Genomic DNA, 544176 nt, shown 5'->3' with positions numbered 1-544176 from the left:
TATCAGCTCTCTATGAGATGTCTGGAACGAGAAGGGACATTGAAAACTCTAGCACAAATGACATTTCTCAAGAGCTTTCCATCTACCGTTTTGTAGAGTCTGGAACCCAAATGTCATAGGTGCCCCATGGAAAAGGTTGTTACGAGCTGAAGGGAACCATCCCATGGCTATGTCTGGAGCTGTAGATCTTTGGAGAATGATGCCCTCATGCTAGGTGAGCTGGAAGGGAATCGAAGAGGTTCTCCATGGGAGGCTTTGGCTGTATTTTGACAGAAATTAACTGAAACTGGTATATAAATACATAAAGCAGTTTGACTTCAGTGAGTATTTTCATAAGAAAATTCCCAACTAGTGCTGACTACATGCTAGGTGACCAAAACACCCATTGGTTTTGTTTATGCTTGGAGTCTCTCCTAAGATATCATGCACTTAAAGCACCATTAATTATTGTCTAATTACTTTCAGCAATGCAGTATGGGCAGAAGAAAAGTGCTATGAGATGGTGAAGTTGTCAATTATAGCTGATAATTAAGGGGCCAGGGGCATGTTTTATTTAACAAGATAAATATCTCCCCAGATGTTGAGTATCTGAAAGTTCGTAACAACACAGGTATTTGGTACTTGATGTGCCAAAGTCACCTTCAGGAGGTACTCATTTCAAATGACCTTTTTTTTTTGTGCAATAAGGTTTGGATTGGCATATGAGCACATTGCCCGTTGAACGATCTGCTCCTCTTTCTCTGAGTGCCAGGCTAATTTACATTAGTATTCACTGGAAATGTTATTTTAATTGATTTATTTGGTTAATTTTCTGACTAAAATAGCTGTCACATAGTTCTAGGTGCTGGCATACCATACAGAGAACTCAGTCTTACTACAGGATGATAAAAATCTTAGCAGTGTTTTTAAAAATAATGACTTATTTTGGAGACAGGTAACAAAAGCTGACATATACGATGAAAGGGACACTGTTGGTTATCAAACATTTCTTTTTGGAATAAACTTTTCTTCAATAAAATGAAAAATAAAATGGCCAAAATGTGAAGCCCACCTATTTTCTAAGGAAAGAATGGTGTAGGCTAAATGCCATGAGAGAATCTGGAGTTACTTCTTTCTGTCTTAGTTTCTTTCACTAGTTAACTCTTGGTGGTGTTATTCCTTGGGAGAATAGCATTGGGTTTAGGCTAAGGCTCTTGGAAATTGCTCAAGCACTATTTACTAACTCAGCTGGACTAGATGATCATTGTAGGTACCTTCCAACTGAACTATTTAAATGATGTAAATGTAGCTTTGCATTTACATATTTATTATATTTATAGCTGTAATTTTTTTAGAGATATTTCCGTAGCACCTGGTGTGGAGAAGTCTAGATGGATTAAACTGCTTTTGTAATGGTACAGAATCCTACCATTCTCATGAAGAAGCAATGCATGCACCTTTATACTGGCAAAACGTTGTCGGCCTTCGGTGGTTAAGGTGTGTATACGTAAATTGGGACAGTTCTGGGGTGTGGAGAATACACAGGAAAACACTCAGGCTTTACCTCAATGATTTTGCTTTCAATGCAAAACTGACTGACATATAGAAGAAAAATCCACTAATGGTTATTAAAAGAAAATAGATCACCTCTGGCTCAGGAAATCCCAGTGATTTCTGCACCGGAGGCAGGGCAAGCGTTCTGGGGAAATAGTCCCCACTTGACCTGCTCTTTTTTCTTTGTGTTTGCCCCCAGATAGTGTTGGAGACAGGATGCTGGGCAAGATGGACTAGAGCAGTCTGGTGCAGAGCAGGCATTTGTACATGCTCATGGCTTTCAACTGGCCTCCATCAGCAAAGCAGGGGCAGGGAATTCTTCAGATGAGCTATGGCACCAGAGAACTCCTCTGGCTTCCTAAGGGAGCTCTTTTTGTTTTGTTTCAGTGGTTGTAATAATAATAAAAAAAATAAGTCTTATTCCTGTATAAGTAGAAAAAAACATCCCCATTTCCATGTAAGTCAGATGTCATCTGTCTTAGAGAGAATAATGGAACATAATAACAGAGGATAAGGAAGATTGAGATTGGTTTGGGGTTTTTTTAATCTTGATCTTGGTGTCTTTCCTTTTGCAGTTGGAGAGTGGATTATTCCAATAGCTCTTTTGCCTCCCCAAAAAACTACTTCTAAAGAAAATTAGTATTGCAGACTAAACCTGTGAGAGGCTCCCAATATTTAATATCCCAAGTATCCAATACCATGTACTCTAAAGATCCAATTTCCTAATATCATTTTGAGTCATCTCAAGCCTCACCAAAATCATACCTAATCGTTCTGTTTATTTCTGTCATTTAAAGTTTTTGCTCCTTCTGGCATAGCTTTTTATAATTCATTTTACTGTCTAGCATTCTCCCATCATATAGGCAATAGCAAATACCTTTCCCCTGCCACCCTGAACATATGTTACTGCAGCAAAACATTTCAGGTTGTTCCCAGAGGAAAATTGTCCTTCAGATGCCAATCAACAATGTTAATAACAACAAAGAAACAAATTCTACTTTGCTTAGCTCATCCTAAAAGCTGAAGTGCTGCTAAAGGTTCATCAGGAACATGACTGAAAGTTAAAGGTGTCCACCTAAAGAACATCAAAGAACTGTAACTTGAAATTGTAATTTGAGTCTCAAAATAGCAGGTGATGGCTGTTTCTTCCATGGCTTTGTGTTGCAACAATCACATAATGTGAAGTGCTAATAAATGTTGATGCTTTGTTTCCCTGCTCTTTTTTTTTCCAGCGGAGATGTAGCGCTTTGTGAGGTGGCAGAATGAAAGCTCTGAACGACTAAGTCCTCTCCCTGGGGAGCAGGTAGGCCCTCAAAGCACCACCAGTGTTGTGATGAGTGTTGCCATAACAAGCATTTGAACACTGAAAGAAGAAGAGATGCTGTGGGAATGCGAAGCTGGATCCTAATTTTCACCTGTGAGTAAAATTTCAATGGGACTGTCAATGGTAATGTGGACGTGCGTGTGCTGTTTAGCAGGTCTTAGTCCTTGAGCCTGTTACAGCAGACATGTCTAAGAAGTTATGACTAAAGTTATAATCAGCTTAGTGCTGGTGATTTTTTACCAGGGACTAGACAGGCATCAAAAACTTGTTTCATGTAGACCACCAACACGTGTCACATTAAATTAACTACTGGGTAATTTGAAATATGTACTTTTAAAGCTGAATAACAGCAGACGCAGCTAGCTGGCTCCTGAGCTGCTGCTGTTTGTATGTTGATGTTACGCTAGCGGCCAGATGTTCCAAGGTCTAGACCCTATTGTGTGAAATAAAATAAATGCTCCAAACCTTCTGTAGTGTTAGAAGATTCTACAGGATTTTTATCCTACTGATTGACCTCAATGATGTAAAAATCTGCCAGCCGTTGAAAACTCCACGGTCAACACACAGAGTGTGAAAAGAGACTGAAATACAACATTTTGGTTTTAGCAAAAGTGACGCTGGCCCTACGATTTAAAAGCAAGTTATTCTAGTATGATGTAGCATTCTCTTTGTCATTCACTTCTGAACACACTTTGAACGATAGCTGCATTTTTAGAGTAGAATAAATGTTTATATCGGACAAGTTTACATTGAAATTCATATTTACTAGTCTGACCTAAATTACTAAAAAAATCAACCACCTAACTTTGTCAAACAATGAATCTATGCCCTGCTCAACCACACACAGTGGTGTGCTATAATAGCTTTAAAACTGTAGGCTGGGTTAAGAAAATATGGGTCATATCCTCTAATGTAATACTCTCCTCATTTGTCCTGAATTTAAATCGCTAGTGTATTCAAAGCCACCTTGGATAATTAGGATAATCTCCTTAAATTACTTGTCTCTCACGATGCCTACAATAATACCACAACGGCATCCTGCTGTGTCACTTACTGTAATGCCCCGTGTCTTTACTCTTTCATCCCACTCTGCTTTCCTGTGTCTGTTTGTTTTATCGCCTGGGACTATAGAAACTGCAGAAGTGGTGGGGCAGGGATCCTTTTTTCACCATTTGGCACGTCCTCAGGTCAGTCTGTGATTTCAAAAACTATATTATAGATACAACAAACCTCAGACGACTTGAAACCTGGATAGACCTTGACTCCTAGACAGGGGAAAAAAAAAAAGAAAAGATGTTAAAACATTTGGTTGTTAAAAAACCATCTTGTTTAGTTTAGGTGCTTTCATTTCTTTACGGCAAGCACTTCCAGCACAGCCACAGCGGAGGTAATTGGAGCAGCCGAGTGAATGTAAATCTGAGGAGGATTAAGCCCACTGTCTATAAAGCTCATGTAGCTCTCGAGCAATCCAGCAGTGATCAATTCATTATCATTGCAAGAAGCCTGCCAAAGAAAACCTACAGGCTGTTGAAGGCAAGATGACTGTAAAATTAGAGATCAGACCAACTCTAATGTTCACTAATGGACGTGAACATTAGCCTTGCAGCTTTAGCCAACTGCGCTGAAAAAGACCCTGGTGACATTTTTGGATAAAGTACATCAGGGATTCAAGATTTTCTTTTTTCAACTTAACATATTGATTTATTTTTTTTATTGGGAGTTAAAGTGGATGAGGAAAGAAAGAAGTTGGAAAGGATACTGGAAGTGGAAAGGAATGAAGATTGCCCACTGGCTTGTCTTAAATATTCCTTTCCGAGGTTTTTGCAATATTCAGTAACGGAATCTCTGAGTGAACATTTTCTCCCCACAAAACTTTGTCTACTTTACAGTCCAGCACTAGCGCTGTCAAGCACTACATGCCAAATGAAACACTGGAGGTAAAACTGACACCATATAAACTAAAAAAAAAGCCAAGTTTATGTGTACACAGAGCGACTCGCGGCTAGTGAGCAGGTCTTGAACAATGAGTAGAAAACCCAAATAATTTCTGCTGTCTTGACTGCTTTATTGTTAAAAAGCTGTGATAACCTCTTAAAAGAAATTATGATTTTTACAGTCTTTAGGAAGGAACCAACCTCTGCACAACAGTTATAAGAACAAGTGACTTGAAAGATACCTTGATGTGTAAGCAGCGGTCCAATTTCCCTGTTAGATTCAGCATCACATCAAAAAAGTTACTCCTCTGCAATTATTTTTGTGGTGCAGAAATGATGCTGAAACAAAAACTTATTGCGCTCCTTTCTTCAGCTTTGCTGCGCTCATTATTCTGACTAAACTCCTTTTACGCTCCTAGCTGTCCACAGCTACCCCCAGGATTAGTTTTGCCCTTTTTAGTTCTTTTATACACCGCTTTATCATGTTAACTTGTAACAGGCTCCATTACAGAAAGTAGCATTGCCACAGCACTGGAAGTTACGTGCAAAAGCCTGGGCAGGACTTCTTCACTGGCAGCCACTGGGATTTTGGGTGGGTTACACATTTCAGGCATTTATTGTCTTTGTGTCAACTTCAGAAAGCACGTTAAGAGAAACCGTGGCTTGTTGATAAGCTGTCCTTTTACTGAATTTTCTAAAGCCTTTAAACAGAAATTTCTGTTACTCATGCCAGATGTCTGTGCGGTCACATACTAGCACAGAATATTTTGCATCTTCCCCATAGCGGTTCTGCGCAAGTGCTCTATGCAGCCAAGCGGGACCCACTGCTCCCTTCTCTGTAGCTTGCCCAGGGATGTTGCCCAAGGTGATTCCCCACGCTCGTAGCCCAGCGAGCGCTGGCCGTGCTGGTGTGCAAAGCCCAGGGTTACAGGGTGATATCCCAGTCGGCCTCACTGGCTTCGCAGTATGCTCGTCCCACAGATATGCCTGGAAATTAAGCTGGAAGTTTTGGGAATATGAGGCTCATGCAGGGACCCAGGAGACGCTGATTCCTATGGAGTAGCTAGCCTTAAGAGAGCTGCTTTAGTGCACTGGGGAGTTGAAGGCATCAGAGGTGTCTGAAGGAGGACAGCGAGTGAAGTGTACCCTAAGGGCTGGAGGGAAATAAATCAGAGAAAAGCTCAGCACTATTAAGGTCAGTGGCTAAACTGGCCCCAATGCAGTTTATTTCTAAAAGAAGTGCTAGGCATGAAAATTTTCTGTGATAGTTACACGGTCCACATCTTGGAGGGGATGCAACTGAGACATACTTCTTAATGCTGAATGAATACTGCCCCGATGCTGACTGAAGTGAAAGATATCTGAGGCACTCCCAGCTGTACGCTGTGTTTTCACACCAAGATGTTTCCTCCTCCTTCCCATTCTGTTTTCTCCATATTTGTTATTCTAGTTCTCTTTGACTCAAATATTATCGTAATTGTTCTAACAACAAAATCCTGAATAAAATAACAGGAAACTGAGAAAATAAGAAGAGTGCTCACCCCTTTCCTCAAGAAATTTTGCTAGAAGACGTAAACGATTCACATAATGGAGGCGAGATGGAGTCTTGCCTGATCCCATGTCTATCTTAAGCTGCTCAGCTTTACCTAGTTACTGCTGAACTGATGGATGCCCGTTACTTTAGGGGAAGAGGGGGGAAGGAAATCTTACATTTGTGTAGCAAAAAGCAGAAAAAGCCTGTGTTGAAAAGCAGTCAAAAGCTGGGAAAGAGCAGCGAAAGGGCAATGTACTATCCTTACGTAGCTGCATGAATGACAACTCAGCACTATGGTACCAAAGCTGCTTCCAGGACTCGAGCTTAAATAAGTCCCCTGTGCTCCCCCATTAGAGAGCTGCCCTTCTGCATGTTTTAGGGTGAAATCCTGTCCCTCTGAGCTCACCGCAATTCTTTATTGTTGATTTTGGTGGGAGCAGGGACTTAACCTAAGTATTTTATGATACCATCACATAACATAACATCTTATAATTCTTAGGGGGAAAAAAATCAGATATTCATTTGTGATGCCATGTGGCAAAGGATACGTCCATATGGCCGTGTTCACAGCAATCAAACAGATAATGCCACTGAATTCAGTAGGCACCATCGCAGCACAGCCCTGCGGAGGCTGAAAGAGAAAAAAAAATAAAAATCATTGATTCAAATGAGGCCAAGATTTCACCTCATGTTTTTAGTGTAGCAAATGTTATTGCAAGCCCACACAGAGCCAGCGTGAAGCGCAAATTACCACAGGAATTTGTCATATTCATTACCAACCTAGCATCATTAGTTTATATGAGTGTAGGCAATTAGAGGAGAGGTTTCAGTTTCTTTCTTTGAAAATGTGAATTTTATTAACAAAATGACAAGCTTTCTTTCAATGAAAGAAACTCGTATGCTGCAGGAAGAGTCATAAATTTGAGGAAAGAGCTGAGAGCCAATGTTTAACAAAGGCAGCATCACTCCACAGACCGGAAAACATACAATAACTCAATTCCTCGTGTACATGGGAATCAGTAGAAGAGACGTAACGATGGCTGAAGAGATTTTGTTTGCAAAGGCAGATTTAAAGCTACTGAAGACAGGGTGAAGACATTCAGGGGACATCAGCAGACCTTTGTTGTCAGGCTCTGTACTGAGATTTGGTTGTTTTCTGTTAATTGCTCTTCATTTCTTGGTTATTTAGTGACACCATCCCCCCCAATATTTGATAACCCCTGGATGTGAAGTGAAGCTGCGCTGCTTATTGTGGGCAGTATATCTCTCCCAGTGAACAAACGTAAGTGATGAGGATGCCTCCCCTTCCTCCCGCGGGCGTTAGTCCCACCCTGGCACACTGAGTCTGATTTTTTTTTTTGCGTATCAGAGGGAGAAGAGAGAAAAATACAAGAGCAGTTTTGTCCGTGGGTCTACAAACATTCTGTATGTTTGAAAAAGCTACACGTAGGCAAAAAAAGCCCGTCCGTTTTGCAGTCTGGTGGAAGTTTCTTGCAGCGGAGGGTATCTGTGTTCGCCGGGGTTTGGGCATGGCAGCGATGAGCAGGAGCCGTCAGGGCGGGTAACCCGATTCGAGAGCGACCTCTCGTGTTATGTCGCTTAACTTCTCTTTGTATTATTTGTTTTCTTTTACCCGGTTCCCAGTAAGGTGATGGAAATAATCATCCGATCGCTTTGGATGCTGGTTTTGCTCCCTGCAGCAAGCTCAGTTACACATCCCGCCCCCATGCTTCTTGCTTAGTCAGTGTGCTGCACTGCACTGACTCCCTTTTTTCCTGAAATCATCCCAACAGCGCTAGTGAGAGGATTTCCCCCCTCTTTTAAATTAATTTTCATGTATATTCACTTCTGTTCGGAGTCTTCACCTTTCAGTGAAATGACCAGATGTCGCAGAAAGCCTGGAGCAATGCTGGCATCAGGAGACTTCGCCCCCATCCTGAGTGACTGCAGACTGAGATGCCAATATGTTCTGGTTTGTAATGGATGATTGATTTGCGAGGCTGTTTTGCTCTGATTCTCCCTTGCTTAAAGAAGCATTGGGCCTTTTTTTTTTTTTATGCCAAGCAGTATTTCCCCTGTCTGCAGTCTTGTGTCCAATAAATCCAATCCTATTACTCTTCTAACTAGCTGCTCTTTTGTTTGTGATTTTATTTTTTTTTTCCTCCAGAGGAGTTCATATTATTTGCATCTTTAACAGCAATAAAATTACATTGGGAAAATAACCAGATCAGTTGCCTAAATACCTTTGAATGTACAAGGGTTGTCCATGGTGGAAGGAGGTGGAAGCCCGCTCCTCAGCAGCCGTCTGGACAGAGTGCCACACTTTCTGTCTTCTCCTTGGGCCTCCTATGCACCACCTCCTCCTCCTCCTCTCATCTCACGCATCGGATCCAAACATCTAATGTCCAGACTTCATAAGGCTTTGTAAGTTGTGTCTTTAGGCACCATGGACAATCCTCATCCCTCAGGATGCCAGGGTGTGAAGACGTGCGGCCACGCTCCACCTGTGCTAGCATTAAAAGTCCTCCGCGTCCAGCGAAAAGACCAGAAAACTGTTTCTCTGGGTGTACCCTCTCTCCTTATGGATGTTCACCTCTGAAATACCAGTATGGGCCAGGCCACCTCTGGGGAGGAGCCTGTGAATAGCCGGAAAGTCAGAGTTTGGACCTCAGTGGCAGCTGGCATAAGGCTGGAAGTGGGATTTGAAGTTACAACCTCCAGTTTATAGTCCCCTGTCTTTTCCCTGAGAATTGGAGTATAGCTTGGCTGAACAATAGTGAAGTCACTAATTTAATCCATTCTAGTTCCCCAGAGCTTTTTAATGCATGCTACAAATTAATTACACAACTTTTACAAATAACAGGGACTGAGCTTTTAATTCCTCATGCAGCAGGGAGTGTGCTAAAACATAACCTGCCGGCACACGCGTTACTCTGCCTTTCAGACTTTTTACTCTCGTCTGGCAAGTGAAAGGAGTCTCTGAGTAAATGGCAATCAGATTCGCAATGTTTTAAAGCAGTAATGGGCTCTCACAGAACAATATTCACCAATGATCTGCTTTTAGGTGCCAAGGATTGCTGTTTTATTTTTAAAACCGTTATTTTTCTTGCAGGACTGTGGCTGGAGTTCCTTTGGGTGGTAATAAATGAATGGAAGGCAGGCAGCCATCGCGTCCTTCACTCACTAAGGTGGGTGTGAGTTTCACCACTGCTTTCAACAGGCAGAGGGTCTGACTCCAATCTGTTTATTTATTTATCTATCCATTTATTTATTTATGTATGTATGTATGTATGTATGTATGTATGTCACTCTGGGATCATGTTCTTACTCAGTTCATGACATTAATCTGTTTTCTGAGAAGCAGCCTCTCTGTGTCAAGCGGACAAGAGGAAATAGCTGCAAGTTGTGCCAGGGGAGGTTTAGAGTGGATATTAGGAAAAACTTCTTCACTGAAAGGGTTGTCAGACACTGGAACGGGCTGCTCAGGGAGGTAGTGGAGTCACCATCCCTGGAGGTATTTAAAAGACATGTGGATGAGGTGCTTAGGGACATGGTTTAGTGGTGGACTTGGCAGGGTGAGGTTTATGGTTGGACTTGGTGATCTTAAAGGTCTTTTCCAACCTAAACGATTCTATGATGCTAAGCTCATATTTGGAAAGACAGTTTCATATATCTGGATGCACTGGCGAGCTCCTCGTGGGGGGTTCTTTGGATCCTCAGAAAAAAAGTCCTCGGGAGACTCCTTTTGTCTGGAAGACAAGCTTTCCGCCCCGAAGCGGGGGGGTCCTGCAGGCGCAGCGCTTACCTCTAGAGGTCACTGCGGGCCAGGGATTGCCGCCCGGCGGGTGCCCGCCTGCTGCCCCGGGCCGGGGCGCTGCGGGGGAGGCTGCGGGACCCCGGGGCGGGCCGCTCCCCCCGCGCTTCCTCTTTCCTCTTGCCGTTTCTCTCCCTCTTTGAGTTTTGAGGCTTACCACTAGGAACCAGCCGCTAGAGTCAGCTTTTTTCAAATGGAATGAACCTTCTCTTATCTTTATTTTTTTTTTCCTTTCCTCTTTTTCTTTTGGTTTCTTCCTTTGCACTCGGAAAAATGAAGGATAAGTATGGCCAGCTTGTTAGTTATTTTAAATTCAGGAGGGAATTCATCTTTAGCAGGTGAAGAAGATGACTTCAGGGTTCCTCAGTGCAAATTCTTTGTGGGAGTGAATTTTACTGTGCTGCACAATTTAGGCTGCATCTGATTTAGCTCTCTGGCATGATGTACGAGTATCTCCCATTTTCTAAGCATATGATTTGAGATTATTTTTTTTTTTTTTAGTTAGCTCTCTGGTTTCAGTGCAGATTGCTGGTAGTTCTGAGGCTCAGTATTATGCAGACTACTTCAAAAGCATCATGCTACTTTTGCAAGGATTTAGTACAAAGACTTCTTCACACCTTAATTTTACTTTGCCTTCCAGAACAACTCAAGCTTAGCCAGAGCTACGCTGTTGGTAACTTTCTAATGAACTCATGCAAGCATTTCAATTTGGTGAGGGGAGAGATACCAAAACGTCCCACTTGCAATAGATCTTTTTCAGGTTTTTCCAGGCCTGCTAAGAATTTTGACACACCTGTGAAATGTGAGCTTCTTTGTCTCAAATCTAGGGAAATAGATACCTTTCAAAATGTGGGGGGAAAAAAAGTCTAGAAAAAAAAATCTTTTCTGACTTTTCACAATATTGCGATCATATTCTGCCCACAGAAGTTCGCCTGAGTAAGTTCTACAGTAAAGCAAGTATATGTAGCCAGAATAAGTGAAACAACAGTTGGCCAAAACTTCCTCCATAGAAAACTGTAAATGTGGAAAAAGATCCATGGCTAGAAATAAGGGTATTGGTGGAGCTGGGTAGGCTCTGGTCCCTTCTATATGACATCTATTATAATTGAATAGAGCAGAATCCCACCTTTGCATCATATTGCAAAATATGCAAATTTCTATGAATAATGGATTTAATCCTATTAGAAAAGAGATTAAAAGTAGTTAAACATGTCAGCCTTGATTCTGCTCTATGACTTGTTAGCAGAGACAGAAGTATATGCTTATCCAGTTGATGAACTGTTGTGGCATCAGCAGCCACAGCCCTCTTGGGAACCTGCCATCTTTGCAAAACCTGGCTGTTATATTTTTCCTTATCTGAAATGACTTCTAAAATAGCATCAGCTATCTAATACTATACATTCTGGTGATAATCCTATGCTCATTTGTTTTGGACTGGTCTAGCGCTTGGAGGAGAAATCAGAAATCCAGAAAGGATGCGGTGCATTTTTTCTGCCTGGCTTCGCTACTGACTCTTGGTAATTCCTCTAGCAAGCCGTTTAAACTCTACATTTTGATTTCCTAATTTGCACAGGAGTCAGCATAGCTATACTGGTAAGCATTGTGTGGGAATGACCAATTATTAGCAGAAGCTGGGTAATCCTATTTGGGCAGTATAGAAAGTATAGAAATTGCAGGCATTCAGTTACCGAAATACCCACTATCTGACCAAATAGCTGTGATAAAATATCACAGTGGTGTAAAGAAGACATATTGTGAAGTATTACATAGTTACATGGAAAAACGGAAGAAATGCCACTGCCATAAGTCACTAAATAAAGATATAAATACAGAAAATGACCTTTTCTGAGTTCCCAAAAGGAGTTGTGTATATTGGGGGTGGACAGGGAAAATGCATAGCACTTAATGGGGTGGAAGAACTTAGTTGGGGGGGGGGGAGAAGAGGTGGTAATGTACGGCTCTGATTACTTTCTGTTTCTTGCAAAAAAAGGGAATGATGGGAAAAAAATATGAAAACTGGAAGTTGAAAAAGTGTATATTCACACATAGTATGTGGGAACCTACACGAGTAGTTTGCTAATACGTGAAGGTATCCCAAGAATCAGAATTCTTAGTAGAACTTTCTTTTAATCCTTATTTTTTGCATTTTCTTTTTTGATTTCAATTTTAAAAAATCTTTAGTTGTTGCTGCTTAAATGCTTGCGAATTGTGGCCCTGCAAAAGATCATTATAGTCATGCTGAAATATGAATTTCCTGGAAAGTATCAGAAAGACTACTCAGCCTCAACCATTCAGTCTTTCCTTCAGCATGGAAAGCTTTACTTTTTATTAGATGGGTTTTCACTGCGTGACAGACCCCTGCTCTTTCCCGTAGTGTTGATTTATCATCTGTCTGCTCTGCTTTGCAACTGCTTTTACTCACAACTGTCATGATGGAGGGTGAGACCACATCTCATTTTTTAAGATACAGTGGCAAAAGTCCTCCCGCGGCCCACCTGGCCTTTGGCTGAGAGGTGGTACCACTTGGGAGAAAGCAACGTCCTACTTTCTGGTTTTTTCCACCCTTGTTCGGTGAGAGAACAGCGTGGTTTATCATTTAGCCATGACGTATGATGGGGCGAGGAGATCCAGAGAGATTTCTCAGAGCTGCCAAATTTGATGCAGTTCTATGAAGGGTATTTCTTACAAGCGAGAAACCCTCCCATTTCTTGCTCCCTTCCCATCACCAAAAATGTATCTGTTCCTTTCTCTAGGTCAGCCTACTTCCTGTCAGGCTCGCAGTGCTCCAGAAGAAGTAGGACATAGAAGGGGAGAAAAAAACATCAAATAGGATGGTTTCATCAGTCCTCAACTATCTCATGACAGAAAGGCCAGCACGACTGGCTCCTCTGCCCCAAACTGTGCTTCCCTGTGTATCATTTGTGACCTCTGGGGTTTCTGCTGCAACTATGGGCATAAAAAGGATGCTCCTGCAGAATACCAGAGCAGTCCTCAGGAGCTGTAGGAGATGGACGGCTGCTCCGGGGCTTATGGTCCAGCAGGACGAGGAGCAGAGGATGCTCTCAGAGACCAAAACGGTGCCATGGGTGGTTTCAACAGCCGCTGCAGTGAGTAGCAGGGAGGAAGGCGGTGACCTGGCTGCCAGCGAGACCCTGCTTCTAATACAACACTGCGCATCAGCCGTGGGTCCGTTTAAAACGGGGCTTTTACTGCTGTGGGGCAGGGAGGAGAAATCACCAGGAAGGGTGGAGAGCAAACAGGGCAAAAAACAAGCGGGGGAAAGCAAGGCACGCGACCCAGCTTGGTTCCTCACAGAGGGCAAAGAGCAGTGGAGAGCCCAAAAGTGGGGAGAGGGAGCAGGGAGAAGGAAGAGCTGGGGCTCAGGGGGCTGGTCCTGCCTGTGCTGCTTATGGGCTGCGGCATCGCTTCCCTCTGATGTGGTACCTCCCCTGCCCGCCCGCCGTGAGGGCACCAAACTGCCCAGAACAGACGGGAGCTACCAACTACCGCCTTTAATGCTGGAGGCACAATCCAGGCAAAGATTGTTTTCTTCCCAGTACGTCTGCCGCGCTAGACTTAAATTCACCTTGTCAAAGAGCAGGCACCTGCCGTTTCTTGAGAAAAAACCGCGGTCTCTGCCATGGTCCCTGGGGACCGGCGGAGACAAACAGCACAGCAGCTTGCTGGGGCGCTGGCTGTTACGGGGATAAAGCGGAGCGGCGGAGGCCAATTGATGCCCGACAGAAACAATAGAAACCAACTGCTGTGGTGAGAAAGCAGCCATTTGCCGTGCCAGCTGCAGCCAGGGATGATGGAGAGAAGGGACGGGAGAGCACGCCTGGGCCGGGATGCTGCAGCATTACTGCCCAGCCTCCAGCCCCGCTGCGTCCTGGTGTGATGCCCCTGTTTTGCCACCTTTCAGGGGTTACTAGCTGGGAAGAGAAGCGAGGAGAGCAAAACAATTAATGATGTTGCTTGCCTGTGTGTGCGTGCGTACCCCTTGGAAGCTGTGCTGGTGTCAGTTTTGCTTACTCCGGATAAAACGTCCCGGGGAGGCTTCTGGAAGGTGGTGCCCAATGTGTGTTTTCCTGCACGTCCATTTTAGCTTCCCGTGCTGCCACTCAATGCACTTGCTTTCTGGAAATCTGATTTTTCTCTCTAAATTTTACACTGCTGTGGACTTTCTGTTCTTTGAGGGAGCTGGTGTGGGCCTGTCAGACCAAAAGTGAGGCAGTCACTTTCTAGGCTGTAGCTCTAGCAGTGGATTATGGCTTGGTGACTCTCTGAGAGGGTCCGTGCGAGCGGCTGGCAGGGCCACGGGCTGCCTGCCCTTGCCTCTGCAGCGGGCTTTGTGTTTGATGCTGAATCCTCACTCTCTGTCCCGCTAAGTGGAGCTCTCAGACCTACCAAAGAAATCCCATTTGTTTCATTTGGGACGTTAACACCACAGGTTGTGTAGGATTGCATCTCTGTTGGAGAATGACGTCAAGTCCAGGGGCATGTGTAGAGCAGAGTGCACTTTTTGGCCAGGGCTTGCCAAGCTGCCATGCAAATCCTGCTTTAGGCAGATGTCAGTGAAAACTACAGGTCCAGGCTTTTCCCCAAAGCTTTACATCATTAAGCTTCAAGCCTTGCTCGAGATTTGCTAACTAGATCTGTTCCTGATGCGGAGCAGCGACAGGAGCATGTGGGCACTGCTATTCCTCAGCTGTTTAGCCACAATAATTAGGTGTTGTAAGGGATGCAGGATCAATAGGGAGCTCCATGCATCGTCACACACCACCAAGCACTCCTGAGATACTGTTACAAACCTAGAGTGAGCACTAGAAGGCTGACAACCATGACAATAAGGGAAAATGAAAGATTTGGGGGTTTGGTCCTTTTAACAGGTATTATACACAAGATTCTCAGAGAACTATAAAAAGTGGGCAACGGTCCATTCTGTTCATAGCTGTGGCCAGTCTCCATTGTTTCAATGGAAGAAGGTGAAAAACTGTCCCAGAAACCATGCTATATGTCAAAAGATGGGGGTAATTGAGAAAATGGAGTTTCTTCTGGCCTGTCAGGTGACCATCAAAAGCTCTGAAGTATGGGGATAATTCCCTATAACTGTTGCGGATCAGTGGTAGGTGATGGTCTCCTTCCAAATACCTTTGGAGACCTCATCACATCAGACATCCAAGGATTCAGGTCAAAAGTTCAATTCTCTGTAATACCATCCCTTCCATAAACTTATGTGGCAAACAAAATGAGAGAAAAGGAGTGTAAGTGAGAGGACAGATTATATCAGATGTAGCTGGGGAAAAAAAAAATGGCAAAAACTTTCAGATACATTAGCATTTCTCCTGATGTCTTCTCCTGTGCTGTGATAGACAGTCTATGTAGTTGGGGGAAAAACCAAACCCATAAACATAAAAACCCACAATCCCTGCTCCTACAGTAGCTGTTCTGTAAGGCTCATTGCTAGATAAGAGCGTTGACTTTGTGGAGAGAAGTCCTGCAGCCCACCCTTCAGAAGCATACATGGGTCTGTAGAAGTGTGTGAGGAAACCACAGCAAGCATGTCATCCACCTGGCTTGGTGGTGGAAAAGCAAGCAGTACAGCTGATAGGCCAGAGAAAACAATTTCCCGGTTGTACCTTTGTTGCTTCGTATAGGGAGAAATGAGTAGACGTCAAAATGATCTTGCTGGTTATTTACATATTCATACACAGATTTCATACAAGAGTTTCCTATCAGGCATATTTATAGGAACTGAATTTGAAGTGAATATTAAGAGGAAAAATAAAACCTTTAAATGCAGTCATTTACTGTCATCCTACTTCTTAGAATCACTGTGATAGGGAGACATGAACCAAATAACTTGTATTCCAGTAATAACTAGTTGAATCTGCCCAAACTGACATATCAGATGGCTCTTCAAAATTGCTTATGAACCATGTTCAGTTGGAAACAAAAATGGTAACAAAATTCCTCCCGTGTTTGCAGTAACTGCAACAGAGGAAAATATCGTAAGTGGGTAGAAAATGGTTCAAAAAAAAATGTAGTCTTGACCAAAAAGAGGGGAAAAAACCTGCGTGTCATTTTTTCCTAATTCTTTAAGAAGAACTACCACAAAAAAAAAAAAAAAAGTTGCTTAGGGACAGATTGTAGACAGAAGACCTCAAAATTTGTTAAATAAATTAAGAACTGTGAAGTACTTGCTCAGCTTTATTCAATCCTCTACTGTATAAAAAGGAAGCAGAAGAATGTACTTGATTCTTCTACCAGTTTGCTTCTTCAACAGATTCATTCATACGGTGAAATCTTTCTTCACTGGGGGAATAAAGGGAGAGAGGAAGAGAAATCTCTGGTTGGTACATCAGGTTTTCCATCTGATTTGTTCCCAGTACATGGGAAAAACATAGCAGATTGCATGTTGTGTTTACTAAAGAACATACACATGCATCTAAATCACTTACAGCTTCCTTTTTTATGATGCAATTGTGAATTATGTTCTTTTTGCATTTGTAATTAGAGGGCAGAACAGATGCGAAAGCTTAGTTTAAAGTGATATGTCCATTAAAATAACCTAGAGTGCCGAGTAATTGTTCGCTATAACGGGGAAATATGCCCATTCTAATGGTATTTTTGTTCCAGTTCAATATATTGAAGGGAGACAAGTCCTCAGCAAATGTTGATCAGATTGAGAAAGTTCCCGAAACAGGGTGGTACTGGACTAGTTTTTGTTTGTTTTGGAGGAAAAAAAAGATGCTAACACCACCATACCTTATTCTGATACAAAGCATCAGACTGACAGTTTAAATTTGTGAGAAGTTCCCTGTTTTTTCACAAGAAACCCTTTGTTTTCCTCGGTGGACTTTTACTCACAATAGCGCTTAGGCTACAAAATATTTTAAACTATTAACTATTAGGCTTTTCATTTTGAACCAAGACTAAACAAGGACTCAGATTTTGATCAAAGACAGCTGCCCCGTAATCTGTAGTTATGCTTGATTGAGATAGGCTCTGACAGCCAACATAACAATAAACAGACCATTCTTTAACATATTAACCCTTGTGACCTAATTAGCCATCCAAAAAATGCAAATAAGATCCTCAGCAACCTTTTTAACCATTCGCTTCTCAATGACATTTGATGTTCCTTTTGCAATGTCAGTGCACTTGTGTTAAAATTTTAAAGATGTTTAGCCTTTCTGCAGAACAGATGCACACATTAAGCACTTGCACGGCTCTAATTGAAAACCTCTGTCTTTAGCCACCAGTGCTCACAGCAACATTTGCAAGCTCAAGGTTGAAGATCTTGGTTAAACAGAATGTTAACCATCCCGACTACATCGTTTACACATTTGCTGATGATCAGTAAATACAGTTGAAATTGTAAAGAGGGGATGGGGGGTGGCAGTGAGGGAGCAGAAGGGAAAGAAGAGAGGAAGGAGGAAAGGAAAAGCTGAAATCACGGTGCCCTATTTACTTTTGCAAAGAAGTCTGTATTTCTCTGAGTCATTTCAAAAAAGATTAAAACGGATAATTCGCACAACGCAACAGAAAACATAATAATGAGAATAAATCCCTGCCAGTGAATTGTTGTTTTTTAACTGGCATTATGTTATTTGTGCATGTTAACTGTAGTATATCATCAGCATCTGTCTTTTTCCCTTTTCCCCTTTGAAAGCAAAGCCATAAAATCCATTGAAAGTTAACCCTGCTCTGTTCTGGTCAAGAAGATTTAGATCAATATCTGTACGGGAAGGTTTGAATTCAGTTTACAGTAATCCCCATGTGGTTAATTATTGCCCCTAAGTTATTCTAAAGATGTGCTCATTTGCAAACGCTGTTGTGCCCCTTCCCGTTATGTTTTGTAGTGACCCACGGAGTGAAAGTACACATTGGTTTGTTGGTTGTTTGTCCTTTTCGGCTTTTTTCCCTTTTTTTCTTCCTCCACCTCCATGCGGTGCCTCCCGCTGGCACTTTGGGTGTACGCACAGTTCTTCCGTGAGCTGGGAAGGAAGCCCGCCATCTGAGTATGTTGTTATTTCTTTATCACATGAGCTTAAATGTATTGTGTGCCTGTTCCTTTGGGCTGGGTAATGGAGTAATATCACGATGAGGAGTCACGGGATAAGAACCTGATGTTCACTCAGCGTGTGGATTCTCAGAGACAAGTATTTCCTAAAATTTCGAATGTATAGAAAAGCATATATTAGTGCAAGCACAACGCATGACAAAACTTCCACTGCCATTCACTGCAGAGACCAGCAGATGAAGTCTTGTAAGAAGTACAGAATAAATCAAAACACGATGAGCAACATCTCATGCGTCCAGCCCTCAAAAAATCTCTAGAGACATTTGTCTTTTCATCCGCCTTTTGGTTTTTTGAAAAAGGAGGTCTCACTTGTTGACGTTTTTCCTGGCTAAAGATTTACTTTTTGCTTTCCTTGTTATAAACCGGAGGCTGAAATTGCTGACACAACTGCATGATTCGAAAGTACTGGGATTTCGAGAGAAATCCCAAATATCTCATCATTGGCAAGAAACTCACAGGAGCGTCTTCAGCTGAAGATGTTTGTGATTTTTATCATGAGACTCGTGACACAGTCGAGTGTGTATCTACCCAAGAGTGGCCGCTGTGATTGAGGTGTACCTGGGCTGGCTTTACTCATGCTATCTGGGGATGCTCAGCAGGAGCTGATCTGTCTCTTGTTGTCTGTAGGGTGGCTCTGCCTCCACACGGCTGCTGGTTTAAAACTAGCTTGGACTGTGGGCAGAACTCGCCGTCTTTGTTGTGACTGCAGCGTAGACACATATTGTGTTTCTTTGCCTAGAAGAACAGAAGACAAATGGGGATTTGCGGCAATCTGCATTAAGAGTTTTATTCACTCTAAGTGTTAATGATAACTGGAGAAAAATAACGTGCCAGAGCGTGGTGGCAGCTTACGCTGTCAGAGAACACATCTCGTCGCACCTCTGACCAACACAGCTGTGCTGTCAGAACGGGATGGGGTTGGCCTTCGCAGGGAAAGCTAATGAGAAAAGGAGGTAGCAACCATTGGCAAAAGGCACCAGAAATGCTGAGCTCTTGCCTGAGCGCGACTGCAGCACTGACAACCCATGTCCCCCTAGCAAAGTTCTGCCCCTCTTTTGGAGGTCTGTCACAAGAACCTCTCATCCTCTAGACTGTCTCAGCATTTCCAACCGTAATCCCAGGGCGTGCCCGCGCCTGACGTGTGCGCCTCGATTTGTGAAGTTTGTGAGTTTAATACAATATTTCCCGCAAAGGAAAAACCACAGTGAATCCTCTAGTGCACAGAACAAGAGTGGGCTACGATATTAATTTTAAGACTGCGGCAGGATTAGGTATAGTTCTGTCGCTTTGCTAGTGTTAGAAGAGCCAAAATCTTCCATGACTAATTCACTGATAAGTCTATTGGCATTTCTTTCCCCTTCTTTTTCATTTTTTTAAATAGGCTGAGTCGGATTTAAAGAAAAGAAAATGAATTGCTGCAGTAGTGTGCTGAGTCAACTCTCCTTATAAGTTTCTTCTGCAGTTGAAGGCTCAGACTTAGCAATGTTTTACTTCTCACGGTTTTATCACCACTGATGCTACTTCCATGTCAGAGCCACAATTAGCAATAGAGACAACAGTAGAAAAGGCAGCAGAGGAGGCACAAGGGTTGTGTGTGTCCTTGAGGGGAAATACCCTGAGGAAAATGGTCCCTCAGGATGCATTAAGCGCTTCTCTGAGGGTCGATGGAGCAAGAAAAATTGCAGTGCAGCTCTAAGTCCATAAAAGTTGGGTGCAACTGGAACGGCACTTTTGGAGTGAGAAAGGAGCAGGACAAGGCAGTGATGAGATGGAATGGGTCAACTTCTGCCTAAAGTTACCGTTGTAGGTCGATAGTTCATCCAGTCAGGGCAGTAAACCACTCTCCATTCATGATTTTAGATAGTGTAAGAAACAAATGGAAACATTCTCCCTGCTCTGGTGGTTTGTGAAAAATGCCAGGGCTCAATGTCATCTCTATCACATGGTGAAACTGCTTCTGCTGTCCATGCCCAGGAGGCACAGCTCTCCTTCAGGAGCCCGTCCAGAGCCCAAAGAGCCGCTGCAGCTCTGCAGATCGTGCGTGTCCTGCGGGGTGGGCCAGACCTTGCACACCTGGCAAGAGGCCATAGCTTACAGGAGAAAGAGGAGGTGCTAGCAGCCCCCTTGGGATGAGTTTGTGGGCCCTAACAACTCACCGTGGGTGCTGCTGCTGTCAGAAGGGGAAGAAAGAGCTTCTGGAGAGCTGGCTGGTGGGATTTGTCTTCCAGCAAGAGGAATGGCAGCAGCACAGGAGCTGCTCCTTGAGATGGGTGGGAAGGTACCTTTTTGCCTCTCTTCATGTTGGGGAAATCGAGCTGCGCTCTTCCCCTTTGCGGGTGGGAGCTGATGGGCAGCTGAGCCTCGGGGCCGCCAGACAGCAGGGAGGCTGCTGGTGCAGAGCAGCCCGCAATCCCTCTGCGGAAGATGACAGATTGGTTTCCCAGCGCTGAGCATCAGGCATCTCATTGACCTCTAATTCCACTGGCTATGCTTGTGGGGAGATACACATTGGATTTTTTTATATAACATACTTGTGAAGGGAATTTTAACCCTTATGGGAAAGTAGTGTTCTGCTGTAATAACTCTGAACAGTTTAGTCTTTATCTTTATCTTTAGTTTTTTCCTTTTTGTCCCTAGTTCTAGGTTTTTTTTAATCTTTATTTTACCTCTGCTTTGTCCCGGAATACATGTTTATCTTGATCTTCTGTTGCTCCTGGCTTGCCTAACATTGTCTGTATGGCTAAATCCTTGAAGCTCTTGCAGTGGAGTCATGGAGTGCCAACTAATCCCAAAATATGCTGATGAGGTCCAGAGGAGAAAGAAATATGAAGCAAGGACACAGGAACCAGAGCTGCCCAAAGGAAGGAGGCTCTCGGCTCCTAAGCAGTAGCGCTTTTGTCTTTTAAAATTTACTATCAATGATGAATCCATGGTTCACCCAAATTTTGCTCATTTAATAGCGCGTACAACCATAAATATGTTGTCCCAGAGAGATTACCTGAAAAACCGGTGCTTCTGGACTTTGGTGGTGTTTACCCAAATTATTGTCCGTGGCCTGCCAGCTCTACACTTTATGTCTGATGGAGCCACTAGTGAAAGACTCAGTTGTTCTCAGCAGCTTTGAGAGCAAGCTCAGGCCACCCCTTACCAGTGGGTTGTAAACCGGGAGGAAAGGTCTATGTTCACGGCGCACCTACAGTGACAATTACCAGCTGTCGCAAGGACATTTGGATGCGACTTTTAGGCTATGGAAAGGGAAGCAAGCTGGCTGCCTGCGTTACATGGAGCAAGAGTCAAACAGCTGGGTAATCCCAGGGGCACGAGGTCTCCTTCATCTTTACAGCTGCTTCTGATATCACTTTGATTGGAGCCAGGGGGGTAGATTTTGGATAGGGAAAAGTTTTTTCATTTCTCCTCTCCTCTTAACTAGAAGTACCACAATGCAAATGGCCACAGAACCGAGTAAGCGAGAAGGTAGTATGTGCCTGATTTTATTAGTAAAACCTTTCCCGACAGTTTCAGAAAACAGCTGTTGCCCTATAATGGCACAGGTATTTTATAAGTCCCCTTTTTTTTTAATGCTGCTATATAATTGTTGCTTCCCCTTAATTTTTCCATTTCATCGTCGCTGTTTGACAATTGTTGTTATGTTAGATATTTTCATTGACTTGACATTTCTCACAACAGCTAGAACAAAAGTGATTTGTTTAAACTGTAGGAGGTACCGTGAATTAACAGCTCAGTTCTATTACTGTGTTCTCGTTAAGTGGAAAGACAAGTCATCTTTTTTATGAGTAACAGTTTTACCTTGGAATATTTCAGAGTGAGCAAGGACAGCCCTGGACACCTACGGTGTCTCAATCGGAGGGTGACAGACACTGCAATAGCATACACCCTGTCTTCAGTATGCTGCTGTCAGTCACCGGTGACTGAAGCTATTCGTGGTCCATAATAATGCACAGCTGCTGTGCAGGAGAAATGCCGTCGCTAAACAAACACGGTGCGGTGCTAATCATTTAATTGGTTTTAGACATTCTTAAGGTTCTGATAAATTCCTTTTTAAAAAGAGACATTATTCTTCTTTCCAGTGTGTTAAAGTGATTTCATGGGTTGTTTGTGTAGCCCTCTTCCGTGCAAATCGTCCTTCTTGTGGACTTCTCTGGGACTATTTGCAGGAGCAAAGATACCAGCATGGTGGCTTTCTGTGTTATGATGTTTACCGTTAGCAATTTGGAAACACACCAGAAAATGATGGGTTTTAATTTCGCACAATCAGGTTCCCAGTAAACTTTAAAAAGATGAGAGCAGGGATATGTTGTGTATAATCACCCAGCTAAGCGAGAGGTAGTTTTTAATCAAAGTATTTACCAGTTCACTGGGCAAAGGTTAGGGATGTAAAACAGTAGGGGCAATTGCTTCAGGACAGAGCTTCAGGAAATAAAAGGGCTATACCCATTGACCAGTCTTTCCCTCCACCATCTTAAAGTAAGAAATATTGTAGAGTCCCCCAAGTACATCCTGCAACTGAAGGGCTTGGTCAGAGTCCCCAGCGAGGAGTTTGTATTTGATTTCAAAAGGAGCGGGATGGGGGGCTAGGTAATTAAGAAAGCAGTTATATCCCTGCTAGAAAAAAAAGCTCAGGACTAAAGATTGTCTTCTTTTGGGATGAACTCTTACCCTTTTGGAGTCCGTGGCAATTTTGCCACTGTCTTCTGTACAATTGGGATTTCACCACTAATATTGTTTAACCCATCTTCCATTTAAAAAAAAAAAAATGAAAAGAAAAAGCCTTCCCCTCCCCTTTTTCATATATTCATGCAATATGCCCACTTGCACGTCAAGTGTTTTCGGTAACTCTTATTTCTTGCCTTTGGGCTTGATTTCAAAATATTCAAATATATTTGGCTTTTGTAACTTTCACTAATTAAACCATCTAAAGCAGATGGAATTACAGAAATTACAGGGTTTAAAATATCATCCTAATTGGTTTACGATCTATGTGACACTACAGTGCCATTCAGACTGTGTAATGTATAAGGACCGCACAAAAGAGAGATCTTGCCAATTAATTTTCTTAAACTCTATTATCTGCAATTTTCCCTTCCGTATAATCCCTTTTCTGTTAAGCTTTTCCTGGTATCCTTGTTGCTGTAGGAAGGCAGAAGGCATCCCATGGTCATACTGGGACTTTTCCTGTTTGCTGAAAAAACAAGTAATTTATTTTTCATGTGCAACAGAATAGAATACGTGAATAATAGAATAAGAAAAAGTGAACTTAAGAGGAACCAGCAGCTAGATGCTGTGGAGTTATAGAAAAAGCCTAATGCATATTATAAATATAAAATAGTCATTGTGCACTCTGACCCATTTTCAAATGATGGGGGTTTGAGAAGGTATAGGGGAAGGTCCCGTTTTTTGAGAGCGTAATCATGTGAAGTTGTAACAATACCATGCTTTTCTCTCACAGAAGAAAGAAAAAAAAAAAGATCCTTCTGTTTCTTTAAAGTATCTCATTTTGCCATTTAGACATGATTTTTAAACTCAGTATTCCCTTTTGTTGCCATGGTAACGGGTTTTGGCCCTCATGGTGACAGAAAAGTATCTCAGTTCTTGTTCCTCTTTGAACGCATATGTTCCTGCGTATAGCTGTAGAGGCAGAGGGAAGGGAGGTGTGAGGAGATCGCACCTTTCAGAGCAAGGTAACTCCCCGTGCCAAACCACGGCTGCGACTGAGGAAATCGCCTGCAGCAGGGACAGATTTATCCCTCCCGATCCCTGCGTGGACTCATTCTGACTCCAGCTCTAATGAAGCCAGACAGGTTCGCTCCCCTCCCCGGCTCCACTCCCCCTGGCACCCCCTCTTTCCTAGGTGACATTTGAGGGACTTTTTATATGAGAGGCAAGTATCTGAATGAAATCTGGTTTTAGGGGATTCCCATGGAGCTGGCTGCGAGCATCTTCGAGCGTTGCAGGGGTCAGTTAAGAGAACCAATCATCTGGTTTTAAAGCTTTAATAAAAAAGCCCTGAATAGAACAGAAAAGCAAGAAGGAAGGAAGGAAAAAAGAAAAAGTGGACAAAAAGTAATGTTAAATAGCATGGAGCATGACTAATGGCACAAGCATGTTAAAATCATTGGGAAAATGTCCTTGGAAGACAAATGAATTTTCAGCAGAATAATTAACTTAATTAACAAATTTGCATGCATATTCATCAGGCTATTGAAGTCTTTCCAGCACAGCTTGATGAGCATTGGTGTAATAATTGTCTCATTTACATTCTGCAATCTACTACAATTTGGGGCACGCAAAAAAAGCCGACCTCTTCCCTTTGACTTTCTTTAGGACCCTGACCCTCTTAATAAACACATGCAAACAACATGTAGTGTCCATTGCTTAGCCCTGCATTCCGCCCTTTATCGGAAAACCTGCTCCCACTCTGCCACGCTTTCCTCCTTCTCGCTCCCCTCTTCCTTTGCTTTCTTTTTTTTCTTTTTTTTTCCTTTGGCCCAGGTTCTCTGTTTTGCCTCTGCTTGCTCTCCTGGGTAAATCTTGGCACCAGTTCTGACTTCAAATCTCCTGGGCCGCCAGACTGCATCATGTAAAAATTGCCATTTTCCTCTATCTCTGCAGGGCAATCTTTAAAGGCAGTAAGGTGTGACGCTCCAGACTGGCAGCTTGGCAAGAAAGAGCCCATGGATACCAGCACACAGGAATCTGGAGGGTTCACTCTGACAGGCAGTCAGTACTGGGAACAAAAGGAATTAAAAAAAAAAAAAGAAGCAAATATATTTTTACATATTGCAGGCATATGGCCACAAGACCAGCAGAAATATATTTAATTACTGATCTTGTGCGTTAAGCAGAAATAATGTACCAACAGCAGTACCTTATTTTTTTTCTCCTTAGATTAAAAAAAAGTAAATGAAGGAAGGCCTCTAGAACATAGTTGGTTAATAGTGTTGCATTTCAGCTCCATTTACACTTTTTACCCCAATTTTACAATCATTTGCAAATAGAATCTGATCGCTCAGTTTTAGAGTAGTGTGATTATTTTAGCATGATTTTCTTTTTAGAGGTGGATGGGCATTTTAAAATGCAACTAGGCCATTTACCAGCCTTTTTGTTGCCTTGTTTTAAATCAAACGCTTCAACCACGCAGTATAGAGTCCCTACCATTCTTACAACTAATATTAGGTGCAAATGCAAACCGTGTTATAACTGAGTTGACTTGTAAGTAGTGGTGTCTGAATGTTTTGTACCAAATGACAATGTAAGTCTCACTGTGGTACGGGTGTTTCAGGCTGCATAACGACACTGGACCAGCTCTTTTCCTCAGAACTTACAATCACGGTAAAAACACATTCTCTGACTGCTGGTTAAAAGGTTCACTGGTAAAAAAATGGGGGACCTAAAGCAGGATGGGTATGGAAGATGATGGTCCAGAGTGGCAATGCAAAACTCCTAAACCTGTCAGCCCCTGTGTGCCTTCCCGTCAGTCCCCAGATGCCCACGTGCCTAGAAGTGTGCTCGCACCCTGCACCACACCTCCGAGCAAGGCAAAACTGATTTCCAGCTTATTTAAGTACAACGAGGATCCAGAAACCTCTGTCTTCCATTATTTCTATCTCTTCAGTAGCTCCAGCCAGAAGGTATGTTATGGGTGTGCCTCATGGATATCAACAGGATTAGACCTTTCAGGAAATGCTGTTGTGGCCATTTCCTTCTAAAATGCTAATGCTGCTGCTGGGTTTTATACAGCAAACCAGAGTCCTCAACCTGGGGCAACCAATATAATTCCCTTCTCAATCTGATGGGATTCAAAGCCATCATTACCCAAGCAAGTGCTCTAACCAACTGGTTGTAGAGTGTTTTGGCAGGAGAAGAGGACATATCTGCACCTCTTCTCTTGGAGTTATTCCGGAGTTATCCTTAAATACCTAAAGTATATCTATATAAAAGCAGTAAAGTTATCAAGGTAACTCCTCTTTCAAGAATGTAAGCTGCACTGACTCGGTTGATGCAGGTGAATTCCTCCATCAAAGTATTACAAGAATGAGTTAGAAAACATTTAAAATTAAGATGTCTTAATTTGCTAGGATGTTTATGGTCCATTCAAGTCCATAAAGTAGATAACATTTTACGCCAGGGAGACACTGGCCAAAAGTTACAACTTGGTATTGGTTGGCTCATAGAAAAGAGATTAATCTCTTTTTTTACCTCTGAACAGTGCAGCATGTCCTTACCAAACTTTGAGTTCTTCCTTTACAAGTATTGGATGAATTTCCAAAGGCTTTCATACAAAGCCATCATTAGTTTGCCAGTTAAAATTAGTTTAAAATTCTGTCATTTACAAAATTTAGCACCTGTGTCAGTCTTTCCTTTGTCCCAAATGGTCCTAACAGCATAATAACAGTCATTTAAAACTTTTCATATAAAGCTAATTCAGATCTTGTGTTTAGGCTGTGTGTGAAGAAAGTAGGCTGTAATTAAGCAGAGTTATTAACATTTATTGTTTCTAATTGTGATGATTATTATAGGCTATAGATGTGCCTTGGTCAACAGTTTTTATAACTCTTAAATAGAGCCTATATAATATGACTAATTCTGCCAAGAACCATATTTCCGCTGATGTTAATTTGCTTGCGCCAGTTCTACTGCTTTCAGTGGCTTCAGGGAAACTGCACGTGTCAAGAGAGAGTTGTTTGGTCCATGTGTCACTACCCTTTACGATTACATTGCTACATGGAGATGGGCAATTTGAAGGCTCTCACAGCACTGCTGCTTTTGCATTCCTGCAAATTGAGGCAGTAGCACTAGAGAGAACTGAGGAAGGATCAGAGTGGGAAATCTTAAAGGGCAGAGACACTGAGATATATGTACTGCTCTGGATCATTAAGGCATTGAAACAACCCTATCTCAGTCCTGTGATCACGAAGGGAAAAAATTCAGGTTTTTTCCTTGAAGAAATAATCTAATCTGAATCACGACAAGAAGATACCAAAAGCATCATTTTGGGGCAAGGTGGAGTTTTTTCTTTTGAGTGTTCCAACTTGAATTCTTCTTTTGCTACAGTAATCACATCGATTTGTAGCATGTAGTTTAAGGATAAATGGAACACTTTTAAATATTTTATTTATTTGCAATTTTACCTTCTTACATTGATTTGAAGTTTCAATGACTAGACTGAAATAAAAACACTGGCCAAATGTTTATTTTGATACAAAATTTACCATTTTTATTTTAGGACTCTATAACACTTCTCAAAATATATATCTATTAAAAAAGTTAGGTTATTTGAAATTGAAATCTCAGTTAAAAGAACAATCAAAACATTTTGCATTGAAATTTTAAAGGAAGCATTTCAACTTCTCAGAAAAAAACCCCCTTTTGTCAGCTGCGACTGTTCACGGGCTTCAACGCAACTGTGAATAGGGTTCTGTGGGGTTTTTTAATGGATCCCAAGCTGTGGTTTTGAGGTATTTTCTAGTCAGAGAAACAAAATTCCCAGCTCCAAAGCTGAGGCTGGCAGACGTGCCCAATGCAAGAGCGGGAGCGAGCCCGGGGACTGGGCTGGAGCTCAGGATTTCTCCATTCCTTGTCCCAGCAGCACACTACAAACCCAAGACTCCTGCTTTCCTTCTCCTTTACTCGCACAAGAGAAAAAAGATCTGCTCTTTTTACACCCTATAGGGTAAAACCCACCAACATCGACCATGGCTGAGGCCACAAAGTGCAATCAACTATGGGCCCAAGTTACGCAGCATTAACGCCTGCCTTCTCTTAAGCAGGGCAGGCGTAAGAGGTAGGTGAGGATAAGGAGAAAGGCCAAGAAAAAGAGCTGCCGAGAGACCCCCAAACGGAGCAGAAACCTTGCATGTCTTTGATGCTCTGGTCCCTCTCCACACCCTGATGTCAACAGGAGCATTCGGGGCAACAAGGGAGAAAATAGTATTGGAGTACAGACTCCCATGGATCTGAAGGAAGAGTTTTGCCCCGATCTCTTTCAATGTTAATTCCTTTGCTGCCCTATGTCTACTGAAGGATTTTCCTTTTATTTTCTAGCTAATTAAAAATTTCACTTCATTGCTACTAATGGCTTCATCTTCCTATTCATTCAATGAAATTAACTTTTTAAGAGTTCTATTTGTCCAGTACATCATGTTTTGTAGAATAATGTTTAGGTTTTCTAAAGTATGTAGCCTAATTTTATTAGGAAGCAAGAGAGACTAGTAGAGATCATGTCTGCTAATTTGGTGTGAGAGAAGTAAAGGGGGTGACTTTGCATCCTCTACATGGTGTCAGTTGATGCTTTATTTTGTATGCATGTGGTTATCCGAATTTTCCTTTCTGTTAAAGAGGACTTACTTAACAACTAACGTGTAGTTTATAATAGTGAGGAAAGTTCGGGCACCGTAAATGTGTGACTGGCCATTTGGATTTAGCCCGAGGTGCTGTCAAATTGAGAATTGTTTTCATAAATGGATCAGATGTTATACTGATCACAACTGTATCACTTGTCCTTATATTTGTGGGATGTGGTAGAGTTACTGTAATGCACCTCGAAGATGAGCAGGGCTAGGTATTAAACATCACTATTGTTATGGGTATTTTTAATATTGCCCATTTTCCAATGAGGATATAGATTTGATAACGCTAGGCAGCCTTGCTATAGGTCTTGTTATTCATCTGACTTCTACTAAAATAATCCTGACAACAGCTTCTCTGGTGTGCAGCTGTGGATGGTTTGTGCCATGAATTGTGATTCCTTGTCTCTTTCCGAGCTGCTAGGACACACTGCTTACCACTAGCTATAGCGTAGCCTTTGAAAGCACGCTGTCATTCATAGTTTAACTTGCTGCTTTTCACTCTGTCTTTCAGTGTTTTTAGCTGGACACGTTCTGCCTACTTAATACCTGCCGGGATGGTGACAAGTATTTTGATTTTGAAAGAAGTTTCCTTTTTTTACCATCCCCTTGCTTGAGAGTCAATTTGGGTATTCAGTACCAAAATCACTCACTTGATCTAGTAAATGAGCCAAACATCCCTTGGTCTGCTTAAATATCATTTCTAGTGTCCTGCGTGATTATCAGGAAGTTTTAATACATAACAAATAGCCACTCTGATGTCATTAGAAAGCAATTTTTAAATGTGATGCCTGCAGCCTTCCTTCAGGTTCTGTAGCTCAGGGCCCACTTCTCAATTGCTTTAAATAGTATTTACCCCGGGACTTGGCTGGGAAGTGTGGGTGTGAGGTGGCACAATCTCGACTGTTGGCTGCTTCTTGCTGCAATTGCCTTCCTACTGCTGCGAAAAATTTGGAGGCACGACCAGCTCACCTAGCAGGAACATTTAAGGGTCAGCTTGAGGAGTTGGGCTTTTTACCGCGTGAAGGAGCAAGATTTGGAGTAGGGGTTGAGGGTATAGTCTGTGATGGGAGCGGGGGAAGGTTGGAGCTTGAGAAGAGGAGGAGGGAATCAGCCTTAGACTTTGTGGTAGCCTTTCACAGAGGGAACAGCCCTTGCTTTCTTTAAAGCAGTGACTGGATTTTTTGCATACCTGTTGCTTTCACCGACTAACCAAGAGGTATGGACCCTCATTCTCTGTCAAGAGTTTTTGATTAAATCTTAAGGTTTCAGATCAGATGCCACCAGCTCTTTCATATTAGCCATGTCTCTAGTAGTGACATGACTATTCCCCTGTCCCAAGGCTGTCTGGCACAGTGAAGCCTACATCCACTTTATTAGTACTTGAACCGTGCTGAGGAGTGGTTTGAGGGGGTGCTGGTTGGCCTGGGCCAAATCTGTGCTGTGGACTGTTCTGAGAATTACACATTTAGCTTTCAGCGGCAGGGGAGTTTCCTTTGCACTATTTAATTTAGTAGAAGAGGCTAAGTAGCACCTTAATTGTCTGTTTCATCCACTGAATAATGAAAATAAAAGGTGTTAGCCAGTCAATGAATAGTGGAAGCAGAGCTTTGGTGTTGCACACAGGCAGTCAAAGTCAGGATTCCTGTGCCCATGAGAAAAACATGTGGGAGGGTGGCAAATTAGATGGCCTACAGTCTCCACTGGTGTAAACCAACCGGCAATTTAACCTTTACCTATTGTCAGCAAGAGACCAGAATACCAAGCCCCTTCCAGAGCTGCATGTTTCTATTTAGTATGAAAATAAAAGCCTCTGGCAATAGTAGAGAGAGTCTTCAGGTTACAAGAAAGTGGGTACTTTAGAAGATGCCTGACTTACTCAAGAGCAAATAGAGCAGTAGACAGCTTCTCAAACTTCTTGGTAGGATTTTTTTTGACACCATACTTTGTGCATTCTTGTCATGCATTGCCAACATGCCATATGCTTACAACACATGGTAAAAGCATGGGTAAGAAAATGTGATTGTGACATGTAAAGACAACTCTGGATCCATAATACTTCTGAGCTAAAATACATTTGTGCATTTGTTATATAAGTTTAGAGGATTTTTTATCGAGCGCTTTGGATGTATATCACTGGAAAGGGTAGAGTAATTCCAACTTAGCAGACTCCATACAAAGAGAACAAGGACTGTATCAAATGGTTAGCAGCCAGGATTTCAAGGCTGTAGTCCATAGTTTGCCACTGATTCTCAGAAGTTAAGTCTAGTCAATTGAGTGTCCTGTGTCAGTTTACTACTCTGTAAAGGCAGATTTAACTAATTGTTCGTAGAGTGTTTAAAAATTACATGCACATAGCAAAGAACAGAAGTGCTGTATTTATGATTTAATTGTGTAATGGCCAGCTTAGGTCTCCTGGTTTTCTGTACGTAAAGAGTGGCAGCTCCTATCTCAAAGAGTTTATACCATGAAGAGATAAGATAGCAAATGAGTGGGAGAGAAAAGGAGCTAATGAGAGGTAAAAAAGGTTTGCCTAAGGTCAATCACACAACACTCAGTGGCAGATTTGGAATAAAATCCAGGCTTCCTGCATTCGTGACCAGTTTCAGACTCACTGGACCTTGCTGTCTTCAGCTATGACTGTTCTTCATCCCTCTGGAGAACTGGGGAGCCTAGCAGCTGTCCTTGGGTACTGGCATATGAGGCAGGCTCCTCTTCAGCAGTTGTTGTAGGAGTTTGCCTTTCCAAACACACCATTGATAGACCCAACTGCATTCAAGAAAAGTAGATGATAGAAGAAAATGCATGAGAAATTGCAGTTAGGGACCTTAACCTACTGACACAGTTAGGAAGATGGTTTCTGTAGGCTCCGTCCGTGATTGAGCAGAGAGAGAGGCTCTTTCATAGGGATATTCAGTGAAAGAACATAGCTAAGGTGCCTGAGTCAGACCAGTCTTACCTGTATACATATTTATAAGCGTGGACATTGAGGCCTGGAAATTACTTGATATAGTTGATTGAAGAACATTATATTACTTATACCCACTAAAGACATTAATATGAATGCAAGATTACCTGCCACCAAACAATATGCAGACTTCTCAGAGATGATGCATATGATATAGCTTTTATCACAGACATCCAGGCAGAAGACACTGCAAACACAGTGTTAGTCCGTTCCTTGTCTCTCCCTTTGCCTCTCTTCTCTCAGCAGGCCACTGGGCTCATCACAAACCCAGGGAAGAGAGAAAGGAAGGCTACACTTCATTTATCATCCCTTCAAACTTTAAAACCCAAGCGGTCCCTCAGATCAGACACGTTTGATTTAATTCATTCATCTAACAATAGAAAACAGAGCCAAGGCTAACATACATTTTTGTTCATTTACCATGCCCGCAGAGGGTTCGTAATGGAGTTTACTGATACCTTGTTGGCAATGATGGTGAAATACTCCAGACTTTTACCTCCAGAGATTTCAGCATTCATGCTGACAGGAGCGCAGATATAAAAAATCACAGAACTGATGTCTTCACTTCCTTATCTGCATTCCTGGGGCTTAATACATTTACTCACATGCAGTTTCAGGGCTTGCTTAAAGAGATTGTACTGAAAATATCAAATATATGAGTCTGCTCCTCACTGGCTGATGAAAGGAAGGTTTTGAAGAACTGGTGCTGCTCGTGGCCAAAACACTCAATGCCTTTGTCAGGAAAGGGTGAGTTCCATCCTCCTTCAAAACGTGGAATAATGGAAACCGCACTGCAGAAACTCATTTTGGGTATGTCAATCCCAGCTCCAGGTTCTCCCCCCAGGGAGCCTTCCAAAAACAGTGGAGGGTGCACCTTTGCCCCCTGAGGACATGAGTTTTCTCCCTGCAGAATCTCCATGTGCAGGTATTAGCAAAATGTAAGGCAAAAGAAACTCAACCAACAGACATATACAGGTGACAGGTAAAGCCCTAAATTGCCTTTTACTACACGTGGCCTTGCATTTTCTTCTGTGGTGACCCACTGCTTTAAGACAGTGTTGGCTGAAGTGATGTTTGAGAAGCTGCATGATTTATGAATATTTGTAGAGTTTTCCTGGAAAGGTTTCACCTAACTTCATATTTCAGTATTGACTTTAAACATTTCTGCGTGGCATGTGTATGTGTTGGTCAGTCCTTACTTAAACGTGTATCTGTCACTTTTGACCGAGCACAGCGTACGTACACAATGTGGTCTCGCATTCGGGAAACCACCAGCAACGCACAACACTGGAACTTATTTGAACAACAGAGGCACTGTGCTGCGCACTCTCCATGCCAGGTGACTTGGTGAGGAGCCAGGTCTTGACCCCTTGTATTCAAGGCAGTTGGTCGTTATCCTTTTATTTCTAAAGAAATCATTTACATCTCCAGAAAGGAGATTGCAGTAACAGCTCTGTGTTTAGAGCCCCTGGGAGCTCTTGTAAGACTAAACCTCATTTGTGCGGAGCTACCAACCTGGTGGTGGTGAAGAAGTTAAGGAGAGCCTGAGTACTCAATTAGCCCCAAAAGCTGTGCAACCTGATTGAATTATTGGCACACCTGATAGAGCAAGAGCTGGGAGGAGAGCTGATAAGAGGTTGAAAAGAAGGGGATAAGACTCCAGGGCCTGACCTGATCTGGTTTTGTTTTGTGGCCAGCACCCTTGCTCCAGTGGCGTGCCTGTCTCCTCTCCAGGCACCTGGAGCTTTGGAGTTATGGGGGTGTTTACCTAAAATTTCCAGAAGAGTGAGTCTCAGAAGGGTCGTCTAGCATGGAAGACTTAGACAGAACAAAGGCAAAGCTTTTTTTTTTTGTTGGTGGTGAGTATTTTGTGTGTTTTTTTGTTGTGGATTTTGTATTTTTATAAGCAATTGAAAATAGACTCTTACGATACTAGGTAACAGGCAAATTTAACAAAAAATTAGCTATTTGGGGCACTATTATGTTAGAATAAATTTGGCAGGTAGTTGCTGATTAAATTAGAGCTGCACTTACTCTGAATCTGAGATCTTAACAAAGAAATCTAGAGATCGTTTAGACCCTGAATAAAAAAGACCAGAATCAATTTCCAGGCTTCAGCACTGGTGCTAGGTCTGGTCCTCTGTACGCAGGTATTCTCCTAATGCTCTTCCTGGCCTCAAGCTGCAGGAGCAGGGTGTCACGAGCCTAACGGGAATGAACCCCCAAAGGTGACAGCAAGCCTCGAGGAGAGCGGTGGCAATGCGCACCCAGCTGTGATGCAGCTTTCTAGGATTAAATCTCCCAGATCACCATGGAAGTGCTTATAATGGGACTTTTGCTCTTTTCATTTTGCTGTCAAATTCAAATCTGGATCCCTCCTGTTGTTAAGGTTTTCGAACCTTGAATTTTAATTTTGATGGATTTATCACCAGCCACCCTTTGCACACGGTTGTTTCCATCTATTTCTGGACATGCTGGCTGTGCTGGGATATCAAACGGTAGGAGAAGGTATTAACTTAAATGAGCTACATGAAACAGATTTCTGTCCGTGTCCCCTCGGCATTTCTTGATAACAACACTGTCAACAGATCTAAACATTGTCAAGATGTGTGAAAAGAAGCTAAGTTTATGCCTGTGACTAAAACTTTTCAGAGAATGGGCTTCAGAAAGTTTTCATGTTTTTATTTTTTCAACAAGCAGGCAAAATTTCCTTAGAAAGTAGATAATTTTTATAAAAAAAAAAAAATAATTTTAGTCAGAACGCCAGTTTTTCTGTTGGAAGAGTTTTGTCGGGAAAATGTTGACAGGCTCTTCTTGGTGAGTAAGTGTTTTCAACCTTTCATTACATAAATTAGTGTGTCTACTAATGGAAAAGAGTCCAGCTTAGACTTTTAAGAATTCTGGTGGATGGCTGTGACCACGTTTGCACCAATACTCCGTATTTTTTGCAATGCTGATGACTCAGCCCTCATCAGGTACTCTGTGCAGTAAGTACTTAGGGTAGGTCAACAAGAAAGAACAACTTTGTTTATAAGGCTAAAAGATGATTTTACTCAAAGGACAAAGTTAATCTCTGCATGGGTTTGTAATGCTTTTGCACAAAGATGAAGTACCATCACAGAGTTTATCATCTTTGACACTAACACAAGTCTTTCACCCTAGCTCCCCCAGCATGAATTTTCCCCAGCAGTCTGTGCATGCAAGAAAAAACAAAAGGAAAATGCCACACACATTTGTCCCCTGGGGAAGAGGGAGAAAGAACAAATGTGTGACACGTTAGCCATGTTGCTTACTGTGCTACTGGAAGGTACTCCGATACTATAGTGATGAACACAACACAAGAGACTGAATAGAAGTACTTTTTGCTAAATTGTCAAATTTGTACTGGTCTTTTTCTGGGATCATGTCAAAATCAGGTATATGAATCCCTGCATGTAGTTGTCCAAGTAAAGCTCTTACGTAACTAAACAATAGAGGAAAATGTCTAAGTGCCTTCCACTGAAATTCTTAGCTTGTCCTTGTAGATAAAGTATTTCTACCAGCATAGAAAATGCAATTATTTATATATGTTTATATGTATTCTTTATTACACTAAGCACCTTTCACCTTATTGTATACGTTTGGCACTTAGATACATTTCTGTGTGTCTATGGCTCAAAGAAGTTTTGAGCTTTTCTGCTTGTTGATTCATTCCGAATTGTGGGCTTGATCCAGTATTTAAGCAATGAATGTCAAATTTCAGGGAACAAGTGGTTTCTTCTCACACAATTCCTTTCATATGCAGAAACTCCCATTCCTGTGAGCTAACTAGGGCTAATTTTCCTGCACCTCTTCTCCCGTGTCCTAGATTTGCTGCCTGCTCAAGTGCTTCTGAGCAGCCCTGGCAATGGGATGGGGGAAGATGAGGTGCTCTTGTCTGTAAGCAAGAGAAAGGAAGGTAATTAAAGCCTTTCTTTATCTGGTAGTGAGTGTAACCTATTTGATAAGAGTGGTTTTAATGGGCCAGATAACAAATACTAGGGTGTTGAATTCAGGTTGTGCTAAACTTCAGCCAAACTCCAAATGTGAGCCAGCCAATATATATATGTGTATATATGTGTATGTATATATGTGTGTGTGTGTATATATGTATGTGGCTGATGATTGCATTTTGACTCCAGAGAAGGCTCCTAGACATTTCTCCATCAAAGTTCTCAGTAGGTTGTTTTCAAGAGGAAGGGTGAGTTTGAGGTCCATTAAACACAGTAAAATTTCCTAATGCATCACAATTACAAAAATACCTGTGCTAGGCAGAGTAACTTTTTTGTTGAGTCACTGCATTAGACTCTTTAAGTTGATATGCTTATGTTCATTTATAAATCAGTTTAACAAATAAGCAGCATCCCAAACTGTAATTTACTTTCTTTAGATAATTTGATAATCGCAGCATTCCTTACAGTATTTATATGAGGAGATTGGCAATTCCTAAATGTTAAATTATACTGTTTCTGCCTATTTGCCAATTGCATAGAATTACTGAACTAAATCTTGCATCTATCAGAGTAACATAGCTTAAGCTACAGTAAATTCTGAAATACAGCTATCCTGTGCAATGCAGCTCTAAATAAACTGATGTCAAATACTGTCAGTGCTGTGAGGAGATACTACCTGTTATTAAGAGTGGATACAGCCATGTCACAACTGCAGTGCACTGGGGTAATTTGCTCTGCTACTCAGGGTTGCTAAAGACTTTCTAACTAAATTTTTCCAGCTGTGTTCATGTTCTTAGGAAAACTTTTTTTTTTGCTCTTGGTTTTGAAGAACCACCTTATCTCAGTTGTTTTATAAAATATGCTTTTGTTCTTAATTATTCCCTGTGACTGTCTTTTTATTTTTATATTATTTTTTTTAATTATTCAGGCTGGCTTTGGGTTTTTTTTTCTTGAATGTTTAATCAGTGAATGCATAAGAAAAGCCCAGAATTGCGGTTTTGCAGCAATTCCAAGTTAAGGATTTTTTGCCAGAGGAAGAATAAAAATATTTATTTATAATATAAATACTAATGATCAAAGACCTGGATGGGCTGTTTTGGTAGTCTCTTACAGCTTGCATTTATTGACATATACTTGTGATTAAAGCCATCTTCATTTCAAACAGAACATATATATCGTGTCTTGCTGGAATCCAGACTACACCCCTCCTCCCCTGAAAAACAGAGGTGATGTTCTTCTGTCTTGGGTTTTCCTTTCCACAGAATTTGCTCATGGCCCTTTCCACACCTTAGAAGCTCTGTGCTCCCTTAATAATAAAAGGAGGCAGAATGGGATTTTTTTTCTTTTTCAATTTGGCTTTTTTTCTCGCTCGAATGTGGTGTCCAGACATGCCAGCGACAAGCAGCGCAGCCTGGGCTGAAGCGAGCGAGGCAGAATGTCAGCATATGGATTCCTCAAGCACCAATCTGGTGCACAACCCTGTTATTAAGCCAGAGAACAGGGCAGGGCACTTGACCCATCAATGTTATTCTGTATGGAGGTTGCTCCTTGGAATTGATGGTTGTGATAGCCTTGAGTTTCCTGCAGTGTTTACAGGCTGATTTGGTAAGTTGCAGAAGTATTTCTTTACCATCAGATCCCAGTGAGATTCTTGGCATGTAGAGCTGCTTTTGGAGGTCCTATATTTGAACCTTGTTTTATTCTTTTTTTTTTTGCTTTTGAACATAACAAAACTTAGGTTGCAGTCTCATTTCTTGAATATGAGCATGCAGTTAAATTCTCAGGCAGGAGTTATTAGCATTTTGCCTTTGTAGCCATTTTCTAATCATTGTGCAGATGAAGTATTTCAGAATGAGAAAGTTACTGTAGTTTTTTAGCAAGTACCTCAGGCAATTTGCTGACATATATCAGTGCACTTGTCAAATGCTTTGACACAGATGTCTAGTTTTGGCAACCACAGAATTTGAATATCCTACCCTGTGCATATCTATTCATAGAGCCAATTCAGATCCGGTGTAGGTGGGTGCAACTTCATTGACTTCAACTGTGAGGCAGCCGCCTGCACTCAAGCTGAATTTAGGCTTAGAGAAGTGTGCCTGAGAACAGCCTGGAGAGCATTCAAAATGGTCCTCCAAGACCTGTTGCTGTCTCTGCCTGTGAGTGGGGACGTGTCGCAGGCGTTACCGAGCCACCGGGACCAGCCGCGGCAGCGATGGATGGGCTGGCCTTGCTCTTCCCCTCCTATGCAGGAGGGTGATTTAGAGACAGAGCCAGCCCTGGTTGATGGAGTGGTCTTGCTTCCCGCTCATGCTCCAGTGCCGATACTTACCCTCTGGCTGTCACTTTGCTTCTCCAGTTGGCCCAAGAGAAACCATGGAAGTTGGGACTCTGCGTTTCCCCCTGTAGAGGGTTTTTTTGGCCACTGTAAATATCCCAAACATCAAAAAGACTCTTTGTTCCACCTCCGGCCAGCTATTCTAACTTCCTGCAGCTACAAATCCCCAGGATTATTAATCATTACTATTATTCACTTAACTGAGCTTCTCACTAGTTTCCCAACAGGCATTGAGAGGGAGGGTTCTTTTTCCACCCTTGGAGAAGCAGCCACCCCAAACTGTCACAGTGATGGAGGTCCGGGCTGGTGGCACAGAGGCCCTTTGTCACCTCAATTGGTCCCAGTCACTTTGGGTACCTGCCAGAACATACAGCTTCCCCTCCGCCACCCCAAAACCCTTCCAGGGAGAGTTTCACATTGCAGAGAGGACAGCCAGGAAATTAATGCCGACAGGATCAGCCTTAACGTACCTGCTAATATCCCATGGGTCTGTGGTGGCTGGTGCTGCCTCTGCAGCTGTCACTTCCCCACTCAGTGATCCTGCACACCGTGAAATACATTAGCGTGGCTGGAGGGGAGAGGGAGGGCGCATGTCCCTCGTGTTGCTGGCCATCGCCTCTTCTGCTCCATCCCAATCCAGAGCTGTCGGGTTCCCTTCCTGGCTGTTGGGTCAGAGGGGCCCAGTGAATCCATTGCAATTTGGAACAAAACCCCAATATTAGCATGTTAATATTCCCAGACATTGGGATTTGCTAAAGGTTTGACTTGTTCTAGCAGTGCTATGAGAGAAGAATAAAAACATTTGTTGTAGATGTTTGTTTGCCTATAGATAGAAACACAATTGCTGCGGTATATTTGGGTTTGTCACCGCGTATCGTGTCCAGATTTGATTTTTCTCAAGATGGTCGTGAAGTGAAACCCAGTGGATTGACACAATGTCTTTGCCTGTAAATCATTGTGCTGAGCTGCCCTGCTGCTATCGGAAATAATCACAAAACACGGTGCTACGTGACACAGATCATCCTTTGGTTTGAAGAACACAGTGTTAATTTTATGCTCTCCTTTCACATAAACACCCTCACTTGCACCTTAACAAGCCCCCAAACATTGGTTACCAAACGACCATATTATATCAATCCCCCCCCCTGCTTTTTGTTCACTCGCTATAAAATTGAACAACTGGGACTGAGAGAATTTGGCCTCGGTCCAAAACATGGCTAGATGCATCTGCATTTGGCTCTGTGCCCAAAGATATAATATTCAAATGTGAGTTGTCCTTAATTTTTGTTTAAATCATCCTTTTTATGTTTTTTTTTTTCTGGGGAGGGTACAGTGCTTGCAAGATACTTTCCCCTCTTGTTGTCAGATTTTTATTTTTTTTAATGCAATTTCTCTCTCTTCTTTCCCCATGGAATTCAGAAGAGATGAAATCCAGTGAGACTGTTTAGAAATTAAATGGGCTCCCTTAGAAACTACTCTTTCAGAACCACTTAACATTTAATAAAGAACGGTACCATTTCTGTAGTTTCTTTTAAACATCCTACAAAGTATAGTGGGGAACCTTATTTCTCTGTATTTTTTTTATAGAAAGGGCTCTTATCACCTATGAAATTTTAGGGGTTTTCTACTCAAACAGCTTTAGCTGATACTGCTGCTGGTTAATAATTATAAATGTGCTATGGACAACAAGGACTTGGTACAGATTGTCATGATGGACCTTCTCTGACTGCAATGGGCTTTGGGTCAAAGTAGAGTAGATCTTTGCTTGCAATGGAGTTGCATGTAAATCCTTTGTGCATGAAGCTGCCTGTGATTGAAGCAGGGCAGGACTTTGAGAAGTGGCACAGTACAAAATCAGCTGCAAATTCAGTCTTGTCTTGCACTTGTCTGTTCATGCTGCTCTAAATTCAGTGACATAAAGGGGGGGAGCAGGTCAACGGATAGTATGACCTTCAGCTGAGGAAAGGTTTGCTGTCTTTTCCGTGCTCTAGTTGCTGTTATTAATACTGATAATGCTTAGCAGCAGTACCAATTAGATTGGTGTAAATAGAGATTATAATGTGGTTAGGGATAACACAATTGACGATACGTGTATTTAGTAAACAAGACTGTCAGTATGTATAAAACATCAGCAACATGTTAAAGCTTGATATTTCATAAGACAGCAGAGCATGGGGATTGCTTTGAGACAGCAAGCTGAAAAAACATTTCATTTATAAATGAAACGTGGTTTAGTGTTATAAACCCCAGCAGGCAATTCACTCATTGGGGCTAATCATTCAAAATCTGCTCGTCTTTGGTAACAAGCTGAAAGAAAGACAGAGCGGCATTTCCAAAGACGTTGGGGGTTTTCTTAGTCCTTAGGAACAATTTTATTTTAGCTTTATGGTTTTTTCCGGATTTAAAAAATGCTGTCTACTGTATCTGGAGAGTAGTCCTAAAAGGCTAGATTTATTAATATTTTCCAGATTTACGTGAACTGTTATGTAAATAATGACAAATATGGAGACTTAAAATATACACCACGTGGTGGAGGAATTAAGCGTCTGTCTCACCTACCTGATCCAACAACCTTGAGTAAGGTATTTAAAACCAGGTGTGGTGACCAATTGTAAATCAAGTGCTTGAGTGGCTGAAGCAAACAAAAGAAGTTTATGCTTATTGTCAAAGTATTTCCAAGACTGAATTGCTCACTGTCGCTTCTCAGGCTATTGTTACTGCCCTTTTACAATACTGTGATCTGAATGGGATAGTTGTATCTTGTCGGGGCTGGCAAGGTGGCTTACCAGCATGCTGAAGCAGAAGAGGTTTAGGTCTTGGTAGGTGGATGTGAAAACTGGAGATGGTGTCAGTAAATACTGAAGTCCCAGCAGTAACCAGGTGCAAAAAATCTCATCTTGTCATGTATGAGGGATCAGCTTTTACTGAAACTAACTCTGAAAAATCACCCGTCCCTGGTTTGGCTTTTTGCTTCCTCCTCTTTTCTCCCTATCTCCCTGCAATGGTACAAGACTTTTTTTTCCAGCTATAATTGTAAATATGATACAAATCTGGGAGACATATAGTGACTGTGGATATGCCATATTCAGCATTTGAAAAGGATGAGATGAGGCAAAGTCCCAAGAGAAACTATTTAAATACTTTTCTGTAAAACTCTGGTCTTGGTTGCCACATGGGTTGCAGTTGGCAGCGTTGGGAGGAGACAGAGCAAAACCAAGTAACACTATTAAAACATACTGGGCGTAACAGCATGTTCCCCGCTCCTCTTACTAGTTCCAAAAAATGTCACAGTACAAAATGGAGTTTTTCTTAAAGGTACTGGGAAGGGGACTCTTACCTTTCTTCAGTGGTATAATGAAGGTCACTTAGGAGTTAAAAAATGTAAATGATGTAACAGTTCTTTTGTACTGACCTCACAAAAAAAAATGTTGGTAGTTGTTGATGAGGCCAGAAACATAGCCTAATTTAAGAAAAATTGCTGAACCTGGTGGGGGAAAAGCAAATAGATGTACATCTGCATGGAACAAGAGAGTTCCTGTTAGAAGGGGAAAACTGGGTATTTCTCTTAATCTGATGTTCTCTCTTTCCCAAGACGTTCTTACTAGAAGTTCTCATAGCTAGATACTTGTTCATATTGAATCTATTCCTTATACATTTTATATCTGGCATGGTAACTTCCACAAATGAATTATCACAAGTGTGAGCCATTTCTTCATTTCGAGTAAAGATTTCTACCGGTAACTGCTACTATCCCTTAAACACTAGCAATGAGGTTGCTGGAAAACAGCATCAAAATAGTATTGCCTCTCTTAAAATAAAAAAAAAAAAAAAAAACAAAAAAACAACCCCCCAAAAAACAGTGGAGGCAGACCTAATTTGTATATACTGCTGTTAAGTTACAGAGCGGCACCAATGAAGCATGAATCATCACCTGCTGACATTTTGTTCAACTGATGGCTGCAGAGCACAATGTCTGCACGGTTAGACACTGATGTCAGGCTCAGTGGAGATGTAGAGATACGGAAAGAATAAAGATTAGAAAAACAGACTCTTGGTATGATATGACCACCTGGGTATTGTCATTTCTCCAAGGAGTGATGTTGTATGCATCTACACCAGGAGGCTGTAGCTACAGATAATGGGGATAGCGTACGAGGTAGCTCTCCAGCTGCATGAAGCTTCCATCCCCACCAACTGTGTGCTTCCTGCGGAAAAACACGTGGCAGCTCCTCAAAACGCCAGAGCAGTGAGGGCACGGTATGGGTTGTTTCTATCAAGAGACCCTGAGACGAAGCCAAAGCAGAGATGCCTGTGAGAGCTGAGCCCCAGGGCAGGGAGGTAGGTTGAGCACTTCTCCCAAAAGTCACGTGTGGATGTGGAGGTCCACGTGCCACTGCAACCGAATGTTTCCACTTGAGTCAGCGGGTTGCTTATAAGCAACTGCAGATGTGTGTTGTGTTCATATCGATCAATCGGTGTTATTTCTAAGTCTGACAAGGAGAAAGTTGTGGGGAACCATCCCTTTTGAGTCTCTGCCATGAAAGGGTTGGACCCAGTGGCTGTGTTACACAGAGGCTCGCATTTCCCTGTGCTGACCGGCTGCCTCCCAGATACAGCCTGTGAGGAGCTGCTTAGCTTCGAGTCATTTCTGAACAGCACAAGTATCGTGCAACTTCCCCTTATTCATTATCTACAAGTGCAGAGGCTGAAATGCTTATGATTGTGCTTTGGTGCAGATGCTTTTTTTGTCTGCTCAGGCTTATCATGTGTCTCTTGCCCAGCTGCTGTCTGGGTCTTCCCCACAGCACCTTCTCCCTCCCATCTCGCGTGCAGTTCCCTATGGCAATAGCTATGTTGGCTCTCCTTTCAGCTGCCTCCGCCGCAATAGTCAAGCTCTTGCGAAAGCAGCTCAAAATCCTTCCACCAGATATTTGAGTGACTGCATTATGGACATCGTGGATCACATATGCATGCCATTTCATGGATTGTGCTGTCTACTGCTAATTTTAGGTTACAGATTTTCTCAGGAACAGATGAGCTTTTCTCTGGCTCGTGCAGCTCTAACTTCACCTTTGGTGCCACGTGGTTACTGGAGAGGCAGACACAATCTTCTCAGCTGGCTACTTTGGCTGCCAATTTTTTCTGGAAATGCTTAAGTCTAGCTCGTGACAAATCTTTTGCATCCATTTTTCCATATCTTTGACTTTTGTTTTCTCGTTGAAGCCTCTCACCTGTCTAGGGAGAGGTTTTTTCCCTTCTCTGTAGAAAGGAAAGACTCCTTTACTGTAACACTTCCCTTGTCTTGGTGATTTGCTTTCTCCTAAAGCCATGGCAGCCATTTCTTTTTGTCCTTGCCCAGTGAAATCCTGAGAAGCTCCGTGGACTGCAGTGAATGCCACTTTCTGTCTGATATGCCTCAGCGGTTTTAAGGCAGCTGTCGAGTCTTTTGACCCTAGCAGAAGAGGTGATGTTTGACCCTTACAAGATAGCTGTTCAATATTGGATTCCTATTCCAAAATCCCAGTTAAAGACAAACATGGGAAGTTCATTATCTAACATACAAAATGTAACAGCCACAAAATTAGGTTAATGTAACAGAAATTACATGCTTTCTGAGTAGGAAAAAAAAATCTAAAGTGCAAAGCCACTTCTCAGTAACAGCTTTAAAAAGTAAATCCTACTTAGAAATTCTAAAATTGTTTCTACAAATGTGACATCTGTTTTAGGAGATCCCAAGGGCCTGCTTTAAAGGCTCTTTCTGTCCGGTTTCCTCCATTGGCCTGTAGCAGGTTACAGAGCTGCGTCTCACTTTGTCTCCCAGTCTCCAGCCCTTGCTCTGAGTCTGGCACTCTCCAAGCCCACAGGCAAATGCCTTCAGTCTCCTCCATCGGAAGCTCATGGGCAGCCAAAAAATCTCTGAAGAAGCCTTTGACACGAGTGGGTTTTTTGCTGTTCCCATCTCAAAACACAACTCGCTCCTGCCTACTACTAATGAGCAGGTTAGACTAATGTGATGGTAACGCTTCAGTGCAAGGGCCAGTCCCACAGGCATGGCAGGGGTCAAGGTGAAAAAGTGATAATTTAGTGCTTTTTCACCTCACTGATGCTTCGTTGTCATTGAGGAAAGCACACCAGAGAAGTGATGCAGAATTACTCATCCTTGCATCTGCTGCATAGTGTAAATGCAAGTTACTCTGTGGCTTGTTACTGGAATAGGGATGCATCCACTCTCTGAATGCAGATCATTATTTTAACCCCTGAGAGCTCTTGGGTCTTCCAAAATAGCTCAAAGAAAAGGCCTATGTAATTTCTAAAAGAAACAGGAATTCTTTTGATGTTTTGGATTTCTTGAATCAGTGAAATTAAAGGTATCTTTGCTATTATTTCTTCTGTGTTTTCTCCTTTTCCCACCTCCCCACAGAGTAAGGTTTTTGATGAATAAGCAACTGATGATCACACTATTTCTCTAGATCCCATTTGGTAGCCGGAATATTGAAAAGTTAAGAAACAAAAATGCTGTAAGGGTGTTTCCCCTCCTCGTTAAGTTTCCTCTGTATTTCAGCTTTCCACCACCAGTAATTCCAGAGGAGATTGGCATTCCAAAAAGGTGAATTTAATCCGGCATTCCTGCTATTCTTCCAAAGACCCAATTATCACAACATACACAGGGATAGATAGGGGTTACTCACCTGAAGTCCATCTTAATTTAATTTAACTCTACAGCATATATTTCCTCCCTTCCCCAACACCTGCCCTAGGGTGGTGAGTGAGACGTAACATATTAATCAATACACGTTTTCTGTGATGGTCTCAAAGAAGTATGGGAATAGAGTTGAGAGGCTGTGCTATAGTTGCTAAAATACATATGAAATGCATGACTGAGGTCCCCTGCAGTATGTTGTCAGCTTTTGGGAATCTGTAACTCTTTGTCAAAATGACCCTAGAGGAGGCGGGGAGGGGAAGCAGCTAAAATCAATGAATATTCAAATTCTTATTCCTGTTAAGCATGTAATTCTTCACAAATTTCAGTGAGTTTAGGAGCCAAGGCAGGAATGTCAGCCCTGGATGATGCAGATCTAACCGTATGGCTTCCTAAAGGAGCTTCTGACCAGCATGGAGACAGTTCCAGTCCCCACAGGAGAAGACTCTGACCCTGGTGGGAAGTGATTCTAAGGTCTCTCATCTGTATAAAATGACCACACAGCAGTTTGTCAAAATAGTGGTGTAAAATGCTATTTTAACATATGCAATAGTCAAATGCTTTATTGGCTTGGCTTCTGATGAGCTAGGACCCTAGCCTGGAGTGTACACCTGGACCCGGACTTGTCATAGGGATCTTATTTTACAGCTTTTGTTTGTTTTCTCACAGCCACGTAGAAACCCCTGGTCACACACAGTATTTATCTGTTTTGTTACCTTTCTTTGTGTTTGCCTGCGAGCAACAGGTCAAGCACAAGACAGTTAAATACCTCTATATGGGATCTAACCTCATTCATTTTAAAGTCGTCTTCAGCTCAGAAACTTGATCATAAAAATAGTGTGTGCATGTTTCTCGCATGCAGTTTTGTTCCTTGCTAGTTTCTGTATTGTGTACATTATATTAAAATACTTCTTGATAAGAAGTACTCTTGAAAGCTCAGCCTGCCATCCTAGAGTCCAAGCACCTTCTTCTCTAGCTGTTAACCATCACCAGTGTCGAAAATGCAACTGGCCATATTTTCCCCTGCCACAGCTTCTCATTCAAGGTTAGACTTAACACAAAGTTAGGGTTAACACACTGCCCATGTATTTTGAAATTAGTTGTCAATGCTGCTTCCTAAAAAGAAATAACTGAGCTCATTCTTTGCTGGTTTGTCTCTGCAGGGCTGGCAAGGAGCAGAAGCAACAATAGTGACAACAAAGATCTGATGCCTAAGCAGATATAATTTAAAGGCAGTGATAAAATGTTTTCTAAATGTTTTTTTTTATTCAGTAACAATTATTCTCTTTATTCCAAATACTTACGATATTGAAGGATTTATGCATAGTTTCTTTAACAACATGAAGGTTCTGTCTTTTGCCTTCCCCAAAATAAATAATATCATCACATATTTTTTCCTTTGTGAAATACGCAGTTTTCCCACAGGAAAAATAATAAAATTCCCTAATAACTTTGTTAAATTGTTTGCAGGTGTCAGTCATAAGTATAGACATGAATAAACCAAAATAATGGTTGTATAATATTAAAGAATCATAAAACAGAAATACAGCATGAATAAACTGAAACATCAAGGGGTCTTGAATGTAGTTCCAGTCTTTTGTTGCATATGGTAATCTCTGGACTGTGCATGCATCTCCCCTGTTCTAATGATACAGCAACCTGCTATCATTTCATTTTAATAGGGAGTAGATGTAGGTTTTTTTGGGAAAAAACATTCTGTTCCAAAAGAGTGTCAAGAACTGTGTTCTTGATATATTACAAAAGATATTTAATAGCGTGCTCTGTCATCTAACATAGAGAAGTATTTTGATTCCCTAATATAAATTGTAGTAAACTTTCTTTAGCATCCATGTATATCTGTACTCTCACCACAGAAGCTTGCTAGAATTCTTGACATTTAGCTTCACGCATAGTATTTGCTGTGCACCATGTTTATATTTTTTTCCTTGATGCTGAAATGGCTTTCTTAACAGCCAAAGAAAGTGTATTTGTTTCTATTGAAAGGTGGCTATCTCACTTTTCCATGTTGATCATAAACAAATGCAGTTGCAGGGGTTATTTTCCTTGACTTCACATAGGGTACTGCTGGTAAGAGCAACTGAATGAGTATGTTCCTGCTACAAAGAGGTAAAACAGAAAAAAAATCCTTTCTGTTGTACTTTGTTAGCTAATTTAATTTTTCATTTTCCACACTCAAGGTTTCAAGAACAGATATTCAAAATATGAAAAAGTTACATGCCTCAATAAAATGTAACAGGTACTGCATACTTTAAGCAAATCATTAAATATATTGTCCAGATTTCCAATGCAGTACACAGCTCTGTGTGTGCACTACGGGACACCCATCACCAAAATATTTTAGCGCTTGGACAAAAATCATCAGATTGTGAAGCTCTCCATAAGCACGGTGAGTGACCGGCAGTTACCCAGGCTCAGGCTTCTGCTGACAGAGGAGGATAGAAGCAGCTGACCATTGTGGCCCTGAAACTCTTCTAGCCTTACAGCAAACGAAGCCTTCTGCTGAGCAGCTCGAGAGGTTAGGAGAGGTTTTGGCCGTTTAGTAGAATTAGCCGTGGCAGGGGGATGCTGCAGAGGATGCCACCACCCTTCTTTCCCCCTGTAGGCATGCCCTCTGCTCCTTGAGGGTGAGGAAGGGGTGCACAATGCTTCAGCAGAACAGATCCTTACAGGAATACTTTGCTAGACCACAAACCCCGCACCATTGCCCTTTTATGCCACCCTTAGTACACCCTGACAACGCCGCGCCGCTAAAGAGCTAGAGGCTGCCGCGGTCCAGCGATGCTATGCTTGTAATCGTGAGAGCCAGGACGTGAGGCAATATCAACCTGGCCTCACCAGCGATGCTAGAAATACCTTGCGGGGGTTCTCCCAACATTGCTGTGTGCAGAGTATGTCCATGGATAAGGCATGGCTTTGTTTTGATGAAATGCGGAGCGCTAAGAAAGTGCCGTGTGTAGATAATATTTCCCATCTACCCCGTCAGCAGCCCATTTTGTCCTCATCCTGGAAACTGCTCTGCTAATAGATTGGCTCCTGATACGGTGTCTGCAGTCCTTGATCAATTATTTTTGCTCATTTTTTTTGGCTCAGAACAAGGACAGCCTTCTGTAAAGTAAGTGCTGGCTCAAGCATTCTCTGCTTTTTCCCTGGGTGTGTTTGCATGTGTGTGTGGTGGATATATAATGATGTGATATCTCTGCATCTAGAGCCTGGTGATTTTCTCTTGCAGTCTATGTCAAATCATCAGGCATAGCTGGGTGGTGCCATGAAATAAATCTCCCTCAAAAATCCATATACCGGTCGTGGACTGAACCGAGCTTAGCACCCATCAGCAAGCAACAGTCGGGTTACTCTGCTGCGGCGTTTACTTGTCTCTTCCCTCCGAGACAGAACCATGAACTGGGGTTTGGGGGCAGCACCCGCGTCGTGGGGTCATATTCATCCCAGCGGTCCATCCACAGGGCTGGAGAAAAGCCTTTACACCGGGGGTCACCGGGGCTGCTCTGGGGGCTGGGCTGCTCTTTGATGGCAGAACCTTCTTCAGAGTCCCATGACCGCTTTGCAAACCTAGCTGGTTGCCCAGGTGGGGTTTTATTTGCACGCCTGGCTTTTGTTTGTGACAGTATGCAAATACAAGTGTCCTGCACCTCCAGATAATGACAAGGAGTGGAGTTAATTTTTAAGGAGAAGCTGTATAAGCACGGCACAGTTAAAGTTCTTGATGTAAAGAAAGTCACCAATTCACAAAGGAATTTGATTACCTCTATCCATTACACACACACAGTGAGTGATCGTGCTACTAACCATCTGTCATCTATTTCATTTGCATCATCAACACCTGCCCTGTTTATCTGCTACATTCTTTTCTTCACTGAATTCTTACACTGCTTTAATAAAATACAGAAATGTTATTGTTAAAAACCAATTAATTTACAATCCTCCATAGAGATAGTATTACTTATAATTCAATTTAGCTTCTAATGACCTGCTTTCTTGCAAAATGACTTAATTCTAGTGTCAAAGATTAGTTATTAGACATTACCCTGCTGCACCAGTCATGTACTGCTGAGACAGGCAAAGCAGCTCTAGGTGTCCCTGGTCATTAATCAGAACTCGGAGACATTTTCCCTTTAACTCATTACAGAACCTGATTTCATCTGCCACTTTAACTCTTTGTTTTACAGAGTATTTTGAATCTACCTTCCTTGTGTTTTTGTATTTTGGGCCTTCAAGGGGGAGAAAAGAGCTGGAGGTCCCATGGCTTCAGAAAAAGCTGTCGTTGCCCATGCTTTTCTGCTGACCCTCCATCGAGGAGTTCATTTTGCATCTCAACCGTTATGTGAATGGGGCCTGAAAAGCAGTACTTGCTTTTCCCTACATCACTTTTAGGGAAATTAGCACAATTGGATTTTCCACACGATTACAGCGCTGGGTGTACTTTCCTTCTTATTACAAGAAATGGTATTATAAACGTACACCACGGAGGCCAACCTGCTTCCATGCGAGTGCCTTGGCAAGGCAGCTACTGCTGGCCACCTCCTTCCCGGGCTTCACAAAACGCATCGTGAAGCAAGTGGCCAAATCCAGCCAATTCTCACAGCATCGGCCGGGCTCGTGGGCATTCCAAAGAATGGCTGGTTTCGCAGTTCACACATCAATATTTCGTATACAAAATATTACGTGCAATCTAGGGCCAAATCCTGCTTTCTCGCTATATCCCAGGCAAGGGTGGGCTTTTCTTACTCGTTACTAGTATGGCTTCTTCCTCTTTCTCAAGTGGCGTAGCACTTTACTGGGAGTAACCCTATTTGTGGGGCATTTGCAGACTGTGATGTGACAGTAAGGATGGATTTGATCTTTGGAAAGCTGTCTAAAGCACTATTCTATGTCTTTGTTTTTTTGTTTCTGTGACGCGTAAGAGAAATACCTGCCATTAAATTAAATCGCAAATCTTTAGAGCATTTCGGCAACTGTGGGCATAAAAATTAATTATACAAATGGATGGATTATATATAGAAATTAAACCTTTTAAACAATTTATGACAACTTAAGCTTTTGAACAATTACACGCAGAGTATTTTTAAAATGCATAACGAAGTTAAAACTTCAGGCTCATCAAAACCCATTCATAGAGATGGCACAACTGGCAGGATTTAATGTGGAAAAGGTTATTTCTTCTATTCGCAGCCAAGTCTATATGCTGCAGTACTACTTCCAATAAAATCTTATTTTTAGCATGTTTAAGTGGCGCAGCTTAGAGTGGGTGAAATCTTCTATTTTCCCAAAATACAGTCACTTCTGTCTTTCAAAAACTGAGAAGCTACCTAGTGTTATAAAAGGCAAATAATGTCTCATCTGACTTCTTGACAACTGCGTGCCATGCTGGAAGAATAAGAGATGCTCATTATTTTCCTAAAGCACAGGAATTGGCTGTACAGTGTAGGCTGACGAAACTTCAACAGCTGTCTTCTAAGAAGCAGGGTTTTTTTCACAATAGACTATCAAGGGACATGTGAATAGTACACCAGACTAACTCTTAAACAACAGGCATTCTTACAAATGATCAAACTCAGCTATGAGCGCCTAAGAATAACCTTCTTTGGATGGCAGGGGTGGGACCTTGCTCTTCGTGTACTGCAAATGCTAAAGTCGTACATAACATTTTGCTGGGTGAATGCTCTGTTTATATAGCTTATAGTATTTGCAGACAAAATCCATCTGAAACACTAATATCTTAAATACCATGAGGATCAGCCCTTTGGACAATATGGTAAATCTCTTTCTATGAGCATCCTTAACAGCACTGCTTTCCAAATGATATAGACTTATTGCTTCAATCAGACTAATAAATAATTCACATTTCTAAATGGTTTCTACACAGGGTGATGGAGCGTTGTGGTAGGGTAGGACACATCCAGCTAGAGCCTAAAATGTCTTCAGACATAATCCTAAAATAATCCTGTTTTCAAATGGTAAAAGTTCGTGCCTCCTGCTCAGGCGGCACATCATCAGCATCCAGATCAGGAGTTATGCCAAACTAGCTGTAATCTAATATGGAAATGAGATGTTGGCCTTGATATTGTGTCATTCTTCTGAATGGGATCACCTGCACCCATATCTCCTAGGAGGAAATTTCAAACAGAGTTAGCTCCTTAAACCTTCTAATTAAAATGAGAAATCCCCAGGCTTCCATGACTCAGCCTCAGAAAAAGATTATTAGGAATTTAATAGGGAAAATATCGCATCTCAGACCATCTGTGACCCAGTGCTCTGTGAGAATTTAAAGAAAACTGGAGGGAGGAGGTGCACGCTCCAAAGCACACTCTAGGAGTACTTTGTTGGAGCTGCAATAAATCAACATAGTTAGAGTACAGCCTTTTTCAGATTTAATTACTGTTACATAATTATTAGCAAAGCAGTCTCCTCTGAAACTGTAAAACTCATTACATCAAAAATCCCCAAGCTCCTGATGGAATTTATGAACTAGTTACTTTCTTCCTAGCTCTGGGAAAATGCAATAGGATGCATTTGGTGTTGTCTCCAGCAATTTTTCAGTGTGCTGAGCTATTCTATTCTTCTTAGTTTTGGTGAACATTCCCTATTTGCCATTTTTTTATTATAAAACATGTTCGTTTTCATTTGCTTGCTTTTCTGCTCCTGGCACGGGATCTAGACATAAGCACTCAGGGACAGATACCTTTTCCCCCTTGCTGAAAGGGATTCGCATCTCATTTCCTCCATCACTCTAGTAGCTACTGATTGAGCTAAAGTACGGATTCCCTCATGGAGATGCCAAAGAACAAAATTTTCATTGCCTTTTCCCAGAGGCTTTGCTGTGAATACACAGCTTTAAAACCTGCCAATGATCTGAACAAATTGCCACCAGAGAAGGCCATTTGGAGTCTCAATCAAGCAAGCCTGAGGCCAGCCCTTCCCTGACCATTGCTGCCCAGTTTGAGACCGTTGACAGCTGCCTCCTGGCTCTCCTGTAGGATAGCAGAGAGATTGCATGATGCCCTCATGGACAGGCTGCCCCTTAGATCCATGGCATCGCCTCATGGATAGAATAAGAGACATCCCCTCAGAGAGCTGAGAGAACGAGTGAAGAATGGTAATGGCAACGGCTCCTTTAGGGTCCCGTTATTTCACAGCTGGTGGGGCTGGGCTCAGCAAGCAGCAAGGTCTCAGCCCAACCAGGTGAAAACAACTGCAGCAATCCTCCCTTTCCTACTTCTTCCCTCAGCCAGGAAATTGCATTTCTTAGCAGACCTTGTGCTAGTGGAGCCCAGCCGTCAGCCCTGGGAGGTGCCCCTAAAGCTAAGCCTGACTTTGGCTGCTTGTGAGCTCAGGAGTTGCAAGCCCAGGGAAAGCATCGTAGTATGTTCAGGGGTAACTCACAGACAATGAATCCTTTTGCGCTACAGCACAAAGCTGAAATATTTGCCTGCTGAAATTGCTATGATAATATCATCGTCAGATGGGAGAAGACTAACCTGCTTTTTCTTGAGCTGCTTTGGTAAGTTTGTGGCATCAGAGAGTAACTGCTCTCTCTGTGTTTATCCCCTCCAAAATATGATTTTGTGGTTGTATAAGTTGACTTGCTCTTTCATGCAAAATTGTGAATCTTATCATGGCAATTTTATAGATGCCCCAAATTTCTTGGCTCAATCCAATTTTGTTTACCTGTAGACATAATAGTGAGATAAAGTTTGCCCCAAGGTTTAAACTAGTGACTTAGAAAACTTGAGATACTGAGCTATGCTGGGTCAGGAATACAGGCATATTCACTTTTGCTCTGCATTTAATTATCTGCACAGATATTTCTCTTGGTAGATATTACAGGTTGCAGAATAACAAGGAATCCATGCAAGACAATAAAATATAACTTAATTTTGCATAACACTTTAATGTGATTTGAATCCTAAAATGTTTAATAGTGTTAAATGGTACATTTATAATACCCCCAAAGCGAGATTAAGGAAGCAAGCAAGAATGAATAGGACCCCTCTTTCCAAAAAAGAGGGATATGGCTCAAGGATCAGGATGTGCATTTCACACTGTACCAGCTGAAGTGAAGTTTCCTGCATGACATTTCTGGTAGACAATAGATGAACAGATGGTTTAGAGAGGAAGAGAGAAGGATAGAGGCAGTTTGGAACTGGATTTTTAAATGAAGGAGGAGTCAGCAGAGTTTAATGAAAATAGAGTTATATGGCTAATTAAAAAAAAAACAAACTAATTTTTTTCTTTTCTCCCCTAGGAAAAAGCAGTTGCTTGAAGTGTTCTGGAGAAGTAGGTCTTGAGGAGATCATAAGGAGAAGAAATTACAGTAGTTAAGGTAAGAGGAATGAATAGCATAATCCTTGTTGGTGGGCTGAAGAAGAAAACATTGTATATGAAACAGAAGATAAAGACAGGACATGAAGATAATCCTAGTACTGTCCATGGAGTTTATCTGAATTGCAGAGAGTTCTGTCCAGATCTAGGTTTGGGAGAGAAGAAATAAGTGTCCTTGAGGGTTCTCTCCTTATCTGAACAAATCTTCTTCTGAAGCATCTCACTGGAAAATGGTACTGAGCTTATTTTCTTCGGCACATCTTTACTTTGTGAAAGATGGGCTCAGGATGTTTATTGGCATGGAGGCAGGGAGCATGATTTGGGCAGTTATGTGGGCCACTGGGTAAAGCATCAGATTGAGGTCTCAGACACTTGAGCAAGTTACCATAGCTTAATGAGTTCCTGTGTAGCAGCTGAGCTGTTGCAAATGTAGGGTAGCACATGCTAATTTAAACTATTTTCACTGGGGCTCAGCTGATGCATGGCAGCCACTAATCCAAGGTAGCTCAGTCATGTGTCTGAAATCTGATTTAAGGAATCTGGGTTCAGCTCAGTTCAGGAGGTAGGTCACCAGGCTTCTGCTTACTTCGTGACTTCTTTGGGCAATCGTTTCATCTTGGTTTTTCTCATGCATATAGCAGTAGTAATGGTGCCAACTCACAACTGTGAAGTGCTTTGGGGGAGAGGAGAGCGGAAAATAAAAGGGGAATGCTGTAAAAGTGGGATGTTTCTATTTGTTGCTGGGTAGAAGTGTGGAGTATGTCGAACTTTGGCTGAGTTTAATGCAAAGTTTTCGTGCTCGCCCTCATTAATACCTGAGTAAATCCAATGTGTTTAAAGGGGTTTTGCTGATATAAACAAGGGCAGAATCTTGCCATAGGGACCTAGCCTTCCGTTGGTGAGCACACAGGACCTCAGCTGAGATTATCACAATTCTTGGGAAGTGCAAAGGGAAGAACAGAAGAAGTGGGAAATGTGCTTTTTGCTTACCACTTACTTTCCAAAACACCCAAAGACAGTCTCAGGTGCACCTATCCTCCCAGGAAAAGTGCACGAGTGTCCATTTTTTTTTTTTTTAATACGGTATGCTTTTAGATCATTTAATATCAAGAGGTTTGGTTTCTCCCTTGTTTGAAACGAAGGTATTCTCCTGTGGAAGGATTTTTATTCTGTCTTTGTGTGGTGATCATAACATGTGGCACTCCAGACAGCTATTCTGCTCAGAGCTGAAAAACACCAAGCACTTCCTTTAATACTACCAATAAACATTTGTGTTATTTTTTCCATAAAGTGATACTCTAAGCATCGTGCCAGTTCTCCAAGTGACAGATTCTTTTGGAGGCGAAAGAAAAGTATCAGTATTTACTGGTTGCCATAAGTATTTCCAAACAGTTTAAGAAGCACAAAGTCCTAAAATATTTATGTATGCATATCAGTTACAGTACTCTGCTACCATTTATTGGGCAGAACGACAAAATACATGTATCAGAGTTATGATTGCCGTGGTAATTACTTGAGGGAATCGCTCCATAATGAAAATTAAAAATAAACCCATAGTATCGTGTACAGTGATTAAATATTTGTGGAGTGATTTATTCTACAGTCATGGAGGTGGTTTATATTTCAGAATATTTGATCTGGAAAGTAAACACCTTGCTGCAAAAACGGTCACCGTATTCTTACGATAACACCTTTAGACGTTGCAAAGGACAATGCTTCTCACACACTCGCAGTCAATTTCCTGTCTTGCCCCTCCTGTTACAAAGAACTTTGAGACAATAAACTCACAAACTGCTACAAAAATCATCTGGTATCACTCCTCTGAGGATGATAACGGGGAACCGCAGAGCAAGAATCAAAGATCTTGGTTTGGGGGTCCTGCCTCGTAAGCATAGGCAGCCTCTGCCTGGTTATTCATCAGACTAAAGATTTTCAACAGAGCTGTGCTAACCCCCTCAGCTACCGCTTCTGGGCTGGCAGTAGCAGCTGTCTCTTACCATTATGCCCCGAGGAAGCAATGGCATTTGCCAGCAACTCCCTTTGTGTCTAACTCATTTCCTACATTCTCTTCTTTCATTTGCATAGTCAACTGGTCCTTACGCCTCAAGAAAATCAGGAGAGCATCTGAGGAATAAGTTGTTAGAAATGGAGTTTTTAAACATCACACCAGGAGGTGCATGCACAGACCTCATTATATTCCCAACAGGTCTGCCAGCTCACGAGAACATAACACATCAGAGAGAGACTCTCTGTACTAACAGTTGACAGTACTAAAATAAAGAAGGCAGCTCCCCTGCTCCCTCCCATCGCAGGAAATCATTGTGTAAATGCAGCAAAATGTTTCTGTGAGCCCGCTTTCCATCGCGATGCCCTTCTGGTGGACCGGGCTTATTGATGTCAGGAGTGCTGGAAAGAGTAGGACTTAAGTTATAATAGGCTGCCTGCTTTTATTGTTCTTCCCTCCATCTGTCTCCCTTCTTTCACACTAATTTAGCCTGGGGTTGTCCCAAAAGTGTCAGAAATTAGTCAAAATAACCTGAAGTCCTAGAAGAGTTTAGATCAGAGACTTGTTTCACTGAACCTCTTCAGAATCAGGGCTTCAGCATCGTTTGCGCTTTGATCTCTGATGGTTTTTCCCATCTGTGGTTAGCTGGGCTGCAATGGCATGCTAATGCCTTTCCCACCCAGGAGAGATCTGGCGAAGATGTTTTCCAGGTGAGGGGCTGTGTTGACATCAACCACTCTGAACAACCAACAGCTAAAGATGCCTCAAAGGTGTCTCTGACAAATAGCAATCATCAAGACCAGCCCCTCTTCTCATTCTTTTTGACTAGCCCAGTGGATATTTGGTAAGCCTGACCTCCTACTTCTGGGTGGTGTTCATGCCTTTGTTAGGTGCTTTCAGGCTGTTACTTCATGTACTGTGGTCTCGGGATGTGAAAGGCTCTTTTTTGCCCCAGCCGCGTGCCCTGTTATTCTGAGTTTGGATATGACTGGGGCTGTGCTTGATGTGGTTTCCCAGCTATAAGTGGAACCCAGGCACAGCTGAACAGTGCTGAACCAAACCAGATGCTGACTTACTGAACAAGTGGCAAGGGTTCAATCGCAAGTGCTGTTAATGAAAAAAGATAATTCTGTGCCTATGATTTTGGCCTTATTCACTGTTGACCTGGTGCTGACCACCACGCCATAGCTGATGCCAGTTGCCCGTCTGAAACAACAGAGAAAGCACACTGGGAATCTCCAACAATTTTATTAGCAAAGCTGGTCAGAGAACTTCCAACAAAGCAAAAGTGCTTTGAAATATTCTGCTTTGGTTGTGAAAAAGACTTCATTGGGTGTTTTCTTTCTTTTTGGAGGAGGGGGAAGAGGGACGGAGTGAGTATTGCTGTGACCTGTGTGGGCTTGCAACCTAGTGACTAGAGCTGTGGTGTGGGATGCCAGCATTCGTGGCCTGCTCGTATTTGGAAAGGGCTCAGTTTATTGTTCTTGCTCTCAGTCAGGCAATTGATCGATCAGACTTGAATCTAGGGGCATAAATCCACTGTAATCACCCTTCGGTGGGCCTTGTTAGGCAACTATGAGCTTAGTGTTGCTGGAGTTTGGTGTGGTCTTAGTGCTTGAAGAAGGTAAGAGAGAGACAACTTTGAACAAGCACTGTTGCTCATTCAGATGTGACAAGGTTCTGTAACAAGCCTATTGAAAATGAAATGTATGTGCAACATATTGCCTTTATCTAGTTGATGTGTTCAAACTAATCACAGAGTATGCACAACTCTGGGTACATTACGCAAAAACTCAGCACTGCTTCACTGACACTCAACCTGTATGTGACTGTCAAAATGTAGGCTCTTTGGTTGTTTTTAAGCTTTGTAGTCAATGCTGATGTTGTATCATCTTGTTGTTATGTTTTGGTCCTGTTGGCTCCAAAAGAGGCATTGGATGCTCAGTGCTTTTAAAAAAAAAAAAAATGTGCCTCCATGGTCAGGAGGCTGAACTGGTAACAGCAGTCTGACTATGGATGCCTTGTTTATAAACACTGGTTATATCTGTGATTCTAGGAATGCATGTAGATATTCCTCACCCTTATGTAGGATATGATAATCCCAAATGGTGTTAGCGGTTTTGGACCTGTTTGGAATGTTGTGCCTATGTAGGAAGCCATCTAGAACAGCTTTTCTGCCAGTAAGCACAAGCTGACTTCACATGCCTACAGACCATTCTGCAAATGAGCCTCTGTAGTGACCAGGGAACCTAAAATTGAAGCCATATGGAAACTTACTGTGCATATTAAATTGAATGCAGCAGTGTTAACAGCATTTTGATTTGTGGCTGCAAGTAATAAATGAATTATATTAATTTTGTAGCTGCAAGCTAATTTCTCCAGAATTACTTTTTAATAACCAGCATCATGTTCACTGGTAAGATTTAAATACATTTAGGAACAAATCTGAGGATTTTTTCTTTAAAAAAAATTAAGGCTAGATTATCATTTGAGACAGAGTTTATTTAATAATTCTCTAGATATTTCAAAGTAAAATGTCACATAGCAGTTGAATGACCTGGAGGCCAGATTACCTATACGTGATGCAGGAGCTGGGGTAAATCACAGGTGAAATGGGTAAACTAAGCAAAGACTTTATATTGTGTACTACTACCTTCACACATACTGGCCTGCAGGAGAGAAGGGGCAGGTATAACACTGATCTAGGATATCTGAGCACAGGAGTTATCTCTCCTTGTTTGCAGTCCTTCCTTACCAATAACTTATCCTTTCTGGAGGAGGAGTTGCTTGCCTTGTTGGTGACTAAGAAGGCAAAGAATGATGGCAAGTGTATGCTTGCAGTCTGGGATGGCTAGAAATGTGTGCGGTCCCATATAAAAGATCTTCTCTTATGCCTTGGTCTATTAATAACATATTTAATATATTAATACTGATGCTGCTAGTGTCCTTTTTGCCCAGAACAGTGCTGAATTTGAAGAGAAGGCGCATCCCAACACATTACTAGGAAAAAAGAGTATAGGGAATACGACCACGGTAGCAGTGAGATATTGTGCTCAGGCAGCTTGTACTGTTAGTCTCTCACGGAGGCCACTAGGCACAGCTTAAATGAAGCACTGAAGAGCTTTTCCACAAGGCTGTGCCTGTGGTAGAGGCCATTACTCATGGCAGAGTCACCATCCTACAGAACGCGCTGACATCTGTGTGAGTACCTGAGGGTACGGGGAACCCGTGATTAAGTAAGATGTGGATGTATTGTACAGCAACATATCTCCTCTAGGGCATCTTTTGCAGGCTCAGCTGTTGTGAAGTGCCTGTTAATCCAGCATGAAGGCTGAAGTAACTGTTATGGGGTAGATGACCTGCTGTGCAAAGCAACTGCGTCGTTCAAAATGGGGATAGATAAAGCTGTAGCTGGGACACGCTTGCTGTCCAGGCAAAGCACGCCGGCACCCCAGCTCACATTTAACATACCTGTCTCTGAGGAGTTAATTATCTGAATTTGTCGTTACCACAAAGTTACTTTTTCCCTGCAGAAGCCAAGTACTCCCTTACCCGTGTTTCCACCGTGGTGCATCCTGCGCTGAATTGTCCTCTATCCACTAGGAAAGGCATGGTCCTACTTCTGGTGGCATTTATCCGCATCCTGTGTCACTTGTTACGTTGGGACTGTGTTTCCGTGGTTGCAATGTTTGTCATTCTGATTTCTGGGTTTGGTTATCTTAAGCCTCTCTTAAAAAAAGAGTGTGAGATGAGGCACAGGGACAGGGCTATCCTTTTAGCTAAGCTTCTATTATTTTATTGAATATGGGAAAAAACTGGGTGTGTAGAAAGAGTAAGAATATATGAAATTTAGGAGTTGAGAGAACATGATGGTTATGACTAGTTTGAATCCATGGACTGAATGTCTGTGTAGCTAAACACCTGGGAACCGGTGGCTGGACGTATTGACTGGCTATTCACTCACTGTCTTATCACACTCCTAAATTTTGTGCCCTTTTGGCATCAAAATTAGTATAACTACATACATTCAGTCAAATGATTTTCCTGCTTTTTGATGGGGACCTGCAAAATCTGCAGTGGGTATAGGCGTGCCTCTGTACGTACGCTGATGGGTGCGAAGTGAACCAAAAAGGTCATTTTATCTATTGTGGGGAATATATTTACTTTTCTAAAGTAATGCCTGTTATCAAGACAAAGATGCCAAGCATAAGAACAGCTCTCTTCATAAATCCAGAGGGAAGGGGCTTTGCATCGTGACTGACACGGACTCTCCCTCAGAATTTGGGAATGGAATCTCAATTGCTTAATTATAAAAATTAGCAAGGGTCCTGCTCCTGCTGTTCTCAGTGTCTGGACAATGCTTTTCTTTCCCACATGCGCTTCTCCTGGTGCCGGGCAAATATCCACTAGTATTCATGTGGGCTTCCCTCTGGATTCTGAGGAAGATCCCTTCATAGTTTCTTTGTTTGCAAGCTGTCTGCACAACAGAAATGTCATTTCAGTTGCATCTAAGCATTATGCATCTGCTCATGTGGCTGTAAATAAATAACGTAGTGGATAAGGCTACGTTTAGCTTCCCGTGTGATTTAAAATCCAATCTGGTATCTGCTGAACTCCCATGGAACAAGAGCAGACCCAAGCCCTCACACTCCTGCTTTCAAGAGTACAAAATTTATGTTATAATCTCTGATTAAACCTGGATTCTCTATCTGTACAAGGACCTCCAATTCAGTTGATTATTGTCATTTTCATTTGCAAACAGAATGTCCAAGCACTTCAGAATCTGTAACCTTTTACGTGTAGGTATACTTATAGACCAGGAAATTTCATCAGTTTGAAAAAAGTATTTCACATATTAATCAACTCCAATAAAAAAAAAAGCCCTAAGAAAAAAACCAAACCTGCTTAGTAATGCTCTACAGAAATGCAACCCCCGCCCAGAATATCAGAAGGTACAGTGTTCACCAGGCTGGGGTGGGGATGGGGATACACTGAATATCCTAGAAAAATGATAAATCATAAAGGTTGCTTTTCTGTTCCAATTTTATTATTTTTTTTCAACCTCCTGAAGTAGTCCAGAATGTCAGCCACAGCTACATCTGGCTTGTTTCTGTATGGTGTGTTCTACATACGTGGTGTCCTAGAATTATAGAGCGCAAGTAGCACGGTTACGGGAATTAATGTGGAAGTCTAAGGAGCTAGTGACAAAGGAAAACGGCCAAGAGGCAACAGTGTTTTGGGGGAGAAAGGGGAGGAAACCTCTTTACAACTCTGTAACAACCCTTGTGGGTGATGCCAATTCAAAGCCAGTTGCGAGTCATAGGGACTCCACACCACAGGCATTAAAAAAAAGAATTCCAGAGCTCTTTTTGCCTGTGAATTTGGCTTTCCTTTCCCTTTTCCTAGCTCGTTCTTGCACATCCTCTGGGGTAAGGGGGAAGGCTCTGCAGGAAAATAGGCCATCCTCTTGGCATAACGTGCAAGAATTTTGTGAGACGACTCGCTCAGGTCTGATCGTGCGGCGGAGAGAGCTTGGGAGTGCGATTCTGCATGGCAGCCCCGTGTACGGTAGTTAGATTTGTATCAGTGAGACACGACAGGTCTGCCCTTGAGATTCTGCGGTGGCACAGTGCCAGCTGTTCGCCACGCTGATCTGTGTCTCTCCAGAGCAAAATCGCAACCTGCTGCCGTGGTTCAGCTCTGGGTCAGACCCACAGCCAGATGACTGAGGGGGTTTTTTTTTTTGGTTTGGGGTTTTTTGTTTGGTTGGTTTTGCTTTTAATTTGGAAATTGCTGACATTTTATAAGGGGACCTGCTTTCATGACAATTCAGCCCAAAGCAGTACCATCTCTGTTACTTGCACATCAAAAGCTGCAGGATTTTGGTACCAGGATTAAGCCTGCTTTGACCTTGGGTATGGACCATCAGATATAAACATAGGCTTGAGTTAAGCTAGATTCACAATCTGAAAAACAAAATCATCCAGCTACTTTTTAATTTAGGCAAGTATTATTTGCTTTTGCAAGGAAAGATTCTGCCATGTGTTTCACTGGGATTTCATTCATCTTTATTGATGGCATTTCACTTAATTTGCTGCCATTTGAGAGCCCTACAGGCAAAGGGGAGAAGAGAAGAGTAAAGTAGGGGTAAAAATGGGAGAGGGAATTGCTCGTATAGAAAAAAAACCTGCCGTCACGTTTGTGCCTGTGCAGTCTCCATACATTTGAAAAAATCTTTGTGCAGATAGCTATGAAGTGAAAGAATGCAGACGGTCCCAAAGGGAGCACAGCCAGGATGTGTCCTAAAATGAGCGTATTCCTACTGTGATGCAGAGGAGCTTTGAGATCTCCTCTGAGCTCTGGCAAAGCAGGGGTTACCCCTCCCTCTCTCTTTGTGGTCACACTGGGATTTGTAGGACTGCGGAGCTGGGGCCACTGGTTTTAAATTTTACTCCTGATGAGGTGGTTTGGATTTTTTTGAGACGGAGTTCAGAGGTACAGCCTAGCGCTACCCAGTCCATCCTACTCGGTGATTACTGGTGAGCCCAGTGTTGCAGAGGAAAGGATGCAAACTCTGCAGTGCGCTGTCATGCCTCCCACCCCTTTTCCAATTCAGGCGCATCGCTGTCTTCAACAGGGCTGGCTGAAATCCTGGAACATGATGTTTAGTTTCTTTTCCAGCATTTTTATTAGTAAAACAAATATCTATTTTCCTCACCCTGTTCTGACATCTTTGGACACCTTTTTTTTATGGCCTCATGTTGGAAAGAGGATATTAGGTTAAATGGATGTTTAATCTGAACCAGTACAGCCATTCTTAAATAATTAGTGTGTTTCTGATACCATAAAAACATACAGCGCTTTTTAAAGATAACACTAAAACGTTACTCCGGGAAATAATAAATGGCAAAGAGTTCCACCGTGCAACAAAACCATGTATGGAATAGCTTTTCTTCTGCCAGCTTTGGGGTTCCCACCTCTAAATTTGACAGAAGGTTTCATTACTCTTGTGCTAGAGGACAGGGGAGAATAGAAACTTCTCACCTAATTTTTCTGGAGCAGTTGCTATTTTACATATTTCTATCCTCAAGGAAGTGAAGGCGGTTAAGAGGAGAACAAGGCAGGCAGAAATGAGCAGCTTTGTTTTGCTGTACGAATGGGGTACAAAGTGGAGATTACGGGTAAAGAAACCCACTGGCTTTTATTCCTGTGAGTTTAAAGCACCAGAACTTTCTCGACGCTCGGATTTGTTCCCTAAAATAAGGCGTCTTCAAAGGCTTTTATAAATCACGTCAGAGCTCGAAGCACCTTATGTTCTGTGACTGGCCGGCGAAGGAGCACAGAAATGTCTGTTGTGTGAGTGAAAGGGAAGGTATGTGAGAGAGTCTCCTCTCAAGGGAATCCCCTACCTCCATATCTCTAAATAATCCATGCCCTCCCAGACAGGGAATGTCAGGCTTTTTTATGCTGTCTCAATATTTTTCTATGACTTGCTCCATTATTTATTCTGGACTGGCTTTCCAATTTGCAATGCCCTGAGCGAGTGTGGTGCCCGCCTTGAGCTACCAGAGGGGGAATCTGGCTGCGAATTGCCTCCCCATCTGTCGTGGAGCGAGCGAGAAAGATCCGAACTGGCAGGGATTTATTTTTTTTATTTTTTTTTTTCCCCTTTGCCTTTGCTTCTGCTGCCAGAAGGGGAAACTGGAACTGGCCCATGAGTTATTGAGTTAATGTAGGGCCACAGAGCTGGAGACCCCCGGATTGCAGAGCCTGAAGCCTTAACGCCCCTCGGGTGCCTGCTGAATGTGTTGCGGCAGGCATTTCCTTCCCTTGGTGCAGGACTTCGCAGCCGCCTCCTTGCTTTGCTCTCAACTTATGCAAACGCACCCTTCCCACTGCAGCGACGCTGCTCTGAGGTGCTCGGCTAACTTTCAGCCTTCTGGAGGAGGCTCCTCTTACAAAACTCAGTTAAATAAGTTTACTGCCACTGATCAGCGGGAGGGCACCTGCCCCCCCCTTCAGAGGATCCCCTGTTCCTGGGCCCGCTTGCCTATTGCTCCTGGTTGATATTGTAGTATATCTCAGCGTCTCTTTGTGTGAATCTGTGCCCAGGACTGAACGCTTTCTTCTCCTTGACTGGCTTCTTCCTCCTTCTCCTCTCTCCCATCACCTTTCCATGCTTTGCTGAATATCAGCTAATCCTTAATAACAGCAAAAGCAATCCATTTTACTCTCTTCCCTTTCCCCAGATCCCTTCTATATTCGGTGCATGACACCTGGGGATGCTTTTGAGCTGACAGTCATCACCTTTCAGCCAAGGCAGAAAACCGCTGCCTGTACCTTCCACAGTTCCTGACCCTGATGAAAGGTGGGATAATCCTGAGCCAAACCCCGCGAACCGTGGCTAAAGGCTCTGCTTCAAAAAGCTCTATTTGGGGCCTAATATTTGTGTCTAGAGAGAAAGTTGGTTGAGCAAAACCCCCATCCGTGCCCCCTCCCTCTGCAGCCTTGGAAGCATTTAGACCCTGATCCAAACTCTGGGACTTGTTACCCCTCTCCAGAGGTTGGGGTAGCCTGGTCTTATCTAGAAGAGATGAATGTCAGGCTGCTGTTGTCCTGAAGGAGCTGCAGTGCTTGACGGGGCAGACTGTTTACAACAAGTCCCGCTTGTGAAATTAAGCAAATTATCAGGAAACATTGGCCTGTCCCCTCTTTGTCAAGCTGCATACTCAAGTGAGGGTCTGAGGTTGATGTGTCATTAACAAACTGAGACCCGGACTGTGATTAACCCAGCGGTCTCTAACCTGCAGGTGGAATTTGCACTTTTTATATAAAAAAGTTTTTAGAAAAAATGATTCCCTGCTCATTCACAGCATAGCAGTTTGGTACTTCAGGTGAATGCTTGTCCGGTAGCTGCTATTTAGCCCTCAAAATCAAGAAGTCTTGCTCACTCACAGGTTTAAAGGCTGTTGGCTTTTAGCTCAACTGTTCACTCATTTTGTCACTCGTGTAGCTTATTGAGAAGTAGCTCTGAGCGGTTAGAAAACGACTGCGGCTCAGCTGAGCTCAACTCTGTTGAGGTGCGAGGGGGCCGTGCAAACCCCTGGAACTGCTGAACTCATGTGGGTTGAAGACACATCTGTAGTTTACTGGTGCTGTTTATCAGCCAAGACTAAGTTTAGCAATGCTCAGGGAGTCCTCTCTGCAGTTTTTACGCTTCCCGCGCTCCTGTACCCCTCCACGAGCGAGAGCTGGAGGGGCAGCTGCTGGCCTGCAAGTCTGCTCAGGGTCCTTCCCCGTAGGAAATTCAACGTTTCATTGAGCTATAAAGTTACCTTCTTCCTCTAACCTGTGTTTCATTTAGCACGCAGCTGTTTCTGTGATATTTTGGGTCTGCTTTTGCTGCGTCGCTAATACGTCCTTCTGAAAATAGCACGAGGTTTGCCCTGATAATTCATGATTTCCATCCCCAGGCTCAAGCACTACGGGGGTGCGTGGAAGAAAGCTGTGTAAGCAAGACCAAAGGCAGCTGTATACTGTGAAATAATAAGTATCAGGCAAAATACAGTATCACAGCTAACAGATGTATTTTAAAAGTGGAAACATCTATGTTTAATTGCATTTAAAGTACGTAGTGAGAAACCACAGTTATACATTGTTATAACAAACCTTTACATCTGAAGTCAGAATAATACAAAAAAAGTGCTGATTATATATGGTCAAAATAACTGAGGCAAAATTTCGACAACATCTTCTAAAATATTAGCATGTGGCCCCTGCCAGCAACACTCTAAAGGTCAGGCTGAATAATGTCAGTGACAATCACTGATTTTCCTTAGCTTATCCAAAAACAACAACGCAAAAAACTGTTTTGTTTTTTTGTTTGCCTTTTTTTTTTTGCATAGCTTTCAATATTGCTGCACTCTCACCTCTGCATATTGCAAGCCCATCTCAATTCTGAGATAATTTCTTTAAACTTCTGAATATTTTCAATCCAGTTCTCCTCAAATACATAATATATATTTTCTACCAATTATAAATACATCATTTTTATTAATCTGATTTCAATAACATGCATTTGTATAATTACTGTACAATCAAAATAGACATTGACTTTACACAGTGTGTATGCTTTTATTTCAGCGATATTGTTCAGACACACTGCTCTACAAATCAAGCAAACAGGGAAATAAAGAGAAAAAAAAGGAGGGGGAAATAACCTCTGGGAGGAAACAGAATCTCACAGTGTTTACAGACAAAAAAAGGAAAGGAAAAATACTTATCGGAAAAAGGGTTTATTAATACATAGAAAATCCCCACAATAGTTGAAACACACTTTAGGAACTAGTAAACACGTTAAATAGAGTTGTGCCAATTACGCAGTGCCCAAGCATCTGCTTGCTCTTAATTAGATGGGGAGGTGAATGACCACTGTTTATTTTCATTTTCCTCATTAATTATGAAAAACTGCATTTAATTCATCTTGCATGGTGAGAGACTGGCTGCGCAGATGTAAGTCGTAAGGGAAGTGGCTCTCTGTAGGCAACCTGAACATAGAGCTCTGCCCAAGGGGACCCCTGGGTGGCACTGCACAGTAATGCATGCCGTAATTGTAATTTTTGCCATAGTCCAAGCTTTCTTCTTGCTTCAGGGAAAATATCCCATTATAGTTAATTGGGGGAGGACTTAAGGGACCTTCAAACTGTGGGCTGGCGCACTCGGGGGAAGTGCTTTCATAGAAGGACTCGTAAGCGCTGCAGTAATTGTAGGGTTTCATGGACTTGGAGTTGTCGAGAGTCCCGTGCCCCGGGGGGGTGCCGAGCTCGGGGCTGTGGTAGGGGGGGTAGAAGGTGGAGTAGGGCGAGCGGGTGTGATGGGCGCCCTCGCCCGCCTGGCCCATCAGGAAACTTCTGGCATTCAGCTGCAGGCATCCCGCCACCAAGTTTGTAGTTGGCTGGGACAGACCCTTGCACAAGTTTTGGACGAAGGTGAGCAGGTCGGGTCTCTTGCCAATTCGCAGGATTTCAGAAAGAGCCCAAATGTAGTTCTTGGCTAGTCTTAAAGTTTCTATTTTGGACAGTTTTTGTGTTTTAGAATAACAAGGGACCACTTTCCTTAAATTGTCCAGGGCGTCGTTAAGGCCGTGCATCCGGTTCCTCTCTCTAGCGTTGGCTTCTTGTCGCCTGAATTTGATCCTTTCCATCCTTATCTTGCTCGTCTTTTTTTTCCGAAGGCCCCTTCGCCTAGGCAAGCCATTCTCATCCTCCTCTTCTCTCTCTTCCTCCTCCTCCTCTTTTTCTGTGTCTTCTCCAGGAGATCTCTTAATATTCTTTCCTCGGAGCACGATCTGCTTCGAAAAGCTTTCTGGGTTCTTCATTTGCTTTTGGTCATCACTTTCTCTGGAAAACTTTCTGCACATCTGGGATTCTGGCATTACAACAGACTCATCAAACGGTAGTGTTAACATGGTTCTATAATCTTAAGTTACCTGAAAGAATGCCAGCACAATATTTAAATATTTCCATTTTTAAAGTTTGCCGACTTACACACACATCCTCATGCACCTTTCGTGCGTCTGCGTATATGAGCTCTGTGTATATGAGCGTGTGTATATGAACAAATGCACAATCTGTATTTTTGGCATAAAATGCCAGATGCAAATGCTCGCTTTTCAAAAAATAAAAGCTGTCCAGAATTTTAAAATCACTCCAAACATGCAGGATCTTGCAACTAAAAAGCCACATTTCTCACAGATAAGTATAGAGTAAATCAATATTAAAAATGTACAATTAGCTCCCTGCTCATTTATTCTACTTTTAAACAAGCTCCTTCGAACCCTCGCCACCGTGGAATTCAAAGAAATGCAAAACATGATAAAGCAATACAGAAAATTCATTAATCCAAATTCCCCTGGGTGAAAAAATGAGGAGAGCGAGAGCAGTCTTAAAATTGAAAAGTGCCATATCTCTATTAACTGATGGTTAAATATTTTAAAATCACTTTTTGACTTATTTTTCGAAGTTGCTTTTTTCCCCCTCCACATTTCTTCCCTTATGAATCAAGATATTAAACTCTAGTAAGTTAGAGAGGGTGAGAAAAAAAAATAATGGAACATCTCCCCCAGATCACTCAGCTAGTAACATAATTACAAAACGAAGAATTTTTTTCTAATGATTTGTATGAAAATCACATATTACTTATTTCGTATTAAGACAAAAATGAGAATGATCTAACCCTAAACGTATTCGGATTAGAGTTAGGAAATAAAATTCCCCTACCTTTTTTTTCCTTTTTCCCAGCAAAAATTCTAAGTGCTATTATCTGTTTAGTTAGAAACAACTTATTTGCTTTTTCTCTTTTTTCCTCTTTTTTTTTTTTTCTCCCCCATCAATTGTGGTGGGGGGGAGGTGGAAAATTCCCTGCACTCTATAGCAGTGTTTATGTTCTGCGAGGCTCAGACGTCTCCCTCCAGCTCGTAGCTGACAGGAGCGGTCTGTAGATTCTGACTGCAATCCTGCACGTGTGCTCAGAATCCAGCCTGGAATGGGAAAATAATTTCCTTTTCCCAATTATTTTGCCTTTGTTTGCAGTTTGGGAGCAGCAAAAGCTTGGATCCCACGGTCCTCAAAGAGACAAGCAAAACGAATGCAGGGACTTTTTTTAATAGAACAAAACTAAACAAAAACCCCAGTCAAAGACTAACTCTATCAGTATTGTCTACACACTTGCAATATTACATAACACCAATGAAAGTATGCAATTGCATCAGAAGAATAAAATGTTAGGAGGAGTTATTAGACAGTAAATAGCATACATAAAATACAAGACAATGATACTGTATCTTTAAACACTTGCATGCACACCCAGCACCAACTGAAATATATCTTTATTTGTATTACCTTAGCTTTTTATTTCATTCAACAATCAGTTTTCATTTTTTGCCTTCCAAATCTTTTCAGTCTGAATGTCGCATCGTCTCCTGGAGTCTAGATCTGTGTATATCTGCACTATCTCATTGATCTCTAAAAAGTGACATTGATGCCAACTGCCAGAGCTGGTACCCATGCCATCTGCTAGTGACGTCACGGGGCAGAGAAAACCACGTGAGCCTTTCTCCTGGGACCTTCATTCTGCACTGATCATCTGGCATCCCTCTAAGTGGGTACCAGCATTCATGTATCAACACAGAAGGTTAGACTGATAGAAAAAAAAAAAAAGGAAAAAAATCTGCACCAGCATTTCACATACAGTAGGTGCATTTCCACTGGAGCTGCTTCTTTTTAGCAGTCTAGCTGCACGGATAGACGTGCCAACATTTGGTGCTATCCCTGCCTACAGGTACGGCTGCCCTGTGGTTGTTAATATGGTATTGTTTATACGAAAAGTGCTGTCTTGTATTGATCCGAGTCCCTTCGGTGCACCTGGTACCCAGGAAAAAAAAAAAGGCAAGGAAGGGAAGGCAGGAGTGGGGAAGTAATGCTGGGGCTATAACACATAGCACGGTCACAAAAAGTAGTTTTTGTGTGATGCCACTGGGAGCGATTTTTGGGGTGCGGGGTTTTTTTGGAGTGCGGCGTGTTGCCCCAGAGCACGGGATAACGGGAGCAAACCTCCTGCTGGCTGTAAGAAATCCTCCCCTCGCATCCCTCGGTAGTTTTTGACATTCCCGAAAGGAAAGAGGCGTTTGTGGGAAACTGGATGTACAACGCGAAGATTTAGCAAACGATGCCTTTTTTCGGAAGCGTGTGGTGGTGCTCGCGGGTCCCAGTCCTGCCCCGGCGCGATGCGCTGCGGCCGTGGGCACCTGCTCATGGCAGGGCCACGTGCTCGCAGTTGTAACTTGGGGTGCTCGGAGGGTTTGCCCCTCTGCCAAATTTTCTCTGCCTGCCCGGCCTTTTTGCGAACGCTTCCCCGAAATAACTAATTTTTTTAAAGAGATTTCCTTTGGAAACGCACTCTTCCTCCTCCTAAAAATCTCGCCCTGCTCTTCCATTTGCCTCCCTGGCTGCTCCTCTCTTCGTGCCCTTGTTTCTCCTGTCAGCTGCCTCTCCTGTGCTCCCTGCTCTTCCTCCCTTAACCCTTTTGTCTCTTTCCACGGGCAAGAAACTGTTAAATGAAGCTGACAAAGCCTCCCGGCTCAGCCTTGCCATGGAGCTTATGGCAAACTCCACCTTGGTGTGTTTGGGGTTTGTGGGTTTTTTTATTTAAGGAGTGGCATGTCACATATAAGCAATATCAAGAGAGTTACAGGGGGAACGACGTGTCATCTTGGAAACATTTTTTTTTTTTAAAGTTTGCTTTCATTATTATCGCGTATCACTGCTTTTTAGTGACTAAGTAATCTCTATTTTAAAAAAGTGAGCGACCGAGTATGCTTTTAGTATTAAAATAATCCCTGGCAGAGCTGCTATTGTTACGGGTCTGTGTCAGCGTTTCCATTATAAATCCTGTTTTTGAAGGGTTTATAACTCATCTGCTTTAATTCACATTGGGCCCAAGCTTGGCATTAATGTTCTCAGCCGCGATCCAATTATTTTGTTTTCACAAAGTTTCATTTAAATCTGTTTAGGTATTTTTTGATTAGAGAGGGGAACAAAAAATAAGGCAGCAGTGGAACAGCAGTGTGTGTGTGTGTGCGGAGAGCCTGTTATGTACATCTACATGTATGTGCTCAGTGATTTTAGAGCCTTTCATTAAAAAGAAAAAAAAACCTCACCCCAAACTCCGTAAATTTTTTTTTTTACAGAAGTGAGGCATATGGGGTCATTCGCTCTTTACAGAGCTCAGGCCTCTTTTTTTTTTTTTATTTTTTAAGACAAATGTATTTGAAGTGACAAAGATGTTAAAACTTAAGTGGCAACTGTTCAAAAGGCATAAGAGCTGTACTATTCATAACACTCATTTCATTTTATCCCAAATATTACGATCTGTGTAACAGAGGAGAGGGTAGAATCCCATTATTCTCAATAGGAATTTATGTATTAAGATTTATATTGTGGAAGGTCCTGAGGGTTGTCAACCTTTTCAAGGGTTTTGCATATTCAGAGTATTATACAATGCACGATAATCTAAATATGCAAAGTCCTGAGGAACCAAACCCTGTTTCAATGCATACTAAAAATACTGTGAGAAATTGAAGGAAAGGTTGACATTGTAGTAGCTTGGTGTTAAGGGAAGGACCGTCAGAATTTCCAGTTATATCACCCAGCCTCCAAAATACACTTTCATGAAAACATTTTCTCCCTCTTTTCTTTATTGCTGTAGTATTTAAAAAAACCCAACTACTCAAGTGTTACTGTAAAACGCATTTTTGAATGGCTCTTATACTGCTACTAAAACCAAAATAAATGAATTAGTTTGTGTGAAAGGATTCCCTCTGTAGTAGTAACATTACATTTTTGCAGATTCTTAATCCATCATTTGACCTTTTTAATATTTTCAAATAAATAGTGGAGAAACAAAATAGCTGAGATATCAAGGTTTAAAAAGCCTCTACTGTGCATACATAATAACTTTTCATAAGGATTTTACTACGCATTTTGTATTATGGGTCCATGATATGCAAATGTGTACTGCTGTTAATATGCATTCACAGCATACCCCATAACTGCTGCTTTGCTGTCTACTGTGAATGCATGTTAAGAATAATACACAAACACAGTTAAATGCACTCTATAGAACGGCTGCTCAGCACCAAATATGTTACTGAACACATACCGCAATTTTTTTCCTGTGCCCAAGCTGTATAGTTTTGAATTATAAGTGACTCTATTTCAAATGCAATATTATTACAATACATTTAACACAGCCAAACAATTAATAGATTCACTGAAATAATACTGAGTTCAAAGGACTGCAGAACCTCCGCAGTGCATCGGGGGACTGACCCAAACTGCGCTGTACTCAATGGGAGTCCTTCCAGTAACTTCAATACTCTATTGTTGGGTCCCCAGGGAATGTATCTACTCTTTGCTTTTTCCTATTTTTTCCTTTTTTTTTTTTTTTTTAAGTTTTTCATTTTCCTCTCCCAACTGGCGCATATCTCCCGGTTTCGCTCTAACAGGAGAACTGGATCAGAGTTAAGGAGCTCTAATGATGTTTGCTCAGGACCAGTTTGGTGTGTGGTAGTCTGGGTCATTCACTGGTAGCAATGGGACCTCACGGGCAGCGGGGGACTGTTCAGAAGGGGGAGTTAGCTAAATCTTTTTCTTTTCCTTCTTTCCTCATCTTCCTACTGTAAGCACTAAACCTCATAGCAACTCTGCTCCTCGCACACAAGGAGTCACGGTGACAATCCTGCGATGCCAAACTCCCTCGCTCACGACCTGACGTCAGTTTGCGTTCCTGCCACAGCACCTACATTACACGCACAGCCCAAACACCTGGGGAGGACCAGAATTACCCCCTCCAAACCCGCTCACCCCTGGGAAGGCTCTGGCGTTTGGTGTCTATGCCAGAACCCAACCGTATGCCTGCAGCGGGGTTGGACTCTCAGCTTCCCTGGACAGGTACCTCTGCTGCCGTGGGAGCAAGGCTGGGGGAAAATGTATGTCTAGAGCATCCTAAACTGCAAAGCCAGATCACAAAGTACAAATACATGTGTAATGGTATGAAATACAGTGGCTCCAGGCTCCTGCTGAGTTTGGAGCTCAGGAGGAGGTGGGAATACCTTTTTGGGTTTTTTTGTGGGTTTTTTTTGGGGGGGGGGAGTTTATTATGGTTTGGTTTGTGTGGGTGTTTTTTTGGGTTTGGGGGGGTTTTGTTTGTTTGTTTTGTTGTTCTACAGAAGTAGGGCAAAAGAGGATGGTGTCTTGGGCAGGGTTCTGGTCTGCCAGCCCCAGTGAGTTTCAGACTGGTCAGAACTGGGACCCTCTGGCAAAGGCAGGACTGCGTCCCTACAGATGGAGCTGCCAGGGGAGGAACCAGACCAATGTGCCATATACATGTTGCGTGCCAGCTGCATATCCTGTGCACATCTAGCAGGCTATGGGACTGAAGCGATGTGCGTCCCTGTCCAGGAGCGACCCAGCTCTTTTCTGCCTCTCTGCATCCCCACTATGTTGCCATAGACTATGGACCACCTTGTGAGGGGAACCTGCCATTCCAATCAAGCTGGCTAAGCCCTCTCTCACCAGTGCTAAGATTATGTACAGGGATATACTTACTTCTCCTAGGAGAGATTAAAGAAGACACTAATAAGGACCCTTGACTTCAGAGAAATAACCTACATTAGTTCAAGAGGATTTGGTTCAGTCTGAAAATGTTATTTTAACCCATCTGCTAATGCTGCAAAATATTATAAATGTGCTTTGCACTATCTAAGCCTCCTGTAATGAGGATGTACTTCTTGCTCTAATCAGACAGCCTTAGTTTTATGTTTTGAATAGGCTGTTAGGGACAAATATGAAAGAGCTGCAGAGGGGTTAGTTACTCTCTTTTAATGGGAGTCGCTCGAGTAAAACATGAATTTAGAATCTGAAAATGGTCTCTAATACTAATTGCTTATAGTTAACCAAAAATGAGTTTGTGACCAGAAATTGCTCTAAGATTTCTGAAACACTTGACTAGAACTGGCCTGATTTAGATATGACATACATTTGGCATAATCCTATTCATTTTGAGCTACTCCTGGCTTACACTAATGTAAATGAGTTGAGAGAGGGTGGGATCAAATAATCTTAAAATGGAAAATACCCTTTAAAAAAAAATAATAATTTGTTCCATCCTCGAAAATAATGGCATGTTATAGCCTGGAAGTTTTATTACCAGATTAAGAGGTGATATGTACCTTGCAGCAACATGGGATTTAAGGTACTTCTCTCCCTGGGGAAAAATGCTCTAGTCAGACCAGTCACGTAGCTGTGTCACTTCTTGAAACTGCAGAGGGTTAAGATCATTCCTGTCACTTTGTGGTGTGAAGCAACCCTATGGTACATCTGAGAAACTGGGTTTTTTCATTCATACTTAGTGACTGAGGTTGTCACACTTTCTGCTACCCTACCTTGAGGATGCTCTGAGATCAGTAAATTTGGCAGCTTTTGGAGGCTGCAGCAGGGACGCTTGGCTGTAGCCCACGCCCTGGCGCTGCTGATCGATGTCTACTCTTTAAAGGCAATCTCTGTCAAACAGCTTGTTAGTGATGCTGCTTTTTTCCTCCCTTTCTTCTGATGGTGCCTACAGTGATACACAGGCATGCTTCCTCCGTGTTTCCATTTTGAGAATGTCTCTGTCCCCATTAAGGCATGGGTTTTGGGATGGACCTTGCAGCCAGTCCCTTCTAGAAGAGGTGGAGTGGGTGTGCGTGACCCCAGAAGAGACCTGTGCTGTTTCACCTTTCCTAAGCAGACCCCGTGGCTATGATGCAAGTTTTTTCTTCCATAAACCGGGGCACTCCTCCCTTACAAAATCTCTGAGGCTGATGGGCTGCTTTCTTTTCCCTGCTGCAAATTTCCCCCAGCCAGAGGAGCCTGATGGGAAACTCTCCCTGGATCACCCGTGTGGCTGTTCCCTTCTACTTTTTCTCCCTTCCTGCAGCCTTCTCCCTGTGAGAGGATTATCTGTCGCGTGGGGAGCGACAATGTGCTGAGCCCTATGTGGCAAGGCGGCACTGGGGCAAAGCCCCTCTGGGAAGCGGTGGGAGCTCCGAGCCTGTGGTTGCGGCAGCAGTTAGAAGAGCAGAACAGCCTTACGGAACACACCAAGATGAGCAGTTCGCTTAGGACTGCGCAGCATGCTCTAAATTAAATGCGAGATGTAAGGAAATAGATAAGTTGAATTAACACTGACTTGACGGAAGTGCAAAATAAAACCTAAGAGTAACGTCAACTTCTGGTGGGCAGTTCCCTCCCAGGAAACTATAGGATGTTTTGTAAGGGGAACTTTGTAAAAGATCCGTGCAAAGTTTATGAGAAACTCTGACATTTCCATTATTTGCAGCAGACCTTTGAAACTCAGCAGGGAGAAAGCCCTCAGGCTAAAGAAATGACTTTTCTTTACCCCCATGAAATTTTATCCAGGTTCAGGTGAGCTGTAAGCTTCTAAGAATCATCATTTCCTTTCTCTTGCATGCACTCCTCAGGCAAATTTTAGCAGCATGCTGAAATAGTATCGGAACATCTTAGAGGGGAAAAAAAAAAAAAATACCTCAGAACTAACAATTCCTTTAAACCTATTTTGAAATAACATTATTAAAGTTGAGAAGTTGAGTGGCTGAGAGTAGGAAATGTCAGAGCTACAGTTGCCTATGAAATCTCAATTCTCTCTCTTATGTACAAATATACAGGTAGTTTCTTAACAGCAAAGCACAGCTGAGGTGCTTGTTTTTATGAAATAAATTAAGTGTGGGGTAGGATAACTCAGGCTTAGTGTAATGGGAGTATCTCCTCAGTTTGGTTTGCTTTCTATTATCCAAAATTATAACCCTTCTTGGACAGGGCTCTTCCTGAGATACTGCTCTGATGAAGATAGGTAAATTTTCCATTAAAAAAGCAGAAAAGCCATGCAGTCAGGCATCCCAAGCTGTTAATGGCCTCCCTCGCATTTCCCAAATCTGCGTTACAGTTTTGACTCCTCCTAGCATCTGCGATTGCCAACCAGCATCATGCGATAATGCGTCTACTTAAAATCCTTACTGAAGATCTTTCCTTCTTGAAAAGAAAGGTAACTTTGGGTTAAAAAAACCCAAAAAACCTAAGCCAGAGTCAGAATTAAATGTTTATCTTTATACTGCTCCTATGAAGTGGGGAAATGCTACTTTCCAGAAGGAAAAGGCAGGCACAAGGATCTTACAGCACTAGATCCTGAACTTGTTCACCGATTTAAATGCCCAATGCAAATGTTAGGAGTAATCAAGAACCCGATGTCTTTTTGATAAATCCTTCAGAAATTATTTGTCAGAAGCAGATTAGATGATGTGTTGAGTCATCGTATCCTATAGCCTTCCTGCTCTTTCCTGTTACACAAAACTATACATATCTTCTCTGATGTGAAAGCAGTGGAAGATGTACAGCAACGTGCTTTGGAGGATCTTGACTATCACCTTTTACCTCAAGACACAGAAGGTTTGTTTACAGCTGAGAGTGGAAGCCGGGTCATTTGAGCTTTTTTACCCACAGGATCAATTTTCCCCTGACAGTACTGGAGATTCAGTGGCAGAATTTGACAGCAACTAGAACAGGATTTTATAAAACTGTTTTCTGGATTCAGTCCCCAAGCTTCTGAGAAAGTGAAAGGCACAGCCAATTTCAGCTGTAAAATGGTGCTGAATTCAGCTTGGGCTGTAATGATCTTTTTCCAAAAACATTTTGGAAAATTGATATTTAAAAAACACTTTTTCAGTGATGAATGAACAATTCTATCATTTCTAGCTGCGGATCTACTTTTAGAGTAACTGATGTTTTTCATCTTCATAAATACCCATTTTAATGTGGTTTTCACCAAATTTCCTGGGCAAGTGGACACACTGTGGTAAGCTGTAAATTTCTTAGATCCCCATTGCAAGTCTCATAGTTTTCCTAGGACAGAGTAAAGAAGAAAAGATTAAGAGAGTGATGGTTCCTGTCTTTTCAAGTACACAACTGAAAGAAGTAGAGCTCAAGAGAGGGTTTTGCTTATACCTGCGTAGATGTTTTTGATAAGATCTGTGGATGTCCTCCAGGAATCAGCATTGTCTAAGAACAGTAAATAACATTTGCCGAAAATCAGCGTGAAGTTATGATCTACCCTAAGGAGAGGTGAGGTTATCACGCATTTAAGTACCAGCTGAAGTAAACAGTAGTTTCAGTAATTTCCATCTCTTTCCATCTCTTGTATCTGCATAATCTTGGAGGAGTTGTGTAAGCCCTACAGCTTGCCAGCTTCCTCAGCCACCAGGCATCATGAAAACCAGTGCTTCATGCCACAGCCTTGAGCACGCAGCATTGATTTTGGAGGTAACCACTCTGCAAAGCGGTCTCACCTTATGGGATGTGCAAAGGAAATTGAGTAGTATCTTTTGGCAGCCTGGAGTTTTCCTTTCTGTCCTTGAGCTGGTGGAGGACTGGTTTGAATCCCTGAATAATTTAAAGCAACCATGGCCAGAATGCACCTGGAAGTTTGGCAAAAAGCCCGTTTTTCTGGCCAAATTCCCTTTTCTAAGAAGGGAGCCCAAATCCTGCTTGCATTTCCCCTCTGTTGTGCTAGTTGCCGTGCAGGCTGACTTTCTACCCGGCTTGTGTGGCATTGCTGGGGGGCCTGACACTTTAAGCTCTTGAAGTAATGGGAAAAGGTCATAGAAGACATAGTTTGCAAAATGCTAGAGCAGTCAGTGGTCAGCAGAAACAGTACTGGATATTACTGTATTTTTGCAAGTTAGGAATAATTTTTTTTTTTTTTTTGCGTGCCATAGTGTTGTTCATAGTGTCAGCCAGTATGTATCTGGCTTCATTTTGGTTTCTTCGTCATCATCATTCAATTTCTATTTTTGGAGAAATACTTATTGCAGTTCAATTCGTTATTACTGCAGTGTGACCAGGAGAGAAAAAATACACACTTTACAAAGTATTCAAAGATATGCATTTTGAAGAGTGTATTATAATATGTTCAGGGCCTCGTTCTTGTGTTCAGGAGTTTTATGCGTGGCTTGGGTTGAAATTTGAAGTGTGCTTTCTGCCCAGAGAGGCGTGCTGGCTTCTGCATTCTGCATTTGGACCTGTAAGGCATCTCGCTATGTAAAGCTATCGAGGTAAAATTTATCTCAAAAGGGTACTTTGCTATGAATTTTGAAGACAGCCGTGTGGAGAACATTTGCTGTCACCAGCAGATGGTGGCTGGAATAGCTGTCTCTCCCCGTACCTCTAAGCCCTCAAATGGTGAGAATACGGGCAGTGCAATAGCCATTTGGTGAAGTGGCGGAGGAAATACACGCGGTGTTACAGCACGGGGCCAAACCCTGAGAGATTCAGAGCTCCTGCACTCTGCCACGAAGCCTGCGTGTTGGAAGAGTAAAATCTGTGAGGTTCAGGTTGGTGGGGTTTGGAGTAAATATTGCTTTCTGTGCTTTCCATTCAGTCTGTTAGTCATTCGTTTCTTGCAGCACCAACTATCGACAATGAGGTTTTTTTGCAAAGACTCTGTGCAAATGCTCTGACTTCCGTGGAAAAAGAAGTCTTGATTATGAACAAGATATTTGCAGTTCGACTTTGTAATGGAAAGTGGCAGAAAATGGAACATGTTTTCTTTCAGAAGATTCCGAATTCTTTTCGGCATAAAACTTTGTGTATTAAGTGCATTATAATGAAGTTTCATTCTGAGAATAAGACATTTAGGAAAAGTAAGGGCTTTAATCAGTTTCAAAGGGATTCAAAAGGATAATTCTTTTCAAAATCACATAATATATAAAATCAAAACCAGTGCAATTGTTTTTTCAAAATTAGACATTTCAATTGATAAGAAACAAATATTTGCTGAACATTTTGCATTGTGGAACACATTTTTTCCTTTGCTTTTGCTTCAGATCTGAAGGAAAGCAAATTTAGAAATGTGAGCTTTTTCCAAACAAAAGAATGTCTCAGTTTGCCTACTGTACCAAAATCCCTATAGCACCTGGGCTAAATCAGTGTTTCCAAAAGGCAAACCTCTTTCAGCCATGTATTCTGGATTTGCAGCTTTCACTTTATTAATCCATTTCTCTGTCATGTACTGTATCCTATAACTCAGCCTATTCTTGTTATTTAAGTACCATATAGAAATGTTTCTACATGCTCCCCAATCTTTTTTTTTTTTTTTCTTTCTTTAATCATCAGCAATTCTCTGAAGTAGCAGTTCAGGCTCCCCTATACCCTCAATTACATTTTGCCAAACACAACACAAAAAAGATAGCCTTTGTTAAAAAGTTTAATGTTCTTAATTAGTAGAATTGTCAGACTAATTAGAATACCAATTAGAATTGGCAGGGCTATCGTTAATTTAGAAGTGCTGTGGTCTAGTGTTAATCGCTATTAAACCTTATAGTTTGTGAAAGAGAGAGAGCAAGGAGATGAATACACACACACGCAACCTCCCTCCCCTCCCATATTAAATGTTAAGGGTCCATAACCATAACGATCCGTGCTGTCAATGTGTACTTAGGGACTGTTTAATCCATGGAGACATTGATGCGAAGTTAATAACTGTTTATGAACAAAAGTAGCATTGCAGAATAAAAACTTAGAACTTTTTTTCCGTGCTACAATTAAAATGGCGAAACCCCATCAGTGTCTGGAAAAGATACTCAAAGCACGGAGGACTTGTCGGAAATGTGCACGAGAAATCCACTTTACTTGCTTTTACTTTTGGTACTGTGAAAGTTACTTTGCACTTCTTGGAGCACATGGCAAATAAAGATCTCTCAGCGCTGCACATACTGAAATTCAGCTTCAGCGCCTGCCGGTTCAGTGGGTTCGTATCAGTGTTTCATAGATGGAGGAGCTATCGCTCAAGTTCCCATGGTGAGTCAGACAGACAGTGGGAAATAGACTGAGAGCTCAGCAGCTTTCGGTCTCCACATTGAACCCACGTGCACATGTGCCCTTCCCATCGACCTAATTTAACTTTTAAGCGATGAGAAGACTGCGGAGCGAAACCACTTTATTTTTCAACCTCAAAGGAAAATAAAGAAACTTCTATTCAAACTGCGTACTTAAAACATCTGTTCCTGACTGAAACCATAAGGGACAAGTTCCCAGAGGTGGATGCTGTGAATATTGCTGTGAATTCCATGTACACCACTACTATGTGCACAGAGCCCAATTTATATCTGCAAGCAACTAGGAAAAAAGGGTGCTCAAGCAGCTAGAGAAGCACATAGGACCTGATGTGTGCAGGTCCCAAGTACAAATGTAACGTTTCCTAGGTACAAAAAAGGCGCATTTCCACTTTGATATTTTCTCCAGCTGGGCCGATTGCCTTCTGAAATATCTTACTGGTGATAGATTGAGGCAAGAGTGATGGTATTGATGATTGTTTGTCTGGGGGCGATGGTGGTGTGAGCTAGAAAAGGATAGACTGAGGGCAGAGCAGAAGAAAGAAAGGTCAGTGATACTGTTGTCTATAGAGCACGCGGATGTCCTGTTGGTAATGCAGCACAGTGTAGGCATTTTTCTGTTCCTCTCCAGCCTGATCTAGCTCAAGTATTACTCTATTTACAGCACAGCTAGTTCACAGTCTGATAAAATCCATCCAGACGCGACTGTGCTGCCTCTTCTATTCCAGAGAAACTGAATAATTAATTTTCAAGGAAGTTAGATGTTTAAATTGCATCTTGTAAGTGTACAGTCAAGAAACCTTTTCCTTGGTCAAATGGCATCTTGTACACTAATGCTTTATTTAACCTTTGTTTATGTAAAGCTATAGTCGAATATGACATATGTGTGTCTTTGCTTTTGCAGAAAAAAAGATGTGAATTTACATGATTTATATAGGAAAAAGGATTTAAGAATCAGCTACAAACTTAACCTTCATAGTTCTTATTGTGTTACTGCTCAAAGCTAAGATTTGATCCTGGGTAAGTAAAATGCTGAAAAAGAAAAATAATTAAGATACGGTAAAGGAAATTAACTGATGAAAAAATTATTTAACTGAAAGCCAGCATTTTATTTCAGTTTTTCCACTAAGTAAGCTAGGTCATGAATGTTAAAGAACTGCATACAAAAACATTTTGTTCTCTGCTCCTTATGTTAGAGGGTAATTCAAATGAGAAATTAGAAGAGGAACTAAAAATTAGTAATTAGTTAACAACAATGAAAAACTTTTCTCCCAAAGCAAACCTTTTTAAACATGTAAGAATCCTCCCAAAACCCTAGTTGATTTATATTTTTTTTTGAGGGATTTTTATTGACTGTGGGTCTTTTTTTCTTTATTTAATACTAGTACATTCATTTCAAGGCTTTGGTTTTGAGCTGCCTAAACACTGTAGGCAATGTGGTCAAGCCAGCTTGAGACTACTTAGGACATTTCAAATCCCATTAAAAGTTTATTCCAAATCAGTCAGTCCCATTTTCAGTGGGAGTTTTTCCGATTAGGAAAAGAAAAGAGGTTCCTGTTATCTTAGGCTGCTGCAACCTTTGCTCTCAGCCACATATTTCATGCCATAGCTTCAGGTCTTTGCCACTTAATAACGTTTTGGGCTCTGTAATATTATTTCTGTTTTGTCCAGGCAGACACATGTACTCACGGTGATGCTAAGGATGGCAGTGAGGGTAGGGGCTTTTCACTGAGCTGAGCTCCAGGTGGACTTCACTCAGCACCAGCATCATGTTAGATGAGTGATGAATAACACCCCTGCACGTACGTGTGAAGCTGTGCAAGGACTTGCATTCCCCCAGCTTACTGCTCAGTAGCTGTCTGAGTGAAAGGCACCTGTCTAAGCTTACTTTTAGAGAATGAGAAGAGGAGGCACCATCTTCTCCTGGGGTATCTAAACTAAGTGCAATGAATCACTTTCCACTAACTCTGTGTGTGTGTGTTAGACAAACTGCTTAGGACAGGTGATTTGTTTGGTGGCTGGTGTTAGATAAATTGAATTCTACTGTAAGTCTTCGTGAGGTCAGGGCTAGAGCTGGTTGGAAATTTTTTGCCAGAACTTCCTCCTGATAAAGCTGTCCTCACAAATCAGAGTTTTCTTGGGCGTGTTTCATCGCTAGTGAAGTCTGTTGACTCTCTGCTCAGAAAGCCAAAACCAGTCCTTTGTGGGGTCCATAAATACCAACAGGAATCATCAGTTCGTTGGGCTGCCCCAAAATGTGTATTTCTCTAGTCAGTCAAATGTCAGCGTGTCCTGTCCTAGGAGTCACACTGGGTCATGGGAGCTGTGGTGTGGGCCCCAATTCTTCTTTGTGGCTTTTGGTTTGTGGCCATAAAGCCTTTTCCAGGATGCGGTGCAATCCTGCCTCTGAACGACTGTCCGTCTGTACCACGATGTGCAGCCGGGGCAGGAGGCCAGGCTTGCAGGGGGCACTTGCTCCTGAGGAAAACTCCCACGACACCAAGTGTCATTGGAGAAATAGGCATTTTTCTGCTTTCGGTGTCTGGCAACGAGCTGTTGTTTCCTACTTTGTAAGTCAAAGCTGAAAAGGTTCAGCTTCTGAAATTTAAATGTAGTTTTTCAGTTGAAAATACTGTTAGGGAGTATATCAACTAAATATTGCAACATTTAGTCATGGCTGGGATTGAAAACAAACACGGAAATTTTGGGATAACTCACTGGATGAATACTCTGATTTCGGTTTAGCTTTAACTATCTCGGGGTGCCTTGCAGCCACAACTCCATTTAAACCTGTCACATAGCAGGCTCAGCATTCCTGCTTCAGCGTAGTACAGCGAAGTACCCCCCAACAAAGGTGAGCAAAGGACTTCGAAATATAATGTAAGAGGGTAAGCCAGACCTTTTTTATCCGGTAGGGATGAGGTGGTTCCATTCCACTTTTCTGACCTGCGCCAGTGGAAGTCCCTAGCCCTGAAGCACTGACCTGCTTCACACCTTGATTTGCATCAGAGATGCTCGGTGCTGGGCCTTCCTGGGCAGCTGCAACTGCAGCGTCCAAGCCCCGGGCTCCTGCTGTTGCTGTATATCGCTATATCCTCCCTGCCCGGCCTCGAGTCTGCTTCCCCGCGCAGCTGCCCTCTCTGAGCTATGGTGCTGGTGCTGCATCAATGTGGGAGCGGAGAGGGAGGCACTGCTCTGCTCCTCTAAGAGATGAACAACGGTCTCGCTTTGCTTCTCTGGGTATCTTACCACTTGGGTGAGAAGGCTTCCTTGTGCTTGGAGTGCCTGGAGGCAAAGTGCTGCAGTCGTGGAGCTTCGGTATAGACAAATGATTTTCCCATTTTACTGCTATTTCCCCAATGGCTATTTTTATTTTTTGCTTAGGTGGTTTGCAGTTACCATACTTATTCATTCTATTGTTTGCCTTTAGGGCTTCTCTGTGCCTTTTCTCCACCATTAGTCTGTTCTCCTTTTTTTCCCCCAGTGATTTTATATGTAATCGTCATTTTAATCTAGCCTGATAGTTGTCCTCTTGTCCATTGTAGATGCAATTGTTTCTAAAGAGATGAACAATATTAATTAATTCATTTGGTGCAAAAGACCTTGTGTATTATGCCACCTCTTTTGCTCAAGTGATCAAGTTTTCCTTATCCTTTTTTCATCCCCTTTTTATTCTAACCTTATAAAGAATAAGGAAAGAGACTAAATCAACCTCCAGAAGCCATCCATTCCCATAAGAGGAAGGACCACATAGGGATACAGTCCACACTGAGAACACAGGAATTTTTCCTGTTTGTTTAGACCTAAGATTGGTCTCATCTCGTATTTATTTTCTGGCAATAACCATTGCCGAAGAGAGACCCCTAAAGTGTGTACATGAAGGTTAAAAAGAGATTACCCTCGTTAAGTCTCAGCCCGTTCTCTAACAGTTGCTGAATTCTGTGAGCCCTGAAGCATGACCCCAAAACGTTATTGTAATTAATTATGGTAACTCTGATATGCATATCAATTCCTTTTTGCAAACATATATTTCTGAAATCCACTTCTTGTGGCAGTGAGCTCTCTAGCCTGAGTACATATTGAGTGCAGTCCATTTAGGATGCTTTTTTTGTTCTTTTTTTTTGTTTAAAACTCTTAATGTGTATGAGCAAATCGGTTGCATCTCAGATCTAGCAAAACAGAGACGTTTTAGCTGTCCTTTTGCCTTCTTTTCCATCACTGAGCCTTTTATTCCTTGATTTAGAATGAACAGGACCTTGTTCAGAACCCATCACAATCTGATGAATTTCTGGCAACGATTGCTGTACTGCCATAAGGTTTCCTACTTCTGCGCCTTTCCTCCAGACATCACTGAGTCAGTGCGCAACGGAGGACAAGGCTGCAAATTAGCTCGGCGTGGTACGCGTTCTGTTGCACTGGGGCCACCGCTTCTTCCCTCGGCAAGGGAGGGGGGTCTTTAACCCTTAAAACCAAATAGACGCTGGAAAGCAGTGCCCTGGTGCTATGCATGTGGAAGGCATTCACCTGGAAGCAGGAGAGTTGCTCTAGGCAGGTGCCGTCCTTCTCCAGAGCAGGGCTGGGGAAAGGGGCACCGCTGTAATTCTTGTTCGTGCTGTGCTCACGTTAAATTCTTTTTAAATAGGGCAGTAATAAATAGTGAATAATATATAGCAAAATGCTAACAGAAGTCAAGTACGCTGGTTTACTTGCCAGCAAAAAACAAAAGTGAAAATGTTAACATGTGAATGCTGCTCTCTGTATGAAGAAGTGCCATGTTCCAAGCATAAGTGCAAACTGAAACCCCATTTGTGTGAATAGCTAATTATAAGGGTGAAAACACTGTCAGTCTTAACACTCATCTGGGTTTCATCTTGGATGCCAAATGGGTCTTGCTGTCCTATATGTTAAGAAAAGTCTTAATTTCACAGCCCTGACAGGAGAATAAATATCAGCCAGAAGTAACTGAAAGGGAATAAACATAGACTATCATGATGGTATTTTTATTAGCATCACTTTTTTTCTGACTATATGTAAGTATTCTGAATCAAGACAATATTCTTCAGAAATAAGTATTGACGAAACTACCTTAGCTATGTTATGAACACAATCAAAAAAAAGAAAAAAAAAAATACAATTTTGTTCACAGTGCCTGCCGTGAGGAAGCCTACTGTAATTTCCAAAAGATGCATGTGCTGTTGAAGCTTTCTAATTGAAGCTAACCTGTCAAAGGGTCTCGAGACTTTGTTAAATGTCTTAAGTTATATCTCATGTCCCATTATGATTTAAATGTAACTCGTCAAAGAACACTACAGACACCCAGAAAAAAATCCCATTACCATCTCATACCTGTTCATTATTAAAGAGTTACCTGTGGAGCTTTGTCAAACTCTTTACATATTAATCTCTGAAAACTTGTAGGATTTTAAAAAGAAGAAAAAGAAGAAGCTGTTTTTAAATATCAGGCAAACTCATGGCAGGTGGGGAGGACTGTACTCTATAACAAACAATTTGGATCCCATGTGACTCCAGGATCCTGCAAAACCAGAAAGATTACAAAGGTGGTTTGCTTTTAAATAAATATTTTGATTTGCGTGGTGCTAAATGGCATAGCTGTTATTGTATATCAGTATTTCAAGCAAAGGTGGCAACTTTTTCAAAATAAATTTTATCTTTGTCTGTTCCATAAACTGCCCGGTCAATTTAAGCTGTTTTAGTTTTTTTGGTTTCCTCTGTTTCCTAGAACCTGTCACAGGACTTGAGATTATTAGTTCAACAGTATTTTATTCCAGTGTTTGGATAGGAAAGATAAATAAGAAGGAAGCTATCCTAGGATTCCAAACCATGAGAAAAATATACAGCTCAAGTTCTGGTTAAACCTAGCATGATAAAGGCTCTTGGAATTTAATTACCTGTAAACCCTCATTTATTGTTTCAATTTAAACCCAATAATTTAAAACATAAAGCAAAACATTTGCTAATGCTTTTACTTTTTTTTTCTTTTATATTGGAAGACTTTTTACATGTGAGATGCCTGAATCTCAGAGATACAAGAGCAGCACAGTTGACTTTTATGACATCTTTATCTGGCTTTCAGCCTGTCTCTATGGGGTAGATTAACCCACTTGATCACATTCAAACTCTCAAGAAGATGCTCTGTGAACGTTTCACGTTTATTGGAATGATGGTATATAACAGTGAAAAGTAAGCAAGTGGAGGATGAAGAAACCTTCTGAGAGCTGTGGGAGATGCTGCATTTTTAGTTAGCCTTAACTTGTGTGAGATGGGAGGATGCACTTTGCTTAATGCCTTTCTACACCTCTTAGGAGCCAAGGGCTTTCCTAGGATAACTGTGATGAACTGTGCACCATGGCATTGCTGTGAGCTGGTGTAGCTCCATATGATGAGCGGACTCTGATTCTCTTTTCACAGTCGGGTGCCATTGGGTTTGCTATGCTACAGGGATGTTTTTCTCCTGTCCTAAAAGGAGGAAGACGTAGAATAGGCTGAGCCCCCCTACACACTGACATCCACATACTGATGGGCTTTGGTACCCGAGCCTCCACCGGCACGCCGCCCTGTGTGCTATTGCTTGGGGTGTGAAGTCAGTGTGGGGATATCGCTGCACCTTCCAGACATCACTGTGGGGAAGGAAGGCTGCACATCCCGTGGGGCTGGGCAGACCAGCTGTGGGGGGCAATGGAGGGACCCTCCCTGTTCCCGGGACCCACTGGGGAGGTGAGGGGTGCGAGGGAGCAGTGGCGCTGGCTGGAAATCAAAAGTTTCCTGTTGAAATGAATCGGAGGCGAAGTAAAATTCAAGGGCTCTGCAAGCAATGTCGTCTTCAGCTCCTCTTCATTTTTCCTGGCAACCCGTTCAAATGTGATCTAGTGAGGCTGCAGGACTGAAGCTTATATAGTTATGATGGCTTTAGCAGCTCCAGCTTCCTAGGATTTGAGCGCAAGCTTTAGCAATCCATTCAGGTAGAGCAAACCGAATGCTTTCCTCCAGATTATCTTTCACGTATGTATAAACAGCATTTGCTGCAAAATGTGTGAACTACGGAGCTCAGAGTCACAGCCTGCAGCACAGCAAACTGGCTTTTCCTGGAGCTCGTAATGTGATAATTAAATTGCTAACAGGCACCTTAGTGATGGCATTTGCTGGAGATGTGAAAGCCTTCTTACAATCATACCTTTCTGTAGGGGACTCATCAGTAGAAGCAGAGCTATCAGGGTAGGGGTTTTTTTATATATTTTCTTCAATGAGTACATTAAATTTTTATGTGGAGTGAAATGGGACAGGACGTGTTTCCCTTCCACTGCACAATGATTTATTACCCCAAAAAGACCGCAGAACTAATTAGCAGAGTAATTAATTAATATAAATTTGCATATTTGCATTTGCAATTAGTACAGCCGACTGATTAGTCTGAAAATGGGAAGTTTGACTCATTAGATGTTAGTGTCTGCTGGACCGGAAAGCGGCTGCCAGATGAGGCGAAAAAGCATAGAATAAGCATGAGCGTGTGCGTGTGTGCACGCGCGCAAGCTCATCATGTCTTTTGTTAGGAGAAGGGAGTGCAAATATGTGGTCTAAGATACTAAGACGGCTAATTTTTTTTTTTATTTTTTTATTTATTTATTTTTAATCACCTCTTCAGCTGTTTTTCCCATTAACTTCCTGCAATGAGCCACTGCAACCATGAAACCCGTCGGTGCTCCTGAACAGTGAAAGCTTTAAGGGAGGGTAGCTGCTGCGGATCTCCTGATTTAGGTGCCGAAGGGGAGCTGTAAGGAGCCTCCTTGCCGTGTGATAGATGGGACAGGGATATTTCCCCTCTTCCTAGTTACATTGTCTAACCAATTGCTAACGTGGAGAGGTCAACCTCAACGGAGCCCATAAAAGCCTGGGATAAGCGATTAGCTTTCCAGGTTGCTGTGCTGTCGTTTTTTCCTCCTTGGACACCCTTGTGGGCGTGCTTCTTTGTATACATCTAAACAGTCCGGCTCTGCATACCTGAACTTGGTATGCCTGGACAGCTGTTGTCGCAAGTTGTAGTGAGGTTTGAGAGAACATTGAAGAGACGTGTCTGTCCATCAGCTAGTATCTCCAGATGTCGTAACAACCGCAGGGTGATTACTAATGCTCCTCTCAGGGTGCCAGAGCAGCACTGGCTTTCATGCGGGTCAGTGGAGGAAGTCCTGGTACCTCTCAGGACCCTTTACGGCTGGGAGAAATCTCCAGTCCTCCCCCAGGGAGACCGATCGTCTCCTCTTCAAGATTAGTGTGACTGGGAATGGGAGATGAGCAGGGGATGGCCCCAAAACAGTCCTCTGAAAGCTCACTGGGTCCTTGTCCAAAAGCTTTGATCGGATTTAACCTTTGTTGCCATTTTAACACTTGTGTGGGTATTGTGGAAGATTCAAATGGGCATTGCCCATCATTTGCCATCACTGTGCATTTACAGCATGGTAGAGTTCAAGACCTGTAGGAGCTTCCTCTAGCTCCTCTGCTGTATCATAGCAAGCGACTTTGGTCCTTATATTTTGATTTTTTTTTTTTTTTTTTTGCTACGAAGCTTAAAAAATTAGCTACAGTAGTTAAAGCTGTAGTATATATGCAGTTATACTTTCAATAAAGTATATTTCTATTCTGTTCAAGGAATGAGTTTAAGCTAATGTACACTTTGCAGGTATAAACTCTGTCCCCTCTGGTATACTTTCATTAGTTTGTAAAATCTAAGTGCAAACTGGGCTTAAGTCAACAGAAATATCTTATAAACTTGGATCTATTAATTTTTGTGAGATTTGCAGCTGTTGATTAGCTCCCAAGATGCCCCTGGCATATTAGATGTATGCAAGACAATTCAAAACATAATCATCCCTATGAAATAAGAAAGCCTCTATTTTTCCCTTATACACCTACACCCAGGTACGATAATTTGTTATTATAATGTATGTGTGGGGATTACAAGCAAAATGACTTTTTTTCCCCCCACCAATCAGTAAATTTCATTTCTACATTTACTGCAAAAAATTAATAAATTCCATCAGTATTTGAAAATAATTACAAGATGAGCAAATATTATGTCCTATTAATATTATTTCTGAAATATTATTTGTTTCAATTATGAAATCCAGTACTAGTAAGAAAGGATTTGTGAATAAACATTTGATGAAAAAAGAACTAATATGGGTAAAGAATGTTACTTAAAAGAATCTTTTTACTGCTACAGGTGAAGATATAGTTTTTACAGTCATTCTTTTAATAAGAATATTTTTCACAAATTCTGTCATACTCAATGGCATCATAAACAATTAGGAGAAAATATGAGCAAAGATAGAATTTGTCCTTCATGAATGTCATCTCAGGTAAAAATCAAACAATTATCTGTAGGACCAAGTAACCAAACTTACTTCTGACCGAAGTCATTATTATGCTTGAAACGTAACCAGATTTCTGAACGCATTCAGGACCTATAGAGGCAAACCGGTTCCCAGTGCACCGCTCCCATCGAGTACTCTATCTACTCTTTAAAAATCTAGCCCTGTAGGCAGGTGAGAGTCATTTTGGACATGGATGCATATATGTATACGAGGCTGCCCTGGCCTTGGAGCTGTGGCACTATGTTATGTAGGTGTTGACCCCGAGGTAGGACACACTGCCTGTTAGCAAGGCTTATTATTGGGACTCGGCACCACACACACACAGCTATCTTTCTGGCAGGTTAGGATTGCTTGGTACCCCCTCAGCCTGAAGTGTGGGCAGACAAATAGCTCTACATGTCTACAAGCTCCCAAGTCACTGAGCTGTTCTTTGTTTTAATTTACAGACAGCTGTGAATTTGCTTTTGGATCTAGATTGAAATATCATCGTCCCGTATTTGCAGATTTGTGTTGTGACATTGTCTCCAATTCCGACCGCCAAAACTGCGCTAAAAGAAAATAGTGCTCCGGCCATTTAGGGAGATACTTTCTCCCCTGATCCCCCCCAAATGCTGACTCAACAGCTGAGAAGCTGTTCACCTTCTTCCTAAACTCCCCCGTGCAAAATAGCAAAATGTTCTGTTTTCATGAGGTCCAAATGTTTCATTTCAGCTTTATTGAAGAGTTGCATTTTGATAAGGCTGTTTGATTCCAACCACAAAGTAAACCATTTTTCAGAAGCGTGACGCATAAGCAAACAGAAAAGTACAGGGCGTATGGTGTCTGCAGTTGGAGAGCACCCCCAAAGAGACTCGAGCGGCAGCAGTGACACAGCACTCTTCTTGGCTACGGTACAGTACAAGAAGGATCACAATGCAGCAGCTTCCTAGGTCTAATTAGCTGCACAGGGCCAAAGGAAAACCTGTGACATTCAAAACTGATAACTGGGGAAAAAGTAGTCTGTATTCATGAGATGGAAGATGGGCAAAAGCCAGCTTCCACTTGGACTCTAACATTGCCTGCATCAGTAGCATTGGTGAAATATGGAGGTCTTCCACCCCAAGTGTTGGAGAAATACAGCTTGACTATAGATGCAAAGGGAAAGGTCAGAATTTCTCTTTCTATATGCTTAACATGTTGGCAGATCAGTGCTGAGACAGAAAACGGTTTCGCTTGATAAAAAAATTTGATATCTGTGCAATCTCTTTCAAGTCGGAGGCAAGTAAAATGGGATTTTCCTAACAGCTAAGAAATTTTTGCCTGCAAATAAGGGCTATATCCTGGAAAATGCAAAAATAAGTCACTCCCCAAAGTCCTGGTACTGACAGCTCAGGTATTTCAGCAGCCACTTCCACAAGCGAGGTGCAAAGAGGTGAAGGAACCTCAGTGTCCGACACAAGAGTATGATTTAAAGTAGCCAAACCTCTAAAATGGGTATAATGAGGAAGAAAATGACAGTCTGGATACATACTGATCACTGCAAAAAAGGCAACTCAGTATTTCAGTGAGGCTATAGGCTCCCTATGCTATAGGCTATTCTTTATCAGGACTCTGCAGCATATTCTGAATATAACCTGCCCATCCTGGATGAGGCAGGTGAGACTGGAAGAAGAGATGAGCAGCCACAACATTTGGTAGGAAACACCTGCTGGGCTGTTATCGGCACATGAGATTTCCTGGGAAAAGGGTGCATGAAGCATGACTGTTGACAGGAGGTGAAAACATACATGACAACTCAGAGGTATGTGACCAAGACAAGAGGGAATACCGCCGCTCAGCCAAAATTCGGGAAGCATAAACTAAACCTGGACGACAGCAGAATGTAAATCACTGCATAGCAAATGAAGGGCTTCAGGCACCATGAATGAAATGAATGCCATAAACCGACCTCCTCTAAGAAAATGGAAGCCATGTGTTGGGTAACTACTTACCGATTAATACTGGGTACCAAGATCAGCAGAAGTCACAGGGCCTCCATAACAGCCGGGATGGGGCAGCGGTCTGGAACATGAAGGACGCTGTTGCCTTGGGAAAGAAACAAAATACTTTATGAAAACAAGGGAAGTCCCACCACAAGAAAGTGCTTAACAAGCAACAGTTGGAACAGCACTAGTGCAAGAAGAAGCTCCACAGTGAAAGGATTGAGAGCACAGATGTCAAAACAGCAAAATAACTTTCAGATGGAAAAATTGGATTATTGCTGTTGTCCCTCGGTATCAGGGGCTTAATCATCACATATATAGCTGTGCTGCTACCACTGAAAGACATCACAGGCCCCAGAGGACATTCCTGACAAACCTCTAGCATCTGCGTGGCCAAGGCTTCATTGCAGCACTTTTAAGTTGTGAAGGTGCTCCTTGAAAGCACAGTGCAAGCCCAGAATTAAAATTCCTTTAGGAGATTTTTCTTGACTGCAGTTGTGTCAGGCAGAACGTTGCAAAAGAGGAGGAAGAATTAAAGGAGCAGCCGTGTGAGCTGCAGCGGCACTTACCAGGAAAGAAACAGAAAGTGAAGATGTAATCTGTCTTTTGAAAGAAGGGATCATGTCAAGAGGGTCTTACAAGAACAAGTTCCTTCTGCTCCGGAGAGAAAATGCAGCAAATTGTGGAAAGTGTAGCAAGTTGAGTCCAAAACCGATGTGGCCGGAGCCACAAAAAATACTCCCAGCAGACACCTTCATATAGCACTATCCAAAATATGGTTTGGAGACACATCCTCCTAGTTCAACACTTGTGCACCAATAGCCCCACGCTAACGCACACAATACTGGGCTTGCTCCATGTGGCAGGGCTGTTGCTGCACAGAACCTTTGGGCGCGCATGTTGGCCCTAGGAAAGTGAGGCAGCAGCTGGTCTCCTCTGACATGGAGGAGAAATTATCTGATGGTGAGTGAGTATTTTTGAGGCCACTTCAAGAAAAGCAAGGCCGATAGATACCGTATTACCACCAAAGTAATCCCAGAAAGCAGAGAAGCAATTTTGTCTGAAGAATCTTGAAGATTTCGGAGGGTGGGTGTCTGATGCACAAACAACTAATGGTTTGCATACCACGTCATCCCAGGGGTGGCTAGGCCGGGTGACTGAAGAGGAGCCAGACCATTTCCTCAGACAGCTGAGTGATTTCAACATACCTGATGAGGTTTTCCCCTGACACCGGCTATGGAGGTGTTGCCCATTTCATGGCCCAGTGCTCAGCAAATTAATACAACTTCCTGGCTGGAGGAAGGAGGAGGAAATCCTCCTATGACTAAAGGCTGTAAGGTGGAAGAAAACCTCCTTTCTAACAGAGGAAAACACTATTGGACAGTATTAGGCCGATGTGGTAGTCACCCACATGAAATGCAAAACATTCAGTTAGAAAAAGTAGTTATCGAAGTGAAGCTGCAGCCTCCGGGGAATTGCTAATATTAGTGCAACTGCTTCTGATAATGAAAACTCAGGCTGCAATGCAGAAACTGTGAGTGAGGCTGCTTGCAGCAATCACAAAAGCCTGGTGAGAAGAGGAAAGGGAGAACACAATTATAACCCCTGTCGTCCTGATCGGTTGATGACACTGCCAGTGTTCAGCCACCCAGCTTTCTGTAACTGCCAAGCTATAGCTCATCTTCCAAGGTATCATCTATAGTCAATGAAGAGAGAGAAACTTTTTTAGAGGGCAGTCCTGAGCGCTTGCATTAGAGTCCTGGACTATGTCTTTCTCTGATGGTGCCTGTTTCCCATTGCTGACCACGGAGACGTCTGGGGAGTTCAGCTCTGTGGTGGGTGCTTATAGAGCTTCTTATAGAGAAGCTGCCTCATGGTAGATGTTGCGATGACTCTTCTTATGGTGTCTTTACATTCAGAAAGCAATACTTGTTTCAGACGCCGGAGAGTTTCCAGCTCAAACTGAACTGGAGAAATAATGTTGCCAAACTTATTTTACTTCTTGATGGGGAATGCTTCATGTCTACGCCCTGTGAGAGAGCTGATGTCCTGTTAACAGAGGAACAGGCTCCTTGCGAATGGATGCTTAGATGGGTTGCAGAGAGTAAGGGGTCTGCTTGTGAAAAACCTTATTAAATGAGCCCTTCTCGTTTTCTTCTGTCTTGTGTAAGATTTTTATGGCTGGGAGTAGCCTAAACCCAGGCAACGACAATGACACGAAAGGAGCAGAGCTGAAATGACCTTAAATGGTGGCCGCTCCTCAGTATTCTGCAGAAAACCCCATTATCATGGAGCCAAGACAGAGTGCTCTGTGGGTCCTGGCAGCTCTCTCAGCCTGAGCACTTCTAAAGAGATTCATCAAAATGTGTTACTTACGCAAGCAGGTGTCTTCTCACCCCAGGGAGAAGCCTTCCAGTGGCAAGCCTTGCGGAGAGGTCAAGGGAAAGCTAATTAAAGATTAAAACTACAGGGTTCAGCCCTCGACCAGAGGAAAGGCTGCACAGAGTTCCCCAGAAACAACAGCCTTAACCAGGGGACTTCCAGCGAAGGGGAAACCCCGAGAAATTTCCTTTCAGCCACAGCACCAAACACTGCCGTGGTTTATGAGAGAAGGCATGCATCTGAATGCAAAGACAGGCTCAGAGAGAAGAGTGAGTAGTCAAGGCTCATGCTTTTGGTGCAGGTATTACACAACCGACTTCCGTCTCTCATTCTCTCGTAATTAGGTCTTGTTCCCATGCATATGCAGTACAGCCTTGTGGTTTCCCTCCCGATCCATCATCTACCAACGAGATGTGGTATATGGAGTCTCTGTGGGAAGGAGAGACCATGGCAAAGTAGGGGGATGGGGTGTCATTTCAAGGAGCACAGGCTGGAAGTAGGCTTTCTCTCTAGGTTGCTCCAGCATGTCTTAACACACCTGTGGTGGCTGAGTGTGCCAGAGATGCATCTCCCATGCACGGGTGGCATATGCAGGCGATAAAAACCTTGAGGGGTCCAGAAATACTGGTAGAGGCACAAAGAGGCTTTCTAACACAAGGTTTGCAACTTCATCCAAATTGTACTGCGAGCTTGGCAAAAAGGGTTTCGGAGAACCATCTGGTGGTGGTTTGGCATCCTGTGGGAGCTGAGTTCCTAGTTAGTGGAAGATCTGGCCAAACAACAAGATAATTATGGCTACCACTGGCTTTAAAGAGCTTCTTTTGTGGTTGCTTCAGCACAGATATTTGGATCGGAATGAGAATGGAGGTTGAACTGTCTTCTCCTTTTTGATGACAACTGTGGGTGGGGAAAGCTTTGTGGTGGTTTAGATGGGAAGGTATGTGGAACATGAATCTCCATGCAGCATTTTTGATGGTTAAACATTTGACTTTCAGCCTCCAGAACCTGCTACTCTGGCTTTTCTCGTGACAGTCAAGAGATATCAGGCCAAGTATGGTTAAAGGTGTATTTTCCTTCCTGCTTTGTACATATTGTTGCCTATATTGCACGATTAAAGCGACAGTTCTAGAGAGTGCAGCGTTACAAATGATGCTGTAGGTCTTTATACAAATATTTAATTTCAATAATGACAGAAAGCAAGAGTTTGAAAGGTGTACAGTACGTCTTTTCCTCGTGCCTTTTTCTTCTAGGAGAGAAGAAGGGAGGTGCTGAGGAACCATTATATCCCACTGGTAAAATAAATTAACAAGTCTTCTGTTACTCTGCCTCCTATGTGTACCCCTGTAGTGGCTGCAAATATTCACAGTTAACGACTATTGTGCTGTGAAAGAAAAATAATTTACTTTAAAATAGCACAATTTGGAAAGTAGTGCAGCTACCCTACCTGAATGTTGTGTTAGAAGGATGAACTAAGCTTCACAGACACCTCACACCATCCACATTACAGCAGCAGTTCTGCCTGCAGTTCTGTTGCTGAAGTTTGCTATTCACATCATAATCTCTACAGTCAAAAATAGGGAACTGTTTTGCAAAAGCTCAATTTGACCTAAAACCTGACAAACCAAATCTCAGTATGATAGCAAAAGCTAGACAGGATAAGGATATTTTTATAAAGAGGGTGATGTATGTCACAGCGGCAACAGCATGTGATTCTCTAGCTGCCATCCTCCCATCCTGGGATGTGATGGTGATATGAGGTCTGAGGCTGGGAGAAGCCCACATTGCCGGTCACTGAACCTACAAGGCCTTAATTTAGTTAATAATAATTTATTATTATTATATTAATTATATAAATAATTTAGTTTTAAATGCTACTTTATAAAATATTTGTTTGCAAAATCATTTTAGGAAATTTCCTTTCTATCCTGGCTCCAGTTCTTCACTGGAGCCAGTTCTTCACTACTGTTCTTTCATTTATGTGAAATAATCTCTTTTTAAAGGGAAATTGAAAAAAAGCTGGTCTTGAATATAAACACACAAGCATTGTCACAACGGAAAGGCTGTAATCTTTGAGAGGGAAGCAGTAGGAATGGGAGGTTCTGGGGGGTGTGTAGGAAACCTCTTCTTGAGCCAGGTCTGATAGAGAAGGATTCATAGCACGGACCTGCACTTTCAAAATCCCAAGTCCAACTTTCAAGACTGGTAGGAATGTAAGAGCCTAAGGCGCACTGACTTTCAAGAAGGGAGAGGTTTTTTAATAAGACATGTAGAAAATTATGTGAGAAGACCGCTCATTAGATTTTAAAGAATGTCTGAGTGCTGTTTTGAAGTGCACTATTATGGCCTAAATACTCGAAAGGGATAAGCAATCCAGGGCATTTGCTGTTCGAAGTTGCTAGATCTGAGCTCTGTATACAGTCATTTGAGAGCAGGAGCAACCATGCCTAAGCTGGCCATCCAGAGAGGGTGGTCAGAACATGACCCTTTGCAATTAGCTGTGTTTCAAATCAGTAGAAGTCAAGAAATGAGGTGTTTTTGGGAAGTTCCGTGAGATTTGCCAAATAATGCCAGAGTCAATTTTTCAATCACTGAGGTATTTGGGGAAAGTTATTACTAGTGACGGAACTAAGGAACAGATGAGGAATGAGCAGAAGGGGCAGCAGAACAACACAGAAATGGGGACATAGGTGACAAATAGGTGTTGTTTAAAGGGAAAAGGGAAGAGAAAATCTTCCTCAGAACTCATCCCAACTGCATGGCTGTTTTCTTGTAGATATTCATGGTGGAGTCAGGTCTTCCAGAGTTATCTGATCACAGTGAGAGTCTTAATTCAAGGGACAATCTAGAAGAAGAGTTCCATGCAGTATATAGTATAGAAGAATTGTCAGAAATGTCTGTTGGGCAGTAAATAAAAACCTGTCTATTTAATATATATTGAAAGTGAGTATCTCAGAACGTCTCTGGGGGCTTTCTCTTAGTTTAGTGGCACTAGTAACTTGAATGATGATCGTGATTACTTTGTGCATATTTTTTGCTCTAGAAAATAGATGGGACATATTGCACTTGTGAATATGTTCTGGCCACATCCATTTCTGATGACGGGGTACAAGAAAACTACAAAATCATTCCAGCGAGTATTAATTGAAATTTATTTGACTGTGTTTGCATGTGCAAAATATCTTAATTGTATGGCAAAAGGTACAGTGAGGAAGGCTTGGCATTCGTATGGATATTAACTATTTATTTCAATACATTCACAGAATGTGAGTCTTGAATTTATAAATATGAATATAAGCTCCAGAAACCTAAGTCTCATAATTAGGTCTATTTAGACAGGAAGAAGAAATTTGAATATTGTCTAGAAAATCGTTCTTGTTCTGGATGGTATGAGACCCTCCACTGTAATCAGACTAGTCAAGTCTACTATAGAAGTAGCTGTTTCCCCTCACACTTTCAGTCAAATCACATTTGTGTTTTGATGCAAGTTCTCTTCCTATAGACATGTTTATGATACCTATCTGAAGAGCATCTAGGAGAGCCTTCTCATAACTACTAAAGACTCTGTCTTTATGCATGCCTCCACAAAGAAACTGTCTTGCACGTGCAGTTGGACCAGACCTACTGCATAGGCAGTGTAGGAAGTCCAGACTTGCTCACCACTGAACCTGTGACACTTTCATAAATCGGGCTCATTCCTTAATACATTAGTGTGGCTGTGAGAGGCTTTCTGTTAGGGTGTATGGACAGCTCACATGCCTGATTGTGCCTAATGACAAAGTCAGTCATGTTCTGGAACCATAAAGGGCTATGTTATGTACTACATATGACATGAACAGAACAGAGGAGTCCAGGGTCCAAGTTGCTAACAGCATCCTCACTCTGAAGCTGCCTTTAAAATTTATTTACAAATCTAGTCCATTTTATTTATGGTCTTGCTTCTGAGCCTAATGTAATCATTTAAATCCTGAAACTGAACTTTCAGAGACAAATATCAGATATTGTGAAACCTGCTGAAACCATGAGCTCTGGCAACACCACCTTTAAGGTGGCTCTGCAGTTTTATGTTAATACACCTACGATGTTTTTATACACCGTTATTTAGAAAACCTACCATCAAAAATGTATATACTGAAATTTTACCTGTTTTCCACTTTATTTTACATTTGACTTTAAAAGGGTATAGTGTAATAAATGTTCTGTGAAGGCCAGGGTCTGAATTCCTGCCTCATACTGAAGAACACCTTGCTCCACCAGCAATTCCAGAAGAGCCAGGCTTTAGGTGGAGAAGGCCACTAAATCAGTGTGAGGGAACAAGAATTAATTGTCTACCAGGTTGATGTACTCCAGAACGTGAAGACCAGTTCATGTGGCCAAAACTGAACGATTTAATTTTTCAGTTTCTTGGCAGGGATTTGGTGATTTCCCGTTCGCCCAAAGCATGACTTTGAGGCCTAAAGGATTTGAGTAGATGATCCAATAGCATCAATGTCAATGATGCGCGAGAGGTTCCTAAATTGGTAAGGAAATAAAGGCTGCTTGTGTAGGCTTTTTCCAGTGCTAACTCCTGTGGTACCAGGATAATTTTATTCAAGTATCACAGTATGAGAAAAAAATCTGCCCTGGTAATTGAAACTTTACATCAGGCAATCATTCATTTTAATATGTCAAATGTACACATTACAAGAAACTGTTGAAAACCCCAGACTGGAAAACCCCAGGCCAAACCATATACCTCAAGATTGAAACCAATTTAAATTCCAAGAATAAGTAGCTGACAAAGATAATTTTCATAGATTAACATTTTTCACCTGGGTTTTATATATCTGGAAGAAATATACACTGCATTGGTTATGCATTGATCAAACTTTTATTGTGCCAGCTGTACTTCATAGACCTGAAAAAGTGATTCAAGCAAAACAAAAGAGAACATAAAAGCACAACTATAATGGTTTTAAATCCCAAAGAGGCAATTACAAGTTTGATTCCAGTGATGCAGCTGGACTACATTGGAAAACTAAACACTTTACACATATTAAGTAGATATGAAGGCTAGGACTAGGACTGTAAATAATAAATCCATCCTGCAGTTTTATTTGTAAAGTACAGCCCTTTTAATAAGTTGGGAAAATACAGCAATAAAATTCACACTAATTCATGTGTAAAAGGTAGTTTAACAGAACCAAGATGTGTTAGAATGTGTTTTGATTTTTTTTAAAGTTGCACAATAACTAATCATTTAAATAAAACAACTGGAAAGTGGACTAAAATAATGTTGCAATAGGAATGAATTATAATTCTTTGGCCTCTGTGAGAGTGTTAGGGTATAATATAGTGTTTTATATTCAGAATATTTCTCGGCCTGCTTTAATAAAGAAAGCCCTGATAAGTGCAGTACATAATATTTAGCTTTGCTCTGGGGGTTAAGGAGAAGAGTAAAAGGCAGGGCAGCACCTAACAAACCACCCAAACAATGACGCGAAGTTTAAAAACCTAGCGATGCAGATGGTGACTGGCTAGTGAGAGCAGAAGGGAAGGAGACATGCAGCCGCCTCTGCATGCTCTGTTCCCAAAAGCAGCCTTTGCATTCAGGGTACACGTACGGGGTCTTTGCCTTCAGGTCAACCACGCCAGCTAAACGTGACATGTCGAGCATAAACTAGTTTTGCAGGCTGCTTCAGAAGGCACTCGGGAGACGTTTCTGGAGGGCAGCTCATTCTGTGGGAAACTACCTGAGGCTGAGAGGGATCATCACTCTCTACTGAGTATTAAGAGACCCTACATGGGTGGTTTCAACTTGGTACCTCCAGTTTAGATGGTTAAAGTTGGATGAAATGAGTTCTTCCCTCAATAGGTATTATAAGACTGATCCATCTTTTCTCTGCCTCTTCTTGTGTGCTGGGTGTACAACTGGACAGAGCAAGCTGAGACAGTTCCCGGGCTGTTTGGAGAAGTTTTGCATGTGTCTGGAGTAAGGTCTTCCTTGTAGTTCTCTCTGGATGGAGCAGGGTGTTAAGGGTAACCTCCTTTTCTGAAGGACAGGATCAAACACCGGAGTTTGGGGGGAAAAGAAAAAAATCTAATTACGCATCTATTCTCCAAAATTTTGGCTCTCAGAATTAAAGCCAAATTAAAAAAAAAAACAAAACTGCAGCACAAAATGAAAGGCACAGAAGGGTAAAAATTAGCAGATCACAAGAAAAAGAAATAGGACACAAAATAAGCCTGACATTTTAATTTTTTGTTTTCTTTTTTGGAAAATGTAGGTTCATTGAAACAACAATAAAACCTGCTTGTTAGAAAGGATCAGTTTTGGTTGTTCTGATCTAATCTGAAACATTTCTGGGGGAAAAGATGTTTTCTTGAAATGCTCCCTTTTTATATTTTCAAGAAGAGGAGTTTACTGGTTTATAATTCAAACCAATGCTTTCATCACAGTGTTTTAGTTAATTTATAGTTGAAAGTGTTAAAAATTAACAAAAAATTAAAAAGATAAGAATATTATTTACATGCAATATTTTAACAATTTAATCTTGGGGATTTCTATTCATTTGCCTTCTTGAACAGTATTATTCTTCAGGTTTTTGGCTTTTTACCAAAATTCTGAAATTTCTCATGTGTCGGGAAAAACATTTGTGGCTTAGCTTAATGGCTAAAATCTAGAAAGGTCTGTGGCTCCAATAATAGTCAGTGTTGCCCTATCAAATTTTGGGTGAACTTCAGTGAACTGTGGGTTGATGCTGCTTTCCATGAGAACCTGGTGGGTTTGCTGCTTCCCTTCACCAGAGGCAGGTCTGGGAGAACAACGTTAAATATTCCTTAACATTTATAAAGCCACCTTTCCTGAGAAGTATGATTCAGACTGGTATTTGCCACCATTTGGCCTTAACGTTTGAGGACACGGATGCACGCCCCGGCGGTGGAGGTGTGTAAACTGGCAAACATGGGGACAGTTTGTTTCTTGCTTTACAAATGCATGCTTGGTTTGTCTGAAGCTGCTTCTGAATGTATTTAAAGTTTGTGATTAACACCTCTACCGATATCAAGGGAGAAATCAGACAAGAAGCTGCAGTCAAGGTCCGCAGAAATAGCGGCGAGCATGGGTTGGGATGTTACAAACATAACCAGTGCCACCTATAGGTAGAAGAAAAGTAACCGGGGGAGCTTTGCTGATGAGGAGCACCGGATTTTGGCGGCAGGGGTGGTTGGTTGTATTATTTGCAAGGTTTGTAAAGGGGTTGTGTTTCTTTATCCTTTCCAGGTTTTTCTAGTGTGGACATGCTATTGCGCTAGCTGGTGGCTTGAAGCTGCAGAAGTAAATTGGGGGATGTAGATGATTGAAAGGGAAATACTACGCAAAATTGTTTCCTTCAGGGGAAAAAAGAAAAACAACCTATTATTTCACATTTTTACGCTGTAGCTAAAGGAAGCTACAAACATCCTAAGATGAGGGGCATGCACTTAGGTTTAATTACTCCTTTGCAGCAGGACCAGAATAAAGCTGAGAGAAGAAGCTGAACTAGAGTTGACTAAGAAGGTAAAACAAAACTGTCCTTGAAACCAGACTAGGGGCACAGTGAATTTTTAAGAAAAGTTTCAGGGGCCCTTGTCTAGCTTTGCAGTCCTCTTATGATTGTGTTTATTACTAAAAAATAATTTTAAAAAGTTTCAGACCATATGAAATCCTGGTATAGCACTCTCTTTTGCAATTAGGTAGGAACATTTTAAGGAACCCTGTAGACTGTAGGCACTATTCCCACTTCCAAACTTTATCAGTTTCTGTAGATTTTAAATCACATTGTCTTATCCTCTTTTCTGTGAAAGATCTAGGAGATCAAGCAGGTGCAGAAACTCAGGTCATGGTAAGAGCTGGTGGAGAGGATTCTTGCTCCCTCTTCATGGAACTCTATAAAGATTTGAGGCAAAACATATTGGCAGTTGCAGAACCAGGTCCTGGCATCCTCGTCAGGAGAAACAGTGAAATTGTTGAGCTCTCAGTGTTCCCACAGGTTACATGTGGAATTAGGCAAGCTCAGTGCCACTAAAAATGAGGACAAAAGTGATGCCAGATATAAAATTAAATTGATTTTATGGGTGGGAAAGTTATTTAATAAAGAAAATATGTAGAAAAATATTGATTTCACCTCCTTTTTAATTTTTATTTATTACAATAATAATTGCTTAAAAATTTGGGGTGGAAATTGAATCTGAAATTGGCTTTGTCCTAGGTTGCTTTTTTAGCGGTTTCGAGCAGAGTTTTAAAAATTGTTTTGCAATTTTTTTTCCCGGCATAGCTCAGCTATGTTGTAATTTTTCTTTACTGTTTCCTTCTGCCCCTGTGTGAGGAATGTGACCTATGTCCCATGAGATTTTGTGCTGCCTTTCCTTGCTTCCTGGTGCTCATCCTTGGTACGTGCCATGGCACTATTTTTTGGTCACTCTCACGCTCGATGTTCCACTTCCATTTGTCAATGTGTACGCACCAGGCTTCATACTATGCTGCATATTACTAGGGCTAAAGATAAAAAGATTTTACTTTTCTGAATCTCACAACATCCTCCCTATCTGATGCTTTGTATGTTGTTGCTTTTTATTATCAGCATGAAGTGTATTACTGCCTGTGGGGTAAGCCAGAGAAGAAACCTATGTGGCAGGCCTTTTGTGAAGCTTCAAGCTTCCAGTCTCTTCTCTGATGATCTTCTCTCCACTCTTATCTCCAGCTGTTGAAACTTTGAACATTGCTTTCCTTTTTTTCCTATGTCTTTTAAAAACAAATTGGGCTACAGTTTTGTTAGTGAGGATAAGTAGGTGTCTTCTAGCTTGCCAAATAAGAAAGAGTGATCCTCATATCTGTAGCAAGCACAAATGATAGTTTTAGTAGAGTTGCTGTTAAATATCACCGTCTGGATTTAAATGTTTAGACAAAGATTAGCCACCAGTACAAAACAAATAGCATGAATGTTTAATCAAGATCTAGCATTCCTCCTGGTCAGATACTGCCTTTTGTGTTTAAAAGTCCAATATAATGGAGACACAATGCCTACTGAGAAGTTCTATGACTTTGTTAATAATTGGCTAGCATTAAGCAAAATCCAATTCATACCTTGGTGCACATTTGAGAGTGAAAGAAAAGAGAGTTTAATCTATGGATAGATAGGTAGATGCGTACTTTACAGCCCCTTTAAAAATTATGTCTCTAAAGACGGGGTCACGACTTTCAAAAATACGGATATTTAGTCACTAGAGGGAGACACGATCTCGTATAACCTAGAGCACGTCTACCACCACAAAGAGATCGGTGATAAAAATTCCCATTGCGGGGAGGCAGATGTCAACCAGGCTGGAGTGCTACTACCCAAGTGAAAGGCTTCACGGTCCCGCCTGATCCTCCAGGATAGCATCGGCAATGCCTTTCTATAAAACACGTCTGAGCTGGGTTCCAGTGAGAAGATCGGCTTTAACCACATCTTCAGCCAGCGCTGGCCTGTGCCACATTGCTCTTCTTTCTCAAGAAACCTGCTGGGTGAGGCACTGTTTCTCGCCCCAGAGCAACACGGCTGGGTGGAGAAGTGGAAGGTCAATGCAGAAAGCCCTGCCTCTCCTCAGGAGCTTTTCTGCTGTCAGAAGTGGACTGGCACACGTTATCGGCTCCTGCCACGTGCTGCCCAATAACCGCCTGTTCCCCCACTGCTGCCTTTGGGCTGAGCAAAGATGCTGCTCAGGGGAAGGCAGTGAGGGAGGGAGGGGCAGGGAAGGCTCCCAGACCATTCCTTGGCAGGGTTGGGAGAAGACCTGTTTTCCTCTCAGATCAAGACCCTGTAGGGGACAGTCTGTGCAACAGTTTGGCTGGAGAGAGTGGTATGCAAGGCTGGATTGACAGGGTCTCACCCCAGCGATTTACTTTAAAATGAAAGCTTAGGTGCAAACATCAGAGGCAGATTTTGTGCCCACTGGGAAGTGCTTTGATCAAAGCACCAAGCCCGGCATGAAGTCTGCACAAGTGTTATTATTCATCCAAAAAACAAACAGAGCAAGCCAAAGGCCCTGTCCACGCTGGGATCAGGATTGGGCTAGCACCAACCATGTTGCTGCTGATAAAACCGCAGGGAAACATCTCTACATCTGGAGCTTCTGTTCAGTGTTAATCCATACTGGGATGCTGTGTAATAATATATTTAACTAGAGTACTGCAAATGTGTGGTAAATAATGTTTTTTACCATTACATTAATAATAGGTGTTATTTATCCTTTATTGCCCAGAAACATTTTAGGGACCGCTGCTAATATTTCCTCGAAATAAATGTTTATAGAATCATTAAGTCTGGTTTTATTGGCCATATTTCTCACAAAGCTTCTGAGTCATGCCTTCAAGTCTGCTAGGATTTGTGATCCTATTTTCTGTTTGCTTTGTACATTTTGTCTGTCTGTGTAATTTGAAGAGAGAATTGTAGAGTGTAAGATGGAGGCAAGTATTCTTTATTTTAATTAAAATGCTAACATAAGAAATTATCTTATTGAGCGATTGTGTTGTAACACAGCCACTTGCTCTGCCACGCAGTAGTTAAGTGTGATTTGATGCTTCCTCTAGAATGCTTCCTATTCTCCAGGGCTTATACTGTAGCCAGAAAAATTCCCTTTAAGCTGAAACTTGGCATGCAAAATCTCAGCTAAACTTCAGTGCTACTTGAAACTTAAAACACAAAACTTTGCGTTCCCATGTTCAAGTTGCTTTGGGACACTACACCTGGTGGGTGGTTCCTTGTATCGTTTCTTTGTGGAGTGATTGAAGAGCTCAATGTCTTTCTAATATTAAAAATGAAATGCTGCTGGCATTAATTCGTAATGGGAATTCGTTACTGCTGACTGTGGGAAAAACCTGTAGCATAGACCAGGTGGGTTCTGGATGGACATGCATATATCACTGCACAGGAAGAAAAAATTAATTCTTTTTTTGGCACGTTTTGCCCGTGTTGCCCTTCCTAAATGGAAGTCTCCTACCGCTTGTGGAGGGGCCATGACACAGCCTCTGCTGCTGACCCTTGTCAGAGACAGGGGTGCCAGCTAGCAGAACATTTGGTCTAACCCAAGGATGAGCTGTGGCCTCTTCTCAACAGCACAGTGAACAGGGGGATTGAAGAGTCCTGATACAGTGCCAATCGTGTGAGTCTAGACTTTGCTGTAGACCTTAACAAATATTTCATCTATGGCTTTTTACATGTAAATGGTTTCTGAAGCAAGCCAGATGTGTTGCTGAGCACATTGCCTGTTCCCATGCCACTGACTACAGAAAGCTGGTCATAATAATCTGATTGGCCAGTTAGATTTGGGTAGATTTTTGATCTTTTGGTGAACAATGTATGCATACACATCAGAGAAGAGAGTCAAGCCTACTGTAACCTGAGGATACATAAAGACTAAGTCTAGCACAACTTGCACACCTAGGACCAACAAGTACCTGTGCAGCAAGGTTACAAAGTTGAACAACACATATCTACCTAGCTTTTCCTTCTCCCAGTAAATTGTGTACCTGATTGATTTCAAGCCATTTTTGCAGCATGATTTTCCAAGATCTTTACCATAAATTTAGTAGTTTCAGATGACTGGGAATTGTTTTCTAACAAAATTTTTTTCCTGATTTTATTTATACTCACCCTTTGAAATGTTTTTGTGCACAAAAAATGAAGGAGAGAGTATTTATTAGACAAAAATGTCTATGTCTATGAGATGCCCATGAAAAAGGTTCTTTTTGGTAGAAATAAGGAAAAATTTTAGTTGTTTTAGTAGAAGAGAAAAGGAGCACTCAAAGTTTTTTGCAGTTGGAGAAGTACTGACTGGCATTTGAGAACAGGGGAAATAAACTCAGAGGTAGAAAAATTTGTAGTCATTTATGCCAGTCAAAGGTCATAAGAAAATTCAGAAGGACACAACAGGACCTAACACAGCAACAGAGGAAACTGAAAGTTGATAAATGCAAGTCATTTATCTTGGTATAATGAAGGGAGAATTTGAAACAATCCATCCATTTTTGAGGTTGTAAGTTAACTTTAGTAGTCAGGAAAAACACTGATACCACTGAACACAGGTCAGTCAGAACTAGCCAGTCTGTAATAGTAACTCAAAAATAGGCAAAATGTTAGCGCCTGTAAAACTTGGACTATAAAGCTATGTCAATCAGTTACAGTTACAGAACAGTGTGAACCTGATAATGTCACTGTATGGATCAGTGGTGTGTTATCACCTGCAACATAGGATCAGAGATGGGCCAATACAGAAGATGCAGAGCTATTTTTCTCTTTTCCCCCCACCCCCCCCAGACAACTCTTGTATTACATTCGTATCAGTCCAGTGCTTATATGTCAGTACAGCTTAGGAAACCTGCTTTTGGCAGCAGAGTCTCAGAAACTGATGTGGATCTTCCTGGTATACCATCCCCATGTCTGTGGGGGTACAAAGTTGTATAAAACCAGAAGAAAGCCCAAATCACTGTTTTCTACTTTTCCATGGGTCACTCATTCCATTTATGTGTCTGGTTTGAGACACCAAGCCTCTAGAGATTGGAAGGAGGTCTATTTCCATGTCATGTCACTGATCCTACAAGAAGTGGAGGGTTTTCCTGCACTCTCCAGCAAAGCATCTACTTACCTGCTTGGCTTTGAGCACTTCAGTGACGTGGTGATTCTTCCAGGAACTCACATGCATGATCATCCTGGGCAGGAGCTGGGCAAGCAGAAACTTGTAGGACCTCGTGCTGGTGTGCATTAGCAGGCAAGGGAGTTCACCGTCTTTACGTGGGAGAATGGCTGCTAAAAAATGAAGCAATGGGGCCTCACTCTGCTCTCAGAGATTATGGGAATCACTGGCCTGAAAGAGATGGAGTGACATTTATGCAGAAGTGGCTTAAGAGAAATGAAACCTCAGTTCACAGCCTTTACAGGCTTAGTCTTCCCATATTTCTAAGAGCAGAATTAGTGAACAAGGTGAGTTAATAGTACATAAGTAAAATTGAAGCCTACAGCAATTAAATTAAAAGCTAAAAAGATTTGGAATGGTAAAACTGAATACATTTTAATTGAACATAATTCTATTGAAGACTATTAAATTACCACAGTGGAATAGAAGCTCGAAAAAACACGATAATGAGTTTCTGAATGAAAATTTTAAATGGATAAACTGAAAAATTGCAGGTACCCCGGTGTATGACATGCAGAGTGCTCATGATATGAGAACATGAATTATTTATATCTTCTTTAAATGTAGAATGTAAATTTGTTTTGAATTAATTTCTATTGGGAAATCACTACACAGTAAACATAACTGTCTCTTAGGGCAGTGTTTTTTCCTTCTAATTATTATTATTATTACTATTTTATCATATTGTTGTTTGGAGAGGGGAAGAAAAAATGGCAAGCTTTATGGTAGTAAGTCATTTAAGTAACGGTTATATTAAAAAATTGCAGTGCTTTACTTTGGGGTGAAATATACTGTAAACTAGACAGCTGTTAAAGTAACTTAAGACACATAGACTCCAGTTTGATGTTGCTGTGCTGGGACAAAGAGGTTGGTATCTTCTTTTTTTCCTACAGCAGATCAGTAAGTTGGTAGATGGGTAGGGGACATAAAGGTCCGGCTAGTGCCTCATCACTGTTGTGGTCTGTGGGATGCAAGGGCAGGTGCCAAAGCCTATGCGGAGGCAGTTATGGCTGTAGAAATAATCCAAGAATGGAAGAAAAGCTCTTGTGAGTAACCCTTAAAACATGTAGGGATCCAGGGGATGATGATTTTTTAACCTGGAGTTGTTGTCAAAGGAATGAGTCATCATTATTACAGAATCACAGAATGATTAAGACTGGAGAAGACCTGTAAGATCATCAAGTCCAACCATCAACCCAACATATTGTTACCTTTAATTTCTTTTCTTTGTTTTTACCTGTACAAGCGTGTTCGACAGTAAGCGAAATGTATCATTTTGGGGGAATTAGGACAAACAGGTTTGTTAAAACACAGATATGCTCATAGTTTGCCTGTTGGCATTGTTTTGGTCAAGTGATAATTGCTTCACCTTTACAATACTCCTGCTGGAGCAACGTGCAGGTAAGTCTGGAGCAAAGTCACTGGGGAGTTAGGCCTTCCCAGCTGTGTTTTGTATTCCTAAGTATAGAAAAATTGAGGCAGAGAGCTCCTTTTGGCTTCAATGGGGTCTTGTTCTTGGGGGTCCCTGAAGTATCGTTGTCTAAGACAGAGTTATCAGGACTGAAGCTTTTGTTGCTTGGCCTGACCTTTACAATCCTTGCTGATCATTTCTAATGGCACTTTATTGGTCCATCTCTCCCAACCCAGGGAATAATGATACCTTGTGGATAACATTATATCTCAAGCACTGATTTTGAATGGCAAGTGGAAGATGAAAAATATTAAATTATTTTGCTACATATAATGAACTATTTTTTCATTACTTGTATCGTTGACTTGCAACCCATCTCGATCTGCAACTCCTCACTAGCTGCAAACTACGTTCTGCCCATTCTCAATCCTCTGACAATGGGAAGACGAAGAACTAAAAATGTAAAGATTTTTGTTCTTATTATTTTGGAACAACTGCTCTCCCGTTTTCTGTTGTTTTCTTTTCATGGACCATTAGCAGCTTCCAAAGGCAATATCCTTTCACTGTCACACTATGCCATGGGGTGCCATTTCAACAACTTCAGACGAGGGCATTAAGTACAATTCTGGATGAGAGTCAGAGCATAACCAAATAAAAATAATAAAGGAAAGCTTGTAAGAGCAATTTGGAATGCTGTCCTGTGCTGAATTCATTTGCAGCTTAGCAGAGAGCTACCAATCACTGGTGATCAGTGCAATACTCCGCAGCACCTTATTTAATTGTAAAGTATTTCATACCCTAAGAAACATCACTGTTCATTTGCTTTTCCTTTTTCGGTGATCATCTTAGTGGAATGCTGAGCGGTGAATCAGTGGGAGGGGAAGAAAATTCATGTTTCTAATTCGAGGAGAATAAAAATGGACTTCTTGTTGTTCCTCTCCCTTCCCCCTTGCAATTAATCTGGAGTTATGCATTTCTTAGGGTAGTTTAAAAAAAAAATCCTGGAGGGAGGGAAAAAACCCTCATAGTCCTTTGGTGAATCTCTCAATGCATAAAGGTCAAATTGTGGCAGACGTTGCGTACAAGTCCAAGCCAAAGCATCCTCCTGGCCAGCAGTAGGACTGTGGGGCAGAAACAATTTCCTTTAGCTCACCTCCCAGGGAGACAGAGGAAGGACCATTCTACAGGTCCTCAGAGCACCCCATGCTTTGTGGAGGACTCAGACTACCTACATCCATTGAAATAGCCCCTAACTTGGCACTGACTGATCTGGCACTGGCTTTTGTGTTCAGTGCTTGAACAAATTATTCATTCTTTATAGTGGGGAAAATCTGTAAGATGTGCGATGAATGGGCTGCTCGGAGCTGGAGTCGAGGCAGCCGCTGACTCTGACGCTGCATTCCCTCTCTGCACCTCTTTGGTGGTGATGGATATGCCACTTAGCAGGCACTGCTTGGAAGTGTAGTGCGGAGATCCGTGTAGAGCTTGTCAGCTGGAGAGCAGATCAGTCAAGAGGCTTAAGCATAGGACTGGGAGGTAGCTGGGATGGTTGCCGTCTTGGCTATGCTGATGGATCACTTTGGGCTAGGTACTTAACATCTGTGTATTCTGCTTTCTTCTGTAAATGAAGGCTAATCTCTCTGCTCCTGGATGTCAGTTTTCTCCATCGCCAGCCTGTGTGATAATATCTTAATGCCAACACAGAAGGTGTTGGGAGATTCCATGAATGTTTGTAAAGCACTATGAACTTGTGTTGGGCTAGGTGTTACGTGTTACCAATGCCTTGCTACCAGAGTGTTCACATTTTAATTGCACCTTATGTAAAATACATTTTTTTACTACTCTCTGCTCTGTTAAGGGTCACGTAATTTTTTCCCTAATATAGGAACTATTTCACCTTGACTTGGTAGGCTAGACAAGAGCGTCCTGTGTGGGAGTAAGAGGCAGAGTGGACATAAGAGTGGAGATGCCAGGACTGTAAAGAGAAGGCTAGGACAGTCATTCCCCTGTCTCAGCCCCATCAAAGTAGTACAGATTACTGATCCTAATGTGGTTGGGTTTTTTTTTTTTACTTTTGTGAATTTTTCCAGTCCTTTTTTGAACTCATGCAGACTTTCAGCATCTCCAACACCCCTTGACACAGAGATCCACAGCCTAACCACATTCTGTGTGAAGAAGTATTTCTTTTAGTTAATTTTGAACCAGCCATTGCTAGTTTTATTCCATATGCCCTGCTTCTTACACCAGAAGACACAGCAGAAGATCATTCCCTGTATCACAGCGGCACTCCTGGTTTTATAGATTTCTTTAGATACCTACACCATCATTCCATGCCAAAGTTGAAGAGTCCTAGTCTATTTAGTCATTCATCTTACAAGCCCTACTCTTGACTGTTCTTACCACCATTCCCTTTACCTTTTCAGTTCCACCGTATTCTTTTAAAGGAGGGGGGAATGGAGTTGCAAACAACATGCATAAGACGAGGACATTCTGGATTTATAAAATGCTATATGTGTGTCTTTGGCTTGTCCTCTGTGACAAGTCTGTCACTCATTGAGCCACATTACAATTATTGCAGGTGGAGCAATAACGTTGTTACTGCAGCTGGGGATATGTAAGAGTCAATGACATCCTGGCGCTGCATGATAGAACAAATACTTACCGCCACTGTAAGTCTGAGCATGAGAAGAAGGAGCCGTCCAGACCAGCACGGCTTCCTCTCCATTCTGCCTCGTTTGCCTCTCTGCCTGCTTTATGGTGCCCCACGTTTTATTTGTCACCTTGGATTGTTTTCCTCTTATTGTACATTCGCTAGGAAAAAGCCTCTCTAAAACTGCTGGACTGAAAATGAAATATAGGATGGCTGCAGGCTATGTTTTTCTTTGCTGGGAAGCACTACCATGATAATTGTTTCTACAAAAAGAAACTACTACTCTGGCAAAAAAAAAAAAAAAAAAAAAAAGAAAAAAAAAAGAAAAAAAGACAAAACAAAAAACAAAAACCCAAACACCCTCTGTTTGCTTGAACCTACCATAAACTATTGCTAGTAATTATAGAAGCTGACTGCACAACAGCTTAATTTGACTTAATTGGCATTTTTTTAAAGCTGCAACACAGTAAAAATAGAAAACGAACTCAGTGCACAGGTTCTGGAGATGTTAAATTTCACTTTACAAAAAAGCTGTAAACCTTCACGCAGCGTGTTGGCTTGTAATTTACTTCAGTTGGTTATGTATTTTTTCTTTTACTTTTTTTCTTCTGTTGTGATATGGATGTGTAGAAATATGCAGCAGTGTCTGAAAGAAGACTAAGCTTTGCCGCTTGCTCTCAGTGATGGGTTCCAGTCTGACAGAAATATTTCACAGTGAAAGATTATAGAGAGAGAGAGAGAGAGAGACATCATCTGCTAGCCTTATTACTTTGTTCATGGCCACAGGGTTGGGGTTTTCTTTATTTATTTTTTCCTTTTTTTTTTAAGTGACTAGTAATTCTAAATGGCAAACTCTTTTGTTCTCCCCAAATGTTTAAGAAAATGGTGGTCTACTAAAGAGACAAATCCTTTTTGAGCTACAAATTTATCCATTGTGGGTTTAACTTTAAATAGATTAGTAGCCCCCTTTAAGTCAATTGAGCTTTAGTGGGTATTACAGAAAATTAAGCCATCTGTACATACAACCAGTGAGATGACTTAATTATACAATGTTCTGATATGGTAAGAGGACAATTTTTATTAGGTCAATGTTTATTTATTTGAATGTGAGCTGAGGATTGTATATTATAATACACAGATATTATACAAGTTGATGTGGTGACAGAATGAATTGATTTATACCATAAGTACCTAAAGGATGCAAATCTAAGTACACAGTTAAAATATCAAGTACGGATCTGAAAAGTTAAGAGTTCAGACTTTATATCCACCACCCCATTTTACACCTCTCCTGTCCCATATGAAGCATCTAGTCCCAGCTGCTTGGAGAGTGGCCCTGGCCACAGGATTCCCTCAAAGCTCACGTAGGCCCTTCTCCAGGGAAGGTGCTGTAGATGGAGGGGACTTGGGAAGGACCTAGAGTACATTGCAGCTAGTGGATGGTTCCTGATGGACATTTTCCAGTTGACACAGTTTACCAGAATTGCAGACCAGGCAGAAAATCAAAGAGTCAATCCACTAACCCAATGCATAAACACAATACTCTGGAGAATCTACTCTAGACTTTGACATTAGTCCTCTGTTGGCATCAGAAATCAGACTCTGCACTTCATCTAGAAGAGTTCAAGCTCAAGAAGAATGGGTATGTGAAGCTGATTTTAAGCTATATTTGAACTTCCTTAGTCCTAGAGTTGGTGCGTGTTGAAGGCTGTTTTAAGTTGCCTGGCTTCATTTGACCTAGCTAGTCACTAGTAGATAAGTTTGCTCTCCTCCTAATTCATGTGATAGTGACTGACAGGATCACCGGTTCCCCAGTACAGCTTTGTCACAATGATGGTTTGACTTGGTGGCTTAAACTGATTCAATAGTTGCCAATAGAAACACAGGGATCATCCCACTTAATGAGGAAAAATGAGCCCTACCTACAATAAAGTATGTACAAGGTGCACATTTCCAGTGGAAAATGGGCATACGCTTGGCTGTTCCTGGAAATAGACTTCGACTACAGACCCATACTTGGTGTGCTCTGTGCTTATATGAAAGAGTTATGCTGGATCATTAGTCCTCAGAGTTTATAGGACTCTCAGTGTGGTTTCTATAGGAGCTCCCTACACTCTGATGCTGCTGCATACCCTGCTGGTGTGTGGTTTAGTCCTGAATCAAAGAGGTACTGCAGGTAAGTCCTGGCATCATACGGTGATACATACTATATGCCATTACTTCGTTTTTTTCTTTAAAGTCTCATTGCTTTATGGAGAAAGGAACCATTAAAGCATGGAACTAGCTCTCCCGTACTGTTCAGTCAGCATTTAAGACCTATGGGCCAGATTTGTCTATGTCTTTATGGCTACAGACTTTTCAATGAGAGCGGTAGCATGCTGCATGCTCTCCACACTGGTTAGAAAAGAAGCAGGAAGGAGAACGTTTGAGACTCCAGTGCCGTACGAAGCTACAGGAAATTTCGAGTAGAAAATGGCAGGAGCTGCCACACAATCTAGCTTTCACAGTCAGTTTTAGCTCTCTTTCACTGGGAAGAGGTTGCCAGCAACAGGAGCAGGACTGGACCTTTCGTATCATTAACACTCCTAACCTGCATATTTATTACCTGCCAACTGGCAACAACGAAGTGATTCATCTGATGTGTTCATTGAGCAGCGGAAAACCATGCAGCCTGATTCATAAGATAAGAGAACATAATGGGAGACGTGCTTTTATCTATCGAAATTCGCTGAGGGAGGTATGGGAGAAAGTAGCAAAATCCTAGTTTAAGGACTGTGAATGGAGAGTGCCCTTTACATTATTTACATTACACCCTATGGGTGCCCTTTACATTATTCCCAAGGCAGATGTAGATATTTGTGGTGTTCTGATGAAATGTATCTCAAGGCAGCAGAGGATAGCATACGTGATATGGAAGTTACGCGACAAAAAATCAGACTTGTCGAGGTTATGAGGATGCTCAGCCAATCACAGAAAACTCAGTTTTCTTTTGCATAGTGATAGTACAATGTACAAAGAGCTTTCCAAACATACAGTCAGGTCCCAACAACTGTGATTCCAATTTAGTAGCTTAAAATGGCAAGGAAAATTTAAACACCCAGGCAGGAATTTCTTTGAGACAGTCCAAACGTGGAGCATTCACCTTACTTTCATACTAACAGCATTTTAGCCAGTAACCTGTTCTTTTTGATTTCTTCTAAACTGGAAGTACCACAGAGGGGAAAAAAAAAATCATTAGTATTTGCACTTCAAGGGAGTAAAAAGTATGTACTCACAGGCACACAGAGAATTAAACGATTGCATTAATTTTTTCAAGGCTCATGGGAGGCTAAATATTGATTGTTATTGTCAGTTTTTTTATGACCTGAGCTGGTTTGATGTCCACAGCTGGGATATTCCAGTTGCCACACAGATGAAACACTGGAAGTTTGAATCCAGGCATGGCTTCATTGTTAGTGAAGATTAATTTACATGCTGATTTGCATATGCTTAACTTTTTTTTCCCCCATTACACCTGTCTCTGAAAAAAAAATTTTCTTAGTGTGTGTGAGTGGTTCCCTTAACCTAAATATTCATTTCTTTTCCCTGTACATCGACATTGCCTCTGGCTAAGACAACTGCATAGAGCCAATGAGTGTGTAGGGTGGAGCAAAGCTTTTGGCTTTCTGTTTTTTTTTACCCCCAGACATTACGGTTTCATCTTTTATTTCATACGGGAGTTGCAAGCACATGCTAAGAGAAAAGCATGACCCCAACCATAGCAAATATTCAGCCCTATTGATTTTGTTACCAGGTTTCACTTACACCTGTCCAAAAAACTGGACCAATTGACCCAGAACCGTAGCTGGATCGAGTCGGCGTTGCTCTGCTGTCTTCAGGGGACCTGTAGCAGCTACAGTCATTGCTCTCTGTGACTTACCACAACTGAGGATATGGCCCCATTCCTTTATGGATAAATTATTTCAAGATGTTCAGAGCTGTACTTCTGCCAGTGAGTCAGCACAGTGGGAAGCATCTTGGACATGGTGTATCTGTGCCTTTTCGTTCATGTTATTGAAATATCTCTTGTTCCTCTGAAGGGACTGACTCTCAAGAGTGGTCAGGTGCAGTATGGGTAGTAGAGCTGTAACCCAAGGAGGTATTATATAGACGGAAATGGAATGCAGATAGGGTAACTTTTTGACACATCAGTGTATGGTTTTGTTCTTATTTCCTGGCACGTTGCTTTTTTATAACTACCTCAGAGTTAATAGTCTTTGACTCAGAAACTTGTTTGATTTTAACACTAAAGTTTGGCTTTCTGCCTATACTTTCTAAACTGTTGGGCTTTTGGGGGGAGGGTTCAACATAATGCCTAGCAATGCTAAGTGCTGATCTGAATTCTCTTGGACTTCAGAAAAAGTCAATCTATTTATTATGCATACTGAGTTTTTCCTACCTTTTTTGACTCTACATAGAGCTTGGCATGATGTGCTTAAACTAATACAACAGAAAGAATTGTTGAAAAACTCGCTTCTGAGTTGTGGATCATTATTTATTATCACCTCACTCAGAGTCCTCTAGAAAGTGAGCTGCAATTTACCGTGTGTTATTACACTACTGAGGTGTTCTAAAGAGCTCCATTTTGAAAAAAAAATGCAGAGAAGTAGTCCACCAACAAAAGGCAGTATTTCCTATTTAGTTCAAACAGTTATGTGTCAGAGACGTGCCCACAATGATCAGAAATACTCTGTAGTGATTTTGTATTCCTTAATGTACCATAGGTTTCATGCTTGGATATCTTACATTTCATGACTGAATTTTCTTCTCTTCTCTTCTCTTCTCTTCTCTTCTCTTCTCTTCTCTTCTCTTCTCTTCTCTTCTCTTCTCTTCTCTTCTCTTCTCTTCTCTTCTCTTCTCTCTCTTCTCTTCTCTTTTTCTATTCTATTCTATGTGTGATCAGAATAGGATACTCAGGGTCTTTTCTTAAATTTAATAACCAGATGGGATTTGGAGCTTATTCTTTGACTTTCTTATTTCATGCTGGGTCCTATCAAAACCCAATGGCTTCTATTCACGCTCCTCCCATACACAACCCTTGTTATGAAAGACATAGCTCCTCTGCTCGGGAATTAATTGTAAATTAACTCTTTGACCATTAACAACAATTCATTCTCAGGGGTACGATGTAAATTTATTAATGGAGTCAGGTCAAGATGTTTCCAAACAACAAACCTAGTAATTTAAAACTCCACACCTCAGAAAGAATTCATCTAATAAACCTTCCATTTCTCTTCCATCCATCCAAGAAACTCTTGCTTAAACAGATTCCATGTAAAAATTTAAGACCAATGAATTATATAATTTTTTTTCTGATCACTGGATTTTTAATGGAGTTCTTCTGTTGTTTTTTTTACTCTGAGGTGTTTAGCTCAGAGTATTTGTCTCATACTCATCAGATACACTGTTGTCATGTTCATTTCATAGCAGATACCTCATTGTTCTTCACCTTCTAGGACGTCCAGAGAGCTTCCAAAGACTGAAGTGGGAAAGGATTTTCCAAATGTCAGAAGCTGCAGTGAACATGCAGGTGAGGAAGGAGTTTCTATTTCAACTTTTCAGGGGTCTGAGAATCAGCCTCCAAGGGGGAATAACTTACCAGTGCTTTCTATGGGAAAAAATACGATTCTTTTCCCTAACTATGAGCATTAGATGTACAAGCTGGTGAATAATAACACACTGCAATATACATTAAATTCTGAAAGTAATACTTTGGTGATGGCTTTAAGGCATGTATTATAGCAAGTACTGATGAAGAGATGATCTGATGAAGTAGGTAATAGTATAAGGTAGGTGGTCTTTTATCCCAGGCAGAGGAGGACATCCTGGAAGGCCTTGCTTTAATTCCTGGCTCTGTCACAGTCCTTTTATGTGACCACGGACAGGACATTTCATCTGACAGTGACTAATTTTTTTAATTGTCAATTTATTTCTTGTTTCATTTAGATTACGAACTCTGTAAGAAGGAAATGCCTTACTTTGTGCTCCACAATGAAAAAGAAACTTGAAGAACAACAATGTAACATATCCAAATTTTATCATTTTAAGAGGATGACTCAGTTCAGTGAGTAGCATGATGAACTCTGAAGGGCATGTGCTTCATGACGCTGTGTGTGGTCTGAAATCTTATGCAGAGACAGATTGAAACCCTGATATTTTAATGAAGCTTTAGGTATGAGGAATAATACACTGTCATATTAAATGACGGTAGTGAGTTATTTCGCCAATTTGCAAGTCCCTATAACACTGTAAACAAAAATTAAAAAGCCCTACCCTTGGAAGACTTTGAAAAAGAATCAAATCACACAAAACCCCTTGTATTTGAGAATAGCCTAAATAGAAGAGTTGCAATATTATCACAATAATTTCAAAGTAAAAGGATAAAGCTAGGAAGCCAAGTATTTCATAATGAATGCAGCATATAGCTTTTAAACAGGGCTAACATATGGACCACTAATGTGAATGTGAATGCAAATTAGATACTTTTGATTGCTTGAAATAAAGTCAGCAGAATCCGAGCTTCAAAAAGCAAATTGTGTGGATTTAACTACCTGAGTGCCACAGAAAGAATACTGTTCCTACAATATTTCCATATGAAACAAGGTAATGAAGCTAATTAAGCTAATTCTAAGGCAAGCTGCCCTAGATAACTTGAAGATGAATTGTATGTTTTCTCTGGCCCTTCTTTTTTTTTTTTTTTCCTTTTGTTTTACCTGAGTTTCTCAACCCTGGTTTGTTTAACCTTTTGAGGCTAGTCTGCTAATTTTGTGGCCCAGAACTACAGGCGTTTTACAAGGTATCTGTCATTTTTAGAAGTGATACGGCTTACTACAAATATCTTGCTTCTAAGGAGAAGCAGCACAACTGGTGCTGGCTGGAATAAGCAGACATTGGGAACTCCTCAGCTCATAAAGTAGGATGTAGCAGATAGTGTGATAGGGCTTCTAACATGTTCTGCCTCAGGTAAATAAAGGGAGAAGATCAGAGGTTGCCTAAACCTAGGATGTGCTGGTGTAACGTAGCTCAGCAGGACATACCCTGTACCCAACATTGCCGGGCTGCGAGCAATGGGTAAAATGGAGGGTAATATTTATTTTCTCCGTGAGCCATTGCCCTTCATGCAAAAGCAGCAAGCTGCTCTTGGTGAGAAGGAAAAAACGAAAGGGCTGCCTAGCACCCTGCCCCTATGTGGCAGCTATGTCATACCCTCGCTGCGAGCAGAGGTTTGCGGGTACGGCAGGAGCTGCTGCCAGGAGCTCTTGTGATGGGTCCCCACGGGGCTGCGTAGCCTGGAGGGGAAGAGCAACCCCAGCTAGTGGGAGCCTGGGAGCTGGGGTATCTCCATTCCAGCTCCACATCCTGCTTGCCCCTTTTACAGCAAAATCTTAAGCTCTACCAGAAGAGTCAAGAGATGACTCTATTCACCGTACCTCCTGATCCCACAACCTTCTGTCAAACCACCGCTCCCTCATCCAGGGACACTAGGCTATGCTCCAAAGCACTGTCCCTGCAGTGAAACCAGCTCTTTAGCTCCCCTCAGAACCAGGGTTGCTTCACACCGTCAGACATCTCAGCTCCCACCCCTGGCCTGACCATGCTGAATGTGACCACATCCACACCCATTTACTGCTGATGCTTCTGCAGGTGTGCTGGGCACTCCCCTGACACCTTCCTACCACATCTGGAGATCTCCTCAGTGCATTAGCAGCCTATGCCGCTTTCTAACATCCTTCCCGTGCTCAGCCAGGCACGTGGGAACACTAGCCCAACCCCCTACTTATGCCTGCCAGGTTTGGGGCAGTTGCATTAACTTCCCCTTATTGCCGTAATGTAGGGAAGGGTGTGCTGATCCCAAACTGAAGTTTAAGGGAAGAGGAAAATGACTAAATGAGCTCATTTACATCTTTGCCAATCACTTGCCAATTTGCAAATATGTGAATTAGCGCATTCTGAAATTTGCATAAGTTCACACATGGAGCTGTGCAAGACTTGGCAGCTATGAAACAAAAAAGAAAAAAATGTACTAATGGCTGTGCAGAAAGGAAAGGAAACTGGTTCCAGAATATAAATGTCTTTATGACTGTATGAAGAATGGGGAAATGGCTTTTGAACTTAAGATTGCTCGTCAGATTCAGAACTGGTAAAAACAGATGCAACTCTGTTAGTATCACTGCTACCCGTCTATGTAAGTCCTGAAACTGGGCTTTGTGATTCGAAGCACTGACTTGGGCCCTCTTCTTTCTTGGGAAACTGTAAAAAACTGTGACAAAGACTAGGAAGAAAAATTCTTACAGAAAGAAAAATGCAGTGCACAAGGCATTGGCTAGTGCTAGAGAAGTGTTGTGGAGGATTCTCTATCTCCTACACCATGTGTTCCACACCAGCGTTACTCACCCTTGGCTGCACACTTGCACTCTGGAAATTATTTTGATAAAAGCAAATGATGTTTCTAACCTATGGCTGTTGAGCCTGAAGGGCTTCCTGGACCACTGTCGTTGCATTCGTGTTCACGTGTGGGGCTTAGCTAGCGAGGCCACTGAGCCCAGGCTGCAGCCTGACTTGCAGTTTTCCTCCAGAGGGATCCCTGAGAGCAAGCAGGTGTCTGGCGTTTGCAGCCAGATCACCTCAGCTGGAGATCGGTCTTATTTGGGGCCATTTCTTCCCTTGTCTTCAGAAACGTGTAGCAGCTTGAATCGGCAGCAGCCCCTTCCTCTCCACAGGGTGCTGACTCTGAAGCACGTGTTTGCATCCCTGCGTATTTTGGGGATGGCCGCTTGCGGGTGGACAGGTAATGCATGATCCTCATTGTCTGTGCCTTCCCAAGTGCTCATGTCTCCAGCTAGTTATCTCTCGGCAGGCAAAATTGGCTGATAATGTCAATGAATGTCAATGACTTGGGCAGTGTCAGTCAATACCACACATTTTTATTAGCAGAGGCATAACCGCCATGGATAGGAGTGATTTATGGCACGTGTAGCTATACAGCGAGTAGCCGATGGCACTTTATGCTAACAGAACCGGGTTTCTGTCGGTATATTCTGCTTTACCTGTAAAAGCTGGGTTAATCACTACCAAAAAAGCACACTGTCACTCTCAAAAAATGAGGAGCACTTTGCTAGTCCCAGATGCTGTTATTGTTACACAAGCTGCTTCCTTCATCAGTGGGTCTGACCTCTGTTGTCAGCACCACAGTCTTTTACGAGTTGAAAATAAAAGGCGCAGAGCTGTGTGCAATGCAGTGAGGTATTATCAGTGTGAGGGGTCACAGAGATCTCTTCTTTGAAAATGCCTTTTCATAAGCACCTGCTTTTTGACTAGAATGAAAATTATAAGTTTGGCTGGCAGTAAATTTGGCTGGAGTTCTCTGAACTCTTAAAAGCAAGGCAGAAAAACAAGGGAAGTAAAATTTGCTGTTACACAAAAACTTATTTTAGATTAAAATTGCTTTGGTTTTGCAAAACTATTATTTTACTGAGAGCATTTTTTTGCATTATCAAAATACAAATAATCTTTAGGGAAATTTAGGAAAGCAGGAGAACTATTAGATATTGTAGATTGAATTTTTAAAATTCAACTGAAAATGCCAGAGCATCTTCATTCTGAAGTGCCTTGATACCAAAGCTAAAGCTTTTTGGACCATTAGATACACAATATTCATGGATTTATTTTTCCTAGATAAAAAGGGTTGCAACAAGTTAGTCCCTGGTTACCCCTGTTACAGGGGTATGTATATTTAAAGGACTGTTTATCAGGAAAAATGTGAGGGTATGATATATGGGGAAAAGATGGTATAAAAACTAGTACTCTGTTGTACTTCCAAAATATCTGAAGAGACTTGCAGCCCTCAAAGCCTTACAGGTTTTTCCCTCCCCGATTTAAATGTCATACTCTATGCTGAATATGTTTAGATACTACAGTCACTGAATACCTTGTAGACTACAGTAATTAATCTAGTAATGCTCCCCTTGGTGTGGATGACACAATTGGAAATCTGTCCAGGTAGAGACAATTATGTAGGAGCAGAGAAACATAATCCTTCTGTCCCTGAAGTGACCCAGTACTTATCTGCCACTGTTCCTATGTTTCTTCTTCTGAGAGTTAGCAGCTATTTCAGTTTCTTTCATTTTATTTACTTTCAAGTCATGATTAGATTAGAGAATTCTGTTGTTGCCTCCCTCCCTTAAAATCTGAAACCAGAGCTGAGCCGATTCACTTTTTAAAGATCATTTAATTGCCTTAATGAGTTTGCTTGATTCTTCAAATCTCCAGTGAAGTCATAGGCAGAAGTTGAAATGGTTTTATTTGCCTTGGAGAAAATATATCCACTTTGTACTAAACAAGTGGTTTACGTGTGTAACGCCAAAGCATGCACAGCCTCATCTGTCCACAGCAATGATAAGGGGGCTCCCATACCGTCGGTAGCACCTGGTGATGTGCACATGTGAAATCTGGTTTGTAGACAGAAATGCCCCAGATTTTCAGCACTGCTTGGTATTCTGAACCTGAAGCAGAAAGGAGCCGAAGGGATGCAATATCCTGCCAGAACAGGAACATGTTATGCAAAAGTATTCATGCAAATATTCGTATTTGAGCTGGTCAGCTCTGGGCCATTTGCACTTGTGTAGGTTTTATTTCTGATCCTCTGAAAATAGATTCTCTGTTCTTCACAGAGGAAGGGAAGATGATGATGGGCCTGAGAAGGATGATGTGCAGAGTCTTGTCCTGCTCCAGACTTCCCAGGTGGTCTGAAGTAGGTATTTATCTTCGCTGAGACTTTGTCGTCCACCTGCCTAAGAAAAATACAGTGCATAAAGATAAATCCATTGGAGGTTGTGAGGAGCTCAGAAGCTGTTACAATGGAGGTGATGTGTATTAAAACTATTGCAGAAATAAATGCAGCTGGTCAAGGGTTATGCAAAATCTCCATACCCTTCAAGTAGGTAGGTTAACTTTGGATAAAGATTTCTTGTCCAATTTCCAAAGCAAATAGGTGCCAGTGCGTCTATCTGTGCTTGCAGGCTTTAAGACTTTGCTGCCTCTCCAGGCTTTTTGAATTAAAACACAGGAGATTTGTTTTGCATTTAGGACTAGGAAGTATTCTGTCTGCTAGTGAGGCACAGAGCAGACATGGAGCTGCTGTTCAACCACTTAAAATACTGATCTATAACAATTTTGGAAATCCCATGTGTAATCTTATCCGTGAGACAAAATACAGTATCATTCTGCTGAGACAGAAAATTTCCCTGCGTGTAGACATTACCCTAGCTGAATAGCGACATACTGGATAACCAAGCGGGTAATCAACTCGGTGGATCTAGAGGAGCATCTTCCTAGCAAACTTTTGGGGGCAGTTATCAAATACCGTTCTGTGCTCAGGCTCCCAGCTGAAGCTGTTTTGCAAAAGACAAAAAGGGCATGGATGATTAACCAGAGATTTGTTCCCAAAGCAGGAACAAATGGCAGGGGCTGAGCAGTGTCAGAAGAGTCGCCAAGCCATGTGGGGCTGTGTGAGAGCACGGGATCCCAAAGGCTGACCCAAGGCAGGCAACCTGAGGGAGCCCTTTTAGTGGGCTCCTGTGCTTCCCTGGGGGTGAAACTTCTGTGAGGCCAGTAATGCGACCATCACCATCCTTAGCATATTTAGAGAGCAAGGAATGAAAGGCACATGTCAAGCACTGCCATGCCTGCTTTGCCTTTTCCCCTGCCTCCTGGCCTGCTGAATTATGGGGGTGTGGAAAGCAGGAGCTCCAAGCTGGGGTGATGGCCACCTCACCTCCCTTTACCCTGCCGTGCTGGGTTGCTGCACGTGGGAGCACCATCAGCCAGGCCTGGTGCTTGGGTCTGCCAGCACCCCTTGCTCTGAGGCTTCTGTAGCACCAGATGTGCAATGCAGGACTTAAAGCAGCTCTTCTCTCTTTCTTTATTCTGTTTTATGTTGTCTGAGAAATAAAAGACTGCATTTCAAGAGCAATAAAGCACTTAAGCATGTATTTACAGTAGCTTTACATATTTAATAAAGGCGTTTCACAATGTTTTTGATGCTTTAGCCTGTCACAGTGAGAACACTTTTAATAACGTTTTCTTCTTTTGTATTTCAGCGCTGGCCTTTCCTGTCTTGATCACAATTAGAGACAGTAAGGGTAAGAAATAGAAAACAATCAAATACAATCTTTTACACTTCCCCAAAGGTCTGTGATCTGATTTGTTTCAAGTTCAAGTAAAAGTTTGTGTCGTTTCTTATTTAACAGCATTGTTTTCCCTTCTCTGAATTAATTAATCCTAGAGGCAGAATTGTCTTTGGATCTTTCTCGATTGCTTTTTAACCCACTCATAGAAGATACAATACTCTAGCGATGCGCTGGTTTTTTGAACAGTTGCCTGTAGTTTAGCGGTCTACTGAGTTTAACCTCTTTGGTCTCTAGAATTAATGAGCATTCACACTTTGCTTGATCTCTCTGTATCCAGGTTGGACTAAGCGGTGACAATAGTTCTGATACAAAAAATACATTTACTTTGGTATTTAAATTCCATGTCTAACCATGCAGTGAAGTGCTGAACTAACATGGGACATAAAGGAAACTAATCAAACTGTGGGAATTGCATTTTACAACAAAAGTGAGCCTAGCTCGTTTCCTGAACAGAAATAATTGCACATGCACTGCCCAGTAAGCAGACAGTATTTGGGGAACATCAGATACGCAGTACGCAGACAGTCTTGGTGGTAAACAGCGTGTGAATCGGATGTACCCTGGAAGTGACAGATTCAGCAGACCTGGGCTAGAGGATTTATCCATACTTGGTCATTGCTCTTTGCCAGGCACATATTAGGACAAAAATTTATATTTCACCCAGCAGAAGAAGACAGGTCTGAGGGACCCCAAAAACAGAGTAGCTTTATGCAAACACCAGGTGGAGGGTTTTTGTTTGTGGAGAATTTAACTACTTAAGGGTGACACATGAGATTGTTTATTGAATGAAAGTGCCTTTGCCATCTTTGATGAAAGCAACAAAACCACCATGTGGAGACAAGCAAAAAATGACAAGAGGCTTTGTTTACGCTGCTTCACTCCATGCACCTAGAATTGTACCTGTGCAGCTTTAAAATTTAATTTAACATCTTTTTTAACTCAGAACAAATGTCAAATGAAAAACGACTGGCATCCTTACTGAAATGTAGCAGCCAGAAAGAGTTTCTGCAAATCTTTTGTGTAAATGGTGGCACTGCTACTGCTGGCATTGCTATATGAATTTTTGAGACGCTTGCTGATAAGCGGTAGAGATGTTTTGACTCCTCTACAGGCATTTGGCAATAAAATTTATGACTTCCATATACTGCAGATGATATAGGTCTAATATTATACACACAACACAAGCAAGTACTGCGGTCAGCTGAATCCACAGACTGGGTAAATTAAGAGACTAAGGAGTAATTACCTGTCTTGTGACCTTTGAGGTATATCTATCCACCTCTGCAAATAGCACCTTACATGCAAAAAGGTGTATTTTACAGGTGGGGTTCTAGTTTTAAAAAGCATGCCAATATGAAATGTCTGCCATAGCATTAGGCAACCATGGTCTTAAAACCTTCTCTCATAGCTATACCAGTCATTGCTTTCCTTGCTGTCTGCTACCAGTTAAACCTATGTCCTAGTCATGCCATCGGAGTGGACTGAGCGAGTTCAGGTAGGTTGCGCACAGCTGCAGAGTTTGAATTCACTTGTCAGAAACTGTTGTTACTCACGTTTCCCAACGAATGTGCTTCATTTTTTTATCTAAGTTCAGTGGTTTGTGATCCACGAGCTTGCAACCAGCCTGTTGTGTGCTGGCCTAAAAGCATGGCGTACTGCAAGGACCCTGCATTGACGCAGCAATGCTGTAACAGGTACCTCATTTAGCACAAGACGGTAGCTTTCTTCCCCAAACCTTGTCCCAGAGAAGGACGTTTGGGTCATGCTCCAGCCATGAATAAGCTCAGACCTGGCTGGGAGGGGCCACTACAGTCCCGTGGGAGATGTGGAGGTGTCACAGGCTGTGCTTAGAAGAGCCTTGCAGCAGGATGGGGACAGTTATCAAAGCACCTGCTTGTAAGCTGGACCTTACAATGCAAGAAAAAATATATTTTCTGCTCCAGTGAGCTTGTGTTTGGAGGCAAGACATTTATCCTGAGGAAGAGGAAGCAGAAGGAACATGTTGGCAGGTGAGACCGCTGACTGTTGCAGGCAGAGCTGGAAAGAAAGGCAGGATGAGACTTTCCAGAGTTTCCTCCTATCAATTAGAAATGCAGAGGAAAAAAATAAAGTTGTCCTCCCACTAAATTTTTATTCCAGAAAAAAACGAGAGAATCACACTCTCGTTGCTGTACTTCAGTCCTTTGAAATGGTTTCTGTACAGAATAAGTTTTTCAGGTGAAGTTCCTGGTTCTAGACAGTATTAGTCTCTCATGATTCCGGTGTGCTCTAAGGTAAACATGTCGTTAGTACTTAATAGCCAGGTTTGTTACGTTCAGTAAGTATAGGGCAGCTATGGTGGCTTTCCCAACTCTTTAAAAACAGGTGTTCCTCTATTTGTACGAGAGCGTTAGGAGTGGGATGCATCCTACCTCACTCCAGCTGTCTGGAGCGCAAATTTCTGTGCCTGAGCTCCCTTTGCAGTCAGTCATTTGGACAAATGAATCCCGCTCTAGATGTCTGAGTTTTGTGGATTTAATCTTCCTTTTAGGTTTCATGTAAGCAAGATCGGTGGGTTTTATTTTTGGTATTCCACTCTTCCCACTTCTGAACTCTATCACCAGGTAAACCCTCTCTCCCATCAGAAACTTGGTACTCCCATATGCTGTTACTCGTAAGAAAAGGTTTGTACTGATTTAGTTTGTAAATATGCTAACAGTATTTTATATGTAGTAGCTGAAATATATTTACCATATTTCTAATTCTTAAAGAGCTCAAATATATGTTTGCATTGGCAGATGAGTGAAAACCATAGATCTTTTTTTCCCCTCTAATTCCCCACACTTTGGGGGAGAAAAGGCAAGCAGTTATGCTTCTTATCTTTTGGGAATTTTATGCCTCTACTTTCAGCACAACCTGCAGTGTAGGTGTTGTCAAGTCCTTTGCAGTTTTTGTGATAAAGGCAGTTTTTAATGAAACATTTGCTGGAAAAAGGTGAGGTGGTTGTGTGAATGTTGTTAAGTCGGAGGGAATGCACAGGAGATACTGTGATGGGATTTGTTTGCAAACATGGCACCAGATTGGAGGAAGATGACCTGAAATTTGAGGTATCATTGCTTTCTCTTTTTCTTGATCTTCTCCTGTTCTTTCCAAGCATTCAGAAACCACGAGTCAAGACTCGGAAGAACACCATGAAAAAGAATGGAAAATAACTGACTTGGCATCCTTTTCTTTTGTCCTTTCACAGTTGATTTTGCAAGCTTTTTTTGTAATGAGGACCACAAACTCGCTCTCTGTTCTTAATGAACAGCTCTTGGTTTGAGGTTTTCCTGCCATGTCCTCCCCCACCCTGGTTTTAGAGGATCTCTGTTCTTGGCTGTACAATCAAGAAGCCCAGGGCTTCCTCTGTGATGGGAGCTCCGGCAGCCCAGGAAGGGCAGAAGTACCGCTTCCAGATTGAAACGTATGCACATTAAGGGGTGATTCTCTGAGCAGTGGTGGGACTTGTAATCATAATTTGTTGTGTGCCACAGTGACCATTTACATTTTGTGAAAAAGTCTCCCTACAGAATTAATTTTCGGCATTGGGGAAATATGGGCAGCTTTTTATAGTTTGATAATAATTTATCAGCCTCTCTCCTGCAGTCCTTTGCTTGCTGGCTGCTCTAAAAGCACACAATCAACAAGAGAGCAGTGAACAGAAATATTTTCAAGAGCAGATGGGATGTACCTTCAAAAACCAGGATTGTCCCAGTGAAACTGGGACATCTGGCAACCCTAAAAAAACCCAAACTAGATGAAATAAAAATTATGAGATGGAGGAGCAGAAAAATATGTCTTTGCATTGATTAGCAGGCAAAGTAATTAATCTCCTTCAACTCCCCTTTCGGTCCTTGGTGTAAAACAAGGAGAAATAGGGATATTATTGCTTTGCCAAGCGTTAATTCCTGTATAGAGATTGCCAAGCAGTGTTTTCAGACTGAGAAGGGATATTTCACATCCTTTCCTCCCTCTTTCCTGTTGCCCCCAATAACAATCTTCATGCCATTTAGAAATAAAACCCATCCCCCCCTATCTTTGTCACTGGACCTAATTCAAAGTTTTCCCATTGTCTTTCAAGTGCTTTGGATCAAACTCGAGCCCATCTTTACTGAGTGTGTTATTGTGCAACACACCAGCCTATCCACAGTCCAGTTTGGAAGGAACTGTCTATCCTGGGACTGCTTTATAATAGGTCGATGTAGATTGGCCTTCTCAAAACACCAGACAGACAAAGTAGCATTATCTCTGCGGTTTCACATGCATCATCTAGTCCCACACTAGGTTTTGGGGTAGAAAGTTCACCAAAATGCTGTGTGAAAGACAGGGACAATTGATCTGTCAGTTCAAGAAATTCATGTATCTTGCTAGAAAAATGTTCTAGAACTCCAAATAAACTATAAAACTATGTTCCTTGCATTGCAACAATTTAGAAATTATTTCTATGCATTTAGAAGATACTACATGCTTATAGCATTTACACAGGGTCTAGTGCAGTGGGATCTTCACCCCTGTTGTGGTGGGAAAAAACTCATGTGATGTTACAGAGGATAAGCTTGGTGGGAATGTTAAACAATACTGGTTTTGTACCGTGTTTCTTCAGCAGATAGCACAATATATCCATAGTGGAAACTTGTAATTTCAGTAAAGTAAAAAATTAAATAGAGAGGTGTTTGGCCAGTGACCGCAGGTTGTTTTAATGGCAGTGAGACAATGTAGAGGGAAATGTTATTGTCACCCATAAGATGCCAAGACAACCCAAAAAAATCAAAGCTCCCTGATATCCAGCTTAGGTGTGTTTCCCAGTAGGATTGTACAACAGTTAGTTGCTATCAACTCTCATCTCACACACGTCTACGCGTCGTCTGAATTGTTGTGTTACTCTCAATGTTAATTTTGGACATTTGCACATTTTATCAAATTTCCTATTTCCTTTTGTTTCTACTTTTTATTTGTTACAGTAAAACAGTTTAATGCTTTCTCAGGTTCATGCCATAGCTGTGCCTAACAGGTGCTTCTTATTTTTTAACTTTTTTTTCTTAATGCCAGGTTCCTTTTCTAAATAACAGCTCTTACCTTCGCTAAAGCTAAAAACCTACAATGCACCCCCTTCCTAAAACTCAAATGTCGGTATGTATTAGTTCATAGTTTGATCTTTGGGTGAATGGTATGCATGTGTATGTCCGTTTGTCAGAGACGCTCCTCGACAACAGCCGTGCCACCAAGGCACTCTATGTGAGGGTGGGATTTGGCCTTCGGGGAAGGGAGTTGCAGATGATGCTGGTAGACACGAGGAAGAAAAGGGAGAAAACAGATGGCTCCCATTCGCCCACTGCATTTTTACTGAGACTTATATGAAGTTTTAGTGTTGCATAGGCGAGTTTTTGCCAGACAAATATAATTGCTCAGGAAAAATATTTAGGCCATCAGGGTTGCTTAAACTGACCAGTCCCATATGCACAAGAAATGTGAAAGCAGGGTTTTATTGATATTTCACAGCACAGACTGAATTTATTTGATCAAATTAAGAGTATTTGCTTAAGCTTTTTAACATTCTTTATATCCCGCCCCAGATTACTTGCTTTGATGAAGAATACCCCAGGCTCTGGGACTGTTTTTAAGATATTCCCTTAGATAAAAAGACCGAGCTTTTTATGAGCACCTTAACTCATTCTAGAGTGAAAATGACCTCTGCTGGCGGAAATTTGCATGTCTGTTCAATTAATCAAGTAATATCCAGGTCTTTTCATAAACATTTGTGTCCAAATGCTGTTGCCCTGCTTTCTCAGTGTATTTTATTGCAGCAGTCTTCTAGGGGGAACTGGAATATTTCAGAGATGCTGTATGTTAGAAGATTGTCAACTGTTTTCAGTACCAAAAAGATACAGGCCCAAGGAATATTACGGAGGACGTCACAAATGCTGAAATACTAAAGAAAAGACAGAGTGACCCCAAAATATTTCTTCTTGTATAAAGCATTTTGACTATGGCACTCATTCCTGTGGCATCCTCTCCTTACAAATAATGAACAGACTCCTAGCAAAGATAAAATTAGATGACATAAGTGGTAGTAGAATCATTTTACTCCTTTCTGTATGGAAGATGGATTTGGTTTGGAAGAAGGTCGTCATTCTGCACTTACTAATAGAGTCTGTCTTTCTAATCTTTCTATAGGTTCCAAAAGGTTTATGATCTGAATCATGTTTATAAAATATGTAATCTTCTATCTCCTCCTATAAAGGGCACTTAGAGAATGATAACAACGAACAAACTTTGCACAGACAGTGGCATTAACCTGTATGCACGCATGGAGAAATAGAAAATTGTGGCCATATAGATTTCCTAGATTATGGCAGTTTTAAAAATGTTACCTAAAGTAACAGTACATTTTTCTAGACACCAGCTTATTAGTTTTCATGCCAATGTCCACACACTTTCGTTATTGACAAAGATCTGAACGCAATCAAGAAAAAAAGGGGGTTTTTACTGACTTTTTGTAGTTGCTGAGCAATGTTTGCCAGTTGTAACACAGTAGCAGAGTGGGAAAATGGGATGTGAAACACTGGAGTGTCTTTCTAAATGTGCTTGTTTAAAAACAGTTTAAAAAAAACACATTTAAAAAAAAATCCCAGCTTGTGAAAGCTTCATTCTCATAAGAATCTCAATTTCAACATAACCCTGATTTTCACTGGGGAAAGAAAGTTCTTCAGAAACTTTCCAACCAGACGTCTCTAGGGATCGGTCAGTCACAGGACAGGACAGGGCAGGCCCCGTCTTTTATATGCTGTTTTCCCAAATTGTCTTTAGCGCTCTGACTTGGAGTCTCCTGTGTGACAAAAAGGGGGCAGAAAAGACATGGCAGGAGCCCAGGGTGAGCTCTTTGTGCCGTGGCTTGCAAGAGAACACGTTCGTTGTTTCCCCATCCAGATTTGTTCTTTGTCATGTTTCTGGTTGACTACAGAGAGAACGCTGGAAAAATATACTTTCAGCACTTTCTGCTAATTTTGTACACTCCCTGTACACACCCATAGAAAAGCAGATACATTCACACATGCAAGTAGCTCCTTATTAATGACTGTCCTGTTGAAAAATGTGCTTTTTTTTGCCTAGTATTCTAGAAATAGCTCTGAGAGGAATAGTTTCACTTCAGTGTCACAGGTCATCAACCAAACTTTTAGATTTTATTTGTACAGAAGGGATCTGTGGCTTTAAATCTCTGAGGAAGAAGCTGAGCTATTTGATTATTATCTTTTTTTTACAGGAGACGGGGAAGGAAAATTTAGAAGATTATTGCAGAAAAGTTGACAGAAAATCTACCTCTGAAGGGCTGAGTCCAGCTTCCTTAATTTCAAGCCTAAGTCTGCCTTTATCAGCAAAACAGTGGAAGCTGCGCTTAATTCTAAGCACATGCTTTGCTGCTTTTGAGCCTAAAATCTGGCCAGTGGCTCTGGATTCAGTGGGCTCGCACTGAGATAAGGATGGAAATTTGGTCATTGTGTGTTTGTGCAAATCCACTCTGTCTACCTAAAACAGAACTTCAGATTTGTCAGTGCCATCCCACGTCCTTTGTAGTGGCTGAGACTGAATCCCCCCCAGGAATGAATGAACAACATTTGAATGCCTGGTCTTTGGGATAGTCCCCTCTTCTGGCTCGTATGGAGCTAAGTGACAAGTATGTGCCTTTCACCCTCTAACGAGGGCCACAACAAAGTATATCCACCCTGAAGTCCCAGCCAAGGCTTTCTTTATAGAAAGTGAAAGGCTACATGGAAAGAAGGACGTGAATGCACTGTGTTTTCCCACCAAATGTGGAACGTTAGCCTGCAAACCGGAGAAGCAGCTTACCTACCACTGCTTGGCAATCGTATTCATCATATTGCATCTCTCAGAAACTTGGAACATTTGTTGCTGAAAGACAGACGTGTCTTTTAACAGGACATGACTCTCCTCAAAGTAATTTGTGATTGAGGGAGGAGCAGGGAAAGGAATTAGAGATAAAGCTGGTTAGAACATTTTTTGACATTTTCCTCATTAAAAATGTTGATCTGCCAAAATGAGAACATTTTATAGAAATAGTTCATCTTGACCTGAAACTGTTTAGGATAGCCTTTCTTCTGGACTTGTTCAAAATGTGCCATTATAGCATTTTCATCACAAGATATTTTTTTCTTTCCAGCCCGGATGGTTTTTTTACATAGAAATTGAGTTTATTAAAATACGTCTTTCCAAATTAAATAATAACAATTGAATTAATTGGTTTGATATTACTAAAATAGAAACATTTAATGGGTTTGAAAGAGTTTGTAAAATTTCAGTTGGTACTCTTTGGGAAAAAAGGGGAAAATATTAAATAAGAATGGTGGAAAGATCAGAAATCTAAACAAAATCAATGGATTTTGTATAAGGAGAAAGTTTAGAGAGAAAACTGAGAATGCCATCTGACCCAGCAGTTACATACTGGAGGGTGAGATGTTGTCTTTGAAACCCAGTTTTTAAGTCCTGATAAAAATCAGCGTGAAAGGGGTTTTTTGTGTATGTTCAATAAATTGTGTTCATGGTAATGATAAATTGCATCATACTGGCTGTCGCAAAGACATTGGGATACAGTGTCTGACTTGGTTAAAAAGCTGTGGAAAAGAAGCTGGTTTATTTCTGTTGGCCTCTTCAGTTTGATTTTTCTCACTTCACCTCTTTAGTACAATGGTCCACTGAATGCTCTGAAAATAACGGGAGGACAAGTGCAGATAAATTGCTAATCCAGGCTGGATGATGTTTTCCCTCTTAAAAAGGTTGGGATTTCAATAGGGAAAAACAACATAATTTTGTGAGGATGAGTTTGCTATATGAACATCATGCAGCACAACTTTGTGTTTAGAGACATTCCTGCAGGCTCTGCTGGGCATCTTGCTGCATCTTGCAGCAATATCAACTAGTGCTGTTAAACTTGTTTATGTCTGGTAAAATGCCACGCAATAGTGCAAACTAGTTAGCGCTGTACACCAGTGCAGCTCTGTTGTGCTTATATTATTTCCAGTTTTGTACGTCTATCCTCAAGCCTGAGAGAGGAGGGATAGCGAATGGGCTGAAGTTACACGTGAAACCAGTGGTTTGTGTTTTGGACTTCCTCACTGATGAGGTGGAAAGGCAAAAAGTGTAGAAGAAGATTGGGAGGAAGAAAGGGGGAAGGATAAATTACGCTCAATGATATGTATGTTATCATGTGTGAATACACATAAATAAGTAGCTCCCCTCCAGGAGGTCTTACAGAGATCCAGACTGGATTCCTAGGTTTTTCCTTGATCTTGTTTTTTCTAGTCTCAGTATCAGTTTAGTTAACCTACTTGACTAAGTTTCATGATCCAGCTATTTCATGAAGTCCATCCAGTATGAACTTTGAGCTTTCAATATACACAGAGGGAGACTTTTCTGGTCAGGATTCCTGGTCAAAGGGCTGCTCAAGGTTCATCCTTTCCCTCATGAGTGTTGCTTTCCGAGTTTGTAGCATGTGCTTGCAGAGATGTTTCATCCCCGTGAGGACTGACTTTAGATGGCCATAGGGAATATATAACATTAATGTGTAAAGTGGTATGCATACCTTAATATACACGAGCCAGGTTGCTAGAATCCTTGTTTTACAAGGGGTGCACTGTAGAGACAGAGAAGTCAAATTACTTGCCCAAGATACTTAGTGGAAGTCAGAGGCTGAGCCAGGCCGAGGCTGTGAGATTTGCCCGGGTGATATCCATGCCAGCTGGTCTGCTCAACGCCTCTGGTGTACTGGGGCTATTGCAAGTGTCCTCGCCCCCAGCTGAAATGGCACACCCTGCAGCAGTTGCATGTTTGGGAATATTGTGCTGTTGAGAGTAGCTTTGCTAGGTTGGATTTGTTGTCTGTCAGGCTGTTTATTTATTTTTTTCAAGTCTGATGAGAGCAGCTTTGTAGGCTTTGGCTGTGTTGTTATTTTCATTAGTTTTCAAGTGCCGAGTTTGTTTTTGTTAGCTCACCTGTTTGTTTTAAAAGTCTTGTTTGTTCTTGGGATTGATGTTTGAGAGAGCTTTGTGCCATTTCCATGAGTTGTGGAAGGCACCAGGAATTTTTATTTTTCTGATGAACTTTGCGGTCGCCACCATCCCGGGGCACCTGACTGACCACCGGGCAGCCTAGCTTCTTGCGGAGAGCTGGACCTTCACACCTGTAGAAGATGGCATGGACTGACCATGTTAAGGCAGTCCAGTTTTGGACATCACTGGGACCCCTTCCCAGCCTGCGTCTGCCTCACCCCCTGGGACTGCCCATGGTGTTCTGCATTCACATACAACTCTGCACACAGACGGGTTGGCTTGTGGCATCAACAGGCAGCAGCCCTCACAACAGGTCTCGCTGGCCCTAAAATCTGCCCCACGTCAGCTTCCTGCACCACTGTAAGAAAAAACTCAACAGTACAAAACTTCCTGAGCATGTCTGTTCTTGAAAAAACTTCTGTGACACAGAGTAGAGGAAGCGTATTTGAAAAACAGGTTTCTTTTTGGCGTGAATGGGTGGGGATTATGGAAATATCTGCCCAGGTTAGGCAAATGTTTGTCCTCTCTCCTTTAGGAACGGGAAAGCTGCGAGATTTTCAGAGCTGTTGAGCTGAGCTGGGAGAGTTGCTGGAGACTGTCACCTGTCCCTCCTCTGGATTCTGAAGGAGCATTAAGGCATGCTCTGCAGTACCCGTGCTGGCCCAGGTAAGCCTTGTTTACTTTCCCTTATTCTTTATTGAAGCTGCATTTGTATTGTACGCCTACCCCAGGCAAGCACTGCTGGCAGAAGGGTGATGCCAAGGGAAGTATCTTCGGAGGGCACAATACCTTTCCTGTTGTTCCACTGCGTGCAAACGCATGTAATAGAGAGGGAAGGTGTGTCTAACACAGCACGACTGTGTCTTGTACTATATTACTTCATGTGCATGGGACAACACCATTACCAGTGGCTAAAGCTTGAAGCTTATGTCACTGAGTAATTAAATATACAGTGTCTAATGATACCAATATCTAAGTTGTTGAGCCGTGTAGTTTTATTGGTCCATATAAAGTCAGATTAAGTTTTTGACTCATCAACTATAGTCTTTGTTTTCTCAGACATAGAGACAGGATTAGCAATTGTTTAAATGACATCTCTGTTTGACTAAGGGACGTAAAATCTAGCCTACAACACACAAGATTACACATATTTACAGTCCCCCCCTGCCCGCTGCAGGTATGCAAAGCATACTCTTATCAACACAGAAAAGTAAAATGTTTGCCCTTAGGGTTTCCACTGCCAGTTCACAGATGGGGAAAATTAATGTTCCTGATGGCTAGCAGAGTCTAGTGTGGATGAAGCCTGAACCAAATTCTCAGTGGGTAATTTTCAATTGACTTTTGTAGTCTTAGAACTAGACCTGAAGTGACTTTCAGATAAATCAGGAGTAATTTGGGGCAACAGCTCTCTACTTCCAGATGAAAGAAAAATCAGTTGAAACTTTGTACTGAAGAGGGAAAGAAGGGAGTAATTATGGTTAAACACTTGTCAGAGCAATTCTGGTGAACATGTAGTATCTCCAATCTGAGATAGGAAGTCAGCCTCAACTGATTTCTTTCCTTATATGCTGACATATACCAAGCACGCAGGCTTCTGACTGAAGTCAGCCAGGCTGCTTGTGAACTAACCTAAAGCTATCCAAATCTGTTCCAAAATCATGGCAAAATTAGGTATGACTAGCCGCAAGCAAGCAGTATCAGTGTTTGCTTCTCCGTGTTAGGACGTTACTGAGATATTAGTGAAACGCACACCCATCCCATAATCGGTCCTGGCTTTCTGAACTATTATCATCAAATAAGAAGTCTGAGCTCATATGTAAGGGTGGGGTAGGAATATAAAGGTTGGTGAGAACCAGATTCCACTTGAACTGTATTGCTATAAATGGCAACAAACATAAAAATAGTTTGCACTGATGCTATACTTTGAAATGAGCCCTATTAAGAATGACGTTGTAAGGGCCAATGCACTTAACCATTGCTGTATCCTTTATGACTTAAAGATCCTAGTTTTATCAAGAACAAAAAACAAATGTTCTAAATTTCAGTTCTGCAAATTTAGCCTTGTCCATCAGAGTCAGGGTGACTTATTCCTGGTTCTGACAATGCTAAAAATAAAAATAGCAGGCCATTTACCTCTTCTGGAACATCTCTCTGTAACTCCCTTGAAACCAGTGGAAATAGCAGGATATCTACCATTTATAGATTCAGCATAACCATATAGAATTTGCGGTCAGGCTGATGTGAGGAGGAAGGGAATGCTGCTTTTCCCATCCCTCTCGTGGCTGTGCAGGATTAATAAAATTAAAGCAACAAAATGTTTTTTGCTAAAATAAACAGAGGACTGAACACATAGAGGGAACAGACCTATTGACTGGAAGACTGAGCCCAAACTTACTTTCAGACATTAAAGAAAACAGGGCTTTTCATAGATTATTCACTCCGAGTCATTTTGTTGTTCAAGAAACTTACCATCCTGCCTGCCTCACTACATCTTTACTGGCCGGTGCACTAACATTTAAAGAAACGCCAAGAAAACTGTTTCCTAATCAATTTTGTTGCAGAGGAAGGAAAGGATCCTACAGGGCAGGAGGATGGGACTGAAAGTGAATGAAATGCTAAGTTCAGTTTTCGAGAAGACCTTCGTATGGGCAGGATTTATATTTGCTTTGGTCTGACAAGACAGGCTGGCACCGGTGTTATCTATGCTTTCCTGTTGCTGCTGTAGGGTGCATTTGGAAGAGCACTTAGGGCAGACACGTCCCTGCTCTGCACCGCTGCAAGGGGAGACTGAGGACTGGGAAGCCCTGGAGAGCTGTCGGAGGTATGCGGAGAGAGCTGCCGGTCCAGGTATTTGCTCCCATTTCAAGTCCCACACTCCTCCCTCTCCCTTCTTGACCTGCTTCATGGGCTGAAAGGGAGGGGGAAAGATAGACCCAAGGCTTTATTTCATTGCCAGGCACTCTGAAAGGGTAGGAAAAGACTGAAGTGTGTGTGTATAAAGTCCAGAGGTGTTTACACAGGCACCACGAGACTGGGGCAGTATTTCTGTGTTTAACACTTGCCCCCTTCCCTGTCCCTTTCCCCAGCAGCACATTCACTGAAGGACCCAGCAGATTCTGTCCAGTCGGTTGTTAACTTAGCATTAGGGCTCCTGGAAACACCTGAAATAATCCTCAGGGTATGTGAAGACCTTGGTCTGGTGATGTTGCTGCGCGCCTCTAAAACTGGTCTCGAGGACGCGTATTACTGTGCCACTACGGGGTCTGAGTGAGAGTTCAAGGGGTATGCTGAGGTGGGACAGCAGAGCAAAGAAGTACCTTAACCCCTTTGGAAAGCTCCCTGGTCTTTGCTCACGGTGTTTGCTCAGGGACACGACGGCAGTGGGCTTGAGCTCCCCGTGAGCACTGTGCTAGAAAATGCGTTCAGGGCTAGGCATGGTGCCAGCTGCTTGCTTTAGAAGAAAGGGAAAAGGCAAACACATCTGGGGCTGATGCTTCTCTCGCTCGCAGACACCAGCAGGAAACAAATCCACTGATGTGGGTGGGATTATATTGGTGCAAAGCTATTATTTTGTGGACAGCTGGAGGGCAACAGAAGGGTTGGTGGTCCTAATTATGCCCCCGTACCCATGGAGAAGGGTGGTGTAAGGACAGAGGGAGATCTGGCTGCACCTTTCTTATCAAAGGAAAGCTACGTGGATGGTGCTGGTGCACTGTCACCAGCTGTGGGCCACTCTCCTGAAGTGGAGAGCTGAGAGTATCCTGGAATGATGTAGTTACCCTGGCCCCATCAGGGATGGGCCTAATCCAGTGCTAAGGGGAGGAAACAATGTTTTTGCCAAATGTCTGATCTACTGTTCTGGTTAATCCGTTCCTAAGATCCCTTGGAAAGAAAACCCTCGATTCATGGATGTGGGCTAACTTTTTGGATTCAGTTCTTTTTTCACTCAAACTGATGGCAATTTGGCCATTTCTATCCATAGAAGCAGGGTCATACCATTTGTATTCCATGTCAGTTGAAATAAAAATGTTGTGTGACTATATATCTGGCAGAGCTTAAAGCAGTAAAAAAGAATTACTGACAATCTAGCAATCTAATAGACAAACAATTGTCTGCAATTTGTTTTAGGGAAACAAGACAATTTCCCTCTTCGCTATTAACTGTACTGTGCTGGTTCCCACTAGGTCTGTTTAGGGGACTGTTCATCTTGCTCATTTAACTGGATTTTGTATAAAATTAAGGTACTTTATATAGTACTTCTGCAGAATGAAGAGGACACTCAGCTAGATAAAAACTGTTGCATAAAAGCCCAGCAATCCTAAGACTTGGCCGCTTCCTATTCCATCCTGGTGTTTGTGCAAATCACTTATTCCAGATTACCAGCATATTGATTCAGCTCTAGTACCCCAGGGGGAAAAAGCTGGAAAGCTAAATGATTGCCTTACCTATCCGTTAGCTATTTCACACTAGGTAGCACAAGAAATGCCATTTGTTCTACAGACGTGCGTGATTCTGCCTCTTCCTTCTTCATCCGAAATGCAACATCCCTTACCCTTGTTGTCTTGGTACCAAGCGCAGACCCAAAGCTGGTGGTTGTTTTACTTGTGATCAGTCACGAGGAAGAACCTGGGACATTCTGTGGCCAGAATATCAAGTTGGGTGTCCTTCACTGCTCCTGGTTGTTTGCAATGCAAATGGAGGCTTTGTCTCACATAGTGCCATATCCATGGTAACCAAATGAAGACAAGTTTGCATTACTTCCTTAGCAAAGTGTAATCCTTCCCCTGGTACATGTGCCAAAGAGGCATACGGAGTTAAAGGGACGGCAATATATTTCTTGGAAATGGAAGGAACCACAGCAACTTCTGGCTTCTTTTTTTTGCTTTTTTTTTTTCCCCCAGTTTCAGTTATCACTGCCCTCACTCCTCCACCCTCTCTTTCCCACCCCGTCTTTTTCTAGCGTTCCCATTGTTAAAAACTAGTCTAGTCCTGATTTCTGCTTTTCCTTTGCCCAGAGACTAAGCAAACAATCATCCCTCCCAACTGTCAACTTAAACACCACTTCTTGGCAAGCAGCCTTTCCTTGCCCTTCCTGGTATCTTTGGAAAAAAAAAAGAAATAATGGGGGTGGAAAGCCAAGCCAAGAACACCAGTTCTTGTCCTCCAGTTTTTCAGACTTTGGGTCTGTGGCAGAGCAGAGGCACAGATGCACCAGCCTGCAACTATTCCTTTATATTAACAGCTGGATCAAGCAATACAGGTTGGAGCTTATCAATTTTTTTCATTGTAGTTGTTAAAAATTTTAGAAAGCCTTTTTTTTTCTCTTCTGATCTGTAAGATATAATGTGAGAAATAATAATTTAATTTTTTTTTAATTTCTGGTTTTAATTCCAGTTAAAAGAGCTGAATTCCAGATTTAAAGAGCTGTGATTTTTTCATAGCTTCACAGACTGTCTCTTTTGACAAGCCAGGGGATGCTCAAACTGAGTGTACCTCAGAATTATTGCTGTTGTTACTGTTTTCACTACTGTTGTTCTGTTTCCTTGCTTCTGACAACCTGTGCACTGCATTTATGCTCTTTCCCTTATGTATCTGGGAGGCTTAAAATACAATTCTCTCTCTCCCTCTTCGGCACAGTCTTACGCTGATTCAGATGGAAACATCTTTAGCTATTGTTATTTAGCATTATCTGTTATGTTTCTTCTGAGTGAAGACTGAGCTCACATTTTGATTAAAATGCAGCATGATGATACCATCAGGTTCCAATTAGGTTATTCACAGCGAGCAATACTGATTGTCTCAACCAGCCCTAGGACTTCTACTTTGAAAAGAGCAGAACAAGTCGATATTGTGGCCTCCGAGCAGGGATTTTACCAAAGGCTTCACACAGACAGAAACCTACCCAAATTTGTATTTACCAACATATGTGAAGTCTTGAAGTGTTATTACAAGCTTTCACTACCTGGGGTGCTTCCAGAAAAGCTTCATTCCCTGCAGTCACTTCACTTGTGAGTTTTCACATGGGTGTTCCAGGGGTGCTTTGAATAGCAAATCGAGTGTCCTTCATTTCTTTCAATGCAAATGGCAGGCATGCTGAAGAGACAAAATAAATTAGTATCTTCCTACAGTAGCTAGGATTTCAGTGTGCTTAACCACCACCCAGGTTGATGGGCAGGGAAAAGGGACCTCAACTTCAGTTAGCTGCCCACAGTCAGGGACTAAAGTTGAAGACTGAAAAGGTTTTTGTCATCTCCTTTTGCTTCTAGTAAGGTGGAGAGAAAACAAGAGTCCTCAGTTTTCAAGCAGTGGTTTGTCCCAGTAAGTGGCAGCTGAAAAGAGTGAATGCTACAGACCAGAAATTATGATTGTTCCTGTTTGAGGGCACTGTGCTATCTGCATCTTTCTTCTTGTTTACTGGAGTAGAGATGGGTAGATAGATACCATGAGCTTTCTCCCTGATGGAGCTGCCATAAAAAGCATAGCTAAGCCAGGATGCCAAACACGACTGTGTCACATAAATGACTCCATAGTAATAGTATGAAGGATCTTCTTTGTTGTTTTCGTCCCATCCTTTTCTTTTTTTAACGGTTACCTAAATGCAGCGATTAATTCAGAAACTGTGTATATACATTAGTTCATGGAGTTGATAATAGAAAAATTTTTCATCCTCGTTATGGGATCTGAAAAAAAAGCACTTTTTTTATCCATTCTGTATTGCAAAAGCATACGTAGTGTTCTGCTGTCACGCCGAAACAGCCCCATCACCATAAATATGCTCAAATACTTTTCTGATGGAAATGGAATGTCTTGGGAATTCATTGGCTTTCTTGGGTCAAAGTATCTGAGATTTGCTGCACTTCCTAATTCATATCCATATAACTACAAGTTTAGTTGCATATTTCTCTAATGTTAAAGTTAACTGTGCGCTGCCTACTCAAGTATTGGTGCACCTGGATATGGAGATGTTTGCATTCATAAACGTCTAAAGAAAGTGGATAAATATTAACCAAGTGTGATTGAGTAATCACTTGACAAATGGAAAGGGAAGAGTAATATTAACAGCACTATCCAGTAGGTATCACACAGTGTGAGGAATATGGTGTGAAGCTGATGAAGTTCAAGATCCTGTTTCAGTGAAACAAACACACTTTACTGTAGCTGGTGGCAAGGAGAATGGTTCTGTTAAATGCTGGCAACTGAAGTGAGAAAAATCTGTCTGGGAACCTGCCATAAACTGTTTATGTGTTTTTCAATTTTTAGAAACTTTTAATTTTTTGCATTCTGTAGTAAAGATCTGGTATAAATTTCTCGCTGATGCAGAGTCCTGAATTTCTACCTTGAAACCTCCTTGGAGGGGAGGGGGAGAGGGGGGAAAAAAAAAAGAAGAGATTTCCAAGATGTTCTCAGTGTGTTATCAAATGAACAAAACACACAGAACATGGAAACCAGCCAGTCATTCATTCCATCAACAGATTTGCAGAGCTAAATTTGCTTCTGGAGAGCAGTTAGAAATTAAAACACACAGATGATGAGTGGTGCTGGCACCCAAACTGTGATCAAGAGGACACTCTTGTCTGAAAAGATGTACCCTATCAGATTAATCATTATGTGTTAATTAATTTGAAATCAAAAGAATGTCTTCTGCTGTATATGCACAGGAAATTAATGGCGATAGCACTAATTAAATGTAATGGAAGTTACCTCTGTACTTCCCACATCTGGGGCCAAACTCTTTATTGCCCTTCATGTTGTGTCATTTACAGTTCAGTCCCATTGTAGCATCTTACCCTCATTGTACCCTGCTGCAAATGGCTGTGCAAGTCGTCAGGCAATGTTAGAATCAGGCCAGTGGATTACTCAGCTGGGAAATGAGCTAATCTCAATTAGGCTAGCTCTAAACTTTGACTTCTAACCTTAAGAAGGTGCGGCACCATATCTCCTCCACTGTGAGTCATCCTAACATGAAAAAAATGGTTCTTCTGCCTCACTCTCCCCCTTTAATCCCCCAGAACAGTACTGTCCTTTCTTTGACCTCCTTCTGCCACACAGGCATTTCTCCTGGCAACTTCTCTGACAGATGGGAGGCTCCATTTCTTTGCAGTTTTTTTTCTTTGACCAAATGCAATGACAGATATTTTCTCACCATTCTTGTGTAACTGCAATGCTCTGACTGGAAGGACTTTGAGAGGCCACAGAAAGTAGACCAGACTCTGGGCTCCCTCTGCCAAAGGACTTGGAAACACAGTTCATGCTGTATATTCCACCTTCTGCCCAAAGGAGATTTCTAGCCCGTTCTTTCAGTCTTTTACTCATGGCTTTTTATGAGTCTCAAGGTCTCCTAAAAGGTGATAATAGAAAAGAAATCAGTGGGTGTACCAATCCAATGACAAATGACTAACTCAACTAAAACTCTAAGTGATTTCAAAGAATGTCAAGTATCCTGGTTTATTTGTCCCAAGAACATTCACAAAAGGGACAGGAAACCAATTCTTCCCACCCCAATGATTGGTAGTTGGCTTTGTAAAATCTTTTGTCTCTGGTGTCACATCTGGGCTTTTGTGTGTGACTACGGCAGACCTAGACATTGCTCCTTTGGATTTTCAAGCCAGGAGAGTCATAAACCCACTCCTCTTAGCTGCAGTTCACCTTAGTGGATGGGCTTTTTGCTCAGGAAGCGGTGGCAGTGTCCCAGGCGATGCAGATCAAGCGTCTCAGCAAAGCTGAGCGGAGACGTCTCTTCATTGGCTGCTGAGCTGTGCCTTCCTTGAACCAACGCTCTCAGGGTCAGACAAAAAGCCCCCCAGATACACTAAATAAAACAGCATTTGATAGGTGTTCCCTTTCAATGCCATGTCCACTGATACCGAACCACTTAAAAGCTGCCCTTGTGGGGCTTAATCTATTTTTCTCTATTTTTCCTGGTTCCTATCACTCATCATAGGCACCCCCTTCTCCCCATGCCTTCTCACCATCTCAGGAACAACCCCACTTGATGTGATTAATAATTGCATTGATGGCTGTGAGAACATTGCCTTACTGGTTTGCTGGAGCAGTTTTCACAGTCTGAGGGGTAACAGCTGGACAGCTATGTCAGCGGCATGATACCTAGCCCACATTTGGTTGCAAACGCATCTGAAAGTGTGGGAAAAGGTTAATTTCTGAAAGATATGGGAATTGATAGGGAACAAGATGCCCCAGCACTAATCGCCACATAGGACTTTAAAATTTCTGTTAGAGTGGTACTGAAAAGAAGAAAAAGAGCATGTTATTATACTGGTCAGGGTACAAGGTCCTGCTGGCCAAAAATCTTACAATTCCAATGGACACCTTTGGAAAGAGGCAGTATTATTATATTTGTATTCCGTACAGGGAACTGAGGTGCAAAAGAAAGAGGAGACTTGCCCATTCAAGAAGGAACCCATGCTTCCAGAGTACCAGCCCAGGGATTCAGCCTCAAAAAATAGCATCCCACCATACGATCAACAATAGAGCTCTCTATTGACTGACAGGCTCTAAAACCGCTGCAGATGCTTTATGATAAGTAAGGGCAGGGGATCTTTTTCCTTAGTTTTCAGATTTGCTTTGTGAGATGGCATCAGATCCAGGCCAATGGATCAGCCATAGCTTTGAGATGGACGAGGGAAGGATTCTGTTACGCAGCAGAGCATCATCTTACCTGGATGAAGACTCTCCACTGTTAAAAGTGGTAGACCACCCTTTTCCTACGCCACTGCTTGGTAAGACTGGAAAAAAGGATCCTGCAGATTCTCAGCATCCCGTGGTGACCGAGGACAATGTCAGGGGTTTTTTTCTGTACTAGTGTGCTTGTACTGGTGACAAGCATTTGTGCTTTGCTCTTAGTCGCTAACTCCGTCTTCTTTTTTATTCTCTACCTTTTGTTCTCGCCCACAGAGGTTCTGGTGGAATCTGTGCACCTGTTTGTATTTCTTATGAAATGTTAAATACGCACAAATCTATTGTTTCCCAGGCCAGTTTGTAAGTACCAGATACTTAAATTGATACTGAGTGTAACACTTGTGGTTGCGGTTTGCCTCCTTTCTCTTTGTTGGATGGGGAAAAATCACCATGTGTTGCAAAATCTGATCTTCTTTTGATCAAAACTTCACCTTTGTACTACTGTTCTCACTTCTGCCTAGGCCAATGTGCCACTTGTCAGGGTACTTCACCTAACACCTGGAATCGTCTCACTAGCCATCTCAGAGCTCTGTGTTTAGTGCAAGGCTAGGCTGCTGCTTCTGTCAGTGGAGAAAAGGACCTCCAGACAGCTCCTTGTCTCTTCCTTCTGACGCAGGTGAACTGCTGTGGAGGTGCCTTACTCTTTGTATTGACCATAAAGGGAACATAAAAGTCTGGTTTGGAGAAAACATGCTGGCTTACTGGGAGATCTCAATCTTCAGTGCACCAGCAATGAGCTTTCAGGGTTCCAGCTAGGCAGGGATTGACAGTCTAAAAGCAGCTCTGCTGCTCTGTAGTTTAACAAAAGCCAGAGTAACCTTGCAAACCCATATATACTATATTCTACATGTCAAAATTAGATCCCTAAAGGCTTGAGCGTAAAGACTTCCGATTGCTGCAGTCTTTACATTTCTTTTCACTGTGTTAATGAGAGTTGCACCACTGCATGCAGAAGGATAATGCAACGAAACTGCCTCCCGCTTTATCATATGTCCGACTGAGCCGTGTTGCAGATCACCACTTCCCTCCCTCCTCTGTCATGGAGAGCGAGGCAGCTCCTTAAACTGATGGTCTCAGTGGCTTCGGTTGAACCTGCAGGGAAAGAAGCCTGCCTGTAGCATTTTTCAGCAATGAGTTAAATACTTCTGAGCCATCTTTGCTTACCTTCTGGTTGAAAAACTGAATGGAAAGGCGGGAGAGCTGGGATCTGTTCCTGGCTCTGCTGGAGGCTTCCTGCATGCTTGGTAAAAAGGAGGAGATAATCCTCCCTCCACACAAGAGTGGACTGTCTCTCCCATGTCAAACTATGCGGAAAGTGTGCATAGGGATGCATTCATGCAGAATCAGAAAAGCCAGTTTTCCATTTTCATTAGGAGTGCTAGATACTTCCATAATACGGACAATTGGCAGATAACAGAGACAAATGAATAATTCAGGATTTTATTTTCCTTTCCAAATTTGCTTAAAAAAGCTCTCAGATTACTAAAGGAAGTTACTAGATCCTTCTCCCAATATTTCTCATGCATTCCAGGATTCACCAAAAATGAAGCTGTCCAATAGGGTGGCTAATTGTTATAGACTGATCTGGCAATACTTTACCTAGAAGCTCTAGTTCTATTTTTAGAAGACTACTGAAGAAAATACACATCACTGGTTGAATTCTTGTGTTTTGTAAGTTTGGGTCACATTATTGCTCAATTATTTGTTGCCCGATTTCTCCAATAGGAAATACAATGTCTGCAATACTGAAGTTTCCAGTAGGAAAATTGTGACCCCTGAAAATTCAGAACAAAATGTTCTGCTTTGGCTGTTTTCAACCAAAGAATGAGCTTTTTATTTTGTTGAACTACATCAAAATACTCTTTCACAATGACTCAGTCTGAAATGACATGTCTTGCTTACAACCCGGTGCCTCATGAGAAATGTATCTCAGTGCTCTGTTCATTTCCAGGGTATTCTTTGAAGGACAGCATTTCCCGTCATGTGTCTGGATAGCTTTCTGATCAAGCTATCTGCTACATCATGGGAATTTCACAATGCTGTGTGCCCCAAGGGAGAGGTAGCCTGCCACACGAGCATGATTTATGGTGCAAACTGTGGTTACACATACCTACAACTCTCTGAGGCAATGTGCTACTGCAGGGAAATATAGTTTAACCTTGAACTTACTTAAACTTGAATGTATTTTGTTCACTAAAATTCTGATTTTTTAACTTTTTGTCCTTCTTTGGGATAAAAATAAAGTCTGAAGTATTTCCCATGAACTCTTCAGTATGACTTCATGCATTTGCTGCTTAAGCAAACGCAGCTGAAGTGTATTTGGTTAGAGGCAGGGTTGCACCAGAGAAGTGGAAAAAAAAGGCACAGCCTTAGGAATGATGTTTGGAGGTATGGTGAGGAGCAGAAAAATAGTAGTAATCTTATGTAACAGTTGTAGCAGTATTTTCCAGTGGCAAGGTAAGGCCAAGTCAGACAGACTCATACATTGCAGGCCTGGCTATTATTACTGGTGTCATTAATAATTACCATGTCACCATGCAGACACAGATCAGCTGAGAGCTATCATACAGCTGCCTCTTATGTGATGCATGGAAAAGGCTTTTGCTTCCATTCTTCTCACTCTTGCCCCAGATAAGCTGATTTAATTAGATTCTTAGTAAAATTTAAGTTCAGAAGTGACACACTTTACTCATGCAGAATGCTAAAATTTCATGGTCTTTGCCTTAAGCATAAACTCAAGATTTGAATCTCAACACTTAACAGAGGCTGATGTATGTTGAGGTGATGTTCACAGGCAGGAAAGAAGATGAGCCTACAGCTCTGTTTTTCTACCAGCCATCCCCACTCAACTCGTCCATGCGCTGTGTGACCTATGCTGGACCTGCCCATTGGGCTGCCTCCCTGACCTCGCCTCCTCTCAGGAAAGAGCAGCCATTCTTTTGGGGGATTTAATTTCTTTGTCTTTTTTAATTGCTTTTGTCTTACAGTCTATCTACAAGTGGGGATAAGCTGCAAGGCCAAGAGCAGGCAGGTAAGACACAGCATCATTCGTCATTTCTAATAAGGACTGCTTAACTATAAAATATCAAGCACCACAGACCTCGGGACGGGGTGGGGGAGCTATTGGGAGGATGTGATGTTCATGGATTAGCTGTGTATTTTTTCCTCAATTTGGAGTCACAATGAGAAGATTCTCTCACGAGGTCTTCAACACAAAAGTCTTAGGCTTACCTTCTCCACTGGCGTGATTCGATTTCCTTCTACTGAAGGAGCGGAGGTTTCTAGGACAGGTTTGCACAGTGGTCTGGAAGTTATGGTACAAGAGTCTCAGGTGACTGAAATTCTACCTGACCAGAATGAAGAACTTCTCACTTGTTCTCACCTGCTTTCCTGATCTGCTGAATGTAGTGAAATCAGAGACCTTTTTTTTTTAGGAAAGGAGCCAGAAGCTCAAATCACCTCAGAGCTCCTCCTATATTCCTGAAAAAGTCCACATTTTTAGTGCTTTTGGAAGCCCAAAATATTATTTGTCAGTGCTTCCATATCTACCCTTTTTGTTTATTGGGTTCACAAGTAGAAGATGCAGTTCAAGAATATGGGATTTAATCTTGTCTCCTGTTGATCGCAGATTACTGAGGCTAAAATGTCTTATCTTCCCTCAAGTATCAGAGGCCACATTTTGCTTAGCAAAAAATCTTATTCATAAGCAAAGATATACTTAGATGTGCAGTAAACAGGGCACCAATTAGCACCACAGTTGGTTTACAAAGTATTTTTTGTTTGTTTGTTTTCATAAGGTTTTCTGACAGATTTCTAAAGGGCATTATTTCCCCCAAAGTATCTTCCAGTTTGGTAATGAGATTCAGTGTTTCTTGTGTCAAGAACAAAATACTTACACAGATCATGAAATGTAAATACCGTACCCTCCCCATTATTATTTCTGTGACCTCTTAAATATGGAGAAAATAAACTCTTATATTTCAAAATCAGCTCTCTAATGAGGAACTTCTCGTGAGAGTGTCCTCATTAGAGAAGGAAGTGAAGACTCTAACCATGACTGAAGTGGCCCATGTTGCGCTACCTGGAGGTGCAAAGTTTGTCCAAGTCATGAGGTGGACATGGGCTCCTGAGCAGTTTACTACCATTTAACAGGTTGGATGGCTTAGCCTCAGTAACAGCATGTTGGCATGTTCTTGACCCTCAGCAATGATCTGCTCGAGGTTAGGAAGGCTCTGCAGAGGCATATGGACAGGCTGGATCAATGGGCTGAGGCCAATTGTATGTGGTTTATTAAGGCCAAGTGCCGGGTCCTGCACTTGGGTCACAACAACCCCATGCAATACTACAGGCTTGGGGATGAGTGGCTGGAAAGCTGCCCGGTGGAAAAGGACCTGGCGGTGTTGATTGACAGACGGCTGAATATGAGCCAGCAGTGTGCCCAGGTGGCCAAGAAGGCCAACGGCATCCTGGCCTGTATCAGAAACAGTGTGGGCAGCAGGAGTAGGGAGGTGATCGTGCCCCTGTACTCAGCGCTGGTGAGGCTGCACCTCGAATCCTGTGTTCAGTTTTGGGCCCCTCACTCCAAGAAGGACACTGAGGTGCTGGAGTGTGTCCAGAGAAGGGCGACGAAGCTGGTGAGGGGTCTGGAGCACAAGTCTGATGAGGAGCGGCTGAGGGAGCTGGGGTTGTTCAGTCTGGAGAAGAGGACGCTGAGGGGAGACCTCATCGCTCTCTACAATTACCTGAAAGGGGGTTGCAGAGAGGTGGGTGTTGGTCTCTTTTCCCAAGTGACAAGCGACAGGACAAGATGAAACGGCCTCAAGTTGCACCTGGGGAGGTTCAGGCTGGATATTAGGAAAAATGTCTTTACTGAGAGAGTGGTGAAGCACTGGAAGAGGCTGCCCAGGGAGGTGGTGGCGTCACCATCCCTGGAGGTGTTCAAGGAACGTGTGGACGTGGCATTGTGGGACCTGGTTTAGTGGGCATGGTGGGGTTAGTTGATGGTTGGACTTGATGATCTTACAGGTCTTTTCCAACCTTATTGATTCTATGATTCTGTAACACAGGACAATTCAACTTACTTTAGCCTACATCAAAAGATAGTTAAGGTGTCACACCCTGTTTTTGCATGGTTTGAGATTACAGCCACACCAGCTACTGCCTCTTACCCAACTTGCGGTAACCTATCGAGTTCTGCCCTTTTGATTTTTTGGTGACCTGCTACTTCCTACACCTCCTACAAACACCAGATTTCTCATCTTTAAATTATTTACTTAACACCCTGGCCAGTGTTTCACAGTGCTAGGTTTTTCATTTGGCAGCACTTGTGTTCATTCAGTCCCGACAATGTGAGATATTGAGGAAATCACAGTAGTTTGTGGTATAATGTTCTGTTACAGAGAGGAGTGCCTACATGCTGCTAGGGAAAAAATTGTATTAACTCTCCCTCTCAGATCTTATTTTTTACATTCTCGAGCATTTTTATAGTGAATCTACAGCTTCTGTTGGCATGTGAGTAGGAAATGGTATACGACAAGTAGCTGATTCTTATTCAAATTATGTTCGGTTTGCTGCTAGAAAGTGTGGTTTATGTTACCACAGCAAATTACAGGATGTTAGTAACCTTTATGTTCTCAATTTGGATGGATATCCTTGCACTGAGTAAGCCAGAAGGAACTCATGTTAGAATTTACGAGCAGAAGAATAATCCAGTAGAGAATGTGAAAGGGTGTTTTTTCCTTCTTTATTGGCACAAGTTTGTTAAATAGAAAAGAAAACTTTAAAAGCTAGACAAAAAATACTCATCTTGTGGAATGCAGAAGGATCTCTACTGTGCTCTTAGGCAAATGCTACCCCAGCTTTCAGAGGGTCAACAAGTGTGTTATTTCAGTGTTAGGAGGGGAAGTGATAACTACAGGCACGGCGTGTTTGCATCTGACTGATTCCCATTTCATCATCATGAAATGATGAAATGTGCACCTTACACCTCATAGGTATAGCACACTTGGAGTCTAGTAAACAATGATGTTAGCAGTTCTTGGACAAATATTTTCTCCTCCAGAAACTCTTGCAATTGTCCTGGAACTGCCTCACTCCTCTCAAACACGTTTAGAGCATGATGCAAAGCCCAGAGAAATCAACAGTAAAACTCACAACATTTCAGTGAATTACGCCAGAAAAGCTGTTATACACAAAAACGTTATACCAGCATGTGCTGGAATGAGAATTTAAAATAATATATCTTAAATGTTTTTTTTTACTCAAAATGCAGGGATTAAAAGTGATTTTCATCATATTTGCTGTATGTATATCTTCAACGGCTCTGCAGCAGATGGTGGAACCCAATTCATAGTGCTTACTTTAAGCACTTTTAATAACAGGGGCTTAGAGTGTACCACTACTGGTTTATGAAATGTAAAGGCACCTATTTTCCCCTTCTTTTTGTCATGTGTTGCATTTATCTATATATACTAACATATACCATGAATTTAGTTTCCCACAGTGGTATTGTTCTGCAACTTTGTTACTTGGGCTAAAATATTTCCTTATATAATGCAATCAGTCTTTTGGTCTTTTCTCTAATTTGACACATTTCTGTTTTGAGGGTGGAAAAAGGTAAGAGAATAAATTATTTTTATTTCTTCTCATTTGCAGTTTCCTTGTCAGTACTAGAAATGGTACAAATGACTGTGCAAAGCTACAGGAGGTAGGTGTCGGACACCATAGAGTTCTGTCGTAAATTCTTTTTTCTTCCTTTTCTTTTTGACAAAAAGAGGAATTTTAGGTTTTTTTTGTTCTTTTCTCAAACTGATAGCAACAGTGTTAGTTCAAAAATCTACATATCCCTCAAGGCCTGTTCAAGATGTGAGCTGCTGGATAACCTGCAATGATAAAAAAAAAGACCAATGCAATGCTTCCACTGTATATAAACATTTGCTACTGATCTTGATAGGTATGTGTAGGTAAACTTAAACTTGGGCGTAACAAAGCCATGTCGTCTTACCTATTGAGAAAGACTACCATGCTGCAGGATATTCCTTTTGCAGAGAGTGGGCTCGGAAAAGTGGTTATTTCTCTGCAGATTAGCGGATACAAACACAGCGAGAAGCAAGGCACAGAATCGTTCTCAGGTGCCACTCCTGCTGCTAAAATTCATTGTGCCTTGTCTCTCCAAAACTTTGTTAAGAGCAATTATATCTCTTGAAGTAGGTGGCTAGAGAAACCATGCTCCCTAAAGGTTCCCCAAAGATTCACCATCTGTCAAAAGTGAGCCATTCTGCCACCTTTATAATTAGCATTTACTGGTACCTCACACCTACGTTCTCACACCTACTGTAACATACTGTTCTTGAGAATAAGCGTATTGTCACACTCTAATGCTGACCCTTCTTCTAAGGCATCACTATTACGTACGGTTATAAACCAAGACACAATGCAAATGTTTACTCTAGGAAAAAATCATAATGACATCCCAGAGGAGCACATGAGTAAACACATTTCATTGTTGCTTTTTTCCAACCAGGTCCCTGCAAGAGTTTTCAGAAAGTCCGGTTATGTCAAGATGCAAGAGTCTTGGCTCTGCCCACTCGCTCAGTGGTGCACCCCAGAGGTTAGTTATTTCCATGTATTTCCAGCTAGGAATACGAGGTATTAGCCCACTTAGACATCAACAAATGTGAGCACAATTTTGAATAAGCAGATCAAGGTCTTAGTTTTTAAAAGGCATCTCCTCATTTATTTTAACAAGATCAAAATGACCGTCTTAATAACAGATGTCTGATCTCAAATGCATTTGTACCAGGAAAAAAAAAAAAGGAAAAAAAAACCCCAAACAACCTACCTGAAACTGAAGTGGGCTTTGAATCCACTGGAAGGTAAAGGTAAAAGGCTGTGAGGTTTTATGGCAGCTGCAGCATGCCTCATCTGTATTGTCTCTAGAGAGAAGTGAGCCTGCAGACCTGTGAACCTACACCTTTTATTAATGTTCCTTTTGCTAAGCCACCTAGAGCCCATGCCACCAAATTCCTCTGGGGTGAGCAACATGTGTTAATCTCTTAGCAATGTGACCAAAAATGACTACTTTCACTTAAGCAGTAGTCTCCACAAGAGGGGAGAAGAAGGGAAGAGAGTTATTTAACAAAAACAAGACCATATGATAGCTACTGCGAGAGAAAAGTGGTACCTAGACAGTGGTGTAAATAATCCTGATGTTTTCACCACAGCATCACTGAATGGCTGGCACTCTGGGAAAAGGATCCAGTGGAGATTCTTCTTGATCTGGGGTTTGGTACAGAAGAACCTGATGTCTGCACTAAAATCCCTCCTCGGTTCCTCAGTGGTGCTTCTGTAGCAAAAGGGATCAACATCCGAGTGTTTTTGGAAGCTCAGAAGCAGCGGATGGACATTGAGAGACCAAACCTATATGGTGAGGAGACATTTTAGCAAAAGGAGGTAAAATAAGTATCAGGGGGGACTGAGAGGGTAGGGAAGAAGAGGCTTATGAAACAAAATGCTTGAAAAAGGGACAAGTATTCAGAAGACATCGAAGATCCTCATATACACCTTTGGGGCAATGATACTTCCTAATGTGACTGAAATACAGTTTACCTCTCCTCAGCTGTGGAATCTGATTTATGTGCTGGAGCTACCAGCTTGTGGCATTTTAAAACATAACCGCCTGTCCCCTGTAAGACCTACCCCACCACAAGAGATTGCTGTTGGTGTCACAGAGGCTGCATAATTGAACGTGGGTCCGTTGCCCAGCCACTTCACCGGCAACACGTACCCACCATCATTGCTGGCGTAAGCCAATACACAGGATTTTGAAATCAGCCCGGCCAGACGTGGGCTCGCATTCCCTTTTCCCCTCGGTGGAAGCAGGACCCCTCTGACAGGGAAATGTGGTGAGCAGATGACAAGGTCTTGAGTTCCCGTGACTAGAGCTGCCAGAGCTTGTGCATCAAACCCACAAATCCCTAACTAAAACCTAACAGTTTTGTGGTTCAAATATGCCCTAAGATGTAGATGAGGATCGTATTTTAAGTACAATAAAATTGTACCACTTAAGGCACTCAGTCTTGATTTTTACTCATTTAGATGGTTTTTGTTCTCATGTTGTGTATTTTGCAGTTGAGAAATTAATACAAGGTCCTCACCCTAAAGATATATCTGCATTAAAATAGCATTGTTAATTCGCTGGTATAGCACCCATCTGAAAAGTCCAATTTTGACATCATTTCCCCTCATGTTTGCTGCACAGGACAGCCAGATGGCTCTTGAAGTCTTCTGTTTACTTAAGATGCTCAGCGAAGCAGGATCTCTCACATAGCCCATGCATTCCCGTTTAGAATTACACCAAGGAAGCAGTATGGATGGAATGAGAATTGAAACAGAAATGTCAGAGCATTGTGGAAAATGTGTTTTTCTCTCCCTCCTCTCTTTTTTTATAGCAAGCCCCATGCACATATTTCAATATTTACAGCAAACTGACACATCAAACAGGTTTCTCAGCTCTCACATTCTTTCTCTCTCTCTCTGGAACTCCTCAGAGAGAGAGGGAACAGAGATAATCAGTATGAGTGGATGGTAGATGGAGACCTTGGGGAAGAAGGTAGAGAACTGGGAGGGAATGAGAGCAGAGAAAGAGCCTCTGAGGGAAGGAGTTTGCACAGTGAAGGCAGGCAGTGGTAAGCCACGGTGTGAATTTAATGACTCGTCTTGCAGTCATCCTCAATGGGAGCACTCTTAGTACATGTTAATGGCTTATCTGTACGGGGGAGTTGCTGTGAAGTAAGACAAGATTTGAATTTCTGTTTCGGTGGGTGTGATGTCCATCAAAATATATTATCTTGCTTTTGACAGTTTGGGAGGGGGTTTTCACACCATATGCTTCAGCCTCCTAAGTATGTGCCTGGGCCTGGAACGTTTAATCGAGAGAGGTGGGATTCATCCTTTAGCGGTATTTACCTCTTCTCTTTTCACTGACTACACGTTTCCATATATGCAGTGAATAACCTCAGGCTGGTTCACTGCACCAAATTATAGGCATTTAGCTGAAGCACCATCTCAAGGAGCTGAATCACTGTTGAGTCTTTCTATCTTCATAGCAAGTGGAGAGAGGCAGGCAACTCCTGCAGGTGATCACCCAGCTACCTCTTAAAAGACCTCTCAGAAGAAGCTAGTCTGTCTCCGTGACCATGTAGGTAATCTTGCACAAGTACCTTCCTACAGCTGGTGTTCCAGGAGAGGACTTGCAGCTGAAAAGGTTTAGCGTACAAACGCCAGAGGAATATCCTAGAATGGCATTTGTTTGCAAACTGTTTTTTTTTTTTTCAATCTTGCCAACCTTAGGTTGTCTGATGATTTTGCAGTGAGGTATGGCAAGAAGGAGGAGTGGCAAATTCATGTTTATTAGATTTTTAAATGGATTGCATCTCTAGAGAGGGACCTAATCTATCTGCCTTCAGTACTAATACTGCACCTAAATTTTCAGGCATCTAATGAGCCAGCTTTTCTAAAGCAGAAGCCTACATTCCCTGTAATGGCAATGAGGAGAATAGGTGCTTTGAAGGCCTCCAGAAGACTCAGAAAAAGACGCTTCTCTGTAAATTAAGTAGAAGGTTCAGGTCTAGAGATGTTCCACAGCATTTACCTCTCCATGAACAATTTAGGGAACTCCAGACTCCTTACTGCCAGAGGACTGCTTCACTAGGGCATTGAAATGAACGTGCCAAAATGAGGCACACCATGCGCCACTGCTAGAGATTTCAAGACTGTATTGAACCACTGTTCCCAGAGACGTGCTGGATGAATTCAGTTATTGTCACCCTGTTTGGTTTATTATGGCTGAACCATTTCAATGCAAATACAGTCTGAATCCCTCTAATTTGTCTCTAGCCATGGAAAAGGAAGAAATTGTTTAATCTGAGTTGGTGAGTGCCTGAGAGGTTATCTCATTGCCAGTTTATTTTCTCCTGTTCTCTGAATCAGCAGAGAAATTTAATTGATTTAGTATGACATGTATTACTCTGAGAAAGTGAGAGGTGAGGATGAAGTTTATAGGTACAATGTGGAAGATATAAAACCTGGAGGAAAAAAGAAAGAGAGGGAGGTGAGAGAGACCAAGGACTTCCATAGCAGAGTGATCCCTCTCCACTTTCATATTTCATTCATTTCCTAGTGCAGTCCTTTTCTGTTTCTGTCTGGCTCTTCCCTGCTTGTGATGAATATAGTTTTCCAGGCCTCCTTCACTGCTGATTAGACCTTTTAAAACACATGTGGGTTGTTATAGAGTTATTTATTTATTGCCCCCTTACTGGGTGCTGTTTCCCCAGCATTGTCAGAGAGAGTTTTCAAAAGGTTCAGTTCACAAAAATAAGGTGTATTTTCAAAAATGTTGATCACCCTTTCAGTTTCTCAGATCCAAAAGAAAAGCTTATCCCCATCATTTGCCAGTGGTGAAAATTTTACTGACATCATTAGAAGTAATGTTCAACTTCCTAACTGAAGAAATAAAGTCACTTGACAACCAGAAGTTATCTTAAGTGAAAAGTAATTATATTTCTGATCCCCAAGTTCTTTGAAAACTTCAACTTTCTGAACACCTTAGTTCAGAAATGTTGAAATGTTCCAATCTGATGCTTAATAATAAAAAAAACTCGCCAAATTTCAGTACTACCTTTCCATACTGCCATATCTAAATCAACTTGGGTTTTGGTGTCTTGTTTCTGTAGTTTTTTCACAACCGTTTCCAGGTGTTTCAGCTGCTGCAAGACTCTCACTGGAGCTGTAGTTCAAGTCTCCCTCTTCTTTGTGAGATGAGTGTATTAGGTAGACACCATTTCGCATGATACATGGTTGTCCTGTGACCACCACAGGTCAGCTAGGAGAGAGGAGATACATGTCAGCCAGTAAATCCACCCTAGAAGAGAAATGAAATGTAAATTGCTAAATGCATTCCCTGAAGTACAGCTTTGATTCAAGCAAAGAGAGTATTGCCAAGACTCAGGTTGAAACAATATAGAAAATGGAAAATATTTTAATATATGACAAACAATGCTGAAACTTCATTTTTACTTTTCCTGAGAAAAAGCAATTCAGATGTCTTGATTTTTCCCACTGAAAATTTTGATTATTTTTTTTTTTCCCCAAATTCTGCCATTTGCGGTGGGAAAAAAGATGTTGATTGAAAATTTCATGCTGGCTCTGGAAATGTCCTGTGTTCCTTCATTCCACTGTGGGCCTACTGAAGACTTTCCAAATCTTTCATGTAGATAACTATGTCAGCCTATGTAATACCAGAGTTAAGGAAGGAGGAACAAAACTGTGAGCTTCCCCTCCTAAATTATAAAATGGTTGATCATAAAGTCATTAGAAGCCCTATAAAAGATACAGATTCTATTGAGGATTCATTGATCTTGTTTACAGCACGGCCATTTGCTGTTTCAGCTGAAGTTTCTAGTGAAAATGAATTTGTGTTTATGTCCTTTAATATCTCATCTGTGCCACAGTTTTAGACCTTTTTGCAGCAGGCTGCAGGGACTAAAAAGATCTTATCAGCCTCTTGCCTATTTGAGGTGCGATCCTTGGGGAGCACACCTAGAAACTGAAGGGACTGTTTGCCCAGAGAGAAATAGTCCATGAAGCAAGGCTGTCCCTGACATAATTTCTTCATGACCTGTGTATTTATTACATTGCACATGAGTGAGGGGATTTTTTATGTTGTTCATTTATAATTTCGCTTGTTGTTTGATTCATTTTTTAGGTGTCCCAAGCTCTTTGAAAAAATTTACAAAAGCTAAGCAGTGTGTAAAAACTATTTCAAATTGCAGCAAGTTTGGTTCTGGTTCAAATCAAAAGAAGGACTGGACTGCTGTGTCACTGTCAATCAAAGGAGATTAGCACTTGGCATTTTTATGGCCTGATGTAGTGGGAGCCAGACGAAACACTGAGGATAAAATGTGCTTTACATGGGCAGCATGGGGTAGCACAGTGGATGTACAAAACCCAAAATTTTTTACTCTGACACCCCAAACTGATGCAAATGGAAACTATGTGTGTAATGTGTGTATTGGTAGATCAGATAACTCCTTTAAACAACATCAGGTGAAACGTTTGACCATGTCTTAAAATTGGCAGCAATGGCAATGTTTTCCTCCAGTCTTAAAAATCAGGCAATGTCTGGGGCAAAGAAAAAAAGGAGTGTTCCTGAGATATAGTACCTATCAGGAATTATATGTCACAGTATTTGTCACCAATGCAAAGGACCAACTCAGATCCATGTTAAATATCCCCGTGTTTTCTAACTGTCAGTGAAGCAGCATTACCAACAGCCTGCATGCAGAATGCATGCAGTAAATTTGGCTGCTCTCTAGGAGAAATGGCAGCCAAGAAAGTTAACATTTTGCCGTCTACTGTCCTCAATGAATCTCTCAAGGAAGGAGGAGTCCTGGTGACATATTCATTGCCTCAGGATAGGTACAGACACAATGTGCAAGCAAGTGTGTTGCGCTTCTTTGTATAAATAACTTCATAGTGTTGTACTGATGGAAATTTCCAGGATCCCTTAGAGAAAACATTATTTGCTTCTCTTTAGATGTTATGTCATGGAAAAAATGACCCAGAATTTACAGAGCATTGGTACGATGAAAAAACTCTGGGAACCTTTACATGACATCAGCTATGAGTTTCTGGGGTGTAAGTGTTTTGCTTTGTGCTGCTATGAAAATGAGAACATAGCTTCTGTGGTCAATTTTTATCAGTTAATGGCTACATGCATTTTGCAGTTACCCTGGACAGCTGCCAGCTGTAAACATTTGAGATCAGATTTTAATAACTTTATTCACATGAATTTTAACAAGTCCTCAAAAATGGCATCCAAGTCTGGGCCAGCCAAAAGGAGAATTTCAGGCTGGATTCTGTAACCTTTATTCACACAGAGCAGTATCCAGCTGCACTTGACCCAACGAATTCGATGTTGCTTGTTTGTCTAATATAAAGAACTATGCAGTGACCTCTGTATGTAGCCTGAATGGATCCTCTGGAAGCAAATGGAAAAATTTAGCCACTTTTGAGTGAGGTACTTAGTATGTTTCTCGGCAATGACAAATTTGAATGATCATTGTACCTGATTATTTCAAATTCTATTTTTAATAACCATGTTGCTTTCCATTCTGCCCAACTTAAGAACGTTTTCGACAGCTGGAAGTTCTTGACCACGTAACCAGTGCCCTTTCATCTTTGCTGACTGACGTCAACACCCAACAGACCAAAGCACAGGACGCCGGTGGGGGTGAGACTGGTCTCCTGAACGCTGCAAAGAGCAGACCTGCGGTCACACGAACGAAAAAGAGAAGAATAGGTCAGCTCCTGAAAAGGGCTTCTCAGCAGACAACGCTGCTGAAACAGGGCTCGCTGGCACCTGGGGAAGCCAACTTGCCCGGCAAGAAAGAGCAACCTCGTTCTTGTGCAGATATTGCTGAGAATGGAAGAGTCCAGGTGGGCTTTTCTTCGTGTGTTACGTTGGGCTGTCTGACCCAGGAGCAAACCCCCAGAGACAAACCCCCAGACGCCTCCGCGTATCCCATGTCCCAGCGTCCACCAACTCCATCAGGGAAAACCTGGGCTTCATCGCACCTAGTTGCAAAACAGTCCCATCTTTCTCCTGCGTGTGAGGTGCCTGCCAAAGATAGACCAAGGAAGGAGCCAGCTTTGCTTGTGGCCCACACGCTCAAAAAAGTGTCCGACCTAAACTGCAAGCTGCCAGACTCATTTGAAATGGAAGAGGTGAGGTGGATTTTTGTGTATCGCTTACTAGCAATGTATCTCTACCCATATTTATGGTATAGGTTTGGATTCTCTTTTTCAGGATGAAAGCGAGAGTAAATTACTTCAACAAACACCATGCAGCATCATTATGGGGAAAAACAGTAGGATTTACACAACTCATTGGGGTTTTGATTATTTTAAATTGTCTTTGTGTTCGGATGCTGTCAAAGAAGTTGGCACTGAGGTTGGATTCATTCAACCAGTATGATAGTGTAAGATGTTAATATGTTCTATGCAGCACTAGGTTTGGCGTTTTTTTATAGAAGGAAGTTGCAGGAACACTAATACATATGGTAAAGGATATTTTTACAGATCCAGTCATTAACCAGGGAGTGAGGTTTTTTTCTATCTTTTTTTTTTCCCCTAAGCTCATTTTTTGGTGTGCTCTTTCAGAAAGTTGTATCACAAAATTAGCCTTGGTTTCATAGCAGTGTTTGAAATATTTTATTGCTTTGTAAGCTGAGTATTCTTAAAACAGAATAACTCAGAACAGCAGCTTGTTCTCATATCCAGTCTGCAAAGTCCATGATACTCAGCTATCTGTATGTTTTAGCAACAGTGGGTTGTCAGGGGGGGTTCAACATGAAGTAGCCGAGACCAAGATATTTGCCAGTCCCTTTCTTCCATCTAAAGTTGTTGTGTGAGCAGCAGCTTTTCTGGCCATACTACTGCAGAAAAAGGGCTATGGTAGGATACTCTCCAATTATACAGACTCCACTGGGATGCCAACAGGTATACTCTTCCCTTTCCAGCCATCCTTCCAGAATGAGGAAAAGGAAGGAGTCCAAAAATTAGGCTCTACTGTAAGAATCAAAGAAAGGAGGAGAAATGTGATGGTTGGCACCCCCTGAAAATATATGGAGCATGGGAGGGAGGGAGGGAGGGACAGAGGGAAGGAGAAAGGGAAGGAGGGGAGGAAGCAGCGAATGGCTGGAAAAGGTGGGAGGTTTAAAAAAGTTTTCCAGTTTTTAAAGTGTCGGAAAAGGTCAAGTTAAGGTGGTGGCATTATTCTCAAGCAAATTATATTTATCTTTTGAAGTCCTTCCAAAGGTGTATTTTTCTGTGAAAGGCTTGGTGCAGCCTTTGTGTTGGCAGAGCTGACTCAAGAATCAGAGCACGGGCCTGATTATCAGCCTCCGTGGGGGAGAGGGTGTCTTTCAGAGATCTCTGGCACAGCAAATTTATAGTCCCAAAGCAGCCCATATCTCTTTGTAAAGCACTTAGCATGCTGGACTTGCAGCTCTGTGACTAGAGGCTCACACAAAACCGAGGACATTGACAGAGCAGTAAATGCAGATGATCGTAAACTCACCAGTTTGATGTCTAAGACAATTTGGTGAACACTGTATGTTCAAATTAGACAGCGTATACACTGTTCGACTTCTGAGTATTCTCTACCACGTCATTAAATTAAGGCTTTAAGAACCATGTACTGGCTGAAACATCAGGCCACCTAAATCATTAGTCTGGCAATGGCCAGTAACAGATGTATGGGGAACAGAATAACAGTCGCATATAGAGAGATCTTTCTCTTGTGTTCTTCTAGCCTTTGACAATGAGGGGCTTAGAGATCTCTTGAACTACAGACTGCATGGAGGACACACCTAACATGAATGTTCATGTGTTACTTCTATCTAATAGGTCCCCTTTTCTATAAAGTTTTTTTTTCCAAAGGAGTTTATGCAGCATCATGACATGATATTCCCCTTGATACTATGAAAAAGTCAAACGGGTCTTCATTCCTAGAGGAAAAAAATTCTGACCTTACATACACTCCTTGGCAAGAATTTGCCTCCATATGGTTACACTTCCTTGCGTTTCTTCTACTAAGTAATATTTTTTTCTAGGGACATTTCTGAGACTGTTCAAACAAGATTGTTAGTGTATTTATGTGTTGGGAACCTTTATGTATTGATTACTTTGAGCAAGGCTTGGAAAGGTTCTGCGACTAGAACCTAGTTTATGACAAGAACAAATATTTTAAAAAGGGAACAATCAAAAAGGAACCATCTGAAAGATTTCATGTTTTCACTCTGAAATGTCCAGAATTCTTTTGGTTTTTATTCCTATGCACCATATCCTCCCCGAATAATAAAGCATACACTCATAATCATTACCATCAACAATAATTTTTTCTCCTCTCTTCCTTTTCTTTTCAGATTCAGAGTTTTGAGGATGAAACACCATGTGGAAATGCTCCTGACACCACTTCAGGTGAGTGTTAAGAAACAATTTGCCAGTTTTTAAAACACTGTTCCCATGTAGCTGCTTCTAAAGCTTATCCTAACAATACATTTTCCCTCTCTGTTCCCATCACCTCTGGCATTTGGATGCATTATTCTAGACATGGCAGTCTAGATGATATGACTTGATAAATCATAGGGCTGTAAAATATACTTAGCTTGTCAGGGAGACACAATGAGTGCACATGAAGGGGTTACCTCACATGCACAGCTTTGAGCGTGTGGGGTCCCCGTCTGATGCTTTAAGCAGACCTCTCTACTTTTCCAAGCAACACCAAAGCTCTGCTCCTGCTTGGTGAATTATTTGCCAGACTCAGACAACCCCTTATCCGCCAACTCTCAGATCCCTAGGAAAGAAGTCAACTAGGAGACTGGAGATGGTGGCTCTGCAGCCGCTCTGTACGCAACTCAACCAGGACCATGCAACCAGGACATTCTGGTGGCAGCATGGTCTCCTATATCACATAGACTGTCATCACATGAGCTGACATAGCATTGAATCATGTGTTAGAAAATGTTATTTGGGGAGTCTATGGAAGGATTAAAAGCAAAGCTGTTAGGCCAGATGTTATGCTGTCATTTGGGGCAATCTGAGTTTGGATCCTGAGAAGCATTTGCTGGCAGGGGTGGTGGTGGAGGAACGTCTGTTCAACCTTCAGGGCAGGGAGCACTTGGCCTTGCTCTCTAGTGACCCTTTCCAATCAATGGGTTGCCAGAGCAGGACTGGCAGGTTTTTTTTTCAAATGGGACAGAAATTTAACGTGAAAGAACTAATAAGTAGCAAGAAGCGCAGATCGCAAGGGACAAAGGTGAAAGTTTGGTAAAGACCTCACCTTTTGAGGACTACATTATAACACTTCCGGGGAGACAGCACAAATAATTAAGCAACCTAAGTCATACACAGGTATCTAAAAAACAGTTCAGATCCACCGGTGCTGGTCATTCACAGATGCCATTGGCTGGAGTGACAGCTGAATTTGCAGGCGTGAAATCATGAGCCTGTTGAAGGCAGTGACCTAAGTACCCCTGACTTCAGTGAGGCCAGTGTTTTCATCAAAGTGGGTGGGGTTTCCTTGGTAAATGCTAGAGCTGAGTAAAGGCAATGGAGTATGGCATAAATTCCTCAGTTCTGGAGGGTTTATTTTTGTGTTCAAATGATCTGTAAGCATACATGTGCTGTTTTACTAGGGTTTTTTGTAACTGTGTAATAGATTGCATACCTATGGCATTCAACTGCTCTTGCCACATCTTATGACAGGGTTGTATGTGTCCAGTCTGTCAAAACGTGGCTCCAGTGACTTTTGGGACTTAATGTCGGGTCCTTGTTGCTCTCCAGACTGTATGATTTGTCACCTGAGTTACAGGAGGTTACTTTGATTTTGTTTTCTGATGGATGCCTTGATCATCATGAACAAAGATGAGCCCCCATACCAGTAGTCTTGCTCATAGCAGTATCTATACAAAGAATAGCGATTCCCCAGGACTGGTGCAGTGAAAAACACCATTTGGACAAACATTCAGTGAGAAATTAAAAAAAGAGAACGTGGACATAGCCCAGTGGGGGAAAAATTAAAAACATAATAACATACCCACAAATGTTTTTTTTCCTTTCTTTGTTCATCTCTAAAAAATTACTGTGCTATTTAATGATGAAGGGCATTAGTTAAAGGATGTAGCAGATTGTATAGGTATATCAATCACAATGTAAGGGGAAAAAAAATAACTGTATGCCCTGAATACTCTTTTAAGACATAGGAATAAGCATGTATTTAGTCATAATTTCATGACAGAAAACGCAGAAAGTAATTATTTGTTTTTAATTCCAGTAACACTGTCATCTAGTTAAGTGATCAATCAAAACCACACAAGTAAACTGCACTTATGCCTTTGCAGCACCATATTTTAGAGTTTTGTTTAAACACTGAAATATCTTTCTCTGTCTCTCTCTCTCTCTCTCTTTCTTTCTTTCTCTGTTGTTTTAGTGTCATTGATGCTTGGCCTAAATCTAAAGTGGAGATTTCCGGCTTTTTTTTTTTTACAGGCTTTTTTCATATTCTTTCTCTGTTTCCCACTGCTCTTAAATGGTGTACCCCTCCATACCCATGGGAGTTTTATTACGACTTCAACTTGCTGTGCATCATGGAAACAGTCTAAAAATTGCCAATTATGAACATAATGTTGTTAGCAGTGAATAATACCTAGCTCTTACGAAGGTTCCTACCAAATTCAGCAGAATGTGGCTCAGACCCATAAGCAGGGGTCCTCAAAGTAGAAGTGAGTGGGAAATAGAGTCCATCAGGAGCCCACACAAGGAAAACATCAGCTCCCAGGAAAGCATGCCTGAATTTAGGTTTGGCCTCCAAATTCCCTGGAGCACAGGGAATTTTTCAATGCAGTGCCTGATACCACAAGAGCCCACTCTCATTTGGTTGTGGGCTCTGTTGGGAAGGGTGTGAGTGATGATGAAGATGTGAGAGCCTGACATGACCCTGCTGAAATGGGAGCGGGGAAGTGTGAGGTGCTCACTATGAGAAGAAACAGAGATAGATAGGAACAGACTGCTTTGCCTAGATGGAGCATATTAGAGACGGGTGACTTACGGAAGTACTTGTCCCAGTGGTATTGTCCCTTGGCTCTGTAGCCTGGCCTCAATTTTAGTCCAATTGCTTAATTTTCTACACTCCCCATGAAAGCCAATTCCCTGGCTGCTGTGTGTCTTCTTTATATCTCTCCATAATGTAGGTTCTGGCTGTTTAACTGCAGTAGGCTTTATGATAAGGCTTTTTTTCCCTCTCTCTTGGCAGAATGCTGAGACTTAATTTTAAAAGACGCTCAAACCCCCCAAACATCCCTGAATGACTTACAGGGAAAGCAGAGTGTTTTCTAGCTCTGTTTTAAAAAATATTACAATCTTTTTTATTAGGCAATTTTATCATTGTTATAAATAAGTAATTGTACTGGGGAGAAGGGATAATCCTTATTTAATTAAATTCATCTATACTCCCAGGTTGGCAGCAACCAGACATATGTGAGACTAATACCCACAGCCTGCCTGTATGCATGTGCAATTAAAAATTCACTCTACAGTAGCACTGGCAGTTTAGTGTTGCTTTTGGCATTTACAAATTCTTTTATTTTGTGACTTTTTTTTTACCATACACATATGCTGGAGCAGATGTTGCTTATTTGTTGTTTATTCAAATCTGTAGGCTCTGGCAGCTAACTCCATTGTTCTGTAATGAAGCTTTATTCACTGTCCTGTATTAGGACCCAGCAAATGCATGACAGGCAGAGTTAGCTCTCAGCAGGAACTACAGTTATTGTCCTTACTTATTGGCTGTTTATATTCTAAAGCTCACAGTTGAGAAAGCTGGCTGGGCAGGGTAAGGGGCTGGGGATGCTCTGTGCAGAGGAAAATTACTTGACTCCACTCACTGTATCTTTGCCCTGATGAGGTGCAGGCTTGCATGTAAACTCATCTGTTGCAGGGATTTCATATTCAGCACTTGAAAAATAGAGCTGTTCTCCCCCTCCGCCCCCTCTTCCCCTTGTTCTCCCCCCACCCCTGCTGCTCCTTCCTTTTTCAATTAGCCTTTGTAAAGCACTGGGTTTAACTAAAGGATGCTTCAACGTTGCTCACCCCCGTTAACTCAGCACGTGCCTGAAAAATTCATTAGCAGCAACATCTATTAGGGAGGCATCAGAAGTCGGTGTTATTTCGATGTGCGTTGTAGTCACCCGCTCCCCCTTGCTCCTTATTTACTTCCCTCTCCCTCCGTGGGGCGGCCACGCACCCGAAAGGCAGGAATTCCTGCGTGGTGCTGACCCAAGCGGACACGCTGCTCCCAGGCGCTCGAGTGCCAACAGAAAGGCATTAGCCTGCTGGAAAAGCCCTTGGTAGCCCAAGAGGCAATCAATCAGGGAAGTAACCACCTCCATCTGGCTCCCTGTGACATGGTAGCTCACTACCGAAGCGCTTGTGATTCATCTTGTCCCAACGAGTGGTGCCAGGGATCGCATACACCCAGTTTTTGCGGCAGCTGGGAACGTCCTAGCTTCCCCGAACGCTGAGCTAACACATTAGCTCCTGTGACTTATCAAGTAGCAATTCTTTCAATTATCACACCTTCACTCCTCCTACTCACCAACTCCTCTGATGGTTTGGCACCACGGGAATATTCACAGAATGCAATTGGTATTTCTTTTAATTGACTGAGTGCCAAGAATGTGAATCCTGTGTATTATCCATTATCCATTGTAATGTCTGCCTGCAATTGAAGGAGCAATGTCTTCAAAAGCGCAAGAAGAAAAGGCACGCATATTTCCAATGCTTCCAAGACTAGAGGATTTTCCGTGTACCTTTCTTTAGTTTCAGTATTAAGAAGTGAACAGCTATACTGGATTTCTTATTTGCTGTAGTGCCTACCTAACAGTGTTTTTCTTCACGTATAACACAGTGACTTTTAGTTTTAAGTTCAGATTCAAGGAAAGGGAAAGGCAGAAAGATGGCCAAAGGGAAGTCTTGCTAAAGCTGCAATCAAAATCAGGAGCTGAACTTAAAATATCCTACAACTACTCTTGTGTTGATACTGCCTGACATTTGTGTTAAACTTTGGCATTGGTTATTGATCACATACAGTCTCCAAATATGAGTTCTCCCTTCATAAAATATGATGAACAATAGATCCATAATAGATAGATCCCTCTTTGCAACAGTTTTATCTTCTGCAGGTGACCTGGCACAAAGGAGACATCTGCTTTCTTTAGCATCTTTGGGTTGCCTCCATTTGTTTTATGATATCGCAACCCAGATTTTTCCCATCTTCTGCACATGAACCATGTAAAGGCCTTCTTATTCTTCCCCGTTTCTTACATAAGAGATCTGTAAGCGACAATAAGAGGAAGCTGTATCATTTTAATGCATTTTGTAGCCTGAAGAAGTCTGGAGGGAAAGTCCTGTGGTTCCAGAAAGAAGCAGAGACAGAGAGAAAAGAGCGAAGTTGTGAAATGATGAGTCTTCAAACCTTCCTGCATCTTTTCCCTGTCCAGAAACATCCTGAGTTGTCTGGTTCCCTCAGAGAAGTCCTCCTAGAAAGACAATTTACTTCTGCAGCTCTTGAGAATATCCTGGCAGCTTCGCTTTGTCACAGTCCTCCTTGACATATCTCACGCACATGCATATGTTGAAGTTCAGCAATGGATATAAAGATGGAGACCCAGGAGGTGGTGACACCATGTTCACCAGCACAGAAACTAGATGGGCAGCAAAGAAAGGAAGTCTGGAAGACTTTTGGAATGGCTTCTGGGAGGTCGTGCCACCGGCCAGTGGTGTCGGGACACCCTGCCCACAGTCCTCAGGTGTAAGCAGCTGTCCCAGGAGCTTTTTGGGGTTCTATGATTTTCAGTGAGTACATTCCTAAAAGTCATTGCACATTCATAACGTTTCGTTGCACATATGTGTCATATTTTAGGTCCTACTGCAGCAGGCTGATTCATCGTAGTGGGAAAGGATATGCACACACCGCATACTTAAGGCAGATGGCCCAGTGAAAGTTACAAAACCTGCTGTTGTTTAAGTCTTAGGGGGAAAAAAATCATAAAATACCTTCGGTATCCAGGAGGATAACCAAATACTTTGACAAACAAATACTTAAGAGACATCAGTTTAGGTTAACAGTGATAGCCTTTTGAACAAGAAAACTTCTGAAATGAAATCTAGTTGTGCTAAAGTTGTGCTGAGATCTTCAAAGGTCTTTTCTAATATTTTCTCCTCTGTCTTTTCTTCCCACACCTTCAACAGAGCATAGGAGGATCAAAGCCTTGCCTGTGCGGTCAGGGACCTCTGTGTTGCTATACTAATTGTTCCAGTTGACAGCCTGACCCTTTGAACCTTGCTGCAAAATTCAAAATCCCAATCCCACATCCAGCTCAGGCTTCCAGGCAGCTTTGTGAGAACGTACATACTTTTTCTGATGGCACCACATTGCTTTGCCACGGCTGCTAGGACAGTGTCGATTCCCCTCACTGCCAGTGACACCTGTGAGAAGGGGACCTTTGCTGTTATCCTGGGTGTATTTTTATGCTCTAGAGAGCTCTGATTTCTTTACAGATGAGGAACGTGATTCCTATTCCATAGATCTTCTACATACTTGTCAACTACTGGCTGATAGTTAGCATTTCTCCCTGGGAAAGTATCGCTGACAAGGAGAGCTAAGCTTACTAAGCCTGACACTCTTAGACGCCCCTGAACACAGTTTAATGGCTATTACCATGGAAATAGAGCTATTATAATTGACTCTTGGTCTCTACAAATGACCACCCAAAAGCCCGATACCTGTTCTGCCCTCCCAATTGCTTTGGGCACTGCTGAGCTGGCAGAAGTTGCAGGACCTAGCAAAAAACATAGGGGCTTTTCACTCATTTTTCTCAAAGGTCTCCGTAAGTGTTGCTGGAAGCCATCCTCCCTTTTGTGAGGTGCTCTCAGTTGCAGAGAGCCCTACGAGGCTCCCTGCGATCGCTTGGTTTTTGTTCATTATTTCTGTGCAGCTGCTGCTGGGAGAAGTTGTGATGTAACATGATCTACAGTGTAGGCTGGTGACATTCAGCTCTACCTCTCATTTTCATCAGAAGCAGACACAACCATCACCCGTCTCTCCCGACATTTGGCAGCGGCACGAATCTGAATTAATGACAGTTGGCTGAAGCTCAGTTGAAATAAGATGGAAGCGATACTGACTCTCAAGGAAAAGTAGGAGGAGGACCTGGCAAAGTTTGAAGCTGTTTCATCAGCTGAGGGAAAAGACCATTGTCAGAGTGACTGCAATTTCAGGTTTTGACAAGATTCATCACTACTCCTAACCTCCCAGACTGCTGAAACATCGTTTATCACAGAGAACTGCCTACAGTGTTCTCTCTTTTCCTGTCAAATCCAGCTCTTAGATTACTCATTTATACTTTTATCATTTCTAGGGCAGTGTGTTCTTGTGTAGGACAGGCAGGAGACGATGGGAGGCTCTGACTCGCGGGGAAGGCAGCTGCCTTGCTCCTGAGCACGGCAGTTTGCAAGGGTGCGTCCATCGCTCTCAGCGACAGCATGGGAGATTCACGGTGTCGATCTGTATGACCAAACCTGACATGACCTTTGTCCCCAGATACTTTAAATAATTTCTGTAGCTCCAGCCAGCCTATTAAAGCGGGCTTCCAGAGTCACGGACCAAATTGTCCTGGAGACATTCTTGAAAGGGGCAAAGGTGGAGACGTCGGGATGGTGAACCTCTGTCACCGAAGCCCAGAGATGTTAGTTCTGGCCCTCTCTAGAGATGCACAGGGTGGTTCACTAGTAGAGGAAATTACATCTTTTTCAGTGGTGTACAAGGTAGAGAACATGCTTCTTCCCTTGCCCATATTCATCTCTGATTTGGGTAGGGAGGAAGGGAAATGAACATCCAAAAAAACCCAAAATAAAATTATTTCATTTTTCTTTAATGGGTAGCTTAACATAATATTATCAGCTAATTCAGTTCTTCTCCAAAGCTTCCTTCTGCACATGAGCTCAGGACAACCTGCAATGCGAGAGAGCGAAGGAGAGGGCCAACCCACCCACCCACCCACCAGCCCCCGGCATTGCACCAAGGGGTGTATTTATACCTGCTGTTGCGGCGCTGACTGTAGCGCGCAGCAGATGTACTGAAGCTAGTTTTAAATCAGCAAATAGGTTCACCAGCTTTAAAGCGTGCTAGCATCTAGTGCAGGTACCAGCGGCTGTCTAACCACAGCGACAGTGCACCCTCTCGCCCAGCTTCTCCGGCAGGTTTTGCAACCTGGGCAGCGCTCCAGGCTGCTGCGCTCTGCCTGACGGCTCTGCTGTGCCACGAGCGTGCTAGACGCAACCATACTATACGCTGAATCTTAAGCCAAAAACTTGGCTGGAACTTGGTGCAGAACTGCTTTTTTCCTCGGGTGTTTTGGAGGAGGGCTGAAGAATGCTCTATTGATGTAGATTTGCTGCCTAGCTGTTTCTGTTGTGCTCTGGGCCAGCGCGGTTCGTGTCTTTAATGCTCCATGACCTGCTTCCCTCAAAGTGCTTATGGCTAGTATCTGGAGAGCATCTAGGCCAATGTCCTCCCAGGGGGACGTGGGCACCCAGAGCTCTGTGGGGAGCCGGGCCCTGGGCGAGGAGCAGGAGGCTGCGCAGGGGGACGCGGTGTGCGCGCTCCCGGCGCCCCTGGAGCTATGCACGTGTCTCCTGCTAACGATGGCTGTGACAGCCAGACCCCGTAGATAACGGTGTGAGGAACTGCAAGGCTGAACGTGGAGAAGCAGCAAAACATCGGTAGCTGTCACACGACACGTGCGCCTGCCACCTTCATCCCCCCTGGCCCTGTCTCACCTCTTTGGGACGCGGCGTACGTGCGCCCGTGTCCCACGTGAGGTCGTTGCAGTCGTGGGGGCTGCAGGGCTTTCCCCCCTTGTTCACAATGAGTCTGGCTTCACCCCCACAAAAAGAAAAGCATACCTGGAGTCCTCCATATGCCAGCGGGGAGAAGAACAATGCAGACCGGGCGAGAGATGGGGTAACTGGGTTTTGACAAGTGGAAGGAAATACCTCAGAGTAGCCAAGTTTTGTTCACCTTGTAAGCTCTTCTGAGCACAGACGGTTCTGTTCCATTCATACAGCACCTACCAGCATGGTGGGGTACAATTAATGTTAGAAATTGCTTTAGGTAGAGCTTTTCTTTTTAATATCTTTTCAGCCAGTCACACTGTGTTGGATGGTTGGCATGAAATTCCACTGCAATTCAAAGGGAGCAAGGGACGGACAAATTTCTTAGCTACACTTGTTTTGGAATAGGATCTTTTGCTGCGTCTGGTGCATTGTTATTTGCTTTCAAGTAATACGACTATTCTAATAAGATAGTTTCTCTAATTTCTGCTACAATGGCATTGAAAAATACAATTTGCAGAAGGACATCGGTAAAAACTCGGCTATACTGTCCTTTGGAAAGGGAGTTTGTGGTTTGTGTGCTGCTGCCATCTGGTGATGGCTCTCCTGAAATGCAGCACAAAACTGAGCTGCAGCTGTGCAGAAAGGGGTCAGAGCTGCAGCCCTGCTCCGGTGACAAGCAGTTCTGGGCTGATCTCTCTCAGGGGCAAGCTGTGGAACTGTGTATTGCGTTTGGCTAGAAAAGAAATATAAACTAGATCTTTCTCACCTTAGTTTGCTTGTTCATCACCATTTCTGCAACGTGGAAAGTGAATTGGTGTTGCAGAAGTTGTGCAGGAATATTGAAAGAAGGCTAAGAGTAGATTTTTCCTTTGGGATTTCAGTGGCACTAAATGAAATGTTTATGTTCATAGTCAACAGTCAGTAATCGGTGCAGTTGCCTATGGGGGAGCTACTTCTTAGACTAAGGAAAGACAGCACAGTATACTGGGAATGAAGCATATTGTATGGAACATTCCCATAGGATCAACTTTTGCCACATACATGGGAACCGATACGAATAATGTTTCTTTTCCTGAAATGCTGAAAGTTGTACAAAATAGTTTCTTCTGGTGCACCAAGGTTGAGTGAGCTTCAGAAAATCCACTGTTCTGGATAACATCACTTGAAAAAGGGTTCTTTGTGGCTTATGCAGAATACGTCTTTTCAGGGGAGTTTTATTAGCTCTTAATGGCCATATAGTAGAGTGCGATACTTAAAATTGATGGTGCCTGTCCTCTCTGAGTAGCAGGAGAGGGGAGTAAGCTGCAGCAGTTCTCCCATCACAGGACTGGACCATCTGTAACTGTGCCATGCAGCTGATGTATTCCTCCAGTACACAGCCAGCTCATCCTGCAACCTCATTTTGTGCGATGCCATAGGCAGGGCAGTGTTGTTAAGGATAACATACAGATTTACCAATTCGCAGAGCAGGTAGTGTGAAAAGCCTAAATGGGAAGGACGCCGTAACTACTCAAAACGAACCTAGTTCTATTTTGAAAGTACTATTTGAAAACGTATTTTTGAAAGTCCTTTTTTGTCATGTAGGACAGAAATTCTTGGGGTTGTTTTTTGCCTTGTGTGTTGCAAGGTTTTGGAGAATCAGAGCCTTCACATCTTCCACACGCTGCCACTAGAGCCGTAGTGCTGAGCAGCTTTGGTGGACGGAGCACTTTGGAGTATTTGATGCCTGTGTTTGAGAAACAAAACAGAAAACATCCAGAATGTAATAAAATACTTAGTTCTGGCACTTCTGTGGACATGATGTCACCTTCATGCACCCCATCTCTTACTGCATTCGACTATTGTTGTGTTCAACTATTGTTGAATAAATGTGCTTCTTAAGGCCCAATCAGTGAGATATCTGTGTATCCGTTTAACTCTGGGTGTGGGAATAGTATGCATAGATTTAAGCCTGAATCTAGTTTCCCTGCTGAATTTAGCCTGAGTGTTTAAGCTGTAATGAGGTTAATGCCTTGAGAGTTTTGTGTGAGAGACTGCAAAATGCCTTTGCTTATACAGTGAAGTGGAAAAGTCTTATTCTAAGTCCTTCAGACTTCTTTTTCTTTTGCAAAATATCTGACTAAACTGGGGCTTCTCTGCATTATTTAGTCCCGTGTATGTAGCAGATAGTTCTAGAAATATTTATCCACATCAATGTCCAGCAACATTTAAATAGCTACAAAAATACCTAAAATTTGAACAGCATTGCTAGGTTGCAATTGGCTGTTCTGCTTTTTCCTATGACAGGATGAGCAGTCTAGATTTTAATTTGTGAATTTAAAATTCAAATTTGCACAAATGTTCTTGCATTTGAAGTTTTTGTGCCTATTCTTCTCCACATACTCAAATGATGTAGAAAAAACAAATATTGAAGTACATTCATCAATGTTAATGTGATTCAAAAGGCATGCAAAAAATGTGCTATTATTTACAAGCAGTGCAGTAGCTCTCACGGCACTTTTGCAGTTTGGAAGTATTCTCCAGGCTGGAAACTAGAAAGAGGTTGTGTTATTTGCAGCTAAGTCCACAGAAAACCAGCTGCAGAGTCTTCAGAGGAATGCAGAACTGTACTCCAGCACTTATTTTTTTACTAATTAGGGAATATTCTTTCACTAATGGTGAACCTAGGAGCCTGGTAGTTTCAGAAAGTTCTTGCACTGACGGCTGTTGAAAATGGAAGCCACTGTATCTGCATGCAAATAAGGGGAGAGAAAAAGTCTCTTAATGAAATTGGATTGATCAAGTAAAGGGCTGGAAAGCTATGAGAACTTTGGGATTTGGAAGGCATGTACTTTCTTATACGATACAAAATGAAGCAGAAACCTGATTAGTAAGTTCCTCTAACCTATTTTTATTTAAAATTCAGGCAGAACAGAAATGGGATGCAGGAGCTAAACTCTCCCAGTTCAATTAGCACAGAAAGGCGAAGAGCCAAGGTTTTCCTCACCAAGGTCTTCAGGGGTGATTCTCAGGTTTCCTCTTTCCAGCATAGCCAGATGTATTCTCCGCACAGGGCCCAGTGTTGTAATTTTTAGTTCATAGTTGAATACTGGTCTGCGTCTGTACTTCTTCTCCAAACATACTTTATCTTTCCTTGGTGTGATGCTCTGCATGTATTTGCAGAATCTCTAAAGGTTTGGGTGTCTCCACACACTAAGAGAACTGAGTAGAGCTACATGAATAATGGATATTTTGGTTCAGTGGCTGAACCAAATGGTCGGGGAAAAATGCAGTTTGGGTAGACTAGAAAGGAAAACATGTTTTGCTTAATGTTCAGGAGATTTAACCCATTTTTTTGTGCCTTTCTTCTTCAAATTAAAAAATGCAGTTGCTTTCAGGAAAAAAAAAGCACATTTGAAAGAGAAAGGCGAGAGCATTTTAAAAATGTCAACATAAGCTACGTAAATTTTGGCCAACTTGTATCCCTCCTAAAGAGAATCTTCCAGTTGCTAAAAGACTTTAGTTTGCTTAAACACAGGAATTGTTGCTGTGAAGAAGTGGTGTCCCTAAGGTGACCTTGGCCATGGCTGGAAGGGCTTTAGATGCTCTTCCGTTCTGAGACAAACCACCACCAGCATCTAGCCTGGACATTTTCAGAAACCTGGTAGTTAGAGGAATTTGTCCTAGGAGACCTAGCAAAGATGTGCTACAGACCCCAGCAAAGGGTCAGTCTCCTCGTAGAAACTCAGGATATGGGTATCCCCGCTGGGTATTAGAGCCTGCCAAGAAAAACTCTACTATTGCCATTGGCAAGCTATTAACATTACTGAAAATTTCACAGACAGGGAAACTCTATTCCTTCTCAGGACAGCATGCTCTGATTTGCAGTCTCACTTAATCCCTATTTGGGACACTAAGAGGAAATGAAGTGATAGATTGGGCCACTCCTCTCCCAAAACACAGTTTCCCTGGTATGCAAATGCTGCCCTCCATTATGCAAACTTTACTTGGCTCTGGTATACAGAGATTAAACCAAACTATATTTACATAGGTAAAATGAGCTGCCTCAAATTGAAAAGGCTATCATGTTTAATCTAGTGTCGGCACAGCCCCAGCCTGCAGTGTGACCTGCCTTCCCAACGCAGCCCTGCTCCGCGTTTCTCCCAGGAGCACGTTGTTCAGCATGAAGTCCTTGTGGGAGCACTTTGACAATCTCTTCATAGCTTTTTTACCTCACCTTGAATTGGAGGCCCATATTCATTTTTACTAAAGCTTTTTTTAAATTCAGACTTCCGCTGAAATCGAGGGAATTTTGACTGGCTCTGAATGAAGTGTTACAGAGTCAGAAAAACATCTCATCTTTTAAAATCTCCTTATCTTCACCTGCCTACCTTCGTCAGGGCTTGGCACATTGGGTAGGATCTTGCCTAAGTGGGATCAGTGTGGGATGTAATGATTAAATTAGGCATCTGAATGTAGTTGGAAAAGAACTGCAGTTCAGACCCTCAGAGACATTGCTTTGTGCTGGCTATATAGGGAATTTAAGCCTTTACTCTAGGGATATTAGTTCATGACACATCTAATATGTAAGTAAGTGCAAATTAGATGCCTAACTCAGATGAAGGTGATTACTTGGTCTGAGGACAGAAAATCACAGTACCAAGCACAGGTGAACTGTGCTTAACATGGTTCTCCTTCTACTACTCTTTTATAAATTTTTATTTTGCTAACATAAAAATTGTAGAAACTGGATTTATGCTCGGAATGGTCATTAGGTCCTATTACATTACCATTTTAAATACATACACAGACAGCATTTCGGAGTGGTTTGAGCCTTGATTTATGTACACACCTTCCATGTTTAATCAATGAGAGCCATGATGGCAGAGGACACATCACACCTCCTTCCAGGCCAAGTCCAGGGAGACACATGGAGATCTTTCCATAGCCTAACTGTAGTGATATTAACTTGGTCTGCAGACATTTCATCCAGCCTTTAATGTCTCACCTTGTACCTAAAGAAAGATCAGCCCTGAGTCCACTGACACATGTTTTGGGTAGTTCTCTAGCTAGTGCATGAACATAAATGTGGGTGGGAAGGCTGCATGGTTGCAATAGACACGCACAGTTGGCTGTTGTTGGAAGAGATGCATCGCATTTATTGTACTAAATGGGTCAAACCTGGCTACAGCCACCTGGTTTTGACCAGGTCGGAAGATTAAGTCTAACCTCACTTACTCTTCCATTAAAAGTTACAGGGTTTTTCGCTACACATAATTTCTAGGAGCATGCCAGCTGCTTTGGTATCCTGCATGTCTTAGGAGAAAAACAGGCACCTTAAAACACTAGGTAAGCAGACAATGTGGTCTTCTAACTCTGCAGACTTTAAAGCCTGAAGGTCAGTTGTTATGGTTGTAGGGTACAATTGAGTATTTGAGACTCAAATAATTTGAGTCTCAAATTGGTTGGAACTACAGCAACTGAAACACTTCAGCTTTTCAAAATTTTTCCTAAGCCTTTCTTTCTTCATTTTTTTGTATGGAAAGCTACAGGCCAGACAGACACACTGGAAGCAACAGCTGGCAAAGATGCAAAGGGTAATTGAAACAGCTTTAAAAAAAGTTTAGAGAATCTGTAGAGCAGTCTCCCTGGGGGAGAAGCTGAACCATGATGTTTTTTGTGGGAAACTGCAAGGATGAGTTTTGAGACCACCCACAAAACAGGCAATTTTCAGCAACATCGCTGCAGATTTTGTAATGTGTGAGATGGGAACCACATATTTCTCATCCGAAATAGGAAAGTGATTGACTGACTGATGTGCTGCTGATCATACCAAGACTGACAATGCAAATAAGTAATTTAAAAACCATAAAATGATATCTCGTTTTGATTTTACAGGTGCTGCCTACAAATAGATTGTGTGATTTTCATTAATTGATGCCCAAGATGCATTTAATAAAGCCCATAGTCTGTCAATGTGTGAAAACATAATTTGTAGACATTTTATTTGCATTTTCCGACTCACACAAACGAGAATTAACAACTCAGGTCTCAGAACTGCTAGGTGAATTGTCATATTTTCATGGATATAAACAGAAGATAAAAAGCCCTAGGATTCAGTAGTGGTTATGTATGCAAGGAACAAGAGAGGAAGTGTCTCAGTCTCCAATCCCTTCTCCAGCAGACTCCCTCAGCCTGCTCCCCCAACTCTACCTCTGTTTTTGTGCCAGCTGTCTGAGAATGAGGGCATTACCTGAGAATGAATGTTATCTGAAAGTGCAAGTTGTCCAAGGGCTGAGAAGTATCGGGATGTACAGGATACTGAGGGTTTACTTTCAAGTATTTGTACTTTTAAAGAGGGTTGGCGTTTATTCATGAAATCAGCTAGTTAATAATGTATAATTTATTTAATTGCAAAAGTTGTGGTAAGAAGTGATTTAGCCAGATGATGTGGATTAGAAACCTCCTCTGGAGTAAATCTAGAATATTTTCCTCTTGCCTTTATGTCTTGACGTGCGACCCTACATCATCTCTGCTTGTTACTGTGATCTCCTGTCCTCAGACCAAAAAACAACAAAGATGGCAGACGGTGCCTCAAAATAGAGATAAACTGGTCTAGGGAGAGGCTAGGGCAGCTCCCTTTCCTGCAGGAGTCATCTGGTCGAATCCATCGAAACCACGTAGGTATGAATGATACTTGGTCTGAGCCAGTTCTAACAATCAAAAGTCAAAATTTTTTGCAAAGGAAAATAAGTGGTTGGCTGCTTTATAGGTTATTTACATTGTGTGTGTTGTGTGAACATTATCAAAATCTGAAATCTGCAGTTGATGATTACGCTGGTGAATAAGTAAACATTTAGTAACATCAGCAGTAGCTATCCCGAGCACATTTTGTTATTTTTTCTGGTTGTAGCAATACTGCAGACTTCTGGCCAGGATCAAGTCTATTTCTAGAAATGTACACTTAAAGTGCCCCTGCTTAGCTCTATGTTAATTTTGGCTGGGTACTGCTTTCTGTCTGTCTTTCTAATTTTTCTTACCCTTTTGCTTTCCCCAGCAGAACTGATGGTGACAAGAACAAGCAGCTGCCAGTCAGACAGCAGTGGGTTCATGGAGGAGCTGCCAGAACCTGTAGCTTTGCAAGTAAGAAATGAGCAATAGTTGTCAGTAGGTCTGTGAAAACTCTGTAACCCTGGCACAAGTAACATAAAAAAAATCACTGAGTTATCAAAGCTTCATGAAAACAAATTCATCCTCCTAGAAAACCTGAGAAGGTAAGAAGCTTTCTCAGAACTTTGTGCAACTCTTCCACCACACTAATGCAAGATTTGTGCAAGGTTACAGGCATTAAAGAGATATTACAAGAACCTTTGATTCTTTGGTTCATTGGGTATTTAAAGATGTATTTAAAGATATCCTGGGGGTGCCCAGGGCAAAATAGTGGCGGGCAAACCAGTGTGATAGAACAAATGTAGTATTTCAATTCCTCTTCTGGTTTTTTTTCCCTTTCAGAATGCATCTTTGTCAGGAAAGATTAAGTTCATTTCTGATATCCACAATGAAGAAACAGGTCTGTCACATAGGACAGTTTTTCCTACGTTAAATAAAGATTTTCAACAAAAACCAGATGATTGTGTTGCTAAGGTCTTCATCACAGCTTGCAAGAACATTTTGACAGTACCTAGGTCAACGAAAGCATGCAGTGACCAGGGAGAAGAGACGCATCTACTGCTGACTGCAGAAAATGGCAAGTATCAGGCCTATAATGCTGAGCCACAGACGTTTGTACAAGAAATGTTATGTGACATGGAGAAGAAAGAGGATAAAACTGGAAGAAAGCAGCTGGAAAAAGAGGAGTGCATAAAAGAGTATAGTCCTTGTTTTCAGGCTGACACTCAGGGTGAAGGAGATCCTAACTCCTCAGAATTTGATCATCATTTATATTTTGGTACAGAACACAAAAAAGTGAACGTAACCTTCATTGAACTGAGTGATATAAACCCTGCAGTCATCAGTGAGAGCAAAATCAGAGGTGAGGATGAAGGTGAGAGGTGCCTGACTGAAAAGGACATTGGAGTTGCATGTCATGAAAGTGCCCATCAAGGTCGTACAGGACGTATTAAAGGACCGTGGTGGGGAGTGGAAGTGGTCAGCAAAGACAGAACCCTGCTTGCAGTGAATGAGGTGACAAACGGGCAGAAGTTCTGCAAAATAGATGGCGAGTCAAAAAATACAAGATGCTTCCCCAAAATGGGGCTCCCAGAAACTCTGCAGCAGGGCTCAGCAGCACGAAGTGGGAGCAGTGCCACTTCAAGACGTTCTCTGCAAGTATCTCCGAGGCATCCCTCCTGCCTAGCAGAAGGGCCTGGACTAAGTTCATCTGAAGGTCAAGAGACTGGTAGTGTAGGGGAGATGTTAGGTGCCAACAAATCGGAACAGGGAGACACTGTCCAAAACAGTGAAATGGCTTCTGCTCCTCTGAAATCTGTTACTGTTCAGATGTCTTCAGGGCTGGAGTTTACTTCAAGGGTGAAGTGCACAGGGCAAAATGCTCCTGTCAGTGAAAGCCTTGCTAGAGAAGATCTTGTGGAATTTGCTGACACGTTAGTGCATCACTCTGAGAGTGGTCCTCTCATACGGTCAGACCCAAGGGCTTCAAAGGATGGTGTGAAGCAGAGCAGCGAAGCCTCCAGCCAAACTGACATCGATGCCAGGAAACCCAGGTGGCCACCACTGCTTCATCCACCCCATAGTCACCTGACAAAATCAGCCTCTCTTGACAGCATGCTTTGTGGCAAATACAGGTCACGCTACTGGGGTGAAGCCTCCGGTGCCGGCGTTGGGCAGGGCAGTGTCTGCTGTCACTGCTGCTGCTGCCACAGCTGCTGCCCGCGGACCTTCCCCGTGGGTGTCTCTCCCCATCGCCCTGTGGGCTGCTGCTCAAACCATGCCTGCACCCAGCTGCAGCTCTTGAAAACGCTGATGCTCCTACAGGACACCGCAACGCGTCATCTTGCTCCGGTGAGTAGGTTTCTTCGTATACAGCTGACACAAATATGAGCTAAAGGCACAAGCTGCCTTTTCCTTTTCTCTCCTGCCATGCCTGCTTCTTTAGTAAGTCATATCTTGGGAACGTAACTGAGAAAATGGATGGGGAAAGAAGCATTCCCCTCTGGACAAAAACAGCGAACATATCTGTGTACCTTCAGTTTTGTCAGGCTGTTTCTTTTAGTAACTTCTGTACATCAGATCAGCCTTAAAATGGTTACTGCAAACTGGGTGATAAAGTTCACAGGTCAAATGAAGAGCTGAGAGATAGGAATGAGTTTCAGTGAGTTCCTGTGAATCAGCCGAGTTACAGTAGCTGAGTCACTTACTGGACTGCAGAAAACGCAAGGTTATACGATTTAGTGTCATCCTCTTTTACTGAGAAGTCATTTAGGTTATATTACTTCGTGTTTTTTAAAGACTGTGAACACCCAGACACATGCCATAAGCCAAACTGCTCTAAATCAAAGTAAATTACAACTTCTCAGAGCCTCAAGCCATTTTATCATGATAGAATAAGAAGCTTGCATTAAATCTGAAGTCCCTCCAAGATGAATATTTGCAGTAAAAATACCAATAGTAAAAAGTCACGAGATTTTTATTTCTTTTTTCAGAATTGCTGAGAGTTCCCCAAAAGTTGTGAAAGGCTCAGGGTGTGTTGGGGAAGAAAGGAAGGAAGGGAGTCAGGAGGGGCTTTTGCATCCTGAGAAAAATGTGGAAGGAGCAGCATACCTCCTGTTGGTTTGCAGGCATTTCCATTTTTCCTCTTCTCTTTGCTCTTCATAAGGAAATGAAACTCAGACTGCTGTACAAATTGGGGAAGAAAATTATTAGATAAAAGTTCCAGAAAGTGAAACTGGTGAATTTTATGCTGCCACATCACTGAATATATAAATCTGCAACGTCGCGTCTTTGAACAGCATGTTGGAAAAGATGCCTTTTGTCAGCTCTCTTGCTGCTGCCACGAGATGGCAGTGAATCAGTACCTTATGCTGGCATGGGAAGCCTTTTCTCATTGATTGACTTCTATTTTATCACTCTTCTAACGGGGGCTAATGGTGATTTGTCTTCTCTAGTCTGTGGACAGGGAATGGGGAAGGAACAGAGTTTGCACTGCACTGTTATTCAAGATCTGTTCTTAGGGATATGGCTCCACACCCAAGTCACTGTGCAGTAAGTGAGTGAATTTACTTAGTATTAGCCACTCCACAGAGATTACAACTATGCCTACTTTGTACTTTGCATTAAAGGTAAGGTAGTTTCTACATCTTTTACTGAGAGAAGCTCTCTCGGGTTACATCCCATTTACCAAGGGCACACACGGGGAATGCAACCACCACAGAGCAACTGTTAGACAGTAAATTTACCCTGTTTACATGCATCTTACCTTAAACATGGTCTCGCATGAGACTAGTCCTGGAACAGTTAGTCCCCCCTCCATCCTTGCTGAGCCTGAACTCTGAATAAATCTATGTGAACATGTGCTCTGCGATATGCTCAAAGAGTCAGTGCCAGGGGAGCTGTCCATACCTCATCTATGAGGGCTGACACAACTTTTTACCAAACCTACCTACATTGTGCCTCTCGTGTTTTTTGCATGGTGCCTTCTAGATTTTTGTTAGCCTTGAGGAACCAACTAGAAATTTGTCTGTGGCCTATTGCCTTCTCCCTAGTGACCTGAATGACAGGAGCTCTTCAAGCTCATTTGGGCATGCTTTTTTGTTGGCTAGAAGTCCTCGCTCTGCTCAGGTTTGGCAGTGGGTAGAAGAAATGCTGATTACTATGTGGGCAGTGCTCACTTGCACCCCACACACTCCCATCTAGGAACAAGAAAACTGTCTGAGAATCAAGATTAAGGTTTGGGGTGGGGGGCAAATGAGCATTCAGCCAACACTTAATCTGAAGGTGCTCACAACATATCTGACTGCCTCAGTGGTGTGCAATTGCTGCTCTGACCCTCAGCATTAAAAGCACCAGCTATGCTCCACATGGAGCAGACGCTTAGGAGAGCTCACCTCCGCTGCAGTCACAGGACTGGCCCTATCAAACCACTATTCGTCTCTAATTAACCCTTTCTGGTGCAATCCCATGGCTGTCAGGACTAGATTTTTTTAATATACTGCTATGGGATGGTTTCTCCCTGGGTCATGCACATCAGGAGTGTGCCTGACATAGTAGCTGCATTGAAGTGGAAATCGAGAATGAGGTTTCCCAAATGCATGGGGGGCAAAGGCATCTTTTGCCCTCTAGCTGAGGCTGATCCCCCAGCAGGGAGGGCTTCCTCATGTTTCAGGCCTTGCTGGGGCTGAGAGCATGAATGACACAAGCATGAAGAGATCATTGAAAGACATGACTGCAGGAATCCAAAGAGATCAGGCATTTCTAAGCTTTGCAGACATGCTTCTTGCTCCCTATCAGCTGCAGTGGTCATGAGTGGAGTGCAGGTTTCTACACTGTCTTCCCATGGCTTACAAGAGACCAAAATTTGCCAAGATGGGAACATGCCAAACACCTTCTTGCACTCGGAGCAGTTTCAGCGTAACAGGGGAGCATGTTTTCAGAAGGCAGACGGTATTGTACCCAAAATCATTTGGACGATGCTGTCTGCATTACTGACCTGAACAAGGTGTGAAAAAAGTCAAGGAAAAGTCTTTAACGTGGCTAGGAACTTAGACATTTCAATGTCACTAGTGGGCTGCCATTGTATTAGTCCTGTGTTACAAAGTAGAAATTTGCAAATCTTCTTATAATTTTTGATCTATTGCTCCTGATCGTTCATCTCCCCTACCTTGAGACGTTTGTGGTGTAGGTGGCTACATCAGGGTAGATGAGCAGTCATACTAGATACCTTCTCTCAGTGAAGAGTAATGGTCATGGTTATGGCATAGATCCTCTGACCTATTATGGATGTCTACTTTTGGATCAGAACATTTGCTCTGTTGCAGTACTTGCATGTACATCTGTTGCAGTAGATGTCTGCATTTGGTTAGATAAATCCAATTCTAGGTTTCTAACTGGTAATAGATGAGAAATTATCAGTGTAACACTTAGCAGAAACCATCAGGAAAGACACTTTTCCTTCTCATAGTTCTTATATATCTTCCCTGTGTCTCTCTCTCCCTCTTTCTCAAAACAGTTTCTAACTTCCAATGGACAGTAATTTAACATACCATTAACCCACAGCAACTCATCCTGCTCAATATAATGTCTGACAACAGTGCAATAACAAAATTTGGCACATTGCGTCAGCTCTTTGATCAAAGTCCTTTTCCTCTTCAATGGCAAAAATGAAATTCTCACTGGCTCGAGTAGTGCCAGCACTTAATCGTACATGCTTTAGGAGAAAAGGTGGAGACTGGGATGCGAGTGATGCACCCAGAGCAAACTCACTTGAAGTGCCATCTGGACTTCCATGGCAGCTGCTTACAGAGTCCCTGTTGTGCAGGTAAGAGGAGGGCCCATGCTGTTCCGGCTGTCGGCTTCAAACGCACTCGACATGGAAGTGCTCAAAGAAAAGTAGTAAAGTGGAGTGTCTTCTTGCTTTTCTGTGTAGTGTACCCTCCATGAAATAGAAGCGATGAAGAGCTCCTGCCAGCACTTCCAGAAGAAGCTGGATGAGATTGAACAGCACCTGACTGAAGAGCAGGTGCTGTTTTCCGACGCGATGCCGGATGAAGGAAGGTAATGGCAGCCCAACACACTTACGTAAATCCAAAGCTAGCATCAACAACAGCCTGTGGGCACATGCAACATGTCTGGTTGCTTGTGTTACCGCAGCACTTCTGGTCAGTGAAATGCAGCTGTGGGCAACCTGCAAGTGGAGGAGAAATGTATTGTGATGTGATTTTTGTTCAGAGGAAGGTCCAGCTTCTCTCCACACTGTTCAAGGCTCTTAAACAAGAGCATTTTGAAGGGGAAGATTGCGCCGTAGATGCAGGCCAGATTTTTAGTGTGCAACTGCTATGTTTTAATAGCAAGAGGAACACAGGAACAGATCTCAGTCAGCTGGAGGTCTATGTCCCAGGTCAATGCTGGGTTCAGGGAAGGAGGTGGGAGCAATCTCTGACAAATCAGTCCCTTTAGGCCATGTATTTAGCGCTCATGGTCAATGGGGTGATGACAGAGAAAAAATTGAACTAGCTCTTCATGGACTCAGCCTAAGTTCACAGGGATTAACGAGAAGCCTCAGGTTTGCAAAAGGTCACTAGGGGCTTCCAGTCTTGAGCTGCCTGAAAGTAGGGCATATATGCAGTCTTCGTGCTGGCGACAAATCAGAAGTGATAAACCTGCCCAGACTCAGTCTGGCTCTGCAACTACACTGTGTCTAATCTTGTAACTAGGATAATCAAAGAAATGGGAGTCAAGCAGACAAGGGCTGTGCTTATTATCTTGTAAGGTATCCTGTGATGATGGGTAAAAACAAGACCGCAACAGAGGGAGGTACAGGCGTTATGCTGGGGCTGAGGAAGAGAAGGGTGTTCACTGCTCACTTGAGTGTGCTTTCACTGCTGTCCCTACAGGGAGGAAGGCAGACACCTGCAACTCTTACGGCGAGCCATTCGTCAGGAGGTTGCAGAGCTGGAATTTCGGCTGAATGATCGAGCATGCCAGGTCAGGGAGGGCATCCTTATGGTACGTTGCACAAGCCACCGCTCTGGGTCATTTGGGAGAGTCGAAAGTCTGTCCTGCTATTCAGTGTTCAAAGTGTTAACTCTGAGGCACACCTGAATAAACCTTTCAGTGCCAAGAATAGGAGGATTTCGGATAACAGACTTACAGTTTACATCTTTGACCCTCTTTGACTGTGCTGATTTAGCTCAATCACCCAGGAAAAGTGCCAATACTTACAGAAGCGACCATATTCTCCTCTGCTCTGTAAAGGTCCCATGCTTTCCAGAATAAAGTGACAGGCTGTCAGCCTATAGAATTACCGATAAATGGTTACTGGTCTGGTTCTTTTCTGGATCAGCTCTCCATTTGATAAGAAAAGGTAAAGAAAACATGATCAGGGGATCGGTTACCTGTCTTTGATTCTTTCCTGACAAACTTGGGTTAAAGGGTTAAGACTGCAATGATCACAGACTGAAGTCCATTTTGAGATTTTTCCATCAGGCAATTAGATCTATCTGTTGGAATAAAACGTCCTTTAGGCCTTTCTCCTTTTTATGGCTACATCGCCTTTGCCAGATATTGCATGTCTTCTTCGGACCAAGCAGAAGAAACAGACATGCTTCATATACTCTTGTGTATCCTGCTTGATTCCTTTTATTATATTTTTATTACTGCAATATGCTTTTCCTTTTATTTTCTCTGCAGCAGCTGGACCAATTACTAGTAGAACAATCCCATCTGTTTTCTGAGATCGGACTCTCTGAGTGGAAGGGAGAAAGAAAAGCCCAGAATAAACAAGCATTTCCAGATGCTGCTGACACTGCGCATCCTCGAAGCGGGTGTTCAGAAATGGTGCTCCGAAGAGCTCCTAGCAAAACCACCACAGCAACAGGCTCACTCTCTGCCCTGCAGTCGGGGGCACCCCCAACACAGTTTCCTACCAGGACAACACCTGAGCTGAATTCAGCCGAGTCTGACCCACAGGAGCTCTCCACCAGTAAAAAGGAAATAAAAGGACCTCCCCAAGCAGAAACGGACTTTAAGGCATTTTTACACAACGTAAGGAGACGTTTCAGTCTCACCCTCAAGGTTTTAAGTGGAAGGGATTGCTGACCTGCAATGCAGTTTTACTATTCTGTGTCTCATTGCCACAGCCTATGTCAGGACCCTTTCCCACTAAGCCGTGCGTTCATCCGAAGGGATGGAGGCTGTGTTTCAGGGCACTTTCAGTCTGCATAGGCAATACGGGTAGAACTGGGACTCGACCTGCCTTGATATTTCTCAGTAAGCTGTGGCAATGATCTAGATGGTCTAGAGAGAAGAACGTATAAATACATAGATGGTATTCGCCTGGCTTGCTTGAACTTTGAATGCAACTGTTTGACTAATAAGTATATTCAACTCTCTCCCACCATGTGAAATTAGTAATTTATGGCTTCAATTTGCAGAGACAATTATCCAGTTTTACAAGGGCAGTCAAGGCAGTGAACTGGAAGGTTTGTTGTTTTTCTGAAGAAATTCAAAGTCAGCATTTCTGACTGATCTGATCTCACAATGTAACCGTAAAAAATTGTTTGCCTGCCTTTCTGAGCATAAAGTATGCCCAGAAAATCTCTTTGATAGCTGCCTTATCATTTAATGGTCTCTTCCACCTAAGCATGTGTCCCAATTTTTAAAGGATTGATCATTCTCTTAAATGAACAATTAGGGTTAAATTCTGCATAAACTTAATGTAAAGAGCATGGGAGAGAATGCTCTTTATTCTAGCCTTATACTACTTTCTTAATTTATGTTGATATTACCACTGATACGATCAAGCAGAATCAGGTTCTGTAGCGCACAACTCAAACAATGAGAATCATAGGCAGTGAGGAACAAGGACTTGAAATATTTGAGATTATGTTTTGTCATCCATTTCCTTTTAAGACTAGTCTTGGTCATTCTCTCAACATAGAAAAAAAATAACACTTTTTTTCCTTTTTTTCCAGTTGAAGAAATCTTTCCAAAATTCTTTAGGTGATGATGCAGAAGGAAAAGACTGACGGAGGACAGATTGATGGACTTTGTTTTTAATAATTGTGGTCTTGTTCCTGAAATGCATGGTATATCACAGAAGCAAATGAACACAACATTGCATTATAGAAGGTTCTGATCACAGCAGTTTCATTTGCAATGAGATGACTGGCCAGAAAATCAGGCATTTTTAAAGGATGTTTCAAAGAGAGGCGCTACGTATTTTACTATTCTGTGATTGCAAAACTTACTACGCCTCTATTGGCAATCACATGGGATAGAGCTGTTCTTTGCAAAGCCATTTAAAAGGAAGAGGAGAGGGCTTATTTTTGAGAAGGAACTTAAGAATTTGCAGACAGCCCAGGAGATACCACTAGAAGGTATTCTCCTTATAGCCAGTTATTTTAACACAGTCCTTCAACCAATATTAATCCTCATGCCCAAACTACCTTGTATAGTCCTAGCCACTTTCCAGCTTTTAACTTGCTACTAGCTTGCCTCTGACTAATTTTATGAGGCTTGTGTCTACTGTCAGTATCGAACCAGAAGCTTACTGACAGCGTATAAAGTGTTAAATACCTACGCTGTCGACCTATTACTGTGGATAGTCTCCTGGCTGTCCTCTTCTTTTTCATATTTGCTTCACATAAATCCAATTAAAACCAAAATGACACTAGAAACACAAGATTTTCTACACTATACACCTTGAATCAGAATCCTGGTTCAGTTTTCTGGGGAGTGCGCAGAGCCTGGATTGGTGCAGAAAAAGCCATGAGAAAAGACCTCTCGGGTTTGGATCACAGCAAAGAAATTCAACTGGTTCATTGTCAAAGCAGTGCAGTTTGTACTACTGCTTTCAATTTAGCACTTCCCAGGCTGTGAGATGTCCTGCTGGCTTGTTTGTTTAATGCTCTGGAGGGATCTTAGGTGTCATTTAGGCTTTGGTGTTGCAAATCACAGCTCTGCGAAGGTGCAAATAGAAGTAGCATTTGCACATGTTTAAGGAGAAAATGGAGTCAAACATGCTGAGCAGCCTCCAGGCTCCCTGCACCACCACGTTTCCACAGATGTTCAGGGTAATAAAATGATTGGGGGAGAGAAGCACGTAACATAGGAACTGACAAGATCCTCCACAGCCTGCTGGGCCATAAATTTCACTGGTTGAAATTTGCCCCTTTCTTGAGACCCCGCATGGGATTTGTACACCACTTCCACAGTATCAAGTGTTTAAGAGTTTATACGTCAAGATCTGTGATTGTGACAGTATCTTCAGGCAGCATGCAAAGACGACCAAAGCACCCTTCAGCTAAGTTTTTGTGGAGCAAGCAATAAACTTGGCTTAGTATTTTCTCTCTCCACTGGCTTATGAACTGCACTTGCAGATGTTGCACCTCAGTTTGTGGAGGAAGGCAAATAAAGAGCATGGTGAAGGATGTACAGTGATGCCAGTGCTGAAGGTCTCCTGGAAGAGAGGTTGGCTAAGAAGCTTCCTTATCTCAGCTGCACCAGGGCTGTGATTCCTCCCATGAAGCAAGGTGGTTTTTGCAAGTGTCATTGCAGCATGATGCATAAGCACTCTGTAGGTATGTGATGCTGCAACCACTGTCTGCCTGTCTTATGTCCACGTGTGCAGAAGACAGTATTGGCAGGTGGCAGCTCTTCTTGATTAGAAAGATCATGCGGGACCTCTGGTGCTATTTGAATTCTACCATTTGTATTCTCAACCAGGACTGAATCTGACTCCTACTAACAAAACTTTCTGGTTTGAATAGTCTCTAGATGATTGGCATGTGCAATCCCATTCCTTAATTCAATTTAATTATAAAATGATCTCATGCAAGCTATGAACAAGCCAAGGTTCCCCCATATGCAACCCTTCCACACCCACAAATACTGTTACCTTGAACTTGTTTGCATCTATAGCTAGATAACCTCTCAAGCCCTCAACGTTTTTTTAGCAGTTAAGCTCTAACCTTGTAGCGATTAAAAAAAATATACCAAGCAATGGGAAAGGAAAAATCTTCTGACTTATCCTAGAGCACGAGTGATATTTCACTTCATAACTCCTCCAAGCATGTTACAAGGATGGCTGGAATAAGCCTTACAACACTGCTGTTGAATACGGGAGAGAAAAGAAAACACGCAGTAATTTGGTGATCAGGACAGTCCGGGGGTATCATGGTGAGCGTGGGAGCCAGCTGTGCACCCACTTAACCTCACAGTGTTACCAACCTTTTAAACTCTATCATTTATTTCCCTTTAGGGCAGTCATAAGCAAATATGGTGGGAATCTTAATGATAACTCCACAGAATTAATGAAATAATAACTTATCTGATTGAGTATCGTAATTGCTCTAGCTAGCTAGAACCATACAAATTAGCTTGCAGGCTCACAAGGCAGCGGGTCATATCTTGGGGAGGGGGCTACATTACTTGTGAAAAGCATTAGCACTACACAGTTTGCAAGTTCAAAATCTGAAGAAAACTGACCCTGTGACACTGCAGGGCTTCTGACAAAAAAAAAAAAAAAAAGGAAAACAAAAAAAAGGAGAAAGAGTAGGTGGAGAAATGGAAGTGTTTGAGCTAAAGAAGCTAAAGACTGTTTTCCTCCATATTCCACCTCTCCAAAACTGAAATAGGTAGAACCATTGGCTCTGTTTCACAGGGCTGTTGAGGCCCCACAAAGGTCCATGCAATACAGCTCAGACCTGCTATGGACAAGGGTAAGATGCATAGGGTGTAGGTATGTTACAGCGGTGGTTCTTCTCCCTGCTCTCCAGTGCTCTGTCGGCATCTCTTGCCTGCAGAGACCTAAAATTGCCACCTAAAATCCTTGTAATTCCCTGTTAAAGGCTCAACACTTCCTTTGCCCTGGTCACAATTTCTGGAGTGCAAGGGCAACACGCAGCCTCACCAAAGCAGGAGGGAGGAAAGGTGGGGGGGCAGCAGGGGAAGTCAATTAAAAAATGGTTCCCTAACAAAGATAGAAAATTCAAAAGCTAATGATTGCTTTTGCCCACCCTAGTTCAGTAGCAATTTGTGTCACTTGGATTTTACTTCTTTTGTCATTGTCTTTTGCCTTCATTGGTTTTCCCTGATGCCCCATAAATCTTTAAACCCTGAAGCTAAAAGAGGCTGCATCGTGCACCAGCTTGAATATTGATTTTGCTAGAGAGTATAAAATCTAGAGAGATAATAAGGAAATCCATCTAAGGTACCCTGCCAAGAGCTCCCATTAGTTGCTTTACCAGGCATCAATTCAATAAACCCTCGAGAGCAGCACATGAATAAACATCAGAGCCTCTCTGGCATGTTAATGCATCCGTTGCCTAATTGTCAATGCTGCCAACAGACTCCAAGAAAAGTAGTATCTTGGGAGTTCAGCCCCCTCCAACCTCAAGTCCAAAGAAGATTTGACACCGGCTTAGAAGAAGGCAGGGCTCAGGAGAGGGGGTGTGACAGCCAAATAACATGGGCACGGCTGCTTTCAGTGTGGGGCTGACCTCCAGCTGGATGCACAGCCCTGCTCTACACAATCCGGGCGTGCTGCCTCCGTATTGCATCCCAGCGCAGGGTGGGGAGGTGCCCCAGGTCAGGCCCATGGCTTTCCCTGTGCAGGACTGGAATTTGTGTTTGAAAAAAAAAAAGAAAGTCTCAAATTTTGGCCTCAGACAATAGGAATAAACTGGTCCTGAGCTGCTAGATATGAATTACTTTCTCCTCTAGGGCTGCCCATGAGCCTGGGTGGCAAGAAGCTGGTGTCTTATGCCGGGCTCTACCACGTCTTTTCCCGGTGACCGGGTTCTTTTTCTTCACTCCATGGGGACCCTTATTCCTGGCACAGCTTCTTCCTGTCTTATCTAATGAGGTTTTAAATTCCTCGCAGAGAAGTTATTCTCTCCTAATGTGTTCATACGGTGCCTGGCACAATAGGGGCCTAATATCAGTTGGGACCTCTACTTGCTGCTGCCATAATAATTTTATGAGCAGCCTTTCATTAAGATCCATTGCTACTTAAGAAACAGCTGCACTGTCACTTTATAAGGCTGTTGACTGTTTTAACCCTCTCTGCTTCAGAAACAGGGTTTTCATCTTCCCTGTAGAAACGGGTATGGGTAAAAGTGGCTGAAGCATGAACAAAAAGGCAATTTTGCTATCAAATGGGAAAATTCAGACTCAGAACATCTGAGACTTCCAGGAATTAAAATAATATGAAACAACACTGTTCTCACCTCACTGGAGAGGTGCATTTGAATTCATCCATCTTCATTTCATTCTTTTCCATTGTCTTTCAATGGGCACATCACTCACTCAATTAGCACAGATCACAGCTAGTAAGAGGGACACAGGTGTGTCCCATTGAGGCTATTCAACCTTAATATGGGAAACATTTATTACCATGACAAATAATCCAGAACACCGGCAGACTTTTACTGATTTCCAACCCTCCTCCCCCCCTTAAAATACAAAAGAATCCTGTTAGAACATTAGAGCTTATAGTTAATGATAGTCACAGAAGTAGTGAGGAGGTAAGAAATATGAGAGACCAAAAGTCTAAGAAGGCTTCTTTCCCCCACCTCATATCCTAAGGGAGTGTGAGGGCTCCCTGTGGCCTCCCCTGAAGATGTTGGCACGCGTATCCCTTGCATGTCACTGGCAAGCTCTGGCCCTGTCACCTGCAGAAGGCTTCTGCAAATACGCAGACAGGTAAAATATCCCCCCTCTTCTGTGCTCTCTGTTTAGCCAGCTGCCTCCAGGAACGGCTGCAGTAAGTATTTATTAGAGGGACTTTAGGTAAAGCAAGCATCTGTCAAGGGTGGCAGGCTGCCAGGAGTCCTGAATAGAAGCAGGACGAGCGTCCTGTATTCCAGCGGGGTGGTGAAAAAAACTGTGGTGCCCATCTCAACATTCCCATACTCCATCCCGTTTCAATTTCACTGGATGGTTTTTTTTTTTGGAAATTGCTTTACATCAGCTCCCAGTCTGTGAAGATACTGTAACATACACCTTTCACAACAAGTAGGTAGAGCTTCCTTTCCACCAGTCAACTCAAGTCAAGCTATTGTAGCCCTACTGTGAAACAAGGTGTGTGTGTGTGTGTGTGTCAAACGTCTGTAGTTAAGTATTATCTTGCTGGTGAATTAGCTTTTTAAAGGTTGCCTGGACCTTCTGGAGGTTTTTCTAAGCTACTGACAGGAAGAGAAATTATGGGGAGTTGGAAAAAACAAAAAAAGAAAAGCCTAATTACTTGAAAATTAATGTCTATGGTATCAGTGACACTTCTGCATAAGGGCTTCACTGCCCTTAATTTTTGACCTACAAGGAATAGCAATAATGAGAAAATGTTACTCTCGTTACATCAGGAGAGCTGTTCCAGATCTAGGGTTGCTCTAATCAGAGCAGAGCACATTGGAAGCAGGGTAGCCTGGACTCCTTGCATCCTTGTCCCATTTATCAAATAGAGAAGTGGAAGCAAGGGCACCCGAGCCACCCCAAACCAGGCCAGGCAATTGCAAGAGGCATCTTTCTCAGGCTTGGGTTTCCTGCTGAGCCACCTCATGGAGGAGTGAGAGTGGGTGTGCGTGGCCAGGGCTGGAGGGGAGCCGGAGCGAGATGTCCAGGGAAATTTGGAGCAGCTGGTGCCAAAGAAATCTCATTCTGGGAGCTGATGCAATAGCCTCGTGGTGTCAGCAGGTTGTATCCAGCTGTTGCCTAGCAAGCCCATCCTCAGAGACCGGCACTGGGAAGCAATTGCTGCCAAAGCATACAGCAGCCGGGCTGACTGCCACCCAGGCAGGAGGTGAACAAAGGGGCTTGTGAGCAGCACCGGGAAACGTAGCTGTGGATGGGGCAGGGGGATCTGAAAACAAGGGGCAGACACAGAAAGGAATGGAGAAAGAGCAATGGTCGAGCAGGTGTAACGAAAATGAGAGACCTGAAACTAGACAAAGGAGGAATGAAGCAGAAGTTCATCTATGTGTAGATTCATCTGCTTAAAGGTAGACCAAAGCTATTAGTCCAATACATAGAATTCCTTCAATGAAATAAGTAAGCTGACTTAGCCCTCACTCAGAAACCTGGGGAAATACATTCACTTGTTGCTCTTCCCAAGGACACTTATGAGCACTTCAGGATCACCACAAACAAAGGGGTTAATGACTGCAGTCACATTAAGACAAAGCACAGAAGAACAGTCAGTTTAAGGGTATCCAAATCCTCGACGTAGCACCCACTGGTTAAGAACATAACATAAGAAATGAGCTACAGGGCCAGACCACCTGCAACAGGACTATATCTTTGACAGAAAAACTAGGAAATGTTTTTCATGGAGACCCTCACTACATTTTTGCAGGCTGCTCTCATATGTCCCCAGCAGCCACAACGGTTGGATAAGGGACAGTAGAGTGAATGCTTCTGCCTGTCCCTGTTAGCATCTGTTAATGTTACAGACTCACAGGTAGACAGGTTGAGAAGGACCTCCTGAGATCATCTAATCCAACATCCCACTCAAAGAGGGACTAGCCTGCCTTCTTCTCCATTAACATGTCTAATCCTTTTTGTACCCTCCTACCATGAGCTCCCAGTACTTCCTGTGGAAACAAAGTCCAGAAATTTGCTACTTGCTGTGTGAACTCCTCTGTTTTACCAGTTTTAAACTGACCTCCTACTTTTGATGAATGGCCTTTAACTCTAGAACTGCAGGATTTGGTGCAAAAAAGTGGTCTGCATTTGTTCCCGAAAATCGTAACCAAGAAAGCTTTCCAAATCAAATGATAGTTTAGAAAGCCAACATTGGTATTGGTATTTATTGCAGCACTGGGTGCATGGGGGATTTCTCCTAACACGCACAGCCAGTTGAAATCATGACAAGTATTTACACAGTTAACAAAGTTAGTTACGCCTACTGGTCCCACCCCTTAGCTAACTATTGGTTAGTATCTTTCTTACTTCATCTTAAAGATACAGTTCTCTTTGAATTCACTAGGCATGCCCAGAGAGTAGGGGGCTTATTTGGGTTGGGGGTTTTTCTAGCTGGGAGGTGTGTTTTTTAACATTATAATGAGGTAGGTCAGCCTTAGGACACCCATTTGGGGCATTTCACTGACTTTGTTGTTTGGTATGTAGACAATACCAAGTCTCAAGGTTGTATATCAGTTGCTATCAGGAGACCCAGAAGCTCCTCCAAGGTGCTACATCTCAGTATACTGTTTATCTCAAGGTAAACAACATCAGCACAACCCAATACAGCCAGCCCTTTTCCAGAAAAACTAATGCATATTTCAGTTTATGTGATGCAGTATCTTTTTAACTTATCTGTAGAAAGTTTGCACAAAAGGGGTCTGTTCTTTGTATGCTAACTAAATTGTTTAAGTCTTTGGTATCACATTCACCTTCTCCACCACTTTCCTGATTCTATAACCCTGAGGAGCCCAGCATCTCCAAAACGGAGTCCCCGCCCCTTTAGTCTTTTCTCTCCAGGTAGTTCCTCCATCCCCTTAACCTTCTCCACCCAAATCTAGCTAATGCCAACAAAAAGTTACTGGATTTTCAACTTTGTACATTTCTTTCTGAAGTTGTTAGAAATTCCAGGGAATTTTCTCCTGCAGTCCAATTTACAAAGTCAGCTTTATTATAGCTACTCATTTCTGCTGCCATTCTCCAATCTCACTAGAAAGAGCTGAGTATGAAGCTGTTGCCCTCTTCTATCAGAAATACCCTAGAAGAGAGCCAAGAGTCCTTATGAATTTTGAGCAGAATCATCATAGTCTGCAAACAAATGCTCCACCTCAAGCTTTTTTTTCTCTTCTGAGTCTTTTCTCAAAGTTCAGCCTTTGCCAAATCTAAGTCTTTACTCAATTATAATTATCCCTCTATCGTCACTGGAAGTGTTAAGCAAAATATACAGTCTCTTCTCCTTATCAAAGTCAAAAAATAAATACATGGAAGAACGAGGAGACAGGGTTGACAAAAAATATGGGACTAGAATGAAGACAGGAGGAAGAGCGAGCAGCACAGTGAGAAAGAGAGGGGACTGAGGAGAAAAGCAGAACGAGGGACGCGGAGTCAGACGCACAGGTGGCTGCAAACAGGAAAAGTGGGAAGCCTGGGTCCCTGTGCCAGGGGCCGTGTTTATGTGGTAGAATGATATTGGGAAAGGGTGTTCTGTCTTTCCTGGGAATCCACAGGGAAGGTCACAGATGCTACTTGCCCACCTGATGCAGCTCCTGGACAGCAGACACCTATCCACCATGAAGAGAAGCCAGGGAGGGACTTCAGCAAAGCATCTGGTCAGAATAAGTTTGCAGATCCCAGCTAGCACTGGCAGATAGATAAATGATTCTCCCCATGTGCTGCATGACTGTGCAGACACTTTTCTGTTACTGTTTCCCCCTTAGTTTGTAGTTTTGCTCCTGCTTTATTCTTTTATTCTTTACTTACGCTATGGGAGCTCCATTGATTTTTTTTTAGATCATACCTTCGCAAATTCAGTCTTCTTTTGTGCTCTGAATTCTAGCCAACCTGTCAGGTAAAGCTTCAGAATCCACAAAGGCAACCTCAGATTGTCTCAGTGGGAATATTTAAGCAAGAGGATGTGTTGGTCTTCTGCTAGGCAGCTAGCAGTGTGAGATCGCAGCAAATTCAATACAAGAGGGATGTTAACACAGTTAAGCATGAATTTAGACATGTCACTGCTAATCCCTAGATTAACAAGAGGGAAGGAAATGTGTCAAAATAATAAAGTACCTATTAAAAAGGCTGTTGAGACAGACACTGATCCATAGTTAGCACCGATAGATGACAGAACATCGTCAGTGAAGCGTGAGCCGTCATCTGGCAACGCTCTGTTCTGCGGAAACCAGATGAGTTAGGGACTTATGTCAGACTCGCTGGGGACTTCCAGACATTGAAAGAAAGAAATAAGGAAAGCAAATTTGGAAGAAAAAGAATTTTTTTTTTTATTTTTTTTTTTTATATCCTCACCTTAATTTGGGGTCTTCAGGACTTTATCCTTTTGTTCTCTGGGTCCACAGGGGAGGTGACGATCCAGTGGGGTACTCCTATGGACTGTGTGACATTGCTGTCGCAGTCACTGAAGCCCTTTGGAGGAATAAATTAATTACTCTCTTTAGATCATACAAGGAAAGAGGATAAAGGTCTCAGAGGAAGACAGGTAGGAACCCCAAAAGTCGAAGATAGCTGGAGAGACTCAGAGGCTGTGTGAAACACAGGGCTTTTCAGGCACTAATCCCATGCTGCTGATTTAGTTTATCAGCTAACAGCACACATGTGAAACTCTAGCTAATGCTGCTTCTTAATGTTTGTTAGTGGTTTTGCTTTCCAGAGGGGAAAAGAGAGCTGGTTTTTAAGGATGCCCTGGGATGAGCTCTCCATCCCCTCTGGGGGGCTTGTGGGAGAGCTGTGCTACAGCCCAGGGCAGCAGAAGGCAGACGGTGATTGGGGCCAGTGCCTTGGCTCTGCCTGACTTCTGGATGGCATGCTTGGCACTAGCAAGAGTTCAGAAATCATCAAATGGAAAAAAAAAAAAAAAAAGGTGTGTGTATGAGGTATTTTTTTAATTGCCTTACGGTTTTAAGCCTTGTTCAAGATTTTCCCTATAAGCAGGATGTCTAGGAACTGAGCTGGATGTGTCATGCTGTATCTTATTAGGAAAGTAAGCAGCATACAGTATTATATGTGCTTGGGCATAAGGTCCATGGTAAAATGAAAGAGGAATCTACCCACCTCTCTTTGGTATGGCTTAAGAAATACCTGCTTGCCATCCTCTGAAGCTGTCTCTTCCCAGCGTTTATTAATAGAGCATCACCTTTGAGTGAAAGAAAAGGGGTTTTTTTTCCCAATCTCCTATGAAATGTGCTAGTTTTCTTACTTCTCCTTTCTGTGCATCTATGTTCAAATCTGCCTGTACTGTTCAAAAGAAGGTTATGTGTCTATTGGTATTTTACGGTATAAACTCGATATGTGATTATTTTTATAGCTTAGGTTCTTAATTATACCACTCCAAGAGAAACATTTCAAGGATAAAGATTAATTACTTTTAACATTGCTTCATATTTGTTATGCTGCAGATAATGCTTGTTTTAAGTAAACGGAAACAGGTGTGTAACAATTGATTAAATTAAATTAAACAAGCAAGTAGGGAATGAAATGCACATGGCTATTTTCAAGGAGAGATATTGTAAACACTAATTAAGCAGCTGGAAATCAATAACTACATAAAACTATTCCCTCTTCCCAATTTTATGAGATGGAGGAAGCCCTGATGTTTTCAATCATGACATTGTTATTTATACCTTGCTGAGGTATAAATAAGAGGTGCCCATAACAAGGCCAGCCATGACATGGATGCAGCCAGCTGTATTTTCTTATATCTGGGCCCTTCTGAATTCTGTACAGACCCAAGAAGCATGATGTAGCACCACTTTCACACTGCCCGTTGATTCCCAAAAGAGAGAGTGACTTGTCTAAAGTGAATCATTTTCGGAACTAATTAGCAAAAATAATCCTCCATTCCCCTTCTGGCTAATATTAAGTCCTTTTATACAAAATAAGGGATGGCTAGTACCTTTCCAGTGCTGAATTACCATGCAAGACTACTGTAAATTTTGTGTGTATATGAATAAAAAAGACTTAGAAAGGGGAGAAATGGCTTTACAAAATTCTCCAAAGGCCTCAGTATTAATTTCTGCACTTAGAGAGTCCCCATTAGCATTGACCTTCTTAGTCAATAGATGTGCTCCCTGCAGAAGCACAGACAGGCTCTTGACTTTGGCAACTAAAATCAGTTTGATGGCTTTTTCTACTACTGCTAGCAGAAGTCAACACAGCTAAGTTAGAGCAAGAAGCTACTTACCAGTCTGTTTTGTGCACTCCTGTGCACAGCTATTTACAAAGCTCCTAGCAGCTACCCATGTGCCGGCCCACAAGAGGCAACAGAAGGCTAACGCTGGATGCGCAGAGGATCCACAGCAGAAAACTTGCCCCGTGGGGTTGATTTCCCAGGTTTCCCCATGCTGGTTAAGGAAGGGGTTTCCCTGTACCCAGTGGAGCAATGCCTGTGCTGGCTGAGGAGGGAGAACAGGTCCTGCTGCTCAGAAACTGTTTGCCAGCCCTGCCTGCTTAGCATCTGCATTCACAAAGTCTAGCTCTGAGGTCTATGGTAGATCATTAAAAATAATAATTAAAAAATAAGTGTGTGTGGAGAGGAGAGAGATGCAGTCTTCTCTTTTTGTCCCTGGGGAAAGTGAGTGAAAAAGGTTCAATCTCCATCCCATGCACACCATCTCCAGCTGATCCTGAACCAGGTCTGGGTATATTTTAGGGAAAGGAGTGTGGCGTGTCACAGGGTCTGGGTGGATGCAAGCTGTCTGGATGGATGGTGCTGTTCCACCTGACATAAATATTTAGAAATTAACGGGAACATAGACTGGACTATGCCCACCCTTCCCTCCCCACATCATCCTACCACCAGCATTTCCTCTCCCTGCTGCTCTAACAGGGAAGCCATAAAAATACTATTCCTGAGGAGGGTGACTTGGAGGGGCAGCAGAGGGAGTGAGAAGGAGAGAAGGCTCTTCTCCTCTCTCCCAGCTTTGCAGGTATGCATCTGAAGCTTTTATTTTGGGTTGTAAGTCCATCCAGAGGTTTTAAGTGGAAGGCTGGATTTACTATCACTGGAGCACCTTCAGCAGGGACCCACACTGCTGCTTTCACAAGGTCTCTGGTCCTCCTTCCACCTGTATAGGAGCATTTGTGACAGTGGCTGTAGAAAGTGGGCACCCCGCTATTACTCTTGCATAAGATCCTCATGGAGGTTTGCTTGTGGCTGGAAACTCATGGTGGTCGGTTTAAACATGCGTCATACCTTTGATGGATGAGAGTTTATGTAACAAAAAGAGCGTTCTGTTCAACTTGTTTTCAAACCTACTTGCTGGAAGATCTGTCCACCTTTTATGTTAGGGTTTCTGTTCATAATTTCCTGGCCCCGCTGAAGAAAAATAAGTCCTCTGTGGTCTCACTGGACCATTACAAAAGAGAGGCAGCTCTCACCTGCCTCTGCAAAATTTCCGGATATTAGCAATTATTGTTCTGCTGTTTCATCACTGATAAGTAGAAAACCTACCAAAGAATGGGCATTTAATTAAACTACAGGCAAAGAGGCACTTGATGGTTGGACACTGCTTGAGTTGAAGCAGTCTTTATTGATGTAACTGAAATATATACCAACCACTGAATATCAGCTTCACAAACGTTCCTCTCTATGACATTACCCTGGCATTGTCCTCTTCACATAACCCATGTGGTCTCTCTTCACCATGATATTACTTCAAAAAAGATGTTTTCCCAATGCCTTGTGGGCCTAAACAGTCATGGTGAAAGTGAGTATGTGCATGGTTGCCCTCAGAGGAAGAAAAGTTGTCCAGTTCATTCTGGTGATGTCAAAACTCTGTGTGCAAAACGGAAATTGTATTGCGTTAGTTGGTTAATCAAGTACATTTTCTGTGTATTGTGGCAATGCTCCTTATTCTAATGGATGCTTCATTAGAAACATCTTTCTGGTAAGGTACAAAATTTTCATTTCTGAGACAATGGAGAGTTTCACCTCCTGAGGTCCAGACTCCATTGAAGTCACTCTTCTGGGAGAGTTTCCAGTTTTTATGTTGTGTTGGGAAATTAACTTTGTGCCATCTTGGCCCCATTAAACCAGTGGGAGTTTTGCCTTGGACTGCAGTAGAGTTAGGATTTTGTGCACTCTATAATAATTGAACTGGAAATTATAGGAGCACAGTCTTCCTTCTGCCCTATTAATGAGCTTAACAACTTGCTAGGAGCAAGCTTCTGCAGATAAGAAATCTGTGCAAGTATTTACACAAATCCCACATGAAGCAAAGCTTATATGTCTCTAACGAATGAAATGTAATGTACCCATGCTGGGCTCAGTGTTCAGCAGCTTGCTGCCAAATCTTCAGCTGGGCTCAAATCTATTGACGTTGTAGGAAGAATGGATAAAATACTAACAACTAACACACATTTTTGGTATTAGAATTGCAAGCGTGAAACGCAGGCGCTGAAATTAAGGGGAATTTTAGACTTGGTTTCAATGGAAGCAGAACTGCTTCTACATATCTCATCCAGCACAGTTACATCTGTTTGTTTGTTTCTTTTCTCCCTTTGAAATATTTTGTGCTATCTCCTTTGTACCATCACCTGTAATGGAAGAGATCATCCCAGGCAGAGCACACCACCCTGCTCTGAAGAGCAGGCAGTAATCTGCTTATCAATAGGAACCGAGCAAGTACTATTAGCACACTTTCTTCCTCCTTCCCTTCATTTTGCTCATGGGCTGGATTGGCAATCTGAAAGTTGAGGGACATGGGATGAAGACAATGGCAAAAGCCCTGGGCAACTGCTGCCGCTGGTGCAGCACGGCTGCTATAGTCTGGGCAATCTGGGATTTCTCCGGATCCACCATGGGATGCAACATCCCCTTGTTTCCCCTCAGCCCTTAGCACAGCCACACTCCTCAGGAGGCAGGGCTACAAACCAGACAGCTGTCAGTCAGCTGCAAAAAATCCTTGTACTCTGCAGAAGGCCAGAGTGCTCTTGCTCTGACACCTTCTTTCAGCAACACAGCACAGAAATGCTTTGTATGGATCTTTTGAGCAAGCTATTAAGCACAGAGGCATTCGAATAAGTGAACTAGGAGATGTTTTGATTTGTTTCATTGATCAACACAACATGGGTCTCTTTAGCATCTTTATTATAGCTCCTTAATTGTGCAAGTAAAAATGTTTTCTCAAAAAAAAAAACCCAACACCCAAACAGAATCACAAATTATAATATTCACAACATAAATATATTCTGTAGGCACTGAAAACCCACAAAAACAACTGCTTTCTTCAAGAGAGTATCCTGATAAGAAAACTGAAGTCCTCAGTCTGCTGTCATCACATGGTGGCCATCAGGGCTCCGACTGGGCTGGCCAGTTGACCAGGCAAGGATTTACGTTAGACAGTAGTCAATGATGACAGCCAGAATGAAGTGGCAAAGACATGGCATGTAGAAGACTGCTTCCTTGAACTGTCATCCTCTGCCTTCTCTAGCCAGCATCAACTAATCTATTACCATTTCTCATCTACTGAATTTTTCAGGACTGTAAGTACTGAAAAATTAGATTTAATTTCCTATGCAAAGTCAAAAGAAAAAAAACCCAAAACTTCAGGGTATGGAAAGATATGTTCTTATCTCTTCCTGCTGAAGAGGGGAGGTGCTGAGAAATGCCAGAGATGGAGCTCACAGCTTGCCACTGACTGAGCAATGCTGAACAAGTCAGCATCTCTGCCCAGGTCCTCCCTCGAGACCTGAGCCAGCCACAAACTGGAAGTTGGTCAGCACAGCAATGCGCTCGCATTGCACGGTAGGGCAGTGACCAGCAAAGAGCTTGTGGTGCTGCTATAACGCAAAGAATAAAGAGCGAGTAGGATTTTTCAAGGTGCTTGCAGCAAACTGGAAATTCCCAGGGAAGCGGAGAGGAGGCAGTGTTTACCTTCCCTGATTTCTCTGAAAACCATCCCGTGTATCGCTCTGCTCCTTGATTCTTTGCTTCATGCCCTGGGTTGAAAGACTTGTGGTCTGGTTTCAATCAAGCCTAGTTTATTCCTCTTTTAATAAAGTGTTTACTGGATAACACGTACCAAAGTATCCTTTGCCAGGAAAGTTCACAGACATCATCTCAGATGTCTACATCTCTTTGCCATCCTGCTGCGAGGCACAGACAGGCCCAGGAAGAGCCTGGGTTTGCTAATGAGCCTCTATCTCTCGTATGAGAGATAAGCACATGTTGTAGGCACTGGTGTTTCTCACACTCATGCAGGTAATTTCCAGTCAGAGAAGTTGTTTTCTTCCCAGGTTCGCAGTCTAGTAAAGCAAACTGGCCAGCATGGAGGGGGGGGGTAGAAAGGGGAACAAACACAGCGGTGTTTTAGAAGCTGTTTAATATTTTAAGCTGTAAGTGCAGAAAGGCTGTGATGATATTTGAAAATATGATGCTCGGATGCATAGTTAGAAATGCTGTAATCTTGTCAAGTCCATAGCGATTTAGCAGAAAGACCCTGTGTGTCAATGCGCGGGGAAGACACTGATTCTGCACCTAATTAAATAGAGCAAGACCTCAGAGGGTAGGGTGAAGGACGGCAGTGGGTGCTCCAGGAAAAGCAGCTACGTGACAGATCTAATGCCCCTGGAAAGGGAAGGAGAGAAACTTCTCTCAGAGAGAAAGGGCAGCTTTCACCCTACCCCAGCTCCCACCTTTCTCCATGCTGCATACGAGCGATGCATTTAAGGAGAAGCACAAGTTACATGGGCCAGAGGTCATCTGCTACTGCTTTGTCCCAAATCTCCCTGGAATATAGTTTTCCACTACCATCTGCCATTTGCTGGATTTTTACATCTGTCTTTCCCTAAAAGTAACCCCCCCCAAAGCTCCCTGACGTAAGGATCGATGAAAACCATGGACAGGAGTCTTTAGGAGCATCAAACTTGAAAACTTTTCTCCATCATTTAAAGCCACATCTTTTTCTTTCCTTGTTTTTTCCTGGCTTATTCCTCCTGAAGCAAGCAGGAAGACTTGGTTATAGACTAGATACATGAGAAAATGTTAAATTATCTATCTAAATGTAAAAGCACAGGTTAATCTACAATCATTTTCATGTCAACTTAGTGTGATACATTTTTCCCTTGGCTTTGCACAAGGAGCCTTGCCGTGAAACTCTGGCTCCTGACATAGAAACTCCCTTTGCCACTCTAAATGGGGTTATTCTCTTCCAGCCTTTTAGGTCTCCTTCGTAATCCCCCTAACCTTTGCAGGAGCAGTAGGAAGGATATTTGCATGAGAGCCATCTGTCAGGGTAGATACAAATCCCAGACTCCTCTGGGCCTTAGAGACTGCTCCAGCCTCGAAGGTTTCACTCAGCAGTACAACAAACACAGATGGTTTCCCTCTTGGACCCGGGACAAACAGGCTGCCTTTCAGGACGTGGCAATGATTTTCCTCAAGTAAGCCTTCTGTTTAAGAAAAGACGTGAGCTGTCTATATGTTTGGGTCTGTGATAAATGCAACTTATGCCCCAATATGCATATTCTCTTATATATAAGGGAAAGTGTAAGTATTTATAATCATTTGTCTGAACAGTTAGGCGCATTGAGTGCACTTTTAACCTCCACAACTTAAAGGGAAATCACCGAAGACAAGTGTTGACTGTACATCAAGTAATTTGATAAAAAACCAACACTGCGCATTGATCAAACTGCTGTGGCTGCAAAGTAACTTACTTAATCAACCATGGTCTGTTTTATACCTATGACAGCATTTATAAAGTGACTAAATGAATAAATTGGTCCCTACAAGATACAATTCCTTAATTCTTCATGTATAAATTCACTTTGGGCATGCACAAGCATGCAGTGGCTTAGGAGTTAGCATAAACTTGGATCAAACTTCCCGCGCGGTGCAGCACACTTTCACACAGTGATAAGCAGCACAGCCCAAAGCTGCGCTTGAGCACACCAGGATAGCGTGAGCCCTGAGTTTGCTTATCTGGAGGGAGTATTAGCTTAGATGTAACCACATGTTACTGCATAGAGAAGCCACTTGAGGCTGGATCATTAAGAGTTTTCAGATGCCTAAGACCTGTTAAAATGAAATCACCCTTCACTTCCACCTTATCAGCACCTCTTATTCCATCTGAATATAGTGCCAGGGGTGGAAAGTCAAATCTGAGCAAACCATAATGTAAGTAGATGAATACAAAACCCCACAGAACCACAGTGAAACATCTCTGTACATAACTTTGATTGTGTACTAGTTTTTAATGCCTTTCATAGTCTTCTGCAGCAGATACAAAATACGCAGAGGTGACAACCACTTCAGCTGTAGTCTCACCTCCTTCCCAGCAGACTCATCCTTGCCTCTGCAGGCAGCATCATCTGCTCCACACCCGTGCCTTGTAGGTAGCCTCCTTTGCATATTTGGTTTTTTTTCCAGACCATAATGTTTATTAAAAATGACAGTGGTTTTTTAAAGAGGACCAGCATAAAAATCCATCACAGTAGAACTATGTTAATGATGGTACAGAGGAGAGCAGAAAAGGAGAAAGCACAGGCATTTTAAATGCCCCATGGAGCCTGAGGTTTGCTAGCACCAGCACTCGGCCAAGCTGAGTGATCTGCTTGGAGTAATTCCCCTCCCATGCCCAAAGCGGGACTTTTATTTAATTAAGACTTCTAAACAAACAAACAACCCGCCCCATGTATTATGAATCAAGGCATAATAATAGTCTTGTTCTACCAGGAATTCCTCAAAAACCAACCCTCCAAACCCATCACACCAGTCCTGTTTCATTTTTCACATATGAGCTGGCCCAAACTGTAGGCTCACTCATGCCAGAATGAGCATGGCACCAGTAATCTGTAAGGAACAGAGCTTTATTTGGCTTCCCCTTCTATAAATCCAGTGTTTTAACTGGTTCTTACTGGACTGGCACTGCCGTGACTGAGATCTGATTTTGTTCTTCAATTTGGACAGATTCAAAGTGAGCTCACTGCGAGCAAAATTACAGCTGGAAAATAATCTTTGCTAGTTACCGCAGTGCTGAAAAGCCAGCTGTGTTTGCACTGCAAAACCAACTGCAGACCTACTACTGAGCAGCAAGCATAACATCGAGGGGCACCATGCATCTTTCAAGGAATCACTCTCTTATGCTGTGCTGAAAAGCTTGAGTAAGCCAACTTTTCGCTATAGAAAAGGAAAGTTCTAACAGGAAAAAAGTATCAAAGGGAGGCCAAATTCTCACTGCCATTTGGACATTGGAGAATTTGACCCCTGAATTGCAAATCAAGCCTGAAACAAATATAAAAATAACAAATGCATAGGTAGGTAACAGTTATATACAGTTATGTATGCATATATGTACATGTGTGTGTGTGTGTATATATGTGTATGCATTTGTGGTTTTATCTGGTTTCTATTAGATGGTCCGCTCTTTTCCCATCTGTCAAAGCTGCGTCGCCTGTCTTCTAAAGCACTAGCCTGGAAACTTTTAGACATGTGCTTATCTTTAATTACATGAGTAGTTCCCCAAGTGCTGATGGGAATACTCGCGTACGAGGGAAAGAGGGTTAAAGTGCAGATTTATTACAGACTCTGACTATTTTCCAGGCTGTGTTTGTGAAATAACGGAGCAGGAAGGATTAGAAAGCTGGCAGGAGTCCCAACTCTCTTACAAGCAGGACAACAACTGTAAACATTGAAAAGATCAGATTTGGGAGTAAATCCTCCATCACACTGGTAAAGTGACAGCCCCTCTGGAAAGACTGGGATAAATCTTCTGCTGCAGTAAAACACTTTGTGGCACCGTGCAGCACCTGACAAATGTAAGAGGTGACTAGGGCTGGATGTGTGCTCTTGCTGAGAATGATAGGGCACTTTCCTCGTCATTAAAGCTATCCTGTAATATTCCCAAAGCATCCTTGGGATCTGGTGGCTAGAACAGGAAATGATTTTTTTCATCCTCAGGGAATTCTTGCAGTGCTATAAATGACTGACTGTGCCTTTTTCAATCAGGACAATGAAAACGTAAAAAGGCAATCTTGAGGTGAGTTTCAAAATATATTTCTGATTTGAGTGTTTTGTTTCATGAGCCTATTTTTCAGTAATCTCATCCTGATTTTTCTGAGTTGATAGGAAAATATGAAATAACTTGTGTTTCTAAGTAAAAGGCATTTCAGTGTAAAAATAGAGGGCTTTTTTGTTTAAAACTCACTGCAACAGAGAGGTCTTGGCAATGTTGAAAGTAAAATTAAAGTTATATGGAAATGGGCAACTCATAAAATACAATTCTTTTTTGAGCAGTTTAGGGGTTGTGTGGTTTGGAGGAGTTTTGGGTTGGTTTGGTTTTTTTTTTTTCCACAGTTAGAAATCTTAATCTTGCCAAAATATTCTTAGTGTACTTTACTTTGGATCCTATGCTCCATTTTTCAGGAGCGATTTAAGTTTGTGAGCTTGCTTTTAAAAATGGGTCTCTGAGACACCTAAGGACACACGACTTACTTACTTACACTCTGCAAGGTAACGAATGTGCTTGTCTCTCCCAGACATCGATGGGGAAAGCTCACAGTGCTTCCAGGTGCTGCCTTTAGAGCGTTTAACGTGCTTGGCACTTTGCAGAACCGCACCTGAAGCACACAGAATCCGAGGGTGCTGCACAGTTTGCAGGGCTGGGTATTAGCACTTTACCCCTTTGGGCCTTCTGTACAATATATTATTTATGAAGGAAACCCTGACTAATTTAAAGTATGCAGTGCACGCTGGTGCTGTTGAATTGCAGTCGTTGAGTGGGGGAAAAGAGAAGGAGGAGGTAACCACAACTGTAAGCAGCCATAGTTTTTAAAGATGTTTTAATAAAAGGGCATAGGCAAAGGCATTTTTGTTGCAAATGAATACCAAGAGAGGGGCAGTTTGCAGTCCCACCGCTCAGTAGAGTGTTCCTCCCAGAGCTTTCCCAATGTCAGGCATGTGTGTATATTTTTCCCTCAGTTGAAATAACAGCTCCATCCAAAGGCATGGGCTAAAATAGGAGACTGGTCTCCACCGGCAAACACCTGGCAGCCGCAGAAGACTCCCTGCCTGGCCCCATAAATACCACGCTTGTATAACTAGTTGTGGCCAGATACATACACAAACACCGCAGTCATTGCTGAACCTCAGCGCTGGAGTCGGTGTCCATCACTTTTAGTGCTCATGGTGCTGCGCCTAGACCCGTGCCCTGCCTCCTTGCTCCACTTTTATCCTCAGCTCTCCCCTGGGTCCCAGACGGCATCAGCCTCGCTCCCTCCCCTTGCCATTTTCTTTGCGCCTCTTGACACGGCAGCCGCAGCTCGCCTTTTGGCTCTCCGTGCCCAAGCTTTCGCATCCTCCCCTGCTCCTCTGAGAGCAGCAGCGCCTGCGGCTCTTGGTGGTCTGGCAGGAAAGATGCCTTCGCCCTAAGGTGCTGCCCGTCTCCCCCATCCTGTTCCCTTCGCCTTCGGCCTCAGCAGCTCGTGGAAGAGGAAGGAAAGGCAGTTGCAGTCGGCTGGTGGGGCCGGGGCGCGGTGATGCTCTCCCCCAGCCCCCCGGAGGATGCCTGAGCGCCGCGTTGCCATAGCGACGGCTCCCGCGGCTCCCTAGATAAGGCGGGCGGGAGCATCAGCCGCAGCCCCAGCCCAGAAAGGTCCCGCTCCAGCCAGCCCCGACGCCGAAGCGCACCTCCCCTCCGCCTCGCACCGCTTCGTAAGTACTTCATCCCCACACTGCCCTCCCGCCCGGGTGGCTTCTTGCCTCGTCCTTTCCTTTTGCTTCTTTTTTTTTTCCCCCTTTAGCAGCCACCACCAGCAAGGCAAAGCGCCCGTGTCACCCGTGGGGGGTAGCGGGAAAGCTCGGGGTCCCCACTCTGCGGGGAGCGGGCTGGGGATGGGCCCAAGCGGGGAAATTTGGAGTGCGACCTCACTGAGGCCGGAATGCGTGGGATGGGGTCGTGGGGAGGAGAGTGCTTTAGAGGCAACTGCTTCATCTAACTTTAACTGCCGGGACAGTTCACAGCGGGTAAGGCAAGCCAGCAGAGTGGGATGGGTATCAGGGCTTCCCATTCCACTGTAAAGGGTTGGCACGAAGGGTTAATTTATATCTCAAGGAAATAGACTTTGTATTCTTGTTGTTGTCTCCAAAGACAAAAACTTTGTGACCAGAACCTGCGCAAATGTATCTTGCATTTTTTTGCCATTGATCAAAGTTTAACTGCTGGGATTTTATTCTTTTTTTATCAAGTTTATGGGAGGTAGTAGGAGTCAGTCCACAGCCCAACTTGGGTTTTGAACTAGCCCCCAGAAGCACCCTGGCTGTGAGAAGAAACTGCTCCCAGAGCATTCTGTGGGGTTTCTGCCTCCGTGCAATTAGTAGCAAAAGTTTTGGGTGGAGGGAGACACCAGGATCAGGCTTCCAAATACTTAAGTGTTTCCTAAGAAGTTTTAAATATGCTTTAGAAAAATCAAAATCAGACTAATCTGACAAGAATGCCTGGAGAGAGCAGCCCAGTGCCCAAATAACTGGAGAAGAAACTCTGTGCGGTAGCATGAGGCTGTCTTCTGTGCCCAGGAAGACGTCACTCCACTCGAGTAACGTTAAACATACAGTAAAATTCATAATGAAAAGTTTGGCACGCAAAGCAGGAACACCCAGACTTTCTACTTTTAGGGCATCTATTTTCTACTCTGACTGCAGTAGACGGGTTGCCTTGCTTTATCCACAAGATTTGCCCAGGAAGCAGTTGTAACGGGGCTGGGATGGGAGCGGGGTATGGGTGAAGGTTCGTATTTGCTGGTAAAGGAGCCAAGGCTGCCTGCTGAGTGTAGGTGGAAGGAGGCAAATGCAGCCAGGTGTGGGACCACTCCCCTCGGCCCCTGAGCTGTTTCAGGTGAGCTCTGTGTTGGGAAGGTGGGCGTAAGATAGCTACAGCCAGATGATAGTATCTTATTCCTTCTTTACACATTGGTAAATGACTTCATGCAAATAAGGCACCTACTCGCACTATAGGACCCTGCCGAGGACGTGTGACAGAAGGAAGGACAGGTCTATCTTTGCCTCCCACGTAGGTTTAGGGAGGGAAGAGAAGAGCAGGTAAGGAGGCTGGGAGCCTGCCTGGCCCTCCGTGCTCATTGCAACAAGTCAGAGAGGGCCAAAGCAATTAAAAATAATTTAATAATCAAAACCTGTCAGGAGACCATCAGCGTGCACGTGGTGGGAGGAGACGCACCAGTCTTAAAGGGCAAACCCTGGTGCCCGCGCAGCTCTTTGGGCAGGGCGGCGAAGCGCTGCCCTCAGCGTGGACCGGACTGTAGCTGTTGCAGTCCAACCTCTGTCTCGTGTCTGCATGGGGCAGCACACTTTAAGATATTCCCACTTGTTCCCATTTCCAGCTGCGAGTGCATCAGTGGCAGCAAGACCAGGCCCTGCCTACGGAACTGTGGACAAGTACGTGTGCGTGCTGGCCCAACCCCAGGGGCCCAGTTGCCTCCGTTTCTGCTCTTGAACTCTCCTTCTCTCAGCTCATAGCAAAAATATGTTCTTATGAAATGCTCTGGGTCCAGGAGAAGATAGGTACATAGTGTCATACGGGCTTCTGTGGCAACTTTATTATCAACCTACCAAAATAAATACTCAATAAATTCAGATTGCCTGCTGCCATCCAACAAGGATGCTGTCAAGATTATTTTTATTTATGTAGCATCCATTTCAACATGCCAATGGTTTCTTTAATGATTATGCACGTCCTGCAAACTAGTGCATGTTTTTTTCTTCAGGGATTTTGTGAATTGTGGAAACAAAACATTCCCCTGAACAAAAAGCCAAAACAAACCAAAAAAAAAATAAACATACTTGTCGACAACACCACATGGTCTACTGAAGTCCTCAGAAGCACAGAGACTTTACAAAGGGTCAGTTCAGAAATTCTAAGTAAGTATTCAACATACAAGGGAATGACATGCATGTGTAACAAGTCATGCCCTTAATGCACAATGGTGAGGATGATGCCCACTTAGCCCCTGTAAACTTCAATAAGAATTGCAGATCAGAAATTCATTTCTCCATCTTACAGGTAAGAATGATCGCATAATGACGACTTATTTGAGAACTGCGTTGTGCCTTGAGGGTGGATACAAATATACCTAACTACCTAATTTCCATGTAGCTGCATAGCACTTATGACTATTCAAATCCTAGGAAAAGACAAGAAATGGAGATTTAACTTTCCACTATCCAAAGCCATTTCTGTGCCTAGTTCAGGATCAAATGAAAAAAGTTCAGCTCTTTAGTTATCAAAGCTTTAGCTTTCTATCTTGCAAGGTAGGTTTTTCTCATGAGATTTCAAGTTGGTTTAAATGTCACATAATCAGACGGCCCCAAAAGATTTACATCATTTTGGTAGAAATACGCGAGAGTAGCTTTGCTGAGTATTCCCTAAGCTCTAGCCTGATTACTTGCGACAAATATCTACATTAAACCAACTGCGCATTAAAATAGTAAACCAAAACTGGTTCCTTTGTCCGTCTCTAGGCAAAATATTTTTACCTAATTGAAGCCTGGAACTTGTTGCATTGGTGGACTTTTTTGATGGAGACCCACAATTTAAGCAAAGAAAGGAATCCTATTATTTTCATGCATTTGTGTGGTTTAAGACTATGTTAGTGAGTGGTAGGAGCTGTACATCACCTTTTTCTGGATAGCTTTATTTGGGCACTTTAATCAGGCATATACAGCAATTGAGAATTCTGAAAAAAAAAAATTAGAGTGTGCTTTAAGCTACGTAGAAATCCAAAGCTGATATCTAGAAAGTGAAAAAAGTTCAGCTATTTGTCATCTGAAGCACCATCTCTTACAAGTGTATATGACAGTGACTCAGCATGAGAACTCATACACATGAGGTTGAAGTAGCTTTTACTCATACCTGCACTTTTCAGTCTGCCTTATCATTCCTTGCTCTTCTCTGTCTGTAAGTAGAGCCAATCCTATTGAATGCTGAATTTTTTTTACGAGGAGCAAATGCAAAACTATGTAGGCAAAGCTAGAACTTCTCTCAACCTTTAGGGAAGCATTTAAGGTGTGTCTATCAATCAGCTCTGTCTTTTCCCAAAAGTAAGAAAGAGACTCGAGGTGACTCCTTCAGACACATATCTCTGCAGGGGGGGTGGTACAGCCTAGCTGCCTTGTACCAAAGTCTCAGGCTAAATGACTATTGAATCCTAATTCATATGGAAAAATCTATATGCATTTCAGGAAGTGTCTCCTGCTGACTGTGATTTAGAGCTCCACTGTAACCATTACAGTTGCACAAAGGATGAACGTGGATCATTATGTCAAGAGAGATATAACAGAGTGCTAGAAAAAACCCACCATTCTGTAAATAGCGAGCATTACCTACCAAGGTGACTGACAGCAGCAGAGAGCGCAAACCGTGCTAGCCTGAAGGCTGATGATAGGAAAAGAGTTGCACTTAACACGTGAAAATCCGAGAACGCGCTTCCATTTGTAAAGGTGCATTAATGACTTCATACAGTCCCCATAGCAGTCCTCCTTCCCACGTGGAACGTTACCGGGGAATCTGTTTCTTTAGTGTCGGGAACTGATTTTAGTGGTTTGGGAAAGCATCATTACAATGCTGACATACACCACCTCCCCTTTGAACACGACCTCTGTGTGTAACGCACAGAGACAGGGTGTAACAACACTCACAGCTACGCACGTTGTAGGCAATGTATAGACACCCAAGATACCAAAACTCGTGATACATTTTGGTAATCTTTCTCTTATTCTTTTGTCACACTGACTGTCACAATGTGCAGCGTGGAAACACTTTTGTAAGCAAGGCAATGCTGGCTGCAGGGCAAATTTAAAAAAAAAAATAAAGTTGGGGGTGTCAGAAGTTAGGCTGTAAAGCCATATTCTAAAGCACTGAAGATGCCAAGGGCTTGGCATCTGTGACTGTGAAAATGTGAAGACAGATCCAAGAGATTTATTTTAGAATATTACTTTTCAAACTGCTGTATTAAGAAAAAATAATTGAAGTCTCTCATAATCCATATACTCGCATATACCAATCCTACATTAAATCTTTTTACACAGCTAAATTTCTACTAGGTGAAATAACGCAAAGAAACAACTTAGTGAAATCAAACCAAGTTAATCATATTTTATAAGGCATTTCCAGTCAGTGCAATTTACTACCAAATTTACTTTTAAATTTTATTATCTACCCTCAGCTTTTTTGCCTCAAGACCTGTTAAAAAAAAGTCCACAGTGTCCGAAATGGTATCCCTGATTTTACTGAAAACTTTCTAAACAGACTACCCTTCAGAAAAGAACATTTTCCCTACAATCATATTTAGCCAGCGTGCCCTGATGAAACCCATTAACATCAAGTGGCATTGAAGAAAAAAACACTCCCTCAAATCACAAAATGCAGTGTGAGCCTTCATGTGGCCAGAGAATAAGATTTGTTTAAAATAAAATTATGACTGTTTCATTTTAAGCCATAGCTATAACTTACTTATACAGTGGATAAACAGAGCAACCATACCATGCTAAGGTGCATTCAAAGATTTCTTTATGCAGGATCTTCCCAAGTGGAAGATTATTTTTTCTGTAAATGCAAATGAAGTCTCCAGGAAGTTTAATCCTTTAGCACAGATGTGAGTCTGGACTGGGACAGTTCTGCAGTGAAGAGCCGGCGGTCGAACCCCTTTTCCAGGCCTGACTCAGTAAGGTATTTAAGAATTTGTAGAATTTTACGAATTTTTGTGAATTTTGAATACTGAAGGGTATGGGAGTTAATCTCAGACGTCCATTATGAGTCAATGTTCCTGACCTTTACTACTGTCAGCCAGTGTTTCTCCCCTTACTTTGAAGTCACTGGAGTTTAGGACGTGTTTTTCCATGCCCTGAAGAATTAGCTCAGCGCATGATTATGAATGTGACCTTTTATATTTTGTTTGGCAAATATTTATGTGACTGGATTTTGCTTGAGGATTAATTGTTCTTTATATAGACGCAAGTTTAGTCACAGAAATGAGGTTAAATCCCCTACTGTTCGGTTTCTTGTTGACAAACCACCACTGCAATTTACAGAGAAATAATATAGGTAATTTCTTTACCTCCAGCAAGACAAATACCAAACTCCAACAGCACAGTCTCCTATTTTCCCATCTTCCTTTTCACTGTTTTTTCTCCAACTGCCTTTTCTTTCACCTTTCTCTTTTATTTACCTTTTCTTCTCCACCTCCCCTTTCTTCCTCTGTTTTTTCACAATTCCTCCTGTTTTTCTTCTACTATTCATGTTGTCTCCTGTTTTTTTTGCTCTTCCTTGTTGCCTTCCTCCTCCCTACAAGGAAGTCACAATCTGCTCTTATTCTGCGAAAATGGAGAACAGAGGTTGTGAGTAAGAAACTACCACAGCTGTTGCTAGCTGAAGGGAGATACCCGGATTACTCAGTCTGCACCTTCAGGTTGAAGGTTTTTGTGTTTTTTTGCCTTTAATGTTGCTCCGTTATTCTTAGGGGTTTCTGCTAAGCAGCTGTAGGAATGATTGACAGTAAAAAAATGGTCTAATTTCCTTCTTTCTGTGATAGCATCTGGGGTGGTCCCAGAGTGCACCAGTCCAGGATCAAATCTCAGCTTGGGGGATGCTGCGGGAGCTCAGGTAGGAGGCTGGGCTCCAGGACCCCCTGCAGTTGTGAGTAAAGGGGGGTAAACCAGCCAAAACAGCAATCCAGTGAGACCTACAGAGCACGGGCGCTTAAACAGCTTTGTGGAATGGGTTCCCATGCTCTTACCAAGGTGATGAGTTAGTCTACTTCATGCTGGCTTTGGGGTCTGTGGACACCGGCCATCTTTCAGAGGCAGCACTCATACCTGGGTCTTCAGGGGTATCCAAGCTCTCTTAGAAGAGCTGGACTTGTAAGACTAACAAAACAGCATTCGTAATTAAAGTTAGATTGTATGATAAACACCAAATATGATCCTTAGTTTACAGTTGAGAAAAAATGGAGAAGAAAATCAAAACAAAAGATCCTATTTCCTAGCATTTACTTTGTGTATATGATAGCACTTTCTGCATGATCGAAGTCAGTATTCTTCTGTAGAGCCAATGTATTTCCCATGCTGGTGTGCGTTGCTTACAGCAAGGTAAGTGGAAAAATGGGGTACTGCGTGTGTGACCAAGGCATTGAACAAATGCATCTCTTAGCACGCGTGAGCAAAATCAGGCCAGCAGACTGCATGACAGAGAGCAGCTGGAAGACAAGGACTCCTCATGACCTGGCATGTAACACCGATATGTCTGGTTTATGTCATGCTGCTGCTTTTTTTTTTTTTTTTTTTGGTGTAGTAGCTTCAAAGGAGGAGAAAAGCCCATTTCAATGATGTCAACAGAATGTGTTCAGCCACTTGATATCCCAGAAGACAGACTGGACAAGCGAGATTCACACTGTAACCATTTAGGTACGTGTTATTAGGTGATGTCATTGCAGTAATTAGAGAGGTGTTGTCTTCACATCATTAGGTCCTGTCCAGTGCCCGTTTTTCCCCTCCAGCAACACAACTGAGCCCTCATGAAACCCGATAGATTACACCTTCTGCTGACACTTCTGATGCCAGATGGAAAGGCAAAGAATGTTTTTCCTGCATATAAATATTAGCCGAAGCTCTAGAGTGAAGTTAATTAAAGAGGAGAAAGGAAAAGAGTAATTGTTCTTTTCCCTGGTAGAAAAAATAGAGCAGTTTCTTCATTTATACCACAATAAACTGAAACCTAGGATATAGCTGAGCCTTCCCTGAACACATTTTCCATATACGATTTCAGTAAAAGATTTCAAACATCCCTTTTGCCTCCACTGGGGCGGCTTTCTAAATACTTTTTCTCCTTCATCGTTGATCTGTTTCCTCTCTTGAACCTATTTCATACATAACTTCTGCACTGAAAGTACCAGAGGCATCTTTGCTCCACTACGCTCTTAAATACCAGACTTCATACTTGATAGATGTGTTTTTTGCATATTCATGGTCTTTGCCTCTACTTCAAATGCTATTACTTCACTCCCACCTTGCAAAATTGTCATGAAGATTTAGCAACCCAGAAACAAAAATCTATTTGCTCGTTGTTACCCTTGTGATGGTAATAATGAAACACAAATGCAATTTCACTGGCTTGTCAAAAAAAAGTGTCTCACCGCAGGCAAGCACAATTTTATAAACTTTGTTTATCTGGCCTGCAAGGAAGGTATCCTTGTTCTGCCTCTGCCACACAGCATTCCTAGCCAAAGGCGCCACTTTTTTACAAGTGCTGGCATACCAAACATAATTGTTCCATAACATTACCTATTTAAATAAGTACAGAATGAGTCCCATTCCACAGTCAGGAAACTGAGGCAGCGGGAGGTTAAATGAGCTCAATAGCACCATGCAAGAAGCCTGTGAGGGCCAGAAAAAGACCCCACATCTTCCAGGGACTTCACCCAGCAGTCATCCTTCCCATGTCTACCTGCAGGTTCGCAGACATACGGCTGCCTCAAATAGTATGAGCAAGCTCAGAAGTAAGTCCCATTGTGCCCAAGTCTGGGGTGTGGGGGACCCAGCTCAAGCCAAACAAGCAGCTTTTAAGAAATCAAAGCATTGGTGTGCATGATGATACTAATGACAGGCTAGATTCAATATTTTCAGCTTGTATAAGCACTCAGAAATGCAGATCCTTGCAGAAAAACTGTGCTGACCGTCTGAGTCATCTGAGTCAAGGCTTGCTTTAAGAGAAAACAAAAAATCCAGTGTAATGTTATGTAAATCAAAAGTGAATACCGACTGCTCAGAGGCTCTGGAAATAAAGCCAGCTCTTGAAGGGAACAATATACTGGCTCGGTTTACCAATACCTCAGGCTGACCCCCCCCACATAAATCATTCCTGCACAAAAGTGCCCTTGTAACTCTTGAAGACACAGCCTGCACAGTTAGCGCAGGACGGAACAGGGATGGCCATGGGACCTCTGCACACGATGGTGCAGCCTTCCCTCTGCCATGTAACCCACAGCTGCCCACAACTCTCTCCCTCTGCTTTATGTCTACCACCTACAAAGCAGAAGGACCACCTAAGTCACTTGATTCTCACGTAGTGTGGCACAGAGACCTCTTGTACTGACTTTCTATTTAAGAGATGTTTCTCCACAGGCATTTTAATCCACTTGGATGAAAGCAGCATTATTAAAGTTTTTCTTTTCACCATCTGGTTTATTATTTCCCCTCAGTTTCAATTTCTATTAATCTTTTTTTTTTCCCCCCCGCTCAGAGGATCTTTCAGAGCAGCTGATTAAGAGCTGTGACCTCAAAAAGAAACCAAGAAAAGGTAAAACCATCCAGGCTTCCCAAAACACTGAACAGGAGCAAAAAAAGCCAAGGAGGAAAGATACACCGGCTTTACACACCCCACCACCCTTAACAGGTGAGCAATACATCTCTTGACTTTGAAATCCCAATTCAGTTGAGGGGCCTGCATCTGGGCAAAGGTCCAGAGACCCCTCGCTCACTTATGTCCCCTTGGAGGGGGGCAAGAACGCAGCCCCACACCCCGCGCGCCTGGGAAGGCAGTCAAACAGGGAGGCTGACTTTCTCAAAGGCATTCCCTGTTAGACGAAGGGTTTTCTCACAGGGTCTGGGAATACCAAGGTGAGCGGGTGCGTGCTCCTGAAAAACATGTTCCCTTGGAGCTCACAGTCTTACTGCCTTTACACGATAAACTATGTGTGCTTATCTCTAGCTGCTGAGCCGTGCTAGATGCCCAGATTTGATCTGGTCCAAAATCAAAAAGGATCCAGTTCAGCCCCTGCACTTGCTTGTGCAACTCCTACCCAGCGCTCAAGGGGAGGCTGAACGGGAATAAGGCTGGGGGGAGACGGGAGAGACACACAAGCTGGCTGCAGGTTGCTCCTCCTGGAAATCGCAGGGCTCTTGTGCTTACGCAGACTCTGGCAAAGGGTGGGTGTTTCAGGAAGCCAGAACCCACCACAGCAACAAAGGGGCTCCTTGTGGGATGCTCCTTGCTGCTGTGCATCTACAGACCTCTGAAGCTCAAGAGCCAAATGCCACCAACCTGGGGAAGGGAAGAACGAGCAGGAGACTGCCACTGAAACCTGACAATCTTCCAAGACCAGCAGTGGGAATAAATGTTTGTCGCTTCTCTCTGCTAACAAGCACTCCTTGTTGTGCTCTCTAGGGAGAGAGCTGTGCTCTTGTATCCACTGCATTGAATTTTTCTTCCCATGCTGCACACACACAGAGGAGTTAGCCAGTAACTACTTGCATGGTCCCCTGCGTACTCGCAACAATTCACCAAGTCAAAAACAAGCAGCTGGGATTTTCCAGTATTTGTAATCCAGATATTGAACTCAACACGTTTGACTCTGTTCAGCTCTCACATGTACCTGCCCCTCAGCAATTCTCTCTTAGGGAAGACTGGCTCAGAGGCTGGAGAGGAGCATTTTGTGCCCACAGTAGCCATATCATAAAGAAAACAGAGCTTCACTGGTTAAAATAGGCCAGTTCTGTGTGGTCACATTGTCCCCAAGCAGAGGCTTGAACATCTGTATAATTAAACTACTTTTATAAGATGTGTAAGCTTCTGGAATCGAAGATTGCACACATCTTTACCATGATTTCTGATGGGCTGCAGTTTAGTCCATGAAGTACAACCAGAAATCAGGTGTCCTGATAGCATCACTGTCTATAGCCTATGGGATATAATTGACTTGGAGGAAATGTATACCACTGCAAAACCTGAAGAGTAGGTACACCATGCAGAACAGATCATCCACTCGTGCAGCCTTACTTCAGAGTAGTCACTGGGAAGGTTACACAGGTGCAAATGTCTTCAATGTGAACAAGGCTGAAGGGGCATTTTTCTTTTTTTTTTCTTGCCTGCAGGCATACTTTCAGACTTTTCTGATAATCTGCTGAAAAGATATGGTATCACAGAGAAGCCACAGAGAGAGAGAGTGAGTCCAGGCTCTCAGATCACCGAACTGGAGCAGAAAAAGCCCAGGAGAAAAGATACACCTGCAATACACATCCCACCCTTGATAATAGGTAAGAAACGTACTTAGGTAAAGGTGCTCGAGAGAGGAAGCAAAACGTGGCTACTGTCAGAGGTATGCTTGGGAGGAGGCTGGAAGGAGGTTGTTCTGCCCAGTGTACTTCGCAGTTCCTGTCGAACTGGACCTATTTGGTCAAAGTATGTAATAGCAGCGGTGGCTCATGGAAAGTCTTTTCCGTATTTCCTACTCATGCTTTTGGGATAGAAGGGAAGGGGAGTAAGAGAAGACATAAGGTCACTTGATTTTCTCTTGCAAACATGATCCTACTTTTGCGAAGGGCCAACGACTGCCCTGCTTTTCAAATTGAGTGCATGCAAAGTTTTAGGTCACCAGCACTAACATAGCTCACGCTGCCTCAAACAACCTGGAGCAAAGCTGTCCTGATTAACCTCCTCTTAACTCCACAGTCCCTATCATGCACTGGGGAAACCAAGCTGTGATGAACTTCTCATTAACAGCACCTTAAAGACAGTTCTGTGCTTCTGGCATAATACACAGTGCGGCAGCTAACTTGCTTGGTGACCATATGAAGTCAGCCAGCCATGTTTTTCTCCTAAGACCCTTTGTTTGATGTGTTTCCCACATTCCTCTATCACAGAAGAGCCTCAATTTATCAATATTTCTAAAGATCTTTGAAGATGTAAAGCACTGTGTAAATATTAACTCCCAGTGCTAGCTAGGGGTGCAGGAACTAGTGCAAGTTAGTATGCTATGCACTAGCCCTTTCCAGATCACAGCATGGAGCAAAAATTGAATGAACTGATGAATGAATCAACAAAAAACAAACAAACAAACCCCAGATGCAAAACTAGTGCGAAAAGTGGAAAACACCGTTCTCTTGAGAACCTCTCATATGAACCAGTTCTGCTGTGGGCTGGCACTACCGAGCAGTGAGAAACACTAAATGAAGACGTCCTGAGACAGATACTTTGGCCCCGAGTGACTAAGCAACAGCTCAGTACATCAGGCACCTGAGTTTCAGGTACACTTTGAATGGAATTTCCTGTACACCTAATAATTACAAGGTGTGCAAATGGCTTCACTAATCCAAATAGGCACCTGTGTTTATAGACATCTCCTTTCTTTGTGAATCTGAGCCTTCATAACTGACTTAAATATTTTAGAATTTTTTTCATTTAATCAGCACAAGGCTCCTAAAAGCAGAGAGGAGTATGACTAAGTTTGCAGGATCATGACCGCAAGCGTGGTGAATACTAGTGCCTTGTATATTGATCTGCCTAAGGAAAATACATTTTTTATTTGTTCACTGAACTCAAGCATCCCAAAGGCTTGCAGCATCAGAGCTGCTGTGAGTGAGTCACTGGAAATCTGGTCCAATCATTTGCTGGGGGAAATTAAATCGATCATACAACTTCTGAGTCCAACTGCAAATGCTCCACTTTTTGAAATATTTAAAACAGAGCACTGATAATGAAACACTCATATAATTGCTGGAGGAAATTACCCAGCAAATTACCTGGAATTCCACATGACAAATAAATTAGGTAGGAAAAAACCCACAGTCTTTTAGGGATTGATTCAGAAACAGAAGCAGAGGCAAAATTTATCAAAGCATTTGTAATAAACATTAGTGCTGTGTATTATACTTGAAGCCTACCCTTCCCATGGACCTTGGAAGAGAGATGAGACATTATTTTGGTCAGTTCAAAAACAGTCCCAAGAAAAGTTGCCTTTGGCCATTTGCAGCACCTTTGAAGATGCTTTATGTCCTTTGCACTTCAGGGTATACGCAGAGAAGGAGAATCTGAAAGCGAAACACGTTTGATAGAAATCAAAGACAAAATGTGTGACAGTGAAGCTCTTGTTTGGTTTGAATGTAATTGCTAGCTAAGAGGATGCAGCAAGGGTGAATTATTTTCTTGACCTGTCTCAACAGTCCAGTTGGTTGGATTAGCATCTAGTCACTTAATACTTCATGTTTCTACCCTAGCTTTAACTAGCTCAAGTAGGCACTTAAGAGAGAAATAGGAATCATTGTAAGGGTCTTCATCTTCTGCCTCCCATGAAGACTTCCTCTTTAACTTTTAATAGTTTTCAAAGCGAAAAGAAGCTAATTCAAGTTACATGGTAACAGAAACATGTTATAATCCCCAAATGATTTGGTAATCGAAAACTCAAAACGGAAGAGCACAAAAAAGAAAAGTGCAGTAACCGTCAAATGTGTGACAAAAATCAAACTGTGTGCATTTGCTGTTGGGAAAATGATAGAAAGTAATGCATTTTTCAGTTGTTTTCAGTGTTTTCAATTATACCTCCAAATATATCTCCAATGACACTTTCTTGCCTACTGGTGAAGCCACCTTCCAGCACTTAGCATGGATTCAGAGCAGCCTGCTAGATGCTGCCTCTCCCTGCAGACAGCTTTTCCAGATCTGATATTCTGCGTTCATTTTCTAGCGATTGACTGCCTGTGGCAGACTTGTGTCTGTATCGGGGCAAAGTAGCCTATGTGGTTGAATGCCTGAATTTCATTCCCTCCCTACTCTAAGGATGAATATTTTCTTTTCAAGCTGCATACCAACGTACAGCGTTCTGCTGGGTGAAATTCGCCAGCGGTGGCTGCATGACTTGCTATGAAAAAGTGACTCATTGTGGCTGAGGGCTGGTCCCATATTTACTACTTGTTTACTTTCAGGGTTATCCCATCAGGTAGCAGACAGAGCACAAACAAACGGAGCTCTTGCGGAACTGCTGTGCAAAATAGAGCCTGAATTATAGACTCGGAGACCTGAGAAGCCCTGGCAGGGCTACATGCGCTAAATAAATATAGACAGGCCTTTCTTTCCCTGTCTCCCTGTTACTGGCATTGCTGCGGTAAGCAGCACACTCAGTACCACGTGTATCCCTTGCAACCTGCTAATGAGGATTGTCCCCATTTCTAACATTGTCCCTTCAGATCCCTCCCTTCCAGATGCCAATCCAAAAAACTCCACTTGTTTGTAGTAACAGAGCTTAATTACCAGATTATCTTTTTAAGCAGCTGTCCACACAAATAGCTTTGTTCTAAATGGAGATAAAAATGGCAGCTGTGTTATCTCTCTCCATTTTGACCAGCTGGTTATGAGCACTCTAGGAAGGTTCCTCTCCTTCTTAGGTGGCCAGAGAGATTTTCTATCGCAAATAAAAGCAAATCAAACAGACCATACAAAGCGATGAAAATCAACGTATCTACTGGACGGCCATGATCCAAGAAAGAAGTAGAATCAAAGTGTGCAAACACCCAAGGGGGGCTGCTAAATTAGGATCTGAATGTTACTGTCTGCAGGAACCCATGGCTACCTGTTGTCTGCAGAAGGAGACTAAGGAAAGCAGTTCTTAGCCAGCTTAAATGTCTAAGCCTGGGCATCACAAAACCCTCCCCTACAAGGGTCTGACTTCTAAATGTATTCAACCTTCAGACTCCTACTGAAGTGGTGCAAATAACATTGTGCCATGTGTGTACAAATAAGCCATGAGCAGAGGTCTCCTCCAGTGGCCAGCTGCCCTTCAGTCAGCCAACACCTTGGCTTTCTGAAGGGATTATAGACCAGAAGACAGAACATAATCACAATTCTAATGGCTTTTTTTTTCCCTCTCACATGACAGTAAATTATTTGAATCTGATCCAAAGCCCATAGTCAGCTTTGGGACACTCTATTGCCATCCCCACTTAGCAATATATTCATTTAACTGAAGGATTTCTGAGAGCTCTTCAGGCATGTGGGTTTGAGCAAGAATGTAAACTACGTGTGTAAATACGGGAACGCGGTTCCTGAAATGTGGCTGCTTAAGGTTTCTTAATCAGATCAGAGATAACTCGTAGTAAAAAACACAGTTCCAAACCTTTATTCTCCCTCATGCCCTAGAAAACTATTTAAAATAGCTCCTTTAGGATAACATCAACCCCTCAGTAAAAAATCTCTGAGTGATGCAGGAGAAGTACAGCAGTTCAGTGTCACCTCTTGCCCTTTTCCAGTGCAAGGGATGTGACTGGAGCACTCCAATACTCTTCCAACCCAGCTGCAGGAGTTGTCCTTAGGCAGTCAAGTGGAATTGGTGCCATCTTGGTGGTTTTCTGATTTACAACCCAGGAGAAGTGGTTTAGATCTAGGTGGCACCTGGCAAATGGTTGATGTAAGCCAACTTCTTCTTCTGCCTATGTTTAAGCTTCCTAAAAGAAGCTCTCATGTCTCTGGGAGCCTTTGAGGTCCTAATCTGCAGCTAAAAATTGCAAGTAGTTGCAAGTTCTGTTGGGAAAATATGACTATGTTGTATTTCTACGCTGCTTGCTTTAGCCAGATCCCTTGGCAGATATTAACAGAACAACCTACCAATCCTTAAAACAGATCTGCGGGATGAGCTGCATTTCATAATACACACAGCTGGGAAAACAGAGAGAGGGAGGCTAAGTGATTTACTTAAACAGTAAACAGAGAAAGACTCATTTACAAATGTTCCCCAATTCCAACATCCTGCTCACTCCTTTAAACCCAGAATTGCCAAACCACGTTCAGTAAAGCACACTTTCTCCACAAGTGATCAGTGGCATCGTATCAAAGAGAAAAATCCTTTCCCTGTGTTATAGAAATAATTCTACCTAAGACATCCCATTTGTATCCTGTTTCCACTGTTTTGCATTAAAAGGCCGATTTTAAAGGCACATAGTCCTTGAGGTTGCTAGTGGTCCATGGTCAGGAAACTTAATAACCTGCAGCTCTAGGCTACGTCCTTCTCTGAGCTTTGAATCCTGAACTCTACTGGAAACGTCTGGAGTTCATCAGTCACCATTCGTTGATGCATCATCTTGCTATTGATTGTGGTAAGCATCTGGTACGCTACTGATGTGGGTCCAGCTGAGAGCTGGGGACCTCTGCTTGGCTGCTACCTTCCAGCTGTCTCTAGCATCTCCTCTAAAAAGGCTAGTTTATGTGCTATAACCAGGCCATCAGAGTTACATAAACATACTTTTCCTTCATCACTTCGTAATTCAAATAAGAGAGTGGACATGATCATAAAGCACAGCTTTATTTAGCTTACATTCCTGATCTCTTATTCCTGAGTTTACCCAAAAAATAGGTTAGCTGTCATCAAATGTTCCATTGTAGCTTCACATTTTAAGCATATTTTAGTTATGTTTTCCTCATTCCTCAAATGCTCCATGAAGAAAAAACAACAACAAAATTCCACGCTTCCCTAAAAAAGCTTACAACCCAAACCCCAAAGACAACAGAAAAAAACCCAAAAAAAAGGTCTGTATTTGTCTAAATTGTCTATATGAATAGAAGTCTGGGTGGGGAATATTTACATCCATCTCCATAAAATGGCATAAGTCTTTGCAGTTAACAATGGTGGTTACTCAACTACTGCTTGAACAAATGAAGTCCTTTGTGTTTCAACATATATTAATTCATGCCTTCCAGTTTATCTCATGGTCCCACTGAAACCAGATAGTTCACAAGAACTGCATATAAATGAAGCAGGAGCTAATTTAAATGAAGGGGGGTATAGGTTAATATTTTCATTAATTCATCACCTCTTGAAAAGACTCCAAAGTTGAAGAAAATCTTCCTGTGTGGTATTGCTCTATTTTCAGAGCTCATCAAGACTGAAAGCCTTCTCTGTAAGAGGGCTTTCGATGCAGAAAGAAGCAAAACAGGTTGGTTTGACAGAACAACTCAGCTGGCTAGCACAGACTGAGAGCAAACAGCAGGAGACCGAATTAGGGAGAGATTTCGTTGGTCTCCACACAATGGTAACCCTCATCCTGATTTTAGACTATGTTAACCTCCACACCAAGGAATGTGGGCATAAAATACATCTTACAGGTCACATGCTTTTTACTGGGAACAGGCACAACCAACACAACCTGTTAAAATAGGAATCAAGAACATTTTCTAACTAACACATTGCCCTCTCTTCACTCAATTAATTTGATTTCCAATAAAGAGAGCAGTTACAGTAATTATGATACCTTGATATCACATATAAGCCTCAAGATCCGTAAGGGGTGGACTTACTGTTTTAAGTGTGAGAGAAAGAGAGACAGAAGAAGGGGGGAGAGGCAGATATTTGTGGAAAGTATGATCCACAAAGTATCTCTGTAATAGAAAAGGACTTTGGAAGAAGGAAACAGTTATACGTGGAAAGATACTTCACATAGCATACCTACAGCTGATGAAAAGGTTTCTGGAATCCCCGTGGTGTGCTCGAACTGTGAAATCAAATTCCTTTCAATATCATGTCATATTGTTCTTTGGTGCTTTTGTGATAGGGGTGAAGCTTTATTTTTCTTCTAGGATGGGTAGGCGTCAAAGCTTGTTAAGATCTCAAACCTCAGCAATTCATATACCGGCTCAAAGCCTTCAGTAACATACCTGAGCGTTTTAACATCGCTCGTAATCCAGTTGCTTTTGCAATTTATTGATACTATATAACTTCAGCAGGGATGGCACTTGGCATGTGGGTATTCTAACATTTGTCTCTTTTAGCATCTGCATTTGCAGAATCTAAGTAATATTGCTGTTTACATATAGAAAACAAGCATGCATACACATGTTCACATAAACTGACTCAGTCACAAAGACCAGTCGCAGGATTTATTTCATCATGCAAGCTCTTTTCCTTTTTTAGCTTCCCAAACCCTTTTAAGAAACAGGTTCCCAGTGTCTCTGGGAACTTCAGTGTCTCTTTTCACAGGTCGCAGAAATACGCTGTATCTAAGAGTGCCTGATAAATTTAGCTAGAAATGCTGTGATCCAATTCTAGTTCATGAAATATCAGGAGACTGATGTGCCAAAAATAAATGAGTAACTCCCATGATGTTGGAAAATGATGTTAGGATCAAGAAATTAGAGAGGACTGAAAGATTCTTCTTATCCTGATATTTTCTAAAGAAGAAGTAATATTTTAAATAAACTCCTTTTTTTCCTCTCTCTCTTTTTTTTTTTTTTTTTGTATGTGTCCTTCTGTTTTTAAGGCACTAAGCTGCTTACAGAAGAAAAGCAAACAGTGATTATGGAAGATGAAGAAAAGGATGGAGACACAATCCCCAGTTAAGATTACAGTGATATTTCCAATAATGCAGTGTAAATAATTCTGGGTCATTCAAAGTGGCAGCACATAGAAAAAACAGTCCTTTCATTTTTATAAATAATATTTTTCTCAAGCATGCACTTGAATTTAAATTATCTTCAAGTGCTTATCTGCATCTCATGAAATCCCAGCAAGCATCATAGGAGATGATGACAGAAATTTCACTCACACGTGGGGCTGGAAGGATTCTCTTGGTTTACTGAAAGCAGCTTCCCAGGACTTTTGTCAATGAGGAATCCCCCTCAGATCAGATCTAGCTTTGTGCAGCGTGGTGATAAGGGTTAACACAAAGGACTGCACCAATCCACTGCACCAGGCACTAGGTACCAGAGCGCTTGGTAGCAGAGGGCCGTAAAACGTAACTCATGATTCCAATCGCATTTTTCTCCTGACTTTTCACCTCATACGTCCAGCTTTCCTCTGCTGCAGTAACACCGACTGCAGTGCAAATTCCCCTGGGCAGAGCTGATGGGATAGATGGAGGGAGTGGGAGGGCAGGAATCAACCAGCTCTGGAGTCCCTGAAATGCAAAGCAAATGCTTCCTCTGCCTGTATCTGCTCATGACTTGTATTTGTGAGGAGAAAGAGGTGGATTTACTGTAGTACTAAAACTTATAGCTAAGGGCTGTCTACACTGACACATCAAAGAGGACGGAGGGCAGAGCTCTCAGAAGAGAAACACACGGGAAGCGCAGCGCCTGCCTGTTACACCAGGGTCGACTACTGATTTTTTTTTTTTCCTTTCAAAGGTTTTATTCCTGGGTTGGTGAAAGATAAACTAGTTGGATAGTTGATCCTTTTCCTCCGTATTTTTTCTTTTGACATCTGCTTTTTAAACTGAGTCCTAGATTGTCAGTTAGGAGAGGCCATAAAGATTAAAAATCACAGCGGGAGAGTAAAAATTGAGTGAAAGGAACAGCGTTACTCAATAGTATACACATACTGCAAGGTGGAACAGCACCACGCTTTTTGTTTAATAGTTTACCTCATTGATCCAATCAAGAATTGTTTTCACAGCCAGCTACAGCCTTCAGCACTTGTACAAACAGAGACGGGTACTTGTAGAATATTATACAAAATAGGTAGAACCATGTAGTTTTGTGCTTACCTTAATAGCTCTGTGCGCTAGATGGAGCAGCACTGCCAGCGGTTAAAGATTATCTAGCCTGGCAGACTGAATTCAGTTATCTTTTTAACACCCTTAGGCAGACAGCTGAGGAGCACACTAGTTTGGACTTCATTTGCCACAGTGACTGACCCAGCATCTTTCATGAGAACGCAATCCATTCGCAGATATTCAGCTTCAAGTTGTAACCAACAAGCTTATAATAAATAACCGTGTATTAAAGTGTACAAGAGGCCAGCTATATTATTAATGGGATGCCTGATACCTAGGAGGTGTACTTTTTTTTTATCCTGCTGATCTATCAGTGAGATGGGATAATATTTAAAATATAATCAATCAATAGTTCATACAAAAACATTCATGTCAGGCACACAGTAAAGTATGCCACAGCAAGCACATGACAAGAAATACGTGTGATTCAAGCCTAGCTCTACCATTGAAGTTGGTGAACATTTTCAGTGCACAATACAGTAAGAGTGAGAGCGTGGAGTCCTGAAAACATTCAAATGAACATCAGCAATGGATTAACTGTGAAAATGTACATGTTTAGACATGAAGACCCGTAACAACACAAGACAGGATGTGACTGACTTCACTGCTCTGAAGAGGATTTGTTTCCAAGCCTGGGGAACGCTGACACAGCTTAATATGAAAAAAAAGAGCACCCTTTAAGCCTAGCACTATATGTTCTTCGCCAAAGAGGAGTTATGGTCCCAGTGACATCTCTGATGGCACAGCAGCCTAATTTACCATCCCTGTGTAGATCAACTTGAAGCCCAGCCATAAAAATGCCGCAACATACATCATTTGCTGCAGTTCATTTAAAATTGCATATTCATAGCCTGGTAATTCAGCATTTACTGTTTTTCCACCCAGGAGCAATGTAAGCAACTAAAAAGTAATTTTTCACTTGATCAATTAAGTAAATAGCAGTTTTTGCAATGTTCCTGGAAAGCAGTGCGATGAATCGTTTCTCAAAGCTTTCACCTGCCTCATTGCACTCAGTGAAAGTGTTAAATGTTACTTTATTTGGGAATAAGGTAGGAATTTTTTTGAAATCATATAAACACTGCCCCTTCCCCCAGAACAAAGCCTTTAGGTGCTGTAGAATCATGTGTGGACTGTACAACGGCATTAATGTGGTTTATTGGGATTATTTATTGTCCTTCAGGCACTGAACTCTCCCTTTAAGATCAGATAGTGCTAAAACTGCACAAATTGCTCTCCTAGGCAAATGGCTGGAGTTGGTGTTTTCTAGGGCAGAAATGCTTTTGTACTCAGTGTCCCCAAAGGTCCCCCATGGCCATTACAGCAAAAACGGAAGGAAACGAAAGCAGAGAAAGAGGCTAAGCCTTTCTGTAGCACTGTTAGGACTGGGATGCTCCTGACAGAAGTTGCTTACATTGTCTGCACATAGGCATTGACTGCTTCAGGGCCTTAGTAGCTGGCTTGCATTCAGATATTTAGCTGGAACTGTATCTCACCCCAGAAGTCTGCACTGGGCAGAACAACCAGTCCGAGGCCTGGCGGGGAATGAAGTGTTTCAGTCAGTGAATAAAAGACTGACTGCAGTCACGAGGTTGTTAATGGCTAGTATTTTTGGAGCGAATTCTCAGTTAACCTCTACCTAGAAACTAAGGGACAGGTCTCCATTTACAATCGGATTGGGACAAAGGGATTTAATGGCCTTGCACTTTAGCGACTTTCAACTGAGAACTGCAGAAAGCCCATCACCCATCTGAAGGGGATGTAATGAGCATTTTTGTAGTGCTAAACATGAGGTCCATAGGTTAAGTGATTTGCCCAGCTAAACCCCAGCAGAAACAAATCCAAAGCAACATTCACAATACTATCACTAACTCACAATATATTCACAGATAAAGCAGCATTTGCATACATTGAGATTAGCAACACTTAAGACTGAAATTTTGTGTGGTTGAAATTTGGTCTTACTGGTTAATAAATTGATAATTGTACAATGCTTTGACCACTCAAATTAATAGATGTGTTTAGATATAATAACAGATTATCTTCCTGCATGTCCTATGCCATTCCTACCTTTAGAGATTACATTTTGTACACATGACCTTACAGATTCTTGTATGCAGAAAGACTGCCCAGCAATTGCATCTACAAGTGAAAATCAAAAATGCACGACAGTGAAGCACGTTAGAAATTTTGGCTTCTCACTTGTATTTAGATAATTTAATAAACACATAATATTCTGTTCCTTACATCCCCCAAAAAAGCCATGACCCTCTGAAGAGTGAGGTGGTGCAAACAGAAATACGGTATTCTGGAAATGTAGTTCTACAAAGAGAAAAAGTGAACAGTAAAAGCCAGTTTCTACTCCATGATACCAGCTCCTGGTCCTGTGGGAGGAACCCATGTCAGTCTGTCAGACCCAGGAGCTCTGAAGGGAAGCTTAATCCATCCTTATACCCGACATCCTGAAGAACCCTGAAAAGACACGGATTGGAGAGATGGACAAGGAGCGGCAAAATTAGAAAGCACATTCCAGAAATAAAAGAACTGCTTTTGATGGACCATTTGTGCTTAGTTTTACAGGTGCAATGATCCTGTAAAATGCAAGCTGTGTGTTTAAAACCGCGAGGCACATTGCCAGGAGCTTTGCATTTTTCCAACCTGCAATGTCTTTTCCAACCTTCAAAGTAGGTTTTAGGCCCTCAGGCGGTCTTAGGGTCTGAGACAAAGTTACAACTATCCCAGGTTTGTTTTTCTGTATTCTGTTTAGCCTGGAGAAGAGAAAGCTTAAAGGGATCTTATCAACGTATATAAATGTCTGATGGGAGGGAGTAAAGAAGAGGGAGCCAGGCTCTTCCCAGTGGCACCCACTGACAGGACAAGAGGCAGTGGGCACAAACTGAAATACATGAAATGCCACTTACAAGTAAGGAAACGTGGTTTTACTACTGAGCACTGGCACAGATAGCCCAGAGGGGTCACGGAGTCTCCATCCTTGGAGATTTTCAAAACCGAATTGGACACAGCCCTGAGTAACCTGCTCCAGAGGACCCTATTTGGACTGGCCAACTCCAGCGGCGCCATCCAGCCTCAGCAATTCTGTGACTATAGCCCAGGATCCATACCAAGGGAGCTGCTTGGTGATGCTTAGCAGGTCTGTGAGCGATAATGAGAAAAGTATGGGGTACAGGGAGGAGTACATGCAAAATAGTGAGGGATCGGCCAGAGGGACTCGTGCTGGCCAGATACGTGAGCAACTGAAGTGAAGCACAGACCTCAACAAGAAGGAGGAAGGAGGTGGGGACATGGCCACTTCAGAAGCAAATTTGCTTTATGAACCCAACTGTGTACCTCATGACCTAAAGAATTGGAAAGGCCTGTTAAAGTTGCTGAGCCACAACTCCTCCCTCCTCCTCCCCCTCCTCCTCCATCTCTGCTCTGGCTGCTGCAGTTGCCCTTGAGGACGTTGGAGCCAACCTCCCTTTCCAATCCCTGATTGTGTAGACATGGAAATACAAAAAATATAAAGAATGAATACTCAAGAGTCTCTCTATGCCTCACTCACTGTGGATTTTAACGTTCAGAATTTTAATTCAGACTTTAATCCTTTTCTAAAAAAATAAACAAACAGCTCCCTCTCAAAAAAGAGCCCCAAACTTTCTTGCCGTAGCAAAGCGATCCAGTGATTAGAGCAAAGGCTCAGTTCACAAATGGACTAAACAGAAAAAAGGCTAAATTTACAAGTGTTGATAGTTGCAATGAGTAATTCATAACAAGTCTAAATGGCATCATAAGTCTGAGATCATAACACTTTCCGAGAGGGACAGATTACTCGCACTTATTTCTATGCTGGCAGCAAGTGGTTATCTCAGAAATCATCAATGCAGAAAAAGGTCGAGTGCATTGCAAAGCCAGACCTCCCCCAGATAACACGGATTTCAATTTTGAACTTCACACCTGGAAAATTTCCCTTTGGTGTACACTAGATGTCAGGGTTGGACTGAGAGGATGAGCCCATCCACTCCATCACACAGTTCTGTGCATCAGGCTGGATGCCATCAGCACAACTAGTTTTGCTTAGAAATCATTTTTGTGAAGCAGCTGATATTTCCAAGGAGCAGTCTGCACAAGCATCATCTCCCCCCCACTTTGCAGTATTTCATTTAGGCCAAATACCCCAGGTTTTGGAAGAGGGAAGAGACATCCTGAGATATCTTTCCGATACCAATGAGTATCTGCCGGCATTCTTCACCTTCCCCAGCTCCAGGAAAAATAAAAAATAAAAACCCCGTAAACCACATGGGTGAACAGACACTTTCTAGAGGGAACTCTAATAGACAGCAACTCGGCACAGCACGGACTTGGCTGGAGAAAAGTGAGAGCAAAGAGGAAGCTGGTCAGAATAATGACCCTACATCAAATTTGTAGGAGCCATACACGCTCCCCATGACACCTCAGGTAGATCATTTCATTTCCCTGTGCCTTGCCTACACAGCAGTAAATTCAAGATGGCAACTTATCTCTGCTTCATAGCAAAGGAGAGTGATGGACCAGGAGAGCAAAGATAAAAATCACTCCCTTTGTGAGGTGCTAGTGGCACAAAAACAATAACCTCAATAAACTGTCGGTAATAATGAAAGGCAAAAAAAAAGAGGTTCCCCTTTTAACTTCTGCAAGTGACCCAGTGCTGTCCGCTTGCCCAGAGAACAGTCAGGTAGGACTCTGTTAGGTGAAGTACTAACCAAAGGTGTCCTAAAGGAAATGACACAGACAGAAAATGTGTTTGGAAGGATAGTATAATTTTGCATTTCTGTACAGCCTATTTGTGTGAAACATTTCAGGGTATTCTACAAGGAAAATAAAGTTCTTGGGGAATTGCTAGAGATAAATCACTTTTCATAAGCAGGAGGCTTTAAAGTGCATTCCTCTTTGCACTTGGTGTAGGCAGTGACCCAGCCTACCTGCTGGAGTCACAAGTTCTGATGGTGGTTAAGGTCAGCACCACAAACATGAAGCATAGGGTAAACCAGATGAAAATAACTGAAACAAGGTGACATCAGAGTGCTCGGGCAGGGGCAGCGGAGGTGTCTAGCAAAACACTGTGGAAAGGTGTCAGACCTCAGGGTGAGTGCGCCCAGAATTTCAGTGATCCTCCCTAAGGGAGCAAGGGGCATCCGTAACACTGGAAAAACACCCCGATTCTTTTCATGCAATAACCAGCCCTGATTTTAATGTGACTGTCATGTAGCAGTGCTACATACACTGGCTGGTGCAGTTTTGATGTTGGACTACAAACCCATAGTGTATAACACAATGCGAATTCACAGTGAGTGAACTTTTAGAAAATATAAATAATAGAATTGGTAGTTAGTGGGTATGCTTATAAGAGAGAGGGGTCAGCCTAGTTTTATAGAAGAAATTTTGCCTCACACATCTTTGTGACTTCCTTGGAGAAGCCAATAATGATTTGCAGTTCTCCATTTTGACGAGGTCCTGCTCCAAAGGCTGTCAAAGCTACAGAGCTGTCATGGATTGAAAGAAGATTGTAACATATGATTTTAAGATGGATAAATGACTGGTTAACAATGGGGGAAAGAAAAAAAAAGAAGAGTGGGATGAAATGGTCAGCATTCATAGTAAAGGAGGATTGTCCTCTCTGCTATTCAACATGCTTATCCAGAAAATGTGATTTGGAAAAGGTGTTGATGGAAGAAGAAAACAAGCAGGGAACAGAAATGAAGGATGTAAGGTTAAAAAAAAAGGAAAAAAAAGAAGAAAAAGAAGAGGAAGCAGCAGCAGCAGCAGCAGCAGCAGCTTACTTCAGTGTAATTGGCAAACCACCAATTCAGTGTTGGTAAGTGCAGAACAATGCATATAGGGAGAGGCAAACCCAACTCCCCAACTCCGTTTGTGCATTTGGGCTATAAATTAATTAGGATTTATTATAGATAATTCTACAGAAACTACTACTCAGTGCTCAAGGAGGTTTAAAAAGGAAAATACAACTTTAAAAACTATTCAGAAGGGCATGGAAGATGAAACAGAAAGTGCCATTACATTATTTTATAGATTTCTGGTATACCTGCATATTGAGCACTGTGTGCAGTGCTCACCTTCTCCTTTCAAAAAGAGATTTAAAAAAAACCAAAAAAAAGATACAGAGAAGAGCAGCAAGGAAGATAAAAAGTAAAGCGGGTTTGCTTGTGAGGAGAGTACAAACAGGACAGAGTTCACTGGCCTGGAAAGGGAGAGCTGAGGTGGTACGTAACATCACCAGGGGCCTGGAGAAAGAGAGCAGAGAGTTATTTGCCACTGTTTCTCACGGTGTAAAATCTAGGGGCAAGAGGAACTTTTTCAGAGGGGGCATGTCCAGCTGTGAAACTCAGGCTCATGGGACACTCCGTGAACCAAAAGAACACATGGGATCAAACTCAACTATATTAATGCCACAAAAGACAATCAGTGTTATTTAACACTCATCAGAGTTCGTGCAAAGAACAATTTTAACGCCGTGCTATGTCTTCTTTTTCCAATGAAGCAAGAGGACTCTTTGTACTCCAGCCTCCTACCATCACCCTCCTGAATACCTATCACGCTACAACAGGACGACGTTTATTCTCAGTACAGCTAGGCAAGAAAAAAGCTTTCCCATGCTGTCTGAAATAGGAGTGGTTGTCTTACCTGTAGTAGGCGGAAGGTCACATTGAGAACACCATAAGGAGCCCAACAATCTAGGAAAGCATTGGCTTCCTTAATTTGACAGGAGATAGTGGTATGCAATTACTTCTTTTAAGGTAACAGCCCAATATTTTAGTACTAAGTGGGTGTATGCTGCAATAATAAGAAGGTTATTGAGAACATTTCTAACCAAATGTCCATTATATTATTTAGCTAAATCATACACTTGCTTTTATCTAGAATTGCAGCTGCTGTACAGCACAGTATGGCCTGTGCAATGGTTACACAATGTCCTCCGTCTGCCTGTGAGGAGCGTTATTCCAGAAGATGCTTCTTTAGCTCTTCTGCTATTTCCTATTCCAGCTCTGGGAAATATGTTGGATCTTCTTCATCCTTCCCCTCTGGTCAAGCAGCTTACATCTCACTGGATGTTCCTCTGATTTCTTCTGGAAGGCTGGGAAATAATCTCCTGAGCTGTGAGTGGGCCTCCTGAGGTGACGCAGCTGAGGTTTGATGGCTGGCGGTGACAAAGGAAGAACAATGATGGTTACCATGCCTAGCATTCACTTGCTGATGGACAAGAAATTAATTCCTCAGAAGCTGCATCCATCCCACTCAGCACAGCCTGTCTGTGCAAAGGAGGGTTTCTCAGCCTGATAGCCAGGAATTTTTTGGGTTAATAGGTAGTTACAAAGGGTTAGGAAAAGGTTCAGGAAAAAAGAGATGTGAAAATATAAATCATAAATAGAGTTGTAAAACTCTAGAATGAAACATGGACATCTCCAAAATTGAAAATTGGGCAATTAAGCATTTCGGAATACTTGATCTTGAAATCATGCCCTTATTCGGACATCCCAGAAGACTACAGCAACACAGGTGAATCCCAACGAATGTTCTCAAGGTTAGGAAACAACAGTTTAGACAGAAGATGAAAGTGCCAAAAGTCTAAATGAAGAAGCAACTTTATATTTACCTATCTACATGTAGATAGCTAAACACCTCACTGTTTTCAAAATACCATTGAACAAGGTCATTTTAAGGCAATAATTCTGTACTGAGATCACGTCTCCCAGAATTCAGGAATAGGTAGATCTGATGGGTTTCGTATGATTTTCCAGTAAACTACAGGCCATTGTGAAAGTCACAAGTGGGCTACATATGAATCTGACTATTCTCAAACTCTTGACTCTGTTTATTTGAATGTATGTCTTGCTTTCCTACATCTTTACATGGGTAGAATAAAAAATTAAACATGACTATGACCAAAATGTATTCATCTTATGCTTAGTTATTATTTGCAAAATAACCAAGAAATAAGTCAATAATTAGCATGATAAGCACTTTAAAAGAAAAGTCATTGCTCTCAGCATGAATCCTAAGAAGAGAAAAAGATTACCCTGTGTGAGCTAGCTAACATCAAATGCTAGAACAGTCACACTCTCATCTTGTTAAACTCCTTGAGTGATTAATCATACTCTAAAATGTCTTGGAAAAAAAAAAACCTACGGATTTCATAAACTTTAGAAATACACATTCAGATTTCTGCATAGTTATAATCTTTCCTGTTCTCAACTACACTAGATTGGCATTCATTAAAAGCTTGAAAAATATCCAGGTGAGTTACTGTTCTTTGAGGCATATTCACTTTTCAGATTAATTCCGTTTTCTGTACTCAGCATGGATTCAGCCAAACTGTTATTGGATTTTCCATTGCTCAGCATGGGGGAATGTTTATTGTTAACTGGAATTTTACTGGAGTTGTTGCCAGCAGAGATGACTTGGCTAATAGGTTTAAGGGGGTTTATCCAGAACACTGACAGTGCTGTTTATCATCCTCATACAGGATTTGATAAAGGGGAATCCATGACATTTAATTTCTTCAGGCTTTAGCAACTCAAAGTGATGAGAAGACGACTGTCTCTCAGGACTCTGGAGTTCTATTCCCAGATTTCTCACTGACTTCTTGTGTGACCTGGACTATAACATTCACCCCAGTTTCTCCACATGTAAAATGGGAATAAAAATGAGAATACTTACCTCACTTGGGTTTTGTAGGCTTCAATAGGTTATGATTCTCAGGATCTTCATGCATGGAGTGATGTAAGTATTACAAGTTTCTAACCTTGATGCTGCTAAGGCATGAATTTCCTTTTTTTCTTAATTTAGGGAAAATAAATAATTATTTTTTAAGATCATGGCTATCATCAAGGTAATGAAAGCAGAGAATAGGTATTTGGACAGTGCCAGCGCAGACTAGAAAAGTTACACAACTAGCATCACGCAGAGAGGCTATCTGTGTGTTGCTCAGACGCTGATTAAGCAAGGAGGCTAACAGTGCATTAGCCGCTCTGTTTGCTCTGGCCAGCGGGATGTGCAACCCAGCATCTTACAGAACAGCAGTCGTGCAAACCTCAGATTTGGCTAGGACGGCACCCACCCGGTATTTCCTCTCATCCTTTCTTTGATACAACTCTTCTTTTGATTCTTCAGAGAGGTCAGAACTCCCTCTAGCTGCTTGGTATAAACACCTGCCCTACATCAACATTATGCCTCGATTTGCTTAAGAGGTAATGGTGATGAAAGAATGAATGCCAGAGCTGCCGCTTAGTAGACAACTGCAAATGAAAAATGAGTCTAGGCTGCTGGGAAGATCTCACCCAGCACTAGTCCTCAGGCTCTGCTCACAGCACCACAGCTAAGGGCTGCCAACCTCATACCACCCTATGCCCTTCCTGAGGGACACACACCTTTAACTGGTGTCAGTATTTTCAAAGAGTTCTGCTAAGCAGAAGGGAGTGTAAAGCTTGTAATCTGCTTCAAAGTTTTTGGTAAAACCCTGTAGGTTGGATTTGATGCACCTTAGGTTTAACTACAGATATTGTGTTGAAGTGGGGCAGGATTTGAGGATATCTGCAAACATATTTACAGCAGACCAACTAACAGGTTTCAGAGAACAACGCAACTTGTACAATGCTTACACGAAGGAACAAGAACTGTTCATTTCCCATCCCTCTTGCCCCCACCATGCATAACACAAAAGCAGCCTACTACACTCCACGCAACTCCAGTTAGATTAATAGCTTGAGGCACTACACCAGAAGCTATTATTTTGTATTAGCAGTGATGGATGCTCCTATAAGCAGACATAGATAATGCATGAGAGACTGTTTTGGAAGTGGAGGCACATATACAGAAGGGCAGGTGAACAAACATGCTGGATTTGCCACAGTTTAAACCATTCAACCATGAGTCAAGAAACCACAGGAATACCAAATACTGACACAAGTTCTACCCTTTAAATGGATCCCAAGGTGTGCCATGCACCCACTGGGTGAGGTCAACAAGAGAGCCCATCAAAACCCAATTATTTTGCAGATGATCACTTGAACTAACTGTCCAGACAATGCCAAGAGCTTCAATCTCATGGATAATCCAAAGAGGAGAAAAACAGCACCCCCCATCACCCCCATGTCACAGTGCCAGCACCCGGTAACGCAGCAGTCACAATGCCCCGGAGCAGGATAAAAGGGAGCATCCTCCCGTGTCCCACTGCCAGAGCTGGCCTGGGGGCAGCCCCAAGACATCTGAGAAGAAATCCTTGAGGATGAATTACTTGGCTAGTGGAATTACTTGGCGGGGACTGAGGGAGGAAGACCAGAGGCTGGGTGAGGCTGCTGGAGGTGAGAAGAACCACACCAATGCCTGGAGGCGCCCAAGGCTGTCAGGCCTTTTCAGCTGGATAGCAGTGGCAAGACCAAGGGAATGCCTTCTGGAGGAGCACTGCAGAGCTCACCATCCTCATCCCCTGTGGAGCCAGGGGCAGCAGCCATAAGAAATGGGATGAAGAGATGTTGGCAGGGGTCCCAGTGCTTTGGAGCACCCACTGGTGTCCTGCCAGGTGCAGGGAGGATTCTTGCCCCCAAGGTCGATCAGGCCGGGGGCATTTGGCCACTCTCGGAAGCCCCTGAGGTGGCTCCAGGTTGAGGGAGGAGAATAGGGCTCGGGAGGCTGACCAGCCCGTGGGACGAGGAGGCAGGTCTTGCTCACGTGCTCAGGGACTAGCCGATCGCCAGCACTGGGGTCAGGAAGGAATTTTCCCCTGGGGCAGATTGGCACTGGTCCCCGGGGGTTTTTTGCCTTCCTCTGCAGCACTGAGCATGGCCACTTGTCAGGGCTCCTCGGGTCCCTTTTGGCTGGGTCACTGCCTGCTGCTCATGCACCACGAAGACGGCCTCTCATGCCCTGCAGCTGGGGGGAGGAAGGCTTTTTTTCCCCCAGGGTGGGCTAGTGAGTGTCCCTGGGGTTTTTTTGCCTTCCTCTGCAGCACTGAGCACGGCCATCTGCCAGGGCCCCTTTGGGCCATTTTGGCTAGGTGCCTGCTGCTCCTGCTCCACGAAGGTGGCCCTCGTGCCCCGCATCCGGGGGGAGGAAGCTTTCTGGACTCCTAGGGTGGGCCCCCAGTGTGGCCCTGGGGGTTGCTTCTTGTCCTCTGTAGCACTGAGCACAGCCCCTTGCCAGGGCTCCTCCGGGACCTTTCAGGTCGGTTCTTGCCTGCTGCTCTTGCACCTCCAAGGTGCCACTCATGCCCTGGATCCCTCGGGCTCTCTTGCCCAGGGCAAGTTTGTAACGGGAGCGAGCTCTGCTCTTCCCTCTGTTTCGTTTCCCCCGGGGTTCTTGCTTGTGCAAATCATTCTGTGCTTGGAAGGGCTCCAGGCTCGCTGCACCATCCAGAGCTGCCACTTTTCAGCTCTCCCTGCGTGCAATACTTCATGCATCACATGCTTTTCATGCATCACTGGCCAAGAAGCACAGCGGAGCAAGTTTTGGAATGCAGAAATTATGTTTGTCGTGGATACCTGTCATACTTTGGAAAACACCCCACGGTACCACACACCTCTTCTTCTTCTTTAGTGTGTGGTTGGTCCTGATCCTCATTCTTCACGTTCTCGCTCTTCAGGAACCAGGGACTGCTTGCCCTGTTTTCCTGCTCCTACTTTCTGCAGCTCTGCTTTGCCAGGCTGCAAGGGATGTTTTTTCAAGCTAAACTGAAGAACGCATCAGCCTGCTCCTGGCTACGCATGCGCGTTGTGTTCATGCTTGTGAGCATCGGCTATGAAATGGATTCAGAAAAATAACAAATAACATAAAATAACATAAAATAGCATAAAATAAAATCCTGTTTCCACTTGTGGCCTTTGTGATATGTGTCCTTGAAAGCGTTTTTGGCGCTGAAAACCCCCTGGCATTGCAGGCAAGTAACAGCCTCACGGTTATTTGAGCCCCGGTGAGAACAGACCCGCAGAGCCGTGCTCTGTGGTGCCTCGAGCTCTGCCTGACACGCCGTGCCCTGGGCCTGAGGGCTCCCCCCAGGAGAGCAGCTCTGGGCAGTGCAGGGCCCAGGCCCACCCAGGGGACGGGGGCAGAGACGGGCACAGCGACAACACGGCTCCGGCAGGGACTGAAGGCTGAGCCGAGACACGTCCCCGGGCCCTTGGCAGCAGAGGGTGGGCGTGGGGGTCCCAGGGGAGGCCGGTCCCGCCATTGGGGCCTATCAGCCCCCCCAGCACCCTGGCAGAAGTAGACTTCCAAAAGTTTCCAAGCCACAAAAAGAAAAAATGTAGTCACTCAGTGCTTGTAAATAATACTTCTGGGTACATCAATGCCCCTACTGTGCTTCCTCACCATACAAAGTGCAGGATCCTTGGAGGAATGGTTGATTCATCCTCTTTGCGCTGAGAAAAAGGAGTTGTTCCAGGAGACAGCAGACCTGCCCGCGGCAGCTGGGCTCTCTGCGGCACCGTGAGATGTGGCTGAGCTGCCGGTTTCACAATGGTCAAGCCCAGATGGCAGCACTGCCAGGGCTCTCTCCTGCACGCAGCCGCCTAACCTCGTAAAACTTCCCCAGCTTTGTGACCTCTTGGGTGTTTCTTCCTCTCGCACACTTTAAATTGGCAAGGCACAGATTCAAAAGTTAGTGATGAGGAGGACTGGCCAACCTGACGGCAAAGAGACAGACGGGATCACGCACACACGCTCCTGTTCTCATCAGCCTCGCTCCTTCAGAAGTGAGACTAAACCCAACGCAATAACGCTTCCCCTTTTTATTCAAGGCACTGCATGTGATTCAGAGAAAAGCCAGCAAGGCAGTAACAATTCCTCAATTAGAAAATTGTGTGTGTTTACAGCAGACTGTTTTTTAACTACGCATTAATTAGTGGCTGCTTCCAGCAAAAGCAACCCCCTGAAACATGATCTTATAGAGCATAAAGAAACAACACCATAATGGCTGTAAACAAAATGCATCACTTAACTATATACATGGAAAATATTGCACTATTATCCGCTTCCCATCACATGCTGTAAATAGCTGCACGGGAAGAGCTGATTTGCAAACTGTACCAGAGTAAACAGTTTGCTGCGTAAGCCACGGTAACAGGGTACGGGTAGGAAGGTACCAGTGTTAAAACAGCCAAATAGAGAAAACCCACTGGGTCCCTAAACCAGTCTGTGCCAAAACATACACTGAGGTGGGAGCTGCCTAATGAAGAGAGAGTCAAAACACAGCTAGTCATTTCCGTAGGTGCCAGACAGAAGGCACCTTCCTGTAATTCAACATGAGATCGTCACAGTGAATATCGCTACTGGAAGTAAGGCTGGCTGGCAACAAATGCAGTGTCTTTTTGCAAAAGAGGACGCTATTAAGTTGATCGCTCCCCTCTCTCAAAGGTGGATCCTCCCTACTGCTGTTTTTCTAATCATAACAGTTAACAGATCCCTAGATCGCATAGTTTTAAAGGGGAGTAAATGTTATCATTCCCAAACAGATGAGGAAACTGGGGCACACTGGAAGGACTTGAGCAAGGTCATTTACCAAGTCAGCAATAATGAAGGGACTGTACCTGGTAGCTTATGCCAAAACCCTCTCTTCTGCATTTATATTCTCTACCTTCTTATTATAATGGTGGTCTGCAGGCTCAGAACAAGGATCACACATAAGAAGGGATGCGGGATTTGTTGTTTGCAGGTACCCATTAATGGATCGATGGGTTAAAAGTGGTATAGTGTTGGAGAAATGGATGAAAAACCCTGTGTAAGCATTGCTTGTTAAAAATAAACAAGGGACCAATGCAAACATGCTAAAATGTATAAAAAGTGAGCTAGTTTTAAAATTAGATCTGTTTACATTAGGTGAGAGTTATGGCTGTAGTGTGACATGAATGTTTCATGTCACAATTTTTCCTTAAAAAAAAAAGTCTTTTTTTTCCTCCAAAAAGCAAGATCTCTCCAAAATCTCTCCAAAGAGCAAGACCTCTAAATGCCACCTGCAGGAGAATCCTGGGTGAAAACATCTAAAGTACTAGACTCCCCTATGAATATAAATACAAGAATTTAACAACTGCTGGGACCCTATGAGAAATAGGCAATATATACAGGTAATACTTATTGTCACTGCAAATGATGAGACACTTCAGAAATTAAGAGGATGTATTTATGATATTTCCTATTCCATGCTTTCTATCTAAAAAATGTCTTGGGTTAGATAGCTGGGAGTCCTCATGTGAGCATGCTCTTCAGAGGTTTCAATTTTACCTTCAATGATTGTCCATTGTTGTTCTCGAGCAGGACAGTAATCCATGGAGCACATTGTTTTACTAAGGGAATACAGTGTTTTGAACTCCCTCACACTCGTACTCGTTCTTCTCCTTACTTACACCCAAGCAGTGGCTGCAGCTGTGCCTGGTGAAACAATCTGCTAAGGTGGCAGCTGTGAAGGAGCATCACTCCGTGAACAGCTTGGAGAACTGAAACAGCACAGAAACATGCTACTGCACATTGGCATCTATATATGGAGCCACACCATAACTCATCTGCTAGCACAGCAGCCGCTGATAAATATATCTGTAGTTAAACTTTTTAAGTACTTTGCTTGACGTTTGGGGTTTTTTTCCTGGTGATTTCTTGTTGTCTTCCTGCAGACTTACTCTTTCTTTCACCTACTGTGAATTATACGTATACGAATGCCCTTGCATACACACATGCAAGGTAGTATCTTGTTCACACTAAGCCATTATTTTGTGTAACTGCTTCATACTACCCTCCCTTTCTTCTGACAGTTCTGTGGGACAAAGATGAAGGGAGTAAGAAAATGGTTGTCATTGTGAAATAGAAGTTGAAGGCACAAAAAAACCTATGCTTGGCTCCACAAAAACAGCCTTATTCAGCATCTGTGTCCATGTGATAAAGGCCCAAATTAATTTGCTGATTGAATTAAATAGTCTGCGAAGCCTGCACTGCAAGCCACAAAACTTAAGGTATTTGATTAAAAAACCTGAAATGCAGTAAAGACTGTTAAAAACAACAGTTCATTTGTTCAGCCCCAGTGAATGGGTTTAACATTTTAATGTGATGTGTAAAAGTCACACCATACTTGGAGAAGAAGTCATCTGTTTATGTCCATCTCCCAAACATAGGCACTGTGAGTGCCTATTTCTAAAGCTGTGCATATAAGCAAATTAGAGTGAGGTGGCACCGACTGACCTGGCAATGTAAGGTGGTTTGCAGAGGAACCCGAGCCTGGTAAGTCAGCTGAACGTCGCACTGGACCTTTAAAAAGAAAGAGTAGTTTCAGCACAGATGGATAAACGGTAGTCCCACCAGCCATGAAAATGCTTTTTATAGTGTTGCCACTACTGTGAGGTGTTTGTTGCCTTCTTTCTGCCATTTCTTATCCATGGTTTTAAGTGAGGCTGACTGGGAAAGTAGCCTCACTCCTGTAGAACTTTCTATCTAAAGGAATCAATATCAAACATATCTTCCTTCTTTTTATCTCTTACCAGCTTTGGGTGGATATACCTGAGTTATTGATTCTGGAAGTTTCACGTTCTTAAGTTTCGGACCTATGAACAGTTGCCAGATCTCAGACAGCTTTCCCTTCAGCTACCTCCGTGTCCCCACAGAACTGGCAATTGCCAGTTTTATTGCCCGGCACAGCGCTGAAGGCAGTTTCACAGCACTTACCTTGCTTCTGTGGCAGTTCAGCAAGCGGCTGGCATCACTTTGGGAACCACCGGCTGGTAACAGCTCCGGACATTTATGTCACTGGCTATATGCGCCAGAGAAAGGACTCTGATACTTTATTTGCAAGCGGAGGTGAGTCACCCACATCATTAGATGCCTTTTCCAAACCATCTTTTCTCTCTTCTTGCTTATGTGGCAGTCAGTATTTTTGATTTGAAGATCACAGTCGACTGCATCAACACCCTCAACATCTAACAGAAATTGGCAGCTTGGCTTCATCTCTACTTGCACTGGACTGGAGGTACATGCAGACTCAAACCAAGCCGGTACGGTACAAGAATACAAGCAAGTACATTGGTGAGCACATTGTGTGTTCTTCAGGAAATCAATAACAGTGAACCTCCCAGAGAGGAATGGAGTGAATTAAAACTGGAATTTCAGGCAAAAGGGAATGCACAAAGCCTTTCACGCTTGTATTGAACATCCCTGAACTTTACATTCTCCTTAGAGAGAATGGCTTGGTCTCTGCCACTCTTTATCGTGATTTTTTCCTTTTTTAAGGAAAAGATCAAATAGAAAAACAGCAGCGGTATGGGAAAAGTCTGGTCATTACTTGTACGGTGTGATGACTGCTGCTCAGACACCCCCTGAGTCTACCTGTGGAGCAAGATACTTCATAGAAGGTGCTATGTAGAGATGTAGCTGAAATGCTGTGAAAGGAGGTCTATAAGCAATACTGGAGCACAGGACACCAGCCCTGGGAGATTGATACTCATGCTCCAAGTGGCACAGAAAAAAAAATCACACGAGCAAGCATTTCAGTGGGCATGAGCGTGGTGTGCTGTTGTTGGTTTAGATGCTCTTATGGGCTGTGATTGCAGTCAAAAGAGAAAAGGGGAAAGGTGAGGTTGACATGTCTAATCCCCAAACAGGTAGAGATTTACCTCAGGTTCCTTAAATAAGCTATTTGAATTCTCTACCTCAGTTTCCCTGTCTTTAGAAATTAAGTAATGCCACAATGACAGCTGTCCAAGCAATGTTCCCACTATGCTTAAAAAAAAAGGTTGATTATTACTAGTACTGTATGGGGAGCTGGACGCTGGAAAGCAAATGGCAACTGCCATGCCTGGATCGGATGTTGAAAGCACCAGAACAAAAGGAACCTTCTACAACTTTAATTCAAATGGAGCGGAGACCTCATTGTTTTTATTTGGTAATAGGATGAACATACATGGACTTAGTTACAGAAAAACTGAAATGTTGAAAAATGTTTTGTACATTTAGAGACCACAAGCCTCTTCTTTCAAATAAGGAACTAACAATAAATACATATTGTTTAAAATTGTTCTCAGAACAGTTGAGAATACTTGGCATTACATGGCATCATTCATTTTGGTTTAGCGTGGTTTTTTTTTTCCTTATGAGTCTTAACAAACCAAATAGGTTTTTTTTCATTACCCTACCCACCCAGTCCCAGGAGCAAACTTGCGTTGAGTTTTGCTTTCAGCATGTATTTTAACCTGTGCAAAATAGCGTGACAACCTGCCTCTTTCTTCCTTGAAAAATGTTAGAGAACAGGTGTCTGTTGTTTACTTCAGTTCAATTCAAGAAAGACATCTCCATTATCAGTTCTGCTAATATAAACATACTCTAAAGTTTATGTTCAACTTCATACATAGAATTCCCTGCAGAATGCCAGCTGAGAAAAGGTTATTTTACAAGACCAAGATCCTTGAATTTGGTTAATTTCCCCTTATCCTTCCTACCAATAGGTTTAGTGTTTCTTAACTTTGTTTAGGACCTGTCACTGTAGGGTTAACCACAAGAGCAGTGAAATCTACCATCACACACAAGCCACAATGTCCACCCTTCTTCCCTGCTGAAGGTAGTCAGTGCGCTAGGATTGACTTGGATTGAAGTGCCTACAAGAAGTAGCATCACCAGCACGAAGAGATATATAGTCTTATTTAAACACATCGTGGTGGAAGCAGCTCCTACCACAGCAAAGGAAGACAGCACCACCCTGATGCATTGGCTTTACACAGACCGCACCGCGTCTAATTAGCTGTACACGTTCCGATTTTTTAGCCTTTGGCCCCGGATGCTGTGTTGGGACCGGCAGGACTTTGCATGCAACTTCCTTTGATTTCAGTGCAACTAAAAGAGTGATCAGGCCTTAGGTGTTATTTCGCTCTAAGCTGATGTTGCAAATGCAATGGCTTTTGTCTATCGGGGAAGAAGGGGGAGGAGAAAAGGGAAGGGAAATATTCCTGTGAGAATCTGGGCCTGTAGACAACCAGAAGGTCTGGTAAAAACCCAACCAGAACCCTACAATAAAAATAGCAAATATTTAAAAAAATTGCATATAAAAGTGTATAAAAATATCATCCAAGCAAGAAGAAAAGGAAAATGCTCACTCTGTCATTCTACTGCTAGGTTTTATCACTAGAAAACCCCAATGGCCATAAGTAATTTTGTTTGATAAATGCACTCCTACGACCACCGGCAGAGACAACGGGATTACATATATTCCTCCTACCACTGGATAGCTTCTAAAACCAGGGCGTTGAGTGCACAGCAGTTGATACATACGCACTTGGAAAAAATCGAAAGAATACAAAATGCCAAGAGTGTGCTGTGAGGCTTGTGAGTGAGTGCTGTCGTGCGCTTAGGTATGAGGGTAAATAAATTCGCTAAAACTGAGCTTCAGGTCCTCAGCCAGCTTGCCTGAAAGTAGCTCCATTTTCTTCTACCTGGTGGTCAAGTCACCAGAGCGGGGAAAGCTGATGCCTCGAAGACAGGCATGCATCCTGGTCCTGTTTGGGTACAGATCAGAACCCTCTGTGCTTGCTGGGGATCAAAAGGGACATTGCAGCAATGAGAAGGCAGCCTCAGCAAGCAGAAATGTATGGCCAGCGTTTCATTTTAACAGAAATTAATGGCATTGGCAGTGGTCACCCATCCCGCTCCTGCTTTGATCACAGTAATCAGGTAGGGAAAGGGTTGTCTGGGATTGCAAAACCTATCTGCCTGTGGAAGCAGGGGGAGCATCACGTTAGGATGCACACCTGACACCAAACCAAGACTGGAGCAGACCTGCTTATGTTGTGGGCAACACAAGTGGCAACAACCTCCGTACCCATGTCAGAGGGATCTAAATTTATGCCTTAAAATGTGAAAGCATGTTTTTTTCCCTCCTTTCTACCTGGCCAGCACTGATGCCCAGTCCCCAGAGCAATTTGCATGGAGTCAGTGCCGTGCCACCGGGCTCCTTCTCATCCTCAGCCAGCGCGTTCCTGCTTTTGAGTGCTGATGTTCAGACACCGTGCCAGCACAGCTCTGAGATCAGCACTGGTTCAACACATGCGAAAGCACAGGATCGCTCTGTTGTTTTGAATTATTGGGTGAGGTAATGGATTAAAAAAGAGTAAGAGAAAAGGACTTGATTATGGTATCATTTGCTGAGTATAAATGGCTAACATATGGTATAGATCAGCAGAGGATGATGAGTCATTATTATAGAATGAAATGTGAGGAAAAAGGAGCCAATAAGAAACATTTAAGACCATGTCTCGAGTTCCTGGAGATAGACTAGTTTATTCTAGTTGAAGCGAAAAAAGTACTGTCCTTGTCATGTTCCATCATTTCTAATTTGAATAGCTTATTGTGCTTTTTAATTAAAAGCCACGTTTGGGACCCACTGTAGAATTTGCAAGGACTAACAGCAGAAGTATTTGCCTTTAGCTAGGTGAGCTCACAGACCTTCCGAGTACAAAGGACAGCACTATCGGCTATCTAGTTTGAAATATTTTTGCTTCCAGACTGAGGTTGTAAGACTTTGTAAATACATATGCAAACATTTGCATATTCAAAGGGTCATTTGCAAAAACACCACCATATACAATTCCTCTCTGGCATAACCAATTACATTTTGGAAAGTTTCTCTCCAACCACAAAATTTATGCTTGAAAAAAGAAACATTGAGAAAAAGGAATTTGCCTCCTTCATTCACCCATCAGGAACCAGGGTCCCAAATTCTGATTCATTCTGATGCTAAACGTCCTACTGCATTAACGCATAGTGTGTCTACACCAGCTGGAGCTGGTGTACAAAAGGCTGCACTTTTAGGTAAGCATCCATCTGCCTAGATTGACTACTAAGAAATATGTTTTTAGTCTAAAATTGCAAAATTTCTCTTTTTAATCTACCACGTATTTTATCACCAGCAAAAATAAAGTCGGCTTCTGGCATCTACCTTTTTTCTCAAACATGGAAAACATTAGTGACATCCATCATCCTTTTATAATTAAAGATAGAAATCTGACCATATAACTTTGAAAAAAAATATTGTGTAGTTTCTAAAGAAAGCTGGTTGACTTAAGTGTTTTGAGAGGGTGCATCACAGGTTTTTACATTTAAAAATATTAATTTAAAAAATAAACAAATCCCTTCTTTCACATGTGCGAGGACTTCCGCATGTTGTCACAGAAACACATGGCTCAAATCACTGATTGAGTGCAGCCCAGAGAACTGTCACCCTTTGAGCCATTTAAATAATGAACAGGTGAAAAACATCTTGCTTGCTTGTCTTTTTTTTTTTAAATTATAGTGTGTCCAGGAGTTCAAGCACTATGTCACCATGAGTCAAATTTCTGCTAATTCCCTGAACATCAGTCCAGCTAAAGGAAAAAACACTGATAGGGATACTTGCAATGCATCCCTCCCTATTTTAAGGGGGTAAAGTACCTGGATTCTCCCTCTCAAGTTACACAACAGCTTCTGGGAAGCAGAAGACACCTGGTGCTCTTCCAGCGAGGCAGAGCTTTCTGAGAGCACCAGCAGTCCCTGCGCAGAGGTGGAAGAGTGCCGTCTTTATCACAGAGCTTCCCCGCCTGTGCTGCCCCCCGTAAGAAGCACTCTGGCACCAGAAGACCCCTTTGTGCCTACTGGTGGGTGCTCCCAAATAATTCTGTAGAATTTCAGCACGAGGCCAACCATATGGGCCCTATATTTGCAGAATTTCTGGCTTATTCATTGCTTGCGTAGTCGTACTGAGGACAGAAAAGGAGGGCATCTGAAAATATAATTTCTATACATCTGGGGAAAGTTAGGTAAGGATGTAAAAAGATAAATCCTTTCTCACTCTTTATAAACATAGGCCATTAGCTGAACACCTAATCTTTTTCCACTTTTTTTTTGTTTGTTTGTTTCCTTTCATGGAAAAAAATAAGAGAAAGCAGTTCTGTAATTTTTTTTTCATTTTTATTTTTTTTTTTACACAATAGCACAGTGGCTGATCTCTAGTTTAACTGGGAGGTGTCTAAACATACCATTCCTTGGCTCACAATGCACTAGCGCAATTCTGCAGAGTGTTCCAGGGAGGTGGGGGGGCGGAGTAGGGGAATGTGTGATCCTGGGAGGGGACCCCACGGTAGATGCTTTCATCTGGCCTAGTCTCTTTGTAGGATTTTGATTTCTAGATTTCACTTTCACTTTATATATTTCCAAGCTAATAGATTTCATGGGGATTTTTTTTACATGACAACAAAAAATTCTAAAAAATGCTAATAATCCACTATAGCGTATTCAAATGATTTTAGAAGAGCAGGAGAATGTTAGAGCTAGCTCTGACTGCCTATATATTGCAAAACATTTTGCTGCATACCTGTGTGCCGAGATCAGTAATTTTGACCATGGCATCTCTTCTAGAACGGCAGCTCTGATCTGCAGTCCCCAAGAGATGGCAAATCCACCACTTCCCTTGTTAGCTCCTGCTGGTGGTGAATAACACTAACAATTGAGGAAAAACATTTTCCAGTCTGATCTCACACCTTTGTGCCAGTGCATGAGAAACAAGAACTGACCAGTTGTGAATTAAGCAGTCTGGCTTTGCTGCTTGAAAGAAGTCACTCCCAGAAGGAAAGAAAATATATATCAGAAGCAGCTGAAGAAAAAGATTTAGGTTTTTTTAATTATTATTATTCTACTGTGCATTATCTAAGGCATCTTTAGTCACTGTACATTAGGTAAGGGTAACTTAAAAAATATTGACTAAATCATCCTGCACCTCTGACCAAACACTTGGTGAGAGTATGTTCCCTCTGATTTCAGGGAGAAGTCTGACTAAGCAGGGACTGAGTCACTGCTGCAGTATTTAGTTCTGCATTATTGGTATTTCATCAACATGCCTTCAAAGAGCCTGGTCAGGGATGGAAGTCATATTCTACCACTCTTATCAGACCTGAATGCTGATGGAGGGGGGGAAAGGGGAGGTGGGAAAGTGCTATGTGGTGACACAGCCCTGTGCCTGTCACACGACACGGAGCGTGCTTGACGCTGACTGCAGGGCCACTGTCCTCCCAGCACCCCGCTTTCCTCAGAAAATCTACCCCAGAGCTACCATTGAACCAGGAGCTCACGAATGGGAACACTACGTGCCCTTATATCTATTTTATTTAAATGAGCTGGTTCAGTGAAGCCAGCTGCGAGTTCTAAGAACTGCAAGAGTTATTTTTGTACTTCTTCCTTCTGAAAACATGTGACTGAAGTGCAACCTTTTCACAGCATGAACCTCATCTAAATCTCTGGCTTTGAAAAATCTCAAACTCTGGTGTCCAAAAAAAGAACTCAAAATGTCTCTAGCCTCAATAATCAAAATCCCAGATACAAACACTCCTGAGTGAGAAGGTATTCACGTTTAAATGTAGATTGAGGCTGAGCTCACTGCTGTGATTTTTGCTAGTGTCGCAAGAAGTTCGTCCCTGTACATGCACAGTTTAAGCAGAAACAGAGACCCAAGCTCTAATATAGGCTGGTGGTAAAGTCCTGTGCTTTTGAACATGAAAAGGAAACACCAAAGATTTACCTTCCTAAGCCAATGTTTTTCATGTTCTCCACATAGCAAAGAGCCATGACAGCAGTCTGATTCCTTGTAAAAGACACAGACGACTAACACAGCAAGACCTCATCCTGAAGAAAAAAGAGTTAGGCAAAAAACAGTTGTATGTGTGTGTACGTGTCTTGATTTCCACATAAGACAGTTAAAATTACGTACAATTAACTGGATCCCTACCAAGATCCCAAGCCAGGAAAGCACTTACATATGTGTTTGACGTTTCTCATACAAAGATACCTTCCTGAATAAAGGACTGAGCGAGTTAGTTTTTAAACATCTCGTCTTTAAAATGGGCCAAAATGATGGCTACTTTCCATGTATCTAACTCCACTGGATGAGACAGTTTTATCCACCAACTCCAGCAGTGTATTTAGGACACACTTTTTCTTTTTGATTTTGTCTGTCTGTACTTCTCCAGCAATGCTTTTCTTTTTCTTTGGCCTGTCCATTCAGTCAGTGATAAAAGAAAGACCACACTGAGATGAAAGTAAGAATTGATCCATGTGATTCCCTGCTGCCCTTCTTCTCTTAGATCTTCAGGTCAGAAAAAGAGTGGTTACTAGTAGCCCATGAGCAAATGTGGGAAACAGCTCATTATCTGTAATCTCAAGTTAAGGCAGGCACATCAAGCAGTACATTAGTGCATGCTCTCAGAGTCCGACAACAAAATTTACCCCAAGGGAATATCGCTTTCATTGATTATTTCTTTCCTATTACTAAGTGCAAAACCAGAAAAAAATCAAGGGTTGACTGAGTCTGCCTGCTGTTTAGAAACGAAAATATTTTGCTATCATTGCATCACCTGGGAAAGATATCAAATCCTAACAAATAGTCAAATGACTACAAATTCACCATTCTTATTAATAAAATCTTCCATGGCAAGGGTAAAACTGTTGACAAATTCTGTCTACCAGCAATAGGAAAAGACTCTTGGGGAAAAGAAAAAGAGTAAAAGTGAAGTATTATCAAGTTTTCTTTTTTTTTTTATATATTCTTTTGCATCATCCTAATGTTGGTTTCATAAACTGAGGCACAGCAAAGGGCAATACCAGCTTTTGAAGATGACTCTCATCTATTTGCTCGACCTGTCCAGAAAAATGGAACCATTTGCATCAGGAAATCACCACTGTTTTTTTTAAGAAAAAACTTCCCAGAACAACAAAAAATGCACACATACACGAAAAAACAAACAAAACCAAAACTGACCCAAAAAACCAAGGCCCCCACCCTAGAACCCAGAGTCATTAGCTGTGAAGTAGCCAGTGGGAGGAGGAGTGTTTTGACAGTTGTTTAATGCCTTCCCCAGAAACTGGTCTTTGTGGAAGGAGGAGGAGAACGGGAATGAAGAAGCTCAGCTAAAATGATGAAAGAAATTTGCAGTCTCTTTTTTTATATATTTTTACTCTTCCGTATCTGGAAAAAAAAAAAAGAAAAAGAAAAGCGTCAAATGCTGCCTTTCTCCCCTTTGTCCAGGAAGCAGGTAATCTGGGAAAGAAAAAGAAGGGTATCAGTTTAGACAGCCTCATTTCCTCCAAGCAGTGCAGCTTTGCTTAACTGTTGAAAGGCTGAAAGGTGAGGCGCACCAAAGCGATACCTCATATTGGCTCAACTGGAAATATCATTCTATCCTACACAAAGTGAAATCCATTGCTCTCTGACTAAGCCAGTGGGAATGCAACCTTTGGCATCAATGGGGTCATGTAACAGAGTCCAGCAGGCTTAGATCAAGAGATCCCATTAGGTTTCTTTGCTGTAGGGCTCTCTGATCACCCTTGCTCACTAGCTCCTCCTGTACCTTTTTGCTCATGACAGCAACAATGTTGTGCATGTGGTTTGAGGTGAAGAAGAGAAAATGCTCCAAACACAAAAGAGCACTACCTTTTAAAAGCCCCTTTTTCCCAAAGAGCTTGCCATGAAAAGCACAGCCTTATGTATGGATAGGTGCCTGAGATCTAACAAAGCATGTGCATTTTACAATCTGCTTGACCCCTCTGCCAAATATTTATAATCCCTTGCTCTCCAAATTAGGCTATATTTGACTAACATTTTCCTGAATGTACAAACATAACTGTTTTCTATGTAGTTATACCTCAAGTGCATCTTCAGGAAGAAATGTAGGCAAGAAACATTTTTCTTTATTTCTAGTGAAAGAGGACAATTTCTAATGAAAGAGGACACTCTATCCAACGCTCCTCATACCCTCCTCTAAAATCCTCTGGAAAAGCTTCAAACAGGAACATGAATATTTTACTTTATATTGGCCGTCCCAACCAGTTATCTGAATACACCTGGCACTCTGCTTAGCTACTGTTATTCTGACAATGCTTATGCCAGCAGAGTTTCACAGTGCATTTGAAAGGGTCTCTCAACCAAGGAGATGCAGCCCAAGGAGAGACAAATTTATCTGTAAGGCTGGGCATGCCTCAGAAGGTGTTATTACATCAGAATCTCTTTGGCTCCTTTCAGAAAACCAGCTTCTTTTGCCTTCAATAATATATTGCTTTTTTTGGGCAAAGAAAAAAAAAGACTGGCAGAACAAAGGTCTAAGGCTTTGCTGCTAGATTGCATTTTCTTTGATGAATGTATAGCAATGGCTGCACAGATCTGTTAGTGAGTTGGTATCATTTTCTTCTACTATGTAGTAGCAGGGGGACTTTTTCTTTCCGGATGGTCCCCTGTAAGTTGGTACAATATCTTGCTCACTGATGCAATTCTAAGATACTGTTGTAAAAAATTAAGCTTTCAGCATTTCATTGGATTTATTTAGACTGAATTACCACATTCCCAGCACTATCAACAGCATAATCTACAATGGGCAATAGTAACAGCCATAACAATAGTACTACACTTCCTTGATGTCTTCCATCTAAAAAGTTCAGCCTGATTTACTATCATTAACAGGATCATAACAATCCTGTGAGATGTATCATTAGCCACATTTTAAAGAGAAAATACTGACCCAGAAGGAAAGGTAATAATTTGGGACACATCCATTAACTGGACTAAATGACATCTTTGACCAGTCATTATTTCTGAATCTCTCAAATGATTTGCTGATTCACACCAGAATCTGAAACAGAGCTCGAAGTACCACAGAACATGATATCCCATTCCTATGCCATCCATTCTCACAAGACTTTTAACCCCTCCCCATCCCCTTTAGTGAAACAAGGGAAAATGCAACGTTTTTTTCCAGACTCTAGAAGTTCCCTACGGAGAACTGAGTCATATATTGCTTTTTGCTTGTTAGCCACATCGTCAGCTCCAATGAGAACATTCCAGTACAGCATTTGCTTTAAATTGTTTTTCTACTTGGTGGAGCAGGTATGTTGGTTTCCTAGCTGAATTTCCCTTTGAATACAATATAGCTTCCCTACAACTACCTTAACCTTGGACGTGATTCAGCCTCTTTCTCATTTCAGCACAATAGATCCAGTGCAAATATTAGTACGTATCAACAGAGATAATTGAAAGAGGAAAAAGAGTGAATATACAGCGCTAGGTACACAGGAAGACTTTAAGTAATTCACTTGGCATATATTGAATTTCGTTATCTGAAATAGCCTCGTCTGAATGCACATCTCAGTCCTTCAGTGTTGCTGATGAACTTATATTGTTTGTCAAGGTTGAGTATTGGCCCTCCCCTTGATCACTAATGTAAACACCAGTGACTTCTACAGCTCTTCATGCGATACCAGCACCCACTGTGAGGAGATTATTAAATCCATTTCTGCTACCAGCTTGCAGTTGATATTACAGCATTTTTAACTTGTGCTGGCTGGATTATGGATATATGTATTTACTATGTTACTATACAGTCTTGACATACTGAAATGAAAATGGACTGCGGTTTGTCTTTTCCTTCACACAGAATTACTCAGCGTATGACTGTATCCATACAGCAAGGAAGCTGGCTGTCAGTTTTGCACAATCAGTGATTAATCTCACACATTTGCCTCTCTTTTTCCGATAAAACAAATGGAGTCCAAGGCCTTACAAGAACTACCCATTTTAACAGTTGGCGTTTATTATGCCTGTCCAATGCAAACTTTCACAATCTGCTACCCAGTTGGAGAACAGGAACAGAGCCCCAGAAGCATTTAGACTGAGGTGAGAGTTTAGACTGACTCAAAAACTACACCTGTTCTGTAATGACTCACGCTCCTCACTGAGCGTAAATCACAGGCGTGATGCCGGTTGTACCAGCTGGAAGTGGAGAGCTGACCTCTCCCAGCACCGCTTCTGAAGGTGGCCGTCTCTGCTGCTCCAACCAAACGCCTGACCTTGCCCTCCATCCCTTCCTCCCCAGTACTGCCCAGAGAGGGCTCAAGGACACCTCCCCACAGCTTCCGGTGCTGGGTCAGGCTGTCAGGACAAGACTGAGCCCTCTGGTTTTCAAATTGCATTTAAAAGAAAAGTCTGCTATTTTCTCTCCTGAAAAATAAATGCTGAATGCAGACTGCAGGACAGCATGATGGGGAATAAGGATTTCATGGGCAGGGTTTTTCTCGCAAACTACTTAGCTTGCTTGGCAATCCCTCTTGATGAAAGTGTTTGTGAGGTTATTGCATGGTCCCTGTTTCCTCTGCTCAAATATGCGTTCCTTCAGCATTATAACCATACTTAATTATGAAGGAAGCACAAGATGACAGCACAATTATCCAGGATTACATACTCAGATTTTCATTCTAAGCAGATTGCGGTAACCTTGCAGTTCACTTGTGAAAAAGTTGTGCTTAGCATGAACAATTCTCATCTTCTTAGCATGCTGGATGAGCACTTCTACAGGATGGGAGTACTCCACCACACCACCAAATAACATCGCCCTTGAGGTAGTATTACCCCAAGATATTTTTGAGTTAGAGTTTTAGTACACAGAAAAAGCAAAACAAGAGAGCCTCAGTTAACTATATGCATTCAGTACATCCCTTATTGAGCTCCCTATGGTGATGCCTTTTCATGCTTTTATGATGTAACATCATAAAGATATCAACAAAAAAATCAGCATACAATTATATTCAAATTAACATTTTCGTATTTTGTTTATTTTATTCCTGAAAATTTAGGAGAAAAAAGTGAATCCTACAAGTTTTCTCATTTCTCTTAAAATCAGATTCTCTTGTCACACCCCAATAACCATGTGTGTAACACAGACTGTCAGTGTTATGTACTAACATAAACAGCAGATATCAAAAGGGTTGCACTTGAAGGGAAGTTGAATATACAAAGTGTATGCACGCTATGACTCTTTAGCCTGAAAAGGGAGAGTTGCAGGGAGAATCTAATGAAAGGTAAATGAGCGGCGCTAAGAATGTGAACAGGGAACAATTACTCACTGTTTCTCACAGTCCAAGAAGGGGGTTACCAAATGAAATTATCAAGTACTAAATTTGAAACCGATAAAAAGATGTGATTTTTCACATAATGCCTAAGTAAATTTTGAATTGTGTTGCCTCAGTGCCCAGTACACAAAAAGGTACCAGGGCTTTAAAGATAATTAGACAAAGTAATGGAAGAAAAATCCATCAGAGGCTATCCAAGTCAGAGATTTGACCTCTGCCTTAGGTCTCTGGAAGACAGAAAGGTGTAGGGGGGAGGCATTGCTCTGGTTTTGTTCTTTGTTGATTAAGATCTCTGCTATGAAATGTTGTCAGGTAGGTGACAGACACCTAAAGAGACTTTTGGTCTGATCCAGCATGGTTGTTCAAGTGTTCCTAGGAAAGTTGACATGGTGTTTGAAAGTAGCCTCTGCCCTCACTTTTTAAAAGCCTAGACTATTCCAAACTCTGCTCTCCCCCAGCACCCTGCTCCATCCAGGCACTGGGTGAAATGACAACAGAAATGACAAATTGTTGTACTGCAGTTGATATAATAAATCAATTCCTAATGATGCAGTGCACAATGAGGGGAAATAATGGTCTGAGTAAACGTGTCTCAGATAACCCATAATCCAAAAGATAGTTATCCTTCCAGCTACAGATGATGGAAGTATTTGCAGCTGGTGGGGCAGATCACTAATTCTGCCACTTTTAATTCCTTTTGTGGACTCACTCAGCATCTTGCAGGAGTGACCCCTTAATTTTGTAAGCTTATTCCCAAAAGCCTGGCCATTTCTTGTCTCCCGAGTGCTAAAGTGTGCTCTGTCGTCCATGTCCCCATCTGAAAAACACTGTTAAAGCTACTCCTAGTGCTCAGAATAAAATGAAGATGTCAAAAATCTCAGTGCTCAGTTCTCAGCACTGGATGATCCTGTCTCCTGTTAAAGCCATTTGGAAAGCCTTGTCAAAGAAAATTAAGACCATGAAGAAATAAATTCTGCATATTTATGCTATTCTCTTGCTTCTGTTGCACCAGAGATGAATGAGGCCTAAGAAACAAAGTTCAGAAAATCAGTGAAATGAAGAAGAAATATGTGTTATAAGTTAATTCGTCTCCGTTGTCTGTCTTTTTAATGGATGAGAAATTTTACAGTGATTATTTTTTCCAAAGAAAACAGAATGTTACTCGAAGGTGCCTGTGTCCTGTTTAAAGCAAGGGAAAACAAGAATAAATGCTGTTGGAAAAAAGTTTTGAATATTTGTTTTGTAACTGAATTTAAATACCATCATTCTATTCTAGCAGATGACCCAGTGCTTAACATTCATTTTGCTAGGAGGAGAAATTATATTAGCATAGAAGGTATTCTGATTTTTGAGATTTGGCACATAATTATCCCTAAATCATTCATGACGTCAAACAATTTCTAGTCTTGTTCACACTGATGTTGAGTTTTATGCTTGCTTGACAGCTTGCATTACACTTGACCTGAGATCACATCAGTGATGGAAGAAAGAGATTAGCTTCGGTTTAATATGTGTTGTTTGCTTACCAGCACATTATGGAAATACGTAACAGCAGAGAAAAATACAATGAATACATTGGCAATAGTTTGGTTACACCAAATAGCGTTTGAGTTTCCCGAGTAAAGCGTGTACGAAAGAAATTAGAGACGACTTATGCAAAGTGACCTACAGGAATAAGTGCAAAAGCTTATTCTATGTTTGATAATCAAACATAATTCAAAGCTCTGAGCATGTTTGGGTTAAAAGCTAGATGGTTTTCATAAAGAGCTGTTCCGTCCTGGGTGGAAATGAAAACCCCAGTGCTTTTCAAGGCACAAAAGGGATGCCATAGGCAGAAGGATAATCGAAGCCAACAAAGTTTTCAGCCAAATATATGAAGCAGAATTTTGTAATTAGCACTGGGCAAATAATTGCTTCTTTGATTGAATGACTAAACTGAAAAATTAGGATAATACTTAGCTCTGGGTCAGACACAAGTAATTGCTTTATTTCTCTCATGGCAAAAATGATTGTTGGGGAGTGGGTATTTTGGTGGGAGAGGAAATGAAAGATCAAGCTGAGCTTTTCTTCTAACTCAAACAAAACTTTCATTTTTACCATTTACTTAAAGCTGAAGTGAAACATCACTTCAAAGCAAAAATCCTCATTTGGATTTTTTTCAGTGCCTCTTTAGTTTTTGACAACCACTTGTTTTGAATTAGACTTGAATTCCTAAATACTTTAGCATGGTTCAAAACAGCACTTTTCAACTAATATCACTTGCTGGTTTTCTTCTTCTATGTTTACTATCACCTCCAGGCCCCAGGTTTTGACATCAAGAATAGCAAAGCAGCAGTTTAGAAGCAAAGAAAAGAATGAATTGCCTAGCGATGGACCGATTAATGGTAATAAGTAGTAAAGATTACTATTAGGGTATGAGTTTCAGAAAACTAACCTGTAAATTGACTCTCTCTTCTCTTTGTCCAGCTTCTGTGGACTGAATGGTACAGAACTGCAGACTGAGCAGCCCGAGGGGACTGATATCGCTTTGCCTCTGCCCCCAGGGAGAGACCAGACAGGAGGTCCAGCACACAAAGCAAAGGGCGTGAAGGTACCCACAAGCACCCAGCTGGCAGTTTGTAGAGTGCAGTCTTTACATTTGGATTCCCATACAGTTGACTGCTGGATTTCTTCTGTCTCAATGCTTCTACTTAAACTACTTTGTCAGAGTCCCTATCTGGTAAGATACCTATAGCTGGTATGCTCACATTGGAAGCTACTTGTTCCATGGGGAAGGGACAAGATGAAAGCTAAAGGTCACCGATCTCTTTTGAGGAGCCATTTGGTATTCTTCCTCCTCTTCAGTCATTCCCTTCAGATGTGACCTTATTTTCTCTTTCAGGGCTAAGTGTTGCACAGGGAATAAGAGGCCTGATTGTCATTGGATTGAACATAAATTCATTGAGCTGGGGAGCAAGGAGGACTCACCTCTTGCTGAAGCAGAGAATATCTATGCATCATTGCACAGGCAAATTACCCTAAATGGGGTAAGAAGGACTGTAGCAGAAGCAAGGTCACAGCTCCACTCCCTGACTGGTGCAATAAAATGGCTGATGGTGCAAAATCAAGGAAGAATTTCTGCAACACACTCCGTAAATTACACATTCCTCTATGCCTCTAGGACCATGGACGTTACCCCTGAAGAGCGATGCAGCCACATGCTCTCTCTGAGCACAACTATAATAAAAGGACCAAAGGTAACCTGAAAAAATGTTTCCCGTGAAGTTAACTACTCAAAAAACCCACTTAAGTACCTACAGTGAATTTTTGGTTTAACCATGCGTCTGGAATGAATATTCCAAATATTCACTTAAATCTGAAATCAAGCCAAATGCTGTTCCCAATGTTTAAACTTGTGACGTATATTTGTGACTTCACGTAAACTAGAAGTAAAAAGCAAAAAGGAATCAAGCATCCTAAGGACTTTCTAACTACCTGGCATGGGCTGAACAATGGAAAGTAGGCCTAAAAAGAGATACACGAAAGTAGCAAAGAAAAACCAGGTGTTTTCCAAAAGATTTACACACACACTTGCAAAACAGACAAGTTATAAAATCATCTGCATAATTATACAAGGTACCGTTCTACATATTCCCCATATTCTCATCAAGCATGCATGCCATGGTGATGTAATGTTCCCGAGGTCAGGATGCTAACAACGTATTTTGCATTTAGCTTGAAAGATCACATCACATCGTGTTCATCTTCTGTTTGATATTAAAACTGCATAAAACCTTCTTCAGAGTACATCCCTCTATGCAAATTCCAGCTTGCCTCAGGTGCCACTTGCTAAATTAGACACGCTCATTTTTTTAAGAAGAGGACAAAAAGGATTTTAAAAAGCGCAGACGCTTTTTCGCCCTCCAGTTATCCTATATTGCACCACTATGGAGCAATTGTTCAGCAGAGATAAGTTATTGTGAAATATGTCTTTTTGTATAGCAAAATGCCCTCATGCTTTTAAGCGTGCTTTTCCAGAAGGTATCAGTATAATGCTTTCCGATTTCTAACTTGGGGCACTAACCTCTAATGTAATTCAAATAACAGGCCATAAAAAGAAGTAAGAAAAGGAAGGAAATTGTCTTTAGAAGTAGTCTTAGACTATTGTAATTCCCATTTGCCACTGCTGCTGGATTCTGACATATAATATCAAGAGCACTATCAAGCAGCAAGCAGGAATCCAATGTGTTTGCCTTACAAACTGAAATGGGCTTTTTGCTTCCAATAATAATGGAGGAATCAGCCTATCTTTTGGAATAGAAATAGAAATGGCACCATTATTTATATGACCTGAAATTTACCTTTTTATGTCTCTCAAGAAGATACAGACAAATGCTGTTCATTTACACGCTTGAGTAACCTCTTTTAAAACAACATTGGCATTATGCAGATTACATGAGCAGGGTTTTGCCAGAAGTAGTCTGCTTAGTGTTCATTGCTACGTAGTGGTCTTGGCTAGATCGACACATGTGAAAACCATTATCTTCAGGAGGCTGCAAAGACAGATAATTCTTAAACGGTTGAACAGCTTTGCAAAAAGCTGCATTCTCCTTAAATTAGGCTGGGAAGAATCTTGTTAATTCAACTATGTCTGAGGTAATTGTGGAGCCATCATCATGGCTCCTTCACACCACCATGTTCCTATACCAAAGGCATTCTCAGATAGCAACATTCTGTGCCAGCTACTCTCCCACTTGATTTTTGGGGACAACTAGGACAGAAAGAAATGAAGCCCCTGTACTTTACCTTTCTAATCAGGGAATCTTCCACTTGCTGATCAAGGAATGATTGCCAAGAAAAATTAAGACCAAAAGACAGCTTTACATGTTGGCATGGGCAATGTATAGAACATACAGGAAAGGCTTTTAACTACTGTTAAGCAACAGTATAGCTTAACAAAAATCAAAATAAAGAAAGCTAAAACCTCAATTTCTGGTAAGCCTGTTAAGAACTCTTCATAGAGTCTGTATATTTAAAAGGCTACATATTGTATTATATTACATTATTGTATATTATATTAATTATACTATATTATATTATACTGTATTATAGTATATTCTGTTGCACTGCATAGAGGAATGTATTATTGAAACGAAGACCTGTCAAAACGCAGGGGTACGATTTGACCACGAGGTGGGAGCATTGCTCATCACACATACCCAGGACACATTAGGCTTTGTATGTACTAGCTGTTCAAGATACAAATATCCTGTAGATTACTGTGTTATAACCTGCAGATGTGCATGTCACCACTAGAATAATAAGTTCCCAGGTCACACACAAAAAAAGAACCTTTTAATTGTCTGTAATTGTTAGCTGAAAACGAATATTTGAATAAACAAATATTTGAATAAACTGCGTTTTGGTCCACGGAACAAAGATTTGCACTGAAACTTTGTATTAACATTGCAAAATCTTTTCCCAGTAGGAGAGAAATGAGGAGGTGGTAGAGATAACCTGTGAAAGTGGTCATCATAGAGTAGCTTGGGTTGGGAGCGACCTTTAAAGGTCATCTAGTCCAACCCCCCTGCAATGAGCAGGGACATCTTCAACTAGATCAGGTTGCTCAGAGCCCCATCCAACCTGACCTTCAATGTTCCCAGGGATGGGGCATCTACAGCCTCTCTGGGCAACCTGTTCCAGTGTTTCACCACCCTCATCATAAAAATTTCTTCCTTATATCTAGTCTGAAATGGGGAGGAATAATTTTGTTGTCAATTTTGTGAGCAGAAAACATTGCAAAAAAGAAAGTTTGTGAATGCAGACAAAAATTACTTCCATGTGACTGCTTACAATTTTCCATTCAAAGTGTTGAAAAGCAACTATTTCACATGGGAAAAGCAGGTTTTCCAAAATGGTTTAAAAATGTTCTATCCCACAGGAAACATTTGATGAACTACTTGTGCTGCTGATGTCTCTGATAGGGCTGTGTCTTTATGTGGGAAATGGCAGTCCCATATCTCTTTTCTTGGAACTGAAAAAAAGGGCAGTACTGAGTTACAAGCAGTATCTCCCACAGAAAAAAGCCAATAATACGAAGATTAGATTAGCATGAGAAGGAGACTAGCCCACGTTCAAGAGACTTGCACAGGATTTTGAAGCAGTTAAGACTGAAATCTAAGGCATGACTGCAGCTTACATAGCCATCCTCAAGCTAGCTTTAAAGTAGTTGGCTTTGGTACAGATAGACTCAGTCGTATGAAGCTCTGGCTAGATGCATACGTAGGTTCCTCGCTGTTTCAGCGAGCCTGATCCCTGTTTCTGGAGGCATGCCCACTTAACTGTTTTTGGGTAGCTTCAAGGTAACTCTGACACAGAAGCTATGTTTCACACCTGTGACTACAGTGTAGACATGCAGCTTCAATGTCTTCGTGTCCACATGGGATAGTTATTCTGTGTCTCCCTGGCCGCTTGGTTCCGCATGTAGTAGAAGGACAGAAACATTTTGGCATGTATGTATTCCTATAACAAGATATTACAAGAACTTACTTTGTATATGCTCAAAAGCAGCCTGGACACAGATCCTGCAAAGATTTATGCAACATATACTCTGCAGCTTTCTCCTCTGGGTGCAGGATGCCTGCGCAGTAGGACAGGGTAGCAGAGTGACCTCAGTTGGGTGCAGGACTCTAGCTGATGCTAATGGGTGGTGGTGAGAAAGCTGAAGCTCTCACAGTAAATCTACACAAATGGGCACCTGTTTAATACAAATACACCCCAGCTACATATTGAACAGAAGCTGTAAAAACCAAGTACCCTTGACCCTGCAAAAAGTCCAGGCTGAGTTTCACCCACCAGCAAACTACACATGGTGAGTGCACCTTTCTAACTCCCCCGCTTAATCTTTTTTTCCAGCATGTGAAAGACCATGTACTGGCACGTGAGAAAACATATGTTTGGGGAAACCTTTCAGTAGTCTGCAAACAGCTATTTATTATCCATGGATAATGTTCCTTTCTCCACATCCCTCACATGGCTGGCAAGGAGACTTGCTCTGGAGTGAGTAATGGAGAGAACAGGTTGTGCAGTATTTGTCAAAACAGAAGCACCACCCTAGCACTTCCCTTTCTAAGGTGCATCATTTACAATTTTTCTCCTGATTTCTATCAGTGAGATTATTAGCTATAATCTGTCTCTACAGTGTCTGAATGAAAAACATTCAGCCTTACAAATTGTCCTTGCGTGTTTACAGTTGCTTGTTCACTGTAATCAGCTGGTCCCATGGTATTGGTCTTTTCCCTAAGGGGATGATCAGAATATTTTCTTACAGGAGAACAAATAGACATTAAATAACTAACACCACACAAAGACTAGCAACTTGCAAGGAACCAAATTCACACCCTCAATCTTCAAGTCAGCATGAAACATTCACTTCTTGGTCCTCCAGCCCAACTAAATAGGTGCCGCTAGTCTTTCTGAGATGTTGAGAGTGCAGGCCTTCAAATGTAACCTGGTCCTCAAAGTCACGGATACCCAGGTCTACTCTCTTGGCTGGGCTGATGCTCCTGAGTCCTCCTAAAGAAGCCCCAGTGTTTCTGTATCCACCTGGTCCTGCCGGGGCTGTAGCCTTCCAGAGCAGCTGCTGCTCAGCCATCACCCACCACAGAGGGGAGAGTAGCCATTCTGCCCATTAATTCTTCTGGGGCCTTGACAGTTACATACAGCACTGCACATATTCATGAACATCTGAAGAGTCACATGTTATTTGAGTATTTGTGCTTAAGTTCTGCATGACCACAGAAAGAGTTGTGAATGGTACTTGTTCAAGACTGTTTTCCTGACAGATACTTAACTCAAGTGCGTAAATAATATGACCTCTTAACAAAATAATTGAATTTTCCTAAACAATTGTTGCTAAGGGGCCTCTTTAAAAAAAGTACATATTTATGTGACTGAAATTAACACACGCTGCTAGATGAATTTTTCTACATTTTTAGTTGAGGTATCACACTTTCTTCTTACTTATCACTTTGCTAGAGCAATAGGAATTTTAAGTAATTTCTTAAAAGGAAGCAATAAAAGAAAACACGGTATCATTCTAAACTGCAGTACTTACAATGGGGTTTCTTTCTTGACCATCAAAACAAAGTACTGTATTATTTACATTTAGGAATAGCTGTGTTTCAGTGCATTTCACTGATACATACACAAAGAAAATGCTACTGCCAACGTTTGTTTCTGTTTATTTTGCTACCTAATACTTTAGCAAGTGCTTTTGGAGGAACTTGGGTTCAGATACTATCTCAGAGCCCTGTGGTACACAGCTGAGAAGATGCAAAAAAGTAAACATGCCACAGACCTTACAGATGTTTTTCCACTTTGGTGAGGCTACTAAAACATCTCTGGACCTCTGCACTAGGCTCAGACTCATTTGAAATTATTCCCAGATGCCCAAGAAACCGTCTTATGGCTTGGGATTGCTTCACTTCAACAATGTTTCAGCCACACCCCTTTTCTACAGCATCCTTAATAGGACCTCTATGCTGATGTGCTCACTCCTGCTTGCTTCCCACACCTGTGGTTCGACAGCGCTTGGCAAATTCCCCCTCAGACAATTAAGTCAAGAAAGCTTTCTGTTTGTATTGGCATAGTATAACATGCAATCATGAAAAACAGGGACACCTTGTGCAGATTTTTTTCTTAGCTCTCTTTTTTGCATCTCTCATGCCGCCTGTCCTAACAGAGAGCAGAATATGGCCCAAAGAAAGTCAGAAGGATAGAACCTCACAAATCCGCATTTCCTATTAAGCAACTCTAATAATCCAGGATTTTTCTTGCTGGCACTGCACAAAAATTGATGGATAAAGCTTACCAACAGAACAAGTAAGTGGTGCTAGGCAGTATGTGAAAGGGATGATTTTCCCCCAGAATACCCAATGGCTTTTTTTGAGTCTAATGACTGTTTCTGTTAAGTCTGTTTCTGGTTACCACACAAGTTTTTGGTTTTAGAATAAACTGCGGATGTTTAGGAAACAATAGATTGCATATAAAAATGGGTGACAAAATGTAATAAAATCTTGTCTTTACCATCTGTTTTCTTTGATTCATCCTCCACATTAGACTGGTCTTTTTTGTCCAACTTATTGTCTTCCTTTAATTCACCTAGAAAGAAGCAGTAAGAAACACTATAAGCATTTTAATGCAGACTGCAGTTTATTAATGTCTGTAACCCAATCAAACTGCAACATCCAAAGGAGACGTTCCTTAGGAGAAAAGGTCTGAATTCACAAGGAACTGGATTAACACGTTTTCACAGAATAAAATACCAGACAAAATTTATCCAACTCCTACAGAAAATCAAGCTTTACAATCTACTTTTGAATTTATTCTAATTGTTAACACCTTTTTAAGCACACATACAAAATCATACTCCCTCTGGTTGTACGTAGGCCATCAAAAACCTGAGCGCAACCTTCATTTCAAAATCAGGACTCTGAAACATTTTTGCATTTAAAGGACTAAGATCCTGCAAGACTTCATCATAAGTCTCTGCCTTAAAGAACCACCTTAGATATCCCAAAGAGTCCTATATAATTTTGTCTTACTTTCTTTTAACAGTTTCTTTTATCCACAAATTAATTTGGCTTGGTCCTTTGATGATGGTGTCAGGGAACAAACAATCATCCTAGCACTGATCACTGGCTTTAGAGTCTCTGTAGCAAACCGGGAAAGCAAGGCCTTTGGCAGAGCAATGGTTGATGCAGAATGAAAATGGCAACTTGAGCTGGGGTGTATTTTATGAAGCCAGGAAGATTAACCAGAGTCATTCTCATTTTCTGTCCTTTATTAGTCATACAGCAGAGCACATCAGACCTTCCCAGACCATCCCTTCGTTGAATGAGAATGCCAAATGCAAGATCAAATGAAAAATAACTTAAAGGGAGAGCTTTAGCAGAACAGGACTCTTTCAGCTGCAGTGTCCAAACAGCAGCAAAGAAGGTACCCTTCCTCCAGATGTCCAGAGAAGCAACAGCAGCCTGCCCAGATGGGAGCAGGCAGCTTGTCCTTTCCCCCCAGAGGAGTAGCAGTGAATTTGTGACCCACACCTCAACACAAAAAGGTGTAAAAGTCTCACTTCACAACTTTGTAAATGTGAGGTATGTTACAGGGCTGTATTACAGTGATGCTTATTCCATTTGTATTGCTATTTTTGTTGCTATAACTACTTCCCAGCCTTTGGATCAAGATTATAGGTATTACGTGTTAAAGATGATCTGATCAGCCTTCAAAATAGTCATGGCCAGTGGATATTTATTTTTGGAAGAGCTCAAAAAAAGAGAAATTGTAGAGAAGCAAGGTCTCCCTTTTGTGCCCTAACCACTGGAATATTTGTTATTCTTGGATGACAGAGGATCGATCTCTCTCTCGAGTTAAGCTTCATCACAGTATAAAAGAGGAATGGTTTTCAAATCTTAAAATATTTAACAGGATGGAAAAGACACATCCTGTTCAATTATCATTCAGAGCCAAAACTTTTAATGTTTTTCTTGCTAAGCTCACTGTGTGGGTGAGAGAAAAATGAAAGCAAGATAATACAGGACAAGCAGCAACCTCCTCAGCTGATCACACTGCCACTAACTTGGGCTCCTGGAACAGAAAGGTATGAGCAGATCCAAGCAGGGCTGAGATGTCTTCTGACAAAGGTGGCCTCTAAAAGAAGGACACTGTCTTCAGGAAATGAAATTAAAATGTATCTAGCAAAGCACAAAAGTCTTCTCACATTTCCTCCACCATCATAGTGGAGTAATGGGTGATAGTAATGATGAGCTAATAATGCTTTATTTGACCATTGCATAAAGAAGTTGCTTGACCCTAAGTGTGTGCAGGACAAGTTGATGAACATCCACACATACGTTATTTCACAGTTTGACCTCTCTGAGAAAGCACACGGAGCAGCGAGTGACTGAGAGACTTTAAACTCATCTGACAACACAATTTCTGAACTTTCATTGAATAGAACTTATTATGAATAGGGGACTTCTGAGTATTGTAATATCTACCCTGCCATACAGCCAGCAGCAGAGCAGAACGATGAACATAATGATCTCTTTGAAAGGGATTACAAAGGCAGAGAAATAATAAGGCAAATACTTTACAATGAAATATTAACATACAGGCATAAAGGAAGCTGTGGTGAACCCAGAGATATGAATGTTAAGATTTCATCAGTCTCCAAAGACTCTGCAGTGATTGTACGTCATAAAGGCCTTTTCCCATAAATTAAGGAGCGGAATTTCTTTTCCTAAGGAAGACACTAACTTTCAGAAATCATTATAATTCCTTTCAAAGCATTTTTGACAGCTGCAGCAGAGACATTGCAGAAAAAGGTACTGCCAAAATCACTAGAGCACACTTAACCCCTGTATTGTTAGAAGCATGTAAAACAAAGGATTTCAGAAGAAAAGTCTGATGCAGTCTAACTGGGATTTCGTATGTCCCCAACCTTTTTGTCTCCTTGCAGGGGCCCATTCCTATTCACCCACATAACACTGTCTGAAGAAAAATCCCATACGTAAGAGAGCATAACAGCTCGGATCCCCATAGTCCTTCTAATCCAAAAAAAACCTAATGATGAAGAGATCACTGGGAAAGGCCAGCAGACAAGTGAAATACATAAGAATCATATCAGGAATGTTTTAAACAGAATTTCTGCCTCTGCTGCCATCTAAACTCACTGCCTGAGTCTGGGACTTTCAAAGCCTGTGTGCTCACTCAGGCTTTTTCTAAGAGGATGCTTCCGAGCCTGAGTTTTTTGCTGGTTTTGGACTGGCTGATACTAGCCAAGTTTCCGACAAGTCACATCTGGCTGTACTGCCATTTTTTGACAATGGCTTCATGGAGGAGGAGCTGGGGAGGGAAGGACATTGAAATGGCCAAGAGGCAACTGATCTGTTTTCATGGGTCTAATAATTTTTTTTAATGTTTAATGCAATTTTCAAACATTTTTTTCCACCTTTTTTGGATGCAAAACATGGTTCGTATTTTAACTCAGTTCTATAGCAAGTTAGAACACTGGAATAAAATTTCTGACAAAAAATAATCTAAAAAAAATGCTCTTGACTCCCCTAATAAAAAAACTGAGCAAAGGAAGCATAAATGAAATAACTCATAAAAACAGAGACGGGGAAAAATCCTCTGTCCCAAAACATACTGATATCTGAGACTCAGTTCAAAGATACCTTTAATTGGCCTTAAAAAGGGTTTATAAGCCAACTTTGACTTCTCCTCTGTCAGTTACCCAAGCAACGAAGCTGTTCATTAAACCAAGAATATTTGTTTCAGCTTTTCAGCCTGTGTATCCTAACAGGCTGCTTCATTTCCATGAGAAAAGTCATTTTTTCCTTTCCTCCAAAAGTGCCCAATCAGGTACGATGACCCCCATCTTCTATGGAAGCACACTACTTGGGAAATTTAGTTTCCGATTCCCATATGCAGATGACTATGCCAATGTCCAGGAAGAGGCTTTGGGCCCAGGACATCCTTTTTCAGGACATTAGGTTCCCCCATCACTGAGGTGAGTTACTGGTTTTAGGGCTGGATTTATGTTTCAGTGGAAGGAGAGAACTCACCATTCTGGACATGCTGTTTCTCTTCTCCCACTACGTGATGAGAGTCCATTCCCTTATCTGTCCTAGGTGCGTTTTTCCCTTGAGAGGCTTCCTGTTTGTTCACCCCAGTTTGCCGAGTCCCATTTACATGATTCTTATTGGAATCTGCGCTTTTGTTTTCTCCAGGATTTGATTCTTTGCTGTTCTCTGTCTTTACTGCTGTGGCATCTTCAGCTGGCTTCTTCTCATCCTTTTCATCTGTTTTCTTTTCATCTGTTCCCTGATGAGCATTTTCCTCTGCTTCTTTCTTAGCTTTTTCTTCTGCATCCTCAGCAAAGAGAGAAGCAAAATGAGGAAAGAAATCAGGATTATCAGTCAATTTGACAAGAATGATACAACTCACACATCTAAATCTACTTCAGCTTTTTACATGCAAACAGCTTTTACTTAGATAAATGTAGGAATTGACTTGACAAGGGAAAAAGAGCACAGGAGACCATTTAAGAAAATAGTCTGAAAAAAACACCCCGTGTTGGCCTAAATGTATATTATGTGCATGTCCTTTTTTTACCACATAAGGTTCACCTTTGAAAATGCCGTTCCTCAAAATTCTTAAAAGGCAAACTAAAAAGAGGTATTAGCTATTGAAGGCTCTAGGGGTGCCAAGGTTAGTTTTGTTTTTGACACACAACAATCAGTCAAATGACATTCAGATTCTCTCATACTGTACCATGTAACTAAGCACAAAAATGTCTTGATTCTTTGATATCTACTTTTTCCCCCTCTTGTTCCAGGTTGCTTCCAATGCCAGCTTCCTAATCTTTTCCCTTCCACTTACTGTTATCCTTCCTTTATGGCTCTGTCCTTTCTTGGCAGACTAATATATTGCTATTAGTACTTGACCTTCCATCCCAAAAAGTCTTACAGTCAATCACAAATACGCAAAGATATAAATTCAAAAGTGAGTGAACAACAGCAGCATCTCAAAATATTGTCATTCAGAAAAAAAAAAATAAAATCACAGAGAAGCCAATTTCCCCCACTCGAGATACTGCTGCTCTTCTTATCCAAACCTTGGGTCCTCATGCAACGCTTACTTATAACAACAGCTGCAAATTACTTTGTCTCCAGGTGTTGAGACCACTACATTTCTAGTCCAGGTCAGGTACAGCATACCCCCACAGACTCAGCTGCAAAGGCTCTGTGTGGATTCCTGCGTCACACTGGAAAGCAGGACGCAACCACAGTCCCTCAGCGCAGTCCTCAAGTTATTAAACCCGGCTGAGTGCACACAGGCTCTGGGCAGAGACTCCATATCTTTCTCTCCCTTTTCCATGATCAGTAGAGAATGAATCTGTAAAAGCAGTTGAGTAGCTGAACACACAGTCAGTTTGGAACGTGCAAGCTTACACAGCTTCGGAGCATATCTAAATCCATACTGAGTCTAAGCATTCAGATGTGACTGCCCTATGCCTGTATTCAAGATTTTGGGTCTGCAATATCCCGGCCCACCCATCACCCCATCGTGGACAACCAATTGCACTTTAATTGTGATAGAAATCACAAAGAGATGTATCTCCTGGTTTCTGAGAGACTGTGTCAGCTGAGGAGTGGACGAACAGATCCTACAAAACACTGAATAAAGTCTACCTTGGTCCTATGGAAGCGTTCTTGACACCTATAGGAAGATGTTTTGTTTGTTACAGGAGCAGAGTTTTGTCCAGTGAGTAAAAATTACAAAAGAATTTCTAAGTGTCTTGTCAAATATTTCTTATAAGTGAATCAGAATCAGTTTTGAGAAAAATGTACCAATGGGATACAAGAGGGAGAGGGGGAAAGCTGTCTTTATAAGAAATGCCAATCTATATTTCCTTGCCAGCAGCTAACTAAAGTTAATTAATTTATAAACGAATAATTTATGGCTCACATGAAAATATAATTAAATTAGATATGAGCCTCCCTCACTTTATTAATCATTCCTGAAATCTATGGTAGCTTCCATAGATATCTCAACTATGCATGTTCACATTTTCCCTGGAGTCTCATGGTATACAGAAGGATTCCTCTCCTTTGGGGATCTGAAAAAAAAATGCTGCATTTTGCACCTGAACCACAGGAGAGAGATTCGGCTCAGGATACTGGGGCTTGCTACAGCACCATTGGACGAGTGCCTCTTGTCAAAATTAGCGTCAGAAAATGCTTTATCTAAATGGTGCTTTGCACATCAGGGTGTTTGTTTATTCTGTTTTTTAATTTGTAGCTATTTAATGATGATCCTTTAAGCAACAAGAGATCAGTAATAAACACACTTACTTTGCCCACACAGTCCGAGAAATTTTCTATAAATACCACACTCAGGATAAAAACAGCTCACTGATGCTTCTAGGGACAATGCCGTTACCAAAGAGAATACAGTATTCTACAAATAATTTAATAATAATAATAATAGTAGTAGTAGTAGTAATAGTAATAGTAATAATAGTAATAATAATAATAGATGGGCTTCCTTCCCTTCTGATCTCCAGTTGCTATTTGTTGTCAATCAACAGTTAAATGCTGTATCTGTCTTCTCTTAATGATTCTTATTTTTATTGGCAGAGCATCTTGATGTATTGCAAGACACCAGTTTGACGGGGGTCGGCAATTTAAACTCCTGCTGTGCAGCAGGCCCTGCTGCATATGGCTAAGACAGGCAAGGCAGATGGAGGGGGGTGCAGAGACTTGCTGCAAGTCAGAAGCAAGACAGCAGCTGAGCAAAGGTTTTGATGTGAGTGCTCTGGAGCCCAAGAACAGTTCCTTAGTCCCCAGCCCATACGAAGGTATGCGGAGTCATACGTTTGTATAAATCTTTCAGGATAAAAGAAATATGCATGCTTGTACTGCTAAATGCACCCAGAAACAGAAATTATGGGAAAGTCAATGAATTCAGATGAACAGAAGCTGAGACTGCTTTCTGAATCTTTGACCCCTAAACCAGGGCCCTGATTCAAGCTATGGGCGATGAAGTTTGACAAAAACATGAAGTAAATCAACTGTTCAGGGCTAAACATTGTCAGAAAAGTAAAGATAAAATTACCTACTCAGGGGCTCCCATGTCTAATAATGTAGACTAGTGAGCTCTTCGCTTTCCAGTGATCAACTAATTCTTCCATAGACTACCCTCAGGAGCTGCTAGAAGGATTTTTTTTTTTTATGAGGCAATTAAAAATAAAACATTCTCCTCTCCAGCTAAAGTATTAATAACCAAACATTTATCGCCAGGATACTCTGTAAAGAATGGATATGAGATACTGCATCAATACGTATTGCCAGTAGCAGCATTAGTTAAGCAATGTGTGCACATCCACTTGAATCATAACTTGACATTTACATGTGCGCATTTAGAAAAAAGTCTTTATGCAAAGCAGTCACTGCAAGTGGGTACGAAGCACATTTAAAAGTTAAATAGCCAGAATCTATTATGATTTACTCCATATATTTGGTTTAGGTGAAATGTAAGACATGTTTTATTTATTTCCCCACAGGTCTCTCTAGCATATAGGATTTTTAACTAGTAGATAAGCAAATATGTATGGTACATGCTGAAATGAAATTCTTAAAACTAGTTAACTGTATTGGCTTCATTCACTCAACACTCTTATACTGTGAGACACTGACCATGTTAAATGCTTTGCTTGTCTGATTATAGCTTTAATTTGTGCGGTCCACAAAAACCTGTGAAATAATAAATACCAATTTTACAAAAAAAAAAGCTTAAAAAAGTCCCTGGCAAATAAGCAGATTTTGAATTATGTTTTTGTTTTCATTTTCATGGAATGCCTAGAAAGGCTTTTCCTGAATGGCAAGTTTTAATCACAAGGGAAAATTTATTTTGAAAAATAATGCATGCTTTCCTGCACCTTTAGACAGGCCTTTCAGCTGGAGAGGAACAATCTGCTCTGGCAAATAGGAGAACTACACCAAATCTTCCATCAGCCCTGAAGCCAAGGCCACATAATATATTAAAATCGAACTCCTTCCATTTACATGAAATACAACAACTCCATTAAATAAGGGTTTGAGTAACAAGCATTCAGCTCAGACAAGAAATTGTATCACAGTTTCATGAAGAAAAAAAAAATTAATCAGTGATACATTCCTCCTTTGGTGGTTCCAAAGCTGGTCTAAACCACCCCAGGGCTCAAGGAGACCTTGGGCAATCATCCAGCCCCCGGAAGCAAGGGGCAGTTATACCTAAGTCCTTCTCAACAGATGGTTCTCATTAGTTCTGAAAGATCTCCAACAATAGAGATTTGCCAATGTCTAACCTATTATCAGGTTATAATCACCTGCCAATTTTTTCTCCTCTTAACACCCCAGGGTATTTGAATTAAAAAATAGTTCTTTTATTTTGCAGCTGCAGTAGGCTTCAGAAAACTGCTTTCAGCTATAGATCTCAGCTATAAAGCAAGTTATCATTTGCATTGCTGTACTCTGTATTTTCTGCAACTGGTCCATATGTTTCCTAAACTGCAGTGGCCAAAACTGGACACAGCACTGCAGTGGTGGCCTTGTTACTGCTGGGAAGATGGGAAGAATGCCAGAGCGGTCTTAGAAACAAGGTCTGTTTCGGGGGTTTTTTTTGGTTTGGGGTTTGTTTTTTTGTGGGGTTTTTTCAATAAGATGACTATATTGAGCCATGATCAACTTGCAACCAACACAGCCCTCATATTCTTCTGAAATATTTGCTGTCCCTCCCTGTTCATGACATTGTGAGCATTTGCAGCATAGTTCCCAATTCATTTTCCAAGTTATCACTAGAAATATGAAACCAGCTGTGCATCCAGAATATCCTGTCCTTCTCCCCTGAACTATCACCCATACCTCTTTCAATCTTAACAGCAAACAATTGATAACCTATCTCTACAAATGCTGTTCCAGCTATTTTTGCACCCACCCTGAGTCTGACTCATGACTTTAGGGGACCTCCCTGACGATTATTTTTTTTCCTCCCATTGTCCATATCCTCTTCATTATGTACACTTACACGACATAAGAAGAGTATAAGACACAGATGAGTCACAATATTCCTATCCTTCTGTATTCAGTGTAGGTTGTTGACCTTGAAAAGCAGATTCTTTCAAACTAATACTGCTTACTTGGAGAATAATTTGATTGAAGAAGAGCTTGAAGAAGAAGAGGTCAAAAGAATTTTTATTCTTTCACAAAGAAGCCTGGCTGTTACCTTTGGTGGCTTGTGCTTTCCATTTCTCCCGGTTCTGCTGCACCACCTCAGTCCAGGTGGCTTTAAAACATTTGAAATCCACAGTGAGTATGGAGCAGTTGAGTGAGGCACTTCCTTCGGACCCAGTGCTCTTGACACTTGATCTTTTAACTTCAGCAGGACTAATGCTATTCAGACTGGGACGGAAGATCACAAAACACAGAAGAAATCAGTATCCCATACACCCAAATACAGCTAAGAAGAAATAATGACTGTAAGTCTAGATAACTTAACAGAGTCAACCAGGAAAAACAAAAACTAAGCTTGAATCCCTCATCCTCCCCTTTCTCCCTCCCACCTCAGGGCAACCGATGTTAAAGCTAACAGCACAACCTGAGCCAGTATTAGAAATAAAGGGCAGCTTTTCCCTGCTTATTTTTTGGTACCTGTAGTCCCTAAGAAATAGAATTACTCAAATTGTTGCCATTACCTTTGTTGTGCTTCTTACTCCCTAAATATTCATTGGAGAGTCAGACAATTCTAGAAATCAAATATGTCAAAGGAAGAGCCTCCTAAAATTCCCCAGTGGGGGCCATTAGGCACAGGACAGGAGGCCAACTTCTGTCCAGGGCTTGATGACCTCAGCTGAGGCTGAAATCAGGCACTCATTTCAGTTACAGACCCTACAGTTGTCTTTCAAGGATGGACACTTCATTGTGCACATTTTAATAAAGGCAGCAAGATAACTGACATAGAAAGATATTAGTGCTTGCTCTTTCTGTAACAGCCCAAGAGTAAAGAAGTCACCTGGGAGAGGGAATCCTGGCTTGATAGCCCTGCTCTAGGGAGCACTTGTCATGTGACATTTGAATCCCAAGACATGCCCTGTCTGTGAAACTACTAAAAGAGTCGTTTCTCTACAACAGCAGAGCAGATTGAATGGTCCAAGACTCGTTACACCCAAACTCCAAGTGAATTCTGGTGGTACTTCACCCATTTGCGTAACCCTAAATACTGTCACTAAAGTGTGCTTGTACTTCCCAGTCCTCTTTTGTATTTCAATTCCATTTATACCTCCAGACATGAAGAAATGAGTGCCTCCCAACGACTCCCTCTGCCTTCTCTTTGACATTTGTGACTGAGAGAGCACTAAAGTTCACCTGATTGCATGGCTACTACCATTTGTACTCACTGCCTTTGGAGGCACAGCTTGGGTTCATGCCAGCCTCCCTCTTTGCCCTCCCCTGGGCTGGAGTTTCCTTGCAACAAAGTCACAAGGTGAGCTGCGGTGTCGGCAATGCAGATATGGGGCTTTAAGCCACATGGAAGACATATGCTGTGGGGAGGAAACCGGGGGAGTTGGGCGCAATGGCAGCATGTGCAGAGTGAAGGGAGAGGGTGCGTCGTTATTCACCTGGAACGCCTGAACCCGGACATGCCAGAGCGGGAAGCTTCATCAATGAGTGGAGTGACAATCTTCTCGGTCATGTCGGTCAGCACAGTAAAAGTGGGTTCCACGATGAAATCAATGAAACCTGAGCAGAAACATAAGCAGAGTCAAGCAGGCAAGAGTGTGCAATTGCTGTGCAGGCAAGAGCAATTTATGTGGAGTCACTGCTTCAGTGATCGCAGACAACCACACTGTAAAAGACAGACTAAAAAAATTATACCTCGAAAGAGGGATAGGCAAATACTAGAAAGGGAAAACAGAGTTATACATTAATCCCTGACCCAAGAGCCTGGATATAGCATACAATAAAAGGTACCTACTTAAACACTGAAAAGAAATTGTGGCAAATCAGAACATAAACAGATGCATCAGAACTTGTTTTGTATCAGGAGTGTGATATTTAAGCCAAATTTCTAGCGGATTTGGATAAAACCCAGTTTCAAAGATGAACTCTCTAAAAGCTGAAAATTCATATAACAGTAATAATACTGGTAAGCTTTGCTGGTGTGGAGTTACATGCAAACCTCTCTTACTGCATATCAGTGGGTTGCTGTGAATATTCTCCTCAGTACTTGGCCAGCTTGTTCTTCTTGATAACAGAACAGATTTAGATGCTTTTCCCCCATTTTTTAATATAAGGAAAGGAAAAAAATAAAGGGCCAAATAATTTCTACTTCAGTAAACAGTTTGGCAGAGATGAATATAGCTCTGATCTGAATGTTGGGAAGGGCAGACTGAGGGGCCCTGTGGCCATAAGATCATGAGATGAAGGAAAATCCAAGTTGCACGGAAAAAATGTGAGAGTGAGAAGCTTACAGTACCTTACACCTTCCCCTAAATTCTCACCTGGGGCAAAGGCTATTTTTTATGTTCATTTTAGCACTTCACTTAGCAAATTTCTTAGTGTGGCAGGTAGCCAAGAAAACAATGATGTCCTTAATCCCTCCTAAGGCACATCAGGATTCAGGTCTTTCCCTACTGTTATGATTTTTAAAGATTTGGTAATTATCAACTATTAATTATACATTTATAATATTATCATTTCTCTGACTGGCTCGTGATATGTTTCTGTGACAGACCATGGCGATTCTAGGTGATAACAGAACAATGAAAGGAGAAGAGACCACATGGGCTAGGCACCTGAATTCACAGATGCTTTGATCCACATCTTGAGTGCAAAGCACTTGAGCATCCTTCTAGTTCAATTTCGCTCCTCTGGTTTTTGCTAAATTTCTAAAAGGATGGGTAATTAAGCGTATTTTAATGCCTAGCCAAATTTAAAATGTTACTTGCAAGTTCTCAGAATTTCATACTAACATTCTCTAAATCTGGAGAAAATATGCATTCAGTCTTATCCGAACATCTGAATCACGTGCCTCCATAACACAGAGGCAGTCTTATCTATTCAAATTTAGGGAAAAAAGAACTCCTTTCCTCCCAGGGAGTTAATCAGAAATGAATGCAGTATAAAGCTACGACAGGAAATTGTGTGCTAGATCACAACCCAGATAATCCCAGCAAACTTCATAAAATTTTTTAAAACACTGGAAATTGTACTGACTGAGAACAGTGTTAAGTGTGGCAGAGGAATCCTGATGATAATGAGAACTTGATTTACGTATGTGTGTGTGTCTGACTGCCTATACAGCACAGTGCTGTAAGTTGTGCCTCTTTGGAATAGCCACAGTATTTTTTTTTTTCAAGCGTTCTATCACTTCATCAGGACCCTGTAGTTGTTCAGGAGTGAAGTTCCAGACCATTGGAGGTGAGAAGTTCTCTAGATACCTGCCCATATTCTTCCACATGCCATGCCACCCATGATCATGCTCTCACGGAGCCTGGGTCATATTCTTAAATTGCTTGTTAACCTTAGACAAAACTGAAGCCATATTCCTAAGAAATACCAATAGAAGTATTTTAACTACCCACAGATGTTCAAGATACTGAGAAGTTATTGTAAGAAGGGAGAAGACATCACAGAAGAAGGTAGAGAAGGTGCCATTCTGTATTTCCTCCACAAAAAACTCTCAGGAGAAGAAGTATAATTGTTAATTGCCTCCATGAGATGGTACCCGAAGTACAGTAATGGCTTCAGTACAGAGACCAAATACCAGATTAAGCTCAAGGTCAGTGTTTTAATAACAAATCTCCCAAGCAAAACATCACTAACCACTACAGAGCACAGCAACTACAAAAGCCAACACTAATCTTTAACAGGTACAGCAAAAAAAAGAGCATGGTGCAAATCAGATAAAATAATATCGAGAACAGACGAATCAATATCATGACCCGCAACTGTAACAGATATAAATCCTTCTGATATGCTCTGTTCAATCTGTTATTATCTCAAACCCTTTGTGCCCCATGTTGCGCACGAAAAAGGACTGTCATGGTTTAACTCCAGCCAGCAACTAACCACCACACAGCCGCTTGCTCACGCCCCCCCAGCGGGATGGGGGAAAGAGAATTGGAAGGGTAAAAGTGAGAAAACTCATGGGTTAAGATACGAACAGCTTAATAATTGAAATAAAATAAAATATAATAACAAGAACAATAATAATAATAAAAAGGAAAATAACAAAGAGAGAGAAATAAAACCCAAGAAAGACAAGTGATGCAAATGAAAACAATAGCTCACCACCAACCAACTGATGCCCAGGCAGTCCCTGAGCAGCGGCCCCCCAGCCCACCTTCCCCCTAGTTTTATTGCTGAGCATGATGTTATATGGTATGGAATATCCCTTTGGTCAGTTGGGGTCAGCTGTCCCGGCTGTGTCCACTCCCAACGTCTTGTCCACCCCCAGCCCACTCGCTGGTGGGGCAGTGTGAGGAGCAGGAGAGGCCTTGACTGTGTAAGCACTGCTCAGCAGTAACTAAAACTTGAATGTATTACCAACGCTGTTTTCAGCACAAACCCAAAACATAGCCCCATACTAGCTACTATGAAGAAAATTAACTCTACCCCAGCCGAAAGCAACACAGCAAGTAATACCACTGCCATTTGCTCCACCACCACTAACAGCCCTGAGACGTGCCTATCTCTGGTATCAGACACACGACTGTGTCACTAACTTCAGCAGCAGGGTGATGGGATCCGCTTCCTGAGATACTCAACATTTGCACATAAACACAAGGTCCAGTTTTAAGCATCTGAGAAACAAGTTTTCCCTGGGAGAAGTCTTGCATCTCATCAACAGAGAGAGGCAGAGGTGGCACAAGGGACCACAGGTAAACAAACTCAAAGACCTAGGAGAACTTTTCTTTGTGGTAAAGTGGTATTTTTCCCCTCTATTCCCTGTAACATGAATAAGTTATTCAACTATGTTACCTTAAAATGGGGATTATAATAAAGTTGGGAAACATAATCTGCTCTCATAGAAACAAAACTTAGGACTTTCTTAATAATTATGTAACTTACGCCATATTCCCAAGTGCCTCCCCACCCCTGTGTTCTCTCTGTTCTTACTTAAAGACACTGTGATTTAAATACAGTGATTTAGGCTGCTAATTAAAAACCCTGAATATCAAATAATGAACCCGGGGTTTAAAACCTATTAATGCTAATGACCATTTTATCATCCTTCTTCTTCTTCAGTAGAATGAGTGTGGTAAATATTTATGTGCCCCAGTGACTAAGATGATTTTACCAGTTAACACTGCATGCTGAGGGTGGATTCCAGGCATGTGCCTAGTGTTCACTCATTCCACCTGAGAACGTCAGCACAGCAAACACTGGCTAGAGGATGGTTTCCCTAAAGTCCACCACTGGGGGAAAAAAAAAAAAAAGGAAAAAAGAATCATCAGCATGCATCCGTCAGCCTTTATCCAATGTTTTCTGAAGCTGTAATTTTCTTTCTTGCCCGCCAAAGGACAAAAATAAAAGGATGCTGCTACATTTGTCAGCTGCAAAAGAGGACAATGACAACAAAGGCTGATCTCCAGTCAAACAAGCTTCCTACAGTCTGAAACAGGCAGAGAAGCTTTAACTCCTGATATTCTTGTTGGGAAATACAAGTCTTGGCCTGGTTTTCTTTGCAGTTTGTTTGTCTCCCCCACTCTGATAAGCAGCCTGACTTGTGGAGATGAATCTCTCCTGATTTCTGTACTGCACTGTGGTACAGAAATATCTACCATGCTTATCTGATTGAAGAAGAAAAAGGATGATAAACTGGTCATTAGCATTAACATTAATGGGTTTTAAAACCCGGGTTCATTGTTTGATATTCAGGTTTTTTTAATTATCAATTTAAACTCAACAATTTCTTCATAAACTGAGGCAAAAAGAGAGAGAGACGTTCTTTCTTTTGAGGAAGTTTTTGCTGTTAGATTGCTTCATTTCCGTGGAAAAAGTCCATACTGCAAAACCTTCAGTCTGCATTTGTGAAAATCTTTCATTAATAAAAATGTTTGCCCACTGTTCTTGCATCTGCAGCGACCTTAGAGCAGCAAACCAGCAACTACAAACTAGTCGAGCCACCAGAACAGGATTTCTAGGCTCTGTCCCTGACAGAACCAAGAGCACAATTTTACTTCACAAAGGACAGAGGTTTTTTTATTTGTGGGAACTGATGGCTGCTTTCTGCAGATAATAGCACAATTTGGAATTCAATAAGAACTTACTTTTGCAAAGAAATGTAGTAATTACTATTCCAGGGAACAATTTGTTAAGGCTATTAATCAGGTAAATAAATGAATGGGAACAGATTATTTGTCTGAGAATCTAGCCTACAACTCTGAAAGCCTTACCTCAACAGATAGCCAGAAAATATAAGAGGTTTTGGTTTAACAAAGGAGACATTACAGAAAGACACTGTCAATACGTGCAGCAGACTGAGAAATGAAAATTTTATGTTAGAAGGCAAGATTTATAGAGAGTAGCCTATTAATGTCAATGGATTACTAAACTGCACAAATCAAATATAATGACAAATAGTATATGACTAAATAAGGCTGCCTTTGCATACTGACAAGTGCCTCTTTTATAAGGTGGAATTGTGTTGTTGGTGGTTTAATTTATCATTAATTTTGCAGTGGCTTGACACAAGGGGCATCAGTGCAGAGGTCTCTTGGATCTCTTGGCCTTCCTGAGCAATGGAGCATAAAAGAGGAAGACAAGGAAAATTGATTTCCAAGCACACACAATCCTACGTAGAGGGACCCCATGGGAAGCACAACTCCTCTTCCCTGTAAGGAGTGAGGGACATATCTGAAAGCTGATAGAATGGATGGGAAAGAGAAGTCTCTACATGAGAGAAAGAGAGAGAGAGTTTATCTTTTTCCACAGCACAGGAGTAGGTGTAGTCTGCCCAGGAGTCCTCAACATGGGTTTTAGCTGAGACTGCAGCACTTCAAGTTTGCTGCTGCTTCCTTCCACCGAGCTGCTGGCAGAACACAAATGTCCTCAGCAGTTGTACTGCGCTCTACACACATTCCCACTCTTCTGGGTTACCGTTGCAGAAGACTAAACGTGACAAGTCTGGCAACCAGGCCAGGCTTGCAGAGGGCTTTTCAAGTTCAGATTCTTGGCTGAACTGTCTAAACTTCCAAAGCCAGAAAAATCTGGGATGGGGTCCCTTGGAGAATGGCTTGCCTAACAGGAACAATGAAATAATTTTAAACAGAACCGGCTCTTAGCCACAGATATAAATCTGAACTTTCCTAGGTTCAGGGATATCTTTGCCTTTTTCTTTGAGAGAAATTTCATACTTCAATTTTTTTGTTTGTTTTCCTTTAATACACTCTCTCTCTTTCTGCTTCCGGACTCAGTTCCCTCATTTTTAGGGTCCCTGTTCTCTTTCTTTTGTTACTCCATTTGGCACCCTGTTCTCCATTCGAGGTTAGATCATGTTCTTCTGTTTACTTCACTTGCTTCCTAGGTATAAAAATCCACTCACAAATCCACCTTTTCCATTGTCCCTTTTTGCTCCCAGCATCCTGAACAGTTTTACTTCACTTAGCCCCTCTTGTTTTCTCACCAAATACCAGGCTTGTTGCCTCATCCTTCTCCTACTTTTTCACTCAATAACTGAAAGAGAGGCAGAGAAAGCGCTGTTGGCGAGTCTGTAAAAAGATTTGTTTCTGAATGGGTGGAGCAGAAAAAGGTTTGCTATTTGCTTGGCTTCAGTGAAGAATATTGGTTGGCTTGAAGCACTGGGACGGAAAGGGTGGGAGGAATAAATGGAAAAACATACAATAGGTTTTGCCCAGGTCATCGAAGGTAATGACATTACATTTCCATATCCACAAATGATACTCATATCACGACATGTTGCCGTGTGCTCCTCATCTTCACAGCTCAGGAAACCATGGAGTAGTGTCGTAACTAGGCACTGTAGTCATCTCTGCAGACACATCAGAGGTAACTTGTTTACTGCATGGAACCACCACCATAAATTTAATGGTTCCTCAGCTTTGAATTGTTGATCTGGGGAAAATAATGCCATTGTGCTTTATTTCCTCTCTTTACATAGTTCCAAATGATGAGAGATCACCATGATCTTAGCCCCACAAGGAGGTGTAAGATTTGCTTTTAAGATGCTACTTTGTATGCACCTAAAGGGACATACCTATTTGAGACTGAGCAACCATAGTAGACTTGCGATCACACAGTGGAGAGAATGGAAGCCCTAGTTCTGCTTCTTTGTCACCCTGGAGAAATAAAATTGAGAAGAAATTAGGAAAAGACAAGACACATTGCACTTTGATATCTTAGGTCATGACTGTAAAAGCCTCTCATTTTACTTTCTTTAATTAAGTTTTGATTTTGGTTTTGCTTGGTTGGTTGGTTGGTTTTTTACCACAAATTATGGAGAATTTGAGTCTGGCTGGAAAAGTTGTAGTCCAAGCAGAAGTTAGTGAATCAAGTCTCTTGATTCCAGTGAATCTTTCCTCAGAGCTTTCCCTGCCTGCTCGGTACTTCTATGCACCAACTAAAAATCCACTTGAGCACAAGAACGCTTCTCACTGCAGTTCTCCAGAGAACCCAGCAAAACTTAGTTCTCAGAGCAAACCTTTCAAGAGAAAACATCAGTGTCAGGACTGATTTTTCAGGGCTTGCACTTCCTTGCATGTCTTTTTTAGTCTTTCAGATAAGAAATTCACAGGTCATGGCTGGCCAGATGCAGATTACTTTTTTTTTTCCAAAGGAAACACTGACATTGTCAACAATTTACATAAGTGCTTAAGTACAAAAGTCCAAACATGCTTTCCAGCCCTCAGAACTGAAAGCCCTTTTCTGATATTACAAGATGGTGTAGAAGATCAAGTGTTATAACCCCATTTTTTTCCAGTCTTTCAAGCTGCATATTCTCAAAAAGCCCTTTAACTTGGTTCAGTCACTCTATACCCTTTAACTTGGTTCAGTCACTCTATAACATATTGCTTTATGCTGAGTAGCTATGTAAGATGACATAGTTGCAATACTCCCCACTGAGCATTCAAATTTAAATAGCCTGTTAACTGTACTATAGAATCAATTCCTTAAATCAGCAGCTCACCTTAACTGTGCTGAACTTCTTGCTAGTGTTCTGACTAATGTCAAATGGAAGCTAAAATAGCCAGCAAACTAAGCAGAGAAAAACTTCTGTAGGCATAAGAAGAGCTGAATTCTTCTACTTTCTGTTAATATAACATACGTGAAATGGGGGCACAAGTCCTGTTAGAGTTTTGGGTGGAACAACAAGCAATAGTTATTTTTCTATTGCAGAACAATTCTGCTTTATGTTAGGAGTCTGATATACAAATATCAGGGTAAAACAGAAACCAAACACAGAAATATTTCCAAGTAACTTTCCTTTACCGTGTCTACTACATCTCTTAGGAAAAACATCTCTCAAAGCCAGCTCTTACCTAATCATCATTCTTCTCTTACTCCTTATGCCTCTTAAATAGGAAGGAACTCCTAACTGCCTAAGCTGTTTGGGCAGCTCCCTCATGGCTAGCTAAAGTGCACTAGTAAACCAAATTAATTCATGCAAGATGTTTGCTTTAAGAGATGCTCATCATAGCTGCTGAATGTAAAAAAACCAGTATTGTACTCAGAAGCATCATTCACACCTACAGCATGGTTACTTGGTGTAGGAAGACCTGTGTCACATCACAAAATACTTGGAAACCAATAGGTCTGGAGATCTGTACTGATATAAGTCAGGCTTCATGTCTCTGCAGAGCACGTAACAGAAAGGACACGAGAGGGTCTGCAGGTGAAGAGCATAAGGAAGTAAATACCTAATCTAAGGCCAGCCCAGTTTCTTATCACCATGGTCGCCTCTGGCTATAGTGGTACTTCTCAGCTTGTGAGAAGAGTGTGTGTTCTTCTGCTGTTGGGTAGGGATGTATTTATTGATCTAGTACTAAATAACTTCAATGAATGCAAGTCTATGCTTCATGGTAAGCTTAAGGGTTTTCCTAAAGGGGGAATTAATACTGCATCTGAATTTGGAACTAGAATACAAGTTTTATATAAAGCTTTATCTAAAAGTGGTGGCATTTGTCATTCAAAACTGAAGTAGGATTTGTTGCCTGAAAAGAAATTATTCTTATGAAAACATAATAATTTTGTCTTTATTACATGTGTAAAACAGAACAAATCTTGGGCTTTTTGTGGTCTCATATCTAGCTAATCTTAATTCCCTCACCAGTCTTTAGGGGACTCAGCAGTGATGTATTTTAACACATCTAGTATAATTTTGAGCTAGAAAAGCATAAACACAGAGTTTTCCCTAAACACAGAGTTTTCCATAAACACAGAGTTTTCCCTAAAATGTATGTGAAAATCATCCTACTTGCATGAGCCTCCTGTGTGGCAACACAGAGACGGCTGCAGGTATGATCGACCTGCTTCTGCCTAGTAAACCCATTCTTGGTTTGAAAAACAAATTAAAGAATACATTTCAAAGCAATTTCTTGCAATGTCCTTATTAAGAAGGGATTCCCACAATGCCTTCAAAAACAGATACCATTTTAAAAAAAAAGTTAGTACTTTTTTAAAATAGTCATATATTTTTCTCTTTTGCATTCAGATTAACTATAAAACATTAAGTTATTGAACTTTTGAGGGAGATTAAGCACTTAGTTTTTTGCTTAGTTCAGTAATTCATATTGGTGAAAAGTATCCTAAACACTCCTAAGTGCTCTGTTTACTTTTACTTTTTTGTTTTAAGGCAGCTCTTTACATGCTTTTAATTAGTCACTTGGGGAGCTTATACCTATCACACAGAGCTTAATGATTTGTCTAGATTTGTGGGTCTGTCAACAGGCAGTCCACTGTGAGCTATAAACTAGATTAGTTCACTTTATCTAAAGTAAGGGTAATGCATTTTTCACACCTGCCCCAACAATATGAGTACAGTTCTACAAAGTACAGCTACCTAAATCTGTCTTCTATGGTTCTACAGTGATGAAGAATGTCACATATTCTATATTTTGCTAATTTGAAATATGTATTAGCTTCCCAAATTAGAATTTCCACTATGTAGATAAAGTCTGTATCTATAGGCAGTGTATCAGACACTAACTTCCCAAGAGGCATAATAGCCAGTGCTACTGGTGCCAGATGAGAAAGCTTCATGTCATTTAGGAGGTTCTTGAGAAAATCAGAGATGAAGGAAAAGATATGTGTTCATATTTTCCTACTTCCTTACCCAATCCTGCACATTGCCTCTGTGCTGCAGAAATGCAGAGGAACTTCCCTAGCTTTACCTGTCTGAAGAACTCCTCTAGCAGAGACATGGTCCAGCGATGATGGAGATCCCAGGCCTTGGCTGGATGACTGATATCTGCTGTATGCAACAACAGTGATAAGGCTTTCGGCTTGTCAATTCTGAAAACCCAAAGGATCAAACAAATTAATTGTCTGCTCTTGCAGCGAGGAATGTCAAAAATCTCACCTAAGCAGGGAAATGAGGTCATTAGAATCTCTGGCCAGGATATTAATGGAATGATTTCTGTGTTCATAAAATCAGACAACTATGAAAGATTGTCCAATTTCTCCAACATACACCATTCCTGTTGTAACAGAGACATTAAGAAGTGCAAAAAGAAACTTTGCTCAGCCTTGCTGAGCTCTTTTCCAGGCTTGCTTGTCTGCACAAGCAGGCTTGAAGAGCTGCTGTGTTCCCTATTTCAGCTGGGCTGCATTTTATGCAGCTCAAAAGAGAAGTTGGTCCCTACCATCTTGCTGTAGTAAACAGTTAGGATCTTATCTCAGGGGTGCTGATGAGTCTACACAGTAACTGATAGATGTTTCACTCTCAGAAAACTAGTGTGAGGTCAGAAGGAGATCCTTGCATTTGGTTCCACAGAACAAAAAAGGCTGGCAATTTCTTAAAACCATAACCTGAGAGGCTAGCCCAAGAACCCAGTGAATAATGCTTTCTTGGCATGGGTAGTCTCGGTTTTTAATTCCAGCTTTTGACTGTCTGAAATAGCTGGAAGAGTTGTAGCTTCTGAGAGGACCAAGTGGCTAGCCAGACTCTGGTCCGATACAGATATAATTCTGGGAAGCTCTGGACAGACCTGTGTCCAGGGTGAAAAAATGACCATCACTCAGAGCTTGCTGCAGTATACAAGGAATTTTATGGGGAAGAGCTGTGGACAAATTATTACAGCTCCCAGTGGCATACTGGGAAGAAGAAAAGTCCTTCCCCATACTGCTCCATCTGTTATCTTCTAGTCCTTCCCTCAGAGGGTCTCAAGTTGCTTTCATCTGTCCTCTGTTATGGAGCAGGCCCCTTGCAGAGGTGACAGCTGATACCATCTGCAGAAGGACAATGCATAAGTTGTGTTCTGCAGATCTTATAACCTTGAGTCACAGTCAAGCTGTAGAGGTTACTCAGTTGGATCATGTCCTTGATGTTATCCTGATATGCAAAAGGAAATGCCCAGGGAGGCTTATCCCAACATGGTGACCTTTGCAAGCTTGGTCCACCAGCACAGAATAGAGATGTGTGTGTAAGGGGGTACCAGTCCACTCCTAAATGAATGCATTCAAAATTCAATAGCAGAAAGAGAATCAATGGGGACATCAAAGAGAGTGAAGGCCTCTGGAGAGGTGCTTTTGAAGTCAAACACAATGGCAAAGCACACAATGGCAAAGCACCAGCTGAAATGCAGCCCCTCACTGCACAGTGTTGTCAAGTGACTCACCCTTCTGGCTGCTGCAAAGCATTCTTCATGGCTTTGATTTGCTGGAAGTGACAGGACATATCAGTGGCCAACACCATCTCAATCACTAGAGCTCTGAATTCCCTTTTGGATGGCATCACGATGAGAGGAGCAAGGAAAGAGAAACAGAAACAGAAAAACCAGCATCAGACACACTCCAGTTTCTTTTGTTGTCTATCTGCAAATTATTGACAATACTTCTACCTTTGTATGTCACTCTTTCCATTATCCCTCTTTCAGGGAGGGGGAAGAGGATGGATGATTTTTCTACACAAACACAGGAGTGGGAGAGCTGCAAATTAAGCCAGGTGGCTAATCCTTGCTAAGAGAAATCCTAGATGCTTTTTGAAAAGTGCATTAGTATTAGTACTCCTTTTTCAATTAAGCACAAACCTCTTAAATTGATTTCTTTTATACGGCATTCTTAGAAGGAAGTAAAAAGACTGTTTAAAGCCTCAGCAGGAATGAGGTGAACTTCTGAACCTGAACCTCTATCCAATTGACTAAAACTGGTTAATACCTATGTTGACAGTTAGTCATATTATTAAAGGAAAAACAGCATGTTAAAAAAAATCTCCTAGTATATGTGATGCATGTATGCAGTCAAGACATTTGGGAACCTTTGAGAACCTGCCTTACTTCCCTGATATTATTCATTCAAATTATTCCTGTATGAATTTTTGTTAAGCAAACTTCTTTAGGATCCAGTTGAAATTCCTTTGAAGATAATATAGATGTCCTAGAGATTTTAAAATATCAGAACATTCCGATCTAGCACACAATACAAATTTATTTTCTCTTTCTCTCAGTTCAGCTGAGGAACAGCTTCCTCTTCAGAGGAAGAACAGCCCAAGGTTAGCATACCAGCTCAGGATTTGGGAGATTAAGAAACGGGTCAGCTTTTATTTAAAAATGAAAGTTACCATTCTTCTTTTCATGAATGTTTCATGAAGGACATGGTCTATTTGGAGCATGTCTCTTTTGCCTCTGGTGGCTGTGCTCAGGTTCCAGACCCAGGCCACCACTGTGTAGAGACCCAAGGCTGTTCTGCACACAACATTGAGATTGCATCAGCTGGCCTTGCTCTTCCCCCAGGATACCCACCTCCTCCTCCCCACCCTTAGGTACAATCAGTTACATAGCCAACAGCATTCAAGATGATGATATGGTGGCTAAAACCAAACTTCTTTTAAATTATTTTGCATCTGGTTTTTTTTCCAGTCCTGGTCAGGTTCCTGGTCTGGCTCACTCCCAGCAGCACAAACCTCTCTGTCAATACAAGCAAAAGAGGCAGGAGAGGAAAACCTGAATGCATAGAAACAAACTTCTAAAAGAAAAGGGTGTGATTATGCTGTAGGAACAATTAGTGCTTGAGATTATTCCTGGGAAACAGCAGACACTTCGCTACGTCCTCTGGAGTGCAACTCCACCATAACGGTTTGCATGGGACACGTTGTGCGTAGCTTATTACAGTAGGAATACAAAAGCAAAGGGCTCAGCTCAGGCAAATGAGTCACTGGCTTCGGTGCCAGCATGTGCATATGCTCACAAGCACACAAACTCTAGTTTCCCTTTTATAAATGTAAATCTGGAACATGCACATTTTCTGACCTCTGCACATATTTCAGAACATGGGTCCCTCTGAAACAGAGAGGAAAAATACCTCAGAGACACTAAAAAAAAAAAGTGTTTTAATACTGAAGAGTTCTTATTTGTCACTTCAAACATCAGGCATCACGATCGCAGGTGACTGTGAAAGGCATGTAGACATGACAATTTGCTGGACATGGGTAATGCAGGAGAGAACATCTCAAAAGACGTGCGCTAGAGGATGGTAGGTTTGTGCATTTGTTGCCAGGTTGAGATAAGGCTGAAACACATGACAGGGAGAACTGAAGACAGATATTTATCCATTTCTGGGGTTTGCTTCTCAGTCAGATTGGAGCCTGGGATACACACAGCTGTTACTTTTTGCTCTGACCAGCTTTAGCACTTGGTTTCTGCAATTGTCTTCAAAGCCTCCACAACACATTATGGCGCTGCAGCCTGCATGCTGCACAGCAGCCCTGGCGACGGAGGTATCACTGGACGATATTTAATGCTGCTAATAATGCACAGAAGCCTGTTAATATTTTACATGACATACTTTCAGAGTGATCTGTCTTTCGTCTGGGCTAACACCTTTATACCAGAGAGGCATAGTATATAGAAGCAGAGGGAAAAAAAGGCAACTGAAATAGTTTCCTGCTCTTTACCCTGAAGAAAATATATTTTATAGTCCCTAAGAAGAAACGAGGCAAGAGAAGAGGCTGCACTACCTCCAAACGTCTACACGTTGCTGTGAAACTGTGCAAAAGTACAGCACTGAATACAGAGGCTTTATAAATATTACTATTATTTCTGACATACGGTGAAGAGGCAGGCGACTTCAGCTCTCACTTCCAGCGTTATCAGTGGGATTATAAAGTCAGAGATCTCCCTGGCATTTTTGCAATATCTTCTTCTCCTTTATTCCCAATGATTCAAACCCAGTTTTGGATTCAGGAAGAAGTTCATGAAAATCCAAAGTTAAGTCACTCCAATAGTAATTGTCCTGTGTGAATTATTAAATAACTTGACTCAAGAAAGATTCTCCAAGTCTTTAAAAACAGGTAACCTAAAATTGTACCAAGAAAAGAAGAACGAATGTAATCTGACAAAAAAGAAAGAAGGATTATACCTCTATAATGTATCAGCTCTATCAAGCTGATAGGGGCAGACATGCCCTTGAGTTCATCTCCTCCAGAGAGTCACAGTGGTACTGGGCTACATATTCACATCACATGGTCACATCACAACCTTTTCCAAGAACGATAACTTGCCTATCAACTCAGGCCAAGGAAACGCCATAGAGACAATCTGCCCTCTGACCATTATGAGCTAAAGCTATCTCCTATTTTAGTCCTGGTCATGCAGCATCATGGCAGCAAGTATAGTGTGAATAGAGAAAAGGAGTCCTGAGATCCCCATCATCCAGAATGGATTTCATTACATGAAAATGACAATGCTCGTCAGCACCTCCTCCCCACCTGCACCATCTCTCTCTCTCACTTAAAAGCTAGTAAAAATCTAACCCAAAGAAAAGACAAAAAATCCTCTAAATATGTGTGCCTCCATCACCATGGTGCCCAAAGCACCGCAGGACCGCCGGGGGCTCTCAGGGACCCTCCAAACAGTCAGCTCCCCTCAAGCAGTGCCACCCCCACAGCCGACGCCAGCCCTAAGTGGACCATCCACACAGACATCCCGCAGGCTCATCAGGAAGATCACCCGGCTGTCAAGCCCCAGATGAGCCCTGCTTTCCCACCCCTGCCCCTCATGAAGGGGGGACATCTCCTCTGCCCTCAGCCCTGGGGAAGAGGCAAGGAGAGGGGCTGCCACCTGCCCAGCAGCACCATAGCACCAGGAAGAGTCCCTTGGAGACTGCCAGAGACCACCAAACACCGCTGGAGACCGCAGGAGCCTGTGTGACTTCCCTGGAGCGCCACCGAGATTATTGGGGCCTGGAGGTGGCATTTTCTCAGTCTGAGGATGAGAAAGCCAGTGGGGGATGGCTGTCCTCAGCCAGCTCTCGCCTCAGCTACCCAACGGGTGGGTGAAGAGGAAGCCAGACTTGCTCTGGCAGTGCACAGAGAATACCAAGAGATCATCAAAGAAGGCAGATGCCCCATACCTCAAAACAGTCAAGATGGAGAGACAGCTCTTCCTTTGGAGAACCAGAAGACTTCAGTCATGACAACAACAAGTTTTGGCAAGATTGGCCCATAAACAATTAAAAAAACAATAAAAAACAAGAAAACCCAATTAAAAAAAAACATTTTAAAAATAAAAAATGCTCTCCTCTCTCATTTGGCACTTTTGAGGCTGCATGTGGACTCCTGTGTCCCGCTCTGGTCTCCCCAGGACAGGACAGGCACTGACATATGCCGTGCGGGCGCAGCCCAGCGCCTTGGAGATGGTGAGGGGCCGGGGCACACGGCACACAAGGGCAGGCTGAGGGAACTGCCGGGGTGCAGCTGGGAGAAGAGAAGGCTCAGGGCTGGGTCTGACTGCTGATCTTCCACAACACCGGAATTGTTTTCCTGACCCAACACCACGCAGAAAATCATCCTGCCTATCTCCCACACACACTTCACTATTGCTAGTTTTGGTATCTAGAACAGCAAAGGCCTTCTACACAAAAGAAGAGAGAGCGCTTGAGCTCCCCCAGCTTGCATCCCTACTCTCTTTGGTAGGACACAATCCTTGGGTTCATCTCTCCTCCTTGCTTCCCGAGTCTTAGCGATCAAACAGGAAACAGGAGAGCATTCGAATGCGAGTGATCTTTGCCAATGTGCAGGGAAGCGGCATCGCATCTCCAGTTCATGAGACGTGTGAGAAAAAAGCTTCATCTTCATAGTAGGAATAAAACATGGAAGTAGAGCTTTGCTGTGAAAACTGCTTCTACAGAAAAAAAGACCTCTGTGAGCTCCTGAGGTCCTCTGGCCTGAGCATCTTTGAGCCCAGAGCCAGCAGGGAGCGAGTCATGGTGTCAAGGATCTTTTGACACCTTCCTTTCTAATCAACAGCAGTGTTTGGTTTGCTCCCATGTGGAGCCATGGAGTGGGCTGGCATGTATCCAGCACAGGTCACTGGAGCCCAGGGCTTGCAGCAAACCAGGGAACACACTAAACTGACAGTCTTGCTGCACCTCAAGGGCTTCACATCAAGTTTGCTCTATACATGAGTAAAAACATAGGGGCTTTTTGACTTGGCTTGGTTTGATTTGGTTTGGTTTATGGGGGATTATTTTGGGTTTTTTTTTTTTTTTCTGCTACATCATCTCTCTGCTTCTTAGAGCAAAAAAAGCCAAACTATTGCATCGCTTACTCATGCATTTTCATGCCCTTCCACTTCCCTCTTTTTTAACACTTGCCTAGCTTTATTGTGCTCAGAGGCAGAATATGAAACCCCATTCAGCACCACGGCAACATGGGCTAGAATGAAAGAGCACTCATTCATTCACACATGAGTTGCAGCTAAATTGCTATCAGACTGAGAAGCAGCAAGGTGGGAAAAGGCAGTTCTGAACGCCCCCCATCCCCCACCCCCCCCAAAAAAAAAAAAAAAATTCGGAGCAGACTAGCCCCAAGTGAAAACTGCCCTTCTTCAGCGGTTTGAGGAGAAAAAGGGGATCCATTTGCTCACCACTAGAATGCAATTCCCATTACTCAACATTCTATTATTCTTATTGACTACAGCCTTCAGTGCATTTCCATTAACTAATGGCCCTCAAAGCAGCAGTGACCAATTTAGGAACTCACAGGAGGTTTTCAGCATGCATCTGTATTAGTTGCGAATTTGACCTAACTCCTATTTACTTCAGACACAATTGCGAGCAAGTGACACAAGGATTCTGTTTCAATCAGAATCGGGCAGCCTGGATCAGGTCTTGAGGCAGGTAGGGCCTGACTCCTTCCAAATATGTCTTCAGTAAACATTGCAATACACAGGTGCAGCCTACATTCAACACAGGAGACCCGGGACATGTTTACCGGAGGCACTGGTGCGTGTTACTCCTCAGGGAAGAGCCTCCAAGTCTGGCCTCAGAATGGAAAGCAACGTTACTGTGGAAATCAAGGGACTGCAGAAAGGTAGACCGCATGCCCAAAAGGCTGTTCCCAAGCGTAAGCAGCTTTACAGTTGTTGAAAATGGCCTAAAAGACACAGCAGGAGCTGCACTACTCCTTGTTAGCTTACACCTCTCTGTCCTATGCTTTATCACACAGCACACGCTGGCGGCAGCATTTCTTCAGGTTTCTCACCGAGCTGCATAGAAAAAGGCGTCATCAACATACAGTGGGAGACACAAGTATTGCCACGAGTGATGCTGACTGCCAACTTTCATCGTGATTTCGTATAGCCCATCTAAGGTACTCATGGCGTTGGAAACAGTGTTGGAATTTGGTTGGGGTAAGTCACCTGCAGCCATGGGTTTCCCTCCTCCTTTTCTTCAACAGTCCCAGTTACAGAGCTTGGAATGATCAGGGAGTGTTCAAGAAGGCCGGAGCTGCAGGAAGAGCCTCAACCTCTGCTGATCAGGGTTCACACGAGTGCTCTGCACTGCAAAGACTCCCTGCACCTGGAAGGGCTTACCTTGGCTGCTTCTGCACAGTTGTTAGTGAAGGGACCTCAGTGAAATGAAGCACAATATAACAGAATTACATGTATTCAAGTACTAGCCACAAAGACAGCAACCACTGCATGGCCATAGTGTAACAAGAGAGAACAGTGCAAAATGTTGAACAGACAAACCTCCCTTTCACTGATACCTTTGCCACTACGCTGCTAATGCAAGAGCCCAGGGCAAATTAGATGCTGGGAAAAGGCAAAGTGAACAACAGGTGGAAAAGAGCTGCCACATGGAAGCGGACTAAAAGTCAATTTGTTCCCTTTTCTGTCTGTGGGAGTCATCAGTAATAATAAGAAGGGAATGAGACATGTATGTATCCTGTACACATTGAGCCTTCCCTACCATTTATTCTCCCCACTGAGTGGGCCAGCAACTTTCTGAGCTGCCAGCTGAACCCAAACCACAATGGCTGATCACCACTCTGGAATCTGTCTGCCTTCAGTTTCTCTAGTCCATCTCAAAACCTATTTCTGTGGTTTGTCTCGACAACCACTGTGGGAACATATTGTGTGCTAAGTATTTTTCTTTAAGCCTACTATCCCTTCCTGTCATTGTTGTCAGACTTCAGCTGTCTGTACGTTTCCATGTAAGCCGGGTCAGCTGGTTTTGCTGTAGAGGCTGGATGGAGATCAGCATCTCCAGAGCATGGCTTTTGCAATCCTCAGATAAGTGGAATGATTGTCCTTTGGAGGTACTGCCTTGCTCCCTTAAGTAAGAAGAAAGCTTAGACAATTTGCTTCTTCACATTAGGTGAAATGAATTCCAACAACAGCGTGTTGGCAGAATCACCCAGGAGATCTGTGGCAGAGTGAAAAACTGAGCTTGGGTTTCTTATTCATCCCCTTTTAGATCACTGTTTGCAGCAACAAACATAAAGTCACATGAAATTGGTTGCTACTGAGAATATTATGGCTCTGCTAAGGCTTGGGAATGGGTTTTCTTGCTGGTCCCCTCAACTGAAGATCCCTTGTGGACTGAACATCTTTTTTATAGACCTGGCTGTGCTGCTTGGCTGACTAAGTAGGGATTTTAATATTTCTCATTACACTTACAGATGTTTTCACTCATGGTAGAATATACATTTTCCTAAGGCCTGAGGCCAGGAGCCAGGGAGACATTACATTCTCACACCTATAACATACCACTGAGAAAAAATTAGAAGTTACCAAAATTAAAAATAAATTCTAAGATAACTTGCCCATACCTTTTAATAACCCCTGCAGAATTAGGGAAAGGAACAATTAGGTGGACAGAGCAAGTTGTCAGGGAACAGCATCAGGAAAAGCAACTGGAGAAGAGGGAAACCTGAAGTGAATTTCCTGGTTTATTATTGTCACGTGCTGAATAATAACTCATCCTGTGGCCAGTGTCACAGCTTTGATTTTTTTGTTTTCTAACTGATGTCCTGCAGATGATTCAGGTGTAAACATGGCAGAGTCCCATGAGCAAGCCCCGTTTTACGGCATCTTTACTACTGATTGCTGAGATAGACTCTGGCTGACTTTACGTCTAAATACTTCCAAGCCTTGCATTGATCTGTCTGGCAAATATCTTCATTTCCTCTTTAAAATAATTACTTCACAGTTTTAGCTTTCTTGCCTCAGAGAACATTACATCATTTTGTTGGATATTTTGTTGGATGGGTCTTTGCTCCATATCAGTGTCCACCTTAGAGCTGTATCCTAGTGAAGGACTCGCATCCCCTTGCACTCATGGGAAAGGGACAGGAAAAAGGCCATTTTAGATCACTTAATCCCTATGCTAGGAATCAACAGTAAGATCTCCTGAAGTGAGATATTTTGCTCATTTTGTCCAGTTGAAGTCTCAGTACTTTATTCTTATGGAAATGAAGAGGAAAAACACTACGTTCAAGGCCACATTTTCAATGGCTGATTCTCACTAAAGGTGTAACACTCAGAATATACATGCACCCGTCCTGAATGCATAGAAACAAACTTTTACAAGAAAAGGGTGTGATTATGCAACCATGCATGCGCTAATATGTGCAAAAGAATGCTCTGACCAAAGTTGTCTTCAGTCAAAAAACATTCAAGGTTTCTCATCACAGTCCAGAAAGGAGTAACACTGATTGACAAGGAGGGCTCAGAATTATTTGAGGGATGAAACCCCAAGCAGCTTTACTGACAAAGTCAGTATTGCATTAAAGGTTACTTCCCAAAGCTGTACTCCAATACACAGTTAAGGAGCTAAACATTTTCCAGATGCCTTTTTAATCCTGTACTTGACGGTAAAGGGCTTGCACTAAACATACTCTGTTTCAATAAACTGCATGGAAATTATTAACAATGAAATACAGTGCCAGAAAATACATCTATAACAGTATCTTGGAAAGCAACTGTTCACTTTGCAGTTTATTCTCTTAATTCGCCGTGATCTGTTTTTGTTATAATTTCTTCATTTACTTGTTGATGACTTGCACAAATGGGATTCATGAAATGAGGCAACTCAACTGATTTACAAATATTTAATAAGCAACAGAGGTTTTTTTAATGGAGAAAAAAAATGTAGTTTAAATACTAGTAAGCATTGAACTCTTTTCTCCTTGACTGTAGCCCAAAAGATCCCTTTCAGTCTCATCTGTCTTCCTTACAAAACCTGTGCCCATTTATTTTCCAACAGTAAAATGTAGCTCTAATTTTCTACGTTTCTTTCCTGAAAATACATTCCCTGAGTAGATGACTGGATACCGCAAAACTGATAAAATCCACATAGACATCTAGGATTGCAAAATCCACTGACCATCAGATTTCCTCTCACTAGTAATGTGAAAAAAGGAGTGAGAGCTCAGCTCAGAAAGGCACTTAATTTGCTTTCCAAAACCCATCACTCGGGCCTTTTGCTGAGAGAGATCTATCAGTTATGTCTACAAAAATAAAGTTAAATTTGGACACACTAATAGTTTCCCAAAGCATCCCTTAATACTGAGAGTCCTATTTTTGAGTGCCAGTCTGGGAAACTCTGGGCTTCTTGGTTTTTTTCTCAACACCTCAGATCCTGCTGAAGTCAGCTGATGTTTCCCAAATGTTTGCCTATGGGATTTCAAACTGGCAGTCAAAAGCAAAAGCACACAAAAATCACAATGTTTTGGCATTAGAGCATATCCAGTTAATAGCCTTTATTCTGCAGCTGCTGCTTGATCGGCAGCTACAAAATAATAAAGCCCTACTTGAAAGAGAACAAATAAGCAATCCAAACCACTCAATATTTTTGCTCAGGCAGTTACAGTATTTCTTAAGAGATGGGTTAATCTTTGAAACTTTGGGTCTAAGCATATTGCCTCAACAGAACACACATGTTGACACTACAGTATCGATGAGAAATATCTGAAGCTAGCTTTGATTCAAGCAAAACCAGTTTAAAGCTGCAAAGCAGACCTTTTTCCTAAAGACAGTATCTATGCAATGAAGCACGCTCAACTAGCTGTTCCGCTGTTCCTTGTAGACAGTGGCTCTAAGGCTGCTGTTTCTAGTCAGTTAGTTCCTTGCGTTTCCCCTGCCAACATAAAAGGAAGCAGTAATTTGCTGCCAATATTTGACAAGGCACTACCAGCTGTAGCTAAAAAAAAATAAATTAGATTTTTAACACCTCAATGCAGATTTTTTTTTTTTTAAGTTCCTGCTTGCTGCCCACCATGAGACTATTTTCTATATTGGGGGATAGAATTTCTCAGGCCACTCCTCCACAGCACTCACATTGATTGAAATCAGCCATGTAAGTTCCTGAGTTTTATTCCTGGTGTTCAGCTATAAGTTTGCATCACTGTCCACAAGTTGAAATAAACAGGAAATTCAGGCTAAACAGGTTAGCAAGCAGAGCCTTCACCGACCAGCTTGCTAGAAGCCAGGCCCTCGAGAAGTGCTCATTTCCCAACGTTCGTATTAAAATAAGATGAACTGACTGCTTAGCACTGTATCACATTTATGTGTATGCAGGAGGCATAGTGCATCATGTAAGATCCGATCCCACAAGTTGCTTCCCCTCCCATGAGAAACACGATGGAGCAGGATTCTTCCTGTCTAGCACACTGGGCTATTTTTAAAGTACCACCCCTTGGTGTTCAAAAAACCCCATAAAAACAGAAAGCCCTCATCAGTTTGAACTGTCTGCTATTAGAAAGCAAGTCATGGGCTGATTTCGGCACATAAATCATATGTTGCACGGGGATTATTTTAAATTACAGCTTCTTACATCACCTTGGCATATATAGCACACTGATTTATGCTCCTCGGACTGAATTCTTTTTTGCATTAAGTTCCATTTACAATTTCCAGGCAGGGAGTGTCAAAATAGATAAAGGTTATGTTTATGCTTCAGGATGAACAAACAGCAAGCTAGCTCTACACTCAGTTACAAATGGATGTGTACAAAGAGTGTCTCTGTGAGACTTAGAAATTAGATGGGAGTCAATTTGTATATTATAATCCATTGTCATGAAGTCCAGTCTCACTACCAGAGATGAAAACTGAAAGCAGAAATAAGCAAGACAAACACCTTTTAAAGCTCTTTTTCTTGTAGCAATAGAAATACTAATACGCAACATACAATAATGCATACTGCCGTTCAAACAAGGTAATAACAGTCTGTGGTGATGCTGCAATGTTCCTAGGCAGCCACCATGTTCATAGTTACCTCCAGTCATCCTTTGAGAGATTAGATAAAATATTCATCTCTTCATCATCTTGCAAAAGACGATATGCCGCACTAACGTGGTGATTTTCAAGCACAGACCGGTCATTATACAGAATGGCTGAGTCTGACCTAGCATTTAAAAGAAAACATAGGAAAGGTTATGTTTCTTCCCCGTCTAGAGTCTCACATTCAGAAGTTTTCCTTTGATCCGCTACAGAGATTATTTCTATAGCACAGATATGAGCATTTTAAGAGCGCTTTCAATACTTCGTTCATTGTTGTTATTCAGTAAAAGAAAACTAAAGATCAAAATTCACCGCAAAATCTATTTCATCAGCTGAGACTCACCTAGTCTCTTTGTTACATAATTAAAAAAAAAAAATGCTGAAAGCTGTGAGAGATATGTAAATTTAGAGTTGAATCATGAGGCTCTTTTCCATCTCTGGTGTATGTCGCTCTCATGCTAAAGCCTGACTGTACCCAAGTAAGCAATTGCAAGATATGTCCCAAAATTGTTTCCAGAACAGCAGACTGGCTGTAAGCAAGATTTAACTGAACTGCTTTCTGTCACTGTGTGCTAGACTATGCTGTCTGGAAGGGCAATTGCCAGTGGGATAGAGTAAGACCAAAGGTACTTCACGCTTTATTTTAGGCTCCAGGGCATAGATCTGAGATTGATGAATGGCTAAACTGGTCTGAAGACCAAGTTCTTGCTGGAAGTTAATGGCAACAGAGGGTGAGCATCATTTGTTACAGTCCCTACTCAGTTCTGCTTCCCAGTGTATATTTTTCTCCCCGACACTTTACACCCTCTGATGTTCAGTGTTACAGAAATTAAATTACAATTGTCCTTTCCTGAATTCTTCTATAAATATTTGGGAAATACAGCAGATCCCTAATTCTTGCATGCATGAAGCTGTAAGAAGTGGCATGTGGCTTCGCTCAGAATGGAGACAGAAACTTCTCTGTGTTCCCAAGCTTTCCTGAGCATACGTGTGATCTGTCCTAGCAACCTTTATATATCTGTGATACACAGCATGATTCAGCTAACATACTCCAGACATCTAATTTAGGGTAAGATGCAATGCATCTTAGAAATGCTCAAGTGCGCAGTGTCAGTCAAGGACATCTAGACATTTTGTCATTGCTACCGGTATACTCCCATTGCCAAAATAATACACAGACATTAGATGCCCAATTATCACTGCAACTAGAGACTTCACAATCTTTGCACGCTTCTGAATTTTGCTGCCATCTTCATCTTCTCCTTCGCTCTTCCACCAACCCAAAAGCCTTATAGAAGATTCTGAGTTCAAAAAATACACCGGTCCAGTCTAGTTTGTGATCAGCCAGTTACTGTCTGGCAATTTATGAAGCTTTAAAACATGATATCCCTGAAGAGGTAATGGTAAACATATCCCCTTGCTGCAGGTGTGGTTTTCCACTAAAGTAAAAATAGTATGTGTAGTGTTGGCGTTCACTGATGACTACAGATATTGTTGAACTCTTTATTTATGCAGTTAATGTTTGATTTGTCAAATTCAACAAGGAGAAAAACTGTTGAATTATAATATCTCCTCCAAAACTATACATTCATCAAAATACATGACTCTGTACAGCAATTTGTCTTTGGGAATTTTACATGGAAATATTTTGGGACCTTCCTTTTTCCTGATTATTAATACAAAATAATGATCAGGAAGCTTAAATACATGCATTCCATTGTAAATGGTTGAGCAAGAGAAAATTAAATGCAACCTAAGGAAGTGAACTTTCCTCCTGTAACACTTGAAAGCAAAAGCTCCTGCACTTTTCTAGATGGCTGTGCTGTTATTCTCCAAAGGTTTTCCCCTCCATTTCCCAATGCTTCATCATGATTTACAATGGCCTCACCGTGTCTGGATGTGAAAGTTGTTGGTGGTTCCAGTGTGTTCATAGTCATGGATGGCAGCTGCGAAGATCATAGCGAAGATCTCCAGCTCTGTCAGCCAGTGCTGAAAAGAGATTACAGAGCAATCAGATAAGCTGTCATTTTCCCAGGCATTAAGGCTTTTGTCTTTTAAGGCAAGTTATCCCCTGCTGACAGTCAACATCATTGCCTTTCCCCTGCAGCCTGCCAGCTGTTTTAAAGCAAACTTCTCTGGTTGATACATAAAAGCTGAACCAGTGTTTTTCCTGAAGCTTCATCTAAATAAATTGAACTTCAGCAAAATGGTTTCAGGAGCTAATAAGGCTTAAGGCAGAGCAAGGGGAAACATGTGCTCTTCTTAAAGAACAATGTGTGAGGAAGAGAGAGAGGGAAACCTCCAGAAAATCAAGGTTCTTTGAGCAGAACTTGATGATGCGTGTGCAGGTATGTACATACCACCAGAGTATGTATTTTCAGCTCAGTTGACCTGGGTAGCAGAGCCTCAAATACAGAAGAATGTCACTAATTTCCAGTAACTAAAAACCTTTGTCAATCACTGAATCATGAGGAAAAGGGGCAATCTCACAAGATGTATGTCTTGTTCTTTATTTATCATTTATAGAAACATTTGAGAAAGCCCTGAGGTTTTTTTTTTCCTAATTGCCTAGTCGAAGCCTTGTTTTTCAATGCTCAAGTCACCTTCGACTTCGATTTCTAAATGATTCAGATGCTTTTAATAATTTTCCTCTGAGTCAGTCAATCATTTTATACCTGGTTTTCCACAGGTAGCACACAAGGAGTGCTGTTAACATCAAGCGCATCACAGACAAAGGCTCTAGATACTGTAGATGCTGTAAATATTTGTATGAAATGCTTGAATGTATTACATTTAGACAAAACCTTTACCACAGTGGTTGCCAAATATTTTTGTAACAGCTCACTCTCAACCTGCAAACGTTTTGACAGATGTTCATGTATGAACTGCCTTTTAATTCAAAGCCCAGTAAAAGCAGTATGGTTTCATAAATCTATTCTAGACGTCTACTATAGCTCCGGGGCCACCATTGGTCTGCTAACCACATGCAGGGGAAGCACAAATAAGTGTAGGGCTTTGCACACAGCAACCTGCGCAGCTCTCCTGCCTTTCCCAGCCATCTCTGCACAACCAATGAAGAATGAAGTAAGTCTCAGTATTAAAGATCTCCTTACATTAAAGATGCAGTTTGAAAATATTGGCCAGAGATAATTCGCACAATGCCACTGACCATAATCAAGGTAGCTCTTGAATTTTTTTTTTTTTTTTTTTGAGGGAGAGAGAGGAGGGTGAAGAGATCAAGAAATGAGCAGACACAGAAACTAAACTATTTTTTCATTTCTACACAATTGGTCCAGGACAGGAATGGACACCGCTGGTGATGGAGAAATCTGTGATGCTTGTGTTTCCAGGTGTGACTTGTGAATAAGGAACGCTTTACAGCTGATGAAGAACACAATTTCAACTTTGAAGCAACAACTTCTGGCAACTGCAATGGGGGGAAAAAAGGAACTAGGGTTTCCAGGCTCCACATCTAGATCTGGACTTCAATTCCTCAACCATGTTCTGCCATTTCCCAAAAGGAGAGAGTGAAAATGACAGAAAAAAATCAGGCACAAGCGCTCAGGAACAGGCAGAGCAAACCTCCGTTATGCACACAGAACTACTACGGGACATGCCCAGCTAGTCTAATGCATCCACTTCAGACCTTCTGGGCATCATCTGACAAGTCCCACTCCGACAGGATCTAATGACCCTAGTCTTACAACTTCACCAAGGCAATGAGCTCTGTGCTTCAGGTCTCCTACCTCATCTTTTAAGACACACACAGGAAAAGTGCTAACTTGCAAGCCCTGTCAAAGCATCACTTGGTGAACAAGTTCAGGTAATGTACGTTTTCAAAAAGCATGTAATACATCTGAAGAGAAGTATTAAATGGCATAACAGCATTTGAGGAAGACCACTCAGAATACAGACTAGGATTACTGTTGTGAACTGTGGGTAATAAATAAATCAGTGTAAGTAGCGCAAAGTCAAAATAGGCTTTAAGTAACAGGAGGGAAATAGCAGGTAAGTAATTGGAAGCTTTTAGTCCCTTTTTTCTTGCACAGCAAAACAAACAAGATGGCAAAGAGCCTGCAGAGAATGAATGCAATCTCCATCAAAGCAGTGACATTACCTTTCACTAGTCTGTGATGGACTTCATCTTGGGAACAGAAAGCTAGTTTTAAAGAACAAAGCCATCAAGAACTATTGAGAAAGCAGCAGGACACTGTCGCAGGTGAAAAGAGTGAGGAAATGTGAATCTTTTTCATTTCTAAAGGGTTGACAAAAACAATCCAGAACAAAACCTTCAAACTTTCTGTGATGATAGGGCGTGGAGGATGGCAGGGGAAAAATGCATGGAAGAACAAGTATTGGCTTCCAGAGTGGAAACAAAAAAAGGGTAATGAGGCATGATTGTCTTTCACAAACATACAACAATTATGAAGAATTTGCTACCAAGCCAAGTCACTGGCACACAAACAAAAAGATAGATGCATACAGAAAGAAAAAGGAAGAGGAAAGAGCAGTGTTTCCAAATCTATCAAAACAAATGAATGCATTTCCAAGAAAATGCTATAAAGCAGAAAGCAATAATTAGCCTGCTTCCTTCCCCCAAGTTTATGGTCTATTCTATTTAACATTTTTAGAGCTCATGATGATCTGCTTATTAATCACAACAGTTTAGAGGAGAGGAGGATCTCACTTCCCTTTGGTACAAACAGATGTGACAGAAGTCCTGCACTTCTGCAGTTTTACAGGTCTGCTGCAAGAAATATTCTCCTGTAATTCTTGACAGTATCAGAGAAAGAACTCTTAAGCTTTACTGTTTGCACCTCATTGTCTGGGTTCACAAAGAAATCATATGGCAATTCCTAATAATTATAAAGATTAATCAGAAAATAATACCAAATAAAGTAATAATCACAGCTGAACAACAGAGTTAAATAAAGGAAAGAATGAAACGAACAAAAAGTGTGTCAGCTCTTGGAAGTTATTCCTACATCTCATGCTTGTATACCAATCCTCTAAGAGATAAACTTCAGAGAAATTCCAAATTCTCTTTCAACGTTATGTCTATGACAGAACCCAAGATATTCTTGTTCATATAGTAAAGTATAACAAATTCATTCCAAGGCATCATCCTGAGAAAGAAAATAACAGGAAAAGTAAAGAGAGGCACTGAATAAGGTTAGAGGGAAAGAAGATTTTTTAATTGAGAAGAAAATAGAAGAAAAAAAAACCCTGTGACAAAACTGCTGAGAAAGCTTGTAAGTAACAGGAGCATTGCAAAGGCAAATGAACCATGTAAAGGTAAAACAGACAACAGTTTCTTCCCTTTGAGACTAGAACAAATGACAAATATACAGACTATTAAATTTGAAAAAAAGTACTTTCCCTACATGGCAAATAACTAGTTAAAAATATAAATGAGGGGGTTTTTCTATTTTATTCTATGATTTTTTCACAAGTCTTTGTCTTCATCCCAGTGAAGAATTAAACCAATGGCCCCAACATGACTTCTGAAACCAAAGTTTTGCGTTGCAGCATGTCCAAGTTCCTTGCATAAATATTGTGCAACAACATAAATATAGCGTGAAAAACTATGTAAGCTAGAGTAAGGATGAGATATTGATGTAAAGCAAATTCTGGCAACTCGAAAATGTCCCCTACCTTCCTTTACTATGTGTGAACATACTATGCATGTTAGAAGTTAGCCCTGCTGTAAGCAGGAGGTTAGGATTGATGACATCTAGAGCTCATTTTGAAACTCCATTAATCTATGCACATTGAGATGGGATGTGTCCTGCAGGGGAGGCAGGGTGCAAACTAGGACAAAGGGGAAAAAAAGAGAAAAACAAAATTAAAAAAAGCATTCCAACACGGGAAGCAAAGCTGAAATGTCACTGTTGGCATGCAGTGTTGTGAGTCCCTTGTTCCTGGTAGTAGAAGAGTGGTTTCTTATTGTGCTACATTAGATCCTAAACCAAATGCCACATATCATTTGGCTGTGGGAACAATTAGTGCTTGAGATTATTCCTGGGAAACAGCAGACACTTCACTACGTCCTCTGGAGCGCAACTCCACCATAACGGTTTGCATGGGACATGTTGTGCGTAGCTTATTACAGTAGGAATACAAAAGCAAAGGGCTCAGCTCAGGCAAATGAGTCACTGGCTTCGGTGCCAGCATGTGCATATGCTCACAAGCACACAAACTCTAGTTTCCCTTTTATAAATGTAAATCTGGAACATGCACATTTTCTGACCTCTGCACATATTTCAGAACATGGGTCCCTCTGAAACAGAGAGGAAAAATACCTCAGAGACACTAAAAAAGAAAGTGCTTTAATACTGAAGAGTTCTTATTTGTCACTTCAAACATCAGGCATCACGATCGCAGGTGACTGTGAAAGGCATGTGGACATGACAATTTGCTGGACATGGGTAATGCAGGAGAGAACATCTCAAAAGACGTGCGCTAGAGGATGGTAGGTTTGTGCATTTGTTGCCAGGTTGAGATAAGGCTGAAACACATGACAGGGAGAACTGAAGACAGATATTTATCCATTTCTGGGGTTTGCTTCTCAGTCAGATTGGAGCCTGGGATACACACAGCTGTTACTTTTTGCTCTGACCAGCTTTAGCACTTGGTTTCTGCAATTGTCTTCAAAGCCTCCACAACACATTATGGCGCTGCAGCCTGCATGCTGCACAGCAGCCCTGGCGACGGAGGTATCACTGGACGATATTTAATGCTGCTAATAATGCACAGAAGCCTGTTAATATTTTACATGACATACTTTCAGAGTGATCTGTCTTTCGTCTGGGCTAACACCTTTATACCAGAGAGGCATAGTATATAGAAGCAGAGGGAAAAAAAGGCAACTGAAATAGTTTCCTGCTCTTTACCCTGAAGAAAATATATTTTATAGTCCCTAAGAAGAAACGAGGCAAGAGGAGAGGCTGCACTACCTCCAAACGTCTACACGTTGCTGTGAAACTGCGCAAAAGTACAGCACTGAATACAGAGGCTTTATAAATATTACTATTATTTCTGACATACGGTGAAGAGGCAGGCGACTTCAGCTCTCACTTCCAGCGTTATCAGTGGGATTATAAAGTCAGAGATCTCCCTGGCATTTTTGCAATATCTTCTTCTCCTTTATTCCCAATGATTCAAACCCAGTTTTGGATTCAGGAAGAAGTTCATGAAAATCCAAAGTTAAGTCACTCCAATAGTAATTGTCCTGAGTGAATTATTAAATAACTTGACTCAAGAAAGATTCTCCAAGTCTTTAAAAACAGGTAACCTAAAATTGTACCAAGAAAAGGAGAACGAATGTAATCTGACAAAAAAGAAAGAAGGATTATACCTCTATAATGTATCAGCTCTATCAAGCTGATAGGGGCAGACATGCCCTTGAGTTCATCTCCTCCAGAGAGTCACAGTGGTACTGGGCTACATATTCACATCACATGGTCACATCACAACCTTTTCCAAGAACGATAACTTGCCTATCAACTCAGGCCAAGGAAACGCCATAGAGACAATCTGCCCTCTGACCATTATGAGCTAAAGCTATCTCCTATTTTAGTCCTGGTCATGGAGCATCATGGCAGCAAGTATGGTGTGAATAGAGAAAAGGAGTCCTGAGATCCCCATCATCCAGAATGGATTTCATTACATGAAAATGACAATGCTCGTCAGCACCTCCTCCCCACCTGCACCATCTCTCTCTCTCACTTAAAAGCTAGTAAAAATCTAACCCAAAGAAAAGACAAAAAATCCTCTAAATATGTGTGCCTCCATCACCATGGTGCCCAAAGCACCGCAGGACCGCCGGGGGCTCTCAGGGACCCTCCAAACAGTCAGCTCCCCTCAAGCAGTGCCACCCCCACAGCCGACGCCAGCCCTAAGTGGACCATCCACACAGACATCCCGCAGGCTCATCAGGAAGATCACCCGGCTGTCAAGCCCCAGATGAGCCCTGCTTTCCCACCCCTGCCCCTCATGAAGGGGGGACATCTCCTCTGCCCTCAGCCCTGGGGAAGAGGCAAGGAGAGGGGCTGCCACCTGCCCAGCAGCACCATAGCACCAGGAAGAGTCCCTTGGAGACTGCCAGAGACCACCAAACACCGCTGGAGACCGCCGGAGCCTGTGTGACTTCCCTGGAGCGCCACCGAGATTATTGGGGCCTGGAGGTGGCATTTTCTCAGTCTGAGGATGAGAAAGCCAGTGGGGGATGGCTGTCCTCAGCCAGCTCTCGCCTCAGCTACCCAACGGGTGGGTGAAGAGGAAGCCAGACTTGCTCTGGCAGTGCACAGAGAATACCAAGAGATCATCAAAGAAGGCAGATGCCCCATACCTCAAAACAGTCAAGATGGAGAGACGGCTCTTCCTTTGGAGAACCAGAAGACTTCAGTCATGACAACAACAAGTTTTGGCAAGATTGGCCCATAAACAATTAAAAAAACAATAAAAAACAAGAAAACCCAATTAAAAAAAAACATTTTAAAAATAAAAAATGCTCTCCTCTCTCATTTGGCACTTTTGAGGCTGCATGTGGACTCCTGTGTCCCGCTCTGGTCTCCCCAGGACAGGACAGGCACTGACATATGCCGTGCAGGCGCAGCCCAGCGCCTTGGAGATGGTGAGGGGCCGGGGCACACGGCACACAAGGGCAGGCTGAGGGAACTGCCGGGGTGCAGCTGGGAGAAGAGAAGGCTCAGGGCTGGGTCTGACTGCTGATCTTCCACAACACCGGAATTGTTTTCCTGACCCAACACCACGCAGAAAATCATCCTGCCTATCTCCCACACACACTTCACTATTGCTAGTTTTGGTATCCAGAACAGCAAAGGCCTTCTGCACAAAAGAAGAGAGAGCGCTTGAGCTCCCCCAGCTTGCATCCCTACTCTCTTTGGCAGGACACAAGCCTTGGGTTCATCTCTCCTCCCTGCTTCCCGAGTCTTAGCGATCAAACAGGAAACAGGAGAGCATTCGAATGCGAGTGATCTTTGCCAATGTGCAGGGAAGCGGCATCGCATCTCCAGTTCATGAGACGTGTGAGAAAAAAGCTTCATCTTCATGGTAGGAATAAAACATGGAAGTGGAGTTTTGCTGTGAAAACTGCTTCTACAGAAAAAAAGACCTCTGTGAGCTCCTGAGGTCCTCTGGCCTGAGCATCTTTCAGCCCAGAGCCAGCAGGGAGCGAGTCATGGTGTCAAGGATCTTTTGACACCTTCCTTTCTAATCAACAGCAGTGTTTGGTTTGCTCCCATGTGGAGCCATGGAGTGGGCTGGCATGTATCCAGCACAGGTCACTGGAGCCCAGGGCTTGCAGCAAACCAGGGAACACACTAAACTGACAGTCTTGCTGCACCTCAAGGGCTTCATATCAAGTTTGCTCTATACATGAGTAAAAACATAGGGGCTTTTTGACTTGACTTGGTTTGATTTGGTTTGGTTTATGGGGGATTATTTTGGGGTTGGTTATTTTTTTTTCTGCTACATCATCTCTCTGCTTCTTAGAGCAAAAAAAGCCAAACTATTGCATCGCTTACTCATGCATTTTCATGCCCTCCATTTCCCTCTTTTTTAACACTTGCCTAGCTTTATTGTGCTCAGAGGCAGAATATGAAACCCCATTCAGCACCACGGCAACATGGGCTAGAATGAAATAGCACTCATTCATTCACACATGAGTTGCAGCTAAATTGCTATCAGACTGAGAAGCAGCAAGGTGGGAAAAGGCAGTTCTGAATGCCCCCCATGCCCCCCCACCAAAAAAAAAAAAAATTCGGAGCAGACTAGCCCCAAGTGAAAACTGCCCTTCTTCAGCGGTTTGAGGAGAAAAAGGGGATCCATTTGCTCACCACTAGAATGCAATTCCCATTACTCAACATTCTATTATTCTTATTGACTACAGCCTTCAGTGCATTTCCATTAACTAATGGCCCTCAAAGCAGCAGTGACCAATTTAGGAACTCACAGGAGGTTTTCAGCATGCATCTGTATTAGTTGCGAATTTGACCTAACTCCTATTTACTTCAGACACAATTGCGAGCAAGTGACACAAGGATTCTGTTTCAATCAGAATCAGGCAGCCTGGATCAGGTCTTGAGGCAGGTAGGGCCTGACTCCTTCCAAATATGTCTTCAGTAAACATTGCAATACACAGATGCAGCCTACATTCAACACAGGAGACCCGGGACATGTTTACCGGAGGCACTGGTGCGTGTTACTCCTCAGGGAAGAGCCTCCAAGTCTGGCCTCAGAATGGAAAGCAACGTTACTGTGGCAACCAAGGGACTGCAGAAAGGTAGACCGCATGCCCAAAAGGCTGTTCCCAAGCGTAAGCAGCTTTACAGTTGTTGAAAATGGCCTAAAAGACACAGCAGGAGCTGCACTACTCCTTGTTAGCTTGCGCCTCTCTGTCCTATGCTCTATCACACAGCACACGCTGGCCTTTCTTCAGGTTTCTCACCGAGCTGCACAGAAAAAGGCGTCATCAACATACAGTGAGAGACACAAGTATTGCCACGAGTGATGCTGACTGCCAACTTTCATTGTGATTTCATATAGCCCATCTAAGCTACTCATGGCGTTGGAAACAGTATTGGAATTTGGTTGGGCCAAGTCACATGCAGGTTTCCCTCCTTTTCTTCAACAGTTCCCAGTTACGGAGATTGGAACAATCAGGGAGTGTTCAAGAAGGCCGGAGCTGCAGGCAGAGCCTCAAACAACTTTCTGAGCCACCAGCTGAACCCAAACCACAATGGCTGATCACCACACTGGAATCTGTCTGCCTTCAGTTTCTCTAGTCCATCTCAAAACCTGTTTCTGTTGTTTTGTCTCGACAACCACTGTGGGAACATATTGTGTGCTAAGTATTTTTCTTTAAGCCTACTATCCCTTCCTGTCATTGTTGTCAGACTTCAGCTGTCTGTACGTTTCCATGTAAGCCGGGTCAGCTGGTTTTGCTGTAGAGGCTGGATGGAGATCAGCATCTCCAGAGCATGGCTCTTGCAATCCTCAGATAAGTGGAAAGCCTGTCCTTTGGAGGTACTGCCTTGCTCCCTTAAGTAAGAAGAAAGCTTAGACAATTTGCTTCTTCACATTAGGTGGAATGAATTCCAACAACAGCGTGTTGGCAGAATCACCCAGGAGATCTGTGGCAGAGTGAAAAACTGAGCTTGGGTTTCTCCTTCACCCCCTTTTAGATCACTGATAAAAGAGTTATCTACATCTTCACCTAGCTTCTATTTCTAAATAATCCTAAGTCTCTACTTTCATTAGCACAGCCACATCAAATGAAGTTTGTCTACAGTCGAAATGGGTTCTGCTGTGGATAATCATAATCTCCTTACTGAGCAAAAACTGTTGTAATCTCATTATGCATTCAGGATGCCAACTCCCATACTTACCGCTACGCCTGTCTTGAAAAGGAGGTAATGGACCGTCTGTGTCACATCTGCAGCGTGCATTAGGTTGTGATAAGGATTTTTGTGTTTACTGTAGCCAACCTCCAGAGCTTCCACAAAGGACACCAGGGCAGAAATGGGGATCTGAGGAAAGTAGCACAGAATTAAAAACAAAATAATCACCTTTAATGGCTAGCATTCAGAGGGGAGCATTTTCATAAGAGTCCCCAAAGAGTAGTTTGTACTTCACGAATAAATAACATCTGAAACACACACTCAAGAGAAAGAGCGAATCCAGGTTACTTCCTCAAACTGGTTTTCCCATCCCTAATTACATTATGGTTGAATCATTCCTACACATAAAAACACACATGTAAGTATACTGCAAAATGCTGTCTGGAAGACACATGCAGTATGAAAAGTAACAGAGAGTAGTACTTCATTGATTGCCCCGGAGAAGTATTCCTAATTAGGCTAGAAGCATCTACCTGTTCTCCTCACAACCCGCTGTAATATATCTCTGCTTTACTATTCACATTCAAGATTTTCTAATGAAACACATCATATAGCAAGTCTGAGATACTCTACTAAAAGGACAGTAATTTATCAGACCTCTGGCTTTTCACAGCAAAATCCAGCCTGCCCATCCTATGGGTTTGCCATGCTTTTCTGACTCTAAGAGTAGAACTGCGCACACTCAAAATGCTATTCAGGGGATTTCTAGAGAGGAGACTACGCAGGTGGTGTCAGCTGCAACCTATGCAACTGGCAACATGGGTTCTCCAATTTCATCTGCTCAAACAGCAAATACCCTAAACGCTCATATTTCCATAGTTAGAAGAGCACTGTTGTTCTCCTCTTGGGTACGTATCAGGGGAGGATGCAGTTCTGACCAGTTACCTTCTTCAAACATTTCTCCTCAGGCATGGGCAGTTCCTGAAGAAGGGCAGGGGCCAGAGTTGTATAAACACTTTCCAGCCAAAGTGAGTGGGGACCCCCGGGGAGTGGAAGTGTCAATGGAGGAAGGGACAGTGGAGTATTTGGGTGGGGAGAATGATCAAGATCTGAGAGCAATGTTTCTGCCGTCCAAATTTAAGCCTGTTCAAAGCTGGACAAAAAGATATGTAGCACTTTTATCTGCAAACCTCTTTTAATTTAAAAGCATTACCCCTTGTCCTATCGCAACAGGCCGTACTAAAAAGTTTGTCCCCATCTTTCTTACAAACTCCCTTTAAGTACTGAAAGGCCACAATAAGGTCTTCCTGGAGCCTTCTCTTCTCCAGGCTGAAAAACCCCAACTCTCTCAGCCTTTCCTCATAGGAGAGGTGTTCCATCCCTCTGATCCTTTTTGTGGCCCTCCTCTGGACCTACTCCAACAGTTCCATGTCTTTTCTGTGCTGAGGACTCCAGAGCTGGATGCAGGACTCCACATGGGGTCTCACGAAAGCAGAGTAGAGGGGCAGAATCACCTCCCTCAACCTGTTGGCCATGCTTCTTTTGATGAATTTGAATTTAATTCAAGCTCTTCTTTTTTGCCTGCATGCTTGAGAGTCCTGTGAATGTCAGGAGAATGACACCATTGTTCCCACAGGATCAAATGTAATATTTGCCATGGATTTCATGGGGAAGCCTGTTTGGAACCCTGTCTAATTTATGGTGTCCCATCGCAATTAAAAATACTACTTAAATAACATTTGGTCTTGCTTACTGGGGAAAGGGTAGTGTCCACAAAGCATTCAAATAGCACTAAAGTTGCATTCTTGATGGAACAAAGCTGAAGGAGAGGGAAATCCGAGATGGAAGAAGAGACCCATCTTCTAACTACTGACCTTGAAACGGTTGATCAGATCATAGCGTGTGAGAAGTTCATAGAAAATGAATTTCAGTGCATGATCCCCACTGGCATCGTTTAGTGCAAATACATCAAAGGACCACTTGTCTACATTCTGCAAGAGTGGGTAGAAAAGACAGTTAATATGGTCATCCCTTTTACAATGATAGTTCAATTTCTATCACTTTACATCTACAAATGAAGAATTACAATGGCAATGTAAGTGTATACATTTTTTTTAACTTCTTCAATTCCGTTTAACCAATGCAGAGTCTAATATACTCATCAGTATTGTATGACTCGTGTTTAAGAAGCTTCCATTAAGAACACATATGCTGTTTCTTTATTCTAAACATGGCAATTTTCCACACCAGAATTTAATCAGCAAAGGCTGAATCCAAAACGGTAAGAATCCTGGTTTGCTTTAGTACCTGAAACATTGGGATGGCCCTATTATGGCTGATTCTACCCTTCTTTGTCCCCGACCCACATGGTATGTCGATAAAAAATAATATTAACTTTGAAGGAAACAGGAATAACAAAGATACACTTTTTAATGATATTAAAGCCTCTGGATTTTGCTGTCCCTATAGAGTTCTTATGACTTTGTATTGTGAACAAAGCACTCCAGTGCTTCACTCGTGCTTAAAACAGAATAAGGTGATACGTTTTTTCCAGTAAAAAAAATACAGGCACCTGTGATCATACTTTTACCACTTACTGTTCAATCAACCAAAATAATAACTAACTAAAAGAACTACCTTGCTGGACCCAAAGAGCAGCTTAGTTCCTTCTGATTTTAATATTAATCCTGAATTGTTATTATTGCAGCTTTAACTGCCCAAAGACAGCATGACCCTAATTTTCCTTATTTTTTTTTAAAGATAAGTGAGTCCATTGGGGCTTTCAGAAAACTACAGAGCAGGAGAAAATCACAGTGATGTTACATTAAGTGCTAACAATGATATAAAAAACAACTTTTATAACAGAAGAGTAAATATCTAACCCCAGTTGGGAAAGTTCCAGTCAGCTGTAAATGATATATTAATGCTGCAGGGTGCTTAGTCAAGAGATCGAGGAGGGAAAGTTCACTTCCCAGCTCATAAAGCTGAAGTATAAGGTATAAACCTTCTTGCAGAAGGTTGAGTTCAAATCTCAACTCTTAGGGAAGGCCGTGGGAGCTGACAGCACTCATTATCTAGCAAGATAAAGCTCCTTCATCTCAGAATTGGATGTTCCTGAAGCCATATGAACCTTTCTCTCCTCCTCCTAGCAACAAAGAGGAAAGGTGTGGATGGAGTTATAGCTAGAAGAATGATATACAGATCAACCACGCAGCTGCATCTGGCACAGGATCAGCTCTCAGTCCCTCTCGCCTGTTGAGAACTTTGATGTACTTCCCACAGGGATTTATCCAAATGACTCTCCTTAAACCACATATTAAAGATTGACATCTGTACCTTGAAGTTTCCCTCCACTTTCAAACTGTTGCAGGTTACCTCCAATTTCCTTGTGGCACTTTCACCAAGAAAGAAAGATTACTACATTTCACAGACACATGTGCACAGCTGCTCTCAGTGCAAGGAAAGGGGGTTGGCTAGGCATAATGTTGAGTACTGTTAAGGACTAGAGTCCATCTAAAAATCTGCCAACTTTTTTAACAGTACTAAAAATACTAAATTACAACTATCTACTGAGCTCTTAAAGCCCAATCCATCTTTGTTGTTTGTTGTCATGGTCATGTTCCAGGTAAGGACCTGACTTCAAGTCAAATGCAAAGGACAGTGACCTTTAACCACCCTGCGGCTGGTCGCCCATACATCAGCACAGCTACAGGACTTATGTTCTGAATGAGACCAATGTATTTTGCTACCAGCGCTCTCCACCATGGGCTGATCCTGGCAACCTTGCTACTTGCATAGCTACTTGCATAGACTATGTAGAGCTGAGTATGCGTCTTGTGGAAGTACAGTCCACAGAGAGGCTAATTAGTGAGTGAATGTCAAGGACGTTGAAGATGCAGCTGTGTTTTCACCTATCCCAATAAATCACTTGCTTGCTGAGCGGTTTATATTACAAGCCGTGTGGAGCCCACACATTGAAGGGAGGGTCAAGCTTCTCCACAGATGATTTGTGGCCCAAGTCACAGAAAAGCAATCATAAATTGCAGCTTTTCAACACTTTCAAGAGGCATTGGAGAGGAAAAACAACCAAGAGAGGAAAAAGTTGTACCAAGAAAACATGTTTTGAAGCCCTTGAACAAACTTAGAATATGGGCAAGAAAAATAATGCCCAAAGCATCCACTCAGTCAATTTTAAGTATTTTCCTGTTCTTTGAGTGTTTTTATTTTGTAATCACTTACCTCAGTCAATGAAGCAAGTTAGTTTAACACTTGCATGTAATAATTTACTTTTGGGTCCTATGGCATTGAAAATAATGTTTCAACTATGCTGAAATTTAATTCACTGTAAGGCAATCTTATCTTGTAGAAATAAAAGGGGTTTGTTCCTTTACATATTTTTCCTGTAGGTAATGTTTTGCTCCTGCAGCAGATAAAATTTATCAAATTGTGCAATTGCAGAATAATACATCAGAATTGTTCTTTTGCATGATACATCTATCATAAGTTTCACAGTAGAGCTATTTAGATTTTACTGAGGGAGAAATCCTTGCTCTTGTCAAGTCAACAGAAGTTTTGCTATTGCCAATAATGACAGCAGCATTTTACCCTGAATAACTAGGGGGAAAAATCCTCTTAACAGAAGCACGAAAGTGTCACAGATGGCTTAGAGGCTTGCAGCAACACCAGTTACGCTTTGAAAATTAGTGGATTTTATGACCTTAAAAAATATTAACACAGAAGTGACCCTTATATGGGGGAAAGATCTAAAGAGAGGCAGAACTTCATGGATGTCTTGTGATGGAGGAGAATCATAGAATCGTTTAGGTTGGAAAAGACCTTTAAGATCATCAAATCCAACCGTAAACCTCACCCTGCCAAGTCCACCACTAAACCATGTCCCTAAGCACCTCATCCATACGTCTTTTAAAAACCTCCAGGGATGGTGACTCAACCACCTCCCTGGGCAGCCTGTTCCAATGAACAGAAAAACTGTTTTTTCTGCCTAAGGAGAGCAGGAGAAGCGAGGGATGGGAAACTTTCTGTGCTACACATGTCTCTAGGTCACTGGCCCTGTAGCCTCAGCTGAAGTGTCATAAGCTGCTCTAATGCCACATATACCCACTGCAGTGTAACTACAAATAGATCCAAGGTGTCTTACTTCTCAGTCCTGTGTCTTTATTATTTGGCCATTGCTCCACTGCTTGGGGGAACCTAGAGATGATGTGAAACACTAGTTCTTCCTAAATGCTCAGTTTCCTGCCTTTCTGTCTGTCCTTAAACTCAGAGACTTGATTTGTTTTATTGCCAACAAGCAGATTCAGAGATAGATGTTATTCTGCTCAACATTACTGGAAGGCCTGACATTTTTGTAGCCACAGACAAGCAGAAGTCTATACTGCAGACATTGTAAGTGACTACAGGTTCTGTGCTCATTACCTGTATATTAGCTAGCCCAGAAAATATTGCCGTGACAGCATGGGCATCAGAAAAGGCTGAAAAATTACTTCTAATGCAGATAACTACTTCAGCAGCTAGTTAACATGAAGTTCTATCTCTAGCACTACACTGCTGAACAGCAGATCACCACAACTTACTGGGTAAATTAACATACTTGCTTACTCAAACATGTCTGTATGAATGGTACGTATGGCCACTATTCAAATGAGAGACAAGACTGATCATCCCTTTTGTGGCAACAGGTCTTACATCATCACACCCATGTCATGCAGAAAGGCAACAGGCTACTGCAGTGGAAAAACCAGTATCCAATATATAGATATATAGAGAGATGCTGTGCAATAAATTAAAAAAATTGCCTAACTTCTCATCCACTGAAAAAGTGAGAGAGATTATACACTTAGGACTTGCACTGCTACCACTCCATCTGCATTTTTTGCAGAAGCTGCAGTATTTCATTGCTTTATTAAAAACAACCTAGTTTTGCCAAGCTGATTCCACAGCTTTGGGTTACTCAGTGCAGACGTCCTGTTGGCCATGGCAGCCAAAAAGAGAGCACATAGTTCAAAAATAAGCTAGTTTTGACTCCGTGTCATGTCAATCCTTGTCCTTATTAGCCTGACTCTGAGGGGAATGTTGATTATGGCAATCCAGAACAGCTGAAGAGGTGTGTGTGGTACACTCCTACACCCTTTTGCATGCTTAACCCATCAGCTCATTTTACAGAGCACACCAAGCAGTCCAGTAGCTGTAAGGTTTTTTTTACTCGTCTTTATTGGACTGAAGCAAGCAACAAAATGTATCATTTCCATTAAGGAGATGGGACTGAGGAATTTAAGATGAAATATCATTTCAAAGACAGAAGACTTCTTCAAAACAAGTAACTTCCATTTCAACCACATCCACTACCAACCCCAACACCATACAGTCAAAGACATGTTCTCAAAACAGTTTTGGAAAAAAAAAAAAAATACATCCTAGATTGCACAGTGGCCAACTGGGTGTTATTTCACCTTGAGCAAAATTAATCAATGCCTTTGTTGTTACTGATGTGTCTTAACTTACTCTAGCATGATCAGTTCTCTTTATGACCCTTAATCATTTAAAACCATAGAAAGAGGAGAGGGTTTCTGTAAAGTTTAAGTCAGCTGAGAGTAGCTGATGTGTCTTGGATTGTCTTGTTACTGCTGAGGAACTCAGGAGAAGAAGTACCATTATAGATATGTTCCCTCATAAGCTGGCTATGGAGAGTAGTTTTAAAAGAACAAAGACTTTAGATCCCCTTTGCAGGGGTGAAGCTAACACTTGTCAACCTGCAGTTGGAAAAAGGCGTGGATGGATGCTTTGATTCTGTATATCAAAAGCATGTTTGATCATTCTTCTTGCGTTCAGTGGACCTTCTGCAATTCCTCCACATCTTTTGATGAGTTGTACTATCCAAAACAAAAAGGATTCAGTATCCCAACTGTAGGTCTTTCCAGTGTAGAGTAGAGCTAAAAGATTGCTTCATGAGCTTTACACGTAATGTCCCTGTGCATTGCCCCACTATATCACCTTTTTTCACCATTGCATGGCATGGTTGAACCACATGCAACGTGATCTGCAAAGCTGCTCTGTAAGCAGTTGGTTGCTAACTTGTGTTTGTAGTCTTGATAATTCCTGCCTAAGTCAAGAACCTTGCAGTTGTCCCATGGATTGAACCTTTTTTTATTTTCAGACTACTTCTGACTAATCAGTTTTCCTCTGAAACCTCAAAACTCATAAAAGGGTCATTATTCCTAAACTGACTGTCACCTTGAAGACCTGAAGCTGGGCAATGCAAGAAATTCCCTTCTCTCACAGCAACTGATCCTTTTCCTTCTCCACCTCTCCCCATCTGTTTTCTTTCTTTCCTGTGGGAGTTTGTAATTGATTCCAGCATGTTACTAAGTCCTCAGTTTAATCACTGTAATCTAGAACAGAGCTGTAACTTTCACAAACTGAAAATGGCCACAGCCTTGAACTCTATTCTTTCCCTTATTGAAAGGATATTCCCTTAGGTCAGTAAATGATTAATGTATGTGAACTAAACAAAATGTCAGAGAAGGAAAGGGCAAGTACGAAGACCCCCTTACCAAGACAAATATCGCAGTGTTATCTTGATGCTTTGTACAGAATCCCCCCCCCAACACATTTTTATTGGGATTACCTTTAGCACTCCAATTACAGCTGGTGGGTAGCTCAAGCCAACCATATTTGAAGTCCGTCTGTACATTCTACCAAGATAAAACAGATAAGGCAACACATAAATAGAATTAAAAAAAAAAAAAACCAAAACGAACAAAAATCATAAAGCAACAGACCATTACAGGAGACCTTATTTAGCCTAGGAACCTCTAAGTGCAATTTGGTTTTTTTCTTTCTTCTTGTTCGTAACTTGCACAATATTCTCTATACCATTCTTACTGCATAGCCTAACTTGAGACTATACGCTCCCCAGTATCTCATAGCTTGGTTACCTGGCAGGACATCACAGAGAATCTGCCAATATCAGGTCTTCATCAGAGGGAAAGGCTACACTCAAATAAACAAGATGTTCCCCATTTTCCACTGCAGATGACCATACTGTTCTTTCAGTTCCCTCAGTCCTTGCTGGTCCACATGCAAGCTAATTCTGAATGTACTTCAAAAATCATTTGTCTGCAATGAATCATCTCTAGTTCAGTACAGCTGTTACTTTTGTCTGCATTTTCTTAAGACTGGTATAAAATCTTCTGGGTGTTTGCTCTGTGTGTGTGTTTGAGGGAGAGAGAGAGAAAGAATAAGGCAATAATCAACATCTGCAACCATACTAAATGAAGCACTGACGTATGTATCAGATTCTAAACTTGTTTTCAGGCCACACTGTGTTTAACAGGCTTGGTGAATGCAGAAACACTGTCATAGCTAAAATACCTTTCTGCATGTCACCCTTTTTTGCACTTAAGAAATGTAGGACTAAAAGGAGGTGATGGAAAGCTCTCTTCTCCCATTGGAATGATCCTGTGTGAAGTCTTCCTTCACTTCCCTTTTTCATGTTCTGCACGCAGACCTGAAAAAAGCCAGCCCCCTTTGGAGAATTAAATTCATCCATTTCCCAAATTACAGAATTTCTTACCCCCTCCTCCCTCCAGTCAGGAGCCCCATAACGTTCTCTTAAGTAACAATTCAGGCAGAGTCCCTCTCCCTTAGCTCAGGAGAGCCACAACCCTCCTCTGGTGCCATATCATATCTGAACACTTCCTCCCTTGGGCCACAGTGATTCAGATCAGGTGGAAAACAGCCTCCTGCAGCCAGCTCTCTGCAGTTCATTTACTTCCTTGCTGAGCAAGTCCCCCACTGAGAGTGAGGGTTAACTCACAAATAGCCTGTCAAACCTAGGAGAAACCTGTTCCAAGGAGAAATGACAGGTTTAGTTTTACCACAATTTGCTGCCACTCTTAACACATGTACAGTAACTTTGGTACACATAAAAAAATCGACTATAGACATGCCGGAGGAGGCTTCTGTATGTCTTGTGTGGCTTGTGGTCCACTGTCTGACATGCCCAACCTTCTGCACAGAGGGCTGGTAGGCTGTCACTGCCATTCTGATGAACAGCGAAAGGCACTCTGCTCTTCCATTCCTGACTTGAGGTTTGCTGTAGAGACCTGGGACCTGCTGTCTTTCACACTGCCTGAAGTCTGCTGACAGTTTTACATGTGCCAGCCCTCCTTCTAGCTTGAAGGAAGAATGTCAGGGAAGAGTGGTTACTTGATCAGAAAAGGTAAGATTGGAAGTGAGTCCAAATTGAAATGACTAAATGTTTTAAAGGGTTCAGAAAGTGAAATCAGTTTTAGCAGTAGGTTCTGATGCAAATCACAACAGAGAAGGCTGAGAGGACTCGATGGGTTTTTTGAAATCCTCCCTGAACTCCAAAGTTTTCACATCTTTTTTGGTCTATAGTTCATTCCAGTAATACTACGATACAGGACTTTCTTCTGATTCTTAGCAGTTCTTCATAAGAAATACTAGACTGCAGAGGTAAACACAGGCAAAGGAGGGCTTGGTCTGGGTTGACCAAATTTTAAAAGCTGTTACTCTTGACCCAGGTCTATGCAGAGGTGCATATTCTCTGTCAAAATTTTTCCAACTGTGCTATTACATCTGTATTAAGCTAAGAACAGCTCAGTATGTGCTGTTTCAGTTTGCAATCTGTTATTTAATCCCAGGTTTTGAGGTGCTATCCAGATTTGTGTAGAAACATCATTAGAAACATACTAAACTATTCTTCATCCAATACTACAGGTGCAATCTGCAGTACCTAGGCAGCTACTAGATCAAAGTAATTACATGCTCCTTTACCTTTCCACAAATATACCAGCTTGTACTGCATGGACAATACTCCTGAACCGGGGTTTTTCCTCGGTCCTTTTAAGCATCATCCCCATTTGCCGCGTGAAGGTAGAAGCCAACCAGTCCCGGACCTCCGAGGGCACGGAGTCAGACTGGATGTCACTGAGCTCATCTTCTGTGTCCAGTAAACGCCTAGAAGGGGGAGGAAAAAGATAGGTAAACGGACTCCCTTGGAGAGCATTGCAACATTATTAACAAAAAAGAAACTCACATATATTCTAATTAAAGCAGTTGTTAAAAGTCTTTTCTTCATCAGCCCTAATGGAACACAACTGTACAAGTCTTCAACAGATTGGTTATTCTCTTGCATAGTTAAATGTCAGATTGTGAAACTCGCTACTAGGCCGACAAACAAGAAGTATCAGCCTTCTAAAGCACAACTGCGTAATCCTCCACTGACTTCTCATCTTCAGCTCATCGATATTCCTGACCTTTCTGCCCTTCAGAGCTCATTTACAGTCATGTCTAACTTCCCAGTTAGTGTCATACAGTCCTCTCCTTTCCCATTCTGGTCATCTGAGGCGACTCTATAAGTGCATTTAGCACTGGGGAAATGGCTTATAACAGAGTGGGGAATGCCTCTGCAACATCTTACGAAGTCTACCTCTATCATGACCTGGAGTAAAAATTTTTTTAATTTCAAAAACTTGATACAAGTGAAAAGATTTAACACTATTCAAAAGGAATAGAGGAGTAGGAATTTAGAAACTTTCAGAAAAAGTAGGACACAGTTATTATTAAAACATTTCTCCAAGAGAATATATATTAAATTTATGATTGCTTTTCATCTCCTCCCGTGCCCCAGGAAACTTAAAGAAGCTTTTAGACCAAGGATTGAAGATCTGCTCTACACAGAATACAGTATTTTAATGATTAAAAACATACTGTCTGTGAGTAATAAATGTTGGCTAAAACAACTTTCCCAACTGACATGTGAATCACAATTTTGTGTTGTTGGTACTAGATACATGAAAAGTGCTGATGTCTGTAGTTAACTCACCTAGTTTCGTCAATGTATACTGACTCAAGAACAGTCGCAGCATATTCCAAATTCTTCTTTAGGTCTACAACTGAAGCTTCCCCTCTCTCTAACTGCTTTACCAAAGACCGCAACCTGGGGAAAAGGAAAACAGAAATCTCATTAGTACAAAGAGAAATAGGTTTGAGAGTTAGCATCAGTTCAAAACTGGATCCAGCATGAGACCTAGCATACATGATTTGCAGGTGAAAACTTTCGGAAGTCTACAAGCTTCTTTAAGCCATATACAAGAAAATAACAAAAAATCACTTTTCAAAGATCAGTCACAACGATGCCAGGCAAGCATCACGTTATAGTTAGACTCAAATTCAGCAAGTTATTTCTGTCCCCTACTCATACTGAAATCAGTTAAAATAGAAATCACTTGGAATTTAACACAGGAGCTAAGAGAGGGCGATTTCATTCCAGCCATAAGAAGGGAAGTAACTTCTTGAGTAGTATCTGTTGACAAATGTCGGCCATTTATGATGATTGGTGTACACTTATACAAAATTGCATTCAAGTATATTTAGAAATACTATTGCAGAAACACTATACAAAGTTAGGAAATGCTATGATTTTCATTAGATCAAGAGGTCACCCTTAGACTATCTCACTTATATTAAACAGAACTTACGGAAGTTTTTTTATCAGGTATTTATTATTATTATTATTATTGGGGGCAATGACAGACTTTCTGAAAACAAAAATCTGCAGAAAATGCCGCCAGTGTCAAAGACAATTAATATATTTGTGCAATTTTCTTTTGTCTTTTCCTCTCCTTCACTCTGCTTTCTGTGGCAGATTAGAAAAACAAAAAAGGGAAGAAAGAGGAGAAGACAATGAAAAGTAAAGAGTAAAATCGAAGTATTTTAAACAAGCCAAGAATACACATGGTTACAATTACAAGAAGAAAATTATCATTCCTTTAAAAGGACAATGGGATAAAGATTTGACATATTAAAACACTGTTGTGAATGTCTTCATCCTTGTTAAAGAGCCGTTAAATAAACATTCAAATATACATTTAACAGTGTAGCAGAAATCACAAGTTATTAATTTGTCCTGTTCAACATTCAAAAATGTAGAGGAGTGGTCATGTCATCTAAAATTTGTCTTCTACTTAGGACACTACTCTTCCTCAGGTTTTTCTATAGTCCATGGAGAAAAATAACCTTTTCCACAAGGTAATTCAGAGTTAGAGCCCAATATAGCTGCCTGCTTTCGCTTTATTAACCGTAGTGGGAGCCCAACCTCCTACAGTAGACATGTACTTGAATTTCTAAAATGAAGTGAGTATCTGTATTTCCCTTGCTATCACAATGCCCCTGTGGCATCAGTGCGTTCAGGAGAAATCAAGTCTCCACGGGGCTGTATTTCATGGCAGAGCTGAGGAGCAGTCAGTCTGCCTGCGTGCACTGCACCAACAGCTCTTTCCAGCTGGGTTTCCTTCCCCCCTCTTGAGCAAGAGGTGGACCCTCCATCTCCGGAAGGATTAACTCACCTGCTTGTCAGCGGTCAAAAAACAAAAGTATTGTTCAATACTTCATTTCTGATGTGAGAATGAACAAATACAGTGAACACAACTCGTCTCACCTCTGTAAGTCAGGTGGAGAGCATTCAACTCTGCCAGCACGATTCCCTGCAATCTTGGAACACAGCTTGGGGAATCCATGGAGCAACCTCAGCCCCATGGAAGAAGAAACATGGCTCAGTGCTCCCATACCCCTGTTCTGTGTAACTGCACCAGGTGAGAGCAGCAACATGTTGTGTTTGATAAGCAGAGCTAGGAAAGTTGCTCCCCCATCTTTTTCCAGCCTTGGGCAGCACATGTGGAACGTGAATTCACCTCCTCCCTAGAGCCAAACCATTGACCCCTCCTACTCATTCACAGCTTTTCTTGCCAATGCAGGAGGGAAGGAAGAATAAAAACCAAAACAACTTCCACATCCAAACATCAAGCATTGGTTCATATGCCTCCTCCTTCCTTCATGCCATGGATGGAGAGTCCAGACACATGACCCCTTAACTAATTACCAGAAACACTGTTTGTACACAAGCCACAGGAGTTAATATTGCAGGAGGAACATTATCTTTGGCTCTTCCTGGCTTTTATTTCATTGATTTAAGAACCCGGCAGCTCTATGGCACAAGTCATTCAAAATTCATGTTCAATAATAGCACAGTGAGTAACGGTTGCTTCATGGCACCAATGTTCATCATCGGAGATTATGCAGAGTACTGCGTGCATCAATCATTTGGAAAAACAGAAGTGCAGTTGTTATAATAAAACCTTGTCACACAATCAGCCGCTCTCATGTGAAAAAGAATTACATTGTCTTTGTCTTACCATCCATTATCTACAACTATTTCTGATTCATTGAGTCACAGCAGCTACTGCCAGTTACCTTTACTAAATAAGAGCCCAGTGATAGTTTGTCTTTAATGCATTCCATGTATCTCTATTTTTTTGAAAAATTCCTAAATGCAATCATGAAGTTAAGGCCAGGCTGTCCCACTGAAGGGCAACCAGGCAAATTTATTAGCTGTAAAATTCTGTTTCAGGGTGGCTGAAGTAATTCTGGTATTCAATCAAATTCACCAAACGTTTTGACTGAAATAAAAACATTACCACAAACTTCTAACATCTTTTATTTTCAGGACACTGTATTAAAGCAATGGAAGAAGAGGGCAAGATGCTGACTTCCTATCTTTACCCCACAGACTAGTCATTGCAGCAAGTGAGTAGGGTTCAGTCACATGTACCGCTTCACAGGAAAATGCTGAGTCTGTCAGGCTACTGACTAAAAGAAACATACTGATATAATTATCACAATCAATTTAAGGAACCCAGTTCATCATTTATTTTGCTTTTATTGTAACTGTGTGTTTTGTATGAACAAAATGCTTTTTTCAACCAAAGCATGTTTTGTTCCGTTCTGTTTTTAAAAGTTGATTACAAACTAATCAAAACCTAAATTTTCATTGTTTCTTTTTTTTCCTCCTTTTCCTTTCAAGTTCAGAACTAAAAATTTACACAAATCTACCAGACCTAGTTCCACTGAAGCCCATGGAGCTAGCTGTAGGAGAAGCAGCCAATTCCTGTGCCTAAGGAGATCCCAGGCCAGAAGGGAGGTGTTAACCATTTCTAATATTAAGCTGTCTTAAGACTATGGCACATGCCACAGGTGAGCCAGGCTGTAGGTCAGCCAAAAGTTTCTCAGAGTACAGTCATCAGCACAACAGTTACAAAGAACTGGTTGGTCACACAATATTAGCTCTAAATCTAGTTGTTTAATTATATTAAGATACAGCTAATGCCTTTCTTAATGAGATTTCCAAGGGAAGCTATTCCTCCAGTCTGCAAATCCCCTGTGAATGTGTGCCAAATATTATGGAAAAAGTCTAAGAACCTTTGTTCTACACACAGTTATTTCACATTTTCGCCCTCGGAATAATCCCTTAACTGCCCAAAGGAAAAGCCTAGTCCTGAGCAATGCAATGCATTTTAACTTCCTCTGACCCCACAGGGAGCTCAAGCAGGTATAAAATCTTGGAAAAGGGCCAATTCCAGAATATGGCCTCCCACACTGCCCTTCCAAGGAAAATATCTGTATGCACCCACCATAAAAACCCCTGAGACTATCTGCAAATAATCCCACTGAATTCAGCAAAGCAACACATTTGTGTAAAGCAGGCGGCTTGGGTTCTCAGTGAAGGCGAGAGGTTATCCAAAGCATACGCTGTTCCACAGCCCCGCTCCCCCTCTTTTTAATGTTTCCCTAAAGTACTAGCTGTCATAAGATTCAGGGACATAGAAAGCAAATGACTAGAAACTGGGCAACTTAACTCAGTCCATGAAAGTTACACAGCTCAAAGACCCAAAGCCACTCTAGATCCAAACCAAGTAACGGGAAAAAGTGAAGCTGTTTTCAGCGTATTCTTGAAATACAAAATCTCTGAGCAACCGTTCCAAGCATTCTCCTCTCTGTTATAAATAAAACAGTATCTGTGTACAAATATTTATCTCCTTAGCTAGAGGGCTTGCTTTTATGCTGTTGATTTTTTTTTTAAACCAGCATTACATATCACTGCAGAGAAGATTAACACCACCGCAGTCTAGATACCAGTCAGCTTCAATTAACATGCAAAGCACACGTATTGTCTGAATACTTGGGGCAAGATCCTTCAACCGGTGTAAAGTCTGCAAAGCTGCATGGCTAGTCTCTGCATTTATTTTCAAAGCTTTATGACAGTGATTCACCATACATTTTCAACAGGACAACTCAATCTTTTCATCCGAGAATCATTCTCATACCATTCGGCCAGCTGAGGAAAAAACTACTTTGAATGCACATTGAAAATTAAAAAAAAAAAAATTTCTAATTATCATTACAGATTTCCAAGGATGCAATATTTATCCTTGTTCTACTCTTGATATTAAGAGCTAAACAGTTTGATATTGACAGCTGACCCTGATTAATGTGTTGTTTCAACCATGATAGCCTACTACCTGACAGGTGAGGTTTGTAGAAAGCAGAGATATTTTTTCATTATAGCTGGGAAAAGAGGGCAAGCTATTGAACACACCACTGCTAGAGCTGGTTAAGTACTCTCTTGAGACAATGTTCTTTCATCAGTTGTCATTAATTCTTTGAGATAAAAAGCTATTCACAAGCCTCTGCTAAGTCTGACACAAGTTTCATTAAGAAAGCCTGCAGTGGAATTTCTTGTCAAAACTAAGCCCTGTCCCCATAGCGAAGGCCCTCACCAGGAAGGGGAACCCTGGGCTGAAGGGACTGCCACTTGGTCCCTTTTAACACATATTGAAATTGGAGATCCCAGAGCTCAGGTGATGGACCGAGGGAATCATCTTTGATCGGTCAGTCCTAAAGAACAGCTCGGTGGGAGAAAGGACTTGTACCCTAGACCAGAAAATCCTCATGAGAAGATTATTTGCCTGGGTTGTGAGTTCAAAAGTTTGCTACCGATATGGGTTAGAAGAAATTACTCAGTTTCCTGTCTCCCATCTGAGGAGGAGCAGAAGGTAGATGTGGACCACACCACACCAAAAAAGGCTTTTGATTTATCTTTCTGCAAAATATGAAAATGTTCTGGAAAACTTTAAGATACTTGAGCAACATTAGAACTTCTCCCACCCTCGCTAATAGTGACACAGCTAGCTAAAATGAGCTAACTGGCTTCCTGCTGCAATAACCCCAGAAAAGATGTGTCATTCTTACTTCCTTTCAAAGATGTACATAGTTCATACACACAAATAGAGAAAACCTTTTCATAACACTAAATCATTCCACAGCTCCAGCTACACATGAGAATGTTCTTTCTCAACTCTTTTGTGAGAGTTTTACTGATGTACCAGGTTTTACTGATGTACCAAGAACACATGATACAAGAAAGTTTTGCACAGAGAACCAAATTTTATGGACACCTGACAAAAATGGGTGTATGTAGCAACAAAACATCAGGTTTCATATCCTGAATGATGGTTTCATATCCCAGGAGATAATCTGTTCTTGCTATTCCTCAAGTTTCCAAAGCTTTGGAATCAACTTTAAAATCTAACTCAAAGTTTCCTTAAGCAGGCAATATCCCATTGCATTCAGTGTAATTCTGACACTGCACTCCACGAGCAAAAAGATTGGGGGGTTCCCTGTAAACATAATGGATCCTGTAACACATTCTGTAAGAAATCAGGTTTGCTCTCATGCTCTCCTTATTCTTGTAAAGTAACTTTGTCCTGTTCAGGCATTTCCTGCAGTCTCAAACGTCACCAGCTTTCAATGGAAGTGGGGATACTTGCAAAAGGTGTTGCAGTTGCATATTGGATAAGAATGCAAGCTGCTACATCCATATAAGAAACCATTTCTAATAATCTTGCCAAGATTAATGCTTAGATACACATTTGTTCCCCAAAATATTGACAGCATTAACTTCAGTAGGGAACACTCTATTCATGGTCCTGTTCATCACGGAGGTTCACGAGCAAAAACTGGCACACAATGAGACTGGTGCCAGTTACAATAAGGTCCTTTGCAAGTTTTCTGCAGACAAGAACAACATCATGACAATTACACACTAGTGAGGAACACTTTCAGCTTCAGCAAATCCTTGTCACCCTGACTCTGCGGGCATGAATAAGAGGCAGCTTCTGCTATCAGTCTGTGTTTATGTGCCTTTTGTTAGTCAAATTACCCTTATGTAATGAAAACCCAAGAGAATGATTTCAGAGACAACTCATTTGTGATAACATTCTTTTGATAGCCAGCTCAAATTGCTTTTTTTAAAAAATCAAAATCAATAAATAAAATCAACCACAAGCTTTAGAAATTAACAAAATAATAATAATCAGAAGTAGACCTGATTGCATAAATGCCAGCTTCAGTTTACACACAGAAGAAGACCAAGGGTCGCTCCTACAGGCTGGAAAGACAAACATCCACTGAACTGAAAGACAAAACCCTGCTTTCTGATATACAGTACATTCCTCACCCTTCTCTGGAAAACCACCATAACTACTGGTAGGAAATTCATTAATAAGTTTGAGAAACACATGTTCACTGTGCAGTGAACTATATTTCTATTCAGGAATTGCTACATAGAAATAGGTGTGCATCTGCTATCTCACTATAATGCCCAAACTCAGTAAATCTGATATTCTGAGGACGTATCAGAGTTAGAGAGCATGTGCAGACCAGCTAAGCAGCGAGCGCATAGAAAGTCCGTCAGATGCCCTATGACAGTATCCGACTGCCAGCTAGGGTGTAAAGAAGCTGCAAAGCAAATGCACAGGATATTTAATACTACCCAGAAGTATCCAGAGAAGACTGCACGCGGTTATGCGGCATAACACACGTGTGCAGTAGTTTCAGTCAGCTGCGTGGACAGATGCCTCCACAGTTTGCATAGCAGACCCTTTGATGCTCCATTCAAATAGTGGGTTGGTGGGAGGGGTACAGCACACGCAGAAAGTAATCCAGGAGCTCACCATGTCTTTTCACAACAGTCAGCAGGTATGATTCATTCCACAGTCTGCCACATCTTAGTCTAAGGCTCTGCATATATAGCATGTGTGAACCACTGAGGAAAAGACAACCTAGAAAGCCAGCTCCAGCAGTAATCCTCAAAACACAACCAAAAATAGATTAACTGGTAGCCTGTGACCCAATGGATTTGTATTAGGCTGGATAGTTATCTTCTGTCAACACTTTTGTATAGAAAAATGCAAGTGAAAATATCCAGAGGAAGAAAAAACACGAGCTTGCAAGGAGCAATCACTGAAACACAGAGCATTGCTACACTGGCATTTTTCATCAGAAGAAATTACAAGCAATTTCCCAAGTAATTGTTTTGCCTTCCTCATGTTTCCTGAAATATCCTTCTTCCTTTGAATAAAAAAAAAAATATTAAAAATTGAAGGAATCAATTAATTTTTTATTATTTAGAATCATGAAAATGCAACAATAAGTCCAGTGGCCTTGGCAGGATGGTGAACAGCTTGTTTCAACTCATCTTAAGCCAAATAAGCTTTTGACCACGCTAGCCAACTATAAGCAAAATCATATATAGTTTATATTGTCAATTCACTGGCATAAATTACTTCATGCCTATCACAGGAAGGGAAGTCATGTGCCCGAAACATTAGCAAACTTTAGCTTACTGCAGGATTTTCAATAAAACAGCCTAAGCAATTCCTCAGCACCAAGCCCTTTGAATTACCCTTGTCTCCATCTCCTGCTACTGAAAATTCTACAGGGTATACTCTCCTCTTCTGTGCAAACACCCTCCTCGTTCTCGGGTTCTGAACTTTGGGAACTGAGTCAGAAAACATAAGCAGTAAAGAGCCTTAATGTGGGCAAAATTTTGATGTCAGAGTCTTTGGTGATGAGGTCATTAGAAGTCTTGGTCATGCGCCTTTTTTCATTCAAGTCAACCATTTCACCTAGCACTAACCTTTTCTAGAAATCAGGCACACATGCTTATGGAAGTCACTGGAGATGGAGAGCCAGGATGAGTCACCTTCAAAAGCTGCCTGTCATATATTTCCTCGGGAAAGGGTGCGCTGCCTTTTTGATGTGCCTGCCTTCCTGTACTAATGCCAGAAATGAGCTAAAAGATGAGCTTAGGCAGTCATTGTGGTTTCAGACAGCTAAGATGATGTGAGATGACTCTTTCCCCTGAATAAATTGAGAGCTGAACGAGGGTAAACTTCAGTTGTGGGAGAGAAAGGCAGGCTGCTATATTCTTGTTTTCACAACTAGCTATTTTCTAACTGGTGTTTCCCAAAGTAAGCTTTCCTTTTGGTGGACTACTTCTTTTTGGGATGCTAGCATGAATTAGGTTTTTTGGGAAACCATAAGATCACTGAGTTTGTTGAAAATGAGATCCAAAGACAGCAAACGAAGTCTCCCAGAATTAAGCCTTCATCACATCAGTGGCGCTTTTTATAAAAAACAACCTCAGATATAAGATGTCAGCCACAAATCTAAGAATTTTTAATTTGCATCTTTAAAAACAGGTACCTGAAATGAATGATCTAAATTTGCATTTGAGGCAACTAACACGTACTGTCAGTTTAGTGTTGATGCATCCAATGACACATTCCCCTTTGTTTTATACAGATGAAATCTTTTTCTTTGAAACCACAATTATCACATTTCTGGGTCCTTGAACAAGGTCATTCTTTCAAATGATGCTAGCAGATTGCTTTGTGCAGATCTGAATGTCAGAGCTCCATGCTGACTCTTTACTTAATGCTCACTGCAGAGATCAGGGAGAAGTTCAACAGATAATTTCAAAGTATTTCATTGTAACCTTAGTTCTCCCCCATCTGGTGCCACTAAAATATCCATGGGCAGAAAGTCTGCAATTGTCTCATTCTTTCCAGTTCCTAAAACCAATTACGTTCCAGAGCAGCTTTTAGGATCCCACAGGGCAGTTAGGCAAGTGCAGATCAGAGTCCACATGCAGCCTGAAGTTCAGGCAGGAATATGTCCCTGCCTGCTCTTCAGAAATGACCAGTAAGCAAAGGCAGGAGAAGTGGTTCCCAGGCTGCTTCCTTTCAAACCACCTTCAGCCATCAGCACTTCCCCAGACCCAGACGAAGACTACATCTCTCCTATACCCCATCAGCCATAGCAAGAGACACGCACAGATCAATGCCAAATTCCCATACGACCTCAACGCTCTTTGCTGGGTTTGGCAAACCTCTGCTGACTCTCATGGACCCCTAAGTTCCTCTAGATCCCTAAGGCAGCTGCATGCTCTTGAAGTCATCATCACTGACTCCACTAGAGACAGGCCAGCTGATACTAACCAAAGATTTTGTGCTATCTATAAATCTGGATTTATAAAGCATTCTCTCATAAATGATACATTTTACACAGCTGCTAACTTTAATTTTTGCTGTGATCAAAGGTAACTCATTGATAAAATATTTCAGATTTTGTTTTATTCTAAAGTGGCATAAATAGCAAATACTCAGATATCTGGCTAAAAACTTCAACCATTTCCTTTATATTTAGAGGTTTATGTCCTTCCTTGGTAGATTCTGGATACCCAGGCACTGAGGCTTTTAGACACATTTAAGATGTGGATCCTCACTTTTCTGCCTCTGATTTCCATTCAGAACAACATACTTACCAGGAATATTACAGAGCTAATTGATTGACATTATTCATACAGCTGATTTGCTGGTCTAAAAATCAGAAAAATGAGCTGAGTCAGCACTAAAATTTTACTTATCACCGTATTAAAGCTCTGCTATGCACTTTTTGTAGCCTGAAGAAATCACTATGAAAGTTCAGGGGTTCACCACACTTCTCTGGTAATATTCGCATGTGCATTTGTTAGCTCAGATACTTAATATGCCTTTTCTCAATATATAATTTACTCTCTTAACAAATATTGTTAAAAGCAAGCTGTTGTTCTCCTAAAGCCCACAAAGGTTGCATTAAACTGCAAAATCATTTCCCTCTTGGTGGCTGCAAGTTGGCTGGTCTATACTTCTACAAAACAAGCCCATTCTTGCTACCCTTAATTATCTTTATTTTGAGGGAAGCATTCCCAAAGTCAGCAGTAAATATTCCCTTGTCTTTTGCTAAGGGCTGGAAAACCAAAGCTGTTGCCAACTTTCCGCTGCACATGGTGAAGGTGTTGAGCTAGGTAGTTGTCATGCCAAGAATTTTTAACAACCTGGGCACTATCAGGAGAACCGTAGTCTTTGGAGAGAAATGGCAAGACGATGCAATTACAAAATGAAAGCTGGAGGTTGCCAAGCCACAAATTGTAACAAAAAAATAGTTAGATAGGGTCCTAGCCATGTTTTTTTGGAATGCAGATGATTTGGAATAGTTCTCCACATAGTGGTCTTTATTGATACCCTGGCAGTTTGGACTTTGCACTGCAGACTGCTTCCTTGTCTACTTTAATTACCAGCCTGGCTAACAGATCCAGGTGTACTGTGACTAACCACTACTAGCCTTTCAAACCTGTACATTTGCTAATATGCATGGGAACTGGACTTATCCCAAAACCACAATCTGGCCACTGCAGCACTGATGGTTAAAGCCAGTTCAGGTGAAAGCAAATTTCTGAGCCATGCTCATTTCTCCAAGACTACATGTCCTATTTAGAGATGAACTCAAAAAGGTTACGCAAGCATCCCAAGAAGTCCATCCTAAGAACATATCATGTACTTTTGCCTGGTGGAATCTTACCTCCTTGTTTTAATTGCAACAACTCACCTCTCCTTTACTAAGCCATAAAAATGGAGTTAGAATGGCTGTTCCAGCTGGTACAAATTATCAATTGTAAATGTTATGGAAAAACCTCAAGATTCCATGAAATACGTATTCAGCAACCTGATGGGTCAAAAGTACAATTAGCCAAATTTTTGGAGAGCATGATTGGGAAATGACCTCCTGGGGGAAAAGAAACTTTTGAAATTGATAGCTTGTTCATTGTACTACAAAATAGATTAGCAGGTAGAAATGAAACAATGCAAAGTTTGCACTAAAAATTGTGAACAGAAAATTGTGTACAGCTGAAAAAAATGGTAAATTGTAGGAAACGCGTCTCATTCATGGCTGTTCATGTAAGAAGGAAAAAAAAAAATCGACTAAGATTTCCTGCACACACTCCATGGGACACAAACAAAGCACTTCAAAAACATCTGTTTGAAATAACCCAAGGTTAGAAAGAGGAGCAGCACTAAAAATGTCTTTGAATAGTGATAATAAGAAAAAGATGCAACAAAGAACAACAGGAAACTTGCAAAGATCATTTATTAAAATAAACTTCTTATGCATATTATTATGGTGTTTACAAGGGCATATGCCTCCCATCTCCATTCCCTGCATGCACCTTTGGATCCCACATGCCATGCAGGAGTGTCATTGGGTTGCAGATATCTCCAGACCAATTAGTTTTGCTTTCCTGCTGTAGAGGCACTGAGCACTTCGGCTGTAGTCACTACTGCAATACCCAAATAAATACCCTCCTGCTCAGGCTCTGACTGAAGGAAGCATTAGTCCCCAAAATGATCCTTTTGCAGATAAATGTTTTCATATTTTTCTTGGTAAATTTTCATTCCTCAAATATTCCTAAACAGGCACAATAAATTTGGATTAGCTTGAAGCCTTGGCACCAATACTATCTTGTTTCTGCCTATCCTTCCCTTTCCTTCCTATTTTCCTCCCTCACCCTCAGTTTCAGCTCCACCATGACTAGCTGAAATTTCACCAGCAGCATCTCAGTGATTTGCTTTGCTTGACCTTCCTGAGGCCTATTTCTGTGTTATGTTAATAAGATTGCACAACAACATCAATAATGCAAAATAGGCCAAACAGATCCCGAAGCTGTCCAAAGCTGGTTTATTTTGCCAGCTACTTCCTTAAATAATAGAGCACTTAGATGGCCACAACACAGACGCTGAGAGGTGCACTCTAGCTAAAAAGCCTCTGAGGACCTTCTGTCCAGTAATGAAGAGGCAAAGCTTCACAAATACTGTGTCAAACAGCAACAGCGTGGTAGCATCAGGGGAAAGGTAAGGGAAAGGGATGGCATGGGTATCGGGACAGCCAGTTGTTTCAAAACAATTGTGCTGAGCATTACAGTAAGACATTTGTACAAGTTGCTAAATTATCAAAGATCATTTTAATCTTCATCTAATAGACCAAAACTTTTGAAGGCATATCCAGCCTGGCTTTTCCCAGTTTTGTCCAGTTTATGCTACCAGCGGTCATCATTCCAACCTCCCCTGCCATGCCACATGCTAAACATGCCAACTCATAAACACCTCAAGTCAGAGGTGGCAATGGCAGATCTGAATAGGATCCATGATCTTACGGTTTTTCAGTTAGATTTGGATGAGCACACAGAATGATGTTTACACATTCTGTCCCCCTGTAAAATACATACACAAAGCCAGAGCCCAAGCTACTTACAGTCCATCTGTATTTGTTTTACACAACAAACTCCTCCAATTTAATGTGAACACTGAAAATATCTCATCTACATTTGTGGCAAACCAGAACTCAAGACACGGTAATTAAGCCATCACTTACCTCAGTGAGGATAAAATAGTTTAGTCAAGCACTGGTTAAATGCAGGGATACTGATATGAATCACTGCAAGTGAAGAATTATTCTAAGATGCCAAGAAAAGAACTTAAGAAAAGTTAAAACTGAAGTTTTAAGACTAAAAATGCATTTTAAACCTGGAATGGCAAGTGGGGGAAACATGCATCATTATCACATGGCTTTCAGCCTACAAAGGCATTTTTGTAACCATGAGTTAACACGAGCTGAGTTGTAGACTGCAGCAGTACTGTCAGGACAAGATGCTGGTCTCTGACCAGAACAGGAAGACTTTGTAGGTTTGGGGTATGAAGATCCTGATGTTTCCTAGCAAACTTCACTCATCCCTCAAAAATCCTTAACCTTAACAGTAGAGTAATATTCTTGTATGGAATTAACTGGATCTAAAAGGACCCAAAATAAACATTCTTGTTTGATTCCCCCTGAGACAGCAATTCTGACTAACTAGTGAATTTACAGAATAATCAAAGGACTTTCAAGGGAAGAATAACACAAAAGCAAAATACATGATTAGTTTTAACCTAAATGATATCTTTTAAACAAAGTTACTTAAGAAATTTAGGCTGATTCAAACTGTCTGTCCATCTCTAGAGACCAATGAAACTACCAGTGAATTTCAAACAATGGCAAAGAGTTTTCTAAAACATTAAGTTTGTACACATTGCTTGACAATAAATGGCCAACGTACATGACTGAACCTCCACTGAGGAAATCACAACAGCCTAACCTCTCCGATTAGACAACAAAGAATCTAAACAGCCTCAGCTCCAACACAGAAGAAAACAGGCTTCATGAGTGCCACATTTGCAAAGTTAAATGGCTCAGTAAGAGTATAGTATAGTCAGCCCCTCCATCCTCTCTGCAACTGAGCAAAACCAGACCACCCAGGTGAACATATAAGCCAGATTCAACCATTTGAAAAGAGAAAAAGAACAGCAGATAACTTTCCCACATATTTGGAAATTTGCTTTGAAAAGCTGCCTCTAAAATTGCCATTGACAAGCAGAAAGGCTGGAAAAACTCACAAAATGCCAACAAAAGTTCTGCTGTCAGAAAAATTGCCTACAAAATTCATGTTCATGGATTAAAACTGAAGGGAGGGGGGAATCTGATTTTGAACAGTGTGTTGTTTTGACTTAGGATTTACACAGATCTAGTCATAACTGATGCTCTGAAAGTACACCAAAAATATTTAATTTCATATGGTATTCCTCAACTTCAACCAACACTAAATGACCAATACAAGCTCCTGTAGTTTCTTTCCTATGTAAATATTGCTCATTTTTCAAATTATAGAAGTACAAAGTTACACTTGCAACTGTCTTTAACACTTTTTCTAAAATTGATAAGAAGAGATGCACAGGAATTCAAACATTGAAGTAGAAAGAGAGCTATCCCCATAATCATTTACATTAAATAACTGTTGAGGAGAGAAAAAGGAAAAAAGTGAATAAAAACAAAGCAACAAACTTCAGCGAATTTAAACAAACTTGTGATACTTCTCTACCCTTTGCAGTATTGAACAACTTGTGTAAAGTAAAAAGCTGTTAAAGTTTTAGGAGATAACTAGTCAAGAAAAAGCTCTTTGTAAATATTTAGCCTTACACCATTGTCAGCATCAGGGGTGTGTGAAAAGTGAGCACCTGACAAAACTTTACATTAGATTCAAAGGAAGAGGGCTAAAGAGGCCTCTCTCAAGTGTTGTTGGGAAGGAAGAGGCTAAAATCCTACCTGTGCTGTTCCCAGAACAATTTGAAAAAGGGCAGCAAAACTATGTGTGGAAGCCCAGAATTAATCAATGAAATTACAAGCTAGACACAAATCTCAATTTCTTACTGACAAAAGCACTCTGGAAAGAGTTTTCTCCTCTAGCTCTAGCATCCCTTTGGATGCAACCCTTGTCTTTACCTCACCATGTTAAGTTAGTGTAACCTGATCATCTTTAGTGAAAAAAATCCATTCTTTCTTGCCAGGAGTGCAATGGTACCGAAAAACACAAAATAGAGGCTCCTGTGTACGTACTTGCACAGGCAGATTACATACCTCATCTCAGCCTAGTGGCTACAGGCTAAGAGAATCACCAGCTGCTAATAAATATTCAAGTTAATCATTTGTACTCTAGTAGGGAGCAGCATGAAGCATGGTAAGGTAGTGTTTCAAATTCTGAACAAAACCTTTGTGAAATCACATTCTATGATTCTTTGTTTTGTACTTTTGTGCCACTGGGGGCCCTACTGCAATACTGATTTTTTTCATCAGGGCATGCTTCCTTTCTATACATCACTGGACAGGGAATTTGTTGTGAACATCATTTACATCTGGCTGCATTGAATGTATAGAGTTTGAAAGCATTGGTAACATAAAGAAAATTAAGAAAGTGGGGAAACATTTGATGGTGATACCCCCAGAAAGTCCGCTTGCTAACTGCCCTGAGTAAACAATACAGGACAGCATTCTCCAGTGCCAGATGCATTCAGCTGTACATGGACTCTGCTGAGCCCTCAGAGCACATCATCTGCTTCCTCAAAAGTAGGTTGGTAAAAGCAATGTTAGAGGTCATTTTTGAAATGCAGAAATTCTGGGAAGAAGCACGGGTTTTTAAATAGAAGTCAGAGATATTGATTCAGGGAATGCCACAGACAAAACAGGCAGAGATGGAAGCTGCAGGGTAACTGCTTCTTCTGGGAGTTGAGACAACGTAAAACTACTTGAGCCTTGAGATTTCACGTAGCTGAAGGGACACTGCATAAGGAAAAGAAACGTGAAGATACATATTCTGTATGGTAAACCTAGGAGGGGTTAGGCAGCAATCTGGCAAAGCATTAAGCATAAAGCTTTACATCTTGATGTAAAGATGGAATTTTAAAACACCACACTGGCTGAAGTACAAATACCTCTTTTCACCAATTGATTCCTTACAAGTACATTTTCTTCAGCTTGAGACTAGGTGAGCTTTCCGCTGGTCTCTTCCACTACTTGTTGCCAACTGAATCAATAGCCTCGAGGCTCTCCCACCATATCATCCACTTTATACCATCAGCGCAGCAGAAACGATCAGAAGTCCAATAGTCCATACTCCCTGTTTGGCTCATACAGCATACGCTGAAGAAGTTATGAGCCAAGTATGAGGCCAAGGGGCCTTTGATGGAGAGAAACGTGAAAATCAGAGTGTGGGCACCATCCCGTGGGAGCTTCATGGTACTGTCTCCATTTCAGTGTCACAGCACATTCTGCCAGTAGACCAAAATGCCTCAGGACAGGGGCAAATATTTCTTCTGAATGCTGAGCGTTCTTGTGCCTAAGGAGAGAGCTACAACATAGCCTGGGGACTGGCTGTGTGCTTCAAATCAGCAGTGCCTCAACACGACTGTACTTGGGTCTACAGGCCAAGAAAGTCCTGACACTAGTCTACAAAGAGAGGACAAAGGCAAAGGTGGGAATGAGCAGCTACCTGGACTCAATTCTTCACCACTGCCAATGCCAACCATCTGAATCTGTGGCCCATGGCCATGAAATATTTTTGCTGGTTTGGTATGTTGAGTCACTGTCTTCGACCTTTGGCACTTGGCAAGGTGGAATTTTCACTTCTCCAAATTCCGCGTCCAAACATATGTACACTAGACACTTAGGAATAGCAGGACAGAGTAATGCATAGAACTGAGAAAATATCAGATTGAAAAGGAAAGAGAAAAATGCCACTGAAAGTATTGGCCATGAGGAGGGGAAAAAAAGGGCATTAAGACAAGAAGCTTCTGATACAGCTTTGGAACTTGTGGGTGATCTTTTCTCCAGCTTTTCTAGGGCTTGCGGGTTGTTTCTTTTCCCCTTCTCATTTCCAGGAAATAAACTGTCATGAGAATGAAAGCTTGCCTTGATGAATGTTTGCTGTATTAACTTTGTAGTGTTGCTCTGTCTTACCAATACAAAAGCTGAAGAGATAACAGTAATACGTAATGTGATTGATTTTACAATTATTGTGGCAATAAAAAGAGTTGATATGTTTTCCCATCATCTTTACAAAGGAAGTGTAATAATCTCTCAAACTCTTCAATAATCACTGAATGTACAATAAGAAGCGGAAACGTCACTATACGCTTAAGTGTAGACTCAGGGAAGTTTGCATGGTTTGGAAATTTCCAGGTCATAGTATTCATCCATTGTTCACGTTCATGGATCAATTTCTATACGTTCCAAAGTGCCTGGATGTTATCTAGGTACCTTAAAAAGACACAGTGTAGGGCTGATATCCCAGCAAGAACAGGTTAGGCAGCATTTCCATCTACCAATATGCTCTTATTATTTCTCCTGGGTTAAACAGTCTGAGCAAGGAAAGGTTCTACATGCTACAATCAATCTAAAAGGAAAATGTTCAGTTTCAAACGTGAAAGCTTTTTACGCAGGCCAGAAAAGAATTCCCTGCAGTTGTCAAGTGGGTATCATATGCACAAACAAGCCAACTGTTTCAAAGGTGCAAATTTATCTATAGTATTGGGGGGTGGAAAGCCACATAGTTAGGAAAGGAGAGCGCTTAAGGTAAGCCAAAAATGGAGAGGCAGCAGAGTGTTCTAAGTTATCGGACACTCAGATACAAATACAACTAATTTAGTAACAATTAACAGTATAATACTTTCCAGTAAAAATTTAGTAGCCTAGCTGCATCGTTGATTAACTTAATCTAGAGTCTTACTGCCATGTACAGTGAATGTGTTTAAGGAAAATAGCCAGAGTTAGCTAATGCGAATCGTCTGACCTGTGCCTTTTTCCTCACCTTGTGCACTGTAATACTTATTACCTCAATTTAACTGGCTACCACTGGGGAACCCTGGCTTATTTTACAACTACTTAACCATGTTAAAATGCTTCCACAGACCATTACAGCATGCTCATTAGCACTGTAGCACTTCTAACGAAGACAGGATCCAGGTGTTCTCCAAGCTCTGAGGGTCACTAGGTACTTCCACTTTTCCACTGATCTGAAAGGCAGATGGCAATCCTACCCTAAATGGGGTTACATACAGCTTTTTCAAAACACCAGGAACACACTGATTTCTGGGGGCTAGAAACGATCGTTAGAGGGCTGCGTAAGGTGCATCCTCCACCTCAGTGCTGCTGAAATCACTGCTATACAGCAAGCAGGTTCAGAGAGCTTGCCACTGCTCCTGGTTGCAGATGTCCCCAGCTCATTCTGACAACAGGCTTGATCTTTCAGCAGCTCTCCTTCATATCATACCACACAAACCATAGATCTTATTCACCCGTAAATAAAGGAGGTGTGAGGTGATACAGTGGAGGATATGTGTATTACAGAAAACACTCATCAACCAAAACAGCTCAGTGGATAGAACAAAGCGCTGAAAATATGTCTCCTCCAACACAACTTCATTCCCATTTTTGCCTTTCAATATGCATACTATTTTCTTAAGTAGAGAACAGTGAAGGTTGAAGAATAAGTCTGCTTACACAGAACCTATAAGGCTTAAATTAGTACAACTACTCTAAAGGCTTGAGAAGGTGTATCAATAGTCAACCAACGTGAGGTATTTCTAGTGATGCAATAGCACTGTGGTTTATTAAAGGTAAAGGTATATACTGATAAATACTTATGAAACCAGTCAGCCATTTCTGAATGTTTGATCATGAGGAAAGGTTATTTCTTAAATCCTTTATATCTATTTATCTGGATCAGAGAGTCTAAACTGAATTTCTACACAGTGTTTATACAACACTGGGCACAACTAAATAAATAACCACAAGCAACCACTAGAAATTATTTAAGAGGTAAAAAAGACAAATATACTCTCAAAGTTTAGATTACCTCGGTCAAACAATCTCACAAAAGGTTAGATTTAAATGAAGTTGTCTTCCCCAAATTTGCACAATACAATTGAATTAAATCCTTCCCATTAAGAACAAACCAGAGATTAAATAGATGTTTGACCCATTTCAGAGGTCTGGAACTCATTGAATATGATGTCCAAATGTCCTAAAAGCAGACAGCCACATCTATAGTGTCCTTGTGTGATGAGAAGAAGGAGCCACACAGCTGAATGTGTCTTCTGTTTGGAGAGAGACCAGTACAATGGGTACATGATTCTATCGGTTTCAGTGGAAGGCTGCAAGCAATATTAATCCCTTAATGAATATTAATAATAAGGATAAGTATACCCCATTTTACTTTCTCAACATGAATGAGAGTACCTGATTTCTGCTGTTCACATGGGGTTCGATCTTGGTTTTTTTAGAATAGAACAGAATAGTTCAGTTGGAAGGGACCTACAACAATCATCTAGTCCAACTGCCTGACCACTTCAGGGCGATCGCTTCCCATCTTCAGATTGCAATGTGTAATTTGTGAAGGAAAAAAGCACAAAGAGGCACCCCACAGCTTTGATCAACCATTTTCCAGAATCTCATAGTGCAGAGGCAGGTTTCAACTATTATTTTCATATGACAAAAATTATTCCTGAATCATAGAAATACACAGCATCATTTCTCTCTGCTTCCAGAGTCCAAATGTAAACAACAGTATTCTTAAAACACATCCACTGAAAACTGTTTCTTTTTACTGGAAGAGCTGAGAAAAATCTGACCCATTCTTTGAAAATAAGTATCTTTTCCAGGATTTTTCCTGTCCTTTTATTGTCTTTGCAGTGCTGTGATGAATGAAACTATGAAATTCAGCTGTATAACTTCACATCAATCCTCCTTGCACAAGACCTGTCTGAATCAGGTGGGCTGTGACTAAACTGAGTCTATCAACAGAACGGGCGCGCACTTTAGCTAGAGCTTGCTGTGCTCGTGAGCATAGAGTTTGAGTCGAAAATTAATTATAGTTAAAACGCTTCAGTGTTGTCCCTTTTCCTCTCCTCTCCTGTAACCCTACCTTGTAATATTAGGTTTTTTAAAATGAATAGAGGTTGGACAAAAGAAAGACAGGTTTTGATGTTGATCTCCCAAATCAAGACGACCTTTAGTACACATTAATTTAAGGGAAGCTGAAGTATTTTGCAGGATCACGCACCCCAAGAGAATTCACATACTGAATTCAAGTTTTTATTAACTCAACACTAATCCTTTGACGCCACGTTTCCAAACCTGGAAGCCTAATTGTCCCTGAGGGCCTAGACAGTGATGAGAGGTTTAAGATCAGTTCCCTGCCAGGCAGGTGACTTGACTGGAATGCCACAGTCAAGATTTTTCTGCTCGCTTTCCATCCCACTTCTAAGCCAATGAAACATGATACCTGGTCCATGGTGGATGATTTAATTCCACAGAAGAGCCAATTCACATTTAGGTCCTCAAATTCCTGCTTTTAAGTATTCCTGAAACTAGACTGGATATTTTGACTGGCAACTTTAGATTACAGGTTAAAAAATGAAGTGCAGAACTATCTGTTGGTTGACACAGCTGCAAAAGTACAGCTTTGTCCAGCCTTATTGCAAAAGATTACCATTTTCCTAAAGAGGTGAGGAAAATGTATAAACAAAGTACGAAGCTGGGACTTGGCATCCAAAAATCCTCCTTTCAACACTAACCACTAGGATTTCCTCTTGCTTTCATTCCACGTGGCCTCACAAATCTGACATTTCCTTGGGTTGGAGACCTCCCAACCCTGCCACCTCCACTAGCTTGGGAAGTGGAGATCAAGGCACTCTCCTGGCAACTTGATGTAAATCCCCTTTAGAGCAGGAGGGCCTTGCAGCCAAAATCTTGGCATTGCCTATGCCAGTGCTCGAAGTACTAGGCCACGATGTAAATAGGCAGCAAAAATATTTTTTTTTAAAAAGTAGAGTACTGAGTTCTTTGGATGTTCTAGGAACTTACCCTCTAAAAAAGCCTCAAGAGTAATGACACTCCATGAACTCCATGTGCTGGTCTCTAGCTAGAAGCCCGGCTTCTGGCAGCTAGGCACTGCGGTGCCCGGCTTGCTGGTTCCTACAGCCTTAATACACCATGTGATGAAATTTCCTGGCTACGCCATGAGAAAACAGAAAAGCTGCTTCAGCTATAGGAGCTTTAAACTAATTTATTGGGATGGTTTCTAATAGACGATCTGTAAAAGTGCCTTGAGATTAATTTTGCAGAGCAGAAGGAGCTATTAAAATTCCTAAAAATAACTTGTCCACATCTAAAAATACCACACTGTCATAGTCCAGTAACTCAAGCCCTTTTAGGGTTGGTAATTAACACAAGCACTAATAAAATGCCTATCTCTTCTTTTCAGTGAGTGAAAAATGTCACATTTTTAACTGTATAGGACGATGATGAACTGGCTTTAGCACTTTAGTTCTTTTTTCCATGAAGGGTAATCCTTATTCTTCCTCTGCTTGGTGACTGGTAACTTTGGGGAAGAAAAACTTAGAAAAACCAGTCTTCCAAACAATGTTTATGCAAAAATTTATACATGTATACCCATGTGTATTCATTGTTCCAGTGTGGGATACTGTTCCTTCTTCTTAATCTTATTTTATATTTCCATAGATTAATCCATTTATATAAATTTGCTTTTTACTCTTCTTTTACATCCTCGAAACATAAGAACTTGTGTTCCACACTGTTGAGCTAGAACTGCATGAAATAATGAATGACAAACTTTAAAACACTGACAATAGTTGGCCAAGCATTTTCATGCTCTAATGGCTTTTAAGCGCTCCAGTTATAATATTCAGCAATGTAAATAATCTTGACATTAAACATTTCTGCAGCCTGATAAACTACTTTTACATGGCTCAAAGACACATGAGGACTGAAAAAGACAGCCTCCTGCCCTGTTTTTCATACTTAAAAACATACAATTTCATGAAATTATGTTAAGAAAATGTATGTTTTTTAACAGAAATGTTATATTTGTTGGCAGCACATCTTGAAGAACAGGGTGCATATTGTATCTCTATATAGGTTTGAAAGAAAATTATGTCTCTCTTTCTGACAGCTAGTATTTAATTTTTTTTTTAAATTAAATCAAGCACTGAGTTTCCTTATTCTTCAGAATAAAATGAAGTGGTAAGAAAGTCAATACTTAGGCAAGCACACTAAAACACATTCCCTTAGGGGGAACATTACTGGGACTGAAGAAGAGTTAGTTTAATTGGAAGCTATTGTTCAGGTAATACTGGATTTAACAGAATAAAAAGGAAGATCTAAGGCTATATTTATACACAGTTGAATGTATTAATGTTTCTCTGAAACATTCTCTGATATGCCTTTTTCTGAAGGCATATCAGCACCATAACTCTTTCTCAGTAAATATGAGAGCAGTTAGTGATATCTTCTTAAAATTTGACCTACTTTCTGCACAACAGCCCCAGACAATATAACCCACCTGCTTTCCTTCTGCACACCCTCATATAAAAACATATTGGATATGCAAAATAATAGCAAAGGAAAGATGTAGATCTGGATCTTTAAACTGCTGTCATGTGCCTCATAAGCCCTTCAAAACAACCTCCAAAGTATCATACAGGTGAACTAACCAGCCCAAGTTGAAGGAATTAACTGCACTTTCTCACACACAGCTTCTAACTACTTTACTATCTTTTGCCATTTGATTACACTCATGAGAGACAAACCTGGTTGCCAGCTGAAGAGCCTTGACTTGCACCAGAGCCCCAATAAGGGGCAAAGACCAATACCCAAGCATTCATCGTTCAGAAATCTTGCAGCAGTGGTGACTGTATTTCAGAGTTACTCATTCATGAGAATCAGTGTCTCTCAGAGATGAACTGCCTGTAGGTACGTACTGCATTGCATCGGTCAAACCCTGCAACATTTATCCACATAAGCAATCTGAACCATAGGTTTGATGAAGAAAACTGCAAGATGTGTGTCTTATATTTTCCAGCACACCTATCCCAGCAACTCGTAGGAGGGATGGCAGCTTGATGTCACTAGATAAGCTCTCCACAAACCTCCTGGTTCATGAATGAGGAGAAATGTGGCCACCCACCCTTACATTCTCACTCACCTTGCCACTGCAGTGGCTGTGTGTGCTCCTTTCTCTGCTCATTCCCCAAGCACAGCCGACAATCAAATTGGGATTCACTCCAGTGATTCTGAGCTGCTGTGTTTTACCTCGGGGCAGATGTTCCACCAATTTCAACCAAACCTACAGATCTTTCATTCGAATTTTTATGTTAGGTTTTTAAGGTCCTCTGTAAACTATATGAGAGTTGGGTCACTCCTGCTAAAGGTCAGTGGATTAAAAACAACATATACATTCCTTATGTTACTATTACAGGTTATTCTCTTCCTCCAGACATAAATGATAGTCCTTCTGGAGATATGCATTCATGTTTTTTTCTTAAGCAATTCAGGATACTTCTGCAACCTTTGACCAAAATTATGACCGCAGATGGTTTTCTTCTCTTTAAAACAAATTAATGTCAATATAAGAGCAAATGAATCAGACTTAGGAGTCCATAAGCATTACGTTTGAAATCAAATTGTAATAGACAACTTCACAGAATACACTGTAATGTTCTGGCTCCATAAACAAGCCTATGAAAAAACTGTTGTGCACAATAACTCTGATTTAAATTGTATTTAAATATGAGACCCTTTTGCTCTCATCCTGACTTTAAACTGTGTGAAAAATCTAAACTAAAACAATAGACCCCTCTTATTCTTGCCACGTTTCTGAAATTTGGGAGGGGTTGAGAGAAGATGTGGCAAACTTTGTGCTCCACCCTGTCAAATATGCAGTTGAAGGGATCAACTTTTTTCCCAGTGACTCCACACAAGAACGAGGAGGAACAAGAATCTTTCTGGTTACTTTTCATGGATAAGTAATGCAGTCCAATAGGCATCAACAAAATCAACAAAGCTTTGTTATGAATGCACTTCATTAAGCTAAAAGGATTAACATTACGTAAACTCGGTTTATAGATCCATCAGATAACAGAAACCATTTTCACAAAACGTATGGGTCATCTTACACAATAAGCAATTTTACCTCAAATCTGCAGTGTTGTAAACTTCCACTGTCTCAGATTCAGTTCCAGGAATTAAGAAGCCCTGGTAACTTCCATTTTATCCACATTTCATTCAACTTCTTTAGTCTCTGAGTTAGTAATTACTAACCTACCCAATAGCTCATGCTGCTTCTCACTGTAATCTCTGAGATAACAAGAGACCTATATGTTCTTCTGAAATATCTGTGCTCATTACCACAGCACCCTGTCCCCTCTAAGGCTAGAAAAGAGGAAATTAGGGAACCATAACTATGTTGTTAGTGAGGGTTCATGAGCAGAGGGTGGGATACTGAAAGCTTCTGGAAACAGATCAGGAGCACAGAAGACCTAGTGAACAATTCAGTTAAGGAATGGTAAAGCAAATGTCATCAGTGGAAGCACTAAATGGTTAAGAACCAGAACTCCTTTAAAAATAGTCTTTGATAAATAACAAAAAAAGCAGATTTGAACTATTCTTAAAGTGAAAGGGAAATAATAATAAAGAAAATGCCTAAAGGACTGATTTACAAGGTTCTTTGCTTCATTAGTTCCCACTGACCTCAGTATGCATAGGCTCTTTCAGTATGTCCCAGGATCAGGGCTTAAATTTGATGTGACAAGAAAAAACAAGAAAACAGTATCTTGAATGTAAAACCACAGGCTGCTTTTGATACAGTACCCACATGTAGTTTAGTTAAACACGGTGCTATATCCCTTGTCTTTCTCCTGTTTATTAGCCCTATCATTATGTCTTCTTAAATTAGGTTCTGGTCTTGAAACCTTCTACTTAACACAGCTGCAAAACATTGCTCAGGAGTAAAGCCAAGCATAAGCATAAACATTTGTAGGATCAGTTCAGACTGTTACGAAATCGTCCATTTCCGTCTCTTGGACTTGAAGAAAAAAAATACTACTTATTGCTTTAAAATAATAAATATACTAAAAAAAAGGTAAAATCAATATTCCTGTACTGCAGTACACAGCAGTATCATAACACTTTATAGATTGGCAATTGAACTTCATTGCTGTGAATCTGGTAACATGTTCCTTACATGAAAATTATTTTAAAATTACTGATGTAGGGCATCACATGTCTATCCAATAATCATTAAAAATAGTTACAGCTTGACTCGTGCTATTTAAGCCTAAAACACACTGACCGTATTGCGACTACAGCTCTTATTCCTAACCATTTTCATATTTCTCCTTTCCAGACAGTATTTTGATTTCAAGCTCCTATTCTGACAAACGACAATTTAGAAGTTGTAACTTCAGTAAGATTCGCGTGTGTCTCCTTAAAAACATACATAAAAATAGGCTTATTACCGTGACACGTAAAGCATTGATCTGATAGCTAGAAGCAAGGGATTTGACCATTTACCTTGGATAAGCGACATGATTCTGGAGCACGTACTACCCCATCTACACCTAACACACACCTGGAGGGGCCACAGACCTCTCTGTTTGTATTACAATACATTGTGTGCACATCCTGACGGAACCTGCACTATTTTGCTTTGATAGCTTCAGCACATTTCAATGTGTCAGCAAACTGCAAAAAAACCCCTTTCATATGTCTTCAGAAAAATCCCCAACCCTGCCTTGTTCACTGAACATTTTTCAACCATGCTATTAGCATTTTATAAGCAGTGTGATATAGGAACAGTTATGTGAAAAATTAATTGATCATGCAGTTATATTAGATAGCGTTATGGTTCATTAAAATATTTGGGACTTCAGCTAAATGGCTAATCGCTTTGTATAATAAAATTTATGATTTGTTTCAGGAAGGAGAAAGCAAAATTTTGGAATTGGCCAAAGAGGCAAAAGCACACTGCCAGAGCGCTAGGCAAACCTGAGTGTCATCTCCCATGGGACAGTCTGAGTCTGAGTTCTGGCTTCCCCCCAAAAAGGGAAAAACTTTTTGCCATGCTCAGAGCTGGCCTAATTCTGCTAGCAGGGAAGACAAAGAACTTTGCTCTGACTTCAGAGAAACACAGACAGTATATTACAGCCCATACCATCAGCCTAGCATGAAAGCTGTACTGTCCTGACCCCTACTTTCCGACTTCTGCTCCTAGTGCTGACTCAGGTAGAAGTTGGACTTAATTTTGTAAAACAAGTTAAAAAAGGTCAGGTTCAAACTGAGATACAGCTGGGGCTGGATTGAATCTTGTTTGCCATTGCTTCCTTTTCTTTCAAATTGTTCATGATAATGCAAGAGGATAGGAGAAGTAGAAACCCCTCAAGCAAAATAAATGCTTTAGAAACAAAACTATCACATTTGTCAAAGACATTTAGCAACGGTTTATTTTGCCAGTAACATTCCCCATTATCCTTTACGTAGGCAAAGCTTTTGAGCCATACAGATTAAGCCTACAACCACAACAGCATATTAAAAGATATGCGTTTGAAAGAAGTGAAGCTATCCTAACCACTTCAGGCCAGGTGTAAAAGATGTAGCTACACAAATTAGGCCTTCAAATAATACTGGAGAAAGAAAAGAATAATTGTGTATTCTGCATATACTAACAAATAGCCCATTTCTCTGCCTAGCAGTTACCAGTGCCTACACTCTAGATTACCAGTGTTAGCCATGTAACTAGCGATAGAACGAAAGGAAATGGCCTCAAGTTGTGCCAGGGGAGGTTTAGACTGAATATTAGGAAAAATTTCTTTACTGAGGGAGCGGCCAATCATTGGAACAGGCTGCCCAGGGAGGTGGTAGAGTTACCATCACTGGAGGTGTTCAAAAAAAGTGTAGATGTGGCACTGCAGGACATGGTTTAGTGGGCATGGTGGGGTTGGGTTGATGGTTGGACTTCATGATCTTACAGGTCTTTTCCAACCTTAATTATTCTGTGAACAGACATACAACACAACTGTAATTTTCTGAGCTGCAGTGTAAAAACAATGCTAAAGAGAGTCTGTGAGATAGCTGTATGATTGGGAGCACAATCTTTAAATGGTCAGCTTTTGGGAAGAATGTCTGTTTGATCCATCTGGCTTTCTATTCCAGCATCACAAGCACAAGCCTCTTTCACTATCAGATGGGTTGTCATATGGTCTAAGAACATATGCATTAACATAAAGGCATTAACATCAGTGAGCAGAAATGACTCTGCTAATGAAATCTAACACAAGCAAAAGGCAGGGCACTTCTGTGAAGGGCTGTGGTAGCAGCACTCTCTGGTCCCCTCTCAAGGTCAACATTTTCCACTTGGTGATGCCAATTTCTTCTGAAATTCAACACTCTGACTTTCCTCCCAGAAGAATAAGAACTCATACCAAATATTGTTCATAATTTAGGGCATGACACACATTGAAAAAGTTATTATAAAAGAAGTCTTACAAGATCTGTAGAAGTCAGTATGGACAAAAGCATTAAGTTACTGCTAGAGTCATCAAGGAGGATGAATGCAATAGACAAAGATAATCAGCTACGTGTGAGCAGAGCATGTGTCTAATTTTAAACTTGTTCCTAACTTACTAATGCACAGTCAAGGAATCTGAAGGGCAGTGTTGACAGAAACTGTCATTATGGCTAGCTATGAGCTTTAATCATCAAAAATGATACAAATTTTGTGTAGAAGAATCAGCACGAGAAAGATGAAGGAAGAAGGTAAACAAGCATAATGACAGCTTGGAGAGGCAGAGCAAAGAAATGTACCTATTGAAGGGTTGTATTTCTTCTTAGCCACACAGGGGATGCCTCACTACCGGTTAGCAGAGCAATTAGATCCCAAGAAGGCCTCTGTAAGCAGGGGGAAGGACACTCACCAGTAAAGTTTTACTACTTTTTGTCCTGGAAAATGGGTTTATGTTATTTATTCATTTTCCTACACCAACCTGAGTGTAATCACTGCTGCTGCAGACATGAGGCTTTAAGGCTACAAAACACAAAGCTTATCATGAGAGGAAGCATATTTCATTGGATCACCTGAAAGAGCTGAATTAAAAAAAAAAAGGTATGCTATTAACCTTAAAAAAGACTTAAATGTTCTTCCTTTCCTCCAAATGGTCTAGTAAAGATACTATCCTTTTCCTTTTAAAACATGGGTGCTTATACACAGGTGATATGTGATCATCCCCCTGAATAACTTTTCAAACAATTAGACAATTTCAACCAAGCTGGAATCTTTATTATACTAAGTTTTGAGTAGTAGCTGTATAGAGAAAGAGACAGAGAGAGGTGTCAGTACTAGCACAACCTTTACTAGACCTCAGGGATTCCAAGTAGGGGTGACACTGTGAATGCTCTGGAGACATAACAAAGCCTGCATGTTTTTGGATGCCATATCTGTCTAATAACAGGCCACAAAGCCACATGAAACCAGTCTTTATTAGGTGTAACGTTCATCACCGTACCTGTTTACTACTGGAAAGGCAATAGCGGTAACCTGCTGCAATCTCAAAGACATACCTTGGTGGCAAAGGGGCATTTGATTGACTCAGGAATGACACCAGCAAAAAGGGATAGAAGCTTCCCAATCTGGTTGCGTTACGTGTTCTTCACATGTGCACTTTCTGTTGGCATTTTTACACAGTTACCTTCACACAGGTTTTACGAAATTATGTTCTCCTTTGTACTGTGCCACTAAGAGTGGGTATTGGGTGGTTGTTGTACTCCCAAACATGAGGCCTTTATCATTGCATCTTCCCAGCATTGTTCCTAACACTACACTTGTTCTTCCACCCTGTGAGCAGATCCCTTTCTTTCGGCCATTTTAACAGCCTGCTTTTATGATTTGGGAAGGCAAATAGTAGAGTTGGTCAAAACCAGGATAAACTCCTCATGAAAAGTCAGAATTAAAATTCTGAATAGTTTTAGCCATGAAATATGAATGCTTGCCAGGAAAAACTCCAAATGTCTAACACTTCTATTATGGACGTTCCCTTTAGCACCCAGATTCTACTTAAATCCTTGGGGCAGAGCTCATAGTACAGACACTGGGACTGACAAAGAAGGCAATGACAGGCAATTGCTACCATGCCTTTTAAGCCTTTGTAACATCTGAAGCCCAAGGTTATGGTTTATTGCCATAAAGAGAAGTGGGGTTTAGGGACAGGAGTAAACTGAGCCATCACTCAGCCAACACCCCTTGATGTGCGGTATTTACAATTGCACTTTGTTTCCAGCCTCCCCTCTTGCTGACAAAGCCTGCAAGTTAAAACAGTAACACACCCACAGCTAATAATTAACCTTCTCTGAACTAACGTTTAACTTTTTCCAGGGGACATAGATTTTCTTTTCTATTACATATAGAAAGGCTTTGAGTTGGAAAAGACCCATTTTGTAGAGCTTGAAGAAAACCCTATTTCAAGATGTATTTCTTTATCAGTGACGGAGAAAAAAGATTCCTTGTTTCCTCGAACAGAAAAGACGAGAGCAAAATAAAAGAGAATTAAAAAAGAATTTTCCATAGTAAACTGACCAAACCAGTGTTTTTTCTAAGTAATCTTTCCTTTATTTTCTCTAGCATATTTCCAGAGTCAAAGATTCAGAAAAAATAATACATTTTCCTACCCTGCCAGGTCAGACTTACCTGCCATGAAACTCTCCCGATGAGCAACTTGGTTGAACACACTTTTGCGGGTTTATAACTGCTTTAAAGTCTATACAAAAAAACATTATTCCTGGCCCAAATTTAACCACTGCTACAATGTTGGTGCATTGTTGCCTTTGCATTACATAAAATCGATTAGAGGTCATTATAGTTCTGGTATAACTATTACTGCAAATTTTAAAAAAGTTAGTGATGTCATTTAATATGCTGCTGGAAAAAGCATTTAGATACTTTTGTGGAAGGGCTTTGTAAGTCTATAAAGACAAGAATATTTTCAGGAAGTGTCTAACTAAGGCTCTGAAACCCTTGAGCTAAGTGACTTAGTTTTCCAAAGTACATAATCACAGAATCACTAAGGTTGGAAAAGACCTGTAAGATCATCAAGTCCAACCATCAACCCAACACCACCATGCCCACTAAACCATGTCCCGCAATTCCACGACCACACGTTCCTTGAACACCTCCAGTGATGGTGACTCCACCACCTCCCTGGGCAGCCTGTTCCAGTGCTTCACCACTCTCTCTCTCAGTCAAGAAATTTTTCCTCATATCCAGTCTAAAATTATTCTAGTATCAGCACCTACTATGAATTTTTAAATTCCCTGAGAACAGAAATTCACTGAGAATCCTCAGTGCTTGGACAACTTGGTTAGAAAGCCTAAGTTTATCTTCCAATTTTCAAGACATTTCATCTGTCTTGCTCCCTAACTTCTTACACAACCAAAGCAGCTCTTCCGGTAAAGTGTATTCTCAAATTCACTACTCTTAAGGACGCAGTAAAAAGCGTATTGACTACATATCACATGATTTTTAAACTAATTTCTGAGGAATATTTCGTAGTAGTATATCCATGCTATAAACAGCTCATAACTTTATTCAGGCATATATGTCTCCTAAAACTCAATAACCTATTTAGAAAGTGAATTGATGGCAATTTGACACTTTGTAAGAAAAATTATTCCATCATACTAAGTTTAAATGAAATGCAGTCCAAAGTATAATTACTTTGTTTAATATTTAAAATCATTGATTTTAATGGCAATATACGTTACTAAAAAATGCGAACAAACTCCCCAGATGCAATTTTACATTTCCTACACATGAGCAAATAATCCTTTCCCTCTAACAACTCTATTTAAAATATAATGCATGTTTGATCATAATGGAGAGAATAGAAATTTCTGCTTCACACTAGAGCTAGTGTTTCTTATAAGGGCATTAAATTGCTACATACTACTTGGGACCTAAAGCAGTAATTCACTGTCTTCCCTTCGAAGAATGGGCCTTTGAGGAAAAGGTAATTTTATACTAGGCATGCATACATGCGTAACTGCAGAGCCAGACACTCTGCAATGGGTGCAGATGCAGGCAAGGCGCCGCAGCAGTACAGACTGAAAGGGATGTTAACACGGGGGCTGCTGCCCTTTCCACTCTCTCCCTCTCCCCCAGTAAACGCCTCCATAAATTCCTCCAACAATTCCTCAAGTTTCACACAATGGGCACGGGGCTTCAGTCCACTCCCTCACAGCCCGCCTGGGCTTGCCACCACTAGAGGACGAGTGAAAATGCTTTCATGACCCAAATGCCTTCTTAGGCTTCCACCTTAGATCAGCATTCAGAAACAAAACACGGGTGGACTTCAGTAGGGACTTCAGTGACTTTATCATTCATACAATGGTGCAAGGTAGCAGAAAAGAAAGATCTTCTGATAAGTATAGAAAGAAAATAATGATTGAGGTAAAATATTGACTTCATTATGTATGTGTGCCTGAGAATTAATTGCCTGAAAAACCTACTGCATTAACAGACCTGGAGTATGAGGTGTCCTCTCTATCCAGAGAAGGGACAAAATGAATAACTGTGAATAATATTGCTCCTCTGGTAGATTAGATAATAAGCTCCATTACCATACCCAGTCTGTTCTTGAATTTCTCAAGAGCAACTTAGCTTCATTAATTCAAGGAGGAAGATTGCTCCTATTCCCTACAGAAATATAACCAGAGGAGGGCACAATAAGAAATGTATGACGTTTACAATTCTATATAAATACAGGGAAGCAGCAGAAAGGTGACCATTTCAAGTGCAAGCAGCAAATTCGACACCCATCACTAGTAAAAGCACCAAGGTTTCAAATCTGAAATGGGTCACTGAATCAAGTCCTTTGCTAACAGAGACAGTTATATCATCACTTCTACAATCAGAAAAATATGCATCTTGGGCACAAGGGGATGCTTTCTCCTCCCACAAATCCTATCAGAGCACTGTTCCAGAACATCACTGAAGTCTTCTGATTTCCTATCTGAATTTATTCATGACCAGTTTATATGCACTGTTCTTGTTCCAACCAAAGGGAAACTATTTACAGTGAGAGTGGTTAAGCCCTGGATCCATTGTGGAATGTCCATTTTTGGAGAGTTGTGAAAGCCAGCAGCACAGGACGCTGAGCAAGCTGGCTGTACTCTGAAGTTAGCCCTGCGCTCAGCAGGAGGATGGACAAACTGACCCCGGAGGTCCTGTCCAGCCTAAGTTATTCTTTCATTATGTGATTATCCTCTTTTCTCAGAACTGTGCAGGAACTGATAGCTTCTTGATGGTAGCCTGTTAGCGTACAACAGAGAATCACACAGCTGTGCTACAGCTAAAGGTAAAAACTTACAACCTAGTTAATCATGTAAGTTTTCATTTTCATAGAACAAGTTTTACAGACCCATACCAGTTTCATCACTGGTAAATTACATCTTGCCTCATGTTTCCAGAAGTGTTAGAGAGTGTGTGTATGTGCACGCATGCACCCATGTGCACTTTTGGGCATCTCCACAGACAGCATTTGATTCCACCTAGGAAAACTTCAATAGCTGAATGCTCCAGAGTCACTGTACTGCAGCTAAATCAAAAAGACCATTAAACATAAATCGCTGTTACAACAACTCAATGTACCATCTTAAAATCTGAAGGAAAATTGTATGATTGGTAAATCAAGACAAGAAAAAAATGTAAGTAATACTACCTTAGATTACTGTATTTCATGTGAGCGATTTCGGCATTTCATCTGGAAGCTTACACAATGACGCCATAAGCCTGTTGATGCATAAAATTTACGAGATTTGATTCACGTCCACCACAGGCAACAGGGCAAATACCGATGAGCCTGGAAAGAGAAGTTACCGCTCTGCTGACCATGTTCCTTTGCACCTCTCCTGAAAACCTACAACGAGTCGTCCCTCAAGGAAGGGAGGTGAAGGATTGAGGCCATGCAAGGAGCCGTTCCAGCCAACAGGCAGCAGGGGTAAGATTGAGGGCCCTAAACGCTTTATACCGCTGCGCGATGGTAAATGGGGAAACACGAGATGGGACGCTTGGGGGAAACCTCATGCTGTCTTGATTTGGCCAAGTTTTTTCAACAAACTGATCAATCACCATGTGCTGCATTTCTAAGAACAAATGTACCACGCGGCTAAAACGAGCAGCATTTTGAGATGTGTCTGCCCCCGATCTCCTAACATCCAAACTTCGATATGATCAGCTCAGAACTTCTGTGCAGGCTCACCACAAAGGGATTTTATGGTCAGCCCAGCCATGCTGCAATTAGACAACTGAGCATATAAACTCCAGGTCAAAAGGTAGCGTGGAGTGAAACATCCCACCTTCACTCTCTCCCTTTTCCAGAGCTACTACTTATGGCTCACCCTAACTACCCACACATTTGGCTGAGCACTCTAGCCTTCAGTCCCAAAATAAACCTGTTGGCTCAGTTTACCAGTTTATCTCTTTACATTTTAGCCTAGCACAAATTATTTTTCTGGATTTTAAGACAAAGCAGCCTGCAGATGCAATGTTACAATCGGCCAAAGAGTTTTAACAAGGCATCACTAACAACCAAAACTTCATTGCAACTATTGTATGGGATAATTTCATGTCTCAGCTAGAGCTCTTATTAAAGATACACCACCACTGAAGATAATTAAAAACTATGCTTCAGAGAAGGGATGCTTTTAATAATTCAGATCAACAGAATAAATATTCAAATACCATCTCTAAAGGCCTAATTGCATTGGTTTAAAAATAATCACAATGGTTTCATAGAAAGCAAGAGGGTTTTAAAAACAAAAAAAAAACCCAACAAAGTATGATCCATTAGAGCCAGTACTGATTGCTTAATATAAATGAGCACATCATTATGGTTATATTAATGAACTTTTTTTTTCCTAAGCCTGACATATTTGTGTAAATACTCAATCAAAACAATTTGGTGAAAAGGATTTTCATTTACTATATACTCACTATTCTTTAGATCAAGAAAGCACTTGAAGTTGTTTGGTTACTAATTTTGTCAAATGGGGTTGGAGGGGACTAGTAAATCTGCCTGTCATCAGTGACGACAGTTCAGAACTATTGGGTTTAGGCCAAGAGACAATAAAACAGGGTTGCTCTCAGTCTAGTTTTTACCCAAACAGGCTATGAATTGTGAGTTTTCATTTACTGTTTGGGTTGGCCTACAACAGCAGAAATTGGTCTATGTAAAAAGGCTAGAAGCCGGTCCAATGACGGGAGTGAGAATTTTTGTTTCTGGGGGAGCCAAGGTTCAGTCACACAACGCTCTAGACTCAGTGTCTGGCAGCCTTTATAGGAACTGGCGGTAACTCTCAACTTGATCTAACAATGGAAACATTTTATTTTCCAGAGCACAAGAGAAAATGACTGTTCAAGAAAGTCCACATGTTATTTTTGGCAGACAAAACTTCATTTATCCACCTAAATGCAATCAGCTGCGCTACATGAAAAGAAATTTCTAACGAAAACGGGTATGTGTCTGTCTGAGGTGGGAAGAAGAAACAGTTAAACACATTTGGGCCCGTAGCTTTTCTAACGCTGAAGTTATCTACAGACATGGCGTAAGTTTGAAAAATTTAGCCACGAGTAACCAGCTTAAGATGGCAACTACAAAAACCTATGAGGTATTTTGCCTTGACTGGAACATAAACTGATTACAGACCTTCTGCCCAAAGAAAATACACTACCTAGAGGTATTAAAATGCACAGCTTATACAAACTTTCTTTTACCCAAGCCCTTCAATAGCCTTTACCACCATTAGATATGAGCACCTCAAACAAACATTGGAGGATTTTTTATTTCTACCCTATGATGAGGTCATTAAACTAATTTTAAATACAGAGAGCTGGGATTCAAGACCAGACTGACTGTCTCAGTCTGCATGAAAGAGGAAAACCCTGGACGAAATGGGAATTGAACAGTGTCATCACTCCAGGCCTTATTCACTAGGCTGATCATACTTCCAAACTACTGGTTTTCAAAACTGAAGCAGTGCACACACACCCCTCTAACATACCTACTTCTAAATGGTCTAGAGTTATAAGTTGCGGATTTGGGTTTATTTGAATACTAGATCATGTATTTACCATGCCACATTATTATTCTAAGATCTTGTTTTCTGTTCTTTCATGCTAAGCACCGGTACAGGTGCCTATGAATGCGGTACACCTGAGGAGGCATGTTTTATATTGCTTTAATGACATAAACCACAACTGTACTGATACATTTTTCACCTGATGTGCTTAACATTTCCCCATGTCCCAGCCAGGAGAAGCAATAGGTTCTTCAGAAACCTTTGCCAGAAGCTTTCTTATGAAGCTGAACACATGCTGAAGCACTGAGAGCAAAGCATATCAGCAGAGCAACGGGAAAAGTACCTCTATGGGCACAGAAATCTAATGTGACTGTGGGCCAGGGGGAATCCACTCTTAATCCCCACGATTGTCATGGTCCTCCGAGGATTGACCTGGCTGAATAAAATTAAAAACTGGGAAAGAGAAACTCCTGCCTGCTATTCGTACCACACAGTTCCCTTAAGGACATCATCACACCAGGAAAATTGTTGTAAACTGTTCCCTTATGGTATGCACACATAAAATCTAACTCCTTTACAAGGCCTAGGAAATAGGTGTTGTCCTTCTCTCATTCCATAAAAGCTTCAATACAATGAAAAATTTATACGCAAGATCTTTGTCCCCCTCTTTCCAGCACAATCTTGCTCCTCAGCCTCTTTGAAAGAGAATTCCTCCAGTTTGAAACCAAAATCACTTCTTAGCTTGTTTTTAGCCTTCACTGTTAGTCGTGCACACCAAGCCATTTCAGATGGTGTTGGAGTACCTTGGGGAAGAACAACTAGAAACCTGTGGAAAGTTACCTTCTTCAGAGGAAAAGTAAGGATGTGGCACATGCCTGTGATTCAAAAATTTAAAAAAGAAAAGAAAAATAATTTTTATTTGAAACAATAGGTTATACTGCAACAATGTTATGGCCTCTCCTCATACAAAACTCATGTTATCCTGTCACGCATTCCTGATTAATGTTCACACAAAACATGGCCACTGGAAGCCCTCTCTTCTGCAATGACAGTAAGATGTGACACCTCTGCAAGCGCACGCTTTAATTGGTCTCCTCTACACCCCACAAGGAAATTCAGTAAACCCAAGTGCTGGCTCTTATAAAGTCATATATACTAATTCTGTTATGCCTATGTTGCCTGTTAAAGGCAGGTCCTTTGTTTTGTCCACGTACTGTGCCTCCTTCAGTTCGGTGCACCAGCCAGGAAAGGGACTTATTCTGTCATGGCAGAATACATGCGGAGAAAACTGCCTCACTGGGGCTTGACGGTCAGCTTCTGGCCAAATGCGTGATGCAGCCCAAGATGATGGCGTTGGGGCATTTGCACACTCCCCAGGCCACGTGTTGTGGCAACCAAATATATTAAATGTGACTGGAACTTTCTTTCAAATTCAAAAATTTCCTTGGTGGGACTCACTCATCAACTGACTGACAGATATAAAAAGAGGCTTAAAGAGTTACCATGTAATTCCCGGTTTCTCAGGAAAACAGATTAATGAGGTTTTGCTACACTGAAATACTTGGTCCCTTCTAGGATTCTTGCTCATTCTCCTCTACAGCCCTCCCACAGCACCTGTAAGGGCGGGGGGAAGCAAACAACAAACCAGTGTTGACTGAAGAAGATGAAAAAAGGATATGCAGATCCTCTTTCAAAACGTTACTTTTGGAATTAATCCACTGAAACCAACTGTGGGGTTGCTTATTTATTTCCATTTTTTCAGGGCTCCCTAAAAACTTCCATACAAAAGCTTTATTCCTTTTAAGCAAGATGCTTACATTTTTAAAAATCTCAGTATATAAAACAACAGATAATCTCATTGTCAGGAAGGGATTAGATTTTGAGTGCCTCCATTTTTTGGAGGGTTTAATCAATAAAGTGCTTGGGCTTTGAAAGGACAGGGTGCTGAACCTTCTAATAGGGACATCCCTTTAAGCCCTCTGAAGATATGTGGCACAAAACCTGAGGCTAATCGCTTCTAGAGGAAGAAATACTACTCTTCAGCTGGGCCAAAAAAAGCTATTCAATTTAATCACTGCTGTAGCAGAAAGTCAACATTTTTGCAGTGCAAAATTCCCATCAATGCAGCTGCTAAAGGACATGCTTACAGCACCCAAAGAAAATGCATTTCAGTTTGATTCTGCCTATCAGTTTATCTGGTGCAATTTCCAGATACCTCTGGGCTGGGTAACTGAGAGCAGTATTTCACTGCAGGCATGCAATATATCAGCATGTGCCAGAGGAAACTAGGTAAGTTATTCCTTCAAGGAGGCAAGAAGAAAATTCCCAACTTAGAGCTATATATGTTAAAAATGGTCATGTGAGTGCCATTATGCCCTTCTTGCTTTTGTTAGGTTTAAGTTTAGATCTAGCCAAAGTTACTATGCAGGAAGACCTGGAAATTGGCAGTTTATGTTTATACATACAACACATACAATATGAGCAGAAAGAATTGAACTGAGTTGTGGGCAGCTAGGATGCCGTACACTAATAAAAGATTGTCTCTGGAAGTAAATTTGTGGTCCTTTCTCTCGTAAGATTACTCATTGAATTGCCAATTCATAGCGCATGGTAAGACTAATTGAAGAAGTGAGAACATTTTCATCTAAGACCCAGATGAAATCAGGATAAGGTAGGAGTCTCATCATAAAACCTACAAGTGCTTGCAGATATTCAGATGAAAGATGTCAGGCTAAGGATAGGATAAAGAAATTTAGCCAAAACAAAGCCAAAAAACTCACTAATTCATTCTGTTCTTTCAGTGTACAGCAGCTTCTTTCTATGCCCATTCAATATATATCTTTTAATAATAAGTAGAAATTAGGCCTTAATATCAGAGGAATTTCATTTCTTTTTTAGGCTTAGGATATAGTTTTATATAAACTCATAATTTTATCCTACCCACAAAAAGGAAGTGATAGAAAAATTGAAAGTTTTCATTTCAAATTCAGCTGTACCGCCTGTTTACAGAATGAGGGAGGACTATGACAAAAAGATTTTAAGTTCCTGTCAGCATGCAATTGAAAATAATAATGGGCACATACAAAAAGACAAAAAGTACAATTGTATAGAAAAATATAGCTGGCATTCCTAACTTCTTGGTGCTTGGCTCTACAAAAAGACTTTCAGCAGTATTGTTCTATGTATGTATTGTCCTAGACTTTTTTTGCCTTCAAATATCAGAGCTGAAAACCAACTCTCTTCCATGCAACATCTTTTCTCTCCCTTCTCTTCTAAAACAATTTTGGAGAACTCCAGCCTACATATTTCCTTAGAGAAGGGTGAAGAGAAGATATAGTGAAAAGCTGATTCTGACATATGCTGATGAGACCAAGTATGAAGCTTCCTTTTATTCCTCTATCTCATATTCTCTGTGGTCAAAACCCCTAGACGATCCCAATTCCATATATGCGAAGGCCAGAGATGACCTCTCAGGAGAATTTATGGGTCTTCATATTATTTCAGCATTTTTTCTTGACAAAACACAAGTGAGAGAGAAGTAGAATACTTTTTTCTTTACTAGGCACAGAAGCAGGTCAGACTTTTCTGCGACAAAGAAAAGGCCATTTCTGGATTTCAGGTACAATCCATAGTTGATAACAAAGTTTTTCCACAAACCAGAGAAGTGTCAGCTTCTCTAGTGATTATCATAAATGGTCACAAGATTGTTTTATGACACAAGGTCTTAGATTACTTTCAAGTGCAGAAGCCTAAACCATGTCTGTATTTAGAACATAACCAGAAACATTATTCTCAGCCTGGAAGGATTCTTCAGTATGAAAGCTTTGGGATTCACTGATACATTCCCTTGCCTCCTACATGAAATACTAGAAAGGGTAACAACTTTTGATGCCAGCATTACTGAGGTACTGTTTGCAATGAGATCCATAAAATCATACTAAAATAGGCCTGGTTCTCTTCTTCCCATCATGAGCTTTATTTGTGTCATTTCACTGACTGCCATGAAGTTATTCCTGCTCCACTTAGGAGTGAGAAATGACTACACGGTATGTTGAATAGTCCCAAGGTGTCTTGACAAGACTATAAAGCTTCTTCAGTCGTTCAACAGAGAGAAGCATCCTGTGTGGAGGGTTTTGTGAACTCTACAGCTAAATTGCTATAAAAGGAGATTTTGCAAATCATGTTGTAGACATTAGTGTAAGATATGGTGTTATATACAGTGTTCACTTTCTTATGGCTATGTCTGTGCCTTCTATTTTCAATGTAATAAGAACATTTTATCCACTGCCATGAGCAGTTACATCACTCCTTTAGTTTGGTGTGCGTTTTTTAATGTCTACTAGAAAGCAAAGACCAAAAGGGTCCATTTAACAGTATTACAGAAATTTCTACTTCTGAACGCCCTGACTTTTGCAGGAACAGAGAGACTGCCATAATAATCTGTGCTGTGGCCATCATCTTTGGCTGCAGCTAGATGTTTTACTGCTAAGACAAGTAGTTCTCACATCTTCATGCTGTAATTTCACTGGTACTTGTAAAATTCATTAAAGAAATCTTTTATCTTGAAGATATTCAAAAGCCATATGGACATAGTCCTGGGCAGCCTGCTCTTGATGGCCCTGCTTGAGCAGGGGTTTGGACCAGATGATCTCCAGAAGTCCCTTCCAACCTCAACCATTCTGTGACTCTCTGGAAAGCAAACACGTCCACTTGTGCAAATGCAGAAGATGAACAAGCTTTTAAGACTATATAACTACTTCCATACTAGCCAAGACAGTTATAATATAGAAACATGCATAATCAATGCTTTCACTGACAGAGAATAAAGTGTATGTGAGGGAAGTTGCTTCTTGACTCCATTCACCAAGAGTTTTATGTCTTCTGCATTTTTTTATCCTCCCTAATATAACTGTAGAGGTTTTCATTATTGAGATAAGTGGATAATCCTGGTTTTGGATCCTATCAAGTTTATGGCTTCTCGATTTCTTAACCTCACAATAGTGTTAACAAGCAGCTCTTACATACAATTAACAACTAACATTTGTCCACGGTGAAGTCACCATATATTTCAATTTGGGTAAAAAAGCTTTAACTACAATTCTAACTAATAAGGAGTCCCTTTATTTTATAAAGACACAGGAAATTTCAAGCGTCTTGGTTTCAGCGTATCTGCAAAACTGCACCTTTCCAGAGAAGCTTCACCAGCTCCATACACCTTACTGTGCACTTTGTTGCCCACTGACATGTCTCAAGCTTGTGCTCTGCAGCACCACACAGAACTTCACACAACCTTCAAACTCATAATGCATTTCCAAACAGTAAGCTTAAAACACTCTCAGATAGTCTTTGAATCATCTCACCACTAAGGAGCAGGTAAATTGAAGATGTGTGTCAGCACTGAAGGGAGACTGTTTAAAAATCATCTTCTCTCTGAACCATCTCCATGATAGTGTCTGTCTTCACAGATACAAGATATGAATAACAGCAACAGCAACGCTTGCATTGACTTTGGTCAGGGCAGAATGCAACCCATTGCTTTTCACATACACACGTAGCTACAGTTTTCCTGTAATTTCTACAGAGTCAAAGAAGTGGAAGAGAAAAGACACACAGTCCTCCTCTCCTCTCTGTTACCTTGGACACTTACAGTCATTACCTGTATACAAAAGTCTTTGCAAACGGTGTGGTTGCAGTGGTGCGAATATGGGTTTAAATCATCCCGCAAAAGCTTAACTATCAGCGACAACTCAGATGCCGCTGGAATTTCAGAACCAAGGTTGACTTTCCAGGATTGACAGATAAACTACTTTCCCTATTTGATAGGAGATATGGTACATAAATCTTTGAGACAACCATAGATTTGACAGCACTGTTTTTAGAAATACTTCCCAGAGAAAAGCGACATGCCTAAGGTCACCTAGCAAATCAATGGCAAAACTGATGTCAAGCTCTAGATATTCCCTCCTCTAGTTTCCTGTTCTGAAAAACTCCATTGTCACTATCACATTTCAAAAACCAATCTGACACAAATTGATTTTGTTTTTTAAAAATGAAGAAAGGCTCTCTTATAATGGAGCAAATGCTCATTAATTGACTTTCTGACCAGATTGTCTGTTTGGACAAACAAGAACACAAATTCCTAACAGATTTGATTAAATGAGTAACTACAGCAAGCTTTTGCTAATAACTAGGTTTAATAGAGCACATTATTTAATATCTTATTTGCACAGCCTAATGAAACAACCATTAATGTACTTTCTAATCCCATCAATACCACTGCCAGCAGAGATGAAAACATGATAACTTCAAGGTCCCAAAGAAGTAACAAAAAATTCTCACTGGAAAGAAGAAGATGGAAAGAGAATGAGAAAGAGGAGGTATTTGTAATTATCCAATGGGCCCTAACTCCTCAGTAAGTTAAGCCTGCTGCATTTGGTGTGGCTGTTGCCACTTCACTCATGTCTATGGGCCATATTTCTCCTACCTAACTTTAGGGATGTTACAGAGTCTCCTGAGTTGTGAGACTGGTTACTTTCACACACCCTTTGTAAACCATGTAGAAAGATTTTAAGCCCATGGAGCATTTTGTGTGGCTAAAATAGGACTGAGAAGCCACCTCTACAAGTGCCTTTCTTCATTAGCTGTCAAGACATCCTTGGCTCTCTGCCACTGGGCAGACAATAAAACTCAGATCAGCCACGCTGGCAGTGCTGCTGTGGTTACAATGATGTAGGGTGATGCCTGCACAATCTAGTCCTGACATCAGTGTCCCTTCGACCCCTGTGACAGAGAGCTCATCTTTTAAAATGCACTAGAAAATCTGCCCAAGTATTCGTTCAGTTTCTTTGGGTTTCAAGCCTGGTGAGAAATGGTTCCAATATCTCTGTACTGCATTAATATTACACCAGCGGGTTCTATGTGAAGATACTCAGAAGTCTGAATATGGCAGCTTCTGTTGTAAAGATTTAATGAGGTGATATTGCAAAACCACGGACACTTCACAAAAACTAGGGATAGGACTTATATATTTGAGCTTGCCAATTTGACTGTAAGTAGCTTGAAGGAGTTTGAGTTCATGAAAACGTTTTGGTTTCACTAATACAGCTTTTTAAAAACAAATATTTCACGTCATTCTGGTTGTCATACATACGTTGCAGAGAAATACCAGCCCAGTACAACAACATATATATAAGTACTGGCTAGTGATATAACAAAATGTTATTTCACTTCTACTTAGCGTTATTTGAGGAAGAAAAAACCCAACAATCTAGTGGTTCTGCTGCTTAATAAAGCTGCTTTTTAGCTCTTTGCTAGTGTAAGAACAAAAAATATCATGCCAGCCAACTAATGGGTCAATTTTCTTGAATCCACAGATTACCAATATATGGCTGAGATCATCAAGGTCCTTTTCATTAACCAGGAAAATAATATACATACAGCGAAAATCTTCATTGTGCATATTCATATATTCTTGCATTTTGTATTTACACATTCTTAAGAAGAATACTTATATATTCTTGCTCTCATTGTCACTCTTTGTCTCTAAATATATATTAGTTATGCATATGTTAGATGAAGAACATGATAGGCAATGCTATCATAATTTTTCATTCAGCACCTGGTAGACAGCCCTGACAGCCTGAATAGCACACCAGACTAAATGTCTCAGCAGTTCATGTCCTAGCTGTGGCTTTAAAGCACTCCATAAAGAAAAAGCTCCTCTTCTAGGTTCTGAGCAGCTCACAGGATTAGATGTGCTTTATGTTTTTAACAACTTGCTTTCCAGATGTTAAATGGCTCTAAGGATTAGACGCATTTTATTAAAACCAGCATGTCCCAGCTTTGAGCTGGAGTTATCCACGACATGAAACACTGTTTATTCCACAAATCATCAGAGAACAGAAGGACACCACTGAAATCACCGGATTAAGGCAAGTGTGAGCACAGATTTAACCTAACATTTCTTTTCCTTTCTCTAAATTCTGTATCTCCCTTAGAGAGATACCTGGTTTCATATTACATATTACCCATTCAGTTTTGAAGTGTTAGACAAAAATCAACAATTAATTTTAAAAAAAGAAAAAAAGGAAAGGTTGGAAAAAATCTTCTCCATACACGCAGTTTACGTCAAGCCAATAGCTTAGTACTTTTGATCATGCAATAGAGCAGACTTACCACTAACTGGCCCCCAATTGCTTCCTGTTGCAATTCCCTTGGCTGATGAATGAATCCTTCCACCTCCCAAGGCTGTTTGGTCCCTGCTGACCCCGATCCAGGAGGGTGCATCGGCATGGAAACATGAGGCAGCCACTGACCTCAATGAGACGGTGCTGGTGAGTCAATCTTTCAGAGTGGAGGGTATGCAAGTGACTTTCCTGGGTTAAGGAGCAGGTCCCAGGATTAAAAGAAAACCCCTAAAATAAATCTTTTCACCTCTTTCAGAGACTTTTTAGCAAAGAATCTTTCATTAGGAAATATCTTAATGAAAACCAAGAAAAAAACTATGAAGATCTTGTCTTTTAAAAGGAATCTCTGCACCTCCCTAAGCAGGGAACATGACAGAAAAATGCAGTACAGAGGTGATTTTAATCATCTTAGAAATACAGAATGGGGATCCAGGTCCTCATCTCCTCAGCTGCCGAGAGGCCAGACTTTATGAGTATTACTAAGGAATTAGCTGTCTCAGGATGACATTATTAACCCCTTGCTATGTTTGAGGTTTGTGTTGGTTTTGGTTCGTTGGGCTTTTTTAATAAAAAAAGTGCTTGAGCAGAAGGTGAGTGGTAATCTAGCCTGTGACAGCACCAGCAACAATTAAGTGTAAACCCTTACCTATACAACTTGTAATACCTAACTCTTACTATGCACTCCAGTAACCTATGCTTCCTCAAGAATATCATGTCAAGTGAACAGTAGGATATATGTGGCTCAAACTGTAATCCCCAGTGACAAGGCAGTTGTAACACAAAAGCTATCATCACTTATGCCAAGTTCATTAGCTCTTGGTAGAATGAATTCCCTCCACTGTGATATTGAACACTGACTCTGTTTGACACCCTGACTCTATCTTTACTTCAAAAAAGATTTATTACACAGAGATGACTGCAGCAAGATGTAAAACAATGGTATCAGCAACCCGAGAGTTCCTTGCCTTGAACTGTGTGAGGTGTCTAGAATAAAGTGGGTCAGTTATTGAGAGTTGAAACCCCTCCAATACCTGTAGCTCCAGTCAGTTGACGTTCCAGTCCATGGACAAGTCAGCACATACTCTGTTGACTGGCAACTTAGAGGATGATACCTGATGGACCAAGCTGATAGTGCAGAGGGAACAATAGGCTTGTCTAAAAAACTTCAAAAAAGCAGCCAGAGAGGAAGAGCAGGCTCTGAATTTTGGCCATTTGGAAATATCTTCATGCCCATTTTATTTTTCAGAAAAACAACACATTCCACAACTGATCCTTCCCAAAGGGAAATCAGAAAAACCCACCTAACAGTATCTTCAGCAATGAGTAAGAATTCATTATGAAAATACAGAAGAACTGATTACAAAAGGTGTAATTAATGTGGTTGATAAGCAACTGATTGGCGCTCAAAAATCTCTCCCTTTATATAATTGGATACAGAACTAGTGCAATTTCCACACTGGGATCTACACCGCCTGCTGTTTTCACAGAGTCGGCTATATAACGTGCCTGTTCTCCTAGAACTGCTGCTACTAAAACACCTGGATCATTGGTCACGTCAATAAAAAGATGGCAGGTTTGGCACTGTGCTTGAAACTTCAAGGTTTCCTTCTTGAACTCCTTGTATCACCTAGATCCCCAGGTAAAGCTGGTGGAGCGGAGGCATGGCTAGTGCGTTACACATTGCGAATGTCATATGACAGAAAGAAATGTACTTCTTCAAGTATCTCTGGCAGTCGCCACAGTTATCAAAATCCCACATTTTTCAGCCAGTTCTCCTCTAGTTCATACCATTGCAGCTCACTGGCCGCTGGTGCATAAAATACCACCCGGCCCAAATCCCTCTTCCTCACAGTCAACTGACTCCCCCCAAGACCCCTCATGCTCACAAATTCCAGGCTCTCGCACACCACTAAGGAGTGAAATAGAACAGGGAAGGGCTAATAGGGTTTTTATACCAGTTTTACCCTCTGCCTAGATTTATCTTTTTCTCTAAAAGCATCAGGACCAAAGACCTCTTGGAGTCTCTGGCCCCAAGGACACAAGACAGCCATTCCCACCACCCGTGGGCAGAAGGGTGAGACCAGCAGCTCTTCAGACATGTGCCACTTCCCTCGGCTGCTCCCTATCCTGATTCCCCAGCTAGCTGGGACCCCTGAGACTGAGGAAGAGCCTTCCTCTGGTGGTATGAAAGCTGGCATGAAAAAAGTTGGTTCTTTTTCACCTGAGCCTCCCTCTGATGCAAAATAGGAAATGCTGCTTTGAGTGACATTTACTAGATTAAAGCTGCAGCCAAAGGCAGGTTTTGGATTTGCAGTTTGCCCTGCTTGTAAAAAAGGAAATTTTATCATTTTAACTTTCATCAGCCTCCTTCCAAATCACTTTTTAAAGCCCTGCAGTACTCGAGCTTACACTGTGGTGAACCCTTCTAGACCCCTGCATCAGTCGGAAACCAAAGGCTCTCAAGTTCAGCAGACTTCTGCTGAAATAGAAAATAAATCCTTCAACAGAAGACTGGGAGAAATGGGAGGCATATTTCACTTGCTGAGAGAAATGACTCACTTCTACTTCTCAACAGACCTCGTTCCCTATGGAGCTGCTGGGAGCCAGGGAAGGAGGGAGAGGGAGATGTGGGAAGTGCAAAAGTAAAACTGCAAGAGCAAAGCTTTTAGCATTTTCCAAACAGCCCCTGATTAATTGCAGCTTGCAGGGACTAGTGGAAATAAAAGACACTTGCATTTTCAAAGCTTGCTTAATAGCATGATGACTGGCACTGCATGAAGCATACACATCAGCTAATGAGCAGTCGGCTATACCATTGCATATTGGTCAAAGCCTTTGGGCTTACAGCAAAGCAATTGCTCATGCTTTTTTATTTATATATTCAGTGAAACAAAATCACCAAGTAAAATCTAATTATAACCCCACAGGTCCACGCTTCAGGATACTAGAGCAATCTCTGTGATTGCACAGCACCGGCTGCGGAGGACAGCCTAAAGAGAAACGCCCAGGAACGCTCAACAAAAGGGCCAGGGAAGTCACGAGAATTCCCTGACCCGTGGCACAGTGAGAAGTGGTGCATTGGTAACCCGTGAGTAGTGGGCTAATAGAAGCGGATATGAGTATATTACAGTGATGAAAAAAAGCAGTCCCTTTTGCTCAACTGGTAACCTGTTTCTGACACTCTATTTCCAATGTTAACCTCTGGGAAAATGAAATAAAGGGAAGGAGGCATAGTACCTCTTAAAAAAAGGACTTAGAAATTAATTACTTTAATTGCTCTAGAAAAATTAATCTTGAGAATGTTTCTATAAGGTAAGTGGACATATTAGGAACATTCATATGACTATAAAAATTGGGTGGTGGAGGGGGGAGGGAAGACATGGAAATTAAGTGACTTGTGAAGTAGCCAAGACAATGAATAATATAAAAGTCAACATTTTAATTAAAATTTTGAACGACTGAATTTAATTGCTGTATCACAACTCTCTCCAGCTTCAAAAATCTATTTCCTTAGGCTCTAATTCACATCTCGCTCATAATTGTGTAAATCAGGAATACTTTTGCAGATGTCAATGAAGTATGTAAAATTAATTTGAGGAAAGAAACAGACAATTAGTATCTGAGGAAGATGTAAAAAGTGCTGTTTGCTGCTCTTTCTAATGACAGAGGAAATAGGAAGTTTCTCAGAAAAATCCACAGAAATGTTCCTGTGAACATAATAAAGGAATAGACTTTGACAGATCTTCTCAAACAGCAAGAGAATATGTTTATCTAATAATTGCTTGCTAAAGGGAAAATAATCCTTGTTAACAAGGGCAGGCAAAAGCATCAAGCCTGTAGAACATTTTTTTTTCATTTTTATTTGCTAAATAGATCTCTAGGTGAGAATGTGCTTTCTTTTCTCAGTAATTTGTCTTTGCCTTGAAATGAAAGCTACAAGCTATTTGATAAATGGGATCAAAATAGCCTCCCATCCTCCACCCCCAGAGGAGCTATCTGTGAAGTACCATTTACTCCTTGCATAAAAAGCTGTTTGGTAATAACTTACTAGCACAAGGCAAGCACCGCAAAACCAAATTATTTTAAAAAAAAAAAAAAGTCATGAACCGTTGTTGAAACAGATAATATTTCTGAACTCTTTTCAGTTCTGGTGCACATCTACAAGGAAAAAAAATGCTTGTTCAGTAGGATATTTAAAAAAAAAAGAAAAAGGGAAATAAAGGGAAAAGCATTGATATGATGGTATGTACATATGAGTATTTGAATATGGGGTCCTGAGAAGAGCATCATCTGGAAGGATGTGGAAGTCCTTCAGTCCAGGGGTGAAAAACAACACCATGCCCTTGGTGAGCCAGAAGAAATAGCACGTTATTAGCAGTGAACACCTCTCCAAGCAGTAATTCTGGTGAGTCATTCAGAAGCAAAACCACAGACTGGTATCCTCATACAAACCATTCAACTACTTATTATAAATAATGAACAAACGAGCACAAATCACACTGTTCACTAACCGTTCAAGAACCAGGAGAAAAAGGGTCAAAGACATCTAATAAATTATCTCCTAAGAACTGTTGTCCTCTGCTTCATTTCCACCTCCCCACCCGCGGATGCCGCTTGCTTCTCCCTGGTCTTGTTGCAGCAGCAATGTGGGACTGCAAACACACTGGGTACCCCACAGCTAGCGTTTCGGCAGTGCTGTGTCCTCCCCTCTCCTCTCTGCCTCCACCGGAGCCTGCCCTAGAGCAACCTGAATGGAAAATAGACTACTCGTGTCCACACATAGAGTATGGTGCACTCCAACTCCATGGCTAGGTCCTACCTTTTTTAATCCAGTTTGACCAAAGACAGCAGGAGACCAGCAGTGTGACTCCCTCAGGGGCAGCGTGGCCCCTCCCTGTGGTCCATCATCTGAGTGGCATTTTAAGACCCCTGACTGACATAAATAACAGCTCTGAAAAAAGGTGGGAGGTGATTCCCCCAAGCCCACATGTCCGAGTCCACCTGGTATTCAGCAATATAAGGAAGGCCAGCACATTTTGTCCAAGAGAGCATTTTTCCCACCTAATATAATCACCAGAACATCAACCTTCTGAAAACAGACTAGAGAAGATGCCTGTATTCAGCTGAATAAGCTGTATTTTGCTCCTGAACCTTCCATCTAGACTTACAGATGTACATCACATCAGAAGTCAGACATGTAGGTGAACACAACATAAAACAGCATTTTTCATTCACTCTTCACAGAATCATGGCTAAGGTGAAACCATCTTCTTCCTCAAAATGTATCTTTTCGCTATTTTATTATTATGATAGCCAAAAAAATTGCACAACCTGGGTTTTGAGAACTTTCCTAAGTTCTCACTGTTATTGCCTCTAGACAAGCCTTCTGTTGCTTCATTTCACCTTGCCTGGCCTTTCAATTATTATAGCCACCAATCGCAACTTAGCCCCTAAAACCACTAACATACAAGGTTCTGTAATTCAGTAATTTGGAAGATAGCATACATACAGTCCCATTGCTATTTAATTTAGGAATCATGTTTTCTTGCAAAGGTACGTGCCTTGTCACAGGCTGAAGACTAAATGAATGCCCATCTCTGCCCTTATGCTCGATTCATTGACACTTCTATTCATCTTGGCGTGACCTTGTGATGACAAGCAAGAGGCAGCATGGACTCAGCTTAAGAATTTATTTAGCAAAGCAAAGAAAAAACTCTCTTTCTGCGTGCATTTTTAAAGCGTTTCTTTTCCTTTCTCTGTATTTTTCACCACAATTGTTCCATTTTGTGGAAAACCCTAGCTCATTCTTTCAAAAGTATCTACGCTGTGTTCAACAGTAGACATGCTGATACTTGCGCATATACCATTCCTAAGACTTCTACAGTGGGTCAGCCTTGAATTTTACTGAAAGGTAAAACAGACCTACTCAAAAAATGTAAGTCTGATTCTAGAGGCTTTCCTTGTTTTAAACAGAGGAAATATCTCTGAATCTATAATCTCCCTAAAGCTAGAATAAATGTATTGACTATAAAGGAAACTATAACAGTAATAAAATAGCAAAATACAACAGAAGCACAACAGACTTTTACAAGCAGACCCTTTCTCCTATTCCCCCAGAAATAATTTCCAGCACAATTGATGAAGACAGCTCAATCCAGGAGCACAAGGAGTAAGCAGACAGCTTCTTCTATGGGAATGAGATCAGGATCAGATGAAATACCACTGACACAAACCAGAGATCAGGTAAACCATATGAACCATTTAAATTTTGACGATTACACAAAGCTTAACCAAGTTTAAAAAAAGAAATAAGCAACTGCTAACTTTCCACCCTTTTCCCCTTAGTTTTGCATCTAAAGAAAATGGACAGAAGGTTGTAAGGACAGCTCTTCACATGGTGTTTTCAGCCTGACAACCAGAAGGAAGTGCCAAAATTCTCAAGTCAAGTCTTCAATGTCCTTTCCAGCACATCGTTCAACAAAGTCGACTCAGATCAAATTCGCATAACTTCAAGATCAGGTTTTTGTGAGTAAAAAGTGATTTCATATTGTTTTAACAACCCAGCCTACAGAAACACTGACTGGAAACTGAGCACCAGATTTTTTTTTTTTCTTGTTCACAATGAATCTACTCATTACCCTTATCATATTATCCTTACATCCTACCTTCTTCTCTAATACATCTTATCTGAGTGAAGTGAAAGTAACAGCACAAATACAACCATGCTATTTCATTACAATGAAAAAGATAATCCAACACCTTAGACTATAACCCAAGCACATGAAACCTGAGACTGAATCCTTGTTCTGACACTTTTTTCTGTGTGATTGTAGGCTAGAATTTTAAGGTCATTTAAACATATTGTGCAGCTTCTGCCAGCTAAATTTCTTTATTCTCAGTAACTATGTGTAAAATAGGAATGAGAACACCTACCTCCTAACAATAACACCTACTTCTCTGGAATATGCACTAAAGACAAGACTGCAGAGTGCCTGGATATCACAGCAGTGGAAATCAAATAAGTAGAAAGACAACCACACAATTTTAGAAGTCCTGTCTCAGGTCGTGCATTTTAATTTCAATTACAGAATTTTTTCAGAGCATTAAGGAAGAATAAGCATTCAAACTCATGGGCTGAAACATGGAATTTTATCCAGAAGCACAAGCCTGGTAGGGTATCTCTTGCCCTTTTTTTCATTCTGCTAACCAAGTTGTTTATTTTCATGTACTCCAGAGTCTTGCCAGTTTGTATCCCAAATTATGTCCCAATCACAGTGGCAAGGGAACAGGAAGAAAGAGTCTGCTGAAGTAAAGCAAAGGAAGTTCCCCACCCATGCAGTGATCCAGACATTCTATCCCAAGAAGACTCCAGGTTATAAATCTGCAGTTTAGAAATGAACATGTAAGGATCTGTAGAAAATCATTAATAAAAAGAAATAAACAAAAGCAAGCAGAGAGTGAAGCAAATATACCATTATAGTACAATTTTGAGAGGAAGAGTTGGGCAGAATGGTTAGAAATAAGGATGGGACAGACTTTATAGGAAACTTGAAGAAAACTAAAGAAAAAATACCAAAAGGAAAAGTCTTATGAGAAAAATAGTGGAAGCATGGAGGGAGTGGAACAGAAATGCCAGAGATGCCTTTATTTCTCAAATCGGTTATATTAAAATGTATACTTTCATTATCACATACTTCTGAAGATTGGGAGGCCTCTTCAAAGGACCCAAACAAAGTGGCCCTCTACACAACAGGAATTACTGCTGCTTCTGTGGAGTAGAGCAGGAGCTAAAAACACTGAGTGTCTCTCAAAGCCTCATTTCTTTTATTATATACCCAACAGGGAGTGCATGGTGTAATCACTATGAAAATCTGAAACTGAAACAACTTCCATTCTCTATCTCTTTTACCGTGCATGAAATAAATAAATACATAAGGAATGCATGTCTTCAGATCTGAAGAGGATCTTGTTTGAGAAAAGCTTTTCCTAAACAGGTGCCTATGGGGGAAGTCAAATCTTCAAGTATTTGTCACATAAATGCACTATACAGATAAAGCTTCAATTCATTTAATTCCAGTACCTAAGCCAAGTGCTCTTTTGTTAGAACAGGGACAAATTGTAGTCTCCACTATACAGTCACATCATGGGTATTAGGACCTGCAGGTATCAAATCTTTTTATTCTTATGAATAAAGCTGTAACAGAAGCTTGAAATCTCAAGTACTCAATGTAATTATACTAAATAATTGTGATAAAGACAAGACATCTGTGTTATTAAGTACCACAAAAGTAATGAACATTTTTTACGTATTCATTTTCATTAAACTTCAATGCTTTTTTCTGAGTGATGTTCAAAAGAAATCTCCATAGAGACAGAAGCTAATGTGAGAAATACAGGTTTCTATTTAACATTTCATTAATAAAAAGAAATTAGACAGTATAGCAATGCAGATGAATAACAACTATAATATTTTGACAAACATGAAGATGTCAGAGATCCCAAGACTCATCTTGCAATGTCATTAACATCAGAGTGACCAGCTAGTATTTCATCAACATTACGTGGGTCAGTTACCTTGATTCATTTCCCTTTATTACCACAATCCCCCATTAGTGAGCAGCATCATGCTTTAAAAAAAATAGTCAATTAAAACTGTTTTCAAGACTGGCTAACAATAAGCAATGCTGGAGCAGAAAAAGTGTGGAGTGGAAAGTTGAGAGGGGGGATGAGAAAGGGAAAAATGGTCCAAATAGGGATAGTTGGCAACCACAAATGCTGCAGCTCTGGACTGGAGAGTTTTTCTTCGGAGTTTCTGGTTTTAATTGAGCCAAGACAACCCAGGCAGAACTGTCTGTCTCAGGGCCTTTTGATTTTCTGCTTCTGTTTGAGCAGACGTTTGAAGAACACACAAATAAAAAATATACTAAAGAAAACTAATCACTCCATTTCATGGAAAACAAATTTTGTTTCTGGGCAGTTCTTTAATCCCATTTGCCTCCCCCTCCCTGTGATAAAGTGAATTCCCTTTGTCTACATACACATCTGAAGCTAGGTAGACCATCTGTCAACTCTGACTATTTTCCAGAACCCTGACAAGAATTTTCTGTCAGGACAAATCTCCTCATTCTGTATAAACGTACTGAAGAATGGGATTTAGAGGCTTATTTTTCCTAGTGTTTTACTTGTGGTCTCACAACATGTGAAGATAACGTTTACTTTCATAGCTGCTCTATGTGAACAGATGATACTTTCTGAACTGATTCAAGTATTGTTTACAGAAAGTATTTGAAAATAAGGACCACTCAGCTCCCTCCCACCAAGAAAATAGCCGTGACCATGACCAAAACACATTCAGGAGATTAAAAAACAGAAAATGAAACATGTATTTAATTTTAATTCTCTTTTGACTCCTGAGATCCCCAGATAATCAAGTCTTCTATATCTATGAGGACTGAAAATCTCAAATTTTTGTTTCTTTCTTAAAAGTAGAAGAATAAACTCATGAAAAAAAATGTGAAAACTGGCAACAGCACACCTCCTTTGGAGAGCAAAAGTCACTTTGCCAAAAACTGCATGTAAAGGCATTTCAGAAAATAAGGTTAAAATTATTCCTTGGAGAAAGCTAAATAGTAAAGAATCTGTTTTTGGCAAGTCAAGTGTGAATGGGTCCACAGATGAGATCAAACCCACGCACTGAAGAGATCACATAAAGTTCCACTTGCATTTTATAGGCTGGGCAGTGATCAGAGGGTTTATGATTCCCTTTCACACTTCAGAATAAAGGGAAGAGAAGTGCCATTCATGAAATTAAAAGTTTAGCAAAGATATCCCAAGTATAACATTAATCATAACTAAACAACATGCGAGGTGAAATTCAACTATTCTTTCTCATGGTAATTGGCAATTAAAAAAAAAAAAAACAACGCACAAAATAATGTTCAATTACTCATGGTAAACAAAGAGTGACAGCGTCTGGCACCTGTACCTGCAGTACATGCAGACACTGTCACCAGGATACATCCATCTAGAATGATTACATCCTGGACAACAAGCTCTGCAAAGTGTCTTCACACAAGATAGGATATCTCTATCCTTTTGCAGTCCCCGTTCCACCAGTGACTAGTCCTTACTTACTACCCCCACATCCATGTCCTCCATCTCAGCTCTGGGATATATCCAGCATCCCTCAGGGAAATCTCAGATCGAAACAACTTCTTCCAGCGAACACTGGCCATCTCCTCCTTCTGGCCTGCCATCTCCCACAGTAAATAACTCAATTTCTCCAGTGTAATTGAACTCCAGGCCTGTAATCTCAGCTACCCTTTTTACCACCTCTCTCTTCGAGTCTCCTCCTCCTCTTGCTCCAGTAACATTTCCACAGATTTCAGGGGTTTCCCTAGAGAGAATATGTTCAAAATTATCTGTCCCTTCCCTGACATCCATCTCCCCCCCCAACTCTCCCATCTTTTTCCTCTGCCACAAAGCCAACAGTTGACCTCTGCTACCTTCTCTGGCTTCTCTGCTTGCCCAGTTCCTCACATTCCTTCTTCCACTCTCCTGCAGACCCACTCTTTTCTCTCCATTCCCTTCCCCTCCTCTTCCTGAACCTTCTCAATACAAACGTACTTCAGCCTCTTCTGTACTTAAATCCACAACAGAACAAACCAAAAAGCTTGCCCACTCCTCCATTTGGCTCTCTGACTACATTATTTTGCCTTGAAGATTAAATGATTTGCCATTCTCAGGACCTGCCTAAAACTGTCGTCTAGTCCCACCATAGAGCCTTATCAGCAAATTATTATCAATCACAATTCAGCAATGCAGTCTCAACTTCCCAACTAATCAACCTCCTTCAACCATGGGGAAGGCAGCTTCTCCCCACTCATCATTCATTTGCTACTCAGATAATAAATTCCTGTATCCCAGTTTATCTTCAGCATCCCTTAGCAGAGTGTGCCAAGTACCACCTATTTATTTAGCCCAAGAATATAAATCCCCCAGATTCCTTACATAACACCCTGCAGTTAAGTTTTCCGATCTTCGATATTCGTGTTCCAGCCCCATGGGCACTTAGTCACTGACCTACCTACTGACTCAGCACTATTTCAAACGTGACAGTCACCACTAGAACTAGGTAAAACTTTCAGATAGATTCTGTTTCCAGAATGGCCATTCAAATCAAAATTGTTTATAGGAAGCTAGGAATAGCAAGAAATGTGCAGTCATCTACCTTACTTCTCTGTTATCATAGGCAACTTCGTCATACAATCCTGCATAGAAATTTATCAAGTTCATTTTAAAATTTATATCTTTTTTTGTCTCTATTGCTCCAATCAGAAAAGCTGCTTCTGACATTCATTCTTTTGGGACGTACAAACCATTCTCTAAATTCCAGCCTAAATCAGTTCATGGTTTCCTTATGCTTATTTGTACTTATGCCAGCTCTCATTTAGCTGAAATGTTTTACTCTCTCATGTTACGTCCCTAATACCCTTTGGTTGCATCTTGTCTCAATCTTCATTCCTTACACTTAGAAAAGACAAACTCTTCTCCTTTTACATGACAGATGCTCCACCCTCTGTCATCAGATGGCCTTTTTCTTTACCAGCTTGAGCTCATTCTTCTTGATCTTCCATGGATTTGTGTCAAATTATACGTGCAGTAAAAAAAAAACGGGGCGGGGGGGCGGGCAAAAGAATGTGGGAAAAATGTCCTTTCAATTTTCTCAGAATGAAATGGTTAATTGTAACAAGATGTTTCCCAAGAAAACAAAACAAACAAATGTATTTTACCTTCCTCATCTTTCCTTTGCTCCATCCATTGAATCATAAAACTCAGTTTGTCACAGAGCTCTAATAACCACCCAAGAAACTGCAAGGAACTTGGCGACTCCAATAGAAATGACTATTCAATCGAACAATCTCACCTCACAATAAAAAACGAATGAGAGCACTAGGAAGGATGCTGCACATGCAACTCTCCTGTAAATAGTACAACCTACATTCTCGCATTTCACTGTAAGGACAAAGCTGCCTGCCCTCAGACTCAGGGCAATCCTGTGGCTTCCAGATAGAGAGATTACACAGGGATTACTGAATGAAAGTATTCCAATTTTGAAAAACTAGGTTTTAATGTTCCCTAGTCAAAGTATTTTTGAAAGAAAATATAATGCCTCAAGTGACTGCTATATATTTCACCAGCCAGTGTGAAATCACAATCTGTAACCGCAGAGAGATGGTCGCATTTGTGCAAGAACACCCTTGGTTCTGTACTCCATCTTTAAATGTAACCTGCAATGTTAAACACAAAGGAAGCATGTTACCAAGTGAGTCCAACTGCATACCCAGAAGGTGCATTAGCAAAAGACCTATAGACAGCACACAATTTGCTCTCATTCAACGTATTTTTAATATGATGCACTAAGGGATATATTCCCTTCTTGATATGTAGGCTTAACTCCCCTGTACTCATAACAGGATTATGGAAACACAGCTATGGTCAAAGAACACACAGTTATCAGTTAAGCATGTCAGAGAATTTGTAATCTGGCTGTACAGATAGATGCTTAAACAAAAACCCAGTAAAACCCGTGAGTTTCCTCATGGGAACAGAAATTTTGTCTAGCTGAAGTCACACCATCAGTTCAAATGGTATTTAACCAGAAATTGGTTAGTGATGAGGTGTTTTTCTGTGGAAGTTCTCTCAAATGAGTCATTAATTTCCGACTGCGATGCCTCAGAGATTATGAAGTTTATTGAAATAGCCCTATCTCATTGTATTCTGAAGTTTTAAATTGCAAGACGATAGCCGCTATAGCAAAGAATTAGGATTTTATAGTATAATGCTCTTGTACAAAAACATTAAGATTAAACTGAGAATGGCACTTCTCCCTTAAGGCAGGAAAGCATGCTGGAAGCCGTAGCATCCACTTCAGAGGGAAAAAGACTGTATGCTATACCCAAGGGTGGCGACACATAAATGGATAAGACAGACGTGGTTTCAAAACAATCTCTGCCCACACAGCTTCCAGCAGGTGTAATCATTCATTTATCTCCCATCACTGAAAATGTTGTGGCTATAATGAAGAAAGTCAAACACATTTTCCTTCTTGTTAATCATTACTATTTTATTCCAAATAAGAGGAGATGACAGTACACAAAACCACTGTCTCCACTTCATCCCCCCACCGGGGAATTACAAAATCATCATTACGTTGTGAAAATATTTTTACAGCAGCGAAGTAGCACCACTGTATGTGACAGTGCTTTCCCACTTCTTAACTGCTTTCTAAATCAGATACATCAGTGTAGACATAGAACAGAAAGAAATCACTGAGCTGAAAAGAGTCAGCCGCTGGCACAAGCAACCATATAATTTATCAAATATCAAATCAGACACCAGATTGTCCCTCTCAAACAAGTCAACCCCATCTGACAACTAGTTGTGCGTCTGGCCCTCCATTACCTTCTGAGAAAGCATTTCCTGAACCTCTTTGCTGTGATGGTTAACACCATTCCTTCTCCAGCCAAAACTTATTCCTGGCCAGGTAAAACCCTGTATATCAGCAACACTGTTCATCAGCTCACGCGGCTCTTCTCCTTCTCTTGCATTTCCTTCTCTGATGTACTTACTGGCAGCAATCACATTCACTCTAAGCTTTCATTTCGGGATAATGAGCCTGGATCTTCTAGTCCCCACTCAACCTACCTGTTCTTCTCTGCCTTTGTTCAAAATTTCTTGAATATGCATGGTGTAGTACTCTACGTGGGGACTTGAGCAATGGCTTCTTTAAGATCTTGCCTCTAAAATGTCTTGCCTGACACTTTTAGGGCGGCAGTTGCCCTTTTCCACTACTACTCATTTCATGTGAATGAACAGTAGGCCTAAGACTTTCTCTTCTTCTGTCGCTGACACATTATAAAATTATGAACTATTTTCTTGTTATTAAACATACAGTTATCCAACTTTGCACTTACATTGCTAAATTTCGTCCCACTGTAATTACTCCATCCTCAGTCATTAAGTGGTTTTCCTATATTGTCCTACACTCCTCTGCACTGACAGGACTTTCTGAATGTTTGTAATTTTTTTTTTTTTTTTGTTCTTCCTATTCTATCTGCCAAATTAACTAACAATATCAGGCCCAAGAACGTGAGGAACCCCTGTAGAAACGCCCTGTAACTCAACCTTCCTCACATCCTCTTGTTGCCTCTCCATCAGCCACCTTCCTTTTCTAATTTTGGTCCCCATGTCCTCCAGGTTAAAAAATAATTTATCACATAACACCACGATTTCACAAAGTCTAACTGGATTAAAACTTCCATTCCTCATTTTTCTAAAATATTAGTTCTGTAGCCAAGAATATTGTCACGTAGTCTGATTGAGTCCACCACTGGCAAATGCATATTGAATTCCATCCCTTTCTGCCATTTACCTCTGTGTCTTCAACTATTCTTTCTTTCAAAAGTCATTCTAAAACCTGTACATTTCTGAAACCAACTAAGTATTTATTTCTGTAGGCTATTTTTACCCCTTTTTCAAATACAGATATAGTGTACACTATAAATAACCCAATTGCAGAATTCTGCCCTAATACAGCAGCCCGATCACGAATCTGTCACTGAATTTGGAATTTCAGCTTTCTGAAAACAGAGTCAGAATTTCAGTTCTCCAAGTATTCTGATATGGAAAATATCCAGTCTCTGCACACCAAGTGGATTAAGTTCAAACTGAGCAGATTAAATTCATTTTGGTATCTCCCTGGTAGCGATAATTTCCCATTTCATACCTTCTTTCCTAGTTTTGCCTTCTCACTCTGCCCTTCAAACGATGACCCACGGCCTATGTTCAACTTACATGGACAGTTCCTGAAGTTCATGAACTTCAGTTCATGGTCATCCTTCCCCAGAGGGCTTCACAGCCATGGAAAAGGAGAAATTGTGGGCCAAGTGACAAAGAAAATCTCTTCCAGCTGTGCTTCTCTCTGGCTCCTCAAATGGTGAGGGAAAGAAAACACTTACTGTGCATGGGCTAGGTCAGTAAATCTTGTCAGCCCCAGACATTGCCATTTATCTGCACAATGAAACAACCAACACTTCACATGCATGCACAATCATTTAGCCCACCAGAGCAGTGGTCTGCTACAGTGGGAAACAAAGTATATTGTTCACCTACACCATAACCCTTATGAAATGTAATGTAAAGTCTCAATTTAAGGGCCAGACCCAGATTTTCTGCAACGTCCTCTTCACTGTACAGCAGTCCCACTCCTCTTTTATTTATACAGATAAAGAACGGTTTAGTATTTGTTCTTAATTTCTTAGCAAAGCCTAACTCTGCTTGACCTTAGGGCACGCTGCTGCTTAGGTGAAAGCATTAAAATTCCATTTGGGTGAGCAGTCACACCCTGCTCTTCTGCCACAACATTAGCTTCTCCAGCTAAATAAAGGAGTTTATTTGGGCAATTCAGAGGTCTGGGCAGCAGCAGTCAATAACAAAACTACCGTTACTTCTCATCTTTGTGTGTAAGATGCGGGCTATCTCCACAGCCTGTACAAGGGTATAATATTGTACAAATATCCTTACCCCGATTAAATGGTAAAATTTTGCATTACATATCAACGGAGTTCATCCAGCTTTGAATTTGACAGAATCAGGCTAAACTTTTGGAACCAAAACTATGATAAGCTAGACCAGGAACAACAAGTATAACTGAAAAACTATTTTTTAACATTTGCCAAAAGTGGCAAAAGTATAGAAGAAAAGGGGCACAGACACTAGAGCTGGTACATGTGAACACACAGCACCAGTGCCAGAGGGATCAGAAGGGAAGGGCAATGCTCCTTCTCCAGCACCGAACTCGGGATTCCCAACAAGCAAACGCCAGGTCTTGCAGGTGAGCAAAACTATGGACACATTTGTGTGTTTGCAGCACTGGGGCTCATCATTTTTAGCACCAACAGTGAGGTGACAGGAAAAGCAGGGCCTAAGCATTGGGATACAGCTACGATCCCGTAAAGAGAGTCTTGAATGTTTGGGTTCAGACTTCAGTCTGATTTCTAAATCACATATTTTACTAATTTGCTTTTCTTTGAGTGTTCCTGGGACTGAGGTAGAAACACTGTCATTCAAAAACCTTTTGAATACTTGGAGCCTCTCCAAGACTAAGCTTTCTTTATATACAGTACAAACAAAAGCTGTTTTTAATTGCAGCACAGACAAAGGTTCCTCCTTTCTTCATCTGATCAGTCATCATTTCAACTCTGCCACATGCTGGAAATGCAATTAAAATATTTTTCCACATGCACCCACTCTCTGGCAGGAGTGACAAGTCAACATACAAAATTATGCCATTGCTGAGTAACGACAGGATACTGAGTGATTGATACTGGTGCCTGGGACTTCAAGGTAACTGTAATGTGTACTCTAATGCCATACATTTCAGCATAACAAGCCCTTTCAAGATTATTAATGACTACAGGATTTTTTTAATGATGACTGCTAAATAATGGATGGCATAAAGTGCTGAATAATATTTTCTATTACCGCAAACAAATTTATTGATGGCTTCACTGCCATTGCAATGGAAATACAGAGAGAAAACAAATCCATTTAAATATTCACCCCATTAATTACATGAACTAATACTTTCACAAAATAGTCTTGTAGAGTTAAAAGCACAACCAACTGCCAAGATTCTTTTCAGAAAAATAATGTTTTTATGCTATGTCTTTGATTTCTAAAAGAATAGAATAATGTTCCTAAGGAAAATGCATGCTCCTTTTGGGCAAAGGCGTGTACCCTGAGGGACTCTCACAATTCAGAAAGGGCTGACAGAGTCCCCCTCAGTAACAGCAGCTGAAACATGCAAACTCTGGGGCAAGAACCCCGAGAAACAACTCACACCAAGAACCACCATGGATTGTAATGGACCCTTCCACCAACAGAGTTATGCCTGACTCAAGAGCAGGGTAGGGGTTGCACAAAGCAACCCTACTGCTCAGAGATCAGCCTCTCTGAGCACACTGGAAGCCATGCAGGTGTTAGCACGCACCTAAGCCTGAAATAATGATATACTCTACCAGCGGCATGTAGGACTATGCTAAGCCATGCAGCTTCCATTTCAGCGTTGATTCCTGTCATGTTGATGATAAGCAAACAGCGAGCATGTAGCTGTGGACATGCCCTGCGGGTTTGCTATGGTGGAGAGAGTTCTGGGTTTTCTTCTCCATGTTGAGTCCTGCAAGCACAAGGACTGAGATAACACCTTGACTCTGTTCAGCTGCACAGATAGAGGAGACCCTACCTGGGATATTAGACAAACACAAGACTAAGCCATCTACCTGATCAAGAAAATGGTTTTAGACTTTTGTAATTGTTGTTTTTTACTTTTTGGTGAGTAATTTAAATGCAGAAACACTTCAAGGAAGCACAAAGAATTTAATGAAATATAAGGTAACTCCAGTCTCCAGCAACACTCCTAATAAAATTCTCCAATGACAGATGCTCTCGGTATAATTTATTCTCTGTGTACATCCCCACGTTCAGTTTTTCTGGACAAAACTTGCAGGCAGAAAGCACTTTTTCTTATCAAATGGAACTGTACTCAAAACTAGCCATCTATTTCTAAGCTTGAAGGGTGCTAAACCAGAATGGGATAAATACAGGGAAGGGGAAAAAAGCACTGTTGAGCTCAGGAGAGCAGTTGTTCAACACTGGTGTTATGGAAGTGAGACCCAAAAAAAGGCTAATCCTGGAGAAGTTGATGGAGTACAGACCTCGCCAGCGCTGGAGGAACTACACGTTGTGATATAAATGCCCAAAGGTCTTGGAAAAATGGGCCATATACTTGTCCATAAACACCTAGAGAAAGGACAAGAAATGTCTCTGCTAATCCTGACTGCCTCACACAGACCTTCTCAACTCCTTTCCTCTCCTGTCTTTATGTTCCTTTTTTGCCTGCTGTCTTTTCTTATTCTCCCTCCTGTTCGCCTCTAACCACGTATTGTTTCCCTCAGTGAACTTAACAAAGAGACATGATAGAATAAGACCAATACCTAATTTGATTTTAATAAGTCACTTCAGTTACTCTGTAAAGCGGACAACACTATTGATCTAGATACCAAGCTTTACATTGTACAAAATATGGAACATTTTAAATACAGTTAAGGGATATAATGGATTAATATCAAATTATAAATGGCGGATGTATCATAAAAAAAAAATCATGTGTAGACTTCCTTCTCCTTTTATCTCAATATATTTTTGAAGCTAACAAGAATAGTAAGCTAATCAGAAGAAACACAAAACCATTTGTACATTTTTAGAATTATGGAGTAAATTATAGTTCAAAAGTAGTGGGTTTGTCAGTCGTTTGTATATAATGGATAAGCTGAAATAAAATGGCCTTAAACCTACCTCAGCCTCATCTGTGCTGAAAAGATAAGAGGCAGGAGGATACCACAAAAGAAAGGTGAGTGGAGGCACACTTTTTGATGCCAGCCAAGCAGAGCTTCTGCCATCCCCCAGGATGGTTATGTGATTGCCTGTCCGGCCCCACCTCCATCCCAAGCTCCTGCAGAGCTTTCAGAAGTCCTGCAACAAACATTTAACTTCAAATCAGCAGTTCCCACTTCCAGTTCTAGTCATCTCCTGGGTTTTATTACACCACTAACACAACTCCTAGAAACCAGAGAGCTCCCGGTGAGACAAATTAATGTGAACAGCAAGGCAGAGCTGTCATTCCTTGCCGATGGTTGAGCAGCACAAAACACCCCTAAATGAGGGGATCGCTCTGCTTATTCATGAGTTGTAGACACGAGTCTCTGAGAAGCCAAGTGAGGTTTGGTGGAGTTACAGATGCTTCCAAAAGCCATGGGAGCACCCATGGAGCATGGCAAGTCTTTAGCAGGCGCCCTGCGCTGGTCCCCATTCCAGCACGTGCACGGTTAACATCTCTCTCAGCTCTCCCACATTGCTCACCTATCTAAAGAAAGCCTGTTCCTTTTTTAGTGTGATATTTGAGGAAGCAGACTTCAATAGAAGTGTCATGATTCTGCTCCTGATCTTTCCTGAAGAAGAGATTCCATAAACACTTCCTTAGACAGTACAATAATGTAACATTACAAATGACAGTCACAAAGGGAATAGCAGAGCTGAGATACCTCCTTATGGAGATATGCAAAGTTAACAGGTATTTTGTGGCAGAAATTCAGCATACTTTGCCAGAAATACACACAATGGTGTTTTTTCCTTTTACATTTACATCAGATCTTTTCCAAATTAAACATACCAAGGTTAATCCATCTTCTCCTCCACTCCTAGCCTTCAGATGTCTTTTACTTGAAAAGATATTGGGAAGACTTGGAGTGGGACATGCACCTCATTTCTGCACTTACCCTCTCCACAGAGCCATCAGAAGGTATAAATACTTGAGAATTTTCTAGCATCAAGTATGTGCCATTTTAGCTAACTGCATTTTGAAGTGGTAGATAAAACAGATTTGAAGCAAAAGCTACCACCTTTGTGGTTTTGATAACACCACATATTTCTGAGAAGGCAGTTGTACTTATGTCAGGTAAGGAATGGCAGAATAACCAGCGACCGAGCATACTTATCGTGGGGCTGGAGTGGTACCTTTCATCAGAAGGAGAGCAAGACATTTTGTGACATGTGACAATCCCCATCAAAGCCTCATGGGTTGGCTGGATAGCCTCAAAAGTCAGACAAGCATTTTGAGAAGACATGACCTGCAGCTGGCAGTTTTTCAGATTATAGCCTCATCTGCCCTCCCACCCTGGCTTTCAGGCCCTTGCACTGTGCACAGCAGTATCCCCCACTTTGGGCATCCTGGCAGCAGCCCCACCTCTGCCACACGTGGAGGCACCTGCTTCAGATTAGGGCTTAACATGGAAAAAGCCCAGCCATGGAAACAGGGGCTGCAACGTTCCCAGCTCCCATGCATAAGGCTCCCAACAGTCCCTAGGTTTGGCATCACCTACATCCTGTGGTGACCCTCCTCTCCATTCTTAGGCAGCTGGCTCAAATCCAAATACACCAAGGGGTACTAAAGGCGATAATTCAGCAAGGTGTTAAAGCCAACGTTCGTTGCACTCATTCTTTGTTTTGCATCTGACTAATCTATACCGAAGTGTTCACTTGAACGTGGATGGATGTAAGAACATGCTTACTCTTCAAAGCCTGTTATTATTTGCTGACTTTTCATGAATCCATCCATTTTCCCCTTGCTCACTTACAAAATGGTAAATTTTAACTGGTCCCCAGGGGTACAGGAAAACTGAAGGTGTCCAACAAAAAACTATCTTGTATATTTGCATGCCTAAAATCTCAACAGCTCAGTCTTTCCACCAGCTTATACTGGGGATAGTAAGACAGACAGTAGAAGGCCAAACCAACACAGTTTGATTTACAGAAAATCTTTCAACATATATATGGAATGGTTTTGACAGGGAAGACACCGATAGGCAACAAATAAGGAAAATTTATGATGTAATTTCAGAGAGTCCCTTTCCTGATCATAAGCTCTTATTATGAATTGTCCTCACAGTGCACTGTATAATTTACTCAGCCAAATTAAAAAGAGGGAGCACATCATGGGAAATTGGAAAGCAAAGCAATTAAATTAGAAAACGGAATACGTAAGTAATAAATGCCTACAAACTATTAGAGAGCTAACACAAGATGAGAAAGGAAGAAATTTTTCTATTTAGTTCCAAACAATAAGATTGATGACTGAAGTGATGGAAGAAGATAGATTATAGTTTGGTTAATAAAAAAGAAAGAGGTCACTTAATCGCTACCCGAGTAAGAGCTGAAGTGACAGGTTGCCGTGACATTAGAAAGATCTATAAATTTGCTTTCTCAGTTAAATACAGCAATATGTTAAAATGGGTCTAGTTAGAAAGACTGCCTAGAAACAGAAAAAGAAGGAAGCTAAATGGAAGAAAGGAAAATATTAAAAGGAGAAAAACACTTTGCAAGGAGAATTGCATGCCTCAGTATGGAAAAATATTAAGGCATGATAGCAAACCCAGGGGCAGCACATGTAACGACTGCAGTGGGAATTCCCTCTTAACAGCTTGCGGAAACAGGTCCTAGTTTGCGAGGAGGAGTCGGTGCTTCACTGGAGAATGCTTTCTTTATTCACCTTCAGGTGAAACAGGTTCAAGGGTCTCAGCCCAGGCTCCAGAGGACAGGAGCTCTCCTTACAAAACAACACCAAACAAGAAGTCACGTGCAGCGAAGCGCAGGCTGGTCCAGGACGGAGCTGAACGCCCTCTCCCCTCTGGGGACAACTGCCCACCCCAGGTCAGCCTGCGACCAAGGATGGTGCAGTGTGGGGAGCCTTGCGCCGTAGCCACACATCTTTCCTCAGCCTGTAGGTGAGGAAGAGGACACTTTCCACGTCTGTCAGGCTTTTCATCTTCATGGCTACAAAAAAATAAAAGGACGGACCAAGAGTAGTCAGAATAGCTCCTCGTAAGGAGACACTGCGAAGAAAGCAACTGAGTAGGTAAACAGGTGAGGAGAAGGCTTTACAAGAAGTGTGTGGGTTAACTATTAGAAGAGCAGGGAAACCCCTTTGAACAGAGAATTAATTCACGTAAAAGTTGCTGCTCCAGAGCAAGAAAACTGACATGAAATTCCAGACAGTTTGAAACACGCAAAAATATAAGCAAAAATTTCTGACAAGTCAAAACCATCTTATTTCTAAAGCAAAACATTCTCATGTCCATTAAAAAAGAAAATCCACTGTATTTTTAGAAGAGCAAAACAGGTCCAGAAGCAAAGTGTTTGTTTTCAAGTTAAGCAAAATATTTCATTTGGCTCCACAAATCATTTTCCCCAAAATATTTCTCTTCAGCAATGGAATTTAGAAAGCAAAACAAAAATAACCTAATTATTCACACAACTTCAACCAGAAGAAAGGATTGCAATGTGTCAGCAGCAGAAGATGAGAGTGCTGAATTCAAAGCAATAAGGAGAGGCGGGGATGTGGAATTAATGTGAAGAAGAGCTAGCTTTGCCATAATTCAGATCATCTCATTAGGAAGTCATATTCCTTTACCAATACTTTGTTTACTTCTGCTTTGTACTTCTTGTCAGGTTAGAGTCTGTGACATTTGGTGGTCTCTCCTGTATGTGTAGCACATAATGACCAAATGATTTACTAAAGAGATGAAAGCCTATAATTCAGACTTAAATATTCTTATTTACGCTAAGTTATTCAAAAGATTATGCTCAGAAGGAAATAGTAATTATAGTGCCTAGGTGATGGAACAAGAGATTTGAAAACAGGTCTGCAGCACGTACAAATGCATGCTGGCTTTTCACAGAGAGGACAAATGAGAATTGTTTTATATAATTTACATCCTCTTAGTTTTAAAATCGCTCTCACAGCTTGACAAGACCAGCCTTCAAAAGCTTCTCACTGTGTAATGGTGAGAGAAATACTGGTTTGACATCTCTGTTAAAGCAGAGGAGTAGATCTTGAGTCCAATCCTTACAACAAGTAAACAGCACTAATAGGTGCTATTTTCCTAGTAAGGCGCAATTAGAAAAGCAGAAAGAGGGGTATTTAAATAATAACCATTCCCTAGAAATACATAAATGGAGAGCATGAACTATGTAAATGGGAGGGGAATAACACCTTTTGTTGTTACAGGGCTGCATCTAACCTCTCAAGAGACACTATGGGAGCACACACATGAGCTTCAGCTTCTGGGAAAGCCTCATTTTTGCTTGCAGTTGTTAGAGTAGTAGTAGCTCCACAGCCCACAGCTCTCTCAGACAGCTACATTTATTGACAGCACTGAGGTTACTTGCATGAGTAAGCCTCTGGAAAAATAATCTCTGTCAAGCAACTCCTAAAATATCACCACTTTCAGAAAAGGTTACTTTCAAACATCGGAGAGAGGACACTTGTATTGGCCCCATTAAAAGGCTCTTGTGTCTGACAGCTATCGTTGAAAGAGATGGTCAGAAAGGTCAGCTAGTTACTTGGTGTTAGAAACGCTCACAGAAGCACCCAACTTAACATACTACATCTTCAAAACCCCAGAGGATTTTGTTTGTGCACCTTCCCCATGCGCAAAGAGATAGATGTGCTCAGGGCGCACGTTTCCAAGAACCAAAACATCTGACTAGAAAACACTATAATGAGCAACAGATGCAGAAGCGTAACAGGAAATTAAGATGTTCTTTGGGAACGTGGGAATAAATAGGGCTTTACGTAATAAATAATCATAATAGAACCACTCATTTATACACAACAGCCTTCAATTATCAAACATTTAAGTAAGAGGCAAACAGCTCAGAGAAAAGCAAAAATCAACATGGCCTGACAAAGAGGGGATCCACTGGAGGAACAAGGAGCCCATGCCTTCTCTTGCTGCAACCCTGCCAGTCTGATTACAGAGCTGCGGTAATTGTCCGTCACGAAGGCTGGGGGTGGACTCACAAAGGCTTGCTTTGGTGTAATGAGCATAATCATCCATAATCAGCAGGAAGGAGAAGGTTCCTCCAGAGAGCAACTTGGAGCAGGAGGAGAAACTTAATATAGCTCTTCAAAGCATCCTCTATAAGAGCTCCTCTCTCTCTCCCCCCACTAATTTTAGACAGAGACCAGGAAGACTTGCCTGTCCTTCATAATTCATCAAACAGTTCATAATAGCTTCAACTTTTTATTTCATCTCAGGCTAAGTTTTGCTGCAACTTTTAAGTGAATCACAGAAAAGGTTCCTCAATAACCACACTCTGAACATGGAGGTAAGCAAAGATCAAAACATGTTCAGCAATTTTTTTCTGTCGGAAACCCTTCTCAGCACAAAACTCTGCGATCATAAGGGCGAGTCTACTGGGTTCCCTTAAGTGAAACCTAGGATCCACTGACAGTACTGTATTTCACAGATTGCATCCCACACCAATGTTTCTATTTTCCTCTTCCTGCACCTCAGAGTCATCCAGCTACAGCTTTCACCTAACCTGGATTCCTCTCCTGTAACACTGGCAGCAGCCAGAAATCCCCAGACTTCCCCTAACCCTCTCCCTACCCCTATAAATATAAATACAAATAACTTGGTCTCCTTAAAACCAGATGGTATCCAAGGGGAGATGGGGAAAAGGCAACTCAGAAAGAGAAAGAAAGCAAGTGGGGATTGCTCAGAAAAATACCAGCATGTCTCAGGAAAGCACGATGTTTTTCTAGTTGCTGTGCATCGACCAACAAGTCCCTCTGACTGTGTTCATGCTGCTGCAGATCTACCTGAACTACCTTTAAATTTGGGTACTGGGCACAGTCCAGCTGCAAAAAATAGACTTCTCCTGAAAAAGGCTGTAACTTTACTCAAAAGGTAGGAGAAATTAGCCCACTCTGTGTGCTGCATAGACCCAAGACACCAAAAGCGTGGTGGTGGTGATGCTATTGAAGATCATTATCAGTGTCTTGGATTATTAGATGCAACTTATCCTTTCCAAGTTTGTAGAAAACATCAAATTTGGGGGAGCTTGGAATACATGGTTTGCAGATGTCCCTTTCAACCCAAATTTTTCTATGATTCTAGGACACACAGACCAACACAGAGTTAAGAGCTTCTGGTTGTGGTAGCCACCATCAGCATAGCTGCTTTTTCCTGGCAAGCTGAAAGTTGGCTAGACAAGCTAGGTCTACCCTCTGACTCTTCTTTGCTATGTTGCAATCCCATTTCACGTAAGTACACTAATTGCATGATATGGGCATGTGGGAAACACTAGTTCTGTGCCTAATGACACTGAGATAATTGGCTGGCATATGGCACCATAAAGGTTGATCCCAGCAGCATCAAAGTGCTATTTGTTACCTCCCAGAACTGGGTGTTGGCAAAGAGTAGCAGTGGTTGCTTTCAGAATACCATTTGTCTAAATAGGAAGCCTTAGGACTCTTCTGGGCATGAAATGTCCACAGCTGCACAACATTTATTCAGTAGGAACACTTCAATCTTTCGCAGTCGCTGTTAGATTGAACTATTTGGTACGAATAGTTAAGAACAGGTGAGCAACAGCAACACAGCCTGTAAAGGTGGAGAAACATATCTGCAGTCAAAATACTGTTTTACTGGGAGAAAGGAGGGTTCAAGAAATGTAATAAATGTAACTCAGCAAAAGCATTGTTGATCTGTTGGAGTTCTGGGCTGCAATGAATCCTCCCAGAGCATATTTGTTGCTCAGAAAATAATAAGAAATAAATTTAAGAGAAACATTCACTGTAGCAAAATATGCTAAGAGACTAGTGTAAAATCATCTAGTCTGAATACAGCACAGAAGAATGTGACACGGTGTTGACAAAGCATTATATAAACAACCTACCTAAAGTAAACGCATGTTAATTTGGGGATATACTGTACTGTACCATTTACAAACAATTTGTCCAAAAAAAATCTGTTTCTTTTACTACATGACATTCCAGGAGTTAAGAGAAAAGAAGGAGAAAAGAGGAAAAAGCAGGGATTCAATCCCGCTACAATAGAAATATGCTATTTGAATGTGTAATGCGGAATACATGCTAAGCATATTCAGAGGCTCTTCAACATTGTATTTTTTCCCAAAACAGTATAGACAGACAAGCAAGTTTAGAACAACAACATATATTGCTTTGCATGATGATTCAGAATGCAGAAGGACTAAGCCCATCTTCAAAACTATTATCTTTTTTTCTCAGGGAGCATTATTCTTACAACTTCAAAAAGCATCATCTATTAAGCCCTCCACTTATCAGTATTGTTAATTCATTGCATGAATAATGAATATGCATTCTTGTCTGAAAGCAAAACTGAGAAAGATAGAGGATTAAATTACGGAAGGAAAACTGCGTACCTAAGGTGACATGAGCCTGCCACCACTCTTATCCTAGGTGGCCCCTTTCCCTCCTTTTCTTGGGTCTCTAGGGCAGGATCCGCACTGGAAAGCGCCTAGCACATCTGCAGTGCTGCTGCTGGTTATAAGCCCTGTTGTAGTTATTTCCCCAGCTGCAACAACTTCTGTTATCCACGGTTAAGCCACTCGAACAACAGCTAACTACTTCAAGTGCTTTATGCAATACTAGAGACCAGGAGGTGAAGACGCATGGAGATGACAACCTTTTAGGTAAACTGTAGGCAAAAAAGACCCTCACAACAGAGCAAATTTTCACCCCCGTCCCAGTCAGCAGGGCTACTCTTGAATAAACGAGACTGATGCTCTGCTAGGCTTCCAAGCTGCATGCGTTTACGCCCATCTGTCAGAAGGACGTGCTGCCGTCAGGCGCGACGGGAGGATTCTGGGCACAAAAGGCCGATGCCAAGGAGGGAACTGTGGGCTGCAGTCCTAGCCTTCCCAGTGACGTCTGCTCTGCACGACGCCCCTGCTCTGCGCCAGCTCTGCAGTGCCATATGTCTATTTATACTTTATACCGCGCACCTATTGGCACGTGCACGGCTGATGCGTGGGGTGCTGGCATGGAAGTCAGAGAGACCTGGGGTCTCCTGACCAGCTTTCTGATCTTCAGGATGTCAGTTTATTTTCCCCATGCTGCCAGATATCTTTCTAAAGCTAATGAGAGCCAAAACCAACACATGTGCCTTCCCCCAGACCTCTCTCATGCTTGCGTTAAATCTCTCTATAAAATTGAAATATATTTTCTAGAATTTGCTGGGAGATTCTGGAGTTCAGCCTTTTTTTTTTATGTATGGGCTCTCCCTCACCCACTGGGGTCAGGAGGAGCTCCAGCTCTCTCTGAAGACATCCACCCCTCCCCAACTAGCTTTCCTTTGCTCTTACCTGATGAAAGGACTCCCTCTGCTCAGTACAGGGCTTTTTGCAGCTGCATTCAGGAACAAGACTTTGATAACTACAAATTAGACAAGAGTTTCGAGTCATCTCTTTGGAAGAGATGGATTTTATACAAGAAAAAACTACTCCTATAGTATTCGGGACCAGACAAATGACATTCCCTGCACGTTGACCATTTTTGGCCAGAGGGATCCTCATCTCGCTCCCAATGACAAGCTGAAAGCTTCATTGCTTCACTGTGACAAAGAATCCCTCAAGAGAGAAAATCATTCCATCCAGGAACCACGTATCTGCAGGTGGCGGTGCTCCTCATCCCCTGACTCGGGTAGCTTGAGCCTGCATTAGTTCTGCACATGCATATTTATGTTTTGTCAGTGTAAAGATAGAGAGGATATAAAAAGAACAGCTTCATATGAGAAAAAGCCGCTTCCCTGCTTTGTCCATGATGTGGTCATTTGTCATTCACTAGATATTACCTGCTGCCCAAGGAAAAATATGTCATGAATACGGGAAATTTTCAGACCAAATGTTTGATGCGCTTGGATAGAGAGCGAGGATGAAAATAAACCATGTGTCCATTAAAAATGCACACATCACATCATAAAGAATGGTGAAAAGTAATCATGAATCTGTCATCTCAGTAACATACCATTATTGTGCCTTCAGAGCATACCCTGTAGCACAGGTTGTGTCTCTATTTTGACATCCATAACTGAAGACATTTCCCAGCAGAAGCAGTAGGACAGAGGATCCATGAGAAACTTGATGGTTTTCTGCTGAACATTTTTAAGGAAAAAGGAACTGATTTTTTTTTTCTTCTTTATTTGGTAGATACCGTTTTAGGGATCTCATGAGATTTTTCTGTCACCTAATTTTGATGATTACATGTTTTGAGGGGGAAATTAAAAGGCAATACTTCTGTCAGCGAGCATGCTTGACTTTTACCTTAACCGAAAAGGTATAGTAATATGACTTTGATAAATATTTGTTACATCTGATGAATATTGCATTACCATCATTTTTATATCCATGAAATAAATTATAAAAATGTTCCCATGACTCAAAATTTGCCACCTGAAATGGATAACTAGAATAAAAGTGTAACAGTAAAATAAGAAACAAGTGGCACAAAGTAGAAAAAAGCCAAGCAGCTACACAAACAGCTATGAGTTAAAAAGTTTACCATTGTAGCCTGTGTAACTCAGACAAACTGTAACCATTCAACTAGATTAACAGTAATGTTTTCAATTTACGTGACTAAAACTAGCAGACGTGAGTCGTGTTGATATTTACTGGGTGAAAAAAAGGCAGTGCTCAAACCTGGGTTCTGGTTGGGTTCACGAGTTAGAGATGTGTCCAGGAGGGTTTGTCGTGCGTCTTACCAGAACATACAGTTCAGCCACTAAATGTAAACTCCTCCAGTAGAGATGACTCCTTCCAACACGTCAAGTCTCCAGGTGGTATGCAGCTATTCCTAACAGCAGCCAATTCCCTTTTCCTAGCAATCAGTGACTGAGTTTACAGTGGCAGTTTTATCTGCAGTGTTTTGCACTCTCAAAACCGAAAGTCTAAAATCTGTTTCCATCAAAAAGCTGGAATAACCATAAGGCAATGCCTAATGCATAATTAGTACAATGTAAAATGTCTGAGACTAAATTCTCAGCCAATGTAAAATAGCTGAACTCCACCGGAGTTTACCAAGATATTTTGTCCATTTATAGAAGCAAGGGATCTGGAACATCACACCAATTTCTTCTTGTTTGACTGAAGCTACTCACTTTCAGCTCTGTCAACTACCTTCAAATATTTTGATTAAAGTTTTTGTAAGTGTGGAGGAACGGATGGGTGAGGGAGCTGAGTAAATTATGGATTGTCATTTGGTTTCTGCCAACTTAAATCTGGTTCAGTTCACGTGGAGGAGTTTGTTTTGATGGTTTCCTAACAGCCCTTCATACGCCTTGGAAAATAACCATTCATTTTTTCACTCCTGATTCTTCTTCTTCAAGACAGGGTCTGTGCTGGAGGGTGAGAAGCCATATACTGTATCTCAGGACTAAACACCTAAAAGCAGGGCTGCTTTTTTTTTTCCTCTTGGTGTTGCCCAGGCAAACCACATCCACCAAATGAACCTAAGAAAAATGATGGCATGTTTAACTCATAGCCACTCTGCAATCAAGATGCAGTTGATGTGCAAATGCGCCATGATTACCCATCTTACATACACAGCTCTGCATACTGTTGTCATGCGAGTGAACTGTGCAGTAATCCTTGAGGACTAAAATAAAGAGAACCCAGGTGCACCTCCACGCTCACCTGCCACGGTCCTGCCAGTGCTTACACAGGTAACTACTAAACGCAGAGCAGTTTCTCTGATTTAAATGACGCCACTACCACTGGGCATAATTAACAATACTAAGCTCCTCTGTATTTAGGGTCTGCTGAATGGTCCTAGCAAGGAAAAATCCTTGAGCTTTCTTCTTCTACTAGGGAAGGAGTTAAGAAGAGACACATTTCAGAACACATTATTAAAAAAAAAGGAAAAGCCTGCACATCAGCTTGCAAGTGAGTGCAAATTTCCTCCACTGATTAAAGCAGGTCTACCACGTCAGCACCGCTGAGTCAGAGCACCAGATTAATTCTAGAAATGCTCTGTGTAACAGCCAGCAGCAACGAGGAAGGTCACAGCCAAGGTTACTGTGTCACTCCTTCAGGACAGGGCTCTTAAATAAACCATGAGGATCATTTGTAGCTGTTCTTAATATCTGCTTTCCTTTCTGGTCACCTCCAAGCCTGCTACCCAGGGTGTGGGGGAGGGAAGGCATTCATTCATAGAGGTGGAAATTTGAATTTGTCAGCCAGCTGTATTAAAACCAAAAATGATGTGCAGTTTTTATACCTGGACCCTTCGATCCTGTAATCCTGCAGTGAAACAAGCAGCAACCAAGCTCCCACTACATCCTTAAAGGATTGTTCTGCGCACCCTGTCAAAGGTGATGAAGGGTAGAAACTCACTCTGGCCTTTTCCCAGAGAGGACACAATTCTCTGTAGAGGTGCAGAGAAGACCAGTAACACTCAGCCAGCTCGAGAGACATCAGAGGAGGAAAGGGGCACAGATGAAGAAGGCTGCCCCGCTAGCATCTCTCCAGGACAAAGCAGTCCCGTCGGCCAGCAGCTCAGAGACCCTCCCATGGAAATGTGAGGCAGAAGGGAGCAGACAGCCTCCCCCTTGCCCCTCTCTGGCAGAGGCTTTTCTAACCCTCAGCCAGAGTCCTCCATGCTAACCATGCCCTTTCCATCCAAAATCACCCTTAGGTGGCCAGGGTCCAAATGAGACCAACTGTCTGGAAGCCTTTCCACCCTTCAAAAATCATGAGTGTGCTTCATGGCACCAGCCACTCCTTTTTATCATTAAAATTCTAATTTCTTTTTCAAACCTTCGCTTTAGGCTTTAAGCTTTTTGCAACTTGCATTTTGCTGGGTTTTGGGTTTTGATTTTTTTTTCACAAGTAGGTGCTAAACTCTTTGTCTTTCTCAGAGATTTCTCTCATAACCACATCACTGAGGATGCTGGGGCTTTGGGACCAACCCAATTATTTTGAAAGTTCCAACAAGACACATGAGTTTATAATCAATGATGATATCAAATGTACATACTATACAGTCTATGAACATTCACTTCACAAAGGGTTATGCATCTATACTTCAAGAATGATTTCACACAACCAGTGATTCTAAACAAATAACAAACTGCTCATCAGTAGTTATTAATGAGAAGGGCTCTGAGCTGCAGCGAACAAGCTATTCATCACACATACTACAAATCTTACAGGAGTTACTTCTCCAACATCGGAAAGGAGAAATTTGACTACATATGTATGTAAGCGTACCAAACACTACCCGTAAATGGACGTTAAATTAGATGACTGAAAAGTTACAGAAATGTTCCTAGCTCTGAAGACACACTTTTCTTGTGGTGCATGTGACAGACAGTATTTGAAGGAGTGAAATGAATGATGATGCTATCACTGACCTGTTTCAGCACCTTTTTGCTGGTCTTGGTTTTGCTAATGTGTGCAACAGCCCATGCCCCAGCAGTCACGAGCAGGATGCAGAGAAATAACGCAGACCATGTGGGTCTAATCAGCAGGAGAACCTCAGACTAGAAGAGTTATTAGTTCTCACATACTGCCAGACTGATGCACACCACAGCTGCTAGGAAATACCTTCTGGCCCACACCAGAGCGCCCTTTGCATGGAATCCCAGACATGATGGGAAGGATGGCATGCAAGTCTTAATCTTTACATGAAACAGGACTCAGCTGCAGTGCACACCCAGAGCTAGGAGGCAGAAAGGATTCTCAAGCTCCTGAGGGTCAACACGGCCTCCTTCATATTAAGTACTACCAAGAACATGCCTGTCTGAATACAAAAGTATCCAAGGGGGAAAAAAAAAAAAGAAAAAAAAAAAAACACAAAAAACCAAACCACAAATTTTTACTATTCCAGAATGAAGGCAGACATAAAAAAGCAAATCACCGCCTTTCATAGTTTTTTGGGTGGTTATTTTTTTCCCCAATAGAAAACAAAAGTTCAGATGTTCAACAAAGACGGCACATTTAGACATGTTATGACTGAGGAGCATAAGAAAATCCTAATAGTAGCTGTATCAGGACTTTAGCTAGATTAGCAGTATATGCAGTTTTAATATAAAAAAATGGAAATCAGTTTCAGTGAATGGATAAGCAACTTTGGTCTTAAACACAGTGTAACATAACTAACTGAAATGATTAATGATATTACTGATTTTATATCATCTTGTTACACAACAAGCAATAATGAATATTTTATCAATAAAAATGCAAGTGGATAGGAAAGATTGCGAGGTCTGGTTTTAAGTAAGGCATTTTCATTTTTTTGAAGGGAGAAAAAATTATTCCCCAGTTTTCTGAGAGTGGAGCCTTTGTTAATTTTACTACTTGCAAGCCCTGTGATTTTCTATAGGCAAATTTCACAAGCAGCAATGTGAATTCACACAGAGTGGGCAGCATGAGCCTGTCAGTTCATAAAAATAAGTTCTGCTCTGGTTTTGTGGTGGTTCCTATAAACTCCACAAAGTTGGACTGACAGCATGTGCCTAATAGTTAGACTAGTAATCAGGACTTGTGCATTCCTGAGTCTCTTATTAACTCATTACATGAATGCAATAAAGTCATGTTGCTGTCCCGCAGAGTTGTCTCCCTGCCTTCACGATGACAATCCACCACCAGTGCCCCATAAAGAGGATTCTGGGGCTCAGTCAGATGGGGTTTATGACGTTCTTTGAGGCTCTTAGGTGAAAGGTGCTGCCATCAATGTTTTTCAACTGTAAGGCCTTAAAACACGGTGCTCACATCCGCATGTGCTCTATTGCTCAAATGAACAAAAAATAATAATTAAAGGAAGTTCATTTATATATACAAATATTTAGGTGACAAATATTACGGTTCTGTTAATATTGATCTTTAGGGTCTTGCCATGAACCAAGAACAGATTTGAGGATAGAGCAGTGAAACACAGATGTTGCAGCTCTTAGCTCTACACCTTATTCACCTAACCACCCTGCCCCCCAGAAAACTACGTATTTTATTTATCTGTGAAGAAAAACCTGAAAATAAACTATATTCATTTTCCAATACATCTTGCAACTATACCTTCTGTGTGCATGATCCCTAAAGAGAGTGGGTAGAGACAAGAAAGTATGTTGCAATAATATCAAAAATGAAGAAGCTTATTTAGCATCTTTTAAAGCCAGCCTCATTTCAGAATCTCAAACCTTGGTATTTTCACAAACGAGCTTTGAGGAGTCTGTGAGCTTTTTGTCCTGTGAATCTGATATTGGCAAAGATTTATAGCAAGGATAAGACAATATTATGCAAAGCAAAGCCAATTGTTATTAGTCTCTCAATCTTTTCTTTTTAAATGAAACAATTCTGCAGCTAAAGCAAAAAGCAAATGCCAATATACCTTTCCAGAGCAGTCTATTCAATTTTAACTGTAAGTGCCATTCATCACTGAGTTAGTTGCTTCCTTGCTATGCCTGCAGCAAGTTCCAATTCAAGTACATTAAGCAATTGGCCTTTTGATAATGCAATGAATTGATGGCACTGCAACTTTATTATAGCTGGATTGCTTATCAAATAACACTTGTGGAAGTCTCTATCTTCAAATAGGAAGTAAGAGTAAGATAGAAGTAGGATTAAAGGGAACTCACAGAAATTAAGTGTTGTATTCTACATAAAACTTTTTAAAGTTTGTTCGTTTGGTTTTTTTTAAGCTCTGCCTAGGACAAGTAAGTTCAACATTTATGGCATACAGACTTTTAAAAATTACTTTTTTTTAATGAGGTATAATGCTGTAAAAAGGAGAGAGGGGAAAAGCTGGAAAGCTGGTTTTGTAGGATGAGACTGCATTGTAAACTCACGAGTAAAGAAACAGCACACATTGGTACATGTTGTCGCAGTTTTGGCACTGCGCATCCCTGATTTGGCACTTTTAAGTTAAAAACAAAGAGCAGCTCTAGTAATATTGAAAAATGATCCAAATCTGGAAATCTCAGCTCTCAACTCAAAAGAACATTTCTGCCTAAATCTTTGGGCAGTTGTTCTTTTGTTGTTTGGTTTGTGGGGGTTTTTTTATTTCCACAGCAAATTGACATTTTTGTGAAAATATATTTAGCCCCAAATCCAGTTTTCTACTGAAAAATAGATTAAAACACAAAATTCGGCTAGCCCTACCCTTACATTGCTATTGATAACAAAGGAAGAATATTAAATGTAGAAGACTGAAATCTCAACAGAAGTTGTAGGACTAAAAGACATGTCTATAAACCACCTTTAAAATAATGCAGGCAACTTAAAAGTGTATTGGTGGCAATTCTCAAAATGTGCAAACTTCACATGAGATGCATAGAACTATGGTTATGATGTCATCAGTAGCTTTAATCTGTCTTTATGTTCCTCTATACTGGCCGTAAGCAATAGCTTAAACACTTAACATAGCTAACTGTAAGAGATAATTGGTACATCCATGGGAAGAGAACAGTTTTTAAATGCAAACTGTACCTTTTTATTACTCTGTTTCAGATAAAATTCTTCTCGGAGAGCAAACAATTTTTTTTTTTTTTTTTTTTTTTAAAGAAGTTACCCTTTGCCGTTTGGGAGATTTATTTCCAATGTAAATGGTTGTTTCCAAGTTGAGTGCTTGCTTGGCCACTTGACTAGTCAAGTATCTAAAAAGAGGGAAAGTCAAATGCAAGATAGCAGCACTAAGAGATTTTCTATAAATATGAAAAAATAATATGTTGTGCGGATCTGTGTGATATTAATTCACAGGGAATCTAATTTCCAAAGTAATGCTGGGCTTTTTAGTCAAAAAATCTATTCTAAGCATCACTTTTTATCTCCTAATTGATCCTGAGCGTATAAGAACTATTTTGTTGCATGAGAAGACAAACTTTCCCGTTACAACTCATTATAAACTACAATTTCTTGTTGGTATAAAAGAAGTCCTCATTCACCCCGTTTGCTTTCGCATTGCACCAGAATTGCACCTCTCCAGTTGCCACAAAGGAAAATAAGAACCACCATCCTAATATAAGTCAGTGTCCAAATCTACCCAAAATCCCTCTTCAAAGGTAGTCAATAGCAGAGGTCCACATGTATAAAACTCCCCTGATGGATATTTATGCCATAAATCACTATTCTTTAGCCCACACAAATCCATTTATCTCCAGTCAAGATGTCAAACTCTGAAGAACGATAAGTGTCTCCAGATTTCACCCCACTGAGCATTAACGTGGAACCGCAACACCTGTATACATGGCAGGCTCACTGAGCAGCCTGAAAACTGCATACCTGCAGCCATTTCTATTACTCTTTCCCCTCCCCTTTTCCTCAGCCACTCACTCATTTGTCTTGTCCAGCCGTGGCATTGCTGGACAAGCTGGACAGGCTTTAGAACACCATTTTGAAACAGCCTCTAGCACAACAGAGCACAATCTGGATGCTGAGCATAGAGGCTTCAGTCAACCCTAAAATGAGTCACATGCATGTTTTGTAAAACTGACTTAAGAGAGGAAAACTTATTTATTTCTTTTTCCCTTTCTCTCCCCAACATGCTCTTATATTCTCCTCACAAAGCATACAGGAGTTAAAAAAAATTAATCTTGTGTAGTAAGTACATAGATGAAAACTGACATTTTAAACTTTTTTTTTCTTTTGAAACATTTAAAAGTTAACTTACAAAAAAATTTCAGCATTTGAGGGAAAAAAATAAAAATCAGATTTAGCCTGACAAGTTCTCAAAAGTGGAAGAGTGAAAATTGCACGTACAGGTCTGTGCCACTTGTGGCTCCCAATACATCATTCCCAACAAGCAAACATTGAGTTTAATTAGCAGCAACCCATCTCCAGTTTTCAGAAGGAGACGAGCACGATGGAAGGGGTTCAGTTCAAAGGTGACAGATGAGCTTTTCACAGAGTTACGAGCTGAAAATCCCAGCCCTGTACCCAATCCTCTCAAACGTGCACAGTCTTTCCCCAGACAGCTTAATTTAGATGGGTTCCCTACAACACGTGGGCAACCATGGAAAAAGCAAACAATGTTTGGAGATAAAGAATCTGTGTCCCTCAAAGAAGGCCGAAATGTTTTCCCAGCCCGCTCCTTCAGCTGCCCATCTGTTATCGCACACTGTATGTCAAACTTGATCTCAGAACTGTTGGCACAAAGGGACGTGACAGACTCAAGTGGGTGACGTGAATAAGGAGTGACATTTGCAATGTTAATAACGCGAGCTGGAGAGATTAATCAGCGGCTCCGACCCCTGCTGCCCTACCCAATAACTATTTCCATACCAAAAGAAGTGGTCTACTCCTCTATTACCTTATTACTCCAGATTGTGGAAGTAATGTTTTTGCAGCTGTGACAGATGGAGGAAGAGGTAGAGTAGTGTAGAGATACGTACCTGAAGGTAGGCTTGTTTGTCTAAAGGCTTCTTAATTTTCTGTCACATTTTGGTCCAATAAAATATACTAACCCTCCCTCCAGACTCTGCCTGTTACTGTGCAGGCCATTAATATTGCAGTTACATATGGTATCCTGTGTAGATCAGTACAGTACAGCACCACTTGAAGATTTGACATCTAGTTTAGCAGTCACCTCTCTTCAACACATGGGGACTGTTTGTCAGGTAAATATTTCATTTGATACATCCCAAAGCAGGAAACTAATAAACCATCTGCATACCCATCATCCATTTACTGTGCAAAATTCCTCTTCCTAAGCCTCCTTTCAAAGCCAATGCAATCTGATTACAAGCATCCAATGACAGTTTATCCCAAAACCCAGTTGAACAACGAATCCCCTTCTTTTCCCCAAGTCTGTGCCATGACATAATTCGGATTGGAGGCAATGAGCCCGTTATGAAATTACACATTAAAACCCTAAACAGAAACCAACGCATGTTTTAGTAAAAGGCATGGGCCAGGTTCTGCCATTCTGCTGTAAATGCATAATACCCCATTCTTAGGACTACACAAGTATTAAGGTGCCAGGGAGCCTGAATGAGAGGAACTCAATCTAACTCAAAGCCAAATCATATTAGAAACGTAACAAGTGATTTCCGTGGTCATTTTCTGGAAAGAGTGACTAGCTTTGAAACTCCAGAGCATTTTGTAATACAATCCAATCAACCTCAAATTAAGTAATTCATCTGAAACATGCAGAAATCTACTGCCCATCAGAAAAATGAGTTAAACATTCAAACACATGCACTTTTCCTTTTCTTCTTTCCTAAAACCTCTTCTTCCCTTCATCTTGGTTTTCTTTCTTTTCCTTTCATCCTTCTGCCATCCAGTATTAGCTAATGAGATACACAAGGCATTCAACTCTTCAAGACTGCTACTTTCTTTCTAAAAAGTTTTAATGAAAAAAGTTTGCAGGCACTACAATTAAATCAAAATAGTGTAGGATCACTTGTAGTTTTCAACAAGCTGCCAGCCTTTTTTCTCATCACTTTTTCTCCCTTTCTCCAATGAAAAAAATAAGAGTATTTTTTAGATCAGTCTGCAGAAATACATCTCACTTTGGAATTCACGCACGTGTTCTTTAAAAATCACTCAGCTGAATCAAATTCATATCTGAATGACAACGAACGATTACACAGTTATTGAAGAGGAGTTCATTTTCTCTAATCATCCTGTATATTGAAAAGAAAAAAAATACAAAAAATGTCTTTTACTTTAACAGAGAGATTTGAAAAAAAGAAGAGAAAAGAAATATACTCTGAAAAAATTGTGCAGAATATTAATGGAGTCTCCATCATCATCTTAAAAGGTTCTAACAATCCCTAGGGATGAATTCTCATGCTGCAGTTCTGGATACCTTAATGTAAAATTAACATTGATACAATATAATCTTGCAGTTGCTCATTCACTTCTCTACTAACTTGGCTTTCTTAGAGCACTTTCAGACACAGATTTAAGAAGAACATTTGACTGCTGATCTACTTAGCTGTGTCCCTCACTTGGCACATCTTGCCCTTCAGATAGGAGCGTATCTACAAACTGCGGCAAAAACTGCTCATAAAGCAAAGTGCAGAGCTCATCAGTATGGACAGACTTTATGGCCTTCTGAAAAGACTTCTTAAATATAAATTAGCTGCAAATATTCTCATTCTTTGCAGAAGCAGCAAGCACCACTGTGAATCCTAATGAACTTTTTGCCTTGCCAATACACAGCTTGATAGAACGCAGTTATATTTATCGTATTGAAAGAACTACCTCTCAATTATTTTCCTCTCCTCTGGTCGTTATACTACAGGACAGAGCTAATTCCTGCTCTATCTCAGTAGCTGTTTCTAGAACACCAAAATATCCACTCTGATTTATCTCATCTTTAAATAAAATTGTCTCCATCTTTCTAATCTTTCCTCATGCGGAAGCCTCGTCATTTTTGCCACCAGGCTGTGGAATCCTCTTCTGTCTGCTCTGCTTTTTATATCACAGAGAGCTACCATGAAATGCAATATTCACAGGGCAGGAGGCCCCTCATTTCCCAGAAATGCTCTTCAATCTTTTGAATATTATGTCCCATCATATGTTTGCTTTCTGACTACCTTTGCACACTAAGCAGAGGTTGTCCTTCCAGGAATTCTGTCCAGAGTCAGCATCCCCACGCAAAAGGGAACAAAAGGCAAGGCATCAATTAAAAGGCTTTTAACCTATGAACTACTTGAAAGATATACACAGCTCTAACGCCAATCCAAAAAGGCTATTTCACCCCATTTATTGGTATCAGTATGTGGCAAAAGCCTGGCCAGGCACCACCACAATGTATCCTTGATACTAGGTGTCTGGGAAAGCCTAGAGCCATCATTAAAAAGAATCTGCTGGCTAGTGATTTGAAAAAGTCCTTGCAAAAGCAACTCCATTGTTTCTGCCAGTGGAAGCGGATACCCAGGTGGTTTTGATACTTATGGCCTTCATTATATGCCAGTTATTGCCACTGCACTCTAGAAGAAATTACACCGCACACATCTGAAGAATATTCACAGTCCATATCTCAGACTGATACGTACATGATCCAATCATTTTGTACCAGAACTAGAAAAGCTCAGTAGCTTATCATGGACCGAGCTGTTAGGAAAACAAGAATACTGACTCATGAAAGAAAAACAAAAAAGAAAAATTGAGGCTTCAGAAGTTTACTTCTAATGCCAACAAGGAATGAAATCGAGCTCTCTTCGAAGTGTTGTGAAAGTAAATTGGCAACCTAGTGCAGATGCTTGAACTTGTTTCTTGTATGTCAGCTGAGTTACTTAACCACCCAACCAGTATCCTCCAACTTACCTTTCCCTCTATCCCCTTCACAGGGCTGTCCCAAGCCAGATTTTTTTTTTTTTTTTTTTCCCTGACAGAAGTGCCATTCTGGAAAACAGTTCTGTATCATTTAAGAGCAACGTTCAAGTACTTGATCAGTCTAGTCAGAGGTGATAAACTAGAAACAGGCTGTAGCTAAAGTGGGAGGAAAATTTTGAAAACAACATTGTGCATTGTTCCTGCTGCTGCAAGGTTGTTCTGAATGGTGGTGGAGTACTGAAAAATTATAAATATGCATTGACGCATACCACAGACTTACTGCAAAGGTACTAATAATGACTGCAAGAATTCAGAGTACGGAAGAGTCTATGCTATCCTAGAATGGGATGAACTTGAAACTCAAAAAATGCTATCAATCTCCTGCACTATAGATGTCTACAAGCAATATAGGGATATTAATTCTAAAGAGCGTGGGCAGCCTGCCTCTCCCTGATTTGCTAACTTTTGGAGGAAGATCTATTAACACACAATACATCAGATCCACTCCTTCCTGCCAAAGGCAGACACTGAGAAGTGCTGCACACTGCAATATCTGTTCACTTTTGTAACACCACAGGAGCAACCACAGTTCAGTAACATTGAAGGAGAATAACTGCAGCAAAAATTATAATGGACCAAAGCTGACAGTCCCAATTGGTCAAGCTAAAGGCAGTAAGATACTTCATTGCTCAATGCAGGGGGACAATTAAGGTGTCAGATATGGAATATGGAAATACCCCACCATAAGCATTATATGCACACTTCTTGTTTGTATCCATCATCTTGAAATACAGTAATCACAAAACTATATCATCTCTTCACCACTTGCCAGTGATAATGAAGTAGGGCTCATTATAAATAGCTTTTGATATAAGCATCAAGAATAGGGTTGGTTGTGGGGTTTTTTTTTTTTAGGAGATTCCACTTCTACACCTATTTAGCTACTCACTTTTGCATTCAAGATCGTTTCCAGGATAGAAGAGAACAGAATATTTGCAAGAGTGCGGAGATGCAGCTAACAGACCTGTAGCAATTTCCAGCGTACTTCTTCAGCAAAACTCTTCAGGAAACATCTGGTGACGTGTTGCTGTTGCTGAGGGTTAACTTCTGCGGTCTGCTATATGCTTTTTGTCTCTGACAGCTCCAACAGTCAGCCTTTGTTGGCTGCTTTCCGACTGGGGAGTACCCATAGCTTTTGTCTACCACAGACTGGTGATCAAGGACTGCCAAACACCTATTGCAACCGTTGCTTGGCAGGAGCTGTATGACCAATAGGCAAAGCGCTGCTAACAATGTCCCAGCAGCAGTGCAAAGGAGCCCAGAACCTCTGCTGAGGACTGTGCATTAACAGTGGTGACATGCCACGTGGTCTCCAACACGGGCTGCAGCAAGCGGCCTTGGCACGTCGGGGGCCTTGACCCAAACAGCACGACTGAGCAAGGATGCCACTGTTCAGGTCTGAGGCTGCAAGAAGTGCCTGCTGCCCCTCCCTGAGGTTGGGAACAGTGGTGTCCTCCCCTGTGGGAAGTATACTGTGGTTGTGGCACTCGATTGCCAGGTGAAGGAGCTGTGAGAAGAGGTGAGCATGCACACCATCAGGGAGGATGAACAGGAGATGAACATGGTCTTTGCAGAGACCCTGCAGAGCTAAGAATCCAAAATCTGCATTGCAAGGTGGGAAAGAAATCTAGAGACTACCCTCAAGGGTTCGAAACTCCCAAGATGGGGGAAGACTGAAACTAGTCATTTGTAGCGAGACAGCTGGGGCTTCTTCTCCACTTCTAGGTGTGGAAACAGGGAAGAAAAGTCACCTTGCATCAGGGGAGGCATCAAAGCCAGCTAAACTTCAACCAAGTGTCTGCATAAAGAAGAAAATGGAAGTGATAGCTGTTGGAGACTCCTTCCTGCAAGGCAGAGAGGAATCCTTCTGTTGGTTTGACCTGTTGTCTCAGGTTTGCTGCTTATCTGGGACGTGGTAAAGAAATTGTTGAGTCTCTTCCAGCCCTCAGACTATTACCCCCCACTGCTCATCCATGTGAGCATCATAAACACAGAGGAGGAACTAAAGCTCCACATGCAGTCACAGAACTGCAGCGTGGTTGGAATAACAGACGTGGTGGGATGGCTTGCACAACTAGCATGCTTGTGATGGATTGATACACGCACTCTTCAGGAAAGGTAGGCAGGGAAAACAAGGAGCAGGGTTGGCCCTCTATCTGAAGGAGCAGCTCAAATGGCAGCATGGCCGGACTCAGGCCATCCAGGATATTTCTGGGTGGTGTCACAGAATCACGGATAACTTCTTGATTTGAGCACTAGAGGGCCAACCAGGGGTGAAGAACTTTTTCTCCCTGAGGACAGCCAGGCAGCAGAACAGAGGGTTTCTGCAGGATCCATCCTTGGAGATTTTCCAGACCCATCTGGATACATCCCCAAGCAACCTAGTCTGAGCTCATTGCTGAGCCTGTCTTGAGCAAGAGATTGGAGTAAGGACCTCCTCAGGTCCCTTCCAACCTGAGCAACTCTCAGACTCTGGGAGAAAAAATCCTCTAATTCAGTGGCAATCACAGATCTGTCTGCAAGGAAAAGGTGGTAGTCAGAGATAGATACATTTATCCACGTGAATGCAATTACATACATTTTTCCTTTTTAGTAAAAATTACACGCACTTACATGAGACAGAGATGTTAAAGAGACTTAAATATAAGACAAATAAGCACAAAAGTAAACTCCAGATAATCTACCATTAACTAAACTAGGAAAACACTCCTACACTTAAGCTATTCCACAAAAAAGTTCCCTAATAAATGTACAGCATACCTTATGAGATACAAGGCTCAGGTTCATAGTCCTGACCCCACAACCTGTGTTATTTTTACATATAGAGAGAGAGAGAGATATATATATGCGCGCCTGTAGAACTTAGCAGGGCAAAGCAGGCCTGGAGTCACATCACCTAACACTGGCCATCTAAATAGATGTTTACTCTTTTCTCCAAGGTTTTCTCCTTAAACTCTCTCTACAGTCTTTTGCAGAAGAGTCACCTTCCACTAAATCTCCCTTTGGCAGACAAATACAATTAGGCAAGATGAATTCCACGCTTAACAAGAGCTGTTAGCAAAAATCAACTAGGCACTTAAAGCCAAACACTGTAGTGAAAACAACTGTCCCTAATTATATTAAACAGGCTGTGACTGAACCTATAGCAAGTGCATGGCAAGCAATAATTCTTCCAATTCCTCTCATTTATTCCTCAGGGTTTCCCAGTATGACTTGCTGGTTTAGGCCTGTATTGCTTAGACTGTTAATTCTCTTCAGGGCTGGAGACTGTTAAAATTACTTATCTAACCCAGCACTTGTGCCACAGTTTGATCTCAAACACTTGCATTAGTTGCATATAACTCCACCCTGAAAGCCACTCTACCTTTTCAGCAATTATCTCTGTGAAATAATTAACTCAGTACATATACCGAGTTAACTGAAAACAGAGAGAGCAGACGGCATCTAAAGTGTGAGACTGTGAGAATAACCAAAGGCAGTATTTCTAAGACAGGCAGGCTTTGGTGGTAGTCTCCCAACTCAACCCCAACTCCAGCCTTGGCTCCATCCCCACACCTCAGCACCCCAGCCTTCGTTTGCACCTCTGTTTCATATTCAGATGTAAAATATCCTTTTATCTGGAGGTTTATTTTGTGGCCAGGATCCAGCATGAGGCCAAAATGAGGGCCTTAGATACAATTTTTCTGATTGAGCACATTGGCATTTGAATTGTCATGTACATGGTATGGGAGCTCAGGTTGTTACAATCGTCCCGACCAGTCCTGATTATAGCCTACGGTAGGTGGGGGCCAGGGGGAGGACAGAAGGAAAGCGATTTCAGTCTCCAAGAGCCTAGCCTAAGAGAGCTGGCTGCACACGTTTAACGTGAATTAGCCCTTCAACAATCAGCTCAAAAGCCTAAACGGGAAATGTTGCTCAAACTGAAATAAGTGGGAAATTTTTTTTAAGATCCAGAGTTTCACCCTGTCTATTTATTTCCTTCTCTGTAAAGGCACACAAACAGGTTCTCATCAAAAATCTAAGCAAAATCTTTGCCGTTCTGGCTTCACCTGCCCCGCTACTCTCCACACCCACACACGCACACAGTGACTGACCGTAGGTGAATGATCAGACTGTGGAGCCGCTCAAATGTGACGACTGTTTCCCATAACAAGCTCCTGAAATAAAGAAAGTCCATCAGCTCTCCAGCATTTATCACGGTACCTTTCTGTAGGGTAAGAAAAGAGTCTGAACTCAGGATGTTTTTATAAAGGCTAGGACTGCATATATCGTACTTTTCAAGACACAAGACGTAAGGCTTAACAAGTTGAAAGCTGACTGTTAGATGTCCTTGTGCATTTGTACAGGGGAAAAAAAAAATTAACAAACAAAGTCTTTTAAACCCTTTGTGAAGTTTCAGTGAGGGTTTGACTGATGACCCTTAACATTTTAAAAATCCTTCTTTAAAACATGAAGGAAGTCTACTATTTCTTTCCATAAATAATACCTTTCAAAGTTTTATTCATGCCTGGAATGGATTCAGTATTTTAAGTGAAGTAAACATTGTTTCATAATCTGATGAGTGCCAAACAACGAAATATTTCCCCTCTAATTTATTTCTGTTACATAACATTAGTTTATAATGTAACAGGCAAGTAAGTGGAAAATATCCGGCAGGCCAATTTTTATGACATCTTACTAGATTAGCAGTAGATACAGGGGATTTAAAAAATATAATTTTTTTTAATATGAGATGAGGAAATATTAATTAAATAATTTTAATTATAAAAATAAATAAAAATTAGTGGTAAAAATTGACCTATCAAATTTAATAAACTGTTTAGCTAAGGTTTAGAGATACTCCGAACTAACACTAAAAGTGAACCTCAGGTCATTTGAAAAAGCTCCCACAGATCTGCAAACCTGCTGCTGATTATTCCCAAACTAACAAATAGGAGGACTGGAATGTTAAACACATCAGACAAAGCAAAGGGGAAGTAAGACTTTTAGGCAAGGTCATGCTGCCTAAACCGCAATACTTCCTTGTAAATGTATTTTTCCAGAAAAGGCAAACATAACTTCCCTTCTGCAAGGTCTGTAGCTTATTATTCTCTGTGATGATTCACACTGTACGATAACATTCCTATTTGAAAAACAGAACCAGTGCAACTTCAAAACAAGTACATATTTCCATTCAGGACACTGTAAGTGTAAGTTGATGAGCTGTTTGATCCTTTGAAGACCTATACAGTCGCTCTATTTGATAATCTACCCAGCTGCCTAGATTGTTTTTCCCCTTTTATTATGGCTGTATCCTTTGGATAGGATACCAGCATCATACCACTGAATCCTTGTAAGACTCTCCACGTGGCCTGTGGCATATGTTAAGTCAAAAAGCAGGTAATAAAAAAATATTACTGGAACTATTCAGCAGTACTGGCAAAGTTTCAAGCCTAAGGTTTCCAAACAGTACAGCTTGGGAAGTGTTGATAAGACCCAGGCATTAAACAGACGCTGAACAAATGTCTCAGGAATGGCAACGTGAAGTGACAATTCAAGCTAACTTACCACAATAAGATTATTTTATCTCTCCATACTGCGAAAAATAATACGTCACCGCTGTTCTTAGTAAGTGACAGAATGAGGTGCTGCAGTCCCATGCAAGAGTAAGTAGTTCACAGGGAGGGGAAAAATGCTGCATAGGACACAGTCTTTGCATGGTTTCTTACATTTCTCACCAAGGATAATTTTAATCAGTTAGAGGTTTTGAGTAGTCACTGAGCCGTATCCACACGCTACAAAACAGGCTGTGTGCTGTCTACAAAGTGTGCTTTAGAAACAGTCAGTATGAAGGAAGACAGTTAACTTATTCAACGGGCAAGAGGCAAAACAGCTCTATGGTATCTTCAGTCACAACCATTAGTTTCACTGATGGCTGTAAGTATGTAATGAGAACATTTCTGAGAAGATGATCTCCCGGAAGCTTTCTCACCATGCACACGCTTGGTGTGCGAGGAAACTGCCGCGTGATCTCTGCGCATTGATACAGTCACAGAGCTGCATTTAGACCTGAGCAATTAGCTACTGTACAGCTCTCCTCCTAAAAGCTCTGCTTCAAAAACATCAGCTTTTAAAAAATGAATCACTCCTAGCCAGAATCGTGTTTAATCAACATTCACTTATTTGCTTGGTCATTCTTTCACTTTGTGAGAAGGTAGTGGCTGTTATAATTGCCTAAGAGGTATTCCTGGAGATGAAAGTTTCTTGCCTTTCCCAGAAAATTTTTGCCTCCTTACACTAGCTTGGAAGAGCCCTGAAAAATACTATATATAAGCTGGGATAAAATGGTTTTCAAATAACAGAATGAAAAAAATATATATTAGCTAAAAAGTTTTAAACCACTGGAGCAGACAGAGCACACTGAGTCTCCACGTGTTAGCCAGCCAAGAGAATTCTGTTCCTCCATGCATTGGAGAGTCCTCCTAAATCCCTTTAAACACACCCACTAAGATAAGGTATATGATGCATTAAACCCATCTTTTTCTCAGCTAGACTAGGCATCATTGCTTGGTACTGCTTGTGGGATACGGGTATGTTTGGGAAAACCACTTAAGTCATCAAACTGATTTCCTATAAACCACTTAGCAGCCTTGACTGCAACCTGGACTGGTTTTTGTATCATGCAACAAAGCTGAACAGCCCTATAATCCACCCTTGCTTTCCCCATACTGCCCACACATTTCCTCTTTCCCTTCTTTGCCTACAAATACATTTTCACACACAGATCACATTTCCTATTACTATTACTTTTCCAATATTATGTATGGTTTTGATACTACAGTGAAAGGAAAACATTTAAATACCTTTGTCCTCATACTGACCTAAGATGTCTCTATAGCACCTAGAAGTTTGGTTGTTCAGCAAAACCCAGTTTGTGACTGTATTTCAGCCTGAATTTACACAGCGACAAGGGTGACGATCCATCACCTAAACAAACTTATTGTCTGGACATATGAAGTGCCCTCAGCATCCAAAGCATCTGCAGTGGGTTGGCACACAAGCCATACAGAAAACCCGTTTGAAGCCAGAGGCCACGTGGTTTTGTGAAACAACATAGAATGTCTATGTGTCAGCAATTAAATCCTCTGAGATTAAATCTGTGGGAGTTTAACTGATAGAGCTAGAAGACATGCTTCCAGACTTACAAATCCTTCTTCAGATCTGAGAGACAGCTAACACCTAATAAGTGTGATACCTATTTCTCTGATCAAATAACAAGCTTTCTACTTTTCAGTGAGGTGAGTTCCAACTCAACTTCAGAAAAACACTAGTAACCTATATTTATTTAAGAGAAATACTTCTCAGATGGGGAAACACTGCTGAACTGAAACACAAATTTATTAAAAGCTGTATTACACAGTTATGGCTGTTCAAGTGCCTTTTTATTCAAAATGGTTGTTAGACATCTTTCTTACGGAAGAGTAATGCCTAACAGAATAGTAAAACTAACTTCATTCGGTGTCTTTCTGTTTTCCCTTGATACAAATCTAGCAGCACTTGAAAGACTCCTATGTGTATTCCTGATCAAAATACAGATGTAGTATATTAATCCACTGAAAATGCATGTCACTTCTAAACATTAATAATTTTAGTTCAAAGCAAAAATATTACTTTTTTGTATTTCCTATTGAGTTCATGCTTTCCTCAATGTTCTGTGTCTGTTCCTCAAGCTGAGACCCTTCCGCAGAAACAAACCCATCCCACACTCATAAAACCTGATGCCTGGGCAGCACATTCCTAATTCAGATTGAAAGCTTTTGCTGAATCCACATGCGTAAGATGCTTTGAAGAAACATGCTCTCCTAACTACATCCTTTCAGCAAACAGCTGGAAGGATAAGCAGGTGAATGCTGTAAAGTCTGCTCTTATTATAAAAAAAAGTTTTCCAAATTAAGAATGGGCAGTTACGTATACGCAGACATCAGAAAGCCTGCATCGGAAAAAGCCAGTCATGACTTTGTTTACCCTGTTTTCCCCATTTTCTTCAGCACATAGAACTTAACCCATTGATTCACCAAGCAAGTCCCTCATCCACTCTCAGTATCTGGCAATCCAGATGTTAATCACAGCCCTATTGAAGTGTTATACTAGAAGACAAGACAGTTTAATACAGTTTTGCTTACATTATTCCTGCTTCTCTCTCAACTTCTAACACCTCCTTCCAGATGAAGGGACTGTTTGTCATCTTTTCTTCCACCTACACCTTCTGCAGCCACAACATCTCTATCTGCAGGTCTGTAGACAGTGTGCAAGGTTTCTCAGAGCCATCCATGTTTCCACCACTGGATTAATAAGAGCAACTCACAGCTTTCCAGGTGCACATGGCAGAGGAAAGTGCTTTTGCTAGTGATGTGACAAACTCCCTGCAGGTTTCAAACATCTGTGAGATTCTGTGCCACCTTCTGTAATTTTTTTTTTTTTTTAACTGTCCTGAACTGGCCCCAAACCACATGAGACAGGAACCCCATCTCCAAGTCTAACCACTGCACAACTCTTCTTAATGCTTTAGTATTAATTGAAGCATTGAAGGATAATAAAGCTGCAATTCAGAAATATCTTTACATCTATTCTTTAAATTCCTCCCAAGTGAAGGTTACTGGACAAGTGCCGATGTGGCAAATCCAGCTGTAATGATATTTTCCTTCCACGATGTTTCAGTTCTGAATTCAGATGAGAGCACAGTGTCAAAGCTATGCTGATAAGTAAAGGCTGAACATTGCTTTCTAGAGATAAAAAAGGTGAGAGTTAATGTTGATTGCCACTGGTCTCTCACAAGGACACTGACAAAAAGCATAGCACTGGCCTGCCCATAGGGTCCCATAGACAGAATAACTGGGACGCTGCACTCCCAGTGTTCGGACCATCCAGCTGAGAACTGGGGTGAAATGAAACGGAACTAAATCATGTGCGATGGGAAAGGTAATTCAGAAAGTTCCGAGAGATTTGGGAGAGGCTGCTTCTACCATCACCAAACTTCTTCAGGTTTGGTCCCCAAAAGAGTAAAAACCTTCAGGTATTTAGGATTTTCCTCACACAAATGCTCTGCTACACTATTTGGGACTCCAGCTCATTCATTCACCTCTCACTTTAAAAACAGGACAGACACATCTATTCCATGTATCCTTGCAACTCCATATTGATACTCACTGCTTCCAGGCGTGCGGTGTGAGGTAGCTGTGACAATGCTTCCAGACCCTGACGTTGAACGATCTCCAGCACTGCCCTCCTCTAGGCAACTGCTGTGCGTGCCGAGGGCAGAGTCCTGCAGGCTCGGGGGTAAAGCTCTCGCCTCTGGAAGCTGCGGTGCTTGTCAGCCTTCCAGCCCCTCACCTTGGCAAGCTTTAGGACAGGACTGGAGATGAATTCATCTGGTCCAGCTTCTACAGTTTTCTTTAAAACGACCATCAAAATGCAGCATTGCTTGAGATAGCAAGAAGGTTGCTGATTAATGGTACCTACTGTCACTTCAGTCCTTGGTGTCTTTAAGCTCTGTCAATAAACAGATCAGTACTCAAGTTCTTTGTGCCTCATGAGTCATTAAAATTGAAGCTATAACATGAAATAGAGCAAGTTGTTGTCACCATTGTTTATTAGTGCAGAAATTCCCAGAAGGAGCATTTGTCATCACAATCTGAAAACATTCACAGTATTGCCAGGGGAAGAAAAAAAAAATACTAAAAAAAAAATAATCTCACAACTGCAATCTGCAAGAAAGCTGAAGTACAACCATTCCTATGGCTTAGCCAGTCTAAAGAAAAAGCAGCAATAAGCTGATTGCTTTTCAGAGCATGAACAACATATTTTTACAACAGTCTTGGTTTTCTTTTCTAAGCAAATCTACAGCTAGCAAAAGGTGTTGGACTGGCTGCCTAGGAGATCAAACTCATTTATCCATATGCAACACAGTTAGCATTCATAGTCCAAATTTTTATTTCATCGCTATGCTTTAATCATGACCTACACGAGCACGGTTCAGCAGTGGTTGGACAGTAGCTTAGTCTCTGTGCCTTCTCTTTCCTTGAGCATTCTCATGAGAATCAACGTGTTCATTTTGGAAGGGCTTAACCAGATACTTTGATGCTAATAACTTCTTTCACAAAACCATGAGATGTAAATCGCAGGACCATTGCTGTTCTGAGGTGTGGATCCCACCAGCTCCTGCAGTAGGTAGTGGATAAGTATTTCTGTCTTGACTACAAGACAAAACTGGAGAGGAAGTCCTTAGTCAGTAATCACTAAGTACCGCCAGAATTTCTTGAAATGTTATGAGGTAGCTGAAAGAAACCTCCAATAAGGAGATTACCAGCTCATGTGGAAGTCGGTTATAGTAGTATCTGCGTGGCAGGAACAGGAGGAAAAAACCCTAGAATTTAAAACCAGCTTTTAGCAGACAAAGGAATCAGAATAAATGGATTCCATGTACAGAACTGGTTCACTTGAATTATTGTCAGCATCTCTCACTTTTTTTTTTGTTTTAAATGTTACTCTCTTTTTGGTAAAAAAAAAAAAAAAAAGAAGTGCTATCTGCTGTGAATTTTCCCAGGAAGAACAAGCAAGAACCCAAGAAAGAACCATATCCATCCTATCCACTCATTACTATTAACGTCCCAGACTCTGAAAAGCAACCCGATGAGACAATGTCCTACAAGCCCAGACTAACTGTGCATCACTGATCAGCAAGTCCAGAAAGCACTTTCTGCACTGCATGAAGCATTGTTTCTGACAACAAAGTTAAGAGAACAGAATTATTCCCCCCCCCCCCCTTTTAAAAATAGCTGGTCATAATCAAGACAATAATTAAACATAAGCTGAAAACACGTTTTATGTAAATATTAGTCAAGAAAGGTTCCAAAGCTATGAACCTTAATTACATGCACCACTAAATTTGAATGTGTTGCACAGGAGCACAGAAGTAAGATACTTGTACATGTTAAGAGTAATAACCTCAGCAAGAAATCAGGATTTAACTGTAGCACTTCTATTATGTTCAGACAATTGTTATTTCTGCTCTCTGAAGGTATGGTTGTAGCTAGGTGAAGGGGAACGTGGGTTTAAGTACTCTATGAATCAGAATGAAGATTAGGAATAAACAGCTGTACTGAAAAAAGCACAAACTTAAAAAAAGGTTTTCTGACCAGGTATTGGAGGCAGAGATGTCCAAAGTCCTGCCCCTACATCTTGTGAGAAAACAAAGCACTTCTCTATTATAATTGTTCCCAAAATCTGGCTGAGAAAAAAACTAAAAACAACATGAAAAACCCACAACACATCTTTGGAAATGATCGTACCAAACTTTACTTGAGAGCTTGGGATCAGTCTTATTAAGCCAGATGCATCTAATGTACCTATCGTGCAGGTATATACCTATCTCTGAGTATGGTCAAACAACAAATCCACAATATAAATACCTCAGATATTTTATGAAGCCCTTGTGAAGCATAGTTACGTGCAGGTAAGTACGCAACAACTGGATGTTTCTATTCGAGAAACTCCTCCCCAGCAGAAGAACAATTGCTCTTCTGCATGAAGACAGTCTAACATCATCCACTGGAGCATAATATTAATTCAAACCCTGGAAAACTACACATGAAATTCCATAACAGGGTCTGCATATCTTCCGACTCGTGAGTAGATGGCTGGGATTGAGGGAAGGAGATACCCCAGCCAAAAGCTACAGTAAATTGCTTCTTAATCTTCTCTGGGGTGGTGCGCATTGAAACAAGTATATTAACGTGTGATTCCTTCTTAAACTAATGCACATGCAAAGGAAGGCCAAGTCCTTTGCTTCTACTTAAGGCTTATTTTCCATTTTTGGTCTTAACACTTGGAAGCCAGCCTGTCCAAATACATTACTAGCCATGCTCCCCTGCGCCTTTGGAGATGGCATGGCGCTCAGCAAGGACCTGTCAATGTTTTCACAAGAGACTCTTATAGATGTTTTCACCTTAATGTGCGATAAATCATTTGGCCCAGAGAGAGTGCAGTGTCCATGAAGCTATGGCATAAAGATCTGGAGGAATTCTTCACCTGTCTTCTAACTAAAGTTAAATGCCATCCCCAAGTTATCATCTCAGAATAGGCAGGACAACAGGGCAAACAAAATGCATCTGTTGGGGGAAAAAAAATTATTCATAATACTTGAATAGTCTATTGAAAATGTGCTAAAGCAAACACAGAGCTTAATCAGTAGAAATCAGAGAGACTCTCTGATGTGGCAATGAGGAAAGAGGGTTTATAGCTTTCCCAGGTTTCATAAGACTTGTTAGAGGCTCCAGTGTAATCCACATCAAAAGTGAGAAATTTCTCCTGAGAAAAAGTCACACTGCCAGGAGATAGCCGATTCTCTCCTGGGGCAAATTATCTCAGCAAGGATGCCTCATCCCTTGCATTTGATAGATTTTTAACAAAATGCCTTAGGATTCCCTCTTCATCATTTGCAAGGGAGACACACATTTAGGAAGTGAGAGATTCTGAAGGCTGGAAGCTTATATAGGACTTCAATTATATTGCCCTCCCCCAGAGGAGGACCCCAAGTAAAAACTCATTCCCACGTTAACTGCCAAAACATTCTCCCTCTCTCCTCCTTACCGCCCTCAAAAAATGTTGTCCTTTGGTCTGACTGCTAAATCAAAGAGAGGGATTAAAACAACTCATTATCAATTCAAATTGAATTTGAGACACAGCTAAGACATAGGAGTTCTGAATTAGTCATAGAAATGCTGCATCTCAGGGTAATTTAAATGGCCAGCTTTTTGTAATTACCCTGTGTACTGAAAATTGCCTAGAAGTTGCTGTAGCTCATATATTATAAATGCTTGATGGGAAAAAATCAATGGACTACCTGTCTGCTACTTGAAGCACCAGTTCAGAAGGGTCAACTCATTAGCAGCTGTTGAAATTATTGGTTTGGCCACATACAATTTAGCATTCTTTTTTTTTTTTTTAAAAAAAAAAAAACCAAAACAACATTTAAACTATTTCGTTTTCTTCTTTTGGCATTTTATTCCCCAAGAACTTCCAGATGCTCAGCTGAAGAACAGAGTGATACAACCTAGGAGCAGCAAGTGGCAGTGGGATCCCAGACCTTAGGGTTTCCCACTTGTTTCTTGAGCTTTCCCTTGGAGGGGAAGCTTGTCAACAAAGACTCTGTGCTTCTGTGTGTAGTGTGTTAGTGAAAGACCAGTGGGATACAGGAAGTCAAGACTAACACCTGCCTTCTTTATCCTGAGGATTACAAAAATTCACATACAGTTAGGAAAGAGGGATGAGGAGGAGCAAGGGAATGGGAAATGGCAGCTGGGGAAGGAAGGACTGGAGACAGATGTGTTAACACTTGTATTAACACTTATTTTCAGGAAATAAAACCAGAATTTTTTTCAGATACTCATGCAGATCTTCTGTGAACATTGAGAGATTATCAAGAAATTGCAGTGCAAATAAGAAGAAAAGGACAAAAAGAGACGTTCTATAGAGCAGCCTCTGCCTTTGCTAATAGTTACCTTAAGCTCCAACAAAAGAAGGCCCCTTACTGGCAGCATAAACTGTTTTCATCCAGACTTGGGAAATGAATAGTCTGATCATCCATAGAGGAATTGCATGACTAGCAACCGTCTTAGCTTCCTCCCTTTTATGTTACCAACATAACCATCAAAGTTAATGTCATTTTAAGGAAGTTTCACTGGGATGCACGCATTGAATCAGAGTAATTCACTGCTCAGGGACAAAATAAAACAAAACAAAAATTTTAAAAAAATCAGTAGTATTTTACAGGAAGATCATGTCTAACAGGCAATAATATAGGGCTTAACTGAATTCTTCATTAAGTTTTTTTATCCTTCTTATACAAATTATGTTTAAAACATGGGAGAAGAACTCCCTGTCACATTCCCTCACCAAATCCTAATCTAATTCTCCAAACATGCTTCAGTAAAGGATCTCAGATTAACTGAAATGGAAATGAACACTCACTGGTACCTGTGCACCTAGCAAGCAAAATTATATTCCATACATGTAAAGGAATGAAAACTATAAAACTCCAAAGGAAAAAGCAAGCCACCTCAATTTAACTAAAAATAAGTCCAAAGAGCACTGGATGTTACTGAAAGATGCCAAACCAACCCAACGGGAAGGTGTCAGGAGACTGGGTTTATTCTTCTCTGTGCAGCTTTCCAGATTCCTACGTGCACTATTTTGTTTGGTTCCAAATGGTGGAAACAGTGCCAAAATAGCGTAAGGCTATAGTGTATCTAATCTATATCACCTATTTTTAGAGCGTTAATCACCTAGGTGCATAGCTAGTGAAAAACCTATTCTCCAGCAGCTTTTTTCCAGACAACTTTTCATAACAGCCTAGAAAAGTAGTAGAAGGCACAAGATTACTTCTGCTCTACTCTTTCCCCAAGATTTGAATCAGAAAAACTTGTCAGGCACTAAGAATTTTAAAAAAGAAAGCATCTAGACATTGCAAAGTAATTTTGGTTTGAATGTCTGATACCAAACAATGTTTGATACCAGTTAATCTTCATTAAAGTCTATGACTTTTGAACGTAATTTTCATTTCACACCAGTCTTACTCCAGCAAAAAAAGGGAACGAATCTTGCAAATCTAGGGGCTACAAATAACTTCTAAGAAATTGATACAAACAGTATCTGTAAAATCTGAATTTAGAGGATATCACGATTACTTTTTGAAAACTAGTGTCATGTACAGACAGAGGACCAATGCAAAAGCAGGAGTGTGTTACTAGTTCTGCTGAAATGATGCTGAAGTTCATGGCTGAATTTCACCTAAACATGAACATATTTAGGAAAAACCTGAATGTAACTTTCTTTTGATAGGTAAGGACACTTGTCATCACACTATGTGAGTAGCATAAGCTACTTGTTCCATTTTCAAATCTGGCAGAGTCCATTCCTTATCAAGCAAGATGTGCTATTGTTAGAACAAATTCTGCACAATCAGTAATTTTTTAGGTATCGTAAATCAGCTGAAAAACAATGCTCAATGTATTCAATATTTTAATAGTCATTAATCATTAAGGACTTGTATTTATTGATAATTATTCAGCACTATATAATACAAGATATGGCATAAAATTAATTTTAGTGAAATAATAGGAATATGTATCAGTAAGAAAGATTTGGTCACTATTTATTCATGTTTCATAATTATTTTGAACTTACTCCTGCTCTGAATAAAGATAAGTCCCATTACTCATGCCAGGAATCCAAAATGTACACCTTCCTCTACCACAGCCATCATGTTAAGAAATGGCTGCCTCCTTTTGGGGTAGAAAAACTGAGTGAGATTTCAAAAGCAGAAGGAAAAAAAAAGAAGCGTGTAGCTGTATTGAGTCCAATCTCACCACATCTGCCAGCCCTCTTAAACAGAGGGAAATAGGAGGACAGAAAGCAGGAGGGTATGCAAGAGCCTCTGTCATTTTCAATGTTTTCTTCTTATGGAAAGTGTTAGGAGAACAAAAGCTGGGATTTTCTAGGAGGTAGGTTTCCTCCTCTCCTCTCAACACAAAGTTTCCCTACACGTAGCCAAGCAATATAAACTTCCTCTGTGAATTAAAGCACAAACTCCACTTAGCTTTGTTAACTTGAACTGTAGCCTCTTTTTCAGAGCTGTGCAATGCTGCCAGTACCTGACTGCACTTAAACTGCATTAGAAGATCACTCAGGTTGCAAAATCAAGCACCCAGAAAGCTAGGAAATACTGAATTAAGGTTGCCAGTGTCACTTTAATTTGCCCCCTTCATACACAGATTAATTATAAGCTTTACTTACGTGACCATGTTCAATTTTTTTCCAAAACACCTATGATTCTGCAGTGCAATGAATACAGAGCACTCAACAAATCAATACCTTTTTTACTGAAATTAAGCGTTCATTAAATTTAACAGAACCAGCTCCATTTGTGATATTATAGAAATAAGTCAGCAGATCTCTTTTTGCACAATGCCCAGCAGCCTTGAATCGAAAATTTAACATCAGTTTCCCCAAGACACGGCGTTTCAAGAAATCCTACTGAATTTACAGGGAGCCAAGGAGGTCTCAGCACCCCAAAGACTATGCTTTACAAAGAATTTTCACACATCAAGTCATGCATTGTGTGTGCGTGCTACTGATTAGGATATCAACCTTTAATGCATCCTATATTGCTGGAGTTGCTTGGATACTATATATGAAGAAAAACTTGCGCTAAGCAGTGTTATAATTACTTGCACAGCTTAAGGAATTAGGGGTATTTTTATTATTTGTAATTAAGATAACCTTGCAAGGTCAATAGATAAGCTGTGGAAATGGAATGGTATCAGAACTAAGGACTAAGCATATTGTCAAATTAAGTAAACTGATGAATGCCAAGAGTTAACCAGGGCCACAGCGATGTTCTCAAGCACCGAGAGCTGGAAGAGACAACCTCTGGAGGTCCCCTTCAGTCTGCATTAGTCTATCAACGGCAGCGACAACTACCACCATATATAATGCCCTTAGTCAGACAATCAACTTTGAAAGCACTGATGCTTCATACCAATGAAGATCTCTTTAGCGTGTCCTAACAGCGCTAAAGGACGACATTAATCCCAGCACAGAGTTTTCCTCACAGGATCTGGTCCCAAGGAAACATCCAACTTAAAGATTACCTAGAATGAGACTTGCAAGGCTATAAATTTATGGGAATTTTGAAATAATCCAAAAGAGACAGAGTATTATTTTAATCTAAAGAGGTATCAGCATGAGAAATCCTGAAGATGACTATGAAGTAAAGTTGGGGAAAAAAAAAAATACACTTTTCCACTTATTTTGTATGTAACACCATTTGTGCATGTATGGTTTCACAACTTGTGCAACACACTAACATAAATACATCACACCTCCTTTTTTTAAGGAAGAACATGTTCACATTCACATACTCCTCCAAGAGTATATTAACTAAATGCTGGAGCAAACTGGAATTGAGAAGCACAGACATAGATGAGAAAGAATAGGAAAGTGTGGGAGAGGGATGGAAGAGAAGATCTCTGCTTATGCGTTTCCTGCCTGATCATCTGAAGTGGAGAAAATTAGGGAAGGCTTGATGTTCCGGCCATGTGGTTTGTATCAGATGCCAACCTTTTTTAATTAAAGTACAATCTTTTTTAAATAAATCACATTAGTATTTTGCAGGGCTCGTTAGGATGCTTCTTTCAGGGTCACAGCCATATTTCATAGGCACTTTGGTTACATTTCCTTTTCTACTTTGGACTTCATGTATAGCATCAACAGGTACTTGGGGGGGGGGGGTGGGGGGTGGGGGTGAAATCCATCCGTGATGGACGGTTAAAATACCAGGACTTTTTTTACTTGACTTTCATCTAAAATGAGTTCACTGTAAAAGAAGCATTTGCATCTTAATAGAAAATTAAACTGTACAATTAACCAACATGCAGCTAAACTAAAACACCACCAATGCAATTCTGTGTTACTGGCAGAGTAAAATGCATGGCTGTGGATGGTGATGGAGGAAAATGTACGCCATGTAAGCTAAAACAGATTATTTATCTGACAAATTTTGAGAAGATAAATAGGACTTTAGTGAGTCCTTAGAAGTGCAAAACTGACTGCACTAGCTGAACGTCATCCAAGCAGAGGAACCTGATCTAGGAGGGGATTGCCAAGGGCTACTTGAAAGGCTTATTTCCCTTTTAATTTCCCAGGGAGCTGAAGATGCCAAGTATCTCCCAGGGAAACACGGGCAGCCCACAGCTGGCTGTCTTCAGGATAACTGGGGAGTGTCAACAGTCAAACCAAATATGACTGAGGTCTCAGGTGCTCCGGAGAGAGCAAAACCAACCCAGGACCTGAAAGTTCAAAAGAGCTTTGGCTTCCTGTCCAGTTCTCCCTCTTGCTGACCAGTGCTCCAGTCACTATTTAACAAGCTATCCACTATTCAGTTACCCAAGGGGAACTAGATGGGAGAATGATAGATGACACCCAGGTTCTGATTAAATATCCTGCTTCCCTGGTATTGCTGTGATTAATTTACATCCCAGTTCAGCGGTTCAGTTGCAATTACTAGGTTGGGACTAATGAAATTAGGGTTGTCTAGACAGCTGTGAAACTTCCAAGTTTATGAGGAAAATTATATCAACACATTATTGTTACAAAAGCATTTGAGTCAACTCAGTTAACAGAATGATCAGCGCAAAAGTCAGTGTCTGTCATTTCCAATTACAATTTTAGAATGGATCAGATTTTACTCTGACTCTTTCTCCTCAGGTTTTCTTGCACATACCTCACCTTCCTTCCCAACAGGTCTGCACTCAGGGGAAACTCTTTCTTCACACTGCAAGGTACAAAGGACAGCAGTCTTTCTCCTACATGGCTAAGTGCTGCTTACTATTACCTAGGCATTCTTATGGGATAACACTCCCCAAAGCGAAACAAAAGGAAGATGATGCAAAAGCAAGGAAAAGGTTGTTTCAATTCAGCTGCCAGTCACCCTCCAGAGCCTGGTGATGTAGGAACCGCTGAGATCATTTTGAAAAAACGTGACAAAGGAAAAAAGAAAACCCCACAACAGATGAATGTGGGAAACGACGGTGGAGACCGGAGCCAAGTCATCAGTTTATGCTCATTGCTGGAATTACCAACTCAACAGAGAGATGCTACTTAAAACCAGCCTTTAAATGAACTGCTGTCCTACCACTTCCTTTTGCTGGATGTTACACTTCTGCATCAGATGTCAGTATGCGCAATTTCCCACTTAGCATCATACCTTAATCACACAGCAGGTGGCAAATTCAAGTCAGAAGCTTACTAGCCAGCTAATTTGCCTTAGGTGCTGGCAAAGCGGGGTTCCCAGCCACAGCAGCTACCCCACTGTGCCACACAGCCCTCCAGCCAGCCTTGCTCAGCAGGCGCTGGCTGCTATCAGGAGTAGCTGCTCAGCAATTGCTGTGTGCCCATCCTTGGAGCAGCTTCTTGCCTCCGCAGAGCTCACACCAGTTATTAGACACGAGAGGCCCATGAAGCCCGCCTGCCCAGCTGCCGCAAGAGCACGCACCATCAGTCAGGCAGCAGGCAGGGGTAACAGCGAGAGAAAAAAAGGAAGTTCAAAATCCCATGGGGCACAAAAATTAACCCTGTAATAGTATGTTTAAACAGACTGACATATTCAGTTCCCTGTATGTCATCGATACAACTGCATATTGGGCTTGTAGGAGCTTCTAACATACTTCATCTCTCTTCCAAGGCTTACAGAAACTCTCGCATACAGAAGAGATGCTGAACACAAACCTCTCTGATGCCATGGTTATACACACAGAAAACACACCAAAATAAGACACGGTACTCAGGACAATGTGAGCAGTGCAGGGGACAGATGCACACAGAGCAATCATTCATTCTGGAAACCATCTCAGCCCCAGAACAAATCCTCTTGCAGAAACTCAAGACTTCTGGCCAGAGACATGGTCATAGTTAATTAACAATCATGGCAGCAGCAAGGGAAATTGGGAGAAAAGTAGCGCTGCAAACAGAACGACAGTGTCAGCTCCACATTTAGGAAAACAACTGGGAGCATATTTACCTTCTCCCTATTCTTGTGTCTCGCGCTACGTGATGCCCACCCACACAGTTCAGCACAGAAATCTCCAAATCTGTATATTCCACTAAACTGTCACGGCTCAAACCCACCTCATCCATGACTCAAGCCACCACACTTCAGTCTCTTGCGGCTGACACACAAGCACACATGTAGCCTGTCCTGCCAATGCTCCACTGAAGTGATCATCTTCAGCACAGGGTGACAGCAAACAGGAGGGGTGGCTGTGATGACTTAGCCCATCACATCATCACGTTGGCTTATCTGCCAGCTCCCTCCATCATCACACAACATTAAAGGGCACATTCAGCAGAGCTGCAGGGTTTAGTCTTTAGGAAGCATTCTGCAGGAGCCTCAAATCCAGTTAAAGTCAACATGAACTAAAGATGCTCAGCACGCCGTGAGATTAAGTCACCAATTAATACTCCACATGCAGGGAAGGGGGAGTCAGCTCAGGACCAAAAAACTTTGCGCTGCAAAGTGGGTGCTCTGAAGCAACCAAGCACAAGGGCTCCAAAGAAAGAAAAATGAATCTGTCAAAGACCCCCACTGGGCCTCCCTCCTGCAAGGAGGCAGTAAGATAACTAGATCAGGTAGCCTGTTAATCAACAGTATCCCCATTTTCCTCCAGTCTCCTGCAAAGGCACAGGTCATTAGCAACACTACAAGTCCACAATCCATTTTGTTATTACAGTATGAGTAAGTGATAGGAGTTAGAACCAGCAGATCTTGCAAAAGGAACAGAGTGACGTTTATTGGGGTTTGACCTTCAAGGATAAGTATTTCTCTCCTTACTTGGGGAGAACTACCACTAACGTCAGAGGGGAGGACTACCACTAGCAGCAGAGGTGATTTGGAGCAGCAGCAGTGCAAGATGGACCTTCAAAGGGGGAAACAATCAGTAGAATGGCATTTCCCTGGGAACAAAACTAATCTGGTAACAGGAAAAGCCTCCTTCAAACCCCCTAACAAAAAGAGACAGATGACTCACAAATACCTTCCAGTCCTCTGCGATTTACTCTTACCTCTGTGATGTTTTCTTGTATTTTCTCCTGCAGGAAAAGAACAAAATACAACTGAGATAAGAAGGCTCCACTGGTGAGGAGGAGAAAAGGAGAGGGTCAGAAATCAGGAGCAATTAATGGAAGTCACTTCTGCCATGAGATTGCCCCAAACCTGATGTAGCCATTCTCTTCTGCTAACCTCAGTGGTGGTTGCCGCTAACTTCAGTAGAAAAAGGTGTGTGTTTGCCTGTATGCACATCTTGCCCTTTCCGTTAAGACAGGGTTGCTGCAGCTAGGAAAGAATGAGTTACTACTCTAAACGACTTAACAGGAAGTCTAAGTGGAAGAAACTTACTTCTACTTACTAGTAGTAGAATAGTTTTTATGTCTCCATCCCACAGGTGAGTATGGCCTTATCTGTGGAGAGCCCACTAAAATGGAGTGGTGGTGATGTCATGCATCCAACCACATTGGCTGTGGTCACTCAGTGGAAAACCCCAGCGATTTTACAGCAGCCCTGCTCCGAAAAGAAAGTCTAGATCCCAGAAAGTTCCCTACTCCACCAAATCCCAGATACCACACAACAGAGCTTCACTTCATTGCATGTGTCTTGGGACCTAACTGATCTGAGCCCAGGACTAGGAATGGCGTGAGCGCATAAACGTACTGACAGCACCTCTTCTCCCCAACCCTTACACCACATCAATTGCAGCAAAGGCTGTAAACCTCTTACTCTGCTTAGCAGGGTGGATTTTGTCTTCTACAGCAGGCAATGGCACGAGCTGCCAATGCTCAGAGTAAGGAAATAATCATGAGCCCTGCTGCATGGTTACCTATGTGGCTATACAGTTAGCTGCAAGGGTGTATCGGACTGTATTAGACTGGATATTAGGAAAAATTTCTTTACTGAGAGAGTGGTGAGACACTGGAATAACCTGCCCAGGGAAGTGGTGGAGTCACCATCCCTGGAGGCGTTCAAGGAACGTGTGGACGAGGCATTGCGGGACACGGTTTAATGGGCATGGTGGGGTTGGTTTATGGTTGGACTTGACGATCTTACAGGTATTTTCCAACCTTAATGATTCTGTGATATGTTGTCTGTGAGCTCTTGATCCTTCAGCAGCCTTTTCCAATGGCTTTACACAGTGCCTGGCAAAACAGGGCATTGATTTCACTTTATCTCAGCTCTGCTTTTATGTTTTGAAGGAAAACTAATGATCTCTAAACTTCACAAGTAGCGATGGGAACAAGTCCCAGTGTGGACTGTGATGAGGAGTGCAAGATCAACACCCTGTTGTTTAGCCATACACTACCAGACGGTCCCCACCTTTTCAATGTGTAGGCAATATTGTTAGAATGGGTGTACTGCTATAAGCATCGAGTTCTGCTTTTTCATCTCTGATACTACTGCACATGGAAAGTTGCGGCTAAGGCAGGCCTGGAAAACCCAAACAAAGGGTATTGTTTCTTAAAAATAAAAAGAAATGTGGCAAAAAGGGATGGAGTGCTATTTTCTACGTAATAAGAAGCATGAATAATGTCTCCTGGCTGTCACATGTTTCATCCAATATTACCGTTAGAAATCATACTCATGCTTGTACCTACTTATATATTCTGACCGTGTTAGAATGATAAGAATCCTAGATATTTATTTTAAAAGGATTTAAAAATATTTCGTTTACATTTTACAGTGTGAAGAATTACTTATTTAAACTTGAACAGATGCAAAGGAGTAAAAGAGCAAACATTCATAGCAGTATCAAGATTCTAGCTTACGGGCATTCAGGATGCTGACACATACCAGCAGAAGCCCACTTGGACATAGCTGATTCTAAGGGAATTTTTCATTTTAATTTCAGAAGGGTGAAAAGTAGAAATTTCATTTTGAAGAGTTTAGATGCGGAAGTTTATATGCTGACAAATATGGAACTTCACTAAATTTTCTTTCAAAAAGAAAATGCTGAAAAAACCCCCACCTGAGCGGCCATTCCAATCCAGGTTGATTCAAATATCTTATTCCCAAGAAATCCAAATATGTTTAAATTTTTATTTCTGCTATGTAACTTTTAAAATTTTCAAATGAAGTTATTTACAAGTTAATTCTTTCCCCTGAAAGTGTCTTATGGTGCATTTCAGCACTGCCAGAACTATTTTTCCCTTTATTGGCTAGTGACTTTCGTATTATTTTATAAAGTGGTTCACTTTCAGCCAAGCTTCACATTTGAGCAAAGATACCATTCCTTAACTCCTGATTAACTAAAATTTCCTTGTATATTTTAAAAAGGTGACCCAGCCTTAGGGTACCCTTTGCATTTGAGCAATAACATCACTTTTCTGATCAGTTACACCTTTAATGCTCCTTTTACTCAAGAATATTTTAACTGCATTAGAAAACTGCATACTATCACAGACAACAGTACTAGGAAAAGAAGCATTTGCCCAGTCATAAGAGTTTTAAAAAACATATATGCATTTTTTATTATTGTTGTTTCCACACCTGCAGTCCAATTACAGTCAAGGTTTACATGTACCAAGTTAGTGACTGCATTTACCGACACTGAATTTGCATGTTACAGTTGAAGAGAATATAACTAAAGGAACCCTTGTTTACAGATTCAGTATCACTACTACATGCACTTGCTTTAAAAGGAACATCACTAGCAGCTTCTGATAGCCAGCAAAAAAATTCCTAGATGCCTGAACTTCCAGCATTTCACAAACAAGGTCTGACAATGCTACTCACCAACATTATAAGAAGATGGCATTGCTAACATAAAGCCATTTCCAAGGATAGCCTTCAGATTGCTTTTGGAAACACAAACAACATTAACATCTACCTGCTTTATGCTTACAAACCACCACTTACACCTGCCTTCCATTAAATGAGATCATTGCAAACAAGAAAATTAGAAAGTGCCTCTTTTAATACCACAGCCAACAGCTGCGGTTGGCTGCAATCAGCAACCATGTGTGAATTAACAAGAGGAAACTGGAGGGTGGGGATGTGGGTTTGCTTGGTTGGGGGGTTTTTTTGGTTGGTTGTTTATTTTAAAAAAGATGCAGGACAAGCTGGTTTATCTCCCCAGGAAGAGTCTATGCAAAGAGGAACTAGCTGCTACATTGCCTTTAGCAGATGCTCTGGGATAAACCCGGAAACAGACACATCTTCCAGTCAAGCTCAAGGGACAGGTGATTTTCTGAACAAACCCAAGCTATCCCTCTCTCCCAGGAGAAAAAGAATGAGAGAGACCTAAAGGAGGTGGCGTTACAGCTTCCCACACCTGTGGGCTGTCCTGTGCTCGTGCCTGCAAGAGGCTTATTGATATTACCAAATCTGTGTAAGTTCAGTTTCTTTTCCCACTGCTCATGTGCTGTGCTAGAAGAACTGCCACATCCATTCAACTCCTGTTACCTGCTGTGGAATGTATTACTCATCAGTCTACATTTAGCTTACATTAAAAACATAAATTAGAACAAGGTAGAATTATTTTTTTCACGCTGAAGAGAATTAGCAAGTAACTCACACTAGGTAGGCCCTATATTACTCGTGTAAACTAGAAACAACTTCACTCAACTTAATACAATTACACCTTCATGACTGTAGTACGGAGTCAGTCCTAGTACAAGAAGGCTGCTGGAGCCTAGTGAAAATAAATCCAGTAAGAGTTTTAAAAATAGGTGGTTTGTAACAATCAAAACTAAACAAAGTGGTCGGTAGGATGAAATTTCTGACTTACATGAGATGCAGTCAACAAGAGAGTTGAGCCCACTATTTCAGCATCGTTCTGGGGATGAATGAATCCATTGTGTGGCCACAGGAATAACACAATAAGTGGCCCAACATAAAATTAGGACAGATTTTTGAAGGTATTTAAGCAGAAACAAGATGTAGCTAGCTACAGCTATATGGGCACGCAACTCCCATTGAAACAAATAGGTGCGCAAAATTTCTCTCTATGCTTCGATGGCTGTCAACTTCTTCAAGGTATCTGTTCCCAGGGTTATGTTTCCATCTCTGCCATTTAATTCTGGTGCACCCTCAGGGAAATCGCTTTCTTCCTATGTTTCCCCTTCAGGCCCTTTTCCATTCGTTTGTTAGCTCTTCAGGGTTATGGCTTTAGCTTTATGGGGTTTTGCATATCAATTTCTGATGGTGGGGCATAACTGGAACCAAAATAACACTACTTTTGAGTTGTTGTAAAATGCTCCCACCCTTCCTGTGCATCTAGAAACCCAGAGACAAAGAGAATTTAATAGAAACACACAAAAACTGTGTCTGAATTTGGTAATGACGTTCTCAGGCCTTATTATTCTGAGAGGTGAGTTAATGTGACTGAGTAGGTACAGAGAGGAGTGAGGGTGGAGGGGTTGGGGGAATTAAGCAACTCTGCCAACTGCTCTGTTTTTGCCCCATAATCATACAACTCAGAATATCAACTAGCTAGATGAATTGCTTTTTCACTCCTACACAGCCTCCAAAGAATTACCTAAACCACTTAAATTTTTTTACTCATCATAGTGGCTTGGTTAACACGGTGTTATTCCACAGGGTTTGGTATTCATGGCATCATTTCAGTATATGGAGTAAAACTGTGGGTGCTGCAGAAGTAATAGGAGGATCTTTGCCTAACTTCATCCCTGGAAATTTATACTAAAATCTGAAAGTTAATGAGCATCACGCTCTGCTCACACACTGCTGCTAGAGACTAAGGGTTACATCTGCCCTTGGTAAGGTCTCTGCAGGCTCATAACTTCAGTGTGGTGATCAGCCTTAGGCCACCAGCTGACGGACGTGCAGTTAACAACCTGAGGTACACACAGATGAGTGCAGGTGACACTTTTCAGTGAGTTAATGCTTGCCAACTCAGGAATGTCAAGTGCCACAAGCATGTCCTAAGCCTGCTGAGATAGTCAAGTGACTCAGTTTTCCAGCTGAAGCTCAGAATCGGTGCTCACAGTGGCTTAATGTAATGCATTTTGTTTTGCTTGGCCATTACAATGGATTCGGAGGGCACACACAGTTGGTCAAAGCAGTTTAGCAAGCCAGATAGATCTTCTGAAGTCCTTAAAACTCAGTGGCCTGTGCTCTCCCCTGGGTACCACCGGCTGACAAGGCACAAGCCTGGATCTAATGCAGTGTCTGCTTTCAGGCTGGATCCACGCTTCTTCAGGAAAAAGAGGGCAACGACTTTTTAGGGCACGGAGATATTAGCTAAAGTGAACCTGCTGCAGTGGATTAAAACTATATTGCCCCCAGCTGCCTTGTGCACAGCGCCCTGCCACGGGTCAGCACCCCTGCAGCACGGCTGGCGGATGCGCGTGCATCCCTGGGCATCAGCTGTTTCGGTGCAAATTTCAGCCTTTTGGCTTAAACTGCCAACAACGGTGGCTTTAAGCAAAGACGCTGGGTTTCATACTGCCATCTCTGTAGTGGAGGCAGAGAGACAAAAGAAACTACGAGGACATTAACTCCTTCATCTGATGCAGCCTCGCCGGAGCTTGCCTGCCATACCCTTATTTTTGTCACCGACATTGGTAAACGTGATTAGAGCTACGCGCAGAGAAAGGAAACTCCTGCCTGAAGAGGAACATTTTACAAAAGCTACTTCTTCAGGGGAACCACAATTGTTAAAGAAAACAGTTGCCACAAGCAAATATTTAAAATGAGTTATTCATAGGCTCGAGGGGAAAGAGGGACTTTTCCTCTTCTATATTTAGAAGCTTTATAATGAGCATGCTTAAATGTGAGTGGGAGCTTACTCATCCGTTAACAAAAGCACACAACAACGTCTGTCCTTCAGTACCAGAGTCCCACCACGTCCGTAGCTCACGCAAGCCAGGGCTATTCATCTCTGCTTCCCTACAGGGCTCCTCTCACCAGCTCATTCGGAAGCTCAGGGAGAAAAAGCCACTTCACCGCCATGAAACATCCACCTTGTAACATGCACATTCTCACAGGTCTTTTTCTTTTCTTTCCTGCCAGAGCTGGGCTTCTGGCGCTAGAATAGGTGTTAAGATAACAGTACTAAAAGCCTGTTTCGTAGTTTAGCAAACCAACAGTGAGATAAATGATGAAATTTGGCAAAAGACAAACCAGTCTGTCTACAGGTCAAATCTGGCAGATTCTTCCTGCTCTATTGTTACCCATCAGTGAATCTATGACTTTACTGAATGGTATCTCCCCCCTTCCTTTTTCTGTAAGAGCCGACCATAACTCATGTTTACGGCTTTCGTCCCCAGATCCTTCCAGCTCATCGGTCCAGAATCCCCACGATTTCCCCTCGACAGCCATGTCTCGGCAGGAGGATTAAGAGCATTTCCCAGCTCCCAAGCCCAGGTGCCCTCTCTGGCCCTAACTCAGTGGCACAGCAGTTCATCCCGGGGGGTCGGCACCGTCCCCCTGTGCATCACTCCCAGGGAGAGGAGGCTGGGGGGCTCAGATCAAGCTAGATTTTCTGACTGACGGGATCACTTAAATAAATTGAAAACGTTCTCTCCTAGCAGCTCAATACTCAGAATCATGCAGTGCATTACCAATTAATCGTCATCATCACAGGATTAGTGATGCATTTACGTTACGTTACCAAAGCCTATATTAATAACCATTTATAAATCAATTCACAAAAATCCAATCTCACAGCACAGACTACAGACCGGCATCTGTCAAAGCTCAGGATCCCATGGGAACACTGACCAGAACTCAGAAATATATTAAGATCGCCAGACTTCAAAAGGTATGATGCCATCAACTCCTGCTGGGTTTTTAATTCCTTAATTGAAACAGGAAGACCAGCTTTCTTGCTTTACTCACTCTCTAATCAATAATAATAATAAAAAAGTTACTTATTTTTTCTTCCACGTGGGCTGTTTACCAGAATACTGTGCTAAGTTAAAAACAATACAATCACAGAGACTACTGACATCAGAGGAGAAGAAATGGTAAGAAGTGGGTGAAGAAAGAAGAAAAGATTTCAGCTGGTACTTGAAATTTGATGGAGGGTTTATGTGGGATTTTTAAAAAACAAGAGGAGTCATTTTAAATTGGACCCTGTACTATATGGGAACACAGTGAAATCATGAGAGGATGAGGCAGTCACTTGTCTCATTTTAAGTAGATAAGAAGAGTCCGCGTCCTCTGAAACATGGGCGTGTGGGGCGCAGGCATACAAAGACAAGAAATGTTCACAACTTGAAACAGGTACGATGATTTCAGTGGAAGTGGAGACAAGAGAGTTGAGAGGCACAACAGATTTACAGCCAAAAAAGGAGGGGAAAACATTCACATCTTGGAAACAAGAAGTACTATTACAAAGCGGAAAAGAAGCTTGCGCTCAACTCGCAATCAATAAATAATGTATGTAAATAATTGAAGGTCAGAAAATATCCTCACTGATTTTGCCCAAGGAAAACGTGATTTTGATAAATTTTAGCTGACCTGGCTGACCATTGGATTTCACCAATCTAGTTACTGAGTTTTCTAAACAACTAGACAAAAAAGAAACTTGCAGCTTCATCTCCAAAATGGATTGCAATCTTTAGGACATACAAACGATCAATCAATGTCTCTAGTGTTGTCTCTGCTTTGCTGTGACCTTTTGCCATGATAGGGCTCTTACCTGTGGCTTAACAACCAGTTCCCCGCTTGGTCATTTGGAGTATAATGTGTTTAGCACATCCACGTGAAGCATAGCGGGAGAGGCAATGTGTTCAAATTCTCCTTACAGAAAAGCCTCTGTGATAGCATAGGCTGTGAGGAATTTCTTCTGCAGTGCAGCTCAAGGGAGCTGCAATCCCCTTCTCTACTCATTTAGTGAAGAGTGGACAGATCGTGGAGGTGTTACAGATGGGTGTTATGGATATGATCTGAGTAGACTGACATTAATGAGACTATTATGCTATATGCTTCCATGAGAGCTGATGACCTTAAATTGCACTCGAGTCCACGTTCCTTCGTTATTCACACAGCCAGAGTGCTGGGCACCAATTCTCTAGCAAAGCAGGGATTCAAGTACGGGGAGGAGGAAGGAAGAAAGGGGGGTGGTGATTTGTTCTCGAGATTTGTTCCTGCAGATAATGAGGATACAACTGACTTGACCTACTTGGCACTACAAACTTGACCGATGGCTTGATCTCATCTCCCAAGGCTAGTATAAATGCAGCCACCTATTGACCTTGGGCAGGAGGGTTGGGTAGGACCCCATATAGAACAGCTATAATGCTTTTATTCAAGTAGCATAAGAGATGTATTAGTTAAAGGCACTTTATCTTCTGATGACATAAAGATGATCCATGACCAATTGTCATGATTTTGTTCAGCTTCATTTCAACAAAGGGCAATCGTGGCTTGCTCAAACTTCAGTAAACAGCATCTGCTATGAGAAGAGGCAAGGTAACTGCTGTGTGTCTTTCCATGACACAGTATTTATACCAAATGAGGAGAAAAAGCAGCAAAGGAAAAGTTTACTTAATTGATCTGCATTGAACATGCTATGTATAGGAAGGTTTTGAGCAAGACAGTGTGAGATACAAGGATCTGCAGGGAACCCTGGGAGCCCCACGGGGACAGCTGAGCACTCCAGCTTCATTACCAAATGAGGTTTTCAGTAAGGCCAAACCAGAAGGGCAAACTCAGATTCAGTACTGGAACTGCCCTGTACTGGGCAATAGGCTGGACTGGGATTTTAATGTGTTGGCTTCTTAACTACAAAAGAAGTCAGCAAATGTTGTTCTAAAAACTTCTAAAATGTTATTTCATTCATGTAGATTTTGTACAGAGCCAGTACAATTACTGAAATCTTGACGTTCTTCCTCTATATTTACTCAGTTTTCCATCACTCTGCATGTAAAAAAAAAATCAACCACCAGAACCATAAAAAAACAAAAACAACAAAAAACCCTGCCATTGCAGTTGGTGTGGATTTAGCTGAAGAGAAATATGAAGTAAAAAGTAAAATGAATCTGTTTCTGAAAATCTAACCCTTTGAAGAAAATATGATCTACTACTCATTCTGCTTTTTCTTAGTACACAACAAGCAAATTCTCTTGTGCTTCACACACATCACATTGTCAAGAAAAGCGCAAGCTCATAAAAATCCAGTTACAGGAAAGTACATTTCAGGAAAATAAAGTCCTGAGGTCTGAAAAGAATATAAAGCAGTTCTCGGTATTCATGCTTTTAAAAAAAAAAAAAAAAAAGAGACAAGGATTGTCAAATCACCATACTGTATGACCTCTGTATATTTATTATTTGAAGGATACATGTATACTTAGTCTGAACGAGTGTTGCTTTCTAGCTGGCCACTCTAGATGACTTATGGAACATTTGGCTCTGAAATTAGTAAAGGTGATGACCTGCAAAGTACAGGATGGGTGGTACTTCGACATGCCTATTCTGTAGCCTCTCCCACTGGAAGAGATTGTGGCACTTAGTGCACAATGGGATCAGAGAGGCCCAGAGGGAAGAATACCTCCCCGCTGCTCTGAGCATAGATGTGCTTCACATTGTGTTTACACCGCAACACTGACCTCCACAAGTGGGATGCCGCTTCCTTGCGATTACAATGTCTCAAAAAAGGGAGCATATACGCAATCTTTCCTGTGCGTTCTTTAGTTGTATCCTGTTCATTTCCCTAAGAAAAGAGCTTGTGAAAACGAGTCATATCAACAAGGAGCGTACATGGGAACAGGTCCTCTTGGAATAAGGCAAAGCAGAATTTTGCAAAGCGCATATAGGGGCAATATTGATGTATCGTGTACACTGGAAACACATAATACTGTTTAGCAGGAATTCCATTCCCCCAGTGGCGAAAAGCTCTTAGACCCTGGAAGAAACAAGCATGTACAGATTAAAAAACTTATTTTAATCACTGCTACTATGTAAAACGAACATATTCCGATTCTGCAGGAGCCAAACAGGCAGCTGTCCAGTTTGTTTCATGCAGGGTAGCTCTGTGATTAGTTACAGCATGCACAACGATGGGGAGGGGGCGAATCATTCTTCATACCCTGGATTAAATATCAAGACAGGAAACATGAACTGGAATTACATCAGACCAGACCAACCGTGTGCATGAAGTCACTAAACAAATCTGCATCTTGCCCTAAGCTCTAGTAAATCTATCAGACTGTTGCTTGTTATTGTTTCCCCTTCCAACCTTCCTCCCCCCGAACACAACCCACCCCCTCTGTCTGCTAGTAGACAGCTGGTGTGACGCAGAATTTTAAATCTCATGGGTTTGTGCCAGGCCCTCCTCTGACTCTGGGTTACAGGCTGAAACACTCGGATTACTGTTGAACAAGCCTAAACGTGGGGCGAAAAAATTGCTGCACAAAGATGCAGTGTTCCCTTTCCAAAAGAAGGTTCACTTCCCCATCCCCACCTCCCAACCACCCCCTCCTCCAGCACACTGGTATTTTTTTTAAATGATTCGAGCCTTTTAGCGATACTACTTTGTGTAGCGAGTCAGGACTGCTATTGTCCAGACAGTGCCTCCTCATTAATAGACCAATTATTAAATGTCACTCTTAGGAAAAGGCAACATTTAAACTACTCGTGAAGAGCCAGCGCTCTTTTTCTGGGCTTCCCAGCATTCTGTGTCTTTCCAGGAGCGGGGACGTTACTGAGGGAAGTCATCTGAACAACGATGGGCCTCTGCCATAGCCAGGGCAAGCTTGTTTGCAGAGGAAAAGTGGTTTCACGGAGGCTCCTGTCCTCACAATTGCTGGTTGCAGCAGGGCTCAGCACCTTCAGCAGACTGCCCGCTCCTCTGTCAACACCATTTCTGTATCACTACAACATCGTTCTCTGCAGAAAGTACAGAATGTTGCCCGTCTTTCCCTCCTGCACCCCCCAGGCATGAATGACACGGGTGTGATGGCACACAGCTGGTTCCACCGAATTAGGCACGAGGGCAGAGGGAAGGAAGAAAGGAAGGAGAAGAGGGAGAGAGGCGGCATCCGCCGCCGTCTGCAGCTCGGAAACGCTGCCCTGCAGTCTTGGCGTGGGAATTCCTCACCACACAGGGGGAAACTTCGGGAGAGGGAACCGGGACGGATGGGTGGGTGGATGGGAACAGGCGTTGAGAATGCTTACAGAGAAGGGAGGAGGCTGTGCGAGATTTCTATTCCTCAAGGCCCTACTCCATGCTGTCACCAGCTGTCTCACAAGCATCTAGATGCCACAGCAACCGGGGGGGTGGGGGGGGTGTCTTCAGAAGCCTCAGAAATAAAGATGTATTTAAATAAGCAAGTCCCGTCCCTTCCACGTACCAGGTGCCATGGTTGCGACAGCGACCTTAGCTCTTAAAAGTTTGGCGGCTGTAAGGTAGGAGCCAAGTTCCCTGCCTCTGGCCCATAAGAGTAGCAGATCTTCCTCCATAAGGTAAATAGGTAATTCAAAATGTAATTTGATGTTTCACAGATTGTGAGGCTAGGTGGGACTGTTATGATAATTTACTCCAAGTTATTCAGCAAATTTGCATAAATCAGGAATTTCATTCTTCTCCATTTGCCAGAAGATATCTTCACTGCAGTCAAGCTAATTAGAAACAGGTCTTCCAGAGATCACTCAGCATTTATAAAAAAATCCTTTCTCTGCAAAGCACTTTAAAGACACTCTCTGTACGACATGAATGACTTCATCTACACATCCAGTCAAACTGCATCCAAACCCCTAGGCTCTCTGCAGCTGCAACACTAGTGCAAAGAGGGAAAGGAAAGATGACTGCCCAGACAACGCTAATGGGAACACTGGGAGGGAGAATTTTGACTGGTGTTACAAGAGGAATGTGGCCAAGATACCAAAGAAAGTTCCCTCATCCTCTAAAGAAACAAAGCAATGGTCTCCTGAAGAGAATACTCTCATTCTCCTGAACGAAGACATGCTCAGAAGGTGACACAGAAGAAGTGTTTTGTGCAGCATTTATAACCAGAGGTGCATCCAGGCTTTCCTTAGAGGTCTCCCATTAGAATCCGAGTGAGGCAAAAAATACTGCGCTACAGACTGGGCGGCATTTTCAAATGCCCTTAAAGGCAGCCCTTGTCCCTGGGATTTTCAGCAAAACTCAAACTCCTAAATGACTTGCATATATGTTGTGCTATGAACTACTTTAATCTGGAAGTAAATAAATCTGACAAATGTGTGCATGCAGGGACCTGAAGAACTCACAGCACTATCTCTTTCCCCACCACCGCTTCTTTTTTTTTTTTAAAAAAAAAAAAAAAAGCTCTCTCTGGTTCTCCTCTCCACCCTTTTTATGAGTCAGTATGCTCTTTTGTAGATGATCTCCCAGCTTTCCCCTCCCAGCCTCAACCCCCACAGCTTCCACTCCTTTCACTTTTCAAGCAAGTCTGAAAAAAGAGACTTCTCCCATCTGACTGTAGCTGTCCCTGCTGCATCAATATGTGTATAGGAGCATATTTAAATTGTGTATTCAGACTCTTTGCTTAGCAGACACCAGTAACTGCTTACTGCTAGTGAATCCCAGAAAACCAGCTGCTCCACAGGAGGCATGGGAGGAAGTGTGATCTGAGCATCATTTACAGCAACCATCTGAACTGCTCAGCCTGCAAGGGGATTTATGCTCTGCTTCTGCTCCTTTGCCCTTGGATGTTTGCTGTAGCTTGTGCCACGCACTCTGCAGGGACTCCCTGCATGGCACAGCTGTAGCTGAAGGGCACTGTACAGTCTTAGCTGTTAAAAATTGCACAGATCTTACGTTTAATTTGTGCTAATCTTGGTGTTGAAATGAGATTTGCGCCAAGCCAGGATTTGTGCTACAGATGGATATTGTGCAACTTTCTGTCTTGGCTAGGAGTTTTGTGCATGAATAGTATCTGTCCCTAGGAGTGTAAGAAATCACTCCTAAAGTGATGACACAGACCTACTAATAGCCATTCAAGGTGTCACATTAATAACAAAATGACTTCACAGCTTGACAGATCTGGAAGAAAAGCATGGAACTTATCATACTTGTCTATATGCATCTAATAACTAAATTGTGTCCTACATTTCTCTCTCCAATAAAGATTATGACAATCCTCTCCCGCTGCATGCCTGAGCTCACATGCACCTCTCCACCCAATATCACCACTTGCTAGGCATGGACGTCCTCCCAAAGAAGGTAAGGCAGAATGCTGTGACATGAATTGGACTCCTTGGCAGACACACACAGCCTTTCAAACCTCTTCTTGACAGCCATGTAGAGCTATGACTTTCTGAGAGCTCTACACCCCGCTTCTTGGCCAGGAAAATTCAAAAATCCCCAATATAGACATTACCAATTTTTTAGAAGAATCCTGATTCCACTGAAGTCAACCAGCCAAGTTTTTTACAACCAGTTCCTTCAGAATTTCAGCTGCACTCTTCATCTATTGCAAAATTTTAATTCTGGTTTCTTTGTACTTATAATCACACCTTCAAAATGAATCTGCTTTTCAAATATCCAAGACAACTGCAGACAAATTTTGGCAGATGCCTGGAGCAGTACTGAGTCTGCTGGAGGAAGGACTATTGCTCAGCTACAATTCAAATTTAAGCACAAAGTTGGGCTTAACACTGTCAGAGAGAATCTTGCACCGTCACAGGGCTGAACAACTTTTCTCAAGCCATCAGTTACTTGGAAAACCTAGCTTTTCAAAGAAAACAAACCAAAAAAACGCTCCAAAGACCGGGAACTGGATTCTAATTTCACCCCTGCAAATGCATTGATATCAATGAGGTCATTCTTTCCAGTATTTACAGCACAGTTCAGGAGATCAAAAACAGCCTTATGAATCCAAACAAGCCCTTCTAGAAAACCTCCGCTTTATCCAAATCCCCAGTGTTTTGAGAGCAATTCGCATCTGTAGAGGTATGTTTCATAGCTGCTATAGTCTTTTAACGGGTCAGCCCTAATATATGAACCTCAGTCTTCCCGCATCTACCAGTCAGGATCAGAGTCAGACTGTTTCTAGTATTTTGAAGGGGCTGAAGTGATATTTTGATGGAATAAGACAAGAGAGAATGGAACAGGAAAATCTCACATGGATTGCAGGAAGAAAAGAAACACACTACATAAAAATCCTTTCAAGGGCTGAGTTGGGTTTAATATAGTGTTTGAATCCACCAAAAGCTGGCAGATTAGGAGATGAGCTGGCCTCACAGCCTTTAAAACATGCACACACACATGCAGAGGATTTTTTCAGTCCTGTCTTCCATCCGGTTTTATTTCTTTCTGTATGGACTCCTATCCCACCAAGACAGTTTTAAAAAAGAATTCCAGAAAGAGTCTCTTAATTTCCCTTTGACCCGAGGTTTAAATTCATCTTCCCTAAAATAACTTTTTTAATATCCTTGTTTCCTATGCAGGATTGAAAGCTTTACAGCAGTGATATTTGAAAAGCACTGAATTTAATATTACAAAGGGAGCCCCTTTCCTCTACTACAGACTGTGGTCTTCTTTTTATGACTACTGAAATAAATAATTGCTTTTTGGACTGCAGGTATGATTCATTTGTACTACCTCCAGAAGAATAAAAGCTTTTTTATGATTATGGCAAAAACTAGAGAGTGTGTATTATTTCTTAGTCAACATTTTAGTATTAAACATGAAGTCTTCTCTCTTTTGTTACCTACAGGACTCATCTATTGATTTAAGATTCAAATAAAAGTCACTGGGTGGAACAAGGTAACAGAAGGACTGTGGCAAAATGTATCGGTTTACTGAATTACTACACCTCTGAACACTGTACTTTTTAATTAACTTTTTCTGAAATTGCTGTTCTGCTATTTATTAGAACATATTCTCTCCTCTGCCCATTTGTCAGGCATGAGATTAGCAGCTGGTAGCACTTCTCCTGTTCCCCTTGCTCCTCCAAGGACTATACTGCAGGCAGTATCAAACAAGCTGTTACGGGTTAGTCTAATGGTAAAATTCAGCCCTTCTTCACACTACGTGGAGAACCATATTATGGATCAACCAGACCCCGACAAACCTTAAAACTAGTTGAGTCATTCATACCCACAGAGTAGCTCACCCAAACTAAGAATCTCTAGGCCACGCTGGAGCGCTGCCACCTCCAGCACATACCCAGCAAGTGCTCACCAACCAGTGAGACCTTAATCCTTCTAGAAATCATGACAACCACAGGAGAAGTGAAATTCAGACCTAAGTGGCCTACAGAGAGGTTTCCTGACATGGTTCTCTGACAAATAATCCCTGTCTATGCCCATTAGGAAAGCCAAATGAGACACAGGGTGGCAGCAGCTGTATTTAAATACGGTTGAAGGTAGCTCTGTTCTGCTCCTAGGGCAAACAGGGCTTCAGTTTGAAACTAGACCCTCAGGAGGTTCAGGAGGACTGAAACCAAGACCAAAGACAGCCCAAGTGCCTCTCTCACCTCCAGAAAGGAGTTAGCATATTCATATTTTCCACTTGAAAACTGACTAATTTACACATTTCCTAACAAAGTGGTGCTTTCTGAGGGGCTTTTTTAACTTCTACTATCTACTGCCAGCTAAAATATTTGGGGACAAAGCCCACTGTGCAGAGCGTGCCTCTGGAATTGAAGGGAGCTCTTTGTTTTCCTGTTTATGATGGCCACATAAATGAAAACAAAGCAGACCAGGATACTGTCACTGGCAGAACCAGCTGTTCTGTATGTGACATTTTTCAACTAAGGAAACCTAAAAATATCGTAGAGCACACACAGATAAGACAGGGAAACAGATAACTGAGTGGTGGCAGCCTAACACTTGCCATATCATCTTCAGTCATCAAGGCTCCATCTTTTCCCATTGAAATCAGTTGCTGCTTCACCATTTACTTCAAAAACAAATCTGGATCTTACACAAAGGTTTGCATTGGGACCTCTTCACTGTCAGTAGGATGCACAGTGCTTTGCAGAGGAAGCTGAGGATATGCCCTAAGTGCTGAAATATTATTCCAGATCTTCAGAAAAACCATGAAGTTTTCAAAGACACTGATTTACATGTGTTTCTATCTTCTTTCCCCGTCAGATTTCTTAGACCAATTCTACACTTACAGGTTTAGAGCAGGAGAGTCCAAACAATGAGTTCAAAGTCAAGCATCCCATTTGAGTCGCAGTTCAGAGATTGCTGCTGTTTCTAATGTCATCTTTGACAGCACGAGGAAGTACTACACTGAGAATGAAGGGATTTATTATGTATTTAAGCAATTTAACATCATAATCCCAGCTACTGAGAAGAAGGTTAAAGTCCATTTTCTCTCCTCTCCTTTTGCAATGCTTAAAGCAGGTGCCAGTGATGCTGGTACTACTGTAATAGCTAGAAATCAAGGTTTTATTTTTCTGCATAAAAACTATCAAAATCAAACTGAAAGTACCTCCAAGCTGGGTCTTCAGCTGCCATAAACTAGCACATCTCTACTGAAACTAGCAAATCTCTTTGGATATATGCCTCTGCATTCTTCAATGCTGTCAGACACGACACCTAATCCTAGTGTTGAAAAGGGCTTCAGTGCTTTCTCTGTTCTTGAGAAATCAGGAGGTAATTTTAAGAGTCCTAAGTAGCAGATGGGAGTTCACAGTCCCATAGCTAGGGGTCCAAGCGCTAAAACAATAACACCCCAACATAGCCAGCACTGCTCACACCTCCCTAGAGAAACCATCAGCTTGAAAAGCAACCATGCAGTCATATTTTGAAATCAGGTCTCCAGGCTCTGCTGCTAACAGTGCCCTGTAATGGGTCCCACCTAATCTTAACCAATACATTTTGCAGAGCAGAAGGTCCTGAGCTTAACAGAGTTATTAACAATTGTAGGTGAGTGGAGGGCAGGCTCATACACAACTCCTGTGTATACAGTGTCCAAGCCCAGCGCTGAATAAGGCAAGTCTGAATAAAAGACTGCCTTCTGGACAGGATCCATGGGGCAAGGAAGACAGAACAGAGCAAGAGACTCAAGGCCCTTTTTCTGGCAGCAGCAGCTATTGAGAGCCATAAGCGAACAATCAACACGTCCTTAAGAAACACGGTTTCTTGCAGGCTGAGCTTGTCAGCCTTCATGGGTGAGCACTGCTTGGGAACAAGAGGCAACTGTTCAAAGGCAGACCCCACGTGAGGAAACAAACGGACATCCCCGCAGCCCAGCAGCAGCCAAGGAGCCAAGAAGATCTGCTCCTGAATTAAAGACGTGCTCAGCAGGAGAGCACGGATACCCCAGGGGTGTGCAGAGGCGGCTGGCAGCCCACCAGCAGCCAGGGAGGGAGAGCGCGTGTGTGCTTGTGGGGTCGGGGAGGCACGGGCTGGTGGGGAGGCACCCCTTGCACCCAGCGGCACTCCTGGGAGGCAGGCAGCCCTCCGGCAGCCAAGAGGGAAAGCTCCATCTGAGATATCCCTGAAGGGATGTGAAGCTGCTCCAGTCTGATTCATTTATGATGATGACGAAACTCAGAAGCGGGTCTGTTTCTGGGAGGTCCCCGCTGCAGGGAAAGCTGGTGCGTTCTTTCCCAGGGAAGATGGGACCCTGATGGCTGCATCTCCGGTTCACGCAGCTGTTCTGCTGGAGTGAGCTCCTATAGGAGAAATTTGGAGTAAACCTCTCCCTGACATTCTGGCATGACGTAAGAAAAAAGGGCAAAATTGTCAGTTCTCAACTTTCAAGATTTTCCCCAGAGGGTTTCGTATATCTCTAATGGTACTTTTGCCCAGGAAACAGCTTATTCAGAAACCTTTCCTGAAAGTTTATTAATAATAAACCACAGAAAGATTCTTTTCTAAGCTGTGATTAAACCTAAATTAAAATCTAGTAGGTCATATATAAAAGACAACGTTTATTTCATAGATCCCTGGTTCAAGACACCCAAATATTTTGCCACAGATGACTTTCTGCCCAGTGAGGTAATTTATCACGCTCCCTTAAACCTGAGAAAACACTATAGGTCCACTGACTTGACTCTCTTATAAATTGCTGCACAGAATCATTAAGCCATGCATATGCATAAGTCAGGTAAAAACATCTCAGTAATGTTATTGCACTAGTATTTTAGCTCATTCTTAAACAGTAAAAGCAAAAGGAATCTGTGTATGGCCTAAGGACCATCACCTCATACTGCTATGCTTACAAAGCAACCAGGCTGTCCTGACCTCCCCAACCACATCTTGGGGAGATACATAAGGGAAAGGAGAAGGAAATCCTTCTACTCCACTCCAGAGGCAAATTCAATATCTTCTCTGGCTCTTACAGCAACAAATGACTCATGTTGCAACAGACACCTGGCTTCAGCCTCACAAAAACCTGCCCTTTGCACACTGTCCAAAAGACCTCCCTATTCCTTGAAATTACACGCCCCATGCCCAAACCTCCAAAGACCAACCATCCTGTGGAACAGAACTCTACCAGGCACACGGCAAAAAAGCCCTCACCAGACTTGCTTAAGCAGAAAACAAACTACATTAGGGGAGTCTAAAAAAAGCCTCGGCTTAACCACCCCTTTGCAGCCTTTGGGTTTCCATTCCCTTCAAACCAAGCAGGCTGAGATGGGGTGAAAATTAAAAGAGCCCCCTTCCCCACCCCCTGGAAAAGCCAGGTATTGCAAGAGGTGATGCATAGGTTTGTCCACTGAGTAAACAAACACTCCAGCTGGCACTGGGGGTGGGAAGACAGGGAGGAAGGTACCAGAGTTGCCACCAGTGAAGTCCTACCTAGGAGATGTCCAACCCACCGCTGAGCACCTGAGACTGCTTAAATCATCACAGCCCTTCTCGTTTAAGAAGCAGTGTCAGGATCAAAGTACCTACTGGGTGTCTGCCTGCTGCAGACCTCAACTCCCCGAGTTCACAGCTCCCCGAGGGGCTCCAGCCAGCAGCATGCTCTCTCTCACTACCTGTGTAACACTGCTCTGGTAGCACTGTCCTGCCTTGTAGCCAATTCCTGCGTGACACAGCGGTCGGTGTACCAGGGGCAGGGGGGAGAGGCATCTTCTCAAGTAGTATTTGATCCCTCCAGGATGAAGCATCTTATTTAAAAGCTAATTAAGATGGCGGTGCACATCTAATCGTTCTTACACATATAGGCATGCATAAAAACAGACAAGAAAAACCATGAAACACGATGCCAAACCTCTGTTTGCAACCAGTTTGTGTGCGTGTGTATGCATGTGCTAAAAGCATCCATAAAATGACTGGGAACGGAAAATCTTCTACAGTCTTTAATTAGAGGAGAACACATTTCAGTTTTCATCTTGTGATCAAGAATTCTACAGAAAATCTAGCTCCTCTTTAGGCAAAGAAATCTTGAAACTCAGAAGGAGAAAGGATGTGTTTGTTACACTCACACACACTGCCAACAGAGAGAGCTATACAGAAAAACAGCCTGAGGTTTAGTTATTATATATCTAGAATAAGTCTTACAGTTTTGCCCAATTTCCAAAAGGTGGAAGAGACCGGAGCTTAATGCCTGATACACAGACACTACCTTGCACTAACAGCAGAAAAGATCCTGAACTACAATGCTGCTGAAGAATTATCTATGAACTTCAGGTGGAATCCGAATCAGCATGCTCCTAAACTCCATATTAGACAGAAATTCAAGGACTCCTAATACTACAACATGGCACAGACTTGAAAATAAGAGGGTTTGTTTTATGTGGCTGTTCTATTTGGAAGGCTTACAAGACAGCTGTCATCTACTTTGATTAAGTTCCTTCACAAAACAGGCTTCCTGCAGTGACGCCTTGAAAGAAATACATATTCATGCACATCTCTTAGACTGCTTGGAGTCCTACAGAAGTTTTGGATATGCTTTACAAAATATGCCATCGCTGCTCACACAAAATAACACTCAAAGAGCAACTCAAGTTTAACTTGGACCTGTTTGTTTTCAGTTATTAGCCTACTCTTTCTACGTTTTCTTGCTTCTGCTGTTTCCTAGCCTCCTTGCTCCCTTCCCTCCCCACTTTCCCTTGAGGGCTGAAATTTTAATAACTCTAACATGTGAGGCTAAAGAAAAAAAAACAAACAGTTCTGAACACAGGGAGGGATGCAGCTTAACATGGTAATGTTCCTCTTTGCCTTGGCCAAAAACTGATGGCTTTACTGCCAGTAATAGATCTTATTGCTGGTAGACAGTGTTTTACATACTGAGAATCTGAAAAAGACGCCAGACATTGACACTAAATAAGCTACGCAAACTCTACAGCCTATAAACTTTTACTTTTCTGCAGTGCCAAGTTCTTCTTTAAGCACAGGTACTTTTTTCCTACTCAGGAGGCAGTGTCCCATCATTTCAAGGCAAGTCAGGCTTCATGTATAAACTAATAAGTACAATCCAATCCGTGGAACATTAATTTGCTGCCATTACAAATGCTGTTAGAAATGTTTTCCAATTGTGCCTTCTCTGCCTATTTTGTCCTTATTAACCATGTCTGTGACGGAAATGGTGTACATTCACGGGGGGAAAAGAGTCTTCTGTATGTTGCATCTAAGGGTAAGATTATGGGAAACAGAGGATCCAATTAAGTATCAGTCAGGCTATAACAAAACTTTTCTAGTATAGCAGCTAAAGTAATTAGCATCTCAGTAACTGCTTAGATCTTACAATGCCTCATTAATGACATTTCTACATTCCCACTGGAAAATGTTTGTTCAATGTAACAAGCAGTTCAATTTAAGGAAGCAAATGGATCTTTTGCTAAGATTAAGTCACTGTATTTATGGAGAACAGGTGTGGAAACTCCTGGGAGATTTTGAAGGTATCGGCAAGAAAGGAAAAAGAAAGTGCTACAATAATTTTGACAATGGGAGGAAACAGGAGAAGGATATGAAAAAAAGTACTACTTACAAGCCTCGGAGACGAAGCCAGATTTTCTCTATTTGCTCTGGCTGTAGGTATTTCAGAGAGTTGCTCTCAAATTCTTCGATTTCCTTAGTCGGTGACTCCATAGCTGCAGGTTACCGCTTTGGTTAAAGCTCGGCGAGGACGGATGCTGCCCCCCACACATGCACACGCTCCACCTTTAACGGTGCCCGGGAGCGGCCAACATTTTTGGCAGCCACTTCTCCCCCCTCCCCGGGAGCGGGGCGGCGTGGGTAGTGCTCAGGTGTACGCGGGGGGCAGCCGCGCCAACATGCCACCATCCTCGGGCTGACCGAGGGGATTAGAGGCTCATCTCCAGATTGCAAACCCACATGGATTTTTCCTTTTTTGCCTTTTTTTTTTTCTTTTTTTTTTTTTTCAATAAGCCAAGGATACATTCAGTAATACCAGCTGAGGGATCTTTATCAAGGGAGGAGAGGAGGAAAATCCCTTGCTGACAACTGAGCTGTCTGCACGGGCAGCTGGGGAGTCGGGCAGCTGCACGGGTCCCAGGGCTGCGTGCTGCCTACGAGGCTGCTCCCCGCCGCCGCCACGCGAGTGGCAGCCCACGGTCCCTCCGGGCTCGCTCCCCCCACCCTGGCATTATTTTTTTCCCACTTACCAGCAGCGCTGCCGGCAGGCTCGAAACCTGACAACTGAGGAAAAAGTCGTCTGTCAGCATAGCCCAGGCACGGCTTCTCTCTCTGCCTCCCTCTCTCCCGCACACACACAAACAGGCGCGCGCAAGAGAACAGGCTATTGGAGAAAGGCTGGCTCTGATTAAAAACCCAACCAAGCCAAACCATTAAAAAAAAAAAAAGGGAAGGGTAAATTACAGAAAGTGAGCGACTCACTCCTGGCAAACAGCCATCTGCTTCATTGCAGTCAGCCTGCTTTCCTGAGAGAGCGACACGCAGCATGGGCTGCAAGGCTTCAACTGGGGCAAGATCCACTTTTAAAATACATAGATCGGTAAAGCACCACTGCCTAAAGCCCCCCAAAACACGGCAGGGGAAGTCTGTACACTGAAGAAAGATCAAGCCCAACACGTTAGTCACCAATGTATCGATGCCTTTCAACGAGAACCACAAACAATACCTTAAAGGAGAATACATTATTCATAACGCATGAGGCTTGAAACAGGACCTATGGATCAAACTCAAGGGGTTTGCCCAGCGGAGGTTAGAACCCCAGTTCTGCCATAGGACGCCTGTTTCTGGGTCCCGTGGGGCACCTCTGTACTGACCCCAGGCACAGCAGGGACCAAGATATGGGGTATCCCTCTCTATACCTGCGGGGCTCCTGCTCTGGGCAGGTGGAAGGACAGGGATTTCCTTCATTGCACCAACCCAATCAATCACCTCTCAAATTCTGCCAAGGTCCCCTGCATGCATCTCTTTACTTAAGGTTATTGATGCAGTGTATTCAGCCGAAGACACTAGATCATAAGGAAAATAACTGTCAAAATGTTGTCCTAGCCTTAACACGGTTTGTCACGTATTGCAAAAGTTGCCTCTTGAGAAGCAGAGCTTGCACCAGAGGAGTTCGCCATGTGAGGGAAGAAAGGCTCTGGCGATAATATTCTTGCTGGTAATGACTTCCAGCTCCAGTTGTGCAAGTCCACACACCAACACTGAGTAGCTTGTGGAAATATGAAGAATACATTAATTAGCCTAATCAAGCAAGCCCCTGTATAAAGGACTTAAATCAGTTCTTAGTCATGCCTAATTCAAAATCCAGCCAGGCAAAGTAAAACCAGACTATCCTGCCCCATGGGAAAAAAATAAAGCTGCAGATTTATATGTCTATACAACATCAGTGGGTTTTCTGCTTTGGGATCTGTTGTGTGCAAGACGGCACATAACCGGGCTCAGGCTCTGAAACTGTGCTGCTGAGTTTGTGCAACAATTTACCAATTCACCCTCTTGTTTCTGCATATTCAAGAGGGCTTTTCATACACAGGAAAACTAGAAGCCTTGCATTCGTTAATGCAAAAGGCAGTTTTCACTGGGGGGGGGGTGGGGGGGGGGGCGGTGTGTGTGTGGAGATTTAAAAAAAGTTTTGAGGTAAAAGCACAAATCTTTAAACTTTTCTTCCAAAGTAGAAAAAGTTCCAGGGTTCATTTTAATTCCAGTGAGATTAGACACTGCTCCATAAAAAGTTATATCATAGTGACAGAAAGAGAACAGCCTATACTGAATTAAAGCTTACATTATTAGAGTTTTACCAACTTCGTGGCACTTTCAACCTTGTCAATAAGACAATACAGTCTTACTGATTCATCAGTAAGACCCAGAAGCTCAGCCACATGTTTCATAGGTGACAGGTAATCATTTCCCTACTCCCTAACTCAGTGCCTCTGTCTGAGAACCAGCACAGCATTACCACCTATGGGAAGGACGGTGAGTTCCACTGATGAGGAGGAGACTGTAAGAGCAAGGCATTATCGTCCTTCATTATTTCTGCATCATTTTGCCAACATGCATACAATGTGCATTTGATATTAGACTTTCCAAATGCAACCCATCCCATTTAAGGAAACCCTTTGTAGCTTTTAGTATTCACACAAATCAACACAGACATGCTGAGATTTCTGTTTTTCTGTAGGAGGCAAAGCTCCCTCACCCTTACCTCCTACAGGTTTTAGATATTTTTAAAAAAAAAAACATCATGCGAAAACCAGAGGCAGGTATTCAACCCCATGGACACGTGGCCTACCACAGTTACATAAAGCGGCCAGCAGAACAAAAATCCCCATTTACACTTCATTTTTTCCTGTATACCTATTTCAATTCTATTGCCAGATGCACAGAATTGCATTTTTCTCATTCAGCTTTAGTCAGGAGCATTTTCCGTGAAGTTTCATTTATTACCAGGAATCGTCACTGGAGCGGAGATGTATTACCAACATGCCACCACCACTTTTGCCACTTTTTAAGTAACATTTTCCCTTGAAACGATAAACGTATCAGCTCCAGCTCATGAGTAAAATATAAGTCAACAACAATCTGATGCTGGTGTAACCTGTATGTCTGTACCTTACCCGTATGTTATCTATTTAACCAGTGACTCATTCTTTTCCTCAGCAATAATTGGCCAGTCGAGATTAGCAGAAACCAGGTACTTTTCACCTTCACCATGTTATTATTTACTATGCAAATTATACCTTTAAAATACCAGATAGTGCCAGAAAGAATGCATACATAATGACGGAAGAGAAAAAGTTATGAAGGCAAGCAAAAAAAGAAGTATTTTCATCTGATAGCTAAAAGCAAATAGGGATGAGACTAAGTATTAAAGGAAAGTTACTATAAACTGCAGAAATATCAGGAAAATTATGAACTAGTGTCATAATTATGAAGACAGTCACACAGGGAAGAGATATTGGGCAGGCAAAGATAGCAAGGTGGAGAGAAGAAAAAAAGAGAACAATAAGATTCTGTGCCAGGCTAGGATACCTCCACAGATTTGAAGAACTAAACTAATATTGAGTGGATCCTATTAAAAAGGTGATACAGGAGAACTTAGCGATCCTCCTGGCCTTGAATGGTGCGTGGCCTTTTGTTTCATCGTATTTTGACCTCCAAGAGTCTTTGAGATCATAAGCTACCAAATTCTGATAGCTAACTGTAGAAGCAAATAAAACTGGGAAGTTGAAACAGGGGCCAGATCAAGAGAATGAAGACAAAAATGCCGTTGCACTCAACTGTTGAAGAAACTGAGGGCTGGTCCAATATGATGTCACAGCAATGATATTTATAGGAATTATGGACAGAGATGGGGTTTGCAGTGTTTGCAGGAAACACAGTGATATGCAAAATGTGAACTGGGAGAGGAAAGAGCATTGGCAAGAGCAACACCAGCGTTGGAGCCTGTGGAAGCAAATGGGAAGTGTAAAGGCAGCCACAGAAGAATCAGGAATGTGTCTGAGGATGCTGCTCCTGCCAAAGGCAAACATTTTTGCAGTCATGACACTTAGCTGATGGAAGTTGAGACAAAGACACCAGTTTATCTGCTCAATGCAGGCAGAGATGGCACTGACGAGAGAGTCGTGACACAAGGTGGCTTCCTGCCCTGTTTGATTTAGTGTGGAGCTGGGGTAGGAGAGAGGTCCCTAATGAGATCCCACACAGCAGCACCACTGTGGAAACAAAATAAAAGAAGCTATTAGCAAGAGTCACCTTCAGTTCCCATTACCTCTCCATTTGGCTTGGCTTTGTATAGAAGACGACTAGAAAAAAAGTCATTTGGGACTTCCTAAAAATAAAGCTTCCTTCCTTCTTTAACAAAATCTTACAGTACAGTATCTCTTTTTTTCCTCCCATGATAACAGAAACTCCAACAATTAATTAAAGGCAATGAGGAATTCCCAGCAGCTGAAGCAGCATAAGGATCCTACCTGCTAGCTGGGTCTGATACACCACACACCCTTAGCACCTCAAGCAGTCTGGTCACCTGTGCCCTGGAGAAGGTCACCTCATCCTTGCAATGACATTCAACCACATGCCTGCAACACTAGGTCCAGGGAGGGTCTCTGAAGTACTTGATGTTGATTTTCAGAAAGCTGGTTGTTTAATGAACATTATCCTTCCCATTACCAGGTGCTAAATTGTATCAGCCATCAGCTCCAAGGAGTTTAAATCCTTTCCTAGAAGTAGTTCTTAAGGAGTTACCCAGGTATAGCACTTCTGCAATTGTTAACCATCTTTGGTTCTCCGCAATTACCGAATCACAGAATGACAGGGGTTGGAAGGAACCTCTGGAGATCATCTAGTCCAAACCCCCATCAGAGCAGGTTCACCTACAGCAGATTGCATAGGAATGTGTCCAGGCAAGTTTTGACTATCTCCAGAGAAGGAGACTCCACAACCTCTCTGGGCAGCTTGTTCCAGTGCTCTGCCACCCTCAAAGTAAAGAAGATCCTCCTCATGTTTAGATGGAACTTCCTATGACCAAGTTTGTGCCTGTTACCTCTCGTCCTGTCACTGGGCACCACTAAAAAATGACTGGCCCCTTCCTCCTGGCACCCACCCCTTAAGTATTTATAAGCATTAATAAGATGCCCCCTCAGTCTTCTCTTCTCCAGACTAAAAAGATCCAAGTTCCTCAGCCTTTCCTCATAAGAAAGATGTTCCAGTCCCCTAATCATTGAGTCAATTGAGTGAGATCCTCAAATATAACCAGCAAGCAGCTGAGTCAAGTTGGGACACATCCAAGGAAAAGAGACAAGTTATGAGGGGTAAAAGCATGAATAATTCCCCAGATGGTCCTCTTTCCTCATGTGCATTACAAAGGACAACCCAGCATGTTTGCTCTAGGAACCTCTTTTGAATGATACAAAGAACTGCGCAAGCAGCCATAGTAAGCAGTTTTCTGACAAGAGCGAAGACGCCGACACCAGCTTGCGGCATGCTGTCTGCTTACGCCCCTCCTGCAGTGACAACGGAATACAACGTCGTTCTTCACTGCCTGTACTACTTCCCATTACACTGATACCCACCGCTGAACAGCTAGTGTATTGCACGTGTCACTGCCTTTTGGTGGTGAGTAAAGCAGTTACAAAACACAATGTCTTTCTTTCCACCCATTTGATTTTAAGGTAGAGAGGGAGTAAGAGGAAAAATAGGAATGCAGGGTATTGGTATCATCACGTTCGAGCTCAAGTTTGGGATTCCCTTGCTTGTTTAAGTCCTGTCGGTCTGATTTTGTGATAGGTGTCAGCAAGATAGCGAACACCAGGACAGTGCCTATGGCTGTAAAATGTTATGAACTTGTCCCACAAGTATCTGCCGTGAATATATATCATCTTGCTTGCCTTGTCCTTAAACTGATGGCTCACCTCACAGTGAGCAAGAGTAGCTTCCAAAAGGATGACATTTATAGGCTGAGCAAACAGCACTGCTTCAGCTCTCACGCTCGTGTTGCTGTGTAGAGGCAACGAGTCGCAGGCACACAGCAAGTCCAGCTCCGAAAGGCTGGAATGGCACCATCTGGTTCACTCCATTTGAAGTGCTTGACTACCACGACTGTCATTTGCCAGATGCAGCAGCAAGCCACCTCCTGATGGATTAGCCATGTCTTCAAAGCAGAGGAGAGCTCAGGTGAGCAAAAGCCCACCTGCCTGTCGGAGGCATCCATTGCCCAGCCTCCGGCAGGTGAAGGCCATGCTGGGAGCACTGGCAGGGCTGTGTCTGCAGCACTGCACAAACTTTAACCCACTGTGCTGCATCCAAGCACCTCGCCAAGCTGTCCCTCAGGAGATGCAGGAGGGATCCAGGACACCGCTGCTGCCTTTAAACAAGGTCTAGCCCAAGGGAGAGAGTGCATTTCCCTCTGTTGCTCTGTTACCTGGCACGAGATCCAGGGCAGGAGGACTCCTTCTTGAGCCCTGGAAGCAGCTTTCTTGCCTCATCCACTTGCCTGTGGGAGAGGAGCCGGAACACCCACCCCAGACAGCTTTTGCACCCTCCCTTCCTAGAGCACTAGGTCAGCTCTGTCAGTGACAGCAAAGGACGAAGAGCAACGCGGAGGTCCCAGGCAGACCAAACGCCCTACGGCAGCCTCCTCCTTTATCACAGCACATAGATTCAGGAAAATGAGGGCTTTGCCATCTTTACCTCCCCTTCCTCAGTCCAGGACCATACTTGCATTCATGATAAAAGCCTCTTGTTGGAGCCCTGTGCAGGGAGGATCTTAATTACAGGTACTTCTCCTTCCTAAGTGCACTGTTCTGTAGGACTGCTGATGCAGGAGGATGCCGCCAACACGCAGCAGAGAGGTGTTAAAAGGCAGCTGAGGAGGGTAGCGTCCACAGTGTGCCTCCCTGAGGGCAGGCATCTTGGCAAAACAGGCAAAATACCAGGGCGTGCAGGAGTAGGTCTGCCTTTCTCAGGGTGGTGGTACAGGTGTTTCATACACAAGTCCAAGGCAGAATGGTCAGAGCCACCTCTGACATACCACACAGCTGTAAACTAGGCTCTGTCCTTGGATTAAACTCCCCAACAACAACTTTCCTTAAAGGCACCTACAGTTCCTTTCTTTTATTTTTTAAGCAAAGACTAGAAAAAGAGTGGGAAAGTTCAGAGTACTCCTTGCAGTCTTCACCAGAGCTAAGCGGGTATAGCAATAACATTTAAAAGGCTCACTGAAACACATCCAAAAATGCTTCCAAGGCAGCAGCCTGTCTGTCGGAAACAGCACCTCAGTGAGCATGAGCAAACTGGAGCGATAATTTCAAACAGCAAGAGTTCTGAAGTCTTTGCTGGACTGCAGCAAAACCAGCTAAGCTACCCCATGCTGAAGGGGTAGCATGGGGCACTGGAAGCGTGCCGAAACGTTGCCTATTGCTATATTGCCTATGTGAACATGCATTTTCTCCCATCAATTAATCTGATTTGACAGAATGAAAGCTTCCAGCACTATAACAAGTTCTATAATTAGTACGACTACAATGTATTCATATGTCTGTCCATGCATAAATAATCCAGAATATATTTTATTCTCTTACCGCCAATGCCTCCAACAAACATTGCAGCAGAGTATTTGTCTTTGCTTTCATTATTGCACATCTGAGTCTGGATGTCTGAACTTCAGTTATGGCAAACACTGTGATGAGTCTGCAAGTACCGTATTCCAAAATATTATGCTAATACTATATTCAAACAGTTTGTAAAACACTGACATTTCTGCTAATTCTGCTAATGCCAAAATAAGCTGGGCAGATTTTGCTCAGTCTTTACCCTAGCAGGAAAAAAGTTTCTTGCTCATTTTCAGTTAAGAACAATTTTATTTTTTTTTTCATTTGGGAGGGGCTTAGGAGGAGGGAGAAGGGACCAGCTGTATCACTGAATTGCATTTATCCTATATATTTTTCGTGTTGAAATATAAGAGAGTGATTGGGAAATATTTATACATTGCAGCTGACATATGCATTTTTGAAAAAAACCCAGAATTACAGCACTCTGTCCTGAGCAACAGACCTTCAGAAGGTTGAACTCTGAGAAAGGTAACCACTGTGCTAAGTGTATGAAGAGTTAATAAAAAAAATCACAAGACTCAGAAAGCTAATAAATCAGACAATTCATCTAATAGCATAATTAACTCTAGCACACTTCACTACAAAATAGATGGTAGTGAACAGAATTACTTGTACCTGATTCAGCTTTTGGCTGCTGAAAAAATATTAATATTGACCTAAATATTAAGCATTTTTGATAGGAAGAAACTGTCATCAAAGCGTAGATGCTGCTGTCCCATTTAGCCAAGAACATTTTAAGGTCCCAAGCCTAGTGAATCTGCTCTAAAGAGTCATCATTCAACCATATATTATTCCAGTGTGAACAAGCAGCATATCTGTTAGCATCTGCAGTTACACTCGTATGAATGAGGTACGTTGGTTTCAGATTTTTGTTGCAATTTCACTTTCTAGGTTTATTAAACTAGATCAAGTACCTCTCAAACTGTAGTTTGCAAGTGAAATTTAATCTCTTTTTTTCTGCCTAAAATTAGATTTTAGGGCTTGATGGCAACTGACTAGCACCATAGCTGCCGGGCCATTAATACCACCATAAGTGAGGGCTGGAAGGCTGGCTGCAAGGGTTAAAGCTAGCCAAGGAATGGCAATCTAAGGGACCGTTAACTGCCTTTAATTACAAGCAATCACCCAGTTCCCTCAGGGCTGGGGAACTGTGATTTCTGCTGCATCCAGTAATTACGGATAGTTTTAGGTTCTCTGTCCAGAAGGAGCACAGATGCAGCTGACCCAGGGAATGCTGCACTCTCAAAAAGTTTCAAAAACAGTGAACTAGATAGATAGATAGGTATAGTATATTAAGACTACTGCTGCATTCCCTGCATCCTAACATGCGTTCAGTCTCAGACTGGCACCAGGAGTAGGTTTACTATGGAGAATTTCAAGCAGGAGTTTTAGGGGAAGGCAAATTTTAGCTTTTCACCTAAGAAAATAAACAAAAAAAAAATTTACAAAAGTGACAGTAAAATCATCAGCACAAAAAAATGCAGCTGATGAAGTTGGTGGAAAAGGTGCTGTTCATTGAAACTTTTCTTGAGTCAAGTGAATCAAGCTGACAGTTTTGATTAGAAGCTCTGGAGACTGGTGAGAATTCTTCTGTCAAGTACTATCAACTAATATTGCCACTAAGACAAGCTCATACCTCTTTTGCAGTCTGTCCTTTTTGACCCAGAGTTGCTCAGTTTCTGCGAAGGCAGATTTAAGAAAACTTGCAGAAACCTTCTTCGACTTGGGAGGCTTACCAAAATGAGAAAATTTCCATGCTGATGACACTTTAAGTTACTTAAACCATGGCATTGCAATAGCTCCATAAAAATCCCTATTGCGCTCACTCAGAGCACTGCAACTTTGACAAAAGCACTGTCACTCTCGAAGGGCATTTTTGAAAGTCTGTTTTTCTTTAATGACCTCCACAGAGCTAGAAAGCCTTAAAACCTATATTACTATACATGACAGTTTAGGAAGGAGGCATGAGAGGGGAGTGATGGTTAAAGGAAGAGGAACTTTGTAAAATGCTTTGCAAAAAAGAATGAGGAGAGCTTGAAAACCCAGCAAAGCAGGGTAAGATGTGAGTAGTCCAAGCAATTATTTACTTAAAATAAATACCTAATTAGAGGATTAAACAAGAACTGACTTTCTAGCCTTTTCCTTTTTCACCGGCAAACATCCAACGAGGTCAAAGTAGACCATTTTGAGGACCTGAAGCCTCTATACAACTTCCGTCCAGTTTCCTGCTCCAGGTCATCCTTCACATCTTCAGATGCAAAAGGGTTGAATAAATACTGAAGTTTATTCAAAACAAGAACAAAGTTGTCTCAAAGGGTTGTTTAATCACTACTCACATGTTTGAGAGGTGGAAGAGGAAGGTTTTTCCCTTGTCTGTCTCTCACACACGAAGTACATTTTATTACACAGGCCAATGCTGCCCCCTGTACCCTGAAAGTGCTACATTTGATCCTACATTCGAGAGATACAAATTACAAAGAATGAAGAGAGAAACTATTGCCCATCAGTTATTATCCCTTCTGGAGTTAGGAAATAAATCTATGACTATCATGGAATATCTGTGTATATACCATTGAATTTTATTGACTTAAAAGAGTATGGAAGTCATTTATAAACCAGACCTCCACTTTTTCTTTCTTTTTGGTTTTTTTTGGATTAAAATCTGCTCAGCTGCTGTACAGAGGGAAGATTCCCAGTTGCTTTTTCAGACTACCACTGCTTTTGATGCCAGGGAGCCCAAGTACTATTCCTTCCCTTCTCCTCATCCGCTGCCTCCTCGGGAGATAGGTAGCCACCTCTGATCACTCCACTTGCCTTTGCTGGCAGAAATAGCCAATTCAGGGCTATTTAACTAACCAACTCTGGCAGACTGCTCCAAGTGACAAATGTTAGCTTTGGGACCTTATGTAGATCCCTTTCCACCCCAAGTGTCCCAATTAAACTAATATTTCCTGTATTTTTCCATGAATAACGTGCATTGGACATGGATGCAAGCAGAAAGTGGAAGCAAAATGCAAAAACATACTGATCTGAAACCAGGGAGTCCATCATCAACAGAGAAATGTCTGCCTGGTAGCATGGATCTACAATGTACAGGGACCTTTTGCTGAAGTGATTCACAATGTAGAAGCTCGCTAGTCTGATCTCAGCGGCGTGTCAGGCATCAGAGCGCAGAGGAAAGAATAATTAAAAAAAGGGAAGCAGAATAAAAAGCAACATCTATTTATCACATTGGATCATGGCTGATTAACCTGGTCTCTTTCTTCCTGAATCAATTTCCCATTATCATGCAAATGTGGTAGATCTAACGTATTTGGAGTTTACAAAGGCCTCAGTTTCAATGTTTTGAAAAAACGGGCACAGGAACAGACAATTGCAATGGGAGCTGGGACATGACTAAAAGCAAGACGAGGCTGTGGGGTAAATTAGCCTTCACAAGACTCTCCACTGCCACAGCTGGCCTGTCTTCCCTACTTGTTCTTGCTCATGCAAACCCTAAGGGATCAGCTGCTTCGGTAGAGCAAAAAGAAGGCTGAAAAGGATTGCAATTATTCTCTGTAGTTATTGGAGGCAAACACCAGGAAAAAAACCAACAAACCTTTAAAGGAATAATCTTGCTGCAAGAGCAAATGGCAATAAACTGGCCCTGAATACAACTTGGAAGCTGGAAGATTTCTAACCACCAGGGCGCTGAGCCTCTGGAAAAGCCTCCCAATTGGTGCAGCATGAATGAAAAAATCCCACCTCACTTATTTGAAGATGAAGGTTCCCCATTTGATGCAGGGGTTCTATGCAACACAGCAGGCTAGACCCAGTGACTCGTGCTGAGTCCTGTGCTGTGCAGATGTTCCTCCTTCTGCACAGAGAGGTCTTGAGCTGATACCCGCAGTGGAGGACAACCAGCTCAGGGCAACCCACTCTCCAGAGAGGAAAAAAAGGGTAACAGGGGTTTCCTCTGGGAGGAGGAGAGGCAAGAAATTAGTATATTGTTATTCAGTACAGATGGCTCTTTACTGCACAGGAGAGGCTGCTCCAAAGGTTTAAAAGGTGTTCCTCAAAGACCACTCTTTTCTCAGCTCCAACAGCTGAGCTCTCTTGAACAACTTAAGGGCTTTGGGGCTTTCTCCCTTCTCCTAAGTTGTCTTCTGCTAGAAAGAGGAAAGGCCTGCCCTCAAAACCTGAAGTACCTTTTCCCTGTGACAAAAACAAGAGTTCTATATAGGAGCCTGCAGGTCAGTTCAGGCACTTGACTGCAATGACATGCTCCCCATCCTCTGTAGCTGCAACTAGCCTTTCTGCCACAATTGATTCTTACCATGCTTAAAGCTAGTAATGTTTATAATAAACACAAAAATTACAGAAAAATGTCATAGCAAGAAAACATACACACACACACATATATATATATGGATGTAGCTGTGCAGACTCCAGAGACTTCCCAAACGAAGAGGTTCGCCACACAAGGGAAACTTTATTGCAGAATGGCGTGTCGTGAGGAAGGTTCGAGGTGGCCACCTTCCCTAGGCAGGTAGCTGGCACCCACACCTCAAGATGCACAGGGCTCAAAGGCAGCTCATACCCTCCCTCCTGCTGCTGCAAAACTAAATCCTCCTTGTCTGCTGGAAGAGCGGAGGATGGCGGCTCCTTTGACCAGAGGGTTTCACAGGCACGTGCCCATTCAGGTAGAATGTGCTAAGTGATTTGATCGTCACGGACGTCATGTATTCAGAGAGATTACACAGGGGTTGGTACTGCTGTTCCCTCTTTTCAGTATCATGTTGTACTGAAAAGTATCCTAAACCAGACCAACTAACACAGATATTGCAAAGAACATGAATACATATGAAACCCTGAACACTGCAAGATACAAGCATGGGAAAGAAAAAAACTTCCTTGTTAGCAAGAGATTTACAGCTTCCCTTCAGCCTTTTGTTTAGCACCCTCCCAATCCTGCGGTCCGCATTCTGGAAAGAAACCCACTGACTTGAAAATCAAATCCTTACACTGCTATGCTTTCAACAGATGTTTTAAAGCAATGAAGCATTTTAGCTAAAAATCATAGTCTTCCTCCTGCATCTACAAGGACTGTTTTTCAAACTGACTTTCCAAAGCACTGCTAGAAGATCACAAAGAGTTTATAAGCTACACTTTGCCCTTAGCATTCACCGCTGCCTTGTGGCATTTCACTGGCAACACCAAAAGTTATCAACAGTTAAAATTCTGCTAAGTGATACTTCAAGATAAATCCTGCATTGAAAGAACAAGTGATATTCCTAAAGTTCTCATTTAAGCTAATTCCTGTAATTCTCATTTAAATTAGAGCCATTGATCAGACTTCAGCAACATCTTGCCCACGCTCTCATCTAAACTGTTTCCCTTATTTCCACTACACATTACTGCAACCATGGCCACCAGTGGATGGATTAAGAATAAACTGAAGTACTGAAGACAGACAACAACAGCGCAGGAGTTCAGTGAAACGATTGCCGTAATGGTTCCCACGTATGGCATTTGACTGGTGCCTGGGAAGGATGAAGAAGTAAACCACCCCCAAGGGAATCACCATCACTCATCTCCCTCTCACGGCTTGTTGGTAAAGTTTGGATTTGGCAAAGGGTACTGCTCGGACTCATTCCTTACAGGCCTGGGCTCAATGATTTGTGCTCACTTTCAGTGTCTGTGTCACTCTTCACCTGCATGTCCAAAGCCGTAGAAAACATGTAGAAACCTCTCAGCCAAATCCTATGCAAAAACCTCCAGAACAGCAATTACGAATGTCCTCTCCAGACGTCTCAGCTTCAGCTCCATCACGCTGGTCCACCACATGAAAAATCAGTGTACTTTCACATACTGACGAAGGGTTATGTCTGTGATGTAGCAGGAAGGGGCGAACTTACATAAAAGGAAAAAATGGCACGCCATGTTTTGAAGGGCTCTCAAGTACAATCACTGCATCTCTGATATGAAATTATTTTGGAACTTTCCACAAACGGCATGTGAAATTACTTATCTAGGTCACACCTGAGAGAAATTTAAACAGTGTATTGTACATGCCACAGCATAAAAAAAAAATACCCTGGAGAGGAACTTTAAAAATAAATAAGACTACAATTAAATCACTTTGGAATCCAGAAGCTATTACACGATTGTCCTTTAGGAACAGATCTGTCTTTGCCAGAGCAGTGGGTTGTATGCCCTTCCTTCAGATAAATATAATGCAGTGTCATAAATCCATCAAACTGCATCTTAACGGGACCTGCACAGACTAAAGAAGTATCTGCTAGTTTCATTCATGCCTTAATGTGTTTTCTTCTCACCTGCTACCTTGATTTTTAAAAGATACACTCAGCAGCAATCAGTTTACTCATCAGTAAATATTTGATTTATATGTATGAGGCATCTGCCACCATAATAACTCAGTCCTGAGCACTTCCTAAAGGGATTATTATTGCTCTTGGAGTCCCGTGGCTTTAAATGTTTATCCAGTCTCAAATTATCATGTTTCTATATGTCAGTTGTGACCATCTGCACAGAAGCTAAAATTATATCTGTGCACACATATGTGCATGTGTTTGAGTACAAGCTTGAGACTAGACACAAGAATGTTAAGGTAAAAAGGCAAGCACCAAAAGTTTAAAAAAGAGACAGTATAAAGAGTGCACAGACAGCCCTAAGCAACTCTGTTACAATGCCAACAATCTGAGAAGACTTTTAGCTATGTCATTATACCCATTTCCGTACTGCACCATACAGACCCTGCATGCCACGCTGAGGTCTATCCCTATGGACTCTTCAGGGGTATTCATCTCTCTTCCTATTAGACTGCTCAGCTTAGCAACCAGAGCAGATAAAGTCTATAGTCTTATAAGGCCCGGAAATAGAGTCTTACAGTAATGTTTTGGTTTAATTTCCACACATGCACTCAAACACATGTGACACTGATATCAGGAAGGAGGGAAGTTGGAAATGGCATTTCTTTTTCATGCGGCATCACATTTTCATAATTGTCCTCTCTACCGTGAGGCAATTCTGTCTCCAGCGCTGGTATGAAGCAGTATTATTCTCCTGTATTTTGCTCAAATGGTCTTTGCGTGGATATTTTTTAGCTAAATGTGTGTTCTGAACAGGGTATTGGAAGCATATTACACATGGACTCTGCAAATGCTGCATTTTAATGATAAGTGATAAATATGCTGCCACAAGGGAACCGCTACCCCTGAGTATATAATCATGATTTGGGGACTGTTGTGCCAATAAAACAGTGCTTAGATTTGGCTGCCTGTAATGCATCTACGGTAAAAACACAAAATATTAATAAACCTCCTTGTGGATCTTGGCAGAAACTGGATTCAGCATAATTTCATGCTGCATGAAATCTCAGTCTATATGGAAGTGTTGAACAAATTCCATGCAGTATTTAAAATCTTAATTCACAGTTAAATTGCCCTAATCTGCTCAAAGCCCAATGAACATATTGCAAACCCATGAAGTGGCTCGGACATGCAGTGGGTATCAGTCGTTGTCACTCATTTCAAAGCAGTACTTTCTCCAGTGACTCTTCCATGGCATTGATTTATAGCTATCCAAAGGCTCCTAGAAATCTTTTCTTGTCTATATGTTTGGCCAGAAAGAAGAGGAAATTCCCTCTTTTCACCAGCTCTGACTTCATTCTAACAGCTCCACACTCCATTATAATGTGTCCTGAAATGGATGCAGCAGAAGAGTCTGAGCAGTTCTAACCCACGCGACCTGACAAATTGTGACTCATGCTTTTAATCAGAGCCAAGAAACAACATTTTGCTGCAACATTTCATCTTGCAAGTATGTTAAGGGAACAGAGGAAAGGGAAAGCTTTTTCTGCTTTCAATTGGAAATAGGTTACATAAGCTCACAGAGAACGAATTGTGTACAAATAATTATTAGAAATTATGGTATCTGCTGTTCTGAGATTACTGTCTGAGTAAATTATAGACATCAAAAGTTATGGCTTAAAGAGAGGAAGGAAAGGAGGGAAGGAAAGAAGGGAAGCACAAAGCACTTTGTGAACCCAAAATAATGAATGGTAGCACATGCCACACCTAACACAGAAAAACCCTCCCAGTTTCTTCAGAAACATGGCAGAATGAATACTTTTTTGGTTTATTTGCAAATATTCCAGTGACTAGTTCAAGAAATTTTATGTACTACGTTTCAGTTAGGTCTTAAACAATAAAATTTGCATGTGTAATTCCCCAATGTATATTTGACTGCATTTTCACCTGCCAGTGTAATATTGCGACCAAAGCAGGTATTTGTAGTAGGATTGGGCTGATTATTTCCTCATGTTGGGCCAAACAAATAGGTGGTTTTTCTGTGTATTAACAGGTTTGAAATTGTAATAAAGAGACCAGTTTTCTAAACTGTAAAGTCCCTCTGATTTTAATTACACAATTATGTTAATACAAAAGGCGGCAACAAAATTATTTCACTTAAGCTTTGCAATTTTTTTGCGTATTAGTTTTAATCCTACTTTTCAGCTAAGATTGATCATCTTAGGGCACAGAGAGCTCTTGGACGGATTCCATTCTTCTTATTTGTATTAAAGAGCAATAAAAACAACACTATTTAAACATTAATTCAAAAGACCTATTGACTTTCATCTACTGAAGAACTTCAACACATGGCTGGGAAAAGCCACAGCTGCTTGCTCAAATCTCAGCCCCCACTCCTCTGCTGGGTCAATTCCACCACCAATACAACAGAAAACTTTGCTTACAATGTGGCTTGCAACAGGGAAAATCTTTGCTGGTACTCTTTCCTCAAAAGGAGAGCGAGTGGGGAAGCCTCCAATGATGCTCCTGAGGTTCAGAGGCAACACCTTGCAGAGGTCCTGCTCCTTGGGAAAGAGGGCAGATGTGCCCCACCTCGCCCTAGGACAACCCTCCAGAGGCAAGTTTTGAAGACAAAACCATACAGACCTCCCACACTAGTATACTGGACTGCCTTATATCTGTGACATACTTAAATTTCACCCCTGAAGTACTTTAGGTCTGTTGTTGCTTGCTTTTTTTTTTTAAATGGGCACACTGGTGGCAGGTGTCAAAATTCAGTGGCAGCAAAGCAAAATCTCTTGGGGTTGAAAATAATAGTGCAACCAACAAGGCATGCAGGACATTTTACTTGCTGTTATGATTGGAATATAACCTAAGACTCCTACAAGCCACATCTCAGTGCATTAAAGTCTTGTTTACAGTGCAAAAGCTGAGTACTCCTTGTACAGTATTTTTAAATTATACCAAACTAGAGCTGAGAAACTGTAGTGCACAAGCTCATTTTTCAAATGAACCATACAGAAGCAGATTGGAAGTGCTGTTTCCCCAGTTTTAACCCTCCTCTACTCTCCCAATTCTCTCTTATGAAATGACAGAATCATAGAATGGTTGGGGTTGGAATGGACCTTTAAAGGTCATCTAGTCCAATCCCCCTGCAATAAGCAGGGACATCTTCAACTAGATCAGGTTGCTCAGAGCCCCACCCAACCTGGCCTTGAATGTTTCCAGGGATGGGGCACCTACCACCTCTGGGGCATCTTACACCTCTCTGCGCAACCTGTTCCAGTGTTTCACCACCCTCATCATAGAAAAATTTTTTCCTTATATCTAGTCTAAATCTACCCTCTTTTAGTTTAAAACCATTACCCCTTGTCCTATCGCAACAGGCCCTACTAAAAGGTTTGTCCCCATCTTTCTTACAAACTCCCTTTAAGTACTGAAAGGCCACCAATGAGGTCTCCCTGGAGCCTTCTCTTCTCCAGGTTGAAAAACCCCAACTGTCTCAGCCTTTCCTCATAGGAGAGGTGTTCCATCCCTCTGATCCTTTTTGCGGCCCTCCTCTGGACCCATTCCAACGGGTCCATGCCTTTTCTGTGCTAAGGACTCCAGAGCTGGACGCAGTACTGCAGGTGGGGTCAAAGTAGAGGGGCAGAGCCACCTCCCTTGACCTGCTGGCCATGCTTCTTTTGATGTGGCCCAGGATACGGTTGGCTTTCTGGGCAAATCTTGTAATACTCTAGGAAGTCTTATTTTAACAGGATGACAGTCTCTAATTATATACTGAAAAATCTGAAAATAATACCTAGGAGCTCAAAGGAAAAGCAAGCCTGGCTGCACGTATCTGTAAACAAGTTTCCAGCTCCCTGAAGTCTATTTGAAGTAGAACATGCAAAACTGTTTACTGTTTAGGAGCTAGTGCAGTGAGTTAGTGGTTTCATGCAAAGGCACACAGCAGCAGCTACCAACTTTATCAAAAAGCCTTTCTCTGGAAACACTTATTCATTCAGCACCCTGGAATTAGCCTTCAAGCTTAACTCTAGGTAAGTGTCCACTGTGTGCCTTTCATTTCCAAACTCCAGTAGCTGACCTAGTTAACCCAGTTCATAGAAAAGTTCCTCCTGATGTCAGGCAACTAAGCACACACTTGAGATCCATACACTGTCCAAACCAACAAGTCTGCTCAGAAAATATCTAACTTTTTACTCCAAAGATAATTGCAGTACCCCACCGGAACTTGAATCAGAGTTGCTCTCAGCGGCAGCAATGCTGGGTAAAACTGGTGTAAATACTGATTGTGTTTTAACCTGAAGAGCTGTCTATTTGAGCTCAACATTGCCAGATGTGGGGTGTCTCCTTAGAAGCATGAAGGAACGAATCCCCATCGTGGCAGGAAGACCAGACTCTGGGATTCAGCTGGAAGAAGTCACATGCCTGCATCTCTAGCAGGATGCCTATCCTGGACCGTTCTCTTGGTCCTGGCTTCTCTCAAGTATTTTCTCCCTAGCAGTATAATATGGAGCCATAAGTATTAAATATAAAACATCACTTTTCCCAGGAACTTAAAAGAGCACAGAAAAAACTATTAAATAATTCTCATTCTGAACCAAATAAAATAGGAATATTTAAAAAAATCACCCATGGCACCACAGTACTAAAATAATACTTAAGGCTTCCTGACTCTAATAATCTTCCTATCCAGGAAGATTTCACTTGTGAATCACTGATATGTGCAGACTGCCAGCAGAATCATATCTATACCCAAAGTATATGACATAAAATGAGGTAACTTAATGAAACCTCAAACCACATCTGTAGTGCATCTGCAATACATATGCATGCTTTAAACAAGAGTTAATAAAAATAACCCATCAACAAGCAGGAACAACAGAAAAGTGATGCATGCAGACTACAGACTAGTAAGGGATTAATGAATTGTTAATAAAGGAAAGGAAAAGTAAAACCAGCTGTAAGCTCAGCTCAAGAAGCAAACACTTGGACATGTGGACTGGAACTCTTCTAAAACTCTTCTAAAACATTTTTTTCTCTTATTTCCTTTAATTGAAGAAGGAATGAGTTAAAGTCCATTTCAAGGTGTGGTTCCAAAACTCCCCTAGCAAAACTACCAGTGCAGAAGCATAGCTGGCCATCACCCTTGTGATACCTTGAAAGGGGGCTACAAAGCCTGCTGAGAGGGCCACGAACTCCTCTCCGAGGGACAGTGCTGTATAATCCCCTAAAGGTGTGACTTGCTTGCTACTAGTATGAATGTGTTAAAAATGCTGATTTTAAAAAAATAAACTTTAGAGCTTTCAACAATAACAACAGCTACCCTGGGTCTATCAAGTAGTTTTTGACATGAGCATTTGGCTTTTGTTCTCACTTTTGCAGCATGCAACTACAGTCTCACAACATGAGCCTCTGCATACATTGAAAAATGCACTGTTCCTTGCTAAGACTTCTGGCCGAGAAAACTGTCTGTGTCCATGCACTAACTCACCTACTCATTTACTTAACTGGCGGTAGTCAAGTGAGTCAAGATACTCATACACTTCTACATCTGGTAGGATGAGGCACTCAGACTCATCATCTTATATTTGTATGCCCTTCAGCAAAGCACCTATAATAGACCCATACTTTAAATAGGTTGATGGAAAAACAGCAGTATAGTGAACCATGCACACAAGCTTTAATATGGGAAATTAAAAATCACCCAACTGAAAGCTCAGCTCAGCAAGAAGAAAACCTACTACAAATTTGATTAATTAGATGCCTTTAGAGTTTAGGACAGGTGATACACACAAAATTTGCTAAAGCAAGAAAAATGGCATTAAGGATATTAATTTTATGTTTTAAGATATCAGAGATGTGTCACAAATATCGGTAGTTACTTTAGAGAAAAATGATCACACCTGCTGGTCATCATTTACTGTCTTGCACAAAACACAAAGACATAAATAGGTGGGTTTTAAACATTCCTCTTTAGTTACCTCAAATAATTCCATGTCGTCCCATCTGACCACAGTGCTTTCAAGAGTATTGTTATGCGCTTTTGGTCAAAAACCAGTCATTTGAAACAGCACATTGTTGAAAGCAATTGGATATGAAAGCAGTCAGCAGATCTCCAGCTTTCAAGGTCACATCAGATGCGTGTTCCTAGAGGATACCTTTTTTATTTCAAAAACTACTCCACTCCTGAGTCAAGTGTAGCAACCTTAAAAGGCCAGCTACAGAAATGAAGTCAAAATGAACGATTTTCACCCAACAAAGAGCCATCTGAAGTCCCCAGCAAGCTGAAGGCTGACATTCACACTGGTAACCATACTAGCAGACCCCTATTCCATGAATTCTTACAGTTATCACATGGTCTAATAGATGGGCTAAATGTCAGGACTTTCCTAAATTCAGTGAGTAGACACACAGCAGAGATTTCTCTACATCAATTTAATTCTGAGGAGAAACATAAAGAAACCAGGTGCAGTAGTTGAAATTCAGAGTTGTCCTTAAAGAGTTTCTAACCTTTGCTTCAAGCAAGAAAGTTGCAAAATTTATAAACCTCAAACATCAGTTACAATTCCAGGTGAAACCACATTGCCATTAACAAAGCAAAATGACAGTGAGATTTGAAAGAGGGTGAAATTATGCCTCATGGAATTAATCATTGTATTTATTTCTGATATAGCCCCTGATCCTGATAACAATGTTCACCACTACCTTTAACCATGCCTATGTTCATTAATTCAAGTATTTCAAATGTTTGGAGGATGAGGACTATAGGACTCTCGACTCCACCGTTAAACTGACAGGCATTGACATACTGCATCAGGGGAATAAGTAGTCCAATCATACAGTGTGGTGTGGGGAAAGAGCGTAGCAATGACGCAGCCTGAATCCCTTGAGGCACTCAGGCAAACACGGAACAATATCAATTTGGTCAGAAAAAAAAAAAAACAGAAAAATTTAGAGACAAAATGAAAACCAAATAAATTAACAAGTCCCCATCTCTTCCTCTGAGAATTTTTAGTATTTTCTTTACTGCTTCTTTTTTTTTTTTTCTAAAGGGAGGAAAAGATAATATTACATGCAATGCTCCCACTTGTTCTGTCTAATGGACAAAGAATGCAAAGAACAATATTGGCCTCCTACACTTTTCTATCAAAAAAGTGTCACAGTGCCACTGTGTACGCTATTAGCAAAAGCCTGGGAAGGGCTCAACAGAGCTTTGCAATCTGTGGGTAAGGACTGGTCTGGTCTCGCTGGAGAGGAAGGGAGCAGTCCCTCCATGGGTCCGACAGCTCATGAAGGCAGAGCAGCACCAAGGGCCCCCACCTTGTCCCTGACCCCCCCTAGCACAACCTCAGATGAAGGATCGCAGGCTGTGGCACAGCAGCTCTCTCCCCTAGCACATCCCCAGGGAGGAGACAGGGAACAGATGTGTGGGAAGGTGAAGCCCAAACTCTTCCCAACTTTTCCCCTCCCTACTTTCAGATGAGCAAACAGAGAGATGAAGCAGACACATGCCAAGAACAATAGGTGCAGAACAAGTTGGGCCACACCAGATAGTACAGGGAATAGGACACAAAGCTAGCATTCACCCTTGGGAGTCTTGGTATCACGTCAAGCCTTGGGTTTGAAGTCCCAGTGTTAGGGTCATATTGGTACATCACCCATCACCAATGGGGACCTCAAGCAGGGAGAAGCAGAAAACACACAGGAAAATATACACTTGATCCTGAAGCGCATAAGACAGAGTAAATTTAAAAAATGGATGCTACAGTAACCTTCCTGTGAACAACCTGTGCATCCCAGAGTGTGAACAGCTGAATCTTGATATTACAGAGAAAGGAGCTGGAGTAGTCCAAGCATGAAAAGATTAAAAGATCTGCAGTGTGCAGGGATGGTAAAGAGGAACACTGCACACTTTTGCTCAGAGATATGTGGATTTCTTTTCTTTAGGGTGGCAATATTTTTTACAGATCACAAGCTATCTTCTGCAACATGTATTCCCACTGCATAATATCACATTAAATTAAACTGTTAGAGGAATAATCTATATAATGGTTTTGACATCATGCAGTATTTGGAGGCAGAGCAGTAGAGGCAGATGGAGATGTGATCTATAGATAGAAAACGGTTCTTCATAGGCAAATGATATACAGGAAGAACCAGTTTTACTGGTATTATGCTCAATAGTATCCAAACATAAAGAAAATAAAGAACAAATCTTTTATGCTTTCATTTTAAAAGAGTTGTGAGCATCGCTCTGCATCATTCTGGCCAGCACCATCTGCCGGCTCCCAATAACGTCACAAATCATATTTCCTACTTCACATTTATTTATGCCAACTTTATCACCTGTTACACCCACGTGTTACTGTGCTTTGCAAGCAACAGGCATAAGCTTGGGCAAAGGTTGCTCATAGGAGATAAAGTCTCTGTCCAGATGCCTCCATTTTGTTGCTGCCTTCCTACCTCTCACTACAGACAAATAAAAGTTTCATTTTTCTGCAAGAGGTGCACATCCAACAAAAAAACCCTTCAGCTTTGCATGAGTGGCCAGCATTGTGGATGGGGTGGCAAAAGCACAGTATTTAGAAGAGAGCTGCTTATCCCAGAAACACTGAACACAATTCTGTCCAGAAACCTCCAGGGCTTTGGTACCTGCAGGTACCGCATGGTCCTCATCAACGAAAGGCTCATATCATGTACAGTCACCAGAGAGGACGATATGAAAATGAAAAATTAACCTTAATGAAGGTGAAAAATCATTGCATGGGAAGTTAGTGATGAATGCAATGTGAAGGGAAAGGCTTTTCTGTGTTAAAAGACACGCTAATGGTCAAGATACAGAACAGCCTTGTATTGCCTCCATATTGGAGATTAATATTACACACTAAGTAAAGGATTTCCCTTAATATAAGGGTCATGGACACTTGAAGAATTTCAAGGTCCTCTGCAATCCTGGAGGCCCAGCAGAATGAAAATGGGAACTTCTAGATCGTCTTAATTTTTTGCTACTGTCAAAATGATACCGTTGTTTGTAGTCTTAAAATTAAAAAAAAAAAGAGGAGAGAGGTCCTATCTGTATGAGCTTCCATTAAAATATGTAGCTATAGAAAATTTATTTCTTCTTCCTGAACACTATTGCCCGCTCATTGAAAGGGAACCCAGCTAACAGAAGTGCTTTCAATCCAGCACTTCAACTATGGATCCTTTTATATACACAACGTAAGTAACAGTGTGCATCAGGTCTCAAAAATATAGAAGAATGAGAAAAACTTTTATATCTCTCTAAAATTTTATATTGTGAAGGAGAGTTGTACGTATGCATTGAAGGGAGAATGTGCACCCCCAGGACATTGCAGGAACCAGTGCATGCCAGATTGTCACACCAACAAATCAACAGGAATCATAAAGTGGAGAATTTCTGGCAAAATAAATAAATGCTAGAGAACATAGTTCCCTATTCCACCACACATCAAACAAGGAGCCTAAAACAAGACTCTCAAAAGATTCCTTCGCATGTCCAGCAGTCACATCCAAAAACTGACAGCAGTTCAAGTACTTTCAGTGAAAAAAACTGTCCAGCGACTTTTTCCAACAAAAAGAATCTGGAAAAAGGAGAAACCTGAATTAATCCCAACTGACTTCAGGCACTGCAGTGCCAAAGTTAGGACTTAATCATCCTATGCTACCTGGATAGTCAGCAGTGGAAGGTCTTAAGGTGGACTGAATTTTCCCTTGAGCTACGCAGCTGCCTCCCTTGAGAGGGAGCAAAAAATAACTGAAGATTAATCTGAATCCAAATCTCTGAGCCTGTGGCTTTGTGAATAAAGTGTTAAAAGTGGGGAGAGACCAGTCTTGTCTCCTGTCTGTTTCTCCAGTGAGATAAATCATACACATTAAGAACTCCACTTAGACATAAGTTAAAGGTTTTGACTGAATGATATGCCTGCCAAAAAATTCGGTTACAATCATCCTGACTCTGGGCACACATGTGGGCTGTGTTCACCATGTGCTCTTGGGCAGCAAAAGGGGTTTTAACAGGGACAGCGGTATCATCATCCTGGTCTCCCTGCCTTTTACCCAACAACTCGGCAGTCAGAGCATCCGCTCACAACGCGTGAAACTCAGGATACTTTATAACTTGTCAGAGGGTCAGCAGCATTTCAGTCCAAAATAATCTGCATGGGCAACACTCTGGGTGAGTCACAGACCTTTCGGAGGTCTGTACTAAATGTGCCCCCAGGCATTCACTCTCATGAAGCAAAACAAGACGAGGCATCTAAATCTACTTTCATTTATGTTTTTCAGGCTCCTCCTTAGTTTTAGAGGATACTTATTTACAGAAAAATAGGTGTTCAGAAGATTGTTTTCACCTGTTTAGCAAACATGAAAATACTGAGAGTTTCTTTGAAGAAATGGGAGAAATCTTGTGAACGCAAGAAATGTCATTCTGGATCAGACAAATGGTCTATCTCCAACAAAAACAGAGGTATCTACCAGCAGCAACAAGAGTTGGCGTTTAAGGACAGCACATGAATCTGGATATTTCCTACAGGCCACTCCCCTTGCAATTCCCCAGCATTCACACTGTTGTGTTAGGGATGTGGAGCCTACAGCCCTGCCTTTTTCCTTTTATTCCTCTTTACGGACCTGTTGTCCAAGAGTTCGTCTAACCCCTTTTGTAGCCACTTATATTACCTGTTTCCACAACCTCCTGCAGAAATAAATTTGAGAATTTTTTTACCTACTGTGGTCAAAAATACTTCATGTATTTTAAACCAATCTCCTACTAGTTTCAGGGAGCGCTCCCTCATTCTGAGTATTGCTGAATTTGGTAAATATCAGCTCTGCATTCGCGCTACTCCCTTAACAATATCATACACATTTGCTCATATCCCTTTCACAGCTTTCTGCTCCCCAAAATTAAGAGTCCTTGCCTTTTCATCTGCCCTTGTAGAGCAGATGCTCCAGCCCTTAGATCATTTTTGTTGTATATATAAACACACACAAATATATTTAACTCCACTACGCCTTTCTTGAGATACAAGGACCAGAACTGCACAAAGGGCTCAAGATGTGGGTGTGCCAAAGTATTCAACAGTGGCAAAATGATGCCCTCTGGTCTTGTCCCCAGTACCCTTCCTGATGACGCCCAATTTTATCCTGGCTTTTTTTGGCTGCCTCTGCACTTCAAACTAATGATTGCAGACACCTGCCAACAATAACCCCAAGATCCCTCTCCTGAGCTGTAACCATCACTGTCAACGCTCAACGTTACACAAACATGTCTTAGACTGTTTTTCCCTGTGTGCGCAACTTTATGGTTGCTTGCACTGAAGCTCACCTGCCACTTTTTTGCCCACTCACTCGGTTTAGTGAGGTGCTTCTGGAGTGCATTGCTCTTGCGGTGGCACTCAACTACCAGCATCATCTGCAGACTTTGAGATTTGACTGTGCACCGCCTGCTCAAGGCCCTGAATTAATGAAGGTGAATCAAATTCATGTAACGGACCTAATACTCTTTTAAAGGATTTTTTTTTCTTTTTTACTGTGATGGATCACTGAGTTACCACTATATTTCTTCTATTCCTAAAAACACTTTGATAATTGTGCAACACTACTGAGTGGATGTGGCCTTTGTCTATTTAACAATTATCCTGTGTTTCAGAAAGTTGGGAGGGAAAGAGAAAGCCCCTCAGTTCGTACTTATTTTTCATAAGTTTTACATTTAAGCATGCACCAGGCTTCTTCAAACTGTTTTTCTAGACTGAGATGGTTTCTGTTTGCAGCCTCTCTCCCTCTTGAATTTACAATCTTGGATTCCTGTCCAGCCATTTCTTCTCTCACCCACACAACTGTGTAAAGGGCATTCACGTTCTCCCTCATGCCCCATCTCGATGCAAACTCAGTTCTGTTCCTGATTTCAGTGAAATCAGTTGAGAAAGTGAGATGGATTTTGGTGGAAAAACAAAGAAATGTAATTTCTCTGTGGAGCTGTAAGTCAATATACTAACAAAACTGCAAACAGTGGGTGATTCAAGTGATAGATGTAGAATGGCACAAAATGGAGCAGGATTCTGTTTCCGTTAAATTCAGCAGGGAAATTTGTATTTATTTTGGTCAGGTGGACTCAGACTTCTTTGCAGAAGTACAGTAGAACAAAGAATAAAAAGAAAAGTTTTCTTGTTTTACTTATGCTGTCCACAATAATATACTCTACTGTAATATTCAGTGCAATAATGCAATTCCATACTGCTATTTGGTCTTGAACAGACAGCTGGCTTCTCCAAAGAAGAGTTTGGTTGACAATTTTTCAGCAAAAAAAAAAAGATTAGCTATTTTCAGATTGCAAATAAGAAGAAAGAATGAAAGAAAGGAGTAAATGCCTGCTGCTAAAACTGTCTGGAACTAACAATATTAGAAGTGCAAAAAATAAAAGTGGTTCACAAAAATATTGCAAGATTTGAAAGGAGCAGATTTCTAAATGTTTGCTGGTCTGCAAAGTGCTGGGCTCAGTAAAATCAGAGGAGCGTTGCAGAAAAAGGAGCAAAGGGTACTCCTTAGCTTAAAATCTTTCACTTTGAGTCTTGCCAAGCACCAATACTCCGGTTAGCTGAACAGATTTATGTTTTCATTCTGCTAAGACACTGACACTCTAACAGTGCAAGTACCTTTAGACCTCTGCACAGTCTTGTCTTCATCTGTATCTGCCTGCAGACAGATGATGTTCCTTGAGGCTGAGTTGTCTGTCTCAGATAACCACTAAAGATCATTCCTCCCCTTACAGCACTTCTGAATTACTTGATGTCATCTTATTCTCTCGTCACTCCAATTTTTTTAAAGTAAGAAAGTATGAATCCATATATTTATAACCTGAATGTGAATTAAAGCTAAGGGCTTTCAGATTTATGTCTTTTTAAATGCTGAAAGACAGTTTTCTCAAATAAAGCAAAACAGAAATTCATTGTGTACTAGAAGGTCCACTGGAAGAACTAAAGCTGAAAATCTGGCCACAAACTCAAAAGCAAGTATGCCAATTCTTATTAGTTGAGGATCTGGTCCACATTCAGTAATTAAACCGAATGAAATATGCTGCCTATTATGCAGCTAAAACCTTCATTTATTTTATATGCAAAAATAGAATTGATCTTGGAGAACAAATATTGATAAATACTTGGCGCTCTCACTGAGTGCGTTGGAGGACCGTGCTGGCCTCGGCAGTCAGACAGATTCCATAGCACTGTGCAGCATGCCTTGTCTTCCCAGTTCTTCCCCTCTCTTTTTAGACAAAGACGTGCAATTACCCACCTTCTCCTGCCCTTCATGGGGCAGGGAAGACAGCTTATGACTGAAGCATGCTCAGAGCAGAAAGCACTACAAGCTCCGTAACACTATTAGCAGTAACCAGTTAGACAGGAACGCGTCAGTGTTGATCCACAATCCCATGCAGTCAAAACTCTCCCCTTCCCACAGCTTCACATTAAAGAGACTGCCTCAAACTCTATCCTGCATAAGCCTGTCCTCTTCCACAGAGCCCCAAGAACCAGTACTGCTGTAACTTGTCTTGCTTGCTTCCAGGGAGTTAGGTCATCCATAATTTTGGACCATTTTATCTATAAAGCAAAATTGTTTTCCAAGGGCTTTTATCGGCAAGCTGGGAACGTGCACAAAATGTGTCTCCTTTTGCTCTGTATCTGAACAAGACTTAAGTGGTGTCAGAGAAAAGAGCTTTCTGCACCCTCTTTGCAAGTGTTTACAGCAAAGGCTTCTTCTCTGATGTTTTAATACTTCACCATCCCATTCCCTTCCTACCTCTTCATTCCACCATTGAACTGGGAGTGTAGTACTGCATACATACATGTATGTTTACAGGCGCAGGTAACAGTATAGGGTATTAATTTTGTATTTGAAATGTCAGGCCTATCAGGTGTTTTCACATAGCAGACAGAGAAGCTATCCTGGATATTGTTATTTGCAGTGACAAAAGAAACTGATAAAAATGTGAACATTTGGAATTTTCTTACCAAAAAAAAAAAAAAATCCAAGAGAACCAGAATAAAAGCTAAGTATTTTAACCCAGCTAACAGCAAGTCCAGGGTTTCAGCTGACTACAAAATGGCTATTTTCACAATGCTTACTATTTGCCAAATTTGAAGTGACAGCTAACAGAAAAAGATCTTGGCAACAAAGGTTAGGAAATTTTTCAATAAAATGATGAATTACTCACTGGTGAGCCTCCTTAATGACTAGAATAATACACAAAATGGCTTTTCTGTGAGAAGGGCTCAGCTCCCACCTTGTAGAATGCTAGAGGCTTAGGAAAAAAGTGGTCCGAGTTCAGAAAGCTGGATTAATAAATTTTAGTGTTACAGTTCATTGCTAAAACTAGGATGCAGTTTGAGACAGGGCTTCTTCTTGGTTTGTCATTCTGTCAAACAGTATACTGGCATAACATTATTTTTGTAGTAGAAGAGGAAAGTAAAGCCATGAGAACGCAAGGGATGAAAAGGGAATCAACACCAGGTTTACTTCAGAGGGCAAGTGGTATTTCAGAAGTTGGGAGCACACATTCCATGATCTTGACTATGACTTTTGACTCATTTTCATAGAGAATTCGGTTACAATACATCCAGTTTCTTAAGAGAAAATTCAGAAATTCAAGCAAAATTATCTTTCATACCGAAAAAATAGCTCATTTCTCCTGACCCCATGGCAAAACTGCATAAGTTCTCAAAAGTTTGAGTAAGGTAAAATTAGAGAGTGATTTAGAATATGTAAAGCAGAAAAAAAAAATGCATTCCAATAACTGATAGATAAGCCTCAGTCACCTAAATAAGCCTGTAAAATTCAATGCTTTAAAATGTAAATGCCTTTGATGTATGTTCTTTCAGCACCTGTGCTCATATTTCTTTAGGGCATGTAGATGCTCTTGTAGAAGAGAGTTGCAGTGAAAATGTCATCTATCTGGACTTCTGTAAAGCCTTTGACACAGTCCCCCACAACATCCTTCTCTCTAAATTGGGGAGATACGGATCCAGTGTATGGACAGTTCAGTGGATGAGGAATTGGTTGGATGATCACATCCGAGGGTAGTGGTCAACAGCTCAACGTCCAGATGGAGATCGGTGACAAGTGGAGTCCCTCAGGGGTCCGTATTGGGACCACTACTGCTTAATAACTTCATCAGTGACATAAACAGTGGGTTCGAGTGCACCCTCAGCAAGTTTGCAGATGACACCAAGCTGAGTGGTGTCACACGCCTGAGGGACAGGATGCTGTCCAGAGAGACTTGGACAAGCCAAGAAGTGGGCCCATGTGAACCTCATGAGGTTCAACAAGGCCAAGTGCAAGCTCTTGCACCTGGGTTGGGGCAACCCCTGGTATCAATACAGGCTGGGGGATGAAAGGATTGAGAGCAGCCCTGATGAGAAGGACTTGGGGGTACTGGCAGATGAAAAGCTGGACATGAGCCAGCAACGTGCGCTCACAGCCCAGAAAGCCAACTGTATCCTGGGCTGCATCAAAAGAAGCGTGGCCAGCAGGTCAAGGGAGGTGACTCTGCCCCTCTACTCTGACCCCACCTGCAGTACTGTGTCCAGCTCTGGAGTCCTCAGCACAAGACAGACATGGACCTGTTGGAATGGGTCCAGAGGAGGGCCACAAAAATGATCAGAGAAATGGAACACCTCTCCTATGAGGAAAGGCTGAGAGAGCTGGGGTTTTTCAACCTGGAGAAGAGAAGGCTCTGGGGAGACCTTATTGCAGCCTTTCAATACAGAAGGAATCTTAGACATCTTAAAATAACATGGTCCTACAAAGTAGGGTATTCCTTTTTGTGCATGGCTCGCTGATACAGATGAGAACAGACCCCACACTTTCAAACACCTAAGCTATTTTCCTCCAACACAACCATGCTTGCTCACAGGCAGCACCCACCCCCATGCCTCACCATCCAAGTACTTCAACAAAACACGCTTGAGGCTGGCAACATCTCCCATCAACCCTGTATCTCCATGTACCTTTTCACTCCACTAGAAACCTGTCAGGTTTTTTGACACACATCAAGTCATACTTCATGGCTGACCTCAAATGTCGATAGAAAGAAGCAGATGAACACTTTCCTCCGTGATTTCTACAGGGAGCAGTAACTCACTGTCTTGATGAATATTGTATGATAGAACCTTCTTTATTTGAACTTCAGGAGGACATTGGGGTTTTTTATTCATTCCCAGATTTTGGGGGGGATGGTAGGGGGGACTGTAATACATGTTGCTTAATTGTCATGGTAAAAGGGGGAAATAAGAAAACTGATTGCTGAAAGATGACTATTCTTTTTGTTGCAAAGTAGCAAAGGGAACACAACATATCATGCACCAAGCACTGTACAAACTGAAGTCAATCTGTTTTGCTGAAGGTTTGGAATTATTTTTTTTTTTCCCCTCCAAACAGGAGAATTTGAAGAGTCCACAGCTTGTGGTTAATCAAGAGTTGTGTGATGCTGCATATCCAAGCCTAATCTAAGAGCTGTCTCAGGGATGGCCCAGCAAAGCGCTTACTAGATTCTGAGCTGGAGAACATCCCTCATTCACCTGAGTAGGGCAGTATGCCTGTTTGTAAAATGCTCAGTCCTGTTCATCACCACAGGTATACCACAGAATTCATTTTTATTAACTGGGTTCATATTCACAACAGAAATGTTGATTGCCATTAATTTTGCCTTCATTTGCCTGTCACGTGCATTGCAAAAAGAAATTCAGTTGTCAATCAGTGCAAACTAATGCACCTTTAAAAACACAGCCCAAATCCCAAACCATAAATTCAGTAACACATTTTCTTTTGTCTCTTGTGCTCATCAGTGTCATAGCTCAGCAAGTCTAGCAGTTTATTAAGAGCTTTTTCATCTTCTGCTGCTAGCATCGCTCTGCCAGATTTGCTTATAGCAGCTGACTTGCCTCCTCTGTGCTCTACAGAATTATACCACTAGTAACTAGACACGGTTACTCCATGTACTCTGCCAAGCTAAGGTAAGCCCTGCCTTCAAGGAGCTTACAAGAGAAAAGCCCCTTGTGATGAACTTAGTGGGGCTGTTTGTAGGATAGAGGACCACCAGGTGCAAAGGGGAAGAAGGCCAAAGGACAACGTAACATAAACAGTACTTTATGACCAGGTCGCACAGGAGTCAGTGATCTATTAGCTTCTTATGTCGCAAACCTAAGCGTCACAGCCATAACTCAATAGCAAGACATGAACGGAGCTTGAGTAGCCTACTACTGTCTTATTCTTCACCCTTTCCTGGGCTGCTTGTAACCAAAAGGCAATCAATCTGACTAAACAAGCACCTATGACTCCCTGGCACTGAGTTAGATCTGGGGTTGCTGATCACACTAGCAGGACCATGATCATGGCTGCGGTATAGTAGTTTGACCTGTTATTTAGTAAGTAACAGTATTGAAGGCCTGTCTACATAGAAACATATTTTTAAAGCTTTTGTTGGGAACTCAGAAAATCAATGCTACACAAATTTTTAAAATCATTTAAAAATCACTCTAAAGACACTTAAGAATCAATGCTATAAAAACCAAAATTAATTTTTAAAAGAATAATAGTCTATCCCATTTACTAAAATGATTAGCCGGAATAGTGCATCAGCCAGCGTTCAGGGAATGCAACATGATGAAATAGGTTATTATAGAATTGACAAAAAGTTATGGGAAACCATAAAAGAGAGTATTCATACCTATAAAAAATGGGTTGCAGCTTGCTACAAATCAGGCTTAGATAAATATTTTACTTCCAGCAAAACTTCCTTAGCAAAACATTTTAGACTGAAGACACCAGAAACAAAAATATTCAAGAGACTCAGAGCTGAGCCCAGACTTTTCCCTTTTGTAAATTTTTAGAGGCAGTTATTTTTAGCCCTTGTGGGTGTAAAAATTATGTTATACAAGATGCACTGAGATACAGTTTCTTCACTTATTGGAAAAGAGAGTTGCATGTAAAGGTTTCACCTGTGGTACAGCCCATAACAGGTGTCAGAAAGATGTATAGACTGAGTTAGTATTTCAATACCACTTTAAAATGCTTTAAGGTTATGTGTGTTTGTCATGGAGCAAGTCTCTCAAGAGCTCTGCCTCTAGCCTCTGTCTTTGACCCTGCTTACATTAGGTACTCTCAGGACTCATCCTTAAGAAAGATGACCAGCTGTAACACAAAGTGAACATTTCCAAATAGGGATTAATTTTTCTGTGTAAACAAAAGAAATAACATAAGAGGAATATGAAACATTAAAATAGAATGCAATGTAAGGGCAACAACATTTTAAAAGTTTCAAAATTGCCTGTTTCTTTTCAGTTGCTTTTGCTACTGAGCATGACAAGGAAAGGCTCTTTCTGCTGATGCCTGCTCAACACCTCCAAGGTCTGAAGAGACACAGGAGTTGCCAAAACTCTGCAAGAATCAAGCTGAAGTAAGTGCCATCACTATGCGTTGAGCATCTTTTTTGATTCCTACTACAAATCACAATGTTACTATGAAAAAAAACTCTGGTCCCTGGCATCAGGTCCTTATGGTACAAGTTCTGGACAGACATGAGAAACACAGCTAAGCCAAAAAAACTGAAAATATGTCTAATCCTAGTATGGCACAGTGGGTGAATGCTGGCTTTCAATGACTGGTACAGGGAGGTTTCATTGCAGTGTCACAATTTTCCAAATTCTGTTCCAGTACAGCAATGTTCCTGGAATGAAATGATCCCCACTGCTGCCACTCCTCAGCTCCCTCAATTAACGCACAGCTGCTGAAAAGCGGTCTTGAGCATGTCAGTGTACTGAGGCATAAGATCTAGACATTTCATGGGGCAAATAGGAACCTAAATACCTTTAAGTATCCAGACCTCAGTGGGTAGTAAGAGCTTCAGGAAACAGCACAGCTCCTACTGGAATTCCTGGATCATAATTAACTTCCATTTCCCAGGGAGGTGGCTTGTGGAGTCTAATCTTGCAAATAGAAAACTAGGTGGGAGTGTAAATTCACAGTATAAATAGGCTGCTTTAGAAACCAGAATGAGGGAGAACAACATGAATGGTATATTAAACTTGCGTTAACTAGCCTTGTTTTAAGAAATAGAACTGAACTCTTGACACAGCCTGCTGGGGTCCTGAGGCCAGGGAGTCCGTGTGAGGTGCGGCACATGAGGGACCGTGCCCATTTACACCCTCATTTTGTTTCCAGGAGTTGGAGTAAGAAGCTGGTTTAGTGCCACACTTCAGCATAACTCCAACCCAGCCTGCCAAGGAGGCAGTGCCAAAGCCATCCTGCTGCACTCACAGCGACCGTGGTGGGTGGGTGCAGCTCCCAATACCTCCCTTACCCCAGATGTCCTTGCCCCCAGCCTGGCTCACCATGATCCTATCGTCCTTTAACTTCATTTCCAGTCCAGTTCAGTGCTCTACGCTAATCGCAAGTGACAGATGGAAGCTGCAATACATCTCCTGCTCCAGATCATTAAATAAGATGACCTGTATTTCCTGCGGTAATCAGATATTGCTGCAAGTTGCCTCCGCCTCATCTAAACCAGGGCTGGCAAAAGGACCTCTATGATCATGGAGGGGATTTTGTTTGTCCCTTTCCAAGTTTCAGTTCAAATCAGGAGTACTCATATTTCACCCTTCTGCTATGTTGGAACGTTAAAATCTGGAAAAAACTGAGAAGCGTATATCCTCTAATTGCAATAATATCAAGAGAAAAAAAATGGGTGACACCTGTATTTTTCAAGAGTGTATGAAACACTCTGCATCTACTCTCAGGAAGAAGTAAATGCAAAGACTTAGAGAAAGAAGGTGACTTTCAAGAAGAAAGCATTATTAGCAGATGAAGCAGATGGTCTTGCCGTTTCAGTGGATTTTTTTTTTCCTCCACAGAAGATCAAGATCACTTGTCTAAGGTTATAAAAATTTTGCTCAGTTGGAAGACAAATCGGGGGAATTTGCAATTGAAACGAATCTGCAGACTGCAAAACAAGGAAGGAAAGGGTGCTGTTACCTATGCGCTCTCCTTGCCTTTTAATCTTGCTGCTATGGGGGGCGGCTGCTTATTTCATGCGGTGTGGAAGACCTGTTTTATACCTGTCCTTCCTCACTCCACGGAGGGATTTGAAGAAAGCCTAGCACCTCGAGAGAGCGCTCACGCCTTCAGCGACTACCACTGTATAGTTGGTATTGCAAATATCTTTTCTCTCAGCCTCTCCCATTGCAGTTATTCTGCTTTCTAAGAAATACTTGAATAATCCTTGGGGCAGGGCCCAAAAGCCAGGTGACTCCATCCCAGGGACGTGCCCCAACCACCAGCACAAAGACTCGTTCTCCCCTGCCTTACTGCAGACTGTTACATCTGCCTGGCTGGTTTGGCAAATCTGGGTGCATAGAAGGAAATTAGGGAGATGAGAGGATGGAGCTTGGGTAAGGAAATGGGGGAGAATCAGCTGATATCAACATTTATGAAATGCTTGCTTCCTTTTTGCTTTTCCTCATACATATTTACCCAAACAGTTCAATGAGATTCAAAACCAGACTTGCAAATAGCTTAAGACTGACCAAGTCTGCATCTAAGGGCAGGTTGTTCACCCCTAAAAACCTGTTCAGTCTTCATCCTGAACTTTAATCCCAGCTCTGACATGAAGTCCCCATATGGCCTTTTTTAATCATATGGGCATCTTTGAGGAAACAAGCGCAGATGGACAATTCACAAGTGGTAGTAAAATAACACTGCATTCATTTCAATGGGTTTTATCATTTTTCTTCAGTTTCCTTATCTGTCAAGTAAGCCGAACTGTACTTCCCAGTAGTATAAAGCAAAGCACAGATTGCTTTCGCCACTTTACCAATGAGTTTATAACCGAGACCTTGGTAAGATTCATTTTTTCTCTTTATCAAAAAAGTAACTTTCTGGCAAATGTATTGTACCAGTAATCATCTTGGATGTGATACATTTCTTGAAGCAATAATTTCCTCATAAATTTTGAGATGCTTTCAGTTCTGTGTAACTTTATAGTCATATGAGATATGATTCAGCAGTCCTAAATGTCTTCTAAGCTGTTACACAATAAGGAGGCAGAAAGGGAAAAAAATGTATTCTGTAACACTAGGAAAATACTACACTATGTATAATGTAATAGATATTATATAGCAGAAATTAAACATTTGGAAAAAAAACACCCAACCCCTTGCATACTGACTCTAAGCAGTAACAAAAAAAGGACACAGGACAAAGCCACACAAGAATTTGCAGACTGTTGATCTCTCCTGTTTACATTCCTGGAAGTAACAGGTGGAAATGAAATTTAGAGATGACTCAGAAGATGACCTAATATTTTTTCCTGCAACAGAACCTTAAATCAGAGTAGCCTGGTGCTTACATGCAGTGTGAAAGGCAGGCAGAACAGGAGCTTGAAATTGAACCGCTCACCTCAATACATACAAGTATCTTGAGCCTGAGCATGTTTTTCCTCTCTCTCTTCCCCACAATTCCCATCACCACATATCCCTCCTTGCAAGACTTGTGTCACTTTTTGAAGTGAGAGATTATATTGTCAATGGTACTACAAATTTCAAACAGGTTGTGTAACTGATCTCAGCTGAAAACGAAGCTAGTTAATCTAGGTATCCAAGTGCAGACATAGTTGCCTAATCTTCAGGTAGACTCCTTTGAAAACCAACCCCAAATCCCAGCCCAGAATATACCAGGCAGGTGCTGCCAGTTACCAAACCATTTTCCATTAATTGCCAAGTTAATAACCTTTGAAGCTTGAAATGCAGCCACAAGGCCCCAGGACTGTAATGAGTCACTAAGTCTTGGGCAGACAGATGGGGTAGCAGATGATTTGCCATGGGGGCCTGAGTGTTAGTACTGCACCAGTCCCTTGACCCAGTAACCATAGTGGTTGGTAAATGCATTAAAATTGTGAAAACAAGCCTCTTTCTTTTGAACAGGATCAGTCCAAGAGCATCCCTGGATAGCTGCAGCCAATAAGGAGGCAAAGCAAACAGGTGTAATACAACCAGACCGTGCTAACCTGGAACATCTGCCATTGCTTCAGGTACAAAGGAAATGTAAACCAGGCTCTGCCTTTGGTTTTCATCCTCTTTCCCTGCAGAAACTGATTATGTTCAACGTTTCTCCAGTGTAAGTCTCTCCTGCTATCTCCTTATTCCTTACACTTAATGCATGCTCTTTTCTAAAGCATGGTATTTTGAAGTTGGACTTTTCATAAGCTTATACATGGCTATTACCAGGTGAGGGACTAACATCAGCTCTGCTGCACGCTGGCTGTGACATCTCTACTCTAAGATAGTCTCACCACATTCTCCCATTTGTAACTATTTATGTCAAACAGACATAACTCTAGTCACGTTCTAGAAATACCAGCTCTTTGACTACATATGCTGTAGGGCTCAGCCACTGGAAAGGGACGCAGTGTCCCAGCAGAGCCTGCCAGCCCCACGCAGATGAACCGGCCTGCCTGAGGCTCTGGTCAGGTGGAGCAAACACCACGGTCACGCATGGCATTCCCGTCTAATCTCCTGAGGTGTTTACATGAGGCTCGTTATTGTGGTATCTGGGTGCCCTTCTCACAACAGTCCCTCCAGTGCCAAAGCACTGTCACCAGGGCAGGAAACAATAAGGCAAGCTACAATTTCATTACAAAAGACAGAACAAGTAAGAGACAAGGTACCTCGTGAGAAGGGAAGGAATAACCAGTCTAAGGTAGGTACCTAACTGAAGACCCTATGCAGATGCCTACAATGAGTGCATGACACAAAAAAGCGGCGAGAGAAGACTGGAATTGCTTACATATCCCCTATCACTGAGAATGAGGCAGAATTCCAGGAGGTTTTTAGCCCCCCTCGCCCTGCAGATGTTTCTGCTGGCTTCGTGCATCCTCCATGGGACTTCATCTAACATTGCCAGTGCTGCAGTCTCCTACAGCCTTGCTGCAGGTTCCTTCAGTGGGAAGCAGCTGAGACTTGGGACAAGAGCTAACAAGTAGTTTGCATCTCATACAGTGTCCTCAGACCTTTAAAATGCACGGGAAGAGGTTCAGCAGACTGATTGTTTGTCCCAGTCTTTTAGCTGCTCTGAACTTCATTAAAGGAAGTCATCCTGATGAACTGAAATTTCTGCTCTGCCCTCTGGTCAGTCCCTGTATTTCAAAATTATACAAACATTTCTTTATGCACGGCAGCCTATAAGCATTTTTTAATATTGAATTGTAAATAATGCCAAGCCAAAAATTCAGAGTTAGAAACAGCAGCTCGTCTTTCAAATGTCCTCCTGGCTTGTGTCAGCGCTGAAGCAATCTCAAGCAAACATGTGATGCCTCAGACCACGTGTTTGTTGTGTTATTTGGGCATGCTGGCTAGCGAAGATGCCGCTGAGATAGAACAGATCTGTGTTGTACTATACCATCATGAACTCACAGAAAGGCACAGAAAAGCACTATACCTGTGACTGTGGGTATAGCTTTGACCAGCTATACTAGAACTAAGACAGGAGTTCACTTGGTACAAAGGAATAAAATGTCATTAAACAGTGCTTAAGGGAGTAAAGTTTTCCTTTGTTGCATTTTAATCACTATTATACTTATCAGACTGTACCACAAGGTATTCTTCAAGACCCAGACTCTTTGGGTTCAAAAGGATAAATTTAGGCAAATGCTTTTTGAACAGTAATCTCAGGAATGGATCCAGAAGCCTTAGGATTCTTCCAGCATTCATGTCCCAAATGCAGAAAACACCTATAGTTATCGCTTTACTGTTAGTGTAGCAAGTGACGCAGAAGTAAAAAGGAAGATGCTAACTCAGGTATGCAGGAATATTTCTAACTTTAGCAAAATCTGTCTGCCTATCTGAAAATTAAGCCTATAATTTCAATTGGGCACAGTGTTCTTCATCTCCTTCTATTTATTTATGCTAACATTAAAAGGCTATATTTAAGAGAAACACTATTAACTCAGACAAATCTTTAAGTTGAAAGCTTACTTAGCTGTTTTTAGGAATAAATGAAGTAAACTATAACCATGCTGTTGTAAACTACAACTACCTTCTTAAAACATGCCCAGAAATGATATTCCTGTGCAAAAAACATTATATATGAAGATATTTGATGTAAATTTCATTTAATGGATATATTCTTTTAGCATTTTTTTAAACATGATACCATTTCTTCAGCCAGAGAAAATGAATTGCAGTACTACACAAAATGGATTCCTGAGGATGACAGGAAGCTAAATATTTTGTTAGGGAGTTATTGACGGTTTTATTTGCTTTTTTCTTACTTAATCTAGTGATGACTTTCCCCTTTGCCTGTTCTGAGCCAGGATTCACTCTAACAGCTGGTGAACAGGCAATCACACTCACTCAGTAAATTATCAAACACCAGGGGCCTTCGTTTGCATATCTGTGTTAATCTGGTTTTCACAGCACATCCTTTGGTTCACTTTTAATAAATAAATCCCACAAAGAAAATAGCAGATGGGAATGAAGGTTGCTGTGCTTCCTTACAAATGAAGCAATAGCTCAAGGAGCCTCAGAAGGGATGGTTCTGCCCCCTCTACTGAACAGAACAGCGAGCAGTACCGCTGGCTTCACAAATAGGCTCTCTGAAATAAGGTGCTCAGTGTAAGGGTGAAGAAATCAAGCCCAAAATCAGTTCACTGCTGGGCCAGTTCCTTTGCATTTCCCATGACAGACAAAAGGAAAATGGATGCCTGCAACGTAGAGAGGAAACTTTTGATTTCCAGGCAAACCTTTTCTCCCATACTGTCAGACCCTGGAGCCAGGGACGCGGTTACACTTTTTCTACTCTTGACACATCACTGCTATTGCAAAAGCTGCAACAAATTCCTTTTGCTCTCTATTCAAGGAGAGTTTCACCAATCTCAAGGAGAAAACAACAGCCCCAGTTTAGATCCAGCCTGCACTTCCTTTGTGCAGGCAGTACGAAAGAAAAAAACAGAGGTGAAATGTAAGCCAAGGTACCACTGGTTTCCTAACCCACTAGAAGCATGAAGACCCCATTCCAGAAGGAAAACAAACATCCCTGGGATAACAAACACAACCCCAGAAAGGTCACCATATGCAGAAACAGGTCCTCCTTTCCCTGAGCGCCCTCCAAAAGCTGCCTACACAGGCTCCAGCTGCCTCCTACATACCGCCTCTGAAGCGCCCTGTTCCATGGCAGCAATGTTCCTCTGCAGTTTGACACCTCTATCAGCCCAACCTTAACCATAGGATAAACAAAAGGCCCAAGAAAGTCTACAACAGGTCCATCTTTCTCAGCATTGTCCTCCTCCTTTTAAGCTGATGGGCTCTTTTCTGAATGAAGTTTTTCCTAAGTACAGCTGGTAGATGAGCGTTGGAAAAACTGTGCCAGGAGCTAGGGCTGGAAGAGAAGATCGGAGTTTTGAGCTGGAAGGTGTGGGAGTGGGCAGAAGAGGGGCTCTGCAGCAGGGCGAGTGGCTCTGCGGCGAGAAGGTGCCAAACGGGGGGAGGCACAAAGACATACGCAATGATGACTCACTGGGCAAGTCTATATTAGTGACTATAGTCTACACTATCACTCCCCTTCCGCCTTCTGGGAGGAGTGGGGCAGGAAGATTTCCCCTGTGGGAGGCAGTCTGGGAGAGGACATGGGGGAGATGTGGGGTTTGCAGAGGGGCTCCAAGTGAGCAGCAGAACAGCTGGAGCAGTGGTACATCAGGAGCTCAGGGCAACAGGGGTGAGGGCTTTCCCTCCGTGCTGCGAGCTCAGCGGTACGCTTTGCAACGTGTTTCCTCTAAAAATGTCCCGGACAAAACAGATGCCAAGATTGACAGCATAATACTCTACCTCCAAAGCAATGGGGTACTGCTGGGACCATCCACTGCACACAGAGAGAGCGCTTTCCACCAGCCGCACCAACATGCTCTCAACAGATATTGCTTGTAGATTAATTATTTGCACTAGCAGACCTTTCCCACATGCGTTTCGAAATGTTGGGCCATTATGGGACTTGGATTCCTCCCATTACGAGGCAACAGCATCTTTTTAAAGAAATAAAAATAACACTGTTAAATGGATACAACTACCTCTTATATTACTAGAGTTACCACAAAATGCATCTTTGGTGTAATTCCCCTCAGTCTGGTTGACTTACTCTGTGGATGATTTTTGAGCCCTTACATCTTATCCATTTGCTGAAAAGGTGCTTTTTTTTTTTTTTTGACAAAAGCCCAAATAAAATACTTCACAGTCCATGTAATTCTGCCCCTTCCTATGTTCCTACAAGTCTCTTTCTCTAAAGTGGATAAATAATAATGCATTTTGTTTTCAAGTAATGTTATCAAATGCCAGACAGACATTGTCTGACCCGAGAACCCATTAACTGACCCAAGCATTGCTCCCCACATGAGACCACATCTTTTAACAGAGTCAAGATTTAAAACATATTTTATAAAAAAATATAACATATATAAATATATATATATTCCCTTCTGCTCTAAACAGGACCAGGGAAAAAACTGAAAAAGCTTCATTCCAATAATTTACTCCAGAGCTGTCTTGCGGCTCAAGAGGCTGATTCAAAAGAAACTTGCAATGAAATACCAGCAAAGCTATTTTCATTCTCCATTTCCCAAGAAAACTGTATTGCAGTTACATTTGCCAATATTCACCATTTACGCCAACTAACCAAACATCCTTATGACTTGTAACTACCTGGGGTAAGATTTCCTTGCTTTTACATATATGCCCCTCTGACTGGACCAACAGATACTACTTGAGGCTTCTCATAGAGTACAGTACTACTTCGCCTTAGTACACTTAGAAATATCTTTCTGAGCGATATTTCACAGCATGCTCTTGCATGTCCCCTTCAGTTAGCAAAACATCATTGATATGCTCTACGTATCAGCATCAGTATTCCTAAAGTTGTCCTGTTTATGTAAAACTGATTTTAAGTCAAGATGTTATGCAGCCTACATCACAGCTGTTCCATAATTAAATTAGATACCATAAAATCTGATGCAGAAAGTACTACCAGGTTGCTGAAGGTAAATATTCATAGATTAAGCTTGTTCTCTTTAGCTTGAAAAACTATGCAATTTAGAGATCATAACTTCTAAAATTAATCAAAATCTTGGCAGATGTATTAACAAAAATAAATTTTAGTGTTTAAAAAATACTCTGCTTTAGCTCAAGCTCTGCTAAAATTACCTAACATGAATCATGTGCAAACAATTCTATACATACAGAGACCTTTGTTATATACTATCTTAATTACCTGTATTGCTTATCAATATTCACTCACTTGTTCATATACGCATGTTCATTTGAAGCAACTTATCTTATTAGAGCTATTATCATTAAAGCTTGCTTTGAATACCGTCTCATTGCCAACATCAACTGCTCAACCCCTAGGTATGCCTATGATTTCCGTAGGTACCTGCACGTGCAGAATCTGGTATTTGTGAGACAATGCTTGTGCAAAGGCTAATGAGGTGGGTAAAACATCGGTCTCATTTGGTGCATCCAAGATGGATGCTGCATTTTCTATCCACTGTGTAGACAAACATGGGACTAAGATTTATGTGATACAGTGAATTTACTGTGTGAGAAGGGAGAAAAATGGAAGAGGATTTGCCTTCCGAAACTGGACAGTACTCTTTTCGAGAGCAAGAACTGCGCTTTTACTAACTGTTTTCAAAAATCTGCAGCAAAGAGGACTCTTCTTTTGAGCTGAGTACTTAACAGTCCTTCTCCACTTGTACATACTTGACAAATACAAGCGTATTGCCCCTTAGGGTGTGTTTTGGCTTGATTGGGGTTTTGTTTGTTTGTTTTTCCAGAAGAAATTATCAGAAAGCAGTAAATGCCAACAGCTCTTCAAGTATGCTTGCATGCTTTTGTATGCTTTGTAGCCCTGCCTCCAAAGGAAAAGCACATGCACACAATTTAGTATTGAAAATACTTCACACTGTACTGATGGCTTTTTTTTTTCTTTTGTGTCTCAGATTATAATTGTTGGAAGCAAGTTTTCTAGTCGTAAAGTTAGCTGAGCTATTGGAAACCTGCTGTATATTACCATTATACTGCTATCCACCAGCATGGAACTTACTGTCCTGTAAGTACATATCTCGGATTACAAAATACATTTGCATGTGTTCATTTAAAATCATCAGTTATTTATTTCATAGCTGAAGAAACATATCTCAATGTGAGAAAACAAGTATACCCCTACTTGCTCAACTGGGTGTAAGCTGCACTGCAACACACCTTGTATTTTTAGTTTATTTCCAGGGGGAAGATGACAACAGAAATATTGGATTTCAATGCTACTTTCACCTATCCAGAATGTTGTTTCAAGTTATTGCTCTGTGATTAATACAAAGATTATGCTGTGATCCAGCTTGAAAGGCTGACCATCTTTCACACACTCTGGAGAGTGTAAGTTTTTGTACATGAATAATACAGAAATTTGAATCAGCATGGGTAGATCAGTGATTTGTCTACTTCACACGTACAACGAAGTGCTAATAGGTTAATTCGCGACTTGTTTTATTTTTATCCTTACATCTTTATCACTGGTAAACCAGTTGGGTTGGGCAAGATTCTTCATTTCTGTAATTCCAACTGTTTTACACTGTACTCAATATTTGCATCTCTAAACATGGGCCCACTCAAATCAAACAACCGATTTCAGATTTTAAAAACTTTTTTTCAGTTTTAAAACATCTCTAAGTTTTATAGCAGTCCAGTTGTATGTACAACTCCAAAGCATCCCTCACCTGTAAATCCACCAGTCTGATGCTTGTTTACATCACAGGTCTTTCAGTCTTTCACCACGTACAATGTTCCTGAGGTGGGTACGATGCAATATGTGCCCATGTAAACTTCTTTACATTGCCAGGGGAGTTAAAAAGATGCTTTAGCATGACTGAAAATTCAGGTTGGATGGAAAAAACACACAAGCAGAACATGCTGATTTAAAAAACACCAAGGCACGTCCTTTCACTGCCCACAAGTAAAACCCACAGAGCAGGTATGGTTACGGAGATCTGTTCCTCTACCCCGCTATTGCCAAAAAGGACAAGGGGCAGATTTTTCATACTGCTTGGGACAGATGCCTCGCTACCCACAAAGATCTGTAATTTGGTATTATGTTTCCAAAATGACTGCATGCAGCCTCTGCGTCACGCTGGAGGAAAGAAATGCTCCTGTTGCCTTGCAGCCCTACCACTCCACATCTCCCAGGACACCTCAAATCTCGGCACATCCACATCGGTTCTCCTTGGGTAGACATTCCCAGAGGAATTACACTGCTGTGAGCGCTCAAAGCCATGTAATCCGAGACACATGAAGGATACACAAAACAATGATACATTTTCTCCTTAATAAACACTCCCTCTGGACATGGAAGTCATTGTCTGCCCCTGCTCTGCAGCATATTGGGATAACTGCGCATCAGTCACATTTTCTTTGTGTTGTTTTTCCCTTTTGCAGCACTTGCAGATATCCACTGGGGAATATGGTAATCCCAAAACCTTGTAGCATGGAGGCAGCAGTGTTTTCTCATTCATCAACAGTAGCTGTGTTAGTGCACAATAAACTACTGGCTTATTTGTATAGGAAGTAAAGACAAATTAGGAAGTTTGTGTACTAAAATTTTATTTGCCCTGACTTTGACACACCATCCTGTCCTGTTACAGAACTGTTGCCCTGAAATAACCTATACAAAAATTACACATACTCTCTGCTTCTAATCCACTTCCTTTTCCCCACGATCAAATCCCTTTCCAGAGATATGAGAAGACAAGCAACATAGAAAGCACCTTGAAGGTTACCTTATTGCTTTTCCAGCAAACTAGGTGGCTGTCTGCCTCTGGAAAAGGTTTGGGGAGCTGCATCAACATGCAAAGAGCCTCAAAAGGAAAAGGGAATTTTTGACTGCCCTAATCATCATTCTGTCCTGAAACTGAGACCTCCAGCACAGCAAAGATCTCTGACACCAAACAAAATCAGCAATGAACAACAATTAAGATGGTTTCCCATACAAAACTGAGTCCTGCTCTTGGCGAACTGCAGGTAATTTGCTTAAAGGAGAAATTTTCTTAAGCGCTCAATTCGGCAACAAAATTGCCATCAAGGAAAAAAAAATGCAACAGCATCTTGATGCAGATAAGAAAAGAGAGTGCTGTATCGTCTCTAGGAGAACCAAGGTAGATGCTATAGATTACTGAATGGTAAAATGAACCTAAAGTCAGATAACAGGATGTGACATCTCTTATCAGTCTGATACACATCTACTTATTCCTAACTTACAGTGGACAGAGTAAAATACAGTTTAAGAATTACCTGCTCTCAAGTTTCACTTATATTCTTAAAAGTAGAGGATTTTTGGCATAAATCTGCCACTCATGACATACCTGTTTCCCCTCTGTATTCAGTCTAAAAGCAGCCTGTATTGAAATGATCACAAATTACACACTGACATTTGGCAGGCTTTGTTAAAAACCGGAACCCACCACAGCCGCATCACAGCTCTCTGTTGCCATCTCCCCATTCCTGTTGCTAAATACACCCAGTGTGGCAAAGCAGCTGCAACATTTACTGTTCATTAAGAGGTAGAAATGACGCAGCAGGTGGATGTCAGGTTTTGTCCATTACTTTGCAGTTACTCATTCTGAATATTTAATCCGCATGCTATGTATTTTGGTAGGTGGAATGAAAACCATTTATCTAAATCAGAATGATTCATCTAAGGAGTATTTTCCCCTCCTGCACCTCTCATTTTTTTTCCAAACCTCATACAATATTAAATACTCCTGGATCACCTTATTAGTACACTTCTATTAATAGCAGACTCCAAAAACTCCTCACTCTTCAATTAATATTGCTCAGCCGAGCATACCGTGCTTGAAAGGTCTCAGGATGACTATGGAAACTTTCGGTTGCAGGAACTGAAAACCTTCAAAGATACCTTAACAAGGCCAAGATGATTTCCTGAAGTTTGTAAAAAAAAAAATTAAAAAAAATTAAAAAAATGTGCTAACTGGTCCAAATGTTTGCATGACTTTGGACTAGTTTCTGTCAAACTTCCCCTTGTTATTGTTTGCCTAGGAGTCACGCACAGATTTCAACTGAGTTATGTTTGCACACAGATTTTTGTTTGGAATTGTAAACTTCCATTAAAATGCAGAAAAATCTTGAAAGCCAAAATTATTTCCATTTTCCATATGGACTTGTAAACTTGTAGGAAAAGTTCCACTGTCCAGAAGGCTGTTGATCACAGCCTTCGTTTGCAGCTTGAACTACATCCAAGTCCAGATCACTGAAGAAGAGGGCAAACACTCTGAATTTGAGTCACAGTATCATAAAAAGTCAGTGTAGGAAGTCAAGCACATGCCAAATAATTAACTTTTCACCTATCTGACTTCACTCTCCACAAGGATCAATCAGCTCAGCAGCAATCTCATATTGGTGGCAAAATATAACAGAGTAATACATAGCAGTAGGTACCTTGCAAGTGCCACAAAAACATATACAGCAAGTTGCCTGTATTTGTGTTTCACAACTGATCACAGATTCTGGCATCTGAGTAACAGGAAGGTGAGCTGGAGGCTGGATGTGTTACTGCACCCACACAACTCTCCCACTAACAGGGCTCCTCTCTTGCCTGAGAACAATAAATTCAGATTGTTTGGGCTACAGTAAAACTATTTCCAAGAACTGAGATGAGAAAAGGTTTGGGGATTTAATTCTGAATCAAAAAAAAGTGCCATCCATTAAATATAAGCTGACAGGACTTAATTCTTTCTGTCTCCGTGTTGTTCATTAACCCTTTCTTTGCCTTCTTGAATAATAGCCATGACGAATTTTAGGAAGGGTTCAGAGAGGATTACTTAAAGTATAGCGAGGGCTGTGTCCTGTGCCAGAAGATTTAAAAAAAAAAAAAAAAGAGAACTGGGGCAAAACGGAAAGAATGACAACTGCAAATCTGCAAGCACATAAATGATCAACAAACGCCGCTTGATAGCCTAATGTGGTGAGTAAAGCAATCACAATAAGCCTGCTCCTGCGGTGACAAGGAGCAAATGAGAGAACAACTGTCAGTCAGGTGTCTTGGGCAAGCCATCACTCCTGCACAAAATTAAAGTGCAATGGACACAAGCTGAAGAAAGGGAAATACCGAGAATGACAGTGTGGAAAGATGCCCCTCTGCCTTACTTCAGATGTTCATCTATAGGAAGTAAAGGAAGAAAACGACAGACATTGTATTCATGATTTCCTGGTGCTGCATGAGTGCCTGAACTGGCATGATAACATCTTCTTCCATGCAGGTGTGCTAGAAGGGGAACGCTCCAAACATCAGTTACTGAATTCAATTAAATAGATGCAAGTGCTAAGTTAATAAACTGATCTCTGAATCACTGCTATTTTTGTGGATAGACAAGGTCAGAGTCTCTGTCCCTGAATTTGTTTTCATCTACAGGCTTGGTGTCCATTTGACTCTCACTTAAAGTTATTCCCGATTTCACTCTTGAACTGAACAACAGGAAAACAAAAACAGACCTCTTAGGTCCCTATCCCCACGGTTACTTGCAACTAATGATAAAAGGATGGTCACAGTACATGTTTTTTAGGGGTTTATCTGTCATTTGACAACACTTCCAGTTACCCACTGGTCAGATAAATACTAAAATTAGACACTGCATAGAGGTCTGGCTTATCAGAGCTATCACTCCTCTTGTCATTGGGTCCTCTTGTCCACAGCTTTTGTAGAGCCACAGCAAAACAGTCCTCTTATCTCCCGTTGCATATACATAATGTGCAGCTACACTCATCAGCTAGTGACAGACATGTGGCACATGAAAGAGGAGCTGGGCATGACCTTCAGTGTCAAACCCACCCACCTCCGTGCTCAGAGCAGCGTGGCAGCCCACCCGCCTCTGTGAGGAGCGAGGCTCTGCAAGCCAACAGAGATATGGGAATGCCTTCCCTCCTACCATGGACACTACCCTGACGCTGTCATCAGTTTTAATTGTGATTCTCCTGTAGCAGCATGAACTACTTCTATCAAAATGGTAATGACAACAACAAAACATTTGAAACCAACTTCCTGTATTCTACATGAGAGTGAAAAATAAGTGCTTTCCTCCAAACTATATCCCCCCCTCCCCTTTTTTTTTTCCCCCCTTTTATCTTGATATTCAGCTGTGGTTTTCGCATCTCCTCAGAGTTGAGCACAACATATCTGGTTCTTCACTGGACCTGTTCATGACAAATTTCGCTGCCAATTCCTAATGCTTCTTCTAGTAGCCAGGTTTTGTTCCTCAGTATGTTTTCAGGCCTCCCACCTGGGCTGAGTTGCCATAGTGTGTTCGTAGGTATCAGCCTATGATATTGCATTGAAAGGAGCAAAATTCCCACTTGCTGACACTAGAGAGGAAAGCAGGCTTAAGTCTGTGATAGGACACAATTCCTCTTCTCCTATCAGGGTGAAAAAAGCAGGTACTTTTCCAAGATATGCCATCTTTTTCAGGCTTCTCACAGAGAGCACTTGAAGGTAGACAATCCAGGGGTGAGTTACCCTGGAGAACCACCAGCAGCTCCAAGCAAGATCCTAGTCTGACATTCACAAAATGGATTTGGGCTCTCCCTGCCTACACACACACACACAGAATACCATCCGTCCACTCTCATTCCTCTTTTTCCGTTCCATGCGATTCCCTTTTTTGCTGTCACAAACCAGGTATCCCAAGGAGAATGTTGTAAGGAAGGTCCTTTGCAAAGCAGGTTCCTTACATTACTGTTCAGTAAGGATTATGACAAACCACTAAACAGAGACGGAAAAGCCACAAAGCAAATTGTTCCGAAAATCTTGCATTACCATTGCTCTATGCATTTTTTCACACTGCTTTGCAGTGTGCATTTTTATATTATGTTGTAACAGCGAGATCGATTTAATTGGCAATTTTTTCTCTAATGTTGCTAATCTCCTACATCATTATTATTTTTAGAGGCATCAAAACATTCCGATGAAAGTGTTTTAAAGTTGAAAGAACACCCACTACAGAAAAAAGTTCCAAAATAATCTAAGAAATTTCCAATATTTACTTTCTTCCTCAGAAATACAGCAAAATAATAAAGATTTTCACTGCAATTTCATTTAACTGAAGTGTATTTTCTACCTTGTGAAATGGGAAACAAGTACGGCATTATTCTCAGTGTTAACAAACTACTTTCAATTAGCTGTACCTTTATTAAGTTTAGCTACAAGACATTTCCTTGCATGCTTCTAAATATACAGTTAGGTTATTTCATTTGATAGTCCCTGCTGCCTGGAAACTACAGAGCCAGAATTTTTTTTTTTCTTAAAGAAGAGTTTTATTTTAAGAATATATGACCAAGAAGAGTAAAGCTGAGAAGAAGAAATTTCAGGAAATGTATATAAAATGAACTCAGCAATCCTCTCTAACCTCTCTATTGCTTCTATTAGGACTATCTCGTCAAAGCCACTTTGCAGGCTAAGTTGGCCATACATCCACACTGCCTAGGCTGCAGCAAGGCACCAGCCTTTGCTCAACAAGCAGTAACGCTTTGAAAATATTAGGCTTTTGATGCACCTTCCAGTCTGCACTGATACGTGGTTTGGATGCATCTTCTGGATTCAAGCCACCTGAAGCATCACTAGTCAATGTACACCTGGAGAAGAGGCATAGCCCAAAACATTGCATGTACATAGCCAGGTCAGCATGATGCTATAGTCAGCATGACCCAGAAAACTAGATGCAACTATGCCACACAGTAACCTGTCACGATGTCATCCCAACACGGACACCAAAAAAGGATGTTTATGATCAGATAACTGCCACTGGGCTTCATAAGACTTAACTAACACCTGGGACTTGACTGCTTACAATTTGGGCCAGACAAAAGCCCTAAAACATGCAGAAATCATGGACTTGATCAGTGACACTAGCATAAATGAAATGCTTATGGCAGTCATCCCAGGAAAATAAATGCCACACAAATGGACACCAGCCTCCAGTAGATGCTACACAACAGGGATCCTATGGACATTCTCAGCCCAGCCAAGTATGGCTTTCTGTCAGAAAGCGACTGTTAGTTTCATTGCTAAGCTGAGGACAAGCCAGATGGCTGTGGTTTCACACATCTGCACGCTCCAATGACTCTGACATTGATGGTGGCTACAGGAACAGGCTGGTGCCAAGCTAGGAAGGTCACAGGGTAACGTGAGTTTGGTGTAGACAGAGGATGATGACCACCCTCTCCTTCCGGACTGGGCAGCCCATCCAAGAGCTAGCGCTAGTTCCAAACTTTCTGCCTGCTCATTTAGCCCACAGCTCAGTCTTGCAAATCCAGTCCTACCAGGGGATGCTGGTGTCACTCCCCCAGAAACAACGTGAGGTGACAGGCGTTGGTTCAGTAAAAATTGCAAAAAAAACAACAAAAAAGCCCCCCCCCCCAACACAAAACTGGCATAGGAGCTAGACCCCTGCATGTGAACCAGATGGCTGTCCAAGACCACGAGGAGGTCACCTCAGGTCACCTCAGCTCTCTTACCTGCAGCTCTGGCTGTCCCAAGTCCCTCACAAAACAGCTGAACACCTCCTGCCTTTCCGGTCTTGTTAGTAACATCATAGCGAAAAATAATCCCTTCATGGTCATTAGAGAACAGCCAAGGAGGACACTGGGCAGAATCACTTATAAAGGTAACAACGAGGTGGGCCTGGGGTTTGCATGGTTACGGAGAAGTCAGGTATGGTACAAATGCTCGCCAAGACCAGGCAGACCATAGTCAGGTGCTGGGGAACAGCAAGTATCCCTCACAGCACTCAGCCTTTCTGCACTGGGGATGTCAAACGGCATGAACATGGATGCAGTTGTCTAGCCAGAGCAACAGCCATGGGGGCATACTCTGAAAATTGCACATACTTGGCCCTTAAAAGCCAGCATTTTGTCTCAGAGTTCAACAAAGCCGGTGTTTATCTCAACGTGGTCACATAGCAAGCCTGTTTCCTCTACTTTCTCCCCAGAAAATATCTCTTGTTCCAAAAAAAAGACAGCTATGGTGGTTGTTCACGCTACCTACCTGAAATTTTGAGTGAAATTAGCTTTTGGTGCTTTGTTTCTCTCATCATATTCCCCAAAATTCCCACAGAAGTATGAAGACACTCAGAAGAGAACAGAGGAATGGTTGATTGATTACCTTTCCCTCCATCTGAATTGCATTCAATTAGCTAATGTCATTCAGCTTGTTGTTGCCTTAGGCATATACCAGTACAACTCTGCTAAAGTCAGGTCCCCTAACAAAACTGCATGGATAAAACTGGCAGAGAATCTGGTCTCACATATGAGGTCATGCCTGGGCTAGCAAAACCAAACAAAAAGAAGAGAGAATTTTAGAAACCAGCTACTGAAAGTATTGAACAGGTAGTTCCTGATACAGTGTCTGGGGAGAGATGAGTATCATTAAGATGACTTTACCTTTGACAAGACAAAAGAAGAAGTATAATGACATTTTGCACATCAATAGACACACAAATTCAGCAATTGAAAGGTTAATGAGAGAATGTGCTTATTTGCTTTTCTATCACTTTGTCTTATCTCAGTGCCAGAGGAAATACATCAGAAAATTCCCCATGTACTATTTTAGGGCAAGTTCTGTATTGAAATCAACATTAGTAGAGAGTACTGGTTAAAAAATAGATGACACCTTAGTCTAGTATCACTGTGAAGATAAATATTTAAGCAATATTTTTCAAGACCTAGAGAAAGCTCAGCAGGACCCCCAGAAATGCTTCTGCAGAAGCAAAAAGCAGTAACCTCTGTTACCAGGCTTCGGTTCAAAACAGATCAAAGCGTTAGGCTGACCCTGGAGACGAACTAATGATTTCTAAGGCTACAAATAGTCTCACTAAGACCATTACCCAACTCATGATGAACTGATCAAAAAGTTTTTGCCAGTTCTTTATGGAAGTTGCCTCTGTCATTTGCACTTCTCCTCCCTTCTTAGAGGAAACTTGTTCAGACAAATTTAAATTACATTTGAGGATCTGTATTAGTATATCATTACATGAGTTTCCTCTTTCCTATCATCTCTACAAGCTGTGAACTCAGTGCCACTTTCTTTTGATGACTGTGAGATGAAGTTTGCATTTTAATAAACTTCTCTATGGAAGACTCAATTCACAAAATACTCAGTTTACATAGGAAAAAAGTTAAACCACACTATTCTGGTTTGTCTCAAACACAGATGGTGGAAACTCTCCAGAGAAAAATCCCAGTCATGAATCTGCACTGCAGACCTCTACTTCATACTGACGTCAGAGGGATTTCCACACAGCAGATGTGTGCAGACAATGCAACAAAAATCTGCAATGCAGTATCAGATCCGCAATGCAGATCAGACACTAGGATTTTACTCATCTTCACTGTTCCCACCACAGAATCACAGAAACGCTGAGGCTGGAGGGGGCTTCTGGAGATCATCTAGTCCAACTCCCTTGCACAAAGCAGTGTCAGCTACAGCAGGTTGCCCGGGACCATGTCCAGTCATGTTTTGAGTATCTCCAAGGATGGAGACTCCACAACCTGTCTGGACAACCTGTGCCAATGTCTGACCACCCTCAAAGTAAAAAAAAAAAAAAAAAAAAAAATCTTATGTTTGAATGGCATCTCCTGTATTTCAATTTTTGCCCTCTGCCTCTTGTCCTGTCACTGGAAACTACTGAGAAGAGTCTGGCCCCATCTTGTGTGTTCCCTCCCATCAGGTATTTATATTGATAAGCCTTCTCTCCTCCATGCTGAATTGTCCCAGCTCTCCCGGCCTCCCCTTTTATGTCAGCTGCTCCAGTCTCTTAATCATCTTCATGATCCTTTGCTGGACTCTTTCCAGTATGCCCCTGTCTCTCTTGTACTGGGGAACCCAGAACTGGACCCAGCACTCCACATGTGGCCTCACCAGTGCTGAGCAGAAGGGAAGCCTGACCTGCTGGTGACACTCTTCCTAATGCCAACCAGGATGCCGTTGACCTTCTTTGCTCTAAGGTGACATTGCTGGCTCATGCTCTAAGTTGTTGTCCACAAGGACCCCAAGGTTCTTCTCAACAAATCTGCTTTCCAGTCACAGCCCCCAGCGTGTACTGGTGCATGGGGTTGCTCCCTATCACAGTGGAGGACTTTGTACTTCCCCTTGTTGAACCGCGTGAGGTTCCTGTCAGCCCAATTCTCCAGCCTGTGGAGGTCCCTCCGGATGGCAACACACCCATCTGGTCTACCAACCACTCCCCCTTTTTTGGGGTTTGTTTTTAATCTACAAACTTGCTGAGGGTGCACTGCACTCCATCATCCAGGTCATTAAACAGCAAAAATCATAGTTGTATAAGCCATAACACAGCCATGCTGGGAAAAAAAAAATAATTAAAAAAATTTATCTTTGTAAAATATATTGAATCAACTTGTGCTATTATAAACTTTACCTTAATTATTGTACAACTGCTTCAAAAAAATGGCATATAGAATGTGACAAATCTGAGTTTAGCCTCACTCCAATCCAGAAAAAAAAGAAATTAGGTTAAAAAAAAAAGCATGCAATACGGCTGATATTCTGCTGCAGCACAAAACTAAGGAGCCTGCATTCTGTTGATACCAATGAGTAATTTTTGTAAGAAATTAGGGCAGTTTTGCTAGCACAAGAGCTGATATGTCAGGATAACACAATTATTTATATTAGATAATGAATTACAAAGCGAAAAAGTGCCAAGTACATTTTTTTTTTCTGAGAACCAACACAATGAGCAAATATGTAAAGCCCAAGCAACACAAAGGAAACCTGCATTTCAGGTCACAGCCTGCCAACACCATCCTCAGATGCTCTAGAAGTGCCTTGCCTACATTAGAATCAGCATTAAAGCAGTGGAGAAAAAAGGGAAACAGTTAAAGGCTGTACGGATTCAAAGCCTGCAAGCTTCATGGAGTTTTTGTGAAAGCCAGTGGGCATTCCTCAGGTGGGAATTTGCTGTATCTAACCCAGGCCACTTTGATTAACACACTGTTTGACAGCATCGCACGTGATGCAGCAAAAACACTCTGCCAAGTTTATCAGATTTACAATGTTAATCAATAAATATGCAAAGATCAGTGTACAAGCACTGTTTTGAAATACCAAGCCACATACTCGGCTGCAGTAAATCAGTGTAACTCCATGGAAGTTAACTGAGTTTTATGCCAATTTACACCAAATTTGGCCCACTGTATTTACACTACTACACTCTGTAATAGTTTTACTCAAGTACTGCTGACATCATGGATAATTATATTATAAGCAACTTTAGAACAATTTAGAAAGTGAAGAAGCCCTCAAAAGAAGGTACAGTGCCATAAGAGAAATCCAATTTTCTCAACATCTCATCTTCAGAATGAATCTGAATATTACTTTATTATGAATAACTGTTCAGAATTAGGGCAGACTAAACTGTAACTGCTACAAGAAGCTGGTAGGATAACAAGCATCTTTTTGATTCAGGAGCAGATACTATTGGTGACAATTATATGACAAAAATCGATCTTGATGTTCTAAGTACTGGGAATAGAAATGTTATCTTCATCTTAGAAACTGAAACTACAGATGCTCACACTGATCTAAATGATGCTCACGCACATCATTTAGGAGGAAGGAAAATAAGCTTCTGATAGTTTTCCTTTTTACAATAAATGCTCTTTAGTAGCTGTTATTTAAAAAAAAACAGAACTTCAGGTCTGGTCCTTTTTCAGCTGAGCTGAGAGAAAATTTGCTCTGACAAGGAACTGTAAGTGCTCACATGAAAGAGGAGACAAATCAAAAGGTACATCTATAACGGAAGGAATCACTGGGCACGAATGGGGACCCAAAGCCCATATTCCTGAGTCAATTTTCACACCTCAAAACGGAGGCCTTTCCACCAAAAGAAAATACAAGATTGCTTTTTGCCAGAGTAAGTGCAGCACTGACAGCAAATTTAGACTATGAGCCTGGTTTCAAAACAACCTGAGTCAATTTATAAAGTTTAGATCAATTTATAAAGTTCAGATGGAAACCCAGTAACACATGATAGTTTTAGCAGTCTCGCTGTGAACACTTCAGTAGATTCAGATCCAAAAATTATTTGAACTAAAAATAAGTGTCCCAATCTGCAAACTACAGACACCGTGGTTCTGACATCAGCAGTGCTGAGTACTCAGATGGATAGTGTGATAATTTCCAAATGAGACCTTTCTATTACATAAAACAGTTTCTAGAAATTGCCAGCAGGCAGCTTAACATGCAAAAACCAGATAAAAAACAGCCATTAGCAAGTTATGTGGGTAAGGGGTGTTGACAGTTCGCAGCAGCTTTACTTACCTAGATCTTGCTACATGTCTGCAAAGTCACTGGTAGGCTGGGCTGAGAATTTCTGGCAAAAGAATTTCCAGCAAAATACAGCAGTTACCAAAAATCATTTTGCATGGGGAGGCAAACCGGACAAAACTTTCATCGAAACCACAGAGTTAAAAGAGAGATATACAGAGCAGGTGGTGCAAACAGGTGACTCCGAGCAACCCATAGCCTGGTATTAACAGCATTCCCATGGGAATCAACAATTTGATCCATTGGATGGGTGACATCTGCAACAGGTGTGGGGATTTCCAATGTGTCCCAGGTAAATGTTTAGTGTAGATTCTCTCTTGGGTTTCATTAAAAAAAAAAATCTTAAATTTGTATTTCAATGCATAAATGGACAGTATTTTCCCAAGACAGAATAGTTTTCCCTCCAGATCTGATTGTCATACTCAATTAACTGGAGCTAAGTATCCCATTTAGTTCCTCCTTCAAAGCTCTTCACATTAAGAAGAAATGCAGGACATTAGTGAAGATTAAGCTCTTAGCTTAATCTTAAGATTATTTTGGGTAATTTCATGATTGCTATTGTTGTTATTCACTTCAAAATATTCCTGAACTCTTACTTGCAGGTTTTGTGGTCTCAAAACCAAACCAAATCTGACCCTGATTGGATTGCATCTAGAGGATGTTTTTCTAAAGGATGTGGTAAAACATCACAGTATAACATACCATTTAACTTCATTGCCATCAGCCAGACGTTTAAAAGCAGATGAAACTGTATAGGAATTTCCTTTCAGCTCCTTTTTAATATTTCTTGCTTAAGCAAATTAAAGAACTCAAGATAAAGCTTCAGCAATTGATTAGTCAAAGACTTTTATCTCAGCTCATCACACTCTCTCTGACTGCCAAGAGAAAGAAAGCCACTATCCCATTTTCTCATTGAGATTGAAATATATACCGTGACAGTCTTAATTTAATAACAAGACGAGCAACTTACAGGACATGCACAGACTGCCAAGACAATAAATCTGTTCCAGAGCCCGCATCCCCTCCTCCCAAGCACCCTTTCAAGTGCAGACCGCAGGCTGGAGGAATAGGCCAGGTGGCCACCAGTCTCTTCCCAGAGCTATTTCTCCTGAAAGCCCAGCTGCTCCTCTCCATTAGGTGACACTTCATGAGAGCCAGTTCACATCAGGAAATCCTGAACCTCTGCATGTGCACAGAAAGACCGCACTGGGTGTAACCACATGGCAGGAGGGGAGGGGGTCATGGCATATAATTCACTTAATCTACCAGCGTAAGATATGTGGGCCACTCCACCAGGGTGATTAGGCATGATTTATAGTGTAATAGTAGTGACAATAATACCTTTCATTACCGTCAATTACAGTACTCAAATCTGCAGCACAAGCTATGACCGGTTTCTTACGCACTTGCGCTTTGCATCTTTCCTACCTTCCCCATAGCAACACGTTCTGTGACCTGCTGTGTCTCCTGCCACTCTGCTCTCCTTGGGCTTCTCCTCCAAGTATTGCCCTGCCTGCTTGCGTGGTCACGCGTGGTGCCTGGTTCACAGCTACGCACGTACTGATGAGCTAGAGCGTATGCTAGCACTGGTCAGCCAGATAGCAACTCTCCAAAGTCAGCTTTTCTCTCTCCTATCCATTCCTTCAGTGGAACCCTTTTTTATCCTACCATCAGTTTTCACAAAACAGGTAGGAACTCAGCACCTTTGAGATGTCTGCCATTCTGTTCAGTTACTGATCAAGTTTAGCTATTTTTAAGTTAATGGGAAGGTTGACTGAGACATGCAGCAATTCCCTTAGGAAAAGGATAGCCAGTTTTCCTTAGGAAACTAGGCTAAAAATTATGTCAACAGGAATTGCAAGGCATCCCAGTCTGGTATTAGCATGTAGAGGCTATTAGTCTCTCATGGTGGAGATAACTAAATAGTGCATTATTAAACACTTTCTTATCAGGATAAAGACTATCCTTAAATTCATGTATTTTCCTATATACAACTTCTGCCCCTATACAGTTTCTTCTGTAAACCTGCAAGGAAGACTGGGCTGGCAAGTTCAGCAAGCCAAGCAATTAATCATGGCCCCAGAACAGCCTTGTATACTCACAAGTGCCACACAGGCATTTGAAACTCACGTGGTTGTGCAGGTATTCCACATCTGGATTTAAAAATATGTCCACCCTCTGCGTGTGGTGGAGGCTAGCATAGTCCGTGTCAAGGACCGGGGATGATCTGTATGCTTACAAAGCCAGAACTGGGAGCCTTGCACCGCTGCAAAACAAACACTCAGAGTTTATTAAGGTACAAGATTCAGGTGACGTACATCAGGCAGAGACGTGTTGTCAAGGACAGGTATTGGTTAGTCCTCAAAGCAGGACTTCTTTACTATCAGGACTTTGTTTATCCATGGAGCTTCAGCTCAAACTCTTGTTCCCATTTTGGAAGTGGATTTGTTCCCTGCCTTTCAGAGCCACAGCTCTGTTAGGACACCCACAGTCCATCTGAATTTCTCAACTTGGGTCTTTTGATGTGTCTGATATTTACAGGGACAGAATCGCTGGCTTTGCTTTTCATCAATAATACATCTATCCTATGATGAACAAGATGACTGTGATATTAAAAAAAAAAAAGAAAAAAGGAAAAGAGAGAAGTCCATTTCTCTTTCAACTTCTTGAAAAAACACCTTCCTCTTGGACCCATGTGGATATACGTGAAGAGAGAGAGAATGCAGCCTTTGAACAGTAACTGGTATAAATCTCTCTCCTCTGATCATTCCCCCTCCGATTCATAAATCTCAATCTACCAAGAAATGACTGCGTAGCTCTCACAAAGCGTAACATGCACCTAGAAGGGAGGCACAATTAAAAGAAGAGAGAATGGAGACAAATGATATGGGAGCCATTCCCTTAATGAACAGAACACTTTTCACTTCTTATTAATTGTAATGAGTATCAATAAGTAACAGGAATAAGCAACAGGTTTGAAAAGAACATAGATGAATTTAAGTTTAATGCAAGTAAAGTGCCTTATAAGAAGTCTGGATTGAAAAAGATGTTGAGAAGGGTGGTTTTCAGAGAGACTGCTTACATTTTCATGTTTAGTGAGACCTGGATCTGCTGTAGGTGGGTATAAAAACCAATGAGAAAGTGTCTTTCATGTTTCCAGCCTTGTGCGTTTGGTGTTTTGTTTTTTTTTTTTTTTAACAAGTTAGGACAAGTGATACTCATCTCTTCTTTTTTTGTGTGTTTTTTAAAAAAACAAGAAGAAAATCAAAATGAAAAAGGCAATAAACAAATACTGAGACTCAGAATGGAGGAAGGGAGGGCGGGTGGACTTTATCCTACCCCATGACTAGCCCTCAACTCCTGTTCTTCTGTGGTCATGGTCACGGCTCTCCCACACAGCATCACCTCCCTCTCCGATTTTCAGACCTCACATACTTAGCTTAGATAGCTACAGCTGAGCTTTGGTGCTGCCCAGAGAGTGTCAAAATGTGAGAGGTGGTAAAGGAGGAGTCCTGCAGGTCCCTTTCCACCATGTGAGTGGAGATGGGCTCTTGCTATGACTCAGGCAAGGTAGGGGGAAGGAGGGCTCATACCCCTTATTCCCATTGATGCCGCCTTGACCCACACGATTGAGGCTCGTGGGCCAACTCCCAGCATGTGGTGCCTTGACTGAAGTTTTCGGATTTGGAGCACCGCAGCATCACATCTATCCTGTAGACCAAGTAGCCAGCATGAACAAGAGTTTACATCACCCACGACCGAATCAGAAATACAAGATTAGCTGCCAGTGTGATTTAAGACTCCCAAAGCAGAACAGAAGCAGATAAGGAAAGCAAAGAAAACTGTCCTCGGAAGGATAAACAAACTTTGCAGCTGACGTAGGAAAAACAGCTATTAAAGGTAAGCAGGGGCATTACCAGCCTCAAGCTAAAAGCTGGAAATATTTTGAAAGGTGACAGAAATTAAGAACCCATGCAAGCCTTGACCTTAAAAACACTCTGACCTTGAAGGAACTGAATCGGCCTTTCTGGTTCCCAGGACATACGGCCTTAGTAACAGATGATATATATCACTTCCTAGTTCAGCATAGCTACATAGGTATCCAGTAAGGCTTGTCTGGTACAGGACGAGGGTCTTTGCCTCATCTGCTGACTGTTCAGCTGCCTGCTACCCTGATTTATCACTTTGGAAACACTCCCGCCCCAAGCTCCCACGTGCTAGTTAGAGCCAGCCGGACTACTCCACGATTCCGGACCGACTTTAGCTGTCATGCAGGCCCTGGACCAGGATGAGAGGTTGAACTGAACGTTTTGTCTCAGATGGGCATCTCCGTTCTTCCCTGGATGTCTCAGTCACCTTGTACCATGGGATCTCTCCTGCCACAAAATCCAGCACAACCAATACATCCCCTAAGCACCACCACAGTCATACACCTCAATGGAGTGTCCTACGTCTCTGGGCTCAAAGTAACACTCCGTCTCTCCCATACATCAAAATCAAATGAGTCTAGCAGAAATCATGACATCTTGAACACATCAAATTTTCAGCTGGAGCAGTGCCACCCTGGTGACTTGGTTCTCTCCAGGTGGCAGTCTGAGGACAAATGCAGCAGTTTCTCTTGTATCTTCTAACAAAAAGCACTTCCACAAACTTCTAGGTGGTATTTGGAGAACAGCACCCAAACCTGTCTCCTGTTTCGCTGCTCCCCCGGTGTGTGCCAGCCCAGCATCATCAAAATGCCTGCTTGGGTGGTGCTGCCAGGGAGCAGCACACAGAAGCTAAAGCAGGCTGTAAAGTTATTACACAGTCTCCTTAAGAGCTCATTAATCACCACTGTTAATTCTTACCAATATCACCACTGCTCATTACAAGGACCTAGCAGACCAAAAAGCAGATCTAGGAAGAGAGTTTCCGAGTTACAGATTTCAGTGTCAGTGGTTGCTGACATCTCCAGCCAATATCCAGACCACGCAGCCCTGAGAAGGCCATACGCCCACCACCTGGGCATCAATCCACAGCCACTGCCAACGACTGTACATACATGGCCATGCACAGCTATTCAAAGATAAAGTGATCGCAGCTCCTGTAATTGTGAACTTGCATATTAGTGCAAAGAAAGATAGTGGATATATCAGATTTGTTGCATAAAGTGTGGGCCAAGAAGCTAATCACTTCTACGTGTCTAATTGCATTTTTTTTTCCTTGTCAAAAGGAGATAATCTGCCTTTCTCCATATTCTACTGTATTTTCAAATGTAATTCAAACTGGGGCCTCCCCTGCCTTTACTAGGCAAATAGACTAAATGCTAGTGAGAATGGATTTTAAAAATCTATATTTTAAGCACTGCAGTAGTGTAACTAGTCAAGACACAAAATTACTTATAACTGCTCACTCAATGCAATACTGTAAACAAGAAGATACTACAAACACTTTCAATTCTCCCTTTAGAAAGGTATTCAACCTTGTTTAGACCAATCTTACGCTTGTTCTTGGTATCTTCAGAAAAGAGATAGTAAAATAATTGTATAAGAAAATCAAGACCATCAGAACACTTTAATTATGGAGAGATCACGCACTATACTTATTTGGAGTGTAGAGAGGGGGTTGGTTTTGTTTGCTTTTTGCTTTACATATTGAAGATAGATTATTACTGCAGGAATAGTATGACTGAAATGACTGAAATACTCACATTCCTCCTTTTACGTTTAAATGCATTTCAAGCTCCTACCCAGATGTTGAACAAAATCAAATATAGATCTCTTCCTAGTTTTCCAAGCTACAGAACAATAAGTACTGCACAGTAGAAAACAAGATCTAACACAAGAGATGGCAACTGGGATTTCATGCTGCTTATATGTATTCACATAAAAAGATATGCAATCACAAGGAAGTGTGACTCATTTGACTCTGGAGAGACATTTTCTTTTTAACTATGCATGAAAGGGATAGTATTGCTATACACTGCTCTAACAGCAGTGAATCAGAAGTAGTAAGGGAGTCACATTTTACAGTTTGTAGCAGTCATGTTCAAAAATAAGGCCTGGCTCTTCTCTCTGTAAAATCAGTTCATACAAGCCCAACATTGCCCCACACACATCCTGAGATTCAGCCACCAGATTCCTAATTAAGACGTGTCAGACAGGACAACTTGTAAAGCGCATTTCATTCCCCAAAAGGCAACGGGGTAGCAAGATCTTCCACCAGCATCTAATAAACAAGAAACAAGGGAAGCCCATGCTTGTGAGGCAAATCACTGGCACTCAAAACACCAGTCAAACTCTGTCAAGGAAGCTTGAAGATCACTACCCACAGAAGACCCTGATGAATCAAACATGCAACCCATCATACAAAAGATGCTACTGCCTCCTAAGTCCCATTTTGCACCATAATATCAACAAGATTTCAAACTGAATAAAAACACTGCAATGTTTTTATTTTCTCATGTCTTTAGACAGTCATTGCAATGTACGCTTTTATCTGCCACTCCTCTGCATAGCTCTTAAACACACATGGCACTCCCTTTCTTTATAAAACTATACAGTTACAATTTACTTTGTAACAACAATTTGTTTGGATTTGCATCTATAAAAGCCCCCAAAAATGCCACATTGTACAGTAACTTCTATACTGATGAAATACAAAGGATCTGTAATGTTCATAAAGCCATTTAAACTGCATTAGCGAAACTATTTTGCTAAATTACATTTTCCAACTCACCAGTCCTTATTATGCTACATACAAGCTCACTTCTTCCAAGAGCCACCCCTATTCACATAATCAAATCATGCCATTTGAAACACTGTGACATTATTTTGTCATATAAAATGGTTGAAATTATCTTGACGCTGGCAATGTAAGGATTGCTGCTACCCAGAATTTGTTATGAGAAGTAAAAGCTAAAAAAAGAGTTAGATCTCTTGAAATTATAGAATTTAAATATCAGAGACACAAAGTGTTTAAAAGCCATTAAATACCACGGCTCATCATAAAAGGAGGATCCAGGTTTTGAAACACTTGCCCTGAATCATTTCAATGGAAATATTTAAGAATGAAAATGCGCTACGGAATTACAGGATTTATTTATATAGACTGACATAAACTCACTTCATGGTAATATGTTTTTAAACGTCAAGCACTATAAACAAGATATCTGAACTTACTACCTAATATAATGACTTAAATAAGTACCTTCAAAATAATGATTATATGAAGACTGAAATAAGTTTGACAGACTGAGGTATAATCAAAATCACTGTAGTCAGAGAAATTTATCCAAAGCAAAAACCATTTTATGCTTGCACACATGTGTTTAATATAAAAGAAAAGTAGAGCATAGTTTTTCAAAAATAACAAGAAAAAGCTTAAAAAACACTTGGAAAAATCAATTCTACCACTCACTTCGCTTTTGCTGGGCACATCAATTTTCACATTTTGGTCAAAGATCCACTGCATGCACATGACTTCTCTATTTTACCTCATTTTGAGAAAATTATTTTCAGAAAACATGCCTCCAAGAAACATCTGACATCTGTACGTCCACATCATTAGCTAAAAAAGAGGAAAGCCCAGCAACAGATCTATCACGCACTTCACGACAGCAGCAATCGCTTGCAAGCCCCTGGCCAGAATCCTTCTCCTTGACAAAACAAATTAATGCTAGACAGCTCTCAAGACATTACATCAACAGAAAAAGGTTTACTTCTCCCTTGCATCAAGAAAGCACATCATCTGACCTAAAGTACACATCTTCATCACTAAACCACTTTCAAATGAAACAATAGCAACCTTCAAAGACATCTTCATATAATGAGCTGTCTTTGTTGACAATTTTGACTAGTTACAGTATTGATATCCGTCTAGTCCATAATCTTTTAAGAAGGCTTAATGAGGTCCAAGAAGTGAAAGATGAGTCCAGTCAGTATTACTTATGGAACTCTTTTTTCACTCTTGTTCAATACAAAGATATGTAGCATTGCAGAATCTTTCAGTATCAATTTCTCCCACCAAACCCACGCTGCAGACTTAATCTTAAAAAGATACCCACTCAAGGATAAAAAAAAGTAAACTCATATCCGTCAGACCTGAAAGATGTTTTCACCAACGCCTCAGGACTGTCCACTGGTGGTAGTTCATCAGCTAGGATTTCTTCAGGAGTTCTAGGGTCACTGATGATGGTCGGCTTTGGCCTTTCTTTCAGGTTGCCGGTCAGCCCACCAATAATGGTGTTCCACAAGCAGTTTTGTGATTTAGACCCTGCAAAAACAGCAAGTGAGAAGGAAAATAAATTCATAGGCCTATCATCCAGCCTCTTAGCAGCCTGGAAAACAAAGATGGTCTGTTATCCTTTTACCTTTGCATCACCACAGTTTGGGATTAAGCCTGAAAACCTGAAATAAAGGTCAAAGTAGAAATAAGCATTACTGTTCAGGTCATTCCAAATCCAAGACTGTAATGCTTCCCATAAAAAGATTTGATTACAGAACATGGAGTTTTCACGTGTCGATAAAAAACATCCTCTCCTCATTCTACTTAGATTATAGTTAGCCTGTATTGAAATCGCAGTATTTTAAGCCAAATAACTAACCAAAAAACAAAGTACCAAATCAATACAATATTAATCACTGACTTTCTTAGACTAAAGTTAATGGTGGTTAAATTATAGATTAAAGATATCACTGAAGGACTAGTATCAGAGAACATTTTTCTTTCCTGTTGATATTTCAACTTTTCTCAGTAGACATTCAAATGCCAAAATATTTCTCTGAATGATCTTTCTACATTCATTTAGAAGTATCACCAGGTGCCTCTTGCTTGTCATTCAGAGAACCCATCCTCATCTGTAAGTCTAGTTACACTGACAAAGTACAATTAGCATCCTTCAGTCAGATCTCCTCCCCACCTTTGGAGAAGAGAATAAGTGACTTACGTTTCATAAAATTTAAGTATCTGTTTCATATTTACAAAAATTTCTAAACGGCTTCTGAATAAATTAGGCACTTCTGAAAACCCCAGTGATACTCACATACTGAACACCTGTGTCACATTTTAACTTCCAAGTACTATAGGATATACATGGGTGAGTTAGCAGATCCCAAGAAGAGCAGTTAAGTGCTGGAATAATGCTTATTTTAGTTAAGAGACTTCCCACAACAGAGGTGCAGCAAGCATTAATCTCACTGGATTCCAAAGTAATAAGACATACCAACTCTGCTGGTAGTCATTCTCCATGGGCTTTTTATCAATATGCAAAATGAAAAAAAGAAATTCTGATAAATGGGATATTTCTGAAGTCAGCAACTATTTTTCTAAGACACTGTACAGATAAAATTTTCAAATATTTTCCCAGCATTCAGACTTAGTTGTCCAGCAAAGACAATTAAGAAGCAAATAGTGAACCTAACACATATGGACTAAGGTTGACTTTTTGTTGCAATACACACAAAGTACATAAGAGGAAACCAAACAGAAGAGCTGTTATCCCATGTCTCTTGAGACTATATCATGAGAAACTACCCTGTTAGAAGCAGCAATATCTGCTGCTACAGACAGGTGATGGCAGCCTTATTTTGCTGGTTGTCTTAAACATCTTGTTTTCACACAACTTAAGTGGTGCAAAGACAGAAGATCAGCAAGAATCCTTGTTTATCTTCTCCATTCCAAAATAATTTTCAGAGTATTTCCCAGCTAATCAGGAAAGCTCCATACTCGTAGGCTTCTCTGCTCTTAATTGTCAGCAGCTATTTAATGTGCAAGGACCCTATTCACCCAGATTTAGAGGTAGCCTTGATGTCCTGTGCTGAGTTCTGTGCTACAAAACTAGAAGATTACTCCTCACACCAGATAGTCCAGAGCCAAGCAATGTCTACACAACAGCTGCAGAAATAAACACATCAATACCTCTTTATCATTCAAGGTCCTGCGATGTTATGGCAATACTGCTGTTTCTGTTCTTCAGACCACCACCCAAATTTCCCAAAATTTCTTAATTTTACTTGAAGAGATAAGTATTTTTTTCCCCCCATTCTGTAAGGGGAAGTATAAAGGATGTAAGAGTTTTAAAATATCTGACCATACAGGCCATCTGTGATAGAGTCAAAAATATTGTCATTCCCTATAATATGTTGGGAAGACCATTTATTTTGCTAAAGTATGGCATACTTAGCACAGTTAGAACCAGAAGTTTACCAGACAACAAAGAAAAATAAGCTGCCACCCAGTCACATATGCTGCACACAAAGACTGGAAAGCAGGACACCAATACTTGTAGAAAAAGCTGCTGTGCCTTATTAAAATAATATCTTGTGGAAAAGAGGCTCTTGGAAGCCTCTTTTATAATTTTAAGGTTTTTCCCTGCAAGTACTCCAAGGAATCTGCTGAGCTTCCCAAACCACCACCTTCTCCCTATCTCCTCAGCTCTACCCTTTCTTTTATTCCACAAGCCACCAGCTTGGCGGGCACAGGACAGCTCCATGGTCCAGGAAAAAGACATATTAGCCTTCTTCTGCACATACTAGATACAAGTAGCTTGTTGTTTGCACTACCACCGAAAACCAACAGTGACAGGTTAACTAACTAGCACCAAAAACCATATAATGACTCAAATCAACCCTTTTTTTCCTTTCTTCAAACAAAAACAATGCAAAAAACCCAAGTACTTGTTTCAGTATATATAGGTTTTTTCCCCATGTTCTCTGCACATACACCCGTACCTTTTCCTCCAGCGTGGATATCCATCCCATGCAGCTTTCCCCTGTGATTAGACCTAGACTGTAGACCCAGATCTACTCGGCTCTTCTGAAAATCAACAGCGGCAAATCAGCCAACTGACGTGAATTAACTAACTTCACTAGAGCAATGAAATGTCCACCTGGCCTAATCAGCGTTCAGCCTGCCTACAGCTATGCTCAGGTGAAGGGCATTTGGCAAATGATTGTTTTAAGGGGCCTGCCTGACCAGGCACCCCAGGAGCTTCCAGCTGCCTGAAATGCTGAAAGCCTGAGGAACTTAAATTCCCACAGCCACAACTGTTCAAAGACTGATGGCACAGCGGTACTTGTAGCAAGATGACATAATGAGATACCAGGCACCTTAACTGCTGCTAAAAGGAGTAGTAACCTCTTAAATGCAAAGTCTCCTAAATGGACTGGAATTTGACATTTGATAGTACAGGAGATTGGGTAGCCCTAGCAGTGCAGTGAGTTACACTTAATTTTAATTTCAAATCCCTGTGAAGAAATGTAAACATTTGCAAAAATGCTTCTCCCTCATTTTATTGTACCCTGTCAAAGATGAGTATAGCTGAGCTAGAGGCAAAAGCAAAATAGATTCAGGTGTTGTAATTTGAAAAGCAGAACTCTGCTTAAAGAATCTGCGTGTGGGCGTTCAAATACTTTAACATAGCCTGAAAATATTGTTACACTGCAAGTCTAGCTACCTGGATCACCGATAACCACGCAACTATCATTCCCATTGCCTCGCTTAATGCCACCAGCAGCCCTTCCCTCTTCTTTGTTCCTGAACTAAAGGGGAAACAGCTACATGTTCCAGAGAGCTGCTGACAACAGTCAGGATGGACAAGGCTCATTTGGGTTTCTGTAGGTTATCTTGCATTTGGTTGTGTGCACAGAAAGTTAGATCAGGTAAATAAGGTCAGCCAAAATGGGTACGGTTTGTTAAGTGTTCAACGACAGCTCAACTGTGACCCCACTGAAATCTCTGAAGGTTTTACTGTTGACCTCAAATGGGCAGCTGTTACAGAGCAATGGAAATCCTGTTCTCTGTTGTGAAGTTAATAAATGCCTTTGAATTAATCATTCTAGTGGACGTGAAAGGCACAATCCAGGCAGATACCCAGTCTCTGATTTGTGACTCGGACACAAGGAGAGCGATGATAATCCTCTATGACTGCAGTTATTGCTTGAATCCTTGTCCTCAAATACTGCAGCTTTTTCTGCCATTCAGTCAGGATGTTTTTGAATGTTTGATCTGCACTCCACCGTTTGTTCAACAAAACATGGTATGGTAGAGTAGGTTATAGTACTCTCAGCATAAATTTGGGCATCATCTATTTAACTCACATTGGTACAGCACGTGCCTCAGACATTTCCCTCCTTTCCACAACACAGTTCCCATTCTAATTTTCCTTCCCATTCCCACAGAGTTGTCACCTTATACTGCTCATGACCACACAATAATCATTAACGATACCCTATGAGAAGCTAGCTGGATCATTAAATCCTCAACCTGACTCCCAGATCACTAAATTTAACTGCTAACAGTGAAGGTCTGGTTTACACTTTGAATTATCTCCCTTTGTCCCTGTATTATGCCTCTGTGACTATTTCCCAACCAGGCTTATCTAAGAGTTCCTCTCTGCATTGCATTTCTGTTACGGTCAAATAGCCTGCAGCCTTGATCTCACCTCCACACTTAATCCCGTACAGCACTGGTCATACGACGAGGCCTTATAAGGGGGTAGCCTGTGCTTTCATTCAGCTGATAGCCATCCGCCGGTCTGCTCTCTTCCACGTAATGCCTGTCACCCCTCCCTCTGCAAATAAGACTTGGCTGCCTGACTGAGAGCCAAGATTAAAGCAGGAACAGAACCTGGTTGTTCCTGGGTCTCAGACCTGCACCCTATACACATTCACCAAAAATCAAGTTCTTACAAATGTCAGAATCAGAACTGAAATGCCAGCTCAGTTCCAAATGTCATGACATTATGCTTGACCTACTTGTCATGCAACGTTGCAGCATGAAGTCCTTGTAACCCAAATATCCAGGAATAAACAGTGCTTAGGCTGAATCTTCCAATTCTGTACCTAGTATTCAGGAACCATAATGGACAAAAAGTGGAGTGATAAAGAACTTGAAAATGTTTGCATTTACATTTACATTTCTCTCCTCTGTGATTTCCTTTGCCATACACATTTTCAGAGCTAAACCAGCCAGGACTGATGAATAGAGCCCCTTTTTAAGCTTTACTGTCTACAGTGTGAAGGAAAATAAACCCTAAACCAGGAATAAGGAATGCCAGTACCATTTTCTTCCAGCCCTGTTCAGTCTGCTCCATCACCTTGTAAGTCACTACATGCAATAGATTTCATAGCCACAGACGTTCCTTCTACATTATGCACCTTAGCTACCTATATAAGGTATGGCATGCTCAGAGTGCCATCCTGTGACTGTGTGAAATACTGCACCATAGATGTAAATTATTTTGATGTTTTGATCTGCACCACCCATGATGATGGCAAATGCCCCCTTCTAATGATGAGAAGGGGATTTTTCCCCGCTAAGTGATCACAAATCATCATGAAACTGCATGAATTATGAACAGGATTTCCTATCTTCCTCCTCATTCCTACGTATTTTGTCATGTGTGTTTTTAATAATTCCTATGGTCAAAGTCATGGTCAGTTGGTGCTACATTACCAGATGCATCCCTTTGTTTTGTTCAAATTTGGGTCACTTATTTCAAATCCCAAGCCATACCTTTAGTTCCTAACCTTGCTGTGTGAAGCAAAAGGTGATGGAGGAGCTATCAGTAAGGTTTAATTACATTTTTCGTACTCTGTTTCTAAGGTTTGACCCAAATCTCTTTGTGGCCACTGTAGTCAACTTCAGCTGGCTTTGTGACACTTCTATTGTTATAACCTTTTATGCTTGAAACAATAGTAAGGCCACAAAGCCTTCCATTCTTTTAAATTTGCACCAACTCTGTTCAATAAGACCAAATTTCTGTAAGTGACTTTTCCAACTAAGTACTATGGTTCCTCAATTTAGTATTGTAAATGAACTGTAATACCAGGGCAGACATAACATGACATTAAAAGACTTATTAAATGTGTTTATTTCTACAGTACATATAGAAATCAAGCAGTTAAAATAAAAAAGGCTACTTACGGGCAAATCGGGAAAGTGGTCGTGCATTTTTGTCACCTGTCTCGTTTGCAACTGAAAGGAGAACACAGAAACAAAAAGCATTCAAATTTACATGTTACATTAATGATAATAGCAATTCTCATGCATATAAGGGAGAGAAGACTGTTCACAGGAACAGCAGTTAGATATATACACATAGATATATAATACCTTTTTAATGCCACCAAATATATTACTTTGCATGTTTGTCTGACTGGTTCAGTTTGGCTTTCAGAGTCAGGAGGGCACACCACAGGCACCTGCAAACATTGTCTTGTCCCACATAATGATTGAATCTTATAATTGCCCAACATGCGAGCACTAGCCATTAATAGTACATAGCAATATATGATCACAGTCATCCTTACAAATTCTATTTTATATGGGACATTTTTCCAAGTCCTAAATAAAATGTGATTTTTTTCCATTTGCATTAATGAGTACGGTAAGAAAAAAGTAAGATTATTCCACCTATATAAGGAAAAGCACTAGCAAGTTTGGAAGACCAGAGGATCATTTAATAGCAAATTAAATGAAATTTAAGGTCTGTGCAAAGGAATCCTGTGACATTTGGAACTGCATATAGACATCACCTAGCATAAAAGGAAGCCCGTAAAAATCCTGCTTTTTTCTGCCTCAGATTCATACTGGCATAGCTCTCAACATTTCTGTGACCCACCCGCTATGCAGTTAGTCAAGAGCATAAACGACTCTTTGGGGTTCTCACAATATTAAACTATGGCTGAAAAAAGAGGAAAGTTATCAAAGAGAGGAATTACCACCCCTGACTTTTTATTTTTTGTAGCTAGAATAATCATGAGGAACAGTGTTGATGGGCACATAGGGAGGAGAGCGTATTATAAGTGCACACAGAAACCTTGCCAATTCTTTGCTTTCTTTAAAAATTATGTTTTCTAGAGACAAGACCAACCAAGCTAAGATATCCCACAAAAGGATGCAAAATGTGACCAGAACTGAGACTCACAGGCTCCTAGCAAGATAATGTCAACTAAACTATAATGGACTTTTTGAAGCCAGAAAAGCCTTTTGATAAAATTTAATTCTTCTGAAAAGTCTTCAGGTTGTCAGTTTAAGTTTGGCTTGATTTCAGACCCATACCCAGTGTCACTCCAGCTTTCCCTACTTGCTCTCCAATCTTCACCTGTTGATTCAGGTGGCTCCAGCACCCCTTGTAGTGACCAGAAGGACCCTTCAACAAATCACTGCCCCATTTTGCTCCCATTAGCCAGTAGATGGTGCCCTTAAAGCACTGGTGCCTCTCTAACAGCCCGGGGAGCACCCAGGCTGGCCGGAGCGGGGGCCCGGAGCTCTTCCCGGTCCAACAAGACACCCTTCCTTGGCATGACTCCATCACAGGTACCTGCAGCACAAACCCCAACCAAAGAAGCCCTCCCGCGACATTGCGTGCAGAGATACGGGAGGGACTGCAGGGAGTTGGGCAGGTCCAGAGCAGTTCGTAGTTTCAGAGTCAAATCTGGCCACGCTTGAGGTGACGGCATGGTGTAGGCGAGGCAGCAGCATCCTCCATGGGGCAGGGATCAAAAGAGTTGGTCCCAGTGAGATCAAAAACTGGGCTAGAAAACACTGCTATAGCCAATACGTAAAGGTCAAGCAGCCAGGCTTTGTCTTTAACTCAGTGATGACGGCTTGCACGGGGTAGGCTGAGAGATCGCCTGCCGGACTGGTCCCTTCTGCGGTCCGAGGCATCTCAGCAGAGCTCGGGCAAATTCATAACACGCACTGATCTCCAAGTTTGACCGTCAAGTGAACTATTAGGCCAACATGGAAAGAGCCTGCTGAGGGCCTTTTAACTGCACTATTACCTACTTTAGAGTATTTCTTCCCCCACTCTGGTGGCAGATGGCACTCCCTGGTCACCAGGGGCTGCAGGTGCACACAAGGTCTCACCTTTGCGCCACCCTCCAGCTGGATGTTGACAACAAGAGTTTCGGAGCACTCCACCCAGCATCTGTGTTTGGGCAGCTCAGCTCCCAGGCTCACAGCACCCACCACAACAGGTGTCGTTAACCCCCTCAAAAAGAAGCATTTTCCAGTTCCAGGCTGCATAGGTTTGTTTTCGGTTGTCAGTGCTTTCCAAACGTCAGATGGTGTCATACACTGAGTAATGCCCTTCCCTCTGGCATGCAGCCACGCGCGGAGCAAAGGTGCAAGTAGCACAGCAAAGCAATGAGCAGGACAGAAAGCACTGGGATGCTGAACCTGCATTACAGCCAGATTCCTGGTACAAATGAGCTAACTGCTGCCTGGGAATTGTCTGGGAGCAATGAGGTGTGTGCGTAGGTGAGATCTCAGGCTCGTTTAGCACTGCAATCAAAAGGGGAAGGATTCAGAGGCAAAAAACATTTCTGCGTTTGCTCTGTGTGAAAATCTAAGAAGATTTTACTTGATGCAGTTTTCACTGTGAAAATTCCGCCTATATATCCTACAGTTGTCTTACAGGAGTCTTTGGAGACACAAAGAACTAACAGACCTATGTATGTGATACATGTAAATGAGAAAAGACTTTTTCTCCAGATGGCCTGAAATCTTCTCCACCCTGTGTTTATTCAAGTTTATTAATAGTAATAAGCTTTTTATCCAAGTTTATTAATAGTAATAAGCTTTTGGGAGAAAGCAGGTATGAATTAATGAAGCTGGAGAAAGAAGCTGAATCTCTGAGAGAGCAAGTCACAACCCACACCAAAGATGATTTCTGGTATTTCCAAATATTTCCTGTACTTCTGTCTCTTCAGATATGCTTATTCTCCAGCCACACTGCCCTTGTACGCTGAAGTCTAGGCTGATTTTCATCTCTGATTAGATGAGACTATCAGCATGAAAACTGCAGATATTTACTTCATTCTCCTAAGTGGGTGGGACCTTCTTCCGTTTCCATCCCACAATTTTTAATTTAATTTTTTTTTTTTAATACTAAACCATGCACATTTGAAGTTATTTTCCATTCTAACCTGGAAGGAGATAAATCTTGGTGAAGGGTATAGCAACATGCAGGTAGCTTGTAAGTAATTTCTGTTCCTTCGGAAAGACAGCTGTGACAGGGACGAGACGTCATCCTGTAATCATACTGTTAGAGGAAAACGTTCACGTGCTGTCTGTGTGCTCTCGTCCAAGTAGACAACAAAATACCAGGCCTAGCCAAATTTCTTCCATTTCAAAAGTATTATGTTGTATCATAACTGCCCGGAAATCTCAAGAGCCTCTCACTGCAATTATAAAAATACCTTCATAGGCATGATCAGTTCTTTGATTGACATGGATCACTCATATGCGAGTGCACTGTGTGCCCACTTCATGGGCAGGCTTCATTTTTTAATGTCTGCCCTGTTAAACTATTTCCTACAGCTTGCCACCTATTTCTACAGAAGGTATCAATTTCACCAGCACGCCCCCTCAGCCAATTTAGCTTTCAAAGATCCTTTGTCAAACTTCTAGTACAATGCTAAGAAAAACATACCACTTCATAGTATTGACTCATCAAGATGACAGACAATAGTACATTATCTATATTTTGCTATTAAGCAGCTGAGAGGCTGAAAAAAGGAAGTCAGGTATTTTTTACCCACCAGTAACACATTCTTTCAAGGAGACCGTTTTTTTTAATCAGCCAAAGGGCAGATGAGCTTGACTATGTATTTCACACTGCTAGTAAATTCGTCAGTGTTAGGAAGAGGAAAAGTACGTTAGATAAGATGAGAACACAGATATGAAGATAAATTTACATTGAACATACAATCTGAATATACTCTTCTCTAAGATTTTTCTTTTTATTTTTTTTTCTTTTCCCCTTCAATGCCACATATTTTGAACAGCATTCCTGTAAAAAACCAAACTTTGGATTGCCCTAACATATCATCTTCTGGTAATCTTCTCCTTTAAAACTGGAGAATAAAAGACAGTACTGTAACTGCTGAGACAACTGTGTCTGTCTACTTTTTACGGGCAAATCTAAGTAAGATCATCTCTGGAAACTCCAGCGGTTTTTGCTCTCAAGGACTATAATGCCATTAGGCATTTTATAAACTTATCAAGCTCGATCTTAGAAGTAGCTTGGGTTTTTTGCTTACCCATCTTATGAGACTTTACCTGAACCTGATTGCAGTGTTGGTTATGACCTATCATTTAATTTGTGTCAATTTATATCAATTTGTTCTTACACCAGCAATCTCTTTAAGCTGAAGTATTTCTTTTTTCTGGTGCTTAATCGTCCTCTGACTTGGGCATGGAAAGACTGAATTTCCCCCTTCCACCATCATTTTTTGGACTAAACACACCATGATCATCTAGTTTTGCCTAACAGAACAGGTATCTTCATATCCTCTCCCCATCTTTATTGAACATTTTCAGTGTCACTTCATTTTCTCACAGGTACCGTATGCAAACATTGAGGCCTTATTCTTGCCTGATCACACATTAGTTGTGTGCTGTGACACCCACCTCGTACAATTAACAGACTCTCAGATGATAGTAGAAGTTTTTGTTATTAAGTCCTCATCTGCATGATCTTTCACTCCGTACTACTTAATTTCAGCCCTTGTTAGCCCCATTCTCTAGGTCAGGTGGATCGTACTGTGAGATACTCAGGTCCTCCCCAGCACTGGCAACGCTTTGTGTCGTCAGCAGCAATTATCAGCACTTTCCTCTTTTCTGTGTCACAGTCATTAACAAAGTTCCTACACAAAATCAATCCCACACAGGGATCTGAAGCACAATAGTACCGAAGGAAGGCTTTCCTGCTGGCTTTCTCACCCACCTAGAAGCTAAGGTTCCTCATAAGGAAACCTATTCTTGGGGGGTTTTGAGTCCAATAAGGAGATCAGAAAAGTCTCAGACCAAATGAATAATCCCTCATATTGAGGCAATTTCTGCTTCTGAGTGTTTTTATCCAGCACTACTTAAATCGCAAGCACAGGAACCACGCAGCCACTGTGCACTTTACTAAGCCAGAGATTATTCAGGCCCTTCCAGAGTTGGTCACCCAAAGAGTTTTCTAGCATGTTGAATCCCAGTACCATGCAGGAAACACCAGCAACTTAATATGATTTTAAATGCTCGTGCTGTAAACATCAACAGTACAGGCAGTATAAACATACCCTATAAAACAAATCGGTAGGGTAACACAGTTAGAAGAATATGCAGCAACCTTTTGCTGATAAAAAATATTGGATGTCTTGACTGTCTCTCTGGACTTAAGATTCTCATTAGTTACTACAATTAAGTGATACATCAATTACACAGATGGAAAAGGCACAATAGGTGTCTCTTGGATATACCCTGAAGATCACAAAACACATTCAAAACAAGAGCTATGTTTCAAAATACTTCTGGAAGGCAGGAAACCACTATCTTCACTGACAAGTAATAACCGAGAGGCATACGCCACCCAGCATTTCCTGAAATAACTCTTAATGGATTTTTGTTGCTGCTGTTTGCCTGGCAACAGCACTGTACACCAAACATTGTCCTTCTTCATTAACTGGGAGAGGAACACCATACACAACTGATGATTCATTTTCCTTATGAAAGGTTCCTTACACTGTAGGTTATTTGCATCTGTGATGGGAAAGTTGCTTCTGCAGTTGAAAACACTTTGTTCCCTCAGACAACTGAAGACAGTTGCTTCCTCACTCTGAAGGGACTCTGACTCCATGCACAGATTTCAGAGCTTCTGCGTCTCATCGACAGCCACAGAAATGCTTTCAGAAGGGCAAGGTGTACCCAGGGGAATTGCACCAGAGAAATAAGTGCAAAATACCTGTGTGAAAAGAAGCAAAACTATTCAATGCTCTACTGAGCATCAGCCACATTTTCTTTAGAGGTAGAGATACAAACACTAAACTTGCAAACTCTGGCCCTATTGGCATCTAAAGCCTGGAGGGGCCCTGATGCTGGGTTTTGGAGATGAAGGAAAATAGGAGCAAACACCAGCAACTGCCTGGACCAAAACCACCTTCCTTGCACGAAGGCCTATGTTAAACATATTCCTAACCTCAAAACCAAGACACCATCTTGTGTGATCTATCCGAACTATTAACATATATTCTGTAGACTGAATATCCCCCAGCTCTCCAAGTTCACAGAACAAATGGCTCTGGTCACACAAGCTCCGGGCTGCTCTCATTCCCAACCTCTGCCATGCCAGTCTTCAGAGTACAAAGAGCACAACACCTTTGCCTCCCTGGCCATACACACATACATATGCCTCTGGCACACTCAGTCACCAACAGCATGTGAAGGACCCATAATTGCTTGCTAAGAGCCTGAAAATGGCTACCAGAAAAGTTTTGAATCAGGAGATGGTGGAAGAGGAACTATACAGCTATCTAAAACTTCTTCACTGCAAGATGATGAAGCTACCTTAACTTTTGGCTTCTGGAATATAATTTTTTTTGGTTTTAACCTGCAAATGTCTGGGCTGATTTTCTACATTTTGCTGAGATTTCTTACTCGTAGTGGCTCTAACAGTTTACCTGTTGTAGCAAACACACTCACACCTTTCTTCTGGGAGTAACTATACATCTGGAAAGCTCAGCCTAGGTCATATATTTCTGTGCAGTGAAACTAAGACAGTTAGATAGAAATAATAAACCATAGGATTTTTAGAACAGGGTTCTGCCCATGTGGGCTACCATGACTTCCAGCTCACTTCCATTAGCAAATACATCATATAAACAATAACATAGTGACCAGACACATGAAAGTGGCATCAGACGTGGTAGCAAGACATTCTCCCGAGTGGCATACCCTTGCCCACCAGCAATCCTGTCTTTGAGCTTCTTCACCCAGTCCTCCATTGCTCATCGGGCTCCCCTCAACTTGTAGCACTTCAGTGGAAGTACAGCCATCACTGGATGAGCCCAAGCACGTTTGTCTCTCTCTCAAACTGCACCCCTTACCCTTTTTTAGTTATACTTTCCCTGTACAAAGACTCAGATACATTCCTGCATAGCTGAGAGGCCATCCTCCCCATCTAGAAGCAAGGATGCAGAACAAAAATCAAGTGTTTGTGCCATTTCCTATATTACTGCATAAGCAATTGCTGTCATAGGATGCCCAGATACCCCAGTCTGACTAGGACAGGCTGGAATACAAAGGAAATCTGAGCGAAAATCTGCAGAAGCTTCCTACTTTAGTACTTTCCTTGAGATACAGGTTTTCTTTTCTCTCCACTCTTTTTGAGCCTGGAAAGGTTATCTCTTCCCAGCAGAAGAATGGGAAACATCCGGCCTTGACCTTGATCATCTAATCCAAGAGGCACGTCCCCCATCATAAAGCTCTAAAAAATAAGCTGATCACTCTGCACTTCTGGCCACCACCTGAGACAAACCACTGGACTCCACATGCCTTAGTCTGGCTCAGTTCAGCAGCTCTTGTGTTTTTTAAATACTGGCTTGTCACTCAGATAGAGCCCATATATATAGTCACCAATTATGACGTGGTTACACATCAAGTCGTATCACTCCGAAACCAGCCCCCTCGTGCAGGTGGACCCTAAAAGTGTAACAGACCTGATTTCAAGTTCTTTGTGAGTCAGCAAAAAATATTCTCCCCTGTTTTCCTCAGGGACACCAGGTCAAGTTTTGAGGAAGAAGCATACACTTTACTGAACCTAGCCCACAACGTCAGGTGTTCACTTCAAACATTGAACATCAAGTAGCAGAATACAGACAGCTGCCTGTACACCCCTGTTACACCACCAAGTCACTAGCTGTTTCATAGCTCTAGACAATGGGAACATGTCTAAACCAAAGGACAAATTTCAAGTGACTCACAGTAGAGGTATTTAATTAATGGTTCAAAGCTGCATCGGGGAAGGTTCAGACTTGATATGAGGAAATATTTCTTTGCTGAGAGGGTGGTCAAGCCCTGGAACAGGCTTCCTGGGGAGGTGGTCGATGCCCCACGCCTATCAGTGTTTAAGAGGCATTTGGACGATGCCCTTAATACCATGCTTGAACTTTTGGTCAGCCCTGAAGTGGTCAGGCAGTGGGACTAGGTGATCATTGCAGGTCCCTTCCAGCTGAACTATGCTATTCTAATTAAGAATGTGAACAGAGAAAAAGAAGCAGGTTTTCCCACTTTGTTGGAATTTGGCAGAAAGTAAATTAAAGATGCCTTGTCCAAAGTTGCACAGCAGTTTAGCAATTGGATTTAAAAGGGTATTTTGGCAGTTGAAGAAATCACACTGCCAGTAGAGCTGTTTAGAAAAAAAGGAGGGTTTTTGCGGAGGATGTGTGAAGGGCTCTACAAAAATATTTTTGAAGAGTCTGTAGATGTTTCCCATGGAAAGTACTGATTTTTGTTTGAAAGCTAAGGCTCTTTCAGCTTGGGCAACTTTTACTTTTACAATGAAAACTTACTATTTCTCAGAGGAAATGGGGACTTGTGCAAATTAAGTTGAAAACTCACCTTCCTATTTAAAAATGTCTTTAAGGAAAATGTACAGTTGGGCCAAAACTGTGTAATGGCATTAGTCCCTAAGCTAATCCCAGATGACTACCAGTTCTCAAGGAAGCTATCTACTTGGTTGACTGATTTATGAAATCTCACCTGACATGTAAGGCTCAGATTGAATCCTATCCTACCATCACCTTGAAGACACCTGTTTTACCCATGCTCTTATGCTTCATAAAATGAGCTTGCATAAGTGTTACCACCTCCAAGTCAGCACCAATTCTTTTGATAAAAATAACCTGCTATGATGTCTGAGTAATCATAGTTAAATTATACCACCACTTACATACAGTTCTGTAATAATATTCGTCTACTGGTTCTGATACAATAGAGCTTCTTTAGGTAATAGTTAATATTAACACACTTCAGTAAGAAACACATAGATCAATATACTTTTCCAGGGGAAAATATTTTAAAGACTGTACATTAGTATAAATAAAAAGGCAAAAACCCTCAAAGTCTGGAGGAAGATTCAGATGTGCTTCTTTACGAGAGGGTTTTCATCCACTCTTAAGTCAACTGGAGGGAAGATATGAATAAAGCCATAGTTCCTTCTCCCACCTTACTCTGACCATTCACCGAGATCCAGTACTTAGCACTGTTCCCAAAGAGTTTCCCTGAGACTGGATCAACTGTCAGATGCTGTGATTATTTATAAACTTAAGCTCCCAGCCTCTCCTGTCCTTTCCACATCCACACTTTCCCTTGCTAATAATGCATGAATCATAATCAGAAATCACTCTCCAGTCCATTAACAAACTAAACATAGCACAGACTCGCAGAAGTACACAGATGACTATCATTACACCTGCCTTGATATTAGAGGGATCAGCACTGTAAAAATACCTGCAGTTAGCAAATATTCATGTTGCATTTATTAGCATTTTCATTCCAGCACACGCATTATGAAACAATGTTATTGTGGTAGGAGGAAACTAGCAAGGAAGACTGCTTTACTGCTATATTAATACCTTACATTATAATGCGATAATCCTGTGCTCTACAGAGTCTCAGACAGGTTCATTGAAAAAAAAAAAAGTATATGGCTTTAAAAGGCTGGCAATATGGGTCAAAAATGCCACAGACATTGTAGCAAATCCTTGAATTAACATAAACTCACCATGCTGGTCCCAGTCTATCCAAAAAAATGTTCACCATGGCCAGACCAAGGGCTCTGTGCTGTGCCTGGCTAATTCAACAGCAGGGCACCCTGCTTGGGAGAACCAGTAATCCTCAAGTGTAGCATTAAAGAAGATGAGACCAGGGCTACAGGGACTTCGGTTAAACTGAGCCTAAGAAAAGGATTGTGCCTTCCTGAGCCTCAGAAAGTAAGTTAAGTATTTCCACAAAATCTTAAATATTTCTGCGATGACTTCAGGAGACAATTTTACAGCAAGTCACTCCTAACAGAATTTTCAGATGCCTTTAGGAATAAGAAAGGACTTTCTCCCTTATATGCAGTCCCTAGAAAGCACACCTGAGAAACAGAGGAAAACCAGAATGAGGAGATGGGGAAGTTGGTAACATTATTCACTGTAGCAGCCCTCATTCGACCAGATCAAGGCTGGCACAGTGTTAGTGGAGGCGTGGTATAGATGCGAAAGCCTCAGACATTTTGGGCCAGCGGGTAACACTGTGGGATGTAAACAAGAAGACTGTGTTCGGTTTTTTTCACAACACAATAAAAATTGATTTTAAAAATATCAAATCCACCAGACCGAAAAGATTTCCATCCTACTCAAGTTATGAGAGGAAAAAATCCTCTTAGGAGATTGAAAGAGATGTACTCTATAAACATGCACATCTATTGTTCCCAAGCCCGTCGTTCAAAACTTCTGTCGTCAGTTTATTTTCTCCCACGGGTCTTCTCCAATTCAGTAGATGTCACTTCAGGGACAATCGCAACACAAAGCTGACATTCATTGAAGACGGGCAGGGCTGCATGAACTCTATCGTGGCACTGCAGACGAATCTAAACATCATCCTTACTCGCAAATCTCCATTCAGTTCAGTGAAAGCAGAATTGCCTCTGAGGTGTGGGAATAATAAAGAGAAAATCCTGCTTTCGGCTGCACCTAAGAAGAGGCTTGCAGAGGCACTGGTAGGAAGCCTGCTGAAAACAAAGGGGCCGTGTGGGAGTCAGGGAAAGCAGAATTTGCTTTCCATCACCTAGAAAAGGAGCATCTTTTCTACTGCACAAGTCACACCCACCTTTAGCACTGCCGCTTCTTAATTGCAGTCCCACTAATTTGCAGTTTTCTGGGCATCAATGAGCCATTTCTATTCAGAGGGAAGAGTGGTATCGCTGCTGAGAGCTCAGGTCAGGGCTCAAGCCCATTTTTCTATATTCCATCATATAAGAAAAAAAAAAAAACAACTCAACAAGAAGAGAGAGAACCTGTTCAGTTTCATCACTCCACCCCCACCCCATGAGGGTTTGTTTGTTTGTTTGAACATACAATCAAAAACATATTCCAGGTGTATCCAGATTCAAAAGTACTTCCTGCAAAACCACAAACTCATGACGATCCCCCACTGAAATGTACACCCACAGCTGGACAGGTACCAGATGTTCAGATCTGGATTGGCAGCTCATTAAAGAAAGGGATGGCATCACATTGCGGGCATCCAGACCTTAACTCCTCTAAAGTTCAAGAATATTCGTATCTGGGCATTTCATGCCCTGAGTCCTACATTCCTAAGACAGATTTCAAAATCGTGAATTTCCTGGAGCTCATGGCTGGTAACAGCATAGCAGATGCCAGGAGAGGCCACCAGAGACATCGCAGAAACATTCGCAAGCCCTGTGTGAAGTAATTTGTGTAGCTCTTTGAATACTGTTTCATAACGCCCTTTCTCCAAATCAAAGGGGTTTTTCACATTGTCTGTCTCGGCATATGTCTCCAGCAAGAGCTAAACACAAACAATGTGGTTTTTTGCATTCTGGAACATAGTCTTTAAAACATGATTCCGGGATTTTGTTATACTCGTGCATCTGGTTGTTTGCTGCAGTAATAACTATGAGGAAAGATATCGCTGTTTTTTTGTGCTGGGAGACAACACTTTGCACTTTTACAACCATTCACAGGGCTTTTGTACCAGGAAGAAATTAAAAGGGTGTGAATCAAGGGGCAAAACCCCCACATTTCCTCAATTAGTGAAACCTCCCCAGCAGCAACCTAGTGCTCCCTGACCGACAGCCGCTCGGGCACAGGGCTCAGCCCACTCCCTCCATGGCTTCTGGAACGCCTTTTACCCCTCTTCTTCACCCCTGCTGTCGCTTGGCACTGCGTGGAGTGATCCAAAACGTTTCACAGAGGAAAAACAAGCAAAGGACAAGGGAAAAAAAACAAAAACAGGGGAAATAAATGTTGTCATTGATCAGAGAAGCAGACCGAGGAGGATGGTGATACCACTGGAAAAAAGCCTGCGGGAGGATGGCAAGGCTTGCCAGGTCCCCGCCGGCTGCCTGACGGGGTGTCCAGCCCCCCGGCACCCTCGGCCTGGCTGTGCGTGTGGGGGGACCTGGGTGGCAGGTCTCACGAGATGGGCGGGCGAGGGCCTGGGGGTGCCAGCCCTCCGCAGCCATCGTTCACATGTGTCGGGAAGCAGCGAACAACCTGACCCTGAGGAGTGCCTGCTCACCCGCCGCCTTGGGCTGCAGCCCCAATGGCCACCCCAAGCTAGCTGGTGGCCGCGCAAACCTGCCCAGCAGCCCGAGGTCTCCAGAGAATTGGAGGGCTTGTTAGGCAGCGCTTCGGGGTTGGCGGAAGCGTGGTTGGCAGAGAGCAAGCGAGGGCTGCGCTCTGCAGCTACCTGGCCAGGCTAGCTAGGGGCAACCACCCCGACAGAGCTTCCTACCGGGGAAGCTGCTGCCCGGGTGGAGGGCTGCAAAGACCCCACTGCCTCTCCTGGGCCTCCACCTGCCCCAGGTGTGCTCCAGTGGAGTCACTCAGGCAGTGGATGGAGGAGCCGTGGGAAGAAGTCAGCAGGCTGTGCTGTATTTGGGAGGGGGAACAAGAAATGGAGTATTACTCAAGACTTTGCAAGAAGAAACACTAGGGCCCCGTGGCCCTAGGTTCAACAAGGCCAAGTGCCGGGTCCTGCACTTCGGCCACAACAACCCCATGCAACGCTACAGGCTTGGGGAAGAGCGGCTGAAAAGCTGCCCCGCAGAAAAGGACCTGGGGGTGTTGGTTGACAGCCGGCTGAAGATGAGCCAGCAGTGTGCCCAGGTGGCCAAGAAGGCCAACGGCATCCTGGCTTGTGTCAGAAATAGTGTGGCCAGCAGGAGTAGGGAGGTGATCGTGCCCCTGTACTCGGCGCTGGTGAGGCCGCACCTCGAACACAGTGTTCAGTTTTGGGCCCCTCACTACAAGAAGGACACTGAGGTGCTGGAGTGTGTCCAGAGAAGGGCAACGAAGCTGGTGAGGGGTCTGGAGCACAAGTCTGATGAGGAGCGGCTGAGGGAGCTGGGGTTGTTCAGTCTGGAGAAGAGGAGGCTGAGGGGAGACCTCATCTCTCTCTACAACCACCTGAAAGGAGGTTGCAGAGAAGTGGCTGTTGGCCTCTTTTCCCAAGTGACGAGTGACAGGACAAGAGGAAATGGCCTCAAGTTGCACCAGGGGAGGTTTAGACTGGATATTAGGAAAAACTTCTTCACTGAGAGAGTGATGAGACACTGGAATAAACTGCCCAGGGAAGTGGTGGAGTCACCATCCCTGAAGGTGTTCAAGGAACATGTGGACGAGGCATTGTGGGACATGGTTTAGTGGGCATGGTGGGATTTGTTGGTTGATGGTTGGACTTGATGATCTTACAGGTCTTTTCCAACCTCAGTGATTCTGTGGCGCTGACCTCCCAGGACTGCTCTGGGATGTCACAGAGAGGCTGCCACAACTAGTTAAAAGCACAGACTGCTGTCCCCTGCTCCTTTTCCACGTGGGTGCCATGACCTGGGCAAGATCAAGCAGGACTTCAGAGCCTTGGGGGCGCAAGTGAAAGGGACAAGTGATCTTCTTCTCTCTCTTGCCAGCCAGAGACAGGGGTGCAGACTGAGAGGTCTTCAGATACACGAGCAGTAAGGAGAAGGACAAGGAAGACATAGCCCCATTGCTAAACAGGGCAGGGAAACTAATGCTAATAAAGCTGACAAGGCAGACGATGTCAATACCGTCTTCACCTCTGTCTTTACCAACGTAGGTAGACCCCAGATCACAGGATCAAAGTAGCTGCAACACCACACGTGTGGACCCACCAGTAGTGGAGGAAAGGCTGGTCTGCAGCCTCTTGCAAGGGCTCAACCTGCATGGCCCGGAGGGAATCCACCCCAGGGTGGTAAGAGATGTGGCAGACATTGTTGCAAGGCCACCATCTATAGTATTTGAAAAATTGTGGCAATCAGGGGATATCCCTGATGACGGGAAGAGGGAAAATGTCATACTAATCTACAAGAAGGGCCCAAAAGAGGACCGAGGAAACTACAGCCCCATTAGTTTTAATTCACTCCCTGGTAAAGTGGTGGATCAAGTCCTCCTAGAAACTATTACAAACGAAGTGAAACAGGTGATTGGGAAAAGCCAGCACAGGTTAGCCGAAGGCAAATCGTGCCAAACTAATGTGACCACCTTCTACAACAAAATAACATTTTGTGTGACATGGTGAGAGCAGCACGTATTGTTTACCTGCAGTTCAGGAAAGTGTTCAACGCTGTTTCCCACAGCCTTCTCCTGGCCAAACTGGCAAAATACAGACTGCATGGGTGGTCTGCAGGATGGGTAGGTGCATTGGGTTGGTGCGACAAGGTTTTGGTAGCAGGGGGCGGCTACAAGGGTGGCTTCTGTGAGAAGGTGCCAGAAGCTTCCCCTATGTCTGATAGAGCCAATGCCAGCCGGCTCCAGGACGGACCTGCTGCTGGCCAAGGCCGAGCCCATCAGCGACGGTGGCAGCACCTCTGGGATAACAGATTTAAGAAAGGGGAAAAACAACTATGCAATGGCAGCCAGAGAAGAGAGGAGTGAGAATATGTGAGAGGAACAACTCTGCAAACCCCAAGGTCAGTGAAGAAGGAGGGGAGGAGGTGCTCCAGGCGCAGAGCAGAGATTCCCCCACAGCCCGTGGTGAAGACCATGGTGAGGCAGGCTGTGCCCTGCAGCACATGGAGGTCCACAGCGGAGCAGATATCCACCTGCAGCCCATGAAGGACCCCACACTGGAGCAGGTGGATGCCCGAAGGAGACTGTGACTCCACAGGAAGCCCGTGCTGGAGCGGGCTCCTGGCAGGACCTGCAGACCGGCGGAGAGAGGATCCCACACTGGAGCAGGTTTGCTGTCAGGACTTGTGACCCCTTGGGGGACCCACACTGGAGCAGTCTGTTCCTGAAGGACTGCACCCCGTGGAAGGAACCCACGCTGGAGCAGGGGAAGAGTGTGAGAAGCCCTCCTCCTGGGGAGGAAGGAGCAGCAGAGACTTGTGATGAACTGACCACAACCCCCATTCCCCGTCCCACTGTGCTGCTCAAGGGGAGGAGGTAGAGGAAATCGGCAGTCAAGTTGAGCCCGGGAAGAAGGGAGGTGTGGGGGGGAAGGTGTTTTTTAATATTTGGTTTTATTTCCCATTATCTTACTCTGATTTTGATTGGTAATAAATTAACTAACTTCCCCAAGTTGAGTCTGTTTTGCCTGTGACGGTAACGGTGAGTGATTCCCCTGCCCTCATCTCAACCCACGAGCCTTTCATTGTATTTTCTCTCCCCTGTCCAGATGAGGAAGGGGAGTGATAGAGTGGCTTTAGTGGGCACCTGGCATCCAGCCAGGGTCAACCCACCAAGGTAGGAAATTGGCTCACAGGCTATACTCAGAGGGTGGTGATCAATGGTTTTTACTCAGGCTGGCAGCTGTCACAAGTCCCCTGGGCATCAAAACTGAGAGCCACTCTGTTCAACATCTTCATAAATGATCTGTACAATGAGATTGCAAGCACCCGCACCAAGTTTGCTGCTGACACTAAACTGGGTAGCGAGGTGGACACAATAGAAGGAAGAGCCATCTTACAGAGAGACCTGGACAGGCTGGAAAAGTGGGCTAGCAAGAACTGTATGAAGTTTAACAGAGACATGTGCAAAGTCCCGCACCTGGGACATCATAACCAAATGGCCCAGCACAGGCTAGGATTGGTGTGGCTGGGGAGCAGCCTTGCCGAAAGGGACCTGGGGGTCCTGGTGGACAAGCTGAACACGAGTGAGCAGTGCACTGCTGCAGCAGCGACAGCAAATCTGATCCTGGGCTGCATCTGCAGGGACATTACTAGCAGAGATAGGAACACAATCATCCCACTCAGCACTTACCAGGCTGCACCTGGAGTACCATGCCCAGCTCTGGCCCCCACAACTCAAAAATATGTGGACAGACTGGAGAGGGGCCAAAGGAGGGCCATGAAGATGATCAAAGGGCTGGAGAACCTGCTGTATGAGGAAATAGTGAAGGAGTTAGTTCTTTTCTCCCTGGAGAAGAGGAGGCTCAGGGGAGACCTCATCGCAGTATTCTAGTACTTAAAGGGCAGCTACAAAGAGGATAGAGGCTCTCTCTTCACAAGGAGCTACACGAGGCAGACAAGGGACAATAGGTACAAGTTGCACAAGGAGAGGTTTCATCTCAATATTAGAAATATTTTTACAGTAAGAACAATCAATCACTGGAACAACCTCCCCAGGGACGTGGTAGAGTCCCCATCACTGGACGTTTTCAAGATGTGACTGGATAAGGTGCTAGATAATCTCATCTAGGCTTCCCTTTCCACAAAAGGTTGGAACAAATGATTTTCCAAGGTCTCTTCCAGCCTAGGCTGGGAAAAAAAAAAATATAAAAACCACTATGCCTGCAGTAACAACCTCACTGTACCCACAGCACAGCCCAGGAAGTGGCAGGCCTTTCCCCCCACCTAACCCTCTGTGTTTTCTAAGGTCACATTCTTCCCAAGAAAACAGTTAAGGGGAGGACAAGAATAACAACCATTTTTCAGGTCTGTAAAAGAAGGCTTGATTTCTAATCTCTGAGGCTTTTCTGAAGAAACCTATTTGTGGCATAAGCAGTATTCCTGGATTCAGGCCAGGATGTAGGCACAATAATTCAGAAGGAAATCTAACGTCTTAAAACTTGACACCCTTAGAAACTTTCAAAGAGCAATTCCAAACTGTCCATATCAAGGTTTCTTGAACTATCATCAGTTTCAGCTGCAGATATAATCAGCCACGGTAGGACTCAGTCTCCCAGACTAGAACTGCAGATATAACTGATTATTATCTGAATACACGAACTTGCAGTGTCCTTTCAGTCTAAAATGAGAAGTTTCTAATGTACTCAGCTTTAATAAAGTACATTTTGAAACACATCTTAAGATGCAGAAGTTTCAGCGGAGCTGAATAAGAAAAGCTGAAAAACTTACAATCTGCACAGCAGAAGCAAATAATTTTTTCTTTCTTTACATATCTTGTGAAAGAATCAAGTGATACAACCTTATTGGGTAATCATTGCGTATTTTGTAGCTATTCGTTTTAGGTGGAAACCGCACAAATCCGCCCTTATTGAAATTTGATGTGACAGTGTAATGTAATATCACAAGAAAATCTAGTCTCAGATTTCTAAATATAATCAGTCTGTTCCTTCAATATAAAAAGTCACATGAGCTAGTTCCAGATGGTGACATTTGTACAAGCAAAGTCATTAGAAATCATGAACCTCAGTGAAGCATGCTGCAACCTGGATTTAGGTTGGTCTGTGCATGTATATGAACACTAACGTACATATTGAACAGGTTTAGCTTAGAATCAAAATAGCTAAAAACCCCACAGTATTAGCCTTTAGAGTGCTTTTGTGCCTTTCAGAAAGCACCATTTAATCGTAGTTTAAAAAACCCTACTGTAAGAAATACATTTATAAAACTAGCAAGCTTTCAGAAGGCTCTGTTAGTTTGGGTAGAACAGGGTGATAACGTAACTAGACGATATCTTCCACCCTGAAGCTAGCTGGGGTCCATCCACTTCAGAGCCAGCTTGAGTAAGCGTGCGTGCAACTTTATAGACGTTCACTGAGGTAAGTCCAACTGGCCACCCATGGAAGGTGCCTGTACTTCTAGTCCTCTCCAAAGCTCCCAGCCTGCCACTAGTCTGCAGCATCCATAGCCAGCATTCCAGCGCATACCACATTATATGCCTTTGGCACGTAAAGCGTTTCTGTTTGCAATGCAGCAAGCTGTGCTACAGTCCCAGAAGCAACCCCACTGCACAAATCCATTCTTCCTCAAATTCCACTAGCATCTCCACATTCACTGGTGAAGAACAAAAAGTTTCTGGGCCTTTGTTTGAGGAAGCACTTTCAAACTTCCCAGGCATTCACCTTTCTGAGGTTTTAAAACGTGGAAGCAATTGCAGTGGTTTCCCTCCTTTCCACTTTGTTTCCTCTGCAAGGAGGATCCAGACTGCATAGCTTCGCTTCGTTTAATGTTCTAAATGCTGATGCATACTAGAGGTGAAGTTGTAGAGAATATAAAACTCACTCAGTGTTGTGAGGCAAGAAAAGTACCCTGAAAGGGTAAAGGCCAGGAAGTTTCACATGATGTAGTTTATATTTCAAAATATTTCAGAACATATGCTACTGGATTTTGCACTTGCCCTCTTCAGCTTTCAGACTCAGGCTCTGAACACTCCTGAATAGAAAAAGGAGTTTAAGGGCTTAAACACGTTAAGAAAAAAAACGACGTCACATTGACTAAAACTTCCACCAACTCACAATATGTTTTGAGCTAGCAATCCAGAAGTCAGAGACATTAACCTCTGAGCAAACTTAGAGTATTGCAGAAAAGGGCAGAAATTTGTTACGCACGTCATCGTCGTGACCAAGTTGTGCAACTGAACTCTGGGTCAAACAGAAACATCGTAGAGGACAATGACCAAACCTGGAATGACATTTTCACTGTTTTGAACATATCTGCTTCCATTTGGGAAAGCATACTGGAAAATAAAGCTTTAGAGACACAATGTCTGAACTTAGGTGTCAAAAACAGAACTTCTGATAGGATTTATAACCTACGCTTTTGCAAACAGGAAAATATTTTTTTTATTCTTCCTAGAAGAAAATCAGCTGTATTTGCAAGGCTAAAAACTACAATTTGAAGTAGCTCCATATGCAGCAGAGTAATATCATCCATGTTTGTCATCCCAATTGCTAAACTTCCTTTCAGTAAGTCCACTAACAAATGGCTTGCTCTGCAAATAGCAGGTGATCATTGCAATAAATCTAAATACTAACTGTTTCATCTATGAGTACATGGAAGAAGAGGGACATCAAGCCCACACAGATTAGTTGGATTATTTTTAATGATTTCACAGGAAGCGGGTCCAGACTCCCCACCACACTCTAAAAATCATTAAAAGAATGACAAATGTCCTTGGTTTCCAGATGATGCCTTAATGAAAACAAAGCAAAATCAAAACACGCTTTCTTGTTACAGCACCATTTGCTCCCTAAATTATACTTTGTAATTGGAAGAATGATATTTAAACTTCACCCTTAGCAAAGTTACTAAAAGATGCCAACTACTGACCAAGGAAGTTTCACAATGCCGTCAAAACAAGCAAGCATCACACAACTGGATTCCTGCTTTCACCAACACTTTAACATTGTGACCAAAAGAAGCAGTCCTATCCTTTCATCTTCTGTTTATTTCCAAACCTGCACCAAGCTCTTCCTGACACTGGGAGAAAAGACAAGACACTGATTTTACCCTGGGTCAAGTCCTAGCTCTGGTGCTCTGCCCAGATGCAGCACCATCTGCAGTGGCTGAAGGTGATGACGATGCAGAAAAACATAGTTAGTTGGAGGGAGATGGCAGAACTACTTCTTTCAATGGTACCAGTGGCTTGAAACACCTTGAACTGCTCAGAAAACTTTGGTCTGAATGACTGACTTCTACTAGTAGGGAGGGAAAAAAAAGGAATACACATAGTAAAAACATCCACTGTCACATTTCAAATGATCTCACTGCCAAATATTCCTGTTACTGCAACAGGTAAATGAGAAAAATGAGAGAGAAGATTTTAACTCTTTTTTTTTTTTTTCAAAAAAAGCACCATTGCTGATTCTTTTGAACCATGTGAAATCTCTCCCGATGTCCCATGAAGCACTTAGTTTGTAGATAATAAATATGCAATTTTTATTGCTTTTCTGATATTTTAACTATCTTATACAGATTTTATTTCCATTCAAATACTGTATGACACTTCTTGTACTCTTGGCATCCAAAACTCTTTGACAACCCCCCCGCCCAAAACCATAAAAAACCTTGCTCAAAACAATCCCTTTACAAGGATGAAAAAAAAAGAAAAAAAGAAAAAAACTGTTGGCTTGTTTGTTGGTTTTTTTTAATATATCCTTGAGAAACAAAAGCAGGATATACAACCATGTGTTGTCTTGACAACAGGAAAGAAGTCTATCAGTAAGTACCTTTCTGTTAGAAGGCTGGAACTTGTAGAGTGCTGGGAAGTGAAACAAATTGTGGAGTCCTTCCACAAAAAAGTAGATAATCAGTACTTCTCAGTGCAACATCAGTGTCTCACTATCCTTACTATCAGAAGTGTTTAACCCACTCCTTTTCTCCAGTTCAATTACTTTTCCCTTCTTTTCAAATGACTTATGTGCTTGAAAACTGTTACATGCGTGTCCCTTATTTTATCTTTTCCAGACTATATAATCACTCATTCTACCTTTTTTTTTCTAAAAGTGTATTTTCTAGACCTCTAGATTGCAAAAGCACCTGGGGATTGAGGGGGGCATCTCTTCAGATCTAGGTATCGACAAGTGCGATACAGTCATCCAGGCTCCCTTCATAATCAATAGAAAGAAAATGGCACTTCTAGGGCATGACATGATTCAGTTCAGCTGCAGATTGATGTCTAAAATAGGTCAGATGAACAAAACCCTACAAGACTCTATTTCTCTACATTGATTATAAAGGAAGCCAACATGATTACCTCAGATGAGGATGCCTTAAATTAGGTGAAAGCCTGCCCTGACCTGGTTTTATGTGCTACTTGTCCAGATTGTGTTTGAGGCTCTCTCCTTGAAAATAATTGGGCTGTGTAAAAACCACCAGTAATATCATGTGAGGTTATACCTACAGCATAGGAGCTGCTTGACCTCACAAATGTCTAATCCGCTGGAAAAGAAGTTCTTCTTGGAAAGGTTTTCAAGCAGACTCATTAGGAAGTTACCATGGAAACATATTTTTTTTTTTCCATTGGTAAAGCACAGTTTGACAATAAGCTCTTGTGGGTGTGACCCTTTGGATTTGACTTTTGTAATACTAGTAAATGAGGCCTCCTGCGAATTCCTCACAGGCACCTTTATTCCCCTGCTGAACACCAAAAAAAAGGAAAGAATGTATGCTGCTGTTCCACACAGGGATGAAATAGAACGATCTTTTAAAAAAAAAAACTCAAAAAGAAAATCATTGAGCTGTGCACGGCTAAAGGAATGCCAGACCAGAAGTTCAGCCTCCGATACGGGTGAGGTTTGTGTTTTCCTGTTCACCAAAGGAACTGGTTTTAAAAATAACTGAATCCATAACCCTCACAGAGCAACAAACCATCTCACCCACATGTACCTGCCAGCTCTGATGCAACAGCTCGGTCATAAAACTGTGCGATGTGGCAAATCAAAGGATTCTCTAGCATGGGGGAAATGCAGTAGCTCCAGAGCACTTTATCCAGGTACTTAAATTGATGGTGATACAATGACATGCTTGCTCAGCCAAACAGGCTCTTCTGCTACCTGGAAATACAAGATTGATGCAGCCATTACTCTACATCAGTACTAAGATACAAAAGCAGGTAATGCTTGAGGAGGCACAAGTCCTACTTTTAAAGATCACTGAGATGTAAGTCCTTAAGTGCTTGTGTCACACCTGAAAGCAGAGCCTCGGCTCCCACATCATTAGGAGCTTTTGCAAATGTCGTCCATTATGAAGACAGAGAGGCACTTTTCTGATGGCCATCAAGAACAGCACACCTCTTTATGATCTTGGTGCAGTCAGGCTGTAAACAAGTTGTTCCTGAAGAATTAAGAGAGCTAGAGCCTCCGTATCCATAGCAAAGGTATCTTAGGCTACTGTAGTAGTAACAGGAACATTCAAAGGAAATAAAAAAAAAAAAAACCACAATACTTTGCATTTGCCTTTCACTCCTCATTGCCCCGGATTGTTTTCAACTGCCCTGTAATAAACCCCTGTACTGATACTGCCCAATATGTGCTACAAGACAGAACAAAAGAGGTCATGAAGTATTAGATTGATTTCCTCAACAGCAATTATAGCCCAGCCACACACGCCTTCTGTCCGGCAGCCCCGTTTCCAATGCGTAACCCAATGCCGTGGTAGGTTTCGTGGCTGGAGAGGAGCTACAGCACTGGAGCACAGCCTAAAAATACATTTTCCAGCTGGGATACTTGGAGTGAGGTGGGCTAGTACACTGTGCAGCGCCACGATTTCTCTCTTGTGCTTCCTGGTCCTGGCTATTCCCGGGCACACAAAAGAGGGGAGATGTCACAGCAGTGTCATGCCCAAGCGCAAGGCCTGGCCTCGCTGATGGGTGAGAGAAGGCCAGCTGTGCTTCAAGACGAGCCAGCAACTTGCCTTAGCAGTGAAGGCAGCTAACGGTATCCTGTGCTTCATTAGGGGTGTTGCCAGCAGGTTGAGGGAGGAGATCCTTCCCCTCTGTGCAGCACTGGTCAGGCCACAGCTGGAGCGCTGGGTCCAGTTCTGGGCTCCCCAGTACAAGAGACATGGACATGCTGGAAAGAGTCCAGCAAAAGCCAACAAGGATGATTAAGGGACTGGAGCACCTCATATACAAGGAAAGGCTGAGAGAGCTAGGACGGTGCAGCCTGGAGAAGAGAAGGCTCAGGGGGATCTCATCAATGTGTAGAAATACCTGAAGGGAGGGTGCAAAGAGGACCAAGCCTGACTCTTTTCAGTGGTGCCCAGTGCCAGGACCAGAGGCAATATGCACACACTGAAACATCTGAACATTAGGAAACACTTTTTTCACTGTGAGGGTGATCGAGCACTGGCACAGGTTGCTCAGGGAGGTGGTAGAGCCTCCATCCTTGAAATATTCAAAAGCCATGTGGACATGGACCTAGGCAATCCTGGGTCTAGGTGGCCATGCTTGAGCAGGGGGATTGGACAGGATGACCTCCAGCGGTCCCTTCCAACCTCAACCACTCTGTGATTCTGTGTGCTTTCACCTTTTGACACATCTGTCAGCTGCACTGAGCAGACAGGCCTCCCTGGGAGCTTTTATGATCTTCCTCTACACTGTTTCTTCTAGATATATTAGGTGGTTAGGACCTAATTTTGGGACATACATCATCTTTCATCCTCACGCTATGCAAAGATTGCAATACTCCACAGACTGGACTGCTTTCTCTGGCAGTTCATAAAGCCAAACATTTCAGGCTAGTCTGTTTACTAACAAAGATGCTATGCAATAAGGAAAATAGCTGTCACAGCTGAAAATTTTTTATTCCTTTAGCCAGATATAATTAAAGATGGATTCACTAAAATCATTCTGTGGCACAATGAACATAGTGGATAAATGCTGAGCTGCTATTCCTATTAATTAGAGCTATTTTTCCTGTTTAAAAAGTGACACTTATTAGCTTGGACCACATATAAAAGACTTTTGGGTACTGGGAAGCATGGCTGAGACAGTTAACTGTAGGTCAAACCAGCATTTCCAGCAGCAAGCTCTGCCCACATTTTCTCTCACTGGGTCTGTTCCGACAGCCAAATAGAAAAGAGGACCCATTGCCTCTGATTTCAGTTGAGTTTGTATCAGGCAAAGCAAGACATGACTGGGAAAGGAAATAGGCATTTCTGATTTTTCTTTCTCAAGAGATGAACTCACTATTTTCTGTTTTGCATCTTTTCCTTTCCAGCATCCCATTTTAATTTTTAAGCTGTATGCACCCCTGGGATCATCACTCTGTCCGGTCAGGTTTCCATCAGATATCTTCGTAGGCATGGACAGGTCATACTCAGCAGAGAATAGAAACATGCTGTGGGCTCTGGCTTGGTTACCAGCTCCTAGGAGAGTTCACTATAAAGGAGCTCCAAAGCATGCAGTCTCTGGAAGCTCCATTCACAAAATATTTGGTTTTACAAGGCAACAATCCCATTGTTTTCAATAGGGACCAATTATACACCATTTCCTTCGCCCTTCTATTTCAGTCTGCATTCCCAGGGGGATCCAGGTTTAGTCCTCTGGCTATGAGTGGGACTCCTGAGGAAGTTCCTCTGACGCCTGCTCTCCTTCCCCCCCTGCCAGGCAGGGACCTCAGGCATCATCCAAGCCCAGAGGTGACCCAGAGCACACCTAGATAGCGCTCGAGGAAGCGCATGCCAGGAAGCCCACACCTTGTTCCACCTTTCCCTTGGAGGAGACTTGCATCTACTTACTAACATGTAATTTGCCCCATTCCTCTTTTCCTACACGTCACTTATAATGTTTCCCTATGAAATCCATAGGGATTTGGCCAAGGGGCCGAAAGAGTGTAGCAAGGAAGGCAACAAAGTGTAAACAATGCCTTTTCAAGTAACCCTCTCTTCTGTTTGGAGCTTCCTCAAATCCCAGGTCCTCACTGCCTTATACCTTTGGTCATTTATACCTCTGCTAAATTTGTGTACAATTGCTACATAGTTCCTTTACCTCCCCCTGCTTCCATAAATTCACACAAGTACACACGTGCATACTTAAAATGAGGCCTTGGAAATTCCTTCCTTTCCCCAAAACAACAGCACTTCAGCTGCATGCTGACAGAAAGACAAGCAGAGGCAGACAGACCTGCTAGCTCTTTAATCACAGGAATCCTGGACAGATGACCACTGCACATGGCACATAGCAGAGTGGATTCACAGCACAAGTACATCAGTGGTAGTTCTGGCTGGAAATGCCCTGCACTTTACTGCTTTTTCATCTACCAACACTGGCAGGTTTGCACAGACAGCAAGCCATGAAAGATTCATCCTTGGTTGCACATCCTGCATGTGAGAGAAGGAGCATTACATCCTCTTTTTTGAAAAGACTTCACCATAATGCTTCCCCTTAACTGTTGGGCAGCTCAGTTTTAATCATCAGAGAAGCCTCCCTTCTCCCTCTTCTGTGCACTGTCTCAGGAACAGGAGGCTGAAGGTGAACAGCGGACCACTCAGGCCGCCCTGGTGCCATGCAGCTATTGTCACTTCTCCTTTGTCACAGCCTTCTTGCTACTTGTAGGGAAGAGAGATACACCGCACAAACTTTGCCCATTGCCCATGATAGCTTCAAAAGACTCTGTAAGAGAAGCTTCAATCTAAAGAAGGTGATGCCAGCTTTTCCTTCTACATGCAATATAAATGCATTTCTGTCTGTGCAAATCCAAGCCTCAATCCAACTGAAAATAGCAGAACTTTTTGCCAATCTTTTCAATGGGAGAATAAAATCCTTTCATGATATGCAAAAAAATAAGAAAGAAAGTTGAAAATGAAAGAAAAAATATTTTAAAAGTATGATTTTCTTTTTTGCCTTATCTTAATGTGGAGAAACTTTTCATTCACATATAGAATTACTGAACAACTTTGGTTGGGACCAACCTCCAGAGGTGAGGAGGTCCAGTCCTTGCTCAAAGTAAGGCTAACTTAAAGCATATTGCTTGTGAATTACAGGATGAAAATAAATATTTTAATTTCTCTTTCAGTTATAACCCTGTGCAGAATGGCTCCAAAAATATTGCAAAAGTGGTTCACCAGTAGCAATGCTCTGAGTTTCTGGCTTCCTTCGTTCATGGTCAATTTGCAGATGTTGGTGAGACGCCACAAGACTCCCCACGTACTTGGGCACCAGTGCATGCACACTCCTTCCCCCCCCAGATATAAAGGACATTTAGACCTATTTCAGGACTCTATTCTGAGTGGCCAGGTAAGAAATACTGCCCTGCAGTGATAAAGTTCCCTGCAGTGATAAAGCACCCTGCACTGCATAACTAAACCCAGAAAAGACCCTGTGCTTGTGTGCCTGTGTTTGAGAGAGCAGGCCAAGAACAGGGGAGGATTTGTCTCCTCCAGCTCTTGAAATCAAGCCCAATCTTTAATTAGCAAAACCTAACGCTGCTCTGGCCCACCTGCCAGGTGGCACAGACAGGAAGGGTTTCTCACAAATAGAGAACAGCATGTGCAAAAAGCTAAGAAAGATAATCCTGGTAAATAAACTTCTCATTAATAGGCGACACAGCAAGTCAACCATACCGTAACGTTACACCACTTCACAAGCCGCCGGTGCAGATGTTAGGAGCACCATCATCCGTCTCTCTCCTTTTCAGCTTGTCTGCTTTCTACCAGCATGCAGCAGAGGTGGACTGGTGACGTGATCCCATCTGATATAATTGTTTCAAGCAAATGGAATTCAGGTCAATAACTAACGCTTGCAGAAACCAAGTGCTGCTTCCCAGTTCCCTGTCATTGGCAATCTGCCGGTGAGTACCTGCAGACCGCTCTTCTCAGGGTCGCCTTTACAGCAACTGGTCTCCAGTCACGATGCAAAAGGATTCACTCACACAATGTAATGTGTGTAATGGTTGGACTTGATGATCTTACAGGTCTTTTCCAACCTTAGTGATTCTGTGACTCTGTGAAAGGTGCTGTGCATTTTAGAATATAAAAACCTCTTCTTTAACCCCTTTTTTTAAAATCTCCATTTTGAAGCAAGTACAGCCAAACCATTAAGCACTTCTGATGTGAAAAATGCCACTGGGAATATTTGCCAACATTACCATTATTAGTTCACATGAACTACCAATACCCATAAAAGTAGTGACCAGTACAACATATACTCTTCCCCCAAAGGTATCTTCTCAATTTAAAGAGCAGCTTTGTCTTAATACTGCATAAATTTAGAATTAATATCTTTAAAAGATTCACCAAACTTCAGATCCAGTTGCTGTCAACCTATGATAAAAGCAGGAAAGATCCAAGGCCTGAGTCAGAGCATTTATCGCACTGCACTTGAATATATATGCTTGGTGAAGGCCCTGAGCAAAACACTGACACTGGCTAATATATAACACCAGTCTTAGTTTAAAAGTCACATATGGCTGTTTAGATAGAAACATAAGCCAAGGAAAAATACTTCTGCTCCTCAGGACAAACCAGCTGTGGTCTCTCTGTGCAGCAGGAGCTATTGGCTGGCCCTACAAATACACAGCAGAAAGTATACATACCTTCAAGGAGCTATATGATTCATAGACTCGTTTAGGTTGGAAAAGACCTTTAAGACCATCATGACAATGGTACAAGGCCTCCTGCCTCAATGTATGTGACACTGTGGATGCAACAGAGAGGGGATTAAAAATACCCTCCTTTAAAAGGTCTTACTGCAGTAGCTCTCTGCAGCGGAAGGAGTTTGACTATATTTTACTGACGACTGCTCTCTTATTTTCTCAGGTGTGTCCCAGGAAGAGGCAGGAGGCATGACAAGCATCTGCCCATATTACTGAAAGGTACTGGGAACAGAGCACTCTCAAAAACCACAAAAACACTACTTCATAAATGCACTTAAGAGCTATATGACTGAGCTCCTGAAGCAAAGTATTTTCTATATTTTAGAAGTTATCATTACAAACAAGTCTAATTTGGCAGCTTTTGCAGTAGTAAGTACTTTCATTTCTTGTAATGGGACTAATCACATAGAAATGCATGACTGAGCTCAAAATACCTCTCATTTAGTTACTACCTTCACTGATTTTCTTTGGTTCTGCCAAGCAGTGTTACAGGATCTTCGCACATGACATCTTTTTTAAAATATTTAACAGTATCATCTCTAACTTTTCTCGTTCGGGTATTGTGTCGAGGGTTTTTTGGGTTTTGGTTATTTTTTTAAACAGTCTTTCACTGGGGAAGTCCAACTCCATGTTTTGTAACCTAAGTGGCATATAATATCTGTGCTTCATCCTGACTGCTTTATCCTTATACTTCTACGAATATCTGCCACCTTCCGCAACTATGAGTCTAATTTATTTTCCACTTACTGCTTTATTCATCCACATCCCAAAATTTCAGTGATCAAAGAACACCTTATGATGGCATGAATTGCATCAACGAAAGAATGGAGAAGAGAGAATAATACCAACAATTGTTGCCCACCTTAGACCACTGAATTCCAAGGGGGAGAAGAATTACCAGATTAGACACTTCACCTGTAAGTATTGTGGCACATGGCCCTCCAGCCACAGTGAACTGTAAAGCAAATGCTCCTTTCATTTAAAAAGCATTGCTGCTATGTGAAATACCAGCCTCATTTTCAAACATTAAATAACTTGGGCATAATTTTGAATTGCTTTCTCTTATCACCCATATTGAATGAGATATATAGACTGAATCCTTAATCTTATCTTTTCTAACTATTCCTGCTCCTCACTGCTATTTTTCTTTAACAAGTTTTGGAACTGTTCCTGTTTTGTTCTTCAGCAGCTGTACTAAAAGATACATTCATTTTCCAATGCTAATCCTTCCTGCAGTTTATAATGGTTTAACAAATGTGATATATACACATATAGCCCTTATATAGACTGAAAGGCAGTGCAGGACAAAACAAAATTCAAAATATTACAAGAATTATTTCTTTTTACTGATCAGATAGTATTTGATGGTAATGACATACACAATTTTGAGAGATTCTGTTCTTTGTTCCTTTTTGAGTGCCCATAGTTACCAAATATTACTCCATATAGCAGCCACAAATGTCTTAGCCATTTGAATGCTGCTCAGTGACTTCAATGATCAGCTTATTGCAAACAAGAAAAAAAAAATATTTTGTAGTGATGATGACAAACTTGACATGTGCCGTCTGCATAGGCAGTTTATTGAATATTTTAAATGAAATTTAAAAATAATCGTGTAGCATAAAACTCATTTTTGTGTGTCCAAAGTTTGCTCTGTGCTTCATTCTGGGGCAGTAAACTTGGCTAGAAGCCTATTTCACAATTACAAAAGTATTAGGGTATTTGCTTCTTTTCACAAATTCCCTATGCATTTTCCAACTTGCATAATTTGGATTTAGGAATTCAAGGTCCATAAGGTACAGCATCATTTTCTTTAGAAACCCGAATTAGCCTTAGCAAAACCACAGAGAGAGGTTTTGGCACCCAAAGCATGTCCTGTCTTCCCTTCTTCTTTCCTCCAGGTTCCTTTGAAAGGCTATCATTGCCAAAAAACTCCATCCCCTCCTCTTGGTTAGCAGCAGTGCCAGCAAGCGGCAGGGCTTGGGCATCTTACTGCCAAAGGGTGGAGATGACTATGGGGGCTGGGGAAAGATGTGCAACTCCAAGTCTAAAATCTTCTCCCCCTCCTTCCAGCGTAACACTCATTTCAGCAATACAGAAACATCCTCCTCTTCCCAGTTCAAAAAGATGTTTGTAACAGCACCTGTGCACCACAGGCAAAACTTCCAAAAGTTCTCAAAGGCCAAATTTACTTTGCCTCTTGGCTTAGGGACCTAAAGATACAGGCATTCTCCGAGAAGGCTTGCCCAAAGCATCTGAAGGGATCAGTGCTTAATAAACCCTGAAATAATCAAAGCTAAAAATTTCCCAAAAGGACACAAAACTTGCTTGCCGCAAACAATGTGAGAGAGATCAGATGCAAGTGACTGAATACAACATGTAAACACACAACCAGCTGGGAACGCATCCCAGAGGTTTCATTTAAGTACCAGTGCAGAGCTAGAGAAAAATAATTATGCACGTAAAGTGTTACTGTAAATGACAGCTAATAAAACAGAAGGCTCAAATTATTGTTGCTGCTTCAGAGGGCAAGTAGGCAAACACAATCAAAGAGTAAATGACAAGTCGTCGTGCAGAATTTCACTTCAAAAGTGCCACTTCACTTAAATGGCACAATGAATTCTAATTAATAGGAAGCATTAGACTGGAACATAAGGCAGCAAACATCACTAAAGAATAAACATATTCTCCCAGGAAGGAAAATTTACCCTGATCATGTTGTCAAGCTGACAGGAGCATCTTCCAGGAGCAAGTGGATCCAAGTTATCAGCAGTGCTCTAATTGCCGTTCTCAGTACTTGCACTTCCCTTGACTCAAGAACAATTAAGCCTTAAGCATTAGCCCTGGAGACAGGAATAATATCATGAAGCCACCTAGCAACTGTAATAATAATAACCTGTTGTTACTTCGGGAATGGAGGAATACTAGGGAGCGTTAGCAGACCGGACTGATAGTTGAGGCACTTGCTTAGTTACAGGATCTAACACCAGCTGACATGGATCCATACTCAAGTCACAGCTTCAGCCTTCCAAGTGAAACTCTTGTACAACACTCAATAACAGCCAGGATCCCCTGATTTCCCCAGGCTGCTGTGATGACTCCCCGGTGGCATTTTAAACAGCAATGGTTTGGTCAGGGTTCCTCCAGCTGTTTGTCTTTGTCCTATGTCCAATCCTATGTCTTTGTCCAGTCCTCCTCCCAGAGCTTGCTCCTGCAGCAGGGCTAGCCAAGAGGAAAGGAGTCAACTTTGCAACCAGATGAATTAAGCTTCCCAGCAATCAGTGTCTGCTCCCTGAAGCAAAGTGGGCTGCGAACTGCCGTCGTGGAGGAGCTGCTACACGTCCTGTTCAACCAGGTTCTGGGATAATCATCGTTCAAGTGTGCCAGGCTCCGGTGCCAACACACATCAGCATGCTGTGTCTTTGCACTGTGAGGCAGGAGGTTTCCATGTAATCATTTCTATCTACATTTAATAGGGAGAAGAGGTAAAACAACTACCTTAATATCCACCTCTTCCACAACCAGAAATTCACAGTGTGGAAAAATCAATCATTTTTGCAGAAGAAACAGGCACCCAAATGTCATTAAACACTTTCAGTTCAAATCTACTCTGAATTATGCTTGTGAAAACTCAGAATTCATTCTGTTGAAGTGAAGCAAGATGCTCATTATCAGCTGATCTATATATGCTGCATAATTTATGAAAAGCAGACAATCAACTAAAAGCTAAGGTTAGCAGCAGTCATTAGGTCTTAGGTATTTCCTGCCGGAATTCTATTTAAATGTTGAGGTTACCAGAAAGAAATTAACTCTTTATCTGCAAAGGAACTTTCAAAAGTAGCACAGGGTGTCCTGTTATGAACTTTCTAAAGATATCCATTGATTTTTGTAACAGCAGAGTTAGCCAACAGCTGGGGATCTGGAAAATCCCACCGCTGTAGTTATTCGAGGGGCCATGAAATGAGATTCTGTAAATTCATGCTAAAAAATTATTTACGTTCCTAGGAGCAGCAGTAGAATCTACCACGGTCTCTTGTGCTCCGTAACAGTTACATACACATTCAACACTTTTTTTTACCATACACCATATACATAGTACGTGGACTATAAAATATAGATCCCCTTCCCTATGATTCAGATTGAAATCAGCTTTGATTATCAAGTTCTGTTTTAATATTCCAGATTTTGGCAAGGTAAAAAAACACAGCTTTGCCAGAGATTTCTTAGATTTGCCCCTACGGCAGTTTTAAGAAAAATAATACACACTGCAGGCCAAATTATGTTTTGAGTTACCAGAGTTGCATAAGAGTCAGAACATAATTTGGCCTGCAAGATCTGTAATTCTGAATTATGATAATGTTCAAGGCAGAAAGAACATAGATTGTCTTTAAATCAAGGGCCGGCAGTTGGGAAAAAAGACCATCTCCCTCCTGTGGACTAATAAAATGTGGTACAGTGCCACCAAATAAGGGCAAATAGAGAAGTCTGAACATCCTAAAGATCCCATTTTCAGAGTACATTTCAAAGGAAATAGTGATTATTAGTAGTATACGTGTCCAGTAATAATCACAGCTTTGGGAGTGGGGGAGGAAATCAATATAAATTAAATAGGCTTAATATTCTGCTATTCACATCGTGCACAGCAGCGTATAAAGCATCCTATCCTGCAAAACGTCAGTTTTAATGGGAGAGGAAAACAACACTTTGCATTTGGAGCATAGCTGACAGTAGCATCTCTAAATTTCAGAGAGCCCTTTTTCTCCATACATTTTTATTCTTTGCTTACTTCCTAGAGGGTTACAATTGCAATTGTACCCACTTGGTATTTGATGAAAATACCAATTGCTCTCATTTAATCACGGAGCGCACTTTTACCACTATGCAACAGAGCTCCTCAGCCTGCAACTAACTGAGGACCACTTGTTTGAAAAATCCTGCGACTTCAGTAAGGTTTCATGTGCACATCCAACAGCAGAATCATGCCCTGAATGAAAAATCTCCTTTTAGATTTTCTTAAGAGTATCTGCCTGGTATGTGTAAATCATTCGCCTTTTTCTATAGGGATTATAAAAGCCAAAAGTCAAACACAGTATTCTAAGCAGAGGAACATTTTGCTGTAAGTGGTTTCAGAGAAAGTTAACATATTTATAATTTTTACTTCAACTCTATTTCCAAAGTGGTTTAATAACTTGCTCTACTTGAACTAGGAATAAAAAAAAATCCCTGGAAATTTTCTGTATGTACTTAGCTGTGTGGTGGGACTACAGCAAGAAAGCTTAGTTTGCAGTTGACGTGATTCAAGCTAAATCACACTGGCATTCATGAAGCACAAAATAAAAGAGGGAAAAGGGTAAAGTATAAAGAGGAAATCGCTAGTACAAATTTTGGGGACTAGATCCATTACTGCAGTTCAAGCATACGAGAACCAGAAATGGAAAGAAGAAAGAAGGTGAAAAAGGGAGTCCATAAAAAGCAATCGGCATGCCACGTGGGGGAACTGCAAGGTCTTCAGCTACCCATGTATGTGGGCAAGAAGCTAGTAAAATTTCGTTTTGAAAAGCTTTCACTCCTGATAAGCATTCATTGTCAATACTGAAAGAGAAAAGATGCGCAACCTGAATCCAAACAGTGCTCCTTATCCTCACCTCCGATGAGTATAAGCTGGCTGTAAATCTACTGAACGTAGAAGAGGTACTTGGAATTGAAACTGAATTAAGTGATATTGGCTGAGCAAGTTGTCTATCCTCTCCCCTTTCCCAATAACACGCTATTTGACAGGTCTCATTGATCTGCATCACTGTGAGAAGGGGGGGTGGAGTTGGAACGGGCACTAAATCAACAGAGATAAGACTTAGCGTTGTGCGGCAGCTGCAGCAAGAGACCAAGCACCATGCACTGCCATTTAATGGAGAGAGATGATGTTTGCAGTCTTCCTGAGGGAAATTTTCAGGGGGCTGATTGCAGCTGCTATGACAACAAGGGGGAGGATGTGATGTCACACAACGACCTGAGCGACGGCTGTCACACTGTCCCAGCGCATGGCTCAACTCGCCAGCTGGGAAGCCAGTAGAGACCTCATTAAGTGCATCTGTTCAGTAATTACTACAACTTTCCCCGCTCCACGCTTCCAACTTTGCACACAGCCATAGAGCGAGGCTATTGATGTAGTCACGAGGGTTAAGTTCCCAGGCCTGAAAATTTCGAGTCTGTAGCTATTAGAAATCTGAGATCAAGTTTCAGCAGTATGGTTAGATACAAGCTCTGTCACCAGGCAGGGAGAAGTGGGGAGGCAAATCATATCGGCATAATCTTGACGAAGTCTTGGAAGCAAGCCATGGAAAAGCTGCGTGATTTGCCTCCCTTGTACGTAGGGCAGATCCTTCTCTAATCTACAGCAGCATTCGCTTTAACTGCAAAAGTCTGTCCAGGACAGATCCTTTGCTCATGTAAATCATTGCAGTTCTCCCAGCTGCAGTAGAGTGATGCAGGGTTCCGCTGGCCAGGATCCTGCCTCTTGACTTGATTTGCACTAGTACACAAATAAGTGCAGGATACGTCCAGGAGCCTTTTGCTTTTTTACTCATGCAGAGCTAAGGAACTTGGAAGAATGAGCTTGCATTTGCGCTACATGAGGAAAATAGACCAATTAGTACAGCACAAGGGTTTAAAATAGAAGATCTGCGGCAGAAATGCAAATCCCCAAAGGTAATTAGGTTTGAAAGCTCCTAGACTCTGGTCCTCACAGCAGCAGTATGAGGAGGAGGATGCAGACCTCTGGCTTTTGACATGGGAGAGGGAGCCGGCTGGGGCTGCGAATGAGGGAAGGCTGCTCCCGGTCAGGCAACAGGCCTGGCTGCCTGCCTAAAACTGAGCTCAAAAGGCACAGAGGAGTTCATGCCTGTTTGTTTCTTTTGAACTTCGGGCGTTCTAAAAAAATCTGAAATTTGTAATTAATCTCGCTGCATCAACTCAGAAGGCATTGGGAGCAGGAGTGATTGGCCAAAGACCAGAGAGAAAACAAAAGCATGGGCAATGCTATTTCTCACCATGGTAAGATGGGGCCCCTCCTGGCAGGGAGCAACAATCATTCGTTGTCTCTAGAAGAGGGCTGACTGCGCTTGCTTCCCTCACAGAAGATGAGCAGGGGGACAAACAGCACGGTGGGTCTGGGGTCTGGCACAACGGGAACAGGAGTCCCCATCTCCAGCCAGGTGCCTCCACCTTCTGCCCTATTTGCACCTTGCGTTGGAGGCTCTGTTGCCCCACAAGCCCAGTTTTCATAGCTACTTCCCATTAGTGAATCTTATTCCCAACTCATTGAGGGGTTTAGACCTTTTGGTGACATTAGTCAGAGGTGACTGAGCACACCTGGACATACGTAATTTGCCAATCTTAAAAAAAAAAAAAAAATATCATATGAAACAATTAAAGAAACACTTCCTGACAGTGACGACAATGGTTTTATCCATTAACATCTCTCCTCACCCAGGGCTCTGGAGGTTATTTTCCCATGTATGAAACTCAGCTGCAGAGAATGGGGATGGCCATTCACCCACACCAAAGTATGCTGCAAAGGTTTTACTGTTCGCAGCTTCCCTGAGAAATAAAATCAAGAGGAGGAAGGAAAATAGCACTTTTGATGTGACCCTGCCACAGGGACCTGCAATCTGAATCTGATCCTTTGTTGGCTGCTGCTGAAGCTGGTGTGCAACCCTGCATGGTAACCTCTCACTGAAAACAACTCTGACAGAGAAGGAGACAGCCCCAAACACTTGCTGCCTTTCTGGATGCCAAGATCCAGGCAGAGCACAGCTGTCAACAGCAGGTAGCAGCGATAAGGTAGACCATCCACAGAGGCAAATGGGCAGAGCTCCCTGAAAACATTGCCAAGCTTTTTGCCGCACAAGAACTACCGCTGCAGTCTTTTCAAAGATAGTTTACAGAATCACAGAAATCACAGAATCACTAAGGTTGGAAAAGACCTGTAAGATCAAGTCCAACCATTACCAAAAAAAAAAAAACAAACCCCCCCAAAAAACCCATACCACACAGCACCATGCCCATCAAGCCACGTGCCACAATGCCACGTCCACACGCTCCTTGAACACCTCCAGGGAGGGTGACTCCACTACATCCCTGGGCAGTCTATTCCATTGTGTTACCACTCTCTCAGTAAAGAAATTTTTCCTAATATCCAGTCTGTATCTCCCCTGGCGCAACTTGAGGTACTTAACTTACAGCAGTCCACCCCCGCAACATCAAAGATGTCAGTGCAATATCAAGACCCTGTAGATGCCACAGAAATCACCATCTCCAGCCCTTTATAGAAGCAGCTACAGGTTAAGTACCAGCAGCAGGAATTCCTATTGCCCATCACCATGGCAGAGACCATCCACCCCACACAAAAGGGCCGGCTGGCTATCTCACCCATATGCACACCACCTATACAGACTCCTTTCAGGTGTCTTTTCAGGCAGAGCAGACAGAGACCAGACTGGTTTGAAGCTAAAACACAACTTAGTAATGGAGGGAGCAGAAAAAAACCTCTCATAACTTCAGAGCTTTATTTCACAATGTATTTGCTGACAGCTTTCTTTAGGTGAATTTGTTGGGGGTAGGACTATGTTGGAAGAGATTTTAATTCTTTATAGTCTATTATCATTACATCAGACTTCCTTAAATTACATTTAAAAATCTCACATCCCTATTGCAAGCTTAGTATTTGTAGTATATTAATAAAATGTCAGATGACAGTGTTCCACTGTTTACACAGAAATCATCAGTGCTTCCTATCAGCTCTTATTGAGAAAATATCCTCTTAGTAAGGTCTATCAGGAGAGACAGGGGAGGGAAAAAAAGCACAAAGTTTTGGGGGTTTCATTGTTGTTTTTTAAATCTTTCGTATTATGTCATAACAAAGAAAATTATAGAGTTTAGGTACAAGGAGAGGCTATAATCCACAGCAGGAGTGGTGGCTATGCATTCCCCCTTCACCTTTTTGCCAGGGACACAGTTCGTGTGCAGGCAGAGATACCTTCCCCTCTCCCCGAAACCAGACTGATCCCATAGACAGACATTTCTCCCAGACCTCCTTTGAAGGAAGGCTACGAGTGACGCACATGCAGAATTAGGGAGAGATTTGTCAGCACCTTATAATTACAGTGTGTTTTCAGTCGGAATGACATTTTTTGTTATAAGCAACTAAGGGCAGAATTAAAGTAAATCTCCATGAAAATGCACTGCGTGTGGCCCTACGGGAGTCTTCTGCTGAAACCTGCCTCTTTTGTGGGTTACAAAGGTGCCGTTGCCCTCAGATGAATGACAAACTCCAATAAGGCTGAAAATCAATACACAATAACAAAACAGTTAATTACTATAATGTACACAGTTCTCTGGCCAAAATACAGTACAAAAAAATGAAACTGCTCTTATTTCTCTGGTTCTTTGTAGAATATTTTAAAAACCCATTCCTGCCTATTCCATTCCTAACGGACAACCTTTCAAGAAAGAATAACAGAAAATCCACAGCAGCATTTTCTTTAAAAGTTAAACACACAACACAGAGCTGAAGGTATTTTTCCTTATCCTAATAAAGCTAAGTCCAATATTTAGTTTGCTTCCAATCTTCCCTACCCCAATTCAGACCAACACAGCGCACGCACCTCCTCAAGCAACGTTTTCTTTGACCAAAACACAGAAGGCATTTCTGAAGTGATCTGTCAGAGGGACCAGTGAGAACTACTTTGGCTGTTCTACCTGTGATGTTGAAAGGGATGTTAAAATGGGTTTCAAGTAGTGAACTGCAACATGAGAAACTCCGGCAACATTAAGAAAACCACATTTTTAAAGAATTATTTCAAAATAGGGCCCAAAAGCACCACTGAGCAAAACTCAGATCTTCCATAATAATCGGAGGGAGAGCTTTTGCATGCAAAATGGAGCCAGTGTCCTCCTAAAGAAAATTTCCTGCAAGATTTAGAAACAACTGCTGTGAGCTAGACTAAGTGTTTCAGTGCCACATCTCTCCAGTAACACCTGAGTTACAGCAGAACTTCCCATCACTTCATTTCATTCTAATCCATAAAAATAAATTTATTATCTTTGTTGGACGGGACAAAACAATGTTGCCAGGTGCTTCTGGATATGAGAAGCAGAGAGTGGGAGCTTTAATGAAGTTAGCTCTTAGTCATAGGAAGGTGATAAATGCAGAAAGAAAATATCCTCTTGTTAATGTTTGTGTTTACCATTTTCCCAGGTTTATAGACAGTGGATGTTTCTCTGCCTTGCACCTTTAGTCAGTCAGTTACAGCAACAAAGTCAGTAAGCAACAAAGTCAGTAAGCAACACAGTGGCATTCTGATTTAATAGCCTTCCATCTGCACAGGAGTGATGAGACAAGGCGCTGGCCAAAAAAAAAAAAAAAAACAACAACAAAAAAAACAGGCCTTAAGTCTTAATTTCTTTTCCTTTAAACTCAGCTGCTGTTCTCTTATGGTTTACTTTTAGTGGAGGAAAATTTAGCTGAAGTTAAACAAGACCTCAAATCCAATAACTTGGGTGTACAAAACTTCATGGACTCTGAAATTTGCTGACATAGACCATGGCAAATAAAGATCTTAAAGCCTTCATCTGAGATACGCTGAATTTTCTAGAGCAAACTAAATTGCATGATTCCTGTCTTGAATGGTCCCACTAAATGCCTCACGCTGTGGCTCCACTATAGTCCCTTCACATCACGCTACCAGTGGAAAAAGTCCGTAAAAGCAGAATATCCAAAACCACATGGAAATCCTCAGCGGGCATAGAGCAGCACACCTCAGTCCTCCTCAGGATCTCTGTCGAAGGGGCAGCATCTGGAGGAAAGGGATTTGCAACTACTTTGTTTCTCTGTACAGAAGAAAGCTATCGAGTATTGGCATACATTTGCCCTTCTGGTACGGCACATCCCTTTCTTCCGCAGGGATCTGTGAAGTCCTTGGGAAGTGCAGAGTTCTCACAGCTCTCCTGTGCCGCCACCAGCGCTGTGAGCAACCAAGGTGAAAATTAGAGCAGTCAAGAAGCTGCTCTGGGTTGCTGTGCTGTGTGAATGGATGCTGACCATTCCAGAGACATGAGGCTATCTAACTGCAAGCCATCAGCAAGGAGCTCTTCTTGCACTAGTCTTCTTCCATGCCCACATACTTCCACGTTTGATGTTAGGCCCAGGTCTGTCATTAAAATTTTCATTGTCTCATTGTAAGTGATCATTTTTCAAAACACTGTGAAGATCGTCTTTCTTAGCAGATAGTATAACGGTGAATCAATGCAAAATATTTTCTTTTGCGCCCAAATGGAAACTCATTTCTCTAAACCTCATATTACTCTGTTCCTCAAGAGCATCAGCCTTCTCTCCCTGCCGACACTTCAATAGCAGATGCAGCAGCTCAGCATTTCCCAAGAACTTCTTAAAAATTTGCAGTACCCAAAACTAGATACCTACACAGAAGTCTCATCTGAAGGCAAAAAGAAGTTTAAGCCCATCCCTGACACACTAACGTTGCTGTGGGATCTTTTCAAGACATTAATTTTCTTCAGTGTAAAGATTAACAAATAGATGAATCGTTCAGGTCTGTCTGCCACACAGTGCTGGTAATAGCAGACAGCATGTTTACAAAGTTTTCACGGTTATGTGAGTCAATCCAATGCACACTTGCCCAGATATAAAAATAAATGTTATATAATGCACAGATCACAGAATCAATACGCTGGTTGTGTGTGCCAAATAGAAGAAAATAGCACAGGAACTCCTATGCAACAACTGTCCTAAGAAGCAGAAGAAGCTGCAATTCTAAACCTGAGTCATTTGATCCAAAATTTGGTTTAATTGTTTTGTGAGCACGAGTAGCAATAAAGACAGCAGAGCAAGAAAGACAGCAATCCTGTTGCTTTGTTCAAGAACAAAAAAAAATAATTAGGCACAGTCATAATTGAGCATAAATGTTCAATATCTTCAGATAATGTGCTTAGGCTCAAAAAGGAAATGTTTATCCTCCAGACTGACACAAACTGATGAAGTAACACTACTAATAATGGTGCTGATAGGGAGAAAGATCAAGATAGAGAGTTCAAAAGTGAGCATGTTGCAACTTAACCTGTGGAGGGACTACCACCTTCCCATTAGAGAAAGAAATTTGAAAAGCAGCATTTGCCTGGCAGTTTCACCTTTAAAAGGCTATGTGCACATTAACAGATGACTGCATGAAGATATTTTAATGAAACATATATTTCCATCTCCAATTTTTTTCAGCGAGTTTAATGTTTGCATGATGTTAATGATTGCAAAACAAGTTTTCCATAAAGCAGAGGAATAAACAGGTATCTCCTCCCACACCAATAAAAAGCTTGTATCCATCATTATTAGATGAAATTGTGACCCAATTACGCTAGTACAAATCAGGAAAAACTTTCCTGATTTCACAACTGCAAGGAAGTAGAATCTCTGTCTTCTTAAAGGTATTCAAGGGGAATGGTAATAATCAATCGATATAGATGCAAGTTATCCATATATTTTAACTTGGATTTCATCTAAAAATTAAAGTGGGACGTAAGCTTGCTTTGTTTCTAAGATCTATAGGGATTTATATAACGTAGCCTAGTGAGATATGCAGTTTTAGCAGAGCAGCCTGCTCAGGGAATCCTGTTTTTAACTTTTGCACAGCAAGTGTCTTGGAAAAACACATAGACACCTGTCGCTTTGAGTAGCCTCACTTTTCCCTAAGACAGTGAACACAAACAATCACCTGCACTCTTCAAACACCTACAACAACCAGTCCTAAAATTCTAATCTCTCCTCACATCTTTCCCTGCCCCAGCAATTTTGCTTTTTGCGTTTGAGAGGCAACAAGAACTGTTACATACATCTTTACGTAAACTGAGAAATGGCAAAAGGTTACAGAATTTGGAAACACTGGCTAAGTGAACAAAGACATATTGGAAACAAAGCCAAGGCTCCCAAAGGTTATGTTCTGGGCTCATCGGAAGGAAACACAGCTAGCAAGTTGGAAACCTGCAATCCTGAAGCCCAGGCTTTCCTGAGATAAGGTTCCAAAACAAAAGTTCTGCAAACATCTTGGTGAACTTGTGCCAAAACCCCGTGAAAGGATTTACAGCGGCTGCGTATCAAAGGCAAGTTTCTTGGGCAGAAGAAAATATAGAATCAGAATGGAAAACCAACCCAGACAAAAGTTGCAGGGCATCTATATGTTTTAAAGGCATATATTGGCAAAAAGCAGCTGTCAACAGCTGTCTTTTACCTGTACTTACTGGAACTGCAAAGAAAAGAGGGGAAAGGAGAAGAGAGACAATGAAGGAAAGAAGAGGAATTAAATCAGGCTCACCAATTGTAAAGCTATAGCCATCAATGCTGAAAGTAGCACTCCGGCATTTTTTAAATCCTTCCTTTCGGCTGCTTGGCTCTGTCATGATCCTGCCAGCTTGTACTTTCAGCAGCAGCCTTTCTCTCCCCCCGTGGAAGCAGAGCGCTCGAGCTCGCTTTTAGCTGCCCTTCAATATCTGCCTGTGACAGTACGCACACCCAACCTCACCCATCTCCCGGCGCGGGGAGCCGAATCCGAGAGGCATGCACCCAGCAGCTTTCTCCTCCCCCAAACACTCTCGCTGGCGTGTTAGCGACATGCCTACTCAGGGTTTAACAACTGGTTAGAGGCTCCGGTATCTAAACCGGCA

At 41.8% G+C, this 544176-nt stretch overlaps 4 protein-coding genes across 8 annotated transcripts; 2 read left to right on the top strand and 2 right to left on the bottom strand.

The window, feature by feature from the left end:
* Positions 1-65379: 65379 nt before the first annotated feature.
* Positions 65380-66393, bottom strand: NEUROD6 (neuronal differentiation 6). The gene has a single exon (XM_009809327.2). The coding sequence runs from the start codon at positions 66391-66393 to the stop codon at positions 65380-65382; it is 1014 nt and encodes a 337-aa protein (XP_009807629.1).
* An 81186-nt stretch (positions 66394-147579) lies between these two features.
* On the top strand, positions 147580-182100 carry ITPRID1 (ITPR interacting domain containing 1). The gene is made up of 11 exons (XM_059819086.1): positions 147580-147611; positions 148428-148514; positions 149128-149330; positions 155091-155689; positions 157891-157945; positions 173457-173542; positions 173912-175420; positions 179001-179128; positions 179968-180079; positions 180764-181117; positions 182047-182100. The coding sequence occupies exons 1-11, from the start codon at positions 147580-147582 to the stop codon at positions 182098-182100; spliced, it is 3219 nt and encodes a 1072-aa protein (XP_059675069.1).
* Positions 182101-200722: 18622 nt separating this feature from the next.
* On the top strand, positions 200723-221353 carry PPP1R17 (protein phosphatase 1 regulatory subunit 17). Of its 2 annotated transcripts, none has more exons than XM_059818875.1 (5): positions 200723-200742; positions 209062-209174; positions 211009-211161; positions 212640-212801; positions 219786-221353. In XM_059818875.1, exons 2-5 carry the CDS (start codon positions 209093-209095, stop codon positions 219863-219865), a joined length of 477 nt encoding a protein of 158 aa, XP_059674858.1. In that variant the 5' UTR covers positions 200723-200742; positions 209062-209092; the 3' UTR covers positions 219866-221353. The 2 variants fall into 2 exon arrangements, with proteins under 2 accessions (XP_059674858.1, XP_009816998.1); XM_009818696.2 differs by lacking the exon at positions 200723-200742 and adding an exon at positions 202375-202415.
* A 6611-nt stretch (positions 221354-227964) lies between these two features.
* PDE1C (phosphodiesterase 1C) lies at positions 227965-543912 on the bottom strand. 4 transcript variants are annotated; one of them, XM_059818717.1, is made up of 19 exons: positions 543828-543912; positions 503575-503625; positions 497751-497922; positions 312448-312561; positions 311397-311579; positions 309223-309289; positions 303452-303568; positions 301626-301766; positions 292103-292203; positions 290210-290338; positions 279331-279432; positions 277885-278005; positions 274752-274833; positions 268150-268270; positions 266757-266932; positions 261554-261853; positions 258012-258086; positions 236229-236294; positions 227965-228207 (listed from the first exon to the last, which is right to left on the bottom strand). In XM_059818717.1, exons 1-19 carry the CDS (start codon positions 543910-543912, stop codon positions 228038-228040), a joined length of 2373 nt encoding a protein of 790 aa, XP_059674700.1. In that variant the 3' UTR covers positions 227965-228037. The 4 variants fall into 4 exon arrangements, with proteins under 4 accessions (XP_059674700.1, XP_059674701.1, XP_059674702.1 ...); XM_059818718.1 differs by lacking the exons at positions 227965-228207; positions 236229-236294; positions 497751-497922; positions 503575-503625; positions 543828-543912 and adding exons at positions 243773-245016; positions 398023-398085; positions 414584-414610; positions 435361-435463; positions 435998-436109; XM_059818719.1 differs by lacking the exons at positions 227965-228207; positions 236229-236294; positions 497751-497922; positions 503575-503625; positions 543828-543912 and adding exons at positions 243773-245016; positions 414584-414610; positions 435361-435562.
* Between the last annotated feature and the right edge of the window lie 264 nt (positions 543913-544176).

This window comes from Gavia stellata, chromosome 6 (assembly GCF_030936135.1).
Source record: "Gavia stellata isolate bGavSte3 chromosome 6, bGavSte3.hap2, whole genome shotgun sequence".
Lineage (NCBI taxonomy): Eukaryota > Metazoa > Chordata > Aves > Gaviiformes > Gaviidae > Gavia > Gavia stellata.
Note: the sequence above shows the minus strand (reverse complement) of the source record. Positions and strands in the feature narration are given on the sequence as shown.

Bases quoted from the DNA above. Each gene is read 5' to 3' on its own strand.
- PDE1C (XM_059818717.1), bottom strand. From the start codon at position 543,912: ATGACAGAGCCAAGCAGCCGAAAGGAAGGATTTAAAAAATGCCGGAGT. The intron at 311,580-312,447 runs GTGAGTTAACTA...TCCCCCTTCTAG, and splicing joins GTATACATTGACGAAACTAG to GCGTTTACTGGACACAGAAG. The intron at 236,295-258,011 runs GTAAAGACAAGA...TTCTTTTTAAAG, and splicing joins TGAATCAAAGAAAACAGATG to GTCCAGTGCGACGTTCAGCT.
- NEUROD6 (XM_009809327.2), bottom strand. From the start codon at position 66,393: ATGTTAACACTACCGTTTGATGAGTCTGTTGTAATGCCAGAATCCCAG.
- ITPRID1 (XM_059819086.1), top strand. From the start codon at position 147,580: ATGGTACAAATGACTGTGCAAAGCTACAGGAG. The intron at 175,421-179,000 runs GTGAGTAGGTTT...TTTTCTGTGTAG, and splicing joins CAACGCGTCATCTTGCTCCG to TGTACCCTCCATGAAATAGA. The intron at 179,129-179,967 runs GTAATGGCAGCC...CTGTCCCTACAG, and splicing joins GCGATGCCGGATGAAGGAAG to GGAGGAAGGCAGACACCTGC.
- PPP1R17 (XM_059818875.1), top strand. From the start codon at position 209,093: ATGATGTCAACAGAATGTGTTCAGCCACTTGATATCCCAGAAGACAGA. The intron at 209,175-211,008 runs GTACGTGTTATT...CCCCCCGCTCAG, and splicing joins TTCACACTGTAACCATTTAG to AGGATCTTTCAGAGCAGCTG. The intron at 212,802-219,785 runs GTAAGAAACGTA...TCTGTTTTTAAG, and splicing joins CATCCCACCCTTGATAATAG to GCACTAAGCTGCTTACAGAA.